The sequence below is a fragment of the Lycorma delicatula genome, chromosome 5 (assembly GCF_047948215.1).
Source record: "Lycorma delicatula isolate Av1 chromosome 5, ASM4794821v1, whole genome shotgun sequence".
In the NCBI taxonomy this organism is placed as follows: domain Eukaryota; kingdom Metazoa; phylum Arthropoda; class Insecta; order Hemiptera; family Fulgoridae; genus Lycorma; species Lycorma delicatula.
Window position 1 is genome coordinate 134,598,075 of NC_134459.1, and position 576,716 is coordinate 135,174,790.

Below are 576,716 nucleotides of genomic sequence, written 5' to 3' on the forward strand. Positions count from 1 at the left end.
ACTTTATTTACATTAATACAGGAAACTAAATCTTACCAGGTAAATAAAAGATTAATGAATTACACTTTACAGTTCTACATTAAATTATTTAATAATTTTTTTCTTTGTTTATAGGTTGAAATTCTTGGTGGTAGCTGGAATCATATTCAGAGTTCAACAGCAGCATTGGAAACTGAACAATTGTCTCAATATACTGTTGATGCTTTACAGATAGTAACTTCATGCATAACACCAAGAAATTTTCGACGTCCTTTGAGATTTGGTAGATGTATTTTAAGTCAATTTTCTAATTCTGATTTGAAGGCTAATCTTATATATCCTAAATTAAAAGAGTTTATAAGAACAGTTTTAAATAGAACAATTGCCGGAGAGCATACATATAGATATAAATTAATAAACAAATTTATAAATAGCCAACTTAGCAATTGGGGAAGGTATGGTACCTATAATAGAGGTTACGGTGCTTCAGAATATGGTAATTCATTTGCTGACAATTTGAATTCTGTGACAACAGTAAATAGATATGAGGCATATGGTGATGATACATATCCATGATTCATTCACCTTTGTCTTTTTGAACTCATAAATTGGATAAATTCACATAGTTGCCGGCAAGCACATGTGCTATTCATGATAAAACCACGCATTAATGAATTTATCAGATGATAATTGTAATATAATATCAAGTCAAATCACCTTTTGACAGATCATTTTAAAAAAGAAGAACAAGTATAACACAAAAAAAAGTAGTTAAGTTCCATTTATTTTTGCTGTAACTTAGAAAAATAATTTTAATTTTAGTTCAGTTAACTATATTTTTGTGTTTAATTTACATTTAAACATAAAAGTCTAGTTCATTTTTGAAGTTTAATTAATAAATAATTAACTAAATTTAATTAATTTAAATATTTAATGATTATTTTAAACTTTTTTTGAATACTACAAACTTATTTTTAAATTTCAAGCTGTAACTTGAATAAGTGTTAAGCTGTAAGTTGATTATTAAATATTGGTCTATTATGTTAATAAATATGTTAAAAATATAATTCCTTATAATTCCAGAAATAAGAAATTTAGTATTCATATTTTATATTTTTATTTAATAATGAAATTAATAGAAATGCTGGATTAACTATTTATATTATTTAATTTTCCTTATTTATTGTCTTATGAGAAACTGTTAAAGGATTACTTTTTGTTTTAGTAAAGGTAATTTTGATTTTTGACAATTTAAAATTAGTTAATTTAGAAGAAATTAACTTTTTTTTTTAATTAGAAGAATAAAAATTAGTTTTATGATGCATGAATATGTTCTTGAATTAGCCAAATAGTCCAATTATTGATAGTGATGGAAGGAAAAATTTTTATGAAATAAAAACTACACTGGTATAACGTTTGGGGTTCTCCCATTTCTTAATATTATATTAACTTCTTAAAAACATTACATTACCTAAGTCCATATTTGAATTCAAAATAAGTAATGATTTTTTCCAGTGCATGCTAGCAGGTCCTTTCTTCTTCCTCTTTCCTCACTGCTCTTATTTACTCTCCAGTTCTAGTCTCATATGTATTTTTCTGGTCTCTATTAATAAATCAGCAAGTTTGCTAAGATCAATTTTTTTCCATTTTCGCTGTTATTAAATTTTATCATCTAAAATTACATCCGTAGTTACTGAGATTCTGCTGTAGTAGTTTCTAACTGTTATGATCTCTATTTGCTGTTGATAACCGATATCTATTTTACCGATACTTCTTTGTATCTTTGTTCATCTTAATTCTCATTTTATTCTTTACTTTGAAACATTTCAATAAAAATTGTGCCCAATGCAGTTTTTATTTTACTTCCTCAGCAGTTAATAGGATGGAATATAATAAGGGGAAGTATTGTAATAGGTTCAAAATTTTGGATATCTTGTTTTTATATTTCTCATTGATTTATGTTCTTGAGTCCAAATTGCAAAATAAGAATAGGGCACAATTCTGTACATGTTGGTGTATGTCTATATTAGTGTGAATGAACATATTGTGTCTACTTTGCTTAATATCTCTAAATCAGGTGAATGAGTAATCATGAAATTTACTTCTATGAATGTGTCATAATATTTTATAATATGATAACTTATGTAAGGATCACTGATAATAATTTTTGTAAAAATCATGACAAGGTGAGGTAGTTTTCTTTAACTAATGTTCAAGTTGATTACAACTGGAAATTTTCATAATAATATTGGCAATTTTTGTTTAATGATCTATTTTGGTTAATTATAGAAATCATCTTTCTTGTTTTGTTTAAAAACTTTTCTTTTCTTACTTCATCTACTCACTACCAAGCATTCCTCATTTTTATCACTGTCCTCCATGTTCATCTTTTTAAAAGCCTGAAGTCTATTTAAGCTGATCTTTTTAATTATCCATATTACTTGTCATTATATTAACAAAACATATATGCGTTCACAAATTTTAATTACTTCTAAATTCATTTCTTTCATAAATGTTTTTTTTTCTATTACTAAATGCCTTCTTTCCTATATTAATTCTCGTATTATAATAATAATTCATAAAACTTTTGTATAATGTTATTGACACAATAGTGACAAATAGTTCAGCTGTGATAAAGTTTACAACAATTTCTTACATCAAATAGGATGTATTAACACTTCTATTAGCAGTAGATAATCTGTTAATATTTTTTAATTCACTATTTAGAAGTTGTTACTAGATTTCTTCATTTACTGATTGTACATTTTATAATTTTTATTTATTTTTTTACAATATTTCTGTAAAATCACTATAATTACGTTCCTTCTGTAAATAGAATTAAATTTGATTTTAAAAATCATTACTTTAAATCAAACAAACAGAAATAAATCATAGACTTTTTATGCATATTTTAAAAATTTAATTAAGTGGGTCATAAATTCATATATTTTCTTATTTTCAGAGAAAAGTAACATATAAAATTAATGTAAATATTAATAATATTACTAATTTTAATAAAAAAAACTTAAAAAAAAAAAATGGTTATAAATTTTTTTGTAAATAGTTCAATAAATATTTTTATTTTCTTATAAAACTGTATTTTATCATTTTTTTTTATATTATACAAGAAAAAAAATTCTATATATATAATAGAAAAAAATTTCCTTCAAAGGGGGTCAATGTCTACTGTTTAATATTTCAATAATAATTTTTCATAGGCAACAATATTATAAAATGATTTATATCTTATTTTGCTACAATTGATCAAAAGCCTTAATGAAACAGGATAGAATTTTAATTAATCTTTCCAGCTAATACAAAGCTGGAAATAGCTGAAGCTATTTACTGTCTAATTAAAAATTGCCTAATTAAAAATTATTGTCTATAATTAAAACATTTAGTTACAGAAAGAGAGTTACCAATACTAAATAGCTTCATATGTTTCTGATAGGTTATACTAGGTAGCAAAGTCAAGAAGCAAGTCATCAGTTAGGTGAACTAAATTTATTTATATAAATTTGATGACACTATAGTGTGTGTACAAAGCTTATTAAAAAAAAGCTGCTTTGTACGACATTTGTGTCTTACAAAATTGTTACTACCAAAGTTAAATTATTCTCTTTTTTGTTCCACAGAATCCTCATATCATATCCTCATATTGTTTACTTTGGTGGTTAGAAAGATGCCTTTACAAAATATGTTGACTGCTGGTACAGTAATTTTTTTTTTGTTGGTTTTTTGGGCACACACGAAGGTTTGTTATTAGTGCCTGGAAGCAATGATTCTATAATAAACAGACTAATTCTATAAGTTACAAGTGTCTGTCAGTTGTTATTACACAGTTTATAAATTTGTATATTTTCATTTTATTATTGAAAATTTTCGTAAAAAATAACTCAAATACCTTTTAAAAATAAATGAAGTACCTTTTGAAATTTACTATTTTTTAACATTACTTGAAATTAATTCTATTTAAAAACACAAAATAAATTCTCAAACTTAACAATTTTTTGACCTATGGCTTTTCAGGTATAGATGAATTTTCAAGTAATAATTATTTCAATAAAGAATGGTTAATTAAAAACCCTGGTGCAGTCATTTTGATGAGCTGAGTAAGAAAATGTATAGAACTATAAAAAATAGTCCTATTATATTGTTGATAAATTGATATTTGAAAAATACTTTTATTTCATGGCAGATTGGGTGATATAAGTAGAATGACTATCACAAGAAAATGACAAATCGGTTCACTGAACAATGAGCAACAGTCTGTATTTTAGTTCATATATTAATATAACAGTAAGGCTTTATCTCTTCAACAATAATTTTAACATAATTTTTCCTTTCTTGTACCATAAAAAAAAAAGTTACTGGTAAGGCAATTGATAGGGATGTTTTAGTGTTAGATACTTATAAAATGAAATTGTGTAAGATAACAGGAAACTGTTTGGGGAACAAAATAATACTATCCACAATTTTTGGTTGCATGAATTGAGTTATTGAGAATTCAAACTCATGGACAAAATATAGTGCTACTAATACTCTAAATAAAAGCAACCATATTATTGTTCATAGATTAGCTCTTTCTAGCAATGTAAAAGGACTAGTACTGATGCTTGTTTGAATAATTGCTTCTTGAATCCTTGTCACCTTGCTTGTTGGTTATAATATTATTTATGTCACTCAGTAAGTGGAAACATTTTATATGACCACCCTTTATTAAACAAGATGATTCACATAAAAATTATTTTTTTATAAATAAACAATAATATCTGATGAATACACAAAAAAGACTGTGATATAATAAATTAAAAAATTATCATTATTTTTATTTACAAGTTCTTTTTTAAAAAAAAATGTAATCTAAATGTTTTATTTTTATATAAAATTTAATGCCGAATCAAACTAATTAAACTTTTGTATTATTGTGTATAATTTCTATTAAACCCAATCATGCTAACATGTAGTGTAAAATGTATGATGTACATTAAAGTCTGCTTTATGAATATCTGTCGTTTTTAATATTTGAATTTCGTTCTCATTAAAAGAGCGTTTAGTATTTTTATTTTTATTATTACATTTTCTTTTTAGTTTTTAATTGTAAGATTGCCAGGAATGCTCGATTTGATTTAACTCCAAGAACTTGTGTCTTATTAATCTTTTTCAGTGTATAAGTTTTTAAGATAGTCTCTTTCATTGAAGAGAGAGTGGCCATTAAATAGCATCAGGTTCCATAATGCAGCGGGTGTATATAAATGTTTGAATGTGTTAAGGGGTGCCAACTTCTATGAATAAAATGTCCAACCTAACCTGAGATAGTGGGAGGGAATTGGAAGGAGTTATTTTAACCGCAGAGTTCTCTCGCTGGCTGGAAGCCCACAGGATGTGCTACGTATCCCTTCCTTTCCTCTTTACCGCTTGCAGGCGCTAACTACTTTAAAGAAAAAAAAAACCTTTGTTTGACTCTGCAGATTTTTTAAATGACAAAAATTGTTTGCATAAAGAAAAGTTTAATAATTTATTTCATTGTATGAAATACCTGTTTTTATTTTTAAACATATTGCCTTTTATTAAATATTATTCTTTATGTATAAATAAACATGTTTACTACAATAGAAACACGCACAACACACACACACACACACACACACACACACACACACACACACACACACACACACACACACACACACACACACACACACACACACACACACGCACGCACAAACACACAAGCGCGCGCGCGCGCATTATCATCATCAATTCGAAATATTTCTCAAAATTAAAGATTTGCGCGTGCTTAAATTATTCTATTTTGATATTTTTAATATATATGTATTAGATAATTTACTCACCATATAAATTTGTGGAAATTATATGAATACAAAAACTTTTTTTAGCTTGAGAAAATGAAGAAAAACCTGGTCCGTATTCAAACCAAAAATGTTCAATATTAATACATTTTTTATATAATATATATAAATTTATTTTATATTTATAATTTATATTATTTAGTTATTTATATATTTTTTTATAAATTATTCATTACATGAGAACTTTAATCGAAATTATATTAACGGATACAAATACATTATAAGTTTAATAATTCATGCTTCCAAATTACTGCTATACATGAACATCACGAAAGAAGAAACTTATATCTGAAGTGTTATATCTCACTAACGTGTAGATGGAAAAAATAGTTTTATACCGTATTATTCTATGCAATATTTTTTGCATGGCAATTTACTTGAAGGTAATATGTAAAAATAAAAATTCAATCATATTTTTGCCTTATTTCCCGTTAGTGTAATTTAACGTTCTGTAACTACATTAATGTATTACATAAAAAGTTAGTTTTTAAATATTTTTAAGAACAGAGAACATATATTAAAAACAGACAAATATAAAGTATTGAAACAAAAATTCCCTGGTTGTCTGCATCAATATGGCGGCTATTCTTAAAAAAGGTTTATCACTGCTCTCTAGAAAGGTAGGATTTTTGTTTCAGTGGAATTTGTAATTTAAGAACACTATCGTATAACATTTCATGATTGTATTCAGCAATGGGATGGTAAAGGGTTTTGGAGGAAAGAAAGATTTTATGAAAATATATGAGAATCTAAATTGTCAAAAATACGTTACAGTTTTTTTGTTTAGATTTAGGTACATTTAACAGTATTGTATATTTATTTATTTATTTGTAAGCTACGTGATGTTGAAAATAATTAGATGATCTGATGATACCGACCTCCGTGGCGCGAGTGGTAGCGTCTCGGCCTTTCATCCAGAGATCCTAGGTTCGAATCCCGGTCAGGCATGGCATTTTCACACACGCTACAAATCGTTCATATCATCCTCTGAAGCAATACCTAACGGTGGTCCCGGAGGTTAAACAAAAAGAAAAAAAGGTGGTCTGATGATTTTTGAACCTCTTAAGATAAATAGGAAAGGAGAGAAATTTTTACGGAAAATTTTATAAAGAAACGGATTAGGTTGATTGATCAAATATTAAAACATCTAGGTTCATTTAATTAAAATAGAGATGCGTAATGAAAAAAAGAAAGATTGTAATATATAAAACACATAACGAGTGAAGTTGTAGGATATAGTAAATATTTGTTACTTGTGAAGAACGGTTGCAAAAACCACGAGGAAGTAAATATAGATGAAAAAAAATTTATCGGGTAAGGATTGAGCAACAGTTTCTAAGATATGTACGTAGAGAGTGAAGCAACAGAATGAACAGTGAAATGTAGATAAAACTTGTAATCCGTAAAAAGTAATTACTATTTATAATAATAAATATTTTACTAATTAAATAATTTTAATTATTAAAAAAATATTATTTTTTTTAACCGCTTATTAACGGTTTAAGACCTAAATAGATTAATAAATTATTATTAACATTTCTTAAATAAAATTATATTATTTTTACTTATAACAACAAAATTAAAAATAAAAGTAAAAAAGCCTTCATTAAAATGATATACGTTTAAATATTTTCGTATTTTCAAAAATAAAAACTTGGGTATAAATAATTCTTAAAATAATACTTAAAATAATTTACCGTGTTTGTATTCATAAATTATAAATACTATACTTTTTTCTTTTATTTTTAACGTAGATACAATAGTACACATATACTAGTTTAGTATATATATATATATATATATATATATATATATATATATATAAAACGAGAAATAACTTTTTAATGGGTGCATTTAATTAATTAAATAGAAGTAGGACAACGTAATACGTTGACAAAAAACAAATACAAAAACATAAATAAATATATTTTTTAATAATATCAGCAGTTTATTTGAAGAAATTTGTCATATTTCTATGTATACAAACAAATTTTTGGCAATAATAATATGGAAGTAAATAAAAATTAAGAATTTTACGTTGTAACTAAATTGGGATTTACATTAAATACGTAAAAACTTATAACAAGTTCTTAAAATATATTTTGTGAAGGCAAGATATTGTAATAAATACTTAAAAATATTTTTATTAATATTTTAATATACATATAATATTATAAAATATAATATTTTAATATACATATAATATTATATAATATTTTTTATTTATTTTATCAGATTATCCATAAAGGAGGATTATATTTTTGTTTGTGTCCGTGAACATCAGAACAGTTTTATTGATTTGGATGTAATATTTATTTAACGATTTATATAAATTGCACACGTAACCCTGGGTATATGCAGACTGGAAAATAAATAAAAAATATGAACCTATCATTTTGTTTTTATTTCTAAAATCAAAAACCCAAATTCATTGAAAAATAAAAACGACTATACATTGTTATTAGTTAAAAAGGTTTGAGAGAATAATGTTATTGTCAAATGTAAACAGTTTTGAAGTTTTTTGTATAAAAAAAAGTGGTCATCAGTTAGAGTAATGATCAGAATTTTGGATTCTTCTTTAACTGACACTGCATTCATTTCTTAATAACAGAGTGGACGATTTTTCTTTTTATTTCGTCATCATTTTTTTGCAGCGATTCATAAATTTGATTTTTTTTTCGAATTATTCTGGGGTACGTAGTATCAATTATTTTTTACGTGTTTTGGCTGCTTTCTGTTTTATCCAATATTCTTTCATTCTTTCTAAGGTTAACTTCTTCCTTTATTCTTAAAATTACTCCCCTTTTTTGTTTTTGTGGTTTTTCTGCGATTCTTTAGTTTTTATCTTTATTATTTCTCCGAGATGAGTTCTATTTCAAATTATTTCATCTGTAATATTTAATTCATTTATGTCTTTTTAAATTTCTTTGAACCATTTGCTCTTATTTTTTACTATTTTTGAAGAATTCAGATATTTGTTTTATAAGTAGATTATTGTTCATTAGAAGTTGTGACCGTAGAAAGTGATTCTTCTTTTTCTCATGGAGTCTGAGAGTTTGCCAATTTTTAGATGGAGATTTTTATCCTAGGATCATGATTAAAAAATAACCTGATTTCCTGATAAATTACGGATAAGATAGGCGCACTCTCTGCCTGGAAGAAACCTTGTTATTTCCAATGCGAGATTTTGAGGTCTTAATCCAGTTCCTACGATGGTAAATCTTCTTTCTTATTGATCACTCATTCACCATTCCTTTTACATTGTGTATGGTCTGATCCCGCTAAGTTCTCCGTCCTCAGATTGCCGGGTTACATCCATGGTGTTCATCTGATCGGTGCTGCCTGTAGACCGACTGGGAAAATCCGTTTCTTTATTGGTGACCGCTCAATAAATCACTGAAATAATATCCTGGGTGAAGTAAAATTTCTTAATATTTTCCAAAATAAGTTAATCAGTAATTAAATAATGAATATTTTATCAAAATTTAGTCATTCGTAAAATATAAAAGAATTATTTTAAATAGTTTTTAATTTTTTTTTAAATTCTGGATGATTTTGTTGTATTTCCTTTTTTACTTTGTATTTTTAGATATCTTTGAGTTCAAGAGAGATTAATACTTTCTTTAATTCGACATTCAAGATATTATCTTGATGAAAAGTAGAAGTAATCAGAACCAAAGTCTTTAATTGTTCAGGAAAGAAACAAAAGAATAGCGACGTAAAGTTTTTAGTAACATTTTTAAAAATTTTTATAATGAAATACTATATTTCATTAAAATATAGTGGATGTGTAAGCTTCTCTTTCCTTAAGATAAAAATAAAAAAAAAAAAACGAATAAAATAATTAAGCTGATAATAATGTTTTGTTGATTAAAAAGATTATAAAGTTTGGTTTTAAAAAGGAAGGGAAGTTTATTATTTAAATTTTACAAATGGTTTTAGTGCCAAGTGTTTTTATATTGGTAAAGAAGAATGACTTAAAAAAAAAAACAAAAAAAAAAAACTAGAATGTCATACTGTCATTTGACAGCAGAGAGTTGTTTTTTTTTGTTTTGGCTGAGAGATGTCCATGAGGGGACAGATTTATAAATAAATTTAGAAGGGTAAATGCTCTTACTAGTAAAGTAGGTACGTATAATATCATTAAACGTAAAAGAGTAAATAATAATAAGATTATTTGGAAAAGTTACTTAGCATACTTGGAAAATAAGTTGAAAACGAAAAGAAATTAAACTTTAAGACAGGAGAGAAGGGAAATGAGATGAATTGTAACAAAAGATAAAAATAAGATTATGAAATTAATGCTTAAGAAACGATAAAAAATAATTGGATATGATTTGACAACCAATTTATTTTGCACTATGTATTTAATTATACCTACGCTAGTAGTTTTTGTATAAGCGATAAAGTCTATTTGCAGATTATTGCATAGTTACGAAATTCTGTCATTATTAGTAAAAAAAATTCTGCAACCAGTTGGATGATTCTCCCGACTTTGTGGTGGAATCCTTCCAACTCATAAAAAAATGATTTTTAAATTAAAAAAAAACTATTGGGACAAATGTCTAATGTATACAAATTATGATATTAGATTTTTAAATATTTACGTTAATGAAGATCTTAGATTTGAGAAATAACTGAAATTTGGTTACCCTCCTCACTTTTTCGAAAAATTGGTAAAAATAAAACTTAGGCATCTCTAAATCTTACTAAACCTTACTTATTACACAAACAATTAACTAATGCCAGGAGACAGCGAAACGCTGAAGTCCTACGGGGATCATCGGAGAAACGCAACCGGACGCGGACCAAGCGCACCCTACCTGATAATCCATCCCATATTTGCTCCCTTCCACAATGATGCGAGCAGCATGCGAGCACATCTCCGTCGTACGCAGACGGCCGGACGTGGATAAAGAGTAGAGTATCCCATCATCCCAGATTAATGCCCCTCACCATCTCAGATATAACGTTCCACTTTTCAACAGAGTCGAGCATGACGCTAACAATGTTATTTGTGTCTAGAGAGACCATCACCGCCACAGACCGTACTCTTAGATCCATCCATCATTGCACACAAAAATCCTGATCTCGACATTATCAAGGGTGCCGCGATACCGACACAAATCCTTCTCGCTGTGCCCACGCGCAAACAGGTAAGACCTGAAGCAACCATGATCTGAGAGAAATTGGGTTAAAAAATAATCTAATTACCCAAAATCCCTTCCGACCCTTGGCGCGACACGATCAATTAATCTGAATGTCCACCTACCACTCACTGATATCTCCCATTTGGTTTGCCACCGATTAAGAAGAATATTATAGGACACACGGTCCTATCCTTCCCACGATACCAGTCGTCCCTAAATATGGCCAACAGGTCCATCGGTGGTGTACCGGCAATAATGAACGCTGCCTCCGACGAAATAGTCTTGTACCTCAAGCAGAATATCAGAGACATCTTTCTCTGAACCCGCTCTAGGATCAGCCTGGCACGGTCAGTAGTCAGGGCACTTATCCAAGCAGGAGCCCGTAAAGAATTACCGAATTTATGACGGTCAAATAAACACGCCATTTAGACGACCTAGGATCGCAAACATTGCTGAAAATCCTACTCAGTACGATCTCCATCTTCTCTGTTCTCATTGCGGCTTTGGATATATGTCTCTCAAAGGAACGCCTTCCGTTCAGCCGTACCTCGAGTTACTTCACCCACATTTCAGAAAATACAGACGTAACCTGCACCTGGAAGGCGATAGGGCCTAATCTTCTCTTTTCAACTATGATCAACATACTTGTTCATCAACTCTTGTTCTTCTCCGGAGCCAGTACTTGCATCAACAATCAATTCCTCCAAAATGAACCAAGGAATGTCATCGACGACGATCTCCTCTTTTATATTGCCACCTGCTGGAGAAAGAACACTACAACACAACTACGAAGCTGACCATTTGTAAGGACAGGCATTATTTGCTCTAATCCCTTAGCCACGATCTGGTATACCCGGCTCCAGAAGTCACCATCGATATCTTTTCACAGCTGCCTCTAATAATCCCTTTTGGATTTGATGATAACCAGCATATAAACTCTCCAGGCCCCGACGAAAGAAGCTATCTCCTGTTCCTTCCTATTCGGGTCGATCCCGCTGTTCAACTTCTGCAATGGTCTGCTAGTGGTCAGTTTAGCTGTCCATCAGTAGACCTACCTGACCCCAGTTGGTCTTCTAACAATAACCGCGGTCTCACAGATCTCTATAATCGCATCCACCAGAACGTCCGGTCTCATCTCGTCCTCTTGATACAGCCTAGCCACGATTAAATACTTAAATCTAATGCAAACTTAGATACCACCAGCTGGTCGTCACTGTCCTTCCTCGAGGCTACGGCGTCAACCTTGGACAGTATCATGCAGTGATCGCTAAATGAGATCTAATCTGAGACCTCCCAAAAGCCGATCCTACCCGCATGGTGAGCACTGATGATAGTCAAGTAAATCCACAAACAACCATTTATCCTTTCAAATGTAGGAAAACGGCCGTCGTTTAGACAAACCAATCTCGCCGCGCTCATCAGATCATTGAATACAAAACTCTTAGGGTTATCCACCGAAATATCCCAAGTTCTAGATTTTGCATTGCAATCTCCCATGACCACGGTCTTACGTCCCCAACAACTCCTGTTCTCGGTGAACACACTGAAGTCAGCAGCACAGACTTTGGGCTAGCAATGGCAGCTAACCAATACCAGCTGCCCCACATCAACTCAAACAAAACCATAGTCCCCTCGGCTTTGCAACAATGCCCGCCCACTATACGGATGTTGGCATCCTTCTGCGCGTCGCTCAACCAAGACTTCCACTACGGATTGGGTTTGGATACCAAGATTAAGTCCACAACTTCAACAAGCTTCCATAAATATATGACTCCGGTTCGACTTGATTTGTAGGATCCTCATTTCCTACTTTTACAGACTTTATTTCCGATCTTATATCCCTCCAAATCGCATAGAGCTCATATCAGTTGACCAGGATACTGCTGCCTTTTATGGCTTGCTTTCGCACAATTAAAACACAAGGAGGAGCGATCATGACCATGATACTTAGCCGTAACATGGTCAGGCTCCCAACATTTGAAGCAGCTCTCCTTCTCCTCTCTCTAATGAATACAAGAGTGGACCCAACCAATTCTTATCCTGCCCATGTCGGTCAAGACTTTAGCCACTCTGACTGAAAGAATGACCAATGCATTCTTTGTGTCTCCAAAGGTAGGTCTCACCGATGACAGGATTAAATGCCTCATTGGGTCTGACTACCTTAGCGACACCCTGACTAATCACCTTTCATTAGAGTCTGCAGTCAATGTCCTTAATATGAACAATAACCTTTCTTTCCGTCCTGTTGCAGAAAGAAACATCAAGCCCGACAACTCGCTTCTTCAAAACGGACTTAAGGGAGTACACCGCCTTGGTCTCTTCTCTTACCCGGATTCGGATTTCCTCATTATTATATTTCGTAAGGGAGATGATTTCGTCAACTTCCTGCTCTGAAACTCTATTCTTCATCAACTTCAGAAGGTCTGCGTGAAACTGGCCACTCGCTTTTCCAACCAGTGTTCTCGACTGGACAGAACTACCAGACATCTTAGGGTTGGTGCCCTTCATCCCAGTCATTTTCTTAGCTTCTCTACGAAAAGAGACATCACATGAATACTCCTTCCTCCTACCCATACATTCTAGGAGACGCCTAATGGCGGTTCCCGTCCTACAATCCGGCAGCCTGAAGACAAAAATTCCGACAACCTTCCATAATCCTATCCACCACCTGTCTGACAGCTAAAATGGCTCGTTCCTTGCTCTCTATCGTATTGACCATCACTATATAAGTTGACGAGGGCTTCAAATCAAGGTCGTCATCCCCCATCACTATCGTCTCATTATTGTCATCCTTAATGAGGTGTCCTGTCTTAATTTTTCTTTCATTGAGAAGCTTCATCAGGCTTGGGTGTCTCTCCTTACTCTTCCTGGAGAAACCCGTACCACCACAGGCCAAATCATATATCATAAAGGTGTCTCTATCGTTAATAGAGAACACCGACGTTTGCAGCTTTACCGAATTCTTATAGAGCTCTGAGAGCCATCTCCTTGTAACAACCGGGTGACCTCCGCACCACGAACTCCTTCCTCTAGAAGAGTCTTGACGTCCTGACTTGTTATCGGTCTGAAGTGTGACAGACGCACAGGGACGCGGCTTGAAACGCTCAATAGCCCCCAGCTTGCCTTTTAAACTGCTTAACTATAAAAGAAGCCTAATCAGTTCTAGCTCTGCCTGCTTTAATTCTCTCTTACTAGTCTTGCCTACGTGATTACGGATCGTTTTGGCAACGTCCACAATTCTTTCAACAAGCCCGTCGAATTTAGACCCCCCCCCACGCTTGGTTGTTTGATTTCTCTTCGTTTAAGCACTTGCTGTTTCTCAATTCAGTCGGACCGCTCCAAAGTCAGTTGCAAGCCGCCTTCGGGCTCCACGACAAGCGTCCAAACCGGCTGTTCCGTCCCCGCAGATAAATCAAAAAGACTACCCATCGGAGTCGACGGTGGCAAACGTCAAACCCTAGGGTTTGGCTTGAAAGAGTCTTCCATGATTTCAAGATAGGGAATTACCCTCCAAGTCAACTGGAATCCTGTTTTACAACAAACTATGACAGAATTGTTCACGCAGACTCTGCCCGCGCAAAAAGGAAAATGTCTCAGGACACTCCTGTTACACTACTAAAAAAACAGTACAAGTTTCCAGGACCCTCAGAGTACCTTACAAAGTTTAAAAGATAAAACAACTGATAACCCACAAAAGTGGGGCATTGACAAAAATGCGTTGGGATAAGTGTGTTGCAAAAGTTAGTTAGGAAAATTGCTCTGCAAATGTTAGTTGGGATAAAAGCATAAAAAAATTTGTTGGTATAAAGCACAACAATTGCATCCAATGCGGGAAAAGTGTTCCCGCCTAAACTAATCTAAAATATCATAAGGTTATTTACTGTCCAAAAATACTTAAACCCGAATACTAAGAAAAACAATTAAGTATATAAAAAGTATAAGTTTAACACTATTATTAAATAAAACAAAATATGGCTCCATTCATTTAATAAGAATGTACTTGAAGTATTATTATAGAGAAATGTAGTATGAATAATTACATAACAACCAACTTAGGTTACGTATAAACACTTATACAAAAACTTCGAAAATATTAAGTCCCAGTAGTAATACTTGTATCAAAAAACATTGCTTGACTCAAAAACACATATTCATTCACACAAACTAATTAATCAAAAAAAGCACATTAAAACAGCAATAAAGTTAGAAAACACCACAGGCACATCCGTCTTCGCCAGTGTCTCGTCATTCGATCTATCATCATTTTAATTGAAATGACAGATAGATGTTTTGCAAGGCAAAAGCTATTTGATAAAACAAAAGTTGATGATGAAACCAAATTAAAAACTATAAATCAGTTGAAATATCATATATGATTTAAAAATCGTCATTTAATTACTTAATAAATGTACCCTGCATTTTAAATATATTACCAAATATTTTAAAATTTTCATTAAATTAACGTCAAGACGTACAATTTAATAAAAAGGTGTATTACTATAAATCTTTAAAAAAAAATTTAACAAAAAGAACAAAAATTCATTCTTCTAAGTAATCAATAACAGCTACCACTAAGTAGGGTTAATTTAAACTTTTACAGTAAGTGGCTTTTACTAGGCTATATCAACACGTCTGAAAAGAGATTCAATAAAGTATTTAAAAGAGAGAAAAATTTATATTTTATAACCACATAATAATTAATAAATTAATAAGAAATAGTTGTAAATTTCTGTGTATTAAAAATATCACTGCTACGTGTTTGGAATATTCTTTACCACTCTGGTTGATAATTTGTGGGAAAATATAATTAATAAATTAAAAAAAATTATATATCAAGATAAAACATTTAACAAAAGAAGATTCTTAGAAGATAACCTCACAACTTATCAGCCTGCTTGTTTGTAAAGAAAAGATACTTGGAAGTTTTATACTTTTTTAAACTTTTATACATTTTAGTACTATGACGTACCACAAGCAAACAATCGTGGAGGATCAATACACAAATAAAAAAAGAAAAGAAAAAACCCGATTTTTTTAAAAATTACACTGTTGGTTATTATGTACATATTTGTAAGGTAAAAATTCTCATTTTTTATTAAATTTTTTTTAATTATTATAAATAGTATACGGATCCCCAAGAATAGCTAGTATCTCACGTAACACTTTATAAGGAAAATGAGGAATATGGTGGTTACCATTTTCCTTCTTCATTTAGAAGGGATATACGGTACTGTTAAATATCCACTTCAATAACATTAAACTCACAGGGCTTCTATGATTAATTTAATTAATACCACAGATTCTTTAATTGTGTCACATTGATAAGAAAGACTGAAAGGGTTAAAATAAAAAAACAAATTAATGAACACATGAGAACAACGAAATTATTTTAATAATATTTTTAAACCATGTGATTTTTAATTAAACAGAATTATTAAAATATAATCCAATATTATCATAATAAATGACAATATAATCTTACTGAATTAAACAAATAAAAAAAAAAAAAAAAAAATGATTACGATATAATCTAAATTTAATGTTTTAATTATTTGATTGATATATCATTTTTTTACATTCAAAATAACAAAAAAGGGAATAAACTGCAATTCATTTTATCGTTATTTAAATATTATACTGTTACTGATAAGAAAATGATAAAATCAGAAAAAAGATAACATTATTTAATTATCATTAATATTATCTTTTTTCTTTACTAAAGTTATTTAAATAAAAAAAAATCAAATATTGTACTGGTGGATAACAGATTGATATGTTATTATTGTGGGTTGAACTTTGAAAAAATCAAATAGATTTACTATAAACCATAAAATAAATCTTTATACATTATATATTAACCTTACTTTTAGTTGTGCGTGTAAATCATTTCAAATAACTTAATTTTTAAAAGTAATAGCAAAGGCAATCTTTTTTCCACAAACTAAGACCTTATTTACAATACAAAAAGGTAATGTATAATACAGAATCAAACTATGGGCGAAAAAGTATCTGTGATAAAAATAGTCGTCGAAAAATCAGTTATTTGAACGTACATTCCAAAATTTTTTTTTAACATTGGTTTGTTGAAAATTTAGACTAAATATGAACATTTACTCGTCATAAGTTACTGAAATTTTGTTTCTCTACTAAATTTTTTAACATTTTGAGGTAGTAATTAAATGATAAGACTTAAAGTTTCTCTGATGTTAATTGTTGTAATATCTGAAGCACTTTGTGTATTTTTATCGAAAATATACAAATATGATTAACACCCAACAAAGCATGTTACACAAAAGAATTATAAGGGACTAATGAAAATTGTTCGCAATTATTGCAGTAAAAATGTAATACGCGGAAGCGTTTGTAGGATAATAAAGCTCCCAGAGAAAAGGACGTAATCCTCTTTTGAGTATTTCTAGATGCATATTTGTTTTGTTGTTTAATTTTTGACTTTTTATGTTTTTTCATATTTTTTTGTTGTAATATTTTCAGTAATTCACAAATTTCATTACCTGATTTGGGAGTGGTTGTTTATTAATTAATCTTTTTTTTTTTTTTAATTTAAATTGAAAATAAATTTTTTTAACCAGGCACAAAAAACGAGATTTTTAATTATAATTTTTTTATTAATAAAAAGAGTTTTTATTTTTATTAATTTTTTAATTATTTTTTTTATCAATTCAACCTTCATTTTTTACAAATTAAATCAAATCCGATGATTCTGTTTTTTTTATTTTATACTAGGAAAAAGACGGGTCTACGGCCCTTCGCGTAAATGTTACATGGTTTATATTTCATTACACATGATTTTATTAAACGTTTTTGTAAATTTCAACTAAATAACGTTCATGAATTTAGCTTATTAACAACAACAAAAACATTTACAACGAAACGCTTCAAAATCCTGAACATTTTTGTCTTGAGTTATGATTTTTTAACACAGCTCTAACTCCATTGTTTTCTTTTGTTATCCCCAAAACACAAATATAATTTTAGATAAATTGTTCGTATCAAAAAGTATAAATTGTTCAAACGAATGAATCATTCGAGAAGTATAAATCGTTCAAACAAATGATACGTTTGTGCGCTGTGCGCAGCCGCCCGGCGCACCACCATTGGTCTGATTTGCACCAATAGCAGCTGAATAGTTGTGAAAACATACAACAAACAAACTCACGCACCATCCTTTCTTTATGGAGAGTGATAGAAAGTTCCTGTGTTTATTAATTGTAAGTTTTCCTGGGTAACTTGAGTGGAAGATATTTTACATTAAAAATTACATTATTGTCATAAATGAAGTATTTTTTGTAGTCGTTACGTATTATAGTACTGTTATTTCATAACTATCAATTAAGTTTGTCAGACAAAAAATTACGTCGTGCTTCAAAAAACTGTTCTTAACGATTTCTTTCACTAAAATTAAAAAAATGCGAAAGCAATTACAGAATAATAATCCTCCCAGGGATAAAAAAGTGAATCAATTTCACTTTTTTTTCATTTTTTCGTTTTTTTTTTCAATCTGTTATTTATGATTTTTCAGTTTTTTTTTATTGTTATGAGCTATTTTTTCATCATGCATCATTTATATTTTGAAGTTTAAAAATCAGTTACACACTTGAAAAATTCTTTTATATATAGCATATTTTATGAAAATCTTTGAAGCCCAAGTAAATGAACAAATTATAGAACTTAATTTCTGAGCTAACAATGGTTTACCTAGCTCAGAAATGGTGAAAGTTTATGGAGTTATGGCGGAGTTTATGGTGGTGGAAGTTGAAAGGAGTAGATGTATACGATTAACTTAGGGTATTTAATTTTATAAATAAGAAAAGGGAAGACTCAATCATTTCAAAACACTTTGAGAAAGCCTGCGAGAAATTTAAGGGATTTTTTATTTTAACATAAAAAGACTACTTTTTTTGGTTGGAAAGTCGACAAAAAAGGTATTAGTTCGATATCTTCATCGGTTAAGGAATAAAATCCGAGAAAAATGATACTTTAATAATTTAAAAAAATATATACTCTAGGTATCAAACAACACAAAAATCGTTAAAAATAAGCCAGGTAGGACTTTAGAAATAAACAATATTAATTTATAAAAAATTCTAGCTTTTATATAATAAAATATTGTTGGAACCTGTGGACTTAATTGGAATACTAAGCTTGCAGTGTTCGATGAGAATTCTACTGGTGACAGAGGGGAGAGCCCAATAACAACGAGGTACAAATTCAAATCTAGTTTGGGTCAGTTGTAATGTTGAATTTAATAGATAACTTTTCTATCAACCCGCATCACTAATCTAAACCTATATTCATTAGCAAGGAAATTAAATATTGAATGTTCAGAGGGCTTTATAAAAGTATTTCAATCTTATTTGCCGTGAAAGGTTTAAAATATCAAAAAACTATACTTTGTAATCGATAGAAAAGTTGTAATAATAATTTTTTGAAGTAATATTACAGGTTATGATTGTCAGTCATTGGTAATTTGAGACAAGTTATCTCAGGAATGGACGACCTGAGACTGTAAAAGATTACACCTCATTTACATTCATACATATCATTCTAATTCATCCGCTAAAATAATATCTTACGGTGGTTTCGGAGGCTAAACAGAAAAAGATAGGGAGTTATAAGTTTATTTCCTCCCCCCAAAATACATTATTCTCAGAACTAGAGAACATCCCCATTTCAGGATTATGAACGATAGTGAGAAAATGAAGTACTTTTATTTTGTCTTCAGCGAAGCAAATGTACTTTTGCATATCAGCATGCCAAGTTAACCGAAATGCAGGTGAATTAATCACTACAGATTTTGTTGGTCGTATTTTTTGGGTGAGTTTTTGACGACGTTTTGGGCGTAATAAGCGTTCGTCATCTTAAATGGATGTACGACCACGTTTAAATTCATTAGCCCACTATTTTACCTTAAAAAATAAAGAGGAAGAATCCTTTAAAGTGGAAACTAAAACTTTTTTTTTAATAAAAACTACTGTATAACAGCTAGAAATTAAATTTTATCCATTTTTAAGAAAAAGTTAGAACTTGTTTATTTACACGAACTTCACAAACCATAAACAAGCACTTAAATGTCGCCAACAAGCCCTCTAAAAATCATACTAGACAAATCACTGTCACATGATCATACTTGCGCCAACTCTGTGTTAGGCTGACAATAATCTGATTGAGCCGGGGATTATGAAGTGTAGAGGGTAAAAAGCTTAGCGGTTGTAGTATATGAAACATAAAAGTTCAGGTTATAGGAGTACATGTTACATGTTTAGAAATGTAAAGCATAATTTTCATAGAAAATAAAAATAAAACAGTTGCCATAAAACCGTTGAAATGACTTACGACAAAAATTTATATATGTATGTACGTATATTCATTCATACATATTAAATTCATTATTTCATTTTTACTTCCTTGTAAAAAGTAAAGGAAGTATTGTCATGAAAAATTTCGGTTTTCAGATTTCAACAGAAATATCCATTTTGATCATCTATCCCTGAATCGATTTTGACTAGTTTCTCCGTGACGTCTGTACGTACGTATGTATCTAGTACAACTCAAAAACAATTAGCCGTAGGATGTTGAAATTTTGAACTTTAGGACTGTTGTAACATCTAGTTGTGCACCTCCCCTTTTTATTGCAATTGACTGAACCAAAAGTGTCAAAAAAAGCCCAAAATCCAAACAAATTTTGATTTTGGACTTTTTCTTAACTGCAGTAATAAGCCCTCATTGAGAGCTTTTCAATGACATATCATAAGTGGTAATTATTTTCATTGGTTCCACAGTTATAGCCAAATCAAATTTTAATGAATGAAATGTTTGGATCAAGGCACGGATCAACCGGATCGGTTCGAATCAGATTTCATCTCCTTTTTTTAAACATTTTTATTTTAATTTTTAATTTATTGATTATTAATAAATTATTAACCTTTGACTGTAAAAAAATGTTACGATAAATAATTATTCAAAATAACAATGCAAAAAAATTATTTTATAATAATAATAAAAAAAAGAATAATTATCAGAAGTTATTAATGGAATAAAATTTTATGTACTTTTTATTCTAAAAAAATATGTTTATATATAATTTAATAGGCGTACAAGGAAGTCACGTAGTGTCCACATCAGATTTTTTAAACTAAGAAGAAAAGCTACAATTGATACATTCAAAATTAATTATAATTGTTCTTAAAGATGCTACCTCTGTAGGATTAAGATTACAAACACCAATTAGGTTACAAATATACTCTTGTATAAGTATAACAAGTAAACGTCATATAGTAAGCAAACTCAAAAGAAAAAACAAAATTAAGCAATCCACCACAGAACAGAATCAAATAAGAGCACTTACCTTATTTTTTAATTTTTATTATTCTCCCTTATGTATACAGCGCTTTCGAGGAATTCCTCATCATAAGTTGATTAAAATTAAAACTCAAAAATTACACATTAAAATAATAAAGTTATTATAAATAAAAAAATCCCTTTGGCACGCTGGAAGGCGGAGATAGATTTCACCGATTCTAAAGAGGGGATAAAGAAGATTTCCACCTTAAAGTTAAGAAAAACTTCAAATTTACTCAATACGACAATGGTTGCATGTGAAAAAAGTTTCATATATTTGGCATACGACAAGCCCCATCTTCTTACAATTCCAGCAACATTTTGGTCATCCGTTGTAGGTAAAGGTTGGTCATATCAAAAATTGTTTCAGACAAAAGTTTTAGGTAATGTTTAGAGAACTAACCACCATTTTAAACCGATTCGATACTGTGCCTATTAAGGGAGGTATGATTTTTTTATTTTCAAAACCCCATTTTTTCCCCCTCCTGGGCCAATGGTTGGTGATATCAAAAAACTTCACTTTGATAAGTTTTAGGCCCTTATCCAAAAAATAGTAGGAACTTTAAACGAATTCGCTATTTTACTTAACAGAAACGTTATAGCGATATTTTTTTTTTTCAAAAAAGCCCTCCAATTTCAATCCCCATAATCTAATTTTGCCCATTAACGAACTCGACTGAGAATTTGGATCGTTATATTTTATGTATCAATTTGAAAGTGATTAGGCATAATTACAGCAGTTATCATGTCCATAAGAAAGTGAAATATATATATATATATATATATATATATATAAACTTTTGAACTGACGGTGGTTTTGGCGTCTGGGGAATGTGAAACGCGAAGATATGTCGAAATTTTCCGGAAATCGAATCATGGTACTCATTTCAATAGGTAGCTTTCTTATGAAATTTACTTAATATGTGTAGTCAAATAATTAGAATTTTTTAAACATCTTCGTGTCTTCGTGACTAGCCACTAAATACAGCACTGTACTCGGGATTTCTGTATTTAGTGGGTAGCCACAAAGATGTTTAAAAATGTTTAATTATTTGACTACACACATTTTATATATGTAATAACTTTTGTATTTTAATTTTGAAATTTTTACTTTAATCAACTGATGATGAGGAATTCCTTGAAAGCGCTACTGATACATAAGGGACAATAATAAAAATGAAAAAATAAGATGAGAGCTCTTGTTTGATTCTGTACTGTGGTGGATTGCTGAACTTTGTTTTTTCGTTTGAATAATTAGTACAGAGGAAATATGGACAATATAAAACTTGATTTCACTAAATTAAGTAAGTAGATTATATGTGTAGTGAGTAAATATAATAATTACATGTGTATATTGAGTAAATATATGTATATAATCGAATATAAGTTTGTTTGATTACTTACTCATGTGTAAGTGATTCCACATCCTTTTGATTATTGGATATACACATCATAAGATTTTGTTTCTTAATAACTTTTGTGGTCTAACTGTTAAAAGTTTTTATGGAACAATTTCTGTTTCATTTTAATATAAATGATAAAAGATGTTGAAATGAGTTTAAAGGATACTAAAATACCAAGGCACAGACTTTAACATGTTAGTATTACCAAACAACCGTATCTGTAACGTGTTTAATATGCACGCTATGTTTGTAACGCTACGGATATCATTTACAGCGTTACATTCTTATGAGCTTCTAAAATAGAAAATAATTAACGATTAAACCCTTCTGTACATTATTGAATAAATCAGTTTATTGTTGAATTAAAAATATTAGCTGTTTTTTTTTAAATAGTATAAAATAATTTCTCAGAGTAATTTCACCCAAAATTATTACAATAAATTAAAAAAAAATTATTTCCAGAGTCATTAGTCATTTGATCAGTGTGATGCTTTTCTCCATTTCTTTCCGTACTGTGTTAATCCTTTAATTTCAACATATTTTGTGTACATCTTGTATCCAGAATTGCCTGTTTCATATATTCCTATTTTTATCTTCCTTTAATGGTTTTACTTTCTATTAGTTCTTTCATCGCCAAATTTGTTAAATCTGTCTTAATATATAATTCACGAAACTTAGTTCATCTATTTACTAGATTCTGTCAAAATTTCTCTCCTCTTCTATTCAACATAACACTTTTTTATTTTAATTTTATCAATCTCACCTATTTTCAGTATCCTTACGTAAAAACACATTTCATATTTCTTTTCTTTCCTTTTTTTCTTATTGACCCTTTTCCACTACAATAAAGCTGTACAAAAAGTTTTAAGAATCTCTTTGTAATTCATAGATCTTTTTGATGGAGTGTCTGTGCCTTTCATCCAGAAGTTCTGATTTTGAGTCCTAGTTAAGTAGTCAGGCATGCCATTTTTCACATGGTACAGAATTCATTATTTTATATCACTAATTATTAATTTGTTGTTATTGTATAAGTAAATAAATAATTTTTTGATATCATCAAACCTCTATCTTCATGGAATTCTTGCTTGGGCCAATCTGCTTTAGTTTGTCCATCCTTTAAAATCTTAGTATCTAAATAAAACAAAATTCCCATTTCTCATGGATGTTTCTTTATCTTAATATTTAATCAATAACTTCTTTATCCTCATTATCGTCTTTTCTGTCCATTTTATTATTTATTCTTAATTTATTTTACTCTTATTACTCTTTCTTTCTTATTTATTTTTCCTCATCTTTTTCATGTTGTATTCTTATAATAACAACAACAACCTGATCTTGTACAAATTATATTTCACTCTACTCTCATAAATTTAAATTTTAGATAATACTAACATTTCTTATCAGAAGAGAAAGTACATAGTTCTTAAAATTAAGATGTTGAAGTTTTGTGTTTTTTTATCCTTCAACTCATTTAAAAATAATTCTCAAGCAAAAAACACGTGTTTTTATTATTGGAATTTATGTATATTATAAATCTGTGTGTGTGTGATAACATGAAACATAATAAAAATATTAGATCAATATTTAAAACATAACTTTTAATAAAAAGAAAACATCTGGTGGTGTGATGGTAATGCTATCAGTATTAAGGGTAAGTTTATTTTTTAAGATTAATTATAACGTAAGAAATGAATTCCCTAATGAGTAATGATAGAGTGTATTTATAAAGGACTGTTTCACAATGAAAGGGAGTAAGTACATCAACTTGTTGCTTTACCGCTATTTGTCCCAGTCTCTTAACAACTGTGACACATGTAAAACACCTGACCTACAAGCATCATCAGTCAGATTTGGTTTTTCTTTAATTAATGATGTTCATTAGACAAGCAGGTTCTGTGGTAAAGAGACTGATGGTGTTAATTATAAGGTTCTGAATGTACTGCATCATTTTCACCCAGTGCCTTAAATGATCTATTAGAATAATTTTTTTTATTATTAGGTTTTGTTTTATAAAGTATTATAAAAAAAAAAATTATAGCGAATGAATGAAGCCTCCATCTAGCCCTATATGGTTCTATACAGTCACCTGCCACTGTTTTAAATCTGATTGTACAATATAATTTACCTGACTAAGTTGAGTGAAATCAACCACAGCTCTTGGTATAAATCAAATTTTATGAATGCATTAGCTGTCATCTCTATAAAGTACAGATTATTCAGATCTAGCTGTGCATTCTAGATCATAATTTAAAATTTAGTATGGCTCATTAAATGCTAAATGTATGAATTTTATGCTATAATTATTCCCAGCTGCCAATCCAGTTCTAATAAGGACTCAGCATATCAGCGTATTCTCTGAGGAATGTATGAATCAACCGTCTTCATTTTGTTCTGATGACAGCAAAATATTTTAGTTAAGGAAGAGCTTGTTTGAGGCACAGTATATAACAAGGACACAGCCAATCATAAATTAGTGGGAAATTCAGTTCTGGCTGATTCATCAAGCCAAGGCTAAACTCTTCATCTGCGGAATAAAAGCTTATTTGGGGAAACCTATTACATGTATGTTTTCCTTTCATTTCAAAAGACGAAAATATTCCTTTAAAAATAAAATGTTCAACTACTGTTTTATTGTAAAATCAATATTTTAAAAAGTTTATGTAATCAATCTTATTTGACAAATTAAGATTATAAAAAAATATTTTTAGAATTAAAATTGATCTGTTGTTTTTCACTCTCTATTAGTCTTTCATATGGCTGTACATAAAGTATTTGAAGTAAAAGAGGTACTATTCATGGTTAATTTCTGTGAAAGTAAGAGATTCATTATGAATACAGTCCTGAGATGAACAAAAAGAAAATGTCACTTGTAGGACTGAATATCACTTGAATTTCGACGGACTATGTTAAAATTGAAGCCGTATATTTAGCTCTTTAAATAATCGGATAAACCGATTTTGATGAAATTTGACATATAAAGACTCGTGTATATGGGCAATTTGTTGGTAAAGGTTTGGGGTCAATATGTTCACGGGGTGAGGTAGATACTCGTACTTTCTTTGGGGTCGATATTCTCAAAAATTTGAAAACATAATCTTACTTTATATTAAGCTCAGTACATGCTTATCTTACAATTAAAAAAAAATTCCCCAAAAATAGAAAAAAATTTAATTATTGGATATTTTTTACCAAATTTTTTTATGTCTTCCTAATCATGGTACTAGTGCAAGTGGCCCAAACCATACTTTGGGAGCAATATTGGGGATGGGGGAGCCGATCAATTTTACAGTAATTTGATTGTATTTCGTTTTACTTCCTTGTACGAAGTAAAGGACGTATTGTAATCGCTAAAAATTCCGGTTTTCAGATTTCAACGGAAATATCCATTTTGATCATCCATCCTTGAATCCATTTTGACTAGGTTCTGTTTGACGTCTGTACGTACGTATATATCTCGTACAACTCAAAAACGATTAGCTGTAGGATGTTGAAATTTTGGACATTAGGACTGTTGTAACATCTAGTTGTGCACCTCCCCTTTTTATTGCAATCGACTGAACCAAAAGTGTCCAAAAAAGCCCAAAATCCAAACAAATTTTGATTTTTGACTTTTTCTTAACTGCAGTAATAAGCTCTCATTGAGAGGTTTTCAACTATATATCATAAGTGATACTTATTTTCATTCTTTCCAGAGTTATAACCAAATAAAAGTTTAATTAATGAAATATTTGGGAAGGGACATCGGTTCGAATCAGACATCATTTCCTTTTATTTAAAATTTTTTTTTTAAATTTAAATATATTGATTTATTAATAATTATTAACCTCTGTAAAAAAAAAAAAAAAACTTTTACGATAAATAAGAATTCAATAATAACAATAAAAAGAAAAATATATGAAAAAATATTAGAAGTTATTAATAAAATAAAATTTTATTAATTTAAAAATAATGTATATACATAATTTAATAGGCTTACAAGGAAGTCATATGTTGTGCACATCAGACTTTTTTAAACATCATTATTACTATTATTATTAAAATACCGATTTTTTAAATTTTTTGAACTTTTCCACGTATCATTATTTTTGCACTACATAAGAATTAATAACCAATGCCAGGAAAGTATGACTTCGTTATCAGATTTTTTCTTTCTTTTTAAATCTTTATTTTTATTTTTCAAATAAATTAAAAAGTTATACGTAATATATAATTCACATGCATAAAAGAAATTATTTGACTATATATATGTGCTTAAATTTTAAACAGATATATTTATTTTTCGAATTAGATATGTTATTTCTTAATTTAGATATCAAAACCTTGGATGAATGGTCAATTTAAAAAAAGTGCTACCTATAACATATATATATAAAACTCGTTGTTAGTAACAATGCTCATAAAATGAACATTTTAATTTATATTTCTTCTATAAAAAAAGGGAAAAGAAACAGAGTGATTTAAAAAGAAAGGTTATGCTTATATATATCTACATATAAAAAAATCAATGAAACTCTCGTGAAACCTCTTTTTTATGATCATATACAATTAATTTATATTCATTCATAATAACAATATAAAAATATATCATCGTAAAATAATTTTTTTTTTTTTTTTAGAGTAAGTGTTATAAAATATTTTGTTGATATAAGATTAATAATATTAAATTCATTGTGTTTATAAAAAAAATAATAAAAATAAGATACAGAGTATTTTATGTCAACATTCTTTTCTTGTTGAGGGGAAGAAGTTAGTTTAAAAAAAATAACTTTCTTTTCAAAAGATTTCAGACCGAAACATATGAGAGAACTCCTTGTATATTTTAATTTATTATATGCCCCAAAGATTTCCCACCCTTCTATTAGTATATATGAAAATAAAAAAGACACGCAGATACACTAAGACATGCGTAATATACATATACACAAATATATAATACACACGCAGGAGGTCCAATAAGTAATGGGACAGAAGACTCACTCCTCGTATTCATTTATAGAACAGAATACTCTTCCCCCTCTCTTTTACGAATGCACGCACATGGCAGGCCATCAGGGCCTTGGAGCTCCAGTAACGGTGTGACATGCCATGTGTATGTGTGTGTGGGGTTGTACTACTAATTGGCACTGACTAGGTAGATGTCAGTGCTATAACCAATGAGATGTAACGTATCTCGGGTGTATTTACGTTTCAGAACATTTTATCGATAAAAGTGCTGTGATATAATTAAAAGTGTTTAATAGATCGGGATTTTTTTTTGTATTTTTTTTTCTATAAGTTTTATTAACGTAATAATTACGTATTAAAAGAAATTAGTGCGGTGTACAATTGCAAGTTTTTTTTTTGTGCATATGTAAAGCTCTACGTTCACTAATACATAAATGAATATTTTTAATCAACCATAAATTAATGGTAAATCAATCATAATCTTTTTGTAACAACTGTTGTTTATTTAAAAAAAACCACGCGCACACACACAACACTCTTAAAAATTATAAAAGGCAATTCTTTTCTTTTTTGTTCCAATATTTATCTTTTTTTAAATACATATATTAAATATATAATCCTTTTTTAACATTCTCATTTTCAAAATCTAAAATTAAATTTTAATTTAATATAAAATACGAACAAATTTATTATATCTCTCATAGTTTATTGAAACTAAATTATGATAAAAATATTAAAGTGATATAATTAAATTCTATTCATAAAATTTTATTTTTGTATCTTTTTTTACTAATAATATTTAAAAGGAAAGGAGATTTTCAAAGTTTTGATAATCTTGTTAAAGAAAAAATAATAATATTAATTAAATGACTTATGAAAAGTATAATTAATTAAAAAAAAAAAAGAAGATGTTTAACAGTTGTAAAATTTGTCAATTGGTCAAAATAATATTAATTTTTTTTTTAATTTTTAATAATAGAAGATTATAAAAAAATATATTTGCATCTGTTGGGTTCACCTACATCTTAAAGCGCAAATGTGAGCTAAAAAAAACTGCTTTCATTTAAGCAAAATTACTTCACCTAAAAAAAAAAAAATAATAAATTTAATTTAACTAAAAATACAATATCATTAAGTGGTAAAAATATCTAAAAACTAATTAAGAAATATAATAGTAGTAATAATAATGATGTTTAAAAAAAGAAATGTAATCTAATTACTGTACATTTTTTATATTGCAGCTGTGTGACTTAATACAAAAATAAACGTGTAATTAACTAATCTTTGTATGTTGTAAAACTTTGATGAAAAAAAAATCATTTTAGAAAGTAAATAACGAGCAGGATATAAAATAAAAAAAAAACCCGATAATAAGATCAATCCTTTTAAATTATTGTATCAATATATTTTAATATTTTTTTCATATATAAAAGATTTAAAAAAAAATATATACTCGTATTTTTACTTTTTTTAAATTCCTTTGTAAGTCCTGTTATACTTGCAATTTTTTCCAGACAACGTGACGATCTTTTTTTTTTTTAAAAATTCGTTCTCTATGTATATCATTTGAAAATATTTTTAGATTTTTTTGGAATCATCATTGCTTATTATTGATATTATTCTGATATTTGAAAAATTTAAGAAAAGTAAGAAAAAACATACTATTGTATTTCAGGGAAGTTATTTATTATTTCTAAAAAGAAAAAATAAATTAGATTTTTTTTTACAATTTTTTTTTAAATTATTGATATTAGTTTCTTTATGTCCATTTGTGATTTCTCTTTACTTATTTTTATCACCTTTACAATATTATTAAGAATATTTTTTCCATGTGGATACGATTTTTGTAGTCCTATCTATATTTTAAATAAGAAAAATCTAAACAAAATAAAATTAACTTTTAAAAGATATATAACTGATTTAAAATATCCTGAACCAATTATAATAATAAAGATATAATAATTTCCAATTCTATAAATTTTAATTTTTTGAATTAGTCATGAAATTAATCTGTGGTTATTTATTTTTTTTTTTACATGGCGGTTGCAAACAAAATTAGAAATTCTTTAAAAAGCAATAAACATTTTTAATTTGTTTTTACTGCGAGTTTTCGAATTTTTTAATAGTTTTAAATCTTTATTTCAAAATGAAAAAAATATATAGAGTATAAATATTATTTAGATTTATATATGAGTAAGTATAATGTTTTTCCAAAGAAGAATATACATTTTATATCTTAAAAGAGTAAACATTTTATTAAAAAAATTATATGGTTTTTTGATGCGGGTTTCTTTAGGCAAGAAATGGCCGTAGGGGTCACATAAAAAAAGTTGAATTATATTTTTAAATTTGATTCGTATTTTCCTTTTATTTCTCGAATTGCCTTATAAATCTTCTTTATTATTCGAAATACAATATCTTTAGATGTCTTATTCATAAAAAAATAATATTTATTAACTTTTGTAATATTGTTTTTAATCCCTGTTTATTTGCTTAATTTTTATCTGTCTTTTTAAAATTAAAATTTTTGTTGTTTTTTAAAATTATTTAATATTTATTAAATATGACTTTCAAAATTATATATATATATATATATATATATATATATATATATATATTTAACTTAATGTTACAGGATTATTTAAAATTATATATAGGTTATATACAGAATATAAATGCAACTGTTTTTCATAATAATATTACTGATCAGTATAATATATACATTTTTTAAATCCTCATGAAGGATATTCAGTTGATAAATTAAAAAATCTTTTGGTTTTTAATGTGGAAAATACTGTTAATACATACCGCTTTAATGCTGTGACTTGTACCGCCTTAATTAGGTTGTCTGAATTGAATGATCTATGAGAAATGGGAACCGGTCTATGATTTTTGACAATTAGGACAACCTTCTGCTTAACTGAACTACTAGGATACTTAATTGAACTATTAGGATAACTACTTTAATTGAAATTGATAGTTTGACACTTATTTCATGAAAATCTATGTATCTGTTCCCAAGTTACAGGGGAAAAAAAGCAAATATTCCATCTAAAGACATTTTCTTCTTTGCGTTCAGTAGTCGGACAAAATTAATATTATTGAACAATAAACTTTAACTGTATTTAAAAATAAACGAGAAAATTGTGTATTTTTAATCAAATACATCTGAAAGTAACTTATGATCTAAGTTTCAAATTCCTTTATTAATTTACACGTAAATTGGGTTGTATTTGGACTATGTATGATTTTTTTAAATTTTAACTAATTATACACTCCATCAAAAGTAATAAAGCTAGTATATTTAAAAAAAACATTATTAAATAAAAAAATGTACAATATGTAATTTAAAAAAATCTATCAAAATAATGAGTCTCCCAAGAATGTCAAAAAAAAACTTTAATTCATTAAAAAAAGTAATATTATTAATAACCTGAGTAAAAATAAAATTAATGAAACAGCATAAAACCTTTTTCTATAATTTAAATTAAGAAAACTTATATAACTTGTATAAAAAATTTTAACTCAACGCAGTTGAAAAAAAAAAGTAGAAGTTAAAATATTTCTTTGATATAAATAATAACTTTAATGAACTTATATATATATATATATATATACTAGCATCCCCGTCGCGGCTTCACCCGTGCTGTATGATACTTGCGTTTCCCGTCGCGGTCCATTTTTTTTAAATTTATGTTTTTAGTCAAGTAACCGAAGGCAGGTGCAGCCATTTGCGTCGCACATACAGTAACAGTGGCAGTGGCTGTGTTGATTAAGCCGCCACGCCGTACACAGTTGCATCCCTTAAAAAAATGGAATTCATAAAAACTCGAAAATTATTTCTGATATTTATTTGAAGATATATTAATGCCCAAATCTGCTGAATATATTGTTTAGTGTGATTGAAAATGGGGGAAACATTTGTAAACATTGTTCAAAAGCTTTCTTCACGTCTTTCAAGGTTGAATTTCAAAAAATCTAGTAATTGGTTTTTAGATATTCAAATGACGATTACATACATCAATAATCAAGCTGCTATCTTTATTTTTTGCCGAAAAATTCAAAGAATATCCGTGTCTAAAAAAATTTTCAAAAATCCACTTTAACCCTTTAAACTCGGAATTTCCAAAAAAAAATTGAAATTAATTTTTAGATATTAACATGAAGATTATACACCAGAAATAAAGTTGATATCTTCATTTATTACCAAGAAATTGAAAAAAATTATAATTTTTATTGTTATTCAATTTAACTTTTTAAACTTGGAATTTCAAAAAATCCTTTCTTAGTTAGCATTTACACCGTAAGAAGAAAGTGGCGATATACAAATTTTCATGAATTTATCTTCAGTAGATTTTTCTTATGAATCACTCACGAAATTTTCTTTTATATATTCTAAAATGATTTTAAATTATTTATTTTAAAGGTTATATAAATTTATGAAAATATATTCCACAAACAATAAGAACTATTTTAATATGTTTTTCTTGATTATATAGAAGGTAAAAAAACAATTAAAATTGATAATGAAGTAATTATTTACAAGCCATTAAGAAATCTGAATAAAACTTTTAATTAAATTTTAAAGCATTTAATAAGAATTTTTTAATATTACCTTGAAAGATATTGATAAATAATCCGATTAAATAAAAAAAATTGTTTATTAAATTTACATGTTTTATGTATAAAAATAAAAATAGTGTAAAATATCTTTGATTATAAATTCGTTTTTTCAGTAATTAAATTATGTATTATTAAGCAATTAAAATACATAATTATTAAAAAAAATAATAATAAAAATTATGTATAAAATTAAAATTATCGTCAAATTTAGTGAAAAACGTATAAAATACATAAGTGCTGATCATAAGTGATTTGATTAATCGAGTTTCAGATTAACACGATTATATTTAATCAAAGTATTATTATAATGCATATTAGTGTGTTACAATGCATATAAAAAAATAACTTTCTTTGTTTTGCTATTTATTTTACGTATAATATAAATTTATCCCCAAGAAAAACAAACCACGTGTAACAACTTTACATACTATTATAGAAAATTAGACTGAGTTGATTATTTTAATATTTTATAGATTTTCCAGTCGGTAAGATAGAAAAACTAAGATGGATAATCAAAAATGGAAGAAAAAGATTTAATGCTAAACATGAAAAACTTTAGATTTATTTTGCAGGATGATGCTTAGTAATTTCACATTATTTATTTTTATTATAAAAAAAGTTTATTTTTTAATTTACAACTGAATATATTTAATTTTGGTCGTTTTGGTAACAATAGCAATTGTTTGTTAATGTGGAGAATAAACCCTGGAACAAAACAAGAAGTTTTTTATACCAAACAGATTGATTTTGATAATAAAATGAAAAACCATCAGTTTTAGGTTGATTTTGATTGAATCAACCTAAAATTATCAATTTTAGATTGAATAGTACAAACGTTAGGAATTAATCAAATTTTTTTAGTATCACAAAAAAATTAAAAAATAAATTTCATTGTACTTTTCAACTGAGAAAAGCGATTACAAATCTCTTACAATTATCGTTATTCTTACACACAGATTTATTATAATCACGAGAATTGTTAATGTACTATCAAGGTAACTTACCCTTCCTGTAAACTGATTCGTTATAAATCTCTAAAATTGTTATCGCACGTTTTTATATAAAGTCTTTTTTCTCTTTATATTTAAACCTTTACCACACTGATTACTACTACCCTTTTCCTTTTAACTTAATTTCATTTACAGCCTAAAAAAACTATTTTTATCCAGACTTCTTATTAAAGCAAATGATTTGTATATATTGTCACCAATGACTTCCATTTATTAGAAATTCTGTTAAATTTGAAATTATATTTATAATTAAATTTGTGATTTTCTTTTAGATATTTTAATTATATTTGGCTAAATAAAAAAAAACATTTTATTCTAATCAATATATAATATATGAATCTTCAGGAACGGGTAGGTGTGCTCTATGTATAAAAAAAGGAACTGCCTTAGCATTTGCTTGGATAGATCAAAGGAAACCGTGATTAGAATTTGATCAGGGTGCATCACAGAATACATAATAATTATAAGATAAAAATTAAATGTGATTATAGTTCATATTAATTACTAAAATATATATATAAATAAAAAAACGATTTTAAGGTAAATACATGAATATATTAAAAAAAAAAATTATAATAAAAACCTACAAAATAATTTACGTTTAATTATAAAATGATTTTATTATTTATTGTTAATTTTATCTGTAAAGAAAGGCAGTGAAAAAAAATTGCTTAAAAACTTACACATTGATTCATATAACAGTAGTAATACTAATAAAAATTGTACAGTAATAAACAAGCAGAATTTTATAATTTGTAGCCGATTGACTACTTAATCAGCATATCAACTTTTAGTAAATTATTTTCTGATATCGGTTAAAAGTTAATAAAATATCTATAATGAAAGAAATAATAAGAAATTTATCCTGTGTGAAGAATTAAGTTAAAACATTTTAGTACCTTATTAATTAAAATTTAAAAATTTTGTAAAATCAGTATTCTTGTAAATCATATTTATTTATTTATAAAAAAAATTAAAACATTTTTCTTTTTCATGAATATCAGATTCAAACTATTTAAAAACAAATTAAATTAAGTTTAAATTTACAGGATAATACTCTTCAAAATTAATTTACTCACAAAATTTTTGTTTTTTTTATATTTTCATATGACTATTCTAACTAAATAATTTTTAATTGTTTTACTTGCATTGTGTTTTAATGGATTTAATATTTTTTATTAAATACAATAAAATAAATTTAATCGTAATATGTGATGCATATTACCCTTATTTTGCAGTTAGTAAAAATTAAATATTTAAATCGGTTAATTTTTCTAAATTAAATGATAGAAATGTATTCTTACACATTTGATAAAGGTCGTACCTATTCATCGGAAGTGAAGTGAAAATTGCATCGGATTATGGACACAATACAATTAAAAGTTTAATTATTTTGAATAAACTTCATTTGAAGGGGAACTTTTGAAAGTTTTGTATATAAACTATATATTTTAAATAATAACAGGAAGCAGTGTTTTGAAGTGAATAATAAGTTAGAATACAAAAAGGACAAGGATAAAGATAGGAATAAAAAGAAATAAAGAAGAGAAGTCCTTGTTATGCAACAACATGACGTCATGCTTCATTCTTGTTGTATACTTCTTTAGCTGGATCCTTTGGGACTTCCAACAGTCCCTGGCTGATGACGTATTAGACTTCCAGAAAGAACGTAAGTCCTAGAAACTTCTTTAAAATACAATATTTCATATTTCGTTCTTGTAGTACGTAGTTTTTACTCATGCATCTACTTTCATTACAATCATCACCGTCGTTTTATACATATACCGTCACCGACTCCACTGAATACTAATGATCCGTTTCTATAACCTCTTTATGAATAGCTCTGTTCCATTTACTTTCTTTTATTTTTATTTTTTGAAAAAATCTTAAGACAATAATAAAACGGAACGGATGTATTTTACAATAACCTACAAATATTAGAATGATTATTTTTTTCTAAAAAGTAAAACAAAAGTATTTGAGAACAACTTTTTTTAAAAAAGAACAAAACCTAGCCTAATTAAAAAATAAACAACTCTGAACGCTAATTGAAGATTATTCATGGTATATTTTATGAGATATATTCAAATGATAATTACTTAACTTTAAAATTTTAAAAAGAAAAGTTAAAAAATTAAACTGGTGGCTTGGTCGAAAATCTAATTAAATATCCAACACACTAGAATTAGTTAAATATTTAAATTTTTGCATAAAATAATACAAATAAATAATAGTAATTTTATTAAAATAGTTTTATTCTGTAACAATTAGAGTGGAAAAGTAATGAATGCTTCTTTCTTATTCTACATTAACGAAACTTACTGTAAATTCTAAACAATCTGTTACACTATAATAAACCTTGCATAATTTCTGTTGCGATTTTAATTATATTTAATTTTTATGTAAATTATTTCTGCTTAAGATATGAAATAAAAAAAATTATAACAATAGATTAAAATCTCCAAGTACATCAATTACCAATTTAAAACATAATTGTATTTTTCTCTTTCTAGAAAAAAAAGGATGGGAAAAAATGGGAGTTACCATTTTTTTCATTATGGAAGATTAATACTCCAACAACATTAGATGATATATTTTATTTACTGTTTTTTTAAAAATACTTTTTTTTTAATGCTTTTATTAAGAATTGTATCAACAATTATAGTCATTAGCGACTACCGTAACACTATCATGTAGTATTATATAAAACAACAAAAATAAACAATAAAGAAGAAACATAGACAAGTGACAACAATAAATACAAAAGAAAATTCATGAAGCACGCAAAAATCGCTAAATCGTATTCTTCATTCCACTGTAGGAGAGAGAAATCGCAACAGACGTTTTATACCTTCGTTCTGGTTTAATAGAAATTTCATATCCGTACCCAGTTCTAAGTTTTGTCGGATGGTTCCAAAGATTGGGCAATCAAAGAGCAGGTGGTACACGGACCATTTGACCTTGCAAGACTCACAGATCTTCTGAGGAGAGCCAAGTAGGTGAGTGTGGATATGCCTGGTGTGTCCAATCCTTAGCCGAGTTAAGATGACTTGGTCTCTTCTGTTGCTCGGGGAAAGAAGTTTCTCGAGCACATTTTCCCGGATGGTATGTAATGCCGTGGGAGGACTCAAAAGCCAGAATATATTCCACTGAGCCCGCAATTTTATACGGACTGATCTCATTAAGTCTTTCTCACATGTCGATTGTACTGGGATGCCATTTATTGCAGCTCTCTTGGCAGCCTCATCTGCTGTTCGTTCCCGAGGATGCCACAATGGCCAGGGACCCAACACTATTTTGATTAAATTACGATTTTAATCAGTATTCTTTTTGAGTTACTAATCTATACAGGTATTTTCTTATTGTCTTCCCCTTTTTTTAAAAAAAAGAAAGTATTTTTGACAAAATTTTCTAAGATCTATTTGTTTTTACTAGTAGATTTAAAAAGGTTAGCAAGTATTTTTTTATTAAATGGTTATATTAAATTTGATAAATATCCTAGAAAATTATAAAAAATATCTATTAGATTTTTATCAGTAAAAGCTATGCTTTATAAAAAAATACAGAAAAATTAGTAGTTGTATGTTGGGAGTGGCACAGATAATTTTTTTTTTAAACTTCCTGGACTATCGTCAGGTATTACTTCAGAGGATGAGATGAATGGCAATTTTTTAGCGTATGAAAATGCCACGCCTGACCGGGATTCAAACCCGGGACCTCCGGATAAAAGGCCGAGACGCTACCACTCGTGCCACGGAGGCCGGTTGGCACAGATAGCGGGATATCGATAATACGAGATAAGACAAACTAGTTAATACTAACAGATCTCTACATTTCCCCATTCTGTTATTTGATTCTTATTAACAACAGACAGATCCTGGGTTAGGGATCCAACAATATGATAAATTACAGCTTCGTTCATGAACTCATGGCACAAACGAGTTACCTTCTGCTCAAAAATTAAAAAATCGCTGGATATCGTGAGATTTCTGGAATATCATGCAATTTAATAAATTAAGTTGTGTTCCTTTTTTCCTGAAAAGAAAGAATATAAAGATTGAAATAAAGTTATGGATAATAGCAATTACATTACCAGATGGAATACTACAGATGCATGTGATGGACTACACTAGAATCTTAATTTTCACATTGGTTTTCTAATTTCGTTTTTACCTCTATTACCGAACTTTATACAAATTTGATAACAGTACACGAGAGCCTTTCTAAAAGTTCTCGGCCTGACCAAGAGAAAACACAGAGATTTTTGAAATGTCATTTTTAAATTTTACAGCGTATTCATCTTGAAATTCGATGCATTTAGACTAACGACTATCCATCTTTTTAATCCCCCTTTTTATTGTGATTTGTCCAACTGTGCAAAAGAAGCAGTTGATTCAGCTTTAACCTCATTATTTGAGGTAAATCTTCCTCAGTTAACCATTTCTTCAGCTGCTTATGGAAGGGCACTTGGAAGTATAGTTATGGAGTTTTGCAGCAACAACCGCGTGTATGCAGGCACATTATCATGTGAAAGAACATTTTCTTATTGACCAGATGTGGACGTTCAATCTGAATAGAACCCTTCAAATTGGTTCAGTAGTGAAACATTATACTCCCTGGCGATGATCCTGTCTTCTTCTTCCACATAGTCTAAGAGTGCAAGCACAACATGAGATATTTTCAAAAAACCGTAGCCCATGGACCTTCCCTATTGATAAAACCGTTATCACATCTTTTGCCGGTCTCTGGCATGTATTGGTGAATAAGTGTTTCATCTACTGTTATAAAAGGTTGAAAAAACTCAGTGAAATTGCGTTTAAATAAGTTTAAACATCCTCTAGAAATGATCAATCAAAAGCGTTTTTGATCGATCGTTAACTAACGAAGCATTCTAAGAGTAAAAAGTTTTTTCATACCCAAAACATCGTGTAAAATGTCGTGGACAAGATCTACGAGATTTTTTCGATGTCAGCAATCTCGCATGACTTCAGTCAGCGATCATTTAATGCGAGGTTGTGATTTCGTTGATCGTTGCGGTTTTTGTGCGTTCTGAGCGTTTATCATCCTGAATGGATGTACGACGTTTTTTTAATTCAGCAGCCCACTATTTTACCTTTAAAAACAAAGTGGTGTATCCTTTAAAGTGAGATTTAACTAAATATGTATGTCAGTCGGTGTTAAACGTATTAAAACGAAGTATATTTTTAACAACTTGAACTTCAATTTTATCCATTTTTCAGAATATAGTAATACTTATTTGCTTTATTCGGTCGCCACAACAGGCAACTAAACGGACACGTCTGAAATTTCACAGCACGCCTTCAAAAGGATTTTACTTGTATTTAAGAATAGTTATACTATTTTTGATAGGAAACTTGTCTCATATAATGTTGCCAACAACTATTTAGTTAGCGCAGTTCACACATAAAGAACCTGATATTGTGTTGTTTTAATTTCATGAAGACTGTTGAACTTCTTTTAAGAAAGTTATAATAAAAATTAATGAAATTTAAACATCCAGAATATTAATGAAACTTACATAATGATTTCCTTAAATCTTAGTGAGTAAAAAACTAATGCTACAAGGCCCTGGTCTACATTCATTTAAAATTATATGCACTATTAATATTTTTATATCTCTTTAACAAACAAAACTGTCATACAAATCTGAAGCTGTGCAAGATTAACTTCTGAAGTGTATATGAGCTTATAACTTCAAAGTAAATCAAAGGATTTATTAGAATATTATTATTTTTAAATTAAAAATATCTAAATAAATAAAAATGTAAATGTTGGTTTGTTTAAAATCTTAAATCTCCGAAAGTTTTTCATCGATTGCTTTGAAATTTTGACACAACGTTTCATTCGAATACGCGCGTGTTTTTATATATCTAAGATGCCACACCTGTGACAGGTAAAAACATCTGTTGGACGTAAAAGCAACATACGCTATACAAAATATTTTAAGATTCCGATATGTGTTCGCTGTAGACTAAAAACTACTGGACCGATTTACGCACGGAGAAAAGGAAGAAGGGGAAAAAATAAAAAAAAGGTAAAAGAGAAGAGGTTAAAACGGGAAGAAGAAGTAACGGAAAAAGGGAAAAACGAGGAAAAGAAAATGGAAAAGGGAAAGAAGAAAAAAGAAAGGGAAAAGTGGGAAAGAGGAAAGGGAAACAAGGGAAAGGAAAGGAGGAAAAGAAAGGGGAAATTGGAGAAGGGAATGCGAATATGGTAAAAATGAAAATGGGAAAAGAAAATTAGGGGAGAGGGTAAAAGGGAGAAAGGGAAAGATTTAATTTTATGAAGTTCCGTAATGTCTATTTTTTTAAAAGTTTTTTATAAAACGTTCAATTGTGTTCATTTAATCTATATATATTTATAAATCGTTCCCCGACTATTATTTTTCTAGATTTCAAATAAAATGTTTTAAGATTAATTTTTTTGGCATAAAAATTAAATTTCCTTTAGTCAATCTTTCTAATCGATTCCAAAACGTCCAATAAATACTTTTTGTAGATTTCTAGTATATGTTTGTGTAGACTTGTGACCATTATTTCTCAGATAAATTTTTTTTGTTGATATAACAAAAACAAACAAAAAATATTATTTTCTAATCTCTGCAGAATTTATTGTTGTCAGCTTACTATTATTTTATATTAATTAATTTATTGGTGGAATTTGCATATCTTGCGATAGTGTATCTTTCAGTAGTGATAGTGATCTCCACTATAGGTTAGGTAGATTCTATTGTTGACCAAGGGCGCTGTTAATTAAACATTTTAGACGCGATTTTAAAGTTTTTTTTTTTTTTAATGATGTATCCATGATTTTAACATTATAAAATTCCTTTAGTTATAATTAAAAAATCTGTCTAGGTCCTATTATGTTTGAATGGATCATTCCGGAGGAACACATTCTTTGTATTAAAAGAAGATTGCAGACTGGGGATGTAAAGTTTTACCAACCCTTCCCCCTTCTTTCTGAGTGGTATTCAACAGTATGACAAATATAACCAGCCTATGGTATAAATATGGGAGGAATTATGCCAAATACTTGATTGTAATATTTGAATGTACTCATATACTCATATTAAGTAAAAATTTATTTTCAATATGAGTTCATTAATATTTGGCTTTTAAAATGTAAATTACCTGTAATTCTACATATGTAAAACAAAAGATATAAACTATAAAGTAACTAAAAACATATTAATTAAATAAACAAAGATTTTTTGTTATTTTTACAACTGAAAATTATAGTATTTATTTTAGTACTAGAGAAACAAATTATTAAGAGAAAATATTGATTGTAAGATATATTCATTGTTAACGAAGCTGGTAATTGTACCAATAAAAAACTATTTTTTTAAATGAATATTATTGCATATTCAGTTTAAATAATACATACTTACCACTTAAAATTTAAAAGCTATGAATATGTTCTAAGAAAAAATTTTAAAAGTAATAAAATTTATGCCATTTCAATTATTGTGAATGAACTGATAACAAAAAATGTGATGTGAATGAATAGAAATGATATTTATCAATTATTTCTATTAGAATAACTTACATTTCTTTTATTATTATGTATTATGATCGAAAAAAAATTGTAGTACTTATCTAAGTAAACGTTGCATTATTAATTAGTAAATGTTATGATGATGTAACAATATTAATGGATATATTTTAAGATAAAATATTCTGCTTGATAAACTGTTCTGGAATAATAGACTTAAATTGTAGCATGATCTTAATTTAATGATACATCAATTGCATTTTGCTTTAATAATTTTATTATACAGAAATATAACTTTGATGCAAAACACACACACACACACACACACACACACACAAAGTATAAAAGTGTAAATTTAATCTCGACTTAGTTCTTAATTCTACATCTTCATTATCTTGTTTCCTTTTAAGTTTTTTCTTATTTTATATTCGTAGTTTTATCTTAATAAAAAAATAAAATAAATTAATTCCGAATATCTTAGAACTCAACTTACACTTTTCTATTTGTAAGATTCTGTCAAAAAAATTCTCTATTACTTCCTTGTACGAAGTATTGTAATCGCGAATAATTTCGGTTTTCAGATTTCAACGGAAATATCCATTTTGACTAGTTTCATCCTGACGTCTGTACGTACGTATATATGTATTTATCTCGCATAAATAAAAAAATGATTAGCCGTAGAATGTTGGAATTTTGGATTTAAGTGTTGTAACATCTAGTTGTGCATCTCCCCTTTTGAGTGCAATCGATTGAACTAAAAGTGTCCAAAACTGCCCAAAATTCAAACAAATTTGGATTTTGGACTTTTCCTTAACTGCAGTAATAAGCTCTCATTGAGAGCTTTTCAACGATACATCATACATAAGTGGTACTTATTTTTATTGGTTACAGAGTTATAGACAAATAAAGTTTTAATATGAAATATTTGGATCTTAGGGGGAGGCTCGGTTCTTCATCTCCTCATTTTTTAAAACTTTTTTTAAATTTAAATATATTGATTTATTAATAATTATTAACCTGTCATTATAACAAAAATTACGATGTAATAATTCAACAATAACAATTAAAAAAATATATATATATATGTGTGTGTGTGTGAAAACAGTCACAAGTTATTAATGAAATAAAAATTTTTGTACTTTTCATTTAAAAAAAAATTGTGTAAGTAATTAAATAGGCGTACAAGGAAGTCATGTGCTGTCTACATCAGATTTTTTAAAAATTTCCTTATCTATCATGTGACTTAATTTTTTTTTTTAACCTGTGGGACCACCGTTAGGTTAGAGTCAGAGTATGAGATGAATGACAATTTTTCTAGCGTATGAAAATGCCATGCCTGACCAGGATTTGAACCCGGGACTTCCGGATGTAAGGTCGAGACGCTACCATTCGCTCCACGAGGCCGACTGACTTAATATTTTACCTTCTCTCAAAAACATATTACATATTACTTTTGTCTTTTTAATTTTTTAACAGCAAATTTTGCTCCAATAAAGAGCTACATTAGAATAAAATATTAATTTTTGTAATTCGTGTTGTTTTTAATATTTTTATTTTCTTTTATTTTTAAACAAGGATATTTCATTTTAGATGAAATCTCTCCACTTGAATTATTCTGCTGCCTTTTCTACTTCGTCTGTCTTTTAAAATTATACTGTCTGAAACTTCTATTGTTTACTTTGTGGTATACTTTCTATATAAATGTTTAAGTAACGAAATTATGTTTGTTTAAAATTTAATTTATCCTCTAGAAAACTGTTCATTCATCCTTCATGAATATTGATCCTCCATAAAATTCATTATTACGTGCTTTCCTTTAACTTAAAATAGTTTAACCCTGTCCTTAAATCTTGCAACCTCAATTAAAGTCATTTCCCGACATCATACAACGATAAAATTTTACGACACCAACGTAAGTCGGGTGACAATCATTTCATTGCTAATTTAATATATTTCAATATTTTGTATTTAGAACATATATACTCGTACATAAAGTTGTCATATATACAAACAGAATATCTTAAAGAAGGAAGCTGAATCGATAAAATGTAGCTATCGATCCAGTTGACTTTGACTATCGAGACAGTATGAGTAGATCAGATAAAAACATAAGTAATAAAATAAATAAATAAATAAAAAAAAAACTAAAAAAAAAACAATTTGTAATAAAAAGTAAAAATTGTTTTGTTTTTAAGAAAATTACTTTAAAATATTTTTTTGTTTATGAATGACTAAAAAGAAGAACTTGGCGCGTTGTCAAATACAAATATTTTATAATTAGAGCGCGCCCCACGCTTTTCTTTTTAATCATGCATAAAAAAAAAAAAATTAAGTAATTTTTTTGCAAAAAACTTCTTTAAAGTAATTTTCTTGAACAGAAAGTCCTGTTTTTAAAAGCTTTTTAATTTTAATTTTTTCATAGTTTCAGCGTAAAAAAAAAAATTAGTTAACACTTTAATTTTATATTTTTAGGCTTAATGTGATTTTAAAGCTTTATTTAGTAATAGTTTCTGTGTTGATACTTTCGTATAAATTAATAATTATACAATTTTTTCTCAAATGAAATTTTAAAATGTCAAATGTACTTTAATTGCAGAATTTTATTTTTAAAAATGATTTTATAAAATTTCAACCATTCAGTCATTATTATTATTTACTTTTTTGATTATATTTTGTAAATGTAATCTCTATTGTTTTAAGGGAATTAAAAATTAAAAAAAAAAAAAAAATTACTTTTTAAGAATTGAGTTTTGAATGAAGAAAATGCAAGGATAAGATTTAACTTGTCTTTTATTCATATTCTCTTTTCAATCATTTTTCTTATTAATATAATTACTGTTTATTTCTTAATTCTATTTCATAATTGTTTGTAGTGGTTTTTATTGTTGTATTTTTTATCCTTATTTGTTCTTTTATTATAGATTGTAAAATTTTTACTATTATAATTAAAATTTATTTTTTGTAAGTAAAGTTAACACTTACGTTATTAAGTAGTTAATATGTTATTAAGTAGTTAATAACACTGGGAAACAAAAAATAATTTTTTTTATTGTCAGGAAGAAAAATATGTATTTCTGACTCTTTTTCTCCTAAATTCAAATATGATGTCGGTTATTCGCCATCACGCAAGGTTTCCGAGAGACAGGCATTTATAATTTCAAACATTTTAATACTTTCCTTTACATATTTATATTTTGTTATTATCGTTTAAATGTTGGAGCTTTAATGTATTTAATAGGATTTTTTAAATTTAAATATTCGGTTGGGCTTCGGTTGGATTTGTTCGGATATTTACAGTACACTCCTTTATTATGCATTCGGTAACTGACGATTTAGCGGCTCCTTACACGTCACTCGGCTCCTTTCGGATACACTCGGCTCCTGACGTAGCAGCGGCTCCAGCAACATTATTTAAGAAAGTCCATCGTCATTCTTATTGCCCAGACGGACTGAAGGGGAATAACCCCTGGAGTACGAGGCTCAAAACTTAGTCTTCCACGGTAAGACCCAGTGAATAATATTCACGCTGGTCCATACGGATAGAAACGCAAATGAACAAATCCGTCCATAAATAAAACTTAAAATTTATAACCGCCACTAAACAACCAATGAAACCCGCCCGATAATAGAAAGATACAACAACGGACATTGTCCAGGCTCTGCGATCTGTAGGGAGAAATATTGAAACTCCCGCCATTCTTGCGTTCCGTTCCGTTCTTATGGTCATTCATTCTTCAGTCATCACTCTTGTTTAGCTCCAGCCAGTTGGCAATCGCATTATTCTTGTAAATCACATTCAGTAACAGTTCCAGTTCATAATTCAATTATAATAATAACATATAAATAATTCATTTAATATTTCAGATGTATTAAACATTCAATTTATACATAACAAAAGTATTTTCAAATATAATAAAAAATTGACAATAATTTCAACTTATAACTTTAATTATTTAAGAATCAGCGCCGAACTTCATCTGTTCATACAGAATCCTTGGATTCTTTTAGCTTGCCTATTTGTGGATATTCTTGTAATTTTACCATAAAAGGATATTCTTCTTTTCCTAAAGGTGGTTCTGAGGTTTTTTTTTATGTGATGCAGTGATTCACTGGATCTTAATCTGTATTCATTCTGTTCTCTTTTTGAACCTAGGATCTTCCTTTCTTTTTCAGTCCTTGAAGCAGTCTTTTATTGTTCATAGATATGCATTCTATTGGGTACAAATTTTCTGGTATACTGTCTTATCTTGAGGTTTATCGAAATGAATTTCTTGCTGTATATGTCAAAACCAGCTGGTATGCCAATTTCATCTTTCTTGCTCTTTCTTTCAGTGATTCTTTCTGCAGATCTGTTGGTGTTATTATTTCACCTAGATATAGGAACTTCTTGACTCTATTGATCTTGTTGTATTCAAAATTTTGCACCTCTGTCAGATATTTCTTGTCTTGAATCATTTTTATTTTTTTCATAAGAAATCTGTCTGATATTCTTTTATTGATATTTCTTTTATGATATTTCATGTAGTGTTTCTATTTTGTTTTTTGGTTGTTCCTATGTCCTCTGCCAGTATCACCATAGCAGTGTTTTATTAAAAAAATATAATTTTTGTATACAGAATCATTAAACACTTCAGGAATGCAGAGAATATATAAAAAGATTAAAAAATTTATCATTTTTTATAAAGTCAGTTTTTCTGAAATGAATAAACATACAATTCGAAATACCAGTGAATGGAGTAAATTATTACTCATTTCAACCTATTAATTTAAAATTAAAAGAAATAATTAATAATTTAAAGTTAATAATTAATGATCAATTAGTTTGTTACTTAAAGTTAGTTTTGAAATTCATTAACAGAACCACTTGGTTGTGGAATAATGAACTAAGGTATTATAATCGATAGTTGCAATGAAATAATAATAATAATAATATTAATAATAATAATAATAATAATAATAATAATGCTCTGAGGTAGATAATTCCCACGTCCGGAAGACAACATCTACGTTCCACGTCCAGGGCGGCAACAGCTGTACTTACGTACATTACACATAGCTGGCTAACGGGGTTCCGAGTAAATTCTTCGGTTATGCTTTTTTACGTTTGACCTGTTTCCAACTTCAGGTCACTAAACGGACTGGATTTTTCGGCTACCTGCAGGAAATGGAATAATAAACGATTTTGGAAATGGACTCATACCACTCTGGCGATGTGGCGGCCAGGGTCAATGTTATTGCAGGTGTAACGGAGACCCTTCCGTTGTCCACATGCCCCCTGCGATGCCAAGCATGTAGCAATGGTGCTCATGTATGTCGGTGCATGGGAGCTCTGAAAGCTTCGGTGAGTAGGAGCCTGGAGGACATATGCCGGTTCCATCGGAGTACCGGATCGGACTTCCAAAGTTAGTAGCACTGGAGTGGGGGTGTACCCCGGCGGCTAGCCTTGCTACAGAAGGGATAAACAAAATGAACATACTTGAACAACAACCTAACGTGGCAGAGGGTGCACGTAAACACCCTCGTTTAGAAACCTCCGATTCGCCACAAGCGAAGAGGAAAAAGAGCAAGGAGTCAGATAAAATCAAGAGAGATCCTGACAAAATCAGTAGGGAATTGAGAAAGTCGTTGTTTGGAAACATTGCTCCCAAAACAAGATTTTTATTCCAGGAGAATGGAAACTTTCAAAAAGTTTGCCCATTTTTAATCGCAAGAGAAATAAAAAATTGTGCTGGTGGTCCTGTTAAGGAAATTCGTAAAACTTTTAACGGATTGCATGTCGAAACCATCAACGACATGCAAAGCCAGAAAGTTCAGGCTTTGAAGAAGATCGGTGAATTTGCGGTTTCTGTCCAACCGCATAGCACACTTAACTCATCCAGAGGAGTTGTTGTTTGTCGCGATCTTCTTAATTGTACAGAAGAAGAAATTGTACAAGAAATGTCGAGTCAGGGAGTGACTCAATGTCGCAGACTAACCATGCGAAGAAATGGTGAAGTTGTTCCTTCGGCTTCGCATGTTTTAACATTTAATAGGCCGAACCTTCCTGAAAAGGTACGAGCTGGCATCCATCGGCTTGATGTACGGGCATTCATTCCGCAGCCGATGAGATGTTTTAAGTGTCAGCGATTCGGACACACAGCAGCTAGATGTGAAGCGCAGGAAATATGTATATGTGGAAAGATAACACATGAGGGTGACCCATGTAAAGACCCTCCAATCTGCGTTAACTGTAAAGGGCATCACAACTGTCGTTCAAGGAACTGCCCTACAAATAAATTAGAAATAGCCATTCAGGAAGTTAAAACGCTTTAGAAGTTCAGTTATCCTGAAGCGAAGAAAATTGTTAATTAGCGTACACCACGACCATCGACTTCTTATGCAGAAGCAGCGGCTGCCCCTTCCACATCTAAAATTAATGTGGAGCAGTTGCTTAACACGATGGCACCAAGTCTTGCGAGAATGATTGAAAGAATCATTGATTCAAAGATTGAGTCGACTCATCAGAGAAAACAAAGTAAAGATGAGACGGCTCATCCCCGGACTGATGCCGTTGACATGAAAGACGCACCAGCGCCGTTTAAAAAATCAGCCAAATCTGCGATCGTAAAGCCAACAACTAGCGTAAAAATTAAAAATCTTGATTTATCTGACAAACAGAAACAGATCACACCGTCGACTAGTCACAACCCTAAAGAAATTGTGACAAGAAAATCCGAGTCTACCGAAATGTTATTTAACTGTTTTTTGTTAGCTTTTTTCAACTGGTTAATTTGGTCGATTGCTTCTTGTTTTGATTCTGCAAAGTGCTAAGTCATCAGCAAAAGTTAGACATTTAATCTTGACTTTCTGGTTTTTTGTTCGTATTTTTGCACTCGAGTCATTATTTTCACAGAACGTTTTCATGACTTATCTAAAACCAAGTTAAAAATCACTTGTTTTCAAATTGATCATCTCCTTAGTTTAGGCCTGTTTTTATTTGAAATGGTTTGCTGACTTCACCTAGAAACTTGACTTTCGGCACAGTACTGGTTAGAATGAGTTTAATTAAATTTATCGTATTTTTGCCAACTTGGTATTCTTTTAATGAATGGTTTCTCTTTCAAATGAATCGTAAAATATTTGAAAATCAATGAATGAAATAAAGATGTTTTTTGGCTTTGTGCTGTAATACTTTCTATATCATTTTTAGACTTAGGATTTGTTCTGTACAAGATCTATTTCTTCTGAATCCACCTTGATATTTGCCAAGCTTTGAGTCGATCTGTGGTTTAGGTATGTTAAGAAGTAGTTTAAAAAATATTTCACACGTGACAGATAATAGAAAGATTCCTTTAGTTACTGATCACAGTTTTGAGCCTTTTTACGATGCAATGGATGAATTAATGCGGCAAGCTATTAATTTATTTTATAATTACAATCTACAAATATTTCTAAATGTACTTTAGGAATACAGATTCGATTAGATGGATGAAATTATAGATAAAAAATAATATGACAGTCACTGGCCTGGAATCGAATCCGAGATCGTAATCTCAGTTTTACATCCCAGTTAATCATGCTAACCAATTCGTAAAACTGACCAACCATTTAGAGTAAATCAATCTTTAATTGAAATTTTTTTTAATTACAATAAGTATACTATTTAATTTAATTTTTATTAATTAATATTTTGCTTATTTTATGACCTGCGTGACGTTACAAAACATTAGTGTAGTTATGATTTTAGAAGTATAAGAGTACACCATTAGTGGCCTTGTCATTTAATCGGTGACTCATACAATATTTCACACCCTAAACTATAATATGAATGAATTGTTTTCAACCAATAATCTTTTACTATTTCTCTCCCTTTATATACTAACTAAAATAAAGACATTTACTTCATAGTTGTTAGTAGTTTCCTTGATTGAGATATCCGGTCTCTGGTAGTAGTTTATTATTGAAAAAGGGGATGTTGTAATGTTTTACACTTGTTTTAAATTAACTGTTCAACACTGAATATAAGGGTCTCGGCATTCGAACTGTATAATCTAAATATATTTCTATGTTTAAACAAAAATAATAAAATGGTTTTTTTATTTTATAATTAATGGGTAGGTTAAAAATGAAAATTAAATAATATCTTGTCAACTTAAAATAGAATAAATTTTAATGCAGATTTATTTGATAAATTATATTAGATAGATTATATTTTATTTTTTTTTATAACGGTCGGTACAAAAGTTACTAAAAAAATTAGAAAAAGTAAACTGATATATTTTAATATAACTTTTCTTAATGTCATAACATTTTTAGTGCTAAAATATTATACATAGTTGTTACATTTATCTTTATAGAAAATCTGTATTCTTTCCAATACATCCTAATTTTCCTCGAAATAATAGCGTTTTAATTTTTAATGGTATAGTTTTTGATTTGAATAAATCAACAACACATTACTTAGTATTATTAATATTAAACAATAAATATATTTATTAATATTAAATAACATTAAATTACCAAATAATAAAAGCAATTATTTTAAGTAAATAACTGTTTTAAAAGTTTAAAAGAAATATGTGTTTAATGTAAAAGACATTTTAATTAGTTACTGATATTTCCGAAAAGTAGAAAGATTTCAAGGATTTTATTACAAATGGGACTAAATAATGAATATTTAAAAAGAATAGATAAAAGAAAAGATAGAATTCATTCATACATTCTTTTTTTGTGTGTTTAGCCTCCGCAACCACCGTAAGATATTACTTCAGAGGATGATATGTATGAATGCAAATGAAGTGTAATCTTGTATATTCTAGGTCGACCATTCCTGAGATGTGTGGTTAATTGAAATCCAACCACTAAAGAACTTGTCTCGTATTAAAACTTTACTCTGTCCTATGATGTATACTCTATTGTGACTACTTTATTGTTTATTCATTGTCTTGGTTTTATATGTTTCTCCTTATTATAATTGTGCTTTCTTATCACATGTTTTGCTTTTCTAAAGCAAAAGGTGCAACCCTATAAGCGATTTTCGTACGAGGTATTTAGGGGGGCTGCTGTATACCTCATAGGCGAGGCTGCTGCTGATCCTTTTTTTTGTAATAAAAAAAAATTTAAAAATAAATAAATAAGTTAAATTTTAATATATAAAAAAAAAATTAAATAAAAAAAATAACTGGGATAGGTCTAAAAAAATAATGTAGCCAGTGGGGTCGATGTGCGGAACCATTTAGGGTCAGGGAGGTAGCCCTTTGCTGAGGACGTCTTGCCTCGGTCACACGCAAGAGTGACTGGGTCGGGACGCTCTGATGAAGCATTAAAGACCCTCGAAGTTTGTGGAGCAGGCACGCAAGGGTCGAGGGATATGCATGGGGCGTACTCGGACACCGACCAAGAGTAGGGACGGGGAGGGTAGCCCTCCTTGGGAGAAGCATCACGGCATCTAGAATCGGAGGTCGTGTTGCTTCAATCAACCAGAAGAGACCCCGTTGGGAAGGTCCAATGGGTGGACAATGCTGAAGGGTGGTGGCTAGAGATCGCCGCGTCACATAAGGTCAACCGAGGCAAAGTCTTCTAGGTGGTTACCGGTTGGCCTTGTGTGGTTAAAAAAAAGAAGAAAAAACCACCAAAGAATACCGGTATCCACATCTAGTATTCAAATCCGTAACTGCCTATACTAGGATTTACTTTTATACATATATATTATTTTTAATAATCATATTCTACAATGTAAAAAATAAACAATAGTAAAATAAAAATAAAAAAAACAAAAAAAAAATTAAACTATGATAATATTAATGGAAATTTTCGCAAATTATTGTTTTTGTCAAAAAAAGCTTACTTAAAAAAAAGTTGTTTTACGATTAACTTGAAAAAATGCCAAATTAAAATGCGTTTTATTCTGAATTATTATTGAACATTTTAATTTATTCAAAGAAAGTCTGTAGAATTACGTATAATTACAGATAAAAATTATCTGTAGTTTTCGCCAGTTTTCCCGGTATTGTAATTTCCAAGTTTCATAATTCATTACTAGGTGTTTGAAAGGTGTATAAAGTGGGGTTTAAGTTACGTTTATTAAATAACAGGCTGATCTAAGTATTTTAAAACTTTCCTTAGACAAATTATTGATTTTAAGCATAACAAAAAGTATTATTTCGGTCCCAAAAAATGTAGAATATTTATTTTGTGTACTAAACTAGGGTGTTAAGAATACTGTTCTGATACATACTCATGATTTAAATTAACAATCGCGTTGAAAAGGTCCTGAATAATAAAATTGTTTATACTAAAACAGCTGGGAATTTTAAACAGCTGTTGGAAAAGAGTACATTGCTTCTCTTAACCGTAAAATATATAAAACATCTTTGTACAGTTCTACTGTCGAACATTATGAAGTGATTCCATTCTTCTTCTACGTTCAGAAAATAGAAAAGGTTTTCTTCGTGAAACATATAAATACGGGTTAATAGATTTAGAAGTAAAAGAGATATTTAAATCAAACTGGTAAAGGGAAACAGTTGTGGAATTAAAGTAGATATACAGCAATATCTTAGTAATCCCGGCTTACTTAGAATTCATTTTCAACTGAGAGAGGTGTGAGGAATTAAAAAAAAAATATTTTAACTATATTTACTAAAAATAATTCCTCTTAATTATGTAAGAGCTGTAGGTAATAAATTATTTGACAATAAAATACACATTTTGGACCAATTTCTGTAAAAGATAATACATTTTTATAATTTTCTGTTAAATTATAACAAATTTTCACCCACGGTTTTAGTAATAAGTTAAATTTTAAAATATCGTTCGTTTATTCATGAAGGGCTCTTGAGGAGGGCAGAAAAACAGACTAGCTGATAATCGTGTAAGACAGAAAAACTTTTACTTCTACTCCAAGCCTAAAATCTGGATTGCAATAATGACCTCCCAGTTTAGAAAGTATCTTATTTCTAAACAGTTACACAGCAGATTTCATCACACTTATCAAATGGAGTATTTAACAAAAAATGTTTCCTCAATTCTTTGAGCGATAATGGGTACATAGAAATAATCAGATAAATCTTGAAAAGATGTTTGACATTTGTCATTCTCTCACCATAATTTTATTGGTCTTTTCTTTCTTTTTTCTGTTTAGCTTCCGGGAATTACCGTTATGGTATTACTTCAGAGGATGAATGAGGATGGTATGTATGAGTATAAATGAATACACTTCATTTTGTACAGTCTCAGTTCAACTATTCCTGAGATGTATGATTAATTGAAACCCAACCAGCAAAGAACACCGGTATCCACGATCTAGTATTCAAATCCGTGTAAAAGTCCTTTACTAGGACTTGAACGCTGGAACTCTCGACTTTTAAATCAGCTGATTTGGGAAGACGCGTTCACCACTAGACCATCCCGGTGGATAATTTTGTCATGGTCTAGAGTATTCAATCACAAGAAATAATATAGTTTCATATTTTTTATGTCATTTATTAAATAACTTAATTTATTCTTTCTGTAGATTTTTTGACATAGATCGCCAGTATTGTATGTCTTATTTTATCCTCGCAAAAATTGTAGTACTAATACCAAAAAAATGTAAACTTTATCAAAAAAAAAAAAAAAACATTTCGAAAATCTTAGAGAAAAATTTTTTCCCCCAATGTTTGAATGATAAAGTTTCCGTTTTTCATTTAGATGTTTCAAGTTCAAATCACGGTCAAGCGCAGCATACTTAACAATGTCCATACTTCATTCCCGGTTAGCGTCAGAAAGGACATCTGGCCGTACGTACATATAAATTACATATAATAAATTTATTTTCATATGCTTATGTTAATTAATGTATAAAAAATTCAGTGGCATATTTCATTCTATAAACAGATTAGAATAAAATAAAGAAAATCTCAATTCGATGTCACATGTAATTATTTTTCCTTGGTTTAAGTTACAACCTTATTTTATTCTTCACCTAATTGATCAATTTCGATTATATTTTATTTTTTGTAAGAAATATCCTCTGGTAGTCACTGTATGTTCTTCTTGTAAGTATTTTCTGGTTAACTGAAAGTGGAAAATTTTTAAACAAAAAATTAAATTTATCTTTATAAACGATTTAAAAATATTTATTTTTATTTTTGTTGACATTATTGCTTGTTGGATAATCATAGCATAAATATACACATATCCTGATATAATTTTGATATTCAAAGTATTTTACCTTTAAAATTTGTTGGAAAACTTAGAAAAAAATATAATTTACATCCCGCATTCCAAAGAGATTAAGCTTGCGCTCGGTAACAGTTTAGTAGTATTTAGTCATTTCGTTTTTTAATTTCATAAAGATGGAAAAAATTAATGTAGCTTCCGGAATTTAATAAAAAAATAGTTCTCGTTAGGTAGATGTCTCTGTATTTCATTCATTCTTCTGTATTGATTCTTCTGTATTTCATTCATTCATAGTGTTCTGCCATTAGGGCAGGTCTTGTCACGGCAGCTGCTCTCCACCTTGTTCTATCCTTTGCTAAGCTCTTTGTTTTCGGATATTTTCACTTTTCCATATCCCATCCATCATTTGAAATTTTTCTTTCCTCTTTCTTTCCTTTCATTCACCAAGTCTTCCATCGCTTTCACTAATAAACAGCTTCCTCTCATACGATATCCTAGCCAGTTCCTTTACCTATATTTAATCACATTTAGCATTTCCTATTCTTCTTAATACTTCTTCATTAGTTATATGGTCTTGCCATCTGACATTTATCATTCTGCACTACATTCACATCTCAAAAGCCTCAATTCGTTTTCTATCTGCCTTTCTCATCGTCCTTGTTTCAGCTCCATAGAGCATCAAACTCCAATTAAAACATTTCATTAATTTCTTCCTTAACGCTAAGTTTAAATTTCCACACAGTAGTCTTCCCTATTTATTAAATGCCTGCTTACTTTCTTGATTAATTTCTACTGTGCAAGTCAGATCATCAGTTATAAAGCTGCCTAAGTACTGAAATTTCTTCACCTGCTCAAAAATTTCTTCCCTATCTTCATCTCAATCCTCTCTTCTTTTTCACCTAATACCATACATTTTGTGTTCGTTTTCTTTATCCTTACACCTTGACTCCCACAAGCTTTATTTAAGTCATCGAGCATTTCATTTAGTTTACTTGGACTCTCTGCCAGTGCCGCCATTTTATTAGCAAACGTACACATTCTATTCTTGTTCCACCCGATCTTTATTTCTCTTTTCCCATTCATGCAGCATTTAATTATTTCTCCCAGATATATACTAAACAGAGCTGGTGACATGTAGCAACCCTGCCTCACTCCCCTTCCAATCTCTATTCTTCCTATCATTTCGTCTCCTACCCTCAGTTTTATTCTCTGGTTATAAGACAGCTCTTATATTAGGCAAACCCCTCTTTCCAGTCAACTTCCTTCTTTTCCAAAATTTATCCCATCTAACTCTGTCAAATGCCTTTTCTAGGTTGACAAATGTAACATACATTCTCTGCCTCCTTTCCATGTAGTAGCTTAATATTACATCCAGGTAAGGTAATATTAAGGGTTCTAAATAAGCCATTTTCTTTCTTCTGTGTAAAGTTCTTATTTTTTCAGTACTCTTTCTTCTTTTTATTTCATGCGAACACCTATTTTTACAAAGCAGCGTTTTTTAAAAAAAACCTAGCCAAATTAATACATATAAACAAATAAAACAAAAACTTAAAAAATAAAAATAATTAAAAAGCTGCATTAAAAATGTACCTTTCCAATTTTTAATATTTTTCCTCGCTAAAGTTGATAGTAAACTAAAACTATTTACGATCAACTTAAAAAGCTTTAATTTGTTACCTATTTCGAAAAATCATAATTTTAATTCTTTTAAGATGGTTGCAATTTAAAGTCTTGTTTTACTTAGCTTGTTTTAAAGGCTTGTTTTACCAGTGTTTCTTCTGTGATCTTTTATTTGAATCGAAGAAGAACTTATATCTTCGTGTAAAATTTTATTTTAAATCATTGATTTTTACTTTTATTGCTTATTTATATTAAAAAAATATTTTTGTTTTAAAAAATTTATTTAAGTAACTGAAATTTGTAAACATTTAGTTTTTTTTTGTTAAATATATCTATTTAACTATTTTATTTGAGTAAAATAATATAAAAATGAAGAACAAATTACTCGTAATACGAGTAGATATTTTAATTTTCTTTCGACCTCCCACATTGATGGAGAATTCTTTTTTGACAAGAAGATGAAGAAAAGAAATACAGAAACGAAAAAAGGTGGAAGAAGAAAGAACGTTGCCACGGCCGTTTCTCTTCTTGATTAAATTTTTTTTTTGTGACTTTCTAATGAAAAACTCTTTGAAAAAAACTGTTTTGGGTCTGGTCTGTACACAGACGGCGCTAAAGCAGTATTGTCTGCTGCCGTCATTATATCACGTTAATGCGCCTAACAGCTGCTATTTTCATTGTCGGAGAAGGGGATTATGCATCGAGTCCCTTGTGTAACAGATGAGAGAAATAATTTCTCATACATTTATATGTATGTTTACTAACAATTAACGATTTTTAAAGGGTGTAAAAATTCATCAAACGGTTATTATAAAGTATAATGTTCACACACATTCATACACATACGATACACGTGGTGATGAAATTAATCTTATAAAATATAACATAAGCTCATTTGGAAGTAATTTTTCATTTTCTCGGTGAGAGTTAATCATATTTTGTTGTATCTATATCTAACCCTTTTTTTGTTTATTATTTGGTGAATTTCTCTTCATTCAGTATCCGTTTCTTTTTTCTTTTGTTACGTTTCATTCTACTGCATCATTTATATTTTCTTTTACTGCATATATTGCTACTTTGTATTTCCACTGATCATTTGTTAGTAAAAATTTTTTCTCTTTGTAACATCCTTTTCTTTAGTACCTTCTATCTTTTTGCGTAACTATATAGGTTTGGTTCCGGTTCAAGAATATTTTTATCTTTCCCTTTTTTATATCTCTTCTAAAATCTCTGCTAGAATTTTATTTTTTGTTTGTTCATCCTTGTTTAATTTTAAGAGAAATATTCCATGAAATTTATTCACTATGCTTTGATTTTACTGATTTTTTTTAAATACTTTTATTTATAATCGTATCTACAATTAAAGTCATTAATGATTTAATCAGTGTAATGTAACTGTACCGGTAAACATGTAGTTTTGAACAAATTCAGGCCGACTAATCCTTAGAAGTGTGGTTAATTGAAACCCAACTACCAAAGAACACTGGTATCGACGATTTAGTATTCTAATATGAATAATAGTAAATACCTTTATTAGGATTTGAACTTGAGAATTTCGACTTCGAAATCATCTGATTTACGACGACAAATTTTACCGCTAGACCAACCCCGGTGGATTTTTACTGATTTAAATAGTCATAATATATATAAAATTATACAGAAATTTATAAATTATTTAAATAATAAAAAAAGGAATGTTTTTATGCATTAAACGTTTTTACTTAATAGTAGGGTATGAACTTATTAATTCAGTTAGGTAAACCTTCCATAGATTACTCGTCGAATCATGTTTAATTCGTTAGACCTGTTATATTTAAGAATACAATTCTGATACTCTTACATAAGTTTAAAAAATATTGATTTAAGGGATTTATATTTACAGATAATATAATAGCCTCCGTGTTGAGGAATAGACCAGCGTATGACAAGACAAATTTACTGACTTAATCATTCTACTTATTCTCAAACTCCTAAATAACTTGATTGAAATGTTTAAAACATCTAAAAAAATAAATGAAATGGTATACCGAAAACTATCAACTGTATTTATTAATCAAAATTTTCGTCTGTTTATTTATTTGTATTGATGTTAGTTGAAACTAAAAAAATACAGAGTTAATATGTACGATTTTTTTTTCACTATATTTACTGAACGTTAAGTAAAATTTTAAACCTAAATATATACATATAAATGCCACTATTATTGAAGCAGTAAGCTTAAACGGAAAGAACTTTGAAAAATGATTTACAATCATTTTTCTTGTAGTAATATTGTGAATGGCATACTAACGAAATATAAATTCTGTAAAAAAGCTAAAAGTTTATAAAACAACAATTATAAACAACAAAAAAAAGAAAATTTTACTATTTCACCATTTATGTGGTAGGTGTGTCTGAATACTTAATATTTCGTAATGTAATTAATGAAATATAAAATAAAACTGTTAGTAAATTACTAGAAACATTTTTTTACGAGAAAACTTTTTAAGTAGTATATTAAAAAAACTTATTTTTAAATTTTGATACTTTTTATATGCTAAAAGATTTTTTTCATTACATTCTCATTACAAATTTGGAGATGATTAATTATAAAAAAAATTACATCAACTTGAAATAAATAGATTAAGGAGAATCTAGCACTGGCTCAACGAGCACGTACTGGTTTTTTAAGCTACCTAACAATATCCTTTTGAAAGATTACAGTGAGAGTAATTTATTTTATTTATTACGTTTAACATTTTGCCATGCGTCAATTAATTTTTTTTAGAAATAAGCCTGTTTTGTCAGAGAGAGATACATTATTCATATTCCATATCTATGTTTCCTGGCACGACCTCTGCGGAACACCATTCCCGAAGGAAGGGAATAAAATCTCCGAAAGGAACGTTTAGAAAAAGATATAAAAAAAATTAGAAAGTGAGTCATTTTATACGTATTCGTGTTAAATCTTATATGCTTGTAATTAAATTTATATATGAGTATATTAATAAACATATATGCAATATGCATTATTTGTTTGTACACACACACACACACACATATATATATATATATATATATATATATATTTGCGTGTATGTGTGTGTACGTGCGCGCGTGAATTTATTTGTTAGTTTAGTTTTACTTACGAAAATCATTTAAATAAATTATTAATTAATTACAAAACAATTGTAAAATTAAATTATATTTTTCTTCTTTTCTTTTATCTATGATACTTTTACTTAATTATTTTGAAATTGGTAAACGTGTAACTTCTTAAAATTCTTGATTATTTAACAGGAATAAAAACTAAAAATTTTCATGAAGATTTAAGGGTCTATATAAGGGTCAAAAATTCTAGAAAACATTCAAAAATAAAATAAAAAAATTTATTTGATGATTTTAAAACAAACTTAATTTTAACAAAAAAATACCTAAAAACATATCATACACAAAGAAAACAAATGATACTTTATAGTCCTTTAAATTTTGATTTTTTAAATTTACATAAAATTTGTAAAAAAATAGAAATAACTTATTAAACCTTCATCTGAAGTTTACTTCAAGATGTTCAATTTTTAAGAAGAATATTTTTCCATAACAGAAATTGATGTTTCCAAAAAATAAATAAAAATGAAAAATACTGTTTGTAATTAGGATTGATGTCATAAACAGGTAGTACGCATAACCAAAAAGTCATCTTGAATGTTATTCAACAAAAGCGAACAAGGTGAATCGGTCACATGAATAAAATGGATGGTTCAAGGTTTCCTGAGAAGATTTTGCAATGGATGCGTACTTAAAGGAAAAGGGGGTAGTTAAGACGCTGCAGTAACGAGGAAATACGAGAAGCAAAGGAAGAAACAAGCCTAAAAATGGAAAAATAAAATATAGGAAAAATTGGTGCGGAAAATTGGCCTAAGTTTTAAATTTTTAAATTTTTTAAATTGGCTAATTTTCTTAGGAGTAAACTAATTGGGTACAGATTTCTAAGTGTGCTCAATTGAAAAATAATAAACTTTTACCATTATACTTTATTTAAAAAAAAATTGAATTTCATTTTTACTTTTAAATTTATTATGTTTTTAATATATGGTTAGACCTAAAAAGGAATGTTTGTACGAAAAACAGCCTTTCGCAAGAAATGTAAAGGCTGTTTTGTGTCCATACAAAGAAGAAATACATTATAGAGTTTAAAGAGACTGGTATCAACCGTGAGCTAAGGGCTCTGAAAAGTACACGTATAAAGATAGATATAAAATAGTATAGAAACACATATAAAATAAAGAGTGCACAATATAAAAAAAAATTATTAACCTTAAACTTTATTGAGTTTGTATAAATTAATGTTTCCATTTACCAACAGTTTTCATGTATATGTTCTAGCGCTTTCGGAGTCACTTCTCCATCATCAAGTATCTTATTGAAGTTCTTAATTTAATATTACGTGTATACATTTTCTATGTATAATTATAATTAACCTTAAATTAAAATTGTTATGATCATAACAGTCGATCGTCAATAAATAAAATAATTTACACGTCAATAATAATGTAATGTCATGTCCGTAAGATGCTTACGACTATTATCTTTATTGAATTTTTTCGTGAAATGCGATTAGCCATTTATCATTACTCTTTAACAAGCAATGATGATGATGATTGAAAAAGAAAAAACTTGTAATTTTTTTTTTAATTAAAAAATTAATCTGTATTGTGAAGAGATGACTTGAAAATAAATATAAAAAGATATATATTGATAAAATTTTCAATTTTTAAAAATGATTAACAAAAAGAAAATTAGTTTATCATTTCTTAGGTTAAATAAGTATCACTGGAAATTAGGACGATAAAAATATAATCAAAAGGAACGAGTTTAAAACTATTGAGATATTGCAGATAAAAATGTTATATAAGTGTTTTCAGTTTTCTACCCTTATATTCTCTGGGAATAGAATTGATCTTATTTTACCAGCAGGGATCTCTATTTATTTAAATTTCAAAACGCATTTGTATAATATTTTTCCAATGTCTATAAGAAAATATTTGATATATTACAATACAGAAAAATAATATAAGAAAAAACTATTTCTTTTGTATGAAATAACTTACCCAGATAATATTAAGATGTTTATTTTTCTTCCTTTATGAAAATATAGTTACGGGGAAATAAAATTTGAAAAATGTGAAATTTTCATTGTAAAATAACGATTATGAGTTCATAGTATTGCCAGCAAAAAATTAAAAAAAATACCGAACTAAAGGAAAAAAAACATATAAAAGTGTTTTTTTTTAAATTATGAAATTTTTAAAACTTTTTAATAAGATCTATTTTTGTATTTATATATTATATTTTTATATAATTTTATTATATTTTTGATTAGATTCAAAGTGCATTGTACGAGTAATATGCTACTTTAGAAGGTATTGATATTTTTATTATATAAGATTCTATTGAAATTTTTCTTATACCTTTCCAAAATTTACTTATTTTATTAAATTAAAGATTAATTAAGAGTAATTTATTTATAAAACTTATGAACGAGCGACTACAAAAATACTCCAAAATCTTTATTAAAAATACAGTCTCTTAGGCTGTCACTGTTATTTAACTCTTATTATTTACTGGCATCCCTGTCGCAGCTTCGCCCGCGCTGTATGGTTACATATAATTAGTTGTGTGTCGATCAATATTTTGTTGTTCTGGACAAATATGATCCAAATCGGTTCATAAATATAATTTTTCGAAATATCTCTACCCCAGCAACACCTAGCGGGTCCAAACTAATTCAGAAACCTTCGCGGACATGCGCACAACTCGCAAACTTTTAATAAAATCTTATCTTAATTATGCAACCCTATGAAAGTTTGTTAAACACTTTTATATTTATTTATATTTTTTTCACTTTTTCACTAACGCACGTTTTCACATTCCTTTTTCTGACCACTTAAGAAAAACTGTCTGAGCTTAGATACATTTGCCTGCGAGATCTTCAGGTTTATTCTTTTTGCTTAGGTACTTTTTTGCTTGCGAAACCTTTGAGACGAATTTAAAAAAAGTAAAACTTTGTAATATGTGTCTTGTCCGCACGGGTAATCTTCTATCATCTATATATTTAAAGAAGAAATTTTTTATCTTTGTTTGTTTGTTTCGTAAATATCTCGACACCGACGCCACCTAGCCGGTATAAGTTTTGCAAAAATTTTCCTTTTCACGGAACTACTATATATTCTGACTATATATGAAGAAAAATGATGAAGTTTTCATATAAGTTTGATATATTCTGAATATATATGAGACAAATCGGACCATAAATGCAATTTTTTCAAATATCTCAACCCCCAGCGCCATCTAGCAGGTCCATTTTTTGCAGAGATATTTCTTTCCATGTAACTAACACATATTCTGAATATAAGACAAATCAGACAATAAATAAAATTTTTCAAAATATCTCGACGCCAACGCTACGTACCGGGTATAAACTAATTCAGAAACCTTCGTGGGCGTGCGCACAACAACTCAACAAAGTTTCATCACAACCGGATGAATGGTATAGGAACGCATACGGGACAAACAAACAAACAAACAAACAAACATTCATGTTTACTTCCATGTTCAAAGTAAAGGAAGTATTGTGATCGCAAAAAATTCCGGTTTTCACATTTCAATGGAAATATCTATTTTGACCATCCCTGAATCCATTTTGACTAGTTTCGGCGTGACGGCTGTACGTATGTATCTCGTATAACTCAAAAACGATTAGCCATAGAATGTTGGAATCGACTGAACCAAAAGTGCACAAAAAAGTCTAAAATCCAAAACAATTTGGATTTTGAGCTTTTCCTTAACTCCAGAATTAATCCCTCATTGAGAGCTTTTCATGATATATCATAAGTGGTACTTATTTTCATTGGTTCCAGAGTTTTAGCCAAATGAAATTTTAATTAATGAAATATTTGGATCTTATAAGGGGAAGGCACATCGGTTCGAATCAGACTTCATCTCCTTTTTTTTTAAATTTAAATATATTGATTTATTAATAACTATTAAACTCTGTAAAGAAATTTCTACGATAAATAATAATAATAATAATAATAATAAAAAAAAAAATTATGAAAGTTTTATGTACTTTTCATTTTAAATAAATGTGTATGTGTAATTTAATAGGCGTACAAGGAAGTCATGTGGTATCCACTTCAAATTTTTATATATATAGAAGATTAAACAATAAAAAACATCAATCTTTTACTACCTCTCTTCCAACAGAGTGATAACTGTCTTCATCATTCATCGGGAAATTTTTGGGTTTGAATCTCGATCAGATGTGTATTTTTTTTCATATACTAGAAAATTTAATCCATCGTTAAGAAACTATAACTGGGATTCAACCTATTGTTATTGGAATAAATAAAAAAATCTTTTTATTAAAATTTTAAAGAAAGAAGGACATTTTCAGTTTTTCCTATGTTTTTCTCTCAACGTTTATTCAAGCATTACAAACGGACTGGGCTTTTTCGTTTTGTTTGTAGTAAATTTCTCTGATGGTACTGCTGTACTTCTAGTAAGTATTTTTCAGGTAGTCGAAATATCCATGTTATTTCGGCTACTATTTTTAAAAAAATCTGATGTGGACACCCCATGACTTCCTTATACGTCTATTAAATTACGTATACACATTGGTTGATCCCGTCACAGCAAAATCAGCTGATTTTCGATGTCAAAATTTCTCAGATTCGAGTCCTTGTAAAAACAGTTAGTTTTTTATGGATTTGAATGCTAGACTGTGGATACCGTGGATATCTTTGGTGGTTGGGCTTCAATTAACCACATCTCTCAGGAGTGGTCGACCTGAGTCTGTTCCAGACTACATGTTTAACGGTTCATTTATTCTAACATTGCACCTTAGGTCTGGTAAGGCGGTAGCGATAATTGTATTTGCCTACACACACACACACACACACACGCACACACACACACACACACACACACACATCCATATTTGGGAATAGCTGAAAAACTGATTTGAGGAAACAAAAAATTTAACTGATGAAGTTTAATTTTATATATATATATATATATATATATATATATATATATATATATATATCTGATTTAATTCTGATGTTTGTAAAATACATTCCTGTGTCCCAGAAAGGCTTAGTTCACTCTCGGTTCGAGTCTCTTTAGACGCCATCTTATAGTATCCTTTTTTTTTCCTTAAAATTTAGTTCCTTAACTTTGTATTCTCAAAACGGCTTTCTACATTGAGCAGTAGTTTTTTAAGCCTATCCATATTTTATTTTTAAAAAATAAACTTTTTTAAAATGAAAACAGAGATAAAAAATAAAACACTTTAAAAAAAAATCTTATTCTTTAAATTTTACGCTTTTTTAAAATTCTGCTGTAAATAATTGGCTATAGGTTGTTAGTAGTGGTTTGTAATTTGGCATTAACTTCTATAATTAGACTATAAGTATTAAGTTTTACAGATATTTCGAACGGCTTATTTTTATTGTTTATTTTATTATTTATTTTTTCAGTAAAAGGTTTTTTCGTTTTTCATAGTTAGGTCTTTTTGCTGTTGAATGGTTATTTTCACGTAACAAAATTATTGTAAAAAAATTGTGATGTAAGGAAAAATTTTAGCTTTGGTTTATAATAGAACCAAAACACTTCCCTTAGGAAACGATTGTAGGAAACAATGGTTGAATGGAGTGAAGGAGGATTTGCTTGTTCTGGGAGGGGAGGACTGCTTGAAAGGGAATGGCTGTTTTGATAGGGTAGTGTGAAGAGCTATTGTGGAAGAGGCAAATCTCATAAAGAGCTGTAGTGCCAAAAAAAATATATTTATTTTTATATAAAGGGCTACGTTATTGTGAAATTAAAATGTTAAATCGTTATTTATTAACAAACGGCTGCTAAAAATGATTGTTTACTGTTACCTGAAGCAAAGTAACCGGTTTTATATAATATGTAGTTATTTACGATTGTTTTATTGTAAAACCTTTATATAAATCACTAATTATTATTAAAGAAATTTTTCTCAAACGCTAAACACCACAGATTTTAAAAGAGTGAATAAATATGTCTTGAATAAATAAAGTTATTGCTAAAATTACTTTAACATTAAAAGTATTTTGTAAAAAATCTGTCTTTTAAACGGTACAAATAAACATAAATGGTACAAATATTTCATCTATTCTGATTTCCTCCTCGGGGATATGACTACAATAAAATTATGGGACAATCGGATCAATTACAGATTGTATTTTTTAAAGCTTATTTTTTCCTTAAACATTATTGTCTCCAAAATAAAAGGTTGAATGAATTTCAGATCTAATACAGTTCATTAGATTAACATATGATTCACGTGAATTCTCTTTTTTTGTAGTAACTTTTCATTGGTGGCAGTTTAAAAATACACAAGATGAGTATTATTCTAAAAAATCTTTTTAGTTCAGAAAGTGTGCTAAAACCATTTTTTTACAAGACAAATTGTTTCACATTTGCTGCAGTTGGCCTGTTTTCAGCATATCGGTTTATTTCAAAGTAGAAGGAAATTTTTTGGTCTGTTTTCATCGTTAAAAAATTATTAAAAAAAAATCTATGGAATACAAAAAATTAGTGTAAGCAAATAATATTGTTTGGATTGAATTGAAAACCGGTACAGTTTATTGAACTTCAAGTTCAAGAATTCGGTAAATGCAAGTTTGCGGTTGAATTGATAAATTTTATCACCACACTCAATAACATAATAGCTGGATCTGTTAATAAATTAGCCTCGTCAGAAATTCGGGTAAAATTTTCATCAAACCTTGCGGATAGTTAGGTAGATTTAATTCAAAACAAGTAACTGGGTTGATGAGATTATTAGACGATGATGTTGGCTTATCATTTCGTTAGATGTTATCAAATAACATTTGGTCTAGCAATAAATCTACTTTAGTCATTCATCTTATCATTAATTAATCAGAAAACAAGCCATTTGATTCAGTTTGTAAAAGGTATCATGGATCGGCATCTGAATCATTACAAAAAAGGATTTCGTATTTTGAGCCCCTATTAAGAATTTTAAATAATACCTCATCATTAAGTTTTAGAATCATAATTTATTAACTTAGATATTTTCATTAAAAAAAGAAGTGTAATGTTTATAACTAACTACTGAAATAAAACTGGTTAAAACTATATAAAATATCCTCGTGAATTATATTAACATAACCTATAAATATATTTTAATTACAATTATATGGTTTAGATTCTTACTTTTGCCAAGCGTAATATTAGAATTAACGTTTTTGTTTAAAAAACCTGTCAATTACATAGATATAATCGTTTATTATTTATAATTACGTAGCAAGAAAACATAAAATTAATTTTTGGGGTTCATTGAAAAATTGAGTTTAACTTTAGTAAATAAAAACAAAAATATATACAGCAAAATTCGGTCGGTTAAACTGATAAACCTGTCGACTGGATTAAATATTTTTTATTTATCATAAACATAACTGTAAATATGTAGCAGTAGAGGGTCTCACAACCTAGGAATCAAAGATATGTACAAGAATTACCTAAGACATCACAAACCACTGAACAATCTCTGTTGAGTGTCGTTAATGATCGTCAAAACAGTGAAGGAATTAAGCATATGAGTACTATTTATACTGTTTGCCAATTGAGACTCTACATTACATCTTTGCTGAAAAAGATTGAAGTGGATTTAAACAGCCTTCTTATTTAATACTCTAATATATATTTTATTTAAAAATTAATATATATTTTATTTTCCTTAAAGAATGGCATCTTAAACTTCGTTAAAAGATATTTATATATTTATAGTAATAATAAATGTATAAAGAAAGATGTATAGGAAAATTATACAGAATAACATAAAAAAATAATTTTCAAAATTCTTATTGAATAAAAGTTATTTCTTGTTTTGTTTTTTACAGTAATAAATTAGAAGATAAAAAATACGGATAAAGATTCGATAATGTAAAAGTGATAATTATAGGTGTAATAAATATTATAAATTAAGATTAAGGTTAAAAAATTCTACTGAACAGTGAGGGATAGAGAATAGCATTAACCCAGTGAACTGGCTAATGGTTAAAAAAAAGTCTGCTAGACTTAATTTAAATTTTAACATTCTAGTATGTTGCGTATTCTTTCTTTAAAAATCCCTTTTTGGGTGGGGGGGGGGAATTTTTCAGTTTAGATGATCCATTCATTTGTTTCTTATTACTAATAAGAACAAAAATTTATTATTATTTATTTTTAAAAAAATAAACTTTTCCTATTTAAACGTTTTTAAGAAATAAAGTTTTCTTAAAAAATGGTAAAAGAATTTACATTTTTACGCTTTATTTTTAACATTTACGAAAAAAAAATATTCATTACATTATATAAGAAATATATAAAATATCGTACACTTACAAAAAAAAAGCCTCCTATTTGTTAAATTATCACCTTGGGTTGCGTAACGTTTAATTAAATTCATACGCTTCAAAAATCATATAAAAAAATTTGTCAAATAAATAACACAAGAAAAGAATTATTATAAAAAAAGGTTTATATTCTAAAAATAAATATGCTATTTTATAATATAACACAAAAAGTCTTGTTGTTAAGTTGGATGAGTGCTAATGTATAACCATAAATAATATTTCAGTAAGATATTTGGCAGTTGTTTAACGTGAGAGATAAGAGATCATTCACGCTATTTGTATTTGGATACCTTCCATATTTTAGGTTATTTTTATTTCTGATTTTAGATCTTTTTTTAAATTATTAAATAAAATAATTCTGTCCTATATATATATATATATATATATATATAATTTAATATATTATTATTTTAAAAGTATTAATTTGTGAATAATAAAATAAAGTTTACTTTAATAATAAAATAAATTGCAAAATAATTAATATCAATGGATAAATAAATATCGTTCATTTTTTAGGAACCATTTACCTCCTTTCCTTAAAGAATAATATTTTATTATTATTATTTTATTTATAATAATGAATATTATTAAGCAGAGAAAATCTTTAATCTCAAAAATATTATAGAATATTGTTGTGCATGTCAAAAAAAAAATATATTGTAACTTTTATTAATTTTCAAAAAGCATACGATTTGGTAGATAGAATATCACTTTTTCAACATTAACAGAATTAGGTTTATATAACAAAACCGCAAACTTAATCAAAGCAATATTAATTAACATATACTCTAAAATAAAATTTCTGGGAAAACTATCTGATCCTTTTCCCATCGAAATCGACGTAAGACAAGGAGGTGGACTTTCTCCACCACTTTTTTACTGTGCTCTTGAAAAGATAATTAGAAAATGGAACAAAAATAGGGAAAAAAATTTAAATAGAAAAAAAAGAAAAATTTAGACAAAAATAGTGGAATAAGACTGGAATCTAAAGAGCTAAAGATTAACCATTTAGCTTTCGCTGATCATATTGCATTATTAGCTAAAAACTCGAAAGAAGATGAACAAATTAAAAAATGTAAAAAAAAGCTGCTAAAATGGGACTAAAATTCGTGTTTGGGAAAACGAAAATTTTGAGAAATTATAAAAATTGTTCGAATTTCTTTAGTATGAACATAAATAATAAAAAAATAGAGAAAGTGAATGAATAATTTCAAATATTTTGGAGAATGGATCAGTTGGAATTTTTTAGATAAAAAAGTGTAAAGAGTTAGAGCTAATTAAATAGAATTAGCTTTCCAACTAAGGAAAAACACATGTAACAGTCTTTATTATGGGTTAAAAATTTCGACATTATAAAATTGTGATAAAGCCGGAAAGACTCTATGCGACAGAAACCCTAAGACCGGTCTACTCCAACAAAGGTCTACTAGAAAATCTAGTAAAAAAGATGGGAAATTATAAGAAAATAAATAGATAATTTTCAAAATAATCGGGTAAAATTAATTCCAAATAACAAACTTTATATTAAAATAGAAAAATTGTCAGATAAGAAAAAGACGAATTGTATTTTACTCCCATTTATTTAGAATGAAAAACAGTACATTGACTAAACAAATTTTTTATTTGTTTCGAAGTAATAAAACTAAAGGCAAATGGTACACACAAGTCTAAGAAGACTTAAAAGAACTGATAACTGAAAAAATTATAAGAGATGAGAAATTTTAAAGCGAATATTAAAAGATGAAATAAAAGTTTCCAAGAAGCATCTAAGAAATAAAAGTTTGCCAACCTCCGTGGTGCAAGAGGTAGCGTCTCGCCATTTATTCAGAGGTCCCGGGTTCGAATCCCGGTCAGGCATGGCATTTTCAAACACGCTATAAATCATTCATCTCATCTTCCGAAGTAAATCCTAACGGTGGTCCCGGAGGTTAAACTAAAAAAAAAAAAAAAGAAGCGCCAAAACGCAAGAACAACAGAGCTGAACTTTCTCAAGAACGAAGAAAATAGATATCAGCAAGAATGAGGAGGTTCTGGACAGATAGAATAACAGAAAAAAATAAACAACCGCAAATAAATAAATGATTTAACGTGTTCCAAGATGAACTATTTGAAGAAAAAATTCATTAAAAAAACTTTGTATATTTTTGTGTTTAATTTGAAGTAATAAATGAATGTTAATAGTTTTTTTTTTTTTTTAATTTTGATAGTATGAAAATGTTTGATAAATTTATTGTAATCATATGCGGAATTTATTTATAAATACATACAGGCTTATAATTACCGTATAATTACTATATAAGTGGTATCACATAAGTCAAAGGTCAATACATCATGTTATTTATATGTTACATATATCATGTCGTGTCGTATACTTGATACAGAATGTGATATATAATACATATGTAACATCATACATATTATAATAATGTTAATAACATATAATCAGTAACTGTTATCTCATCATTACAGACCATTATAATTAATAGGAGATTGCGTTGCAACATTTCTGGAAACAAATGAAAATATTTAGCTTTGTAAATCAATTAATTAATTTATTCAGAATCACAACCAGTTGGAAAATATTGAACTGATGAAACCATCAGGGTTAAATGACGTAATTGGAAGTAGTGCACAGGTTGTTTTATAAAGAATGTAATTTGTATTATGATAATATTTGAAATATTTTTTCGCAAAATTATTATTTAAATAAAAAAAATAATAACATTCAAACTATTCATACCTTTAGTTTTTCGATCGATTTTAAGAGGAAAGTGATTTCCTTTTACCTTTGTAAAGGTTCTGACTCTTTTTTTATGTTTGTAGCCATTTTTCTTAATAATTGCTCAATATTGCTGGAAATTTCAATTTCAGCTCAAACCAGTGGATGGAAAATGTTCTAAAAAATACTGCACATATTCCCAAAGAAAAATAAACCTATGGTATAAAATTTTCCCGTAAATCTTAGTTGCCACCATATCTATTGATATTAAGTAGTGATAAAAAAAATTCTTATATGGTAATGATAATCCTGCTGAAATAAATATTTTCGTTTATTTTCCTTCAACAGTGAATATACTATTGAAATAAATCGGTATAATATTCTTAATCTCATATTTATGAAAAAATAAAAATAACAAAGTTAAAAAAATGATTGTAAAAAGTTCGAGAGTTTTCAGTTCTATACTCTTATGTTTTGACTGTTTACATAACCATCCGTTAAAAAAATCCTAAGACTGTGCGACACAGGTCTACTATAAAATTTAGAAACAAAGAAAGGAAAATTTAAGAAAACTTTAGATCCTAAATTTTAAAATAATCAGGTAAAATTAATTCCAAATAACAAACTTTATATTAAAATTGAAACATTGTCAGACCCGATAAGGAAAATATGAATTTCATCTTACTCCCATTTATTTAGAATGAATAACAGTAGATTTATTAAACAAATTTTTTATTTCTTCCAAAGTAAAACAACTGAAGGCAAATAGTTTACCAAGTGCAAGAAGACCTAAAAGAACTGATAACTGAAAAAATTATAAGACTAGAGAAATTTTATAGAGAATATTAAAAGATGAAAGTAAAAGGTTCCATGAAGCGCCAAAATACAAGAACAAAAGAGCTGAATTTTCTGAAGAGCGAAGGAAAGAGATATCAGAAAGAAACCTCGTCGCGGAAAAGTACTCGTTATTAAATGTTTCAACCACTTTTTCATCAGAGAAAAAATCGAAACTGCGTCACTATAAACATTTTACAAGGTATGCACTTTCAGTTCATTAAAAATATCAGGGATGAAAACATACACAATTACCTGTAGGTAATAAAATCTGTGATTAAGGACTAGGTGGTTCAACGTTGAAGCTTGACCAGTTTGATTCTTTAAAATTCTAATGTTATGAAATTTACGCTATATCGAATCAAACCTACTATTATTGATTTATTATGAAATGCAGATTTGGAAAGTTTCAACTAAAACTCATTTAAAAAAATATATATATATATATATACTCAGTATATCTTTATAATAAATACATGCTCATCATATAAACCTTAAGTGTGCTGCCATCCAATTAATAGGATAACGAAGAATTTATCCAAGCATAAATTATATTCCTCATTATTAAAAGCCTCATTTTTAGGATTACTTCTTTTTCAAAACTCTCGGAATTAGGGAAAAAATGTAAGCTAAATAAACTTTTTTTTTTATTAAATGGTTCCTGATTAGAAAATTAAAGAAAGAAAATAAAAATACAATTATTTTTAGAATAATAGTAATTTTTAAACTTTACATTTACATTCTTTGACTTTCAATAGAACCATTAATTAAAATGAATCCATCACAAAATAATAAGGGTATTAATGATTTAAGTTAAAGATTGTTGTATTATTATTTTTTTTCCATCCTTGTACGAAGTCCAAAATCAAAAAAAAAATCTGAATTTTGAACTTTTTTTAACTGCAGTAATAAGCCCTCATTGAGAGCTTTTCAACGATATTTCATAAGTGGTACTTAATTGATAAGTGGTACGTAATTGGAAGTAGTGCACAGGCTGTTTCAAAATGAATGTAACTTGTATTGTGATATGTACGTATATTTGAAATATTTTTTCACAAAATTAATATTTAAATAAAAATAAAATAATAATAATAATAATAATAATAAAAATATTCAAACCATACCTTTAGATTTTCGATTGATTTTAAGAGAAAAGTGATTTTTCCTTTTACCTTTATAAAGGCTCTAACTCTTTTATGTTTTGTAGCCATTGGTTCCAGAGTTATAGCCCAATAAAAATTTAATTAATGAAATATTTGGATCTTACATTTCATTGTATTGCCGATGTGAAAGCACATCGGCGAGAATCCGTCTTCATTTCCTTTTTTTTTTTAACTTTTTTATTTTAATTTAAATATATTGATTTATTAATAATTATTAATCCGTGATTGTAAAAAATGTTTTACAATGAATAATAATTCAATACTAACAAAAAAAAAGTAAAATAATAAATGTTATTTAATAGGCGTACAAGGAAGTCATATGGTGTCCACATCAGACTTTTTAATTCGTATCAAACATTTTTTCTTTTAAATGCTAATATTAGATCTTTTAAATGGCTAATTCCCTACTAGGGTGAAATTAACACTTGTAAATTTTTTTAGATATTTAAAAAAATAATAATTTAAATAATAGTTAATTATTTATTTTTATTAGTATAGAAATTATTAAATAATGATAATAAAAATAAATCTTATAGTTACAAAACTACTTAAAACGTAAATGAGATCAGAGTCAAATTAAAAAAAAAGCCCAGATGTGAAGATCATATGGTAGAACTTGATTGAAAGATATACCACACTGGTATAATATTATTAAAACATTTTTCAAACGAATATATTATGAATAACAGATGTCTACGTATTTGATTGGTAAAAAATAGTCTGTTTGTTTTGTTAATAAACTAAATTATTGTTTTAACTAATTTAAAAATATTGGGTCCCTATTTTGGAATTATTTTAAATTGTTTTGACGATTTAATTCATTCATCACATGGTATTCAAACATATGGGCGTATTACTTATGTGTGTATAGTTCAGTATTTTATTTTGAGAAATTAATTCAAGGCATCAAAGCATATAAATTTAAAAATATTTAATTCATGAAGTAAACATGATTTCATTTACGTATTAAAACTTTGTATACAATTTTTTATCTGAATTCTCAATGTAAAACTTTCGTTAAATACTTGGTTTTTGAAAAAATATATTATAATTTTCTATAGAGCAAAGACAATGATAGAAAACCAATAATTTATGAAAGATGTTAAGCAGAAAATGATCCATCTTTTATTTCTTTGCAATATTATTTAACCACAAAAAAACTCTTTGTTTGAAGTTAAATTATTTTAAGATACGATAACAACCTAAATCAGGCTACCAAATCCCTTTCGTCTCACATCAACTCAGGGGAAAATAATTTTAAAAGACGAAGTTCATTTTTAATATTAAAGGGTTGAGTTGGTTTTCTACTTATGATAAATTAGTTGTAAGACAATATAAGTCATCTAACACCATTACTAAAATACAAAATATAATAAAATAATCCAAATTAAATTTACTTTTATTTATCCTTAATAGGTACTGAGAACTTTATGCTTTTAGTAATAAGTTAATTAAGGAAATCCTTTTTGACAACTTCAAAAATATTAATCAATACATTAATGTTCTTCACCGTGACTTTATCCCATTTAGGGATTATCTATCCTAGTTGCCTTACCTCATTCTTTTTATCTTTGATAACTGTAGGATTTATTTTTATTGTTACCATATCTTTTTCTTCAGTCTAGTCCAGGTTGTTGGAGGACGGTCACGGAATCTTTTAGCTTCTCTATCACGAAAATCATTCTAATCATTTTATTCGACATATTATATTATATATCCTATTGATTAATTTTTTAACTACAGAACTGTTTAATATTATCTTACCAATAATCCCGAATCCGAATCCCGGACAGGAATGAAATTTTTCATCTTCATATTCCCATGGACAAGCTTCGAACTTATATAGTAAATTAATTCACCAAGCAAAGAAAAAAAAATTGTAATTAATTATTGAATTAAGTAAATCTGATGATGTCTTCCTTGACTTTTAATTACCGATTAATCTACTTATCTGATGTACACATTTGAGTAGTTTATTGACAACAAAAACTAACCATCACTAAATACCTTAAAAAAATTATTTTAAGCAATCAGTTAGAAAGTTAAGATTTTTTAGAATAATAGATAAAAATTTCTATTAAAGTTTTATTTATTTTACGACAATTTTTTTTTTGTTGAGATAACGGGCTTCGACTGCTGTGGTCATTATTCCTTATGAGAATGGAAATTTTAGCCTATGAAATATGCTAATTCGAACCCATGACCTCCGGATGAAAAGCTGAATGAGATGCTACCATTGCACCACGAAGATCGGTACTATGTGGTATTATATTTTTTTCTGATTTTGAAATAGTTAATTCATGTATAATCTCTTTCTTTCATGTATTCAACATGTTACTGGATATTATTCAAGCTAACTGATAATAACTAATAAGGTATTTGTTGTATATTAAGAAGTAAGTTTAGTTTCAGAGAATACTCTAATAGCAACTTCAAGTTGGTGTCGAGTATATCTTTAATTATTTCTTTTTTAATTTCTTTTGCAAGATGATAAATTTTTAAATATAATTATTCTTTTACCCTTGCGGGAGTGGAGACTATGTGTGTCATTGTTTTATACAAAAAGAGGTTAATATATTTGAATTTTTTTATAGCTGTGATGAATGTAATATATTTGGAGTACACACGATTTTAATAAAAGTAGATTTCTCTGAGAGTATTGATTTTTTAATATTATAGCAGAATAATATCTGCATTTGAATTAGCTACATGTCATAGTTTATTTGGTTCAAGTGAAGAATGCAATGGTAAACTATTTCAGTCCTCAGTGCCTCTAATGAGAACCGTGTAGTAAGAGAGTATTATCTTTTAAGAGAGAATGGTTATTAGCGATTTCTTTCTTTTAAGAGAGAATAGTCATTATCTCTAAGAGAGAATTCTCGTTGATTTTTATGGAGCTCCAATACAGTTCATATTTTTTACAGAATTTAGATTCACTGTTTATTTTATACACAGGTTAAGTAGTTATTTATTAGTCTTTATATACATATAAGTATAAAATACAAATATACAATTAATTATCGTTTATCAGAAAAGTCTACTATTTTTTTTTAATCCAGAAGTTTTATGAATGGTAAATCAAGAAAAATGTTTGATTTAAAAAAAAAAGATGTTTTTGTACTAGAAAATGGAAACCGTTATAGCCTTGATTTAAATTCAGTAGTCTAACTGAGCTTGTTAACTGTATGTAAATAGTGATTAATGGATGTACGCAACATAAAATTACTAATTGAATGGAGGGAGAGAGTGTTTGTTAGCGTGATAATATTAGATATTCTGGACTGCTCCATATAGGTCTAATGTTATAACAAACAGGGTCAGAATTCTGCTTTCGGGAGGCATTTATCAGTATTTACTCTAAAGTAATATATATGTTCTAAGCGTTAATATTAATAATTTTAATGCAGCCGTTTAAGATGAGAAAAGGGAACAGACAACAGAGAAATATAGTTTAAAAATAGATTTATAAATAATTTTAATTCCAGATGCAGAAGGAGGTTCTAATGTGTACATGTTTGCTAACACATACATTGTCAGTTTTATACCAAATTCATCCTTATGCAATCGATTTTAAATTAATCATGCCAATCGTTTTTTTAAGTTTAGAAATTCAAAACATTATTGTATTTTAGAAAAAATTAAGCTAACCTGATGTTATTAAATATCTTATACATGTTTCTTCAGTTTAATTTTTCTAAATATATATTTTTTTAAACTGATTCAATAATAAAGAATATTATTTTGTTGTATGTTGGTATATCGTATATACCAACATACAAAAAAAAAATATCGTATATACTAACATATATTAGGCACACATTAACTTGTGCTTATGCAGGACAATTTCAGCTAAAACTCTTTTAAAAAAAATATAATATATATATATATACATTTATAATAAATAAATACACGCTCATCATATAAACCTTAAGTGGATTGTTGCAATCCAATTAGTAGAATAACGAAGAATTTACCCAAGAATAAATTATATTCCTATATATGTATATTTATAAAACATAAAAAAATTAAATAAAACTCATTTTGAGAAATATAGTAAATTAATAATGGTGACCTTGACCGCTTCCGTGGCACAAGAGGTAGCGTGCTTGGCTTTTTCACCGATGAACCATTTCATTTAGGATTAGAATTCCATTTAGGATTTGGGAAATGAATAACAAATCAATCCCAGAGTTAATTATTTGTTATATTAGAAGTTGATAGGACTAAACAAAAATTCTGATTACTAAGGTACAGCAACCTGTTAACGTAGCGTCTTAACTTCTCATAAGGTCCCAGTTTTGAAATCCAGGTAAGAATTTGTATTTTTCTTGTGAATAAATATTCTCATTTCATAATACTACGCCCATGTTTCAAGCATATTGTCAATTAATATCAGTAAAAATAGGGATAAAAACAGAAATTTGGTATGCTACGTAATATGTAAAGTGGATTAATCAATTGAAGTTTTGAAAAGATATTTAAATGCTATTTAAAGATATTTAAATATATTTGGAAAGGAATTGAGCTGGCTACACATTTTTTCAAGTGCACAACTATATTTAAAAAAAAAATAATAATAAATAAATAAATAAAAATAAAAATAAGATGGTAGCGTCTCAGCCTTTCATTTTTATCCGGAGGTTCTAGGTTCGAATCCCGGTCAGGCATGGTATTTTTCATACGACATAAATTTCCATCTGGGCTAAATATGACTACAGCAGTTGATTCCCGCACTTCTGATTAAAAAATAAAAAATAATAAATAATTAAATGTCTATATTTTTCATTTGTCGACATGAAGATTTTTAAATTGATTTTTTAGAGAAAGATTATTAAGAGAGAAAATCATTTTAAATATTTATCACAAGGATAGGCTGTAAAAGTTTTAAAAAGTGCTTTTTTAAACATAGTAAAACACTGTTTACATTTAATGAATCTTTACTCTAAGATATAACTTTTTACGATAGGGCTAAATCTGAACGATTTTTATAAGCTTATATTATTTATCAAATGAATAAATAATATTTAAAATACGAGTAGTTTTCTACTGTTTAAAAAGTAAACGAATGATGCAAAATAAAATAAGGAAACTTATTCGTGAGGATAAAAATAATTTTCATCTCTATCATTGAAGACATGATTTAAGTTGTATTGGAAAATAGCTTATATATACCCGGTGTTGCTCGAGTTCATAATTTCTTCATAGGTCTATTCATTTCTTTTTTACAGAAATTGCTACTAACGTTTCACATCAAACATAAACCTCCTTTGAATCCCTTCTAAATGAGTTTAACCTTTTAAATATAGCCTGTTTATTACCCTAAATTAGTGTAGTTTGAATGAAAACACGAGATGTTTGAAGAAAGAACATGTATTTTAAACTTTCAAGCAATATACTAATGAAACTATATAAATATAACAATTTAATATAATTTTAATTTTTTAAAATTTAATTTAATTAAATTAATTAATCCTGTCATAAACATTGAGAATGATGCTGTGGCCATCATAAATTGTATATGAAGACACACATATACAAACATACAATATACAAATAACTAATCCCACTCTACATATATATACAAAAGTACATATATATATGTATACATTCAAATTAACATAACAAATTTCAAGGCTGCAACCACTTAGACTAATCCAATGCTTGCCTGCAAACAACATTTTTTGTCTTTCCTTCTTATTCAAATTTGCAGTTATATTCAAAAATATTCGAGAATGATCTAGAATGTTCCAAAATATTCTAAAAACCTTTAGGAAATTCTAATAATTTTCAAATTGTATTATTGTTCGAAAATATTTTCAAATCTTCCAGAATTTTTACCTTATATAAAATTTTAAGGTTCTCACACCTCACCCTTTTCCAGCGGTTGCGTTAGGGTATTTAACAATCACAGTATTTTTTCGTACTGAGAAAAAACCCAACCACCAAAGAACACCGGTATCCACGATCTAGTACTCAAATTCGTATAAAATTAACTGCGTTTACTAGGACTTGAATGCTGGAATTCTTGACTTCCAAATTAGCTGATTTGGGAAGATGCGTTCATCGCTAGACCAAAACTGGTGGGTTAAAAAGTAATAATACTGTGCCAAGTTAGGTTGAAATCGGTCGTGTCGTATGATCTAGAAGATGTGGAACAAACATACATACCTACGTATCCACACACACACACACACACACACATATGTACTCGTACAATGAGACTTTTATTTATATTAAGGTGTGACAGCTCAGAAACATCGTTCACAGATTACTTTAGAATGCTTGTAATCCAACATAATTTGTATAGTTAAATCGCACTGTTATTTGATAAAGAATCATGTATGTAATATTACATCAATGACGTCAACTGACCTTATCAATTCCAGTTACATTTATTTTTGCATATTATCCAAACTTAAGATAATCCACACTAGGTTAATTGTCTAATTAAAAATCCTATTAATATTTTTGTAATTTATTTTTGCTAATTAATATTTGATTTTTATCTGAATGATAAATCATTAAATAATGATTCTGGTATTTTTAACTACTGTCTTAAAAGTTTAATTACTGCTATATGAGAACCTTTCCTTCTTTATTCTGCATTACGCGATTTTTTTTTCATATTAACTAGGTAAATATAATTTTTCGTATGTTGTCAAAATGGATAGAAAACGCAGTAAATGGCAGAATATGGTGAAGACTACACCGGAACAACCTCAGCTGAGCAGAATGCCGTCTGATTGATATTCCTGTATTTTCTTCGTCGCTAGCCTGTATGCGTTATTCTTCTCTGTAATGACAGAATGTGATCTATCTGTTCGAGGCAAGTGCATTACAGACCCTTGTAGTCACCAATTTATAATAAAATTGCGTATAGTCATCTACGAGGACGCCTTTTTTTATATTGAAATGCCTACGTTCAGGGTAAAAAATCGCTATGTTGAAGAGAAACTAGTAAGAAAGTATGATAGTGCGAAGGAACAACTAGTTACGAAAAAAAACTAATTTTTTTAAATTATTGTTAAAACACTACATAAGTTCATTTCAAGTTTGATAAACTGACTTTTTGTATTTCCAACACTAAGTAGTAATCAGAAAATGATTAACTATTATTTCTTCATTGCTTTTATACAACTTGGTGACTACGACTTGGTGACAAATTACGCGATGATTGTGTCATTCACCCGTGCAGTCAGTCATTCTATATGTTTAAACTCGTTAAATAGTCTCCTGAGGCAAATTAAGTTAATAATTATATCCGTTTGTATGATTCATATGTCCATAACAGTTCATATGATAGCATTAATATTTCAAATACTACCATAAAAGTAATTGAACGGGAAAAAAATAGGCTGTGAATAAATAAAATAAACACGCTATTGTAAAAGTGAGACGTATTTTGTGGATAAAGTGTAATATTCTAAACAAGGGGAACTAAAAGATTAGAGTGCATAATGAAAAAAAAAAAGAAAAAATAATAATAAATTAAACAATTCAACCTTTTTTTAAGGTTTTTTTTTATCTCGTAGCCGATATAGGTTTATTTACCGGGTGAAGCATGAGGTGAGTCACTCCCCTGTAGAATACAAACCAATAAATGTGGATAAATGCTACCGCCCATTGTAATTTCCTGTATGTGTATGGTATTGTATTTGTATAGATGTGTGAGTTATATTTCTGAGTAATCCCCACCTGGTTCCAATAGCTTATTCGCGTGTTGTATAAGCAACAAAGTATCTCCCCGTTTTTAATTAAAAATCGTTACGTCTGACGTTTAATATCGACATGGGATATGAATTATCGTTTTCAAAACTTATATGGATTAAAAGAATGCTCTAAAGCAAATTTAACTATTCTTTTTTAATTTAAAAAATTAATGTTACCGTATGGGAATAATTCCAAGATTGGTTGAAGAGTATTTAGATTAACGAAAATAAAATAATCTATATTTAGTTATAATTTAATCAGAAAGACATTGTGCGTTGACTTATTAGTTCATATCACTTACACATCATTTTCATCCATCCTTTGGAAGTAATACCTGACGGCGATTCCCGGATGATAGACAGGAAGAAAAAAGTTATTTAAAGCCGTCAACTATTTTGGTCTACTTATGCAAAAAAAAAAAAAATTTATATAGTTATTCCATCTTATTACGTTTTAAAAATATGAATTACGCTTTATTATTTGGATCGTAGACTAATGTTATAATAATTATAATAATATAATGATAAATATTTAACAATTTTATTTCTTTAGTTTAATCTTACCGAGACGAAATAATAAACATACTAATCTGCTTATCGTATTACTTTACTTGCGTTAACAGATAATTTACTTACAGTCAAATACTATTTATTTAACTAATTATTGTAAGTGTTTGCGCGTGCGTGCGGGTGTAAAAAATAACAATTGTATTTTTATCATTTTATCAGCCAGTTTGATTGGTAAATCGTTTAAAAAAAAACAGCATATTATACGAGAAGTTACGTGAATAAAATAAAAGCGAAAATTCTGACAACACGAATTTTACGAATTTAATGAATTATATATATATTTAAAAAAATAAAAAAAATAAAAAAATAAATGAAGAATGAACGTGACACTGTAGTTTGATAGATGAAGATATAAAGTTAATTTTATCTGATAAAAAAATTAAAATGATTTTTTTTATCTTCAGTTTTCATGTGATCTTTTTTCTTTTTTACAGAGTTAAAGAATTTTGATGGGTTTTCATCTTATTTTGAAGTCATATGCTGGATAGCTGAATTTGTTCTTTTACCATTTCTACATACTGACTAGTTAGTCTTTATAGTCAGGAATTGGCGACCATTATGAAGCCTTTATTATCGTTAGATAATTAAAATATTTTATTTTCTTACTGATCCTCCATGTTCAATCTCAGATATCTGTCAATATTATTTAATTATATTTTATCTAATGATAACATTAAATAATACTCTACCAACCTCCGTGCTAAGGTGTTTGTCTTAGCTTTTCATCTGGATGATTTCTGGTTGGAATTCTTATCAAGCTTCAAAATTTGCATACACTAAAAACTTCTCTTTATCATATTCCCTCGAGCAAAGTTCAAGGTTAGGTATTAAGTTATATTTAAAAAAAAATTCTGATGTGGACAACCCATGACTTCCTTGTACGTGGTACTAAATAACATATACACATTTTTTAAAATTAAAAGTACATAAAATTTTATTTCATTAATAACTTCTGATATTTTTTCATATATTTTTTTTTATTATTGCTGAATTATTATTTATCGTAAAAACCTTTTTACAATACTAGGTTAGTAATAGTTAGTAAATCAATATATTTAAATTAAAAAAAAAGTGATGAAGTCTGATTTGAACCGATGTGCCTTCCGCTAAGATCCAAATATTTCATTAATTGAAATATTTGTTTGGCTATAACTCTAGAACGAAAAAAAATAAGTACCACTAATGATATATCGTTGAAAATTTCTCAATGAGGGCTTTTTACTGCATTTAAGAGAAAGTCCAAAATTTAATATTTTTCGGATTTTGGTTTTTTTGGACGCTTTTGGTTCAGTCGATTGCAATCAAAAGGGGAGGTGCACAACTAGATGTTACACCAGTCCTAAATCCAAAATTTCAACATCCTACGGCTTATCGTTATGTGAAATACATACGTACGTACAGTCATCCCGACAAAACCAATCAAAATGGATACAGGGATGTTTAAATTGATATTTCCGTTGAAATCTGAAAATCGAAATTATTCCCGATCACAACACTTCCTTTACTTCGTACAAGAAGTAAAAGTCTGATGTGGACACCACATAACTTCTTTTAGTCTATTACGTTACATATACACATTTTTGTTGGGCTTCATTTAAACTTATTTCATTTGAAAGTGAGATACGATAGTCCAATACTTTAATAAAATTGGAAAGTTACACAGTTGCTAATATTAGTTTTTATTAACATCAAATATTTATAAAATTATTAATTCACAATCTTACCTGAAATATTAGGTTCTAGTAAAAATCCCTTAATTAGTCTTTAAATAAATTATTTAACAAATAATCTAATAATAAAAACTGATTATTCTACACCGTATCGTCAGAATAAATATTTGTAACCAGTATACAGGAGTTCACTCAACGGAATAATTTAATTATTATTAACTTTTATTTATACGACACACCAGAAATCTAAAATACACACCGGAAATCTTGTGCATATTACGCACAAGTGAAAAAAAATTCAACAATCAACAAATTGATACAATTCAAAAATGTATTTTATTTTTCTATCAATAATTAAATAAAATTATTTTAAAAAAAACTAAATACACAACTTTTATAAGAATTTCTTTAAAAAAATCCAAAAAATAATACGATTCTAAATTATCATTTTCAATTAATATTAATTAAATAATCAAATGTTTCACCAAATCTGTTACATATACAAATATGAAATGCCTATTAAATTACATTTACACATTTTTACATAGTACATCAAATTTTATTTCACTAATAATTTTTTTTATTTTTTAATTATAATTGAATAATTATTTTATTGTAAAACATTTTTACAATCACGGGTTAACAATTATTAAATCAATATATTTAAATTAAAAAAAGAATAGTTAAAAAAATAAATAAATAAAAAAAAGTTAAAAAATAAAAGGAAACAAAGTCTGATTCGAACCGGTGTGCCTTCCCTTTAAGATCCAAATATTTCATTAATTAAAATTTTTATTTTAATTTCGATTGCGATAAAAAAGGAAGGTGCACAACTAGATGTTACAACAGTGCTAAATCTAAAATTTCAACATACTACGGCTAATCTTTTTTGAGTTACGCGAGATAGATACGCACATATATACATACATGCATACGTATGTACAGACGTCACCCGATGCTAGACAAAATGGCTTCAGGGATGGTCAAAATGGATATTTCCGTTGAAATACGAAAACGGATATATTTCATGATCACAATGCTTCCTTTCCTTTGTACAAGAAAGTTAAAAAATTAAAATTAGATATATTTTATCAATCAACCAGCAGTAAAAATTCCGAAATTTTAAACCTGGTTTTCATTGATTTCAAATATATTTAGCTCCGAGAATCTGGAATTCAACTTTGGAAATCAGCAAGTAAGTCAGTTATTTTAAATATCTAACGAATACGATATCCTTATAACCATCATAAATTACTACGTTATAAACGATACACTAGAATGAAATAATCGTTTAAATGGGTTTGGGGAAATATTTCCTTTTTGAATGCAAATATTTTTTGTTATAGTAGTTTTAAATTTCAAACTTTTCAAATCAATCGTTAATTTTGTGAAAATAAGCCTACCGTTTATTGGAAACACTAAAGTAAATTTATAAGTGTAAATTATATCTGTATAATTAAAATATATCTTAAAAACCGAAACGTGTCTTATTGTGTACATCATTTGACTCACTGGTAAAAGAGATGCTATTGAAAGAAGCAAACCTATTTCATATCTTTCATGTTAGCTGTTCATGTTTATTCTTTACTTTTTTGTGAATGAATAAAAGAAGACATACTTCGTGTTCATACAATAATACACGATAAAAATAATATTTGGCATTTTTACAATAATTTCTTAACTGTTTACTGCAATAAAGACATTCTTAGGAAAATTTCGATAAAAACCTTTTGTTTTCATTTTTTCAAAACTGTTCAAAACCTCTTGGAAATTTAAATGTCTCCTTTCATAGCTTAAGAATAAATTCTCTAATCTTTTTTATAGTTTAGATAATTTTACTCCAAAAACCAAAAAAAAATTGATGGCCTAATTATTACAGAAAATCTTAATTTTGGTAAAGAAATAATAATAATAATAATAAAGTAGTAGCAATGAAATTAAAAAAGAGTTATTCTTAAAGAAAATATCAACAAATGTAGGCAGGCTATTTATGCAACGCAATGAAACAATAGACAGAAACAATAGTTGATTATATTGTTACAGTAACGTAACTATTATAATGCAGGGTCATAATCTATATCGGTTCAGTCGTTGAGCTGTTACGGTGGAACAAACATACATGCTAAATACATTACACTCCGTTTTGGGCAGTTGTGTAATAAGTGAACTGGCTAGGCTGGAAAGAATGACCGGTCTTATTTAAATGAACAGGTTGATTTCTTGTTGCACTTCTGTTTAAATATAGCTTTAGCAATCACCGTGAAAATTACTAATGTATTTCGGTTTTGGTAATTTTACTATTACTGAATTAACATCAGAACTGGAATGCTTCACCAAGCATTACTAGTTCAGGACATTGAGATAAATATAATATAGCAATGCATTTGGCCAGCATCCCACTAGAGCGGTGGGCCCTTACCAATAACGTAAGTAGAATAAGATTAGAAATCTGGGGAAGTAATATGATTCGGCTATTCTAGAAGGCGGTGCTTCACTTGGGTGGGGTAATACCTATGTTTATCAGTGTGTTGTTAATGTGGCCAACCCACTTTGTCAGCATAATGCGTCTTAATGCACAAAAGAAGCCTAGGATTTAAGAAGAACTGTCGTAAGAGCTGATTTGTTTATTGTTTTATGTAGTTTCAATTTTTTGTACTTTTGTTGTTTTTTGTATGGAGATGGCAACAAAGCAGACTAATTTATATATATATATATATATATATATATATATATATATATGATTCTAGGATGTATATTTATTTATAGGATACATACACATTTTTTATATGCAATTTTTTATAATTTCTTTCTAATAGATGTTTTAAACTTTTACGTGTTTGGTTTTAATAATATAATGATTAATAAATCTAGTTTTTTTCTGATATGTATCTCACTTTTTAACTTTTTTAACAGCCAACGAATAGAAAGTAGATTCCACTTAGAATTCGAAAAGTCACATAATCCACTAACACATTCAGGAAAAAAGGAACAAAAGATAAAGCGAAAGAGAGTTTGATAATGAGAAATGAATGATCTATCAACAAAAGGAAAGGTGAAACGATAAAATAAATAAACTCATTCCAATAAAGTTCTTTATGACCTCATTCGGTAGAAAGCATCTATTTTGTTCAAAACTCACAGAATATTTTTATCAAAATGTAACCAGCATATTAATGAGCATTATGACGGAATAGGTTACTTTTGCTATATATTGTCTTGAGTGTAGATTCAAACTGCCTTAAGGAAAATCTTTAACATTTTCACAATAATGTGATGTGTGAAAGTATCCTAATAAATCATGTACAGAAATAATTCAGAGAATCTCTTATTAGATTACTTATCCCTAACGTCAAAAACGTGTTGAATTAAATTATACCAGATTTGAACAAGCTTTTATTTTACAACATTCCATAAGTTGATTAAATTTACTGAAGATGATTACAACTGCGATTGAAAACGCTTAGATTTAACTAAATCCGAAAAGTTATATCAATAATAGTAAATATATAGTTTTGTAAATTCCATCTTAGCTGCAAAATAAAATTATATCAAAACCCCTTTAGCTACCCACTGGAGGGCCAGAAACCTAAGGAAGCCAGCAATTTTATTTCACTCCCTTTTTGTTTTCCAATTGATTTTCAAATCTAAATCAGAATTTATCCTTGCAAATTCTCTAACTATTTACGTACGTTCTTCGTACTTTAAGCAGACATACAGAACACGGTTTACATTGTCATCAACCCTACTTTCCAGATGTAACCTTAAGAGCCAGTGAAGTCAAATCTAGCCAAGTTATCTCTAAAAGCACAATGTCCAAAAAGAAAGTAAATAATATGCCGATCGGGAGAAACCCGCCTACCAACTTGTAAACTTTTTATGTCCGGGAAAGTACCATGCGTTTAACGGTCATCAGACGATTCAGTCCTTATCTGGTTTGTCGTGAACGGAATCCTCGGTTTTCTATTTCTCGCATACGCCCGGATGTAGTTGCCTATTTTTTTGGCATTCATATCGTAATCAGCGCTTTGTATACATTCGACACATATATTATTGATCAATTTTTAAAACAAAATGTTATTGAAATGTTCAAATGGAAAATGTCGCCTCATCTGCCTTACAGCCCTGACTTAGCATCCTGCGACTACCGCCTGTTTGATCATCGAATGCGGTGGTGGCGAGAGAAATGCCTAGCAAACCATGTTTGGAAAAATACATACTTGAATGAATTTAAAAAAAATTATTTTCTTATTCTTAACTTATGTATATATGATTGTGTGTGTCTGTGTGTGTGTGTGTGTGTGTGCACGCTTTCGCTAATGGATGTAAGCAATTATACACAAACATACGCAGTACATGAGAAGCCCACAGAAGCCATCTCTTCTACAACTGAGCAGTGTAGCGTACTGCTCAGTTTACTTTAATGTACTTAAAATACAAAACGTAAATTTACAAAATATACATAAATATTACTTAAAATATACATAAAATATTACTTTATACATATACTTTATGTTATTTTATACATAAAATATTACTTAAAGATACAAAACGTAAAAAATTTTTAATATGTTAAAAAACATATTAAAAATTTATTAAATACATATTCTCTGATTTTGGTTTGAGAAAGGATTATGTAGGACTGATTAATTGCTAACTTTAATTTGTATATAACTCATCGAAATAAAATAATTAAAACATTTCGTAACATTAAAAAAAATCAAATAAAAATAGATTAATTTGTTGCTACATAAACTTTGTTAACAAATTATAATTTCTGTAGTAGAGATGTCACATATAGAACTGCTTTTGTCTTTGGAATGAGTTTTAAGTTGATTTTAGAGAAATCAATAAATATGATCTTTTTATGTAAAGTACATATAGGCTCGTGTTAACTCAGCAACAACTCCATACCTTTGATTTTACTTTTAAAAAATCCTCACTGTAATTTATACTCTAATAATTTATTATATGACTGCCCAAAAAGGAGTGTAATTTATTTCGGGTATGTATCTTAGTTCCACCGTAGCAGGTCAGTGGCTGAGCCGAATTAGATGTATGACGCCGCGTTGGAATCTTTACGTTACCGGGAGTGTCATAATATATATATATATTATGACACTATATATATATATATATATATATATATATATATATATATATATGTACTAGTATATGTTTAGACAAATTTAAAAAATGTGAAAATAAAATTATACTATATGCAAAATTGTCACCCGCACGCTCTTTAATTATCCTATATCAAAGAACCATGTTTTTTTTTGGCAGTTGTATTTTTTATGTTTTAATATTTACTTCTTGTTACGATAGCTAAGTAGTATCCCAAATAAATGCTATATTTATCACAGAAAATTATAAATTTAAATAAACGATAAAACAAAACTTTTTTTTATGTATAAAGTAATATTATTAATAATATATGATTTACAAATGAGATCAGAAATTTTATCCAAGAGTAATTAAGTAATTCATTTCACAAACATAATGTTTTTATAAAAACGCATACACACTCATACATATATTTGTATTAAGCACGATTCGATATGCATTTCGATTAGAAATAATGGAATTTGGCAGTTAGGTATGTGAGATAATGCAAACGTATTTCTACTACTAACAGATAACGGGATATTCAGTTATATCATCTAAAAGGAAATTTACGGTAACAAATTTCCACCGTACTCTCTAATTCATGAGTCAGTCTTTGTAATTAATCAAGGAAAGGTCTGTTCCGTGCAACTAATTTATTTGTTTTAACTTTATTTATCGCTTGGTTCATTGAGTAATCTTTTTAAACGATCAATAAAGGTTTTGATTCATGTTTACTATAGTGTAGACATCGATAGCGTCATGAGTTCACGTAACTCGATGTGGGGAAGAGGAAATAACAAACAATAAAATCTGAAGCTATTTTTTAACTGTAATAGTTATTTAATAGCAGCGAAGTCAGATATGGTACTCAGTCTTTTATAGCTATACTGAACTTAAAGTTCTTTGTTAAGTTTATGTGTGTGTGTTTTATACACTTACATAATACCATATAAAATGAGAAAGATTTATTGTATTTAAATAAAAAGAAAGTAACCTTTAGTTTTTGAGGTTAATGTTTAGGGTAAATATTAAGGTATTACATGTAATAATGTATTTACATGCTAAAAAATAACAATTGATGCTTCATAAATATTTTTGACAACTCTTTTGAATTGAATTATTTTACTGGAATTATTTCTTAACTGTTAAATTAAAAAAGTAATAATAAAATAACCTGTGATAATATAATTAATCAACTGGAACTAGTTTAAAAAAAATAAATAGAAAGGTATTCATTTTTTTAAGTTTTAGGGAATAGATTTGTAAGTCGGTTTAATTTAGAAAAGAAATTAATTTACATTTATTATTTTTGCTTTAATATTAGCAGATTGAATATAAAACATAACTTTTTGAGTTTATTTGCACGCCATGAAGTATCTTCCACCGCAAGAAGACCAAGAAGTACGATAAACTTTAATAAAATAAGAAACGAAATGCAGAGAAAAGACGTTGACTGCTATCATACAAGTGATTCTATTTTGTACGAAATTAATTTTATTACTTGTATTAGAATGATACAAAGCTAACATTATGCTGCAACTGTCTAATATTAAGTAATATTGGTAGAAAGAATGAAAAATCTCTTTAAAACGTCTGTGTAAACAATCTTTTGTCAAAAACGTTTCTAGTAGCTCTCTGAAAAAAAGGAATGGGAACATCACAGGAATTTTCTATAATATAAAATAATCCCACAAAATGTAGAGTTAAGGCTTGAACAAGCGTAAAAAATATGATAAAGCTAAAATCAAGTAAAAAATTGTAATAATTACATATTCCTCTCTTTCTTTTTTCTGTTTAGCCTCCGGAACCACCGTAATACTTCAGTGGTTGAATGAGAATTGATATTTTTGAATGGAAATGAAGTGTAGTTTTGTACAGTCTCACAGTCGACCGTTCCTGAGATGTGTGGTTAATTGAAACCCAGCCACTAAAGAACACCGGTATCCACGGTCTAGTATTCAAATCCGTGTAAAAATAACTGACTTTATTAGGACTTGAACGCTGGACTCTCGACTTCCAAATCAGCTGATTTGGGAAGACGCATTCACCACTAGACCAACCAGATGGGCAACTACATATTCTTGGATTCCAGAAAGTTCACGCTCAGTAAATTTATTACGTAGTTTTTTATTTGGATGTTTTTTCTTATTTTTATCGAGAATAGTTGAGTTACGTACAAACACCTTGTTTGTGTTTGAAAATTTCTTTTTTCTTTAGGTTTATCCGTACTATAATAAACATTAAAAACAAAAAAAAAAAAACAAATAAAATTGAAATTTTTATTTAAAAAAAGCTACAAAAAGAAAAGAATAGTCTTTTTCACTAATTTTTTAAATTTCAATTAAAATAGTAGGGAGCCAAATTGAAAACAACCAACTTAAAACATTGATTGGCGTCAACATATACAAGTCAAAAATAAAATAATTAATTGTTTTTACAACAATATAATTTGTAATTGTTTTTAATTAAATATTAAATAATTATTTTATATTCATGTAAACTGTATTATATTATATTTTTGCTATAATACGCGAATTGCTATGGGCGCTGATCTTGATATATGCATTAGTTACAAAATGCCTGTATACTCCTCTGGACTCTCCGTTACTAGTATATTTAACGTAAAAAACTGAAAATATACTACAAAATATAAGATAGTGCAATTCTTCATACAAAGTTATTAGCATGTATGATACAATAAAAATGTAATATAATTTTGTTGTTTGGCTATTACAATAAAAATAGTACTCGATTGAATGAATTCCTAAACAAAAATAATGACAAACGTTTTAATTTAGAAATATTTATTTTAAACTTGGATATTATTTTTTTAATGATTTACTGATTTATCGATTTTTAGAAACAATGGGGTTTTATTATGCACAGCCTCATTTAAATTTGTAGTACATAAACAAAGAAATAAAAGTTGTTTCCCTCTGTTTGGAAATAAAATTCAAAAGCTTTTTTCGAACAAATTAACCTTTATACAAATTTTTACTTTCCTAGATTTCAATGTGCTTTTGTATATTCAGTTGTCTATAAAAAAAATCTTTGTAAATAAAAGGTTTAAAAAAAGAATAATAATTTTAGTTAAAAGTGGCACTCTACAGCTGCATCAATGCAAGGCTGAATATTTTTAATTTGTCAGAACAGCGATGTCCATTAGGTAAACGTATTTTTAGCTTATCATTTAACTGAAGTATAAAAAATGATATGGGGTAAAAAGAAACTTTGTAAATTTTAATTTGGATAAGTATTTATAAAAACAGAATAAAAGAAATAATTAAAAATACGGATATCATGATTGTTTTAGATGTAAATCTGCTGAATAAGATTATTCCTATATCAAATAGTTACTGAAAAAGGAAAATGAAGGGATAAAACATCTCTTTGCGGTTGAAGGAATTAACGAAACTGATTTCAGTTTTCTGAAAATTAAATTATAATTATAAAAATTCATAGTAAATTTTTAATTCAGTGCTATTACTGTGAAAGTAAATAGACTTGTAAAATTATCGTATACTACTATTATACAGATACATTTTTTGTATCTCGTATATCTATTATATTTAAAAAATATTTATAAAGTAAAATATAATTTTCCATTATAATTAAAAACCAAATAGTTTAATTAAAAAGTTCTTTCGTTTATTTTATTCCCAGCCTTTTTACAGACAGTATTATTTTTTCTTTAGATTATATATTAAGATAATAAAGTAGACTAAATTTATTTAATTAAACGTAAAAGTTAATTTAATTTTTCTTAAAATTGTTTTTAATATTTCCTTCTCTAGTTAATATATTGTGAAAATTTTAATTTATTTTATTTAATATTTCTTAAAAGATCGTAGTACTGCTTTTTTACAAATACTTCCGTAGACATATTACAATGTGAATACTGTTGGCACATTTTTTAATATTAATATTTAACTTATTTTTCATTTTACTTAAAAATTTTATGTTCGTAACGCTAAATATCTCAGCTTTTTTTTTTGCAATTCATATTAAAATGTAACAAGAATATGGTATAATTTCAGCATAATTTAAAAAGAAAATACTAAGAAATGAGTTAAACGAAACTTTATATATATATTAATTAACAAAATTGTGTGGCTGTTATAAAACACCTTTTTCAGTTATTTCACACGTCCTAAGTTAAGTAATGAAATAAAAAATTATAATAAATTAAAATAACATAGAGAATAAAAAAACAGGTGAACATAATAACTACGCAATTTGAGAACCTAAACACGTTTCAAAATATAGGATATTTACTAATTATACCGCAAACATTTCTTGCTGTTTAGAAATAACAATGAGTTAATGGATGCGGAAAGCCTTAAAGTTTTTTTTGTTTGTTCCTTCTACATCTGTTGAACTCATGTATCTTTATCTCCTTCTGTTTCTGTACTCATCCGTTCTTCATCTTTCTTGTTTTTAAGATGAGTCAAAAAATTCCAGTCTTTAAACAGGTTAAAAATTTATTCTTAATTTCTAGGTTTTTCAGTACAACAAATATATTAAAATATTTGTACTATATTGGCTAATTTATTTGTACGGTTCAGGCGATTAGTAATTATGAATTTAATAATAAGCTTATTTCTTTAATTTATGCGTAGTAAAATTGTTACTATTTTAATAATTTTAAAAATAAAAGGTAAAATTTATGGACTAAAAAAATCGAATATGAGAAAGGAGATGATAAAGAAATAAAAGATTAATAAGAACAATACGAATATGAAGGAGAAAATTAAAAATAAATAAAAGAAGAATAACGAAACGAAGTAATTACTTGACGAAGTAACATCTCGAAGAAGAAGAAGAAGGTGAAAAAAGTAAAAAGAACAGGGAGGAAAAGATTTAATTTGATTTAATTTATTTTGCTGCCAGGGCATTAAAGTCCTGCCGGAAACAAAAAAAAAACCAACAAATAAACCTAAGTACTAAAAAAAAAAAAAAAAACAAGGAATACGAATTAATATAGAAAAAAGTAAACTAATATAAAAGAAAAATTAAAGATATAAATCACGTATCAAGTATTAACAGAGGATAAACTAATTGAAAAAGTCCATAGAAATTTAAATACACCGTATGTTAAGGAATTAACGGATCTTATTAACATGAGAAAATTGTTTTTTTTTTTTTTAAATTAAAAACTTGGTACTGTCGTCTCAATAAATCAAATAAAAAATATATATAACTATTATTTTAATGGGTATTTTAAAATTAAATCTTAAATTTCTGATAACTAAGCCCGATTTTCCTCTAGTACTGAGAAGAAAGAGTACCGTATCAATTCCAAAATAACGAAATGAACAATTAGTGTTGTATACTGCTATTCACGAGACAACACGAAAGAAAACCATTTTCTTATGAAAATTACTATACAACATCAATTGAAAACATAAGTATATAATAAAATTTTTATTTATAAATGTAAATACATCTAAAACTCAGTAACGACTCTTTTTTATTATTATACAACTTTTCTTACTCAGCATTTTCAAAAAATATTTATACAATTTTTTTTTAATTTCATAAAATACATTTAGTGACTGAAACAGCTATTACTTGAAAAAAAAAAGTTTAATTCAAGGAAAACCGGTGATTCAAAACCGTCTAAATTTTATGAATGAAGTTAAAAATTTTGCTTACTGGGTAATTCTAAAAATATGCCATATAAGGCATATTTTTAGAATTTCTCTTGGGCGTTACCCTTGATGTTAATACAGATAATCTTAAAATGTATATATATATATATATATATATATATATATATATATATATATATATGTGTGTGTGTGTGTGTGTATGTGTCCTTTTGTTTAATAATGCTTACGTGTTAATTTTTTAATCGTCTGCTACAAAAAAATGACTCGTTAAACGTTTCCTGTTATTGTCCATTAAAAATAAAAAACCACAGATTTTACAATATATTTTTTGAAATTTAATAAATAAAAAATTTTTGTAATTTAATTAAATTTGTTTTATAAGTTTTTTGTAATACAAGTGTTTGTCTGCGTTTAATTTTTATTTAGAACGAAAATAAATTAATATAATTATATTTTCAATAAATAATTTGAATGGGTAGTTTGGATTAATTTTATATTAAATAATATAAATAAATGGAATCGATATAATGACTATATTTTGTGTTGTTTGTGACCAATAACTCAATAATATAAACTTCTATAATAGAATTGTTTTACACAGTAAAATTGTTTTACTGTGTAAAAGTTATGTTAACTTTATGTAAAGAATGCATTTATATGGTAGATATATTGTTTAATACGGAACTGTTGGCATTAAGTACATTACCGGTACGTAGGTTCCCTTTTATAATTATTAAAATACTAATTTCCGCTGTCCTGTATTGTGCTATTCTGGTTTCTTGTAAATGCACTATAAATTAATTAATTTCTCTCTTCTTCAATGACCTAATTAATGGTAGTCACGATATTGTAAGATTATCGAGCGTACAAAAATATAGGCAAATTTTTATTTACGCATTTCGTATTCTGAACTTATTAATTTAATTGATGAAAAATGTTATTTAAATTAACTGTGATAAAATATTCAATTTGCATAAAGTCGGTTATCTATTTTTAAGTTTGTAGAAATCATAGTTAATGTTTTATAGGAAGGTTACTGTTTTTGTTATTCTTCTTTACACGAAATATTACTATGTTTTTTGTTACTAAGCTATCTGCTGAAATTGCACACTGGTGTCTCATCATTTTCATGTAAACTATATTTTATCATATAATGATATACAACGATATTTTAAGACTCAGAGAAATTATATTAGATCTTATAATACGTAAAGCGTCAATAATAACATAAATAATAAAAAAAAAATATTTTAATTAAATTTATTATTGTAAACCAGACATTTAAAACCAGTAATTTGGGTTCTATTTACTTAAGAGACACTGGTTTGGGAATTGTTTCAGGTGAAAGAAAAATAAATATTTGTAGAAAAAAATCGTGCATTTAAAATAATAAAAATAATCATTACAATTATCTACTATAATAAAACATTGACAGTAATATATGGTGTACTTTTAGGAATAAAGGAGGTTCTTAGTTTTATGTCTTTGTTGTCTATGATATTGAGTTTATCTAGTGGGTGCCAGCCATCTATGATTTTGGTAGGTGTCGCAGCGGGTGAATAGTTGCTGAAGCTGTTTCCATCCGGTTTCTAGTCGGTCGGTGTATAGAGTTTAAGAAGAAGATTTATCGAACAGATTATGAAAATATAAATAATAATAATAATAAATAAAACCAAATACTAATAATAATAATAAATTTTCGGAACCAAGGAATTGTAACAGCAAAACCTAACAACTGTAATAAGCCAGATACAGTAGTAGTTGAAAAAATGGAAAAAGTAACTTACCTTATAGACGTAGCCATCCCATCAAGTAACAACATCAACCTTAAACGCAATGAGAAGCTGCAGAAATATATAGATCTTGCTTATGAAATTAAAGAAATGTGGAATCAAAAAAAAGTTTATATAATCCTAATAATTATATCTGGGGAGGGAATAATACCATCTACTTTGCACGACAGTCTTGAAAAACTGAAGATCCAGTGGAAGACCCACGCGCTAACGCAAAGGAGCGTGAAATTGACACCTGCCATGTTGCCCGGAAGGCAATTAGTCAACAATAGCAAGCTTAATCTCGTTGATATAAATTACTCCGAGTTTAAGAAATGTCACCGGCAAAAGTAAAAGCTGTGAAAGTGTGGGATAATAAAATATTTTATATAATAATAAAATATGAAAAAAATATATTTCTGTCAGGATAGGAAGGAGTACTTGTTGAGATTAAAATATTCTTTTTCTTTTATATGTATATATTGTTTTTGTCCTTTGAAATGAAATATTAATTGTGCGATGATCTTGTAAACTACAAAAAAAAAGTTTCTTCAACGGGTAGTGGAAACCCGGTATGAAAAAAAATACTAGTTTCAAACATATTTACTGGAGGGAAACGTTTTATAAATATATCAAGATAAGATAACTGATTTCTTATCATTGTTAATATAATATCTTTATCTTTTCGTTAACTCGGGTATTCTTTCGTGCTCAGTCAAACATTAAGCAATCAAATCCAGATAATGGGCTAATTTTCTTCAATTTTGAAGAAACGCTAACTAAAATATCGTGAAAAAAGGAATTTAGATAATATATTAACAGTAATTCATACATATCTAAAATATAATTATGTTTACAAATTATACCCAAATTTTACAAATATTACTACACAATGTGTAGTAATATTTGGGATGTAGTAGTGATAGATGGGTAGTAATATTTGGCTGCAAAATAAAATTATATCAAAACCCCTTTAGCTACCCACTGGAGGGTCAGAAACCTAAGGAAGCCAGCAACTTTATTTCACTCCCTTTGGGTTTTCCAATTGATTTGCAAATCTAAATCAGAATTTATCCTTGAAAATTCTCTAACTATTCACGTACGTTCAACTTCGTACTCTAAGCAGACACACAGAACATCGTTTAGATTGTCATCAACCCTGATGGTATACGTTACTCCGAGTTTAGGGAATGTCACCGGAAAAATGCTGGGAAATTGTGCAATAATAATAATTTATCTTATTTATTTAGTTTAATAGAACTGCAAAGCCAACTATATCGCACAATAAAGACAAGTGATACAAATTATATTAATTTAATATCGATTTCATGGTAACATTAATGGTTACTAAACAAATTGCATTACATAATTGCTGATCTTTGACCTTCTTAACTAAGTTCGCATAAAACATATCAGTGTCCCTGCTTAATCCGTTAATAATATCAATACCTTCACCTAACGGCGAAAAACACAAGATAAAATGATTCCTTGCACTTAATCTCGGCAATGTAAGCCCAACATTCGAAATATCAACATCTATCTTGGCATTAAGGGCCTTATAATCTAATATAACATCCTGCAGTGTCCTTCTGCTTTTTAGTGAGGGTAAACCACAACACATACACTGCTCCTGGCAACTAGTATTATGCTCACCGAAGCCTTTTTCTCGTAGATGGTAAAAAAACTTTTTTGAACCCTTCAATCTTATTGTCAGTCCATACTCTCTTATAGTTCCATACTATCGTGCTATTCAAAAATTGATCTAACTTTGGTTCGGTAAAACCTTAAGATTGACTCAATGTTAATAAAATGACGGCTCACCCACAGTATCATTCCTAAATTTTTCCTAGCTTTTGATCTATATGCTGTGAGAACAATAATTTCTCATCAAATATTACACCTAAATCAAAAGTTATCTTTAGCCTCTTGATACCAAAATTGCCCATTTTATATTCATGCTTGATAACAAGTGTTTTCCTTGTTATAATAATCATGAAGGGTTTCTCAAGGTTGAAAGGCAATCTGTTTTTTAGAGACCGACTATCATGGACTCTGTTAATATCATCCTAAAGTCCATCGTACTTCTATAGTTCTCAATCTTCAAGTAAATTTTCTTCTTTTAGTAAAGTCGTCAGCAAATGCCAAACTCTACGTACATTACCTTTAAACAAGTCGTTAACAAACAAAAAAAATAGTAACAGAGCCCTGGACAGAACCTTGTGTGATTCTTAGTTTAACAGCAACTTTTAGACTGCATTGAAAGTTCTTCGATATAGATAAGACCTAATCCATTCAAGCATTGTCCCCTTAACAACATACATACTAAGTTTCCGTAAGGTTCCGTAATATGGTCTAGAGTCGAATGCCTTCTTAAAATCAAAAAATATTATCTCCACTTGTTCTTGATTTCATTACTTCGGTGCAATATAAATCATCAACTCAACCAGATTGTGGTTTTGGATTTGTTCTTCATAAATCTATGAGTAATATACCTCTTAAGGGAATTATACAATTATTGATGTACTAGTTGGACCCGGAAACATAAAAGATTTAAAAACCCGATAGGGTATTTTTGAGATGATCACTAAACTTTCCCCTTTAATATAGCTAGAATTATTCGCCGAGAAAGTAATATTTATTTATTTTTAAGGTAATTTATAACTTTACGATAAATTTATATATATATAAATATAATAAATGAATAATATAAATATAGAATAGATGAACACAAATGAAAGTTTGATAAAACATCAAAAACTTGAACATTATGGAACTTCACAAAATTTAATCTTTCCATTTTTCCCATCTTCCCTTTCTCACTATTTCCATTTTACGTAAAAAAAAAATAATTTTTTTTTATGTAACAAATATGTATCTGAATATGAGCCAAATCGGACCATAAATACAGTTTTGCGAAATATTTCGATTCCAGTGCCACCTAGCGGTTCCATTTTTTTGCAAAAATATTTATTTTCACGTAACTAATATATATTCCGAATATGAGCCAAATCGGACCATAAATACAATTTTCTGAAATATCTCGACCCCAGCGCCGCTAGCAGGTCCAAACTAATTCAGAAACCTTTGCGGGCGTGTGCTCAACAACTCACCAAAGTTTCATCGCATTCGGATGAATGGTATAGGAACACATGCGGGACAAAAAAAAATTAATTTATGTATATATATATATATATATATATATATATAAATGAATTTTTTTATCTATATATAAAAAAAATTATATATACATACAGTGAAAAAATTTTAAGCCATTTAATAATAACGTAAGGGAATTGTACGAATGTTGTTTACGAGTTAAAAACGTATGTCTGTTGACGTCACAATAAGCAGGAATTAACATGTCTGTACTAGTGTCTTGTGTCGTAACAGGCACAGACAGGTATGAACCGGGCTAACTGTGCTGCATCGTGTGGCAGAGCTGCGTACTGCGTATTCCATAGCTGCATAGTAGCAGCTATAAATAGCTACATAACTGGTTCAATTCTAGTAAAGATTATATCGATATTATTATTATCACATATTGCACGTTTATTATATTTATATTATCAATATATAATTATATTGTTAAGCAGATAATATAATGCTTAATAATTAAAAAAAATAAAGTTAATTAAACTAACATCTTAATACATTCCGATTAATTTTATTTGATTCGATAATAATTAAAGACAATCGATAAAAATCGATTGTAGTACATCACCAACCGTGGGAAATATTCAGTCAATGATCGCGAGTGTTTGATTGTGGATGTATTCGTGCGTTTGTTTTCCTTTAAAAATATTATTAATTTACGAATAAGGTAAATATATTATTTTTATTGTTTAATCTTTAAATGATATTAAATCTTATGTATTTTTCCAGGTAATTACTATAATTTAAAAAGAAAATAATTTAAAAACAAATTTCACACATGTTATTCAAGTGTTACGGAATTATGATTTAAATTTTTTTGTTCCTTGCCGGTTATATGGATGCCACGGTGTTTGTCGTGTATTGTGTTTATAAAATTGACTTGTAAACTTAAATGAAATAAGGTAATAATAAAGAAGATAAGATTCTAGGTTTAAGTTAACGTTTAGGTAACAAACGATTTGGTGTACTGAACTTCATACGATACCAACATCACCTAACCAAACTAAACCTAACTGGCTCTCCCTTTTTCTGTTTAACCTCCGGAACCACCGTAATATACTTCAGAGGATGAATTTTTAGTGCCCTGGCGGGTGAGGGTAAACCTGCTTTTTAGTGAGGTAAACCACAACACATACACTGCTCCTGGCAACTAGTATTATGCTCACCGAAGCCTTTTTCTCGTAGATGGTAAAAAAACTTTTTTTGAACTCTTCAATCTTATTGTCAGTCCATACTCTCTTATAGTTCCATACTATTTATTTATTTATAAAATAAATAAATATAAATAACCATATATTAAAATTAATAAAGAGACCTCATTTTCCACCGAAATCCGATTGACTACTTTGTTTTTAAATAAAGCTGTAGCTGCGGTGGCGTTAATACGTAAGTACCAAAATATATTACAGAAATTAAAAAAAAATTCTTTTGTTGAATTTTTTAAAAGTATTGGGTAAAAGAAAATTCTTTCAAATTTTGTATCTCCGAATCACGTTATCTTAAACATTTAAATTTAATTGGATGACATATATATATATATATATATTAATCGGCGCGTCTAGCGAGAACCTGGCCCTCGATCTCAGGTCAGCCCAGGCGAATTCCGGAGCCAACTCAGAGCATCTCAGGGCCTCCCGGGGTCAAGGGACCTACTCCATAGCCACAGATCTCGCTTCGCTCGCCATTCCCTTCGACCCAGAGGGCTCCACCCCCCTGGATGCCCGCACTGTACGTTATGGTTTTGGGTTTTGAGAATAATACTGATAAATAATAACTATAGTATTCAAGGTTTATTGAAATCTTAAAAAGAAAAAAACTGCAAAAGATAAAATAATAGTAACTATTGTACACACGCATCTGATGACAAAAAATTCATAAATTATTTCTTGCCGCGGTGGCAGAAATATAATAATGAAGTAAAAGGATTAATTTATTTTTCTCTTAATGAATTTCTTTAATTTACAAGTTCACTTTTCTCCTCGGGGGCGAAGAAAAGTGAACATTTTTATATCTCAACCTTCAAGGGAGCTAGGGCTCCAGTAGAAGGCTTAAAACCTTCCCTCAGATAACACGATGTATCCTACAAATGTGAAAGTAGTCCGTCGGTCGGTTGTCCCGTGATACGATAACAAACAAAGACAAACTTTATGTTTATGTATACATTTCCGAATAACTGTGATTTGTTAGAACGTGAGTGTACCTGAAAAATTTAGCCTTCAACCTACTAACAAATCGTTTGAATTTTGAAAATCGGACGATTGTTTGCAGAGATATTATAAAAGAACTCCGTTGCACCTCTGAAAACAGCGGGACCTTCCGTTTGTTACCAGTTGATTGTGATGATTGGTTTAGTCTCCCAAGAGACGCTCGCATATATCACACTCTAGCCTCACAAGCAATCTCCGCGGGAAACCTATTATTGCTAAAAATAAATATTTTATTTAACGCAAATCTAATTCTATTATTTTCGTAATATTATTCGTTCAGTTGATTCGATTCATTCAGTTCAAATCCAAGTTGCACAATGATCTATCATTGAACAGTCTCTAGACTGTTCATTAATTCAATTCATTAAAGTTTGTGCTTCAACCGATAAATATCCACTACTACATGTATATTATATTCTTTTTAGAGATTTTTCGAGATGAAATATATATAAAAACCTTCTCAGTTATGCTAGGAAACATGAGTAAAAATTTGGTTACGACTGATCGAGTAGTTTTTTGTTCTCTTCTTCTTTATATAAGAGTATAGATTAGCTTCTCAAAACCCGGCCGCTGTTCATAATATTTAATATTCTTTAATATTCTTTGTTACATAATATTATTGGATACCTTCCAATAATTCTTTATCATGTAAGTTCCCCTTTTTTGGGCACCGGTGACACAATTGCAATTTTTCAATAATCCGAAAAGACACCTTACCTGAGACTGAAGTTGTAAATCCAACCCAGTACCAGAGCCAGAAAGCCCAGCAGTAAAACACCGGGGGAGTCCCATTTTCGCCAGCTGCTGACTCCACACTCAATTTCTTAATGCTTGAAATAATATCAGGTTGTTATTCCAGGAATATTAGTTTTATAAAAAACTTCGATACCAGGTACTTCTCACTCATTGTCCCTTGTATTACTAGCAGACTGGTAAACAGATTTAAAATATTTGCCGAACTCGTCCGCAAGCTTGTCAGCTTCAATAACAAGTTAGGCAATAATTCGTATTTTACCTAATAATCATATTGCGAACTCGCATATCAACAATTAATTCACGGAGTAGTAGACTTAACTGAGGATAGACGCATATTGTAATCAATGTAGTTCAAGTTACCTATCCTGTTTTCCTGTCTTTTTAATATATAACTTAATCATGAATGCCATATCTGAGTTCATTGATCAACTGCAAATGTAATAACAATATTTAATTGATTTTTAATAATCTAATAAATTCACAATATTTTTAATTCATACAAGAAGATAATTCTTTATTCTTACCATAAAGTTATAGTCTGTGAGGCTTAGCTGTACAAACAATTATTATTAATTATTTATATAATTATAATTTCCATTTTCCAACGTTCATTAATAGTAATTTTGTTCGAGCACTTTCAGAGATTATTACTCCGTCCTCAGGAACAATTACGTAATATATATTATAAATATTTACTTCACATATCAATAATTGCAATGAAATAAATTTTAAAATAAATATAACAATTGATCGCCAAAGAGATAAAATAAAGTCCACGTTATTCGTAATGTCAATAAGAAAGTCACAATTGTTATGTAACAAGGTTTTGTTTTAATTGCGTTATACAAGCTATAATGAATAATTGTCATTAATGTGGTTATTAACGCAGTTTAGTGATCAATTATAAATGAATAATTAAACAATACATGTTTAATTATTATTAAACAATATAAGCAATAAATTCTGTAGTTTTCTTCATAATCTTTAACATTTAAAGGTTTACTAGGATATTACCAAATATACCTTTATAATTATAATAACTGTAAATAAAGTTTAGAAACAATTTATTTATGATTGAACAATAAATAAATTGAATTTTTTCTATCCTACTTTCCTTTTGATTTTTTAAAATCTAATTTTAATATGTGTAACATCATATTTATAAAATTTTCTCTCTCTAAGGTATTTTTTAAAAGTTTATTTTTTAATGCATTCTATGAATGTGAAATTATTAAGTATACATTTTTCAGAAAATAAAATACTACTGTATACAAGAAAAAACATGTTTTTCCAATATATTTTTCTTCTAAAAAAAAAATGAACAGAATTTTATGTGTATTAAGTATAAATTATTGTTAAATATTTACATTCTAAATGTCATTGTATATATTTTTTAATCTTTTATTCGTGAATGATACAGTTATTTTGTGTATAGGATTAAGAAAAGATTAAATTTATAAATAAGAATAAACTTATAATAATGTACGCTTAAAATCAATTTAATTATATAATTAAATTATGTCTTTAGTAAAATTACTAGCTGAAGAGGAATGTCTACGGCACGCCATCTGGGCGGGTTGCCCTGGCGGGCGGTGTCTCGAAATGGGATTATTAGGTGTCCAAAATTGATTACCTCTTGGGTAAAAATTTTTTTTTTTTGAGTGATGAAAATTGATATAACGAAAGGTAAATTAGAAATTTAACTGTTGAAATTGATACTAACGAAATGGGATTTTCCGCTAGTGATCGGTACATTCCGGTGCTAAGCTAAGGACACACGCGCGCGCGTGCACAAATTCCCTTTAGTAGGGTAGGATTATTTAAAGTTACAATAATTTTATAGCAACAAGTAACTAAGACTTAGAAAAAATATATACATTTTGTACACAAAAAAAAGAAATATTGGTTTTTTTAAGTTGGAAGAAATTTATTTGTTTTGAAATTACTCTGGTTGATAAACCCTCTTGAATAATTGTTTTTATTAAAAAAAAAAACTTTCAACAAAATTTAAAAATATACAAGAAGTTAAGAAAATGTACCACAAACGATTATAAAAAAAAAAATAAACAACCAAGAAGTTAAGAAATAAAGTCAGCTGTTATCGAACGGTGACAAGATTTCATCAGAAAATATTTTTTTTAAGTAAAATGTTTGTTGATAAATTTCCTGATTAAAAAAAAAATTATAATATTATTTCTCTACCCCATGTTTACCAACCAATTTCCTTGAATTTTATGGGAAAATACTTTGAATTTCAAAATTACATCAGTGTTTACACGTATGCTTATATACAAATGATTCACGAAGAATGTAACAAACTTTCAGGACATATTCTAACGGTGAAAATAAAGAAGAAAGTTGATGTAAACATAGGTTCGGAAAGGGCTTCATTAGCGAGTATCGGCTGGCAAATGATTTCACTTTACATTTCATTATAACATGTTCGTTTATGCTGTCATAAAAACGGAAAAATGTGTTCTAATAGACAATTTAATCTTCTTAAGTTATCATATTAAAAAAAAAATCATCCGTCTTATGTGGAAAAATACATAGAAATAAAAAGTTTGAAAATACAGAAAGTCATAGAGGTTAAATTAGGACTTCCTTTTTCTGTATAGGCGGTTAAACAGTTCTTAAAAACTTCTAAAATAAATCTTTCCTAATTAAAAAAATTAATTCTGACTTTTACGCATTTTTAAAAAAATACGTAATCTAACGTTTGTGCGTGCACGCATAAACGCACATACATATAACATGTAAACACGCAGTCCCTATAATTTATTTAAATTACTAATTAATTTAAAAGTAAATATCGGATAACATTTTATTTTTATATACTTAGAGTATAACATTTTTAATAGGATTATTTATTTAATATATTTCCAGCTGATAATTATAAAATAATGTTTTAATGAGTAATATAGATGTAGAAATAAATTCAGTAAAACGTACAAACAAGAAATAAATGGAATAAAATTTAACAACATTTATATATTAAACGATGAAAAAAATTAATCTAAAACAATGTGAATATTGAAAACCACATTTACTTTTATGTCTACGTACATTGCATTACAAATGAATAATTATTTTAAAAGGGAAACATCATTTTACATTTCAATATAAATAGTATTGGAAGTTATTTAACATAAATGTGAATTATGTTGTTCACAATATGTACATTTTAAAATAAAACAAATATTTTTACTAAGCATTCGGTTGCTGTTTTATTAAAATTCTATATCAATTGGAATTTCTATTTATTATTCGAAAATTTATTTTACCTTTTATTAATAATTATAATAATAATAATAAAAAAAACAAAAAAAAAACAGAGGATTAGGTTTTATTTTAATTGCCTTATACAAGCTGTAACGAATAATTATTATTAATGTAATTATTAACGCAGTTTGGTGATCGATTATAAGTGAATAATTAAATAATACGTTAAAAATGATTAATGATAATAAAATAATATTGTTAGTACAGAATTTTATTACTTTTGTAAACGGAATATTTTTCTTTTTTTTGGGTAAATAAATATTTAAATTTTTTTATTAATAAATGTAATGAAAAATAAAACAAATTTATTAATTTGTAATATATTATGCTTACATAAAGAGAATAATTAAATACAATCACTTTAATTCCATATTTAAAATCAATGAATGTTAATTTTGACCTTGATGTCACGTCAGTTTTGCCGAATCAGATTCCTACATTCACCAAACAACTTCCTCTTAAATTCACCCATTATAATTTTCTTAGAGATATCAGTCGTAAGATCTTACCTTTAACTGGAAGAGAAAGAGGATTTAATCGAAAATGTTTTCTTCCGCGTAATTATTGATAAGCTGGCTTTAGTGTTCAACTTTCTTTGCATTATTTATTTTAAATTAACCAAACTAGTAACTGCATTGTTTCGCATCAACTATTTTCCCACCGCAAATATTACATTTTAATATTTTTGTGATCAGCAGTTCCGAACTCATTTAGTTCAGAATTTAATAAATTGAAATCTACAAATAAATAAATTAATGAAGTGAAAAATAAAATAATATAAAAACGGACTTATCAATTGCAGTTGACTGTGAGAAGTTCATTTACTATCAAAAGTAGTTTATTTGTATTATTATCGTAAGCAATGTTTCCAGAGATACTGAATATCCTTAACTGTCTCAAGGAGCTGCTTTAGCTATGTCCCTAAATTTTTTTTTTAATTTAAATTTTTTTGGTAAAATAAGACTGATGGAAAAAAAATGAGTTTATAGAAAATCAATGTATGGTTAATTAATTAATTAATAATATACTATTTAAAAAAAAAACAAAAGAAAAAAAACAATACGCTTTACTTTAATAAAAAAGATTATCTCAGAGACAAAAATTAAGCTTAAATATAAAGTAAGATGTAAATAGTGAAACATATTTTATATATTTTTACCATAATATACTTAGGTGTTGTAAGAAGATTGGAAATAGTATATGAAATAAGGAGTATGTTGTGTCAGAAGAAGAGGGGACTACGTGTGGGTGGCTAGGTGTTAAAACGTTGCTTCCATCAAATCTTTCCATCTTCTTCGTTGAAGTAAAATAGAAAATAATTTTAGAGGAAAATTTTACAAAAAAAAATAAATCGTTACAAATACGTGGTTCCACCTAATAGCAAAGAATTTTACTATAAAATTTAGTACAAATTGAAAAAAGTTTGGCTGTATCTCCCTCTCCAACATACAAATAGACGAAAAACAAAAAGTTAAGTTAAAAAGAAGACCCCGCTTGGCTCCGTGCAAAACGAAGCTTTACTATATTTTAGTTTTTTAATAATCTTTTAAAGAATTTAAATTTTAATTAAATTTAATTTCTTAAAACAATTTAATTTCTTTTTTAAAGAATTTTTATAAAATTACATAAATAAAATGTATCTAAAAAACATCTTATATTATCAGATTTTGTTTTAACTATTTAAAATTTGTTACTTTCTAGACAACTACTCGTAAATTTCCATTAATTTTTTGTGTACATTTCAGGATGATGATATGCTGTGTAAGGGGTAGGATTAGCTGTACACTAACCTCTTCTTTTGTAATCTAGCTTATCAGCTATGATTTTACCGTTTTACTTCTTTGTTTTTCTTCTTTATTCTAATTTTCTTGCAGTTTTAAGCCACGTACACCGGTTAAAGGTCTCTCGGTCTTTAACTTAACAAAAATTCACTTTCATTAGGTAGGAAATAAAGAAATAGACCAGGAATTGGTGTCAGTGTAATTTCAAAAATAAAAATAAAACAGTCAAACCATTCATTTTTAGTATGCAATACATAAATCATCTCTAAGAATATCATAATAATTCCCAGGAGTAATAAAACTTCAATTTAAGTTTTGTTACAGAGAGTAAGTAAAAATAATAATAAAGAAATAATATTCCTGTGCAAATATTAATAATAAAATACATATATATATACTGAATATTTATATCATATCAATGATTCCACTATCAAATTTAAAAAAGATAAAAAATATGTCGAAAAAAGAATACGCGAAAAGAAAAAGATTTGTATTTTTAGTTATAGTCATTCCTGATTTCTGGCCATAAAACACACACGCGCGGGCGTGCGCATATGTATACATATATGTCAACTTTTTATTATAATTTTTATGTATAAAAAATGCAATGTTGGTCTAGTATTTTATAAGTAAAAGAAAAGCGCTTTTTTATTTTTAATGTTTTAGTAAATTATCGGATTTTTATGTATATAAAGTAAAGATTATGGTGCGGTTTATCCGGCAATTTAAAAAATTAATTTGTTTGCAAAACTGAAAGCTATAAAAAAAATATTAATTGGAAAAAAATAAAGCGATAAAAAACTATCGCAGAATGTAGCTGATATAAATTATTATGATTTATACTCAAATTATTAAAGATACAGTGGGTTGTCATTAAATATTAATTAAAAAATTATAAATCAAAAGATTTATTAAACAAATTCCTTTACGATTTATGTGCTTTTTTACATGTAACTATGTAATTTATTTGAATGTACTTTTACTAATATTGTATATGTATTGTATAAAATACGTAATTGTAATTTATTTTTAAAGTTATAAATATATGCAATCTTCTTATTTCTACTATTATATTAAATACAGTCTTTATTGAATGTCATAGGCAGGAATCATTCAATTCTATTTTATTCAATATTACATTATTATTTCTTAATATATTTAATTTTACTTCAAATTACAAGTAATTTTTTTTAATATTCAAATTTTCTTTTGTTTATGTTAACATTTTTTGTTCTCATGGTTTTTTCTACATATTTATCTCGATTTTTCTAAGCTCAGATGGAATATTTGAGCTTAGAAAATTTGTCATAACTAATTCCTTAAATTAATTCTATTTTTCATAACTATTAATGTTATCTCTTACTACATAAGTATATTTGTTTCTTCTGTAAAGTACATGAAAATCCCCTACAAATATTCCGTTTTTATTTCATTTTGTATTGATTTTTCCAATACTACATCTATTAAAGTTCTCTGGAATATGACTCGTTTTTTATTCCAATGAATTTTATTAAGCAGTCGTTCTTTTATTTTCACCTTACAATAATGACTCTATTTTTTTATCTTTCCTATTCTTTGAATTTTATCCGTTCATCTTCATATCCATCTTCTTACTGTTTTTCAGCGTCTTTCACATTCCCTTAAACAATACATCCCAAACAAGCACTTCGCAAAATATCAAATCAGATATAGTCCAGTTCAGTTCTAAAATATTTAACACTTGTCAACTATATATCAGTTATTTATGTATAAAATGATTAATAATCTATAGTTTCTAGATTATACGTTTGATTAGATTATATTGTCTAGATTATGTTTGGAAAAAAATAAAAATAAAGTATTTTTTACTTAAAAATAACTGGTAATTCAGTAAACAGTAAATCTCTTAGATTATTCTTTAATAAATGAACAGTACAACGAAATTTAATAAGTAATGATAAAGTAAAATAATAATAATAATAAAGTAAAAAACTAAGTTGTCGATAATAATTGATTGTGAAAGAATATACAACCTATTATTTTTGGCACAGCTATTACGAAAAATAATTTTAATGCGTTAGAAAATCACACTTTTTCCAAGGACTCGGATAACACTAACCACTAAAGAGATACTTCTTTTACATTCCTTTAAAAAAAATTATCGTTTTCACGTCTCTTAAAATAAGTTTTCTGTAGCAGGAACTGTAAAAAAAAGGTTTATTCAAAAAACTTAAGTACTACATTATTAAGGATTTAGTAATATATTCAGAAAGGCAACAATGTAAAATATACGATGCTGTAAAATATTAGGAAAATGATCTCAAAGAATAAAATAGGCTACAGATGAAGTAAAACTTAAAGAGTGAAGTATCTAACAAGTAGCCATTGGTATAATTAAAATTCTTTTACAACATCAGGAGTAGGTTAAAAGCAAATAGACCAAGAGCTGGGTAAGATTTTTCCACGAGTCATGTATACGGACAAATTATATTGGAAATGGTGGAAGATACCGAGAGTATCTCAAATCTCAACGGGCAGGCATATAATTGGGGACTAAGGATTCCTGAGCAGGGGTAAAGTTGAAAAAAATCAATTTTTTCTTTATATCTAAAAAATATGCTTCGGATGAAAATAGAGACAGACAAATTTTATCTACCTTCCCAAGCTCAAAATTTTTTTCTTTTTAACACCTTTTTGTGAAATGAAGAATTTTCATAAAAAAAAACAAAACGCATTAAAGTTGTAATTTTTTTTTACTTTCATTATCAATGAAACTTACTTGGAGTAATGCATTTACAAGTAAATGTCAATAATGGAAGATACCTTCCTTAAATATTAAAATAAATCACTCAACAAAATTTATAATATAAATTTATTATTGTATTATTATTTATTTATTATATAAATAAAATCCTTCTGATGAAATAAACTCAGGTTAAAATTTACAACTTTTAATTACCAATAAATAACAATACAATATTATTGTACACAATACATAACAATCTTATTGTATAATAATTTTAATATTTTCAAGTTTCTAGTTTGAAAATTTGTGTACACAATAATCGTCTTAATTTTTAATGTTTAATTACAAAAAGATATATAGATTTTCCAAAATCAATTTACAAGGCTAACCATGTTTATACGATGGGATCATCATATATATATATATCCTATATTTCTCGAGGTATACGGAAAAAGTTGATTTTTGCTAACTTACCCTGCCCGGGGGTCCTTAGTCTTTACCTACTTGTCTTCCCTTTAGGCATCAGGGGATCATCTTTTCCCTTCAGGCATCATCTTTTTTGGCATCAGGGAACCACATACGATCTCTACACAAATTAGCAGATATTAGTAGTGAAAATATTTTGAAACATGATGTTTTTTTGAAATTAAAGGCAAAATACTACTATTTCCTCATTTTTTGCAAAAATTATTGATTTCATAAAAAAAGTGTTAAGGATAAAATTGTAGATATTCGAAAGACAAACAAAAAATTTTTTTCACTTTTTTTTCACGAGACATCACGGATATTTCTAGAGACATAAGAAAAAAACTGATATTTTACAACTTTATCCCTCACTATTTCCGATATAATTTGTCCATTTACACGATTGGCAAAAAAATTGCACCCAGCTCTGCGATAAGAAGGGGGATCATGTTAATAGCTTGGAGGTGGAAAACACCTTCCATCTTCGCCGTGCGAATGATGATTGCTATGGAAATCTTTATTAAAGATCATTACACCTACTTCGTTTCGCCTAACGGCAATGAATCTTACTGCAAAATCTATAAAATTAGGTAAAGCCTTTGGATATACACGCACAAATAGATAAGAAATGGCGTAAGGGCAGAAAACAGGTCTTCACTTTTAATTATACCTGTATTTATAAAACAGACACACATAAAATATACACATATATTAAAATATTACTAAATTTATTATTTGTAATACAATTGATTAAAGGTATACAGGTATCTTCTTACAATACAAACAAAAGATATTTAGTTTTCACTGATTACCTGTGTTATAATACTAGTGATTATTTTTATATATCAACAACAAAATGGAATATTATTTTTATGAAAAGTAAAAATTAAAAAAAAAAAAAGATTATTTACTTATTGAATTTGATTAATTTCAAGTTTAATTTTGTCTTGCATTTAATGAAATATTATTTTAAAACAACTATTAAGTAGCAGTGTAAAATTAATCCGTTTGTGTGTTTATTAGAAATGATATATTTTTTACCAAACCATAAAGAAAGCAGAGGTAGAAATAGAAAACGAGATTTAGAAGGAGGGTCAAAAGAATGAAATAAGGGAGTGGGTAAGAGATTTTGAAACAGAAAGGAATATAAGATTTGTTACATCCTAATCTCTAAAAAATTTACTACTTTTCTTCCAGTGAAAAGGAGCACTGTCAGAATGAGTGCAATAAGGTGAAGCCATTCAGATCTAGATTAAAAATATAAATCGCGGACAGACGCCTGAGGCCTCACATAATAGAAAAGACATTTCCCATTGTGGCCCAAAGAATTGCTTTCATTGCATTTGAGGGCACAATATTTGTCAACCTTTGTTAACAACGTCTTTTGTGACTTCCTCGGGTATATTGTTCAAACTCTTTCTGAGTTTAAATAGTTGTAAGTAACCACTTTTTTACCGTACAGTAAATTCTTTATTAGTAAAATTCTATAATTAATGTAGATAGCACTACTTAAAACAACGTGTTTGATTTTTCTAAATTTTTTTTTCGTTTTTTCGTTTATTTTAAAAAATTAAATTTTTTTCTTCTTGTTTTCCAAGAAAACAAGAAGTTGTTTTTCTTCAGAAAAATTTGTTTTTTCTTCAGAAAATCAGTAAAATAGAAATGAGTGAGAAAAAGATTCTTATTTTGTTTTTTTATACCACAAATAAGTATTTTAATCGGTATTTAATCTCACATAATAGTACAGATTACATTATGAATGGATGAAAGAAAGAGAAAACAAGAGAGAAAGAAAGAGGACGGTCCCTGTGTTTTTTTGGATTAATCAACAGAAATTCTGGTAAATAAATAATCAGAATAGTGCAAAAATACATAATAATAAAATAAAAAACCGTTTTTAAAATCCAGGTTAATAATGTTTTAAAAAATGTTAAATGTATAAAATAATACTAAATTAAATTCGTAAAAGATAAGATAAATATATGAAATAATTACAAGATAATTAACAAATTAGAATTCATTAATAATAATTTTTTACAGCTCGTTTTTTGGACACTTTAAAGGTAAGCTATTTAATCCATTAATCGACATTGTTTCTGTTATATAAAAAAAAATATAATTTTATATTTTTTAGTAAATTGATTGTTAATTACTAAAAACTCCGAAAGAATCATATGCTGAAGTAATGTGCTGAATTAAACGATAGCACGTTCTATCAAACAGTTTTATGATTTTAGGAATATATGATAAGTTTTTTATCTAAGGGAGTCCATTTGTAAATATGGGTGTGTAGACATATACATTTTTTTATATGTCTATAAAAATAAATTTGTGAATAGACTCGTATCTATCCAAGGAAGTTAGTATTTTCTTATATGAGAAAAGAAAATAAGATATTAAAGAGCAAAAAAAAAAAATGAAGCATTTTCTCAAAGAACAAAGCAGTCCTATAGTCTTATCAAAAGATATTACCTTCTAATTTTTTCTCTCGAATAAACTGATAATCTACATTTATTATCATAAATCATTTTGCCTAATTTAAGACTTTGCCATTAAAAATGGCAGAGATGTTTGCTTACAAGATTTTCTGTACAAACTTCTCCATCTACTTACTTAAGGTAGCATAAAATATACGAAATAAAACAATAATAATGGGCATTATATTATGTATAAAGAATTATAATAAACTTTTACAAGTAATTTCACTAGAAAACAAGCAGAAAAACTTCCCCTTTAATTTCAACATCTTTCTGTTTTTGAAAGACATCGCGATAACTGAGCACAGTTTGAAGTAAAAACTCATTAATTAATAATTAATAAACTTTTGGTCTGTTTCTTCATATTAGTCACACAATTTTTTCATTATACTCTATCCGCCTTTTTGTGAATTTTATGTAAAATATTTGTACTAAACTAAATAAAAAGTAAAGTTAAAAATATAGCAATACTTTTCTTTCTTTCTGATGGTAGTGATTAAATCCAATTTCAGGTTTATGTAAAAATATAATAAAATATAATTTTATTAGTATATAAGTTACAGAAATGTATATGATTTTTTTTAATTATAGAATTTATCAAACATTCTTGGTTAGGCTATATGAGTCAATTAAGAAAAGCGATGTTTATTTCTAGTTAATATTTTGTTACTTTAACATCACTAATGATAATAATGTATTGTATTATTTAGTTCAAACACACACACACACACACACACACACACACAACACACAAATCCTTTGTTTTATAAAATTTCAATATTAATGTAAATTTGAAGAAGTTTTTAATTTAAAATTATTCGTTACTCATTAATATATGAAATTCTAATTAAACTTACAGTCTTCGACAATTAAATTATAAATAAAAGTAATCATTTTGTTGAGATTTATTGAAATAAAGACAATATGGATGAGAATGTGCAGTTGCTTTTATAAAATAAAATAAAACCGCTTAACTTTATGTTAAAGTTTGAAGAGATTTTCTGTATAAAAACTTTCGTGTAGATTAAAGATTTTTTGTGTGAAAAGTTTTGTGACAATCGTTTTCCTAATACATAAGAAGTTTGAGCACTTCAAAACATTTTGAAAGAATATTGTTGCTATTTTTTCATTGGCTGCAAGTAACAGTCGTTTACTTTTCAATAATATAATATTCCTGTTGTTTATTTTTTATTTATTTATTTTTTATTTTTGGTAAAGTTTTTGAGTAATTAAACTTCGATAAAACAATTTGTACATTAAAAAAGATAAACTTAAGCAATTTAAAGTTATTACTTAGTTTTTGTGATGTAAAATAATTTTCTTAAATTTAATATAAAATTATATTTTAAAGTTTATAAATTTATCAACATTAGAAAGTAATTATATTAACCTTGAGAAAATATTGAAGTATAGGAAATGATGATTACTTCACATTAAGAAGACGCTTGAGTTCTTAGGTTCATAGGACTTAACATGATTATAGTTAATGAAAACGTTATTACTTTCTATACTACTTCAGGTTGAAAATTTTTCTTTCCAAGTCATATGACCGTGCATACATAAACATACAGTGAGCACAAGCGAGTACTTACACAAGCAGAGAGAGAGAGAGAGGTACATGAACATCCCATGAGTGAGCATATGCGTATATATATATATGTATATATATATATATATATATATTAGAGTTTCATTTCACTCTACGACTTCATTTCCGTTTTATAAAATAATATTTTAATTATTTATAATCTTTTCAGAGGAATTAATTTGTATTTAAGTAATCTTTTCCAAAATCAGCAACTTTTAGTGATATCAGATTCCCTGGTGAAAACTAATGATCTGTTAAAATTGGTACAAGTTAGCTGAGTGATTTTGACTTCTGGGTTAAAAAGAAAAAACTTAAGACGTAGCATCCATCATAAAATATTCTCTCCATTCGAGCTTTTGATTTCTCCAGATACAAAAACAAGCAGGCTTAAAATTATGAACTACTGGGAAGGAAGTCTTATCAATGAATTATAATAATGTATGTACAAATTAAAATATTTTATTAATTACATTAAGTGATTATAAATTACATTATTTATTTTTGTTTACTTTAAAAAGTACAAAAAAAACAGTAGTTTATTTAATTCCTTCAGTTACAATATATCTGCAGTTACTTAAAGATAGGAAGGGATATTATTACAGACTGATACTTGCTTATATGTAAGCTAAATGCTTATATGTAATTGCTATATGTATAATGACTGTATGATACACGACCAAAGCCAAAATATTATAGGGATATTGAAGAGTTAAACGTATTACATACACTGTTTACTCTTTAGTATGATGTTTTTGAATGCTTAGGAATAAAGTTTTACGTATTAGAGAAAAAATGAGTGATTTCTTCACTCATTAGGGCCGACTTCACTGAGCCAAATATAATGGCTTCATAGTACCATGTTAGATTCACTGAAATAAATTTAATGCTCAATCATACGAGTCAAAAAAATCACTCAGTACATTACAGGAACTGACTTTAAAGAAAATATTATAACTTTCATAAAAAGTAACCTGTGTATTTCTCTGATGCCTCTCAAAAATAAAAAAGTTCGAATAAAGCAAATAATACAGACTATAAAGAAAGCTGGTATAAAGCAATAGAATAATATATCTCTGTCAACGAATACACTACTTATCTCCATAGCGGAATTGAACGAACGCGTCTAATATAACCTATTAACAAGGTATTTTTGTATAATCTCACATCCACGTGCCTCGTAAATTCGTGTACATTAACAAACAATTAATTTTCTTACGTATGTTTATGCTTATATTTTTTTCAGAACATGTTTTCTCTAAGGCGTGCTTGTTACCTCTTTGTTACAAGCCCATTGATGCATTTCTAGGATCAACTTCTTAAAAATTTATATTTCATACGAGAGATTCTAAAAGTGATCAATGACTAATGAATCCTTTTATTTCCAGTTTCGATCAATTATCATATAAATATCAGTAACCGATCGAATTATAACCTTACTACTATTCCCAAGCTCGTAAAAAATTAACATTGCACTTTACTTGTAAGATTTCATTCGTCAACATTATTTTTGCAATGATTTTCATCTTCTGTTACCATTAATTGTGGTCACTGTTCAATAGCAGTGCTAAAAATTAGAGATTTCAACTCCCCACATCAGACTAGTTATATTTCTGATATTTACATAAACATTTTTGTTGAAGATTTTTCCGCTTCCAAATCTTGTTCACTCGTTCTCAAAGTAATAAAATATTCGTTGTTAGTCTTAATATTAGGTTTATTTAAACATAAACTAAGCACGAAGAAAGACAAATTATAAAAAAAAAAAACTAGAAAGTATACAAAAGCTATTAAAAAAGAAAACAAAATAAAATTACAATTAAAATGTAATTTTACATTAAAATTTAAATCATCGATCAATTAAAATTTATAAGATTGTCAGTTTAATTGTTGTTAAAAGTTTAATTAAAAAAAAATACTATCGTTTAAAAAATTATAATAAAGTTTACTGAAATTAAATAATTTAATTGATTAATCGTAACGAGACAATTTACAAATGCATGAATTCATCAACAAAATAATATTTTATATCTGTTTATCAAAAAATATATGTTGTATTTATTAAAAAGGAAATACATTATTATTAAAATAAAATAGATTTCCTTCAGAGCTAGGTTAAAATCCAGTCAGAAGATCATAAAGAGAAGAGACAGAATTATAACTGAACTTAATTTATACTGAAAACGTTTTGTAATAACTTTTTGAGAATATGAAAACTAACAAACTTAAAAGATATTTCAAGTGAAGTCGTAGTAAAAGTTTTGCGATGGATTTACTTCAATATTTTAACAACTTTTCAGAAAATAGAATTTACTGTTCGTTAAAAGTATTTTTATCAGGGCTTAAGAAATTGGATGAGACCGGTTTTAAGTATTGTTTGATGCTTTCTTGTCTCCTGGATGAAAACTTTTCACTCAGCTTGGTCGCAACATGGTTTAATGTCCTCTTAGAAGTTGCTAATGCGGGATATTCGGTAATAAAAGTAATTACAATCTTAGTAGGTGCTCTACTCGCCCCTTTGCTTGATTTATTGCCATAATGCCCTCTTCTTGCTTACCACTAACTTCTCTTTTCTCGTTTTATTTTTCATCTTTTTCTTATTACCTTCGAAATGTGATTTAAAGCAACCGAAACAAATACTGGCTTATCTGCTTTAACTTGTTTTGTAAACAAACAAAGAAATACTTATATATATTAATCCTGTTTGCTTTCTATAAATCAATAAAAATGTTAGTATATTTCTAAAACTTTGAAAGTCATAAGTTGAATTTTATATTATCTTTATTACATTATCGTAACGAAAAATTTATATTGTGTCGTTTTGTGCTGTAGGTGGCCTAAAATGATACAACAATTTTTAAAAATTAACATGTTATACCACGTTTAATGGCAAATATGACGATTGTGATGCTTTCCCATTGTCTTTCAATACAGGTTTGAATATCAGCAAAGTAAGCACATTAAAATGCAGGTGATATTCAACCCTACCGGTGACACCTTCATTCTTCTCACTATTGAGGATAGCTGTATAATGCACATCATTACACCTAGGGAAAGCAACTGTGAATGGTGCATATTGTACCTCAGATACTTTACACATATTTCTGCCCCAAGAATGAACGGGACAGACAACAGGGCGAAGCAAACAATTAATTAATAAAGCCTTTCTGTTGTGAAATAAAATATACACTGCTTCGACTCAACAGGGATACGATGTTTAAATTTGTAAATAATTACTAATGTCTCTGTAAACTGAGTATATTGAAGCAAGTATTTCCCGACATGATAAAAAGTAGAAAATTTGGTATACAGATTACGCTTGATCGAAATAGGTGAATTATATATTTTGCATAAAAGAGTTTTATCAAAATGATACATTTTTTAAATCTAAAAATTTAAAAAATATATGTTAAATTTTTATGTAAAATCTGATATGATTCCACATGACTTCCTTGTACACCTATTAAATTAGATATGTGCCTTCCCCTTGTAATATCCAAATATTTCATTAATTAAGATTTTATTTATCTATAACTCTAGAACCAATGAATACAACTACCAATTATGATATGTCATTGAAAATCTCTCAATGAGGGCTTTTTACTACAGTTAAGAAAAAGTCCAAAATCCAATTTTTTTTAATTTGGGCTTTTTTGGAAATTTTTGGTCAAGTCGATTGTAATCAAAAGAGGAGGTGCACAACTAGATGTTACAACAGTCCTAAATCCAAAAATTTCAACATTCTAGGGCTAATCACTTTTATTACGAACGTACTTACGTACAGAGATAACGCCGAAACTACTCAAAATGGATTCTGGGATGGTCAAAATGAATATTTGAAATCTGAAAACCGAAATTTTTCGTATCACAATACTTCCTTTATTTCGTACAAGGAAGTAAAAATTGTAAAAAATTCGCATTAAAAATATCAAAATTATTAAATTACTTAATAATATATATATATATATATATATATATAAAAGCTGTTTTATGTAGATTGTTTTTGATATAATTTTTGGTAGGTTTCATTGTATAAATATATTACCATACATTTTAAAAGCATTTCGCTTCCAATCTATCTAACATTTTGTATTTTCGTTTAACAGAAACTAAATCTCAAGAACATTGGTTCATTTTTATAAATTATTAAATCAGCATTCCTTAATCAACATTCCATTTTTTCAAATTTAAATGGTCACATTTATTTTAAATTAGTTTTTCTGTAATTATTTATTTCATTTTTTTTTCGAATATTTAAGAATTTTGTTGAGAACAGAATGACATCTAATCCATTTAAATAAGATTTCAAATAACGAAGGTGAGGGGAAATCGTTCAGAGTATTAAAATTCAATACTTAAATTCCAAAGAGAAAAAAATCATTCAAATGATTTCCATCATAACTTGGTTATAAGAAATTATAATTGAATAAATGAGATGACATTGTGTTTGAAATAAAATGCTAACATTTTAACTGATAAAAGAAGTTTATGACGTAAACAATTATAGGATATTAACGATTTAAAAATTAAATAAATGCTGAAATAGAATGTTTTTTTCCTTTTGGAATTTTAATATTTACTCATCTTAAAGATTTTCCGAAACGTTTTTTGAAGTTATATTTTAATAATCGAATTCTTTTCACAATAACTTCTTTAATTTTATTATATAATGAAAAAAAAACCCATTGATTTAAAGGTATTTTAAAATTAAGATGATCGCCGTTGTGAAGTACCTATTAATCAAATAAATATTTCTTTAATTGTTCAAGGCTTTTATTATTTTCAATTTAAAAAAAAAGTAACAATGTAAAATACTTAGTCTTTATGATTCTTTTTAATTATTTTCCTGCTGATAAATAAGCTAGAAAACTAATTTTTTTACCAAATATTTGTACGTATCTTAAAAATTTTCATTGTAAATTAAATTTACTGTCTATTATACTAATTTTTTCCCCCAACTAGTTTTTTAATTACTGTCGGGTCTGGATGCGTGTAAATAGGCAAATGCAAATACCGCCACCGGCTTGTCACGCCTTACGTAACTGCAGACATAGTGTAATGTCAATGTAAATGTACCGGTAAACATATAGTGTGAAACAGACTCAGGTCGACCATTCCTGAAAGGTGTTGAAACTCGACCACCAAAGAACAGTCTAGCATTCAAATCCGTATAAAAGCAACTGCTTTTACAAGGAATCAAACCTTAGAACTCTCGAGTTAAAAAATCTGCTGATTTTGCGATGACGAGCTTAGCCACTAGACTAGCCAGCGGGATTTATATATTATATTTATATTAACCTTAATTACACCGGCTAAAACTGAACATAAACTTTATAAAAGAGTAAAGATTAGTTTTTTGAAGAGTTTATATTTTAAAAACATCCTTTCCCCCTTTTAGACTTCTACATAAATCTTTATCGCGTATAGTTTCTTATTTGGTGATGAATAAAGGTAATAAAGATTGTAATAAATATAGTAAGAATAAAGATTAGTTGGACGTTTTCCTTTAATAGATAACATTTACTATTAGTGAGAATGTAATCTATCGTTGGAAAAATGTAACCACCATCTTACATAGAAAAAGTTTATGTTTTATTATATATTTACAATTATTATTTACGTAATTAATTTAAGATATTCACAGCACTATTTAACTAACCATGTAGAATATTTGTTATAATTTCACACAAAAAAATCGAATTATTGTGTCGTTACCTTCATATAAATTTAAAAATATAGGAGTTATCAATTTTTGGCATATACTCTAATTCCTTTCCATTGTATATAATTATAATTAGAGTGGAAGTAAAAATTAACAGCAAAGCGGGAGTAAAATATAGGAGAAACCTACTAAAAAATCTTCGAAATGTCTTGTTTTATAAATGTTGAATGGAAAATCCAAACTTTTTATTAAAAATGAAACATCATTGGAAGGATTTGATAGAAATTATAATAAGAAATATTTTTTATTATGTTATCCGATAATAAACATTTCTCGTAAATTAATTTTATAACTTCTATATCAGTTCAAAACATGACGTGAAATTACTTTTAACAATTCTAAATTAAGGTGCAGCACTAGTTATCCAAATCAAATAAGTTTAGCTTTCGTCTATGTTAAAAAAAGTATGACAGATGGTGTAAAGTTTTAGAAAAAATACTATTTTTTTTTTTCACTGTGTCGACACATTACCTGTAGTAATAATTAATATTTGAAGGTTTTGTGTTGGATCACCGTTGTTAAAACAAAAGTTTTCATGCATGTAACAATGTGATTCTTTTTTATTTAAAATCTCTAATCTTCTATTGCAATAGAAGGTAGATTTTCTGATTTCGAAATAAATGTTATTTCAGTTATGATTTTTATCGTTTTTAAACGGGTGCTTTTTAGTATAATTGAATTTTCGAGATAACAATACTGAAACCTTTTATTACCAATATTTACTATCACTGTATTACGTACTTTTAAAAAAAATAATAAAAAACTGACTTTTATCATAATTTAACGCTTTTACAACACTGAAAGTGGATATGTCTTTACTTCCAATCTTTTTTTAAAATTAATATTGGATTTACATTTGATCAATAAATGAAAACAAACATATTAGTAAAAAATCATTAAACTCCTTTTCTTTATTATTGTTTGTTAAAAGTTAACCCGTTGTATAATTAAAAAAGATTTGTTTTACCTAAAGTAAGTGGTCACTTTATTTTTAATCTTCGATTATTTTCAAAGAATACAGGATTTTATCAAACCCTACTTCTCCTCTTCCATAATTATTTAATAAAATAAATTAATATTTTGCAATATTAAAAAGCCAACGAGTAGGTTGGAAAGGCAGAAGATTAACAAAATAATTAAACCTGAATTTAAAAAGACATCGAATATAAATGATACTCAAACTAAGGGATTTTACTAGGAAAAGAAAGAAGGCATTTGCCTTGCCAGTTCTTTTCTCAGCAATCAATCTTGTTTAATACTTATGTAAAAGAATAATCAAAATGCTTGAGAAGTATGAAGAGATAGGTGTAATGGGAAGGAAAATAAACTGTATAAAATTCACAGATAATATAGTATGTTTTAGGGGATGAAACACAGGGTATAAAATAAAATTATTTAAAGATTAGTAGACATTATGACAAAATATCGGATGAAGATTGATATTAAGGAAACTGAAGTAGTGAGAATATGAGATAATACGTCTATAAATTTCTGTAGAAAAAAGAAAGAAGTACATATTTAGGTATACTATTAAGAGAAGATTAAAAAATCCAAACTAAACAAAAAAAAAATAATAGCATTGGCTAAGAAAGCAAAGCAATTAACAGGAGTAAACAGTTGTAGTATAGTAAGAGGAGTTCAAGATAAAGAAATGTCTTGTGAGGTGTTATATTCGAAATGTACTTCTTTATAAATGTGAAAAATCTTTAAAGACACTAAGATAAAGAAAAGCTAAAGGCATTTGAAAGGGAAGAATAGAGAAAATTAGAGAAGATTAAATAGATAAGATGAAAAATGAAGAAGTAAAGAGGAGAGTTAATTAAAATGAAAGCTTAATCAGAACCATTTACAATAGGAAAGCTAATCGGTTGGAATAAATCACAATTTAAGAAAAGTTAATTAAAATAGTGTTCGAAGGAACAGTAAGAGTTGAGGATGCAAGAGAGGTCAGAAAGAGGGAAAAATTATAGAAGATCTTAAAGGAAAATGAATATTAAAAGTTTAGTTGGGACTAAAGGAGAATGTAGTTGCATGTGGTGAATTTTCCCTGCCTTAGGGAAAATTACCATATGATGATGATAATGATGTGTATTGATTCTCATAGTGAATAGAGACTGAGTGTATAGTCTATTATTTGTCAACATAATTTCTCACTTCGAGAGCTGAATATCATTTTGCAATGTACCTGATGTACAACTGAATAAAACTCGTCCATTCAAAAAGGCAACAGAAACTCTTATGTTTTCTATTTAGCCTTGTAAAGGCTTAAATATTCATTTTTTACAACAGTTATGACATTTTTGTAAGTTACTAGAATATAAAATTAAGCCGGTCTCCTTGGCGCGAGTAGTAGGGTCTCGGTCTTTCATCCGGAGGTCCCAGGTTCGAATCCCGGTCAGGCATGGCATTTTCACACGCTTCAAAATTGTCATCTCATTTCATCCTCTGAAGCAACACGGTGGCGCCGGAGACTAAAGAAAAAGGTATATAAAATCGGCTACATAACCCAATCACTTCGCTGTTAACATGAATTATATTCTGAATAAGAAAGTAATTTCAACTACAATTCTGTGGTTTATAAATATAAATGTTTTTGGACCTTATTAAAAATAACTTTGTCAGAATATTTTGAAGCAGAAAGCTGCAACAGATAAACATTCAATGAGGTAATCAGAATGGGAATGTAATTTATTGTTTAGTGGTAAAAAATTAACAGAGTGCAAAACACGTTGGCTGCCGCAATGTATAACAAAAAATATTCCCCAGGAGCCGTGAAAGATATACTATTAGTATTACTAATAGTGATGTACATTATACATATATAGGTATAAATACAATGAAAAACCTTAAATTTTTGAAAAAAATGTGAGATCACCGGTGATCCTCACGGCCCTTAGACAATACTAAATAATCGCAGGGCCGTGAGATCACCGGTGCTATTCACAAATATTTTATTTTTGTTTATAATGGTGAACTTAATGATTGTTTCTTATGTTTGTACATAAAACAATTTACGCACATATATATGTCACATACAGTGCACTTTGTCGAAATAAGTTTGACAGTTTTTTGAGCAACAGCCAGTCCTTTCTTAGATGCTTGTAAGTAACACATTTTATAACGTCGTCTAATCTTCCTGTTATGTAGTTATCTTGTCTGCAACTGTAGTGATAAGTAATTTATGTTGATCAGGTAATGGTTGTATGTTTAAATGCTGTTGCACAGGATTTTCATCTTTATCGATGCCCAACATTTCAAGGACCAATTGTTGTCTGAATTCGTTGATTTCAATTTGTTTCAAATGGAAATGTTTAAAAATTATCCACGAATTCACAACGGCTGTGCTCAAAAGCAATTCGAAAACTACCTTATGGTACCACCGGATTGTCTTCCGTAGAGGAGTACAGTAGCTGGACATTTGCTCAGATAGGTCAACACCTTGTTTCCCTTTGTTGTAGTCCTGAATAGCCAACGGCTTCATTATAACTTCACCTTTTTGGTTACAACGTCCAGTTTCACTCATTTCTAATGTATGTTTCGTTGAAAGAAAATGAACTTCCCGTTTGTCCTTCCATTTCCCAACAACGACACCTTTGCTGTTTTGCTTACCTATGATATCGCTCCTTTTTATTTTCTGCAGCATTACGTATTCAGGTAAGTACTTTCTATTTTAACATCAGTTTCTTCTTCTGAAGATTCTGTCGAGTCTGAAAATAGAGAAACTTCATCTTCCACATCACTCTGTGAATCCGAATTGTTTTAGATCCGCCAACAACCGTTTTGTTGATGATCGTTTTCTTTCAGGCCGGGTGCCACTAGTTCCCGACTGATCCATTGTCTATGTACTATATATTTTCTATGTACTATATACTACTTACTTGTAGTTAAAAATAAAACATACATACGAAATTGCAAGCACTATAACGATTCAGCACACAGACATAACAGACAGAACAAACAGACAAACAAACAGACATAACCTTAGAAACGTTATGCACTTTGTTCAGCTATTACAAGTATAAAAAAAATCTGCTAGATGGCAGCAATTGATAGACAAATTCAGTGACATTTCCTCTGTGCCGTGAAACACATTACAATCATTCACAACAGGCCGAATAACGTTTATAATGAACTAAACTGAACAGTGACTGAGGAACCATCGTGGATCTCAGGGCCTGCCAGTTATACTAACGTGAGATCCCCGGTGATCCTCACGGCAGCCAACGTGTTAAAATTAAAATTGGTTTTTTCTAAAATTAGAGATCTCATATTCTGGTAATTTATTACTTTGTATTGTAAGCATTAAGTTTATCCGATATTTTAAAAGAGAGCCAGAGTTGATGATTTAACTTTATCTGCATATTAATAAGTACTTCAAAAGTTTTTGAAAGGATTCAAACTGCACTAGGCTTTACTTCATCATTGAGCAAAAAAAATTTTTTTTTTATAACCTCGAATTTACAAAAAAATAACTGGATTTAAAAATCACGTGATGTATTTATTATTAGATTACACACGGAGAAGTTTTTTCTCATGTACTAAAACTTTCCTTCATAAAAAATAAGTTCGCAGTAGAAAGTTGCAGAACACGGTGTGATAATAAACATTAAAAAACAAAAGCAATGATAAAAAAATAAAATTTTACAAAAGGAAGAAGAATTGATCACCTAAAACAGTACCAGAATACTTAGAATGACAATAAAAGAATAGAAAAATTAAAATCAAATTACGATTATTAAGGAAGAATTAAATAGAAGGAAAGAGTTTTTTGGTATTATGATGGAGGAAACTGTCTGATGAATTTTTGTCTTAAGTATAAGTCTATGTAGATTTGACAAAACATGATTTGACTAACGAAAACGGAAATATTGACGCGTTTCGGAACAACTTCATTGTCAAAACTTATTATACTGGTACTTTTAAATTTATGTTAGTCATTATAAACGTTTATTCAACGTCCCTCCCTTTATTTGACGTTACGGCTCATCTGGTCTTCTTTTTATTTGTTATTAACGGTTATACTTACTTATCTTTTAATTTTATTTATCTACTTCCTGTTTTCTGTAAATTGAGATTCTTGGAAAGGACATCCGCTTGATTGTTGATCTGTTCAGTTATGATCGTTTTATTGTTACTTTTTAATTTTCAGATTTATAAATTTTCTAAAGTGTTAATTCTTCTTCATTTAATACAATTGTGAATTAATTTCCTTGATTCTTTCATTTTCATTGGGGTATCGCCTTATTTTATTAAATGCGTTGTATAATTAGAATCTTATATTTGATTTTTAAAAGATCTCATGTGTTCGCTATATCTTTTATTTGTTTAACCTGCGTCCACCGTTAGGTATTGCTTCAGAGGATGAGATGAATGATTTGTAGCGTTTGAGAAAATGCCATGCCTGACCGGGATTCGAATCCGGGACCTCCAGATGAAAAGTCACAAGACACTACCACTCGTGCCACGGAGGACGGCTGTATATTACTATTAAAATCCTTTCTATTATACGTATTATTTGTATTTATAGCCATTTTTATATTATATTTATTAAAGAATTTTTTAATTAGGTAAATTTCTTTTCCCGTAAATGGTAATTTACTCCATTTAAAAGGTTTCTTTATCGTTTCTTTTAATTTTATTTCTATTTTTATTCATTTTTCTGATCATTTCTTTTTTATACCCGTTATTTGCTGCTATATGAAAAATAGCGTTTAACTCTTTTTATGTGCTGGTTTCTTTAATGCTAATTTATGTAGTCTATCTGTCACTTACAGTTTATGCCACTACATTATGCTCCATTAGGTGATTCAAATTGTAAGCTATGAACTATATGTTTTTTTATGTATATTTCAATATCAAGGTTATTTTTATTTCTTAAAATTAGTTGATAAGTATAACCGTTAATTACAAATAAACAAGAAGAAGACGAGATAAGACATGACGTCAAATAAAGAGAGGGGCGTTGAGTAAACGTTAAATATAGACTAACAGAAATTTAAAAGTACCAGTACAATAAGTTTTGACAATGAAATTGTTCCGAAACGCGTCAACACATAATAGAAGAATAAGATAGGTAAACAGTACCCAACACAGAAACCCTAGACTTAGGGGTTAACACTAAAAGCACACGAATTAAAAAAAAAAGGTGAAAACTTTACAGAAATATAATAATATTTTTAAAATTTGATGTAAATTGTATTAATAATATAAGCTTTGTTTTAACAACAAAAATAAGCAAATAAATAAAGATTTATCGAATAATTTTTTAGTTATAATACTTATTTATTATGTGTTAAATTTTATTATTTTATAATTACTGATATATTAAGTGTACAGCTTCAAAAGCAAAATTGCATTCCTTGTTTGCTTAGCTGAAGATTAACGTTAGGGAGAATCATTTATGTTATATATTTTTTCTGTTGTTTTAGTTGAATCCATAGATTTCCTAGACCTATCCTCTATAATTCATGAGTCGGGTACAGAGGTGTCTAATCCTTTTTAAGAGCTTTATATAGAATATAGTCAAGGGTGTTTGTAACAGGAGGGGGTAGCTGAATAGTACGTAAATCATCTTGGAAGCCATGTTGCATTACGCGCTTCCCTGCCTCCTTTATAACGCGAGTTGGACCCATTATTCACTCTATTCTGCCTGCGCGGTTTTTCTGAGCTCTGATAAAGTTGGGCTTCACTGATAATGAGCCCTTGTTTCTGCGATGTCACTCGTGTAACTTGTGTTACACCAACTCTCACTTACAAAATTAATTGTTCAGATAGGAAACGGGTTTTAGTTCATTTTATTGTGCATTGTCTTAACTTCTCTTTACAAAACAGCCAAGTTTTATTAACTTAAAACATTTTCTACAAGTTCATAATTGCTACCTTTGTAGAGTTACAAACAATACAGAGGTGATGTTTGAAATTTCGTTTTTGTTCCCTTTAAAATTATTCAGAGTTACGAGTATTTGAACATTTTTGTCGACAATACTTAATAAACATAAAATTATTACTTTCTTTATTCACACCGGAGATGTTTATCATCGTGTTTAAAGGTATTATTGCATAAGCTCACAAATAAACAAAATTATTCTAAAAATGGAATACATTTTCTCATAATACGAAACCTACTTAATTCAACATAAATTATTCCTATGTATTGTGAAATATTTCTTGTCTACACATCAAGTACCTTTTATGAATAAGTTTCTTTAGGAATCTCAAATGTGAGATTTAATTAATTTTATTTTATAATTGTGGCAATGAAATTAGAAGTATTTTCTCATGATAAAATTTTACTGAATTTTCATACTGGGTACATCTTCTTCTTCTTCTTCTTCCATCACGGTACAGGTGATTCAACTGTTCCGGTTTCAAAGGGTTACCAGCGTTTTCTTGGCCGACCCACACTTCTTTTGCCTTTCGGTCGATAGTGTATTATTTTCTTGGGGTACCTTCCGTCTACCATCATATTAAAATGGTCCTACCACCTCTCACTGTTCTCTACTATTGTGTCGCACAAGGGTAGAACATTTAACTCTCTTCTGATATCCTCATTCCTAAAACGATCTTGTCTAGTGCACCCTTTACCTAACGTAGGTATCTCATTTCCTTTGCCTGAATTTTACTGAGCTGTCTCTTTGATAAAACCCAATCCTCAGAGCCAAACAACAGAGTAGGAATAGCCATCAGTTTATAAAACTTTATTTGAGTCTCATTCAGCATCCTCCTGTGCAGTGCTCTCCTTATTGTTCCTCAAATGGCTTGAAATCTAGAGATCTTCTTATCGCAATCTATCGTTCTCGTAAGTAATATTGCAGCCTAGGTAATTAAAATGAGACACCTGTTCAAGAATCTTATCCCCTAAAATGATTTTTGATCTAACAGGAAACTTTCCCAGAAATACCATGACTTTTGGATTTGGCAGGGATATCTTCCATATTATATTGGAGTTTAAACCATTCAGATAGAATACAGCCCTCTGCAAATCATCTTGCGTTCTTTGAAGGATTACCTGATCATCTGCGAATAAGATGTTATTGATGGATACATCAGGGTTTATTTGTATCCTTGGCCACTGCATTCTTCCATTCTCTACACATTTCATCTATGTATATATATATATATTAAAAAGAGAGAGAGAAAGAGAACAACCCTGCCGTACACCTCTATTTATCACTACCTCCTCAGTCATCCTCCCATCACAGACGATTACTATTAATGTCTTTGCATATATATTTTTAATTACATTTATTAAATGTTTTGGAATCCTTCTTTTCATCATGATGTACCATAATTTTCCTCTGAATACCCTATCGAAAGCCTTCTGATAGTTTACAAAGCAGAGATGTGTCTCCAAAATTAAACTCTACTCTTTTTGCAATGATCTATTGAAGAGAAAAAACACCGTCCATGCACGACCGGCCTGGTCCTCCATTAAAACTACCACGAAATTACTTTACAGTTTACAATTGACAATACTGCTATATAACTTATAGCAGGTGCATAAAAACCTTACTCCTCTGTAATTCTTCACCAAACTTCTATCCCCTCTCTTAAAAAGGGCCATCTTCACTTTGGTCATCTTCCACTCCTTAGGGATTTTTGAACTCATCCAACACATATTAAATAAGTGTAAGAGGCACAGCTTAAATAATGCACCTCCACACTTCAAGAGCTCAGAGTTAATACCATCCAGTCCTACTGCCTTTCTGTTTTTTGTTGTTTTCAAAGCATTTTCCAATTCTTTCAAATCTTTTTTTCTGTAGGTTCTGAGTTTTCTATTATAGATCCCTCGTACCACAAGTCTTTGCAATGTTCTATCCATTCTTCCTTACCTACAATATAACAATATAACTTTCTCTGAGCTATTTAAATGTTTAGTTTATAGCCAATTCTTTTTCTGCCAAGTACATCCTTCTCCACCATAGATATAAACCACGATTTCTGATGAGCTATTTTCATCACTCAGTATGATTTTTGATGAGCTATGATTTTAGCATAATTCCTTTTAATTCTATACTGTTCTCGTGTGCTGTCTGAAGAATTCTGAATCATAGCTTTATGTGCCTTTCTTTTATTTCTGACTGTCTCTTGTATCATATTGTCCCACAACTTCACACCCTTCTTAACTCTTTATTTTTTGGTTTTCCCTACTGTTTCATAGGCTATCTCCCTCACTACATTTCTTAAATTTTTCCATACTTATCTACATCATTCATTATTGGGATTTCTGCAAGCAGTTGTGTCAACCTTTGCTGATACATAAAATGAATACTTTCATCCTGGAGCAAATGCACTTTAAAGATCTCATCTGGCATATCTCTTCTCACTGCCAATCTTCTCCTCCACCTTGCCAATAGCTCTATCTCAGAAACAACCAGGTAATGATCACTGTTAATATCACTTCCTCTATACAACCTAGTGTCATATACATGTGGAGCTATTTTCTTATTGGAGATGATATAATCAATTAAGGACCTATAGCCCCATGCGCACCACATGTATTTATGTATATCTTTTTTCTAAAAAATGCATTAGTGATCTTCAGTTCATTGTATGTTGTAAAATCTCTTAGCTGTTTCCCATTTTCAATTAAGCAAGGCTCAACAAAACATCCTAAGACATTTGGAACAGGTTGGTTTCCTACTCTAGCATTCAGGTCTCCCACTATTATCAAAAAGTCTGAATGATATTTATTCACTTGAATTTGGAGGTGGTCATAAATTCTTCCGTTCCCTCCTTCTTCTCCTCTTCAGGTGCATATATGTCAATTACTGTCAGGTAACGTCAATCTATTTTCAAGCATATAATGATTATCCTTTCATTAATAAAGGTATAACTTCGAATATGTTTCCTCCACTTTGTATCCACAAACACTGCAACACCACAACAAGCTCTTTTCCCTCGCTCAACACCACTATACATCAGTGTATAACCCTTGAGATCCTTTGTGCCCTTGAGCTTCTTCTTTGTTTCTGTCACATAACTGCAATGTTCACCTCGTGTTCACTAATTTGATGAACCAATTCCACTTCACTGTTATTCAAAACTCTAACATTCCTTATCCCAAAAATAGGTCTGTCCTTTAATCCAAAACCTTATATTTTTCTCCAAATTTTTTTTTGTGTTTATCCATAATCCTGTCTGGTTTATTTTCCTTTTGAAACTTGCGAGTAATTCTTAATTCCCCTAATGGTGATACCAAAACCTTGTAGGGTTGTCTAGTGATGGGGCTGCCATCTTAAAGACTCTGAACTTGCTCTAGGATTAAAATTTGGAGTCCCACGTCCTAGGCTCTTCCATCTTCCCTGCAGTTGGGAATTTCTCCCCACCACCATTGAAGTCATTGACCATTGGAAACCTATTTCAAAGGAGTAAGAAGGAAGATCGGAAAAAGGTGTAGGAAACCTGTTTATCACACAAGTGTGATGGGGAATACTACCCAGGTTGATGATGGGAACGCCCATCTACTCCCTTAAAATCTACCCAGGGTGGGACTGTCTCGGGCAGGCACAGTTTTTGTTTCATGGTGACTATTTTATTTCCCCACTAACTTCTGGCCTAAATTATATAGAGCCAGTGAACATCTCTGATTCCCCCAGGACACTCTCGATAGAGGTAACTACCAACTCCCCCACATGGGACTGGGTATATATCAACTATTTTATGCAAAACATCAAATTTTTTTTCTATAAAAATTCGAGGTCTGTGACATTGATGTGTCCATTCATTCTTCTGTAACCAGTAGATAAATATTATTTTGTTGCTTTAAACCCTACTTATGTTTCATTTATTTAAAGTCTTCACTCATTTGACCAGTTTTCTCTTCTTTGCCAATATTTATTTCTCTTCTTTCTTTATTTTAATATAACTCTAAACATAATTAATATAAATATATATATTTTCTACATCTTATTATCTTGTTTAATTCTTCCTATATTTGTCTTTTTCTGTTTCTACTTTCTACTTGTTTATATAATGCCAAATTAATTAAACATTGATATTGCCTCCTATTATTAGTTAGACAAGGATATTGAGCACACATTAAAATTCTTAAAAATGCGACTTATTTACTCTAGAATAACTTAGAATAATTTACTCTAAAAGGAAATTATGTGTCACAAGTACAAATCTAATTTTAGTATGAACTTTACAATAACTAATAAAAATTAATACAAAGTTAGAAGATGATTAAAGCATTGAGATAACAACTGCAGAATCGATAATTAAGTTTATACAAGAACTATTTACTTCTACTATTTACAAAAGGAAACTAGCTTATAGTTTTATTAGTGAATAATGTCACCTTGTCCTCTGTTTGCAACTAACTCACTAAACAACTCTTGTACTAAATCGCAGAAAAGAACACTTTTTTAAAACTAAATATTCTTGTTTGTGCTCTTTGCTCCTAAGCTTGTTACCCCATATTCATATAGAATGTTATCCCCCACTGTTCCAATGTTGCTGGTCCTCGGCAGTATTTTTACCTCCAGGTCAAGGGATTGATCTGTACTATCAGCATCACTCTTGTTTTGTTCAAGCATAGTTGTTTCTATTGTTCAAACTTTCTACACCAATTTTTTTCTACCTTTTTAAGATCAAAGACCAGTAAAATTTTTCAAAAATTCTATGGATCACTAAATTATGTAGACCTAATTTTTTTTCTTCTTGACCTATGTGAATGTTATTAACAACTGGGACGTACCGTGTCATTTAAAATGTAATAATTTTAAAAACTTGTTTTGAATACATATGAAAAATAATTAATTAAATTGAAGTTAAACTATAAATGTGAATCATCATTGAATAAGATTTTATTTTTCTTAAAGGAATAGATAATATGGTATTATTGCATTACTTACCTTCAATGACATGGTTGAGTTAAGCTCATCAGGCCCTTGCACAGTTTCTGGATATCTGCTCAATATTGGTCAATTTCAGTCGAACATCGATATTTACCTCAAGATGTGTACTGTATTTTTTTTTTATTTGAATAAAAGTTTAAAATCCTTTCTAACAAAAATAGGTGGTTGAAAATTTTCAGTGATTCTTCAGATAATTCAATAAATTACCTTCTCACTGAAGGTGTGATCCAAAATCTAGCCAAACCAAGATCACAGAATTGCATTTTAAATTCAAATTTTAAGAAAGTGTTCTTTTATCATTAATGAAAGTTGTTCTTATGATTGTAAGCCTCAAATTGATCATGAACTCACAGAAATTTACCATAAAAATTATTCGGAAAATATATTTTAAATTATTGTTTTTTTAATATACTTGTTTTGTTTGAATCTGCTTGTGGACCAGCTCTCCTATCACCACCGACCACTGGTTGGCGGTTGAGTGATCTACACTATTCTAGAAACTCTTTCGATTGCTCCTTATTTATTGTTGTTTCTGTTATATTTTTGTAAATTTACTTGTCAATTTACATTCTTCATTTTCATTCCTTTCTTATTCTCGCAATTTCATTATTGAAAATTTCTTAACTCTTTACAATATCTTAATGTATCAACCTATGCATCTTAATATAATCAACCTAGTTTGTCTCCTTACAAGATTCTCTCGCAGACATTTCTTCTCTTCGATTTATCCTAAGACTTCTTCACATCGTACTTTGTCAACCATTTTAGTCCAAAGATCTCTATTACTTTCCTTTATGTTTTTCAAATTATCCAAGTTTTTCTGTCATAAGTTCTACACTGTAACAAATAATTTTAATAGTACCTTTCCAGATAATGAATGTATATATGATTCTATCACTTCTTTTGTTTGTTTATGAAAGGGATTTCTTATTTAATTATTTATTTGTTATTTAATTTGTATTTAATTCTTTAAAAAAAAAATGTTATTAATTTAACATAAAATGTCAATTTCATTGCAAAAAAGAAAAGAAAAACTGTAAACCTTATCCGTGAATAAATTCATTTTTAATTAATTTTTCTTTGCAATAAATAAACTTGTTATAAATATTATAATCACTAGACTACTGAACTGGTCTAGTGGTTAACTCGTCGTACCAAATCAGTTGTTAAACAGTTGATTTTCAAAATCGAATATTCTGAGATTCAAATCTTAGTAAAAGTTAGTTGCTTTCATATAGATTTGAATACTGGACAGTGGATTCTGTTTGGTGGTTGGGGTTCAATTAACAACACTATTCGTGAATGGTCGGCCTGAGTATGTACAAGACTACATCTCGTTACTTCATTTACATGTCATATATATATATATATATATATATATATATATATATATATATATATCATCCTCATCTAAGGCCATGGGGGGTTGCTTAATATTCACTAGCTGAACAGGTTGCAATGTAGAATTAGGAAAAAGTTATGAGTTGTTTCTCAGTGAAATCAAAGCAAATTTATCTTTCCTTTCATCCTTTGAATGAAAAAAAACACATCCTTTGAATGAAAAATTATAATCACAGACTATATATATATATATAGTCTGTGATTATAATTCTATTTTAAAATCTGGTAGATGTTTGTTACATGGTAAATTTTTAAAGATCATAGATAAATGAATACTTTACTTAACATTTGAATTAACAAAATTTGAGAACCTCAATTTTCCAGAAACAGTAATATTTTTGAGTTAATGCCCATTACTTAAAAATGAAAAATTAAAATTTTAACTGTATTTAAACATTTACCATACACAAATAACAAGTATATTCTGTACAAAATTTCTCTGAAAAAAAAATATAACAAGTTGTACTGGTGTTGTCAGACATTATAATAGGTGTTGTCAGAATTGTCAGAATTTATAATAGATATGTTGAGTAAAAGCGTTTTATATCTTAATAAATTTTGTTGAGCAGGAACCACTTATTTCATAAACATAGTATAAACCATTAAATCTATTTCCTTATTTTAAAAAATACATACTTATGAGTATAGTAAGGCTTTTAGTGATATAAGAACCGTAAAAATCAGTTAAGTAGTATAATTGTAAACAAATAAGTTTATTTAAAAAGAGTTTGTCACATGCATTATTTTAACTTAAAAGTTTGAAATCACTATTTTTTAATAGAAAAACAGAATTTATTTGTGGTTTTTCACTTAATTAATTTATTATATTCGTGTAATTCCCAGTGTGAGCTAATCACTTAAGCTGGATATAATTCCTACTTCCTACATCTGTTTTATTTAAGATATTTTTAACTTTATTACAAATACTCTTTTCATAGGAATAGATCATTTTGAAACCATTTTATTTAGTACTATATCAATCTATGTCTCTTTTACTTTCCTGGCATTGTAGCTCTAGAGCTGTGCTGCAAGAAGGAAAGTATGGTAATCAGTCAAAAATGGGGTATGGGTTTATTGCATTTCTCGACATTTCATGATCCAAGAACACCAGAAAACAAAAAGTGGGAGGTAATGTTCTTGTAAGTATGTATGTGTATTTTCATGTTTCAAGCTTAATAACTTTTGACTGAATAAACCGATTTTGATGAAATTTGGCACATAGAATCATGTATATGGGGAAATGTTTTTGATAAAATTTTGGGGTCACTATCTCTAGAGGGTGGAGTTGATAGTTTCTTTGGGGTCAGTTTTCTAAAATTTATCAAACGTAACCCCAGGTTATATAACTCAGTATATGTGTCATATATGCTTATCTTATTGTTTAAAAAAATAATTTTGGATCCAAATTCTCCCCTTCCCCAAAAAATTGGAAAAAGCTGTATTTTTATTTATTGTATATCTTTTTACAGATTTTTTTTTATGTTTTCCTAAGCATAATAGTAGTACAAGAGACCCCCAAAAAATACTTTGGGGGCAATATTTGTGGTGGGGGGAACCAATCAAAGTTTAACACTATCAGTATTTTGAATTTAAAAAAAATTTTTTTAGTTTAAACTTTTAATAATAATTTATTTTTTAATCATAATTCACCCCCCACTAAAAATAAATCTTAGGTAACTTTTTATTGGTTGTAAATTTTTCAGTGAATTTTTAAAAAATTTATTTCTTCCAGCGTACTAAACTTAATTCTTTAAACATATAAATAATTATTATAAAAGTATAAAATTAATTGTTTTTCTAAACATAAAGTTATCAAAAAAATTTCTTGGTGGGTGTCTTTGAGTGTGGGGAGCAGACAAAGAAGGTTTTTTTAACCTTTTGAAATTTTTTCATGTTTAATTAGTTTTCCACTATATTAGAATAAATAATCACTGCCATATTACAACTTTGTTGTCAGCATTTTTTTAACGTGTAATAAAACTTTATGAAACAAAACTATTCCATACGTACTAAATTACCTATGTTTTAAAGTTGTAGAGTTTTATTTCATGTAAATTATTTTAAAAATATTTTTATAATTGGTAATTATATGTTTGATATCAGCAGATCTCTTTTCTGCATAGTCTCTCCTGCTTAAGCTAATTTACTTTTCATAGCTTCATTATTTTGTACATTCTTAAAAAAAAAAAACCCAAAAAAAACCGTGTAATATTATTTTCTAAAAAAACTTTGCACCTTTTGTGTATTATATTTTCTAATCTTAATATTTAACTTGTTATTATTCTCCTTTTTGACATCGTTCAGTATCTTAGTTATACTTTTACCATCCATTTTATTCTTGCTTTAAATGTTTTTTTTTTATAAGTACATTGTTGTTAACGGATTTTTACATTTTTTTACCTATTGAGGTTGGATTGTTAATCCGCTTTCTTTTTACTTCCTTTATTATTTCTTTCATGGGAAAATAAAAAGTTCCGGATATATGCAACTTTTCTTTCTGTACAATAGCTTGACTTTCTCCTCCTACAATACAGTCCTAATAATATATAATATTTTTTATGAGTTAATTTTTATATAAATAGTAAATAATATTATTCTCCAGTATATTTTAAGTTTATTTATGGCTCGAACTAGTTTATGCAATTATTTATAAAAATGAGCAGCAAACATTTTTGTTTTATTACAGCAGTAAGTTGGATAAACATATTACGCTTTTTATTCTCAATATGCGGTCTTTAAACAATATTGATTAAAAACTTTAGTTAAGTACTTAGTTGAACAAACATAATAGTATTAATTTTTATAAAAATAGAAAACTAAGATTGTAATTATTTTTATCTTTTAATTTTTTATACTGTCTGAAATATCTAAGTCGATGAGTTTAAAACGGAACTGATAGCTTTAAGATTACTTTAAAAAATTTAGGTTGGTCATATGTTACTTTACAAACATTCTTTTCTTAGCCAATGCAATTTCTTTTCATTTTTAGGATTTGTTTCTGGAAAAATATATTGAAGAAAATTACCTTTTTTTTCAAAGTTTTTATATGTTAAATTAAGTACTCAAAAACAATTTTTCAAACAGTACCTAATATATAGTCAAGATATATATAATTACAGAAATTTTTTAAGGAATATTTCATTTAAAATGGACTTAATAAAAATACAAAAAAGATTTTCAATCATAAAAATGATTATGATCCTATAAATGTGTTTAATAAAGTAACTTTGGGTACAATTAATATTAGTGGTTAGGAAAATGACTTTATCTTCCTTTTTTTATAATATACTTATTTTATTATTTTGTAGCTCACTGTTTTTATAAAAGCGGTGATAATTTTTTTCTCTTTACATCTGTATATTTGTTTTAGTTTATAAATCTTTTCGTATTTTATTTTATACCAATATTAGGGCTCAACATAAATCATTTGTTAGTTCAAAATCCTTTAAACAAATAAATCTCTGTTTATCACACCATAAATGTAATAAACAGATAGGATTATGATATCTTATTTTTGTTATTTATGAAAATATATACTGTTTTTTTATTTTTATACTCTTTATAAAATTAAATTTAAATTTATTTTATTATAATTTCATTAATTATTTTGAATTAATAGATGCCATAAAATAAAATCAAAACCTAAACCGACAACGATTGTTAACGTCTATATGCCTACAAGCGCCCATGATGATGATGAGGTAGAGTGTGTATACGAAGAGATTGATGAAGCAATTAAACACGTAAAAGGAGATGAAAATTTAATAATAGTTGGAGATTGAATGCAAGCATTGGAAAAGGCAAGGAAGAAAATATAGTGGGTGAATACGGGCTGGGCAAATGGAATGAAAGAGGGGACCGACTTATAGAGTTTTGCACGAAGTATAATTTAGTAATTGCAAACACCCAATTTAAAAATCATAATAGAAGAATATACACTTGAAAAAAGCCAAGCGATACTGCAAGGTATCAGATAGATTATATCATGGTTAAGCAAAGATTTAGAAATCAACTCGTTGACTGCAAAACTTATCCTGGAGAAGACATTGATAGCGACCATAATTTGGTGATAATGAAATGTAGATTGGGGTTTAAAAACCTGAAGAAAAGGTGTCAGATGAATCGGTGGAATTTAGAGAAACTTGAGGAAGAGGAGGTAAAGAAGATTTTTGAGGAGGACATCGCAAGAGGTCTGAGTAAAAAAGATAAGGTAGAAAATGTAGAAGAAGAATGGGAGAATGTTAAAAAGGAAATTCTTAAATCAGCAGAAGGAACTTAGGCGGAATAAAGAGAACTGGTAGAAAACCTTGGGTTTCAGACGATATATTGCAGCTGATGGATGAACGTAGAAAATATAAGAATGATAGTGATGAAGAAAGTAAAAGGAACTATCGGCTATTAAGAAATGCTATAAACAGGAAGTGCAAACTGGTGAAAGAAGAGTGGATTAAAGAAAAGTGTTCAGAAGTGGAAAGAGAAATGAACATTGGTAAAATAGACGGAGCATACAGGAAAGTTAAGGAAAATTTTGGGGTACATAAATTAAAATGTAATAATGTGTTAAACAAAGATGGTACACCAATATATAATACGAAAGGTAAAGTCGATAGATGGGTGGAATATATTGAAGAGTTATACGGAGGAAATGAATTAGAAAATGGTGTTATAGAGGAAGAAGAGGAAGTTGAGGAGGATGAAATGGGAGAAACAATACTGAGATCTGAATTTAAGAGAGCATTAAAAGATTTAAATGGCAGAAAGGCTCCTGGAATAGACGGAATACCTGTAGAATTACTGCGCAGTGCAGGTGAGGAAGCGATTGATAGATTATACAAACTGGTGTGTAATATTTATGAAAATGGGGAATTTCCATCAGACTTCAAAAAAAGTGTTATAGTTATGATACCAAAGAAAGCAGGGGCAGATAAATGTGAAGAATACAGAACAATTAGTTTAACTAGTCATGCATCAAAAATCTTAACTAGAATTTTATACAGAAGAATTGAGAGGAGAGTGGAAGAAGTGTTAGGAGAAGATCAATTTGGTTTCAGGAAAAGTATAGGGACAAGGGAAGCAATTTTAGGCCTCAGATTAATAGTAGAAGGAAGATTAAAGAAAAACAAACCAACATACTTGGCGTTTATAGACCTAGAAAAGGCTTTCGATAACGTAGACTGGAATAAAATGTTCAGCATTTTACAAAAATTAGGGTTCAAATACAGAGATAGAAGAACAACTGCTAACATGTACAGGAACCAAACAGCAACAGTAACAATTGAAGAACATAAGAAAGAAGCCGTAATAAGAAAGGGAGTCCGACAAGGATGTTCCCTATCTCCGTTACTTTTTAATCTTTACATGGAACTAGCAGTTAATGATGTTAAAGAACAATTTAGATTAGGAGTAACAGTACAAGATGAAAAGATAAAGATGCTACGATTTGCTGATGATATAGTAATTCTAGCCGAGAGTAAAAAGGATTTAGAAGAAACAATGAACGGCATAGATGAAGTCCTACGCAAGAACTATCGCATGAAAATAAACAAGAACAAAACAAAAGTAATGAAATGTAGTCGAAATAACAAAGATGGACCACTGAATGTGAAAATAGGAGGAGAAAAGATTATGGAGGTAGAAGAATTTTGTTATTTGGGAATTAGAATTACTAAAGATGGACGAAGCAGGAGCGATATAAAATGCCGAATAGCACAAGCTAAACGAGCCTTCAGTTTGAAATATAATTTGTTTACATCAAAAATTAATTTAAATGTCAGGAAAAGATTTTTGAAAGTGTATGTTTGGAGTGTCGCTTTATATGGAAGTGAAACTTGGACGATCGGAGTATCTGAGAAGGAAAGATTAGAAGCTTTTGAAATGTGGTGCTATAGGAGAATGTTAAAAATCAGATGGGTGGATAAAGTGACAAATAAAGAGGTATTGCGGCAAATAGATGAAGAAAGAAGCATTTGGAAAAATATACTTAAAAGAAGAGACAGATTTATAGGCCAGATACTAAGGCATCCTGGAATAGTCGCTTTAATATTGGAAGGACAGGTAGAAGGGAAAAATTGTGTAGGCAGGCCACGTTTGGAGTATGTAAAACAAATTGTTGGAGATGTAGGATGTAGAGGGTATACTGAAATGAAACGACTAGCACTAGATAGGGAATCTTGGAGAGCTGCATCAAAACAGTCAAATGACTGAAGACAAAAAAAAAAAAAGATGCCATAACTATTGATTATCATATTGTCCATTTGATTATTTTTTGAATTACAAATGCATGTATTTGGTTACATGAAAGTACAAAGTCTAAAGGTACACTTCTTAATTTAACTCATTATGAACACCGTTTAGGGGTCTGCAAGCTTCAAAGTGATAATCCACCTCATTCCACTCTCTGGGGAGCATGCCAGGAATTTCTTTCACAGTTGATGTTATTCTTTGGCTCAGGTGGTCAAGTGCCTACATTTTTTCATGGTATACGATGACTTCTATGTAGTCCCCAAAGAAGAAATCCACTGACGTAAAATCCGTATTTCGTGGTGGCCAAGCGAATGGCTTCTCTACCCATCTGATAAGCGCAGTCCGCACAACTTCTGATGTGGAGAACGGGATGTGTTTCCATCCCGTTGAAATATTAGGCTCAAGTATTTCCAATCTGCAGAATCACATGGATGTCTAATATGTCCGTAATAGTCTCACGGAAAAAAAATAGTTCAAAAATTCGATTATGCATGATACCACACCAGACTTTCACTTTCCGTTAGTTGCAGAGGAATTCTGCCAATTCGTGTGAATTTTCAATTATAGCGATTCACAATTTCATGAATATGTAATGCTGCTTCATCAGAAAATAAAATGCGCTGCATGTAGTTTTATCAGAAGAAATGATCTTTAATATGGTAGTTACAAATCGAATCCTTTGTGACTTATCATTAGGCTTAATATCATGGAGTAGCTGCAGTTTATAAGCGCGAAGTTTTAATCGCTTACGAACAACATCATGGAAATTGCTTTTAGGAATGTGTTGTTGACGTCTAACGCTACAAAACTAAGCGTTTTGGATTTTGTTGGGAAAACGGTCAAATTTTTTTTGTGTTTTCGGCACTGTTTTAGGGTTACTCGATAAATGTCATTTCAAAACGCTTCCGATTCCAAAAACTTTCACACCAATTACGTGTGCTTTTGTCAATCGGAAAATTACGATAGACTTCTATAAAATTTCTTTTTACGACAGTCGCTGATTTTTTTTCTACGAACCAGTAGAAAATTATTCTTTCCTTTTGATGACGTCCTGAACCAAAGCCTGGACTCATAACATCTTTATCTGTGCAACATTCTAACGTAGCTACTATCCAATAGAGAATGTGTAAACTAAAACTTAATTATTATCACTTCAAGATTACGCATAAAACATTACCGAGTGGTGCGAAATCAAAACTATATTCATTATTAAAAATTCGAAGATAATTTTCGATCACCCAGTGTATGAAAAATTTCAAATCAATTAGGGAAGCGGGTAAAAAATTAATTGCACGATTTGATCCGGAATCGCATTGTCAGTTGAAAAAAAAATATTCGTGTTATTAAGTTGTGTAAGAAAAATATCTATTAATGAAAAACTATTATTATTATAGAATAAACTATAAATAAAAATGCTATGAGTATATTTTGCGGTAATAAAGTCCATGTGCGATGAATTTAGCATGAAAATAATAAATAATTTATCAGCGTTTTTGACATGACCAGATGTTCACAGCATAGTTTATTTAAAACGTGATTCTAACAAGATGTAACACCACAAAAAAAAAATCCAAATTCCACTTGATCTTCATCATAATAGAAAACAATTATTTTAGGTTACTATACACATTCCCTTATTTAGTTTATCCAAAGGAACATACAATTTTTTTATCATTAAGATATGACAACCAGTTTAGTAGCACCCAAGCAGTATTTTAAAGCAACTAAAATAAATAACATAAGTATTTTAAACAAGGAAAAATAACCAGAAAAATATAGAACAGTTTTGATTAAAATTGGAAACAAATTTTTAAAAAAAGCTAGGTTTGAAAATAAAATAATTGATAATGTTTGGAATTGAAAAGATTTTTTTTTATTCATGTTTCTGCAGAAGTGAAATAAACTTTTTTTATAAAGTTAAATTATTAAAAACTTCAAAATACAAGTAATACCGTTTTAATTCAGAAGTAAATTTGAGAAGAGTCAAAAGGGAATTTAAGATAGTGTATCCCATATTTTCTTGTACGAATTGAGATTGATTTGCAAACAAACTGATCACCTGTTAAAATGTATTACTAATCAAAGTTTATAAAGCGTAAACACACAGATGCGTAGCAGTTCTACCTGGGGTGTCTGAAGTAATATTAGTACTGCTGATAGTACAGTAGAGGGAACAGACGTCTTTGGTAGCAACAAATCGACTGATTTGTTATATGACTATATTGATTTTCCTCGTGCCTCTCCGCCGGTCTAGCAACACATTCCAACTCTGTACATTGACTAAACTTTTGTGACTTTGATGAATAATAATTACTGCTTTTTTTTGCAATCTTATTACTAGCTGTGTTTTAATGTATGTTTAAGTAACATTATCAAATTACATTATTCAAAAGATTTAACCGATATCTCTATTTCTTTGAAACATTCGTTACAATGAAAAATGTATTCAATTCATAAAAACCAATGTTTTATGAATTAAAAATCAAGTTATGTTATAACTATTTTCCTTTTAAGTTTACTAAATTTAACCGTTTATAATATATTGATTGTTTTTCAATTGTAAAGAAAGATTATATTGCTAAATGATTAAAAAAAAAATGTAACGATTAAGATTTCATTTTTAAAACAGATGCAATAATAAAATAATGAAATAAGACGACTGTAGAACAGCATTGTCCTAGTAAAATGCCCACAAAATGAGATACATATTACGAAAAATAATTTTGTACTTAATCTTTAACCTGAAATGAGTCTTTTTTCTTTAATAAAATCCACTTAGCAATAAATTTAAAAATATTTAACCTACACAGTGTTACATTAATTTATATAGTATTTGTTTTCTTGCGAAATCTTTGTAATAAATAATAAAATTACTAATCTTGTTAGTTTACATATTGCATGAATTTTAATTTTTTGTATTAAGGTGGATATTTTGTTCAAAAACTATGAAAATTTAAACGTATAATTTTTCTTGACATATTTCTAAAGTTTTGTTTCTTTATCGGATGTTAGTTAAACAATTTAATAAAGTTGGAACTTTTCCAGGTCATCCAAGATACTTTAATAAACAGCTAAGTAAAATTAAAAAAAAATTATCTACCTCCTTTTTTTAAACATTTATAAAATTTAAATTAAAAATCTGCAAAACTGCAACATTTTGCAGTAGTAATTATTACTATTATTATAGGTTTTTTTAATAAATGATTAATTCATTATATAAATTTAGATCTTATAGATGGACGGGCATATGGTTTATTTAATATTAATTTTATATGAAAATTCCAAGCCTGATCGGGATTAAAACCAGAGCTTTTTGGATGAAATATGAAGATGATACCCAGTCGCTAAAAAACTTGAATGGTAAATAGACTAGATGATTAATAAAAGCACTATCATCTGTTTTTATGATTTTTTAAAAAAATTTGGATAAATATTGTTACTTATTAAAATCACAAACGTCATCTGTAGTAGCGTACGCAATAACATAAAATCAGTGTCACAATGTAATTATGTAGATCGGCGTTAAATTATTTATGGTTAATTGTTAATATATTTAAAAATATTTTTTAAATGTAATAAATCGTGCTGGGGGAGAGAATTTTTCAAAATATTATTCTATCTTAATTACCGGGATAATATTTTTTATACGTTATGGTAATTAGGATAAGTTTTTGTGTCATTAAACATATTTTATGATAGTCACACAAATGTTCATCCGCTTTTTTTGTTCTATTTTATATTTGTTTGGTTAAGGAAGAGCAAATGATTGAAGAGGGAAGTCTTGTACACTGAAGAGATATAGGTTGATGGAAGTCGTTAAAAGGTTTTAAAAAGGCCATTAACCCAACTAAAAGTATCACACTGCTCACTGCTGTAGATCAAGTGTCAGGAAACATCTTAATAAATATCTTACCACCTACCACCTGCGGAAAAGGATGACAAGGGAAAAAAAGGATAAAGAATTTATGAGGGATCTTTTTCTAAATTTAAAACTCATTGATATTCTTTTATGTTGAGAGCACCCCTAAAGCGTGCACATCACTTATCACATAAACTACATAATTATGTAACTGATTTTTCTACAAATTAATCAAGAAGTTACATGTGTGTTTGTTATTAAAAGTATATTTATAATTATTATTAATATTATGACTTAGTGTAATGAAGATAAAATTTATGGATAAGGAACCTTTTTGCACAACTCCTAAAATGAACCTGATATTATCTAACCTTTTGAAATACTTATTTGTTAGCAATAAAAATCTTTTGTAATATAGATGTTTAAAGTATGACTTATAAAATAGAATAATAATAAGTGAGGTAAATAAATGACTGACAAAGTGAAATATTTACATATAATAAAATGATAACCGGGGTCGTCCCTGCGCGCGCATAACGCAGAAACTACTGGTCAAATTTTAATAAAACTCTACATTCACGCCTTAAAGACTTCAATTATCTCCAATTAGAATGGTCACGATATTGCTAATCGGGATTAAAATATTAAAGATAATCATTAAAGAAAAAAGTTAATCCTTTTACTTCATTATATTTCTGTTACTCTAACAGAAATATAATAAAGAACAGAAGTAAATTGATTATTTTCTTTTCTTTAATATCTTATTAATTTATTATTATTATTGTAGTTAGCTGAAATTAGCATATTTATCGAACTTTTGTGGGTTTCCATTGTTTATTATGGTTGTCGATATTGGATTGCCAAAAGTTAAAAAGATATGCCTTCTTATTATTCAAGTCTGCTAAAATAATGAGAGTATCTGGGTCTTGTGTAACAACTGAAAAACGTGATTCTCGGTTAGCTGCTGACCGACAGCAATGCCCACTGGGCTGGTCTAGAGATAACTCGTCATCGCAGATCAGCTGACTGCGAAGTCGAGAGTTCTAAGGTTCAAATCCTAGTAAAGGTAGTACCTTTTTACGGATTTGAATAGTACTAGATCGTGGATACCGGTGTTCTTTGGTGGTTGTGTTTCAATTAACTATACTTTTTAGGAGTAGTCGACCTGAGACTGTACTAGACTACACTTCCTTCACATTCAAACTTCATATCATCCTCATTCATCCTCTGAAGTAGTGGTTCTGGAGGGTATGCAGAAAAAGAGAGTTGACCGAGAGCGCTACGCCCATACTCGAGTTGTAGACGAAGCTTCAGTTCGAGCGTATAAGATGTCTTTATAAAGAACAGTTGAGAGAAACGTTGGAGAAAAGAGAGTTTTTCAGGCTTTAATTGTTATTTATCAATATTTTTCTCACAACCATGAGGATAATCTACAGCCGGGGTTCCTGGCTAGCCGGGAAAGACGAGCGAAGCGAGCTCTGACCGACTAGTATATTTATGTTTTTAAATGATTTATTTCATGGTTTTTAATTAATATACAAATAAATTACAAGTGATTTTTTTTCTTGAGGGATATAACTATCAGAGGAGGTAAACAGATTAATAACGTAATTGTCATAGTTGCCTTAAGAAAAGTATTAGTAGCCTAAAATAAAGTTAGAAAATATCATCAAAATGTTTAGCAGGACTAGATGAGTAAAATAATGTAAGACAAAAACTTCAAGTAATACTAAAAACTAAACATGAATGGCAAAAGTAGTCGAGAGAAGTTACCCACATTTGTCGTCAAATTTTGTGACAGTTGATTGCTTAGAATGAATGCTAAAATAAAATAAAATTTATTTTTTATTAGAATTTAATATCGATACTGATTTTAATTGACGCATAAGTGATTTATACATTAAATTGTACTTGTATTGATGTAGAAAAAATTATGAATTTTTAATATCTCAAAGTTGGGCGTTAATACGTAATCATATTGTTATGTAAAAATATATTATAAAAGGAAAAATTAATTTAAAAATTTTATCATTTTCAGAAAATTTAGAGATATATAATAACTAATCAACAGTGTAAAGGAACTGTTATTTTGCTATAAAATTTGACTAATAGAAATTTATCTTTACAGCTCTTTAATAAAAATCAATCTTAAATATATTTATCAGAAAATAAAAATTTAACAGAAGGATTTTATGCTAAAATTAGTAATTTTATTATTTGAGCCGTTTGTATTTTAAAGTAGATGAATTCATGTATAAATAAATAGTATCTTCATATTATTTTGTTATATAACTAAATATTATACACTATGAACAAACTAAAAAATAATGTTTACCAGTCAAACAACTGGTAAAAATTTAAAGGTTTAAGCATAATTATTAAAAAATATATAAATAAATATATACGAGTACATATATATATATATATATATATTACATTATATTATGATATTATAATACAAAATGTTTGTGTTCTTTTAGAAGTGAAGATATTTTGAAAATAGGTTAGAATACTGAAAAATTATGTACGGTTGTAAATTTTACGAATATACTCGTATAATATATTATGTAGATAATTTTTAATCAGTACTGCTAAACTCAAGAAGTGAGAAGAAGTTTTAAGAATAATTGAATAAAAAGCTATTGGTTAAGGATAATAATAATATAAAGTGATTAGATTATTGTGTTTTGGTAAAATTGAGATCGTTTTTTATGCAAGGGCAAGGTAGATTTATGGGGATTTCGTTTTATAAATTGAGTTTTTAAGGTGTAACGATTAGTATGAAAAGACTAAAGTTAGTTCACTATAACAATAATAATACATTTAAATATTGTTTTAACGTGTGCAAAATAAATAATTAAAAATTAACTATACATATTTATTTGAAAGACATAAAGAGTGCAAAATTCTTTATGTAAGATGATAACTTTTGATCTATGGAACATGATATTCAGTTAAAAGAGTAAAACGACTAGTCACTAGATCATGTAGCGTTACTGAAGTGGCATAAGAATCTTAAGATTTTTTTTGTTTTACGTCGAAAGTGGGAAAATCTGCTTCAACCAAACGCCCAGTAACCCGTACATACTAGGTGTGTGGAGTTTACCGCCTACTGCAGTGGGACCCATTAAAAAACCACTCCCTCACGCAACGTGATGCTGGAATTGCTGCCGATGGCGTAACCTCAGCACCACGCGCGTCACGAGCACACCTCACAGTTATACAAATATTTACACCTCTCATTCACACTCTATTTACAAAAGTATATCTATATACTACATAACACATTCAGACACCATTTACACTCAACATTTACAATCAATAATATATCCAGCTCAGAATACATACATCACAGCTATGCCGGCCTCAGACAACAGGAACGCATCCCGCGGAAGCCATTGGTGACGACAATGCCGTGGGACTCCCGCCACCCGCCCCCCCAAGTCTTGCGCCCATCGCTGCCCTCAACCGACATCTCTGTTATCCGCCTCGCGGTCCTGCACTATCAGTTTCTGCTGTAGCACCCTTTTAAACCGGGCACACGCAGTCCATCCCTCACCGGAAGAGACCATCAACGGCATGACTTTCCCCAGCGAGTTCAAATCGTCATGTGATATCTCCTGTCTCCATCTGGGGCACACAAAAAAAGTGTGCTCCACCGAATCTTAAGTTGAAATTGTTCAAAAAGTATATCAATTGAGACACGTACAGGATATTCCCTTTTTCAGTACAGTCTGACATTAGGAAAAATTGCATTGATGTATCTCGGTATCCTCTGATTTTATCTTATGTAGAACATATTAGTCTATGTTTCTGCGGAGACAATAAAAAGTATAAAAATACTTAATAATTGTAACGGAATGAAATATTGGAAAATTTGCAAAGTTAACATGACTTAGAAGTAAGATTTTAAAATAATAATATAATATATATATATATAAAATGCAATATATTATTGTCGGGTCTCTTTTATAAATTAAAAAAATGCTATTTTTATGTAAGTTGTATTCTTGATTTACTTCACGAGATATAAATTAGGATTAAAAAGTTTTTTTTTGAGTTAAATATTTAATGAAAAATAAAATAAAATAAAAAAAAACACGAAAAAACGTGAAATTTACTGAAGTTACTGTAGCGCCCTCTGGCGACTTATAACCTTAAAACTAATCTAAGAATATACTCCGAGGTGATACCTATATAATGCAAAAAACCACATCAAAATCAGCTCAGCCGTTTTAGAGAAACACATCTACTGCAGCGCCCCTAATGGCCTGTAACCGTAAAACATATATAACATATATTACCGTAAACATATATTAAGAACTGCTCCTATGTAATGCAAAAAACGGCATCGAAATCGGTCCAGTAGTTTTTGAGGTTAATGGTAACAGACAAATACACACACACACACACACACATACACACACACACACACACACACACACACACACACACATACACACACACACACACATACACACACACACACAACCTCTTACCTCAAACGCATATACCGTCTTCGTTCCGTCGTGGGTAAAAATTATTATTACTGATATTTTAATTGATATTTTGGTGGGTAAGATATTGTAAAAAAACCTTTTTATTACATCTTTTTTTCATTAAATTAGGTCACTGATAATATTAAGGTAAATAGCACAAAAAAATAAGATAAAGTAAACGTAATTATGTATGCTATAATCATAATTTTTTTATTAATGAAGTCGTTGATTTATTGATTAGCGATTATTTTTTGAACAATTAAAGATTGTTTTAAATTTAAATAGCCTACTTTACATTTACTAAAAAGGAATAAGTATTTTTACTAGTATATAAATCATTTTTGTTTTTATTAAAAAAAACTTAAGGCTTTGAGTTTAATAAAAAAATTGGACATTAGAACTTTAATCTTAAAAAAAAATCTGAGTTAATCAAATCTTTTAAAGAATTATTATATTTTTTCATTGATTTCATCAGTTCTTTCATGTTTAGAGCGGATTTCTAACAGTTCATAATTATAATCATGGAATTTTTTGAGACATTTTCAACTAAAATAATGGTTTTTTTTAAACTTTAGTTGGATTTTTTTAGCAAATTTGAGTTTCATACACGTCTTTATGAAACCAAGATCAAAAATGGCTTGTTTGAAACCAAAGAATATATGTGAAAGGAAGCAGTTGATAATAAAGTTATACAAATATTGGTCTAGTTGCTAAGTTGTTAAATTTTAGGTAGTTATTTTCTTAACGTGGTCAAATATTAATTGCTTATAGTCATGAGGAAGGAAAAGAGCTCTAAGAAAATTACGATACTAAAGACTGAATAAAATGGAGAATTTTTAGTTGAAACTTATTTTGTATGTTGTTTGTGGTTTGAACAATCTTAATTTTTTAATCCTGAACATCTTCCTTCAATTGGTTACAAAATCTTGCTTTCTATTTTCTATAAGCATTCAAATCCTTCTTCCTCCTGTTCTTCTTTATTCTTTTTTTCCTTATGATCTTTTGCTAAAGAAAATTATTGTATTCCGGGATGGAATGTAATTTTCCGAACCTTTCACTTTCTTCATAATACTCTTTCATTTTTTATTTTGCTGTTTATTTCATATTCTTTTAATCACATTTTTAAGTTATCCGTATAATTATTTTTCTTTTTTCTGATCGACCATTATTAATACTTTCTACAAAACGGAAAACTTCATTTCCAGTTCGATTGGAATCTTTATTTGCTATTTATTTGCAATTCTTTTACCATTTCAAAAACGTTTTTCCGTACATGTTTCTTACCTTCCTGTGCAGGATCATTTCGAAGTTATCAAATTTCTTTAATAATTGAAATGATTTGACTTATCTTTCAAAAAATTTAATAACAGAAGTATTTTTTGCCAACTGTTTCGTACGTCCTAGGTTTACTTTAATAGTAAACTATTTTCCACTATTTTTAAGAATTTTTGTTTTTAATTTTTAAATTTAGTAAATTTTATTTTTTTTATTTTGCAATAAATTTTATGTGCACCATAAGTCATAAATAATTAAACAATTTTAGTTACTTCAAAGTATTTTTAATACATCATATTTTTAATATATTCATTTTTTCTGGGTTTTATTTTTCAGAGGTTATTTTTGAATGATTTAATTTTTTATTTGGTTTAACTTATATTTCTAGTTTTCGTTTATTTTATTATTTATCTTTGTACTACATTTTTAAATTTATGTAATACATTCTTAGCATTTTAGAATTATTCTTTAGCCCATATTTCATATCATAAAAGTAAAGTTTTTCTTCAAAATAAAGAATAAAAACAAAAATTGGGAGCTGACCATCTTGAGCAGTAAAATATGTAAGGGTATCCGTGCCTAATAATGATTATACATGTATAAAAATGGCCGTTAGCATTTTGTTGACAATTTAAAAAAAAAAAAGTTGTAATCAGGAGAACTTGATTTGTATAATGCTGTAGCAACTGAAGGATAAAAATAGAAAGAAAAAAAAACAATTTTTTATTATCTTGTGTACATAAGGAAGAGCAAAAGAAAAAGTGAAATGCGTTTATACGAGATTATTTAATGAGATTAATATTGTTTAAAAAAAAATATTAAAATAAATTTATGGTGGTTGAATTTTACTTTAGGGAAATGGTTGTTAAAAGTGAAAGAAAGCTCTAAAAAAAAAAAATAAAAGTAAATAATAGGTTTAAAAAACTAAGTTTATAAATTGCAATATTTCATACCAATTTTCATAATGTGTGTGCGTGCGTTAAATATTATTACTAACTATTTGTAAATAAGATTAAGAATTAATTTGTAATTGACAAAGTTGTTAGGTTAATTTTAAATGGCATGCTAAGCTAAAATTATTACCGAGACTGCTGTACAGTAGGATGTAAAGCAGGAACACGTCAAAGCCGTTTAATTGACATGTTCAAATTTGAGTTGATGACGTCATCATTCTAGTTACGTCAACAAATGTAGTTTCACCCTTCCATTGCCTCTTCCTTTATATCTGGCATCTCTTCCTCTGGAATCCCTAAAGTTTATATTGCTTTTATGTTCCATCTGGTACACATCCTTCCAGTAATCCTAAGCTGGTAATTATAACAGAACTATCTGAACGTCATAATATTATTACTGTAAATATATACACACTCTTTCACACTCACAGGAGCGCTCCCATCGTTTCGTATTTATCTTTTAAAATAAATTTTATATAATTAATATTCGTGTAACTAGTGTTATTTAATACCAATTAATTTCGTATTTAAAATAACTCATCAATTTTAAATTAGCTTTTAATTTTTTACTACAATTAATTGCTATTAAATTCTTTTATGTTTGTTTTATGGAATAAAATAAATTTAGATAATTTATATATTATTGTATATAAAACAGATTTTTCAACTATTTTTGTGATTATAGGATTGTACATTTAAAGAATGCAATAAATAGACTTTCGAAGTAAGCTCAAATTTTCCCCAAGCTCATTTTTATGTGTTTTTTCTCCACTAAGAAAATTTCATCGGCTATTCCTTACACAGTTTTATTAAAAATAAATAAATTAATAAAAAATAAAAAATTTAAGAGAGAAATCTTAAGAATCAGGGTCGTATATAATTGTAATATTACTTTAACTCCTGAGAGTTATTCCTAAGGAACAGATTTACAAATTTTTCCTAACGACGGAAAGTTTTGAAACAAAAATATTTTTTTGGAGCTTAATTACCAATGTATTTCTTGATGTATGCATTTTGGTCATATTATCTTAAAATGTAGAGTATCATTCAATAAATAAAAATAAAGAGGAATTTACAAAATTGGTAATAACTTTTATATTATATTGTAAAAAAATTCAAAAATGATTTTATTGATCGATAAGAACAAAAATAAATAAACGTGTATAGGCGTTATTATGATAGAGTATATAGAATGGAAAATGGATGCGGCTTAATAGGACTACGGCAAGAGTGCGTCCATTATCCTCATATAATACTCTGAACGAATATTACAATTTCTAGTAAATATTTTAAAATGAATATACTTAAATAAAAGATTACTGCTTTTAAAGAAAATTAGAGAACCGTCTTTAATCGGCTTGGTCGAGTTGTTCCTACTCATCATTTTATCGCAAAATTGTATGTTCCGTAATTACCAGTAATGAATAGCAAACTGAATCCATTTTCACAGAATAGTTAAAGCTTCTCTAATTTTACTAATAATATTCGAACATCGCAACTTCATTTAGAAATACTCAATCCAGTAAAATGCTTCTCACATCATATGAGAGTGCAGTTCTTTCTTTCCTTGAAGATTGAAGTCCCATTGATGTACGGTCTCTAGTCTTCATCTATAGTAGACTAATTAAATATAAGATGTTTGCTCGACTAAAGAAACCATCTCCTTACTTGTACAACGTTCATCAATTGCTAGGCTAAACCTCTTTAAATACTGTGTAAAATTACCATCTTTGCTTAAATTGACAAACCAACCAAACAAACTATCTTATATCATCAACCTAATCGAAACTCTGACATTAATTCATATACAGACCTTTCCATAAATGAGTTTTACCATGCTTCCAGACTGAAGGATAAATGATTTTCATCCGTAATACAAGATGACAATAAATAATATAAAAATAAATAGAAACTCTCCCTCTTATTATTTTCAACGTTTACTAGAAAAGGCGTTGTCAAAGAATGATAGCAAGCTCAGAATCTTAAAAATAATTTTTTCTTTTAGATGTTTTTAAAAGCAAATAATATTGTACAAAAGGCTTACTGATCAAATTTAAATTAGCATAATTACATTTAAAATAGTACGAACAAATATTATGAGCAATATCTGTTATAAAGAAGAAACAAAAGTATAATAAAAAAAAACATGTTTGGAATTGAAATATTCCACTCTAATTAAAACATTGATTCAAAGAAGATACATTACCTTACAGATATTTATTTAAATGAGATTTCTCATATTAAAAAAATAATATTTGTATTAATATTGGCATTATTTCATCTATAGTACCTATTCAGTTTATACATATCTTTATAAATACAAATTTGTGCATTAGTGTAATTAAAAAATAAACAAATTTTTGCAGAAAATATGTATGATGAGATGAAAAAAAAACAGCGTAATTTCCTAAAATGTAAATTTATGAGTAAAAATAAATAAAAGAAAGTTTTATACAGATTCATTTAAAAGATTTACTTGCTTTTATATGTCATAAGTTAAAGTTAAAAAAATGGTAAAAGTCCCTTTATTAAAAAATAGAAAGAGCAAAGAATTGGTTCATTGTAGTTTATTAGCATCACAAAAAAAAAATGATTTTAGTCTAATATATATGTAATAAAATTAATTAATTTAGAATATAAATAGAAGTTTAGCTTAAATTTTAATTATAGTGAGCTAACACTAGTTTTGTTAAATAAACTAAAGGAATGGAATTAAACTTTCCACTATTCTAAACAGATTAAATTCAAAGTTATTGATAAAAAAATGGCAGCATTGTTGAAAGAGAAAGCAGTAAAGTGGGTCGGGAAATAAAATGTAGATGGATAGAAAAGAATATAAGAAAGTCGGAATAAAGATAGATGAAGAGTAGAAAGAAAAGCACAAAAGAAATTGTGCAAAGGAAGGTATACGAAATGGTTACGAGATAGAAATGTTTGAGAGATAGTAATGTAAAACCAATACGAACAATATTCAAGATAATTCAAATACACGTTAAGTAGATAGTTCTTATCATCAATCTGATTTTTGTTTACTAAACATTTGTAGTTTTATATATTAAAATTCTTACGAGTACATTTACATATTTTATTTTGATGAAAAGTTTTTAAAACAGGAGGTAGATATTAAAAATTAAAAAATACGACTGCCGAAAAAACATTCCTAACAAACATTGCTCTTTTGTTCTGCTTTGGTTCCATCGTGAATTTGTATTAACTAGTAAATACCTCGTTTGAATTTTGAAAATCGGAAGATTGGTTGCTAAGATATAACAGCATTTCGAATAACCGTGATCTGTTAGATTGGGAATGTACATGATGCATGAAAAAATTAGCCTTTATCCTACTTATAAATACCCTCATTTGAATTTTGAAAATCGGACGTTTGTATGCAGAGATATTATAAGAGCACCTCATTGCACCTCCTAAAACAGCGACCCAGGAGAACTCCGTTTGTTACCAGTTGGTGATGATTGATCTAGCCTCGGGAGAGGTGCTCCCATCACTTCACCGCTCTAGCCTCACACGCAGTCACCACGCGGGGCTTCCCGCGTGGTGCTAAATTATTAAACAAATTTTTTTTAAATTTATTTAATATTATTTTATTTTATTTTATTTTATTTTATTTAACGTAAATTTAATTCTATTATATTTGTAAAATTATTCATTCTCTTAATTCGAACTATTCAGCTCAAATCCAACTTACACAGTGATTAGAGGTGATAGTTCACAGTTCATTAATTCAATTCATTAAAGTTTGTGTTCCAACCTCTTCACTGCTCTCTATACACACACACACACACACACACACACACACACACACACACACACACACACACACACACACACACGCGCACACACACACACACACACACACACACACACACACACACACACACACACATACACACAAATATATATATATATATATATATATATATATATATATATATGCACGCATAAATTTGTCACACACACGCACATACATACATACACCCTAAAATCATTTAAAAAGTTTTAAGTATTTCCGGAACTTCCTTCGTTATTTTTTGAAAAACCTTTATATTTGCCGTTTGGCCCCTTCTCCAGTGTATATGTCAAACTGTCATCTAAGTGTTGATTGGTATGATGCTGCTCTCCATTCCTTTTTGTTACCCGCTAGTATTTTAACTTCAACATAAGAACTATTCTATTTCATAACACGATAATATGTTTTTATATATCTATCTTTGTTTTTCTGCTATCTACCTTCTACATCTCTATATTAGCTTACCAAATTAAACAACTCAGGATGTTTTAATATAAAGCTCATAAGCGTAATTGTCTTTACAAGAAACTCCCAAAAACTTTCTCTCCCATTTTTCTAGTCTTAAGACCATCTTTATAATTTTATCAATATGAAATAAATTTTTCAACTAATTTTTTTTTTTTTTTGGTTTAAATAATTTTTTCTTGTATACAAATTTTCAATTTTTTATTTTTGTTTTTCCTATTAATGTTTATTACCATAAAAGTGCGACACGTCACAAAAATATTTTCAAGAATTTCTTTCTACTTATTAGATCTCTATTTAATAGAAAGGGGGATACCTTCAATTTCTATTCCGCATGGAATTTCTGCTTTTGTTCACCTGTTTCTGATGTCTGGATTAATTCGTTATACTTCGTTATTTTACTTGCTAAATAACAAAATTCGTCCACTTCTGGTAAGTTATTTCTTAATATTTAATTAATCATGATTGTCCTTATTAAATTAATCTTATTTTACCCTTATTTTTTCAGTAATCTCTAGAGATAAATTCAGAGATTCAGTATTTCTTCTAATTCATGTTTTGTTTCAGCCAAAAAAAACAATGTTCAACAATGCCAAAACTTTTTTTTTAAATTCAAATATGGAGCTTTGGACAATAATACTTTTATAACAAAATGGATTAAGATTAAATTGCTTTTTAGTTATCTTTTTCGTTAAATATTTGAACTGTTTTCTACCTGTCTGATTTTCATTTACTTTTTAATCTCGTTACTGTTTTGTGCTTATATTTTAATTTTGACGTACTGAATTTCTTCCATTTTTTGATTTTAATTAAATATCTTACACAAAGCTATCTTTCATTTAAATTACAATATTTTATATATATATATAAATATATATATATATATATATCTTTTATCTTTGTTTTCTCGTGAAATATTGTTATGAATTTTCATTTTCATAAAGAAGTTTTAACCATTATTGATTTATGAAATGCAAATTAAGGATATGGATAAATATATGCAGATTAAGGATTATGAAATAGAAGCAATAAAAAGTACCATTTTTTCACCTATTTTTACAATAATGCAGTTACAGTGTACCATAATTTATATTTTTTTAAATATTTATTTATAAGTACATTTAAAAAAAGAATTCTACTTGTCACTTAATGTGTAAACAAATTTCTGTAGATTCCATGTTGAGGGTATTTTGAAACATAAATTTATTTTTCCTCTGAATCATTGATTTTAACTTCAGTATTACTGTACATATATATAGTTACATTTTTTCAATTATAAAAGAGATTGAAAAAGTGTTGTAAAGGAAAAAAAAATTCTATTAAAACTACCAGAGATATTGACCACCGATTAGAAAATAGCATAGACGTTACAGGTAAGCTTAGAATGTAATACAGACCTCGTAATTGTTTTTAAAATTATTTCACATGAAATTGTTCAATTTTTCAATTAGGCGGCTGAGAACGGCAGCAATTTGATGGAAATTATTTTTCAATTAGTAGCCGTACCGCAAAATTGAAATCAATTTTTCAAATATAAATATATATACCCTGGTACGTAAGCAGTAGCCTCATGTATAATGATCTTAAGTTGCAAACCGTTCGACAGGAAATCTTTCTGATCAGCCAACGGTATCAAAATCGTTTGGATCGGCACCCGAATTATTTGGCAGTCAATTTATTGTATAACACGATCACTATTTTTCAAGACTGCTAAGGAACAGTATTATTGGTTTGCCTTATCGTTTCAATTAGGTGACTTTATGGTCTGGCTGCTGTGAAATGCTCTTCTATTTCATTTCGTTGTTACCGTTAAGTTACCAGCCGCTGGGTCTGTGAATACTTGATAGGAGTTCAAATATAGATTTTATTTACTTATTATTCAATAATCTTGCTGAACAGATTGTAAAGTTCCTGTGTCGTTATAGTAAAAAAAAAATATTCTCTAAGCTTGTCGTGGAATTAATAACTAATTTAACGGAAAATATTTTAATTTAAAGAAAATCTAAACATTTAAATTGCAAGTCGTAAAATTATTCAAGTGCTTAATAAAAACTTCAAAATAGGATATTAAAAAGAGTTATTTGAATATTTTCTGCATAACTCGATGCAAAAATATTTAAAATAATATTAATCATCAATATATACGCTTACAAATCTATTTTAAAATAATTTTTATGTATTTATAAAAGTACGCAATTTTAGCAATGTATAAACATAGTATTATTTTGGCAGTCTACCAAAATTGTGCACCTGATCTTAACTACAACCACTCACGTGTTAAATATCTAATGGGTTTCTAACTTTAAAGTTGAAAGAAAAACAGTTAAAATTATTTAAATCTACATCTGTTCTCTTATTTCTTATTTTTAATCGTAAATTCCTGCTTATTTTTTATGTTGAAGATACTAAATCAGGATTAGTATATAATTATTTGTATTTTTAATACAGTTTTTTTAATCTATGCAGGCCTTAAATATTAATGAATCTTGAATTTTTAAAGTTTTGTTATTTATTAATTCTACTAATGAGGTAGTATTTTTTGGAGATGTTAAATGTATACAAAAATTCAGAAAAAATTGTTAAATCAAGACTAAAATTTGTTAAAAAAAAATTGATTTATAAATACACATAATAATAAGAAAAGTACATGTAACAACATTCTTCTTTAATTTTTAAATTATTTATTGTTATATACAACTGTCCAAAACTAACTAACCACTCTTTATTTAACTCTTGCTTAAAAAAATTTCGAGATTTACAGAAGAATTATTAAAATTATCATTTTTTTCATTTTCTTTTTAGTTTATATTTCTAAAACTTATTATATTTTTATTAAAATTATGCATAGTCAGATGAAAAAATTGTCCATACGAAAAACTGTCGTTAGAAAAAAAAGTGCTTCTTAATAGAAATGAGAAAATGAACTCCTAGAGGAGTATGATGTAGCTATTACTTTTTAGCTTAAGCTTACTTACTCTCAAAACTGAAATGCTTATTTATTATTTATCCTAATATTTCCAATTATTTTTATTTTATTTTCGCATTTAAATACTTGGAATATTAGAAAAAAGTCGAGGTATGCATCATAACGCCATAAAAATCTAATTTAAGCAAAGATGATAACAAAAAAATTACAAATATTTCTAAACTATCATGTAGACAATGTGAATTTTCTTTTAGAAACCTCTTTCAATCCTGTTACATGGGAAAATTTTGTATGGAACAACCAGAGAAACTTTTTCTACAATTTAAAACAATCATCGAAATTGGTCTATTTCTTGATAAAGGCTTGATAATAAATAGATTTTATTTTATTTCTTTATACATTTTACAATAAATTTTCTTTATCAATAAACAAAAATTTGTGCACATCAGGGTACTAGAGTATACCTATACATGCCCTAGACTCTGATATTCAAAAGGTCTTCCTACTCCGCCTCTCTGCTGTATTTTTCTATTTGCGAAAGACGTGCGACACGGCTTGGAAGAGAGAAGCCCTTCATAAACTACATGAATGGGATGTAAAAGGAATCTCCTGGCATTTATCAGGGGTTTCCACAGTATCCTTTCGAGTTCGAGGTGGAAAGACGGTATCCGATAATTTCACCTTAGAAAACGGAATACCACAGGAAAGTGTCTGAAGTTTTACCTTGTTTGCCGTAGCCATAAATACATAACAAACTGCAAGCAAAAACCCGTTATGTGTTCGTTATTTGCAAATGATTTTTCAATTTACTTAGCATCTAGAATTTTAGTTACTTTAGAGAGGCAGTAAACATAATTATGAACAACTCCAAAACACAATAAGCCGTTTAGAATCGTGGTGTAAAACGATTGGATTCATATTTTCCCCGGAAAAAAACGAAATGCATTTGCTTTATTGCTTTTTCCAGTTGAGGGAACATGTTGACCCTCAACTTCTTTTATATGGTAAACCAGTTGAATCATGGCCTCAGGATAGATCCTTAGGATTGTGTTTTGACCAACGACTAACGTGGGTAACAAATTTAAAGGAGCTGAAGGTAAAATGTCTAAAAATGGTTGACATGCTGAGAGTTCTATGTAATACTCGTTGCGGAGCTGATTGACTATGTAAGTTGCGCTTCTGTCAAGCTCTGGTCCGTTCCCGCTTGGACTACGGCTACGTGGTTGATTTTTTTGCACGAACCAGTGCTGTTAGGATGCTGGATGTAGTCCATCATTCATTTCACTCTTGCTACAGGTGTGTTTCGTTAAGCCCCGTAGTAAGTCTCGTAGAGGACAGTGGTGAGAAATGACTAACCATTTTACCATTTGGTATAGACGAAACCAAATGATTTGCCGTATGTAGCTCGCTTTATAGCACAACCAATTCATCAGAACCTTTGATGCGGTGTTTTCCAATTCGCATCTTAATTGATATCAGGAATAACCGAGGCATCAGAGCCCATCGCCCCTTCTTGTTTCTAAATATACAATTACTTCTCGTTCTCATAGTTACTCAATGTTATTATTTTTCTTAGCGACCTTCTCTCGTAAATTATTGCTTTTGTCTGTCGATATCATAAAAAATACACAAATCCGGTTATCTTACAAGAGAAATGTTTTAATATTAAAAAAATATTAATCCTGATGCTATAGTTTATTCAGACGGCTATAGAAAGGATATTTTATTGTTTGTGCTTTTACAGCTGGCAAAAGGACATACCAGTTTGATCTTCCCAACATGGCCATTGTTTTCGTCTCGAACTGTTTGCTATTAATAAGGCCTTAAATAAAATTAGCCCAATATTTCGACATTTACTTATCTATTCAGATTACATGTGACTAATCGCCTTGCAGACGATTGTTACACGTACTACAGACACCTTGTCTGTGTGACGGTCTATTGTTTTTAAAACAATAGGCGTAACAAAGGGTGAACTTCTGCTGAATCTCCAGCCATTTTGGTATTTCAGGCAATGAGCGTGCTGATAGTGTGGGGCAAAAGAGGCTGTTTTTCAGCCTCCTTTCACTAATCGCGTTATTTCGGACTATCTTTATGTTTATTTAAGAGGGTGTTCGTGATAACTGGCAAAGAGAATAGAAGGCTACCATCAACAATAAATGTAGTCTAGATTAAAACACTGTGTCACCATTGAGCACTTCATGCAGGAATAATCGTTGAGACGAGATTACTATTTATCGTTTGTGACTAGACTAAGTGGATATGTTTATGATTCAGAGCAACGCAACCGTTTCTGTCCGCTGTGTCTGTCAACTAGCGATACACCACATCCTTGTGGAATGTATCTGTTATGTGCTATTGTGTCAGAAATTTAAATTAGGAACTAACATCCGAATTATTTTAGGGACCAATTTGATGATTTTATCGAATGTCTTGTTACTCCTTAAGGCCGAGCGTCTGTATTCGAATATTTAGTAGGTATGTGATTTTAGTGTTTTATATTTTGTTTTAGATTTTTACTGTTTTTCCTTTGATATTAGGCTATTTGAATGTTAATTATATTTGTTTTATATTACTGTTATTAGCTTATATGTCTGTGATACTTAGCGTTGGTGTTGTTGAACTAGTATGTATATTACACATGTTTGCTTCTAGGGGCTTTGTTCTTTGGTGGTTGGGTTTCAATTAACCACACATCTCAGGTATGGTCGAACTGAGAATGTACAAGACTACACTTCATTCACACTCATACATATAATCCTCATTCATCCTCTGAAGTATTATCTAAACGGTAGTTACCGGAGGCTAAACAGGAAAAAGAAAGGGGCTAATTTTTCGTTGTTCAATTCAAAAAAGCAAAAAAAAAAAAAATCAAAAAAAAATTTCATGGAGCATAGAATTGTAGTCCTTTTTTTCTTAGTTATTAGAAAGTCTTTTTTTTGACTACTACACTAAAATGAAAGAAAAAGCTTGTTTTTAAACAGTTGCATGCAGTTGTTTTGTAAAAGCTCGTCCTTTTATTGCGCTATGACATTTTTAAACGGTCTTGTTAAACCATGCGGCTGCCATAATAATTTTAAAGTTGCTTGTTTAATAAAAAAAGTTTTAAAATTTATAGAGACTCACGGTAGAAAATGTTTCTAAAGACACTATACAGAAAGCAACAACTGAAAAAAATAATTAAAAAAGTAGGTAAGTTCTTATTTTTCATAACAAATATTTCCAAATTAATGTGAATGTAATTTTAACATAATCCAAATTATAATTTCAAAATCAATTATTCCCTTCTTTGAACGCAGACTATCCAGTCTGTGAATCAGATAGAAAATCTGACATTAAAGTTATAAGTTATAATACTTTCCTGGCACTGGCTCTTCATATATATATATATATATATGTAGCTTATTTAATATTTTTGAAAAATAATTAAAGTACATGAAAATGTTACTTAATTTTTTTTTTGGGATGGTGGTAATTTATGATGGAGATTTATTTTAGAATTATCATTATAAAATTTTTCCATATATCACTTGATTTTTAAAGATTGAAATCGTTATTTTTTTTTAGTTTCCTGCTCCCCTATGTCCAACATCACCTAAGAATATTTTGTGATTTTTCTACGTTTACTTTTTTAAAGGGAAGATATAAAAAAAAAAAATTCACTAAAAAATGTACAACCAGCAAAAAGTTACGTAAGTATTTTTTTTTTGGGGGGGCGGGGTGAATTGTGATGAAAGTTTATTGCAATATTATTACTAAATTTTACTAATTAAACTTTTAATATTATTAAAGAAATGTTTTGAAAAATTAAAAAAATCCATATTTTTAAAAGTTAATATTACTCCTCCATGAATATTGCCTTCCAAAGTATCTTTTTTGGGTTGCGTGTACTGCTACTATGCCTAGGATGACAATAAAAAATTCGGTTAAAAAGTATGCAATAAGTAAAAAAAAATCGCCTTTTTCGTTTTTTGTGGAAGCTGCTGGATTTGTCCCAAATTTTGGGGCAAATTTTTTTTTTTTTAAATAGTAACATAAGCATGCAAGCAAGTATTGAACTTTATATAAAGTGGGACTATTTTTGCAAAATTTTGAGAAAACTCATCTCCAAAGAAAGTATTTACTCCACCCCCTAGAGATATTAAGCCCAAAAATTTAATAAAAAATTGCCCCATATGCACGAGTCTCTGTATAAACTTCATGAAAATCGGTTTATTCAGTCAAACGTTATTATGCTGTAAACACCTACATATACATACGAATATTACCCTTCCTTTTTTTTATTTTTCTGGGTTCCTGGGTCAAGAAACGTTGAGAAACGAAGGAAGTCCACATCCAATTTTTTCTTTCCTTCTTGTAACGTAACTCTAGGGTTATTATGCCAGGAAGGTAAAGAAGGATCTCAAAGAGTTTTTAACAACTCGCTCTTTTTGACTTGAATTATTTTGTTTCCCTCGATTATCATATTTAAAACACAACAAAAGAATTGCTCTCACACTCACATTGATCTTCTTAATATAAGAAGTTATTTTCTTATTTATATTATAAACGGACCAATTTTTTTTCTAGAATTCAATTAATTTTTTTATTTACTTTTTTAAAAAATATTTCTCTGGAGTTGTTTTTATTTTTTAAGGTACTTCACTTTACTAAAACTAATCAATTAATTTTTTCCTTTAATTTTAATTTTTGTATGGCATAGAAATTGACTCATTAATCTAAGTTTATAAAAAGAGCATAGTAAAAACTTGTATATGAAATAATTAATTTTATCAGTAAAAATCAAGCCTCCGGTACTATTAAATTTAAAACTTTTAGTCATCTACTATATCATTGATCTAATTAAATATTACTACAACTTCATTTATAGAATGTTAACGTAGATGCTTTTGGTATGGATGAGCATAAATAGAATTTGGTAGAAGTAGATAAATGATATTCTTGAAATGGTGGAAGTGTCACAGAAGCCTTAAGAAAGAAAGGTGCATTTGTGTGATACATAAGAATTACAATTAATTATACATGTAAGAAAATTATATAATTCAAATTTTTTCATGGAGAAAGAGAATAGGTAGACCGCGAAAGAGGTTTATTTAGTTTGAAGTTTAAAGAGGGAAAGATGTAGGGAAATGTAAGAATTAATTAAAAGATCCATTTTAACCTGAGAATGGGCTATAGACGTAGAAGAAGACTCATTTTATTCATATCCAGCTATAATGAATTTTCAATCTACAATTCTAGATAAAAATTCCGTACTTCAGTATGCTTTTTATTACATCCAGGACCAAATTAAATCTGTATAAATAATTTAATTTGTTTTCTAATTAATAACCGGATTATCATGGTAGTAAGTATTTTTTTGTTTGTTTTAGAAGTATTATTTTATCTATTGATAAATGTTTTTTGTTTAAATTCAAGAACTTAGTTCTTAGTTGAATATGTTAGTACTACAGCCTGAAAAACAAATTAATTTTATTTTAGCGCTTAAGTCAATTGATTTGAGAGTAAATTCTCTTGTAAATTTCTCAAGAATGAATTGAAAAGAAGGCGAGCTATTGCGGGAGTATTTACTTGAAGAATACCTAATGTGGAGGGTGCTTCATCTGTGTTGTAGATTGCTGTAGGGCAAAATAACGCAAGCTTACTTTTCATTCATAGCCGGGCCTGTTTGCTCTCGTACCGAACGGGGTCTGTACAATCGCTTTAAGCTTTAAGCTTGACTCGAACTACATACTTTGCTGTGCTACACACAACTTTCTTCCACGGGATGAGAGTACGACGGGTACAACGTCGTCGCTGACAGTTTACTTTCAAAACAAGCTTGTTTCCTTTCTTCCTGCAAATCATGAAGCCTCGTTCTTTCTTTCTTTATATCTCATTCTCTCCTTGTATACAATGACAGAATTCAAATTCTTGGTAAGCTCCAGAGTAAAGACGAAAGTGCGTTTATGGATTTCCTTAAGTCTGGCATCATTGTTTTTTTAGTGTTTATTTATCTCTGTTTACGAAAATAGATACCCTTATCCTTTCTAAAAGATAACTTTTTAACAATAAAAGAGAATGTTTTCCTATTATTCTACCTGCATAGATTAATTACAAATAAGGATAACATTTTTTTTTTAAACATAAGCAAAACTTTACATTTTTATAACATTAATACTTTCCCGTTGTGGTTTTTTTCAAAAAGCTCAACTCATTGTATTCTTCTGTATTTCTTTCAGTTAGATGTATTTTGCCTTGTGAAGGATTGAATACAATCCTGGTTTTTAATTTTATGAAGATATATAAAGCTGTAACATTATTTTATGTACTTTTTATGAAAAAAGAAAATTACTAATCTTAGAAAATAATATAAATTATTAATTATATACTGAGTAATATGAATACATTATTAATTTTTAATTTTTAAAAACAAAACATTAATTATATTTTTATTTTTTATGAATTTAAAAGTCCGGTTTTTTCAGAAAAAAATTGTACTTTTTTTTTAAAGGATGTTCTTAAATTAATCATTCAGTCATCTTTTACTCAAATTCAACCGATTTTTGATAAGAATAAAAAAAAACCATTTTAATGAAATTTGTTTGTACATGAAGTTATAATTTCAAAACCGTTTTTAATAACTCATCTACTAGCTAAAAAAAAATTTAATGACATTTTTTAAACTAGACCACTAATTATCTAGATGTCCCATAATTTTGGTAACAATAAAATAGTCTGGGTGGACAACAGAATTAATCAAGATTATTAGAAGAAACTTCTACCCACTACATTATTATTTTTGAATTAATTATTGTGAATTAAACCTTAAAGATGTCATGATTAAACCTTCCCTGATTAAGTTTAAAAAAAGAAGCCATCGAAGTAGACCTTTTCAGTTGTAAAAGAAATTTAAATAAAATATTTTCTGAAAGTTGTTCTTGGATAAAAGAGGGTAAAAGAGGGTCCCAATCGGACCTTGAAAAAAAAATAACCATCGTTTATATTTAATGAAGATCTATTATAGAATTTTTACTTAAGTTGATAATGAATAAATATTTATTGCTTTATTTTCTTTTACTGTAGTCATTAAATGGTATGCAAAATTTATGTAATTTATTATTTTTTATATTCTAATTATGCTTTCTGATTATAAAAAATATAAAATTGTTCAATACTCTCATCTTTTCAGTCGATTTCAGTATGAATTATTTTTATTTTATTTGAGTACATCAATTTTTATTCTCCCCCCTGGAACCAGATCCGAAACCAAGCATGAACACAGCTCCAGGAGGTTCCATCGCCTCATACTTCCTAGTCAAGAACTGACGTTCCCTTAGACAGCCAGGACTCGGTCTTTAATTAGTCGCCATGCTTCTAATGAGGGGATCTCTACGAGATCCCCTACCGGGACTTCGGTCTTGACGCCACGTCTCATATTAAGAATCCCAAAGGGATCGATCCCCCACCGGGACAACGGTCTTGGCTCCCCTCATCGAAGTCCGATCAGATCATAAAGGAAGTTCCTGTCCAATCACCGGCAGCGGAACCCTAAGTAGCCCTCCTGGACAGGGCTGTTCCAACCCATGTCTTTCCTAAAACCCAGAAAAAGCACCTCTCTATTTGGTATTGGTCCTACAGCCGCATCCCCCGAGAGATGTCCCCGAGAATTACAAAGAGTACATTTGGTCTCCGTTGGGCAATGTTCCACAATCCCACAGTTGAAACAATTTCCTCGTCTATCGGGACCGCCGCAGGATCGAGCCGGGTGCCCAATCCCCCAACATCTCTAACAACGCTCCTCAGATGAGCTCCTTGAAACCCGGCAAGACACTCACCCAATACGTATTCGGCCGTCCTTCAGCAATTTATCCGCGAGCAGAGGCGAAACCGCCACTGTTGCCACTTTTGTATTTCCAAATGAGAGTCGCAGGGAGAGGACATCTATCGTCACTGAGTCTCCAGCCGTCTTATGGATATCACGCACTAAATCCACCTCAGATGTAAGGGCGTCTACGTTCTTTATGAGCAATTGAACAAATCGAACGCCCCTACCGGCCGTTACTGTCGTGCCCTACATCTTGTCAAAAATTTGCAGGCGTAGCTGCTTAGCAGCGTCTCCAGTGTCCGTAACTCTGATATGAAGTTCTCTCCTTGACCTCGACGCGCCGAGAGTAAATATGTCTCTCCCAGCAACACGTAGTCCTTTACAGTGCAAAGAATATCCGCATAGTTGCGGCCTGCCGCCTTTACCACCACTGTCATGGTTGACGGCCCTGCCGGTGTCTTCTTGGAGACCCTACCCACTGTGGTACCCAGTGATGGCATATCTGTGTGCACCTGAAGCTTACAAGAGCGCCTTCGATCCACATACTCAGTCACTTGGTACAAAAGAATCCCCACCCTCCCGTGAGGCCTACAAAAACAGGTATTGGCATTCTCGCCCAACATTAACTAAGCTGATTCCATCAAGCGATTGACCAAACGTCCACTGACCCTCCACTGAACGTCACCCTCCGATGAGTCCACTAACACCAAGTAATTCAGTCCGCTGAGTCCACTAAAATCCATCGTACGAGTATTGCTAACAATAACCTGACCAGTCCGCAGTGAGCCTGATCTAAGCATCGGATCCGCCCACGGCATCTCCCCAACAACGGCAAGGTGGCCCAATAATCTGCCCCTCATGCCAGGTCGACCACCCACACATGACCATCAGCTCTACTGTCATTCTCCAGTACTACAGTGGACGTAAATACCTCCTTGGGCCATCTCTGGAGAATCAGCCGAGGCAATTTGCTGTCAACTACCCGACTCGCCGGTGCGTTTCGTTTGAGTGGCCACATCAGAAATAATGAAATAAGTTTGCATACCTTCATCCACTAGGTTCAAATTAGTCGATCTCAGATGTATCTGACTTGGTTCTTCAGATGTGTTTCCAACACATCTCGGATCAGTCCACCATCCAAGCAATATCATCCATATTATGGGAGGACTCCCTAATCTATGCATTCGTATCTACATGTTGGCTGACTAGAAAAGTAAGCTGCCGAACATAACGGAGAAGAATAGTCGTATTATTAGCTAGACACCACCTCCGCTTGCCAGGATCAGAAGTCACACCACTCGTCATCCGCTCCTCCTTAAGCTTTCCCTCTTCATCGGGGAGGCATACTCCCGATCCAAATCCGAGGCTTCCTCCCATGAAGAGAAGGAACTCCTACTGCCCGCCTTTGATTTATTTTTCGCCTCTGCGTAGCCGGGGAAGAGAGATGCAGTCGTCGTTTACCGATCGGCTTCAAAAATTTCGGTTCAAAACCCACAACAGCAAGAAAGCCCGCGGCGATGGAACCCCCTGGAACTGTGTTCATTCTTGGTTTCAGGTCTGGCTCCCAGGGAGGGGAATAAAAACTGGTGAACTCAACAAAAAAAAATTCAAACTGAATCCCCCCAAGCGGCTTGGTCTCAACATTGTCTGCAGAGACTGAAACCGGCACACCCACAGCCCTCTGCTGCCGCCGCACCGATGGTTCTCCCTTCTTCCTTTTCCGAGGTTTAACCAGCAGTCGCTCCGCACGCCTGATCTCCTCAATCATCATTTACACAAGACTGTCACTTTGACAACTCTCTGACTCAACCTCACAGACGATAACCCGGGAGGGCTTCCCCCTACAGGATCACCTCCCTTCAACCGCAGTGAAAACTTCACCCTGTGAAGGGGGGACATGCCCGGGTTAATCTTGTTCAGTCATAATCCAAAAAACAAAATATAAATAAACGAAATTAGTTAATTAATTTAAATCAGTCAATGATTCAAATTCATTCAATCAATCAAGTGGCCGATTAACAAGAATAGTCGGATAAATAAAAAAAGAGAAGTCTTTAAGTATAAATAAAATCTCAAGATCAAAACATAAATAAAACAAAACTGGGAGAGGAAATTTATTTCTCAAAATTTCCTGCTTGAAACAGTTGACAGAAAAATATTAAAATTTTTCTAAGTCTATATAAACATTAAAGTTCGATTAGGTAACTTCCTAACTCGAACGTAAACAAACCGAAAAAATAATATAACCACATGGGTAATTAATCAACAAGCCTTAGATACCCTAGGTCAAAGTATTAAAATAAAATTTAATATCACAAAAAAGAAACACTAAACTAAACCACGAAACGGCAAATAACTCCAAAAACGATAGTTAATATGAAATTGTAGACCAACGAAACGGTACAGGTCACTGATTAGTCTGTAAAGAAAATTTATCAGTACGGCACTAACACAAATAACGAAAACAAAAAGAAAACACAAGAACGTAAAATAACTAAACGAAATACGAAAGAAACATCCCAAGACAACAATCGAAACAACGAATAACAATAATAACAACAAAAAACGTGAAAACAAAGACATTGTGGGCATCCAAAGACAGAGCAAAAATATTCTGTTCAGTCTTATTCTGTTTATCCTCACCAGAATAGCTTATGAATTATTTAAAATAGTAAAACATTACTAGTAATTATTGGTGATTATTATATTATAACATATTATGGTGATTATTATAACGTTTAGTTTGATGTACCACTACATTTTTAATAAATTACAGTCCATGTTATGTTTAATATTGTTATTACAGCTGATTACGGTTTAATTGTTGTTTTATTCATTGTAGTTAATATTTGTCTTGTAATGATTAGCTATTCAGTCATCAGTTATTTTAAATGATACAGTTATTATTTATTTAATTTTGGTATTATGATAATCCAATTGTTTCTTTTAAATTTTATATTAAAATAAATCCAATGAAAGTTAGATAATGCATAAATTTATAATATAAAATTACATGTTCATAAAAAGAAATTTTCATTTTTAATCAATTTATTTGTATAAATTTTCATCTAATACTAAATAATTTATTTAAAATAAAACTGATAATAAAAAAATTATTATATTTAAGAAATATAAATGAAAAAGATGAAAGTCGATATCGAATACTAAGTATGGATGATTTTGAAATCAATTTATTGATTGTGAAACGTACCCGGTTTTAGAAATTGTTTACGATAATAATTTAGTAATGGTGAAATGTAAGTGAAGTTAAACTAAAAACATAAAAACCGAGGACAAAAAGATGGGATGAGTCTAAGAAAGATTGACGTAAAGGTATAATGTGAACAAATTGTTGGTAAAGGAAAATAATCATTAAAAAGTAGTTTTTTTACAAGATCAAGTGGTAAATTTACAAAAGAAAGTAGTAATGAAGGGTTTAAGTAAAACAGAAAAATAAATAACAAGGTAACCAGAGACATATTACAAATTATTGAATGAGGTTATATTAAAAAGCGAAAGCCGATTAAGACAACAAATTTATTTGTTGGAAATAAGAAATTAAAGTAACAGAGTCCAAAATATTAAAGGAGGATTGGTTGAAAGAATAATGTAGTAATGCATATATAAAATAATTACACCACTTATAATGATAGTTTGTAGAAAATTATATGTTTGCAACTTTTAGACAAATGAAATGATCTGAGAAATCCGGATGAATGAAAGATTAAGGATGATTTAGTTAGGAAGGGAAGAGAAGGCTACAATCTCCTGATGTTATTTAAATCATTTAGAGTAAATGAATTGACGATTTAGCATCTAAACTGCTCTGCTATTTGGACAAAGTAGACTGAGTAAACAAAAGTGCAAAATTTATGAAACTTCAAAGTATTATAAGATTATATTAAATCATCTAATTTATTGGTTTTTATGATAGAAAAAAAAATTAACATATAAATCAGAAGGAGATAACTTGTGAGAATTTTCCGCTTGATTTCAGTAATGGATACACGAACACAGTATTTTATTCCTCAGATTAAGTTGGAAGACAGATTAAAGAAAAAAGAAAGAATAGGTTGGAATGCTAATTTAGTTTAAATTAATATGAAAAATATTGAAGTTTAGAAAATATTTCTTTGTAATCGTTAAAATAATCAGGATAATATCAAAGAGAGTTGAGAAATAATAAAACTCAGTATATTTAAAAATAGAAACAAAATAAAATTCAACCTGTCACCAATGCTTAATAAGTTTTATACGAAGAAGAAATAAAACTGATAACAGATTGTCTAGGTTAGAAACTACACTAACAAGATTTTCTAACTACATTGTTATTTTGGCTAATAAGAAAATAAGTTAAAAGAAATAGTAAATGGTGTAGGTTAATTTATTGCTAGTGGTCTTCTCTAACATATATTACTGTCATGGTATTTATTACTTCTATTCAGTTTGAAAGTAGAGTAAAGTAATGACAATAAATGAAATGCTACAATAAAAAAAAAAAAAATTAACAGTAGAAAAGTTTGTAAACCACAATATAGTAGAAGTAGAAAATTGGCTTCATTTATGTAGTTGTATAAAGGATGCTATCAGTAAAAAAAAAAAATTCAAAATTATTTATACATGACAAGAATTTTTTGGAAGAAAAATAATTTGATAATACTAATCATAAATCCAGGAATTAGTCGTACTAAAAACAAATTAAAAAAATATATATATTTGTAATGTCTTCGGAAATGTGAACGATCAGAAAAGTAAAACAATAATAATAACCAATAGAAAACATAATGAGAATGATAAAACTTAATTAAGTTGATAATTACAAAATAACCTAAATTAAGTCGATTTTGAGAATTTTGTAACCAAATTTTCGTAAAATGAATCAGATTTTTTAAAAACTCAATAAAGAATTTGGGGTTTGATTTTTCATCTAAACGTAAATGTAGAGTGTAAAAACAGTAAAATAACTTAAAGCTTCGAGTGTATGATATGTGTAGTTTAGAATATAAAAGTAAATTTAGGCTGAGAGATTAGTAAGTATTATTAAAAAATTAAGAATTGTATAAAACCAATTTAATTAATTAGTTTTTATTAAATAAAATAGTAGGGCAATAGTTTCAAAGTTTAGATAAAGAGAAATAATATAGTAGTGTCTTTACATTCACCACTTATTCGATTGAATAATTCCCAAACAGGATTGTAAATAATTTAATACGAAGTAATTTCTTTAATTCAAATGCATACAGGCAATTACAATTTCTTAACAGGCAGGTGGGTAGACGATAACCCAACGAGTTGGTCTACTGGTGAATTCGTTATCGCAAATCAGATGATTTCGAAGTCCAGAGTTCTAAGGTTCAAATCGTAATAAAACCATTAGTTACTTTTACATATCTCAGGAATGGTAGATCTGAGATTGTACAAGACTACACCTCATTTATGTTCGTATATATGCCATCTTCATTTATCCTCTGAAGTAATACCTTACGGTGATTTCGGAGGATAAATAGAAAAAAGAATGGTGGGTAGACAATAATAAGAAGGATAAATAAAAAGAAGAAAAGAAAAGGAAAGAAGAAAATAAGATGAAAAAACAAGAGGTGGAGAAAACAGAAGCAGTAGACATAGAGGAAGAAGAAGAAAAATAAAGATGCTCTAAATTGTTTACTTCTCAGGAAGAAATAATTTTAACTAACTGTGATTAAATCCTAACAAGAAAAAAGCAACTTGTAAGAAAAAAGGCATCATATAACACATATTTTTTTAAACCGTCATATTTCAAAATGTTTAAAATATTTCAGTTCATGTTTATTTATAAGGAAACATCGTGACTCCTGTAGTGAAAAACGAAGGAAAGCCGTTGGGGAAGCCTTGTGACGATCCCGGTCGCCACACCCCCCTCCGGACATAGGCCTGACCCCTCCTATTCACTGATAGGCTTTACCGGAGTTGCCTTTAGACCTTATAAAATTGATAACACAACACAGTCTCAGTTTACCATTTGTCAAGATGCCACCGATGCAAATGCCTCGGTATACATTTCTATTAGTGTAATCACACAACCTACTCTCACAGGTTTCGTATAGCCTCTTCCAATAACGACCACGTACCATAACTTACAAACCTCAACTATCAAATTAACCGATTCGGGGAAGCGCGGTCTTCTAACCAACAAGGTTTCACACTCTTCCTACATCTAACTTCAGTTAGACTATTATTACTAGATTGAGTCTTTAAATACCAAAAAAAATATCATACAAAACAACATACATACCAACAAAACAAGTGTTGATCACAACAATGACAATTTTGTCCTACAATTCAGTTCACTTGACTTAAGTCACTTGATTCAAAGTTTCACAATTCACTTGATTCAAGTCCTCTTGATTTACTTAGAAATAATGAAACAAATTCACAAATACAGTAACGTGTAATGAAAACATACCGTATTTCTCTCCGTTCTGACCCGCTTTCGGAAGCGAGGTCAATACCTACATCCTCCCACACCACGCATTAAATACTAAATTTCGTCAAATAAATTGGATTTTAAATAGAAATGCAAAATTTTCTCTGAATAGCAAATTAATAATTTGTAAAACCATCCTTAAATCGATCTGGAGCTACGGCATCCAGTTATGAAGAAATTCAGGAAAATCCAACATAAGTACATTACAATTTTTTCAATTCAAAATGTTACGTACCATTACAGTTCACCTTGGTACGTTAAAAAAATCCCTTTCGGCATGCCGGAAGGCGGAGGTAGATTTCACCGGTGCTAAGTAGGGGATAAAAAAGATTTCCACCTTAAAGTTAAGATAAACTTCCAATTTATTCAATAACAATGGTTACATTTGAAGAAAAGTTTCACATGTTTAGTATACGAAAAGCTCCATCTTACATTTCCAGCAAAACTTTGGTCACTCCTTGCCGTAAGGGTTGGTCATATCAAAAATGGTTTCAGACAAAAGTTAGGTAATGTTTAGAGGACTAACGATCACTTTAAACCAATTCGATATTTTCAAGATTTTTGTCTTCGAAATCGCATTTTTCCACCCTTGGGCCAATGGTTGGTGATATCAAGAAACTTTACTTAGATAAGTTTTAGGCCCTTATCCAATAAATAGCAGGAACTTTGAACAAATTCGATATTTTACTTAATAAGAAAGTTATAACGATATTTTGTTTTTTCGAAAAATCCCTCCCATTTCCCTCCCCATGGTCCGATTTTGCCCATTAACAAACTCGGCCAAAATTTTTGGTGCTTATATTTTATGTATCAATATGGAAGTGATTGGCGCAAAATTACGGCAGTTATCGCGTCCACAAGAAAGTGAATATAATAATATATATAAATAAATGTATATGTAAACTTTTGAACTGAGTTTTGGGGTCTGGAAGATGTGAAGCGCGAAGATATGCCATAATTTTCCGGAAGTCGAATCATGGTACCTATTACAATAGGTAGCTTTCTTATGAAATCTACCTAATAACATAATTCATCGGTCGAAGAAGAGATTATTGCTTCAACGTACCATTCAAGGTTCAAAAACTATCCAAATTATTCAAATTTATTTCATACAATTCGTTTAAGATCAGAGAAAAATTTTGCTCTAATATTTATTTCACAACCAAAGTAGTTGTAGTTAATGTCTAATCTTTGCTGATAGGGAAAGTTAAAGGCGATCCGGATTGCTACTAATAGAGAAGCCTATTTATTGGAGTGAGCTGTACATAGTCAACTCTTAACCTTAGAAATTCAATAGATCCTTTACTTCAGGAAATAACTTTTTTAGAGAAAAACACAAGGGTAATAAAAAACTTGAGCATTTACTAGAGAAATTTTACAAGAATATAAAGGGAACCTGATACAAAAACAAAACACGTCTGTTTCGTACTATTTTGTATTATGTTCCTTGAGTTTACTATAAAACATGAAACAAAAGTACAGATACACAGCAATAAATGTATTCATAAAAAGAATAAAGCAAAGTTTACTACGGACATGTTCTTCCGGAAAGTGTTATACAGCAGAAACGTGGAGGGAAAACTTTTTTTAAAACCACATTGGTGTTAGACAAAATATATCCATCTGCATTTGCTTTCAACTTGTGTGTATCTTACAGCAAATAAAATATATCTCAGCGTATTTAGTGATACTATATATATTTATACTATACTATATTCATATGTATGTTTCTTTATAATAAATTTAAAACTTTCTGTGTATGTTTTTTAAATTTAAAAAACATCTTTAAAGTTAATACCCTTACTGAATATAGAAATTGTAATTGCTTTTTTCAACGAAAAGGAATAATTTATTCTATAATTTTTCCAGCCTTTTTTATAATCTGAGCTTTGTAAACCGTTTAAGAAACAAGAAGCACAATTTCTTTGAGATTAATAATACATACTATATATCAGTTCTGAAATCAAGGCATTATTTGTCAGAATATCACCACAGTTTCTGTTGGCTTTAAATTATAATAATGTATGACTGTATTTTCGGCTTAGAAAAAAGGAACTATATTACTGTTCAGTTTCTTTTATAATCCTGCATTGGATGCTTGTTATTAAAATGAACGGAAGTGATATTTTTTGGAGTGACTTATAGCCAGGAAAATCGTCTATGATTTGGGCATGTTAACTAATATAAAGAGTTAATTCGTATTGCCCTATTTTTTTTACGGAAGAATGATACTGTTCATATAAAAAAAAAAAATACTTTTAAAACATGCTGGGTAAGTGGAAATAAAGAAAAGTGAGTAGTGCATAAAAAAGAAGATGAAAATCTTAATTTACAAAAGAAGAAAATAAAATGTTATTTCTTTACTTATTTTTTAATATAAAAAAGAAATATTAGATTTTTAAAAAATGAAAAAAGTAATGATAAAATGACAGAAGAAAAAAAGAATAAAGGAAGATTGGTGCCACATACCTGCCTAAGGGAACAACAACATGATAATATTACCTTGCGGATAAAGAAAAAAAAAATGTTTGATATAAATTGCGATTAAACCATGGTTAGCAAAGTATAGAAGTTTAATCGCCAGAAGTGAGGAAAAAGTATGTTTTTTTAAAGAAAATAAAATTATTTGATGGATTTTTATTAAAGAAAATACAATGATAAGATGTGATAAAGAAGTTCAGAATAAATTAAGTTATATAATAATATATTTTATTTTAAAAGTTATTTAAAAAGAATGAATATCCAGTATTACTTAATATTTAAGCTTCTTGTTATGTTATTACAAGGGAGTTAAAAATGGAAACGTGGGTGGAAAGCGAGAACCGGTGACTCAGGTCACTGTAAAATTCCTTTATAAAATATTATTTTCATTCTGTCACTGTCACTCTCTTTCTGTCTTTGTCTCTTACTTTTAAAATTATAATTAATATATTTTTACTTCCTATTTTTAATTCAATAAACACACACACACACACACACACACACACACACACACACACACACACACACACACACACACACACACACACACACACACACACACACATATATATATATTACACAATAGGTTATTTAAAACTGCGAAGATCTTTCAAAAAAATGTATGTTTAGTTGAATAAGACTTTTTTTTTTCCTGTTTAGCCTCCGGTAACTACCGTTTAGATAATACTTCAGAGGATGAATGAGGATGATATGTATGAGTGTAAATAAAGTGTAGTCTTGTACATTCTCAGTTCGACCATTGCTGAGATGTGTGGTTAATTGAAACCCAACCACCAAAGAACACCGGTATCCACGATCTAGTATTCAAATCCGTGTAAAAATAACTGGCTTTACTAGGATTTGAACAGTTGAATAAGTCTGGTTACCTAATTTATAAAAACTTGATGTGGCCAACACATGATTTCCTTGTATGCCTATTAAATTTCTTAAACATATTTCTTTTTTTTTAAATGAAAAGTACATACAATTTTATTTCATTAATAACTTCCGATATTTTTTCATTTTTTTATTGTTATTGAATTATTATTTATCGTAAAAATTTTCTTATAAGCAGAGATTAATAATTATTAATGAATCAATATATTTAAATTAAAAAAAGGAAATGAAGTCGGATTTTAACCTACGTGCCTTCCCCTTCTAAGATCCAAGTATTTCATTAATTAAAATTATATTTGGCTATAACTTTGGATCCAATGAAAATAAGTACAACCCCATATCGTTGAAAAGCTCTCAGTGATGGTTTGTTACTGCAGTTAAAAGTCCAAAATCCTGATTTTTTGGATTTTGGACACTTTTGGTGCAGTCCATTGCAATAAAAATGGGAGGTGCACAACTAGATGTTATAACAGTCCTAACTCCAAATTTCAACATCTTACGGCTAATCGTTTTTGAGTTATACGAGATATGTCCGTACAGACGTCACGCCAAAACTAGTTAAAATGGATTCATGGATGGTCAAAATGGATATTACCGTTGAAATTTGAAAACCGAAATTTTTCGCGATAAAAAACTTAAGTTTACTGCAGTCATCGCCCTTTATTGAAAGCTTTTCAACCATATATCTTCAGCAGTACTTATTTCCATTGGTTCCAGAGTTATAACCAAATAAAATTTGCTTAATAAAATATTTGGATCTTACAAGACGAAGAGGGGACATCGGTTGAAATCCGTCTTTTTTTAACTTTTTTCTTTTAATTTAAATATATTTATTGATTAATAATTATTAACTTCTGATTGTAAAAAATGTTTTACGATAAATAATAATTCAATAATAACATAAAAATATTTAAAAAATATGAAAAAATCAGAAGTTATTAGTGAAATACAATTTCATGCAATTTTCATTTTAAAAAGATGTGTACAAGGAAGTCATGTTGTGTCCAATCAGATTTTTTGTATTTTACCGCCAAGATAAATTTTCTTTATAGTTTAACATAAAAAACTTTATAACATTTTTCAAGGAAACATCTTTTAGAGATCTATTTGGATGAAAAACTTGTGGTTCAATTAATAAATGTGTTATAATTAGCAAAGGAATAATTATGATTGTAAGTTGACAGATGAAAACACAATTTGCTAAAAGTTTATGTGATAACTTTTTCATGTTTAAGTTAAAAGTCAAGAGGTCAAATGACAACAAATATTATAATATAAATATATTCTGCACAAAACTCCAGCTATTTTGGTTGTTTTCCATAAATACTTGTTATATATTCATATTTACGTAACGTAGGAGTTATTTTTATATTTATTTATAACAGAGAGGGGAAACATATGCATTATTTGAATGGATTAAGTTGGTAGCATTTTTTTCATTTATTAATATAATTTTTAGACTAAGTCAGACAGGTAAACCGCATTCAACCTTTTAATTATTATTTTTAAATAACATAAAATTACGTAAAATATTTATATAAAAGCCAATCAATTTCATTTCATTATTCAATTTTTCAATTAAATTTCAGTAAATGAAATGAGTAAGCTTGTATCTGAACGCGTGGGATAGTTAAACAAATAACCGTACACATTGCAATGATACTGAACAAAATTTATTATAGAAAAAATATAAGATGAAAAATTACACCTACAGTTGCACATATTTACAAGCAAACAAGAAAATATAATTCACTAAATGCATTTCTTCTTTTTCTCTCTCTAATCTTATGAATTATTACTACTGATAAAAAATAATGGATACAAACTCTTCACCAATGTAAAAAAAGATTTGAGTTGGTTAAAATAAAATTTTTCAAGTACTTTTTACGTCAGCTATGAAATATTTGATCTGAAGTGCATCATTACAAGTTACATGAGTTGTCAGTTGTCTAGTGTGTAAGCACTAGAGGTATATTAATTGAAAAATATTTTCTAGAATGCGTACGCAATAATTTTGCAATCTGATGGTTGAATTTTAGTCTTAAGTAATGTACGAAGAGTATCAGGTAAAATTGTAGTGGAAATGAAACTACATATAACTTAATAAATTATTGTATTTTCATAATAAAAATTTAAATGTTTATTGGTTTTATTTAATGTATTTGCTTTTTTACATCTTGGATAATAATTATGATTACAATAAACTATATTTGACATTAATATTTTTCATTAAATTTTTAAATCCGAGCGAAAATTTGTAACATATTTTTTCACTTATTTATTTTTAATTAGAAGAGCAATAAATAATATTTTACAGATCGTAGATTCATAAACAGACCAGTCAATGAAAAACGAAATTAAATTATATTATTTTATTTACAACGTTTTTGGAGGCTTCACATGTTTCAAAAGGGTAGTTTTGTATTAGTTGTACCGCCATGAGAATTCTTATAACTAACTCTCCTTTTTGCATTATACTTTTATTCTTATACTAACGGTTTCAAGCGGTTCCACTATCTGTGGAACTTGTAATTCTTGGGCTAGTCCAAGAATTACAGTCTGACTTAATTTTACCGAAGGCGTAGAAATCGGGGCAAAATCTATCTTCTTTAATTTTACAGTAAAAATTGAAATTTCTTCTTTATTTTCAGCAATAGAACATATCCTGAAAGTTTATCACATCCTCTATGAACACCTGTATGAAAAACTTGTGAGAATTAGAAAAAAAATTGTAGAGTTTTAAAAATTAAAAAATAATATTAATTAAAAACAAATTGACTGTTAAATGAAATAAAACCCTCTTCTTATCTTTTCACTTATTTTTTTTTACATTAAAAAAAAAAATTAAATATTCCTTTTAATTTTTTCTTCCGTAAAAAATTAACTTAAGTTTAACTATGATATAGTACACAACTATCCTTATCTGTTCTCTGCTTGTACTGTAGTCCATATTTTCTTATCTTAATTTCATATTTTCTTTATATAGTAAATAATTTTACTGTAATTATTATTATTTCAACATATTTCCTAGATATTATTTATTTTATTGTTAAACAGCTAGTAACTTGCTGAAATGTTATTTTGTGGCCTTATTAATCAAAAGGTTATAGATGTTTATTTTTTCTTGTTACACTTATTCTATAATATTGTTTATATAAAAAAAAAAACTAGAAATATTGTTTATAGAAAAAAATAACATAATTTATCACAAATTATCATACACGCCAAATCAATTCTGATTTTAATTATTTTAAATGAAACATAAAGGACATAAGGTAGTAAAAAAATATTATGGATTTTCAGTAGCACATAATATTGACTGAGATTAATATAAATTAAAACATTTTTTGTTTAATTTCAAAATACATATTAAGGCTTCAATATAATTGACTCATTTATAAATTTGTTACATGATCAATTAATACATTGAAGGGGGAATTAATTTTTGTAATTGGCCAATATTTTAAGTATATATATATATATATATATATATATATATATATACACAGAACATATGCAACCTATGAACGTATATAAGTATATGTATGGGTTACAACAAGTTATAACCTACCATATTCAGGATTTCTACATCAACTAACAATTTCAATTTAATTAATTCTCGATCAGTTGCCGGGTTCATTATGGCTATCAGACTCTGCTCTATCATTAATTTTAACATGGCATCATTAACAAACCCGATTGTTCCCAATAAATATGATTAAGATATAATATCGTATTTCTCCCTTTAACTCACTCCCCTAATTTTATATTCAATAACTTTTACTCCCTCATACCATACAACAATTATATTGTAATCACTTAAATATTGTTTATATTATTTAATTGTTATTTATTATAAAATATATGTGTTATATTAAATAAAATATATAATCAGTAGTTTATTTTTTTTTGAATAGATTTATCCTTTTTTTTCTATTCAGAATAAAATAATTGGTACGTGTTACCTGCTATTAATCTCTAAATATTTCAGGTACCTAACCGTAGTTGTTGAGAAAATTCAGTTCTAGAAATGATATAATAATTTTCAAATCAAGAAACATCTCATGCCAGGCACTCAAGGAAACTGAATAGTTAGATGATTTCCCTCTAACTTTCTGGTTCCCTTCTACTCTTTTCCGTATATTTATCTACAAGTCCCTTTGGAGATAGATGCTAAGACCTTCAATTAAAATAAGTGTTTTTTCACGTTTTTCTTTCTTTCAAACTTTATCTCTCAATATCTTGATGTTGATTTATCACGTGAAGAAAAGTCTGACTTTGCTTCTTTTCTTGGTCTGAAAATTGAAAGTCTTTTTTCTTTCATATTTTCTCATTGCTTAATATGAATTAAAAAAAAATAATTTTATCTATATATATATATATATATATATATATATATATATATATATATATATATAGTAATACCAAATTTTGTCCTAGTATAAAATTAGATTTCTCTTAAAAAATGGTTCAGATATATTTCATAGTTAAGCCTCAGTCATTTCTCAAATAAAATTCTTTTTTGGGTTTTTTTTTGTATTTAAATTGGGTTAGGTTAGGGGTAGCCTTGTCTCTGGTTTTGATGCTTCAAGTTATTATCTTTTGAGTTTATTTTCACCTATTTTGGGCTCTTAATATTAGATAATAGTCTGATTATTACTCGTTTGCCAAATCGGAATCCATGTTATTTGTAATTCAATAATGTAATATTGATGTAATTATTATATTGGTCTATTTCTTCGAACTATACTATACTTTCTAAGGGTTAGAAAAGAAATATTTAAATATTTAAAAAAGTATGTTTTCGAAAAAAATATTTAAAACAGATAAAGGATTATAATTTAGTCATTGAAATAAAAAAATACAGAAAAATCTTAAAAATAATTAAAAAGGCTACTGACCACAATCCGTCCAGAATTCTATATCTATAAGTGAAAAATAATAAATTACAGGTAAACTTCATCACATTAGACTAACAACGTAAATTTTCATAAAAAAACAGCTTTCAGCATAAAACAAACAGAACCTTTAGACCTCCCCCCACCCAACACATTGATTCGATATTCATCGTGCCAAATTCATTACTTTTGATTTAAGGCATAAAATAATACTCTCTCTCCGAGGTAGAGAGATTTAAAACGATTAAATATTCTTTAAAAGTAGGCTTATTTGTCGTTTCAAAAGGTTAGTGTACTGAGTACAACTAAATGTTTACTTTTCATATTTTACGAACAAAACAATTTTTCATTTTAATAAAAATTTTCTTATGTTATAATTAATATGAAATAAAAAATTCAAAAGAAAGGATTCGCACTAGATGACAGCATCCAAACAAAATCTTAAAAGTATGATTATACGCGGAATAATGAACAAATATCCTGTATAGTTGAGTTTATAACAAAATTATATGGCTGGATTCTTATTTCCTTTTAAAAGAGCTTATTTAGAGTTTAGTATCAAATATCCTCCTTATAAATGTATAAATTAATTATGATAAAATCTTCGTTTACACACTGCTGATTCTGTTTTTCTCATTAAAAAAAAAATAGAGAATGTAAAAATATTACTGTAGTTAATAAATATTTCATTCAGTAGAAAATGTAAAAGTAAAATGATTTTTTTTTAACAATAAATTATAACAATGCAAGTAATAGTCATACTTGTACAACTTAGTACTGAGTGTTAATATATTTATTGCTTATGAAACACTTAAAAGATATTGTAGATTAATAAAGAAAAAACCTAAGTTTGAATATTGTACAGCTGCAACACACGCAAAGAACATAAAATAAAAAGTAAAAATATATAGTAAACCTATCATGCAAGAAAATATACGGTAGCGTTAAGGAACTCTAGTTATCCAATAGCACACATTATATTGAATGTAATATGTGTATTTCAAAGAAGGGAAGTGGCCCTAACTGACACAACTCATTTATCAGCTATTTTTTCTTTTTAATTTTTTTTTTTTAATTTTAGAACAGCCTTACGTAGTCAACAGAAAATATTTAAAAATATAACCAACTGAAAATAACTTTGTTTACGATTGCATTCCAAGAGACCCCTGGCGACTGAGTAGGATGAAATATAAGTAACTTGTGGTTTATTATTATTTTGTATAATATACTTACACATATTTATATAGTTTACAAACGTTTTCTGTTTTTATAAACTTTATTTAAATAGAAAATATTATTAAATTTATATTAATAATGTTAATCATATACATAAATTTCAGTTTTAAGGTAATTAATTTTTAAGGTAGATGAAAAAATAAGAATATTTTAAAAATATCTTTGCTTAACAGCCAATATCTTCAAATTTTTATTTAAATTACGCAAATAAAAAACTCCTAAACAGGTTTATAACAGCTTGATGTATAGTTTTTGATATTCGAATAATAAAACTAAATATAAACAGAGATTCGTGATTTCTAGTAATATTAAAAATTATAAGTTATTAAAACGTATGTACATTAATTCTATTGAAGTTTTAATTTTAATTTCGGTTTATGTTCTTTGATTTTTCTTATTATACAACCGCAATTTCTACTCTAATCCAAGTTATAATATTAATTTTGAAATGTTGATGAATCTTCTCAGTTTCTGTTTTTGAGTAATCTCTCCCTTTCTGTTACTGTCTCCTTTATTAGATATTTATCTTACAGTCTTCCTTGATTAATTTATCCATTTTATCCAAGTATTCTACTTATCTCATTTTATCTTCGCTGATTTGTCTTACAATAAATTAAATATTGAACTTCTTTTTAAAATTCATAATTAATTTTTATTATATTTCTAAAACTTAAAAAAAAAAACAATAAATAATTAAGTTTAATTTTTTATTTTATATATAAATCTATTATTTAAATTCATTAATTTATATTTAACCTTCATCATATTTCTGAAGAAAACATTGTCTCATATCCTAACAACAATAATATTTTAATATTACAAGACAGGGTAAACGCGGATATCAAGTACTACTTACTAGTAATAAGGATTAAATTAAATAACGCAGTTATTATAAATAATAAATAAATAAATAAAATAAAAATATGTTAATTTCCTCCATTGTATACAAAAGAAAAATATAGCTTATCAGATGAATGGATTTCAGAACTGAAATATTTTGATGACTTTGAAAAAACCTTCAATTATTAGTTTTAAAAGTAGTCTAAAAAATATTTATCAAAAAATTGAATTTACATTATAAGAATATTTATAAATTTGTTCCTTTCAGTCAAAAAATAATAAAAAAAAAAAATAAATAAAAAATACAGAATAGTACTATAATTTATTTAAAATAAATATATATATATTCTTGATTAATCAGCTGTTATTGTGAGTGTAAATTGATAGATAAGTGCTTGTGTGATTCTTTTTGAAATTTTGTGATTTATTATATGGAATGTAATTTTCAGTCAGGGATTGGATAATTTAATGTGTAGGATTAATATCGTTTGAATTTTATATTATTTTTTAGTTGTTTAGCCTAAGGTGGACTACATAACCTAGCAATCGAAGCGTTGATATTGTCCAGCTTCAGGCTGTTAGCAACCAATCAGTAAATAGCAGCTGCAAAGCGGTAATTATAAACAATACGCAGATAAACAGAAAGCGTGAACAATTAAAATATTCCTGCCAGCCTTTGTGACACGAGTGGTAGCGTCTCGGCCTTTCATCTGGAGGTCCCGGATTCGAATTCCGGTCAGACATGGCATTTTCACACGCTAAAAAATTATCAATCATGCCATCCTCTGAAACAATACCTAATGGTGGTCCCGGAGGTTAAAAAAAAAAAAAAAGTAATCCAATAGAAATCATAGTTAGTAAAATGATTGTGAGAAAAAAGGAATCCCTGTTCCATTACAACAAAAGAATGGACTGGGAGTCTCATCGTAGTTGGCTTGATGAGAATATACGTTTCGATATAGAGCTGAAGTGCGATGATAATGTGGATATAGTTACAAGATTTGTCTTATAATCACTGTCATGCAGGAGTCGGAATGGCGCTCTACTTCGTTAGAGTTAAACGGAATACGAGAAGGCGTAGACTATCCTAGAGAGATTATGAACCAGTTAGATCAAAGAGAAAGTTAGAAGGAGATGGCCACGGTTCGGGAGGCTTGAGGACAGAGCGGCAATGAATAGGATGGCCCACAGATTGAAGGTACTAATATGCACAGGAATGAATCATTTTAAAAATACCTTGAAAGTCTATTTCTCCTGAAGAGAGATGATCATTGTTTGTGGAAGGTGAAAAAAAATTCTAGTGACCTCCAATCTCATTCCCTCCGTTAAAGATCGGTAATGAATGAACCTGTAACGACAGCCAAAATGCTGAGAGGTTTTTTACGCAACTGTGCAAGGTGTTCCAGCCCCATGTGATGCAAGGAGGTATCAAGGAGGAGATTAGTGATTTATTAAATAGCCTGAATCCTTTATTCAGGCTTTAGGTTGTATATGATTGTATTAGAAATTAATTTTTTTGTTAGTTAAATTTTATAAACAAATAAAATTACGCATATTTTACCACTTTTAACAGGACTCAAAATTTTAAGTTTTATTTATTATTTTCACTATGCGCTCACTCGCGGTGGTGTGTGAGCATGATAAAGCCCTTGTGTATTGGATATGCATCAAGTAGAAATAAAAGAATGTTGTTTATTTACCTTGTAGTTTTTATTAGAAGAAAGTAAGATTTCTATAGCAACAATAAGAACACAATAAGTTTCTTTATTTCTTTTTGCTAGATAAAACTTTAAAAGTTTAGCAAAAGATAATGCGTACGGGTGAAATCCTTTGTACATCCAACTAAAGTAAGAATAACTTTAAAAAAACACATAAATAAATAAAAACTGGAATACTCTATGCATCAGTTATTTTGGTGTGCTTATGTAAGGATAATGTAAGTGCTCTATTACATTCATATAACAAACATTTGTTACGTATTAAGATATAAGTATGTGTCAAGTTAAGATATAAGTATGAGTTATGCCGTCCACAACAAGACGGCACCGAGTGCAGACGTGTTTCCTAGCTCCGCGATATTTTACTTTTTGATTGAGTTTTTTTGGATTTTTTACTGGATACGGAAATCGGAAATTATAGTTGTATGGTTAATGGACACAAGTGCAAAATTTTTTGAGTTTCGGGCGGGGATTTTTTTTTTTTTAAGTATTGGTGTTTTTTTGAAAATACAAAATTTTGAGGAAAGTGTAGAGAACTTTTAGTGCTACAGCCCTTTTGGACAACGGTTAAGAACCGAAGGGGTGTGGGATTGTAAGTAAATACAACTACAAGGCGATATACACGGACAGAGTGAGTTAAAAAGTACTTTGAATAAGATTTTATTTTAAGTGTTTTAAGTATATACATTTAACTTATATAGAGACAAAATTTTGCAAGTCAAGCGACAAGCTCTGGCTTGTTTGTGACGTCATTGAAATACAAGTAAACAAGAACTTGTAAAATTTTCAGAAGTTTTACTCTGTACTATTAGTAATTTTTCTAAGTGTTTGCGATACTTTACACGGGCAAACTCCTATCCTCCATATCTCCTATAGTTTTTACCATAGAACCAAAATTCCCAAATATCTATCCGAAACCAAAAATTTCTGACCTTCTGACCCCCCTCTATATTTTGACCCCCCCAAAATTTTTGACACCGGATTTGGACACATACATTTTACTTTACCCCCCAAACCCACACCAAAATTTCTTGGGGGGCACCCGCCCGTGTGGGGGTATCATAGGACTCGGAATCAACCCCTGATTTCGAATCCGTGTCATGAGAAGACGAAGCTCGCTTCCAATAGAAGATAAGGCCTCTCCAGAGGCTGGGCCCTCAAGGGGAACTGCCGGAAGGAGGGATAGTGTTTCTGAAGTCTCAGAAGACATGGACATTACAGGATTAAATCAAGGAAAAGCAAAGTGGAAGACAGTAGAGGGGAGAACCACCAAGTGGCCGAGTGCAGGCTCATCAGAAGAAGAGGAGGCCCCCCTTAATTTGAAGGAGGTTACGTACAGGCTGGGTAATGCACTATTACAGCTTAGGGAACTAACTGGCAAGGCCAGTGTAACGGCAATCAAGGCTCATGAGAGGGAGCTGACAGAAATTTATATAGATTTACAACGAATAAAAGATGAGACTCCAGACACAGTTGACAAAAGTACGCAAACCGAAAGTCATGGCAGGAACGAGATGTCAGATATTCTAGATGTAGAGCTGACAGATGAACAACTGATAGACAGATTAACCACACGATGGTCAACCTGGGTAATGAACAGGCTGACCCAGAAGAAAGATCTAAGACCAGGAGATTACAGCTGTTTTTTCATCGATTTGAATGGATTAAAGCCATCCAGCCGGTATGCTGGGACGGCACCTGGGGCAATGATCTTACAAGACTCCACCATCCTCGAAGATGGAAAGATCACAAATACTAAATACCGGAACTAGGTACACGGTAATCTATGACTCTAGAGAAGGAGATAAGATAATGGCCTCTCATATTATAAAGGCCTTACGAAGACCTGTAGGTAAGCCGGAGTCAGCTGTCTTCGTGGTTCCCAGTGGTCCAAAGGGCATTATAGTGAGAAAAATAGTAATATACATGATGAGGAAGGGATATACCTTGCCGAGGATGTTACTCCCCAGACTGAGCGAACAAGGGAGGGCAAGGTCGAGGTCGGTATCAACAAGAAGGGGAACCCCCCCCCCCCCGGTCGTTGAAAGTAAAACGGTCGTAGTAAGGGCCCCCGGTAAATCTTATGCCGATCTGTTGAAAACCATGAAAGAAAAGGTTAAGGTTGAGGAGGCCGGCGAAATACTGTCAATTAAACAGGGAAGGGATCAACAACTAGAGGTCCGAATTAGTGGGGCGCAGAAGGCGGGGAAGTTTTCCTCCCTGCTGAAGAACAGAGCAGAGGATCTCCAGGTGGATATAAGAACAAGAGGGGACCGCAGAACAGTCGTTCATGTAAAAGACATGCTGGACGACACTACTGAGCGAGAGGTCAGGGAAGCGGTAGAGAAGGTACTAGGACAAGGAGAAAACTTTCAGGTCACATCACTAAGGGAGTCATTCGGAAACACAAAAAATGCCACGGTGGTCACAAGTCAAAGGAATACAACGAAATTAATTGCAGCAAGGCTGAGAGTAGGGTGGATGAGTTGCAGGGCCTACATCCGGACGGATATAGAGAAATGTTATCGATGTTGGGATGTCGGTCACAGCAGAAGAGAGTGCAGAGGCCAGGACCGTTCAAACCTCTGCTTCAACTGTGGTAAACCCGGCCATGTAATTAAAGATTGCAAGGAGGCGACCATATGCCTGGACTGTGGAGCCACTTCACATAGGACCGGGAACCCGTGCTGTAACAAAGGTCATGACTAAAGTAATACTAGTTAATAATAACAGGAGCCTACTCTCTAGTGATTTGAGCATAGAAATAGCAGCTAGATACGAAGCGGACTTCCTGGTGGCCACCGAACCTAATGTGTATTCGGAGGCCAGTGGCTGACCGATGGGAACGGTGATGTGGCAATTAGAAAGATCGTTGGAAATGTGGATTATGATCTGTATGGTAGAGGTGACGGACTCATTGCTGTTGAGGTAAGCGATAAGATTATAATAGGTATATATATCAGCCCTAACTGCAGTAGGGAATCTCTTAAGAACAGACTCCTTGACCTCCAACAAGTCATTATACGAGCTCGGAAGAGAATAGTAGTCCTTGGAGACTTTAACTGCAGGACTGTTCTAGCTGGAGCGGTTTCCTCGAACGCTAGAGGAAAACTCCTGGAGGAATTGCTGGCACCGACAGGAATGACATGTATTAATGACGGGACAGCCACCTACCAAGCAAGAGGGCATCAATCGGTCCTGGATTTAGTTATAATTGATGGAAGGATGCGCACTGATGCAGCTGATTTCATGGTTCTTAATGACGAAACAGCCAGCGATCACAGAGCCATCTTTGTTAACTTCAGAGAGCAACGGGCAGAAATAAGACAAATAAATAACAATATCAGACTGTCTGATCAACAGATATATAGAGTGGCTAATAATGCAGCAAATAGAATTAGAAATAGTACTCAGATAACACCTGAAATATTCCAAAATATAAAAGAAGAGATAGCGAACATACCGAGGAGAAATAATATTATACACAATATGGTCTACTGGTAGTCCAGGGAGATAGAGGAACAGCGTAGAATTATGCAAAGACACAAGAGGACGGCCCAGAGGTTGCGAGCTAGAGTTGGTTCGGAAATAGGATGTAACATTGCGACAGAGCAATATAGGCAAGCGAGAAAGACGCTTAACTTCCTCATAAAGCAGGCCAAAAGAAGGAAATGGTTAGAACTATGCGAGGAGTTGAATGCTGATCCGTGGGGAAAGGCTTTCAAAATAGTAACCAAGCGGCTTGGGAGACAAGCTCCGACACTGAATGAAGAAACGGCTGCGTTGCAGATCAGAAAGTTATTCCCCAGAACGGAGGAGCCTTATAATAGAGAGGTGATAGAATGCCAGGGAGGAAGATTTACACAAAAAGAGGTCATGGAAGCTATAAATAAATTAAAAAATAAGAAAAGCCCCGGCCCAGATGGCATCCCAGCGGCCATCATTAAGATAATAGCTAGGATCGTACCTTGGGAAATAGTCGACGTAGCCAGCTACGGCCTACAAAATAGAAGCTTCCCTGAATGCTGGAAGGAAGCAAGAACAGTCTTCCTCCCAAAGGCAGGACAAATTCAAGAGAACACAGCATATAGACCGATTACGCTCATAAACAATATGGGAAAAGTAGTTGAAAGGTTGTTATAAGGTAGTTAATAGACTTAGAGAGGAAATAGAGGAAAAACAATGTCTACATCCGGAACAATACGGATTTAGAAAGGGAGGTCCACGGTGACCGCAGTCGAGAAGGTAAAAAACTGGGCATTAAATTGCAGAAGCGGTACATGGAGGACTAGAAAAATCCCCATGATCATAATGCTTGATGTTAGAAACGCATTTGGTACGGTCCCCTGGACAGCCATCATTGAGGCGCTTCAAGCCATGCAAATAAGTAAATACTTAGTAAATCAGATAGATCAATATCTGCAAAATAGGTTCATAGAGGTCAAAACCCTAGAAAGGAAAGTGATATTTCAGGTATTCGGAGGGGTGCCGCAGGGATCTGTCCTTGGCCCAACCTTATAGAATGTTTTCTATGATAAAATCTTCAGGCTGAACTACCCCGAAGGGGTATCGATAGTAGGATACGCGGATGATATCGCAATATTAGTAGAAGACAGAGATATTAATGAACTGGAGAACAAGGCAAACCAAGCGCTAAGAAAATAGATGAATGGATGGAGGATAACAAATTAGAAATAGCTCGTAATAAATCATGTTGCCTGGTCCTCTCGGGTAGAAGACCATTAAGAAGTGTGAATCTAAATATCAGAGGACAGAGAATTGATGAAGTAAAAGAAACAAAATACTTGGGGGTACTTCTGGACAAAAGTTTAAGGTTCAGCAAGCATATTGATATGATTTGTAGGAGAGTTACTTCTGCTGTAAAGGGATTAAGAGGATTATTTCAAAACCACGGCACACCTAAAATGGTTATTCGAAGATTGATAACCGCGGCTATCACTTTGGCGATACTGTATGCGGCTCCCATATGGGGGGCGGCAATGAACATACAGCGAAATAAAAAGAAGTTGAGAAGTGTCCATAGACTGGCATTGCTGCGTGTAGCTGCTAGTTACTGTACGGTATCGGATTACGCGCTGTGCGTACTGACCGGGGTCCTACCCATAGACCTTCAGATAAAAGCTAGAAACCTCAGACACAGTTGTATGTCGAAAGAAGAGATGGAAGGGATTATAGAACAAGAATGGCAAGAAGAGTGGGCAGGGTCCAGAGTGGGAGAATGGACCAGACGTCTAATCCCTAATATTAAAACCTGGAATAACAATAGACTCGGAGATGTCAGTTTTACATGACACAGATACTGTCGGGGCACGGCTCTTTCGGTCAGTATCTGTATAGGATCGGGAAGAGAGCTACCCCGCAGTGCATCTATTGTCCAGAGAACGACGATGCCGAACATACGTTGTTCATATGTCCAAGATGGGCCGTTAACAGAGGTCAAATAGTAATTAATGGTCTTACACCAGAAAATCTCATAAACTGGTTGGGGTACAACAATGAGAACTGGGAATGGTTCCGCAGGTTTGCCGGGGAGGTCCTGCGGGCCAAAGAGGATGAAGACAAAAGAATGGGAGTATAAACAGCAGGGTAGGGCGGACAGTCACTCCATGGAGGGTCCGTACGCCTTGGTGTGCGGGTACCTGAGAAGGGGTTGAACTTCAGGGGAGTTTGAGTTTGGGTTAAAATAAAAGACCAAGTCCCGGTCGGCGGGGTCGTCCCTGCGGGAGCCTAGGCTCTTTGTGGGGTCGGCGCTGTTGATTAGAGGCCAAAGGCGTAAAGACCTACTCCCGGTTCCCTGCTGAGGCGCTGGGGGACGGCATAGCCTGACCTTGGCTCTAAAGCGTGGGATTAGAGGCAGGCAATGTAAAGCAAAAGATCCGAGACCGGGGAGGCCAACCTGCCGTGCCGGACGTATAGCCGGCGGGTGGGGGACGCCTCCTTTGAGAGTAAAAGGACACTCTCCCCGACTGGGTATACTTAATTGGATATCCGGTCGGGGAGAGTAGGGGAAAAAAAAATATAAGTATAACAGATATTTATTTACGTCAAAGCTTAATACTTATCGATAAAATTCTTGTAGTAGATTAGATGTGTCTTAGTAGTTATGTTATCCATTTATTTTTAAAATTTAATTAATTAGTCATGGTTTTTATAAGTATTAAAAAATTAAGGTTTTATTTTTATAATTTTTCTCTCTAAAATTATTGTATAATAGGTGATTTTATTTTTAGATATGTTTGATTATTGATATTATAGAAGAGATTGTTTCAAGGTCAAAATTTTTTAAAAAGCCATATACATTTTTGAAGAAAATATAACTTTTCTCTAAAAGATTTTTTAAATTATTCTATAGTTTTAAAATATTTAAGTTTCAAAATTAACTTTTTTTATGCGGTATTAATGTTATTTTATTTCAGTATTTTAATATGCAACACATATATTTCAGTCACTTTTTACACTAAGCATAATGTAAAACGTTTTCGTAAAGTACTTTATGATTAAAAATCCTGTTGTTTTTTCCTTCCCGAGACTAAATTGCTTTGTCTAAAACATTTACCTGAGGTAAAAAAAAGACAGGACTATTTAAAAAAGGTTTTACTATTTTATTGTATAGTTACAGTAACATAAAAAAAAAAAATCCACTTTGGATTTATTTACTTTTTTCTTTTTTTTTTTTGAGAATAAAAAATATAATCGTAGTCGCTTAAAACAATTTTTTAGTTAAAAAAATTATTAGAAAAAATATAAAACTGGTCGTTGTGCTGATCTTATAGAATCTGAAATAGATACTTATATCAAATTGAAAAACGTAGACAAACCTGTTTAGAATTAAGAATCCTAGATCCAGACGTCGAAATTACTTCTTAATAAACGAAATAGTAAATAACATAAAATGGGGAGTGTATGAAATGTTTGGGGTATTTAAATAAAAAAATAATTTTGAAGGTGGGAATTAAATTTGAAGTTTTTAAGTAAAACTGTACCATTTTAATGCATATGTATTCTTATAATTTGTTATTAAAATTGCATTCATTTTTTAAGTAGTATTTTCACATTATTAAAATATATCTTAACGTTAGTATTATTTTATTTAACTAACATAAACGTTGTGCAGGTCATCTGTTATTACTGACCTAATAATATAGGTTCAGTGCAGGGCATAAATATGCTCACTTATCAAACTTCAAATATGAGAACCTCAATGAAATAGCAGGCTAGTTGATAAAATAAATTATATAAAAAAAAAGAGCTTATCCACCTTAATATAAAATTTCAAAATGAAAAAAAAAATAAATTAACAAAAAGAAATTCTCGATTAAATCAATTTACCAGATAACCAGATACAAAAAGAAATGAATTTCATATCGAAACAATCCCAAACTTATAAATAATTATTCTACAATAAAATACAGATTAAGATAGATCTTCATTATTCGGGGAAAAAAAAAATTAAAATGTTAATTAGCCCTGATACAAAAGGTACAAAAAAAATTATTATTTTAAAATAAAATTTACTCATCCAATACTGTACAATTAACTAAATTAAAAAAAAATCAAATAAAAAAAAAGGACACAAAAAAAATTTTTTTAGGGTTAAGTAATTAATATACTGATGTTTTTTACAACTAGTTTTCGATTTTATTTGTGGCAAATATCAGACAACACACATAAAATTTACTTAAAAAAAAGTTAATAAATAAATAAATATTATCTATTAAGTAGATTCAATTTTTATTTCCAATAATTTTAATTTTAAAAAATAATTTTTTTCTTTATTTACATTTTTTAACTTGGTTTTCTTTGATAATATTTAACGGTAAGCACATTCAACAAAATGATTTTACAAATCGTTATGGGCAAAATTATCTTCTCAGAGAGTAATGAACGTAGATTATTTTATTTTGACCATTTGGGCATGTTTTAACCATAAATATAAGTTACAGAGATAATATTATTTAAATATTCACTATGAGTCAATTTCAGTCACATTCACGTTGATTAAATTCAGTCACATTCACATGCTGATAAAATTTAAAATATGAATTTGCAGAAAAAATCCAAAATTTCTTAACCGTTATTTTTATTTTGTGTTTTACGCTCATTTAATCAATTTTTTGTAAGGTTTTGGGGTTATTTTACGGTAAGATATTCCTATCTCCAATCTGGTAGAAGAAATAGATAGTATGGAAATTTTTAACATTTAAAAAATGCAAAGCTTGTCATGGATTTGAGATGGAAATAAGTGGGCTTTTTCCCCCATACAAGTAAAATATACTCGATAAGTAATATCGAACTCGTTGCTACTATTCTTTGGATAAGGGCCTAAAACCTTTTAATTAAAGGTTTTTGATATCACCAACAATTGGCTCAGGGGTAGAAAAAAATGTGGTTTCGAAGACAAGAAAAGATCATACCTCTCTTAATAGGCACAGTTTTGAATCGGTTTAAAGTGGTTATTAATCCTCTAAACATTACCTAAAACTTTTGTCTAAAACAATTTTTGAGATGATCAACCCTTGGGTTGCCAAAAAATGTAGAAAAAAAATTTCGCTTCAACCTTCTTATTAAGTAAAATATCAAATTCTTTTAAAGTTTCTACTATTCTTTAGATAAGGGCCTAAAACTTATCTAAGTAAAGTTTTTTTGATATCACCAACCATTGGCCCAGGGGTTGGAAAAAATGGGGTTTGGAAGGCAAAAAAAATCATAACTTCCTTAATAGGCACAGTATCGAATCGTTTTAAAGTGTTCGTTAGTTCTCTAAATATTACCTAAAATGTTTGTCTGAAACAATTTTTGATATGACCAACTGTTACGGCTAGGGATGACCAAAATATTGCTGGAATTGTAAGAAGATGGGATTTTTCGTATGCTAAACAGGTGAAACTTTTTTCCACATGCAACCATTGTCGTATTGAATAAATTTTAAGTTTTTCTTAACTTTAAGGTGGAAATCTCTTTTATCCCCTACTTAGCACCGGTGAAATCTACCTCCTAGAGGAATTCCTAAAGGGATTTTTTAATTACGTAAAAAAATCAATTATTAATGTACTTTCACGGAAACAATTATTATATAGATACGAGGACTGTTTGTAATTATTAATGACTTTGTTTGTGTTATTAATTACTACAATCCGTTTATTTCTCAACGCAAAAAAAAAATGTATAATAAAAATTCAGGAAGCAGTTAAATCTAGTTGTTTATTTCTAAAAGCAAAAATATGTTCCGGTACTCGAACTTTATTTTTATGAAACGGAAACATAAATTTACTTGATGAAATTTTTATATTCTGATTTATAACTTAAAAAAAAAAAGTAATAATATATTACTTAAACTTTTAATTACATGAAACATATATTTTTTTGGTAAATATTGTAATACTTTCTTTCTGATAAATTATATTCAAGAGATATCTTTCGTTTTTTCAACAAAATTTATCATCCAACCTTTTTATTTTATGCCCTTAACAGACGGAATTTCAATTTAATGAAAAAGAAAATAAAACAGAAAGACGCTATAAAATTGTAATTACAACTTGAAAGATTACTTTATAACAGTAGTAATAAAACGAGACTGAAATCAATTTCTTCTCTCTTGGTCCTCTTTTCTTAGAAAGATGGGTTGATTTAATTATTATAAATAAAAATACTAGAGTTAGTCTATTTATAAGTTATTTGTCTAGGGAACATTTTATTTTTCTTCTAAGAACATATAAGTTAACGGTTTAATCTATAGTTATTTACGTACCCATACATTTCTAATTTGATTACACGTATTAATCTGTGCTAAGCGGTGCCATGAATCATCATAAAAGTTGACTGAATATTATATTTAGTCAGACTTAAATATATTATTCTAAATAAACGAAAATATTTTTATATCGTTTATTGTAATTTAAAATAAAAATAATTCTTATGATTTACAGAGTTAAATTAAAAGAAATAGTGAAGAAAGAATTCTATTTTAGATTTGATTACAAGACAACATGGTAATACAAACGTTAAAGCAGTTATATTTAGGTCTGTGTTTTAAAAGAGGGTGGCAGGTGGAAAAATTGTGACTCGACCATGCGTTTTATACGTCCATTTTATAGCTACTGTTAGGCAGGCCTACCGGAAACAGACAACCAAGTAACGGAAATGATTTAGGAATGCTAAATTTGTTTCTCTTATACTCAGATTTTAAAAACTCATACATTATTCATTCCTTTTCTTATTTCTTTTTATTTATTTTTTTCACTATAATCTAATTGTAGATTAAAATTAAACATGAAAGAATAAATAAAGTAATAAATTATTTGTTTATAAATACAACATATTTTTAACTTAAAGGTCATTGAGGGTAGCACATAGAATTTATATTGAAGTACACTGAATTGTAATTTAACTTCGTGTTTTTGTTTTCATCTTTTTAAATTCCCAGTAATTAAAAACGAAATGTAATTTTTAAATACTTTAAAAATTCTGAAATTGGAACTGATTTCTGAATTTCTTTTTGTTTTAAGATGAATTTAACCTGCACAATTTCAAAAGTTGTTTTTTTACATATTATTAAAATTTCTAACCTTGTTTTAGATATTCCTACTTAAAAAATATAATTTCAGTGTAAATATTATACAGATGGTCTTAGTAAATTTTTCCTAATTCTCATCAGAATTCGTTCTGAGTTTTACATATGAGGAAGCACCTTCTTGAAATTTATTAGTATTATTAAGTCGTGATGTATTAGTAGTATGACCAAAAAAATTATCAAAACTCGTAAAATAATATTTTTTTTTAGGAAGGTACCTAAATTTTACCTTGATAGGGAAAATGATTTCCCTATCATTTTCTTGATAGGGAAATCTTTCCTTTACCAGAAAAATATTACAAACGAACAACCTCCTCCCCTAGAAATGAGGGAAAATTTCCTTTAATAATCTTGTACCTATTTTTGGATGAATTTTTTTAATTTCTGAAGGAAAATGAATTTTTTCTTCAGCATATCTTTAACCTGATTTACACAAAATTTTCGGTCAATAAATCTCGATTGTTCTATGTATATATATATATATATATATATATATATATTTATACATGGATATTTTAACGTTAAAAAATACTTTTAAAAATATTTAAATTATCGATTTAAGAAATGAAGCGCTTTTGTAATTACAGAAGGCTAATTATATTGTCATTCAGTATTGCAATTAAAATTTTATTATGACAATAGAATATATAATATATATTTATTCATTTACTTTTAAGGCCGCAAAAGACCACTTTAGTCAGAATAATTCAAATCTTTTTGCCGATCTTTCGGCCTTTAAGTTCTTAGCTTTTACTTTCTCCAAATATTTAGTCGTTCTTAATGATCTTGTTTTACGATTCTCTTCTGAATAAACCCTTTTTGTATAATTAAAAGTTCTTACTTTAAACTTGGTACTCGGATCTTTAATAACAAATTTTAATTTTTCGGATTATTAAGTAAATCTTCGTAAGTCAAATTTAATCCTTGCATATCTTCTTTAATTTCTTTTATCCATAATGGCGGATTTTTTAAGGACCAAAATTGATTGATAATTCTCTTAGTAATCATATCCTTCTTTTTAGAAATTGGCTTCTTTTTCATAGTACCAATTCAGGATTCCAAGTTTTCGTACAGAAATTTATTAGGCAATAATCTGTACTATATACACAATAATAATTGTACTGTACACAATAATAATTGTATATTTTATAGCAATTATTAATTCTTTCTTCCGGATTATTTAAATTATTATATAGAGTATAAAAATGTATTAAATTATGGTAAAGGGAAACTTGGTTTTGCTAAGAAAAATAAATAAATAAAACTAAACTTCATATACACTTTGATGTATATATATTCTTTGATATACACAACAGTTTCAATATATAAATTATTACTAATCTAGTTTCTCTTTCGTTTAACTTACTTATTTACTACTTTGTATACTTTCCTTAAAATTATTTATTGCAAAAATATTTTGCGTTTAATTATAGAAGTTAAAAATTGATTTCTAATATTATTTTTGATATGTCCTACTTATTAAAAATAACTTAGTGTATTTAAAAGAGAAATGTATGAAGCAGTAAATAAATAAGTTAAACGAATGAATATAAATTAGTAAATAATTTATATATTGAACTGTTGTGTATATCAAACTGACTACTTATATTAAAGAGGGTGTATTTCTGTGAAACCTTTTTTGTTTTGTTTATAGTTATCACCTCGTGGGTTTCAACTGATTTATTTAGCTTTAACTTTCCTCCATTTCCTAAAAGTATTCCTTTTTTTATTTTCCTTTTTCTCATATCCAAAGCCTTCGCTATCACACAAAGAAAGGAAGAGGATGTACCCTACAGTTAGGGAACGTTGCCTACCCTAGATTTAACGACTCGTACTTCCCTTTCTGAAAAACAATCACAGCCTCTTTCTATCTTTATTTTAACTCTTTATTTCAATTTTGCGATTCCTTTTCTTTAACGTTATAAGTAAGTCTTTTTATTCATTAATTAAATTGTTATGAATAAATAACAAAATGGATTACAAAATTAAGATATAATTAAAATTAATTAATATATTTTATTATGTATGTACTTTGAAGTTTTATAATTATTTATGATACAAATGATTTTAAGTAGAAAAAAAATACGTTAATTTATATTTTCGCTTAAATTCTTATTTCTATATTTTTATTTTTTATTGTGAATTTATTTTATTTACATTAAACACCAGAATATATACAAGAAAATATGCGAATTAACTCGTTATTTCAATGAAATTTTAATATATTATTGAATTTTTAACTGTGGAAATTATTATTATTATTATTATTGAACGTTCAACCAATTTTGTAAATTGACACATGTAAATAACATAGAACAGAGTTTATTCCTTGAATAAATTTCAATTATGTAACCAAGATTATTATATTAAAGTTATTATGGGAATTTTAGAACTTCATGTTATTATTTTATAAAAAATATTTATAGATAATAATGGCATCCATCTTGGTCATCATCGTTTAAGTTAGAAATTAAAAGTTTTGATGTGGACACTACATAACTTCCTTATACGCCTATTAAATTACAAACACACATTTTTGCTGCACTTCATTTAAACTTATTTCATTTGAAACTAAGATATGATTCTCCAATTCTTTAATAAAGTGGACAGTTACACAATTGCATTGTAGGGGACATCGCACTGAATGAGATTTTTTTGTGGTGTCCCTATCAGCATTTTATATTAATTTATATATGAATTTTGTTTCACGTCGCTCAAGTAATTACATGGTGTAAGTGAGAATATGTCGCCTCCCCTAACCACGCACACACTGGTTCGAATCCAAATTTATATACGTAATTATTTTTTTTAATCTAAATATATTGATTTATAAATAATTATTAACCACTGTGTAAACATTTTTGAATTAAAATGAAAAGTATACAACAATTTTATTTTACTAATAACTTCTGATATGCTTTCATTTTTTTTTTATTGTTGTTATTGAATTATTATTTATTGTAAAAGGTTTTTACAATCAGAGGTTAATAATTATTATTCAATATATTTAAATTAAAAAAAACAAAGTTAAGAATAAAAGGAATAATAGGTCTGATTCTAACCGATATGCCTTCACCTTGGAAGATCCAAATATTTCATTAATTAAAATTTTGTAAGGGTATAACTGTGGTACCACTGAAAATAAATACCCCTTATGATACATCGTTAAAAAACTTTCAATGAAGGCTTATTACAGCAGTTAAGAAAAAGTAAAAAATTCCATTTCTTTTGGATTTTGGGCCTTTTTGGACACTTTTGGTTGTCGATTACCATCAAAAGAGGGAGCTACACAACTAGATGTTACAACAATCCAAAATCCAAAATTTCAACGTTCTCTGACTAATCGTTTTTGAGTTATGCGAGATACATACGTACGTACAGACATCACGCCGAACTAGTCAAAAACGATTCAGGGATGGTCAAAATGGATCTTTTCGTTGAAATCTGAAAACCGAAATTTTTCTCGATCACAATACTTCTTATAAGAAAATAAAAATTTTGAAACATGTCCAGATAAAAGATACGATTTACCAGATAGATTGCCTTCTGGAAGAAGAATGATCCGTTCTGTATGGAAGAACACCCTCTTTCAACGAAGGTTTGGTGTCTAGAGTAAATTTTATGCCAAATATGAGGCTCCCTACCCTTCACTTTACCAGAATTACATTGAACTGCCAATTGTTGTCTGCATTGTGAAACAAAAACACACAGCGAGCACGTTCCGCACCAGTAAATGTATTCATTTTTAACAACACTGATGATAGTGTTGGTAACTAAATTTGGTAGTAATGAACGTGAGTCAAAACTTGATGTGTGAGACTTCAACCGAAAGACTTTAAGACTATGAAGTGAGACTTCAACCGAATCTGTAAGTTACCTCAATAAATTTTTATATGATTTTAAGGTTATGAAGTCTTTTTTGAATCACCCGGTGTATATATATATATATATATATATATATAGAGAGAGAGAGACAGAGTGAGAGAGAGAGAGAGAGAGAGAGAGAGAGAGAGAGAGAGAGAGAGAGAGAGAGAGAGAGAGAGAGAGAGAGAAAGATGTAAGATTCTACAAATTGGTATTACATAAAACGTACACATATTTTTATGAAATAATATTTCCAGCATATTGGTACTAGAAAAGCCATAATAAATCGAAAAAAAAATATTTTGAATATTAATCCTGAACAATAAATAAATTTAGATTAAGAGCAATTAATTTAATTGTGTAATTTTATTTTAAAATCGTACACTTTTCATCGTGTAGATGAGTGATACAAGATATACATTTCTTAAAAAAAAATCATAGAATGTTTTTTTTTTTTCACTGTTGAACACTAACATAGAAAGTCATATAAATTCCTTTCATTATTCCTTTCATACATCAACCGAACATTTAGTTCGGTTGATGTGTTGACGTAATTTCGGTAAAGAATGACTGCGACTTTGTAGAAGGGGATTCATTTTTAACAACCAAATTGTTTTTTTTTTAATTTTATCTATTTAATTGAAGTGTAAAGTGTTTTTTGTTTAATAAAATTAAATTTTTCTTAAGTTTACGATTAATTTTTTAACTAGCGAATAACGATTATTTTTAAATATCAGTTTTCGTAAAAAATAGCTTTTGTTTCATACAAAGTTCTAACTAAAATTACCTTTCAATTAGTTTGTAATTTTCCAGTCCGATAGTCGTATTAATGTGTCCGATAATGCATTGTTTGTTGAATTAAGGCGTGAAAACGGTATTTTGGTTAGGAAGCAAATACGGCAAGGTAAATGCGACTAAATGGGCATAAATTCGAGGGGAAGTTCGGAGAACAACAATGAAAACTGCTGTAATCAATTCAGCTTTAGCTCTCATTGTTTGGTTAGGTAGACTAGTTGTGTGAGTAAGCCGCGGGGTCGGTAAGAGGAATGGTAAAGACTTCCTCTGGGACCGAACGCTGCATGGCGTCGAACCTTCTCAAACAAGAATACAATGGTAAAGTTCACATATAAACAACTGTTCCTCTAATTTAATTCGCATTGCTGAAACTCAAATAAAATTGCATTAATAAAATAAAATCAAACTTCAAAAAAAAAAATTTAATAAAAATAAAATTAATAAATTTTTTATTGATTCATCCTTTATTTTTCTTTCAAATTTATCGTTAATTTTTATTTTACCCTCTAATTTATAATCGAAAATAAAATTATAATTAACCATGAAAGAGGCTCAGATTATTCCAGCTATGACAGAATTATAATGTATATAACCCATTATTTTAAAATAAAAAATAACTGCATTTTATTGTAATTTTTTTTGAAAATTCACTTCAATTTATAAATAACTGTAAATAATTATTTTGGTTTACATCAGTTTATTGCGTTTTACTTAGTAAAAAACCTTTATTGAATCGTTACTAGTAATTTATATTAATTTAATTTAAATTAGAGGTTATATTTTTAAAACAAAAAATATTTTAAAGCTGATTTTCGTAGTCGAGTGTTTTAAGGTTTGAGTCCTTGTAAAGGCAGTTGTTTTTAAATGGATTTAAACGCTAGGCTGTGGATAATGGTGTTCTTTGGTAGTAGGATTTCAATTAACCACATATCTCGGGACTGGTTATGTACTTTGTTCAAGATGTGTTTACCGATATATTTACACTTACATTGCACTATGTGTAGCTACTTCAGGGCTGGCAAGCCGGTACTGGTGTTTGCAGTTGCTAATATATACATACACCTTCCAGACCCGGAGATAACTGGAAAACTGGTTGAAGAAAAAATATTTTTAAAACTTACCACTGAGTTGCTATTACTTTATCAAATTTGTTTTCATTTCAGACATACTTTGTCTTTGTTGAACAAGATGACGGTTTAATAATAATTTGAACATAAAAAATTTATGTAAATAAATGAAGTCATCCAAATTAATGGGTTGTTCTTTCGTACTAATTATTTTCTTATAGGCCACATATTAAGGTATCCTGGAATAGTCGCTTTAATATTGGAGGGACAGGTAGAAGGAAAAAATTGTGTAGGCAGGCCACGTTTGGAATATGTAAAACAAATTGTTACGGATGTAGGATGTAGGAGGTATACCGAAATGAAACGACTAACACTAAATAGGGAATCTTGGAGAGCTGCATCAAACCAGTCAAATGACTGAAGACAAAAAAACAAAAAAAAAAACCTTGAATTATGAGAAAATGCAATTACCATAACACGGATTACCATAACGGATTACCTTATTTGTTTTTTTTGTTTCTTATCTATTTTCTAATTTTCTCTCGTTTCATTTTTTAATAATTGTTTTTTTCGGCGTTTAACGAATTTTTTATGCTTTACATGTATCTGTTTTCGTTCTGATATTTTCATTTTAAATAATATAATTTTTTTTTCTTTTTTGCCGTTATACTTTGCTGCTCTTAAAATGTACAATATACTTACAGTTTTTATAATGTACTTATAGTTTTTTAAGCTGTTTTAAAAAATTATTGCTTCCCTTTTAAATTAAAATGTAATGCACTTAGACTATGCTGTTTAGATGAAATAATCTTTTTGGCTGCTTAACCTTGAAAATATTGATTAAAATACTCATAATCAATATTTAATTAACCTACCTTGTTGGTCTAGAGGTAAACTCGTCGTCATAAATCAGCTGATTTCGATGTCGAAGTTTTCAGGTTCAAATCCTAATAAAGATAGTAGATTGTAGATACCGGTGTTCTTTGTTGGTTGGGTTTCAATTAACCACACGTCTCAGGAGTAATCGACCTGAGTTTATTCAAGACTACAAATTTACCGGTACAGTACATTATTACTGATAACTGACTAATGACTTTAATTGTTGATGCGACTACAAATAAAAGTATTTAAAACAAAAATTAATTAAAGATATTCTTAAAATCAAAAATTTCATATGCCACGGTCATGTAATATCTTCTTGAAGTTTTATTTTTTTTCTCCGTGGGTAATCATTTAAGAAGCCTTTTATTCTTTCGGACTGTTTAGCTCTTCTTTCTTCGATCCATTCTCCTCTGCTGAGTTTTTTCTTTTCACTTTCAGGAATCTTCAATTCAAAAATTTTATTTCTGTATTTTTTTTATCTAGACAAGTCTTTTTTTGCAATGTTGAACTTTTCGACCTCTTATTTTATGTATTTAACATAGCCACCTTGACCTTTCTAGATCCATAGTTTAGTGGAGATCTGTTTGATAAGCCTTGATTGGTTTATTCGGACCATGTGTCCATAGAATTTTAGTCATCATTTTTTTACTGTTACTTCCAGGTCTTCAATTTTATCGTATATCTCTTTATTTGATCACAGTCTGTAGCCTTTTTGTGTTCTTCATGGATCATAAATCCTTCTTAAAATTCTTTCTTTTTTATCTTGAGTAGATTTTCTATTCCAGTTGCATTTGTAGTTTCCATGTCATACAAGATGACTGGTCTTGCTACTGTGCTATAATACTACAATTTTGCATTTATAAAAAGTTCTTCTTATTTTAAATATTTTTTGTGTAAAAGTTTAGTAACTCTTATTTTGTGTTTTTTGGTCCCAATCACTAGTTTATCTGTTCAATTTCTACCAATTACTTCTCCAAAATATTTAAAAAGGTCCGTAATCTTAATTTTGTCATTCTTTGTTTCTATTGTCTTTTTAAGATATTTACTGACACTTGTAATTTCTGTCTTTGAAAAGGAAATCTGCAAGCCTGTTTTTTGTTAGCTTTTTTCAACTGGTTAATTTGGTCGATTGCTTCTTGTTTTGATTCTGCAAAGTGCTAAGTCATCAGCAAAAGTTAGACATTTAATCTTGACTTTCTGGTTTTTTGTTCGTATTTTTGCACCAACCAGTCAAATGACTGAAGACAAAAAAAAATTATTTATCTTTCTCACATGAGTTTCCGGAAAGCAAATTTATTTAATAAGCACTTGTATTTAATAGGAAAAACCTCTTAAATATAAACTGGAATATTTTATTTATATTATGTTGCTAATTTAATTTCTTGTTTTTGAGAAAAGTAATGTGTTTGTAAATTACTTAATATTATTCAAGAGAGTTTTATGAAGAGTTTTTATGCGGTAATTGTGTAATTTGCATATACTAGTATTCCTGAATGTTCAAGTATTCTAATAGTTTAATATTCTAGAGTTCTGTTTTAATGATACAGAATTTCGCCCCAGTATGTGGTACTTGCATGTATGAATAAAGGTGCTTCTAAGCTATCCGATTTAGTATCTTGTGCAAATCATTATATTTTAATTTGTAAACGTCAGTGTTACTCTTGTTATTTTTTATTTTGCTGGTATAATCTTTAGTATTTTGTAAGTTGATTTAAAGATTATATGATTATCAGAAATTTTGACCGTAAAATGTTGATAATTTTTTATTATTATTGGTTCATGAATGTTAGTGTTTCATATCTATATATATAAAAATTATACCAATTCTGTATTAACCCTTTTGCTGCCGTAATATTAAACATTCGTTAACCAAAATTTACAGAGCTCATATCCACATCTTCAGATCGTTTTAAAGCAAAAATTCAAAAGTTACAACTATAAAAAAAAAGGTCAAAAAATGCCCCTTTTTTCACCATTTGGCAAAAGCGATATGTACTATACCTCCTATATGTTTGTCATCGTCTAGCGGTTACATTACTTAATATCTAAAATCGAAATTTTAAAGGTTCAATAATTTTACATAAAGTAAGAGATATATATATAAGTCGAAAATACGTTTTAATTAATTTGATTTTATTAATGGCTAATAAAATAAATTAAAATAATTTACGCTTAGATATTAAATTAAATAATCTGTAAATTAATTGACAACGGACTGCTTTTAGCGGGAGCGTGTAAAGGGGATGGAGCCGTGTGCAGCCGGCCGGCGCAACACCATCGGCCCATTAGAATCTTAAGCCACCAAAACTTTACAATATCACTTGACTATATATTGAAAGTTTATCAAGAAATATCGTAGAAGCAACATTTGTTACTGAAAAAAATATAGAAAATGTTTTCATACCGAAATTCTCTTTAAGAATAAAATGCAATGACCATCAACAAATGATAAGGTCAATCCCTAAACACTTCACAGAACTGTATCTCCTTAGTTTTCATACTATTTAACGTAAAACAGAAATATCTGGTAACGAAAAACACTTTTTTTTTAGGTTTGAAGTAAAATAGATAAATTTGTTAAATGACTAATTATAGCATAAATTTTATTATCAAAATTTGTAGGAAATTTAATTCTTAGAAATATGATGAATACAGTATATGAAAAACTAAAAGAAAATTAATTTTTATTATTAAATTCAAATCTTAAGTGAAGAATGTTATAAACTTGTAAAAATTAAAAATAGTATTAATGCAATAAATTTAGATCTTAAAAAAAAATAATAAAAATATTTTATTTACTTTAAACAAAACTTGCTGTGGTGTATTAATTTACATTAAATTTTAGAAAATTCTACCATTGACATCGATGTACTTTTCAACTCTTCTCAAATCTACCGCCGCCAACCTATGATATTTTTGTGTTCCTTGATGAGGGTAGCAGCATTGACAAAGCGTGCGAATCAGTATCAGTTCATCATTTGTATCTACTTTTTGTTTGCATAAATCTATCCCCATAGAATCTAGAATAAATAAATCCCATAGAATCACAGATTGAATACCATAGGGATTCTAAGGCAATAAGGTCCGGCGATCTAGTGGCCAATTTACCGCCCCTCTACGTCCAATCCATTTACTAGTAAATTTTTCATCTAAGAATTATCTTTTTTTACTTCATTCGTGAACTGTTTTGGTACTTCATCAAGTCGATAGTACATTTCAATTCGTTTCGACAATGAGAATTTTCAAGCACTGTAAGAAATGTATCGTTTAAAAATTCCGAATAATTCTTTGTGATACGTTGTTCTAGTACGAAAGGGGCTATAATTGGTTGGTAATCATCCCTCACCTAACGTTCACTAAAAATCGTTGCTGAAAATTTTATTCAACTGCAACATGTGAGTTTTCTTCAGACCACCGATGTGAATTCCGGATGTTGTTTATGCCATTATGGATAAAATCAGCTTCGTCTGAAAGTAGAATGAACGGAATTAAATGGTAATTATTGTAACCCACTGATAAAATTGCAGTCGTCTGGCGTGGTCTCCAAGCTGGAGGTATTGAACTTTCTAACATGATAAGGATGCAATCCGTGTTATGTCCTCCGTAATGTGCTTAGTAGACTGTTGAGTAGTGCAGTAAGTAATTCTTCGCGTACTTGTTCTAGGACTAAGCTGTACAACTTGAAGAATATTCTCCCTTTCATCACCATGTACAGATTGACGTCCGGATGAAATATGAGCGTTGGGAAGCGTACCATTCCCGCAAAGATTACTAAAAATACTTTAATGTACTAAAAGCAGCAGGTTTTAATTTTTAAAAATTGATAACATTTTCCTTCTAAGTTTTTCTGTTTTGTGTTTTTTCCTATTAGAAATAAAAATTGATTTTGTTTTTCATAGACTTTATTACATCATAATTCTCTTAATTAAATTTTCTAGAAGTTTTGAAAATAAGATTTATGCATTTATTAGTAATGTAACAAAGTTATTGTACTTCTAACCTAATATATTTTTTTACAATATATAAAGACCGGTATAACGGACCTGAGTAACGGATTACTGCTAGTTAAGAAGAAATTAATAGAAACTATCATAATGGGAGGAATCCCATTAGAAAGGGACTAAAAGAAATCCTTTTAGTAAAAGTAACAGGTCCACTTAAAAATCGCCTTTTGTAATATTGGCCATTGACACACTAAATTGATATTCGTACCGTGAGAAGAGTTCGGACAAATGATAGGAATGCATGGGAACGAAAGGGCTCGATTGATCTTTCTCACGCTTCGAGTTGAATCCGGTCCGGTAGGTAAATACGCTAGGAGTATAAATACTCCGAAGAAGAAGGAGTTAAAAATCAGTTCCATGAGGAGAGTCTACGATGACAGTCTGCGAGATGTATATTCAGCAAGGAGCTCAGTGAAGGAGCAAATTTCGAGTGCAGGTTCTATGCAACTAAGATGACGTCAGAAGTAATTCCGGTACACGAAAACAAGAAATGGTTCTGTGAATTACTGTAAGGCTATAAGTGAAAGAGATAAGGTACTAAATTTCATTCATAAATTGTTAGGGTAGATTTGTGAACAGCAAAGGTATTTTCACTGAAAGAATTTTATACTTTTCTGATCTATTGTTTTTAATAAAAGACTACTGGTTAAAAGGGTTAAGACTAGCGGTCATGCTATGTCTTTTATTAATGAAACTGAATTCTGGTTTTCATTATTTATCTACCTGTGAATAAATTTATCTACCTTTGATTTAATCCTGTAAATCATTATTTATACTGTGTAATAATCCATACGATTACTTTAAATTCTGTTTTGTATGTAATCTCTGTTTATTATTGACATTTATGATTATTTGTTTGTTATTTACATTTAATATTATTATTGTTTACAATATTATGAGGACCTCAGAAAGAGGTTCCGTCTTACAAATAATATTAGTGCTGATCTGGATAATGGAAATGAAGAAAATATAGTTGCATTTTTACGCGCCAGTGGACTTCTTAAAAGTCTATAAAATGGAAGTTTAAAGCTGTGGTAAAAGATACTCTAAGCGGTAGTATTATATATACATATAAGGGAGTCTCGAAGCGTGGCACGTATAGTGACGGGAGGTAGCCCTCTTGCCTAGGCCATTTTGACTCAACTGCATTCAAGAGCAGTGAGTCGGGGTGTGTCCGATGATGGCATGGGGGACCCTCAAGGGTGGATTGAGGGCGCGAGGCTATGGGTGTACGCCGTGCATGCCTATGGCCTGATATAAGAAGGATTCAACTGCCACGGCACCCTGGCACGACTGATATACTGCTCAACGGCGGTTCTGGTCGCCCCGAGGGTGCTTAAACAAACTATAAATGAGACTTCGTAGAAGAAAGAAAGAAAGATATGGTATTGATAAGTTTAATTTTAATTTCATGGTCTTTTGAGAACCTATCTCAAATTTTAATATTGGGGCCCTTTACACCCCGTAAGTGTTTGTGATTGTCCTTGTCTTTTATGTTTTAATGTTTATTGTGAAGTTTGTGTTTTTAAATAAAATGTAAGGGCCCTTTACACCCTTACATATGACGATCCTGATGGAGATAATAATTTTTTTTTAAAGAATGTGACGAGGGCTAATGACCTTAGCAGTCGATGCCCGTAAAAATTCAGTTAAAAAAAAAAAAAAAAAAATTATTGTTTACTGTTCCCATTATTGTCATTATTCTAATTATTATTGTGGGATTTTTTTTATTGTTTATTATTACTAAGTATTATTCTGATTATTATTGTGGTTGTGATTACTATACTTTCTTTTATTACTTTGTTTATGATTGTCGTACGATATATTATTATTGATTTGTTTTGTTTTACTTCTGTTTTTTAAACCAGTAAAAATGGTAATTATATAAAAAATTACAGTTTTCAATCTCTCAATCCTGATCGAGCCGCGAACACGCAACAATATATCACAGAAAAAATAATTAAAACTATCTAAAGTAAATGGATTTTTTTCCCATTTATTTAATGTATTAATTTTTAATGTTATTTTATAACAATGTCTTCATTTTCGTAAAATCATTTCTTTTTTAATAGACTTATTTTAAAACTTTTTAATGAACTTGAAGTGAGACTTTTAATAAGAGCAGATTTTAACTCATTCAACTTTTTCACTAAATTATAATGAGTTTCATTATAAGTAAATACACTAAGAGCAATTTTATTCTGTAATTTTTAAACTTTATTCATCTTATGGAAAATAAACATTTAAAATAGATGTGACAAATATTAAAATAATTTTGAAGCTATTCTATAAATTACAAATAGTAATAATATGAAATAAATAACTATTAATGATAAGTATTATCATTAAACCATGAAGGTATTATAAAGAAACTGAAAATACTCAGTTAGGTTTACATCAAACCTTTAAAATCAGTACAAAAACTTAAATTATTCACTGATTGAAAAGTAAAATTTTTCTTCTCAAATATCAATTTGCAGATTGGTTTTTTCACTTCCACATTTTTTTCTTTTCTGTTTAACTCTTGAAGTTACTACATTTCTGACATTTGATAATCGATTTTATGAGAAAGAAGTCTTTTACCAGCAATGCTCATAAGAAATGTATTTTAAGGAGAAATCCTTTATAAAAATATATGGTATGTACTTTTATGAATTTCTTGAACACAATTTTTCATTTCATCTAGCACGTCACACATTTCAAACATTATATAAAAATATCAATAAATCTTTTCATTTATCAGTGAGGCTTTGATAAGGATATAACCTTATAAAAAATAATATTTTCATCTTATACATAAATTTCAATTTCTTTGTCCTTTTTCATTCGTTGTCAGCAAAGAGAATAATTTTCTATATCATAAGAGGTTTTTGAAAATATGAAAAAATATAACTTTATACTGTAAATGGATGGAAGAACAACAACTATCTTGAGATGTTTTTAAAGAAAATACGTAAAAAAATTAATAGGTTTCCAAAATCGACTCGTATTTTATTTAAAGCTCAACGTTTTTACCAAAGGTATTAAAGGTTCAAGATTTGGAATGAATATTTTTTCGTTTTATATTCACATAAGCATCCAAACCTGATAAGTGCATGGAAAAAAAAAAGAAAATTTTTTAATTTTTTTCCACATTTTTTTAAAAGTCGGTTACATCTTATCTTACCTTAAGTAAATTTGAATATACACGAACACTTGAAAGGAAGTTCCTATCGAAACTCCACAATAATTACCAACTAGTAGTATAACTTGCGTGGAAAATTCATGAACTTTAAACTCGAAAAACAGATCTATCAATAACATAATAATTCAAACGATAACCAAAAATAAAAGAGATGAACACTAAGAAAGAAAATAAAACTGTAAAGTGTCGAAAAAAACAGAAATAGTGAAGATTAAATAAAAATGATGCACTCAGACAGAGAATGCGTTACTATAAATTACACACGGTCACGTGTACGATTCAGCACGTGGCTGAATCAAGGCTTAAACATCTCCATATTTAAGGCTTTCAATGTCCTCTCCATTATCTAGGAGGTTCACGGCCAAGTGGTTTATTTGGTTGTTTAGGCGCATTTCATATCTAGAACTGAATTGTTTTATTTAGTCCCGGATGCTGTGTGATACGAAATATTTATGATCTCACTATTTTTAGCAAACCACGACGCCTCTGTGTTACACCACAGTAACTTGTTCTGAAACCGCTGCAAAATTTCGAGTTGCTCTTGCTTATTGTTCGCCATAATTCAATTGTATAAGCCAAAATCGTTATCAGATCTATTAAGTACAACAGCTACGTATTGGATAATGATAACTGGAATTTATTGGCTAGAAATCAGTACATTTCCTTAAATAAAGATTGAAAATGTTGTAACAAGATCAGTACAGAGGGCCTGAGTAACGGATTTCTACCAATTACTATGAAAGTAGTAAAAAATATAATAATGGGAGGAATCCAGAAAGGGGGCAATAAAAGAGATCCTTTTATTAAAGATAACAAGCTTGGTTAACAACGGTCTTTTGTTAGACTGCCCGCTGGCACAAAATAAACCCCTGCAGTTCCTTGAGAATAGACCAAGTTTGGAATTCATGGGGGTAACCCACCGGGTTGGTCTAGTGGTGAACGCGTCTACCCAATTCAGCTGATTTGGAAGCCGAAAGTTCCAGCGTTCAAGTCCTAGTAAAGCCAGTTATTTTTACATGGATTTGAATGCTAGATCGTGGATACCGGTGTTCTTTGGTGGTTGGGTTTCAATTAACCACACATCTCAGGATTGGTCGAACTGAGAATGTACAAGACTACACTTCATTTACACTCATACATTTCATCCTCATTCATCCTCTGAAGTGTTATCTAAACGGTAGTTACCGGAGGCTAAAAAGGAAAAAGAAGAAGAAGGAATTCATGGGGAAAAAAGCCTCCGTCTTCGTTCTCACGCTTCGACTTGGGTCCGATCTGGCACGTAAAGAGGCTAGAAATATAAATATCCTTGGGAAGACCAGCTACAAATGAGTACGGGTAAATCACCCTAGCGAGACGTTATGATGTCAGTCCCGCAAGGATAGTTCTGGGAGGAGTTGAGCGAGAGGTGTGTTGTTGCAAGACGTTACAATTTCAGTTCAGCGAGACGTTAGACCTCAGTCCAGTGAGGAGAGCCTGTGGTATGAGTCTGCGAATCGTCAGTCTGCGAGAGTATTCTACAAGGAAGGACAAATGAAGGAGCGAATTTTCCATGAATTAAATTCGCACTATTAAGGTGACTTAATGGGTCAATAAGTAAATAAGGAATACTACCGGTTAGTTACAGTAAAACTATACATGAAGAAATAATGTACTAAATTTCATTCATAAACTGTTATTGTAGTTTTATTTGTGGACAGCAAGGGTATTAGCAAGTGAACTTTAAACGATTATTTCTTAATACAAGACTAGTGGTTAAAAAGGGTTAAGATTAGCGGTTTCTTTTGTTAATTGGTCTGAATTCTAGTTTTCTATTTATCTTCGTGGAATAAACTCCGAACCATTATTTATTTTAAAGTCTGTCTTATGTGTTATCTCTATTTATTATTGTCGTTTATGACTATTTGATATGTAATATTATGATTTTAATTCTTTGTTGATTACATTATGTATTATGCTTTGTTTTTACGTCATGTTTACGGTTTTGATTAAGTTATGTACCATTATTGATTGATTTCTTATCGACATGTAATATTATTATCTTTACTACTATTATTAGTAATATTATCCTGATTATTACTGTGGTTGTAATTACTATATTAATATTTGTGTTCATTAATGGTTTGTTATTGTCACTTATTATAATTATTTATGTTATTATTATTATTGAATTTATCACCATTGTCATTAATACTCATTTGTCTAGTTGTAACTATGAACCGTTAAATTTTAAACCGTTAAACTGTAACTATATAAACATTCTGAATTGTCAATCTCTCAATATCCTGATCAAGCCGCAAACACGCGACAATATTATTATAAAAATAATGTTAAAAATAAAAATAATGTTAAATAAAATCAGCTGTTTATATAAATGAACTTTATTTATTTCTTTATATATTTAAAAAATTATTGTTTTTCTCTAATTATATAGCCTAGTATTTTTTTTTTAATTTCTGCTTAATGGTTTCTATATTTTCGACTTTTAATATTAAAAATATGAACTTAGAGGGTTATTTTTTCATCTTATTTATGAAGAAAATAGTAACGCAAGCAGCAAGTGAAAAAAAATAAATTTATGAATAATTTTATATTGCAGCTAAGATGGAATTTACAAAACTATATATTTATTATTATTTATATAACTTTTCGGATTTAGTTAAATCTAAGCGTTTTCAATCGCAGTTGTAATCATCTTCAGTAAATTTAATGAACTTATGGAGTGTTGTAAAATAAAAGCTTGTCCAAATCTGGTGTAATTAATTCAACACGTTTTGACGTTAGGGATAAGTACTCTAATAAGAGATTGTCTGAATTATTTCTGTACATGGTTTATTAGGATACTTCACACATCACATTATTGTGAAAATGTTAAAGATTTTCCTTAAGGCAGTTTGAACCTCATAGCATAAGTAACTTATTCCGTCATAATGCTCATTAATATGCTGGTTACATTTTGATAAAAATATTCTGTGAATTTTGAACAAAATAGATGCTTTCTACAGAATGAGGTCATAAAAAACTTTATTGGAATGAGTTTATTTATTTTATCGTTTCACCTTTCCTTTTGTTGATAGATCATTCATTTCTCATTATCAAACTCTCTTTCGCTTTATCTTTTGTTCCTTTTTTCCTGAATGTGTTAGTGGATTATGTGACTTTTCGAATTCTAAGTGGAATCTACTTTCTATTCGTTGGCTGTTAAATAAGTTAAAAAGTGAGAACCATATCAGAAAAAACTAGATTTATTAATCATTATATTATTAAAACCAAACACGTAAAAGTTTAAAACATCTATTAGAAAGAAATTATAAAAAATTGCATATAAAAAATGTGTATGTATCCTATAAATAAATATACATCCTAGAATCATATATATATATATATATATATATATATATATAAATTAGTCTGCTTTGTTGCCATCTCCATACAAAAAACAACAAAAGTACAAACAATTGAAACTACTAAAACAATAAAAAAAAAATCAGTTCTTACAACAGTTCTTCTAAAATCCTAGGCCTTTTTGTGCATAAAGACGCATTATGCTGACAAAGTGGGCTGGCCACATTAACAACACACTGATAAATATAGGTAATACCCTACCCAAGTGAAGCACCGCCTTCTAGAATAGCCGAATCATATTGCTCCCCCAGCTTTCTAATTTTATTCTACTTACGTTATTGGTAAGGGCCCACCGCTCTAGTGGGATATTGGCCAATTGCATTGCTATATTATATTTATCTCAATGTCCTGAACTAGTAATGCTTGGTGAAGCATTCCAGTTCTGATGTTAATTCAGTAATAGTAAAATTACCAAAACCGAAATACATTAGTAATTTTCACGGTGATTGCTAAAGCTATATTTAAACAGAAGTGCAACAAGAAATCAACCTGTTCATTTAAATAAGACCGGTCATCCTTTCCAGCCTAGCCAGTTCACTTATTACACAACTGCCCAAAACGGAGTGTAATGTATTTAGGATGTATGTTTGTTCCACCGTAACAGCTCAACGGCTGAACCGATATTGATTATAACCCTGCATTATAATCGTTACGTTACTGTAACTGTCATAGGCTATACAAATGTGTGTGTGTGTGTGTGTGAGTGTATGTGTGTGTGTGCGTGGTTAAATTTAATTGTGTTTAATTATTAGCATCAATAGATGTAAAATATTAAGCAATTCACAGCTATTGGGCACAGAACAATTTACTTTACATTTTTTTTAAATAGATAAACATAAAAACAGCTTATGTTTCAGGTTTAGTTGATTACATTATTACTTCTTATATGTCCCTGACCTAAGATTTTATTTAGATTTTTTTATTAATGAAGAGTTATCAACATTAACATACACTGTTAATGGGTTTACAAATTTTTCCAAAATTGTTATATAAATGAATCAATTTACAAAGTAAAAAAATCGGAATTTTATTTATGATAATTATAAAGTTGAATTGAAATACTATATCTTCACTTTAAGTATTTTATTTTTTAAATGATTTTTATTCATACCTGATTGAGAGGTTTTGTGTCAAGATTATTTAAAAATGAAATTAATATTAACATTAAATTAGTTGCTGCAAAGTGTTATGACTGATCTATAATAGTTATAATCTGTGTTTAAAATAATTTGATATAAATTTCATTAGCTTTTTTTTTTATATTTATTGTTACTGAATTCTCCTGTAATTTTAAATCATTCATGTACAGTAAGGGGCATTACATTCATTATAATTCAATTGGCATATTTATCTTATTTACAATGTTTGTATGGTTAATATGTCATACTTCAACTCGTTTTCTGGATCTATCTCACAGTTTTACTGAAATATTTCCTCCACAAAATTATATCACTAACACATATCTTTTGGTCAGCTTTTGCTTTTTGTACATTCTTTTTTTCCTTTTTCGAATATTTCCTTCTTTTTGTTCTATTACTATCACAGACTTTGTCTGTGTAAATTTTAGAAAGTTTGTTTAAAAACAAACATACATTTAGGATGTATGTTTGTTCCACCGTAACAGCTCAACGGCTGAACCGATATAGATTATGACCCTGCATTATAATCGTTACGTTACTGTAACTGTCATGGGCTATACAAATGTGTGTATGTGTGTGTGTTTAAATTTAATGAATCAGGAAAAAATATAGTGTAAACAAATATTATATATAAAATTGTCATTGCTTTTTTGGCATTCCTGTTTTTTAATATTTCTCTTGTTTCATGAAACACCTGCACATACTATCAGGGAAGTAATACTGCATAGAATTTACTTCGAAAAATTAAACGCTAAAATTAATCAGAATTGAAGTTTGATACAGTAGCTTAGATTTTCATCTTTTTATTTTTCATCAGCACTAATTTATAACGCCTAACGTTCATACTTATTTTGAGATCCTAACAGTGTATTTCTCCTTGTTCATTGAGGTAAGGGAAGTAAGGGAAGGATGTGTTTATTGGAGAAATTTAGTTTTGATTAACCAGTCAGGAATATACAACATTTTTTTCTAAAAACAGTTTTTTTAAGCTGTTTTTTTAATTTTTTTTTGTAAATATAAAAGAAATGTTGGTTGTTTACGGGGCACTATATATTTTTTATATTTGTATCAAGTAACATTGTAAATAAATAATTATATAAATAATAATTAAGGTAAGAGTTTTACGACCTCATCCTCATTGGTCTGACCGATATGAATAGGGGAAATGCTATTCCTTGTTCATTTCAATGACTCTTTTTGAGAAGCTTCATAAAATTCCTCTTCGTTGTTATTATTGACATGAAGAGGAAGTTTATGAAGCTTCTTAATAATCGAAAAGTAACAATCTGATAGTTCGTTACTAATATCTTTAATTATATTTTCTTGTCGCACGCAGTTTTTATTAGTCTCGCATAATTCATTTTTTAATATTTTATTTGCCTCATGGGTTCGCTGCAATTCCTCTTTTAGTTTTTTTATAACGGTGTTTTGATCAGACATTTCTTCAATTGCAATAAACATTTCGCTGATATCGTCTCGCCATGTTTCTTCATTTGATCTAGTTTTTCTATCACAAAAAATTCTCCTCATACGGTTTGTTAAAAAATTTATAAAATTGGTGTATTGCGCCATTTTTCTTTTTTTTTTGTTTCGATAAAGGGATATTGAAAGTTGATGAAATGAACGGTTAAATAATTATAATAAACAAAATAAATAAAAATTAATTTAATATAAATCTGTTGCCGAGCAACAGAATTACGTTAGTAGAATTATTTTACATAGTTCTGTTACCCGGGAAAACAATTATTTTAATTTAGAATAATTTGTAATTTTTTTATGGTTTCGATTACAAAAAATTCATTCAAGTATGTATTTTCCCAAACATGGTTTGCTAGGCATTTCTCTCGCCACCACCGCATTCGATGATCAAACAGGCGGTAGTCGCAGGATGCTAAGTCAGGGCTGTAAGGCTGATGAGACCACATTTTTCATTTGAACATTTCAATAACATTTTTTTTTTTAAATTGATCATTAATATATGTGTCGAATGTCCAAAATATACAAAGCGCTGATTACGATATGAATGCCAAAAAATGGGCAACTACATCCGGGCGCACGCGAGAAATAGAAAATCGAGGATTCCGTTCACGACAAACCAGATATGGAATGAATCGTCTTATGACCGTTAAACGCATGGTACTTTTCCGGACCCAAAAAGTTTACAAGTTGGTAGGCGGGTTTCTCCCGATCGGTATATTATTTATTTTCTTTTTGAACATGGTGCTTTTATGGATACCTTGGCTAGATTTGACTTCACTGGCTCTTAAGGTTACATCTGGAAAGTAGGGTTGATGAAAATGTAAACGATGTTCGGTGTCTCTGTTTAGAGTACGAAGAACGTATGTAAATAGTTAGAGAATTTGCAAGGATAAATTCTGATTTAGATTTGAAAATCAATTGGAAAACAAAAAGGGAGTGAAATAAAATTGCTGGCTTCCTTAGGTTTCTGGCCCTCCAGTGGGTAGCTAAAGGGGTTTTGATATAATTTTATTTTGCAGCTAAAATGGAATTTACAAAACTATATATTTACTATTATTGATATAACTTTTCGGATTTAGTTAAATCTAAGCGTTTTCAATCGCAGTTGTAATCATCTTCAGTAAATTTAATGAACTTATGGAATGTTGTAAAATAAAAGCTTGTTCAAATCTGGTATAATTTAATTCAACACGTTTTTGACGTTAGGGATAAGTAATCTAATAAGAGATTCTCTGAATTATTTCTGTACATGATTTATTAGGATACTTTGACACATCACATTATTGTGAAAATGTTAAAGATTTTCCTTAAGGCAGTTTGAATCTACACTCAAGACAATATATAGCAAAAGTAACCTATTCCGTCATAATGCTCATTAATATGCTGGTTACATTTTGATAAAAATATTCTGTGAGTTTTGAACAAAATCTTCTTAAATCCTAGGCTTCTTTTGTGCATTAAGACGCATTATGCTGACAAAGTGGGTTGGCCACATTAACAGCACACTGATAAATATAGGTATTACCCCACCCAAGTGAAGCACCGCCTTCTAGAATAGCCGAATCATATTACTTCCCCAGATTTCTAATCTTATTCTACTTACGTTATTGGTAAGGGCCCACCGCTCTAGTGGGATGCTGGCCAATTGCATTGCTATTTTATATTTATCTCAATGTCCTGAACTAGTAATGCTTGGTGAAGCATTCCAGTTCTGATGTTAATTCAGTAATAGTAAAATTACAAAAACCGAAATATATTTATAATTTTCACGGTGATTGCTAAAGCTATATTTAAACAGAAGTGCAGCAAGAAATCAACCTGTTCATTTAAATAAGACCGGTCATCCTTTCCAGCCTAGCCAGTTCACTTATTACACAACTGCCCAAAACGGAGTGTAATGTATTTAGCATGTATGTTTGTTCCACCGTAACAGCTCAACGGCTGAATTGATATAGATTATGACCCTGCATTATAATCGTTACGTTACTGTAACTGTCATAGGCTATACAAATGTGTGTGTGTGTGTGTGTGTGTGTGTGTGTGTGTGTGTGTGTGTGTGTGTGTGTGTGTGTGTGTGTGTGTGTGTGTGTGTGTGTGTGTGTGTGTGTGTGTGTGTGTGTGTGTGTGTGTGTGTGAGTGAGTGTGGGTGTGTGTGTGTGTGTGTGTGTGTGTGTGTGTTTAAATTTAATGAATCAGGAAAAAAATATACTGTAAACAAATATTATATATAAAATTGTCATTGTTTTTTGGCATTCCTGTTTTTAAATATTTCTCTTGTTTACTACATACTATCAGGGAAGTAATACTGCATAGAATTTACTTCGAAAAATTAAACGCTAAAATTAATCAGAATTGAAGTTTGATACAGTAAATTAGATTTTCATCTTTTTATTTTTCATCAGCACTAATTTATAACGCTTTACGTTCATACTTATTTTGAAATCCTAACAGTGTATTTCTCCTTGTTCATTGAGGTAAGGGAAGTAAGGGAAGGATGTGTCTATTGGAGAAATTTAGTTTTGATTAACCAGTCACGAATATACAAATTTTTTTTCTAAAAACAGTTTTTTTTTGTTATTTTTTAAGCTGTTTTTTTAATTTTTTTTGTAAATATAAAAGAAATGTTGGTTGTTTACGGGGCACTATATTTTTTTATATTTGTAACAAGTAACATTGTAAATAAATAATTATCATCAAAGATGTTAAAAACTGTTCATCCTTTAGCGATTAATATCTTAAAGTAATACTCAAAAAAAGACACTACACAATTAATATCAAACACAACAATATAATTAAACACCAAGAAATTATAAAACAGACAGATATGTATTCATTATAAATGTAAATACTTAATATTTCTTGATGTATAATAATGACAATATTATTTTTTATTATATAAGATCTGAAGAGAGTCTTGTAGAAAAACTATTACCTGATGTAGAATAAATCAATATTATAATTTTAATTATATAAGATCAGAAGTTATAGAGAGAATTCATTTTTAATTTATTTTATATAATCAAGTAAAAATAAAATGTTACGTCTTGCAGAAAAAAATTTACGATCAATTTTAGTTTTATATCCGAGAAACATAATATACATGTTCATAACACAATGTTTTCAAATACTGAAGATGTTTTACGGTGAATTTTTTATAACAAATTGTAATATTCCACTGTTAATTTAAAATTATCGAGGATAAGAGTTTTACGACATCATCCTCATTGGTCGTACCAATATGAATAGAGGATTTTCCTTGTTCATTTCAATCATAAAATTCGTTCTCAATAATAATCGGGAAGAATTTAGCGATTCCAGTTGCTGTTAAACACGGCAGTGAAAGAGCAGTTCTCTTTGGCGTGACTTTCTGCAATTGATAAAATGATGGCAGTGAGGCTGTAAATTCGGGATACGATTGCATACTTCTTACGGAATACAATGCCTCGATTCCTTTTTCTTCTGAAATCTGCGGTGTTGAGATATCCGCTTCGTAATAGTTAATTACTTTCATTGCGTCAGCTAATTTGTAATAACAGTCTTCTAATTCGTTGCCAATATCTTTTATTATATTATCTTGTTGGTCATAAATTTTTTTAGCTTCGCATAGATCATTTTGTAATACTTTATTTACCTCCTGGGCGCGCTTTAATTCTTGTTTAAGGTATTCTATAACGGCATTTTTATCAGATGATCCTTCAATTGTATTACTCATTTCACTAACATCGTCTCGCCATGTTTCCTTATTTGTTTCTTCATTTGATCTAGTTTTTCTGTTACAAAAAATTCTCCTCATACGTTTATATATACAATTTTTAAAATTAGTGCATTGCGACATTTTTCTTTTTTTTTTGTTTAAAGGAATAGTGAATGTTGATGAAACTAACTGTAAGATAATTATAATAAACAATATTAAAAAAAAATTAATTTAATATAATTCTGTTGCCGAGCAACAGAATTACGTTAGAAGAATTATTTTACATAGTTCTGTTACCCGGGGAAACAATTATTTTATTTAAAATAATTCATATAATTATTATTAACTTCTTTCAGTTCATCATCATTAGCGAAACGCTCCCCTCCCAGGTCTCGCTTGAAAGGACCAAACAGGCGGTAGTCGCAGGATGCTAAGTCAGGGCTGTAAGGCGGATGAGACCACACTTCCCATTTGAACATTACAATAACATTTTGTTTTAAAAATTGATCATTAATATATGTGTCGAATGTCCAAAATATACAACGCGCTGGTTACGATATGAACGCCAAAAGGTTGGGCAACTACATCCGGGGGCATGCAAGAAATAGAAAATTGAGGATTCCATTCACGACAAACCAGATATGGAATGAATCGTCTGATGACCGTTAAACGCATGGTACTTTTCCGGACATAAAAAGTTTACAAGTTGGTAGGCGGGTTTCTCCCGATCGGCATATTATTTATTTTCTTTTTGAACATGGTGCTTTTAGGGATAACTTGGCTAGATTTGACTTCACTGGCTCTTAAGGTTACATCTGGAAAGTAGGGTTGATGAAAATGTAAACGATGTTCTGTGTGTCTGCTTAGAGTACGAAGTTGAACGTACGTGAATAGTTAGAGGATTTGCAAATCAATTGGAAAAAAAGGGAGTGAAATAAAGTTGCTGGCTTTCTTAGGTTTCTGGCCCTCCAGTGAGTAGCTGAAGGGGTTTTGATGATCTAATAGATAGAGTAGCAACTCGCTTGTGCACTTCCTTCGGCAATATAGAGATTTTGTCATCGAGCCACGGTTAGCAAAGCTATTCGTTTTCAGAACTCTATGATGGAGCGCGGTGTGGGAGTGAAGGCATTGATCTTGCTCCCGAAAGCGGACCAGATCAGAAAAAGTTTGTTTGCTTCAGGTGTAACGGAGGCCTTTCGCTGTCCACATGCCTCCCGCGATGGCAAGCATGTAGTTAAGGTGCCCATGTTTTTCGGCGCATAGGAGCCCTGAATACCTCAGTGTGTAGGAGCCTGGAGTCAGTGCAAAGACTGCGCATCCACTCTCTGCCAAGACATATACTGGTTCCATCGGAATTCCCGAACGGATCTCCAGAGTTGGTAGCCCTGGAGTGGGGGTGTACCCCGGCGGCTAGACTTACTACAGAAGGAATTCAAGGTCATGCAAGCTGAACAACAACCAAACGTGGCAGAGGGTTTACGTAAACACCCTCGTTTAGAACCAGCAGTTTCGCCCGAGACGAAACGGAGAAAGAGCGCAGAATCTAGAAGGATTGAAGTTGAGGCTAGGAAAAGCGTGCAAAAAGCTTTTTTCAAGAGCAACGTTCCAAAGCCAAAATTTTTAGTAATTACAAAGGGAGATGGTAATTTCTCAAGGGTGCGTCCTTTTCTCATTGCTCGGGAAATAACTATATATGCTGGAGGCCTTGTTAAAGAAATTAGAAAAAACCTTCACTGGACTTCATGTGGAGACTGTAAATTTTTGAGGAGTTGTCATCACAAGGAGTAATAGAGTGTCGTCGATTGAACATGAGAAGGAACGGTGAGGTTCTACCCTCAGCCTCTCATGTCCTCACTTTCTACCGGCCTACTTTGCCGGACAAGGTAAGAGCAGGGATTCATCGATTGCATGTGTGGGAATTTTTCCCACAGCGAATGAGATGCTTCAAGTGCCAATGTTTTGGCCACACCGCTCTAAGATGTGAAAGACCGCAAATATTCGTGTGCTGTGATGAGGTGCACGAAGGAGAGCCGTGTAAAGAGCCTCCTACATGTATCAATTGCAAGGGACAGCATTCAAGCATTCAAGGGACAGCATTCAGTTCAAGGGTACTGTCCTGACTACAAAGACGAAATAGCTGTGCAGGAAGTAAAATCCCTGCAGAAAGTAAGCTACTTTGAAGCTAAAAAGATAGTAAGCGCCCGTAAACCTAGAGCATCAACAACCTATGCTCAGGCTGCGGCTGCTGTTCCTGCTCCTGCTCCAGTAGCTGTTGATGATAGTGAGATTATCATTAAACTTGCGCCCCCTTTGGCTGGTTTAATTGAAAGGATTATCGAAAACAAAATGAAGCCTTTCAGTAGTAAAGAAGAGGTCAAGCCAAATATATTAGTACAGCCTCCTGAAGATACATTTCCGAAATCAAAAAGTTGCTCTTGTAGAGAAGAAAACGGATGCCAAGCCAGAAGGCCATGTCCGTCTTAGAGAGATATTAGATGACGGACAGAAGAAAGTGACTGCTTCGCAATCTTTTGTGGAGGCTCCCAAGCCTCCTGCAACTGAGGTGGCCTCTAAACCACAGAGGTCACAAAAAACCACACAGGGGGTGAGAGTGTCTCCCCTTCTGGGGGCGGTCATAGGTGAGATTCCCCTGTCGGGGGTCGGCCAGGTTTCCGTCTCTGAGTTGGTGCCTGAGGCCGGCGTTGATCAATGATCGTCGTCGTCGGCAGCTTCGGTGGTCTCCGATTTGGAGGCCGAAAGCTATACGGGCGACGACGTTCTCCGCGAACACGAAGCTCTTTGCAATATGGAGAAACAAAGAAAAAAAGGCTGACCGGAAAGGTAAACCAAGGGCATAATTTAATTTAAAATTAGTGAGTCGATTGTACAACTGAACATTAATGAATGTTTTTCAAACATCCATGAGCTCCAACGCTTGGTACATGATGTAGACCCGATCTGTATATGTCTGCAAGAAACACATTTCTGCCGAAATGAAAATTTTCAGTTAAGAAGATATGATGTATTTCGGTGAGATCAACCGCCAAATGTAAGAGTTAGAGGTGGAGTAGCCATATTAACATCGACTAGAGCTACCGCCGAAGCTGTTGATCTAAGCACAAACCAATAAGCTATTGCCATTAGAATGAAGCGTCCGCTTCAGGTCACTGTCTGCAGCATATACTTGCCGAATTTTGACTGGAATGAGGATGACATAGCACGATTAATTTCTGAGCTTCCCCCACCTGTTTTACTGGTGGGTGATTTTAATGCTCATAATTCTCTTTGGGGATTGAGAATTGCGGAAGTGAATTGGAAAAGTTCCTGACGAATTCTGATGTTATTCTTTTAAACGACGGGTCAGGAACTTTTTTCAATGCCAGAGATGGATGGTTCGACGTCCTTTATATATCTTGCACTCTTAAGCGGATCGATACCACCGAGGTACACTTTCATGTTTTAGACAACTTGCATGAAAGCGATCACTTCCCGGTGAAAATTTTAACTGATGTTGCAAGAAAATACCCCATCTCTAAAAGATGGTTGTTTGATAAGGTAGATTGGACGAGCTTCACAGCTAGGACACGATACTCCCCAAAACAACTGGAGTTATCGGAGCCGATTTCGACGCTATAACTAATGTGATACTTGACTCGGCATCGAGAAATATTCCCAAAACATCTGGAAAACTTACGAAGCGACCCGTTCCGTGGTGGAACGATGAAATAAGTGAAGCTATAGAAAGAAAGAAAAGAACGTATAACGCCTTTAAGAAACGTCCTACTATAGGTAATCTTATTGCTTAAAAATACAGGGCGAATTCAAAACGACCCATGATAAATTCAAAGAAACGATCCTGGCAGAAATACGTGTCATCCATTGACAGAGCTAATACTGCATCAGACGTTTGGAGGAAAGTGAAGGCGATTTGTGGGAGTAAAAACTTTGCTCCCATAACTAGCCTTCAAGATGAAGATGAAATTAAGGACACTTCAAACAAAATTGCAGAGTTATTATCCAATCACTTCGAGAAGGCCAGCAAAACGGCTAACTACGACGTAGATTTTCTGACGAAAAAAGCAGAACTCGAAGGTCTACTAAATTTCAGAACTGAATATAATTACTCATACAATGTATCCTTTAAAATGGAAGAATTCGTTAAAGCTTGAAGAAAGCAGGCAACACACCTGCTGACCAGGATGAAATCCATTATAACATGGTCAGACAGCTGAATACCATTGCAAAACGCAGATTACTAGAACTACAATCAAATATGACGGGATGGAATGTAATAGCTACTGTCTTATTTCTTTGACGTGCGTTATGTTAAAAGTACTTGAAAAAATGATTAATTATCGACTCGTTTGGCTTTTAGAAAAAGAAAGTCTAATATCACCATATCAAGCAGGTTTTCGGCAATACCATTCTATCACTGATCAAATGATCAACTTAGAGAATATTATATACAACAGCTTTATTACAAGGAAACATTGTGTCTGAGTCTTCTTTGATCTTCAGAAGGCTTTCGATATGACCTGGCGACATGGAGTAATGCTCCAGATACATGAATGGGGCATTCGTGGCAATCTGCCAGTTTTACTCAGCAACTACATGAATGACCGTACTTTCCATGTACGCGTCATTAATGAATATTCCACTGAAAGAAGCTTGGAAAATGACGTTAAGCGGTACCTTGTTTACGATTGACATTAATAAATTGATATTAGCCATTCCAGTAGAAATCAGCAAAAGCGTCTATGTTGATTTGGCAATTGTGTATGCCAGCAACAAGACTGCTATGGTGAAATACAAATTACAACAAGCGATTAATGCTCTTAATGAAGTTGCAAGGAATAATGGATTCAAATTTTCACCAGAAAAAACGTGCTGTGTACACTTCTGTAAGAAGAATTCCTCACCAAAGTCCTATTTTGACAATCTACAACAATCCAATACAATATAAGGACAATGTGAAAATTTTAGGACTGGTATTGGATATGCAGCAAATATATGGGCTTTTCCTGCCCATATAAATTACAAACTTTTTAACAACAATCTTTTGGCATTATACAAACATCGTGCTACCTAGTCCAGACCAGCCGGAATTAGGTACCACGAATTAAGAAGAAAACACGAAATTGATATTCCAGATACATTAGCAATTTCTACGAGAGAAATACCGCCATGGCTCTTGCCAGCGGTAAACACAAGGTTGGATCTCTATGAAGAAATAAAAAAGATGCCAACAGTGATCATCCAACAGGAATTTTTAGTAACCGTCGGTAACTACGAAGAACATATTATAATTTATACTGACGGTTCTAAAACCGAACATGGTGTTGGATGCTCCATATATGTAAATGGAGAAGCCTACTTTTGGAAACTGCCAGATATCGCCAGTGTCTATACGGCAGAAATTACTGCCATACAGCAAGCTCTTCGGAATACAGAACACTATTGCGAAGAGAGAGTGCTAATATGTTCCGATTCTTTAAGTGCACTTGTTGCAATTCTGAACAAGAACATTAAGGATGTCCTAATTGCAAACATCCTGTCCATTTTGTACGTTCTAAATCAACGAGGACAGCGATGAGTATTTGTATGGACTCCAGGGCATGCTGGTATTGCAGGTAATGAAATCGCAGACGAAGCTGCCAGAAAGGCAACAGTCTGCGATGTTTTGGATGCATTTCCTGTAAGAGTGGCAGATGTTAAAAACCGTCTAACAAACATAGTAAAAAACAAGTGGAATACTGATTGGAGGAGTTTAAATACAAAATTAAACTTAATCCAAACTTCTTCGTATAAATGGAAAAGCGACGTGAAGTTGACTCGCCGAGAACAAGTGGCTGTGACCAGACTTAGAATCGGTCACACGCGAGTAACAAATTCATATTTGTTAACCAGCGAAGAGAGACCAATGTGCGATGTTTGTAATAAAACACTCACATTTAAGCACCTAATGGAAGCGTGTACCATGTATGAAGACCTCAGAAAGAGGTTCCGACTCATGATATTGCTGCTGATTTGGATAATGGAAATGAAGGAAAAATAGCTGCTTATTTACACGCCAGTGGACTTCTTAAAAGTCTATAAAAGTGGAAAATTTAAAGATGTGTTAAACAAACTCTAAGGGGTAGTTTTTTTATATATATGGGAGTCTCGAAGCGTGGCTCGTATAGTGACGGGAAGTAGCACTCTTGCCTAGGCCGCCCTGGCTCACCTGCATGCAAGAACAGGGAGTCGGGGGTGTGTCCAATGATGGCATGGGGGACCCTCAAGGGTGGACTGTGAGCTCGAGGCTATGGGTAAGCGCAGTGCATGCCTGTAGCCAAGTAGGTCAGGACCGGGAAGGGCAGCCTCCCCGCCGAGGGGCTTTTTGGCCGTCCTGAACAGGTGGTCAGGTTGTGCTCTTATGACGCTGGGAGGACACCGAGAACGGCGGTTCTGGTCGCTCCGAGGGTGCTAAAATGAATAATTAAACGAGACAGGTAGAAGGAGATAATGGGTATTGTATAGACTTATATTTTCCTTTCATGTTCTTTGAGATATTATTTCAAATTTTAAGATCGGAGCCCTTTACACTCCATAAGTGTTGTTTGTTTGTTGTTGTGACTTAATGTTTTTGTGCAGTTTGTGCTTTTAAATAAAAATGTAAGGGCCCTTTACACCCTTACATATGACGACCCTGATGGTGATACTAACCTCTTTTTAAGATTGTGCTTAGGGCTAATGACCTTAGCAGTCGATGCCCATAAAACACAAAAAAAAAAAATAATATTACAGAAAATCTAAAATATAAGATGTCATTTTTTATAACTCTTGAATAGCAAATGTTCATTTGACTTTTCATGGATTTTTTAGACTTAAAAAAAAATAAAATAGTTAATAACTAAACATCATTAATGAAACACATTAATTCAAGGAAAAAAACAATGTTTAATTTATTTGTGTGTTACAGTAGCTACAAAAGTTGTGTGGGCAGCACAAGGCCAGGATGCAGAATTACCTTGTGACCTTACGGCACCACCTGGGGATAGGCTTAACATGGTGCTATGGTTCAAAGATTCAACTGGTATTCCTTTATACAGGTGACTGAATTATAATAAACAATATTTTGTTCAAGCAATCCATATATTTTAGTGTTTGTTATATTTACCATAATTATTTTTTAGTATTTATATGTAAGATGTTAAAACGATTGTGAGCGATTTGATATTCCCAAAAACAACACAGTTATTCTCAAAACTATGAAGCATCCCATGGCAATGTTGCCAAGCAAAATAAAGAGTTAATTGGTTCTCCATTGTGTTCTTCGTTCAGATGAGTACATATTAGTACATAAAGTCGAGAGAGATGCACATCAATTTTCAATTATATAAACAACATTAAGTTCAACATAGGAGTTGGTAGTGTAATGAAAGTTCAATTACTATTAGAAAACGAAACTATGATTGATTTTTCAGATATTTTATATGAACTAAAACCATAAGAATGACTAAGTAATAATGTTAAGGTATAAACATTTTTAGACGTAAAGTTGATCTAATTATTATGTTGCGATGAAAGTACACATATACTTCAGCTCGATAGAGTGAATTATATTAGAAATACAATAAATCGCTTCTTAAAAGCTTGAGTAACACTCAGGAAAAAAATTTCCTAAAAAATTAATATTTTGTGTGTGTGTGTATATATATATATATATATATATATATATTTATATTTTCAGGAATTCGATTGGTTTTCAACTTCAAAAATTGATTTTTAAAATTTTTTTAACTTTTCATGTATCATAATTTTTCCGCAATGTAAGATATCAATAAGAAAGTGTAACAACTTTATCAGCTTTTTGTATTAAATTTTTTACTTTTAATTATTTTCCCCCGTCGATTTTCCCGCCCCTTCGAGTCGGATTCGCGACTAAGCGTAAGCTCAGCTCCAAGGGGTGCCATCGCCTCAAACTACTTCGGAAGGGCACAAGGCTTGCCATGCTTTACTTTTGTTTAATTGATAGAGATCATCTACAGGGAATAATATAAATATATCATTTAGAAAATTATTGTTTAGTTTAATTCTTTTCTTAAAATCATTTTCTTATTTAATCTTAAGCATATTAATGTATAGAAAGTGCCATTTAATTTTTTCCAGTTTAAAAAACCTATTAAATCTGTACAGTTGGTGATAATTTGGGGACAAACTCAAACTAGTTTATTTTAAATTAATTTCTAATTCAAGAAATTATCATTATCATCACTTGAACAAACTTTTTTTATAAAATTATTAACTCGTAGTCATAATATTTTTTAACACTTACTTTTTTAATTACAATCGTTAGTGTTGAAATTATTATTCTTTGTTTTTGTTGTAATTAAGAAACTAATAGGTTTAAATTCATCGGAATACATGTAAAGTAAAAATGTAGAGGAACTAATTTTGAAATCAATTTTTTTTAAATTAATATTTATTAATAAATATCTATTAATATTTATTTATATTTAGCATTTTCTTTTGTATTATCTTTTAAGTTTGTACTAAGAAATACGGTTAATTTTTAATTAAATAATAAAACTAAATAATTAATAATAAAATAGGAGTAATAAATAATAAAACTTATTTTGTGTTCTGAAAATCTAATTGGAATGGTTATATTTCTTCACTTTTAAATAAAGTAAATTATGTATAACTTTTTCATAATCTAAATTTTTTTGATAAAGTTTCAGAATAAAAAAAAAAATAAATAATAAAAATAACGTTAGCGATATAAAATGTATATAATATTTACTTCATTTTTATTAAAAATGTTTTAAATTTTATTAAATATAATATTATTATAATAAAACCTTTTCATTAAAATACACAAACATTATAAGAATAAGTGCTCAAGGTAAGTGATAAATAGCAAATAATTTCGCAGGACTTAAATTTTTAAAAATTTCTTCGTTGAATATTAAAATTTAACTTTTTATTAAATTTCTTTATCGTATCTTTTAATATATTTATAACTTTACTTTTATTTTCTATTTAAAAAAGATATTTTATTGGAATATAAAAAAAATTATCGTTTTTTGGTGGAACTTCTAAAGATAACTTCTGAAAAATTACTATTTGTTTATAAATTATCTTAATTATTGTATACTCTAATTACAATTATCATACTTAGATTTTATAGCTTATGATTATAGTAATATATTGTAATTATCAAGCTAAATTACAAACGTGCAATTGCTCTGCCTTTAATGGATGTAAAAAAAACGTTTCATTACTACTTTACCTTAATAATGAAGCACTTCTGATAGTATTTTATTTATGTCTACCGTATCATTCTTGTTTAAACGGCTCAAAATTAAATCAAATTCTGATCTAAATAATGCAGTGTTTCTTTTGAGCTAAGATTTTTTTTCTTTTCTATCAAAAAAAAAAAAAACATTAGTTAAATTTTCTCCTTTTTATTAAAACAATAAGGTATATTACTCCTCAAATTCCCTTTGTATGTCTTTCTTTTTCCTGTTTAGCCTCCGGTAATTACCTTTCAGATAATACTTCAGAGGATGGATGATATGTATGAGTGTAAATGAAGTGTAGTCTTATACAGTCTCAGTTCGACCATTCCTGAGATGTGTGGTTAGTTGAAACCCAACCACCAAAGAGCACCGGTATCCACGATCTAGTATTCAAATCCGTGTAAAAATAACTGGCTTTACTAGGACTTGAACGCTGGAACTCTCGACTTCCAAATCAGCTGAATTGGGGGAGACACGTTTACCACTAGACCAACCCGGTGGGTTCCCCTTTGTATGTCTGCCGTAGATTATTATTACTACTAACTGTAGATATAGTATTTTCTAGTATAATCTATAATTAGTGTCTGATCAACTGTAATCATTGTGGTTTTGACACTGATGGGAATACAAAATTTGAAACGTTCTAGTGCAAAAATCAAATTTCATTCGTTATATTTGATGGTACCTTTTCATAATTTTCTTTCCTTAACAAAATTATGGCCAGTATAATAAGTCTTCGAAATTCTTCTCTGATCTAGTTAAAGCTTAAAATTTTATATTAGTGTTCATGATAACTAATATATTAGTTATGAGTACTATAATTAAAATCATTGAAGCAAGTTAGAAAATATATATTTTTCGCTTTATAGAAATTTTTAATAAATATCATTGTTTAACGTAAAATTATCAACCGATTTCGAAATGATTTCCTATAACAAAAAAATAGGTATCCACAAAAATAGCTATAAACAAAAATGTTACCATACTAAATCACTCTCAAAAGCAGTACTTTATATAATTTCTATGCATTTCATTTCTTATTTCTCTCAAGATGCAACTTTCTTCCATTGAGTTTCTTTAGAACGGCCTTCTTTTCATGTGAGCAACCTTTACGTAGTCCTAAATAAATCTTAAATTAAAACATGTAAAATACAACAGATTTTATAAAATCTAAGTTAAATATTTAAGGTCTTTTGTAAATTTTGAAGTTACAGCCTAATTAGGGGTTAAATTTTTTTATCGTTTTTTCTTCCTTGTACGATGTAAAGAAAGTATTGCGATCACGAAAAATTTCGGTTTTCAGATTTTAACGAAAATATACATTTTGACCATCCCTGAATCTATTTTGACTAGTTTCGTCGTGACGTCTGTACGTACGTATGTAAGTATCTCCCATGTCTTAAAAAGATTAGCCGTAGGATGTTGAAATTTTGGATTTAGGACTGTTATAACATCTAGTTGTGCATCTCTTCTTTTAACTGCAATCGTCTGAACCAAAAGTGTCTAAATTATCCCAAAATCCAAAACTTTTAGATTTTGTACTTTTTCTTAACTGCAGTAATAAGCCCTCATTGAGAGCCTTTCAACGATATTCATAAGTTGTTCTTATTTTCATTGGTTCCAGAGTTATAGCCTAATGAAATTTTAATTAATGAAATATTTGGATCTTATACGGGGAAGGCTCATCGGTTTAAATCAGACTTCATATCTTTTTTTAGTTTTTTTTTTTTTTATTTAAATATATTGATTTATTAAATAATTATTAACCTCTGATTGTAAATAAATTTTAACGTTAAATAATAATTCAATAACAATAAAAAAAAAATAAAAAAATATCAGAAGTTATTAATGAAATAAAATTTTATGAACTTATCATTTTAAAGAAAAGTTTATATGTAATTTAATAAGCGTACAAGGAAGTCATGTGGTATCCACATCAGATTTTTTGATCTTAATGTGGTGTTGACGTCAAAATTCAAAATTTAAGAAAAAAGTATTATAATATTATTTATTAGAATTTAAAGAGAAATGGTAAATGAGTGTAATACTGTCTGCAGTTTTTTTTTAGTTTAAATTGCATTAGGATTGCGTTACTTTCTTGTTCACCTTAGTCATAATAATATAACTATTTTGGTGTGTGAAAATAAAGATATTTTTAATCTCTTTAACTCTTTATTTTTAATTATTTAACTCTTGTAAATTTTTATTTCTAAACTGACTAACTACATCTCCAAAAAAAAAAATTTAAATAAGTGTTTTTTTTTTTCAAATGAATTAGCATCAGTAATAAGAGTTGAGTTTTGGTAGAGTAAAATGTAGTTATATCCTTTTTTAAATGGTCCTCTCTCTATCAAAAGCTTCTAAGGTGCCACGTGCCTTCGGTGCAATTCAGCGAAAATATATGTAAAAAGAGAATATCGTGAGTGATTCATAATCAATCCCCAGCAAAAACTACTGAAGATAAATTGATAAAAATTTGTATACACATTTTCCTTACGCTGTAAGTGCATACCAAAATATGATTTCTTTTTTGAAATTTTGACTTTAAAGGGCTAAAAGTAGTAACAATAAAGTTTACTATTTTATTTTAATTTATCGGTAACAAATGAAGATATAAACTTGATTTTTGGTACGTGTAATCTTAATAAGAGTATCAAAAAATCAGTTTCTAGAATTTTTTTTTCTTTTAAATTCGTTTTGAAGTGCCGGTCTCCGTGGCGTGAGTGATAGCGTCTCGGCCTTTCAACCGGAGATCCCGGGTTCGAATCCTGGTCAAGCATGGCATTTTCACACACGCTAAAAATCATTCATCTCATCCTCTGAAGCAATACCTAATGTAGGACCCGGAGGTTTAAAATGATAAGTTTTTATAAATTGAACAGGCTTTAATTTTTGTTTAATATTATTTTTCCCAATCATGAATTTAATGAACACAGGAGCCTCCTAGCTAGACAGGAAGGTCGCCCTGACCGCGAAGGGAAACACAAGGAAGTATATAGCGCAGGGGATGTCACGAAGGGAATGCTAGTATATAATATATATATATATATTATATATATATATATAATAATATATATATATATATATATATATATATATATATATATATATACGTACAATACATAAGTTTTTTTTCAGAATTGGCTGTAATTAAAATTTTTTTCTCTGTATGTGTTACTTACAGTTATATGTATTAATTCAATATTTCTATGATTGAATCAATTATTTTCTGTTCCTGTGATTTTATGAGTGTTATATCATGCATATCAAGCAAGTGGTTGGTTAGTGGTTTATCTACTTTGTTCAATTGTTCAGCTTGTAACATGAATAATAAATTTCAACCGCTAGTCTTTACAGATAACAAAGTGTTTATTCAACTGTATAATAAGCCTTATTATTCATTCATATTCATGTAAGCTTTTACAAATTAATTTTTATTCAATATTCAAATAAAATTGAAAATATAATTGAACAATCATTATTTGGCTTTTATTTACAACATTTAACTGGTTTTCAAATTAATAATTTGTGCGTTAACAATAGTGTATTTCATACATTTAAAATTGTAGTTACATTTATTTATATATAATTCGTACTTTACCATAATAGTACGAAAAAATAAGTTTTGAGTTTTTTAACACATATAATTTAAAAATAATAATAATATAATAATAATAATAATAAAAAATTAGGTTATGAAACTCAGAATATTTTTATAAAATCAAAACCAAAAAGTATAATTATATCTAGATAAATAAAAAGATTACTTATTGAAATAGTTTTATTCTGAATGTAGAAGTTAAATAAATATTAGAATTATGAAAGAATTAGTATACTTACACGCGAATTTATGATCTGGGTATCTTTCTGCAAAACGAAATTATGAGGATGTCGTGATAGTATTTAAAGCTGAAATGAAACTATATAAGTTAAATATTAACACTGAGTATACTTATAAATTATCCTTTAAATTATTTCTTTCGAGTTAAATTTGGTAATAAGTTTTTAATTATCCTTTTTTTGTATTTGCTTTTTACCAGTGACCTTCCAGAGCATGAATAATTTCTTATAACTACTTTTATGAATAATAGAAATTGTAACAAGAGATACTTCATCTACTCAAATCATTGTAAAACTAAAACTTCATCTTAATAAAATTCAAAGATGATACGAATAATAGAAAGTTAAAATCGTTAAAGATAAGTTTGTATGTGTAAATTTTACTTTAATGAGAGAAAGTTGTTCAATTTTAACAACGAATGGTAAACAAATTTTTGTGTGATATGAAGTCAAGCACTTGCATTACAACTTGAATAGATCACTGAAAGAAATTATTCTAATTTCTAAAGTAATATTTAAAAAGTTTTGAAAATATGGGATAGAATTTTGGGTAATTTTTGCATCATTTAGTATTGAATCGAACTTACGTTTTCGATCGAAATGCTTAAAGTTCTTTGTTTAGCCGAGGTATGTTAGAAACGAAATATTAAACAAAAATTACAAAATCACAATAATAAAAAAATAAAATTAGAAAAATAAAAACGTTTCCATAATTTACAAATACATCAAAATATTAACGAAATAAATTTTCTTGACAATATTAAACAAATTCATAGATTAAAACTTCTCAGATTTGTTTTATACTAAACATTAATGATTATAATAAAAAAACTTTTGATGTATTTTTTTAAAAATAAAATGAACCTAACCTTAACGCTTTAATGAAAAAAAAGAAGGTAAATACAGATTTCTTTAAATTATATAATTTTTTATGTTATAGATAATTTTCATCCAATAATATTGTAACAATACAGAGTGATTCATGAAAAATTAAAAAAACTTTCAAAACATATTCTACTGATGAAAATGAATAGGTAAGTAGGGAGAGTCGGCTGCGGAAATATTTCACCCTGTTTTGTGGAACATCGGCAAAATTATGTCAGACTGTAATTCTGGTGATCCAAGTTTAGGGGAAAATCTTGTGGTTTTATATGATATCTAAACTGTAAAATTGAAAAAGTAGATCAAAGAATATACTTCTAGAAATTTTGGAAAAATCTGAGGTAAAAGTGAAAAGATTGGGGTCGAAAAACCCTATTTTATACTTGTCGCAATATAATTTTGTTAAATGGGTCGTAAACACATTAAAGTTTTAAACAAAACTTGTAAAAAATTCTGAGTAAACGAGTACGAATAAAAACTACAGATACTAAATACAAACGTAAGAATTTTGAAGTTTATTAAAAACAAACGTATCAGAAAGTGGAAGATTTTATTTAACTAGGTATTAAACGAAACAAAATTTTCAATATAAAAAAGAAAAGGATTAAATATTTCAGAAAAATTACAAATACTATCCAGACTGTACAAACAACTTAAAAAATACTAAATAAACTGCTGAAAATGTCCCCCACCACAGTGGATACAATAGTACTCTAACCAACAAACAATGTTTTTGGTGGCTTTCCGTACTTCAACAGGTTGTTTTGAATTAGTTATGTCGGACTGAGAATTCTAATAACTAACTTTTCTTTTGTATTACACTTTGTTCATATATAAATGATTTCAAGTGACCCCACAGGTAGTAGTAGTCCAGAGGTATTAAGTCGGGTGAACTTGGAGGTCTGTAGATAGGTCCAATTCGTTTAAAAATCTTTAAAGTGTTATGTAACTGAGAGAAAAGTGTGAAGTTACCCCTCCGTGCAGGAAAATCAATCTGCCTTCTTTTTACCAGAGGAATATTTTCCAATAAATCTGGGAAATTCCTCTGTTCCAAGAATTGCCGTCTGCCATAATTTTACGGAAGACGCAGAAATCAAGGTGAAATATTTCGCCAGTCGATACTCTAACAAAGCGTTTCCGAACCTATTTATATAACTTTCTTCTTTATTTTCACAAATAGGTCGTATCCTGAAATTTTGTTACGTTCTTCGTGAATCACTCATATGATAGGTATTAACAAATCTTGGTAACCTTAAGTAGTTTTTATACAATTAAACGAAGAGAAATTAAATTTATTAATTGCTACTGTATTGAAACGATCTGTTTTTTGATAGGAGACCATCCCAAAACAAACACATAGGAGGGGGTGAAAACAAACAAATAGATTAAATTGAATAAGTAGGGTTATGACTCATCACTTTAAAGGTCACTAAAAAAAAAAATATATATATATATAACTTAAAAAACATCGGACTCGGAAAATCATAACCAAAATGCGGTTATTTAATAAAAACGTGTCTGAAGTACCTCTTAAATAATTGCTCAACAGCGAAACAATAAAAGAAAATTTAACAAATGCTGCCATATTTGTAATAACAGGTGTGTGACCTTTCTTCCTTGAAAATTTGAATCCCATATTCCAGTTTTCTAATTTCAAAAATATGAATTCTACTGTAATTAGGAAAAAATATTTTTACTGTCAGATGCAGCTGTCAAGACCATCTGTGTAATGAAACATCAGTAGAGCGTTAATATAGAAATTAACGTTTGCCTGAATTTTTTTCAATTTTAATATGTTTGTTGTTTTTATTTACTTTTACTTCAAATATTAATGAAATATCAGACCTTCACAAAAGTTGCCTGAAGAAATCAGACTAAGTATTAATATAAAATACATAATAAAGTTGGCTAAAGAACAATAGAACAAAGATGTCAAATATTTTCTTTTTAGTGATTAGGCCAACCCGAAAGAAGTTGTTTTATATCTCGCCTATGTATAGACCAAAATGTTCGAGATATTAATTTTGTCTTCTATAATTTTTTTCAATAAGGGTTCTAAAAAAAAAATTAATTTATTTTCACAAAAATATTAATTTAATAATTATTTGTATAAATTTATATTTCAGTAAAGATTTTAAAACATTTTTTATACGCAAATAATTTTGCATGTTTATTCTCTTTGATTTTATTAATATTTGTAAAAGAAAAGGAGAATAGTGTTTTTTATAACATTAATGGCGCCTATAAAGATCTTCTTACATCTTTATAAATTTTATTATAAGTAAAAAAAAACCTTGAGATGAAAATAATATGTAACAGACTACTAAAGTAGCTAGTTGAAATTACTGAAGTGGCTGCTGGTTGCCTTGCTGCCGTACTGTGTTTATACAGAACTGGAGCCACTTCGGCTACATAGATACCGAATAAAGTGGTCGTACAATTTCAAGCTAGAAATTATTGATCATTTGTAAGATAGTAAGTAATATTTGTTTTTGTAGGGGTAAAATGGATATATCTTTAATTAAAATCGGGGTACATTAGTGAACGACGACGCTCTCCAACGCCACCACTCTACCACCACTAGCGCCGCTGCCTTTACCACGGTCTTGCCTGCCTTATATATATATATATGCAATATACCCAGTAGCAGTGGTTGATGGTAGGTGCCTGGAAAATAGGTCTGGAATTGTTCCAACTTCTAGCCATTCAGTGTACTCACTCACTAAGTTATCCCCGTCTTATTTACTGACCTATAAATTCTTCCTTTCAACTTACAATTGATAGACTTTCCAAACTGTAATAATAATTAATGATTTTATGAAACTGATAGGCCTACCGTAGTAATTTTTATTTATTACTATACTTAAGTTTTTTAGTATTATTATAAAAACCTTTTTCAAGTTTAGATTATACTATTACTACATTTTCGTTTCTATTCATAATTAAAAAATAAAATGATTTATAACATTTTGAATGCAACTTTTACGTACAAAAAAAAATTGTTTGATAAGTGACAGTTTTTAAATCGGAATAATAATTTTGCTTTTGTTAACATGTTTTAACGATTTTCAAAAAAATAAAATAAAAATATTCCCAAATAAAATTACCTAATGCATTTATAAAATGAAAGTTATCATTCTTCTTAACAAAGCATTTCAGCCTTTCATTCGAAAGGTTCCAAGTTTAAATCGCTCATAAACTTGACAATTTTTATTATAATAAATACTTCCATTTCATCCTCAAAATACAAGGTTCAAGGTGATGTGACGAATATTCATCTATACAAGTTTATTCCATATAAACATTACATATATATATATATATATATAAATAAAATTAACAGGAGAGATATAAATGACTTTAATATTACTGATTTTATTTTTTATAAATTTAGAAGATAAACAACCGATTTATTCGATTTTCTTGCAAAGGAAAAAAAAACTGAAATAAAAATGAGAAATTTAATGTTTATAAAATTGAAAAAAAAAAAAAACAGATTTGTTAGATTTCTTTAATACAGAAATAAAATTAATATTTTACAAATGAATATTTTGAAAAGCTAATACAATAAAATAAAAATTAATCTTCTTCCATAATTATTGATTTGGTTGTACAGTTTTTATTTTAAAATTATTATTGTTAGTAAACTGCTTTATATTGTTAGAACAAATTATAATTTTAAATGCTAAAACGTTGTTATCTGACAACGAAAAATATCTCGTGAAAAAATAATCTTCTGTACAATGAAAACAAAAATTACGGAAAACATATTTATTTTTAATAAATATGTTTTGTGCTTTCACAGTAAAGTCTTAATTATATTTTTTCGGAAAAAATAAAGCAATTTTTAAAGAATTATATGATTTTTAAGAAGAATTATATGATCTTCTTTTCTTTATATTCTTTTAAAGAAAAAAAATTTTAAAAAGGGAAAACTTATATGTTCAAAAGTTTACAATATGTAAAGCATCTGACGTAGAAACCACATGACTTCCTTGTAGACTATTAAATTATATCCACACAATTTTTAAAATGAAAAGTACATATTCATTAATATCTTCTGATATTTTTTCATAAAATGTTTTTGTTGTTATTGAATTATTTATGATACATTTTTTTTGTACATTCAGAGGTTAATAATTATTAATAAATCAATATATTTAAATTAAAAAAAAAAGTTAAAAAAAAAAGAAAAGGTGATGAATTCTGATTCGAACCGATATGCCCTTATAAAATCCAAATATTTCATTAATTAAATTTTTTTTGGTTATAACTCTGAACCAGGAAAGTAAGTACAACTTTGATACATCGTTGAAAATCTCTAAATGAGGGTTATATATATATTTTTTGTCTTCAGTTAGTTGACTGGTTTGATGCAGCTCTCCAAGATTCCCTATCTAGTGCTAGTTAGTCGTTTCATTTCGGAATACCTCCTACATCCTACATCCCTAACAATTTATTTTACGTATTCCAAACGTTGCCTGCCTGCACAATTTTTCCCTTCTACCTGTCCCTCCAATATTAAAGCGATTATTCCAAGATGCCTTAATATGTGGCCTATAAGTCTGTCTTTTCTTTTAACTATATTTTTCAAATGCTTCTTTCTTCATCGATTTTCCACACCTCTTCATTTGTCACTTTATCCACCCATTTGATTTTTAACTTTCCCTATAGCATCACATTTCAAATCTTCTAATCTTTTCTTCTCAGGTATTCCAATCGTCCAAGTTTCACTTCCATATAAAGCTATGCTCCAAAAATCTTTACCTGACGTTTAAATTAATTTTTGATGTAAACAAACAATCAACAACGGAGTCCGACAAGGAACATCCTTGTCGGACTCCCTTTCTTATTACGGCCTCTTTCTTATGTTCTTCAATTATTACTGTTGCTGTTTAGTCCTGTAAATGTTAGCAATTGTTCTTCTATCTCTGTATTTTAATTTTTTTTAAATGCTGAACATTTTATTCCAGTCTACATTATCGAATGCCTTTTCTAGGTCTATAAATGCCAAGTATGTTGATTTGTTTTTCTTTAATCTTCCTTCTATTATTAATCTGAGCTCTAAAATTGCTCTATTGTATACTTTTCCTGAAACCAAGTTGCTCTTCTCCAAACACTTCTTTCACTCTCCTCTCAATTCTTCTGTACAGAATTCTAGTTAAGTTTTTTTATGCATGACTAGTTAAACTAATTGTTTTGTAATCTTCACATTTATCTGTTCCTGCTTTCTTTGGTATCATGAGTGTAACAGTCTTTTGAAGTCAGATGGAATTTCCCCCTTTTCGTAAATATTGCTCACCAGTTTGTATAATCTATCAATCGCTTCTTCACTTGCACTACGCAGTAACTATACAGGTATTCCGTCTATTCCAGAGCCTTTCTGCCATTCATATCTTTTAATGCTCTCTTAAATTCAGATCTCAGTATTGTTTCTCCCCTTTCATCCTCTTCAACTTCCTCTTCTTCCTCTATAACATCATTTTCTAATTCATTTCCTCCATATAACTCTTCAATATATTCCACCTATCTTTCGTTTACAAATCGGTGTACCATCTTTGTTTAACACATTATTAGATTTTAATTTGGGTACGCCAAAATTTTCCTAAACTTTTCTGTAGGCTCCGTGTATTTTACCAATGTTCATTTCTATTTCCACTTCTGAACACATTTCTTTAATCGACTCTTCTTTCGCTAGTTTGCACTTCCTGTTTATAGTATTTCTTAATTGTCGATAGTTACTTTTACTTTCTTCATCACTAGCATTCTTTTTTTCTACGTTTATCCATCAGCTGCAATATATTTTCTGAAATTCAAGGTTTTCTATCAGTTCTCTTTGTTCCGCCTAAGTTTGCTTCTGCTGATGTAAGAATTTCCTTTTTAACATTCTCCCATTCTTCTTCTACATTTTCTACCTTATCTTTTTTACTCAGACCTCTTGCGATGTCGTCCTCAAAAATCTTCTTTACCTTCTTTACCTCAAGCTTCTCTAAATTCTACCGATTCAGCTGACACCTTTTCTTTAGGTTTTTAAACCCCAATCTACATTTCATTGTCGCTAATTTATGATCGCTGTAAATGTCTGCTCCAGGGTAAGCTTTGCAGTCGATGAGTTAATTTCTAAATCTTTGCTTAACCAAGATATAATCTATCTGATACCTTGCAGTATCACCTGGCTTTTTCCATGTGTATATTTTTATATTATGATTCTTAAACTGGGTGTTGGCAATTACTAAATTATACTTCATGCAAAACTCTATAAGTCGGTCCCCTCTTTCTTTCCTTTTGCTCAGCCCGTATTCATCCACTATATTTCCTTCCTTGTCTTTTTCAGTGCTTGCATTTCAATCTCCAGATATTATTAAATATTCAACACCTTTGATGTGTTTAATTGCTTCGTCAGTTTCTTCGTATACACACTCTACCTCATCATCATTAACAAGGGAGCTTGTAGACATAGACGTTAACAATTGTTGTCGGTTTTGGTTTTGATTTTATCCTTATTACAGTGATTCTGTCGTTATGCATTTTGAAATACTCGACTATCTTCCATATCTTCTTGTTCGTTACGAAACCTACTCCTACCTGTCCATTATTTGAAGCTGAGTTAATTATTCTAAAATCACCTGACCAAAAGTCGTTTTCCTCTTCCCACCGAACCTCGCTAATTCCTACTACATCTACTATCCATTTCCCTCTTTAAATTTTCTAACCTACCATTTTTTTTAGACTTTTAACATTCCACGCTCCAACTCGTAGAGTCTTACTTTTTAATTTTCTGGTCCCCTTCCTTATTAGTCCCCGCCCGGAGATCCGAACGGGGGACTAGTTTACCTACGGAATATTTTATCAAAGATGAGCGCCTCCATCTTTGTTGTATGAAAATGCAGAGCTACATTTTCTTGGAAAAAAGCAGCTGTAGTTTTCCATTGCTTTCAGCTGCGCAGTACTCAAGAGGATTGAGTGATGTTGATATGGACGTTTAAGTCGTCCTGACCTATACCTTAACAACTAATGAAAGAGCTGCTGCCCTCTTTCAGGAATCATTCCTGGCTCTCAACAGATACCTCTCCGATATGGTTGCACCTTCAGTCCAGCTACTCTGTATCACTGAGCACTGGTCCTCCCCATCGGCAAGGTCTCATGATTCATAGAGGGAGGGTTATACTTAACTGCAGTTAAGAAAAATCCAAAATCTAAATTTCCTGGATTTTGGGCTTTTTTGAACATTTTATTTTTTTGTCAGATCGATTGCAATCAAAAGTAACGGTGCACAACTAGATGTTACAACAATCCTAAATCCAAAATTTCCATATTCTACGGCTAATAGTTTTTTCAAATCTAAACGGAAATATCCATTTTCACCATCACTGAATCCATTTTGACTAGTTTCGGCATGACGTCCGTACGTACTTATGTGTCTCGCATAACTCAAGTACGTACGGACGTCATGCCGAAACTAGTCAAAATGGATTCAGTGATGGTGAAAATGGATATTTCCGTTTAGATTTGAAAACCGAAATTTTTTGTGATCACAATACTTCCTTTACTTTGTACAAGGTAGTAGAAATGTTTGACGGTATATTATACTACAATTTCATTATTCTTAACACTTTGACCCAAGTAGACGTAGCAATAAAAATTTCTTAGAATGTTGAAATTCAACATTCTCGGTTGCTTCTCGACTTTTCATTCTTAGATTCCGGTTTCGAATCCTGTCAAGTATGGCATTTCTTATTAAATATTAATGAAATATTTGGATCTTATAACGGTAAGGCACATCGGTTCAAATCGGACTTCATCTCTTTTTTTTTAATTTTAATATATCGTTACATTAACAATTATTAACCTGTAATTGTAAAAAAGAAAAAAGAGATAAAATAATAATAATACAGTAAACAATAATTCAATAAAAACAAAAAAAAATATCAGAAGTTATTAATGAAATAAAATTTTATGTACTTTCCATTAAAAAAAAAAGTGTTTATGCAATTTAATAGGCGTACAAGGAAGTTATGTGGTGTCCACATCAGATTTTTATTTTCTGCAAAAATAACAAAAAAGAACATAAGAATTAATTATTTGAGTAATATTATAATTAAACATTAAAAATTAAATTTCTCTAACAAAAAATATTATAAAAAGTTTTTTAAATATAAATTTTCCGGACTTGGCATAAACTATGCCTTCTAATATGTTATTTTGAATATCTGTAACGGATGCGTTTATTTTAAAACTGCTAATAACACTGCTACAAAAGTATTCATGGCTTTTTGTGATAACTAACAACTGTAATTTGAAATTAAAATTCTTAGAATAGAGAAAAAAGGAGATTTTCTTCACTAATATCGAACATGTTACGATAAATAATATCTTTTTATTATCCGAAATGCACGAAATTTAATTAACTATAAATTAATTACTTTTGATTATCTACCATCATTCATGTATGTGGATGATTGTTTTACACGTTAAAGTAAAAAATAATGATGATAACTTGTAAAGAGGGATGTAAAAGAGATGGAATTCATTTTTTTTTTTAGAGGCTCCTTCTGGGATATTCAAATATTAGTAAAACAAGGTTAAAATTATGATGAAAACTAAGATTGTAATAGTGAAAGAAACGCGACAATTAGGATAATACATGTAAAGCAAATAACAAAGTAATATCAAAATTTATAATGGGTTAAATGTTACTAGTCTTCGTTTTAGAAATAACAATACCCGATTTAGTACATTTTTTGTCATTTCCTAGAACGTGCCGTGTCCCTCGGCAATTTAAATTTGCAACGTAAGGCCACACAGAATTTGATAAACCTACCTAGAGAGACATTTAATTTGGATTGCTTGCTGTTTTTGATATTAAATAAACAAAAACGAAAAAAAAGAAAAAGTTAATTTTGTTTTAGAATATTCGTACATTCTTCTTTTCATAAGCAATATTAAATTACGTAAACCTATAAATATTAAAAAAAAAACTAACCAGCATTAAAAATAAAACAATAATGTTAAGCTTTTTTTTAATATTCATTAAGGATTTGGACAGTTTTTTTGTCATCTACCATAACTTAATTTTTTGTCACCAAAAGAAATGATTAAGTGAATTTTCATATTTCCTTCAGTTTTTGAGTTGAATTCATTACTATAATTTTAGTGATATTATAAAATATTTATACAGTTTATTATTCATAAAATCTTATTTTATTTATTAGTTTATGCCTGATATATTTGAAAAAGTTGGTATTTTGTTTATTTATACATTCATAGTTGTACATCTTTACTAGTGGTGATTAAGTTAGTAATGGTTGAAAACATCACAAAGATGTGTGAGGAGAATGCTATTCAGCAACAAGGCTAACTGGAGTACATGTATTTTTAATAAACTGGCAACTAACTACAAGTTTTTATTATTACTATTTCATCATAGAAAATTCATGCACCATTACTGGCTACAGGAATATTAAGGGAAGGTAAATAATAATTAAAGAATTTGGGAAGATTAATTTATTTTTCTGTATTTTTTCTTTTTTTATCACAGTTCATTTATTTACAATCGGTTCCAAGAACGAGCCATAAGTAAATAAAATTACAATAAGTTTGTGGTGAGGGGTTTCCAGTAAAAACCCTCAATAAAACATGCATACCTAAGACAATAGTCCATTTGCATAAATGCATTTGCACAGATTCACTCAATAAAATGTAAAAAAGTCTGTAAAGCTAACAAAACACAAAAAAATTAAATAATATTACTAGGCAAAAAAAAAGAAAAATTTAAGACAATATGATGTAGATCTAAGACAATTTATAAATACACAAGACAACAGTTCATTTTTGTAAATGCACATGCACAGATTCACTCCATAACAAGTACAAAATTCTGTAAATCCCAAACAAAAACAAATTATGTTACAATATAAAGGAAAATAATAACATAATTAGCCTATGAAAGGAATTCAGGCTCTTCATCAAGGCATTAAAAAGATGGTCATCACTTAAAGGATGTCATTTCAGCCCATGAGTTATTCAGATTTCCCCAGGTCCTGCATGTGAAGGCATTTCAGTCACCAAAGAACCTCAATGTTGTCTAGGAGATTCAGTGCTAGATAGTTCACATGATTACCTAGCTGTTAGTATTGTGAGCCAAATCATTTGATTTCCTCGTGGACATAGGAATTTCCAGATAGTTATGAATTTTCTGTAAATTTTAGATGCAATTTAAAGTAAATGTAATTAATAGACAATATATAAAGTAATTACATCTTTGTATTTATCAATAATGATATTGCTTTTGTTTAAAAACGTTTGATGTGTGATAATCTAAGGTTTTCTACAAATATGACTAAAAATATTGCAGAAATGTTTAAATTTCCTCATAGCACATTTTTGAAGATGTATCATAGGAATACATCTGTGCTGTAAGAGAAATTTTAGGATAGTTATTGCAAAAACATTAAAAATTAGAAAGAAAACAAAACAATTTTAGGTGAATTGAGGTTGCCGGCCTGGGTGGCGTGAGTGGTAGTGTCTCGGGCTTTCACCCGGAAATCCTGGGTTTGAATCCCGGTCAGGTATGGCATTTTTCACACATGTTACAAAGCACTCATCTCATCCTCTGCAGAAAAAATTGCTTAACTGCAGACCCGGAGGTTAAACAAAAAAAAAAGAAATAAGTTACTTGGGGTTAGACACAAAGGCTTTTCAATTAACTGAACAGTATTTCAATTTACTAGGAAAAGTAGATAATAAATTGGTTTCACATTACCCTTTCTGCTGAGTTGAATAAATCTCTATACACTGTATCGCCAGTGCAACGAAATGAAATTAATATTTAATCCTAAAATTTCTCAAAGAATATATAATGTATATCCTTATTCTCAAAGAATGAGAAGAATAAGAAGAGTTTATTTTACCCTCAGACAACCAGCCATAAGAGAGATGGAAAAATATTGTAGGCAAATGTACTCAACAATTTCTATTGCAAAATAATGGTTAAAAACACATTTCTTCTTCAGAAACGAGGGAGTGTATAAATATAATTTATGAGCACATAGTAATGGAGTTAATAGCATAGTAGAACATAGTAGTAGTTGAATTTATTCCACTAATTAATTATAGTAAAAGTATTTCTTTAATTCAATACAAATGGATGATGCTTAAGTTAAGTTTTGTATTACATTATGTGAGATACATCAGTTAAAATTTGATATTTAAAAATATTCAATGTTCTTTTGTTTTCATTTAAATAAAAACTAAAATTTTACTTATTTTCAAGTATGTTTTTGGGAATATTCAAAGACTAGTGCTCCTTTTTCCCTCAGTAATTGTCAATTCTAGCAGTATTTTATATTCTCAAGAAGACACTTATCTAAGTTTTGGTTGAAAAGCGTAGTAGATCTGAATTACATCTGTTCATTTACTTTTTGCTTTTTCTTGAATTATTATATTTTCTAATGTTCAAGTATGATAAGGTGCGACGTCTTTTTTTGTGTATGTATAGATCATTTATTATCTTATGTTGATTTTATCCTCAGCTAACCATAAGAAAGAGATAAAGATAGTATGAGGATACTATCTTTATACATCTGCAACTTACTTCAGTGTAACTATTTATTGTGAAACAGTGCTAAAAACAATAAATAAAAAAAAATTCAAACAGATTAGAAGAAAGAGAATGAGTGATTTCTATTGTGAATGAAGGGAGTTACAAATGAATTATATGTGCACGTACAGAGGAATTAATAATTAATTTTTATAATTTTTTTTTTTTTTTAGTGGATTTGTAACTTGGTTGTACAAAGCATTGCATAAATGCTGACTATATTTTTATGGAATGTATTATTCTATGTTGATTTTTTTACTATTTGAAGTTACAGTAATATATTTCAGGTCCATCATGTATGATGATTTTTTTTTTGATATGTGATTTGTTTTGCTTAATTTTTTATTCTTATGGTGAAACTATATACAGCACTTTTTTTAAAATATGTCACCAGGCTTCTTTGATTCTACATTTTTTTATTTTACAGTTATTTACTTTTTGTTTATCTTTCTCTTTGTATGAGAGAGTCATTGAGTTTGCTGCTATACCTACATTAATTTCCATTATTGTAAAATCTACATCCAAAGGCTAAATCGTATATTCAGATATTCATTTTCTTTTTGAAAGCTTCTGATAAAACCAACCATCAGTAACTGATGGATTATGTATGAAAAACATATTTGTTGTGATGGAATGAAATTTGCTTATCTTTTGATTTGTCTTTATTTTATATGATATGAATCACCCATATCTATTTATATTAAATGATTATTTTTGGTCTTCTCTTTAGTGTGACTAATCAATTACTTAAAGTATAGCTTTTTAACACGCGCAAGGAGTGACTTTTTAATCATTAGGACTTGTATTAAAATATATTCATTTTAGTAGTATATACTATTATTTGTTTTTTCTTTACATTTTTACAGACTCTTTCTTCCTGGAAATTTCTAATATGAATTCTTTCCTTGATATTTTTTCATCTTTTGTTTTATATTTCTTTACATATAACAGTAAATTTTATCAAATTAAAAAAAAGTAGTATGCGTTTTGTAGAGAAAAAACATATTCATTTAACATTTTATCATTTGTTAACTGTTTTTTAATAATAAAAATTTTTATTAAATTTTACAACTATCATTCATCATTATAACTAAATTTTTTACAAAAGATTAATTATTGAATAACTAGATGATTATTGTCATAAACAGTATGAATGATTATGAAGAGTAAAGTTATACAACATATGCTATCTGTCATCAACTACTGGAATCAATGATATTATTTATATCAACCAGTTGGGATTGGGATATCACCTGCAACTTATTAAAGTTGCCCACTGTTGGGAGTGAAGCTCATTTCACTTCATTGCAGGTGGAATTGGTCATTTAATTTAAAATCTGTGATATGTTGTATTTAATTGCATTTTATACATTAGAAAAAATAACTTTATTTGATAAGCTAGATTTTATTTGTTAAATCTTGAGCAACCACTGTACAGGAAATGAGTCTACAGGCATCCTTTACAGATCACACCAAGATTATTCAAATTTTAATGGACTTATCCTTCTCAGCACGGTCTAGTAGAGCCATATCTACATTCACAGAACTCAGAATGGGAAGAAAAAATCAAGGACATAAAAAAAAATGAAATGGAGAGAAAAACCAATTTGTTTTCATAGGAACTGCAATATGTGATAAACAATTTTCCCTTAGGAGAGCTAAGGATTTGCCTACTCAACAGTTCCTTGATGTTCCACTCTATGCATCCCTTGGGAATCAAGGAAATAAGTATTTACTAGTGATGTGTACCCATTGATATTGCTGGGCCCATTCACAGATGGAGGAAATAAATACTTGCTAGTAGCCACGAGTTACTTCACTAAATGGCTGGAAGTCTAAGTTTCACTAAACAAAGAAACATGATGGGTAGCAGACGTTCTAGTGAATGAATTCTTCTACCATTTTGGGGTACTGAGAAAAATACACGGTACTAAGGGCAGAACTTGGAATATTGTCATTTGCAAGATATCTTCAAACATTTTGGTGTATGAAAAGTGGGAACTATTTAGCTTCGTCTAGTCAGATAGCATGCTAAAATGCTACATCAAAACCACCTAAGAAGTCATCTCTTTTAATCAGCATAACCGGACAAGAAACTACCTCTCTTTCTAGTGACTTATGCAGCTGTGCATGAAACCATTGGCATTACATCTGCCGAAATGATCTTCAGAAGAGAGCAGATGCTACCATGTGATTTGCTCTTCAGTTCACTACCTGGAAAACAGCAATCTTCAATACAGTACAAAGCAGGATACATTAGTCACCTAACAGAGTCCATTATTATGCCTGACAACATTCGAAGATATCCAGTGACTGTATGAAAGCAAGATTTAATCTGCAGGTGAATTCATTGGGGTTTCAAGAAGGAGATTGACCAATAGGGAAGGACTTTATACCATACTGAACAGAATCAACAATGTAGTCTACAGAATTCAGTGCAGTCCAGGAATGAAGATCATAGTTCACCTGGACCACCTTAAGAGTAGTAAACTGTGTTACAAGAAAAATTTTTACATGCGCTATCTCTCAATATCTTTGTCGACTGTGAACAAATGACAATATTATTGATGTATGCATTAAGAACAACCATAACATTTCATTATGACATCTATCTTTAAATCAACTATTATACTGATTTAGAACAATATCTTTTAATATTGATGACTTATTAATATTATTATTATAGTTTAAAGGTTGTAAATGTTGTTATACTTTGATTAATTAAAATATTAAATTATTTTTCATTAGAATATTGTGTATCATATGTTCAGTTAAATATAATGTAATGTATTTATTTATAAAATTTAGCTTCAAATATTTTTCATATAAAGAATTTAATCAATAATTATAATAAAAAATATACTCTATAATTAAATTATTGGTTTTGTAGAATAAAATTTTTTTTAATAATTCTGCAACAGCCAAATGATTGTTAGTTTAAAATTTTACTATTTAAGTAAAATTATATAATGGCAAGGTTAAATTATTGAATGAAGAGTTACAAATGAGAAATACTATTAAATATCCTTGTTACTTCTTTTAGCTCTGGATCAAAGTTTGAGTATTACTGCTGAATATTACATACTATATCTAATGTGTATGGCTGTATTTTTAATAATATAGGGTGAATATTTTGTCTACATAGTTACATAAAAAAAAAATGGATGCTTCTAGTGATAATCAATGATCTATTTTTTAATAGTTTTCAGTTTTAGTTTCTCTTCTCAATTAAAAAGAACTAATAAAACCAAAATTTACATTTAATGTATCTTTAAAACACTATTTTTGTTTAAAGCTAAGGTTTGATAGTATGGCTTAAATCTAATTATATGCCCAGTTATTACAGATAACCTTCTAGTTTTAAGTTACAAATAATGTAATAAATGTAGAGATTATTAAAGTTTAGAGCATTGATAAGCAAGAAGAACTTTTAATATGTATTTTTTTATTGCTTAATACGAGGAGTGATAAAAAAATACGGTGAATAATTTTTTATTAAAAAAAGTAATAATGTTACATAGAATTCGATTTAATATCCTTCAAAGTACTGTCCTTGGCTAGCAATCCACTTATCCCAACGTTGACTCCATGACTGGAGGCATTTCTGGAAGGCGTCTTTCGGAAGGGCTTTCAGCTGCTCGGTCGCGGCCCTCTCAATGTCACCAATGGTGTCAAAACGTTTTCCTTTAAGCACAGTTTTAATTTTTGGGAAGAGCCCAAGTGAGTAACTTACAGTCGATTTCTGGTAGTCGAATTTTAAACGGGGTTGTTGCTGCTTTACAGTACATTCGTATGTTTAACTCGAGCTGAAGTCAATGTATTTTATGCGAGCATGTTATGGCACCTTTCCATAAATTTTTACGGCACAGAAGTAATGTGGAGAGTAAAAACAAAAATTCATTCAGTTTGCGACAAATTAAACACGATTGAAGAATTAGAAAACTGGCGATTTAATTCTGACGTGTGTATAACTCGTGAGCTTTCTACTTCTACTGTCTCAATGGTTTGGAAGAACAATGATAGGTTAAGGATAGATTTCGAAAAAATCAGTCACAGCTAAAGAAGATAAGACTATGTGAAAAGAATGATTCAGATGAAGCTCTTATTACGTGGTTTAAACTGAAGAAGAGTGAAAATGTTCCCATAAATAGATCCATTTTGAAAATTTAGGCAGAAAGATTTTCTGACCAGCTAGGGTACAAATGGTTTGTCGCGAGGGTTGGCTGAACAAATTTAACAATAGACATCAAATCGTTTTTTGCAGAAGTATTTTAAGTTAAAATTCGGAGTTTTATCAGCTAGTGAGTTATGATATGGAGCATTATCCTTTACTATCATTGACTGAGTAGGATGATCGGAAATTAATTTTTCAGATCTCCATTTCATATAATTTTTTCTTCACTAAATCATAAATGTTACTGACTATTTCACGAGTTTCATTATGAAGTTTTGTTTTACGGATTAATTACGGATTTAAATTTTGCCATAAAGCCAAAAACCAAAATACTCCTACTAATAATAATGAAGTACAAAACCAAGCATTTTTAAATAATACGCTGTACCATTTAAACCAGAAAAAAATTTCATAAAAAAACTATTGAACGTAAGAAAGAGTATGCAAGTATTCATTATGTGCGTTTGTAACAGCCGGAATACCCTTATAGGACACTAAAAATGAAACTAAATTCATTTATTAATAATTTATGAAACAAATGTGGTACTGCGTTTTCGTTTTCTTGTTCAGAATGATTCGAGGTTATTTGGTTCATAGTTCTTTATCTTGAAAAATAATTTTATTAGTGTTTAACATGTTTGGAAAAATACATCTGGAGGGATGATATGCTTCGAGCTCGTTTTTAAGGATAACGGGTGCCCGGGTGCTCACCAACCAAGTTAATTTAAACCCATATCTATTTCGGTTCCGCCTGGCAGCTGGTGAGCTGTTTGTCTGCCCTGCTCTTGTTGAGGCCAGAGACCGGGCCACCCTGAAACTTAGAGGTCAAGGGGAAAATTGGCCACTCACAAACGGCGAGTCCATGAGGCGAGAGCCGCATTGTCGGACCGTGCAAGAGTTCCTTGATGCGGTTGCTATGTTCAACCGACATCAGTAGTTTACCTAAGGAAAAAGACTCTTATTCCACTGCTGTGTGAAGCTAACCTTGAGATATATATGGCTGACCACCAGCCAATTAAGGCTCAAGCGTTTTAATATGGAGGACAGGTACGTCCTGGCATTCAGAGACCTAGGCGTCGCAGCGAATTGCTGTCTAGACGAAGTAAATTTTAATTTATGGATGCCATATGTATTTTTAGTAGTTGACGGTGTGCGCCTACCCATTTTAGTAAATATATTTACTAAACGCGCATAGTCCGCTCGTTAAGAAAGCTCTAGGAGTTATTTAGGACACTTGTCGCTAAACTGTTTCGACGCTCAGTAGCCGTTTGTGGCACAGACATTCGGTTTTATGCTTTAGGGCGATCCGAGACCTGGGAGGGCAGCGTTTCGTTAATGATGAACTGAAGGAAGCGGTTCTTTAGTGGTTGAAGGAAATTGGACGAAATTTTCATGAGAGTGGAATTGGAAAACTTTTTCACAAAATATGAGAAGTAAGAAGGTATGAAATTATGTAGTTTTTTGTTCAATAAAAAAAAAATATAAATATGTATTTGTTTCATAGAGGGGGTGTAACTTACTTTCTGATCGTCCGATGTAAGTAAAAGAACAAATCCAGCACGAAGGGTTAATACACCGATAAAAAACAAGCACTGAATATGTTTTAATGAAATGTTTGCACAGGGAGTTAATAATAAATATATGAATTATTTTAAATAAAATAATTGTTTTCCCGGGTAACAGAACAATGTAAAATAATTTTACTAACTTCTGTTGCCAAGCAACAGAATTATATTAAATTAATTTTTTTTATTTTGTTTATTATAATTATTTAACCGTTCATTTCATCAACTTTCAATAATCCTTTAGTCGAAATAAAAAAAAAGAAAAATGGCGAAATGCACTAATTTTATAAATTATTTAACAAACCGTATGAGGAGAATTTTTTGTGATAGAAAAGCTAGTTCAAATGAATATAAAGAAACATGGCGAGAGGATAACAACGATATATTTAATGCCATTGAAGAAATGTCTGATCAAAACACCGTTATAAAAAAGCTAAAAGTTGAATTACAGCGAACCCAAGAGGCAAATAAAATATTAAAAAATGAATTATGGGAGACTAATAAAAACTGCGTGCGACAAGAATATATAATTAAAGATATTAGTGAAGAATTATCAGATTGTTACAACAAATTAGCTGACGCAGATGAATTAATTAACAATTATGAAGATGAAATCTCAGACTTATCAGAAGAGGTTTTAGATGGTAGATTATCAGTACAGATTTCAGAAGAAAAAGAAATCGAGGCATTTTATTCCGTAAGAAGTTTCCAGTCATATCCCGAATTTACAGCCTCACTGCCATCATTTTATCAATTGCGGAAAGTCACGCCAAAGAGAACTGCTATTTCATCACCATGTTTAAAAGCAACTGAAATCGCAAAATCTTCTCGATTATTATTGAGAATGAAAAGGAAGTTTATGAAGCTTCTCAAAAAGAGTCATTGAAATGAACAATGAATAGGATTTCCCCTATTCATATCGGTCAGACCAATAAGGATGATGTCGTTAAACTCTTACCTTAACAATTTGTTATAAAAAATTCACCGTAAAAGAACTTCAGTATTATTTGAAAAATTCTGTGGTATGAACATGTATATTATGTTTCTCGGATATAAAACTAAAATTGATCGTAAATGTTTTTCTACCAGACGTTTGTATTTTTACTTGATTATATAAACTAAATTAATAATGAATTCTCTCTATAACTCTCTTCAGATCTTATGTAATTAAAATTATAATATTGCTTTATTCTACATCAGGTCAAGGTTTTTCTGCAAGACTCTCTTCAGATCTTATATAATTAAAATTATATTGTCATTATTATACATCAAGAGATATTAAGTATTTACATTTATAATGAATACATATGTATGTCTGTTTTATAATTTCTTGATAGTTAATTAAATTGTCGTGTTTGATATTAATTGTAGTGTCTTTTTTTGAGTATTACTTTAAGATTCTAATCGCTAAAGGATGAACAGTTTTTAACATCTTTCATGATAATTATTTATTTCCAATGTTACTTGTTACAAATATAAAAAAAATATAGTGCCCCGTAAACAACCAAAATTTCTTTTATATTTACAAAAAAAATTTAAAAAAATAGCTTAAAAAATAACAAAAAAAAACTGTTTTTAGAAAGAAATTTTGTATATTCCTGACTGGTTAATCAAAACTAAATTTCTCCAATAAACACATCCTTCCCTTACCTCAATGAACAAGGAGAAATACACTGTTAGGATCTCAAAATAAGTATGAACGTTTGGCGTTATAAATTAGTGCTGATGAAAAATAAAAAGATAAAAATCTAAGCTACTGTATCAAACTTCAATTCTGATTAATTTTAGCGTTTAATTTTTCGAAGTAAATTCTATGCAGTATTACTTCCCTGATAGTATGTGCAGGTGTTTCATGAAACAAGAGAAATATGTAAAAACAGGAATGCCAAAAAAACAATGACAATTTTATATATAATATTTGTTTACAGTATATTTTTTTCCTGATTAATTAAATTTAAACACACACACATACACACATTTGTATAGCCCATGACAGTTACAGTAACGTAACGATTATAATGCAGGGTCATAATCTATATCGGTTCAGCCGTTGAGCTTTTACGGTGGAACAAACATACATCCTAAATGTATGTTTGTTTTTAAACAAACTTTCTAAAATTTACACAGACAAAGTCTGTGATAGTAATAGAACAAAAAGAAGGAAATATTCGAAAAAGGAAAAAAAGAATGTACAAAAAGCAAAAGCTGACCAAAAGATATGTGTTAGTGATATAATTTTGTGGAGGCAATATTTCAGTAAAACTGTGAGATAGATCCAGAAAACGAGGTGAAGTATGACATATTAACCATACAAACATTGTAAATAAGATAAACATGCCAATTGAATTATAATGAATGTAATGCCCCGTACTGCATATGAATGATTTAAAATTACAGGAGAATTCAGTAACAATAAATATTAAAAAAAAGCCAATGAAATTTATTTCAAATTATTTTAAACACAGATTATAACTATTATAGATCAGTCATAACACTTTGCAGAAATTAATATTAATATAATTTTAATATTAACTAATTTAATGTTAATATTAATTTCATTTTTAAATAATCTTGACACAAAACCTCTCAATCAGGTATGAATAAAAATCATTTAAAAAATATAATACTTAAAGTGAAGATATAGTATTTCAATTCAACTTTATAATTATCATAAATAAAATTCAGATTTTTTTACTTAGTAAATTGATATATTTATTAACAATTTTGGAAAAATTTGAAAACCCATTAACAGTGTATGTTAATGTTGATAACTCTTCATTAATAAAAAAATCTAAATAAAATCTTAGGTCAGGGACATATAAGAAGTAATAATGTAATCAACTAAACCTGAAACGTAAGCTGTTTTTATGTTTATCTATTAAAAAAAAATGTAAAGTAAATTGTTCTGTGACCAAATTGCTTAATATTTTACATCTATTGATGCTAATAATTACCAAAAAAAGTACAAAACTAAATGAAAAGTATAAAGTGAACAAATTAATACATTTTAACTCAAAAGTTTAAATGTTTCCCTAGAGCCAAACCTTAAAAACTACTTTTTAACTTCATGTTTTCCATATACAGACACCAGATCATTGATTAAATTTAAGTAATTTATTAATAATAACAAGTAATTAATAATAATTACTTATATTTCAGTGTCAACCAATAGAGTTCATTATATTTTCATTTGTGCTGCTAGTTGCTAATTCTGTTTAATTTAAATGACAAAAAATTTAATAAACTAAAGAATATCAAGTTTATTAATTATGATATGGTTTGCAGATCGAACTTTTCTTTCTTTTTCCTGTTTAGCCTCCGGTAACTACCGTTTAGATAATACTTCAGAGGATGAATAAGGATGATATGTATGAGTGTGAATGAAGTGTAGTCTTGTACATTCTCAGTTCGACCATACCTGAGATGTGTGGTGGTTAATTGAAACCAACCACCAAAGAACACCGGTATCCATGATCTAGTATTCAAGTCCGGGTAAAAATAGCTGGCTTTACTAGGACTTGAACGCTGGAACTCTCAACTTCCAAATCAGCTGATTTGGGAAGACGTATTCACCACTACACCAACTCGGTGGGTTTGCAGATCAAACTTATAAATTCTTTTTTAAATTTATATCCCCTTTATTATAATTTAAGATCCAAATAAAACTTCAACAATTCGTTCTTGAGTGGATGTGCAGAGAGAATGGTACAGCTCCATTTAAGCAATTTTTTTTATGTGATAACAGGCTCAGCTTGTATGGTTATTAGTCCAAATAGAAACTTGTAGCATATGAAAAACGCCTTGCCGTCCCTTGATTTAACTCATGACATCTAAGCAATTATCTTCAGATGAGGTTATATATCTTCTGACATTTAACAGTTTAGCTGTTATTTAACTGGTTTCTTGATGGCTGTTTCTATGAACAGCCTCCCACTGAACATATCTCCTAGGCAAGTGATTGGTCTAATTTGTATAAGATTAATAATATGAAGGACAACAAAGTTTTTACTGCTATTTGATACCAGATATGATGTTTTCTTCAATTTCTAATTCATGAACTTTGCTTTCTATCTGAACCTTCAAAAAATTTGAAGTAATATCAAATCCCTTTCTTAGAGAATTGTCATCAGCTTGTTTTTTACAACTGCTCAAACAGCATCCATGGTACCTTTGCCATGTCCTAGCTTCAGAAAAATTCTATATCCATATGTTTTGATTTCTCAAAATAGAGAGGAACAAATTTTTTAAATAAACTTTTTTTTTATTAAATTTCTGTATTATGAGAAAAAATGAATACTCATAATATCTGAAAATTCTTGTAACATTGGATGTTAAATGTGTCCTAGTAGAGTGTGGCTGATGGTCTGTGTTGTTTGAAACTGTACAGAAACCTAATGATTCAATATCATTATTTCCATCTTCTTTGAATTATATGAGACGCCTGTGTGCAATGATATCAGATGTTTTTAAGCACCTAAGGATGATTGCATACATAATTTTCTGCAAAAATCTATTCGAATTATCAATCCATTTTTTCTTTTATTCCAGCTGGTATTTTATATTAAATAATACATGTTTCTGTATTTTCATTTATTTTTTATCTCAGTAGTTGTTCATGTTTATATTAAATTTTTGCTTCTGATATTTTCATGACTTTTCTACTTTCATTGTTGTTTGAAAATTCTTTTGTTAATTTTATCATTCTTAAAAATGAGATAAGATGAGAAAAAAGCAAACATATTGCATTTGTTTGCTTTTTATTTATGCACAAGTCTCTCTGTCTATTTTATCTGCACAAATCTCAATTCATTTTTTCCAGTGCACACCCTACTTAACAGTTACATCTTCAAAGAAATTTACTATTTCAGCATTCCATTTACTTGTGACACATTGGTCAAATTTTTTTTTTTTTAGAATAATTAACAATATTACAGTTTAATATATTACAATTTAATATTTTCTTTAATTTGCATGACTCAGTCTTCTTAAAGTGTTTTTGGACAGAATAAGCTTTAAAAACAGTCTTATCTATTCTTAGACAACAGCTTTTCTAGACCCACTAATATTTCAATATTTTTTTTTTTTTTTTTTGATGACTGGGAAGACAATTTCTTACCCTTAATATTTATTCTTAAAATATATTCCATTCGGCACCCATATGTGTATTGTGCGATGTTTTAGTATGAGATACAGTGCTGGGATTTCATTGTTCTAAATACATATTCCCATATGCTACTAATTTGCCTGCCAACTTCAGTATCAGCCAATAGAGTTCATTATCTAATCATTACTGCTGCTAGTTGCTGGTTCTGTTTAATTCCAACGATTTTTTTTTTTCAATTTTCCGTAATCAATGTATTAAGATGTTCTCTATGTGGGAAGCCATCAATCTCCACAGCTAAACACTAGTTTTCAAGACAGTTATTTCAGTTTGCACCGTTACTAGTAATATAAAATCCTTTTTTGTATATATGAATTTTGCTTTTATAATTTTATTTTTATAGTATATATATATATATTTTATTTTAGGTTAATATAATATGATAAATTTTATGATATAGTTTTTTCCTTACTTGTTCATGTAAAAAGTTTTCTAAACAGAGAAAATATGGTATTATTCAATAAATTATTTTGAAAAACATAAAACTTAAGTGCTTTAAATATTTTCATAGAAACGCCATGTTCAGGCCATTAATTTAATGCAACAATGTTACAGAAAAGTTAAAAAGTAGATTTGATATGATTTTTAGAAAAAAATGTAAAAAAAACATCATTTGGGGGATTAAAAGAGGTGCATGAGATTAGTCTAAGAAAGAGTTAAGATTTTTTTTGTATGTTTCATCCTTTCTTCCTGAAAGTTTGATATAATCTTTTTGTTTAGTTATCTCAACAAGCTTTTGCATGATGCCAACATATTATTTTTCTTTCTGAACTTACTCACTTTTTTCAACTAATATAACTTTTAATTTTTGGCAGATGTTTACCCATTATGGCCTACTTTTGATTAGTTATAGATTAAAATGGAAATTCAGTTATAGTTCATTAACTGAAATTAGAAACAGGGCAATTTTAGGATAAGTGTTTTACATTATGTATGGTTAACAAATTTTCATGGTTAACTTTTTTCCTAACTGAATAAAATTAGTAAGAAATATTTCTCTGACAAAAGTAATTGTCTTTTTAAGAATATTGTTGTTGTATTCATGTCTTCTTTCCTGTATTTATTATTTTTTCTTTTATTTACTATTAATAAATCACTTTTAAACTGTTACTTTTTTCTTTTTATATCTCAAGTAATTCAAGCGTTAGCGAATAATAGGATGCAATTTAAAATCATGTGTATGAAAATTATGATTACAAAAGGATGTTTTTCTGAAAGTTTTGATTTAAAATGAAATCGAATATGTTATACTTAAACTAAAATGCAGAGTAATTTAGTTATGTTCAATTAAGTTTTCCAGAATAATTTTTTTACATTTTGTTAATTTAAATATGTTTTATTTCTTTTTGATTTATACATATACAATATCTGCTGTTATGTAAGATCATTTTTTTTTCTAAATTCTTTTGTATTATCTCTGTTGAATATATGATATTAATGTGTCATATTTTAAAATTATTTCACTGTATAAAATCGTTCAATTTTTAATTTATCATAGTTTTTTTAATGGGATAAGTTCTTTATTTGATTCAAAGAGATCTTCACATTTATTTTTTTTATAGATAAAACCACCTGGATAATATCATGCATTTGAATATATGGAAAGAGTGATATAATCGGATATTTTTCTAGCAGGTTATGATTCTAAATGAAACTGATTTATGAGAACTTTGAAAACAGTTCATCATAGCAATACCATTTTCAAATGAAGGTTTTCAAAGTAATTATTCATATTTCTTAAGTGGTAGAATAGGCCTAGAGTATTCTATTCCTGTCACAGAAGGCAACTGAAAGGAAAGACATATCCTGTAGGCTCGGGTAAGGTAGAATAGGCCTACAGTACACCCTGCCTGTCATACAAGGTAGCTTGAAGGGAGTTTTACACCCTGCAGTTTCGGGTATGGTAGAATTAAGACTATGATATCTCCCCTGCCTGTAGTAGGAAGCGACTGAAAGGGAGGCTCACCCTAGAAGGTTCGTTGACCAAAGGGAGGGCTCACACCCTGTAGCTCCGGGCATTTTAGAATCCTACAGTCTTCCCTGCCTGCCATGTAAGGCGATTTAAAGGGATGTTTACACCCTGTTGTTCTGGGTATGGTATCCTTTGCTTCTTGTATGAGCAAACTGAAAGAGGGCTCACCCCAAATAGGTTTGCTGACTGAAAGGGGAAGCATGAATGACTGCAAATTGCAGGAGATTCAGTAACATTAAATTAAAGGAAATAACTAATCAAATTTATTTCAAATTATTTTTAAACAAGTATATTAATTATTACAAATCATTCTCATAACTTTGGAACAGTTAATATTAAGTATTTAAAGTTTTTATTATGTTGATATTAATGACCAACACAGACAATCAATGAGGAGCGCATAAAAATTATATAACAAACTAAATTACTTTATTAAAGGAAAGATATAGTGTGTTCACTTTCCTTTATAATTTTCATAAATAAAATAAAAATTTTTCTACCCAGTTAATAGACTAATTTCAATATTTGTCCTAAGAATTTTTAATATCAATATTAAATAGCTTTCAAGAATAGTTTAAAAATAATATTATTAGAAGTATTATTCTTATAGTCCTATTATTTTCCTAAACCAGGAAATGTTGATGCATGTAGAAGCTACTTTTCTGTATTTATGTTACTTTCTATTCAATTTTTATATAAACCTGCCTGTTTTTGTTAATAAAAATAAATTAACTTAATAAAATGTAGATTGTATGTAGATCCATATTATAATTTCTTTCCCAGACATTATAAATCTATCCCCTATGGAACACGATTTTGATAGTGACATGACTAGAAAAACTTAAGATCAATTTTTAATCAAAATTTCTCTCTTGCATATACACACACGTGTGCACTCTATCTCTCTCTCTCTCTCTCTCTCTCTCTCTCTCTCTCTCTCTCTCTCTCTCTCTCTCTCTCTCTCTCTCTCTCTCTCTCTCTTTCTGTGTGTGTGTGTGTGTGTGTGCGTGCGCGCGTGTGTGTGCGTGCGTGTGCGTGCGTGCATGCATGTGTGTGAGTAGAGAGAGAGAGAGAGAGAGAGAGAGAGAGAGAGAGAGAGAGAGAGAGAGAGAGAGAGAGAGAGAGAGAGAGAGAGAGAGAGAGAGAGAGAGAGAGAGAGAGAGAGAGAGAGAGATTAAAAACTTTGTAAGGCACTTCTTGTGTTTTTCTGGTTATGAGGGCTTCAGAATTACAAAGAGAATACCATACTGAGGTAGGAGATACCACATTGAGATTTACAAATTACTTGAAAAAGAATTAAGAATTACAAAGAGGAGAAGATGATTTTTTTAGCTCTAAAGAAAAATATTTATTGTAACAGCCAGAATTCTATAAGATTTCTGAGTCAAACCCCGATCAAGTACAGGATTTCTTCTCACATCCAACAAATGTTCAATATCTCACCCAAAATTCCTCTAGTTCACTCCTTCCTAACTCTAGAAAAACTGGAGAAAACGAATATAAAAACAGAAACAATATAAGGAAAGTAATTTTAACATTTTACAATGTAAGTAATGTAAGAATAAAAACCAATTTATGGATATCATTATATTTTTTATATAAAAGAATCATTTTAATGTTTATAAAATTGTATATTTTTTATTTTATGATGATATGTCTCCAAGTAACTGGACAGTTCCAGATCAAATTAGGAAAGTTTAAGTTAAAATTAGGTTTACTGCTATAAATAATAAGGAAAGGAAATAAAAATATCCTTAAATGGGATATAGCAGTTCATGGTAAGGAAACATTATTACTAAATTTGTGTATGTGTGTGTTTTAAACCGAAGTTCTCTAGCTAAAATGCATTATCGCTGCAGTTATTGATTGGAACAGTTATTTTAGTTACATTTTCCCGTTGCCTGTTATTTTTTCAATTAATGAAACAATATAAAGAAATTTCAAGGTTCGTGGTGAACTGTAATAGGATTTAGAAATAATTATAAGACAATTATTATTTTTTTCTTTTTTTTTAAGTAGATAATCTATTTATTCTGAATTTGTTATGCAATAAATAACACTAAATCTTCCTAAGATATAGCGGAATACTTTTAAGTGCAGTAATAATTCCATTCAGGCGTTCATATCATGTTAGATAATAAGTTACAGTTTGAGAGCTTTTAAGTCTATGCTATTCTTTTTCTTAAAAAGGAATACCATGAGGTTACAGGTTATATGTTAGCACAATGAAAGTTGTAGTAAAGGCCTATAGTTGTGCGCAAGTTGAAACTTTATTTAGCGTGTGATGTGGCTTATCAAGACTACACACCTCAATGGTTCTTGGTTCTAACCAGCCAGTCGTCTTCCTCTGAAAATATTCAAAACTCTATTTCTCCTTCTCTTACTTGGCTACTACTATCTGAAGAATAAGAATTTTCTGTTCTGTACATTCATTCAGATAAAATGAATTGAATGTATAAACTTTTGAAAGAAAATCTTTTCTATTTTTATTCTTTCAGTTATCATTTAATTTAAAAAAAGCTGGCTGCTATGATATATGGAAATATCGCTTTGGCATTCAGTGAACAACTTAAAATGAGATAAGGCGTAAAATATTTACAGGTTTTATTATATCATTTTATTATGTAATTCTTCAACCTAGGTTGGTAAGTAAAACTGTAATGCAGCCTTCAATTTATTTTAATTTTATTACGTTATCATATACGCTTATTTTTAGGAATGTTCAAAATGATCAGTTTTCTAATTTTTCGTAACTTGTAGTTTTTTTTACACTTCGCAATAGTTTTGTGTTTATTTATAGGAGGTACACTGACTTTCAGCGCTATTTTCGTCCCCTTTATTTTTTAATGATTATCATAAAGTAAGGTGTTATATTAAATATAAAAGATTAGTAGTAAATTAACAAAATATTTAAAGCAAACAATATTGTTTATGTTCTAGATCATTTAGTGAAAATGTTTTAATTGTAATGAAGGAATTTGCAGGTTTAACGATATTGATTTATTTTATTTTCAATGTATTAGAATTTTACAGAAATAATTAACTCAATATTGGCTTGCTTCACTGTAATTATAAATTATTTTGTTATCTAAAGTAGTTAATTGTAAAAATACAAGAAATTACCTGGGAAACTTGATATAAAAATATATTCATATTTCCTCAATCCAAGCAGCCTTTTCTAACGTTTAGTAGTAGTTTTTTAATGTCATTTTCCACATACCTTTCATAAGTTTATCAAAACATGTCATATTTTAGGTTTGTTAAACGTTAAGCGTTTATGCAAACGAATTTTTTCATACAATTAAAAATAATTTATTTTTTTAAAACGTTGACTTCAAATAAACAAACTCAAAAATAATATACCAATTATTTTATTCTTCTCAAAATTTAGACTAATCGCTAGGGACTAAATTAATGGTAATTAAGTTATTGTAGTTATTTGTTTTTAATCTGCCGCCGACTTTTAAAAAGAGATTGTATAATATTATTTTTAGTGTGTTTTGAAGTCGGTTTTATTAATTTATAAAAATAATTTTTTTCTGTGCAAATTCTACGGAATGAATAAATTTCGAGGAACGAATAAATTTAGTTGACTAACTAAAGTGAATGTTAAAAGTACAACTGACGTACTACTCATATGATTGTTAAAGATATTTTAATATGTTCTTACAGTATTGTCATAAAGAATAGCTTATTATTGGTCTTTTACTAAACACTATATGCAGTTACTGCTCTTAGCTTGAATCAAATATGAATAATTATCTACAAGATATAATATTTAAGTTTTTAAAAAGACGAAGTATATTTTCCCAAAATAATTCTGTTACCAAACAATTATTTTAACTCCATAATACCCTACAAAACAGAATAACAAATCATAAAAATACTAAAATTTGTTTTATGTTTATTATTAACTGAGAGTTTTACAGTTTATAAAATAAAATTCTAACTTCAATGCAATTAAGAATTCTATGTAAATATAAAAACTAGTTTTCCTGTTGCTGTAATTTCATATTAACACTTAGATGACTTCTTTAACATTAACGCCTTAATTAACAATGTTCTAACTGCTTACCACTTCTCTTTAGTTATCAATTATTATAGTCAAAAAACTTCAAAAAGTTTTAAAAATATATTTTTTCAACACTTTTATTCTTAACTGATGCAGAATTTAATTGAAATGTCACCATCCATATGTTAAGACCAAACGGTATCAATTTTATAAACACTATTGTATTACGCTCATGAAAGAATTCAAAGATAATAAAAAATAAAAAAAGCTGACAACACTGTTGTAGGATTTTCACGTCACGCTGATTTTTTCTGATGCACGGTTTACAAACAACTTAATTTAAAGTACTTATTATTTTATTTAAATACAATATGTTTTGTTTATTTAATTCAATGATTCTAATTAAAGCGCGCGCGCATTTCGTATTTCATTCGTGCGGGTGTGGCGGTACTAACGGCCACTTTAAATAAATTTTTACACTTTAAATATTAGTAATTTATTTAATTCTACAATTCACATATGACGTCACAATATAGCGGACGACTACAACAGTAGTCCGGCCGCTAAATATGATGTGGACGTGTCTATAGGGAGGGGGATGGCTGGGTTAAGATCCCACTTTGATGGGGAACAAATTTGCGGGTCAAACGAGATACTAATAGAATAAACTTCAAAGAAAAAGACCCACTTTGCTGTCTTCTACAACGTTTCAAAATTAATACAATTTTTTGTAGTGGGGGTTCAATTTAGCAAAAAAATCTTTTACACAAATGGTGGTTTTTTGGAATTTTTCACAAAAATATTTTTTTTAAATGTAACGAAAATCACCCCTTGTACTGTCTTCTGTAACTGTTCAAAGTTAAAACCATTTTTAGGTTAGGGGTAAATTTAGCAAAACAGTTTTTTACAAATGTTGTTTATTAAAAAATTATCAAAAGAAAAAATATAACATTAATTATGTAAAATTTGGAGTGATTTCGTTTCCCCCCCCCCCATGTATTATCCTTTACTCCCCGACCTTTTAAATTGAAATTTTAATAGCTCAATGCCTTTAATATAGAAATATTATAGCCAAGTTTGGTGAAAATCGGACAACTCTGGAGATATAAGGCTATTTACACGTCAACATGCATACGTACGCACATTTTTTCGCGGAAAATTCGTTGCCATTTTTCGGTTTTCTGAGGTTCTTAGGCGTCAGTTCGTCAAGATTCGGTGAAAACCGGATATGTCCAATTTTGACCGAGCACCATACTATTCCTTCTATGTAGCTACGTTAGCTTCGCTTTAGATGCTATATAGACGGAAAATAAAGCACCTTCAGGATAATAACAAATTTAATTAATAAACTAAAGAGAAAATTAATACTGAGTTCCTATTTTTATGTATCTACAGCAAATTTGTTTTACAGAAAAAATTACCATGTTATTAAAGGTACAAAACTAAATAACAAGAATAAATTTTCATCATTCTTTTTTAGGATAATACTTTATTTTTTCTTCGAATATCATAAAGATATAGAATCAAAATATAAGTAATAAAACATGCCTGTCGAAACGGAAGTAAAAATAAGAAATAAAAATGAAAACACTGGATTTTTTTGAAAGGTTGGGGGAGTTAGTTGAGGAGAGTCAGTTACTTCAACAAATGTGAGGTTGATTAATGGGTGTTTACATTCTTTGCAAGAGACCAACAGCTCAACGAGTATTAAGTTCCCTTCTTTCATTGGTATATATGTATGGTTGTGAACACAACTGAGTCACTAAATTTAAAATAGAACTAAAACCCCCCTTTATAACAAACAGTTCATTGCTCTTTCTTTATTTGGAAATAAATAATTGTAGAAATAAGTTAAATTTTTATTTACTCTGAACGAAGTAAAAGAGAATTAGCTGCATTTATAAAGTTATATTTTTCTTTTAGTCGTGGAGTCTAATTCAACCTCCAATCCAGTAGCACATACCTGCAATTCATTTAAAGAAAAACCTTCATATAAACGTCTGAAGTTGTTTTCTTTTTTAATTAACAAGTGAAAAATTTCATTCAGATTTCTTCAGAAAAGTAAAGTAATGGATGTTACAAAGAAATTCTTAGGACGTAAATTAGTTATTTTTTATGATATTTATTTTGAAAATTGAAAAAAATGTATATTTACAATCCGGAACTGAATTTTTAGTAGCTTTTGTAAATATTTTTGCAGAATTCAAAATACTGGAGTTGAAAGTAATTTTTGCTGTTTGTTGAGTTCAAAGCTTGCTAAATTCCTAAAAAAATCAAAACTTAAATAAACACTTTAGTAATATACCTATAAAAAAGATTCGAGTTTTATTTAAAACGTAAAATAATAAATTAAAGAAAAAGTTACCATTCTAAATCAAACCAAAAATCAACATTACTTACGCGTACATTTAATCAATAAATTTTAATAATGTTACTTCAAAGATAGTGCTTAAAATTAATTCGTTAATTCTTAATACAAAACCTTGTTAAAGTGTAGATTTTGCTACGAGTTTAACGCGTGTTGCATGGTAGCTATTACGCTGTGTATTATTATTTTTTTTTTTTCTTGAGGTTTTTAGGGGCATCGACTACTTTGGTCATTAGCCCCATTCCACTTCAAAAAAAAAAATAAAAAAAAGGGTTCAAAATTTCACATTTTCATGTGTCAAAAAATGATCAAAATTTTACTTTTCTTATAACTTCTGATCCAATAAAATTACTTTCTAGGCTTTCCTTTCGGCCATCCTTTTTTACGTTTCTCCATTCTTCTGACGGCCTCAACCTCTGATGACAGCGTATCTGAGGCCTCAGACATGGCATCGTCTTCCTCTATTTCGGATGCCAGTGACGTTCTTCGGCTGACGTCAGTTGATGAAACTTTCGCCGGCGCTGTTAGCATCTTTGCTAAAGAATCTAAATTAATGTGCGATGATGTCTCCGCGGCGGAAGAGCCGGACTCTATCTCTACTGCAGTACTGGGTCCGGCTGAAATAGATGCTCTCACCGAAGCTGGTCTTTGCGCTTTGGGAGGCTCTATTGGTACAGGTTTTATTTCATCTGCGCCTGGTGCTTTTTCTATAATAACTTGCACCTCTGTTTCCGCAGATTCAAGTTATCTTGTCACAATTTCTTTGGATTTGTGACTACACGACGGAGCGGTCTGTTTCTCTTTGTCAGATAAATCAAGATTTTTAATTCTTACACAAGTTGGTGACTTTACAATCGCAGATTTAGCTGGTTTTTTAAACGGCGCTGGTGTGTCTCTCATGTCAACGGCGTCAGTCCGGGGATGAGCCTTCTCATCTTTACTTTGTTTTCTCTGATGAGTCGACTCAATCTTTGAATCAATGATTCTTTCAATCATCGTCGCAAGACTTGGTGCCATCGTGTTAAGCAACTGCTCCACATTAATTTTAGATGTGGAAGGGGCAGCCGCTGCTTCTGCATAAGAAGTCGATGGTCGTGGTGTACGCTTATTAACAATCTTCTTTGCTTCAGGATAGCTTACCTTCTGAAGCGTTTTAACTTCCTGAATTGCTGTTTCTAATTTATATGTAGGGCAGTTTCTTGAACGACAATTGTGATGCCCTTTACAGTTAACGCAGGTTGGAGGGTCTTTACATGGGTAACCCTCATGTGTTTTCTCTCCACATATACATATTTCCTGCGCTTCACATCTTGCTGCTGTGTGTCCGAATCGTTGACACTTAAAACATCTCATCGGCTGCGGGATGAAAGCTCATACATCAAGCCGATGGATGCCAGCTCGTACCTTTTCAGGAAGATTCGGCCTATTAAATGTCAAAACATGCGAGGCCGAAGGAAGAATCTCACCATTTCTTCTCATAGTAAGTCTGCGACATTGAATTACTCCCTGACTCGACATTTCTTGTACAATTTCTTCTTCTGTACAATTAAGAAGATCGCGACAAACAACAACTCCTCTGGATGAGTTCAGTGTGCTATGCGGTTGGACAGAAACCGCAAATTCACCGATCTTCTTCAACGCCAAAACTTTCTGGCTTTGCATGTCGTTGATGGTTTCGACATGCAATCCATTAAAAGTTTTACGAATATCCTTGACAGGACCACCAGCACAATTTGTAACTTCTCTTGCGATAAGGAATGGACTAACTTTTTGAAAGTTTCCATTCTCCCTTGTAATAATTAAAAATCTTGGCTTTGGTGCGCTATAGCCAAATAGACTTTTCTTTAATTCTTTACTGATCCTATCAGCATCTTTCTTTATCCTATCAGATTCTTTACTTTTTTTCCTCTTAACTTGCGGCGAATCGGAGGTTTCTAAACGAGGGTGTTTACGTGCACCCTCTGCCACGTTTGAATGTTCAATATTCATGAACAGTGGATCCCTTCTGTAGCAAGGCTAGCCGCCGGGGTACACCCCCACTCCAGGGCTACTAACCTTGGAGGTCCACCTCCAAAAAAAAAATTTTACGAATTTCCTTAACAGGACCACCAGCACAATTTTTTATTTCTCTTGCGATTAAAAATGGGCAAACTTTTTGAAAGTTTCCATTCTCCTTTGTAATAAATAAAAATCTTGTTTAGGGAGCAATGTTTCCAAACAACGACTTTCTCAATTCCCTACTGATTTTGTCAGGATCTCTCTTGATTTTATCTGACTCCTTGCTCTTTTTCCTCTTCGCTTGTGGCGAATCGGAGGTTTCTAAACGAGGGTGTTTACGTGCACCCTCTGCCACGTTAGGTTGTTGTTCAAGTATGTTCATTTTGTTTATCCCTTCTGTAGCAAGGCTAGCCGCCGGGGTACACCCCCACTCCAGTGCTACTAACTTTGGAAGTCCGATCCGGTACTCCGATGGAACCGGCATATGTTCTCCAGGCTCCTACTCACCGAAGCTTTCAGAGCTCCCATGCACCGACATACATGGGCACCATTGCTACATGCTTGCCATCGCAGGGGGCATGTGGACAACGGAAGGGTCTCCGTTACACCTGCAATAACATTGACCCTGGCCGCCACATCGCCAGCTCTAAGAGTGGTATGAATCCATTTCCAAAATCGTTTGTTATTCCATTTCCTGCAGGTAGCCAAAAATCCAGTCCGTTTAGTGACCTGAAGTTGGAACCAGGTCAAACTTAACAAGGCATAACCGAAGAATTTACTCGGAACCCCGTTAGCCAGCTATATGTGATGTACAAAGGTACAGCTGTTGCCGCCCTGGACGTGGAACATAGATGTTGTGTTCCGGACGTGGGGATTATCTACCTCAGGGCACTGTGTATTATTATTACTGTTATTAGCTCAAGGTCGTTTACCACAATCCCAAAACATCGGTTTATATCTTGTCTACATTTTGCAATCCTATCTTTCCAATGGCGGTTACATCACTCATTCAGCCCGTTCTTGAACAAACGTTCTTTCCCCTTTCTGTTAGAAATCCAGGACCAAATTTTCTAAACTATCCTACTCTCATTCATAAGTTTAAGAAGACCTTTCCACATAGTCAGCTGTCTTTTTCCACTTTATTTAATAAAAGTAATTCTTGTTCATTTTCTTTAGGATATTGTTATTTCATACTCGCTGTAAGATAATCGGTTAACAATTTCTTCCCAAAAACTCATCTTCATAGCAGTCATTCTGCGTTTGAATCTTGGAGGGATAGTACATTCTTTGGACCTCATATAGGTAAATCTTTCACCGAAAGAGCTGAATAGACCTTCAACTGTATATTAACCATTCTAAAAACATTTCCTTCTACCATTTTTTCACAAAAGAAAATCCACTTTACATTACTTTTTTATAGTCCTCTGCAGAAATTGTTGCTACGAATAGATGTTCAGTGTAATTTTAATAATTACAATGCTATTTTATATTACTACAATTAAAATTATATTAAATTATTATTCTTTTAACTATAATTTTAATTTCTTGGAAAATAATACATTAGATTTATATAATACCTCAACTATACAATTTCATTACGGAAAACAAGGAAAAATACAAATTGTAATTTTTTTATGAACCTGAAAAAAAGAACGGAAATGAAGTGTTATCATCCATTCAGACCTGAATCTCATTGAAAGAAAAAGGTCTGAAGTAAAAGGTTACGTTTGCAGCCACAATGTCACTTTGACATAAAGAACATTAATCAGATATTGAAAAATAAATTTGCTGAAATGGAAGCCTTATTGCAAAAAAAAAAAAAATAAATAAATAAAAATAGAAGATTGATTTATTTCACAGAAGTACATAATTCATAGTAAAAAGTAATATTTAATGAATTTTTTGGTTGATGACAGAGAAGGTAAAAGGGGTGATAAAAAAAAATCAGAATTTAAGAACTTAGACGAGTACGTTCGGCCGTTGTTTATTTATATTTTAGTAAAATGTGTACAAAAATCGTAGAATTTTATTTTTATAAAGTCTAACTATATGTTCAATTAATAAAATTATTGATTTCGTTAATGGGTCAACATAATTTCGAATTAAAAAAAATAAAAAGACTACTTGATGAAGTAATTGCAAATTTATCATTTTATTCTATTTTTAAATTTATATATGACAAAGTAATAAACGTTTGTAATTCTAATTAAAGTATCGTAACATTATATGCCATTTAAGTTTTAAATTTAATTAAATTAATTTTTTTGATACTTCTATTCACCCAAAATTACTATATACATACAATTAATACTACTGTATACAATTATTGTACAATAAATTAGCAGAACATTGTAAAATAATATAGAAAATAACGAAACCATGTATTATACTAAAATATAAGTAGAGTGTTTGCTGGAGCAAATTCTATTGGCTAATTAGCAAGCTTGAAGCTTCATTTATGACAACTATGCAATAAAAACGAAGTACATCGTTACTCTTAGTACTTCAATTATTTAAGTAGTTACAAATGCATTAAATTGAGCAGTTATACTAATTTTTGGTACAATAGTTTAATAATTAGTATTAATTCTTTTAAATTTTCTATTGTAATTTTTATTACATTTTTTTCTGAATTCCTTTATTTATTTACAATCAGCTTCTACAATGAAGCTACAACTAAGTCGTATGCCTGACCATCACTTGAAAAAGGACCACCAAATGGTAATCCTCAAGTAATACAAAAACAATAGTATAACATAACAAACAAACATTTGATATAATGCCTTTGAATATCCAGTCAATATTAATATTAAAACAACAAAATAAATAACTTTAAGTAGAAGATAAAACAAAACAGTAACTTTAAACAGCCAAAAACAATAAACGTGACCACCAAACCGCCAAACCGGATCATCAAGATCAAGCATGTAGAACCTTTTAACCTCTTAATATCCTCGCTGTTGTCTAGCAGATTCAAAGCGGGATGATTAATATGCTTATCCAACCAGACACATACATCAAAACTTAGACGTCCAACTTTCTCTCGAACGTATGGAATGCCTACGTAATCGTGGATTTCAGTAATCCTCGCGAACCACGGCCCGTGGGTTTTGTTCTGTAGAGGTATTCTGAAACCGTTGAATGACCTCCACGTTGCTATTACTAGCCGTTCCCCAGAGTTCAATCCAGTACGTCCATATCGGTTTCAAGAAAGCCTTGTAGAACAGAACCTTGTTGGACAAAGAAATCTCTTACCCAACAACCTAATCTTCTTAAGCTTAACGTCAAACAACTTCCTCTTCTTCCTAACATGATCCCTCCACGTCAAACGGCGATTAAGGTAAAAGCTCAGGTACCGTACCGTACTGACTTGAGGTGATATCCTTTTTTTTCCTACTCCCCGACCGGATATCCATTTAAGTATACTCAATCGGGGAGAGTGTCCTTTTACTCTAAGGGAGCGTCCCCCGCCCACCGGTTGTACACCCGGCACGGCAGGTTAGCTCCCCCGGTCTTGGATCTTTAATTTTATTTTATTCAGGGAACTGGGTCTCGGTCATTATGCCTTTGCCTCTAATCAGCGGCATCGACCCCACTAAGCGCCGAGGCACCCGCAGGAGCGGCACCGTCAACCGGGACTCGGTCTTTTATTTGTCCCACACTCCCCAGGAGTTCCCCTCTTCTCAGGAACCCGCACACCACGGCGTACGGGCCCACCACGGAGGGACTGTCCTCCCTACCCTAATTTCACAAACCCCTTCTTCTGTCCTCTTCTTCCTTGGTGCGTAAGATTTCCCCGGCAAATCTACGGAACCAATCCCAGTTATCGTCACTATAGACCATCCAATTTAAGAGGTTTTCAGGTGTAAGTCCGTTGTCCGAAATATCTCTTCTATTTGGAGCCCATTTGGGCATACAAACACAGTGTGTTCCGCATCATCAGTCTCTGGGCAGTACACACATTGTGGGGTAGGTCTTTTTCCAATTGTAAACAAGTAATGGCTGAACGAGCCATGCCCCGTCAACAGTTGTGTGGTATAAAAATCTACATTACCTAGTCTATTATTAGTCCACATATTTATGTTGGGGATTGAGGTGGTATCCTGAAACCGTTTAACCGAACCGCAGGGCAATCTTTCCTCCTCATAGTGAACGTCATGTGACTGGACTTCGCCGGATTAACTTTTATCCTCCATGTACGCAACCAAACACCAATGGCATCCATTGCAGATTGCAATTTCTCCGAGGCATGGTCGGCTATCGTCAACTGCCAAGATCGCCGAGTCATCCGCGATTCCTCCAAACGCAAGAGGTGGCCAAAGAATTTTATTCTTTTCTTTCTTATTTATTTTAACTTCATTTTATTTGTTTATTTATTTATTTTTTTGTTTCTATTAATAAAAAAAAAAATTGCATTAATTTTATTATATGATAAATTTTTCCCGTTATTTCTGCACTGCGAATTTTTCTTAATCGAATTTTATGTACAAAAGTCGTTACTGATTTGAATATTTTTATCCTATTTTCTGATTGTTTTACATATATCACAAGTGGAAAATAAAATAAAAAATAACTAAAAATTAAAGAATAGAAAAATATGAAATTAATTTCACATTATATTAAAACTTTTAACATATGGTTTTGTTTTAAAATTTAATTAAAAATTTTATAAATAAAATTTATAAGTACCCTTTAGATAGATGTATTATATCCTAAAAATTGATAACTGACATATATTTAGATACACATAAATAGAAACTAGTTAATTATTTATAAACTATTAAACAGCTAATCCATATGTTTTGGCTCATGGAGAAACAATCTGAACAGTCCATTACAAATAAATGCATGTTGCGTAACAAAAGGATTAAAATATGTGATGCATTTAACTGATCAAGCCAGCTATGAGGCAGAGTTTCTAATTTTAATCTAGAGATATATTAAGTTTTAAACAATGTAAATGGTAATAAGAGAAACATTAACATAATTATTCTAGTAAAAATACCTAACTAACAATAGTCAAAGTTATTTTATTATTATTTTATATAAAATAATCTTTTTAAAATAAATAAAACCGACTTCTAAAAAATGTGTATGTATATATATATATATATATATATATATATATATATATACATATATATATATATATACATAGTAAAAAATAATATTTTTACAGTTTTTTAAATATTGATTTTCAGAAGTTGATAGCAAATTAAAAACAAACTTATATAATTAAATTTGATATGATATGGCACCTAATTAAAAAAAACGAAATTTAAATAGGAGTAAAAATAATAATGATTTTTCGTGCATAGCTTTGAAATTTTATTAAGCGTTTATTTCATATTTTTTAGTTGTATTTAAAAATCGACATATGCCTACAAAACTGAATAGATATAAACTATACAACAGATATATTTGTGAATTTTTTGTGCTGTTGATAGTTTTCTCGTTGTTTTTTTTCGTCTTCAGTCATTTGACAGGTTGGATGCAGCTCTCCGAGATTTCCTATCTAGTGCCAGTCGTTTCATTTCGATATACCCCTACATCCTACATCCGTAACAATTTGTTTTACATATTCCAAACGTTGCCTATCCCGCAAAATGTTTTCCATCAATCTGTCCCTCTAATATCAAAGCGACTATTCAAAGATGCCTTAAGATATGGCTTATAAATTTATCTATTCTTTTAGCTATATTTTTCCAATTGCTTATTTCTTTACCAACTTTCCGCCTCTTCATTAAACACTTCATTTGTCACTTTATCCACCCATGTTATATCCATTTTGCTTCGTCCATCTTTAGTACTTCTACTTCCCAAATAACAAAATTCTTCTACCTCCATAGTCTTTTCTCGTACTAGTTTTATATCCAGTGGTCCATCAACTTTATTTATACTATATTTCCTTGCTTTCGGTTTTTTTCATGTGGTAGTTCTTGAGTAGGACTTCATCCATGCCATTCATTATTTCTTCTAAATCTTTTTTCCCCTCAGCTAAAATTACTATATCATCAACAAATCGTAGCATTTTTATCTTTTCATCTTGCATTGTTACTCCGTATCTAAACTGTTCTTTAACATCATTAACTGCTAGTTCTATGTAAAGATTAAAACGTAACTGGAATAGGGAACAGCCTTGCATTTTTTTCTTTTTTCTGTTTAGCCTCCGAAACAACTGTTAACGTATTACTTCAGAGGATGAATGAGGATGATAAGCATGAATGTCAATGAAGTGTAGTCTTGTACAGTCTCAGGTCGACCATTCCTGAGCTGTGTGGTTAATTGAAACCCAACCACCGAAGAACACCGGTATCCGCGATCTAGTATTCAAATCCGTATAAATGTACCTTTACTAGGATTTGAACCTTAGAACTCTCGACTTTAAAATCAGATTATTTGTGATGACGAGTTCACCACTAGACCAACCCGGTGGGTAAGATCCATGTCTTGACTCTCTTTATTATCATTGTTTCTTTCTTACCTTCTTCGATTATTACTGTTGCAGTTTGGTTTCCTTAAATGTTAACAATTTTCTTCTATCTCTATATTTGAACCCTAAATTTTTTTAAATGCTGGACATTTTATTCCAGTCTAAGTTATCAGATGCCTTTTCTAAGTCTATAAATGACAAGTATGTTGGTTTGTTTTTCTTTAATCTTCCTTCTGCTATTAATCTGAGCGCTAAAATTGCTTCCCTTGTCCCTGTAAACCTTAAAACAAATTGGTCTTCTAAAATTTCTTTCACTCTCCTTCCAGTCCTCTACAGAATTCTAGTTAAATCTCTCGTTTCTGCTTCTGACCTATTTGAGTCACTATATTTTTCAATTTTTTGTGAACTTGTTTATCTTCTACAGAAAGTTAGACTAAACTAGTTTTTTTTAGATGTACTTATATGTAGGTTTATTAACTAATTATTAAACTTTTATAAAGATACTCATTTTAATTAATATTTCATAAGTTCTTGTTTTGTTTGATAAAAATAATCTGTTTTTATTTTCAAACACTATCAATTTTATTAGAAAAGTATAAAAATTGTTGTGAGAAAAAGAAAATACTGCAAAATTTTTAGAATAAATGGAATTGTAGAGGCAAAAACATAGAGAGTATTGAACTACTGCCATAAACTGTTTATTGGTTCCAGTAGTATTTCATTTCGCTTTCTTTTATGAGTGCCCACTAAGTGGGCCTATGCAGTAGCCACAAACTTTATTTTTATTTGCGAAAATAAAATATTATGTTGTTATTCTACTACCGAGTATAAATTTATCTCTTTATCATTATATATATATATATATATATACATATAAACAAAAACAATAGATACACCCTATACATAATACATAAACACGCATGTTGAAACGAAAAAATATTTTTTATTTTTAATTTTTATTCACCACTAATTTTCTTTTATTTTAACGTCTTGAAAAGAATGAAACAGATTTAAGGATTGCAAACAAAAATTAAAGAAACATTTATGCTCAGCTTTTTTTAAATTTATTTTTCATTTAAAATATCTTTTTAACAAATATTAGGAATAAAATCGCCTATTTCAAAACAAAATATTTGAATATTTATGAATATTTTTTCCATATATATTACTGATGTAATTAGTATTGAAAAAAAGTATACTAAGAGTTGTTTACTGGAAGGAAACTTATTTTCCAATACAGGTTCTGGATGCTACAGAATTAATATCAGCTACCTTCATAATTTTTGTGTAAACTCCTTTTTAGACTAGATTCATAATTAAAATTAAATTATTATGAAAACAATGTAATTTTACATAATAAGTAACCAAGAGATTCTTTATAAGTAAGTAAATTTGATAAAGAGTCTCTCTCTACGTCACCATTATCATCTTAATTATTTTTATTGCACCTTTATAATCTTTCAAGCCGAAGATTGAATATGCTAATTTAATGAAGTAAGAAAATAGGGTATTTTTTTAGCGTTTGAAGAAATGGTAAAATTTTAAAATGTCAAATTATTGCTAAGCTGGTCAAAATATTTAAGCCAGTTGCTTTTATTTTGAATAAATCACTTTCTGATCGTCCATACATTGTTAAAACTCCAAAAGGTATGGAAAGAGTTCTTACACAGTGGCTCAAAATTTAAATATTTTAATTCTATTCAGTTATGTTCGTTTGAGTAGTTTGTTTTCAGTTTTGTTTTGTGTTTATTGATAGTACGTTCTTACACCAACGGAAATGTCATTCTCATTCACGGCATTTACACTGGTGGCATCCGTCAGGATGCTACCAGTGTAAAAATAACGTAAAATAACGACCAGTGTAAAATAACGAATGTATTAACTGAAAATCAGGTTTCACCACTGTTTTTCTTTTTAAAATTTTAAATCGAAATTATGTCATTTGTCTACCTTCCTATTTAAAAAAAATTAAGTTTGATTCATGATGGTGGATTAATGATCGTGGACAAAACTTAAAAAATCGACCATTTTTTTTAACTATGTAGAACCCCATTTATTTCTGACTCCAAATACTTCTCAGGTATGCAGTATAAAGCTGTTTACATGTCTAAATATCATGCGGTATATGTATTACTTAATATGGTATTTAAAATATACCGGTTTTAGTTGAATCGACAACACGCTTAAGATATTGAAGGAATATCAATGAGAAGTGCTTTGAATTATAATGGACTTAATAGACAACACCCAAAAGTTCTTATTATTTTTTTTTTTCTGAATTTTTATGGGCATCGACTGCTAAGGTCATTATGCCTCGTCATAATCTTTAAAAGAAACTACTATCACCATCTGGATCGTCATATGTAAGGGTGTAAAGGGCCGTTACATTTTATTTAAAAGCACAAAACTACACAAAACATTTAAGACATAAAGACAAGGACAATCACAAACACTTATGGGGTGTAAAGGGCCCCAATATTAAAATTTGAGATAGGTTCCCAAAAGACCATTAAATTAATATTAAAATTAAAACTTATCCTACCATATCTTTCTTTCTTTCTTCTACGAGTCTCATTTATAGTTTGTTTAAGCACCCTCGGGGCGACCAGAACCGCCGTTGAGCAGTATATCAGTCGCGCCAGGGTGCCGTGGCAGTTGAATCCTTCTTATAAACAGGCTATAGGCATGCACAGCGTACACCCACAGCCTCGCGCCCTCAATACACCCTTGAGGGTCCCCCATGCCATCATCGGACACACCCTGACTCACTGCTCTTGAATGCAGGTGAGCCAAAATGGCCTAGGCAAGAGGGCTACCTCCCGTCACTATACGTGCCACGTTTCGAGACTCCCTTATGTATATATGCATACATTTAAAATTAAAATTAAACTTATCAATACCATTTTTTCTTTATATATATATAAGCTACCGCTTAGAGTTTCTTTTGTCACAGCTTTAAACTTTCATTTTTATAGACTTTTAAAAAGTCCACTGGCGTGTAAAAATGCAACTATATTTTCTTCATTTCCATTATCCAGATCAGCAGTAATATTATTTCTAAAACGGAACCTCTTTCTGAGGTCCTCATATATGGTACACTCTTCTATAAGATGCTTGATTGTCAGTGTTTTATTACAAACACCGCACATTGGTCTCACTTCGCCGGTTAACAAATATAAATTTGTTAATCGCGTATGACCGATTCTAAGTCTGGTCACCGCTACTTGTTCACGGCGAGTCAACTTATAGTCGCTTTTCCATTTATAAGGAGAAGATTTTACTGTGTTTAATTTTGTATTTAATCTCCTCCATTCAGCATTCCTCTTGTTTTTTACTATGTTTGTTAGACGGTTTTTAACATCTGCCACTCTTACAGGAAATGCATCCAAAACATCGCAGACTGTTGCCTTTCTGGCAGCTTCGTCTGCGATTTCATTACCTGTAATACCAGTATGCCCCGGAGTCCATACAAATACGCATCGCTGTCCTCGTTGTTTTAGTACGTATAAAAAGTTCTTTTTCTATTCCTGCATGATTTTTTCAACAGTAGTTTGCCTTCTTCAAAATTCTTTTTTAATGTCCCTTCTATGGATTTAAATACACAAGAATCAGTTCATTAAAGACCTTAAAAGTGTAATTTCAGCAAACCTTCTTCAGTAGCCCCGTTTATGGTATTTATAACTCATACGTATACAGTATATTACATAGAGTGTAACAAATTTTAAGTTGTGTATCCTTATCAGGTGTTCTTTAAAGATTCTATATATTAGTCTGACCTTCCTAATTGTCCACGTCTTCACCATAATTCAAATTTGTGGTTTATGAAACTTAGTCAGTAAATATGTTCCAGTAAATCTCACTACCAATTAATGTTTCCGTCCAAACTGGATATTTACTTAAAAGTTCATTACTTTTTATAATTTATTGTTAATAGAATGATTGTCCTATTAAAGATTAAATATTAACAAACAAAAGTTTAAAATTTCTGTTCAGAAAGGATGACATTTAATATCAATCAAATAAATAATAATAGAATAGAATTTAACAACAAAACATATGTAGAGTTGGATAAAGCTTTGAAGAATAATCTTGTCCTAAATGTAATGTTACATATTGGAAAGCAGGAGTTATCCAAATTAATAGTGATGATTAACTGACGAAAACAGTTAAAGGTAAACAAAGCGGTAACACGCGTATATGGCGTTCTGGTTAAATTATTCAGTATTTATTTAAACAAAACTGTATAATGTGGAAGCAAAAATTCAAGCAGGAATTGTAATCTGGTTACATTTCTTCCTCAATATTCAATTATATTCAGTTATTTGACTTATAAGCAGATCATTTAGGGAGTTAAATTACTCAGTATTTATTTAAACAAAGCTGTATAATGTGGAAACAAAAATTCAAGCAGGAATTGTAATCTGGTTACATTTCTTCCTCAATATTCAATTATATTCAGTTATTTCACTTATAAGCAGATCATTTAGGGTGTTATCAAAAAACAAAAGATGACGAGCAAATATATTCTTTTTCTTTCTTCTGAAATCGGTTTGAAATATATAATTTATTACAAATATCAAAAATTAAACAAAAACGTAACTGTGGAATATCAAACTGTTAAAAAAAAAAAAAAAAAAAAAATTATTTTTGATCATGTGAATCAGGGAGAGAAGATTTAATAAGAACTGGGCAAATTTAAACTTATTACACTGATGTATAGTCTTGTTAAATACAGTTGAACAATTTATTTAGCTTATAATACGGTAACTCCATCTTGTAATTTAACTTAGAGCTTCGTATATCGGTATTGGATTAAGTGAAGTACACTATTTGGAAATTAGGTGTAACTGTCTGTGTATTTTAAGAAAATGCCCAGCTAGGAGAAAGTAATCTTTGAGGGAGTAAGTTATAGGCAGTCTAAGTTAGAAAGTTCAATACAAACTTGAATAATTAATATACCTCGTTAACTCTATTCCGCTTGGATAAATGTACTGTTGCTTTTCCTGTGCTGATTTTGCTACGAAGCTCTACTTCTTCAATTTTGTTATTACTTAAACATAAAACTCTCCATACTTATTAAATTGCTCTTGAATTTATATACACATACTTATACAATGTCAATTATTGGTAATTCATGTCTAGACTGGTTCTTCGGTTATTCAAACCGACAACGATCTTCGTTTATTGTTTGTTAGCTGAAGCTATATTTATGAATCAATATCAAACAAGTAATGCTTATTTAGATATTGCTTTAACCTCTTTCGAGAATATATTCTTTCATAATTTTTTTTAAATATTATAAAAACAAAGTTTATTTTAAAGTAATATAATATTTAAAGTAAATTAATTATTAAATCGGAAAAAATAAATTAAAAAATTATGTTTCATACAAAAATATTTTATTGTATAATTATTGAGTATTTAATTTTTTAGACTTTATGGAATTATTTCTGATAATCACTTCACGAAAATGATTGTCGAAATTCTGCTCTAAATAATATTTTCCTGAATTTTTAAAGTTTTATTAAAGAAAAAGGAAATTTTTCGAAGTGATTTTAAAATATGATTTTATTAAGTCAATAAAAAATTACAGAATTCCCATTTTTCCTTAAAGTGACTTTTCTATTTTAAGATTAAATGTTTTAACACTTTTACTGTGTTAGTAAGTGAGGAGCGATATCCTCTTGAAGAAAATACAACTTTATGAGTCTTTTAGTAATGAATTAGTTTTATAACAGAACCATGAATGAAAAAATATAGCAAAATATATTTTTTTCTTTAGAAAAGGACAAAGCTACTACACAAAATTTAATAAAATGTAACGGTAGGAAACACAAATTGATAAAACCTTTTATAACCTCTTATTATTTATTTAATATAACAAATATTTATTAAGATTATTTTATTTTATTATTATTTACCGACGTTCATGGCAGAATGGTAGTACCTCTGCTTTTTATTCACAAGTTTCTGGGTTTGAATCCCTTGCATTAATGGTATTTTTATTATTTACACAATTCATTAAACATCAAAAAACTGTTATTGGTCGTCAGCCTCTTGTTCCCATTTCTGGAGTAAAGTAAAAACGAAAAATATTCGTACAAAATTTGTTGTATATGTTAAGCGGTCTGACTACATAATAAATATAAGGGGTGAACAAATACAGGACAATGACTTTTTTAGCGATTAATTAATTAAGATATTAACATTAATAACAATAATAATGTGGAACCAAAAATTATTGTAAAGTGTAGTCATATTAACCGAGTTATAACTTTCTACTATTATCTCTTTAATTATCAGAATAATATTTATTATAATATTGAGTAATAATAATATAAACTACAAAAATAGATAAATTTATTTTTTAAGCTGAAAACCAGCATGACAGAAAAAGGATGGGTTAAATAATGATTGAAGAATCAGTGGAACATGAAAAAACGAGTGCCCAGAAAAGAGTAAAAGAGAAATAAATATCTAAAATGAATAGGAAGTAATAGAATCTTAAAAGTTTACCTGGGAATAGAAGAGAAAAGAGAGGAATGTAGTTCAAGATACCTTCCTTGGGAAGATTACCAAATGATACGATCATTATATTAAAATTTGTATTTGGTATGTTATTTTCAAATGTTTTAATTTACTTCAAGAGAATCTGTTGAAATTACGGTAAGATATATCTAATAAGTACACCATTTTTCTTCTGTTTTCCCGTTAGTGTAATTTCAACATTTCATAATTTTGTTGAGATTAGTACTACAATAAATGTTAAAAATTGCACGTAAGTGTTTTATTAAGTTTTTTTTTTATAATAAAGAAACCAGAAGTCAGGATCAACAAAACCTATTTAAACAAAATTTACCAGAAGAATGGGGCCTGGCGAATTCCCACTAATAAACCGTATACAAAGAAATCCATCCACTTATCAGTACAATGGAAAAGAGAAGGATTTTTTATTGTTTCCACATCTTAAGAATGCCTGAAGTCCGAATTCTGAAACAACTCGTTCTCAGGAATTTGGGAAAAAACTAGTGGAAAATACGTCAGAGAAATTATGAAGAATCTCGAAGAAACTGGACTGAGGATCGAGGACTATTTCGACAAGTAAAAAATAAACAGCACTCTCAAAACACACAGATTCTCTACAGAAAATACCCAAAGACGCACAGTGGAGATTACAGCAGAAATGCGGACACAGAAATCAGACCGTTTTAAAAAGTAATGGCAGATCCGGAAGTTTAAGGCAATGCGCTCTTCGAAGAACACAGGACGTTAAGTGAGCCAATGATAGTGAAATGTGTGCAAAAAAGTCTTTGTTGCGACTATATTAATCTCACGAACGAAGTTTTATATTTAAATATTAACAAATAATTATTTTAGTCTCTTTCATTCTATATAAAAAAAAAAAAAATAAGTAAATAAATTGCTATTTCCGCTCTCAGTCAATGTAAAATAATTTTATTTTTTTTTGCATTGAATCATATTTTAATAAAACTATGATGGTACTTAAAGATTTGTGAAAGAAAGACAAATTTTGATTAAAATTGATAAGAGTTAAGGTTGTCTGTGAGAAAATTAGTGAACTCAAATGTAAAACAAAGTGAATACTTTGTATTTTCTATGCGGTTGTTTTATTTTGGAACAATTTAGGTTTGTAAACAGAATCTTAAAGGATGAATAAAGGATTTAACAAGCATTTAGTATCATTTATGTTTAAATGCGATGAGGAGAGTTGGCGAGTAAGTACCATTATTCAATCAGCTCTACCATAATGCTGTCTTCATGTATTGAAAGGGGTTGACTCCCTTGAGTAAAAGAGAAGAAACACGCTGATCTAATACAAGGTTGGACTACAATTTGTAAACCAAACTGAAAGCTCTAAGAGAGTATATATTTCCAAAGTAAACGATCTAAACCGATCTAAAAAAAAACGAGAATGAAAGTTGTAATAAATTGGTTGTAACTCTGAAAAAAATATTTACAGTTATTTACAATAACCTAATTAACACAAAATTTCGTGTTATCACAAAATTTCGTGTTATTTAATTTTAAAAAAATAACAATATAAATCTACTACATTAAAGATTATTAATTAATTAACCGATTGTAAATAAAAATTTGAAATAAAAGAAAAATTAAGAATGTTTACTGTAAATTTAAAAATGCTTAGGGTATAGTAGGAAATATTATAAGTTTTTTATAAACTTGTGGTAATTAAAAATAAAAGCTTATTAAAGATAACCGGAAATATTTTAATATATCACGGGTACAGGGGAAAAATAAATGATGGTTAAAATTTTTATTCATAGGAAATTGAAAAATAGCTTTGTAAACGATTTAAAAATAAAATGTAAATCTATTATTATTTTGTTTTAATTTATAGATAAAATAACAAATTTGAAAATTAGTTAAAAAAAAACAATAAATAAAAACAAAAAATAAAATAAAAAAAGATAAAATTTTATTCTAATAATTAAATAAATGTTCTAGTTTTTTTACTAGATAATTATTGTTTTACTAGATAATCTTGTTTTACTAAATAATTATTGAGGGTGTTACTTTTAAAATAAATCATTAAAATACAAAAGGTATGCATTATTTTCTCTAATTTTAAGAGTGAGACTGCAAAACGTTTCCATCGATTCAACAAAAACGTTTTAGTTTTATTTTACAATTCATTAGCTCAAAATAAAATTAATTGCATTATTTTAGAAAAACATTTGACAGTTTAAAAAAAAACTAATTCAGATAACTATTTATCAGTACTAAAATTACGTTCTGTGTATTAAGTTTTATAAAAAAAATCCTAAAATTAAAACAAGTTGAGTTTTTGGATAATTATGTAATGCAGTCTCAAATAGAAGTGAAATACAAAAGATAAACTAATAAATACTTGCATTAATGTTTTGTCGTGCATTGGTGTCGTGATTAAAGCTGAGAATTTCATAATTTTTTTGTTCCAGTGAAACCACTCTGAAATATATTAGAGTTTATACAAATATTTTGTTTATCTGTATCTGTTGTTCAATAATGTGGTGGATTCTTTTCTGGTTGTTTTTTCACTAGATTATCATGATTACATTAATATTTGTGATTCCAATTAATGCAAATGTCTGTATTTACACGGATTTTTTATGCATATGTAGTTTATTTATATGACGTTTTATTGAGGGTAATCCCTGGAAACCCTTCTTCACGTGCTTTTTTAATGCAATTCACTTGTGGTTCCTTAATCGGAACCGACTGTAAATAAACGATTTGTAACGCAAAAAGAAAATTATGTTATGTATTAATCGGGTTACTTTAAGGGTTTATATTTTTCAATAAAATAATATTCCTAAACATAATTAATTGTCATTCTCTTATGATGGGACTACTAATTCAGACTTATTATGAGTAAAATTTCATTATACCACTACTTAAACAGTTGCATATATATATTTTTTTTTAAATTTGTTTATTTTTAATAATTACTTTGTGTCTACAAAAAATACTTTATCACTTACCAAAAAATACGTAATTAAATTGTAGTACAGTATTCAGTGTGATGAGTTATTTTTGCATGACTTTATTCAACTCCATTAATATTGAATTGTTTTATTGACATATGCCTTATTCTTTGAAGTATTAATAGAACTATTAATGAAATTTGATGCAGCTAATGTTAAACAGATGTCTTTCTGATTTATTTTTGTTTTTTTTTCTTTAAATATATTCTAATCTCTTTGTTCTATTATTCTCAGTTTATATATATATATATATATATATATATATATATATATATATATATATTTGGCCTTATATAACGAAATAATATATTTGCAAATGAATGAACTAGAAATTCAAAGCAATCTATCCTCAGATAAATTTTCCTTTCTTCACTTTGTTAAATTTACAAATAATTGATTTGTAAGTTAAAACTTGGTTACACAGACTTCAAAGAGTATAATGGAAATTAAATAATGATGATTATCATGCTTAAACACTAAAGATTTATTTAGCTTCCAAAGAAAGAAGGAGATAGATGATTAAATGATCATAAATAGTTTAAAAATTATACTTTGTTTTATGAAAAATTCCATTTTTAATTTATTAGTTTTGAATAGAATAGCATATACTGTAAGATAAAGAAACATTTAATTATTTTTTATTTAAATACACACTATTTTTACAACATTTTTTTCCTGACTTAAAAAATACAAAATGGAATTAAGCTATCGATAAAAAAAGATGGATGACTCCCAGAGGATATTTGTTTTAAAATAATGTATTTGAACAATTCTTTATGTACTAATGTGTGCATATATAAAATTATATATTGTTTGTAGTACCAAATTATACTGGCATTTATTAAAAGCTTTTATTTAGTTCGCTTTAGGAATAATCAAATCTTGTAACTGCTATATCTCTTGATCTATCGTATGAAAATCAATGAAATTCGGTACACGTATGTAACTCGATGTGTTAAAATAAATATTTTCACTTTTTTATTCTAAAAAAAAATACAAAAATATATTTAATACTGATTTATCTTAATAAAAATTATTTATATAAAATTTATTTTAGATATATTACACTGAGTGGGTAATAAAATACCATTGTTTTTTTACAATTCACAGAAAAAAAACATCAGTGTGTTTGTTCATTACTTGACAACAAAACATTATTATTAGATTAATAATATACTCCCAAAATACTTTATCGTTTATGAGAGATAAAAAAGATGAATGTAAATGATTATTAAAACTGAATATAAGAGCTAGAATTTTGAATGTTTTAGGTTAGCGATTTTCTTCATTGTTATCAAAAAGATTTATGGCTGAAGGGTTGGTTATTTTTCAACTAACTCAAGTGGTGTATTTCAAATAAAAAAAAATGTATTTCTTCTCTCTGTGTATATTTTAATGTCATTTTTTAATATTTGTTTAAATATTACTTGATTATTTCTTTTTAGCTTCCATTAGACAAAAAGTAGAATTCTTATTGACTAGACAAAATTCAATTTTTTTAAAGAATTGAAATTTATAACTTTAATAAGACAATACAAAAGAAAACAGTTTTTCTTATTTTTTCATTTGGAAAAAAGTAAGTCAAAAGAATATTTTCTTTTAACTTTGCCATTTTGAAGAGTTAAATTTTAACCTATACTAATGCTAGGAAAAATTAGCGATATATTAGTCGAATTTCATTGTCAGATATTATCGTTATGTAATACTTCACAATTTGTATAATTTTCATCCACAGTTAGGTTTTTTACCAATTTCAATAAATTTGATATCAAGTTTTTATTAATTGACCACGTGCTTGATGCACTGGAACGTTCTTGTCACTGTATTTCTACTTATTTCATTACTTCTATTTATATAAACGCAAATAGCATAAAATGTGGTTTCACGTAAAATAATACACTGTAGAGTTGTTTATTATAAATTACGCGATAAAACGTTACTGTCTATAACAAAATGGATTCACCTTAGATTCCTATGTTTTCTTACTGTTTTCTTTTTATTTTTGCCCATTCCAACTCTACGTATTTCTTTTAGAAATGGAGTAGCTTTCTTATAATTTTTTTTATCTCAAATACTCTTCCTTTCAAATTCACAGGAGATAAAACATTACAGCACTCTTTATCTTTTAATCCCTCCCATTTTCTCTATTTAATATATTGCGTTTGTTTTGAACGCTTTCATTACATTCAATTTAATCAGTCAAAATTGTTTTATCTTTATTAGTTTTATTATGTTGTAATAAATATTTTATAAAAAGTAAGATATAAAAATAAAATTTAAATGATATTTCCTTAAATTTATTATTAATGGAATTTGATAAGGGAAAAAAACGTAGTTTAAGGTAATCTAAAAACTTTTGGATTCACATATTTTTATTTTTGTGAATATACGGTTACATCTACTGATGTAGCAGTAACAGTTGCAGATTTTCGTAAAAAGAATTTGACAACATAGCATCAATATAAAATATCTCGCTCATCATTTCTTAAATGACGAGATAAGCGATTAAAATTATTAAATTTTTTTTTTTTTTAATTGTCCATAGGAGGTAAAAACCTTTATAAAATGTAGTATCATTTCCAATAACAACAAAAAAATTAACACTTTATGTATGAAAAGTTTTATAATATAATATATTTATGTATAAATATAAAGAAATATTTATTTTTCAAAAATTTTGTTTCTAGATGGTAAAAATATATAAGATTATAATATGAAGTTCTCTCTACTAAAAAGTAATGTTAATTGTTTGTGATATATTAACAAAAGGTCTTTATTTTTAGTTGTACTATTAAACTTTTCAAAAGAGTTCCTATACATATTACGTTGCGTGTAAAAGAATAATACTTTGGCTCTCAAGTGTTTTGTGTTTTTTTTACTGTATTCTTTTGTTCAAGTATATGTTATTGTTTTCGGTAGTTTGTTGTCCATTACGTTGTGCGTGATAAAGTGCAATGTCATAATTTTATGAGAAAAAAGTAATTTCTTTTATTCAACAATTTCTATTTGAATTAAAACAATGAATGTTTTCATCAAGGTGTAAACATAATATAACGTATAAAATTAGTGTATTATTATTTAAAAAAATATTATTTATAATTTGTATTAAAAAAAACACAAACTTAAATGTTGTATATCACTTAAGAAATTCTAGTATACAAGTACATTTATTTTATTATAAATAATTTCAGTTTATTTAATTCCTAAAACTTAAGAAAATTATAAGATATATGGATAAAAAGAATGTGATTTGTTAGATGATTCATCACATAAACCGAAAATTTATGGGTGGGAATATCTTATGAAATATTAGTAGCTTATGATAAAAGGCAAGTCTGATCTAGATTCAAACCGAGTCTTCCCAGATGGTAGAAGAAGAAGAAGCAACCACTCCGCAATGAAGATTGAAACTATTTATACCATTAAAAATACCTAGTATTATTTTATTTTTCTAATAATATTATCTGATTTTTCATTTAACTAAGAAGTTTAATTTTAATTGATCTTATTCAATTTCCAATTCCTCTATCTCCTTCCTAGAAAAAATATGGCACTTCTCGATGCCACAAATGTATGAAATTTGGTGTCCACAATTAGGTTGATTATAGCGAAGATATTTTTTTATATATTAGGATAGGGGTACAAAAATGATAGTCAAAATTTAGTTTGATCATTAGCAAGATTCTTTTTCATGTTTCAAAATGTTCTACAAATAAATAAATTAAAAATAATTCTACAAATAATAATTTTGTTCTTCTATGTTTTCTATTTTAACTAAAATCAAACAAATAGTCATATTTGTAAAAAAATGACGTATATATTAATTAAAATGATGAAAAACAGACCGTGTTACATTAAAAAATAAAAATTTCTGGAACAATTATGTAGTTAGACCCCCAACACCACCGTCAGTTCAAAAGTTTATATAAGTTCGTATACATTTATATTTTTTCTAAATTTTTTGTGGACACGATAACTGCCGTAATTTTGCTCCAATTACTTTCAAATTGATACATAAAATAAAACCACCCAAAATCTCGGTCGAGTTCGTTAATGGGTAAAATCGGACCATGCGGGTGGAAATAGGGGCTTTTTCGAAAAACAAAATATCGGTATAACATTCTTATTAAGTAAAATATTGAATTTGTTTAAAGTTTCGTGTAAAGCTGCTATTTATTTCGTGTAAAGTTTATACTATTATTTAAGGACCTAAAACTTATATAAGTAAATTTTCTTTTTATTACCAACCATTGGCTTCGAAAATTGGGTTTCGAAGAAAAAGATCATACCTTCCTGAATAGGAATCGGTTTAATAACGATTTTATAAATACAAAAATCTTACGTCCTCTATTTTTATCCATTAATTTTTTACTCACATTATTATCCAAAAAACTATACAGAAGACTTATTTTGTCTTTATTTTTATTGATTTTTCAAATAGAAAAACTGGTTTTAATGTATAATGAAATATGTAAACAATATAAAGGAATTTTACAATGACAAAACAAGTAGCCATAAAAAAAAACACTCAGTCTTTTGCAAATTTGTTTTCTGACATTTTTTACTTTATAAAATTATTGTATAGGTAAATTGTAATCAGGAAAATACAGTCTAACTTATGAAATACTGATTTCATTTATGTACTAAATTAAATATTTTTATAACATTATTTTACTATGATAAAACGCAGAATTAAAGTACTTTGTATCTAAGAAAACTCTCGTAGAAAGTTTTTCGCACCACTTTTGAAATATTTAGTAAATTTTGTAAAAGTTTAAAACAATTATTCATTGCAACCCGGCATAAAGCAAATAAAGGAATGACATATTTTAATAGGATTTTTAAATGAAGGAAAGTAGAGGAATCAGAATTTGATGTAAATGTTGTTTTTATTTTACATCGTTGATATAAATTTATTAAAACGATTATAAAACAAATCCGATTTCTTAAAATTTTCTTAATTTAAAAATCTATTTTTCCGACTTCCATCATGAAAATTCTTTTTCAGAATAATTATTAGATTTTTATTATTAAAATTTTTTATTAAAAAAAATTAAAATTTAAAAATTGTTATTACTAAAAAAAAAAAAAAAAAGGTTTAAATAAATGTTTTTTTTTTCATTTTTAAATAAAAATGCAATAAATCAATAATACATATAAAAAATCTCAAATACAAATATAAAAGTATAAAATTTAACAAGAAAATATGTTTTTTAATATATATTTTTTAATTTATATTTGTATTTCAGATTTTTTATACGTATTATTGATTTATTGTATTTTTATTTTAAAATTAAAAAAAGCATTTATATAACAATTTTTTTGGAACTGATAAGCATACATCAATAGTGAAATTGTATCTTGTCTCCTTTTCATCTGGAGGTAACAAGGTTTGAATACCGAACCTACAAGGTTCATCAAGGTACGTCTTATGATGTAGCATCCTTCATTCGCTACAAACTTCATCTATTTTTAAATACTCGTAACTGTAATTTGCCGTAACTCGATTTTTTGCATTGAGGATAAATAAATAAATGAAGTATTAAATTAATATATAAGTATATGTGATTGTGTAACTAGATAAGATATTTTTTATTTCCCGCTTTTTAATAAATTTTGCTGTAAATAGTATAAAAAATCTAATATATAAACTTTTTTATTAAAATAAAGTGTAATCTATTTTTAGAAAGGATAGTTATTGATATTGTCTTGTAATGTACATACCAATATTTTAATGATCATCAGTGAACCCTCCTCTTATACCCGAGAGCTGGTGACCTGATTCATATCTCGCTGACAATTTTCCGACAAAGCTCACTATTCTCTGCCGTTAGAAACAACAAAGTGTTACAAATATCTGTTATTTAAATTTATTTTTCTTGTATTTAGTATCTAAACGTACATCGCATATCTTTATCATTATGTAAACTAATATTTTAGTTTCATCATATTTGCTATCTCTGTATTTCTTTTTCCTTTTTATTTTATATAAATTATTCTAAGTTAATTCTAAATTATTCTAAATTAATTGTTTATTACGATTTCTCAGTTTATACTCCACAGTTTCTAGACTGCATTCCAAAAGATAATTTTCTAGAAAAGAAGAAAAAATAATTTCCGAGTTTGGGACATTATCCATCTATAATTTAGTTTCCTTAGGGTAATTTTAGGTAAATCGCAACCAATTTGTAGATAACAAACTTTTATAACCATAAAATTTTTTTCCAAAAAAAAAATCAAATAAGTGTAGTTTTACAGCTACGAATATTGTTCATACAGTAGGTGTTGTATATACAGTGGGTAAAATAACAGATTTCAAAGAGATATTTATAGTTATTTATTAATTTTTTGGTGGATTGATCTAGAACAGAAGCTTGTAGAGGATTTGTACGTGGGCAATTGAAATTATTTTGTGTATTTCATATAATTTTATAGTTACAAAACAAATTAAATAATATTCAAAAATGTTTAAAATGTCATTTCTAAAGTTATAAATGTGCTATATACCTTCCATCTGATGGACATAAATTAATTCTTCGATAACTGAATTCTTCTAAAACCCGTTGCTGGCAGTCTTCTGTTACTTAAGTTACTGCAGCTGCGATCGTGGTTTTCAGATCATCCAAATCAGCAGGTAATGGTGGAACATAAACACTTTGTTTCACATATCCTGACAAGAAAAAGTCATAACGTGTTATGTCTGGGAGATTGGGTCAAGTGTGTAGTGCCAAGTCTTTGCTCCGGTGCCCCCTATCCAACATTGAGGCAATGTTTCATTTAGAAACCTACGAATTTTTTGTGACAATGTGGTAGAGTCCACTCTTTTTAAAAAAATGAATTCTTTAGTCTTCATGTAGTTGTGGGATAAGCCAGTCCTGCAGCATCTCAAGATAAGAATACCATGTTATTGCGTTTCTTTCAAAAACATACCTTTTTTTATAAACGAAACCGCATTAAATAATATTAATTTTTTTTTTTATGAATCTTGCTTCTGCTAAATAGTTTCGTGTGGATTCTCAAGTCCTCATATGTGAAAATTGTGACTTCAGACACTATCGCTTAAAAGAATATTGTTTCGTCACCAAAAATTAACAATAATCTATCGTCTTCCATATCAACTAAAACCTTATCTCTGAAAGATTTATGTTTTTTTTTGTCACTTACACGTTTGTACTAGTTGTAATCGGTATGGTCTATAATGCAAGCGTTGTTTAACACACGCCATGCAGTCGTATGATTGATCGCAAGTTTGCGGCTAGCGCGACAAGTGGAGTTTTCGGGCTCCCCTGAAAAGTCTCTTGTATTCGTTGTACATATATCTCTGAAGTGCATGGGCGCCTTAGACTTATCCCCTTACAGAAAAAGGCCTAATTCTTTAAATTGTTTATACCAGTGACGTATGTTAAGCTGATGGTAGATAAATCATGAAACACTGTCGAAACGCACGCTAAACTGTTATTTCGGGCTCTCTCATGCTAAATTGTAGAATACAAAACCCAATTTGTTGCATGCACTCTACATTGTTTGCAACTGAGCTTATCATAAATTGGAGCGCTAGAATTGCAATCTGGCGGCCAGTATTTGAAGCCCTAAAACGCGCAATTTCAAATGGTGAAAATGTAATTTTTTGATCAATCGTGGTTGCGCAGGTCAAAACCATACGATTTTGACTCGGCTCATTCTTTTTGGGTACACTCTACACACACATATATATATATATATATATATAGTTAAATAACAATGAAGTTTAAATAATACCAATAATTTTTGAGTTTCATTACTGTAATTACAAAAAAAAAGTAAGTAATTTGACAAAATTATTTGAGAATAAGTTTAGATGTAAAAATTACAGGCAGCTTACAAATTTCTTCTTTAAAATTATCAAATTTTTCAGCTATATTTGTAAAATGCAGCATTCCATAATTTTTCCCTATTAAACTTCCTCGACAGATATACGTTGCATTTTTTAGTATTAAGCCTGACTGTGGAACTGTTTAATTATATAATTTTAAGTATTAATGAATACTAAACTATAATTTTATACAGGAAGGTATGTAATTTAATTTCTTTAATATGTATAATATTAATACATTTTTTTGAAACATAAAACAATAATAGAAATCAATCAAACCGTGATTTACTAAAAGAGATTTGATTATTTTATTAAAGATAATCGGTTTATTATACGAAATATTTAAATGTATACTTTACTGAAATGATAATCCCGTACCGCCTGTGTTCATAATTTTTTTAGAACAATTGGATTCCAAACTTTGTGTTTTGACTAAGAATGTAAAAAAATGTTAGCAGACTACAACGAGGGAAGGGCACAATTATTCTAATAGTGCTAAAACATGACATCGCCTGTACTCCTAGCCATGCAAGTGCACGAAATTTAGTGTAAATTAGTAGGCAGTTTCAGAGGTAATAGTGTATTTGGTATCTACGTTACAAATGTAATGCTTGTGAACAAACATCACCTTGTTACCACAATTTAGTTAACTATTGGTTTTAACAATACAAATGTTGATCCTGTCAGCATCAATAAATCTAACAACAATTAATTTGTCTTCTTTCTTAAGGTTTTTGAAGTTCTTGTACCAAATGATTTATTACCGAATTAAATAATTACCTAGATGCCTTAGTTTTTTACTTTTTAACCAACATTTTTCCATTAAACTTTTCATTCTACAATTTTTCTTCCTTATTCAACTTAATTTTAAATTTTATTCTTCCATCTAACCCAGTCAAATCTACTTAAACTCTATATGTTACCAAGTAATAAGATTTATTTTTCTGACTAATTATTGGTTTGAATAAAACATTAATTGAAAATACTAATCCGTTTTTCTTAATTAAGATTTATAATAAATCTCTAACAATTGTCTTTTTGTTTTCAGTTTAGATAGTCGTACTGGTGATTTGACCACGGCTACTCACTGGGCAATCAGCGACGAACTTGGCACAAGAAGTTATTTTCTTACTAATGGAGGTGCTCGATTAAGAATTGCTAGAGTAACAGCGCAAGATGAAGGAGTATTCCGTTGTAGAGTTGACTTTTTTAATTCACCAACCAGAAATTTCCGTGTTAATTTAACTTTAGTTGGTATGAATAATTAATCTTCACGTAGATTTCATTCCAGTATTTATTTATTTCATTAAAGTTTAAATGCCCAGTACCATTTTATAATGAAAGAAAATTAATTTTTGTATGAATGAGACAAGATTTTAGATTAATATGCTTATAATTATTTAGTTTTATTCTGTTTTTGTATTACCTTTCTTTGTTGATTGTCATATATAACAAAAGTAAAATATTGTTTTCTGTAAAAATGTTTATTTACAGCATTTTTGAGCTCTAAAGACCTTAAATGGAGACGTTAATAAATTGTTTTGGTAAAAGATTCTTCTCCTTCGTGTGTATAAATTTATCTATGTGAATATACATGCGCACGCGAACGTGTGTATATGAGAGAGAGAGAGATACCCCATAAATCGTCTTATACTAAAGTAATTGAATATAAAAAAATATGAAATTTTGCGCTATACGTAAATATTTCCTACTGTACGTAGAGCAATGATACTATTGAAGTTTGGTGCTGAAATCTTAACGAGATAAGGAAGTATTTGGTAGAAGGGATCATATCTTTAAGACGTGTAAAATTTTGTGTAAAGCTTGTTCTAATGCATTTGAGTACCTTAATAGTACCTTGAATGCCTTAAGACAACTATACTTTTTTATTTTTTTAAGAACAGAAGGATGTATGATTAACCTTCTGAGATTGATTTTCCAAAAAAAACTCTATTTGAAATCATTTGAGGGTTAAAATTTACTTATAATTAATATTGGTATTTACGTATTAACGCCACCGCAGCTACAGCTGCTGTTTAGGTTATGTTGAATTCGTGTACTGACAAACCGTAGGTATATCAAAATAACCTAACTAAATATAACCTACGCTCGCTTCGCTCACTAACATCTTACGTATTAACGCCACCGCAGCTTTATTTAAAAACAAAGTAGTCAATCGGATTTCGGTGGATTAACATTAATTGGATTTCGGTGCTATAACATTAAGGTTATATTATTAATAAGTTGTATATATTATGCATATTTAATGTTAATTATAAGAGGTTAGCGAGCGAGGCGAGCGTAGGTTATATTTAGTTAGGGTATTTTGATATACGTATGATTTGTCAGTACACGAAGTCAACATAACCTAAACAGCAGCTGTAGCTGCGGTGGCGTTAATACGTATGTACTTTAATATTATTAATTTTATACGTAAATTGTGTTAGGAAAGTTGAATAACTCACTGCCGATTTATAAGCGATATGTATTACAAACGTTTTTTTTTACTTTTAACACCCATTTTCTAAGATATGAAAAATAAAAATAACTTCAGAAAATTAAAAATTTATTTACAGTTTCTCCAGAAAGTCCCACAATTCTCGATGGTAAAGGAGATGAAGTTGCAGGTGTAGCTGGACCATTTTTAGAGGGATATGATTTACAATTATCTTGCCATGTAACAGGAGGTGAGTAAAACAGTTTATTTTATTAAGAATACAAATTAAAAGAGATTTTACTGAGCTTTACTGCTTAATTTTTAACCATGGTTTTTCCTGACTTGTTAATGAGTTTAAGATTTTTTATTCTGCTTTTTGAAACAGTAATTAAGAGAAGATGATAAATATAAAGAGGAAGGAATGATGAATGTAAAGAGAGAGAAGATTTGAAAACTAGAGAACGTGTACACAAATTAAAATCAGAAGATTTATATCAAATCAAAGAGCGATTAAATGATTGGCAACAAAAACCAAATAAACTAAATGATTATCTACTCCGACTTAGGAAGAATATTGTCCGACAATATCAGAGAAGTAATCAACTAAAAGATAGCAGTTTATTAAAGACCGGGCATGTAACCTCAGTGTATATATTGTTCTTGAGAGGGTCTATTTTTCAGCCACTCTGTAGTTAACTTTACTGTAGAAAAAATTAAACCGAAATTAAACTAGAAAATCCAAAAATAATACGATTATAAATTATAATTTTTAATTAATATTAAATATTCAGATGCTTCACCAAATTTATTACATATACACATTTTTAAAAGTACATAAAATTTGATTTCATTAACTTATAATTTTTAATTTATATTGTTTTTATTGAATAATTATTTATTGTAAATGTTTTTTTTACAATTACAGATTAATAATTATTAATAAATCAATATATTTAAAAAGATATATTAATATCTTTTATAAGATATATTAATCAATATATTTAATAAATCAATATATTTACTTTTTTTTTTCAACAAAAAAAAAGTTAAAAAAGATAAATTAAAAATTAAGTTTAAAAAAGGAGATGAAGTCTGATTCGAACCGATATGCCTTTCCGTGTAAGATCCAAATATTTCATTAATTAATATTTTATTTTACTATATCTCTGGAACCAATGGAAATAAGTACCACTTATGTTATATCGTTAGAAATCTTCATAATCCTAAGTAATAAGTTGAAAAGCGTAACTAATAAGCCCTCATTCAGAAATGAGGGTTTATTACTGCAGTTATGAAGAAATCCAAAATCCAATTTTTTGAATTTTGGGTTTTTTGAACACTTTTGATTCATTCGATTGCAATAAAAATGGGATGTGCACAAATGGATGTTACAACAGTCCTAAATTCAAAATTTCAACATCCTACGGCTACTCGTTTTTGAGTTATGCGAGATACGTACGTATATGCATACGTACGTACAGAGGTCAGCCAAAACCAATCATAATGGATACAGGGATGTTTAAAATAGATATTTCCGTTGAAATCTAAAAAACGAAATTATTCGCAATCACAATACTTCCTTTACTTCGTACAAGTAAGTAAAAAGTGCTAATAGAAAAGTCTTTGTATATTATACAAAGAGAATTTAACAGATTTCAAAAATTAAAAAGATATTGCTTGACTAAATGATAAAAAATTATACATAGGAATTTATTACGTATCATCATGTACATATAATAAACTTTTATTTGAAGTACCCCTTCATGTTATATAATTTAAAAAGTAATTTTATAAATTCAGAATGTACTGTTTGATATCTATTAAAAAAATATCATGCATGTAGCTTTTATGTCTTTTATTTCCTTCAGAGTTCCAAGTTTATTTCTACAAATTATTACGTATTTAAAATTTGTAGCCGTAAGCAGTAACAAAAACATGGATATAACATGTTATTTGCTTTGAACAGTTTAATTAAAAGTTATGTACTTCAAAAACGTGTCTAAGTTAATGCAACAACTTCAAAACAAAATAAAAGATCTGAAATGAAAAATTATTCAAAACGTCTGCAGAACTTTTTAATTAATAATTCATTGGTTTTATTTTCAGTTGAATCTTTTTACACGGGTAGCTTCTGTATTAAATTATATTTATATTATTAACATTACATATGGTTGGAGAAGTAATAATATTAATCATAAAATTAATTATTATATTTTGTATTAATGATTTTTCTACTTCTTATGTGTCTTTAAACTTATTTAGATTTGATTTGCAGAAAAAAGTTTATCGGTTTTTTAAATTCAATGAGAAATCTGCAAATTTTAATTGACAACATGTTTCTGCAGTGTTTAATTATTTTTAGTGGACTTAATTAATGTCTGTTTGTTGCATTGCTTAACTGTAAGTTAATAAATTACAGTCATTGTTTGACTATATGCTTTAATCTTACCCACGTTTTATTTCGTATAATGTTTGTTATTTTATCACTTCAGTTGCCTTTATATTTGTTTCATTTGTTGGTCTCCCATAAATATTGTTATATAATTTTTGTGCTCACTTCTTATACCGGTTTATTTTCAATAGTATTTTTTTTTTTTTTAGGTGCCTAAATTTAACATAAGTAGTAACTGTAGCTTGTCATTCTATAACCTCAAAGTTTTCTTATCGGAAAAGTATAATTAATGTAAGATAAGATTGGAAAATTACCTACAATATAGGTAATATACTTATAAACTTCAAAAAATCAAATATAAATTCGAAATATTTTATAATAACAATTATTCTTAACAGCTTACAATTCAAATATTTGGAATGTAATTCAACGTAATATTCTTTCTCCTTCTTCTAAAAAAAACAATGCTTATTAAGAAATATTAATTAATACTAAAGATTTTCTTTGGGAAGATTTTCCTTTAATTTTAAAGAAAACACTTTTCCCATTGATATCATTAATTAATTTCGTTCTTAATATTACTCCTTTTCTTTAACAGGTTTCCACATCATCAAATGAGTTGCCACAAAAAAAAAAATGTAACATATAATGTGATTACTTCTTTTAATTACTTTCCTAAAATGTTACTGTTTTATTACTTCAGGTACAGTTTTCTTCTTTGTCGTCTTCTTTTTCTTCAACTATTTCAAATAGGTTTCAGGTAGTTACAGATAAGGTGAAAAATTTTGCATTTGATATCAAATTTCTTTGTCCCTTATTTTGATAAATCAGCTATTTTCATTATTGAATATTAGCAAATCTTAAAAATTTTTATATCATTAGTTATTTTTGACTCTTCAATATCCATAAAAACAGCAGTAAAAAAAAAAAAACAACAACGTATTTTATTTTTTGTTAAGGCACATACATGAATATAAATAAATATTTATTTTTATCCATGACAAAAAAAAAATACTGAAATTATGTAATAAATTTATCAAAGTGCAAGGAATTAAAAAAAAAAAAAAAAATATATAATTTTTTTAATGTAAAAATGTATTTTATAATCAAATAAAGGATTTTTTTTTAATAATGTATTAAAAAAGTAAGCTTTCTCATATTATAATTAACTCTCCATTGTTCATTCATAAATATATCGATTTTAAGGTTTCACACGGATTAAAATTATTATTGATAGGTAAAATTCTTATTTTTAATCTTAAGTTTTATTATAATAATTAAAAAAAAAGATTAAATTAAAAGTTTTTTTTATATTAGTTATAGAATTTAAACCTGTAAATTTAATTTACTATATTTTTATCTATGATGATCGGTGATGAACAGTATTTAAAAATATCAACCGATAAAAAGTTATTAAGTATGAGTTTTTAAAACTCATGTCATAATGTTTTCAGTGTCTCTTGCTACCGTAAGATCAGCAAATGTTGTTTCTGACGGTATTTGAATTAGACTGCCACATTACCCACCTTAGTATTTTAGAATATACACAAAAAAAATCACTTTTTTACACATTCTAAGCTTATCAATTACATACAGACACACGTAACGTTATAATAAACTATTAAATAAAATTAAAAATCAATCATACTTTTCTATCACATTTTAATACATAAGTGTACATTATATGACCACTATTTATATTAGCGTAAGAGCAACAGCAGCAGTAGTTACTAAATTGCTGCAAGAACAAATTATGGAATACAGAATAAGTTTTTCTCAAATAATTTCTGATGCTCTTGTTGCATTCCTCTGTGACTAAATATAAAAAGTGACTGAAGATGGCCGTAAGAACAACTGAGGTTTTATTAAAATAATTATACTTATTCATATTTAATTATTTCTTAAGGATATGAATTTGTTAATGAAACGGACTTTTGTAATTGTGTTTGTTCTATTTTTTTTAATTAAATGAAATATATTATTAACCTGATCTTTAGAATTACATCACCAATATCAATACATCACTTTATTCGAACTGTTATTTGAACTGATTATTTTAAAAAATTTTGTTTTTAAAATAGTTATATATTTACATCAAACTTAATTTTTAAAGGTTGGTAATTTTATATTAATTACAGGTCGTCCTCAACCGGAAGTAACATGGTGGCAAGAAGGTTTATTAATCGATGATATAAGTGAAAGTGTTAGAGAGGGTGCTGTGGTCAATCGACTATTTCTATCTAGCGTTCAACGAGGTTTGCGGGGTGCTACGTTGGAATGCAGAGCTACCAGTATACCAGCCCCTCCTGTCATTCGTAGAGTAGCCCTCGAGGTTTATCGTGAGTACCTTCTATTAAGTTCTGTTCAAAAAGAAATGAAAAAAAAAAGTAGTTTTAGGTTTTCTGAAAGATGAGAGTAATAAACACAAATAAAATTATTATTCTGTAATTCAGTTAATGGGCAACAAAACAAACGACGTATGATTTGTTTTATAATCGTAAAAAGTAATCTGTATAAAAATTTTTTTCTTTATAATTTTCAGCCAAAATCATGTTTTATAAACCTTGCAATGATTGAAAAATTGTGTTAATAATACGTTCATGTTTACTCTATGGTATTTATTCAAAAGTTTGTAACCTGGTTGAGAAAACTAATTTTACAAATATATTCATTCATAAATAAATTTACCTACAGTACTATCATATAAAATAATATGATTTCAAAACGCAAGGTGGAATAGCTATACAAGTTTTTAATGTCCTTTCGAGGAAATTCAGAATAAAAAAAATTCAACTTAGAATGTAAACTGCATATTTTGTTATTCATCTTCATGGGGCTTGTTTAATTAAACTTTCATAAAATTTAAAATAATCATCCTTATAGACTGAACTAAGCATTGAAACGTAAAATTAGGATTTTCCGAAAAAGTTTGTAATAGATTTACTTATTAAGTCATGATTATATTTAAATAACAACATAATAATTTTACCTATTTCCAGTTGTATTTCCTTAAAGAATTACAAATTTAGCTTAATATGTATGTTGAAATTACCATAAAAGATGCTGTAGAAGAAGATCGAAAAATCGTGTATGAGATAGTAGAGTAGAATGTAGAAAATTTGCAGATAACATATTTTTTTTTTTTTAGAAGCATAAGTTATCTAATAGTTGATTTTTAGTAGATATTAGAAGACACTAAACCTTTATAGGAAACTTTTTTAACTAGCAAACCTTCATAGAAACAGTTCCCAACAATAATTTCTGAAGAAATACAAGGAAAAGCTAATTTTAACAAGGGCACGTTTTTATATCTATCACTTTAAAATAAGGTATGTATACTGTAAGCAATCTAAAAAATAAAACACAGAAATGTTATCTTTTCTTGATATTTACTGCTAACCGTGAAATTATGTGTTTTAATCTGATTTATTTAAAATTGCTTATTTAATGGGATTAATTAATGAATTAAGTTCTCTTGAGTTTAATTGGACTGTATATTCTGGCTATACACAGTAATCAGTGTTATGTAATGAATGGATTAAGTACTGCACTAAAGTTAACCGAAGACGGCTTTCTAACAAGCCAGTTAGTTACACCCTAACATATCTTTCTTCTTACATCACTTAAGAGCTAGTACGTCACTGTAACTGAACTAAATAACTAGTTATCAATGCGAAATAGAACTCAATGGTCTTTCTTCTACCCGTTTTCTGCACAAGAGAAGTCATTCATCAACTAGTCCGAATGTACTGACAAGAAACTTACCGTTGACACTTTCAAACTGCTTAAACCTTCTATGCTTTTCCGTTTCCTTCAAAACTAATTCAAGAATTTCCTTTCCTTCTTTAACTTTATCTTTTTCCATTCCTTCTTTACTACTTCTTTTAGATATAAGTTTCATTTTTTTAATATTCTATTTTAAAATATAAAAGGTTTATTTAATTAATTCAATAGTAAAGTGAAAATGCAAATGCGAATAATTCTATCTATTCGTTAGTTTTCATCATTTGAATATTTTTTCACTACGCAGCAGACTGGTTTGATTTATTTTGCAATTCTATTTTAAGATATTTTGTAATCTTCATATAATTGAGGAATCCTACATTTTTAAATACTTGCTTCAAATAAATCCTAACTTCCGTGATTCTTCACAATTTTTAAATTCTATCATTCTCTCTAATCCGGATATCATTCTTACATCACTCGCCTTGATATTTTTTACTGTATAACAATAATTTTATCATAAAATTCTCTCATTTCTAATTGATCTTCAACGTTAATTTTTTTTATCATAAACTCATATATAATGTACAATGTTTCTTTATCCCAATAACTATTCGTTGTCTTTAATGTGTATTTTTAATTTCATTCCAACAAACTCAAGTTATGGTGTTTTTTAGAATTCAAATTTTTTATGAAATTAATTCGCCACATACGTTAAGAGTATGAGTTTTGGAATATGATATGTAATATTTTATCATAAGAAAAAAGATGACAAGCGTGACCGAGATTCTAACCCAAAACCTCCCAGTTAAAGAAGAAGACGCTATCACTCCGCTATAGATGTCGTTAAATCTATGTTCCAATTTTACTTATTCTGTTGCATAAATATATTATAAGGTTAAAAGTATTATCAACGGTACAAAACAATGATTTTCACATTTTTTCTACCCGATTGAAAAAAAGTCAAATATATTAAAATTATTCCTACAAAAATCTGTATTTATAAATACATGTTAGGACCTATTATTATTTGTCTTTACAGTTTATTATTTTGTATAATTGCCTCAATATTAGTGATTTTATTTTCATTTAATTTTTCAAATAATCTGACTAGGGATTTAATATATATTAAGAATGGTAAAATTATACTACAAAATAGGTTCATGGAAAATAGATGCCAAAATAGGTACACTACAAAATAGGTAATTTCATGAAAAGTCCACTTGAAATATTTTAAACTAGACCTTACACTACAAGTAAAATCCTGATATTTCACTTTTTTTTTAACTTTAAACAGCCAATAATTCTGAAATTGAATCTGCCCATATACGTCTAAAAAGTGTAAAGTTTAATTAATTTTAACCACACAAAACTATATAGAAACGCTAGTATAAAGAAACAGAAAAATAGTATACTATTAACCTTATCTTTACTGGCTACATGACAGTATGAAAAATTCTGATGAGCTGAAAAGGAAACATAAATTTTTGAATTAGAAAATTGTGGTAGATAAATATTTTTTAATAAATGTAGATTATTATTTTTATATAAACATTTTATGATATTTATATATACGTTATAAATATCATTTATAAATAATAAAATATTGATGTATGAATATTTTAAAATATAAATATTAAGTTTCAAACAAATGCTCTTTGTTATGTAAAAAAATGACATAACACCAATCATTTATCTGTAAAATACCAAAAATAGAGACATCCGCTTATAATCTTCAAGAACTGAATATATTAATTCGATATCTCAAAGGTAAAATGCCCTTGTACTATAAAAAAAAGTTCATTCATAAATGAGACAAGATATATATTATATTTGAGGAAAATATGGAAAATTGAAAAACTAAACAATTTTCGTGTTTCTTTTTTACTAAAGATTCTTGGAAGTCAAACCAATAAACCACTAGTATTTCGCAGTAATACTTCACAATTGTTCAATTTTCTCTACAAAAGGTAGACTCTTTTTCTTATTTGTCTCTAAAAATAAAGCAAATATTTGTTGTTTTTTTTTATATCCATGGGAAATCTATATATAAAATGAATCAAAGAAAAATAAAGTGATTTTACTCCATTACAATCATTATTTTATTTAAAATTTACCAGAAGTATTATAACATATTGATCTAAATTATAATTTGATCTGCAAGTATAAAAAATAAATAAACCTTAAAAATACAAATTATGTGAGAGCAGAATACTTAATTATCTGAACTACAGTACCGAACAGAATTGCGTGATTTGAAATACATAATCTTAACTACGTGCTTCTGAATTTTAAAAGTAGAGTCAACAACAGAATTATAAGTCCCATCCCAACAAGAAATAACGTAGGAAAGATGAGACTGAATTAGTGCATAACGCAGCATTTTTAAAACTTAAAAGCTAGAGTTGCGAATAATATAAAGTTTATTAAGAAAAGTTTACAACAGTTTTCTACTCCTGTAAACAATGAAATCTAAACATTTAATATATTTTTATTTACACCTAATCTTTATATCTTATTACCTGCAATTTCTATTCAGTTTGAATTTAAAAAAAATACTATTTAGCATAATATACACACATATTTTAATGAGAATTATTACACGAATTAATAAAAAACGACCCTAACTGGAAATAAACTCAAATCAAAAATTTTATCGCTATAGTATTTTTATTTTTTTTTATCTGATTTTTTACGGGCATCGACTGCTAAGGTCATTAGCCCTCGTCACATTTTTTAAAAGAAATTACTATCACCATCTGGATCGTCATATGTTAGGGTGTACAGTATTATTTTTCATTAAATAATTTTTTTTTAAATTATAATTTCCAAATGATTTTACTTATTTATTTATACAGAAAAAAACAGGGTGGCGCTTAATGATAATTACTGAAGGAGTGATAATGAATTCTATGAAAAATGCTATGCCAGACCGGGGGTCGAACACGGAACTTCGAGATGAATTTGTGCTCAAAGGCGTAAAACCTGGCGGAAATGAATAATAATTCTTTAAGTGATTACATGAGAAATTTGTTTCTTTCGCTTCAGATTAATTTTACTTTGATTTGTTTTTTCATAATATTTTGGGTTTATAAATATTTTTCATTATTTTATCTTTCATTTATTTTTTTCTATTATAATTTTTACATTATATGCGCTAGAATGCGTACAGGGATATATTATAACTCTTAAAAGCTTAAGGTATAGTAAAATTATATTTTAATAGATAGTATAGCAAATTACATCCAAGCAGCAGAAACTACATACAAAAATTAATTTTTTATACTTCCTGCTTTTGTGTTTTAATTAAGTTGTTTTTTTTTTTGTAAAAATTTCTGCATAGTCACTAAGTACTTTTATTTTATTTAATTAAAAACGTAATTTAAATTACAAAGAGGTATGTTTTATCATATCAGTTACTGATATAGAATGTGTAATTAAAATTAATATCAGGACTTGAGATGATTTATATATTTCTTTGTTGTTTTTATATTTCTATTTGCATTTAATAAAAATTTTCAATGAATTGTTTAAAGTAAACGAAAATTCATCAGCAATAAGTATGAAAATAATTATTATAAATGATAAAATTGTATATTATTAAATATAATTTACACAAATAAAGAAATCTTGTGATAAAATAAAGTGAATAAAAAACAAAATACTTCCACAAATTGAAATGAGAATTGTGTTTCTCAAACGGTATAAAATGCAAATCTACTTAGAATCTCAAAATAATTTATTAATCTCATACAACGTGTATCACGAATTCTCTCGGGTCTTTCATAACCTATTCTAGTCGTAAAAATAAATGAAAAACTTCATATTTCCTAAAATGCTTCGTTTGCGAATTACGGGTTGTGAAAGATTTCGTTCGGAATTCAGCTATCCCGGTGAAATGAAATGATATCGTATTAATATTTTTATTTCACATTCGTAATAAAATAACAACAGCTGATCAACAATGCGCAATACTGTATTAGTGTTTAAATCATTCTGGAAGGTGCATTAAATATATCGGGTACTGTGACCTGTGCTGTCGTTAGCGACAATTTTTCTTAGTTTTATACAACTTTACTTACACCATTTTGTTCAGAATAAATTCTTTATAAGTTTTGTTATAAATTTTACTTGTTTATTAACCATTTAACAAAGTTATTGTAGAAAAAAAAACATAGTTTTTACATCAGTATATTGGTTTCACCCCAGATTCTTCAAAATCTACTGCAGATACGGTTCTAGGATCTATATTATTAAAATTTTCAGGTCAAAAACCATAAAAAACACTATTTATACCCCTTAATTAAAGTTCTAAAAATTTCAGTACGACCTCATTTTATCGAGGTACCTGAAATCCGAGTGAATTTGAAGACGTAATTCGGCACACGAAGCATTTTAGGATGTATAATTACATAACCTTTTTCCATTATTTGCACGAGTAAAATGAAAGTCCCTGCAGAACTTCTCAGATGTAAGTTGTAGATGCAAACACACCAATCGCATCTATGTTCATAACTTTAAAGATATTATTATTGATAATCCGTGCTTATTAATATTATGGCAAGATTATACATGTCAGCAGTTAAGGATGCTCCAAAGGAAATTTTGTATTGCCCTTAAATCAAAACTACAGAATACTTTTCCCTTATTATTAATTCTTAAATATTTTAATGCAAAAGGATTGAAAATAAGCATTTTTAATAATAATTCTGATTATTTTCGAACAACATTTTTTTTACATGATTTAATTTTCATACTGATCATAACTAATAGTTTTCAAATAGATTACTATAATAATCGATAATAATACTTAATAATCGATTACCAACAAAATATTAATAGAATATCTGAGTCTTCTGTTCGTAACATCTATGGAGGTATAGTGTACCGAAACAGCGATCGTGATTTTTTAAATTAAATTTTGTGAAAATCAAATACCATATACTGCTTGTTTTCTTTTATTAATAATTCTTCTTTACTCATTGATTTCTTTTCGAAATAGAAAAATATTGGTTTAATTAATTGTACTGAATTTGTGGGCTATTTTTTACTTCCTTGTACGAAGTAAAGGAAGTAGTATTGTGATCGCGAAAAATCTTGGTTTTCAGATTTCAAAGGAAATTTCCACTTTGACCATCCCTGAATCCATTTTGACTAGTATCAGCGTGACATCTGTGCGTATGTGCGTACGAATGTATCTCGCATTAATTGAAAAACGGTTAGTTGTAGGATGTTGAAATTTTGGGTTTAGGACTGTTGTAACTCCCATTTAGTTCTAGTTGTGCAACTCCCATTTTGATTGCAATCGACAGGACCAAAAGTCACCAAAAAAGACCAAAATCCAAACAAATTTGAATTTTGGACTTTTTCATAACTGCAGTAATAGGACCTCATTGAGGGCTTTTGAACGATATATCGTAAGTGTTACTTATTTTCATTGGTTCCAGAATACGTATCTCGCATAACTCAAAAATGATTAGCGGTAGTATGTTGAAATTTTGGATTTAGGACTGTTGTAACATTTAGTTTTGCACCTCCACTTTTGATTGCAATCAACTGAACCAAAAATGTCAAAAAAGCCCAAAATCCCAAAAACTTTTCATTTTGGGCTTTTTCTTAACTGCAGTAGTAAGCCCTTATTAAGAGCGTTTCAACGATAAATCATAAGTGTTACTTATTTTCATTGGTTCCAGAATTATAGCCAAATAAAATTTTAATTAATAAAATATTTGGATCTTACAATGAGGAGGCATATCGGTTCAAATCCTTCTTCATCTCCTTTTTTAACTCTTTTTTTCTATAATTTAAATATATTAATTTATTAGTAATTATTAACTTCTGATTGTAAAAATATCTTTACAATAAATAATCAAACATAACAATAAAAAAAATTGTTCTGGATACCACATGACTTCCATGTACGCCTGTTAAATTAAATATACACTTTTTAAAAGTACATAAAATATTATTTCACTAATAACTTCTGATTGTTTTCATATTATTTTTTATTGTTACTATTGAATGATTATTTATTGTAAAAGTTTTTTTTTTATAATTATAGGATAATAATTATTAATAAATCATAATATTTAAATTTAAAAAAAGGTTAAAAATAAATGTATTTATATGAAGTTGGACTCGAACCGATGTGTCTTCCCTTTGTAAGATCCAAATATTTCATTAATTATAATTTTATTTGGCTGCAACTCTGGAACCAGTGAAAATAAGTACAACTTATAGATGTATGGTTAAAAAGCTCTCAATGAGGGCTGCTTATTACTGTAGTTAAAAAAAAGTACAAAATCCAATTTTTTTTTGATTTTGGACTTTTTTGTACATTTTTGGTCAAGTCGATTGCAATCAAAAAGAGAGGTGGAAAACTAGATGTTACAACAGTCCTAAATGCAAAATTTGCATTGCAAATGCAAAATGCAGGTTACGGCTAATCGTTTTTGTGTTATGCGAGATACATACGTACGTACAGACGTTATGCCGAAACTAGTCAAAATGGACTCAGGGATGGCCGTTGATGTCAGAAAACAAACATTTTTCGCGATTACAATACTTCCGTGTACGTACAAGGAAGTAAAAATATAAAAAAATATCAGAAGATATTAATGAAATAAAAGTTTTGTATCTTCCATTAAAAAAAAAAAAACAATGTATATGTAATTTAATAGAGGTACAAGAAAGTCATGCGGTGTACACATCACATTTTTTCCGTTAAGTATAATGAAATGTATTATTACAAATTGTTTAATTATAAATATTTCATTGTAGCCTATATTTTAATGAAAGTAAATTATATTAATTTGACGGTCACCGAGGCGCTAGTGGTAGGGTCTCAGCCTTTCATCCGGAGGTTCCCGGTTCGAATCCCGGTCAGGCATGTCATTTTCACACACACTACAAATCATTCATCTTCATCCTCTGAAGAATGCTTAACGGTGGATCCGGAGGTTAAATAAAACAAAATTATATTAATTTGTATGATGAGTACGGTTTAATTTTCGTTGCTTCATTCTTCTATTTTATATTGACTCGTTTCGGAACCTTTCCATTGTCAAAACACATTGTACTGGTACTTAGTACAATAATTGTTAACAATGATGTGATTCTGAAACTCTTAAATGAATAATAAAAGAATGTAGCTAAGAAAGGTAAACAGTACTTAGTAAAGAAATTATAGTGATCTTAGAAAATAAAATAATAACGAGTATTATTATCTTAATAACAATTTTGAATTGTTCGGAGCAAGAGATTGTAGAGGAACTGGCAGCACAAGGAGTAATAGAGTGCCGTCGATTGAACATGAGAAGGAACGGTGAGGTCTTACCCTCAGCTTCTCATGTCCTCACTTTCAACCGGCCTACTTTGCCAGAAAAGATAAGAGCGGGGATTCACCGCTTGGATGTGCGGGCATTTGTCCCACAGCCAATGAGGTGCTTCAAGTGCCAACGCTTTGGCCACACCGCTCTTAGATGCGAAAGACCGCAAACATGCGTGTGCGGTGAAGAGGTGCATGAGGGAGAGCCGTGTAAAGAGCCTCCTACATGTATTAATTGCAAAGGAGCGCATTCTTGTAGATCAAGGAATTGTCCTGTCTACAAAGATGAAGTAGCTGTGCAGGAAGTAAAAACCCTGCAAAAAGTCAGCTACTTCGATGCAAAGAAGATAGTTAACGCCCGTAAGCCTAGAGCAGCAACATCTTATGCTCAGGCTGCGGCTACTGTTCTTGCTCCTGATCCGTTTGCTGTAGATGAGGCTCAAATTATAAATAAACTTGCGCCTACTTTGGCTAACATGATTGAGAGGATCATCGAAAACAAGATGAAACCTTTTGGCAATAAAGAATTTGTTAAGCCAAAGATAGTGGTACAGCCTGCTGAAGATAAGTCGATAAAAGTGAAAGTTGCTCCTCCAGAAAAGAAAACGGACACCAAACCAGAATGTCAAGTCCGTCTCAGCGAGATTCTTGATGAAAAGAAAAAGGTGATACCTACAGAGTCTGTTATGGAGGCTCCCAAGCCTCCTGTAACTGAAGTGGCCTCTAAGCCTCAGAAGCCACAAAAAATCACACAGGGGGGGCGAGTGTCCCCCTCCCACAGGCGGTGACCGGTGCGACCCCCGTGTTGGGGAGCGGCCAGGTTGCCGCCCCTCAATCGGCGCCTGAAACCGGCGCCGATCCATGCCCGTCGTCGTCGGCGGCTTCGGTGGTCTCCGATACGGAGACCGGAAGCCTTACAGGCGACGACCTTCTCCGCGAACACGATGCTGTTCGTAGGATGGAGAAGAAAAGGAAAAAGGGATGGCCGAAAGGAAAACCCAGACAATAATTTAATTAAAAATTAGCGAGTCGATTGTACAATGGAACATCAATGGATGTTTTTCAAACATCCATGAGCTCCAACGCTTGGTACATGACGTAGACCCGATTTGTATATGTCTGCAAGAAACGCATTTCCGCCGAAATGAAAATTTTAAATTAAAAGGATTCGATATATTTCGGCGAGATCAACCGCCAAATGTAAGAGTTAGAGGTGGAGTAGCTATATTAACATCGACTAGAGCTACCACCGAAGCGGTTGTTCTAAACACAAACCTACAAGCGGTCGCCGTTAGAATGAAGCGTCCGCTCCAGGTCACTGTCTGCAGCATATACTTGCCGTATTTTGATTGGAATAAGGATGACATAGCAAGACTAATTTCCGAGCTTCCCCCACCTGTTTTACTGGTGGGTGACTTTAATGCTCATAATTCTCTTTGGGGATCAGATCGAGTAGATCCCCGTGGAAGAGAACTGGAAGGGTTCCTGATGAACTCAGAACTTATTATTTTAAACGACGGATCAGGAACCTTTTTCAATGACAGAGATGGATCGACGTCCTGTATAGATCTTGCACTTATAAGCGGATCAATAGCACCAAGGTACAGCTTCCATGTCATAGATGATCTGCATGGAAGCGATCATTTCCCGGTGCAAATTGTAACTGATGTTACAAGAACAATATATCCCATCCCTAAAAGATGGTTATTTGATAAGGCAGACTGGACGAGCTTCGCAGCTAGAACGATACTCCCAGAAACAACTGGAGTTATCGAAGACGATGTCGACGCCATAACAAATGCAATAATTGAATCGGCATCGAGATATATTCCCAAAACATCTGGGAAACTTACGAAAAAACCCGTTCCATGGTGGAACGATGAAATAAGTGAAGCTATAAAAACAAAGAAAAGGGCGTATAACGCCTTTAAGAAGCGTCCTAGTATAGAAAATCTTGTTGCCTTTAAAAAATACAGGGCGTATGCAAAACGTCTTATGATAGACTCGAAAGAACGATCCTGGCAGCAATATGTGTCATCCATCGACAAAACTACTACTGCATCAGATGTTTGGAGGAAAGTGAAGGCGATTTGTGGGCGTAATGATTTTGCTCCCATAACTAGCCTTCAAGATGAAGATGAAATAAAAGACACTCCATATGAAATTGCAGAGCTGTTATCCAATCACTTCGAAAAGGCCAGCAGAACGGCCAACTACGAGGAAGGTTTTCGAACCAAAAAAGAAGAACTCGAAGGTCTACTAAATTTTAGAACTGAGTATAATTACTCATATAATGTACCATTTAAAATGGAAGAACTCGCGAAAGCGTTGGAAAAAGCAGGTAACACAGCTGCTGGTCCGGATGAAATCCATTATAATATGATCAGGGAGCTGAATACCACTGCAAAACGCAGATTATTAGAACTTTATAATAAAATATGGCGGGATGGAACGTACCCGCAGCAGTGGAAAAAAGCTCATGTTGTTCCAGTACCAAAGAAAAATAAAAATTTAACAGACCCCAATAGCTATCGTCCTATTTCTTTGACGTGTGCTATGGGAAAAATACTGGAAAAAATGATTAATAATCGACTCGTCTGGGTTTTGGAAAAAGAAAACCTGATATCACCATATCAAGCAGGTTTTCGGCAATACCATTCTACCACTGATCAAATGATCAGCTTAGAGGACATTATATATAACAGCTTTATTAAAAGGAAACATTGTGTCGGAGTCTTCTTTGATCTTCAGAAGGCTTTCGATATGACCTGGCGTCATGGTATAATGCTCCAGATACATGAATGGGGCATTCGTGGCAATCTGCCTATACTGCTCAGCAACTACATGAATGACCGTACCTTTCAAGTACGCGTCAACAATGAATATTCATGTGAAAGAATCTTGGAAAATGGCATACCGCAGGGTTCGCCGTTGAGCGGTACCGTGTTTACAATTGCCATTAATAAATTGATACTAGCCATTCCAGTAGAAATCAGCAAAAGCGTCTATGTTGATGATCTGGCAATTGTGTATGCCAGCAACAAGACTGCTATGGTGAGGTACAAATTGCAACGAGCGATCAATGCTCTGAATGAAGTTGCAAGGAATAACGGATTCCAATTCTCACCAGAGAAAACGTGCTGTGTACACTTTTGTAGGAAGAGAATTCCTCATCAAAGTCCTGCGTTGACAATTGACGATAATCCAATACAATATAAAGATAGCGTAAGATATTTAGGACTAGTATTGGATAAATCCCTTACATGGGGATTACATATACAGGACTTGAGTGATAGATGCAAAAGAGCCCTAAACATTATAAAATGTTTATCGAATTTAAACTGGGGCTCAGACAAAGAGACATTATTGAGATTGTATAAAGCATTGGTTCAATCTAAACTAGACTACGGATGTATCGTATATTCATCCGCTAGAAAGTCGCACTTAAGAAAGTTAGACGTAGTTCATAATAGCGGAATAAGATATGCAACAGGCGCTTTCCGCACAAGTCCGGCGGCTAGTATAATGTCTGAAGCCGGAATAATGCCACTACATTATAGAAGAGAGATCCTTTTGTTAAGATATGCAGCAAATGTATGGGCTTTCCCTGCTCATATAAGTAATAAATTGTTCACGAATCATCCTATGACTGCAGTATATGAACATCGTGCTACCTATTCCAGACCAACCGGAATTAGGTACCACGAATTAAGAAGAAAATATGAAATTGCTATACCAGAGACACTAACAATTTCTACGAGAGAAATACCGCCATGGCTCTTGTCAGCGGTAAATACAAATTTGGATCTCTCTCAAGGAGAAATAAAAAAGAAACCAGCAGTGATCATCCAGCAGGAATTTTTAGCAACCGTCAGTAGTTACGAAGAACATATTAGAATTTTTACTGACGGTTCTAAAACCGAACATGGTGTTGGATGCTCGATATATGTAAATGAAGAAGCCCACTCTTGGAGACTGCCAGATGTGGCCAGTGTCTACACGGCAGAACTCACTGCAATTCAGCAAGCTCTTCGCTACACTGAACACTATTGCGAAGAGAGAGTGCTAATATGTTCCGATTCATTAAGTGCACTCGTCGCAATTCGGAACAAGAACATTAAGGATGTCCTAATTGCAAACATCCTGTCAATTTTATACGTACTAAAACAACGAGGACAGCGATGCGTATTTGTATGGACTCCAGGGCATGCTGGTATTATAGGTAATGAAATCGCAGACGAAGCTGCCAGAAAGGCAACAGTCTGCGATGACTTGGATGCATTTCCTGTAAGAGTGGCAGATGTTAAAAACCGTCTAACCAACATAGTAAGAAACAAGTGGAACGCTGAATGGAGGAGTTTAAATACAAAATTAAACTCGGTTAAAACTTCTCCTTATAAATGGAAAAGCGACTTTAAGTTGACTCGCCGTGAACAAGTAGCGGTGACCAGACTTAGAATCGGTCACACGCGATTAACAAATTTATATTTGTTAACCAGCGAAGTGAGACCAATGTGCGGTGTTTGTAATAAAACGCTGACAATCAAGCATCTAATAGAAGAGTGTACCATATATGAGGACCTCAGAAAGAGGTTCTGTCTTACAAATAATATTAGTGCTGATCTGGATAATGGAAATGAAGAAAATATAGTTGCATTTTTACACGCCAGTGGACTTCTTAAAAGTCTATAAAATGGAAGTTTAAAGCTGTGGTAAGAGATACTCTAAGCGGTAGTTTTATATATACATATAAGGGAGTCTCGAAGCGTGGCACGTATAGTGATGGGAGGTAGCCCTCTTGCCTAGGCCATTTTGGCTCACCTGCATTCAAGAGCAGTGAGTCGGGGTGTGTCCGATGATGGCATGGGGGACCCTCAAGGGTGGATTGAGGGCGCGAGGCTATGGGTGTACGCCGTGCATGCCCATGGCCTGATATAAGAAGGATTCAACTGCCACGGCACCCTTGTACGACCGATATACTGCTCAACGGCGGTTCTGGTCGCCCCGAGGGTGCTTAAGCAAACTATAAATGAGACTTCGTAGAAGAAAGAAAGATATGGTATTGATTAGTTTAATTTTAATTTTAAGTTCATGGTCTTTTGAGAACCTATCTCAAATTTTAATATTGGGGCCCTTTACACCCCGTAAGTGTTTGTGATTGTCCTTGTCTTTCATGTTTTAATGTTTATTGTGAAGTTTGTGTTTTTAAATAAAATGTAAGGGCCCTTTACACCCTTACATATGACGATCCTGATGGAGATAATAATTTCTTTTAAAGAATGTGACGAGGGCTAATGACCTTAGCAGTCGATGCCCGTAAAAAAAAAAAAAAAAAAAAAAAAAAAAAAAAAAAAAAAAAAAATTTTGAATTATAATAAGTTTTCAAATTTTGTCAACTAATTTGTACTATACGTTTGTCAGTTTTACTTAAATACTTGGATATTTAATTACAAGTGTTATAATTCAGCATTACTAATATTATAATTTTGCCATTAATTTTTTATTAAATCTTTTTTTTCATTTTATTTTATTTTATATTTTAGGATTGATTATATAGTATCTACTAATTAATCGATTTGGTGTTTCTGTATTTTATTTTACTTTATACGTATTCAAATTTATATTTTTTTATGTTAATAGTAATTTGTTCTTATTTTAGAAACTGTTAATAAATAAAAAAAATATGTATAAAGATATCAACGGTAATAATAATATTGCATTCAAACAAAAATATTACACATGTTTTAATCAGAATTAAAAATAAAATTTATAGCTTAACCTAAAATAAAATGCAGATAATTTTGTTCTAAATGTTATTTAATATATTGTTGTATACCTTGTCTACTGTAGTGCTATCTGTGTAATACAATTTCTTGTATTCATGTGTAAATGTGTTTTGTTCATGTATATAATTGTATTATGAAAGTATTATCAGCATGAAATAAACTACTCTTTTCATTTTTACTTCCCTGTATGAAGTAAAGGAAGTATGTGATGGCAAAACATTTCGGTTTTTAGTTTTCAACGGAAATATCCATTTTGACCATCCCTGAATCCATTTTGACTAGTTTCGGCGGGATGACTGTACGTACGTACGTATGTATTTATCTCGCATAATCCAAAAATGATTAGCTGTAGTATGTTGAAATTTTGGATTTAGGACTGTTGTATCATTTACTTTTGTACCTCCTCTTTTGATTGTAATAAAATGAACCAAACATGTCAAAAAAAGCCCATTTTGGGCTTTTTCTTAACTGCAGTAGTAAGCCCTTTTATTGAGAGCGTTTCAACGATAAATCATAAGTGGTACTTATTTTCATTAGTTACAGAGTTATAGCTAAATAACATTTTAATAAATGATATATTTGGATCTTACGAAGGAAGGCACATCTAACTTTTTTAAATTAAATATATTGATTTTTTAATTGACCCTTGGTTGTAAAAAAGTTTTACAATAAATAATTATTCAGTAATAATAAAAAATAAAATCATGAAAAAAAAAATTAGAAGTTATTAGTGATATAAAATTTTATGTACTTTTAAAAATGTGTACATGTAATACATTTGGTGAAGCATCTGATTATTTAATATTATTGAAAATGTTAATTTAGAATAGAATTATTTTTGGATTTTCTAGTTTAATTGTATTTAATTATTCTAAAATTTCTGTTTAATTTTATTTACATTAAAGTGACTATAATCTACAGAGTGACTGAAAAATAGATCCTCAATAACAACATTTACATTGCAGCATCCATGCCCGGTCTTTAATAAATGGCAATAAATGCTTATCTTTTAGTTGATTACTCCTCTGATATTATCGGACAATATTCTTCATAAGTCGGATATGATCATCATTTCCTTTATTTGTTTTTTGTTTCAAATCATTTAATTGCTCTTTGGTTTGATATAATTCTTCTGATTTTAATTTGTGTACACGTTCTCTAGTTTTCAAATTTTCTCTCTTTATATTCATCATCATCCTCTCTTAATCTTTTTATTCTTTCGTTGGTCTTAACGTTTTCTTCTTCTTTATATTTATCATCTCCTCTTAATCTTTTTTTTGGTTTGCAACAGTTTATTCCTTTTTTAATTTTCCTATTTTTTTACTTTTTTAAAATTTAAATATATATTTATTATAATATATTATATAATTTAAATATATATATTTACTTTTTTTATTTTAATATATTAATATATATATTTTGATTTATATTCTTAATTTTGTTTTACAATCGGCAGTAAAAAAAAAATCCGATTGTAAAAAAAAATTAGCGATAAGTAATAATTTAATAATTGTATTAAAAAAAAAAAAAAAACATGAAAAAGATTAGAAGTTATTAGTTTAGTAACATTTTATGTACTTTTAAAAATGTGTTTATGTAATTTAATAGGCGTAAAACGAAGTTATCAGATTTTTATTTTATTTAAAATCTCATCCCATACATCAAAAGTAAAAATAGCTGTAAATATATATATATATTATAATTCTACTGATTATATATAAAATAAATAAATAAAAAATAAAAGTAATTAACTTCTTACTACCGATGAGAATTAGATCCTTAAAGTGTTTAAATCTTTATTTTTACTACTGCTGTTGTTATTTTTTTTTAAGTAAAATATAAAACCTCAGTTCGTTATATATTTATAGTTAAGCGAGACTTCATCGTAACCAAAAACAGTGTGAAGAAGATTTTATTGGAAAATACTTTCAGCTCGAATGTCTTTTCATGCCATTAGACAGTTAATGACACTCTCTCTGCTTTTAAAAGAGGGGTTAGAGAAGTTGACACACAGGGAAAAGAGTGAGTAAGATCAAAGTGTGTTGTTTCTAAGGAGCTGGCGTGCCTTACACTTCATAAAGACTTAACTGCTTGCTTTCTACAGTTTCTACAATGACTATCACATTATTAATATAAAATAGAATTTTCCTTTGAATAATTCATAATATATTGTTCTTTGATTATAAAAGATTTTTTTTTTCGTTTTATTATACAATTTTTTATTATTCACAAAAAACTATAAAAATATATTATATGATCTATTATTTTTATGTTATATAGAACCAATATTTCAATACCTTTTTTTTATTCCTGGAATTTCATTTTTATAAAGGATCTGAAGTGGGCACTACAACACTCCTTTTACAACTATTAAATTACATACACACATTTTTAAAAGTACGTAAAATTTTATTTCACTAAAACTTCTGAATTTTTCCATATTTTTTCTTTCCTTATACGAAGTAAAGAAAGTATAATGATCGCGAAAAATTTCGGTTGTCAGATTTCAACAGATATATTTATTTTGACCTCCCTGAATCCATTTTGACTAGTTTCGGCGTGTCGTCTGTACGTATGTATTTCGCATAATTCAAAAACGATTAGCCGGCCAAAATTTCGGATTTAGGACTGTTGTAACATCTGGTTGACCACCTCCCCTTTTGATAGCAATCGATTGAACTAAAAGCCTTCAAAGAAAACCAAAATCCAATCATATGGATATTCTATGTTTTCTTAACTGCAATAATAAGCCCTCATTGAGAGCTTTTCAACAATATATCATAAGTGGGACTTATTTTCATTGGTTCCAGAGTTGTAGCCAAATAGAATTTTAATCAATGAAATACTTTGATCTTACACGGGGCACTTACACATCGGTTTGAATCCGACTTCATATACATATATTTAAAAAAAAAATTTAATTAAATATATTGATTTATTAATAATTATTAACTTCTGATTGTAATGAAAAATGATAATAAATAATTATTCAATAATTACAATAAAAAAAAATTAAAAAATCAGAAGTTATTAGTGAAATAAAATTTGATGTACTTTTCATTTTAATTCAACAATTTTTACAGGGGTTAATAATTATTAATAAATCAAAATATATATATATATATATTTGAAGTCGGATTCGAACAGATGTGTTCATGATTACGGATCCGACACGTTCTCACGTACATCATACAACTAGTTAAGCGAAGCTAAACAAAATTAATATTTAAACTAATATAAAATGCTGATACTGAAACCACAAAAAAATGCGATGCAATGTGGTGGTATCCACCACAATGCAATTGTGTAACTGTCCACTTTATTAAAGAATCGGAGGATCGTATCTCACTTTTAAATGAAATAAGTTTAAATAAAATGCAGCAAAAAATGTGTAAATACAATTTAATAGAAGTAAAAGGAAGTCACGGGTGTCCATATCATACGTTTTTTCATAATATCTGTCTAAATCATTCTTCGGCTATGAGCAGTACAAAGAACCTAAGTATAAGAGACTTCTTGTTCAGAATTACTTTTTTAAGAATAATTATTTTATATTTGTTGTATAATAAATCCGTTGTTGTGTGATCGGAGTAGTAGTATCACTTGTCTGCAATTCGCTGCCTCGGCATGGTCGATATCCAGTAGTATATTTGGATCAGTAAAAAGCAACGAGAAGTCACTTCACTCCTCATTTTTTCAGTAAGCCTTGCATAGGTGAAAAACCTTCGCCATGATAAGTTATTGGAGATTTAATTTGATTATCTATTAATTCAGATAAAAAAAAGTAATTTTAATTTCGTTGTGTAATATTATATCGAAAAAAAGATATACAAAGATATATATATATATATATATTTTATTTTTTACTAAAAACAAATATACAATTTTTATTATCGTCTTACCATACATTTCTCATAGGAATATTTTTCCCTACATGTTTCGCCGCATCAGTATATCAGTATCATCAGGGAATGAAAATTATTCACCTTACGTTTCATCAGTCTTACAAAAAATACATAACAGGACACTACAGTATAACATACTAAATTTTATATTTTTTAGAAGCACGATAACAAAATTTCCGGGTTATCCGGTTTAAATTTAGGCTGGAACAGTTCAGGCAGTGCTTTAAGTCCAAGGTTTAGGGTTTCATTATTATTATTATTTGTTCATTCTTTCTTATTTCTTCTAGACTTGTATTTTACTATTTAAATATTATTTCAATTACCTTTACCTTGTATTTCTCCTTGTTTTTTCGAAAATTAAGTGATTAAAATTTGACAGTATTTTAACTGCTCTAAAAATTAAGTTAATTTTTTTTATTCTGTTGACATCACATTTGGGAAAATAATTTTAAATAATGACCTAAATCATTTAATAAAATTACAAAGACTCATTTATTATTTTGAATCATTTCAATGTAAATTAAAATAAGGTTTCTTAAAGAATATTGAAATTTAATTAAAATGAAATAGTGTCTTAAAATTATATATTTAGATCGGCTAATAAAATATCAAACTCCTCTTCCATAAGTGATTTAAAATTTATTTTTGACTTAATGTTAAATCTTTTTCATTGTATAGGAAATGAAGCTACGGTTTCACACAAACATGGAAAAAAAGAATGTTACCCTATATTTTCATTAAATATTGCTTTTGTCTTCTGAATGGAGTAAATAGTATCATGGTATCAATGTTTCTTTTATGTTTGTGATTTATTTTTCTCAGCACCTACTGAATATAATTTTATCAAATTTGATAAGGTTATTTTAATTATCAACCCAAGAAATCCAATTAATTTTGAGTTTTATCCAGCTTTTTGAGGTTTATACTCTATTTAACTCTATAAGAAAGTGAATTTTCAAAAAAAATATTAGCCAGTATCTAGGATCTAAAAGGAATTGGCTTTCAAAAGTTAGGTGCAGTAATTTTAGAGACAACCGTTTAACATTAATATTGTTTTTTAAATTTTCTAACACCTAAAAAATATTTATATTTAGTTGCTACGGGAACATTTTATGGATAATATTTTATGAGAATATATTTTAATCTGTATATTGAATTACACTCTGTTCCTTAATATTAATGAATATAAATATTTATGTAACTGCATGGATTTTTTTTTACGCACGCAAGGGAGCTTGCACAATTCTTTTATGTTGTTTATAGAGCAAAGTAGGTGTTGTAAGCAAAGAAAAAGACTAATAACTAACTAGTTTAAGAATAGATACTTATAAACCACAGGTGCTGTTTTAAAAAAAGGACTATTTGCCAATATTTTACATGACTACAAAAATAATATATCCAAGTATAACAACCTCTTCTGTACAAATGTTATAAGAAGAAATGTTACTTTGTTTCTGTATCTTTTTAATGTTAAATATATTACATTACGATTGTAAAGTTTTATTTAATAATTTTTTTTATCTGTAACTAAGTAGCTTTTTAGCACAACGATACATACTCACAAACCTGCACAGACTCATTTACAAAGTTTTTTTTTTTTAAATATCTGTTTATTAATATACTATACCTATTTTTATACATGATGTAAATTTTTTTTCACATTCTCCCCAGGCGAATCTATGCAAAGGCCCGGGGGAGTTTCCATTACTCTGATGAGCCTACCCGTCTACCGGCTGTAAGTCCAGTATGACAGGATCTTGATTTCCTTGCTCTGCCTTTAACTCCCAGTGTGAAATCACCAGGTTCGACAAAGTCATAGCCAGCGACCCACTTCGGGAGCCGGGACTCGGTCTTGCATTGCCAGTCTCAAACGGAGGCAACCCGAAGGTCATCTCCGTCGGGACTCGGTCCTTCAAGTACCTGCCTCTAACAAGCGCGACCCATAAGTTGCACCTACCGGGACTCGGTCTTACTAGCTCCCGGGTACTAGAGTCCCCGTGTTTCATCATCTATGGCCACACACAGAAGCGTGGACAAACGCCGACTCCACAAGGAACTGTCCAGCACCCCATCGCTACCCGATCTTTCACGGTACAAAAATAAACCAGAACGCTCCCATATAAAAGAAACCATAAAGCCAGACACTAAGTAGCAACCACTCTCTATAGAACCTGTAGGTCCAAGACAACAACTCACCCTCGAGCAGCACACTCATCTATCCGTTAGTCCGCTTTCCCACAAATAACGCATACCTCCGCATTCCCACATTTGGCCCGCTGGTGACCAGGCTGTCCGCAATTCTAACACAACGCTGGGCGATCGATCAATCACGTGGAAGTCGAGGACATGTGGTTTCGGCCACAACAGCAATAACACCTATCATCAGGATCCCTCATCGAAGCTCGAAAATTCACCCAACAAACCGAAACTGGTGTTCAATCACTTTCCTCGCAACACCGTATGCAGTTACAACAGTGGCGCTCTCCATCGCCCCGTAAGCTGGACGAACCGAAGACACTCAAAAATCAACTTTCTCACCAACCACCCGGGAAATAATAACCGGATATATATAACCCCAGAAATCTTCACCTTAGTGGTAGGAATTCAATATACCGCAGATAAACCACCAACCTACGACAGCTCCTCGACTTCCTGTCGACATGCAAGTCTTTAGCCTCATCCTGAAGAACTGCCTTCAACCCAAGCGTCTTATCAGCACCCTCAATTCGAATTCGCAAATCCTCAACAGGCCCCTATTTCACCGAAGGCTAATTACCCACTTCCTCTGTCGCTACTGTCTCCTTAACGGTCTTCAGCAACTCGGCGTAAGAGCGCCCAACCGCCTGAACCACAACAGTACCGCTGTCAACAACCGCCGGAGTGGAAAGCCGTGAAGCTTGGACCGCGTTTCCATGTCCATCACCAGTGACCGGGGCAATACCATCCGAACCGGAGACACCCGTCGTCTAAAACCACACAATACCATATGTTCCAGGCATGGGCCAATCCGGTCCTCCGTTGGAAAAACAGCGGATGCGGAGTCTCGCCGTATATCCGTCGCAAAGAAGTCAAAATCACTCCCAACGTGGTGTAGACATTCATCGACGATTCATAAAACAAATAAAACCATCGATTAACAGAGGAACCGTCGACCTTCCCTAAAATGCTGGAGGTATCCTCCAACACATCTACTGGCTGAAGCCCAGGCCACCGCGACACATAGTCCTGAGGACGAGGTTCCGATAAGTCTATAAAACAACAAATAGGGGCCTCCATGCCCGAAGGATCCTCCACACGGACAAGTTTCTTCATCACCCCAGTCGGCCAGGATTTATTCACTACCTCAATCAATTCCTCATCTGTACATACACCCGCATTCGCTGCATCAGGCACAGCATCTTCCCAAACATCTCTATACCGCTTAATTGCAGACACCGTATTACGCAAGTCGATTGAATAATACTGAAGCTTCGGTTCCTTATTAGGATAAATGATGAAAATTTAAATAATGGAAATAGAAAATAATGAATTTTAAATATAAAATTATAATTAAGAATGTTTCGTCATAACAATTCCATAATTCCAGTTCACAGCAACATTCTGAACGCACTAAATTTGAGTTGAGAGCGAGAGTAATGATAAACATACAGTAATTAAAAAATATCTTATCAAAATCATAATTTACATCTAAAACAATATTACTTAAATACCACTCAAAGTAGAAAGGAAATAATTTATAGAAAATCAAAGTATACTATAAATCATACACAAATACAATATAACATATCATATACAACGCATATACAATAAAAAGTCTTTTATGAAAACATAAATTAGAGGAATAAAAACAAAATACCAAAATTAAAATAATTAATATACCACTGTCAAAATCATAGTAATCATTTATAGAAAAATCATTCTAATATTTCTTTAAGGAGTGAATAGAAATTACCGAAGTGAACATCATGCATTAACATTAATCGACTAGCTTTTTCTTTCTTTTTCCTGTCAGACTTTCTTTTCCTGTCTTTTTACCTTTCAGATAATACTTCAGAGGATGTATAAGGATGATATGTATGAGTGTAAATGAAGTTTAGTCTTGTACAGCCTCAGTTCAACCATTCCTGAGATGTGTGGTTAATTGAAACCCAACCACCAAAGAATAATAGATTAGCTGTATTATATAACCCTCACCTAAAGGAAACTCTATTACCAAGAAGGATACAAACATTACTCATCAAAGAACCTCTAATATGTAGGAATGATTATAATTGAGTTTAAATAAATGTTGATGTTTATAAATAAATAATAATATATTTTTAACATATAAACTTTTAAGATTATAAACACTAAACAAAGAATAAAGAAAATTACTAAGAAAAATAAACAGTTAAACCAAACTTTTAAAGAATTAATAGTAGTAACAATAGGGGTTGGACTACATAGTCAATGTATTCCCTCAAACCAAAATGCCATTTGAGAATAATATTAATAATAATAGAATGTCACATTTTTGATTTCTTTTTTTTCTGTTAATTATACCTCTTTTTTTCATATTTGTTAAATAAAAAATCTATGGTTGACCTGTCTTCTCATCTTAATTCTCTTAATCTTTTACCTAAATCCTGTATTTTCTTAATCTTGTTACCTTAATCTTATGTTTACTGAATTCTCTAATTTGGTACTTTTTGTACGAATCTCGCTCAGTCATGACATCTTTTCATAAGCTACCAATTTCCACCGGGCTAATGACCATAGATCTGGACGCCCGTTCTTTCATAACAAAAAAACAATCTAGCGTAATTTTATTAAAAACTTTTAAAATTTGACTTTTCTATTACTTACTTTTAATTCTGATAATGGCACAAAATCGTGAAGCTTGGAGAATGGTAAAGTGAGGACCTAACAGAAATATTCCTCGAGACCTACCAGAATGCAGAACAAAATTGATTAATTATTTTAACTTGTGCTGCAATAATAATAAAAAAAAGAATCATTAATTAAATTGTTTTTTTTGGTTTTTTTTTAAATTTACATAACAGTATTTTCCTTAACTTGTCAAAGTTACAATCTATTTCAATGTATCAACCGGAACAGCAACCTCCTGAATTCATTACCTACATAGAAAGAAAACTCTTATTGTGAAATTATCCAATAAATTTACAATAAATAGACAGAAAAAGATCAAAGTAAAATGGTTATTTATTATTTTAAAACCTTCATTTATTCTACTGAATGTCGAAATTTACCCTTAAAGAAATATCAGAGCAAAGATTCAAAACAATTGAGAATGTAGATTTATCATTTTTATTTACAATTGCAGTTTCAGTACTGACAAATAGTTGAAAGATGTTGATTGGGTTTATTCCAAACAAACGAGTACGTATAGCAATTGTTCCTAGATATTAACATAAATATTTTTCCCGGTAATAAATTAATACACTTTATATTGGATTAAAAAAAATTTGCGATCAAATTTGAGTTTTTAAAAGGGTATCGACTTGTTCTAAGAATTGGATTAAATAGGTACCTGAAGTAAGAAACAGCCCGAGACGGTGTGAAGATATCATCTTATGCGTAATGCGGTCAAATCCTGGAGCCTTCCATACGCTCATCATCCTCCTCACCTTTTGTGCTATTCTCACCTTAGAGAACGGCCTCAAAGAAAGACACAAAGGAATCGGCCTAATTAAAAACTCACTAACTTCCTCCTCGGTAACACCGTGCATCTCATGCGGCCGACACACCTTTCCTAAGTGCTCAGCGAACAACTCTGTCTTTTAGCTGTTGTCACAGGCCCACCCATCATATCCTTAGGACAACTCACTACCCTTCGGAATGAAAGATGTCTTAAATAACGTGGTCTGAAACCTGAGAAAGCTTCGCAAGAGATGTCTTCGTATAGGCCTATAAGCCTGCTACCGGTTTAATCCAAGATTTTTGAGAAGCGGTTCCTGCGCAGATTGTGGCCAGTGTTGGAAAATAAAGTAGTGATACCCGATCATCAATTCGGCTTTAAGGGTGGTCACTCGACCACCTCATAGAATGTGGAACAATCCCATAGAATTAGTAGTGTTATCGTCAGGTTTCTGGAAGAGAAACATTATTGTTCGATGGCCTTTTTGGACAAAGAGCAAGCATTTGACAATGTTTGGATACCAGTTCTTCTTTTTAAATTGAATTCTTGCTTATAACAATCGTACTAATTCTACGAGATGGTCACATCTGGCACGTTAGTAACAATCAAAAGATGGCTGCGTTTTTCGATAACAACTTGGTGGTTCTGCAGAGTTCAGTTCTGGGTCTGGTTGTGTTCCTGGTCTACACTTCTGATCAGCCTTCTCCAGCCTATGTCACGGTTGCGTCGTATACGGATGACAAGGCGGTTGACGATATCCCGCCTACTGCCTCAGAGAAATTGCAATCTGCAATGGATGCCATCAGCGTTTGGTTGCGTACATGGAGGATAAAGTCGAAGTCCAGCCATGTAACGTTCACAATGAGAAGGAAAGATTGCCTGCGGTTTGGTTAAACGGTTTCGGGATACCTAAGTCAGTACGGTACGGTACCTGAGCTTTTACCTTGATCGCCGTTTGACGTGGAGGAATCATATTAGGGAGAGAGGAAATTACTCTTGACGTTAAGCTTAAGAAGATGACTACGTGTTGAGTAAGAGATCACAATAAGGTTCTGTCTAATAAGGTTCTCCTCTACAAGACTTTCTTGAAACCGATATGGACGTACGGAATTGAACTCTGAGGACCGTCCAGTAACAGCAACGTGGAGGTCATTCAGCGGTTTCAGAACACACTTCTACGGAACATAACCCACGCGCCGTGATTCGCGGAAATGCTCAGATCCACGATTACGTAGGCAATCTACGTTTGAGAGGAAGTTGGACGTCTAGTTTCGATGTACGTGTCCAAATTGGATAAGCATATTAATCATCTCGCTTCGAATCTGCTAGACAACAACGAGGACGTTAGGAGACTAAAAAGGCTCCATGTGGTTGAAGTTGTTGATGGCCCGTTATGATGATCCGGTTTAGCGGCATGTTGCTCATGTTTATTGTTTCTTGGATGTTTCAAAGTTACTGTTTCCTTTACTGGTTTATTTAAAGTTAATATTTATTTTGTTTTTTTAATATTAATGTTGACTGGACATTCGAATGGACATTCAAAGGCACTATCAGATGTTATATTATGTATGTTATACTATTGTTTGTTTGTTATTTTATACTATTATTTTTGTATTACTTGAGGATTATCATAGGTGGTTCTCTTTCAAGTGATGTTTAGTCATACAACCTATTTATAGCTTCATTGTAGAAACTTACTGTAAGTAAAGCAACTTAAAAAAAAAAAAAAACAATTTACAGTATTAATAAAAATGAAACTTTGAATCAAATTTTGTTTATTGCATTTATTTATTATATTCTCACAAATAAGTTTTGTAAGTATGAATTGACAATGATCATCAGAAATTGAAATATATTTACTATTTTATTCTAAATAAGCAAGCGTGGTATATTTACTATAAAAAAATAATTATAATAAAAACTGTTCCTGTAAATCCTTCATTTTCACTAATGAATTCAATACGATACCAATACTTTGAGTTTGCCAACTATACTGTAGTTGCACAGATATCGTGTCTTCATAAAAATAAAAAAATTAGAAATGTAACAATTATTAAAATTTTTAAAGATTTTAAAGTACTTAGTTTGAATATTCAACATTTTATAAGCAGATGAAAATCGAAATCATATCTCTAAAGATAATCTATTTTTACAGATTTTTTCTAAGAATTTTCTTAAATAAAGTATCCAAAATCTGTTTTTTTTTTTTTTAAATCATCATTGCTGTTAAGCGCAAATTTCTATTCATATATTCATCATCTGCCAGATTTTCCTCTGCATTGCTTCTATGTTATCCATCAACCAACTTGTGGATAGTGTCTCACACACAGATAATACTTCCTTTCTACCATTTACTACCTTATTTCTACCTTTCCTTATAACTTTATAACTTTAGATTATCTCCTGTCATTTAGGTACAAAGGGGAAAGAACTTTCTTTTGCATTTAACATAAGAAATTTTCTCAGTTCTTTTAAGATTATTTATTCTTGAATACGCGCCCGCATATTATTTAATATAATATTAAATAATATTATTAATATTATTAATAATAATATTAATATAATATTATTATAATTAAATATTATTAATATAATATTTCTTTTTATCCCAGTAAGTTACAGAGTTTACAAAGAGTATTTAAAAACCAAGATAACTACTTTATGACTGTCCTACGTTTTTTATAGATCTAAAATAAATCTTTAATGAAAATAGATAATTATACTTGTAGGATTACATCATTTTACAAACATATTGTACAACTTTATTACTTAAAACGCAATTAATAAGTTTCTACAATTTAAACAATAAAAATATATTTTTTTATTAATAAATATATTTGAATAAATAAATGTGTATTCTATATAATTTTAATTATTAAAATTTGAATATATGTTATTAAAATCTAATTAGGTTTATAATTTGATCGTGTCAATCCGGTTTTCTCAGCTAGTAGTAAGACTGATTATAACAATATACGATCCAAAAATTCTCAATGTGAATTGTCTGTAGACAACTTTTTTCAAGCCATCTGTGTATAAGAAAATTAGCGTTGTCTTCTACCCTGCCAACATGGTTATTGTTGAAGCGAAGATGTTTTTCATTTGTCTTTGTCTTTGGCAGGCACATATTTTTCTTCTTCATTACAATTATACCCTGTTCTTCTTTCCCCCTTTTTTTCTTGATAACCATTATTTTTCTTTACTTCTGCAAAGCATAATGTTGATTCTTACTGACAATATAAACGTAGCATTTTTCTTTGATGCTATATTATTAAAAAAAAAAAAAATATTGTTATTGCTAAACTTCATTTAATGTTTGCATTAGATGTTATAACGCTGATGAAATCAGCGGAACTAATTAAACTTTGTTATTACTTTCCATTATAATAATTTTTATTTTTTATGATAATTTATATAAGTTTTATTTTGTTTTCATATATATTTTTTTTTAATAACAGCTTTGTTTTTATATAATCAAAAAATATAATTACAGAAAGTATAATCAGAATATACTCCTAAATGAACTATAGCCAACTGTATGCAAGTAACAGGCCTTGCTCCTTTAGAATGTTTTTAGAATGTGAACTCGTATTAAATTGTACGAATAGAAGGCTGTTTTTTCTTTCTTGAAAATTAAATAATCACAAATAAAAGACTGAAAAAATACTTATTTTATTGTATAAACTTTATGAAAATATATTAAAAACTTTTCTAAAAATTAAAAAATCGGTTAGGTTGAAAAAAATTCACAAAAGTAATTCTTGAAACTTTTTACATACAAACATATACTCGTGTATATATATATATATATATATATATATATATATATATATATATATATATATATGTATGTATGTATTTGTGGAACGTTTTTCTTATAGCATAATGTTTTCAGGAATTTTATGAGAAAATACGATTTATTTCAAGGAAAAATATTATTTAATACCATTATTAAGCCGATCTGCTTACTGCTTTGGAAAACAATAAATCGCTTTTATTAATTTCTGTTCAAATTTGGGCGATGAACATGTTACATTTATATATTAGAAAGTTATATACATAATTTTACATAAATTTATTTAGAATTTGGCATTATCAAACTTAATAAATTTAAGTTTGATAACTTTGACATGAAGACACGAAGAATAATTTTGACATGAGAATATAAAAAGTAATTACCTCAAACTTATGACCGGAAAAGCTTCGTTTTTTGCTTGAATTTATATGTATTATTTAGACAGAATTTAAATTTTAAAAACAGATAAAATTAGGCTTTAAAAACTCAGTTTACATATTTAGTTCGGCAGTTTTTATGAAATAATGTCACCCAATAAGGGGTACTGGATTAAGCACTTCAACTAAAGTTGGAGTTTTTTGTACAGTTACTGAGTAGGAATCAGATTTCAAGGAAAAATAATTAGACTAAACCACACATAAACAAAAAACGTAATAGCTCAATAGAATTCGTCATCCTTTAAAGAGATAAAATAGAGGTCTAAAATTAAAAAAAAATCACTACAGAAGAAAATGATCCTTCGAGAGGTTGAGGGTTCTACATTCAAGGTGGAATTAACATATTATTGATTTTGAATAGATCAGATTTACAACTGCTGTTTATCAAAATAATAATAAATTATCATAGCAGAGGCTTAGGCTTTGGATTTCACTCCCAATTTTAACAATTATGTATAAATATCCAAGTGATGTAAACGATTCCGCCAGTTCATTAGTTGATGAAAAATGATGAGAAGTCATTGAATTAAATAAAAATATTCAAGTTACTAGAATCATAAAATCAATACTTTTTCAGACTATCCGATAACAATCTAACTACCTGATGTTAAAAAGAAAGAGACTTTATATGTGGTTTGAAATGTTCATGGCTAATTTAATTTAAATGGAATTAATTAATAATTTAACTAATCGATTTAAATTACATTTTGTTGACATGAAATTATTTATTTATTAATATATATTTTTTTGAGGTTATAACCAAAATAAGCTTGAAGATTGTGCGTGGGATATGGAAGTGAAATTTTTTAGCGTATGAAAAATGTCATGTCTGACCGGGATTCAAATCCGGAACCTCCGGATGAAAAGCCGAGCCATACTACTCTGTCACGTACATCAGAGATATCTAATAATCTAATTAAATTATCAAATATCAATTATAGTTTTACAATTTGTTATAAGGATATAAGAAACTAAAAAAAAATTCAAATCGCTTATTTACCAATATTTAATTAATAATAATAAATTAATTAAAAGTAACAAGTTTTGAATTTATAATCAGTTGAATAAGTTATGAATCTATCTATGTTAGGTAAACCAAATTAAACAAGAATTTTTAAATATAGAACATCTATATTCTCTTTTATTATTATAATTAAGTAGTTTTATACACATTTTGAATTTAATCGTAGATTACTTTTATGAACACATTATGTGCACAATGTGCTTTAAGAAGTAAAGTTACGTAATTTATTTGATTTTCTTCTCGTTTACTTTTACTTCTACTCTATTATAAATAAGAATTAGTGTAATATATATAGAATAAGAAAGAGAATAATGAAACTAAAATACAAGAGCAAAGAAGTACACTGAGAAAGTAAGAATGAACGAGAGAGGAACTGCAGTTACTTCTAAACTTTCTGAATGAGGGATAATAAAAGATACGCTTACTTCTAAATTAGTTGTACGTAATAAAGAAAAAAGATTAGCTTTAGTTAACGGAGCTATCTTACAGTAAGTGAAATACATTTGCGTATAAATAGAGGTGTATTGGTTGTTTCAGTAAAACCTTTAAATGTGAAGATAGTAACGAGTAATGAAGTGCTATCTGCTGGTAAATCTAGGCAACTTCTATGCGAGTCTACGGGATCAGTACCTCCAGCACGTTTATCTTGGCTTTTAGATGGTGAACCAATTAAACATGCTGCAACTGTGGTCAGTAAATATTATGTATATTTACAATAATAACTTAGTTTAACAAAGTAAGATGTACTAAGATTTGAAGCAGTAACTTAAATAATAATTATTACTAGTAGTTAAATAAACTAATACAGTTTAGATCTAGTGAATTTCTTCTAATAATAAATACTCTTACTGTTATGACTAGTGGATAATAGAAAAATTTTAATTGGTAAAAAGTTGGCAACTTTAAATTTAAATCCATTTTGGAAAAGAATTGTTGTAAAAATCACGAAGTAAAATATTCCCGATTGTCCTTTAAAATGAAAATTATTAATTTCAGCGCTAAATAAAAAAGAAATTAAAGCAATTTGTAACACTTATTTTGACACCACCTAGAAAAAGTCAAAAATGAAAGAAATTTTGAAAACCGTTCTTAAATTTTCATTAAGTATTCTGAAATCTAAGCGTTCTCAAATTTCTTATTTTAGTTTGTTTTTAAGTCGGTTTTTTTACTAAACTTATTTTATTTTACATAATATTTTTATGTAAAATATTTATAAATACGATACTGTGACAAAAAAGTCTTTGTAAGACATGAAAAAAAAATAAAAAACTTTGTTTCTTACATAAAAATAACGAAGAAAATATTCAAGTATATTACCAAGCTATTTTAATAGTCTTTAAAATATATATATTATAAATTTGGATTTTATAAATATTATAAATTTGGATTTGGACTAATCTCACACATTATTACAAATGAAAGAGGAAAAATAATAACATTTGGTCATCTAGGAATAATTTATGCAATATTAGCAATTGGTATTTTAGGTTTTATTGTATGAGCACACCACATATTTACCGTAGGTATAGATATTGACACACGAGCATACTTTACATCTGCAACTATAATTATTGCAGTGCCAACAGGAATTAAAATCTTTAGATGAATGGCCACTATACAAGGAATAACAAAAAAAAAATCACCCCAAATAATCTGATCTATAGGATTTGTATTCCTATTTACTATTGGAGGATTAACGGGAGTAATCCTAGCCAACTCCTCAATTGACGTAATTTTACATGATACATACTATGTAGTAGCCCACTTTCACTACGTATTATCAATAGGAGCTGTATTTGCTATTATAGCAAGAATTATTCACTGATTCCCACTAATAACAGGTATAAGAATAAATAAAAAATGATTAAAAATTCAATTTTCAACCATATTCTTAGGAGTAAACTTAACATTTTTTCCTCAACACTTTCTAGGACTAGCAGGAATACCACGTCGATATTCAGATTATCCAGACAACTACATGACATGAAACAAAATACTCTAATCAACCCGAATCAACTAATCCATATCTAAAATAACAAAAACTAAAAAACCGATTTAAAAAAACCCCGAAGAGTAATATCTTAAAAATCACATAGAACTGAAAAAATAAAAATAAATTAAACCAAAATAAAAATACAAAAAACTAAACACATCAAAAAACAAAAAAAAAAAAAAAACAAAAACAAAGGAATCAACTTAAAATCAAAAGATAAAACAAAAAAAAAATCATCCTCAAATAACCAAAACATAAAAGACCCACAAATAAACAAGAAAAATACAAAAAAAGAAGAGAAATATTTATATAAAAACTATAGAAAAAATTAATACAAGGAAAAAAAAAAGAATTGGAAGAAAATAAATAATATGTAAATAAAACTGTAAATAAAGGTAACACCAACAAAAAAAAAAAAAAAAAAAAAAAATTATAATTAAATTAAAAAAAAACTCTAAAATAAAATCCTTAGAGTAAAATCCAGAAAAAAGGGAAACCCACACAAACAGATTAAAGAAATACAAAATGCTGAACTCACATAGGGACATTGCCTTACTAACCCACCTATAAACCGAATATCTTGACTACCTAAAAAACAATGAATAAAAATACCAGATAGCTCTTGGAGAGCTGCATCAAACCAGTCAAATGACTGAAGACAAAAAAAAAAAAAATATTATAAATATTCACCATTAAGTTTTACATTAATTTTCGAGAAAATCAATTAGTTTTAAATCAATTTTCGAAAAAAAATCTCTTGAATATCAAAAGTTAGCAGATTAATTATCACTGCATTGTAAAACTATTAAATGAATAACATGACGAGAAAAAATTTTGTTAAAATATCATACAATTTATTTCTTTTTCTTTTTTTTTATTGGAAAAAACTTTTATCTAAATTTCAGGGAAAACTTAAAACTGCACTGTAATAAATGTATTTCATTAATCTCGTCGTGGCAGATCACTTAGCTGATTTTCGAAGTCGAAGCTTTTGACGTTCCTTGTAAATCCTTGTAAAGGTTGGTTACTTTTATACGGATTTAAATACTAGACACAGAACGCCGTGGTACATTGGTGATTGGGGTTCAATTAACCGCATATCTCAGAATGGTTGGCCTCAGTTTTTATAACACTACACCTTGTTTACATGTCTCACGTATTATTCTTATTTCACTAGGTCGTGGGGGGTTGCTTATTGTTTGCTAGTTAAACAGATTGCAACGTACATGCGCGCAAATAAGGGTGGAATGAAAAACTACTCCTATTTTAAAACCCGTTAAATGTCGTGATATAAAATTAATCTTTCCATAAAAAGTTTAAATATATTGATGACAGTCTACATAGTTACATACAAAATCTTTATGTACGAATTAATAAACTTTTATTAAAAAAAAAACCTAACAGTAGCATGATTTTAGGCGTTACCAGTGATATAAAGATATGTTTAAAATAAGTAATACATATGAAATATTTTATTTCACCTTTTATACCATTGTTAAAATCTGTCTTGTGAAAAGTATGAAAATAATTTCTCAATTCTCTTAGTTCTGAGTATTTTCCTTTAGGCATAATTGTTGTAAATTATTTAAAGGTTTTGCTTCAACCGGCAAACCTCCACTACTAATTGGACGTATAAAAAATATATATATATATTTATTTTTTTTTGAGATGAAATACATCTAAAAACCTTCTCAATTATGCCAAGAAACATGAGTAAAAATTTAGTAGCGATAGATCGGGTAGTTTTTTGTTTATCCCGAAAAAAAGTCCTCTTCCTCTTTATATAATAGTATAGATTATGATTTTTATTTCCTCCATACAGTTTCCGTTCCAAATAGGATTTTCTTGAGGGAATGTAAGCCAAAGGTTAATAAAATTAAAAATGTCAACTCTTTACTGATAAATTTATATATTATATAAACTTAATAAAGTTAATATTTTATTATGTTGTAAAATACAGGACAATTTTTAACATTGTATATTTGTTAATTTCACTTCCGTAAGTTAGCAAAAAGCTTATGCTAACTGCATTGAAATTAATGAAATATCCATACAAGGAAAACGTTTTTAGAGTCATTTCGGAAAATGACTAAATATATTATCAATGGATTTAATGTAGTTTATCTTGAAGTATATATAATTTATAGTTATTTTTTAAGTTCAATAAATAATTTTGGTATTGAACAAATTTCAACCCGAATGTTTTCAAATTTTTTTTTTATAAATCAAATTTAAAATAAAATTGCTCGATAATTCTCAGTTATTTGAAACTAAAATTGTATAGGACATTCACCTTTTTAGGATATGCAAGTAAAAATTAAATTTTATATTAATTAATTTAGATTATTCTATTTAAATAAATATTTAGTTGTAAAGATTACAGAACGTATAGGTTAAAAAATGAAAATTAAAAATTGTAATAGTAATCTGTTATAAAAGAAATTTTTTAGTTATTTAAAAATAATATTTATTGGGAGGAGGCCTCCACTTTTTCCATATCCATCTCTGATTCTATCACAGAACTTCCTAAATACTTGAATCTTTCTCAGCTTTTTTTTTGCACTAATTATGAATGAATATATGAATCATTTTTCAGATTTGATGTTAATTACTAAAACTGAGGGGGCTTTTTAAGTTTTGAAAATCTATCTAGGGCTCTAGAGTGTTGTAATATTCATAAAGAATAACAAAATTGTCGCAGAAGGTATGAGAATTTGTTAAATAATATCATGTTATACAAAATAAAATAAATCTTAAAAGTGTAAAATTTTCTGGGCAATATTTGGTACAGAATTATATGAGACTTTTTTACGAAACGTGTTACGTAGTATAATGTCCGTTCATTTTTTTCAGACTATTTCACAATTTATCATGGACAAATAGGACTTAGCAGACTGGAAAAATTAATTTCGTATAATATATCATTTTTTTAAAGTTTATTAAATACGTTTTCCTTTTTTTTTTAAAAAAAAAAGAAAACTTTATTTTACGCTTGAAAATATAAAATAAGATATGAACTAAAAGAGATGACGTTTAATATTAATTACACTAAATCTCGCATCTTTAACAATGTAAAATAATTCGTTTATTGTGTATATTCTGGGATGAAGACTGTAGGAAATTAGTAACTTATGCTTTATTCTTGACAGTTCCGACAAGTCAAGCTTACGTTAACAACACAGAAAAAGGTTGACATTTACATGCACACATATGTTTGTAGTTGTTGACACCTCATAGTGAGCTCCAGATGTTTACCGCATGCATCAGTAATGAGGCTCCGATGTAAAACCTCGTTACTGCTTGGAACTTTAATAAAAAAAAAAATTATAAATATCTATATCTATATATATATATATACACATACACACACACATAATTATTATTCAAACAAATTAAATAATAAGTTTAATTATGGTTTTTATTAATGGAATTATTTCTATTTTTTTATCAGAAAGAACGATCTTATCGTTCCTTGTATCTTATCCTTGTATTTAAAATATATAAAAAAATTTTAATAATTAGTTTACAAGAAATTTATAAATGTATAAATATTAAGATTTCAATAAAATTCACTTTATATTGAATTTTTGCTAAATTTACATAAAAAATCTTTTACTATAAAATAAAGAATATATATATAAAATATATTTATTATGAAAAAATCCAAGTAGAGAAAAACCTGCTGATAAATTCTCTAGATCAGAAATAACTACTATAACAGATTTTATTTCTTGTTCTTGAAAGTTTAGCGTTTAAATAATTTTATAGATTCGAAATCAGAAGTTAATTACTTATTAGGATAGATAAATTTCGCATTAACGATTCAACAAACAATGAAACTTTAAATACGGATACATTTATAGCAGTTTTTTAGGTGGAAAAACTACTGCAAAACGCATATATAGTATTTTCATTTATTATAATAATAATATTGTTCAAGGTGTAAAATATTTAGACTCCTCGTTCTTCACGTAATAAGACCAAATTTACTTATTTCATCTTAATGAATAGCTAAATTTGTTTAACTTCATTACCAAATATTTATTATATACACATACGAGTATACTCTCATCCAAAATATAATACAATATCAAGGGATTACTTGTAAAAGTCATCACGTAAGGTAAAACAACCTGTCAGATCTTTATTTGAGCCGGTAAGTATGTTCGATTCATTTCTAACGTCTATTAGTAAATTAAAGATTTTAACACATTGATATGTATTTATATCTACAAATATATAATATTTTCTAGGTGTGCTAAAAAGAATATAAATAAACGTAGATGATAATATGTATATTAAATTACAAGATCCTCTCTAAGGCATTAGTGAACAGAACAGAACCCCAACGGGACCCCAACTCGTAAAGCAGCAAGCAGCCTTTAGGAAAGGAAGATCCTGCCCTGAACAAATGCTACACTTCGAAAACATCTTAAACTACCAAAAGTCAAGAGCAAAGTTCTACAACACTACTTTCATGGACTACTGAAAAGTACGACTCTTATCCATACTAAAAGAACTACACCTAGGCAACAAAACCAATAACTTTTTTAAAGAAGCCCTCACCAGTAATTTTAACTTAACATACTCCAAAGTTAAATTCATGGCATAACTATCCGACCCTTTCGTGATTAAAACCAGCGTGCGACATGAAGACGGTATCTTCCCACTATTATTCAACTGGTTACTAGAAAATATAATTAAAGAATGGAACCAAAAGGCGTGGAGTCCAACTAGAAACAAAAAACAAAGGTATCAAAATCAAATATTTAGACTTAGTATACGACATAGCCCTACTAGCTTAGTCATGGGATGAAGCCAAAGAAGAAACTGTAGAATTTGAAAAAAAGCAGCGAAAATAGATCTCAAATTCTGTTTTGAAAAGATCAAACTTAAGACAAACATCAAAAATCCACCAGCCACCATAAAATTGGATAAAAAAAGATAAAAATAGTCAAAGAATTTAAATATCCGGATAATGGATTAGCTGGAATGCTTTTGAGGGAAAGGAAAAGAAAATCAGAAGAAATTAGCCTTTGAACTCACCATAAACACCTACGACAAAAAACTTCTATCCTGGAATACAAAAATACAACGCTATATCACAGTAATCTAACCGGAAGCCCTAAACCGAGCCGAATATTATCCATCATTAACTGTGGCCCAATCAAAGACTGAAAATCAAAGTAAGGAAAATCTTAAGAAAAATCCTAGGCTCCAAGTTGCAAAAGAAAAAACACAGATTAATTCACGTAAAAACGAAAACCTATAATAAAGAACAGAAAAATTGTCAGACACAATGAGAAAAAGAAGAATCTACTTCAACGGACCCATTCTCAGAATGAGCGAAGACTAGCCAACAAATCTTTGATTATTTCCACAAGAAAAAGACCAAACCAGATTGGTTCAACCAATCAGAAAAAATTTAATGGCACTCCTAATCACAGAAAACTCGCTCCTGGGCAAAACCTCCATAACAGTTACCAAGGACCAGAAAAGTAGGTTCTAAGCTAAAACCAAAACCAAACGTAAGATCCATTTCTCCGAAGAATAAAGGAAAGTAAGATGAAACAATAACGTAAAGAATGAAACAATACCGAGCTTAAAGAAAGACACAAAACACAAAAAAGTGATTTCCAACGTACCCACAAATTGGGTGGAGTGAAAAGAAGAAGAAGAAGAATTTATATATATTTGGCTTAAAGAGAGCAGGTCTTATTAGGATTTAGTTTCTATTTAAAAAAAAAATAATAATTCTGTAAAACATCTTCTACTATTTTTTTTTCAAAATTGAATAAAAATATTTTTCCTTATTCAATTAATATCGGTAGAGTTCTTAAAATAGTGGGTACTAAATATTATTCTCAATTCGTTTAACGAGTAGTTAACTTCGTTCTCAAATATTTAGCAACTAACAACTTTTTTAAAATTGTTACTCTTTTACGTACCAATTTTATTTTTTATCTTTACAAAATAGCTAATTCACTTGTAATGAAATTAAAATTTTTTAATCTTAAACTATACTCTAATCACTACTCTGTTTTATTTATATTTTATTACGTGATTCTATTATAATCAACGTATTTATACTTTTGATCCCTTGTTAGCAAATTCTGAAGAGATTAGCTTTGTTATTCGTGGAATAGCATACCAATTATTCTTTGCATGACCTATATAAAATTTAATTGTATAGTATAAATAACTTAAAATATCTATTCATATATTACTTTCTGTGTATAGAATGTAATCCAAACTGTATGCAATCATTTAACATTTTAAATTATAACAACAAGTTACATAATCTTATTCTTTTTATTTTTAGAAAAAATAACAAATTATACTTTATAATTAATTTACGGTGATGAAATGTAAACGTAGTTTATATTTTTGTGTCACTCTTAACTACCTCAGAACAGAAATGTATGTTATAGTTTGTTTTTTCGACCCATTTTTACCACTGTAACTCTTTAATGAATAGAACGGTTGTAAAACAATTCTAATTTTGAAATTATTATTTCAAATTTTGAATAACACGTTTATTTACTGATAGATTATAGTGAAAAATAATTCTTTGTGAAAAGATTCCTGATATTTTAAAATGAAATACAGGAATTTATCACAAATATTAGTAAACGATAAAAAACCCCATGAACTTATTTCATTGTGAACTAAATTGTTATGTTGGTCAAAAAATTCAAATACGGTACTTTAGTTTATAAAAAAATTTAGGATTTTTTTACATCCCAGAAATTGATTGTTAAGCCATACATTGTGAAAACTTTTGTGGGGAATCATCATCTTGAATGACGTTGATATTAAGATTGTACCAATTAAAAAAAAAAGTCATACAACATTGTACAAATTCTTTAGGTGCTACCCTTAATTCAATATATAACGAGGTTATTACTTGTATGGGGCTGCTCCTTGTATAGTCAAACTTTACGATGTATTCTTCTGTTTAATTCATGAAGTGAAACAATATAAATTCTGTTTTCCCAAAAATCCTGTCAGTAAATAAACAAACAATTATTGATATAATATAGGGAGTCACTTTACAATCACTTTATAGATAGGTGAATTTGAATTATGATTTTCCGAAATGATTTCTGTTTTAATGGAGATTTTGTGGATATTTATTTAACTCTTCAAATTTACTTTAAGTAAACAAATTTTTATTGAATTAATCTCTTATTACTTCTACTTATTACTTTTACTTATTAATCTCTTACCTTGATGTGCTCGATTTATAGCGGGTCGTTCTTTTTTTTTAGAATATTTATGATTATTAGAATGATAACTGAAACAATAAAGTTTTATTGAAGACTAATATTTATTTAATGATTACAGAATGGATTACAAATTTGAAATTTTTATTTTAAATTTAGTCAAATAGTAGAGGTAGCTTATGGAAAAGAACTTTTTATTTCGGTTTATTCAGCTGAATAAGGCAATTGGAAAGCACTTCTTCATTTCTCATTTCTCAAGTAAGCCTGGCATTAAATGTTTGTTCAATTGTGAAAAAGGTTGTGACGTATCTGTGAAGGGAATGATACGCTTTTTAAGTCGGGACGTCTACAATAGGTTTACGATTACGACAACTAAAATAAATATACTTGTATAAAATATATCTATGGCAATATTTTCTTAAAAATTTTATTTATTTGCATAAAACAAATTTTAACATAGATTTTTAATTTTAATAATCAATAATCAATCATTTTAAACATAGTATAATAAACGTGGTAAATAAACAGAGTAAACGTGGTATTAAAAACAGTGAAATTATGGGTTTTTCTGCTAAATTTTTTCTTTAAGATATTTTATAAATTTATTAATAATCTAAATATATTAAGTGTTTATCAAAGGGCTTTCTATTGTTTAGAATCAACTAAATTGGAATTGGGATAGAAATTGTTTTCCCTACATCAGAAATCCCTTTTCATGTTCGGTAAATTTACTAGGGTATCTAAGGGGCAGGATTTACATGACTTTGATGTCTTGATAAACACAGTTTATACACCACACACACACACACACACACACACACACACACACACACACACACACACACACACACACACACACACACACACACACACACACACACACACACATACATACACACACACACACACACACATATATATATATATATATATATATATATATATATATATATATATATATACACGACTAAATACGGATAAACAATTATAAATACATAATGTTATGTACATATGCACTCGCGCACGCGTATTTGTTAAAACACGAAAAGAGACACAAATAGAGCAAACATCAGTTTATACTAATGAATTAAATATTGTTAGATGCTGTATGGAATATAAATACCTAAAAAACGTAACCATGACAACGTAATTAGCACCTACCACCCTGAATCCCCCTTTTAAACCATTATAAAGGTCTTCTCTTCTGTTTTAGAAAGGATGCTGGAGCAATCTATAATTTCCCTAAAAATTCCCTTCCATCTAGGTTACTCCGTATTCCCTTCTCATTAAATTGAATTAACCAATTAGGGATTTAAGGTTTAAAAATTTCCTTTATTATATTCATATTTAATAAGCGATAAACGAATGCTAAAATAAAAAAAAATAAAAAAACAGGAATAAATTGAAAAATTTATTATTTTTTACTTCAAATCCGATTCTTATAAATCAGATATATTTAATTACATGCGAGAAACATTAACAGTTAAAATCTGATAGATGTCATTTGGAGTAAAACTTATAAAATAAACAAATTTGTTACCAATTTACACCAGAAAATAATATAAGTAGAGCAGCCATCTGCTCTACTTATATTATTTTCTTTCCCTTATGTAACTTTTTGTAACTAAAATGTTCAAAATTTTCCGTTAGAAAAATTACTTAACTTTATTTTAATATATATACTGATTCTTTCGCAGTGTATGGTTATTAGCGTTTCCCGTCGTATTCAGGGGATATCTGGCTCGCCCTTCCCATCTAGCTAGGAGGCTCTACATCCTGAATCCTCTATGTTAATTAAAGTCATGCTTGTGAGAATAATAATGAAAATAAAAATTAAAACCTGTTCAATTAATAAAAAAACTATCAGTGTATTGTAATTTCTTCAAAGAAACAGTTTGGTCAATAAAGGACCTGCTAATTGGTTTTTAGATTTCCCGTCGCGGCTTCGCTCGCGAAGCATAGTCAGAAATACAAACATAAATTACCATCACAATGTTACCAAATTTCATAAAGGATTATGAGATTAACGGTAGCATAAAACGTAAAAATGTAAAAAAACAATTTTTGTTTTTTTATCTCATAGAATATTAAAATTTAAACACACCCGAAAATGGTTTTTAGATATTTATCTGAAGAATATTTGCAAGCCCAAATCCAGTGAATATCTCGTTCAGAGTAATCATAAATGGGAAAAATTTGTAATCGTTTTTCGAAATTTTTACCTTTCTTCAAACCTTTCAAATCGAATTACAAAAATCTAGAAATGGGTTTTTATACTTACATGAAGATTGCACACACGATAAATTTAACTGATATCTTCATTTGTTTCGAAAAATTCAAAAACTAGTAAAATTTTATGTTACCCCATTTTAATTCTTTAAACTCGGAATTTCAAAAAATGTAATTTTAGTTTGCACTTACACCGTAAGAAAAATGTGCATAATAATTTTCATCAATTTATCTTCAGTAGTTTTTGCTGAGAGTTTAACATAATAAAAATAAGTATAGAATAATAAACAACGCATATTTCTAAGGGTGATCTTGCTCTACAGCTTCATCCCGTTGATCTTTTAAGTTGAAAATGCCCCATATATAGAAGTAATCTGACCAAGTTTAGTTAAATAGGTCCAATAGTTCTGGAGATATAAGGCGATTTAAAGCTCGACACCGAAAACACACGCGTACATACGAAAATTCAGAAAATTTTCATCCGGTTTTTTAGTTTTTTGGGTTCCTTGGCGTCAAAATGTCAAGATCCGGTGATAACCGCATATGCCCAAATTGGACCGATTATAGCTCTCTTCTAGAGCTATAGCGCTATCTAGATGGGAAAATCAAAAAACAAACTGTGGACATTTCTTGATAGCAGTATATAGTATAAACGTTCAAAAAATATTTGAAAAATATTTAAATCACAGGAAGATTATTTAAAAAAAGGAAGTTGATTTTTAAAAAATATCTTTCGAATTATTTATATATGCATTAAATAAATTGGTAGGTAACAAATTTTCTTTAATAATGTTTTTTTCTGAAATACCTCTGAAGAACACTGAAATTGTTTTATCGCGATATCCCCTACGCACTTAACGAATTTTGAAAAAAGAAAATATGATCATGGTCCATAGAAATATATGCGTTAAATTTGAAGAAATTCGTTTCGGTCAATCCTGAGATATAAGGACAATAGCATTATGACACACCTACTTACATACGTACGCACATACATATGTTTTTTGTTTTTTTTTGCCTAGATGAACTAATTGGGAGACTAAAACGTAAAGACTTGTAAAAAAACCGAATTCCATTTTTGACATGATCACTGTAATTTCCGTTAATATAATTTTTCTAGTTATGTTCACCGAGAAAGTAAAATTGCTTTCTAATCTTTATGTGATAATCAATATTTTTCCTTAAATATTATTTATTGTACGTCTTAAGCGATTTAATTTCAGCTTAAGACCTAAATAACATAATTGATATGATAACAATAGTAAAGACATAATTGGTCTAAATATCAAATTGTGATATTGGATATCAGACAGCTAGTCTGATATCTGGGATATCAGACTAGCTGCCTGCGACAGCCTGCCTGCTGCTGCTGCGCGGACATGTTACAACAGGCACGAAACGTTGTTAGCTATACGATGTCAGTTCATTTATTGTACGTTTGGAGCTTCTGTTACTCGTATGTATAAAATATAATAAATTCGTTGTAACTAAACAATATTTTTTAATCATTTTTATGATTGTTTTATTGTGTTTTGTGTGTTTCTGTATCTATATGAAAAAAACTTAATCTTTTGGAATATTTTATATTAAGGTCAGTGTTAAGTAATATTAATAATAATGATTTAAAAATACAATTAATTATTAGTTTTTCTTAATATTAAGGATCTGTTTGCTTAGTCGTTTCGCTACAATATATTAATATTATATTCACCCTGAATTGACGTCATAATTAATCATTCAATACGAAATGGTGTTTGAATTTGGAGTAAATATTTCATGTCATTATTAAGAATTATTAGTATCTGTGATATTTTTAATTTATGATTCATTATATGTAACAGTAATGTTTTTTCTTTTAGTTTTATATTATAAAATTAAAATATTAAAATATTTAATCTGTAAAAATGGATTATTTGTAAAAATGTTTGACTAATATTAAATAGATTTGCATCCCAATATTTAAAGAATAATGATTAGGTTTTTTTTTTATCTGTTTATAAACATTCTTTAATAAAACGAATAGAATAGCTGATTCTCGAAATGAGAATGGTTTTGATGAAAATGTAGCATGACCTTTTGATAGCTTATAAAAAAATCGCTACCCCACATGTTTGTAACTTTTAGTGCAAATCCCAAATCAGGGTTTTTAGGATTCGGCCAATAAGTGGGGGTTACAGCCCCCATTTTGTGAAGGTTTTGGGTACAATGAGAAGCTAATAGAAAAACTGCAAAGATAATCTATCACCCCATGTACTGCCTTCTATAACTCTTCAAAATTAAAACCATTTTTAGTGGTGGGGTGAAAGTTAGCAATTTTTTTTTTTACAAAAGTTGTTTACTTTATTAATAAACACAAAATTATAAAAAAACCTTAATTATGGAAAATCTGAACACGATTTCATTTATTCTCCCTGTATCCCCCATGCTCTGACCATTTAAATTAAAAATTTAGTAGCACCATTGCCCCTACTACCGAAATATTATAGCCAAGTTTGGTGAAAATCGGTCAAGTAGTTCTGGAGATATAAGCCGATTTACACATCAACTTACATACGTACGCACATTTTGTGGCGAAAATTTCGATGCCATTTTTCGGTTATATGGTGGTCCTTAGAGGTCAATTCATCAAGATTCGGTGAAAACGGCATATGCCCAATTTTGACTGGTGCTATTTTTCAGTTTTCTGGGGTCCTTAATGGTCAATTCATCAAGATTCGGTGAAAACCAGATATTCCCAATTTTGACCGATACTTTCCTTTTATGTAGCTGTAGCTTCGTTATAACTTAAATATAAACGGGAAACTAAAAGTGTTTTGGGAATGTATAAATTCATAATATAAAAAAAACATATTGAAGAAAAGTAAGTTCTCAGAAAAGTTTGAATATCATAAAAAGTAGTTTTTGTGATTAATAGAAATTATTTCTCTTACATCTAAATAGTTATTTTCCTGAAAAAAAAAAATTAAAGTATAAAGTGACAGACGTCACGTTTTGATTATTTAGTTTAAATTTTTTTGCATAACAAATAAAAACCTTAGATCAGAAATAAAATCTAATGGCTCATAAAAACGCGACTTTGGGTTATAAAAACTAAAATACTTAATTTATTTAGAAATGTCCCCTTCAAAAGAGACCCTTTCTGATTTAATGTACTTAAAAAAAACGTTATTTCCATTTTTTGAGGTATTTTTCATTTTTTGAAGCAAATTAAGTTCTCTTGTCGCATCTCTTTTGATCTTTTCTCTTTCTTTAAATCTCTTTGCTTTAAGTGGAATTTTAAGTTAAAGGAAAAGCTAAAAGTCATAGGAAGCAGTTTCTGGTGAGTAAGAAGCCCCCTGAAGTTGTTCGATCTATTTTGTTCCCAAAAATTTCGGATAATTTGTGATGCAAGGGCTAAATAGTTGTAATGAATTTTTCAATCGCCATTTACCCAAAGTTGTGGGCTCTTGCGTCGAACAGCGTCTCTTAGCCAAAGAGAAAAAGGTACGTAGTACTCTAATTTGTACTTGAGAAACATACTCCTGATCAACCATGCCTTTCTTTATAAATAAAATCTATTGTCAACATGACCTTCATGCTGTTGTGAAAATTCATTAGAACACTCCAACACATACAAAAAATTGAATAAGATTTTGTTTCTTTTTTAGTCTTATGTCCACTCCATTCAACTACTCCTTGTTGTCTCTTTTGTCATTGTTATTCTAATTTTTACACTTAATTAGTGACTTTTCACCATTTTTGTTAATTATATCTGTCAATTTTTTATTGTGTTTTGTTAGTTGTATCTTTCAAAGCTGTATTTTTTCGTTTTATTGATAGTTTTCATAAAATTAAATATTTCTTGACATCTTTGTACTAAACAAATGAATATTTATTACTGATTTTCTTTAAACCAATTTATTTCCTTCTAGTGTATATTAAACATTCTGTTAGTTCAAGGCGTGATATTTAAGACTACCTGGATTTTCTTTTATGTAAAGTGATACACGTTTCTTTTGACTAATAATAATGTTTATAAATTATTATTTATTCCCTAATATTTTTAAAGTTTGTCTCTATTACTAGTAAATTATTCAACAGTTAAAAACACATTATAATTGAGAAATTCATAATTATAAATTTTAAATAAACTTTCCACTTATAATACAGTCTAATGTATGCAAATTTAAAGCAACACATAAACAAACAAAGTTTGTAATTTATCACTGAATGAACGAATATTAGAACTTCTGTTTTTGTTGTTGCATTCAAATATATGCAGCTGTTGAAAACTCGTTTAACCACTAAGTTAATTTCACTTTTCAACCTTTCAAAAGGGTATTTTAACGCTGATATAAATTGATACAACGGCCACATCATCGGCTTTCTGATAAATTACTTATTCCTACGAGTAGTTTTTCACTAAATGAGAACGTAAAAAGAGACATTTTCTGAATAATATGTTTCGTTCATTTATTTACCTGTTATAATTTAATTTATCATAAGTTAAAAATAAAGATTAAATATTTTTCTTAAACTGGTCTGTACTTAAATTAGAATAGTTTAAAGTAAAAAAAGAAATCAATATTTAAAATACAAAATCTCATAAAAATCTATTAACTTCTTTATTTATGATATATAAATTCTATAAACATATATTTGTATAAACTTTTGTTGGTTTACATAAATAGAAAAGAACTTTGTACAGTTCACAATATAATAGAGCTAAAGAGTTTATTGAACGGACTGGATATTTTAATAAATATCGATATAAAATTATAAAAAACAAATGCAGTTTATTGAAATATTTTAAATAAATAAATTGAAAAATGATAAAGTTTTTAATTGCCTTCTCCACTGGTCAGAAATTATTGATTCGTATCAGCATCCCGAATCTACTGAAGTATAAGTTAATATCCAGGATAAATACGACTGTATCCAAGTATATCTAATGCTTCATTCACTCTGTTAACCATAATGAGGAGCGAATATTAAAGATTAATACTTTTTAGAAAGCAACTCTGTACAGTATCTCGTACCTTTTGTACCTCAGATGTTTTATGATTATAAAAAATATTCTTATTTTATCCAGAATTAAAAAATTGTTTGGAATGAGGAAGATAATCTGGAAACTGGAATAAGATAAAACTGATATTTTTATCTATTTTAATATTTAAAGAGTAAGTTTTGTTAAATAAAATATTACTTCAATATAAATTTTGTTAAAATTACAACGAATATTTCTAAACCTTATGAGTGTAGAATAAAATTATTTATTAATCTTAAGAAAAAAAATTCTACATAAATATTTTTTTTTAATATGAAAGAGCAGGGCATAAACAGCTACGGTGATTAGCCCGGTGAAAATTGGTAGCGAATGAAAAATGCCATGCTTGACCGGGATTCAAACCCTAGACCTGCAAACGAAATGCCGAGACGCTACCTATTTGGATCAGCTCTTAAAAATTTGTATTTTAATAAATTTTCAAGTAGTTAAAAAATCTATTTACAGAAGAATAATATTATGAATTTTAATTTAGTCTATAAGATATAATTTTATGTATATTTTATAATTAATTATTTATTTAAAGGTAGCTGATTCCATTAATAGTACAAAGAGTGTTCTTACATTACGGCCAGATGTTGAAGACGATCGAAAAGAACTGGCTTGTCGTTCAGAAAATCCACATTTTCCGGGAGGAATACTAGAAGACCGACGATTTTTAAGAATAGCATGTATGTATGTAAACTATTATGTCATAAAATTATTATTATTATTATATCCTTATACGTATGGTTATGTTTGAAGTATGTTTAGAATTTTTTGATTAGGTTCCTTTTTTTCCTGTAAAACGTAGAATTTTCTGTTTCGTCAATATGCTTTATGTGAAATCGCTTACGATCGTTGTGGTTAGCAACCATTATTTATATTTAACCGTTTTATTTCTTATATTTTAATGATAAAAACTAACACAGTAATTAGGGATTTTATTTTATTTTATTTTTAAATAAATTTAATTAGCATCAATTGTTATAATCCTTAGCTAATTAATAACTTTGTACCATTTGAAGGGCTAGTAATTACTTAACTAATTTCATTAACAATAAATTATTGTTCTTGATGGTCAAGAAACTTATGACCAACATGACAAGCTCTATGAATTAATAATGTTTTTATTAATACCAGAAATCTTAAAATTTAATAATGTATCTTAATCATATTATTTTTATTTTTACGTAGTTATTATTTTTAATTGTTCTTTTTTTACAATAATTCAGTGGATTATTTACAATTATTTAGGTTTTTTTATATGCGGTTTCCGTATTTAGTTATCAGTATATTAAATTGATCAACCTAACGCGAAATTTGTAAAAAAAATCAAGTAAATAGATAAAAAATAAGGTACTATAAATATCTGTTGTTTGTATTGAAATAGGTATAAAATATTTTAAAGAATATTATATAGTATTCCCTACGATATTAATATATATTTGATTTTATCTGATAAAAAATTGACAGCATTCAGATATTTAATTAATTTAATCAATCTGATAACTTTTAAAAAATCCTACTTTCATTTACATTAATATACTTTTAAATTTGATATAATATTAAATATTGAAGTTAAATTTCATCAGCATGAAATATGTAACAGTTTATTAAAAAACTAAAAATATCTGATCGGCCAGTTAATTTATTAGTTGAAATACTAGCTTTTAAATTTGTTAGTCTTGGGTTCCATTCTTGGTAAAGGTTTAATATTTTTTCATGTGTCGTTTAATTCATAAAACGTGTGTGTACGAGTATCATGTACGAAGTGTAAAAAAATAAAAACTAATTTTTTTCTTCAGAGTTAGAGCTAAAACAGTGTCTTTAGCAAATAGAAATAAGTAAGTAACTGTCAAAACATAGGAACAGTTATTTTGAAATATTTTTCTAGTGTTCATCTACTTATTATTGATTGCGAGCCATATTTAAAAAATACAGATTAATGTCAACAGTATTATGTATGATGTTTTTTCAACAATTATGACATGATATTTTATTTATCATACCATAATTATTAAGACAGTAAAACAATAGAAATATTTAAAAACTTAAGAGTTTATGTATAGATTTTTTACGTTTATTAATTTTTCATTTTTTTTTTTTTCATTTTTAATTTATTAATTTTTCTTTGTTTCGATAATTACACCTAAAATTTCTTAAGAATAGTTTTAATAATTTTCTTTAAAAAATACTTCTGTATTCTCCAAGTACTTTTGATGACTGCATGATGGAGTGCTGAATGTCAGATTTTCACCCGGGAACTATCAGCAAGACACACAGCATTTTTCGTATTCTAGAAAATTTCTATGTCTTATTCCCACGCATATATTAATGGCTTACGTGCGGGTGATTGATTATTCATAAAAAAAATCAATTTTTTTCAGTAAATTGCAACTTTATTTTTGACTTATTTAAAGTTAGAAAGCATAATATCCCATTTTTTCTTCTTTATTTTAAACTAAATTATCTCTGCAATATACTAAAGTATAATAAAATTAATGCATTTAAATAAATATATTTTTTTTTACAGTTACAGTCGAATCGTTATTTGCTCAGCATGGCATAAAAATAAGGTAACTCGTAATATAATGATGAATTCTGAGTAATACGTTTACCTGAGATAACCTGATAAAAATTGGATGATTCTGAAAATGTAATGATGTTAAAACGGGTTGTTACAGAGCTATATAGCACTGAAATGTAGTATTAGATTTATAACGTGACATATATTGAACTCTAATTCAGCTATGTGCATGGCTTCGCGTTTCATAAAACGGTTTATTTTAATAATAATAATAATAGTAAAATTACTTTTTCACAGATTTATTCCTCTCTATGTTAAAAGTAGTCACTTTTTTAATATGAAACTTAACCTAAAAAAATATATCTTTCCGTGTATTTCTTTTACTACATAAATTTATAATATATATATATAAATGATTCTATAATTTGTATTTAAATCGATGTGATTTTGATGTAATTGAATTAAAAATTTTATAATTAATATCTAATAAATAAGCAAGTGTTAGGATAATTAATCATATTCAAAATGAGTTAAGTCTAAAACCGGGTTAAAAAAATTGTAAATAAGTAAATTTTATAACAGTGTGATGAAGGCTGATCCTACTAATTTTTATAAAGTCTTTTAATGCAGTACGTTAAGTAACTATAATAACATGATTTGTTTTAGCAAAGAATACTATTATAAAATTGAAACCATTAGTACGAGTATAAATGCTTGATATTTTTGATGAGTGAAGACTATCAAATTTTATGTCTCACTTATTAAAAAGTATTGCGTATAATGCATTTTTTCTCGAGAAAAAAAGTTACGCTAGATATAAATTGAATCACCTACCTTCATTTAAGTTTAGGACGTATATAAAACAGATACCACAATTGCAACGTCTGCTGATGATACTGAAATTCTTGCTGTCCACGAAAATCCGACTACTGCGTCCCGTTTTATTCAAGATTATAACACTCTTCTAGAATCGTGGCTTACATGTTGGAAAATAAAAATAAACAAAACCAAATCAAAGCACGTCACCCTTCATAAGTTCATCCTTCATAAGGAACACTGTCCTCCTGTGTCTATCTTCAATGTTCCGATTCTGAGATCTCAAAACTGTAAATATTTGGATTTTCATCTTGATCGACGATTTACTTGGGAGAAACATATCACTCCTAAGCGGAAACAGTTGGATCTCAAATGTAAACACACGTACTGGCTGATAAGACATAGATCTCAGCTTTCAGCAGAAAGTAAATTATTCATTTTTAAATCCATTTTAACCCTGTTTGGACTTACGGGCTTGAATTTTACGGGTGGAGTACAGCATGCAATTCCAGTATTGACATGCTTGAACGCTAATAAACAAAAATACTGCTAAAAATGCTTAACATACCCTGGTACATAAGTAATAGCCTTATATATAATGATCTTAAGTTGCGAGCCGTTCTGTAGGAAATCTCTCTGGTCGGCCTACGGTATCAAAATCGTTTGGATCGGCATCCAATTATTTGGCGGTCAATTTATCAGATAACACGAACAGTGATTTTTCAAGATTGCTGAGGAACAATATTCTTGTTTGCCTTATCGTTTCAATTAGGTCTGGCCGTACAAAGTGTTCTTGTACTTTATTATTAAGTCACAAACCGCTGGGTCTGTGGCAACTTCATGCTAGTTCAAATATATTATATTTACTTATTGTTCAATTATCTTGCTGAACAGAATGTAAAGTTGCTGTGTCGTTATAATAATAAAAAAAAATCACTTTCCAAGTAAATTGACGACTGGTTGATGTTTGGCAAACATCGAAGGAGACGCGGAAAACCCCAGTAAAACTTTATAAAGAAAATAAAGCTACTTATTTAGGAATCATAGATTATCAAAGTTGGGTAGATAATTAAATTGTAGATTTAGAATTTATGAAGAAAATGTAACATACATTTTACGGGAATATATAAATCCGTTTTAAATAAGATTTATAAAATTTTAATTAATTATATACATATATGTTTGTCTTAAGTTTTCTAAAATTTAGTTTTGTAACAAAACGAAATAATCAATAAGTTCAAAAACGTATGGAATCTTTTCATAAGTTTCGATTGTAATAGTTGTACTGTATTTATAATTTTACATACGTAACATATGGTAGAATGAAATAGCATGAAAGTCTTTTCCATTTCAATTAAAAATATACTTCATTTTTCTGAAATAAAGATATGGAGAACAGAGAGAGTGAGAGAGAGAGAGAGTGAGAGTGAGTGAGTGAGAGCGGAATGAAAACATTTAAGAAAAAATAGGGTGTTCAGGGTTGAGGAAATTAGTCGTCGTTTAGTCCGGGAGTAAGAAAAGGGGTTTATGTGAAGCTGATCGGAATACAAAAGGGAAATTGTTAGGCAGGACAACTCTTGTCTCGTGTGTCCTTCTCTGTTCTTTTGGGAATTCATCTACCCTTTCTAACTCACCTCTCTATAGTTCCATCCTTCTTCCTCTTTTCTGATAGTTCCTTGTTTCCGCAGTCAACCCTACACTCTTCTTACGCTAAACTTACCACGTTGCATTCATGATGTCTTGCTCTTTTGTATATAGTCCTTTAACTTTAACCCTTTATACATTTGAATTTTACCATTACATCAGAATCTCCTTTTACAAAGAGATATCTGTTTGTGTGTGTGTACATGTGTTTGTGTGCGCGCGCGCAAGCGTGTGTAAAATAATATAAAAACACACAAAAAAATTACCATAATTATTAAAACCCATGATTATAACAACCAACTTATAATCTACTTAATTACAATTATTAATTTGTTAATATTTTACTTTTGTTGTTTTCTGTAATTAATTAGAAATTGTTTTAATACTTCCGATTAATCGATTTTCAACCAACTATAATTTACGAACTATTTGTAATTATTAAATGATAAATTAATTAGTTTGCGCGTAATTAAATTTGAGTTTAATCACGGCAATTTAAGAGGTGTAAATAAAATTAAAAAAAAATTAATTCTCTACTGTTTAATCAGTTGAGTTATATGTTATAAACGTTATTATTTGTAAAACTGAATTTTTTTTTGATCTGATATTGTGAATGTTTTAATTATTTTTGAAATTATTTAATGTACGATAAAATGAAAAAAAGAGGTTAAAAACAAAATGTTTAATTCTGGAAATAATAAAACAAAAATAAAAAAATTCCACCTTTTCATTTATCTAATTTGGTTTTAAGATTTTTATAATTTAGTTTAATATTGTTACTAATAGATATCGCAGATAAAGAAACGTCAGCGTTCCAACTTGCAGCATCATAACGAACCACGTTTCTAAGTTGCTCCGCCCAAAACTTTTTTGAACTCAGGATTGGTTCAACCAATCTTCATCAAATTTTCATATGCACAATTTTAGATTCACTACTACATCATATCTAAATTTTAGTGAAATTGATCGGGTATTGTTGTAGTTTTTCGAGCCAAAAAAATCTTATACATAGGTCTGTATATATATATATATATATATATATAAATTAAAGTAAATATCGTTTATACACGACGATTTTAGGTCATTATAACCGTTAGTCAAAATAACCGATGTTTAGGTAGCTTATTGTTATTATTTTAATAACTGTTTAGTAACTGGTATTGTAATACAGTAAAATAATAATCATTAAAAATAATAATAACTTATTTTCGTAATAAAATATATTAAAAAAAAAAATATGCAATAAAAAATACAAATTCGGTACAGTAAAAAAAGATAGAAAAAATTGTAAAAATTCCTTTTTCTGCAAAGTCTGTTATTTTGCTTTGCTTCGAACATTTCGTGTTGTAATACAGTTTTTGAAGTATCTTTTCTAAATCAAAACAAACACTCTTTGTTTCTTCATGAGCAATTTCTGTAAAACTGAGAAACCTGCAAACAGTTTTCTTTGCCGCTACAACTTCTGGAAGATTTGGCGGGTTGATGTCTTAATCGTTACCTTCGTTGTCATTACCTACGTCACCGTCTATTTTTGCTAGTACTGAAGCCACTACATCATCATCTCTTGCATTTTCATGCGTTTCTAAATCTTTGTCAACTTCTTGGTAATCTACAAACAATTTGACAACTACTGGTTTTGCAGGCTATTGCTTCAATCCATTAAAGATTCTTCTTCGCATGCGACGTCAGTAACTTTGCCAGCCTTTAGTAAAAATCCTACATGTCGAAAGCAGTTTTTTACAGTCAGCGGAGAAACCTCATTCCATGATCTATGTAGCATAATTATAGTACCCAGAATAGTTATTTTCGTTTCCTTTTCTTGATCTAAATTCTTTATCATTTGTAAAATTAGGTGTTTTTTGTAGTAAACTTTTACCGAGTTGATCACGCCTTTATCTAAGGGCTGTAAGACTGCTGTTGTTTTCAGTAGTAAAAACATTATCTTTTTACATGAAAGATTTTTAACGAGTGGATGTGCTGGACAGTTGTCAATGAGCAGCAATCTGCTCATAACAGTTCTGTCATCTTCAATCTTTAATTCACGGTCCCATTTTCGTAACCTAGACGTAAAAATATAACTTGTCATCCAAGCTTTCTTGTTACTTTCGTACATAACAGGGAGCGATTTCAAAGTTTTTAAAACATTAGGGGTTTAGCAATTTTCTTTATAATCAGAAGTTTTTTTTTGTCAGTTCCAGTCATATTTGTAGCAATAAGTACTTTTAGTCTTTCTTTTGATAATTTTCCTCCAGAACACCTTTAAACCGAAGGGTTCTTTCTGGCGTCAGATTAAAAAAAAGATCAGATTCATCAGGAGTATAGATTTTTTCGTCCGAATAGCCCTCTTTTAATTTTGGCCAAATGTTTTCTAGTAATTTTTCTAACACACTGGTTGGAGATGCTGCAGCCTCGCAGCTTACTCCCCCGAAACAATATCGCGATGCTGACAGAACCGGTATACCCAAGCTGAAGTTATATCACGTGGTTTACCGAATTTTTCAAAAAAAATCTTTCGCCTTAGTTTGCAATATAGGGCCGCTAATAGGGATATCACTATCCATTTTTACAGCGCTTGGTCTACATCATTAGGTTGACAAGGCCGTAAGTTTTTCACTGTTCTTCCATATCACCGATATTTTCGAATGACTTACGCCTAATTCTTGGGTAGTGTTCTTATTAGTTTCACCATTCTCTAACCGCTAGATAATGTGCGCCTTTTCCTGTATCGTGAATGTTTTTCGCGATGTCATAATTAAATCACTATTAAATGAATTACACAGGATATGTAAAATAAAATACTGTATCCGCATGATATGATACGCTCACAGTAAAAGATTAATAACAGTCTGAATGTGGTTGCTTCAGTTTACAATATTCTGTTACAGGAAGAAGATAAGAAAAAAAACTATAGTACATATGCAGGTAAAAAGGAAAAGGTGACTGATTTTAACCGTCAAAATATTTCTACAGCTACAACGTAGATATACTACGTTACTGATGAGTCACTCTCTCCTTCATTATAAGTGGTAAATATTGCGCACCTGTAGAAAAAATAAGTCATAATAATCGATATGTCACTACAACCGATGTAATTATAAACAATATACAGACTGTATTTACGTATTAACAGCATTCCAAACAAACCAACAGACAAGTTTTTGGTCACTATATCCGGTAACTCATTATATCCGATGTTACAATAAACGATACTTAATGTATGTATAAAGAAATCCCCGTTTAAGTGAAGGGTATTTCTCATATTCCTTATACTACTCCTCATGCCTCAAAACACATAGAAAATTAATTTTCACTCTACTCGCTCTATGCGACCGAAAGTAATATTATACTTTTCTTCGAAAAGTCGCTAAAAACTGTACGAAATTTTTAGTAACATAAAATTTTATTAACCTATTTAAAAACAACTACAAAAATTACAATTTAGAAGGTGATAACGAAACTAATTTGGATACGTTTTATTTGTGTTCAAAACAAGATGCAAAAATTCTGCTACTTTTATTTAATTTTAATTATAATATTTAAAAATTTAAAACAGAATAATATTATTTTTATGAAAGAAAGTAGTTGAATTTTATTTATCTTATTTTGGTTCGAGTCCTTTTAAGTGGCTGATAATTTATTATAAGTTTTCAACGCAACTGTATTAAAATTTTTCTCTACTTCAAAATATTATAAGGGTTACATGAAAATAATTCAGTTGTTTTGCTTGGTAGAATTAGCTATTGTTTTATTTTTTTTTTTAATTTATTAAATATAGGTGTACATGATTTATAATTTTAGGTACCAGATAACTGTTTGCTAGCAGCTCTTTTATATTTTTAAATATATTCGTGATTTTTTGTATTAGTCTTATGAGTTGAAATCGGATATTTTTATAATAGTTTTGTATGTTTAGTTTTCAACTATCGGTAAGAATTAAGCTGACAAGTAACTTTACCAATCTGATAACGCTGTTACATACATGATTTATTTTAGGAATTACCTTGTTTAATTATTATTACCTGAATATAATCGATTTCATAACTTAACAATAATTGAATTAAGGGCATAATTTTAAGTATGAATATGTAAGTACGCAGGAGTGTTATCTCGTATGAATGTTATAAATTAAATTTTCTTTGGTTAGATGAATTTATGAAAAAAAAAAATCCATTAAAATTAAAAGCGTATTAGCTACGGAACAGAAAATATATAATACTTAAATATAATCATCAGATTGTGTAGAGTTTAATAATTTTTTTTCTAATCTAAATTACCAATTTTAAATGAAAGAAAGAACACAGTAAAACCCGTGAGTCTTTCATATATCAGAAATTAAAGGAAGTGGGAGTCTCTTTCTTCACTTCATTCTTCTATTTTTCCGTTTAACTTGATCAATTATTATTTTTCTCTTGGGATATTCTTGCTTCTTTCTTAAGGGAAGCCAATGAAAAACTGCGCTGTGAAATTTTATATTTTTCTGTATTTATTCTTTTATTTTTCGTCAGTATTCATTTTATTATTATTATTATTATTATTATTATTATTATTATTATTATTATAATTATTATTATTATTATTATTATTATTATTATTATTATTATTAATAAAAATAATTCTGCATTTGATGAATAATTTAAAATAATGTTTGAAGTTCTAAATTTAAAATTGCTGTTAGGAAAAAAGATTAAATAAATAAACCTAATGATTTATTTTATACATAATTACAGATCCACCTGTCGTTAGCGTTACTTTAGGAACTGATGTTGATCCAGAAAATTTAAAAGAAGGAGATGATGTAAGACTGACTTGTGAAATACGAGCAAATCCAGAAGCCGATAAAATCATATGGTACCACGGTGTAAGTTTTGGAATTATATTTAATATATTCTTTAATGTACAGTATTAAAATTATATATATATATTTGTTTTATATGCGTTATGATCACTCCTACAGGAGAATAACACCTGAAATAATAATATAAATATTGTTTCAAACAAAAAAAAACTACATTTAATTAATGAAAAAAAAATTCTTCTGCAGTTCTGGGCAAGATCGCCTTTTCGTTAATTTAATTTGTTTGCTTTGGTTTTATATTACTAACAATAGATACAGCAGATAAAGAAACGCCAGTTTCTAACTTGCAATATCATAACGAAGTACGCTTCTAACTTACTCCACTCAAATTTTTTAGATCTTAAATTGAGCCTTACTCAAGAACTACTCAACCCATCTTCATAGAATTTTCACATGCAGAACTTCAGATACACTACCTGAATATCTAAATTTCAATGAAATTTCTCCAGTAGTTTTTGAGATTTTTGAACCAAAAAATGTTATGCATAGACTTACTATATATATAAATTTATAAAAGGAAATATCCGAATTTAAGTAAACGGTATTTTTGTTTCTCTCATACCTCAAAATTAAAAGAAAATTTATTTTCACTTCCCTCGCAACATGCGACTGAAAGTAATATCGTACTTTTCATCAAAAAGTCAGTAAAAACAGGAAGTTATGGGTAAATTTAGACAAATTACATAGTAATAACCATTATTCTTTTTAAATTTTTACTAAAGTCAAATGATTTTATAATACAAAAACAATGAATAACAGTTAATAATATTTTGGATTATAAAATATTTAATATTTCGTTTATGAAGTAGGAAACGAACAACAGACGTATTGTTATCCTACAAATAGCTTATATTGATAAATTATAAATGGTTTTTTTTTTTATGATATCGATATCGTCAGATGTTAGGGTGTAAATAGTAAATGCTTGAAAAACGTTTTGGTCGAAGAAGCATACTGACTGATCCAAACAAAACAAAAAAAAAGTTATAAATAAAAAAAATTCGAAAGATTTATGATATTTGGTAATAAAATTTAGAGACTATTACAATGGACTAATATATTAAAGAATTTAATAATATTCACATATATCCCATTATAAACGTATTTCATTAAGAAGAGGCGACTGTTGATTTGGAAAAGATTACATAATTTATAATCTATGACATATTCTAAAAAAACAATTTCATTGTATCATTAATCTATAATGCAATAAACATCTGATGTTGACACCGCATGGCTTCATTGTACGTCTATTAAATTACATACACACATTAAAAAAAAAGCACATACATACATTATACCGAAAATAGTCAAAATGTATTCAGTGGTAGTCAAAATGAATATTTTCGTTGAAACCTGAAACCGAAATTTTTTGCGATCACAATACTTCCTTTACTTCGTACAAGAAAGTAAAAATACAACGAAAGTTACATTAGCATAATACATTTATGTCTTCACTTAATATATATAAATACGAGTATATAAAGAAAGAAATTGTAAAATATAATAACATATATAATTTCAGATTTAGTTGTGATGTGAAACGTAATAATCGTATAACGCAATAGAAAAATAATCCTTTTGGCACGCCGGAAGGCGGATGAAGATTTCATTGGTGGTAAGTAGGGAATAAAAATATTTCCACCTTAACGTTAAGAAAAACTACAAATTTACTCAATACGACAGTGGTTGAAAAAATTTCATATATTTAGCCTACGACAAGCCCAATCTTCTTACAATTCTAGCAACATTTTGGTCATCCCTTGCCAAACGGGTTGGTCATATTAAAATTTGTTTCAGATAGACGTTTTAAATAATGTTTAGAGAACTAACGATACTTTAGAACGATTTTATACTGTGCCTATTAAGGGAGGTATGATTAATTTTTTCTACGAAACCCCATTTATTCAACCCCTTGGGCCAATGGTTTGGTGATATCATAAAACTTTAGTTAAATACGTTTTAGTCCTATATTCATAGAATAATAGGATTTTTAAACCATTTCGATATCTTACTTAATAAGAAAGTTATAGCGATATTTTGCTTTTTCGAAAATACCCCGTATTTCCACCCCCATGGTCCTACTTTGGCCGTTAACAAACTCGACCGAGATTTTGAGTCAAGTTATTTTTTAAGGAACAATTTGAAAGTAATTGGCGCAATATTACGGCAATTATCGTGTCTACAAGTAAGTGAAATATATATATGTATCTATAAATATAAAATTTTGAGCTGACGGTGGTTTTGGGGCCTGGGGAATGTAAAACGCGAAGATATGTCGAAATTTTCCGGAAGTCGAATCATGGTACCGATTACAACAGGTAGCTTTGTTATAAAATCTACCTAAAAACAAAAAAAAAAAAAAAAAAACATGTACTATGTTAAATAATTTACTTTAATTCAGATAAGTAGCTATTACATTTTGACTTTTAAAAAACCTTTAGTTAATGGAATAATTATCCTTAGAAAAAAATTCTTTTCGAGTTGACTATAACGAAAGATATTTTCGGCAATAAACTAAGGATTAATTAACATAAATAATAAAAAAAGAACAAAATTACCGACAATTCTTAAAGATATATACCGAGGATGAACAGTTATGAAACTGTACTGGTAATTATACTAAAATTAATTTTTTTAATGGCATACAGCTGATCAAAGGAACACAATCGAAATAAGAGTTTTTCATTTTTATAAGTAGTAACTTTTACATCAGAAATTGTTTAAAAATGTTTAACGTATATAATTTAGTTTATTTAGATTAAAATACATTAGGAAAATCTTTAAACAGTTATATAATAAAATGACAGCATAACCTAAAAATATTAAGGTGTATCGTGTTTTAGATAAGTAGAGAATAACATACGAATTGAAGCTTTATCTCTACCTTTCTCTATTGGTCAATTTACTATTATCATGATATTTTTAAATGTATTGCAATATTTTCCCGATTTATGCGTTCTTCTTTGTCTGTTGACGCGTCGCTCAGATTATAATTTGAAAAACTCTTTGTAGGCATGCCCATTCCTTCTTGGATTGATATTTTTTTTCAATTTAAAAAAAAAATATATATATATGAATGGGGAAATTTTTATAATGAAAAGGATAATTTTTGTTTTTTATATTCTCAGTATATAATTTTTGAAAAATATTTCAACCGAAAAAAGTATGAAAAATTAACGGAGAAACAATTAACCTAAGTAAGGGTTTGTTAAAAATTAGAAAAATGCTTCCTACTTAAAATTACATGTATTATTAACTTTTAAAATAGGTTTCAATAAGCTTTTCCAAAGGATAATAATTATTAAAATAAATAGAATTTTTAAGTGGTTTCTTTGTAAATATTTTATTTTTACGAATTTTTAATTTCATTATCGAATTCCATTGAACTTAAAACATTGTTATGTTTAATTTACTGAGCACATATTTAACTAAAAGATTTCTAATGAAAACTTAAAGCAAATAAACATGAAAGTAATTTTTGTAGAAAATATTTCGGGAATTTTAATCTAGCTTTTCACTTCCTTTCCCTCCTAATCATAGTTCCTTTAAAATAATATCGGCCTTACGTTGTTTTATTCAATCAGTTGTGGTATATGGAAAAAAATTGAACTTGGTCAAAACTCATTAAAGATTTGAATTGCTTCTCCCATAAATTTACCCCAAATATTTGAATGAATTTTTAAGTCATGAAACAATATAAATTTGTATATTTTTATTTAAAAGATTTATATATTTTAAGCCCGTTATTAAAAAGTCTAAATGAACTCAATTGGCCTTCATTACTGGTGAAAGATAATTAATTTTAAAAGGTTTTTGGAAGAAAAAAGTCATTCATTTTAAAGTGAGTCGTTAAATTTTTAATAATTTTGAAAACTGTTATAAGTCACCATTAATCAGAGTTTACAGAAATAAGGGTAACCTCCAGTCAGTCTAGAATTACCGATCTTAAAGGGGATTTATATTTAACGAAGTAATTAAAAAAAATCGTATATAACCATTACTCAATGATAAAATTGTTTTATTTATTAATATTGTCATCCGTATTTTTGAAGCTCTGTATTTTAATAGGTTAAAAATTGTATTTTTATCTCTACGTTGCTATACTAATTTAAAAATGAGAAACAATTTAATTTTTAAATATGTTTAATAAAATATCAAATTACTTTTTAATATAAGGTTATAAAAAAAATGCACAAATAAGGAATTTAGTTAAGATTAAAATTTCCTCCCTCTCACTACAACTCTCTCTCGTTCTCTCTCTCTCTATACAAAAGTTTTATAATATTTACAGATTCTTTTAATTAATCTTTTAAAATATTTGTTTAATTATTCAACTTATTAAATTATAAATAAACATTTCTAAATACATAAAAATGTAGATTTTTTTAAAGATCAGTTTATAAAATAATTATAAAAATTAAATTATCAGTTTTAATTCACGATGATAATTAAAAAAACTACAGCCAGAAAAAAATAATTTTAATTTTACATGATTGATTACTTAAAAAAAAATATTTTTAACAAATAAATTTCACAAGTTTTTTCAGTCGTACAAAAATAAATAAAAAAACATGTCTGATCGATTTATACGTTGAATTTACATTATATGTACACGCGCATTTCAGTTAAACTAACAGCTTTAATTGATTCATATTTTATTCAAAACGTTTAAACCAAAAGTAACGACCATTCTCCTCACTCCAAACAGAATTGTTATAAATACATTATTTTTAAACCGTTCAAATTCAATTAATAGCGAACAAAAACAAAAACAAAAAAAACAATTTATACTGTTTGTTAAAACAAATTTCTGTGTAAAATGTGTTAAGAACAAAAATGTACACAATTTGTTTAATTAAATTTAATTTATCTATCATTTTACATCCTTTACAAAGCTGAAATAACTTTTACTTAAATTTGTTGTTTTTTTAAAAAAATAAAATAAAAAATCTACCAATACAAAATAATATTTATTATAAACGTTACATATTTTAGTGTTTTTACTAATATTTGAATTTACAATTTTGTTTTTTTTTTACCGAAATTATAGTATTACTTTCGGTTCCACAGTGGGATTGGAGAATGAAATTGGATTGATTTTTGGCTCGAAAATCACCAAACCTATCCGATAAATTTCATTGAAATTTAACTATGTTGTAGTATATATGAAGTTATACATGTGAAAATTTGATGAAGATTGGTTGACTTGTTCTTCGGTTACGTTCAGTAAGGTTGACAATAGACAACATAACCTCAGTTTGAGGTTATGTTGACATTACATTCGTGTATTTTTTATACGTGTATGTGCAGTGAGTCACAGGAGTGCGTAAGTTGATACTTGATGTTTGTGTGTAATTCTACTCGTTAACTGAACGTATGTATTGCATTGTACTTTGATAATCAGTGCGTTTCCGACGGCGAACTAATGAGGCGTCAGAAACGAAAAATCGGTGTTCTTGGGCTAAGTTTTTCTTACATAAAGTTTTCTTTCATTACAGAAATTCATAATATCATTGTCAAGTATGAACTATTTACAGATATACTGAAAAAGTATAAAATTATGTAAATTTTTTAAAATCGAAGTATTCATTTTTTTGAATAAGATATGGAATAGCAAATTATTAAAACTTTGGTTACTGGTTTTTTGTTTGAAATATATTACTGAAAAAAATATACACAAATAAATAAATATCCAACTGATTTTATGGTATGTTGGTTGGGAAAAAAGAATAAATATATTGAGGTTAAAAGGAAATAAGACCTTAGATTTTTGGAAGTATTCAAAATAAGTGATAAATTTTACTCAAAATAAAGAAAAATTTAATTTTAATTTTAACCTTTCACTTATTTGACGATACAGAATTATTTTAAAATGTTAATTATAATTGCTGTTTTTTTATTTTTATAAAGAAAATATATTCTCATTAGTGCTGAGATGCAAGCAAAGTACTTCGCACGTAATGAGTTCCTTCTAAGACCTCTTGGGGGTTTACTCTACAGGATACTTTTTTTTTTCTCCGGGTAAATTTAACCCTTGTATTTAAGAATTTGTTTCAGTCTTATGTTCTTAGTTTTATTATTACTTTTTAATGATTTTTTTATTAAAGTAACGTCATTTTCAATTCAATTTTTTAATAATGCACACTTTATAAAATAAAAAATAGAAATTTGAATTACTTAATTTTTTCTTTAAAATTTATTTTTTCTCAAAAAACTATTTAATGTAAAATCAAGAGAATGTTTTAAAAAAAGTTATAAATTATATTAGCATTGGTCAAAACCAAAAAAATTGTAAGGGACTTGAAACTAGGCACAAGTCATTTAAGAAAAACAGCTCTGCCTTGTCTTAAATAATTCCCTTGCTATGCAGTACTACCGGTATACAGTGTAAGTTCTACCTGTTTACATTCTACCTATTCCGGCATTCATTTTTTATTTGGGCTTCCCATGTATTTCCTTCTCCTAAGTCTGTACTTTCTGATTAGGACTGATAAACGTTCTTCTTCCATTTTATTATATTCATTCTACTTAAGTATATATTCATTAATTCTTTCATTGAGGAGAAATATCAGCAACTCTACTCGAATATCCTCGTTTCTTAATGAATGAAATCGAGTGAACCTGTTGATCAAAAGAATCTCATTTCTGCTATTTATTTTGCTCATTTATATGTCTTTCCATTCACCCAAGCCTCCTTAGTTTACATAAAAGAAGAAACAACCATTATTTTATAAAACTTCAGTTTATTAACCTATGAATTTTAAGTTTGTTAAGTTATATATTTTTAGTAGAAGCTTAATCTATAAATTTAGAATAAAATGGTTAATTCAGACTATTGATTATTTAGAAGATAAATTATTTCAGGGAAATTATTTTAGTGCTGTTGTTATGGATTTATTTTTGCTTTTTATGTAACAATATCCAAGTAATCTATGAGTCTTCGGATTATATTAATACTAAGAGAGAATAAATTATGACAAGTATTTCCTGTTTTTGTTTATGTAAATATTACTTTTTGTTCTTAAAAAAATCCTTAAAAACATAGACATGCGCTATTTTATAAATACAGTTGCGCATTCACAAACATATACACACTGAACTCGATTATAGATAATTTATTTACATTTGTAGGTTCATACTAAACTCAATATTTATGTGTATATCATAAATCAAAATGAAAACTTCTCGATTGTTTGTTATAATAGACAACAAATATTTTATTTTATATATCTTTAGGTAACAAAATCATAAATACAATAAAAAAAATAATAAATTAAAATAAACACAAAAAATAATAACATTTCGTTTCGCTCCAAATTCGAAGTTTTATCAAGTGTAAGTGAAAAACACAACCTACTTAACATATGTTCAACAATATTGGTATGGTCTTATTATTCAGCCAAACTGGAAATTTTGTAACAAATAATTATAAATTATACACATACGAGACCTAAATAGCAATTCATTTACACAATAATATCTAATCCTATATAATTTATCACTCAATTTAATTCAGATAAAATATATTAGATTATATTATCATATGCCCAACTTATTCCAATAATATCTTTTCTGTTGTTAATAGAATTTTTACATTTGAAAATATGAATCATTTCAAGTATCAACCTCCTAGTAATATTTACATCACAATTCTAAAATTTTTATTTGCTCATAACAAAAAGTGTGTTTTTCTTTTTCATGAAAAAATGTGTTTTTTCATATTATTTTTCAGGCTGTAATTTCATGTTTATGGTACTTATGGGCCTCCAAACGCTTTTTTAAATGTTGCACGGTTTGCCCTATATATTATCACAGGCAATCATTACATTGAATACTATATTACTGTATGTGATGAAAACGAATATTAGCACTATATAACCATTCACATGATATAAATCACTTTTTCAACTTAATTACACTTTTCAAATAAATTCTTTTTAATAAAAGAACTGTTTTCACTCTTTGAATCTGTATTTTTTTGATGGTTAAAATATTTCAAATAAATGATATTGAATAAATATAAACAAAACTAACAATTTAAGTAAAAGAAATCTGTCTGAATTTGAAAACTGTCCTTGAATTCAGGTAAAAGTTATAATATTAAATTTATAATTTATCTTGTATAATATAGGATATCTTCTTTACTTTTGTATATTGTAGGATATCTTTATTTTATTATTTAGTGAATATAAGTTTCAGCAGATTTCGATTGTAATGGTGTTAAGATAATCATACTTTTCTTGAAATTAATTCTTTCCTCTACAGTATAACATACTTTCATTGTATTGTTTTCTCGAACAATCATTTAAAGTTATATATACAAAATTAATACAGTTAAAATTTTTAAATATTGTGCTTAATACATGAACCAAAAGTAGAGAAGAGTATTCACTCTTCTTTGTGAGAAGAGTAAATATTGAAATAAGAAGAGTTTATTACTAGAATTTTAAACATTTTGTTATTTATTCAGAAAAATTACAGAATTGAATCATTAAATGGGTATATTAAAGGTATCTGAAGTAGACTGGTATATGCATGTAATGGTAGTTTGTTTTTATTAGAAATGAAAGAAATAATTATAATGATCTTTCTATTCCTGTCTTAGAGCTCATCAGCTTTCAGATAGGAATAGGAATAGGTCATCACCTATTCGTATTCCACTACTATTTCCCGCCATAGCTCACGATCCTCTGCCATTCGAATGAATCTACCTAACGTTGCTCCAGTCGCCTCTTCAGTCTGATGCAGGCATCTTTTGGGCGATATTCCGTGTAACCTGCTGTCCTCCATTATTCCCTGTATTAATAACTTTTCAAGATTTTCTCTGGCCTTACGGGCTATAAAGCTGAAAAAGCGGTAGATGCGCTGGAAGCATATTATGGAAAACCTCCTCTGTACACCTAGCTTGTTTATATGTGTTACGTGAGTTGTTCGTCCTCTTTTCCGTCCATGCGACGGGGAGCATTCTTCTGTAGGCCCACATTTCAAATGCGTCAGTTCTCCTCCGGTCTTCCACCTTGATGGTCCAAGTCCCAACGCCGTACATGACTACTTGGAAAACTAGACCAGAAGCAGTCTCAGCTTTGTATTCCTCGTTATTGCTCTATCCTTTCAAATAGCTGTCAACTTCGTAAGCGCCTCATTTGCCAAGATAATACTTCTTTGTAATTCAGCCAACAAGCCCCCATCTTTAACTATGGTGGATCCTAAATATACGAAACGGTTCACCTTTTCGAAATCACACACCGACTGAAAGATAGTTGGTTCTGTCTGCGACCAAAAATTTTTTTTTTCAGATGTTTAATTTCAGCTTTAATGCCTCACTTTCTTGGTGACTCCATCGAGTCTCTCCTAATGAAAGAAATGCGAAGTTATTATTCTGTAATTAAAATATTTGTATTTTGTTAGGCATAAATATGAAATATTTTACATGAAAAGAAAAATATGATTCTTTTTTTTACTAATTATGATATTCTATTTCCTTTTTTATTTTTTTAGTAGTGTTGAGTGTCATTCATAATTGCAAGTATATGCTTATCATAAAAACGATTATACGTGTAATTTTTGAGAAGTTTCACAGAGAACTCGTTATTATGAGATTGATGATGTGTTCCAATTTACCTAGGATTTATTTAAATGTAATCGATCGTTAATTAGCTTTGGAACAATAAAAAAATATAAATAATAGGAAACGCAGATGTTTAAAAACGAAATAAAGACTTTAAATTTGGTGTTACGGAAAATTTGAAAAATTAACTGTGTCAGTATTGCTTTGAAACAATACTTTTATGATAAATTGAAAAAAGTAACTTTTTTTAAATATAATAAAACTAGCTAGATTGGTGAGCTAATAAATAAGAGATAATTTTAGTTTAATAAGTGACATTTTTGAAGGAAAAATCTCTACGATGAAAATAAATTTAGTAGGTAGTTTAAATTTCATTAAAGATGTTAGCTGTATTACTACCGCAAGAATTGGAGATGCAAAAACAATGTAGTAGTTAATCCTTTTATAGACGTATAAAATAAAATGAAAATGGAAAAAATTCTTTAAATAGTATATATCATCTTTTTAATTTCATAAAACCTCAACAATTTTTATTAATTACTCTTTTTATAATGTACAGTGTGGTTAAATAGATTATATAATTTATAAAAATTATAGTTATATAAAGTATTATTAAAAAACATCACAAAATATAATTATTAATTAAATGGTGTAAAAAAAGTTTAAAATATGTGTACCAAATTTTAAATACGGTTCTGACAACTATAATTTACTATTTTTTGTTTCCTCTTTGAAAATTTAATTATATAAGAGAGGAATATAATAATATACTTTTCTACCCGTATTTACAATCATTCATGCTTGCACAATAATTTCAAGTCTTTGTCTGAAATTTCCTTTTTTTTTAAATAAAGGTACATAGAAAAAATCTAGACAATAGATGTCTAAGTGAAGTGTAGGATAAATAAAAAATAATAATAATTCATCAATATTTGTGTTACGTTAGTATAAAAAAAAAATTATTTTAACAGAAATTAAAACGCCCGGAAATTTCATTTTTAAAAGAAAAATTTTTTATAACATTAGTAATTGTTTGTAGTGAGTAAGAAATATCATTTTCTTTGTTGGATAAAAGCGTGTATAAATAAACATTGTAACAGTTTATAAAAATCATTGAGCCCTGGAATTAAATTTTGATGTTAAATTTGAATATTATATAAACGGTTAAATGTTGAAATAAAAAAACATTATATGCAAACATGAACTAAATAATAATGGAATCGGTTTTCGACGTAGCCCTGTAGGAAATCACTGGGCTCCACTCGAAAGGAAAAGGTTGCTAATTTGAAAACCAAATTAGGCTTTTCACAAGTCCATTCAGAATGAAATTCAATGCATTTTCATGAAACACTTTCTGAGCGGTTTGACAATTAGCATTTTTATTTGTATTTTCAAATTTCCTTCCATTTCACTGTAAAATTTAACCTCTTCGTGAATACTTCGTAATAACCCAGTAAATAAATGAGCTTTTTCGTTAATGTTTATTTATTATTATCTTGATTATTTTTATTTCATCGTTTAAGTGATTTTTTTTCTTTTTAAATTACAGTTCAGTCTTTTAAATTGATTTAAATTCTGTTTGTTTGAATGAAAGGATTTTTATAAATTTTAATATTGAGTGCATTATTACCTTGTACATTCAGGTATAAAACCGAATCGCAAAAAATTAAACAGTATGGAGGGAGAAGTAGATGAATTATAACAAATGATTTCATACAATTTACAATTAATGATTTTCAATCATTCAAAATTATTTTTTTCTTAAATATTATTGTTACCTGAAGTTGCTATTTTTTTTTAATGAAAATGTTAGGAAAAATCTTTCTTTAAAAGGGTATGAATAAAGAGTATAAAATAAAGGAAAATATTACTTAATGTTTTTGTTCTTTTTTTAAATTTAAACTTAGAGCGAATTTGTTTTCTCAAAAGAAAGAATGTTTTTTTGCAAATAATAAATTAATAAAATATGGATTCATGCCAGAGGGATATTCGATTTCGAAGTATATTTTTATACTTCTTCAATATTTTTGTGTTTTTCTTTTACGTTTATTTGTCTATAATTAACTTTTTAATTCTATATCTAAAATTGTGTAAAAAGATATATACAAGAACAGATTTGTAAATAGTAAATGAAATCTCACTGCTCTTTTGATGCAGAAAAATAAATATTTTCTTAGTTGTAATATTTAAAATAAATTATAAGCAGGTGGTTTTATTTTAAAAAATAACTTTTGCTATTCTTTTAAACTCATTTATTTGATTAAATGAATCGTGATATAAAAGATAGACAATAAGAAAATTATAAATATTTATATAACTTTGACATAATGAAATAGAATACATTTCATATCAGTGAAATAAAACACAAATTTTTAATAAATGGTTGTTTGTTATTTTGCCAAGAGCAAACTTTAGGAAGCGACAAATTTTCGATAAATTGTAATCTCTAACTTTTTCAATAAATTTTTTCCCTACTTTAAATTTAATTATATTAATTTTAGACAAAAAACAAATATAATTTTTTTACAATTCATTAATAACAAACAATGTGAAGAACATTATTTTTTCAACCGATTTTTCACAACTAATCAGGCAATTCATTAGTAAAGTGATTATTATCAATATTGCCAACTGTTGTAAAAAGGGTTAGTAAAATATTTTATTGACTGTGCCGTAATTTTTTAAACAAAGTGATTCACGAAGAATATAATTTTTTCAGGAAATATTCTACTGGTGAAAATATAGAAAAAAGTTCATGTAAACATACGCGTAGTTTCGGAAACGCTTTGCTAATGAGAGTTGGCTGACAAAATATTTCGCCCTAATTTCTGCGCCTTCGATAAAATAAAGTCAGACTGTAATTCTAGGAACCTAAATTAAGCCGTAAATTTAGTTGTTTTATATGAAATCTGACCTAAAAAATTGTAAAAATAATACCCAAATCTTTATTTTTAGTAGTTTTCGAGAAATCTGGAGTGAAAGACAAATTGATTGGGGTCGAAAAACACACTTTTTTAAAATTTGAAAACATATTTGGAAACACACACTTTTATATTTAAGAAAATAAATTTCTTTAATAGGTAATAATCACATAAAAGTTTTAAAAAGAACTTTGTTGATAAAAATTTGTGTAAAATTGTATGAATAAAGTTCACGGAAACTAAATACAAACATAATAATTTCGAAGTTTTTACAATTAAAATATATCAAAATGTGGAAAATTATTTTAAATCTTATCCTATTCAACTCGTTGCAGTTTACTTTTTATATGATATGCATAAAATTTAACGTATGATGATTAATACTTTTATACGTAGAACCTCTTTTTATGAGGCGACTGTAAATTTGAATATCTGTTACTGTGCCATGTCTTCAGTACATTTTTTTGTTTGGAAATATATGTCTTTTTAATGTAGTATTTATAAGTTATTTCAATTTAATTTAGTGTTTGTTCATTGTCAGCACTGATTTGTTTAATGATCTTACGTACACTCTTTATTGAAGTTTTAAGTACAATATCTTCGGAATTTTTTTTTTATAGGAATTTTTACGGGCATCGACTGCTAGGGTCATTAGCCCTCGTCACATTCTTTAAAAGAAATTAGTATCACCATCAGGATCATCATATGTAAGGGTGTAAAGGGCCCTTCAATTTTATTTAAAAACACAACCAACATAAAAAACATTAAGACACAACTACAACAAGACAAAACAACACTTACGGGGTGTGAAGGGGCCCCGATATTAAAATTTGAGATAAAGTTCTCAGAAAGACCACCATGAAATTGAAAGTACAACTTATCAATACCATTTCTTTCTTCTACCTGTCTAGTTTATAGTTTGTTTAAGCACCCTCGGGGCGACAAGAACCGCCGTGAAGCAGTATATTAGTCACGCCAGGATGCCGTGGCAGTTGACTCCTTATAAACAGGCTACAGGCATCCATTGCGCTTACCCATAGCCTCGCGTCCTGTTTACCCTTGAGGGTCCCCCATGCCAACATTGGACACACCCCAACTCACTGCTCTTGAATGCAGACGAGCCAGGATGGACTAGGCAAGAGGGCTACCTCCCGTCACTACATGTGCCACGCTTCGAGACTCCCATATACATAAAGAATTCCACTTAGAGATTCGTTAACACAGCTTTAAAAATTTTTTCAACTTTTACAGACTTCTAAGAAGTCCACTGGCGTGTAAAAATGCAACTATCATTTTCTTCATTTCCATTATCCAGCAGTAATGTCACTTCTTAGAAGGAACCTCTTTCTGAGGTCCTTATATATTGTACACTCTTCTATTAGATACTTAATTGTAAGGGTTTTATTGCAAACACCGCACATTGGTCTCTCTTCGCCGGTTAACAAATATCAATTTGTTAATCGCGTGTGACCGATTCTAAGTCTGGTCACAGTTACTTCTTCACGGCGAGTCAACTTAAAGTAGCTTTTCCATTTATATGGAGAAGTTTTCACTGAGTTTAATTTTGTATTTAAACTCCTCCAATCAGTATTCCATTTGTTTCTTACTATGATCGTTAGACAGTTTTTAACATCTGCCACTCTTACAGGAAATGCATCCAAATCATCGCAGACTGTTGCCTTTCTGGCAGCTTCGTCTGCGCTTTCATTACCTGTAATACCAGCATGGCCTGGAGTCCATACAAATACGCATCGCTGTCCTCGTTGGTTTAGAACATAAAAAAATGGACAGGATGTTTGAAATTAGGACATCCTTAATGTTTTTGTTCCGAATTGCAGCAAGTGCACTTAGAGAATCGGAACATATTAGCACTCTCTCTTCGCAATAATGTTCTGTGAAGCGAAGAGCTTGCTGAATAGCAGTATGTTCTGCCGTATAAACACTGGCCATATCTGGCAGTTTCCAAGAATGGGCTTCTCCATTTACATATATGGAGCATCCAACACCAGGTTCGGTTTTAGAACCGTCAGTATAAATTCTAATATATTCTTCATAACTACTGACGGTTGCCAAAAATTCCTGTTGGATGATCATTGCTGGTTTCTTTTTTATTTCTCCCTGAGAGAGATCCAACCTTGTATTTACCGCTGGCAAGAGCCATGGCGGTATTTCTCTTCTGGAAATTGCTAGAGTCTCCGGAATAGCAATTTCGTATTTTCTTCTTAATTCGTGGTACCTAATTCCGGCTGGTCTGGAATAGGTAGCACGACGTTCGTATAATGCAGCCATAGGATGATTATTAAGAAGTTTGTTATTTATATGGGTAGGAAAAGCCCATATATTTGCTGCGTATCTTAGGAAAAGGATCTCTCTTCTATAATGTAGTGGCAGTATTCCGGCTTCAGACATTAGACTAGTCGCCGGACTTGTGCGGAAAGCGCTTGTTGCATATCTTATTCCGCTACTGTGAATAACGTCTAACTTTCTTAGATGCGACTTCCTAGCGGATGAATACACAATACATCCGTAGTCTAGTTTTGATTGAACCAATGCCTTATACAATCTCAACAATATCTCTTTATCTGAGCCCCAATTAATGTTCGATAAACATTTGATAATGTTTAGGGCTTTTTTGCATCTAACACTAAAGTCCTGCATGTGTAATCCCCACGTAAGGGATTTATCCAATACTAGTCCTAAAAATCTCACATTATCCTTATATTGTATTGGATTATTGCCGATTGTCAACGTAGGACTTTGATGAGGAATTCTCTTCCTACAGAAGTGTACACAGCACAATTGGAATCTTATTACCTGAAAATATTGGTAATTTTTTATGAATACAAGTTAATATATGAGAATAATACAAGTTGTAAGAGTTATATATTTTATTTTTTATGCTTATTTCTAATTTTGTTTTGTGTTTCACGGAATATTTTTTCTGTATCAGTAGGTTACGATTGAATCTTTGCATGATGTTTTACTGTACTGATTAAACTACATATTGTTGACTCGTTGTCCAAATTCTAATCTCCACATTCAGCTTTCTGGACACAGAAAGGAATTTCTATGAGGCATTCTCATACATGTTACATTTACTAACATACACACACCCTTGTCAGCTATAACTGTACTGAAAAACAATAAAAAATAAAATATATTTAATTATACTAGTTAGAAAAAACATTCAAGAAAATTGTTTAAGTAACACAAAAACCAAGATATCTTCTTGCTTAAATAATAAAGAACATTAAAAAATAAAATAACTTATTAAGAAAACATACACATGATAATGAATGATAATGATAAAGAAAGCGTGATAGTGATTCCTTTATTTATTGTAACAAGGAGCTTCATAATTAGCCATGAAAAGATTTTCTGGAAAAATTATTTAAATAATATGAAAACTAGTATTAAATTGTTTATCAACCTTTAAACTCTAAAACGTTATTTTTTTAATGACTTCGTCGAACAGATTAACGAGTATTTTTTGAGTTATTCTTGTTCAACTTCAAGAAAACGTTTTTGATTCTATTTAAAGTAAAAATTCCAATTTATTCCATGTAATATAAAAACTACAAAATACTACGTTTAAAATGTTACACGGATATTACTTGGAAACCGTTAAAAATAGCTCGTATATTTTAACAGGAAAACGAACATATTTTTACCTTAATATTGAGAAAATATTTCTTGAAAACATGTACAGTAACAGCTTTAACTGTTGGTAACATAAAATATAGCCAGGATCTATACTTTTCTGTCTTAGAAACCTGAATTCAATAAAGAATTTGTGTTTTTTTTCTTGTTATTGAATAACAAACTCAACCTTGCATTGATAAAAGTTTGCTTCAAATGTGACTGTAGAAAAAATAATATTACTAGTGCAACATTGCGATTGTTTCGTTTAAAATTAAGCTGTATTATTACATTGGTAATAGAAATTTACTCGTTAATAATAAAATTCTCGTTTTTTTTTATTTATGTGTTAAAATATAACTTTTGGAAAAGATATAACCAACAAAATTTTATAATAAAATATTTTTAATAACTTATTATGAAATAGTATATTTATCGCCTTTCCGACTATCTTCAGTAAATGCTATTCTCATCCTGGTATCATCTAATATCACTGCTCTTTTTAATTTTTCAGAAATATGATGAATCGAATCCGAGTTATGTTTTTCATTTATAATATCGTTGTTATGTGTTTTAGATTTTAATATGTTCATGTGTGTTAGTTTGTGATCCTTTTTCTGTGTATGTTCTACCAAAAATATCAAGGTAATTGTTAATATCGGTGAATTTGTGATTCGCATCTACGATATAATTGGACAAAAGTAGGCTCCATTTTGATGTGAAAGGCTTTGTTAATTTAATATAGTTTTTTTTTTATATAAATATAATTATTTTAATATTTTACTGAATACTATTTTTTTTAATATAATTAAGAAATCAGAAATGATTTTACTTTTACTCACAATAGTTAGGATTTAAAAAATGTTACAGTTTTTAAGCATTTGCGTTAGTTTTTTAGAGTTCATTTTATTTTATTTGTAATTATTATTTATTTTATTTTAAATAAGTTTTAAAATTATACATAGAAGTTTATTTTACTGTTTAAAAGAAGAAAAAAAATTTAAAAAAACTGTCGTATGAAAAATTATTTAAAAAATACGCAAAATGAGATAACCCTGCGACTTTATAAAAGTAAGAAAAAATAAGAAATTATATTAAAAAATACTGTAAATATGGCAGAAAGAACTGTTTCTTTCACCCAAAGTTTACAAAATAATTTTACTGAATTTTTTCGCGAAAATGGAAGTAAGTTATTCGTTACGTAATAACAATCGAAAAATAATAAATGATGATAAAAAAATAAAAATATATTTGAATTATTTACGTAGACAATGTATTTATTTTATGTTTAACTTTACTGTAAAAGAAAAATTACATTTAAAGCAGTTTAAAGAAAAATACGAGACACCTAGAATTACTTGAATAAAATAACATTTTTGAAGAGAATACATGTAGAAAATAAAAAAAAGGAAACTTAATTCAGAATTGTACGTTTTATAAAATTATAATTGAAAGCATAAATTATTTGTAGTTAAATAAGATAAGGGAATAAATAATGACTGTTTTCCCGCTTTGTGGTAGTCTATTGGGATGACTGTGTATAATTATTAATATCGAAGTAAAGAGAAAAAAAATTAAGCAATGAAGCCTTTCCTCTACTGCAATAAAAAAAAAACTTCAGAAAATTAAAAATTGAAACTTGATCCGCAAATTTTTGGATCCGAATATTTTAAAAGTTGAAGGCTAACAGTTGTATCGCTTTTCATGAATCAATGATTGTTACAAACTTTTACACAAATGGAACACCTCTTCTCGTTCTATGCAATTACGATGTCTAGAAGCTTAATTTTTTTTACGGTCTTTTCCGATTATATCAGTCGAAAAATTTAAAAATTTTCAAAGTTTTTTGATTTAATATTAATTTTCTAGTTTTAGTCATCTAAAGAGCACATTATGAATTCTTTTTTAACGCTTTTTTTGACAGAAGAGTTACGGTATTTAAATGAGTGTTCATAAAATATGTAACTGATGAGTCTATCTTTGGTCATGACAAATAATTGACGTTATTCTCTACCTAACTAATTTATGTAATTTAAAATTGAGATTTTTCACTGGAGAACTGAAATTACGATGTTAAGGATATATTATATTTATAAAACTGTTTATATATATAAAAAAAAAGTATTAATTAGTTCCATAAAATTCTCATTACATTATTTAGTAATAGAGAAAAAAATTAAAATAGTTTTTAAATGAATATTAACGCAGCTGTTTAGAATATAACATTCGGTAAAGTTAAAATTACGTTACCGTGTCCAACCCCATTTTGTTCATCCTCTTAAATTTTCTCCCGGTTTTGTCTTTGAAAATGTCTCGTTTTTCTCTGGCAATGATCACCATGTCTCCTCTCATGGGAGTCATTTCTGACACAGAAGGCATTAAACTCTTTCCGAGGTAAAAGATAAAGTAGTAACAGCCTTGTCTTTAGTGTTTTAAGACAGCATCAACTCTGTTTACTGATGGAACTGAGGTGCGTTTTATAAGCGTTTGATACTCACTATTTTACTATTTACTACACTGGCAGTTCGAAAAAAATATTTTATTTCGAAATAAAATGTTATATTTGGCTTGCTTTTTTCTTCATTTAAATGTACTTGTTAACCTAATTAATTTAAAATAAAGTGAAATTTATGTTTACTAGTTTAATAAAAGATTCAATTCAATGAGTCATTGCTTTAAAAGTTAACTGTAATAACATTAATATATCTTTTATTGCAAAAGATATATTTTAATTCTTTATTAAATTGAAAAGATTGGTGAAAAATATAAATAAATAATGTTGTACTATTTTTATGATGTTTAAACAGTCATAAAAGTCTTTAAACGACAAATAATTAATGCAACAATGAAGAAATTTTATTGTTTTAATTAACAATAATTTAGACATGATTTAGTACTTGAAATTTACTTAACTGAATTAGTAATAAAACCTAAAAGAGAAAGGTTACGCTTTCACTCTTTTGAGTTATAAAACTCAATCTGGATGGCCTGGTAAATGGTGGAATATTAATTATAATTAAAATAATTTCCACAATGAATTTCCAAAATAATGTGTTTTTCTTTTTATTTTTACGAGAAGAGTTATAGAAGATGATCTCGTAAGACTAATGTCTGAACATATTTCTGTCCTACATACAGGTGAATGAGTAAAACATGATTTCCATATTTTCATAAAAACAATCAGACTAAATTTTACGAATATCACGGGCAGAGTACACAAAAAACCATCGTTCTTAAAATTAAAAAGATTGAAGGGTAGAAGAGTTTTGTATAATTTATTGTATTTGGATAATGTAAATTTATTATCTACTTAAGAACCTGCTTACTGGCCAATTATTAAAAAAAAATATCAGCTCTAATTGATTTTTCGTAGCCAAATGGATATCAATAAGTTTGTGTCTGTATTTGTGAAACCTTCATTAGATACAGAACGCACATTAAATAAAATATTTAAAGCGCAGTTTACAATAAAAAAGAGATATGACCGCTTTTTGAGCGTCAATAATTCAGGAAATTAAGCCAAAAATTTCACTAAAAATAAGAACGGAAATTGAAGATTAAATAGAAAATGTTACTAACATAATTCAGGAATAGCATTTTGTATATTAAGTCAATGAAGTGAATGCATATTGGATTTTTTAAGTGCTTTAAAACCATAAAATACAACAGATTAATACATATATCATTAATATAATAAAAATAATTCATTCATATTATAAATGAATTTGTAATTTAATTATGATCGTTGTATTAACACTTTTATCGTAATTCTGGCATAAGGGATTGAATTTCATTTGGATACTTCATGTTTCATTCAATAACAGTAGTGGATTATTAACACGTTCACGAATAGCTCTTTAATTTCTATCGAAATAATTATTTTAGTAGGTTCACTTATTTAATCCGGTAAACCCAAAATGGCTTATAAGATCAATCGTATTCTGCTCTTATCTAAGTTGGCTCTAAAAGTCCTTTGTCGACAAATTGTGGCTGGGTTACCGGAGGAATCGTTATGTTTTAATCGTTGTGTTGATCTGTAATAATATTGAAGGTTTTTCTTTTTATTCAATTAAATAGAAGTCATATTTAAAGCTTTTTTCAAGGGATTAATTTTGGCACTGTTAAAAGATTGATTAACTATTTTCAATTCAGTTAAACTAGTAAATGTAGTCTGAGAAATGTAATGTTAACTACAGCTTGTTACGAGAAGAGTATATTGTTTTATCTAATAAAACAAAATGGGTAGTACAAATGTGATTTTTAACGGCTAAGTTCATATAAATGACAAGCCTATAACTTTTACATATAAAATAGATTTTCCTTGCTATAAAATATATAACTTACAAAATATATGAGCGAGTAAAATAATATAATGTAAAAGAATTGTTAGGAAACGAATAAAATGACTGGGAACAAAATATCTCTATTTTCTATACTGTTATCACATTTTACCGATATTTTTATAGCCTATCAATTCCATATTATATGTTATATAGGTAATGCGTATTATTTAAACATTTCAATTTCAAAAGTATATTTTAAAATTTATATTCCAAAAAAAAATAATTTTTCTTTGTGTTATGTACTCGATTTTATTCGATTTATATGACATAATTTCATCATTGTTATAAATAACTGAAGAATTTTGCAATAAATACTTACTCTATGATTTCGTGTAAAGTTTTAATTTTTTTAGAAGATTTTATTTTTATTTGAATTTACTTCAAGCTCTAATTACTTCAGTATTATTTTCTATAATGAAGTTTAAGAAATTGTATTCATGAAAGATAGATAATGATAATAGATAATATACAAAAATAAATATAATATAAAAATCTGATGTGGACAACTCATAAATTCCTTGTACGCCTATTTACACGTATTTTTAAGATGAAAAGTACATAAAATTTTATTTCATTAAGAACTTCTGATATCTTTCCGTATTTTTTTTTTATTATTGAATTATTATTTATCGTAAAACTTTTTTTACAATGTGAGATTAATAATTAGTAATAAATCAATAAATTTGAATTAAAAAAGTTAAAAAAAAGGAGATGAAGTCTGATTTGAACCGATGTGCCTACCCCTAAGATCCAAATATTTCATTAATTAAAATCTTATTTGGCTACAACTCTGGAACCAATGAAAATAAGTACCACACTTGTGATAGATATATTGTTGAAAATCTCTCATGAGGGCTTATTACTACAGTTAAGTAAAGTAAAAAATCCTTTTTTTTGGATTTTGGACACTTTTGTTGATTGCAATAAAAAGGGGAGGTGCACAACTAGATGTTACAACAGTCCTAAATCCAAAATTTTAACGTCGTACGGCTAGTGGTTTTTGAGTTATGCGAGTTACATGCGTAATGAATATTTCTGTTGAAATCTGGAATTTTTAGCGATCACAATACTTCCTTTATTTCGTACAAGAAAGTAAAAATTGATAATGTTATTGATAATAGATAATGGTACTGAAAAATAGAATACTTGTTAGTCATATCATAGCACACGGGTTATATCAATACGAATAGATTCGTACTGAGAAAAATACCAACACACGTAATTTATTTAGAATTTTTAATAAGTTAATTATTAATATTAAGTAAGTTGTACGAGTAAAAAAAGAAAATAATTTTTTTATTTAAGATTTATTTATTTAATTTAGAATGACAATTTAACCTATTATCTATCTTGTACTAAATTTCGCGGACATATTAAAAACCTGAAAACCTCAAACATACTAAATGCACTAAATTGAGAACATGGTATTTTTCTTACAATTCTTTCCACATTGATACAACCAGCACTTTAATAAAATAATATAATATTGAATATAATCAGAAGGTATTGTAATTTCAATTTTTTTTTTTGGGCCTTGAAAACTGATTTGTTCACGAATTCATCAGGGGAGGATGGTAATAATGAACTCGTAATGCCTAAGTCTCGCTATTATATCAACACTTTTGTGGCCGTCATACTAAGCGTGCCATGATTTACGCATTTTTAATTGATTCTAATTTTAATTTTAATGCATTTACTGAGTCGTGGCTCTCTGAAGTCTGCTTAATATAGTGTAATATAATATAATGTATGTGAGTAATATAATGTATTTTGATCTGACAAACATTATGAATTTTCTTTTTTGATGGTGATGGAGGTTCTTTAATTGCCATAAAAAAAAACAAAAAAAAACATCAAATATGTTTGACAAAAGCACCTGAAGTTAACTGCTCTGTCGGTTTTGATTGAATTGCGTCCAAAAGTTTATTAATTTGTGTACATTATTTTTCTCAATTTGTTCACAATTCTGGTTTGGAGCAATTCTAGATATAAGAACTATTCAGTAGACAATTTCAAAATAATACATTTTCCCCAACCAAGGAAAAATTTTATTAACGTTCGAAGAATTATATATTTTAAAAGAACAGTACAGGAATGTTGTAAAACATAACTCATCCATTTAATTATAATTTTTTTCATAGGCAATATCTTGGCCTTGTGGCATTTTGTCTTGTATATTATTATTATGTATTGGATTTTTCTTATAGTTTTTACACCTAATATAAAAACTTTATTACACAAATCAACAGCTTTCAAAACCTAATTTATTGTCAAATTTCAAAGAAAAAATTTAAATAATTATCGAGCAGAATTTATTTTATTTTTGATTGCATTTTGAGGAAGATTCAGAGTTTTTTAATTTCCCTAATTAAAAAACTTAAATAAATTAAAAAATTAATAAATTAAAAAATTAAAAAAATTAAATAACGTTAATGAAAAACTTTTTTTAGAAAATGAATTCTATTTCATGTAATTGTACAAATGTTGTCATTTTAGGATACATACATTTTAGTTTATTTTTTAAAGATGACATCTTCCAGGTGACCTCCTCTCCTACGTAAACACTCACGAAGTTTCTTCGTTAAATTTTTCATGGTTTGACGTAACATCTCAACTGGAATTTCCGCAATTGCTTTTCGGATCTTTGCCTTCAGTTCTTCCGTTGTAGCAGGTCTACTGTGGAATACTTTGCTTTTAAGGTAACCCCACAAAAAGTAATCGCAAGCTGAGAGATCAGGCGATCTGGGAGGCCATCTAATGTCACCGTTTCGTGAAATGACACGTTGTCCAAACAATCGGCGTACAGCTGCCATCGATATTCGTGCAGTATGTGACGTTGCTTCGTCTTGTTGAAACCAGGCTGTGTTAAGAATCGGTGGAAATCTCTTTTGTTGTTCCACAACATAGGTTTCAAGGATGGCTAGGTAACGAGCCGACGTCACTGTAATCGCAGGACCGTTGTCATCCTCAAAAAAATAAGGGCCTATAACACCGTAAGATGACATAGCACACCACACGGTCACTTTCTGGCTGTACAACGGACGCTGGTGTAACTGCGTAGGATTTTCTTGTGCCCAGTATCTGAAATTTTGCTTGTTAACAAATCCACTGAGGTGGAAATGCGCTTCGTCTGACATCCACAGTTCGTGAACAAACTCTTCGTTTTTATTTATCTTCTGAAGCATTACATTACAGAATTGTGCTCGCACAACTGCATCGTTCGGTTTTAGTTCCTGGACGATCTGCAACTTGTATGGATGGTATTGCAAGTCCTTCACTAACATTCTTTGAACACTATAACTATGCAATTGTAAAGATGCTGAGAGACGACGGATTGACCGATGTGGACTTCGTGTGACAGCTTCTTGTAAAGCTTGAACATTCTGTGGTGTACGGACGGTTCGCCCACGGCCTGTAGGTTTCTTTTTCATTGCCGAACCAGTTTCCTCAAAATTAGATATCCATGTTTTAATTGCATGTGCTGATCGAACACGGTCGTGCCGTCCCAGATTAAAATGACGGCGAAATTCTCTACGCGCTCCCTCTATACTGTCATTGTTTTTGTAAACCGCTTTGATAGCAAATGCACGTTGCGCACCACTCCAAGGTGTTGCCACTCCATTTAGTTGCCATGACAACTAAATGGCAGGTTAGGTTAGAGAGGCTGGACCACTTATCAAGTGGTACCAATCGCCCACGGCTACCAACACAACTTTCAAAATTTCCCGTTTCTTTGAATCACTCTGTATATTATTTTACAATTTTTTTTTATTTTACTCGTATTATTTTTAGAACGACCAATAAGTGACAAACATAAAAGAAAACCCGATTGTAAGGACAGTAAAAGGTTAGAAATCAGATATTTATAAAGGTAAGAAATAAAAAGTAGAGAAGCTAGGTAAAGGGAATTTACTGAACATCAGTACAGTGGTAGAGTATAAGCCTTTCATATAGAAGGTTTTGGTTTGTCTTGCGTTCAACTTGGCATTTTTCACACTCTTCAAAATTCATTTATTGTATATAAATATTGCATATATTTATTGAATATACTCGTACAGGCTGGTAGTTTTATTTCAGGACGTATTTGAATTATAAGGTTAAATTTATAGATTGGATATATGTCTTACTGAAAACGAGTTAAGATTAGGTTTAAAATATTTAATAACTGAATCAACGATTTTTAAAAAGATGTTAGTAAAATATGTCATTTTTAATTATCAGTATTGGTCGTTTATTAAATTAGTAATCTGGCTGACCAGTCCTATGAAAGTGTGTAGTTAAATTAACCCTTTTAATGAAATTAACTTCAAAACAATGCAACTGTAAAAATCATTGTTAAATTGTATATAATATAGTAATTATTTACTTTAAACCTGAGTCCTGCAGTATTACAAAACAATTGTTTCAATAGCTGGTGTTCTTAATCTCTAACCACACCAGTGGGATTATTATTGTTTACTATTAATAAGATATTACCATAAACTCTGAATGGGAAACACAATAGGTCTAAGGAAGCTGAATATTAGAGGCATATTTAAGATTTTCTCTTCAATATAATCAATGTAATACTACACTATAACGGGATAATTTATACTATAATAGCACCTTTAATGCTATCGAAGCTGTTGTATTTATGTATTCGTGATAACCTCTACCGGTGGCAAAAAAATTCTCTATTATTTTTGGTTTTTATTTATTTTTTTAATTTTCTGTACTTTATTTGTTAAATTTAACTTTATCCGTTACATTTACAAATATCTTAATCACCTTTCAAATGTTAATAGTTTCTTGCTGACTATCTACCAAATATATATATATATAACAATTATTTTTTTTTTTTTTTTTTTTTTGTCTTCAGTCATTTGACTGGTTTGATGCAGCTCTCCAAGATTCCCTATCTAGTGCTAGTCGTTTCATTTCAGTATACCCTCTACATCCTACATCCCTAACAATTTGTTTTACATACTCCAAGCGTGGCCTGCCTACACAATTTTTCCCTTCTACCTGTCCTTCCAATATTAAAGCGACTATTCCAGGATGCCTTAGTATGTGGCCTATAAGTCTGTCTCTTCTTTTAACTATATTTTTCCAAATGCTTCTTTCTTCATCTATTTGCCGCAATACCTCTTCATTTGTCACTTTATCCACCCATCTGATTTTTAACATTCTCCTATAGCACCACATTTCAAAAGCTTCTAATCTTTTCTTCTCAGATACTCCGATTGTCCAAGTTTCACTTCCGTATAAAGCGACACTCCAAACATACACTTTCAAAAATCTTTTCCTGACATTTAAATTCATTTTTGATGTAAACAAATTATATTTCTTACTGAAGGCTCGTTTAGCTTGTGCTATTCGGGATTTTATATCGCTCCTGCTTCGTCCATCTTTAGTAATTTTACTTCCCAAATAACAAAATTCTTCTACCTCCATAATCTTTTCTCCTCCTATTTTCACATTCAGTGGTCCATCTTTGTTATTTCTACTACATTTCATTACTTTTGTTTTGTTCTTGTTTATTTTCATGCAATAGTTCTTGCGTAGGACTTCATCTATGCCGTTCATTGTTTCTTCTAAATCCTTTTTACTCTCGGCTAGAATTACTATATCATCAGCAAATCGTAGCATCTTTATCTTTTCACCTTGTACTGTTACTCCGAATCTAAATTGTTCTTTAACATCATTAACTGCTAGTTCCATGTAAAGATTAAAAAGTAACGGAGATAGGGAACATCCTTGTCGGACTCCCTTTCTTATTAGGGCTTCTTTCTTATGTTCTTCAATTGTTATTGTTGCTGTTTGGTTCCTGTACATGTTAGCAATTGTTCTTCTATCTCTGTATTTGAACCCTAATTTTTTTAAAATGCTGAACATTTCATTCCAATCTATGTTATCGAAAGCCTTTTCTAGGTCTATAAACGCCAAGTATGTTGGTTTGTTTTTCTTTAATCTTTCTTCTACTATTAATCTGAGGCCTAAAATTGCTTCCCTTGTCCCTATACTTTTCCTGAAACCAAATTGGTCTTCTCCTAACACTTCTTCCACTCTCCTCTCAATTCTTCTGTATAAAATTCTAGTTAAGATTTTTGATGCATGACTAGTTAAACTAATTGTTCTATATTCTTCACATTTTTCTGCCCCTGCTTTCTTTGGTATCATAACTATAACACTTTTTTTGAAGTCTGACGGAAATTCCCCTTTTTCATAAATATTACACACCAGTTTGTATAATCTATCAATCGCTTCCTCACCTGCACTGCGCAGTAATTCTACAGGTATTCCGTCTATTCCAGGAGCCTTTCTGCCATTTAAATCTTTGAATGCTCTCTTAAATTCAGATCTCAGTATTGTTTCTCCCATTTCATCCTCCTCAACTTCCTCTTCTTCCTCTATAACACCATTTTCTAATTCATTTCCACCGTATAACTCTTCAATATATTCCACCCATCTATCGACTTTACCTTTCGTATTATATATTGGTGTACCATCTTTGTTTAACACATTATTAGATTTTAATTTATGTACCCCACAATTTTCCTTAACTTTCCTGTATGCTCCGTCTATTTTACCAATGTTCATTTCTCTTTCCACTTCTGAACACTTTTCTTTAATCCACTCTTCTTTCGCCAGTTTGCACTTCCTATTTATAGCATTTCTTAATTGCCGATAGTTCCTTTTACTTTCTTCATCATTAGCATTCTTATATTTTCTACGTTCATCCATCAGCTGCAATATATCGTCTGAAACCCAAGGTTTTCTACCAGTTCTCTTTATTCCGCCTAAGTTTGCTTCTGCTGATTTAAGAATTTCCTTTTTAACATTCTCCCATTCTTCTTCTACATTTTCTACCTTATCTTTTTTACTCAGACCTCTTGCGATGTCCTCCTCGAAAATCTTCTTTACCTCCTCTTCCTCAAGCTTCTCTAAATTCCACCGATTCATCTGACACCTTTTCTTCAGGTTTTTAAACCCCAATCTACATTTCATTATCACCAAATTATGGTCGCTATCAATGTCTGCTCCAGGGTAAGTTTTGCAGTCAACGAGTTGATTTCTAAATCTTTGCTTAACCATGATATAATCTATCTGATACCTTGCAGTATCGCCTGGCTTTTTCCAAGTGTATATTCTTCTATCATGATTTTTAAATTGGGTGTTGGCAATTACTAAATTATACTTCGTGCAAAACTCTATAAGTCGGTCCCCTCTTTCATTCCTTTTGCCCAGCCCGTATTCACCCACTATATTTCCTTCCTTGCCTTTTCCAATGCTTGCATTCCAATCTCCAACTATTATTAAATTTTCATCTCCTTTTACGTGTTTAATTGCTTCATCAATCTCTTCGTATACACACTCTACCTCATCATCATCATGGGCGCTTGTAGGCATATAAACGTTAACAATCGTTGTCGGTTTAGGTTTTGATTTTATCCTTATTACAATGATTCTATCGCTATGCGTTTTGAATAACAATTATACTATCGTACTATTATAATAATTATTATTATACTATTATAATAATTATAATTAATAATTTATTTGTTGAACATTTTAAGGTTAAAAGTAAAAGTATTGAAAATCACATGTTACGTTGAGCACCGATTTTGTGGAATATGGAGCTTCAAATTTTCATTTAATTCATATAATACTAACATAAATAAAATTTTAAGTATTATATTTTATTTTTATTAATACATTATCACTTCGATATTTACTATAAAATTAAGAACAAAAGCCTAATTTTTAAACTAATCCACTGTATGCTGTTTTATAATATGTGTTGCACAGCAGGCATGCTTACCAGCTCGTGTGTGTACTCAGTATTTGTTGTAATGTTGTTTGTATCTGAATTACTTTTCTTAACACTAAAAAATATAACGAAATACTTTATATATAAATAGCTTTCATTTCCAGAAATTAAATTTTTTTCCTAAAAATAAACATATTATTATATTATTGGTATAAACGATCTGTATTAAGTAACGTATTTTTCGCAAAGTATCTTACATCCATTTATAGCTACATTATAATCAAACCCCAATCTTCCACATGAAAGGCAGAGATGCTGTCTTCCCACCCACCATGGAGGTTGACGATATTTTTTATAATTACATAAGATTACTTTTATCTGTAATACTACCGAAATATTCTTTAAAACTGTATCGTTTTATTAGTATTGTAGAATGTGTTAATATTAGTAGTGTAGAAGTGATAAGTCAAATATAACCTTCACCTTTGATTCCCAAGACCACACACCCACTGTAGGTCAAGGTCACTCCCTCACGAACCAATAAGATTGAAGTCGTTTTGATTACGTAACGCCGCCTCCCCCCCCCCCCAACGTTATCTTATACCCACCCATCCCCTACCGCTATTTCAAGAGTGATGACAACATCTCTATGATAATGATTGCCGAATGTTATAGCACATGCTTGAAAACTCCTTCCTCTCTGAACTGAGACATTAAAACAGGGTATGGAGTGAGCGTGATTTCAGAAAGGCGGTGTTATAGCTTATTACATAACTCTCAATGAACATCATATGAGCTGCATTCCCTTCACTTCTCTTTCGGTTTGATGGCATTCAGAGGTTCTCCTATTCATCAGACCTTACTGCAACATTCATCAAACCTTTTTTTAAAGGGGTTATTAAACCTTATGTTTTCACGCATCCTTCCCTGACATTAACAGCTTTGTTTGGAAATTGTGATTGTTACGAAGAATATTCTAAGCTGCATCACGGCATGTTTATCTAGACGATAAACAAAGGAGTCAAAGCAATGTCTTGACTGCCAAGAAGGAGATTCCAAGATGCATTCAAGACATTTTGTTTGTGAATCCAACGTAACTGTGTTCAGTTGTATTTATTGCTGTGTACAATAAATCCATTATCCTGCTTTAAAAAGGATAAAATAAAATGCTGTAATATTAACATTAAAAGCCGGTATTTGTATTACTTTTACTTGAGGCTTAAATTCAATAATTATGTATAGCATTTTTTTTTTTACTAACTGCGCTTCTTGCAGTTTTTAATGATTGGAATTGATACACTGATATTGTCTTCTTAAAAAATAACTTAAAATTCAATTTTTTAAGCAAACTTAACAACAGAAAAGAGAAAATCAAAGTATCTACGTAGGAGTTATTCCTGAATCTTTCATTAAATTTATACTAATTGTAAAGAGTGTAAATCTAATGGATAAAACTGTAGAATACCGAAAAACCGTATTAATAGAAATTTTTAAACGACTGATGAATCTAGTATTCAATAATTTGAAATAGAACTATCAAATAATTTTTCATTAATTAAAACGGCAACTGTTTTTTTTCCTTTTTTTTTTTCCCAGTCTCCTAGGACTGGATTTGCGATCAAGCATCACGCGATTCTAGGAGGTACCTCGCCACTAACCACTCAGGACCCCCCGGCGCGCCCGGCTACGCCGTCCACACCAGAGCAACCCCGGCCGAGACTCGATATTCTACGCCTTGCCTCAAGTAGGGGAACCTCAAAAGGGGCTCTTCCACCGGGACTGTGAACTGCCACAGACTGTGACAGGGACTGTGACAGTGCCTCTAACGAGGACCCCCAGGTGATCGCAATGGGGTCTATGGTCTTTACAACTTGCCCCAAGTGGTGAACACTTACTTCCTATAAATCGCACTACTGAAATTCATGTGTAGAATAGTATAATAAAACAATAAAAATATTAAAAAAGAGAAGTGACAGTGAGACTGTTATTTGTAGATAAAGGTTATATTCGCATTCTTTCAGTTCTTCATTCTGTGTGCTAGTTTATTTTTGTTTCAAACTGTAGGCCTTTAATTAAAGGAACTTTGTCTGTCTAAGAGATATCCAGTGGTATTCAGTTCTTTCCTTGTTGGAAGGTTAATGTATCAATACGAAGGCCGATGCCATGATTTTTCACTACCATCGTTGTAATAGCATTTGTGTAATAAATATAACTTACTATTTCTAAAATTAATGAATGCAAGTGTTATAGCTTGTATTCTAGTCTCTTTTTAAATAAATACCATCTATTTTGTGAGTAATTAACATGAGAACTATAATTTAACATTACTACACATCTGTAGAGAAAAAATACCATTAATTTATTTCTTACTATTATTATTTTTATAATATTTTTGTTCTTTATGTATATATTCATAATTTAATTAATCATAGGTATTAAATTCTAATTACAGTCGACGGTCCATTTACTTTTATGGAGAAGATAATAGATTAATTTTATATCTTATAAAAGCCTCATAGTATATGGTTTAACATTATATAGTATAATTTTATATATATACTGCTTTTTTTAAAATTATACTTTCATGTATAAACGTATTTACATTACTTTTAAAGGTTTATTTAAAATTCTGTAATTTCTCTTTTTGAATTGAAAAATTAGCTGTACTTAAAACACAGTTTGTCGCTTATTTAAGTCGCTTTATAATTCCTGAAATGTTTAATGTAATATAGTTAGACGATGTTGATTATATAGGGCAGTGCCATCTAGTGGCATTAATCTACGAAGTAAAGTATCACATTTTGTCAGCGAGCCTAGAGATTTGCAAGTTAGCAACGAGAGTCACCCTCTCCGCAGAAAAGAAAAAGAGCAACCCTACTGACAACGACAACTACGACGAAGGGGTTTTGTTGAAGGAACGGTTGGAAGGGGGTGGCGGAGGTTTAGAAAAACTTCTTGTTCCTCCTCATTTAACATCTCTGGCCTCCTCTCTTGCCAGTTCTCTAAAATGGCACTTAAGGGATATCCAAATGACTACAACTCCCTTTTCTTTTTTCTGCTTATTTTTCCAACAGGGCATCTATTCCCTAAAGATGTTATTATTATTGTTTGTCTTTTTAAAAAAATTCATTGAATTAACATTTTGGTAAATTACTTTTCAAGATTTGTTAATTGTTATTCATGTTATTGTACGCGTATTTTTTAAATTTAAGTTTAACGAAATTAATATTATTACAAAGAAACTATAGAAAAAATATTATACTTTCTTTATTTTTTAAAACATCTTTTACCAAGATTAAAAAAATTGATTTTGTATAAAAGATTTTATGCATATATAAACAGTAAACAATGCTTAATTGTATGTCACGTACATATAGGGCTAATGCGTTTATTGTCCATTATATCTGCTCAAAAACTATGACCTGCATAAAAATTGCCCCAACAAATAGAGAAAAAAATAAATGACAACGTTATTCCGCAAAATCACTATAAACCCGTTACTTTTTAAAATGGAATGAACTACTAATTTTCCTCTAATATTTTATATTCCTTCCGAAAAAAATGATTGATTCCTGAAAACCAACGATTTATAAAGTAAATAAAAGTTTAAACTAATTATAATCTTTTTACAAGAAACTTTGTTTCTTTTCTTTTGCCATTATTATTATTCATGTGTAACTTGCTTAGTTGAGTAACAAGTTCAATAAGAGTTAAATGATTCTATCAAATTTTTCCTGTGAAATTTAGCCAAATTTTAAATCGTGATAACCTAATTCAGATTATTTTTCAATACCTTATGTGCAGTCCACGTATGACCTTCATACATATCTGAATAGGCGCATTGATGCAGATAGAACAGATATTTCTTTAATGTGTATAGGATATCTAATTTGCATAATACTTCAGATACCTTTGCGGTTCTTATGTGTCTTCCTATAAAGCTTTTTTCAACATAAATTTCATCGGAGATTAAGAAGGTGCGTAATTTAATGAAGGCTCCAAGTATTGATTTAGTTACCTCCAAAATGCTACCAATGTTATCTTGTACAAAACGTATCTATTTAATGCCATCCTCCTCATGACATATTTTCCGTCATGGTAGAAAGTGCCACAAATAATATAATAATCCCGAAATCAGGTAAGCCACTGCACGAGGTGACTTCGTACAGAGCTATAAGCCTGTTGCCTGTTCTCTCTAAAATTTTCCAGAGACTCTTTCTTTGAATATTCTGGCCTGTTTTAGTGAGAAAATATCTTATTCCTGACTATCTCTTGCGTTTCCGAAGTGGTTATTCCGCTATTAATCAAAGTCTTAGGATTTTTAATGTCATTAGCAGATGTTTTAGGAAGAAATATTGTCTAGCAGCTTTTTTGGATGTCCAACAGGACTTCGATAAGGTCTGGTGTCCTGGTTTACTTTAAAAGCTGAAATCGAGCTTGACTCAACCATATTATTTGATCTTGAGTAGTTACTTGGATGTTTTTTCCAAGACTAAATATAATCAGGAGTTGTCTGAATTTTTTTGGCATTCAATTAAATGTTCCTCAAGGTTCAGTTTGGGGCCTATGTTGTACTCTATCTTCACAGCATACCTTCCAACTTTTTACGATGTACTATTGATTCGTTTCCTAATGAAACGTCGATCTTGGCGGTCAATATTATCCCACCACTGGCATCGAATAAATTATAATCGAGTTGCATCTAATCAATGGATTGCTCACCCTTTGGGTGGCTAAGTGGAAAATAAAAGTTAATCCAGCGAAATTAACTCGTATAACGTTTAATACGACGAGAAAGGACTGCCCTCTAATCAACCTGGACAGCATTTTTATCCCGCATGTTGACCACGTACGCTATCTAGGATAACATCTTTTCTTTTTCCTGTTTTTAGTCTCCGGTAACTACCGTTTAGATAATTCTTCAGAGGATGAATGAGGATGATATGTGTGAGTGTAAATGAAGTGTAGTCTTGTACAATCTCAGTTCGACCATTCCTGAGATGTGTGGTTAATTGAAACCCAACCACCAAAGAACATCGATATCCACGATCTAGTTTTGAAATACATGTAAAAATAACTGGCTTTACTAGGACTTGATCGCTGGGACTCTCGGCTTCCAAATCAGCTGATTTGGGAATCTAGGATAACATCTGGACCGTCGTCTGACTTGAAAATATCTTGTGAGAGAAAAAAGAAAGCAGTTGAAAATTACGTTTGAATGGGGATATTGATTGCTAGGGAGGAGTTTCAATTATCATTATTTAACAAACAGTTATTGTACGAAGTACTTTTAAGGCCGGTGTGGACCTATAACATCCAGCTTTGAGGAACAACATGCAACAGTAACATTGAGTTGAAATTTTTCAACGGTTCCAGAAAAATGTAACATAACATATGTCCCTTGTTTTATAAGTAACAGCAAGATCAATAAGTACCTGTTATTGCTATACGTTCACGAGGAAACTCAACAATTAGATTCGAAATATAAATTACGGCTTAACAGCCATAATATCTGTCTTTCTGTAAACTTACTGGACAATAGCGAGGATATTAGACGTTTGAAAGGAGTCCATGCCTTGGATCTGGAAGATAATGTGTGATATCTGGTGTAGAAATTCTTCCCTCAAGTATTACTGTTCTTCGTCTCAATATTTTATTTTAAATTTGTTTTATTATGTTTTGTTGTGTTATTTCTTTGTATTATTATTCATTGTTTTATTTTCAATTTTTCTAACTGTATGTTGTTTTTCATACAAGCAGCTGTTTGACTGCTTACATGTATTTTTTGAGGGGGTTTCAATAAAAAATCTGTTTCACGTTACTGATTTCACATCTAATTTACTTATAGTTTTTTGTATTTGAAACTAATTGTAAATAAAACTTCGAAGCAAACAAGAACTGTTTAAATATATAAGTTGACAGAAAAAGTAATAAAATTAGTAAATGATGTACAATAAAATTAATGCTAATAGAAAAAATATTTCTGAAGTTCTATGTAGCCTAAGCTGGAATCAGGTTTAATACTAAATCGTACAATTTATGATTTATTTTTGATAACACGGTAAATTTTATATAATTTATGAATCATAAATTATCAGCTGTAATCCTTCTTTTCTGTTTTATAATATACGTTTAAATTTTAATTTTTGTCTATTTCTTAAGTGGATTTATACTTTCCTCTAAAAAAAATTCACCAAGCACAAATACCTTAATATAACATAATACTGTTCTTTTAACAAGGTTCTGAAACTAACTTCTTTCTAATTTAACCGTCTTCACTTTATATTTTATCAAGGATCTAATTTTAAAAATTCTCATTGGGGAGGAAGTCCTTAAATTTGGTAATTTTCATTCAATTTTTTCGTATAAAAATATGTAAGCAAATATTTAAAATGTAAGAGAAAAAACAAAATTCTACATTCAAGTGTAGTAAAAAAATTATAAGTAACGTGTTTGACATAATTAAATTTTATATTTATGAAAATAAAGTAATAAAGAAATAAAAAATAAGTAGGATGAACACTTAGAAGACTTGTTGAATACTGCCGCTACTATCTGTAATGTTAATGTTAAATATGAATTTATTCTGTTGACACAACAGTTGTGTGGACATATATTTAAGCGAGTTGTGTAAGGGTATTTTAAACGATACTCCAACAATGAATATTATGATTCGAAGTAATTCATTCAGTATTTCATTAAATCGCATACATATTCACGTAAGAATCAGTAACATAACGAAAGTACGAGTAAATACTCGTATAATTTTCATTGATTAATTATAGGATTGTTTTGATGCTTTTCTCCATTGCTATTCTCTTTGCGTTAATATTTTAATTTCAAATTATTACCACATAGCTCATCCTCAAATTTTTATATTCCATTTTTTCTCTCCAGTTTGGAAAGTCTGTTAATATGAACACCAACGGAGTATAACCAATTGTTTATAAGAGTTTGCTATAAGCGACTCTCTTCACTAATGGTCTTAGATTTCCTTATTTCATGTTTATAAACCTAATAATCTATTCTATTGGATATTATCCAGTAATACTATTTCAAACGTATAAATGTTTCTCCTTTTTGGTTTTACTATGGGTCAAGTATCAATAAAGTAAATCAATATGCTCCACGCAAATATTTTTAAGAGCAACTTTCCATTTTTAGATCAATATTTTATATTAGCAGAATTCTGTATGAAAGCGCTTCTTGTTCATACCAAACTGCCTTTGTTATCTGCCTTACTTTTCATATTCTTTGTAATTTTACTAGGTTGATAACAAAACTCCAAAGCAATTTTTGATATATTTTATAACCTTTAACTATTTCATTTTTAATTTTATTAGCTAAAAATCTAATTTTTATAGTATTTTATCATTTATAATTTTTATTACATTTAATTAACTACTGAAAGATACAGTTCTTAAAATTTTGTATAATAATCAAATTTTCTCTTAATTATTTTAATAAATTTAGTAATATTGTCCTTTTTTGAGGTTTTTCACGAATAGTGGAAAAATTGTAAATTTATAGGGGACTTATCTTAAATCTTAGTGATTTTAGTTTTAACTTCAAAATCTTTCTAATGTTATAAGTTTTGTTATAGAAAACATATTTTTATTTTTACGAATAAATTTGAATGAAGAAGTAAATTCATCTATTATAACGTAATTTAGTGTGAAAAACATTCGCGAAAAATTTTACACTTTGTACTTTATTAATCCTAGAATCAACATGCAACCCCCAAACAATTACAGAAAAAAAAATCTCACGTAACTAATAACAATGCAATTTTTTATTGTACAGGTCTATTAGGTGTAGTTTTATTTTTAACTCTATTACCCTCGTTAAGCATTAGTAATCTTCAATACACCACAGTAATACTGAAAACAGTCGTTGTTACAAATAATGACTTAATCACAGCTAGCATAGAATAGAAACCGCCAATTCAACGTAAAAAATCTACCGCAAAATGTGTTTAACGGAAATTCGTGTTGCATTAAGGATCACAGATTGGGTATGAGGTAGCGTGTGGTTTTTTCAACCCTTCATCTTATAATATTCACTTTCACCCAACCTCCAAAAATTTATTTATTATACTAGAAATGAGTGGTTCTGTCCAGTTAGATTTTCTAGTCTTCATAAACAAAAAACAATTTTCAAAAAATTCAGCTAAAATTGAAAACATTACTGCTGTTCTTATATTATTAATATAATTACATTTAAATTAATATTTTAAATCAGTTACGTAATTTTATTTCAAGCTCTGTAAAATAATTTTTAATACAAATTTTCTTAAATTGAAACATATATCTATGTATTTATTTTATTATTAATTTTAATTAAAAGTAGCAACTTAACACAAAACATAAGATACTTTATTGATTGGTGGATAGAAACTTGCACCTGTCGTTCTTTGTCCATTATACTTTTGATATCGAAGTTGTTTGGACATATGGCATACAGGTTTGGGGCACGACGTGCAAAAGTAATGACACAGAGATAACACAATGTTTTCAGAACTAGTTGGCGAGAACCGTTGCAGAGGCACTATGGTTCGCTCAAACTCGAAATGAGAAAATTCATGAATATCTTGGATTGACTTACGTTCGTGATGGGATCAAACGGTTCGGTTTAAGTTACAGACAGCGATTAGACAGTCATGTGAACTTTCTAGTGATTAATGTTCTAGACAACAGTGAAGATGTCTGACAGCTGAAACGCCTAAACGTGCTAAACTTGTGATATCTAAGTAGCACGTGAAATGGTTCAGCATCAAACATGTCCTAAACGACTTTACTATAACTTAGTGAGGAGCCTAGTTCCCTTATATTTCTTTTCTTGAACTTATTATACTATTATTCTGTTTATCTCCATTTATTGTTTAATAATGATCCCGATTCTTTTTTGGTTTGTTTTTCCACTAGACTATTGTGATCTCTTGAATCTTTGTTATCCCAGTTAATGCAAGTGTGTTTATTTATATAGAACTTTTATGTATACATAGTTTATTTTTATGTATACACTTTACTGATGGATGGTTCTCGCTGGAAACTCCTCTTCACATGCTTTTTTATAACGCAAATTACTTGAGATTCCTTAATCAAAACCTATTATAAATACAAGATTTGTGGAAAAAAAAATTAAAATATCTAAAGGTTTTATAAAGCTGTTTATTTTTAGGACTTTTTTTTTACGTCGCATCTTTATTTACCACGCCCCCCGGAGCTGGACCCGCAGTCAAGTATAAATTCAGCTCCGAGGGATGCCATCGCCTCAAACTACCTTGGCGGGAACAAAACCCCACCCAGGCATTGGGTTTCGGTCGTTTATTGTCATGCCATCACTCTAATGAGGGGCCACCTGATGGGTCTCCCCACTGGAACTCCGGTCTTTATGCCTCGCCTCTAATGAGGAACTCCCAAAGGGATCCCTCACCGGAAGTACGGTCTTACCTTACCCAAATTACTGCAAGGGAGTCCCGCCCCCGATCATTGATGATGGGACGCCGGAGCCCCCCACCCTTCCCGGAGGAGGCTGTTCCCTGCAAACACCATACCAGGACAGACACCGCCGATTAATGACACGGATGAAGCCGGACTCGACGCCCGGGGGCATGTCCATGCAACTTGCAAGAGGGACAGCGAGCTTTCTGCTTGCAGTCCTTCCGCAAGTGCAGTCCTTCCTACCTTTCCACAGATAAAGCAGTGGTCACTCCTATCCTGGCCGCAACAAGATCGAACCCTATGGTTTGGACACTAGCACTGGAAACATAGGTCATCGAAGGTACGCGAAGGGGCGGAAAATCGTCATAAGGGCCCTACCTGGAGTACCCACTGCGACCGAAACCGGCAGTTCTACAACTCTCCGTTTTCGCCGAACCGACAGAAGAGGTTCTGCCCTCTTCCCTTTGGGATTACTGAGTACTTGGTCCACCTGCCGAAATTCTTCTATTATCATTTCCTTGATATCACCTTCATCAATTGGGACACATCATTGGACAACTAGGAGTCGGCCATAGTCCGTTCGCTAATGAATAATTAATGAAGAAAACTAATTAAACAAACAGCTTATTTAAGAAACTCGCGAGATGAAAAATGTCTAAGTCTAAAGATAAATATTTCCACCTACAAAAAGATAATAAACAAGCTCTTAGCAACGGGTAAATAAGCCGCATTATTTTCAGTAAGTAATAAATAATTATATTATGATGCACTAATTGGAAATAAATCATTTTTTGGTTCACAGCCTCAGTATTACGCAGTGTTATAATGAATATATTTTACAACTTTTGATTTTGTTATTATAATTTATTAATAAATAATGGCTAATTTGGTAAATGAAGAAAAATAACGTTTTGTTGATTGATTCTTGCAACTCTGTTTAATAAATCACTGGGAAATGAGAGAGGATAATCTGTATTAAATCCAAAATATTCAGTTAGAATTTATACCGTAGTGAGAGATGGTTATTAAAAATTATTACAGTTCAAAAAGATAATGAATATTTATTTTGCTTGATAAACTTTGATTACTAATCATGAAAAGTCTTATGTTGGAAAAGATATTTAAGTCATTTTTACGATCAAATCACAAATTATTCTTTTCTGCTGAGGAAAACTGATGGAATATTGATAGATGGAATACATATTGATTGTTGACAGTTATTGATTTACTAATTTTTAACATTATGTTTATGTATAATAATAAAGTTTTTCTACTTTCATTCTCTCTTAATAAAAGTCTTGGAATTGGTCAGAAACTACTTCAATGATTACTATAAACTTATCTTTAACTATTATCACTGATGAGTGGTTATTTTACATTCTGTATATTACTTAAATTTTAATTTTATTAGGAAACTGAACGTTGCTTTAAAAACTGTTAGCTATTCTGTTTATATTACATTTTACAAAAATTGAAATTTATATTTTTTGTTATTTAATGTAAATATTAATTTAATTTCAGAGTTTCTTTAAAATCAATAGCTGATGTATACGTACCAAACTGTTATAAAATACCACAAATATCAGCTGCCGTTCAATACTTAACCCTCTCACCATTACGTAATTCTCGGCATTTTATAGTCCAATTTTAATTATAAAAAACTAACCAGGTAATTCTAAATAAAGGTATGTATGCCATTATATAGATTTTAGTATTTATTTTATTTTATATCGCAGTCTTCTAATCTACTATTATGAATACTTTGTTGTAAACCATATTCTACGAGAATTTATTGTATTTTATTTTTTAATTAATTTTATACGGGGTATATATAAGAGTGGAATAAAAGGATGACAATATATTATTTAAAATTTCATTTGTGCTTGTGTTTTGGCTTATAGAAGATAATAGAACAAGAAATACAATTTCAAAAGATCCCCAAAAATTTCTAGTTTTACATATTTTAAAACATTTTACTGCTTCAACTTAGTAATTCTGAATTTTATAACGAAGCATTTTTAAGATGGGAATATTTCTCAACGTTACTTTGTGTACTGGTAAAGTTGCTATATTTTTAGTAATTAATTTTCTGTTCTGGTTATGTAAGAGAGAAAGCAGGTTAAATGACATGGTATTTTTATGTATGACATCTTATTTTACCAAGTTTAATAACACGGTCTACGTCTTTTAATATTTTTATTTGGAGATTTATGAAAATAAACAACAACAAAACAAAAGTAATGAAATGTAGTAGAAATAACAAAGATGGACCACTGAATGTGAAAATAGGAAGAGAAAAGATTATGGAGGTAGAAGAATTTTGTTATTTGGGAAGTAGAATTACTAAAGATGGACGAAGCAGGAGCGATATAAAATGCCGAATAGCACAAGCTAAACGAGCCTTCAGTAAGAAATATAATTTGTTTACATCAAAAATTAATTTAAATGTCAGGAAAAGATTTTTGAAAGTGTATGTTTGGAGTGTCGCTTTATATGAAAGTGAAACTTGGACGATCGGAGTATCTGAGAAGAAAAGATTAGAAGCTTTTGAAATGTGGTGCTATAGGAGAATGTTAAAAATCAGATGGGTGGATAAAGTGACAAATGAAGAGGTATTGCGGCAAATAGATGAAGAAAGAATCATTTGGAAAAATATAGTTAAAAGAAGAGACAGACTTATAGGCCACATACTAAGGCATCCTGGAATAGTCGCTTTAATGTTGGAAGGACAGGCAGAAGGAATAAATTGTGTAGGCAGGCCACATTTGGAATATGTAAAACAAATTGTTACGGATGTAGGATGTAAAGGGTATACTGAAATGAAACGACTAGCACTAGAAAGGGATTCTTGGAGAGCTGCATCAAACCAGTCAAATGACTGATGACAAAAAAAAAAGAATTGGAGATTAGCCTTATAAATAAAATAATAATAACAATAATAAGAATTTAATGTAAAAATAATTTTTGAATTCATCATTATTAGTGAGGTATATAATAATTTTCAGTTATTATATAATACTTTATAAAAATGTGGATGTTCAAAATTTGACTAAATTAGACTAAAATTAGATAATAGTCGTAAATATCTTACGGAGATGACGTTACATTTTTATTAACTATAGTTATTTTATTAATTGACAGTCGACTACTACGAATGTAACAATTTTAACTTCAATTTAATTATAATTATACATAAAAAATTATATACATGGATATTAAGTTAAACTTCAAATAACCCGTGAAGATGAAGTGACTCCGAAAGCTCTCGGATACTTATATTAGAAATTGTTGGTAAGAAGAAATATTCTTTTACACAAAATATATTAATACCAACGGTGCCAAATACTTAGAAAATTAGATCTAAATTAGACTGCTTAGTTCTTAACCAAAAATATCTGATACTAAAAAAAAAACAAAAACACAACCAAATTTTTTTAAATTATTTTATAGCTGATATTTTGTTTTAAATAAAATTTTATGTTTTTAAAATACCAAACAAATTTCACAAGCGAATTCTGTAAAACAGACAAAAAACAAATGCAACTTTTCATAACTGAATACAGTGTGAAACAATTATGTAAAATTATTAATTACTGTAAAATTGGTAGTTGTTAATTACGTAAAACAAAGCAGCCTTCCGTTTAATTTCAATAAAAACTTTTTTCTGTTTTTAATGCTGCAAAATGTAAATTGAAAATGTTACAAAACATAGAATTATAGATAATAGTCTTAGTTGATAGGGTGCTAAACAGTATAAAAATCTAAACTTATATAATACAACAGAGGTTGAATAACAAATACTGAAAATCCCATTATCTAATTTTTTTTCATTACGGTGTTTTATACTATTTATCCCAGTTTTCTCTTGGCTTTGAAACATTTAAAGCTCCTGAAATATAAGTACCAGTCAAATTTACTTTATCTTAGAGTTATGATGTTTATCTTTAAAAGGTATGTTTATTCATTACAAAAGGTTAAGGAAATAAAACTGGGCTAAATAAATCAGCTGCATTTTAATGACTTTGAATAACGATATGAAAAAATTATTCTGGTCAATGAGAATGCATTTTACTCCTCCTTAGTTAGCCTGGCATAGAATTCTTGTTATTCTTGAAAATAGTTATAGTTTTCGGTAGTGAATTATGACTTATATCATGTCGCTAACAACTATTATCGTGATAATACTCAACGATTCATACAATTCCTTACTGGTAAATATATGTTTTCCTAGGAGTATCTATGTAGTTTATTTGTCAAAAAAAAAAAAAAACAGACTATTTTCAGTTTATGAAGTTTTCCTTTATTGTAAATAAAACTATATAAATTTACAGAGATAATAAATTTCACTGAAAGTAGTAAAGACATTCTAAAAGTTTATTTTATCTTACTTCAAAGAACAGAAACTAACATTTTAAAATGTGTTCGACTATTGTATGTTTAAATAGAAAATAAAGTAAAGTTTATATAGTGAAGATAAATCTAAATGGGATAGATATACGTTGGGGACGAAATATTTTTGTAGACAGAAAATAAGTTAAAGTAATCAAGAGTAAAATAAATAATTTTAACTTTGGAAGTTCTAACCGAAAGAATCTTTTCAAATAATCTTACACTTCTACCCTCCCATGTATTCTTTTCATCTCTCTAAGATATTCCATCAAAATATTTTATAAGTAACTTTTCTTATTATCAAAATCAAATCAATAATTATCCGTAAATATTATTTGAAATACTCTTTCATTTATCCTCACGGTGAAATGAAAGTGTTTTAGAAGGTTCAAATTAAAAGATAAATATACACAAAACTGAATAATAAATTACGTATTAAAATATCTAACGAAAAAAGAATACGTAAAATATTACTAATTTCATGTGACATAAACTTAATCAGAAGAAATAATATTTATAATTGTAGAAAAAAATTTAGTTACGTGGAAGATACAACCTAATCAAATTCAAGCAATATGTGGTAAAGGGGTAAACATCGGAATGGTCCCATCAAACATTTTTTTTTTTTTGTCTTCAGTCATTGACTGGCTTGATGCATCTCTCCAAGATTCCCTATCTAGTGCTAGTCGTTTCATTTCAGTATACCCTCTACATCCTATATCCCTAACAATTTGTTTACTTATTCCAAATGTGGCCTTCCTACACAATTTTTTCCTTCTACCTGTCCTTCCAATTATAAAGCGACTGTTCCAGGATGCCTTAGTATGTGGCCTATAAGTCTGTCTCTTCTTTTAACTATATTTTTCCAAATGATTCTTTCTTCATCTATTTGCCGCAATACCTCTTCATTTGTCACTTTATCCACCCATCTGATTTTTAACATTCTCCTATAGCACCACTTTTCAAAAGCTTCTAATCTTTTCTTCTCAGATACTCCGATCGTCCAAGTTTCACTTTCATATAAAGCGACACTCCAAACATACACTTTCAAAAATCTTTTCCTGACATTTAAATTAATTTTTGATGTAAACAAATTATATTTCTTACTGAAGGCTCGTTTAGCTTGTGCTATTCGGCATTTTATATCGCTCCTGCTTCGTCCATCTTTAGTAATTCTACTTCCCAAATAACAAAATTCTTCTACCTCCATAATCTTTTCTCTTCCTATTTTCACATTCAGTGGTCCATCTTTGTTATTTCTACTACATTTCATTACTTTTGTTTTGTTCTTGTTTATTTTCATGCGATTGTTCTTGCGTAGGACTTCATCTATGCCGTTCATTGTTTCTTCTAAATCCTTTTTACTCTCGGCTAGAATTACTATATCATCAGCAAATGTTAGCATCTTTATCTTTTCACTTTGTACTGTTACTCCGAATCTAAATTGTTCTTTAACATCATTAACTGCTAGTTCCATGTAAAGATTAAAAAGTAACGGAGATAGGGAACATCCTTGTCGGACTCCCTTTCTTATTACGGCTTCTTTCTTATGTTCTTCAATTGTTACTGTTGCTGTTTGGTTCCTGTACGTGTTAGCAATTGTTCTTCTATCTCTGTATTTGAACCCTAATTTTTTTAAAATGCTGAACATTTTATTCCAGTCTACGTTATCGAATGCCTTTTCTAGGTCTATAAACGCCAAGTATGTTGGTTTGTTTTTCTTTAATCTTCCTTCTACTATTAATCTGAGTCCTAAAATTGCTTCCCTTGTCCTATACCTTTCCTGAAACCAAATTGGTCTTCCCCTAACACTTCTTCCACTCTCCTCTCAATTCTTCTGTATAAAATTCTAGTTAAGATTTTTGATGCATGACTAGTTAAACTAATTGTTCTGTATTCTTCACATTTATCTGCCCCTGCTTTCTTTAGTATCATTACTATAACACTTTTTTTTGAAGTCTGACGGAAATTCCCCTTTTTCATAAATATTACACACCAGTTTGTATAATCTATCAATCGCTTCCTCACCTGCACTGCGCAGTAATTCTACAGGTATTCCGTCTATTCCAGGAGCCTTTCTGCATTTAAATCTTTTAATGCTCTCTTAAATTCAGATCTCAGTATTGTTTCTCCCATTTCATCCTCCTCAACTTCCTCTTCTACCTCTATAACACCATTTTCTAATTCATTTCCTCCGTATAACTCTTCAATATATTCCACCCATCTATCGACTTTACCTTTCGTATTATATATTGGTGTACCATCTTTGTTTAACACATTATTAGATTTTAATTTATGTACCCCAAAATTTTCCTTAACTTTCCTGTATGCTTCGTCTATTTTACCAATGTTCATTTCTCTTTCCACTTCTGAACACTTTTCTTTAATCCACTCTTCTTTCGCCAGTTTGCACTTCCTGTTTATAGCATTTCTTAATTTCCGATAGTTCCTTTTACTTTCTTCATCACTAGCATTCTTATATTTTCTACGGTCATCCATCAGCTGCAATATATCGTCTTCCATCAATTCCATCAAACATATGGAAGAATTTTTTTATTTAAAAATAGAACCAAGATTTATGTTTAACAACAGTTAAAAAAAAAAATTAGACATAGAATAAGATATTTTTAAATTTATAACTATATTTCACAAATTATATTATATTCAAATTGTAAAACTACTAGATTAGATGTTAAACTACGAAGAATATACACATGTTTGGTTTAAAACGGGATGAGTCAGGCGACTAAACTTCTTTGAAGAAATGGTATATGACTTCAAACTTCAGATTGATGAATTAAAAAAATTAACTTAGATAAAGGAAAAAATGTTTATTCAGATTTGTTTAGAAATTATTTTTATTGGATGAAATTAAAAGGGAAAAATTTATAACCTTATCCAGTTCAGTCGTAATCGTTGGGAGTTGTTTGGTGGGCAAATGGATTTCAATGACTGATAAGAAGAGTGTGGATTTCCTAATAGTTTATTTTTTATAAATTGGTTGTTAAGGTCTTAGCGTAACGTGAGATTAGTTTTCACCCGAAGGAACGTAATTACTCTCTTACTTTTTTTATTGAAATGTCTAGATTCCTTAGAGCTTCCTTAGAAAACAAAAAAATTGGATCCCTTACAGTCTTATGAAGATTTGATTAGCAAATTTGTTTTCTAGAGTAAGCAGTAAAAAAAAACTTTAAACGAGTCAGATATTTTTGTTTCAATGGCAGTTCAATATTTGATACCTATTTAGCCAAAAAATAAGGTAATTATAATTCTTTCAATATATATCTGTAAATTATTAAATAATAATTGACACTAAGGAGTCATCTTAATATGAAAGCGGTTTGTTTTGATTTATTTTTATGATATTAATTCTTCATTTATGAAAACAATCTCTCTGGTACTGGCTTGAAAAAATGCTTTAGGAAACCTAAAATAGTAAAGTCGCTTATGACGAGATCATTAGTAACTAGAAAGAATTAAAAAATAAGTTTTAGTTGGTTTACTATATTATAAACGTATAGTAACGTTTGTTTTAACTAGCTAATGACGAGCCGGCTTCCGTGTCGCGAGTGGTAGCGTCTCGACCTTTCATCCGGAGGTCCCGAGTTCTAATCCCGGTCAGGCATGGCATTTTCACACGCTGCTTGTCATTCATATCATCCTCTGAAGCAGTACCTAATGGTGGTCCTGGAGATTGAAAAAAAAAAAAAAAGCTGATGAAGTTAGAATTCGATTGTAACAAGCAACTTATTTTCATTAGAATAATAAATTTGTTCCCGAGTAGTTAAAAACTTGAATGATTTTAAAATACAGGTACAGAGATTAAATTTTAAAGTCATTAGTACTCTATATTTATAATATTGAACGTTGTTATACTTTCTTCAATAAGTCTAAAAACGCAATGACCTCTTCACAATAAGTAAAAGTGGGTAATATGAAATAACCAAATGCAGTAGTTTGAATTCTGGGAAACCCAATTCTCCCTAAGAAGTTTATACAAGTAATATGGCGATGGAAAGTGCAAGTAATTTTACAGTTGAGTTCAAATAATCGGTTCTTAAACTAGTTTGTTGCTCCTTTGTATAATATATTCATGTGTTTAACTCAGGCTGAAGTCAGTGTATTTTGTGTGAGCGTGTTGTGATGTTTTTGGTAAATGTTTTGCGGCATAGAAGTAATTTCGGGTGTTGAAGACATGTAGTTGACTATTTTTGAGTGTAGTATTTGTATCGTTGAATGTTGGTAACAAAATCCAAAATGATGATTTGGAATGAATCATGTTTCATAAAAAAATTTAGTAACACCAAATAATTGAAAACGTTCTGAAAGCTTTAAACTAGTTATAAAGGAGACAATAGAAAGGTCTATAAAAATAATGAAATTACAGATTAATTAATAATTTTAGAAGAGTCGGTACGTGAACATTCTAATTTAATTATGTTTGCATTTTTATTGAAAGATCTCTTTTATAAATTTATTCACTCAATCTAAATTTAACCTATTTAAAAATATATGTTAAGGGGCATATTTGTGAAAACATCAATTGTACAAGAGAATTTTTTGTTTAGCTCCATATTCTGATTGACGTAATGTATTTACTAAACTTTAACAGAAGACTAGGATGAATTTATTCAGTTAAATCGATTTATACAGTTATTAGATGAGCAATAAAGCTTAGACCTAGGGCGTTTTATATTTTACAGCTCACATGTCATATTTCGTGTGGTAACATTTCGAATGACCTAACTCCAGTAGGAGTTAAATGGTTCTCTGTAAATGAAATTTATAAAATAGACTTAATTTTGTTTTGGTATTTCATTTATCAAAAGCTGTCAATTAGTTCTGTTGATGTCGGAGAAGTAGTACAAGTTATTATTGCTTCACAGTTTTTGTTGATAGCAAAAGTAGGTTATAGCGGGTATTGTTTGTATCCTTCATACATATATATATATATATATATATATATATATATATATATATATATATATATACACTACCATCCCCGTCGCGGCTTCGTCCGCATTATATGGTTACTTGCGTCATTTCCCATCGCGGTCAATTTTCTTTTACATTTATAACTGGAGGCAGGTGCAGCCAGTCGCGTCGCACATACACTTAACAGCGGTAGTGACAGTGTTGGTTGAGCCGCCGCTATGTACACCATCTCACTCTTTAAAAAATCGAAATTCAAGAAAACCCAAAAAAAATTTTGAGATATTTATCTAAAGAGTATTTACAAGCCCAAATTTAGTGAATATATCATTTAATGTAGTCGGAAATGGGGAAAATTTGCAATAATTGTACAAAATACTTTACCCTTCTTCACCCCTTTAAAGATTGAATTTTCGAAAATATAGAAACTGGTGTTTAGATATTCGCATGAAGATTACACATGTCAAGTTGATATCTTCATTGGTTATCGAGAAATTAACAAAAAGTGAGACTAAAAAAAATTCAAAAAAAACATTTTAACTCTTTAAACTTGGAATTTCAAAAAATCTATTTGAATATTCCCAATAAGATTATACATACACGAAAATCAATTTGGTATTTCTTACCGAGAAATTAAAAATATAGTAAATTTCATTGTTACTCCATTTTAAACTTTAAACTCGGAATTTAAAAAATATCCTTCTTTGTGTGTACTTACACTGTAAGAAGAACTTCTTCATAAATTTTCATCTATTTACCTTCAGCAGTTTGTGGCATTGTTAGTGAATCACTCACAACACGTTTTTTTATATATCTACTAGCAGACCTACAGATCTACATTTTTTTAATTAACAAAATGACGTTTGTGGCCACAATTTCGGTTTATGTAGTTAGAATTTAATTTTTTTTTTTTTTGATACCGTTTTGCTTGTTTCACAAAATCTTTTAAAAGAAGTGTCACTTGACCATATGTACAATTTAAAATTTCTAAGCCGCCTTCCCACTCCCCGCCCATAATGATGATGACCGTACACTCTAAATTTGGACTTGCTGAGTTAGCCTCTCTGACGGAAGAAGATTTCCAAAGAAAGAATCGGGATATATCAAATAACAAAAAAGTTAGTGAGAAGCATACAACCTTTGTACTAGCTGTCTGAAAGAGACACCACCAAATAAATAAATTATTGGCCACCATTTTGGATTGGGTGATCAGAATTTAGTTTTAATTGTATCACCCATCCCCGCTGCCAAAAACTCAAAAACAGTGAAATATATAGTCATTGAATTAACCCCTCGGTACTAGGTAGAATACTGCAAACCGCATCCAGTTATCTCAATTACAAAAAAATTAGACTGGGGTGTAAGTTACTTTTCGCTATGCAGTACATTTATATCTTTATATTGCTAAGAATATGTTTTGTATTCATTTATGTTTGATATTAATATAAAATAAAAATAAAAGAAGGTCTTTACTTAACAAAGATTCTATCTTGGCATCTTGTGTTTAAGTCCGTTGGTTTTATTATTACCTGTACTTTGAATCCCAAATCACGATTTATGACTTCTTCAGTTTGTGTACATTAATGGAAAAACCTACTTTAACAAAGTTTCCAGAATTAAACTATTTAAGAATACCAGAAACGAAGGAAAAAATTATTTACTTAAAAAGTCCTTCCCTTCAATAAAAATTAATTTAAAAGTAAATTGTCATTTAAAATATAAATAAAACTAGCTTTATTTAAAATTTATGCATAATTTTATTATATAAATGTTATTAGAAACACGTTATTATAATAATAAATTATTATTTTTTTATTAGTATTATTTAGAGGCTACTGAACAAAGATACAGACTCTGTCTTTCAACCGGAGGTTCAGGGTTCGATTACCGGCCAGTTGGCGATTTTTCACACGCTACAGAGTTCATTATATTCATCGGCAGGTTTATAAGGGATCAGCCAGTTGTAGTTGTATAAAAAAATTAAAAAGTATGTACTTTTCCTTAATATCTATTGAGGATAACAATTCTAACAAGTGAAGTGATCATATCTATAGTGTTAAACTTTTAGTAAATTTTTTTGTAAATGTTTTCTAAGGATGATTTATTCCAGTACCAATTTAGCATAGTTCTTTTTGTATTTATTTTAGGTACAGAAATGTACACTATTAATCTTTGTTACTTTTAGTTTTAACGTAAAAGTTTTGCAGTTACACGGGCTCCTTTTTCTTGAAAAAAAAAAAATATATATATCTTTTTTAATTTACCTGTTCACGATTCATTATACCAAAAGAAATAATAATTGGATTAATTTCGAACTTGCTTCTTATTTAAAAAGTTTTATTAATCTTTACTCTCAAGATTTAGCAAAATGTTACAACGGAGAAAAAAAAATTTGACTTGAAACAATATTAACTAGAATTTTTTTTTTTACTGGATAATGAGGGTCGGCTTTCCTTTAGGAAAACCATGTTTCATAAATACTAAGGAAGTATTTTAGCAAATATTTCAAATGATGAAATTAAAGTAAATTTAAATTTAAATACTACCATAGAATATTGTATGAAATTACAAAATTACTTTTCTTTCTCATCTTGGAGAAAACAGTATCTTTTTATTCTCTGAAATTGAATTTAGTTACAGATTTCATTATGAACAAAATAAAATCAAAAAAGTTTAATTTTTATTAGTGATTCCCTTTCGGGTAATAAATTAGAATGTGGTATCCCACGGAAAATCAAGTAATCCAGTTCGTTATTTTTAATTTAATTTTTTTTTTTTTTTTAAGTTTATTTACAATTGGTTACATTAATAAACCTTGAGTTAACTGGATTGTACTCGCAATCACATAATAAGGAGTTACCAGCGAATCTCCTCAACAGTTACACACTAGTATTACAAAGAACTTTTCTGACATACAGAACGTAAACTAAATAATTATGAATAACATTTAATTCCTAACACTAGAATAAGAAAAAAACAAAGTAAAAGAAGACATAAGTAGAAAGAAAAACGATGAAACAGTAAGAAGTAAAAGTATGTAGTAAATTTAAAAATAAAATCGAAAATATAGTGCACAGTACCGACAACTGAAGTTGCACTATAGACTCGCTAAACTTTAGAACGTTTGGTCGTTTTAATCTTCTACCGTCTTCCTCTTTTTATTAGAGGGTTCAAAGCTAAGTGATTCACGTGGTTGTTAAGTTGCAGTTCGTACTTAGAAGTGAAACGTTGTATTTCTTCCCGGACGTATCGTAAACCTAAATATACGTGTATTCACTGTATTTTGCAAACCAAGGTGTCTGGTTACACACCTCGCTAGTTCATTTTAAAACTGAAGTTATAAATGCTTCTGAAGTTATATACTAACTGATAACTATGGCACTCACAGTTACTTAATTACATTTTGTCACAAAAAATGATCCTATACGAAACAATCTAATTTAAATTAACATCCACACAATTTACAGCAACTTTTATTTTAACCTTAATGGTGAATGGAATTTTATTAATAATTTTCTACCTGGAGATCTAAATTTAATGTAAATAGCAAATAAAAAATATTTAATTACTACTATTTATCTATAAAACATTTCAAAAAATAATAAAAATTAAATATATTTTTTTAGAATTTGTACATAATTGTATACGAGAGAAAATATAGTTGATTCGATTTATTCTTAATTTTTAAACGTAGAACTGCTAATAATATATCGAGTTTCCGAAAAAGAATTTCGGTGTTAAAAAACGAATGTAGTTTTTACTTTTAAAAACATTCAATAGTGTTTTATGCGGAAACTTGAAGCAACAACAAGTTGGATTGTTCAAGTAAATGACTCTCCCTACATATTCTCATATTTTTAGTTTACATATTCTCCCTCAAATAGAAACGGCGGTAGACTGTTGCCGATATGAACCCGGGTTTCAGGTTATTATTATAATACGTTCGATTATAATACTATAAATACTATTATTTTTATCTCTTAAATTTTCCTAATTCCAGGAATGTATTTTTTTACATTTTGCTTATAATATTCTTTATTAATTTATTGTAGATTATTTTTTTGTCCTTATACTGGGCGGATTTAACAATTATTTTAGCAATGGTTATTCTTTGTTTATACTGTTATTATAAAAAAAGACTTATTTTTTAACTACATTTACCTAACTTTTTATTTATTTATTTATTTTTTTTTTGTTGTAAAAATCTATTTTATATCATAATATCTTTCAGAATGTTTAACCATTTAGTAAGAAAAACTATCATTTACTTTTTCTTTTCTTGTGACATCTTCTCTAAGTAATACTTATTAAGAAAATAAACATTTTGATTTTTCTTCTGCTACGATTGTGTCATTTAGCTGTAAACGAAATCTATAACTAACGTAAATTAGATGACAGTGATAACGAGAAAACAAAATAAATTAAAAATAAAGGGAAATCATGTAGACACCACATGACTTCCTTGTACACCTACTAAATTACACATACACATTTTTTTTAAATGAAAAGTACATAAAATTTTAAATAACTGTGTCTTGACCTAACATAAATCTAAATAATAAAATAGAATAAAATTAAATTATTTCATTAATAACTTCTCATATTTTTTTTTTTTATTATTATTGAATTTTTTCAATATCGTATTGAATTTTAATTGAAAAATTTTAATTATTTAAAATTAAAAAAATTAAAATTATTAAAAAATTGTACATACAGAAGTCACGCTGAAAATAGTGATAACGGATTCAGGGATGGTCAAAATGAATATTTCCGTTGAGATCTCAAAATCGAAATTAAACGCGATTGCAATAAATCCCTGTACGAATTACAAGGAAGAAAAAAAGCTAAAATGAAAAAAAAATTACCAGTTGTAATCAAGAAAACGGGTTTTATTTTAAATAAATACCAATATTTACTGACCAATAATCAGCTACAAAAATGTAAAGTTTTATTCGGGTTCCGAAAGGTTTAAATTTTACGAATATATTTTTATTTTTCCAAAATAAAACTAGCAATACCCAATAAAACTTCTAACATTTTAGTTTAATAGATTGTTTTTATTGAATTTTTTTAAGATATTAAATAATTACAATTAGAAAACCTCGGAAAATGCTATTTGTTATTTGCGCAAAACTGTTTTATAAAATTTCTGGAAAAATTAGTATTAGTTAAGTACTTTATAGTATTTATTCCATTTCTTCTTAAATATTGCTTGTTGATATATCAACTAGAAAACTAATAACAATGTGAAAAATAGAAGATGGATGCTACGTTCTGAGAATAGTACCATTCATTTTTCATTAAGTTGAAGGAAGTATTTTATAATTTTAAATACGTGCAAGATGTTTTTAGCGGATTTCCAAAGAATTTTGAAATCTCTACTCCGCCCGGTCATGTTTATATACATATATAGAGTGTGTTCGATGAAAATTAAACCTAGCTTCCATGAGGCAGTCAGTCGCTGTGTAGGCCATTATATTACTCTTTTTTCGTAACATTAGGCTCATTCAGAAACCCAGTATTCTGCAATACATTGTGTTTAACTATTTTCGTAAATAGCAAAAATTCTTTCCACATTGAAATTTATTATCATTTTGTTTATTTGCAGTAACAGTTTCTTTAAAAATATTTAGCTTACTTATAAATAATATCTTTTACTGCGTACAGTACAAAAACGAATAGTTTATTATTAAACTGATGATTATTATTATACTTCTTCCATCAGGTGAGTCATAAAATGAATGACAACTTTATACAAATAAAGGTTATCAAATTATTTCATTTCAGTTATATTTATATGTGCTTGTGGTAATGGGTATAAATGAATGTTTATAGTAATAAAAATCATCATTAAATAATTGTCCTATACCCTACAAACTATAATAATTTATTAATAGCTTAGTCATTTTATAAGTAATAATTGAGTAGCTAAGTTAATTTTGTCACGTTGGCTAATATTCAATACTAATGTTTACGTTTCATTTTCAATAAATTGATTTAGTTCAATTCTTTGCGTGTCCCGGAACGAATGGAATGATTATTTCCTTCTGTAATATATGGCGTGTTAGTTAATGTTTTGTTTATTAATGAATTCGTATATTTTTTGTTGGTGATTTATTTTTCAGTTGCAGAATTTAAATGTAGCTAAATATCATTTTATGATATTAGCTCATTACGGTGGGTATACTGGCCGGAGGGTTGGTGGATAGCTTTTTATCTGGGCTCACAACAAAACTGCTGTTACTAGCGCCCGAAAAAATATTAATGCAGTAAATGGCGGCCGCCAAGGGGAGTAATAAAGTAAGAACTGCAGGTAATTGTACGTTTGAGTCAAGAAAAGGCGCGAGCTCCTATGCCCAGCGTAGCAGTAGATCTCGGCTGTTCCTGATATCGATTAAGATGCGGGTTAGAGAACACCACATCAAAGGTCGTTTGTTTTTTGTTGCGCTTTAATACGAACTACATAGGTGGAGATCATTTAATTTGGTCTATTCCAAAGAGATGGCTCAGCACATGACTTACCACGGGGTTTGATTGAAAACGACCTGTAGCAAGACGGGTAGATGAATGATAGAATGCATCGTGCACCCTAAGAGTGGGACCTGTTCGAACGAATATGCCACGCAGCCGTAGTCCAGAGATCGGTGGATCTGTTCGGTGTAAGAGTTTTTATCTACTTAACCGATTTCGAAGAAATTTGGAGGGATGATGTATGTGATATATTGGAAATTGAGCCCTGTTGGTTTACAAGCGAATCTGTTTAGAGCATTGATTCTCAAACTTTTTCGCCCACCGCCCACATTGAGATTCAAAATTTTTCTAGCGTCCTCAAACTTATTAAACTTACCATCTGTTAAAAATAATAATTGCAATTGCTGTTTTTAAAATGCACTCTGAAAAATAGCAATTTCAATTATTATTTTTAAACGTGGCATATACTGTTGAGTTGAAACTTACATTTTAAATGAGTGCAATTAAAACTCATATTTAATCATATTTGGAAATATTTTTACTAAATTTTCTTTCAAAAAATATTACAATTGTATATATATTGCTACATAAGAACAATAGTGATAGCTTATTTAATATAACAATGCAATAATTGAAACAAATCTATCAGTTGAAAAATTACACTTACATTAATGTGAAGGATGAATCTGATGTACTTTAACGAGTTTGTTAATATCAGGTTCGACTTTACTTAAAAGCAGCCGTATGTCCCCGCGTTCAGTAAAGTGCAGCCGATTTCTCTTTTTGGTTAGCAACGTTGTTACAGCATTAAATCCACGTTCAAACAAATACGAGGGTGGGAATGCTAACAGAATTCGTTGAACAGTCGACCATAATTCAGGACACAGTTGCGGGATTGGCTTTTGCAGCCAAAATTCTTGGTAGCCATTCTTAATTTTATTTCTATTTCTTTGTTTTTTGTCAGTTCTATAAGTTGTTCTTGTAATTGGAATGATTCTGCTGTCTTGACATTTGAAAAAGAATCCAACACCCAATTGGTTTGTCCATATTTAAAATATCCTGGAATCATTCTTTGAAATCACCGTTTAGGTTTTAAGACCGTTTAAGCCTTAAGACTTTAGCTTAAATATTTTTTATTTTATGTCTCTACGATTTTTCTGAAACGAAGTATTCCATTTTAAAGGGAAAAGACCACTTTTGTCTTTAATGCTGCACATCTCCGATGTAAGCAACATATAGATACAAATAAATATGGAAATTAATGGGTTTTGATCTAGCTTTAATGAGAAAATGTTGAAATCTTTAATGATTGATACTATAACGTAATCTTGGGTTAAGCTGAGAGCGGATGATACATGTTGCAGTCTCTATCTTTAAAGATTTCAGTACCTCGGCACAAAATGAACAAAAGCCAATAACTGCAACGCTACATTAAAGACCTCACAATTTGTCATTAAAGCTAGATCAGTAGATCAATTTTCTAAAAATTAGAGCTAGATCAATTTTCAATTCTCTGTGGAATATTTGGGTTCAGAAAAATCGTAGAGAGACATAAAAAAAAAAGAAATTAAACTTAACGTCTTAAGCTTTCAAAGAATTTTAATACAGTTTAGAGAAAATCTCGTTTCTCCCATGCACTCGATCAAACGCAAAGAAAAACATTCTAAATTTTGAAACTTCTCTTCTGACAGATTTTTTTGTTTTAAATTGACGATTTTTGAGATCTGAAGTATACTGTCAAGCAGAGTATTCAAGCATAATTTTTTTTTTATTCGTCTCTCTCTAAGCCTCTTGCTTGTAAAGTTAGTAGTATGAATACAATAATTTTTTATCATAAAATATAGATTTCCCTTTAATTTTTTGTTCTAGTGTAGTAGTTATTTAATTTTAGTTTGAAATATTACGAAAACATAATCTTTGCCCTTTTTTTTTTTAATGAGCTTCTACCGCCTTCCTAGACCACCTGAAAGCTTCCAATTTTCTGTAGGCCTTCTAACGCCCCCTCCATGAAGGCCTCCAGCGCCCACAAGTTATCGCCTACTAAGTAAGTGGGCATTATCGCCCACTTTGAGAATGAATGGTTTAGAGGATCCGGAATTACAGTCAAAAATGTGGTTTTTGGGTATATTTTCAGCTCTTAATTTTTCGTTTTACTGTACGAAATAATTTTAAATTTCCTTTTATTTTCTTAAAAATAAATTATTTTAAGAAAGATGTTTATAAATTGAAGCCTAAAAAATACTTTTATGTATCCTGGAAAGGTAAATAAATGATAATAAATACTAAATTAAATATTTAATTATATGCCATTAGAAATATTTTTTTAAGTTTTGATATCCTAACCGAGAAATCTAAAATTAAAAAAAAAAAAAAATACAATAAATATTAATTTTTTTCTGCGGATTTCCAAAGAATTTATAAAATCGCTACTGAGCTCAATCAGATTTTGTAAGAGAGTGGTGGAAGAGGGGGATCGACTTTTCTTTTAAGTTTTGAAATCTTCTGGACATGTTCCAGCAATGTTAATATTTATTTTAAATAAATAAACTTTAAAAATAAAATATTTTAAATAAACTTAAAAAATTGAGTTTTTGGGTACGTTTTAAAGGTTAAATAAAACCGAAAATCTGCTCTTCGGGCACACTTACTACGACAGAGGTTTTTCTGTTGAAATTGTTTTCAAAAAAAATTATTGAAATTTCAAAATTGATATTGTTACAAGTTATAGTTTTAAATTAAGCAAAATGTTATTATATTAACTGACGGATAAATTACGTACTTCTAATGCCAATAAAGTTAAAATTAATAAACAACAAATATTTTAACAGAGATACAAAGATGAATTTAAAAATTTCTTAAAAAATTGAAAACAGGAGCGAAATTGTTAGATTTATTTATTTCTACTCATTATTGTAATCCTAGAGTGTATGTTTCTATGTATAAGATATATATTTTACATATATTTCTACCTGCACAATAAATGAATACCATTTTAAAAGTAAGATGCACAGTACATGCATACAACATTTCAATCGCCCTCACCTCTTTTATGGCTGAATAAATAATGTCAACAGGGAAGTCTACTTTAAATAAATTTAGAATGCTAACAGAATACTTGATACGCTAGTAGTCTATCATATGAGTGCATATACAATTTAAACTCCATTTACTTTTCTGAATTCTTCTTTCAGTCTATTTAAGTTCTATTCTAATATTTAAATTGTTTTCTTTCCTTACATTACTGGGAAAATGTACTCATCTGAAAGCTTCTGAATTAAATTTGCTTTAGAATAAGACTATATATTACAAGTAATATGAATTTATTGTTTACTGTACCTAATTTATTGCCATCATTAAATATACGTATATTTAAGACCGCTTTATTGAAATAACATATATTAAATGATTTATTTATAAATGTGGAATACGAAATAAGAAACCTTTCGTTTTATAGGCATGCAAATTTAAAACAAAACAAAACAAGCACACATAGATTAATTATTAATTTGATAATTCATTATAATCTAAATAATTATCTTTTAATACCTGACATGTACATAACAAAATTTAGTGGTGTCTAAGTCTGTTACTCTTTCATGCAAAATTACTCAAACTATTAAGCCGAAATTTTTCAGAAAAGTAGTTTTTATACCTGGAAAGATAAGAAGACTATTGGTGTTACAAAATGTTTCACCGTTTAAGATGGTAGCCTTTTTAATGGCTACCACCTTTCATCATACATATCATCCTCATCTAATTAGGCCGTGAGAGGGGGTTTACTTATTGTTCCCTGGTTGAACAGATTGCAACGTACAATTAGGAAAATAAATTTTTTTTACTGTATAACGTGCCAGTTTTTCTCTTTTCTCTTTTTTTTAGCGCTTTAGCTAGATATGCTGTTGTATATTTTTATTTTATGACTACGTTTTTAATATATTAATATGTTCTGATGAAACAGAGATCTCTTCAAAAAACTCTTAACAAAAAGAATAAAATAATTTATTAAGCAAGAAGTAAATAATAGTTAACTTTTAAAAATAATTATATTCTTCTCATAGAATGACATTTGCTAGATTATTTTTCTCGTACTCATATAATTATTGAGGATTTTTTAATTAAAATTAATATATATATTTTATTAACACTTCTTTAGTTACATATCGTTTGCCTATATCTTTAAATCAATAGTAGTACAGATATATTCGATTAAACTGTAGAGCAGATGTATTTCAGTTTCCTTTCTCAACCAATTTAAATATCGATGTTGAGATATTAGCAAAAAAGAACTTCTGTTATACCTCGATTATAAAATCCTCAGTTGTGATGTGATAATCTTCTTTGAGAGAAAAGATTTCTCACTACGCTGTGTGCAATGGTATAATTACTTTCTCCCGAGTTCACCATGTTACAGACGTATTAGAACTCTTTTTTTTCATTCATCGTAAAAACTAAATTCTTATTTTTTGAATTAATATTTCTTTATATACATATATTACGTATTAAATAGGTGATTTTTTTCTTGAATTTTAAATTGTATGAAAAATACTAAATATAGATATTGGTTAACTGTTACAAACACGTATCGCATGATTTCGTTTATTGCCATTTATTCATGTAGCGGAGATAGCTTTTTCGTGGGAAGATTAATAGTTCAAGGTCTAGCCAGACCAGATGTATTTTAACTCACTGTTATACGACACATTCTTCCAGCCACCATTTAATTTTAATGAATAATACATCTCGGTCAAGTAATCCAAACAAGTAAAAATGACTGATTCGTTCAGTTAAACAGCAAGAGATGCAGCTACTTATATTTATAAGTTTTTATTTATCAATAGTGTAAACATTTTGAGATTTCAATAATAAAAAATTTATTATTGTATTAATTTAATTTTTGTAAAGTATACACATCACTTCATTTCTTATAGAAAGAGTCACCATAATTTGTTGCTTTAATCTATTCATCCCAGTGTTTGTGGTGGTTCTGTTACATGTAATGAACGTGATCTACAAGTTATATTAGCCAGAATTTCTTTATCTGAAAATAATGATATTTGTTACACAGCCAGTCCGTGTGGTGAATAAAGTGATATCATTCGTAGAGCCGAATATCTACTACTAAAATGATATCATAACAAGATGTTTGGCTCAATTGAAAAGATAATATCTAATCGCTTGAAACCTTTTATACCTCATACCACGTATGTTTATACCTCATACCTCATTTATACCAACGTATGTTATACAACATACGTTGGTATAAACTATTAAACCACATACTTACAATAATTGGCAATATTATTTAATAATTGATTACCAAATAGTAATCAATTATCTCTGTGTAAGTGTACAGAGACAAAAAGTAGTGAAAAAATGTATTTGCAATTTTTTTTTCAGCTAGATATTAAAGCGTTTGTATTTTGAATCAACTATGTTTGATAAATTGGTATGAATTATTAATAATTTTTATGTGTTTAAGCGCATATATGTTCAAATTCGCTTGCTTGCACGTGTAATGATAAAAACTGAATCACGATATAAAACGGATAGTTGTACAACATTCATTTTCATCAATATAAAAAATAGGTTATAAAAAGACGCCTGGCGAGAGGATTATAAAAACATAATTAATAAATAATTAGATAATCAAGAGAAATTGAAAAAAAAATATTAGAAATGGTTGTTCTAGATTAAAAAAAAATTAAACACAAGATTAATTAATTAGTATGATAATCTGTCGTGTAGTAAATTTACCTGCAGTTTGTTACATTTCTGAACTAATTTTCCAGGATGTGTTGTTAATCAGAACCTAACAAAAGGAAAAGCAGATTCCGATAAAAATAATATCGTCTAGCTTGACCTAGCAATATGAACATTCCAGATAGAAAGGAAAGTTCTAATTCTCTGAATTGAGTTCGATATATATAATTTTAAAGTATAATATAGATGTTACAAATTTAATTTATCGTAAATAAAAGATTCGCTTTTTCAAATTTTTTTCATAACACAATCTCGTACAATTACAGTCGTAGTAATTAAATTAATACACATGACGGAATGCTGTCCTACTGTAAATATTACGACTTACGATGCGTGCCATCACGTGCTTGCACTTTATTTCTTTTAAATGACTATCTCAGAAATACTTTCCCTCATAGCCACGTGGTAGGAATGCATTCATTTCTTGATTTTACCACCTAACTCTGCAGATAAAAATAGTGCGGTTTTATGTGACGTATATAGGAGTTATAAGCAAAATAAAAATTACTATTCATTGAAAAAAAATATTATTAAATATTGTTCAATTAATTAAATTAAAACAAAGCATTATAAGATCTTCACACTAAAATTGTGGAATAAACATAAATTCCTTTACCAAGGAATGTTTCTGTTTGTTGCTTTACAAGTAGAAAACAATCAGCCGCATCTGATATAGTGTCTTAGGAAGTACATAAATCCCAGACAGCAATTTGTCACGGTAGGAGTAGGCAAGTTAGCATGCACCGCAGTCCGCCTTAATCTACATCTCTAGTTGAAATATCGCGCGCCCGGTAGCCCACATAACATCAATGACAGATTTATGGGCTACTAGACCGCCCTCTAGACTCTCTCCAATACAACTATGATTGAGTTTACACAGCCCTCATTAGGTTTTTCAACCCTTTCATATTCATATATATTCAACGAACATGTGCTTAATTTTATAACCAACGAACCGCATGTAAATAATTTTATCTTTCAGAATTCACGTCACATATATTTATATAGGGTGTTTTGTAAAATATATATCCGTATTTTGTGCATTAATCCTGTCCGGTTTAATCCAAGTAAACCACTTGTTAAAATTAATACCGATTTCCCCTTTCAAAGATAAATTATTTTACAGGAACTTCTATATTGAACAAACTAAATTATTATTAAATAAAAAGTTTACAAACAAAAATGTATTTATTTAAACGTAATCATATTTGTGATTATTAAAATACACATATGTAGATATATTATTTTTTTTTTTTAAATCGATTATTTTCATAATCATAAACGTCTGTATTATACACAAATATATTTATTTTATAAGATCAACCAAAGTACAGAATAAATAAAATAGGATGACTTACCTTATTCTACTATATATCCAGGAGCGCTTTCGCGATTTACTCGCATCATCAGCTACATTAAATATTCATATATTCATTTCAAACTACATTACTAACTCCATAAAATGTAATAATTTATCGTGCATTTATTTATTTTATTTAAAATAATTTATAGTGTAATAAGGTAAGTCATCCAAATTTATTTATTCTGTTCTTTGGTTGATGTAATAAAATAATATAAAATAAGTAAATAAATAAATATAAATATATATATATATATATTTATTTATTACTTGCAGTATATGTAAAAAAAAATCATTACTAATTTTTCTGCTGAACATTAATGTAACAAAGTAGTAGGTAGTAGTGCCGAAAATTTGTACTTTATTATTATCAGAATAATTTATTTGTACTTTATTAATATATTATCTGGTAATTAGGAGCACAAATAGTTATTTCTCTAAAATTTGACTGGAAACATCGAGGAATACTGCGGTAAAACCTTGATTATCGATGCATTAAAAATATGACTTACCTTATTACCTTTTTTTTTTAATTAAATGAATAAAAAAAAATAGAAATGATTTTACGAATTTACATTAGTATACAAAAATTATTGAGATGCAATTGTTTGTAGGTAATAAGTAGGCATTATAAACATGATTGAAGTTTTTAAATGATATTTAAATACGTATTTAAGGATGTGAGAAATTAAAAATATTCAGGTTTATCTGTTAAATATTATTAAAAAATCAACAAACGACGTTTTAATTTGAGTTGATTGCCAGAAGATTAATTAAAAATAGAAACCTTAATTAGGTATCTTATCGTAAACTCAATTACGTGATTCGCTAGATTTAGTAACGCTTAACTGAAATCATTACTCTGTATAACGAGAAAATAGTTATGTTGGCTAGTTTGGTTAAAGTGATTAATTGATATTCTAATTAGGAGTATATGATATGATATTGAGAAAGTACCTTCTAACACTCCATCATCTGGTTGAAGGTGTGATAGAGTTTTCACATTTTTTTGATCAGTTCACCATTATCACTAAAACATTTGTCTAGTATATATCTACCATATATTTTAGAATCGTTTTTTTTTTTTTTTTTTTTTTTTTTTTTAATTACACTGATAAACAAAAAAATTAATGTTTTCTAAGTGTGATACCATTTCTTAAATTGCTTTTATGCGTTCGTTACAGATCTGTAAATACAATTTTTCTATCCCCCTTAGTTTTAGATAAATTACGCTTCAAAAAAAATTAAGGTAAAATGTTATTAAAAATCTGTAAAATTGATAGTTTTGCACGGCCTACCTGTGTTAAAAAGATTTCGCTGATGCTTTTCTTTTATAAATAGCCGAATTAATGTCCAACAGTAATCGGCTGTCATGTTAGTATTCCATTTCCCTTTATAGCGGCTTTCCATCACCGAATTTGCTTGGTCGAAACGTTCACGTGTTCCTCACTTACATCTCCGAGGTTGCCTGAGAAAAAATCAAGATGTGAGTGGAGGAAATGTATTTTCAAAGACATATTACTTCCCATAGCTCTGTTTGAAGTAAGACGTTGATTAAAAATATCGTGGTAATTGTCGGATTTTTGTGTGCCGAGAAAACTTTTGCAAATGTCTTTAAATGAAGGCCAAGCTGCACTTTCTACATTATTTAACATTGAGTTAAATACATCATCTTTGACCAACTCTCTTATTTGAGGACTAAAAAATATTCCTTCTTTAATTTTTCCTTTGCTTATATTCGGAAATACAATTCCACTTGATGTACAAAAATCTGGGACTATCCTTCTTCATTGCTTTTACAAAATTTTTTAGTAGTCCTAGCTTTATATGGAGTGAAGTAAAAAATATTTTTTTGGGTTCAACTAAGGGCTCATGAATAATGTTTTTCCCACCATTTGGAGTTAAATTGTCTCGTTTCTTCCACTCTTTGGTAACATTATGTTTATCTGTAGCTCGGCTCTCCCATTCGCAAAGAAAACACATGTACTTAGTATAGCCTAACTGCATGCATAAAAAGGTAGCTATAACCAGCTATGTTTTTTATAATTTATTTTTTCAAGAACATCTTTTCTCACATCGTATGTTTCTTTCAAATTAATACCATAAGCGATTGGTATCGAAGAATATTTGTTACCGTTATGTAGTAGAATCACTTTTAAATTGTACTTGTGCAAATCTGTGAAAAGGCGCCAGTCCTCAGGTTTATGAACTTTTCTAAGTGCAACAAAAGTTGATATATTTGTGTAATAAACTAAATTATTTTCATCAATAAAGCACTAGGAAAGTTCTTTTTATCGGCTTCAAAAGCCCGAAATTTTTGTATTTTTTAAAAATAAATTCCAACCTTGCAGTCATGATTCTAACAATTCAGTTTGATACTTTAATTAATTTAACTCCCTAACCAAGTCATTTAATTCAATTCACCTTGTGATATAAGATGTGGCTTATTGGAAGATAATTCTAAATCAAAATCATTGTTGTCTTCTTCAGGACTGCCTGATTCTTCATCGCTGCTTTCGAAACATACATTCACAGGTGGCTCAGGAACTGGAATAATTTCACTGTGAGGTACAGGTCTGATTGTAGATTACAATAAAGGATATTCTGCAATATTTTTAATTTTTTTTAGAAATTCCAGACACATTTGTTATACAACCGTAACAATCGGTTACATGATACTTTGGTTCACGCCAAACAATAGGTACATATGTCATAATATGTGACTAGGATATGATTTAGTTCTTTGTCTAGTATTATTTATTTATAGTTTACAAATTATGTTAACAAAGTTAAACAATAAAAAAATGAGTTAATAAAATACAATATAGGAGCTTAAAATGTTAACTATTCGTTGAAAAATGAAATAAAATCATTTGATTAAAATTTAAACATTTTTCAAAAATGGTGGGTGATAGAAAGATTCTGAGTTATTATTCGTTTTCAGCATCAAAAACCAGATTAAAATCATGCATTGCACGTTAGGAAACAAAAATTATGTTTATCAGTGCCATCAGATCAAATATAATCTCGCTGTATATAATAAGCTAAGAAAAGATGGACGGTTATGTACCATTTATAAGCTCATCAGTACAAACCCACATAAATATCCCCTCATAGACCTTGTGGTGTTACTAAAAAAATAATTACCCCCGGATGAGAATCAGACAAATTTAAAACGAAAAAGAAAGTGAAAAAGTGTTAAAATGCAAAAAAGTTTGTTAAAATTTAAATTTGTTTCAGGCCCATTGATGCGTCGAATCGCTAACGTTTGGATCCATTTGACGTTTTTTATTAGAGGCGTGGCGTAAAGACCGGAGTCCCGGTGGGGGGGTCCCTTTGGGGTCTCCTCATTAGAGGCGTAGTTTGAAGCGATGGCACTTCTTGGAGTTGTGTAAATGCTTAATTGCGGGTCCAGTTCCAGGGGGAGGATAGTAAAAATGATGAACTCAAAAAAAAAGAAAAAATCCAGAATCAGCTGTTTTGAAGCTGCTGTATTTTTCATGTTTTCTAATGTTCACATTAAAATTTTTTTTGTAACATTTCAATCATTGTAACTTACTTTAATTCTTTTTTAAAATAAATTATTACTGTAGTTACGTGATTTTTTTAATTTTTTAAAACTTTAAACCCATTTGTCACATCGAAATCGAAATTTCATAAACTAAAACAGAGGCAATTTGTGAAATTTTTGCACGGGTCCTCTTGTATAGTAATTGTTTTGTTCAGAAAAATTCTTACTACTTCTTTGATGGAGTTGAGAAATCGACAAAAATATTTAGAATAATGATAAATCGATGTTTAGTTATGCTAGCAATTTTTATCGATTTCTGATTTCTGGCTCTATGACACTTTTTGTTAAGTTGCAACTAATAACATTATATGTTTGGTTCTGTATATGTTTATAGTTGGATTTTTGTTTTGTTTGGGTTAGTTTTAATGTTCTTCAAGTTTGGTATTTTCGTTTATGTTCTTGTTCATCCTGTTTCTGTTCTGGTTGTGTATATATTTACAGTTTTTGCTTCCTGCGGGTAAAAAAGTATTTTACACGGTTCTTAGCATGCAAATTTCTAATACTTCAAGTGATCTCAAAATACGATTTGAGCAATGTTTGATAACAGTAAAGGGGGCAAGCAACATAATCCGGTTGTTATCACAAGCCACTATTTTAAATAGGCCCCTATCCCTATTTTGAATCTGTGAAACATTTCGCAACGGCAATAGTCCTATGTTCTTGAAAAATTTCAGTTCAATCAGTTTAGTAGATTTTTCGTGAAAGGGTAACAGACTCGCAGACTATATTTTACAGTTTTTTTAGAGACTAGAATTATAACAGACTCACTACTAGATTTTTATATATATAACAAATATCAGGTTGGGGTTTTCCTGTATAACGATATATAACAAAAAGGCAGTTGATTATCCCAATTATTCTCAGGGCAGAACTTCAACAAAATACTTAGGTAAAAAAGTACTACCTATATTCGTACTACCTATATTCGCATTCATAAAACCTTCTCAGTAATGATTAAGTTATGTCATTTCTCTACATTCCTTAGGTGGTTTTAATTCAAAAAAACACAAAAAAATATTAATTTACAAAAAAAGTAATTCAATATATTTTTTAATTTCTTCTTTTCAAAGCCAAATTAAAGGTTAGGAAATTTGTAGTTGTTGGTTAGAATACGTCATCGTCTGAAAATTTCAAAATTTTACTTTCTTTAAAAAACCTTTAAAAAATATATTTTTTGAATAGTGGTTTTTATTTATTTTTTTATATTTATTTAGAATTTTTTTTTGACTTATTTAAAAATTATGAACTTAAATGACTAATTAAATAATAATACAAAAAAACAAACAAAACAAATCTTTTCTCTAATTTTAATTTATTTTTTAATAAAATATTATTAATTTTTTTCTCTAATATACATCCATAATTAATTTTATTTCAATAATAAGAAGAAATTTATAAAGAAAAAACCTCTAAACAATTCACGTAAAAAATTATTTATGTTTCATTAAATAAAGTATTGAAACAGAGTCGGTTTCTATATGATCTAATCCATTAGAGGTTCGCACGTACGACGATGTATGCGACATCACTATTATCTCCCTTTTCTGTATAGCTTAATCTGTATTCCCCTTTCCATAAGTTTCTAGTTTACTACATTTCTACCTTTAGGGGCATCAAATGCTCCAACAAGCAGCTCACAGCTATCACTGCATCAACTAATATGAATACTTGAGATTATAATACTTTCAATCTAAAATTAAATATTCGAAAAAATATTTAAATGTAATTTATTTTTTATAAAATAAAAAAGGATAAGTTAATTCTATTTTTAATAAACTTACTTCAATTAATTTTTAAAATTTTTTTTGTTTATGTTAAAAAAGGGTTTTTATTTTTGAATGAAAAAAGCTTTTTTTTAAATATAAAATTAGAAAAAAATGAAAATGAAGAAAAAACTTGAAATAGAAAAAAATTCAATCAGTTCGTTTAGGTTTAACAATTAAAAATTGTTACAAAATATGCCTCAGAAAAAAAAACATCAAGAAATATTTGCAACAATGTTCCCTAGATTAGTTTTTATTTCACTGAATAGCAAAATTAAAATCTATTTTACACAAAAATTATCAAACAAGTAATTGTTATGAAACGTTGTAAAGAACAGGATTGTCTAACATCTCATTTTAAAATATCACCGGAAGTGTAAGGCACAATTCATTGTAGTAGTTTTTTTCAAATTCAATCTGTAAATCTAATATATTGAGCCTTGATTAAACTATATCATTGTTGTTTAAAAAATTCATGCAAGATAACTTGGGTGGTTTTACAGTCAATTTTTGTAATATTTATATAATCTTATGATTAAATTTTAAAAATTTAGATTTATACGGTAATAAATAAATTTGTTAAAGTTGCAGGATGTAACAGAATATTGAAAGGTCATCAAGAATTATCAGCAGGAAAGAATCAAATAAAATATTAATGTAAATTTTTCAATCCACCTAAAATTTGGATATCATGTTTAGATAAACAGTTTATTCCTATATGATTTTAACTATTTACATTCCAATAGTCAATACATACTTCTATCTTTAAAAGCCAGAGAATTATTTTCTTTTGTTAAAATCTACTTAGCGACATGTGAGTTTCGATTCAAATATATACCCAGTAGTTCACATAATCAGATTGTGTTTGGTTATTTCATTGTTAATGCACTGAGAAAAAGTGATAGGACCGATTTTTTTCACTGTAACCCGGCAATTGTTCAGCCAGACTATTAACAAATCTAAAAATACATTTTTATCAAACGTACCGAACGGACCGTTATCTTCTGGTATAACAGCATATATATATATTATCAGCATTGTTATTTTAACATCAATAACATTTATTCTACAGCGGCCGTAGAATTTGAAATGAAGTGCCTATACATCAGTCTGGTTTTGAAATGTAATCTTACTTACAAATACCACTAACAGATCTTTTTTTCTCTATTTAGCTTCCGGGAAGCACTGACAGGTACTACTGCAGAGTATGAATGAGGATGATATGAATGAGTGTAAGTGAAGTGTAATCTTGTATAGTCTCAGGTCAACCATTTCTGAGATGCGTGGTTAAGTGAAACCCAACCTCTAAAGAACACCAGTATCCACGATATAGTATTCAAATAAAAGTAACTCCCTTTAATAGGATTTGAATGTTGAAACTCTCGACTTTGAAATCAGCTGATTTGCGAATATGCGTTCATTACTAGACCAACCCGTGGATTTCCACTAACAGATCTATGAATAAGTTGCAGTAGTTACCACACAATTACTCTCACTGCTTTTTCCATATTTGTTCACCAAGTATTCTTACGTTCACAAATGTAGCTATATATAACAAAAATTCATATAAGTTTACAAAATTAACCATGTACTGAAATTTAAATGACTATGCTTAATACTATTTATAAACTAAACTTTACAGACTTCTAACTTATTCTAGTCTATATATTCTAACTCTTTCTTTATATCATTCCTTCTCAAAATGGGTGATAACACTTCTTGAAGGTGCTGGTGGCCTTCAGGGGGGCGGGGGGCGGTAGAAGGCCAACAGAAAATTGGGGGCGTTCAGGCGGTCTAGGGAGGCGATGGCTGATTAAAAAAAAAAGAAGCAAAACTTATATTTTCAAACTGGTATTTCAAACTAAAATATAAAGTAAAATGTAAATTTCAACTAAGAAATAAGATATGCTACGTTTAAAAATAATAATCGCAGTTGCTGGTTATAAGAGCGCATCCTAAAAACAACAATTATTATTTTTAATACATGGTAAGTTTAAAAATTTTAGGAGCACTAAAAAATTTTTCATTCTCAATGTGGGCGGTGGGCGAAAACGTTTGAAATCAGTGCTGTACATTATCTTACGATATTACGATTATTATGATACTTGTTAATACGTTATACCAGACTAATATTAATGAGAAGTTGCTGTTTAGTAACCAAGTTAGGCGAAGTAGCGGTGAAGGCCGTCTAAGTGATGCACAAACTTAGGAGAATTTCTCGGAAGCAGTATGGGTTCTCTGGCCGTCAAAATATACATGGTGTATCTAGGTATTCGAAAGCATGACCTCTTACGCGGCGCCCGTTTGGGCGCATAGGTTGTATATGAATAATCACTTTATCAAACTTTAACGAGTGCCCAGCGCAGTGCTTTAATTGCATGCACTGATGTTTTTAAAAACAACCTCCTACGAGGCTACCAGCGTATTGGGAAAGGCTCTCCCAATCGATTTTGTGGTTTCGGCGGCCATGTGGATATTGTGTAGAGGCCGGGAGGCCGTGGTATTTGGGATGCGGTTTCGGGCAGGGCCACGATGATCACGGTGATCAGGGCAACGGAACAGTGATCACAATGCACCGGATCTAAATTTCGTTTAGTTGCTAATTTCCCGCCTGCGAGAAAGGCTGCAGAGCCTCGCAGTGGAAGCATGCAGCTGGAACAGGACACCACGACTAAGGGAAGATTTGTACAGGATTTGGGGGAAGGGTATGCCTCGAGTTCGTTTTTAAGGGCAACGGATGCCCAGGTGCTCACCAACCATGTTAATTTTAACCAATATCTGTTTCGGTTCCGCCTGGCAGTTGATGAGCTGTACGTCTGCAGGGAGGTCCAGTCAAATGAACACCTGATGTTTGACTGCCCTGCTCTTGGGGGTCCAGTGACGGAACCAAGGTCTCAGAGGCTTAGAGTTCAAGAGGAAAATTGGCCACTCACAATCGGTGAGTCAATGTGGCAAGAGCCGCATTGTCGGACCGTGTGGGATTTCCTTGATACGGTTGCTTTTTTCAACCGACATCAGTAGTTTACTTAAGGGAAAGACTTCTGCTGACCACCAGCAAATTAAGGCTCAAAGCGCTTTAATTTGATGGACAACTTGCTGGCATTCAGCGACCTAGGGGTAGGAGCAAATTGCTGTCCAGACGAAGTAAATTTTAATTTATTGATATCATATATAATTTTAGTAGTTGACGGAATGCGACTACCCATTTTAGTAAATATATGACAAGTGAGCGGTTGGGACACGTGAGCCGGTGGTGTATGTCACCGCGCTTAGTCCGCTCAAGTTGTTAAGTAAGCTCTAGGAGCTATTTAGGACACTTGTCGCTAAACTGTTTCGACGCTCAGTAGCCGTTTGTGGCACAGACATTCGGTTTTATGCTTTAGGGCGATCCGAGACCTGGGAGGGCAGCGTTTCGTTAATGATGAACTGAAGGAAGCGGTTCTTTAGTGGTTGAAGGAAATTGGACGAAATTTTCATGAGAGTGGAATTGGAAAACTTTTTCACAAAATATGAGAAGTAAGAAGGTATGAAATTATGTAGTTTTTTGTTCAATAAAAAAAAAATATAAATATGTATTTGTTTCATAGAGGGGGTGTAACTTACTTTCTGATCGTCCGATGTAAGTAAAAGAACAAATCCAGCACGAAGGGTTAATACACCGATAAAAAACAAGCACTGAATATGTTTTAATGAAATGTTTGCACAGGGAGTTAATAATAAATATATGAATTATTTTAAATAAAATAATTGTTTTCCCGGGTAACAAAACATTGTAAAATAATTTTACTAACTTCTGTTGCCGAGCAACAAAATTATATTAAATTAATTTTTTTTTATTTTGTTTATTATAATTATTTAACAGTTCATTTCATCAACTTTCAATAATACTTTATTCGAAACAAAAAAAAGAAAAATGGCGCAATGCACTAATTTTATAAATTATTTAACAAACCGTATGAGGAGAATTTTTTGTGTTAGAAAAACTAGATCAAATGAGTATAAAGAAACATGGCGAGAGGATAACAACGATATATTTAATGCCATTGAAGAAATGTCTGATCAAAACACCGTTATAAAAAAGCTAAAAGTTGAATTACAGCGAACCCAAGAGGCAAATAAAATATTAAAAAATGAATTATGGGAGACTAATAAAAACTGCGTGCGACAAGAATATATAATTAAAGATATTAGTAACGAATTATCAAATTGTTACAACAAATTAGCTGACGCAGATGAATTAATTAACAATTACGAAGATGAAATCTCAGACTTATCAGAAGCGGTTTTAGATGGTAGATTATCAGTACAGATTTCAGAAGAAAAATAAATCGAGGCATTTTATTCTGTAAGAAGTTTCCAGTCATATCCCGAATTTACAGCCTCACTGCCATCATTTTATCAATTGCGGAAAGTCACGCCAAAGAGAACTGCTATTTCATCACCATGTTTAAAAGCAACTGAAATCCCAAAATCTTCTCGATTATTATTGAGAATGAAAAGGAACTTTATGAAGCTTCTCAAAAAGAGTCATTGAAATGAACAATGAATAGGATTTCCCCTATTCATATCGGTCAGACCAATAAGGATGATGTCGTTAAACTCTTACCTTAACAATTTGTTATAAAAAATTCACCGTAAAAGAACTTCAGTATTATTTGAAAAATTCTGTGGTATGAACATGTATATTATGTTTCTCGGATATAAAACTAAAATTGATCGTAAATGTTTTTCTACCAGACGTTTGTATTTTTACTTGATTATATAAACTAAATTAATAATGAATTCTCTCTATAACTCTCTTCAGATCTTATGTAATTAAAATTATAATATTGCTTTATTCTACATCAGGTCAAGGTTTTTCTGCAAGACTCTCTTCAGATCTTATATAATTAAAATTATATTGTCATTATTATACATCAAGAGATATTAAGTATTTACATTTATAATGAATACATATGTATGTCTGTTTTATCATTTCTTGATAGTTAATTAAATTGTCGTGTTTGATATTAATTGTAGTGTCTTTTTTTGAGTATTACTTTAAGATTCTAATCGCTAAAAGATGAATAGTTTTTAACATCTTTCATGATAATTATTTATTTACAATGTTACTTGTTACAAATATAAAAAAAAATATAGTGCCCCGTAAACAACCAAAATTTCTTTTATATTTACAAAAAAAATTAAAAAAAATAGCTTAAAAAATAACAAAAAAAAACTGTTTTTAGAAAGAAATTTTGTATATTCCTGACTGGTTAATCAAAACTAAATTTCTCCAATAAACACATCCTTCCCTTACCTCAATGAACAAGGAGAAATACACTGTTAGGATCTCAAAATAAGTATGAACGTTTGGCGTTATAAATTAGTGCTGATGAAAAATAAAAAGATAAAAATCTAAGCTACTGTATCAAACTTCAATTCTGATTAATTTTAGCGTTTAATTTTTCGAAGTAAATTCTATGCAGTATTACTTCCCTGATAGTATGTGCAGGTGTTTCATGAAACAAGAGAAATATTAAAAAACAGGAATGCCAAAAAAACAATGACAATTTTATATATAATATTTGTTTACAGTATATTTTTTTCCTGATACATTAAATTTAAACACACACGCACACACACACACACACACACACACACACACACACACACACACACACACACACACACACACACATACGCACACACACACACACACACACACACACACACACACACACACACACATACACTCACACACACACATTTGTATAGCCTATGACAGTTACAGTAACGTAACGATTATAATGCAGGGTCATAATCTATATCTGTTCAGCCGTTGAGCTGTTACGGTGGAACAAACATACATTCTAAATTCTTTACACTCCGTTTTGGGCAGTTGTGTAATAAGTGAACTGGCTAAGCTGGAAAGGATGACCGGTCTTATTTAAATGAACAGGTTGATTTCTTGCTGCACTTTTGTATAAATATAGCTTTAGCAATCACCGTGAAAATTATAAATATATTTCGGTTTTGGTAATTGTACTATTACTGAATTAACATCAGAACTGCAATGCTTCACCAAGCATTACTAGTTCAGGACATTGAGATAAATATAAGATAGCAATGCATTTGGCCAGCATCCCACTAGAACGGTGGGCCCTTACCAATAAGGTAAGTAGAATAAGATTAGAAAGCTGGGGGAGTAATATGATTCGGCAATTCTAGAAGGCGGTGCTTCACTTGGCGGGGTATTACCTATATTTATCAGTGTGCTGTTAATGTGGCCAGCCCACTTTGTCAGAATAATGCGTCTTTATGCACAAAAAAAGCCTAGGATTCTAGAAGAACTGTCGTAAGAGCTGATTTGTTTATTGTTTTAGGTAGTTTCAATTTTTTTTACTTTTGTTGTTTTTTGTATGGAGATGGCAACAAAGCATTTATATATATATACATATATATATGATTCTAGGATGTATAATTATTTATAGGATACATACAAATTTTTATATGCAATTTTTCATAATTTCTTTCTAATAGATGTTTTAAACTTTTACGTGTTTGGTTTTAATAACACAATGATTAATAAATCTACTTTTTTCTGATATGTATCTCACTTTTTAACTTTTTTAACAGCCAACGAATAGAAAGTAGATTCCACTTAGTATTCGAAAAGTCACATAATCCACTAACACATTCAGGAAAAAAGGAACAAAAAATAAAGCGAAAGAGAGTTTGATAATGAGAAATGAATGATCTATCAACAAAAGGAAAGGTGAAACGGTAAAATAAATAACCCCATTTCAATAAAGTTCTTTATGACCTCATTCGGCAGAAAGCATCTATTTTGTTCAAAACTCAAAGAATATTTTTATCAAAATGTAACCAGCATATTAATGAGCATTATGACTAAATAAGTTACTTTTGCTATATATTCTTTTGAGTGTAGGTTCAAACTGCCTTAAGGAAAATTTTTAACATTTTCACAATAATGTGATGTGTGAAAGTATCCTAATAAATCATGTACAGAAATAATTCAGAGAATCTCTTATTAGATTACTTATCCCTAACGTCAAAAACGTGTTGAATTAAATTATACCAGATTTGAACAAGCTTTTATTTTACAACACTCCATAAGTTCATTAAATTTACTGATGATGATTACAACTGCGACTGAAAACGCTTAGATTTAACTAAATCCGAAAAGTTATATCAATAATAGTAAATATATAGTTTTGTAAATTCCATCTTAGCTGCAAAATAAAATTATATCAAACCCCTTTAGCTACCCACTGGAGGGTCAGAAACCTAAGGAAGCCAGCAACTTTATTTCACTCCCTTTGGGTTTTCCAATTGATTTGCAAATCTAAATCAGAATTTATCCTTGAAAATTCTCTAACTATTCACGTACGTTCAACTTCGTACTCTAAGCAGACACACAGAACATCGTTTAGATTGTCATCAACCCTGATGGTATACGTTACTCCGAGTTTAGGGAATGTCACCGGAAAAATGCTGGGAAATTGTGCAATAATAATAATTTATCTTATTTATTTAGTTTAATAGAACTGCAAAGCCAACTATATCGCACAATAAAGACAAGTGATATAAATTATATTAATTTAATATCGATTTCATGGTAATATTAATGGTTACTAAACAAATTGCATTACATAATTGCTGACCTGTGACCTTCTTAACTAAGTTCGCATAAAACATATCAGTGTCCCTGCTTAATCCGTTAATAACCTTCAAATTTCAAACCTTCGTTAATAACCTTCACCTAACGGCGAAAAACACAAGATAAAATGATTCCTTGCACTTAATCTCGGCAATGTAAGCCCAACATTCGAAATATCAACATCTATCTTGGCAATAAGGGCCTTATAATCTAATATGACATCCTGCAGTGTCCTTCTGCTTTTTAGTGAGGGTAAACCACAACACATACACTGCTCCTGGCAACTAGTATTATGCTCACCGAAGCCTTTTTCTCGTAGATGGTAAAAAAACTTTTTTGAACCCTTCAATCTTATTGTCAGTCCATACTCTCTTATAGTTCCATACTATCGTGCTATTCAAAAATTGATCTAACTTTGGTTCGGTAAAACCTTAAGATTGACTCAATGTTAATAAAATGACGGCTCACCCATAGTATCATTCCTAAATTTTTCCTAGCTTTTGATCTATATGCTGTGAGAACAATAATTTCTCATCAAATATTACACCTAAATCAAAAGTTATCTTTAGCCTCTTGATACTAAAATTGCCCATTTTATATTCATGCTTGATAACAAGTGTTTTCCTTGTTATAATAATCATGAAGGGTTTCTCAAGGTTGAAAGGCAATCTGTTTTTTAGAGACCGACTATCATGGACTCTGTTAATATCATCCTAAAGTCCATCGTACTTCTATAGTTCTCAATCTTCAAGTAAATTTTCTTCTTTTAGTAAAGTCGTCAGCAAATGCCAAACTCTACGTACATTACCTTTAAACAAGTCGTTAACAAACAAAAAAAAATAATAACAGAGCCCTGGACAGAACATTGTGTGATTCTTAGTTTACCAGCAACTTTTAGACTGCATTGAAAGTTGTTCGATATAGATAAGACCTAATCCATTCCAGCATTGTCCCCTTAACACCATACATACTAAGATTCCGTAAGGTTCCGTAATATGGTCTAGAGTCGAATGCCTTCTTAAAATCAAAAAATATTATCTCCACTTGTTCTTAATTTCATTACTTTGGTGCAATATAAATCATCAACTCAACCAGATTGTGGTTTTGGATTTGTTCTTCATAAATCTATGAGTAATATACCTCTTAAGGGAATTATACAATTATTGATGTACTAGTTGGACCCGGAAACATAAAAGATTTAAAAACCCGATAGGGTATTTTTGAGATGATCACTAAACTTTCCCCTTTAATATAGCTAGAATTATTCGCCGAGAAAGTAATATTTATTTATTTTTAAGGTAATTTATAACTTTACGATAAATTTATATATATATATATAATAAATGAATAATATAAATATAGAATAGATGAACACAAATGAAAGTTTGATAAAACATCAAAAACTTGAACATTATGGAACTTCACAAAATTTAATCTTTCCATTTTTCCCTTCTTCCCATCTTCCCTTTCTCCCTATTTCCATTTTTCGTAAAAAAAGAAAAATTTTTTTTTATGTAACAAATATGTATTCTGAATATGAGCCAAATCGGACCATAAATACAGTTTTGCGAAATATTTCGATTCCAGCGCCACCTAGCGGTTCCATTTTTTGCAAAAATATTTATTTTCACGTAACTAATATATATTCTGAATATGAGCCAAATCAGACCATAAATACAATTTTCTGAAATATCTCGACCCCAGCGCCGCTAGCAGGTCCAAACTAATTCAGAAACCTTTGCGGGCGTGTGCTCAACAACTCACCAAAGTTTCATCGCATTCGGATGAATGGTATAGGAACACATGCGGGACAAAAAAAAATTTTATCTATATATAAAAAAAATTATATATATATATATATATATTATATATACATACATACGGGAAATTAAAAAGTATGAGTGAAAAAATTTTAAGCCATTTAATAACATAAGGGAATCGTATGAATGTTGTTTACGAGTTAAAAACGTATGTCTTTTGACGTCACAATAAGCAGGAATTAACATGTCTGTACTAGTGTCTTGTGTCGTAACAGGCACAGACAGGTATGAACCGGGCTAACTGTGCTGCATCGTGTGGCAGAGCTGCGTACTGCGTATTCTATAGCTGCATAGTAGCAGCTATAAATAGCTACATAACCGGTTCAATTCTAGTAAAGATTATATCGATATTATTATTATCACATATTGCACGTTTATTATATTTATATTATCAATATATACTTATATTGTTAAGCAGATAATATAATGTTTAATAATTTAAAAAATTAAAGTTAATTAAACTAACATCTTAATATATTCCGATTAATTTTATTTGATTCGATAATAATTGAAGACAATCGATAAAAATCGATTGTAGTACATCACCAACCGTGGGAAATATTCAGTCAATGATCGCGAGTGTTCGATTATGGATGTATTCGTGCGTTTTCCTTTAAAAATATTATTAATTTACGAATAAGGTAAATATATTATTTTTAATTATTTTTATTGTTTAATCTTTAAATGATATTAAATCTTATGTATTTTTCCAGGTAATTACTATAATTTAAAAAGAAAATAATTTAAAAACAAATTTCACACATGTTATTCAAGTGTTACGGAATTTGATTTAAATTTTTTTGTTCCTTGCCGGTTATATGGATGACACGGTGTTTGTCGTGTATTGTGTTTATAAAATTGACTTGTAAACTTAAATGAAATAAGGTAATAATAAAGAAGATAAGATTCTAGATTTAAGTTAACGTTTAGGTAACAAACGATTTGGTGTACTGAACTTACAAATTCCAACTTTGGTGTTCCTGAACTTACCAATTATCGTTTCTGAACGATACCAACATCACCTAACCAAACTAAACCTAACTGGCTCTCCCTTTTTCTGTTTAACCTCCGGAACCACCGTAATATACTTCAGAGGATGAATGAGGATGATATGTACACATGTACGATTGTAAATAAGGTGTAGTCTTGTAAAGTCTCAGGTCGACGGATTGTGGTCAGGTTGTGTGGTCAATTGAAACCCTACGACCAAAGAGCACCGGTGTCCACAATCTAGTAGTCAAATCCGTACAAAAGTAACTGGATTTACTAGGATTTGAACCTTAGAACTCTCGACTTCGAAATCAACTGATTTGCGATGACGAGTTAACCACTAGACTTGCCCGGTGGGCTAATCTAACTGGCTAAGCTCGTTTAATTAGCCGTAAAACGTTTAAATACCACCTTATTTATTTAACGTTAATTGACCTGGGTGAATTAATTAAAAAATTTAAAAAAAAAGATACTCATCGGATAAAACCACAGTATACAACAAACAACGTGGCGTTCGAATAACCGACAAGTACCAATTTTTTTTTTTTAACTTCAATTTTTTGTAATATCTTGTAAATTATAAGCTTTTTGCTTAATATTTTTTTTTTTAATTTGATGTAGGAGATTTTAAAGGTTCGGTCAATTATTTGAGACAGAGGATTGTAGAAAATTTATTTTCTGTGACAATAAAACAAACTGTACTTTTCAATTAATTCATTTAGACACTTATCCGGTATCTTTCAGTGAGATTTTCTATTCCAATAGTCTAGAATTGTTTAATTCGTTCGCTATCTGAATCCGTTTTGCGTCCCATTTTTAACCAGTTATTGTTGCCGAAGTCAGTATTATGTAAAATCCGTGATCGAGAGTGTAAGGTGGATGCGTCAATAATACCCGACCCGACTTTTTAAATTGTTACTTTTTTGGAATTTCATAGCCATTTGAGCGGAAAAAAGGAAATAAGTATGTGTGTGTGTGTGTGTGTGTGTGTGCGCGCGCGCGCGCGCGTGCGTGCGCGTGTGTGTGTGTGTACACGCGCACAACAATATCTGAACACAGTGAAAAACTCGTAGATGAACAAAATACAGTATTCATCCAACAAGGACTATTCACTCCGTTTTGACTTATTAAAGATTTTCGTTAATCAGCATTTCATTTATTTGTTTTTTGTTGCCAATCATTTAGTCGTTTTTTGGTTTCATATAATTCTTCTGATCTTAATTTGTGTACACGTTCTCTAGTTCTCAAATTTTCTCTCTTTATATTCATCATCTTCTTTTAATCTTTTTGTTCTTTTTTTGGTCTTAACGTTTTATTTCTCTTTATATTTATCATTTTCTCTTAATACTTTTATTCTTTCTTCGTCTGCAATATTTTCTTCCTTTTTTCATTTTTTTATTTTTTATTTTTTAATTAATATATTGATTTATTAATTTATTAACCTCTTATAGTAAAAAAAAAATTACGTTTAATAATAATTCAATAATAACAATAAAAAAAAGAAAAATTCCAAAGTTATTAGTGAAATAACATTTTATGTACTTTTAAAATGTTTATATGTAATTTAATAGGCATACAAGGAAGAAAATTTGATTGATTTGAGCTTTTTTCTTCAAAAAACCAAACTTTCAGTTTAATATTTCAAATTTATAAATTTTAATTGATCCCAATTTTAAGTTATTTTTTGTAATTTAATAATCAATCAACCTGTATGAAATATGGGTACTTCATCAGATTTCGGTGGAAAATGGGCCGATATAGAGTTAACATAGATTCAAAACAGTCTCTTTATTAATTTTAATAAATGGTTATTTTATAAATATAATTTAACCAAACTTAACCTACGCTCGCTTTGCTCGCTAACCTTTACTAATTAACAGGAGTGTTTTGAATATTTAAATAATAAATAATAGCAATTATTACTGAATTTATTAAATAAATACTCAAAAAATTACGGTGTTAATTAGTCAAGGTTAGCGAGCGAAGCGAGCTTAGGTTAAGTTTGGCTAAATTATATTTATAAAATAAATAAATATAAATAACCATATATTAAAATTAATAAAGAGACCTCATTTTCCACCGAAATCCGATTCACTACTTTGTTTTTAAATAAAGCTGTAGCTGCGGTGGCGTTAATACGTAAGTACCGAAATATATTACAGAAATTAAAAAAAAATTCTTTTGTTGTATTTTAAAAGTATTGGGTAATATAAGAAAATTCTTTCAAATTTTGTATCTCCGAATCACGTTATTGTAACATTTAAATTTAGTTGAATGACATATATATATATTAATCGGCGCGTCTAGCGAGAACCTGGCCCTCGAGCTCAGGTCAGCCCAGGCGAATTCCGGAGCCAACTCAGAGTATCTCAGGGTCTCCTGGGGTCAAGGGACCTACTCCATGGCCACAGATCTCGCTTCGCTCGCCATTCCCTTCGACCCAGAGGGCTCCACCCCCCTGGATGCCCGCACTGTACGTTATGGTTTTGAGAATAATACTGATAAATAATAACTATAGTATTCAAGGTTTATTGAAATCTTAAAAAGAAAAAAACTGCAAAAGATAAAATAATAGTAACTATTGTATACACGCATCTGATGACAAAAAATTCATAAATTATTTCTTGCCGCGGTGGCAGAAATATAATAATGAAGTAAAAGGATTAATTTATTTTTCTCTTAATGAATTTCTTTAATTTACAAGTTCACTTTTCTCCTCGGGCGCGAAGAAAAGTAAACATTTTTATATCTCAACCTTCAAGGGAGCTAGGGCTCCAGTAGAAGGCTTAAAACCTTCCCTCAGATAACACGATGTATCCTACAAATGTGAAAGTAGTCCGTCGGTCGGTTGTCCCGTGATACGATAACAAACAAAGACAAACTTTATGTTTATGTATACATTTCCGAATAACTGTGATTTGTTAGAACGTGAGTGTACCTGAAAAATTTAGCCTTCAACCTACTAACAAATCGTTTGAATTTTGAAAATCGGACGATTGTTTGCAGAGATATTATAAAAGCACTCCGTTGCACCTCCGAAAACAGCGCCTCAGGGACATTCCGTTTGTTACCAGTTGATTGTGATGATTGGTTTAGTCCCCCAAGAGACGCTCGCATATATCACACTCTAGCCTCACAAGCAATCTCCGCGGGAAACCTATTATTGTTAAAAATAAATTTTTTAAATTAATATGATATTATTTTATTTTATTTAACGCAAATCTAATTCTATTATTTTCGTAATATTATTCGTTCAATTGATTCGATTCATTCAGTTCAAATCCAAGTTGCACAATGATAGAGACTGTTCAATAATTCAATTCATTAAAGTTTGTGCTTCAACCGATAAATATCCACTACTACATGTATATTATATTCTTTTTAGAGATTTTTCGAGATGAAATATATATAAAAACCTTCTCAGTTATGCTAGGAAACATGAGTAAAAATTTGGTTACGACTGATCGAGTAGTTTTTTGTTCTCTTCTTCTTCATATAAGAGTATAGATTAGCTTCTCAAAACCCAGCCGCTGTTCATAATATTTTTGTTACATAATATTATTGGATACCTTCCAACAATTCTTTATCATTAACAATTGCAATTTTTCAATAATCCGAAAATACACCTTACCTGAGACTGAAATTGTAAATCCATCCCAGTACCAGAGCCAGAAAGCCCAGCAGTAAAACACCGGGGGAGTTCCATTTTCGCCAGCTGCTGACTCCACACTCAATTTCTTAATGCTTGAAATAATATCAGGTTGTTATTCCAGGAATATTAGTTGTATCAAAATTTCGATACCAGGTACTTCTCACTCATTGTCCCTTGTATTACTAGCAGACTGGTAAACAGACTTAAAATATTTGCCGAACTCGTCCGCAAGCTTGTCAGCTTCAATAACAAGTTAGGCAATAATTCGTATTTTACCTAATAATCATATTGCGAACTCGCATATCAACAATTAATTCACGGAGTAGTAGACTTAACTGAGGATAGACGCATATTGTAATCAATGCATAAGGAGATTTAAATGTAAAGGAAAAGATTTCTGTATAAATCAGAACGTTATTATCAGTCATTAATCACAATTAATTGTCGAAATATATCTACTGATTTATAAAAACATAAGTATAAAAATAATGACGTAATATGTATTACTGACAAAAATAAATACAAATGAAAATGTTAAACAACGTGCGATATCAAATATTAAGATATCATTTCCTTTTACCGAGGCTGACCGTGAATTGCAATTCTTTAAAAAATAATACTTCACGTCATTTAAAGAACAGTCTTAAATAATCATGTCATTTAGTATACATTAAATTACAAATATTTTAAATTTAAATTACTATAAATAACTTTTTTGTTTGTACAGGGAAACAAAAAAATAACTTTAAATAACGTTATTTAATAAACTTAAAGAGTATTAGTTATTTTAACAACCATACATTTGGTAGAATATTAAATTAAAGATGGTTAAAAGTAACTTCTGTCACTTTGCAACAATAAGGAGTTAATTGGGCAGTAAATAAACGTGTTGTCAGTTGGATGTGTTGTGTGTGTCACCCTGCGACCTGCAATTAAATACCACTGACCTATGTCCGTATGAATTTTACATAAATGTAAATCTACGTGTCATTCTGAAGAAGAACAGCATCTCCTATGTCATATCGGTTAAAAAAAATTTAGGGACAATAAAAACAAATAAATATACGTATAAACAAAAATTACCTTTTTGTTGTGTTGTGTATGTATATATATATATATACATTTTTTTTTTGTTTGATGTTATCGCCATATAAACTTAAAGCTTGACATTGGCATATGAAAATGGAATTTTATAGCGTACGAAAAATGCCATGCTTGATCGGAATTCAAACCCGGGACTTCCGGATGAAATGTCGGGAGATCCTGGCCTGTCCTTTAAAACATCATTTAAAAAAAATAACAATTATTTTTATTACAAACTAGATTGTTATACCATTAATAAGAAAATGCTTCTAATTAAAATATTATATTTCCTTGAGAGACCTTTTTTTGTAAATGAAGTTTTGATGAAGGTGAAAAACATTTGACGAACTACAGTTAGGAATCGAACCCATAAGTAGGTGATAATGTTGCGGAGCCTCAAGAGTTTTTGGTACCGTCGCAGGGTTCGTGGCGAGGGTTCTTCAGGAGAAGGATGTGGGGGCTCGAGGATCAGGGACAGCCCTCTGTGGAGCTGCTGTTCGCACGTACTTGCACGAGTGGGTGGTAGCAATGAGGCACGGGGACTTTCGCACCCCGAGCGAAAATGACCGAATCCCGGCGGGAATGCTCCACTCGGGGTGACCCCGTTAGAGGCATTGACATAAAAACCGAGTCCCGGCTCCCGGAGTCGGGACCCAGGGACGGCATAGCCAGGCCTGTTGGATCCTACCCTGGAGTTTTGAGTTGGGCGCAAAGTAAGATCCGACTGGCGGGCCGAGACATGGACGCCCGTTAGAGTAAAGGACACTCCCCTGGGCTGTGTAATACTTAACTGCAGGATCCGGCCCGGAGGAGAAGGTAAAATAAAATAAAAAATACCTGATAGTGAAATCAGAATTATTCCATTAACATTAATTCCATTAACTAGTCAGCCAAAAGTTACTTTATCAAAATCTTTTTTAAAAATAATTTTACCAAATTTTAAGCCTATAAAAACCATGAAAAAACCCATACATTACTAACCTATTTTTGTCGTTATTATGCTTTAATACCAAAATATAATTATTACAAAAAATATTACTTAAGTTATATGAAAAACGGAAGCTATCAATCGAATTTTAGAGTCTATTATTAAAAGGATTTTTATGATTCATTAAAATGATATGATTTTATATACCACTAAAATCCTCCTGTCGGTCATTAAACTATTAGTTAGCTGGAGTGACTTTAATATAAAAGTTCAATTATTCGTTGTCATTGATAGAGAATGTTGGAATGAGGGAAAAGGAAATACAACAAATTACAGTTAACAAAGAATCTATTAAATCTGTATTAGTTCGATTGGGTTATTAAAACTATTGATACCAAGGTATCAAGATAATAAAATTAGATTCAGACGCGTATGTACATACTTTAATTTACACTAAGAATGTTATATAACTTAAAAAAAATTTTAAAGGTATAGCATAATCTTATTTTTGTATGAAAAGAAAATTTTTGGTGGTAACGTAGAGATCCTAATTGTTTTATTTCAAACATATTACTTTTATTTTTTTAGCGTAAATTATTCACATCATAATTATATAAATAATAAAATCTATACAGAAGATTGATTACAATTAAAAATTATTTTTACTTGAAAATAGGTGAGCCCACGGCCCGCCGTGAAAATTTTAGATAGTTTACGTTTCATTCTACACGATTTTGTTAAATGTTTTTGCAAATTGTAACTAAATAACACTCATAAATTTGGCAGAGTAACAACAACGAGCTTCAAAATCCTGAATATTTTTAGCTGTTTCTTTAGTTGTGATATTTTAACACAGCTTTAACCCCGATGTTTTCCTTTTTATCCCCAAAACAAAAATTAAATTTTATATAAGTCGTTCGTATCAAGAAGTGTAAGTCGTTTGAACGAAAAATCGTTCCTGCGCTGTGCGCAGCCGCATGGCTACCACCATTGGTCTGCTCTGCACCAATAGCAGCTAAAACAAAAATGTCAGCACAAACAACAAACAAATAAATATGTCCACGCACGATAATTTTTTATGGAGAGTGGTTATATGGTTTAAAAAATTAACTTAAATTCAGAAGAAGAAAAAATTCAAATTATACTCATAAAATACTTTACTTGCTACTTTCTGTAAATAAATTGATTTATTTGAAGAAAATTAGTGTGGTTGCGTTTTTCTTGCAAAAAATATTTGTGTATCATTAATAGTTAATGTTAAAAACAGCAAAGTATTTTTTTTTTTTTTTTTTTTTAATTGATTAGTATTTTATATAAAATTTATTGCTTTCTGATGTTGATGAGGAATTCTTAAGAATGTTTTAGATACTGATCCATAGATATATACATGGTCAATTTAGGTAGGTGATAAAAAGACAATCCAATGAAAATGAACAATTATTTGTTGGTGTTTTAATTCAAATGATTGTTTGAATTTGAAAGAAGTTAGTATAAACACAAAGGATGAAGCAACAAGATAATATTGGTTTTTAAAAATAACTGGAATGCAAAGAAAAATTATATTAGTGATTAAATAAAACAAAAATAACGATTAACATAGAGAAACGAGAATTAAAGAAATTTTAATTTTGATTGCCAAAGAGGGTATAAGATAAAATAAACTTACATCGATTGGTTTGTAATTGATGAAGCGTATTAAACTTGATTAAAGAAGTTTTAAATTAACAAAAATGCTTTTACAGTCGATTTTCTGGTAAAAGTGAAGCTAGAATGAATAAAAATTATCAGAAATTTAGGGAAACATATTAAACGTTGATAAAATCGAGAATAATACGATATATTTAAAAATACATAATACTTATATTGAATGAAAAATTACAATTTAGCAGAAGCTATTTACGTATCACTTATTAAACATCAATAATGTAAAATGAAATATTTTGCCATTAAAATTTGAAAGATAGAAGAGTGTAGTGGAAACCTATATGGATGGACATATTGAGCGCCGGTTAGAGAATCAGATGCCCGATCGCCAATAAATTACCAAATAGCTGTGCCACAACGCGTCACACATCACTAAGCTCGCTCGCTTATTTGACAATGCGTGGCTCTTTCTCCGCATGATTAATCCTTTTCACCATATTCCAATTTGTTTGACAAAAATGCTCGTTCATTCATGTCCACTGGGACGACGCATTTATCACTCTGACAAATCAGCGAACTAGGTACCTGTACTATACGACCGTAGTTGTATTTACACCTAAAAAAAGACGTTCCAAGCTTTGTACTTTTAAATAAAAAAAATAATAAAAAAACAACAAAAAGGATGTGAATCCTCTTAATTTTGAAAGGATTAAAATGTATTGCATTTAATCAAAAATCATTTTATTACGTTTAACTTTTTTAAACGTATCGCTCTATCAACTTTTTCCACAATGTATTAGCTTCTTTTAGTTTATTTTTTAACCTCTGGGACCATCGTTAGGTAGTGCTTCAGAAGATGAGATGAATGACAATTTTTGTATCGTGTGAAAATGTCATGATGCCAGACCGGGATTCGAACCCGGGACCTTCGGATGAAAGACCGAGAGGCTATCACTCACGCCACGAAGGCCGGCATCTTTTACTTAAAAAAAAAATAAATACCAAGAATTTCTACAAAAAAATCATATTTACCATCTCATCGGTCAGTACATTATTACTATATATTTCAGTGGAATGTTTGCATCATGAAATTAACTTGTTACTTACACAAGCGCGCACACACACACACACACACACACACACACATATATATATATATATATATATATATATATATATATATATATATATATATATATATATATATATATATATATATGTATGTATGTTTTGACTGGAAAATATACCAGTACCTTACACAAACTTAGATTACCTAATTTATTAAGGTTACCTTACACAGATGTTAGTAAATGATACAGGTGCAGATTCTTACATAAATAAATTAATGAATTATTTCCGTTTGAATCAATTTATTTATTTTTTCTAGGATAAAGGAAAACTTAAACCGAGTTTGACCAATTGTAATGCATAAACCTCCAAAGCAGTGATTGAAATATTAGTAATGTCTTAAATTAGCAATTGTCGACGACCCACCTCTAGTAGACGAAAAATAATTTGTAAAAATTACTTGCTCTGAATCCACTTTACCTACTTCACAAATCAATAAAAATTAAATCTCTTTAAATGTAAATTAACTTTCATCAATTATTTTATAAAAATCAACCATGATTTATCTTTCGATAGATTAATATTTGAATTCCCCTTTTTATGGAAATAACTTTATATATTGTCTTTGAAACATAATAATAATAGTTTTATTAATAAATAAATAATTAAACCCACCCGGTTGGTCTAATAGTAAACTCGTCGTTGTAAATCAACTGATTTAGAAGTCGAGAGTTCTCGACTTCTAAATAAAATAATGGCTTTTATTCCGATTTGAAAACTAAATAGTGTATACCGGTGTTCTTTGATGGTTGGATTTCAATTAAACGCACATCTCAGGAATTTGTTCGACTGCTCGTTTACCGGTACATTTACATACATCTTGATGAGTCGCTAATGACTTTAATTGTCAATACGAGTATAAAAAAAAAAATAATAAAAAAAAAATTAAGAAAATCTTTAATAACTTAAGTTAACAATTATAAAAAACTTGATTCCATATAAAAATGTTGAACTATAATAATTAATTAAATGGATACTTTTTTGTATTACAGACACAAGTTGTATTCCGGAATGACAGCACTAATGGTCGTGTATTGACAATACAAGGAATCCGGCGAGAAGATGCAGGAGAATATGTTTGTGTAGCATCGAATAAAGAAGGTGCTGCTAGAAGTCGTGCTTTATTTCTTTCTATTCAATGTAAGTACGATGTTTATTAAGTTTAAAATTTAGTCCTTTCTTTGAAAGTAAATTAATGACCTATTTTCAGAATGTACTTAAGAGAAATGTTAAAACTATTTTATTAGTTTTAGACATTATAGTTTCTGTAGTCGACATAATTCATTTACTTTGAAGTTTAAAATTTATTTTGTTGAACTCTGGTGAATATTAATAATATTTAAAACTATTTTATTCTAATTATGTCAACTTCTCACTATTTCAGTAAGTTTATATAAATAAATTAATTGTAAAATAGTAATTACACATCAATTTATTACCGAAATAGTTATTTTATAGACAGATTTTTAAAATCAGATATTTAAGTCAGAAAGAAAAAAAAACACAGGATGAAAGGAAATAAGGAATCTTATAAGTACGTTTCAGAATGAAAGTGAAGTTCTTAAAAGAGAGCTGCTACAGCTGGGTAAGCGATTTCAATGGGATGAAAAAGTTGTAGTGTAATAAATCCTTGACATAACTGACAGGTTTTTCTCTGTTGAAAATGTCTGATGAGGTTTCTTTTGTAATGCTGGAACCAATCATAAAAGAGAAAAACACTTAAGTCAGCTACAACTTAAAAAGCAGAAGGTATTGTAAAGAAAGGAATTAATAAGCTTTCACAATCTCTAATTGACTATTTTCAAACGGTGCTTTTGTTATTATAAGGGTTACATTTATGTGGTAATTATAATTCTGGTTTAGTGTTCGCATAGATAATAATGATAAATTATATTTACACAGTTTTCTGGAATAATCTATTTTGTGGAATAAATGTGAACTGTGTGTATTCATGGGAGTTTATAACTGTGTTGTGTTAGTATATACGCACGCGCTTGCGAGTGTGTTGAGAGAAATGAGTAAATTAAGCCTATTATGATTAATATTGTAAGAGATTATATTAGACAGGAGAACTGAATGTAATTATTTCAAATTTACCTGAGGTGGTGTTCACTGCTGTGCCATCAGGTTTATTTCCCACATTACAAAATATAAATAACTTAAAGCTCAGTTTAAAAAAAAAATAAATTAATGATAATTATCATTATAATTACAACTATAATTATTATAAACAACTGTATTAAATTCTACTGTCAGATTTTAATTTTCTTACGGTTTATTTTGAATATTGTAATTACACTAATCTGTTGAAAGTGTAAAAAAATAATTTAAAAGAAGAATAACAAAATTAAATATTTTATATTTGATTTAACCCAATAATAAAGTAAAATAAACGATAAAAAAATTATTTATATAACGATATAAAAAGATACATTAAGAAAGTTTTAAAAGATAAAAAATTATATTAATTTTTATCATTAGTAAAAAAGTTTTAACAATTAACCAATTTTTAAAATATATACAATTTTAAAATAAAATACAAATTTTAAAATAAATTTATAGTTATTAGAATATGATTTTAATGATTTATAAAAATATTGGAACAAAATGTAAAGAAAAAACCTACTCGAAAATTGACCTTTAATTAACACAATACATTTTAAAAACTGTAGCAAAGAATACACAAACAGAAGGTTTTTGATTGAAAAACAAACTAATTCTTTTATTTTTTATCATTTTTAAACCACTCTCATATTTAAAAATTCCGATTGTTTCTTTATCAGATTTATATACATGAATACTTATTCTGTCTTTTACCATAATGACATTTCCTGATGGAAATGTTTATAATTTGGTTCCAAGATTCTACGTGACTCAAAATTCTTTATCCTTTACAAAGGGTTAGATTTGTTCCTTTAGAAATCATATACCTGTTCTAGGTTAGGTTTATAAAATAATCTTAATGCACTTGATCAACAGAAAATCATTGCTCTGTAATATGTTGCTGCCGTGTAGGAAAAATAGATGATTTCCCAAGAGATTGTGGTGGCTATTGACACCCAAATCCAGGAAGGAAATCTTCTTGGTAGAGTTCATTTTCTGATACTTTGATTATGCACCGAGGGTAGATGCACAAATTTCTCATCCTATCCATCTGTTTTGTTTCATTGATCTTTTCGTTTCATTTTTTATTTCTTTAGTTTTAAGATTTACTCTGATTTGTTCGTGATGAAGATGATAGAGTCTGTGAAATCAGACCATTCTAGAAATAATTTTTGTAGTTACGTGAAGTGGCGTCCAGGCGATCGACCTAGGGAGTATTTTTCCTTTCTGGAGGCTGCAAAATAAGTGTGAAAGCTGAATTGATATTTAAGAAAACCCATATATGCTACATTTTTCTAAAATAAGATTTAAAAAATACGTTTAATGTTAATAATATTATATTAGAACTCTTACTAATATTAATTTTTAAAACAATTCTATTTATTGCATATCTTTCTTTATAATTTTTGTGTCAACTTCACATAATTTTTTAAATATCTTTCAAATTAGTACTACTTAACAAAAAAAAAATCGTTATTTGATACTAATAAATTTTGTATTAAAGGTTTTTTGCTTGAGTGCTACTTTGTTTTTTATTCTGACATAGTTCATTCATCGTTTATTATTTTATCACGTAAATAAAACAATTCTGCAATAAATTCTGCTTACTATGTTCTGCAGTAATATGTACCTACTCGATTTCTCTATTTGAATAAATTTTTTTTTTCATTTTTTGAGTTTTATTTAATTTTAAAATTCTATTCTTTTTTATAAGCAAATCCATGTCACTCTGCATTTTTTCTTGATGCAATTTACTTTTTTCCTTTACCTCCAAAGGAGATCATATTTGTAAGTAAAGCTTAATATTTCACGAATTTGATCTTCAAATTATTCTTTAATTTTATTCATCTACTTCTACGTATAAAATGAAAAGCATATCCTTTTTCATTTCTCTCTAGATCTTTGTTTTCTTTATCTTCTGCTTTATCAATTCTTATTTGTATGACATTCCTGAAAATATTCCATATAAGTTATATACACAAATGTTACCAGTAATTTTTGTGGATAAAGGATAATATAATAACGTAATTATAATATAAATATGAAGAAAAGAAGTTGTTTAAAATATCAAAAAATTTTCAGGGAATTATTTAATAAATTTATAGAAATATCGTATTCTGAATACTGAACTACACTTTAAAAAGCACATATTAATATAATTATAAATAGTAATACATTTACTGACTTAATACGAACTGAAATTTCTATTTTTTACCGATTATTCAAAGAAGAGATCGGTATTACTCGGAGATATATATAGTATATTCCTGCGTATAAAATATTGTGGCTCGATGATCTCCAAATCTAATTTAACAATTTCATTGAATGTTAGATATTTTTGTAGCAGTGTATTTGAAGTTGTGCTTGTGAACATTTGACGAAGATTGGTTGAGTCATTCTTTATGTTCTAATTTATGGTATAATTTAAGGTCGAAAAATATTTCAGGGTATATTAACTGCGTAGTGGTGTATTTTTCATACGCACTTTTGCAGTGAGTCACATTAGTGAGTGAGTTGAAACTTGATGCTTCTTATATAGAGTCTACTAGTTAATTAAATGTACTTAGTTCGTTACACTCTGAAAATTAGTGCGTTGAAAACGAAAAGTTGGTCTTCTTGCGCAAGAGTTTGTTTGTTAATGAACAGAATTAGGTAAAATATGTTAAGATAATATTATTTTTAATTGATTTGAATGTATACATTCGTAAATAAAATTTAAAGCTTTAAGTAAGGCAATAAACTCAATTTTAAAGAATTTATTAGAACTGTAAAGGTTGTTTTTAAGCTTTATTGAACATTTTTTAAACTGAAAAAAAAAATCTTTCTATTACATCAGAAAGAGATCTTTTAAGTAGCAGTAGAAGACGGGACTTTTTCTTATGCTAAACAGGAAACTGTCAACAGTATGTATAGTATACATTGACATTTTTTTCATTTGTATACATTGCGTACAAATGACGAAAGAATTAATTCCAATATTATATATAAATATTTAATTAAATAGGTATATTTTACAAATATACACATTTAATATAAATCTATTTAACACTTTCATTTTCATTTTTTATTAACCTCCTGATTAGTTTACAATATTGCTCGTTCAGTTTTCTTTCAACCTTTATTTTAACTTTGAACAGATTGTTCTAATTTTGAAATATTTTGTTGTCTGTTTCATAAACTTAAGTTCTGATTTGCGACAGTAATTTATTCCCCTCTATTGTACGTACTTTCAATGATGTGTTATGTTTTAATATTTGCTGTTCTTGCAAGCTATGTCGCTTTGTTTAAAGTATTTCTTGTTCTTTCATTTATTATTTCGTTCCTATATCATTTTTTTCAATTGTTTAAAAAATACTTTTTAATTTCTAACTACATCTGCCCGTCTTAACAACAAGAACATCCAACAATACTTGATTTAAAAGGATTTACCTTTCTCCACATTTCAAATGCTTTGTTTTAAGATTTTAATATTTTTCCTTTTCCTTTTTTTTGTAGATAATTCTGATCTGTAATTACCACTTATGTATTTAATTCGTCTTTCAGTTTTTTCGTTTTCTTCTAAAACTAAGTCTGTTCCTTTTATATCCATCCTGATTATGAAATTTTGCCATTATTAATCTAGAAAACTTTCCCCACCAAGTTCAACTTACCCATCAATAATTATCATAGTAAATATTTTCAAGCAATTAGTATTAAACCTATAACTATGTTTGAAGAGTTATAGCCCTTTTTTTTACTACTTATTAAAGTAGGCTACTTAGTTTTGATAGAAATGTACATTTATTTAAGATTACTTAAATAGATTACATAAGTTGAAGTAGGATGGATAAATAAATAAAAAGAAACAAACAATTTAAAAAAAATAGAATTTATTTTTTACCGTTAACTAAATTCTTCTACTGAATGAATGACGTGTATAAAAAATTAATAATTGCGATAAGTATTAATCTATTACTTAAACATATCTGTCCCAGTCTTTAATATTTCTGTAATTCATTTAAGATTTGCTTTCTTCGAGAATAATTATATTTATTATTGAGCCAGTCGCTATGGTAAGTTTATATTGAAGAAATCACTTTTAAGACTAAATATCACTTACATTTCATTTAGTGAGCTTAGCGTGCCGATATTCAGCTGAGTGAAGACGGAAATCGGGTAACTATTTCATCTTTAATTTCCCTAATAAGCCTGACATATGTATGTCATTCTTAAGAATAATGTTTTCAAGAATAACTGGTGTTTTATGTAATTTTGTCTATCAAGTTCAATTATATAAACAAATTAAAGCACAAAAAAATTTACGAATAATTTACAGTTAACTGTCCAAATTTTACGAGGAAATGTGTGAGCTTTTAACATCGATATCTCATTTTATATTAAATTCCGATTTTGTGAAAGATATTTAGATAGGTAAATGGCGTAAGATAAATAGGGTGGTGAAAGACTTTTAAATCGTTTGAAATTTTTTCATTCATTCGATTAGCTTAACTCTCCTCTCCTATATTTTTACTCCCAATATGTCCCTTACTTTCTTCATTCTGCGTAAATCATTTACCTTTTCGTTTATGCAGAAAATTTCAAATATCGTTTTGGTATCTGTAAAATTATTTTTTTTTTTACATTTGTATGGGTGTATGAAAAAGATTTGAGTGTCATATATGGAAAGGAAATGTATTTAAAACATGTGAAAAAAAAACAGGTAGCTGGTATAACAATAAAAGATGAAGAACGTATACTATTTATTCAATGGAGAAAATACAAATTGTATTACTTGTGTGTTTAACAGTATAATTATTCAGAATTATATTGTTATATCTGTAAAATATTTTGAGAGAATTATTTTCATTTAATTTAATCATATTAGGAAATATTTTCAATCTATAATTCAGTAATTATTACAAACCAAAATACCAAAATATTTTGGTGTAGAATTTTTCTAATAAATACTTTAATTTCCCATAGCAGTATTAATTTAGCTTTTACGAACACTGCATAATTATTGTAATTTTGTATATTTATATTTCACTTTGTGAGTGATTTATTATTAACATACAAAATTGCCTGAAAGATGTAATTAAAAAGTAATTTCATAATTTAAAACAAAATTCTTTGAAATTATCTTATGCTCTTTGTATGTAGTTATTTATATATATTATTTGATTAAAAATTTGTTTATATTACAATGCAACTATAAAAATGATTAAATCTTAATTTAACTACCAAAAAGATTTACATATAAAAAATAATATAAAGAAAAGTTTAACCATAATAAAATTAAATAAGAATTATATTTTTCTATTCATAAAATTTCGAGTTTTAAGATCAAATAAAAATTAATTAATAACAATTTATTCATGCATAAATTGAGCCGATTAAAAAAAGTTGAAGTGTAATGAATAATATAAATGTTTTCATTTTTAACTTTTGAGCGGTTTTTTAATAATATTTATCGTATTTTAAAGTTTTGAGTATTATTATTATTTAAAATACCGATAAATTTATATAAACCTTATCCATGTGGAAAAAATGATTGGAAAGAAAGGAACAATAAGAAATTTGGGTCTTGCAAAGGAACACTGAGAAAAGGTTAATTTTACCCTTTCGAATGCGGGAATATGCGAAATATTTTATCAAATTTTTTTAAATTAAAATATGAATAATGAATAAAATTAAATAAATTAATTTAATTTAGAAATAAATATGTAAATTGTTATTCACGGGGGTAGCTAAAATGTTTCATCGAATTTGAAATAATTATAAAAAAAACACCCGTAAAAAGAAATTTTTATATGTAAATCACATATCAGTTGTTTAGTAATTTAATTACTTACTTTAGTAAATGATAACCAACAACATTACCTAAAAAACTATTCTCTTAACCTGAGTTAAGAAATATAAAAAAATTCGGATGTCATTATGGAAAGGAAATGAATTTATAATGTGTGCGAAATCAGGTAGCTGGTATAACAGTAGAAAATAAGAACGGTAGACTATCTATTCAAGGGAAAAAATGAAAATTTTATAACTTGTTATTGAAATTATAGTTTTTGAAGGAGCCAAAAATGAATTAGAAGAAATTTTGATCAATGTGAATTTACTCGTATTTCTAGGAAAGATATTTAGTGTGTAATGTATAAAATCAAAAGGAAATACAATGAAATTTGAAAGAAAGTAGAATATTAATGAATGAATAATTAAAAAAAAATAAAAATGAAAAATAATATATTAGAATTCCAGGACTTCGTTGTTTTTTGGTAAAATTACATGGATGGGTGGAATAAGGTAAAGCTTAAAAAAAATTTCGACAAGAAATATGTGATACTCGTATCATACATAGTATCAAGATATACGAGCTATTCCTATCAAGTATGTTTTCTTGTGATAGATATAAATCTAAGAATTAGAACGTTAAAAAATTAAAAATATATTCTTAATAATCATCGAGATTAATAATTGCGGATTACGATGTATAGGATAAACATAAGGAAAAAAGAAATCCTTGAAATATGATGTTATAGGAGACAATTTAAAATGAGAACTGTTGATAAAATACGAAAAAAGATTTGTACGTCCAAAAAGTGAGGAGATAAATTTCAGGAAGAAACTATTATAAATCTATATTTTTTCTGCCCCCGGAGCTAGATCACAAGCAAGTATAAACTCAGCTTCGGGGGGTTTCATCACCACAAGCCAACTCGATAGTAACAAAGTCCCACCCAGGTAGCCGAAACATGGTCTTTATTTGTGTGTACGCGTCTAATGAGGGGACCCCAATGGAGACCTCTCACCGAAACTTCGGTCTTTACGCCCTGTCTTTAATGAGAAACCCCCAAAGAGATCCCCCACGTGGACTGCGGTCTTACATTCCCTACCCGAATGCGCTGCGAAAGGGTTCCCGGCCAATTATTGATGTTGAGATGCCGTAGCCTTCCACTCTTCCTGGATGGGGCAGTCCCCCACGATACCTAACAGCGCTAAGCAGACGCCACATCTTATGGCGTAGGTGAAGTCTTACATCCCGCCACCCGGGTGCGTTCCCGTGCAACCCGCAAAAAGGACTCCCGCCGGCAGTCCTTCTGCAGGTGACCGGCCTCGCCACAGGTAAAGCAGTGCCCACTATGGTCTGGCCCAATTCAGTAATCGCCTCTGGCCCGGCTTTCAGCAGCGGAAACAAAGGTCGTCAACTGAGCGCCTTATGACTCTGCAAGCCACCATTCAATATGGACACGTCTGTCGGCCAGTAATTTGTCCGCCAGGATGGTGGGACGGCCATTGTGATCACAATGCGTCTCACCATAAGCCGATCTCATGGACAGAACGTCTATCGACACTACTCCCCCGTAACCTTTCGAAGTTACGTCACGAACTTATCCTGAGTAGTGTAAACATCCGCGTCCTTGAATAGGATGTGAATAATCCTGCCACATCTAAATGTCAGGGCCATAGTGGTGTCCTCAACCTTCGCATAAATGTCCTTACTAGTTCGCTCAGCTGCACCACTATCGGCCCGCTAGGATATGAAGGTCCTCTCCCTGCCCTGTACGTGCGGAGAGGACCCCCGATGTTATTTAGAAACAGTACGTTAGACCAAAGTGCATTATACATACCAGTTTATAAAAAATGTTCAAAAATGAGCCCGCCATTTTAACAAAATTATTGAGACGCTTCTGTGCTGCTTTTGTTGCTCTATTAAGTTCTCTATTAAGGACTTAAGGCTGTCCTTAAGTTTTTCAGTCGCATCCGTAATGCGGACATTTAATTCCTCACGGGAATGTATTTTTATTTTGTGTACAATAATTTTCATCCATGTCCAGACAAAAAAATCTAAAGCTGTTAGATGAGGAGATCTTGCTGGTCAGGAATGTGGACCTCCACAACTGTTCCATTTCAATAATTTTGTTCAGAATTAAATTATCGACAGGTTTTGTTTAAAAGTCTTATGCATTTATTACATTAAACAAATTTATTGTACATCAAGCGTAAAAAAGACAGGTTTTTATTAACCCAATTTATTGGTTTGCATCACAATTTTTCGAAAAATACTCCAGATCCGGTTCTGTGACCTATTTTATTCGATTTTCCACGTAAAAATCTTTAAAAAATCACTAATTTTGTCCCTAAATTGACGTCCTAAAAGTTTCAGTACGGTCTTATTTCATTGAAGTAGCTGAAATCCGAGCGAAATTATTCACTAGCCTTAACTCGCAACAGAAGCATTTTAGGATATATGTTTTTATGAACTTTACCATTATTTTTACAACTAAAATTGGTTGTAAAAGTTCCGGGAGAATTTTGTGATACATTCTGTATAACTAAGAATTACCACGTACAATATTATATTTAATTTTTTTAATTTTATTATTTATAAAACTAAGCTAAATACAACTAAATATTTTTATAAATGTTATAATTTTATAAGTTATTTAATTTTTCAAACAACTACAGGCAATCCGCTCAAATACAGCAGCTAGCTAGCTAATGAGAGATGGAACGGAACGCAAAAGTGGCGGGAGTATCACAATTCTCCCTTCGAATCGCAGAGCCTGGACAGTGTCCCTTGCTGCTGTATGATTCTGTAATCGGGCGTGTTTCAAGGGTTTATTTTTAGTGTTGGATGTAAGTTTTAAGTTTTGTTATATTTATGGACAGATTTCTGATTAGCTAATGAGAGATGAATTTTTATAGCCTGTGTACAATGCCAAGCCTGAATGGGATTCGTACCCAGGACATACTGAATGAAAGACACATACTCTACCATTCCATTACGGACCTAGACAAGAATATAATTCATTAATCTAACTTCTGATTAAAAAAAAATCTTTATTTCTTTCTGCTACATAAAACCTATTAAGAACAGATATTCATTTTAATTAAACAAAATTTTCACAGTTTCACACTTTCACAGTTTCAAACTTCATTTTAGTATTAATAAATGATACATAACTGAAAAATATGCAATCAATTTTTTACTAAACGTATTTAACAAAAGAATCAGTCATATGGGAAAAAATTTGATGGATGTTAATTTATTATACATTTTCCCAAAAAATACTTTTATCTAGATTTAAATACTTCATGTCTAAATAGGTTATACTACATATACGAGAGTTGGATTATATTTTTTTCTTTTAACTACAAGTTTACATATATTTTCATATTTAGTATTTTTTTAATAAACAAATCTATACACATACATTTAAGTGAGAATGGTGTTATAAAAGTTATATCAATTTCCAGTTCAACGGACTAGAAAAGGTTTTCACAAATATTTCATATTTTTGTTTACAATAGATGTTTTTTAAAAATATTTTTAATGAAAGAAAGGAAAAGAAGATAATATTTTTGGATTAAAATGCTTTGTGGTTTATAAAACGGCTTTTTAATTTTTATATAATTTATTAAAATAATAAAACCTTTGTTATATGGTAAACTATTTTGTAAAATATATTTTATGTTTGTGTGCGGATACATAAATTTGAAAATACAATTAATTTTAGTTAATTTATTTAAGAAATAAAAAAAAACTATATAAAAAAAATCTTATATTATATAAAAAAATTGTTCATTTCTAAATTCGAATTAAATATATTAATTAGAATATTTTTTGAAATTATATTTTTATTTGCTACTTTATTGTAGAAAATTAATTAATTTGCTGAGATTTAAAACGCATTATATTAATATAGGTTTATTTTATTTAATACTTTTGAACATATAGAATAACATAAACAATTAATATTAAAAATTAATCATTAAAAAAATCAAGTGAATAAAAAGATAGCCAAACAATATTATCAATAATATATTTTTTTTTTGAAAATTATTACTTTTTAACAAATGATTTGAATTATATAATTTTTTTAAAACTCGTTTAAAAAAATAATTTATCAAACAAAAGTTTCTCTAATTAATTACAGTACATTCTTAAGATTTCTTAGATGTTTTCTGATAAAATAAAACTAATGAGCACACAAAAAATTAGATAAATTTAAAACTAAAAGAAATATAACAATTATTCAATTTTTTTTGTCAACACTTCTACAAATTAAAACTTAAATTAATAATAATTACTGAAGAAAATTGCGTTGTAGACCTGTTGCAACGATAAGGAAGAGTAATTGTAAAACTTTTCATTAGACTACTTAAGCGCTCTTTGAAATGATTTATTTTATGAAAGATTTTGCTACAGAATTACCTTGAGTAAACGGTACTGGGTGCAGAGAGATAAATTAGCTTGCTTTTGTTTTAATAAAGCTATATTTTTCATACTTGGAACTCTTGATACTACGTATTTAATGGATTGAAAAATATTTCGCGTAACTTAATTAAATAGCATTTTTAACATCTTGTACATAATTGATAAGATATAAGACCTATTCTGAAAGTTTGTATGTACTAAATTTAGGAATTATATCATTTTCCTACCTTCATTACTCAGTTATATTTTAAATACAACTCTGACTATTTTTAACAACAATTGTAGGTAAAAATTTTATTAAATTTAATAATAAATTGGTTCATTATTTCTTCTTTCATATATTTCCATAACAAAATAACTCAATCACTGAAGCAAAGAGAAAAATTAATTTAAATAAAATAATCCATTTTCTAAATAAATAAAAAGTGTTAATCACAGTGATTATACAAAAGTACTTAAGAAATTTTCTAAAAAGTTAAAGAGATAAAAAATCACAGTGACCGAAATTATAAATTTTACCAGCCAATACTGTTTCAATTCTAAGACAACTGAATCACTATGTTTCTTTTAAAATGTAAACAAAACATGTAACATGTATTTTTGTATGAAAATATATAATATAAATTCTTATGTATAAGACATACGAACCCGGTTGCTTAAAGATTAAACAGTATTAACAACCTAATTTTTTCAATAGTAGGTAGATAGTATGACAGCAGTGGTTAGGAAAGGACGTATCTATGCGTGTAGCACAAAAAAAAAACACAATCAAGCTTTACAAATAAAAAACATACACGCACGCTCGCGCACAAATATATTAAGGTAATGTATATATATATATATATATATGTGTGTGTGTGTGTGTGTGTGTGTGTGTGTGTGTGTGTATGTGTGTGTGTGTGTGTGTGTGTGTGTGTGTGTGTGGTGTTTTCTAAAATATTTAATTAACTACCTAATGAATTATTAAGTATACAATCGACTAAAATAATCAACAAATATCCCAATGGATTTAATACAATTTATATTTTAATAGTTTTAATTAAATAGCTAAAAATGATATAAGGACTCAAAACTTTAATTGACTTTAATTAGATTTTATACTAGCATTACTAAATTATAATACAAATAATATATGCCTAATCTTAAAAACTCAATCATATACCCCTATTTGTACTCTCTACTCTAAACTTTCAACCATAAAAATATTTGATACATTCCAAATATAGTTATACTATTCCAATACAGTTAGTGCTGAAGTCTCAACTTCTGTTAATGGTGCTATTTGCAGAGTTTTATTGTTAAAACACTGCAAATATATTTTGCAGTGTTTTTTATATAATTAAAACACACACACACACACACACACACATATATATATATATATAATAAATATATAATATAAATATATATAAATTAAATATATATATATATATATATATATAAAAAATATGTGTGTGTATATATATATATATTTTTTTTTTTTAACCTCCGGGTCCGCTGTTAAGCATTTTTTTTTCCGCAGAGGATAAGATTAATGCTCTTTAGCGTGTGTGAAAAATGCTTTTCACACACAAACACTGTACTTCGTACAGTACAAGGAAGTATTGCAATCGCGAAAAATTTCGGTTTTTAGATTTCAACGGAAATATCCATTTTGACCATTCCTGAAACCATTTTGATTAGTTTCGGCGTGATTCTGTACGTATCTTGCATAATTCAAAAATGATTATCCGTAGGATGTTGAAATTTTGGATTTACGACTGTTTGTAACATTTTTTTGGACATTTTCTTAACTGCAGTAATAAGCCCTCATTGAGAACTTTTCAAAGACATATGTTAAGTTGTACTTATTTTCATTGGTTCCAGCATTTTAGCCCAATCAAATTTTAATTAATAAAATATTTGGATCTTGCAAGGGGAAAGCACTTCTGTTCAAATCTGACTTCATTTCCTTTTTTTTTTTTTAATTTAAATATGTTGATTTATTAATAATTTAATAACCTCCGATTGTAAAAAAAAAAAAATAATAAATTATAATTCAATAATAACAAAAAAAAAAAACTGGAATAAAAAATATAAATGTATAAAAAAATATGTGTTATTTTAATAGGTATAGAAGGATGTACGCCTATATCATATGGTGTTTACATCAGATTTTTTTAAAAAAAGTTTAGGTTAATTATTTTTCTAAGATTATTATTTCTTCGGATTAAAGTTAATCAAGGTAAGTCGAGGCACGTCACATTTGTCCTGCGGAGAGGTGAATGTCCCGGTGTGTACTTCGATGGTGTTTTGATCCTGCAAACGGTAACTGTGCGGTATCTCCGACTTCACCTGGATCGGTGTTTGACCTGGAAGTGTTACGTGAGGATGAAGAGGAAACAGCTAAACGCAAGGTACAGGCAACTTCATTGGCTGCTACGGAGGAACTCAGGCTTCACGTTATCCAACAAGATCTTAATTTACAAGACTATCCTGCGCCCAATCTGGACGTACGGTGTAGAACTGTGGGGAACGGCTAGTACTAGTAATGTGGAAGTTATACAACGATTTCAGAACAAAGTAGCGAGGGTAATTGCCGAAGCTCCGTGGTTCACGCGGAATAATGAGATTCAGGATTATCTGGAGCTCCCATCGGTTCGTGAGATTGCACAGCAGTGCATTGTCAAATAACTGCGGAGGCTTGAGAATCATTTAAACCACTTTGCAATTAATCTACTCGATAACAGCAGAGACGTCCGACGGTTGAAACGAGCCCATGTACTCGACTTAAGGTTTGCGCAACAGTTTGGAATCTTACACCGTCAAGTTTAGTGGTGTCGTATCTATTTTCTTGTGAATTCTCTTTCTTTTTCTTTTTTATTTGTTATTAATGTTTGTTTTTTGGACTATATGGTGCTGAAATTAATAGTTTCGTGATTTATGACTGAGCTTGAAATTTCCTATTTGACTTTAAGTTTGGTTGTAACTGTTTATTGTGTATTATTTATTTTGGAGGTTCCTTAAGGACCTTCTTATCACGTGATTTTGTCGGAAAACTTACTTATGACTCCGCAGGAGAGCCGATTGTAATTATAATTGTTGAGAAAAAAAATTACTTTTTCTGGCTATAATAAATAATAAACTAAATAAATAAATAATTAAAAAAAATTATTCAAATAATATATACATAATTTAAGTTAAATAATAAGCAATAAAATGAATGAAAAATACTAAATGATAAAACGCAGTAAATATTTTATTATAATCTGAAACTGAGGGAATTAACAATAACTCCAATAAAGAAGGAAACGAATAAATATTTCAAAACGTTTTTCTATAAGAAATTTCTATAAACTAAAAAACTTATACTTTTTTAATGAGATTTTTTCTTTTCAATATTTTCTATAAAAATTAATTTTACTAATGGTATTGTGTGAATATTTAAAAATATTATACTATTTATAAAATATAAAATATTTTAAATATATATTACATTTATTTAAAACTATATTTATTTTACAAAAGCTTTCCTGAAAATTTCAATGTTATAGTAAAAGTCATAAAGAAATTTGGAATTAAAAAAAAATTCTAAAAACAAAAAAAAAAATAATATATGGATTTTAAAAAGTAAGAGTAAGCAGGTCACTGAAATAAATCATGAACGAGGAACTGTGTTGCAATAAGTATGTAGAAATACGTCTGAAGTATTAAGAAATAAGTTAAATAAGAATAGTTTAAAAACAAAACTTAACTATTTATTTATTCTTCAAAGTTTTTCTCTACTTACTCACAGGTGTAGTGTAAAGATAAATTTGTCTATGTGTTTTAGAAACTTGTTTTGGAAAACATTAAAAAAAATGTTAAATATACACTTGGAGTTTTTAAATTTACTTTTATGTATATTCAACTTACTTAATTTAAAAGCCTTATACGTATGGATGACAGTTTTAGAAACTAACGAACTGCGGTTGACAGGAGGTGAGTAGGTGTGCCAAAATCAAATTGGAACGTACGTGTTAGATATATGGCACTCCAACCGTTACTTAGGAAGTAAATGTGATTAGATCAGTTTTAATGAAACTTGATAACTCATGCGTTGTATCCAAAATATTCTAATTAAAAATAAATAATTATTTGAAAGGAGTGATTTCTGCTCATCTGTAAGATTTTGAGTTCAAATTCTTCTAATTTTGTTGTAGAATTTTCTTACGCTACAAATCTTTTACATCGTAACATGTAAATCTTGAAGCCTCTTAAAAAGCCGATTAAAAATTAACAGAAATGGTTATTTCATAATACATATCAACGCGTTGATAAAATTGACTCTGAAGGTATTAAAAATCTACTTTATAATAAAATCACTACTCTCAGAGAAAGTTATTCGTAACGTTCCTCTTGTTCCTTAATCTTTTGCATTCATAAACATTTGAAACAGATAGTGTAAAATAGTAAGATTTAATTGCATAAATTGCTTCAACTCAATGGGGGAATAAAGATAGAGATATTTATGTGTCATTAGATTTCACAATACATTTTATAAGATATACTTTGTTTTATACTATTATAATAATACAGAATGCTAATCAAGATTAATTTAATACGAATAAATTTTATTTTTATAAGTAGTGAATATTATGAGGCCAGTTTCTTAAATTCATTATCCTACCAAGAAACAATAGTAAACATTTTTCTAACCCTTTCTTACCGTTTCATAAAAAAAAAAAGAAACACAGAAAGTTTTTTATATTCATAAATTTACGACCTTTTTATAATTCTACTTCGTGCAAAATTTTTTTATGACTGTTATTTTGTATATTAGCTGAAATACAGAATATAGATCGTAAAGGAACAAAGGAAAAACTTAGGTTAAGTTTACAAGTTTTTTTTAGAATAATAAGTTGATTAAACAAAACCTGTAAGAGATTTGTTTTAAACTTATTTACGAATCATTAAAATTCTATGAAAATAGGTTATAAATAATGTAATACTATCTAAAAAAGATTAGAATTTAAAAAAGATTTTTTCAGATTTAAAGATTTTTGCAATGACTTCTAAGGCAATTATTTAAATTAAAGTATATAATTAATTGTTTATATTGTTTAAAGACAAACGGTCTTGGTGCACTTTTTAATATATATAGTTTTCAGAAATCTAGATTTAATATACAGAAATTCTTAAAGTCAATCTGGTAGAATATTTTAAATTTATTTAATTGACACTCTATTTTTACATAATCCTATTATAAATTATTATCTCTACAATAAAATTATGTGGGAAGTAGAATTACTAAACAGGACGAAGCAGGAGCGATATAAAATGCCGAATATCACAGGCCAAACGAGCCTTCAGTAAGAAATATAATTTGTTTACATCAAAAATTAATTTAAATGTCAGGAAAAGATTTTTGAAAGTGTATGTTTGGAGTGTCGCTTTATATGAAAGTGAAACTTGGACAATCGGAGTATCTGAGAAGAAAAGATTAGAAGCTTTTGAAATGCGGTGCTATAGGAGAATGTTAAAAATCAGATGGGTGGATAAAGTGACAAATGAAGAGGTATTGCGGCAAATAGATGAAGAAAGAATCATTTGGAAAAATATAGTTAAAAGAAGAGACAGACTTATAGGCCACATACTAAGGCATCCTGGAATAGTCGCTTTAATATTGGAAGGACAGGTAGAAGGGAAAAATTGCGTAGGCAGGCCATGTTTGGAATATGTAAAACAAATTGTTAGGGATGTAGGATGTAGAGGATATACTGAAATGATACGACTAGCACTAGATAGGGAATCTTGGAGAGCTGCATCAAACCAGTCAATGACTGAAGACAAAACAACAATAACAATAATATAAATGATTTTATCAATCTGAAAAGATAATTTCTTTAACTTTACAGGTTATTTTTTGTACGAACAAATTTATTTGTTCCTACAAAAAATAACCAGATGCAACAAATTCAGATTTTTAACCCTACAATAAATTCCAGATTTTTAGAATTTTTATATCTAAATCATATATAAAACACACAAAACCACAAAGATTTTGCAATCAACAAAATTAAAATAACTATGTAATTTAAGATATCTTCTTATTTTAATTAAAAAACTGAACTCTTTTATTTATAATCATAATGAAATATAAATTATACATTATTAAGAATCAGCTATTTGTTTAAAACACAAAAAATTAGAAATTTTAATATTTAGGTACCAAAATGTTGTGGTTGCAATTTGCTTATCAAATTTATGGTTTTTCTTAACACATATAAGTTTTATGTTGTAAATGCTTCAAGGGATTTATAATAAAAAGAGTTTTTTCATAAAAATTCAATGTAAAAAGTAATAAGAAAATTAATTTATCTAAGCTAATAAAAAAATCATATAGGTAAGAGAATAATTGAATTTTTTGTTATGCATTAATGCTTTTAGGCTTACTTACGAAAAAATTGATATACAATTTTAAATATTTAATTCTAGCTGGTAACTTTATTTTATTTTTATTTTTTGATTTAAAATAAAATTAAACTGTTAAATATATAAAATAAATAATTTTTAATTAAATAAAATTTCAGTTGCACCAGTATGTAAGCCAGGTACTGAAGAGGTAGCCATGGGTGCAATGCGTCATGAAACTTTAGAAGCACGCTGTGAAGTTTTAGCATCACCTGGTGGTTCAACTTTAAAATTTTCGTGGACATACAGCAAAGGTCGTGATGTACTACCTATTCCTGCTTCCAGAATTGTACACAAAGGCCATGTGAGCACTATACAATATGCTCCAGTTTCAGAAACTGATTTTGGTACTTTGGCATGCTGGGCTACAAATCCTGTTGGAAGACAATTAAAACCGTGCCTTATAAGCATTGTTCATGCAAGTAAGTAAATTTTTGTAAAATATTTTTGAATTTTACTGTTATTTTAATTTTACCAATCGGTATGAATTCATTTTTTTTCAGAATTTATCAGAAAAATTGACTAAAACGTTGAAACTGTAGATACGAAAACTCAACCGTAGATTCTTTTTTTCAAAAATTTATTAGAGGAATACGTTTTTATAAGTTTAAAAATATTTTTCGGAAATATTTATGAAATTAGCCACGTAACATAATTTCTGTTACATTAAACAATTACAAGCTAAATAATTTCGTTACATGGATGTCTGGTTACATTTGAAATATTTTTGAAATTATTTGTATCAATATCAATGAAATATTTGAAATGGAATAAATAAAATAAAAATAGAAGATAGAAAGAGAAACTCGTTCCTTTTTTTTAAAGAAAGAGAGGAAAATTGTAACTAAAAGAGCCACTTATTTATATTTTTATTCTTTCAAATAATATATAGTCCTCATAATGTATTACAAAAACCCAAAGGAAGAAGTTATACAATTTTTGGGATGGAAAATTTAACTTTTAATCGTTTTTATTGACACATTAAAACGCCAGTACCGAATAATTGTAAAAAAAATAATTGCTATTTAAAAGAAAAAAAGAAATATTAGACTGACTGATAAATCAATTATTTCTTCATTGCAACATATCCAATAAATAAAAAAAAACAAAGAAGAAATACTTTCTGTAGGAAAAATACTATAAAAGACGAGTAGAAAATACTAAAATACTTCGCGAAAAAATATCTTATCGTGTTATATGTTCGATACATGACCTCAGAATTCCATTTTTTAAGAAAGCTATATTTTATCTTATGATTAAAGAGAGTTTGTGAATTATCAGTTATCTTTTTATAAAATAATTGACATTTAAAACAAATATTTATAAAAAGTTGGAATTAATGATTTAACCATAATCATGAAGCTTTTTATATTATGTATAACGCAGTAAAGAATAAAAAATAAAATTATATTTGTAAATAGAATATATGTATCATTAATCTGTAACAAATTTTAACAGGTCGTGTGTTTACGCTTAATTACAACTATTTGATTTATTTTTCTTTTTTTTCCTTTTAGTAGTATTTCCAAGAATTTAGAAAATTATTGTGGTTGCACTAACAAAAGTTACATGGGTCGATAATATTTTGGTATGAGGAATCTTCTGAATAGTCGTGAAATGCGCTGATTCGAATAGTTTACTTACTGCCTTAAAACATGTTTGGGATAGCTAAGTGTGAAATCATGACACTCATTTTAGTGAACTAAGTGCTCCTTTGTGCACTTAAAATCAGGTATAGTTTATCGAGAAATAACAGCGTTTAGCAGATCACATTATTCCTATTCAACTGTAACTTTTCCTTACTCGACCACAATACTTTTTAATTGACTTGATTTTGTTTAGATTAAAGTTGTGATGTCAAAGCTGCATTCTGATATTTTTACCTAAATCATCCACTAAGGTAATATTTACTTTCTTTACTTTTATAATGCATATTCGCAGTGTTAATTTGTTGTATTATCCATTACATGAAATGATAAGTTATAAATTTAATAAATACAACAGAAGTATAATAGTAGCCTAATATAAAATTTCAGTGGTCGTTGTTAGTATATTTTGTACATAAATTAAGGATTATAACAAGTAAATTAGTTTATGTCTCAGAGAAATAACGCCCTCTTCCTACTAACAATCAGTCTGTGACTTTTTGATTATTTCGATATTTATTATTATATAATTCAGTGGTAACCTAAATTTAAAAAATCTTCATTTATTAAAAATCTTTGGTTTATTTATAAGTTTCTCCGAACCAGCCTAAGCCGAATGTAAACAATCCTGATCAATATTTAAAAATTTTAAATCTACTTTCTCAAGATTAAAAGAATTCTTTTCTTATGCTGAAGGATAGGGAAAAATTCTTTACATTCATAAAAGTTATTGTATTTTTTTTTTATTTTTAAAAAAATCTGTTTTAGATTTATTTATTTTTTTTTTGTAAGGGATCACTTCGTTACAAATAAATTTGTTCTAAATTTTCCCTACAGAGTAAATAAGACCCTAAATTCAAAATGCTGTAAATAATTGTCAAACATTATTGGAAAAAAGTCTTTTAATTAAAATATTTTTATTTTAAAATTAACTTCTTTAAAAAACTGTTTAAAAAATTGTGATCAATTTCAAACTCATTGTTTTAAAGAATATTGAAATTTTGATCATAATTTAGATAATTGTATGTAACTTTTATAAACAATTGAAAACCTTTTTTTTTTAGTATGTTCCATATTGATATTGTTTAAAAAACTTAATATTAATGTAATGTTTAATTGGTTTTAAAATATCGATGAATTAAAACGTAGTAATAAAACTGATTGTTCGATCATGGAATCATATCTGTAATTTCATGTTATCTAATTAGATTGTTATACCTAAAAATTACTTCTTTTACCTAAATGTAATTCTTTATATTAAGAACATAATCTTTAAGTCAACTTAAACACTTGATATACAAATTTAAAAATGTATAAATATATTCATAAAACATTATATATAAACTTAATACGAATATTAAAGTTAAATTATTGTAAAATGTGTCTACATTAAATAATAATAGATATTAAATAAAGAAATATTAATAAATAAACTAAATATTAAATAAACAATGAGCTAGATATTATAATATTATAGATATTAAATGTTATACTAATACTAATATAAATACAATAATACAATTTATATTACTAAATATTATAATGTCATAAAGTATTATCTGATTATAAGACTATTTGTTCCTTTACTGATAAATACGGCACCTTATGGTGCGATGATTTAGCGGTTCAACATACTGAGAGACAAGATTACACTAATTGAAAAGAATTTACGTATGATTGAACAAACGTGTACATTTTTGTACGTAGAGAAACGTAGGGATTTTGCGGTATGAATTTTGCGGTATGATTGTGAGAATTGGTTTAAACGACTGCTTTATTTTTGTGGTGCTAAAAAATTTCTTTCATAATCATATTTTTCACTTTGTATTTCCTTCTTTTTGTGTAATAAATTCTATGGCTATATTTATTATATCTATGGCTATAAGTATTTGAAGTAATCATCTAAGTAATTTACTTTAATTGTAGAATTTTTGGATAAGGATATATTTTTATATATATATATATATATATATATATATATATATATAACATATATGTGAAATAAATATTTTTTTCTTTAAATAAAGATAAAAGAGAAGACCTGTGTATAAACAAACAAAATTACGGAAAATTACGGTATTCACATTTATCTATTATAAATAAACAAGTTAAGTGGTGAATAGCGAAGATAGGTTGAGGCTGGTATTTGATATAATGGTGGATTCTATGTGAAAACGTGTTTTCCATTCCTACTCAGAAGGATAATTTGAGGCGGCATATGGCTCCAGCTGGACAGAAATGGCGGTCCGTGCGTTAAAAAAAAACCATGGTTCCCTTCCTATTAGCATATTTTTTTAAACAATTCTATGTACATGACGGTGAGAGAGATAAAGCTAGAGATTCTTGCTTGTTCTTGTATATATATATATATATATATATATATATAAAATGTTTGTGTATATTACGTATCTGTACACAAACACTCTTATATGTGTGTATGTGTGTTTTTTCAACCACATGTATATAATGACAATTCCGCAAAAGGGTATTTCTAATAAGGGGAATTTTTAATATGGGTGATATACTCTTCCTACAACGACTTTTGCTACTGCAAATACAACATATTCGAACTCTTGAAGTGTCATTGTATTTGTATTTTACTACACAAATATTTTTACTGGGTTTATAATAAAGTTTTCTGAATTTAATTTATTTAAATTTTGTTTATATTACACAATTAAAATTTTAACTATTATTCGGCTTATAAAATATATTACTATCTATTCAGAGAAGGAAATTAATAAAAGGGTACATAATTTTTTTGTTTTGTAAATTCTAACTATCCTAGTCATTCTTAACCCTATGACCCACGATTTAAATAATTTATATGCAAGAAAGAGATATTAGAGTTTATTTCTCTGACCAAAATGAAGTTCTCTATACAGATATTTCATGTGAAAAATGAAATGAAGATGTCTATTTTAAGGTTTATTATCATCTCAATTTCTATTAGTTTGGCATAATGATCTGAAACGGTATATCAGTTCAATAAAAAAACAAAAAAAGTAAATGATTTAGCTTCGCTCTTCCTATTATATTTGGCATCTGCCATTGCACTTAATTCTGGTGATGAACAAGGATTCTCCTTAAGGAAGCTCAAAAGTTAATTTATTACCTGATGTAAAAATCGGTTTTTGTTTATTAGAGTTAAACTTATTTTCAAAAAATCTTTTATTAATTAAATAAATATTGTGTTAATAAACCTCCTGCGCAAACACGCTTCCACCCAAGAAACTTTAGGAGAAATGATGCCTGGTTTGTAGTGGTGGGGGTTTGTTTGCCTTCAGACTGAAGTTGTGAAAAGATCATATTTCTTTTTATCGCCATAACCCATTTTTCTTATTTTTGACCTTTTTCAATAATTGGTTTTTAAATGAAATATGCTGTTCCGAATATTTATCTCTCCATATGACCTTAAAAGGATATCATCATAAATTACCATACAAAGTACTGTGGTGAAAATATTCTTCCTATTTTTATTGTTTAATTTTATCTAATCATCTTGTCTAGAACGATTCCTGGTAGTAATCTAGCATTATTTATCTCTCATTCATCCTTGTTAAAAATTAAATTGCAAACGTTTGTTGGAGTTAGTAATAATAAATAAATAAAATATTATAAATTAACTATATATTAATTTTTTATTAAAAAACAGCAGAAATTATTATTGAGCCATCTGCCTATATTTTCTTCTTTCTATCGTATATGAATTATGATATATATAAACTTGGAGTTTTATTTGGACGAAGACTATAAAACGTAACTAGTAAATATTTACTCTTATAGTAATGAGCCTTTTCATTGGTAGCAGAACGTAATGGAACAGTAGAAAATTTACTCTCTTTACTTCCAGGGAAGCTACGTATGTAGGCGTAACTGTTTTATTTGTTTTCTCTAACACCTGTGGCTAAATTATACACTAGGACTCTGTGAGAAGCAGAATGTGAGTATTTCTATGAGAGTGTTTGTATATTGTATGCGCAAACCTATATGAACGTACATGTGTGTTTTGTTTTATGAAATGGTCTCCGTTCTCTCCTTCTACAGGGAGGTATTGTGTTTTTCCGGCAAAACTGAAGCGCTGAAATGATTTACGCTTTTCTCTACTGCTTGCATATGAAGCTAATTACATCGCTGAAATATAGTTTCGATAAGTGTTCAGTCAATGGTCCCTGATACCCAGAGAAAATATGTTACTTTTTTTTACCATTACTAGCACAAACGGATGCCTTATTTATTATACTGACAGGAACATTTTCATTCTTACTCTAATTTATAAGCAATTAATTTTCTAACGTATTTCATTACCTTTAATTAATACTATCTGTAATTAAAATTAATCTTTTTTGCGTTAATATTAAAAAGTAACTTCAATTAAAATATTAATTAGTCTAATGATCGCAGTAATTAATTTTATTAAAATTAAAAACATTACTTAAACATAATTATAAATCTGATTAGAGTGGTTTCTGGATAGATTAATAAATCATCCACCGTTAATAATTTAAATGGAAGGCCTATTTGAGAGTTTATATACATTATTAATAATGTACAATTCATCTTGTAGCAAAAATAATGCTGGTTAAAATCGTAGGTATAAATAAAACTAAATAATCTTTTTATCAAATATAATAAAATATATCATTTTAATTTAATTTTAATTACAATTTTTAAAAATGATAAAGCTTCAAAGTCAACATTTATTTCACAGTCAACGTTACACAAGAAGGTTATGTAGATAATTCCACTCTATGGACTCATCATTAATTCAGTTGAATTTTCAGAAAACCCGTTTAACAAACCTTTCTCTAATCATGCTTATTAATTTACCGATTTAAAAAGGTTAATACGTTTTTGGAAAGAGTAGTTATACTTCCTGAATCATTAAACTGAAATCCTTAAGTTAAAAAAAAATCCTAAGCTAAATTTTTACGCTAAAATATTCTTAAATTAAGCCAAATACTTAAGGTTTTATTGGTAGAGAATACAAAAATTAAAATTATAATTAATAAATCGGATGTCACAAATATAATAATTTTGCCTAGTTTGATTATGAAATTTGTTGAAGTTTTACAATAAGATTTTTAGTAATTAAATAATTTTTATTTTAGCTAACATTAACTTAAATTTTAAAATATCGTTTATAAAAAATCCTTAACTTATAGTAATTTTAGCCAATTAAAAGATAGCACATGTAAATTGTGCTTCGTGAACTGTTTCATTACAGATTTCATCAGGCATGTAATAGAAATTTAATAGAAATAGAATAAACAAAAAGGAATTGACTATAATACAAAACAATAAAACCTTCATCTTATTCTGCTTCAAAATGGATAAAGGTAAAACAAGTCAGAAACAAGGAATAAATTAGTACCTCACTCGCAGCTGAATTATGCAATGAAAAACTTAGATTATTATTATGTCAAAAGTTTTCTCAAGTATTTCAAAAGAAGTTGATTAAAACTACTATTTTATTGAATTTTTCTTTTAGATAAAAGTGTTCCATCATTGAGACAACTCAGACATCTCCATTCCCCGTTTCCAATTCATGAAGTACTGACTAATGTTTTTAATTATATTTGTTAAATCCTGAGATTTCTAAAATAGTACTAACTTCTTACTCAGAGTTAATTTATATGTATATATCATAAGAGAAGGGATGCTTAATACCATAATTTAAATTCTGATGGTTGAAAAAAGAAACAATGCTAAGTTTAATGCAACATTTACAGATCCGAAATTTATTCATATCTTTTCTTATTGTTTAGTGAATATTTTTATATTATAAAAATGTTCCTTTTTAGATTAATTTATAAAAAAAATTGTTGTATCTTGTTAGCAATAATTTAATTAAGTCATTAACGAAGGACGTGCTCAGATGTGCTCAGATGTTAGTCGTTATTTCAAAAATAAAATTAAAAACGAAACCTTAGCGTACTCTGTTATAAAATATAGTCCAGTTAGTTCTCAAAAATATTACATCAGAGTACAAAAATTGATTTACATAAAATTAAATTTGGAGGTAAAATAGAATTTATTTTAAAATAATTAGCTGGATTAAAAAAAATGACCTACCCAAACACTGGGAAAAAATCTCCATCTCTGAAGTGTCAATCTGATAAAAGTACTAACCAGAAATATTTTTAAGTGTTTTTTTTTTCAACTAGTTAAAGAAGTAGAACTAGTTAAAGGTCAAAAAAGTGTACTAACAAAAAAATCTGATTTTAATATTTTATTTGTTAAATTTCATTAATTACGTAATTAAGTATTTCATTTATTTTTTTTTTTAAGAGAACAAAACATATGCATTTATTTAGTTTCTTTTAGTATGATTCTCTAAGATGAAATATCTGTAAGAGCATTCACAAACAATAGATAATATTTTACAACTTTCCAAATTACATTTTTCTTATCTGCTTTTCTATCTTCAGTGTTTCAATTCCAAGATTTCAGGACTGTAAATATTTGAGTTTTCATTTTAACCGACGACTTACTTGGGAGAACCATATCAAATCTAAGCGTAAACAGTTGGATCTCAAGTTTAAAACATATACTGACTGACTAATAGTACATAGATCACCACGGCTTTCAGTAGAAAGTAAATTATTGATTTATAAATCAGTTTTGATCCTGGTTGGATTTACGGCTTGAATTGTGAGGTACAGCATGCAACTCCAGTACTGATATACTTGAATGCTACAGGACAAAAACTTTGGGAAAATGCAATACATGTCCTGGTACATAAGCAGTAGCCTCATATATAATCATCTTAAGTTGCAAACCGTTCGGCATGGAATCTCTCTAGTCAGCTTACGGTATCAAATTCGTTTGGTTCGGCAACCGAATTATTTGGCGGTTAATTTTCTGAATAACACGATCAGTGATTTTTCAAGATTATTGAGGAACAATATTCTTGGTTTACCACATCGTTTCAATCAGGTGACTTTATCGTCCTGCTGTACGGATTGGTCTTCTATTTCATTTCTTTCGTTTCGTTGTTATCGTTAAGTCTCCAGCAACTGGGTCTATGACTACTTAATGTTAGTTCAAATATAGTTCTTATTTATTTATTATTCATTTATCTTGCTGAAAGATTGTAAAGTTGCTGTGTCGTTATAATAGAAAAAAAAATTACTTGCATATAGGGAAATATTTAGGTCTGTAATTCATGAAAAATTAGTAAACGAAACATCTTTATTGGATGCTTTATCCTTAGAGGAAATTTTAAATTATCTGGCTCAATAAAGATATCGATGATAGTCGGTTCAACTGCTTTAAATTCTCTAACCAAAGTATGTGTCCCAGGCCAGAACCTCGTTAACTCCCTATTTTACTAAGTGATATCACTCGAAACAGTTCATATTTTTCACTTTACATGTGTATCCAAAGTATGAAATCTTTTTCTTTTTTTGATGGTAGCAGTAAGATTTTTCTGTTTATTATTACTTGGGTCTTTTTATTTCTATTATTATGTGTCCATAAAACCTTGAATAAGCTCCCTGCAACATTGAAACTTGAATGCTTCTACATGTTTCATGGTATTTTTCAGATGAAGTTCAAGCTTTTACACCATGGTAAAGTGAAAACACTTAATAATGAAAGAGTCTATCTGGTCTTAATACTGAAGGATGGGTTACTTAGTATATTTTTTACAAAACTGATTTTTCTGTTTTGAACTTAATTAGCATCCTTAGTATGATGCTAATTTTTATGAACTTATTTTAAAATTTATTTTAATTAAATTTGTTAATATTTTTATGTTTATTCTTTTTAAATATTTTTTTACTGTTTTTTTCTTAATATTATTACTAAATTTTTTTTCCATTTTTTTATTTTTATAAATTGATACAGTCTTGTTTGTTTCATTGCGCGTACAGCCACACTTTCTACTCCTATATACAAATTATATAAATGCATTACTTCTTTATAAAAAGTGATAACTTAAATTTATTGTTTTTCATTATTATTTAAATTAGCTTATTTATTATTACCGGGACGTATTTAAGATACTTAAGGTACAAAAGGCACCAGTCAGTTTTTCAGAGTAATGGTGATCACTATCAGTTTCAAGAAATATTGAACATAATTAAAATATCACTTTTTGAGTTGAATAATGCCTTCAGTTCGGTGTGTTAATTATATTCCTACTATATGCAATAGCATAATTGATTTGTTGAAAAACACAATAAGAATTCAAGTTTTTTAATTAGTGTAGCGTGAATTGCCATATATGTATATATTGTCTATATATTTAATTGTCAATTCAATCATTTGTCAATTGTATAACTTTGCAATGTTTAGTAATGAATTGTATCTTAAGCCAGATTGATATAAAAGAAGAATTAAAATATCAAATAGAATTTATTTTTTGGGAAAACTTTTTAAACCCAATATAAATAAATGAAATATAATTAAATTTACGAGCGACTGTATATATTCACGTTATATACAATACTCAATAAATACTTATTACAATCATATTACTTGTATTGTTTCACAAGAATGCCTAATGCGTAAAAATAATTCAAAATCTTTGTAACGATATGAACTATACATTGGAGCTTTTAATTTCTTTAAAGTAAAAGTTACAAATCCTATTTATCTGGTTTTTTACATGTTTAATACAAAAAAAAAAATAAAAAGTACTCAAACATTCTCTTATACTTTTTTCCTGTAAAACTATTTTAACTGTAACAGGAAAACTTATACATCAATTTTGATTACTAGACTTTTATTTCCCATCTTTTACTTCAGCAAAAAGTGGAATTTTTTTAGAGGGTAAAACGGATCACGCTAAGGGTGTCGGTCTAGATCGGAGGGTGATAATCCAATAAAGCAAAGTTGACTTTGTTCACAGCAACATGGCCGTTGTCCAGGCTTCTTCCCTCTTTCCCTTTTCTCATCCCCTATTTTATCCGGGTGCCTGATTATTATCTATACGTAGTTTCGCCCTTTGCGTTTATCATTCGTGTGACAGAATTATTTTTTAAGATTCTTTCATTTTGCATAAGAGGGAAAAATAAGCCTGTGTTTACGAGTTCCTTTGTTGTGATAAATTTAATTCTACTGTCCGTTTTTGCGTGCATCTTCATTCTTCCGTAGATAAATGCATTATATTTTACGTGAAATAACATAAAAATAACTGTAATTAAATAAGTTTGTTCATGGAAAAACTATTGAAGCTGAGAAAATTAATCGTACATTATATTTAACATGAAATAAATTAAGAATTTATGGAAATATCGATATAAAAAATATTTCATTAAGTATATAGAAAAGATTAAAAAGGGAAAATATTATTTTTATTAATTTAATGACAAATTAGTCAATTTTTTTATTATTATCGACCGATTTTTTGTTATTTTTTATAAATTTATTTTAAACTACACGTTTAAAAGTTTCAAATATTTTTTAGCTTTAACTTTTATATTTCTGAGAAAATTACCTGTTCCTATCTGGGAATTATTTAGTAAATAATAAATTTAAATTTCAAATTAAATAATATTGTTAATAACCAAGAGAAGAATAAAGGGGTTAGTATCACACAATAATACAATATCAATATACTGTACATTATTTTTTTGTTTTTTTGTTGTTTTTTTTTTTCCTAGCTGGAGTAAACACAGGCTATCATTAGAACTTTTCTATAATCATAATTTTTAATTTTAATAAACGGTTATTTAAAAAAGGAACCAATTCCTTTGTTTGATGAAGTGAATTTATTACAAAAATATTAATGTTAATAAAATACTTACGTAACAATATTCAAATTAATTTTATAACTTTACGATAGATGTTCAAAATAATTTCTTGTGTTCCCGATACAGGTATACGTTTCATAACATTTGCAGCCACATTTTGTAATGTTTGAATTCTCACTTTCAATGTTAGAATTCAATTCGTCATATGTATGAGGATTGTTTTTAAAAACTACACTTTACAAATACTCCAAAAGGAAAAAGTTTGCTGGTGTAAGATCTGGGTATCTAGAAGCCCACAATCCTTTTGATTCAAAGGATGGCCAAAAAATTCCCGTAACATATCCAACGTTTCATAATCAATATGACACGTTGCTTTGTCCTGCTGGAACCAACCGACGACAATACTGAAACGTTTTCCACAGTCTACTTCTTTCAGTTCTTGGACTATACTGATAAGCGGTATAGCAAATGTAATTTTACTACCCCTGAAAGCTGTTGATAGTGAAAGTTCAGCCTGTGAAGATAACTTTCTGAGCGATTTTCTCGGTGGAGTCAAACGTTCTTTGACATCTTCCAGAACTTCTACTGTTAAAAGTGATGGGTCGATCTGTGCTTTTCCGATCATGTATACGCCCAGTCTTACGAGATTTATTAATCAAACACGATATTTTCGACCTATAGAAACTGAAGAATTGGAAAATTTTATCCTTAGCTCGTCTTTCACTCATTCGTAAGATTTATACGCGCAATAAGTCTCAATAATAAACACACATTCGTCCTTGGGAAACGACATCGTTAATACGACACGAATTTATACTGGTATAGCACTAGTGCATAAGAAGGATATTTCAACTATTACAAGCTGCTAACCTTAAGTACAGTGTGTCCATCTGACATGTAGGGAGAAATAAAATTTACCTATGCGTGACTTATACTTTTTTAATCTTAGGGTTGCGTCCTTTTTGAAACAGCCGGTATAAGAGAATTAGTCTTTCCTCAAGTTCCCCGAATAGAATATCGTTGTACCGCATTCAAGTATTTACAATAAGAAGTGAAAAGTGAAAGGATAATTCAAAAAGCTTTTTCCTGTAAATAATAAGGATGAATTAAAATTCTAAATATCTAATATTAATGCGAAAATGTTAAAAACCAGTAATTTACATTTTTTTTTTTGTCTTCAGTCATTTGACTGGTTTGATGCAGCTCTCCAAGATTCCCTATCTAGTGCTAGTCGTTTCATTTCAGTATACCCTCTACATCCTACATCCCCAACAATTTCTTTTACATACTCCAAACGTGGCCTGCCTACACAATTTTTCCCTTCTACCTGTCCTTCCAATATTAAAGCGACTATTCCAGGATGCCTTAGTATGTGGCCTATAAGTCTGTCTTTTCTTTTAACTATATTTTTCAAATGCTTCTTTCTTCATCGATTTTCCACACCTCTTCATTTGTCACTTTATCCACCCATCTGATTTTTAACATTCTCCTATAGCACCACATTTCAAAAGCTTCTAATCTTTTCTTCTCAGATACTTCGATTGTCCAAGTTTCACTTTCATATAAAGCGACACTCCAAACATACACTTTCAAAAATCTTTTCCTAACATTTAAATTAATTTTTGATGTAAACAAATTATATTTCTTACTGAAGGCTCGTTTAGCTTGTGCTATTCGGGATTTTATATCGCTCCTGCTTCGTCCATCTTTAGTAATTTTACTTCCCAAATAACAAAATTCTTCTACCTCCATAATCTTTTCTCCCCCTATTTTCACATTCAGCGGTCCATCTTTGTTATTTCTACTACATTTCATTACTTTTGTTTTGTTCTCGTTTATTTTCATGCGATAGTTCTTGCGTAGGACTTCATCTATGCCGTTCATTGTTTCTTCTAAATCCTTTTTACTCTCGGCTAGAATTACTATATCATCAGCAAATCGTAGCATCTTTATCTTTTCACCTTGTACTGTTACTCCGAATCTAAATTGTTCTTTAACATCATTAACTGCTAGTTCCATGTAAAGATTAAAAAGTAACGGAGATAGGGAACATCCTTGTCGGACTCCCTTTCTTATTAGGGCTTCTTTCTTATGTTCTTCAATTGTTATTGTTGCTGTTTGGTTCCTGTACATGTTAGCAATTGTTCTTCTATCTCTGTATTTGAACCCTAATTTTATTAAAATGTTGAACATTTCATTCCAGTCTACGTTATCGAAAGCCTTTTCTAGGCTATAATCGCCAAGTATGTTGGTTTTTTTTTCTTTAATCTTTCTTCTACTATTAATCTGAGGCCTAAAATTGCTTCCCTTGTCCCTATACTTTTTCTGAAACCAAATTCTTTGGTCTTCTCATAACACTTCTTCCACTCTCCTCTCAATTCTTCTGTATAAAATTCTAGTTAAGATTTTTGATGCATGACTAGTTAAACTAATTGTTCTGTATTCTTCACATTTATCTGCCCCTGCTTTCTTTGGTATCATAAATATAACACTTTTTTTGAAGTCTGATGGAAATTCCCCATTTTCATAAATATTACACACCAGTTTGTATAATCTATCAATCGCTTCCTCACCTGCACTGCGCAGTAATTCTACAGGTATTCCGTCTATTCCAGGAGCCTTTCTGCCATTTAAATCTTTTAATGCTCTCTTAAATTCAGATCTCAGTATTGTTTCTCCCATTTCATCCTCCTCAACTTCCCCTTCTTCCTCTATAAATTTACATTTATTGAATTCATTAATGTATGTATAATAAATTTATTGAAATCATGAGTTTTGAAGATACTGTGGTGAATAATATGTATATACTTATTGTTTTTTGTTCGATTTTTAATTTCGTAACTGCAAGGAAGCTTATATAAAACATCTGTCGTTAAATTTTAACTTTCTAAGAAAGAAACGTTTAGATTTTCTTATAAGAAGTTGAAACCCCTTTCTTGGATTAATTACTAAAAGCAGAATAATAATTCAAATAAATTATATATTTGAATATTTATATATTTTAACTAAATTTAAAATATATATTATCGGATGCCTAGGGCTCAAGTAGAACCGCCTGCAAAATTGTAATTTTCTACAACGAAAGGTTTGTTAATTCTATGATGAATGAATCGTATTTCTAATTTTACAGTAAAGGTTTTTTTAATTATTAACGATAAGGTTTCTCAAGCTTCATAATTGTTGATAATTTTCTTCCCTGCATTTATCATTAATATTTATTGCCTTGAAGGCTAATTGCAAAAACAACAGTCGTATTTTTTTAACAGAAATGTATCTTTTTATGTATTTATCTGTTTTAAAGAATTTTTTTTCGTATTTCTTTGTCTTTAAGCTTTCTTTTGTTTGCTTGAAAATATAATTGTGTACAAATATAAAGTGTAGTTGAAAACACATTTCACTCTGCAATTTAGTCTAACCGTAATTTATTTTTGGTTAGCTAAATCATTTGGGATTTTATATTTCAAGTCTTTATTAATATTATTTATTAAGTGTGGTAACATTTTACAAAAAAATCGCTTGAATTTTCTAAGAGGTTACTCTTCAAGTAGGCTATTGTGATAGCAAAATTATTTATTGATTTCATTATTCGAGAGATGATTTTACTTCTCTTTTATCACATTTGTTGTTAATATATAAGAATTGTATATTAATATAATAAATGTTTTGTATTATATTCAAATTTACGTCAACTAATTTTAATTCTATTTAAATCAATATAAAATCCTTTTTTTTAGCCTATTATTACTTGGCAATTGTAGAATAATAAATTGTAGAATTGGTTTCAAAACCAATTCTTTTATTTTACTTTAATAAGTACAGTACTTGAATAAGTGTAACAGTAGAAAAATCAGTGGTATTCATAACGGTTTAGTTCACTACTCTTTGTAAACACTCTTTACAAAATAGTTTTTTTTATTTTTTTTTTAAAAAACCTCTCCTTTTTTGGTTTGATTAAATTTATTGTATTTGTACATTCAATTAAGAAAACAGAAGAATTAAACATTTTGGGAATATTTGAATTTATTAACCATCTATACTTCACGCTTTTATTGGTTTTTTTTTCCAAATTTTATAGTTTCATAATTTGGTTTGAAAAGAACTCGTATACCTGCAATGAATAATGATATTGTTCAGATTCATATGTTTTCTTCATACTCTTAATAAATGTAAACATATCCTGTCATTTTCTTATTTCTTATTTTTTAATAATGAACCAGCTGAGCTTAAGTATTATTAAGCAATTAATAAGTTATGATTTCGCTTTCTTTTAAACTGTGAACTAAACACTTTAATAATTTTATGTCTGTTCTAACGATAACATTTATATTTGTATTAACGACAGTATGAAACTATGATGATTTAAAATATTAACTAATTCAATGTAATATTTAAAGTAAATAAAGGAATTGTAAGTTATCCATAGTTTATTTATCCGGCAATTACTTAGTGTATGCTATTACTACAACCAACGTATTACATAGCGGCTGGAATGGCCGTACAGATATAAATAAACCAAATCTAAAAAAAAACCTTATCAAGCAAAAGAAGATATAAAAAAGGCGAAAAAAGTAGAGAGAATTAACGGAAGAATTTTTTTTTATTCCTTTAACTCTCTTAACGGAAGAAAAAGAAACTATTTATAAGTAAATTTAAAAAAAGAAAAAAGATTAAGATCATAAATTAAATACAATGACGTAATTAAATTCAAGTAAAAATTTAAATACTTTTTTAAAATCAATTTTTGGATATTTAAACAAAGTTAAACTTATTAATAAAACAATAATTTTCATATTTAGATGACTTTTTTTGTTAACTTTTTTTCTAAGCAAATTAACGTTAGTAATTTATTTACTAAAAAAAACTACCTAAACAATTGATTAAGTCATAAGAAGTATTTTCGATGTATTTAATTTGTATGAAAAAAACTGGAATATTGAAAGTAAAGGTGCACCGCATAAATATTAGTGGCTTACTGGTACAGGTCGTTTTTACTTACAAGTATCTATTCTATGACAGTTACCAATGAGCAGCGTTTGCAAGTAAGCATCTCCTGTTCTTTTTCTCCGTTAGAGAGTTTGCGATAATGGGACTAGGTTGAAAGTCATTCCACGTTCAAGATCTGCCTGCTATTTGGTCCATGGAAAGGGTCTCTACAGAATAATAACAAGAAGCCTTCCAAAAAAGTACAGACTATAATAACAGATTTTCTCATCTCTTTCAACTAGCCTAACCGAATATATTCATCTGGTTTCATATTTCATTTAAAATATGTAAAATGTTAGGTACTTTTTGAATTCATTTTATGTTTGTATGTGTGTGTCCGTGCTTTAATTTTTATGTATCTTTACAATTGAGTTTAATAGAAATACATTATTTTAAAACGTATAAAAAGTAACAGGTGATCCAATATAGTGAAAATGCACATTTGAGGTAATAAATTTATGCTCTAAAACTGTGTAATGAATAACACAAATTGACATCTTTTTTTGGAATTTTTGTGTTAATTATATTCAAAACAGTTTCAACTCTTGTAATTTTTTGAAATAAAGTTGAATATTTGTTAGGTTATTCAATTTATTTAGTAATTTAATGATTAATACATTTATTAGTCGTATTTTTAATCCATTCATTGTTAAATTTATTACAAGATGATTTGGAGAAAGTTTGGAAATTATAATATAATGAAAAGGTTGTTTAAAAGAACACTTGTTATGTATTAATAATGCCGTTTAGCAGTAAATTAAGAAAACGGTAACGATCCAGTGATATGTATGCAGTAAGCACCGAAAGACCGAAGCAAAGGTTCTGTGGACGGGACTCTTCCTTTTCGGAAATCCTTGATGATATTCTCGCTGTTCAACTTGTGCGTTTCCATTGCAGAACACATAAAGAAAAATGATGATGTCTGAGTATATTTTTCGTTGGAAAATTTTTAAAGCATCGTTAAATTTTAACATTACTTTTTTATTTATTTATTTTTTAACCTTTTTTAACCGAGACCACGGTTATGTATTGATTCAGAGGATGAGATAGATGTTTTGTAGCGTATGAAAATGCCAAGTCTGATCGGCTTATAAATACACCGACATTCCATTCACTTATTAAAAGTTTTATTGCTGTTCAAATGCAATACAAAAAAACTAATGCCAGTTAAGAAGTGTATCTTTGCTGATTGATGATATCAGTATCACTTGCACAGGTAAGGAAATTGGAACTACAAGGGAAATATTGAAGAAATCGTTGAACTCTGTGCACAAATGGGCACAATGTAGTGGTTTCAAATTGTCGGTAACCAAGTTTAAATTTATTGTTTTCTATAGGCAACCAGTCGGATGCAAAGACTTGGTGAGATTGTACTTAGGTGAAGACGAAGTAAAGGGAACAAACAAGATTTTGGATTTTAGGATTCTTGGTGTAACTTTTGATGAGAAACGGACCTTTCTGAGCCACATTAAGTACACCAAAGCTGAATGTCTAAGAAGAATGAATTTCCTTATATGTTTACCGTTTTGAAGCTTTAGATTGTGAAAGTGTGAAAATGTTGTGAATTGGGGTCGTGTTCGAAACCGGTCTAGTCGCTGAACAATGCCGATCTCCCCGGCAACAGTAACAATAGGACCGCTGCGTTATCATTGTACCGCTATAACTCTGGAATGTTAAGTCGTACAAGAAAATTGTTTGAATAAAAGTTGTATGTTTTTTTTTGAGATTAACAACTTTTGCGAATGCAATACAGACGAAAAACAATTTTTTCCGGTGAAAAAACCGAAAAACACGTTTTTTACAACTTCAGCGCCACCTAGTATTTCTATTTCAAATTATACGGCATAACTTTAAAGTCATTAATTTTAGAGTTGAATTTTCTCTACATTATTTGTTTGAAAACCTTTTCTCTAAAATGCATAGATTCAGAGAAAAACGCATTTCAAAAACTTTTTGAGTTTTTAAAAAATCTATGGGAGGGGAATGTTAAAAATCTGGTGTTAAGCTTCCCTCATCTCCCCTAACGCATGGACAAAAGATCAATCGGTAGGTAAGGATTTTCAAATACAGCCTATTTTGATGACAAATTGCCTGTAATATATTAAAAATTGATAAATTAAAGCTGTTAAAGACTGAATCCTAATCATCAGAAAAAGTTTCTGAATTATCCTTATTAGAGACCAGCCGGGTCAAATTTCTTCTAATATTACATAATATTTCAATAATTAGTGGCTAGCCATTTGATGTAATCATTAATATAGTGAGTAATAAATTAACTAATTTTTGGTTTAATCTCGGATAAGGATGAGGTTTTTTTTTCAATCAGGTGAAACGATCAACGCGTTTTAGTACTCATTGATTAGAGTAGAATAAATTTACTACCTTAACAAGATGCAAAGATAATTGTATTTATTTTTACTTACTCAAGAAAATTAACAGTTATCGATATTTTTTTACATTTTTTAAACAAAATTTAATAATACCACTTTTTATTCGTTTGAAATTTGAAAAAAATAAATGTATATCTATAATTGAATAACATTTATTTTAAAATCTCGTTTACCTTTCCTTAGAGAAATGAAAAAAAATTTTTGAACATCTCTATTTTCAAGAAGAATAGCAACGTTTAAAAAATAAATACTGGAAAATACGTAAATGAATTGCCAAAATATAGATCGTTCAGTTGGAAGTAATGAACGTTTATAATTTATTCGGATAATGTATGATTCATATCGATAACATGCAATCGATATGAAACGACTATTAAATGGCGACTATTAAATGACTATTAAATACATTTAGTAAATTTGTATATATGGGACGGGAAGTCACATTATAAGCCATTCTATACATATTATAGTAAAAGTAAAAACGAGATGAATTAAGTGGGTCTAAGTTAAAAACAAAAAAAAAGTAAATAAATATAAGGATTTATACTGTGAGTTTGACAAAATAAACCTTTTCATAAATCGAAAAGAATATAGTTGATTTTTAATGGGGTGATCTTCAATTCATTGTCGCTTTATAAAGGTAAAGTTAGCATTCAAGCTATGCAGTAGGGCGAGGTACGTGGATGTTACTTTAGAGGTTATTTTGTTCATAAAAAGGAAAACGAAAAACGTGTTGTTCAAAAGGGAGTGAAATAACATTCCATTTGTATAATATTTAACTGTATCTAATTATAGAATACGGTTTAAATTTACTTTCAATTGAAATTATTTTTTTAATTAAAAATATTAAACATAATTATATATTATCTTATTAAAAAACAATCATCTTATTAAAACTTCTGAACTCTAAGAACCCAATCAAAATATTTATTCTAGAAATCCAATAATTGCTTGTTTAACTATTTAGTATACTGATGTACTGAGTTGACTTGAACTGTTCTCATTTGAGTTTAACAACTTTATAACAGGAAATCAACTTTTCTTTATTCTAAAACTTATACTATAACCAGAATATAGAAAATATTCAAACCAAAATTTCATGATAAGCTGTCATGATAAACTCATATATGTTTATACAAACTTATTGTGGTTTATACATTTAATTAGAATTATTAAAAAGACGAACAAATTTATTAAAATAAAACGTACTTTATTCTTTAATGTTTAATGAAATTAATAAATGTATTAGGTAAACATATTATTTTTTATAAATATATTAAGTTTAATAAATAAAATGCTTTACTGTCATCTTGGTTGTGCAGTTTAAATGGAGTTAGGTATCGAAGATTAGAATTTTAAATTTAGACTTCATTTCGGCTGGCTGGAGATTTAAATTTTTCAATTTTAGGGTTGTATAATCAACTTTCCAAACATAACGTACGTGTATAAATAAAAGTAATTAATAAAATAATTTGAATAATATAATAAGGACCGGGGTCCTTTACGTATAGAAGGGCCAGGAGAAGGATCTTCACCTCCGGGTGCCAACCGATGGTGGTGCGGCCGAACAGTGTTAGGGTCCTACTATTGCTCTGGCTGGAAGGGATGGTAGGAGGTCCACGTTCTTGTTAAGAACGTTGATGCTCTCAAGATTCAGGATGAGTTTAACAGGGAAATTCGTAAAAAATAACTGGTGAGTCGGTCACTACAAATGTTCTATCAATGCGGCCTGCTTACGGCTCGACGCAAGTAGTAACATCAGCTGTGCCACTCATCCTTCCAACTGCTACCTGATAGGCGTGTTCACGTTGGGTGGGAGGCCTGTTGGGGGATGAGGCCATTGTTTTATGTGTGTTGAGGCCTGCCATATACGTAAAAATTGTAAGCAGCAGCCTCGATGCAAGTTGTACGGTCATGCGCCTGGAGATCGATGATGCAAGACGGGTCCATCTGCGTCTGGAGCTGTATCTTCACAATAACGTCATGGTGTCTTTGAGCGACAGTTCCACCCGGTAGGGATGGGAGACTTTGGTCTTACACCTTCAATGATCTGGTGGGGTCTCCTTCGAGATGCCATTGGGGGAAATGTAAAATCGTAGTCCCGGTGGGGAGATTCCTTTGGAAGTTCCCCACTAGTGGCGAGGCGTCAAGAACAGAGTCCCGGTGGGGAGTTCCCAAAAAGAAACTCCTCATTTGAGACACGGCATGCTAAAAGACCAATTCCCGGTTGGCTGGGCGGGGCCTTGGGTCCGTAGATAAGGACGAGGTTTAGATACAAGGTATCTAAACCTCGTTTAAATTCAAATGCAATTAGAAAAAAAAGATTAATTTCATTTTAATACAAAATTTCTAAAATAACATTAACTAAACTCTAAAAAAAATTATCTTGAACTTGATGTATAACCGTAAATGCTGGCACTACATTTTTTAGTCCTAAAAAATATAACTTCAATTAAAAACATATTTATAATTAACTAAGCACTGAAAATAAAACAGAACTCATAAAAAAAAAAAAACAAAAAAAAAAGAAAACAAAATTCATTATACAAACAAACATTTTTTCCTTCTCCCCTGGGCCGAACATACAGAAGTTAATATCAGCCCAGGAGAGTGTCCTTTAACTCTAAGGCGGCCTCACCAGCTACCGGCAGTAAGTCCGGCATGGCAGGTCAGCCCTCCCGGTTGGATATTTTATTTTAATGCCTGACTCAAATCCCTAGAGAGTGGTAAACCGAATCCGAGTACGTCATTCCCGGGCCCCTCCCACAGAGACCGAGTCTCCATCTGTACGCTTTAGTGCCTTTGACTCTAACCACCGCACGAGGAACCGGGAACGACATAGTCGGTCCGTGAACGGTGGCCGTGACTCTGTCTTTTATCTTATCCCATTTCTAAAATTCCTCTGGAGTGTCCAGCCGATCATTGAAACCGGCACACCTCAGCATGCCAGTCCTCACGACTGGGGTTATCCACTCATCCCTAACTAAAAACCACGGTTCTTTTCCTCGGCGTCTTTAGTCCGCAAGACCTCTCTTGAGAACTTATCACGGCTCGCGAGTTATCCACCGAAGCTAGCATATAGATGTCAAGGTTTTCAAGGCTCAAACCCACAATGACTGCTCGAGAGCGCGGTATATGCCAACTCTGGCAGAAAAATACTGTAGGCTCCGCCGTATCGTCTGCATAGCAAAACGTACATCCCGGCCTGTCACGTTTGGCCACATGATGAAGATAAAACTCGAAATTTTCATACCCAGATAACATCTGAACAATATGAAAATTGATCCCACCATGTCCTCTGTTGCATTACCAACTTAAGAAATTAATTATTTCAAATAAGTTTAGATAAAATTAATTTTTAATTAACTTTAAACGTATCTAATAAACTGCTTTCATGATGTCTTATTTTCATCTAGTATCTAGTATCTGAATTTTGTTTGAAATTACATAGAATTGTTTTTTTTTTTTTTTTAATTATAGCATAAAAATATAAATGTTCTTATATATTGAAAATATTTCCGTTAAGAAAAACTAGTAGGGTTTTATGTCTTCTAAGATTTTCTAGGATAAATTCACGAATTTGTTACTCATATAGGTTCACTGTAAGAAGTTTTTTTTTTGAAGTAATATAGTTTACTTAAATAAAAAAGAAGTTTACATTTAATTAAAATGATTTCAAAACTTGAATGTTTGGACTTATTATTTCTACGTTTCATTTAATGTAAATTAAAAATTCATTCGAAATATAAACATAAAAAATGAATAAATATTTAAGAAAATGAGAAATTTCTGTACGTAATTATCACAGTGCTTTTCAATAATATTTTTACATATCTTTCAAATTTTTTGTAATTTATTTTTTTTTATTTTTAGCAAATATATAGTCGTAATATAAAACCAGTGTTACTGTACATATTACTAAAATTTACAATACGTTGATTTTAGAATATGTATTCATGTGTTTTTTAATTTATTTCTAGTTAAAATAAATATATAATTAAACAGATTAATATAACCACAAACAAATTTTGATAATATTTATACGTGTGAATATTGCGTATATTCAGATGAACGTATAAATACAGACGAAAACAAAACGATTATACTCGTACACAAATATACAACCAGATGCAAGAGTGTAGGCATAAAACGGGCAGCTTTTAAACAAATGGTTTTGAAATAAGCTGCTTGGGTTATGTGCGGTCTAGTAATCATTAAGGCCAAGCTGGTACCAGCCGCAACATTTGCAAAAATAAAATAAACCGTTTGCTAACTTTTATTTTTTATTATTATTTGTTTTTGTGTGTTTTTTTTTATAAATAACAACTGTGAGCCAGTTTCATAATATAAACAAAACAAACAAAAACACAGAAAAGTAAATTAAGTTTTCGTGAGTCCCATTAAAGGGTATACGACACCGGGACTTTTAAAAATAATAATGATAAGAGAGGAGAAAATAGTACTGTTTACAGAATACATTGTATTTCATTTTATTTATGTTTGGACGTTTTACCGTTTTATATAACGGAATAAAAATGTGTAAGAGGAGTAAAGGGGCTGTGTAAGTATAAAATTTAACGTGAATATCATAATTTAAAAATTATTCTCGGCTTGGTGACACACGTTCACTCGGTGGTTAGGGATAACTTTTAATTCTAGCAGACTAGATGACAAATATCAGAACAGATGCATAAAACGAAACGTTCTGGTGGGAGGATCTGGAATATTCATGTGTAACCCATTTCACATGTATCTATCCACCAAAATATGCTGAGCGAACATATTGCGCGCCAAGCAGAAACTCAAATATTAACACCGTCTTGTCATTCCTCCTTCAGCCTCATTTCTTTTCCAACCCTTTTCTTTTTTTAACCCTACTACACTTGCACGAAAACATCTATATGAAGATAGTTTAACTTATATATTTTTACGCAATATAAAAAATATTATAAAATATTTTATCGCTGCATATAATATATATTTTAATTAAAATCATTTTAAATTTCTTATTTACATTACATCAACAACATTTAAAAAAATAGCAACATTTATATGTTTTATTTAGAAGTATTTTAATTAGTGGATACATGAACAAAGAAATGGCATATGCAAATATATATAATGGAATAGAATTCCCTAACCGAATTTTTGAGCTCTTCTCCTCTTAAGCATCTCACCAAAGTTAAAATCTTGACCTTGGTAAATATTTAATTATTGTGTATCACAAACTGAAGATCCTAAAAAATGCGGAATGAAAACAGCTTTTCATAAATTTTCATTGAAACTTTGCGTATTTAAATTACAAATAAATTAAAAGTTATTTAATAAGGATTTTTAGAATCCCATTCTCTATAAATTCTGTATTCCTGTTGGACCTAATTACTGATCATAACTTATTTTTAATAATATTTAATAATTTACTGTTCATAACTTTTGAAAAAGTAAATGAAACTTTTAATTGTGAATTTAACTTATTCTGAATTTTTTCCCATTCCTCTTCTTTTCCACCTGTTTCTATATAAGATGATTTATATACTAAGAAGTATTTAATACATGTTTATTTTATGATATAAGAATTATATTTTAAATTAATATTTTTATAAAGCAAAACAATTATACTTTAAGTAACCTGCTTATTTATAATGGATAGTTGAAAATTACATTAAAAACAATCTTTTTACATTATTTTCCTTTCAATATAATTAAAATAATTCCCTAAAATTAACATTTTCATTAATTTTAAATGCAATTCTATAACTCATTCATAACAGGCCAATATTATTCATTGAGATTTACATTAAAAATTCCTAAAGTAATTCCTTTTACAAGAAATTGTGATTAATTATTTATTCGGTTTTTATTTAGATTTACAAAATTATAATAAAAGTTTGGAATGTAGTAAAAAAACATGCTATTTATAATTTAATTTTTAATTTTTAATTTACTTGTAATTTTAAAATAACTCTAAATTGTATTTTGTATTCTGTATTATTTTCTTTTTTTTATTAATATTACTAATATTTCCCTTGAGATAAATATATGGAGTTGGTAAATTAATCAATGTAGTATATTTTGGATGTAAAATTACCATATGCAATAATTAATTCTGTCTTCGGGACTACCATCTCATTAAAATTTATTGAAATTTTTAGATTACGAAAGAAAGTCATTTATAACCGATTTGAAGACGAGATGAAAATCATGTTTTGAAGTTTTCAAATTAATAATACCTCACCTAAGATTAATATGTGACCCAATAATTAATTAAAGCCAGTTCCTTTTTTCATGAAATTCAATATTCACGTTTAAGTCATTTCATTTTCCCTGTATCTGATGTAGCTGTTAAGCTTTTAAGAGATATAGGATATACTTATAGATGAATTATTTATTTATCTACTTACCGTAGGTACATAGATGTGCTGTTTCCAAAAGAGTAAAATTAAATGTTCAAGCAACTATAATAGCAGAGAATATGTATTTGTATATGTGCATATGATTACAAATTTCATTATTGCTACAATTTGGCATCCAGTGTTTTCAACCATTCTACTCCAGGTGGGGTAGCACTTATATACATCTATGTATCTCCTTTGTATACTCGCTGTGGAAAAGTATATAATTAGATCTTCAACAGTTTGGAGTGGCTCTTTAATCAGGCGGTTCACAGCAAGCCGTGGGTGACAAACCCTATTTGTCAAAAAGTAATTGATATAATCACTTTTTGAACAAGGACTGGACATGGTAGGTGTTACCATATCCAGTTTTTAAGCGATGAAGTCTGAACCACAATTGTTTTGTTAGTCTAAAGCTCAGCATTTGAACATGGACTACCTCTATCCATCGGCAGCTTTAGTTTACATCCTATATGATCTGTCATTGTTATTTTATTTTAGAAAATTTTTTCTCTGTAAGCTTCTTGGCCAGTTCCTGTGCAGGTTTTCGAGATTTCAAGCATTGATTAGAACGGCCATTCGAAGGCGAATCTAGGTTGTTTAAATACACTGATGGAAGTGTCTACCGAGGCATTTGCATCGGTGGCATACTGACAGAGCCCAAACTGATGTCTGTTGTGTTATCAGTTTTAGACGGTCTAAAAGACGACCTCTGGTAAAGCGCACCAGGATTAGGAATGGAGGGGGGATGTGATGACCCTGATAGACACAAGGTGGGTGCCTTCCCCTACGGGAGAAGAACCCGCCTTGTGACCGTCCCATCCATCAACCAATCATCCAATTCCATCAGTCAACATGGATGTCATCCCCGACGAGATGACGACCATGTTGATTGGTGTCACTGAATTGGTAATCTTTTTCTAGAGTAGTACGAGGGCATTCTGTTGCTTTTGGTTTTACCAGACCTTATTTGATCTCAGTATATTTAAAATCTTGGCAGTTACATTATCTACCGCACTTAAAATCATGTAAGATGTGTAAGTAGTATTATTTTTAAAGAAGCCATTTTTATCTATGAAATATAACATTTCAAAGGGAAAATACGTATAATTGTTTTTATAATATACATACATATATATATATATATATATATATATATATATATATATATAATACGGATAATAAAAGATAAATAAAATATTAATGTCAGTAAAATTATATATATATATATTATATATGTATGTATACTTTAACTTTCATTATGATATCTATTTTTGTTTGTTCTCTCATCAATCTACAGGTCTTACTCTCCCGTCTGGGAACTCACTCACTCACTCACTCACACACACACACACACACACACACACACACACACACACACACACACACACACACACACACACACACACACACACACACACACACACACACACACACACACACACACACACACACACATACACACACACACACACACACACACACACACACACACTAAAAAAAATATTTTGCAGTTAAAAAATAGAATGGATTTTACCTAAATAAATAAGGAATTAATTTTTCTCCTTCCTTTTTAAAAAAAATAAAAGTTTATAGTTATAGGTTTAGGATAACGTTAAGGCCAACTTCTAATAACATAATACAAACGTACACTCGGTACTGAGTCGTGAATTATTTGCTTAGCGTCGCCAAATGAAACCTTCACGTTGAAATACCAAATTTTTTTTACAATTGAATGAAATATCTCTTTGATTGTAGTCTAATTGTATTATATATAAAATAAAAAAATAAAACTGAACTACTAGTATGTAAAAATATAATTATTAAGTGAGAAAAAGATTAGAATAGATAAGAATCCATTATATCTTTACTATATTTATGTTAAACTATTAAATAAACAATTTTTAAATTTTTAAAGCAGTCTAAAAGGAAAAAAACAAAAACGATTAACTGAAAAATAGTAATAATATTTTACGAATATACTTAATATTTAATTATTTTATTAAATTAATCTGAATAGGTAAAACTACGTGTTGTTACTATGTATTTAATTACTTGTTCAACTTATTAAATACTTATTAAAATATTGGTAAATTTATTTATTAACATTAAATTGTAAACAACATATTACAGTGCAATAAATTTTCATTAAGATTAACATTTTAGTGTATGTTCAGTGAAGAAGTAATTCTATTTAATTATCTCGTACGTTTAAATAAGATACCCTAACAAGTATCCAACATGTTGTTCGTTCTTCCTTTATATACATCCAACGAGGTACTTTATTTACGAGTTGTATATACTTAACGTGTATTATTATAATACACTTATGTGTTATTAATAATGTGTTATTAATATTTATATTATTTATATATATACATATGAATATGTTAATATGCGACTATTTTGAAACTTCTATTTTGAAAGTAAATGAATTTAATAAACTTAAATTTTATTATTTCATTAGCCGGTTAAATGAATAATACTTTATTCAGTTCTTTATTTTGCCTAATAGTTTCCAGATTGATAAATCTTTTGAAGTTTAAGAACACTTTTAAAAGGTATTAAAATGTTAAAGCTTAAAATTGTATGATTAATTAAAATATTATTTATTAATATTTAATTTTTATAATTGCAATATAATCAAAAGTGTTCTTTATTTCTACAATGCCCTGTTTTTCATCCATCAAACTCTCGTTTTTTCGTAATTTTGCTAGTAAGATTTCATCATTTTTCAAAGGTTATCATCAATGGTTAATTATTTTTTCTCATTGCTTATATGATTACCGCTGGAAAAAATAAACATTTTTTTCATGTAGTCAAATATTGAATCATTATATTTGTGAAGTATATAAGATGGAATGCTTCATGCTGTTAAGAGGCTACGTGAAACGAATATATGGCCCAAGGAATAAAATTTACACATTATTTTCAATTCATTACAAATTATCTAATGGTTCCTGTAAATCTATTACTCATTCACGCAAAAGCTACTCGACTGACCTTTTACCTTTCTAGGTATAAAAATTATAGTTTTTATACCTAGAAAGCATGTAGAACTATTGACGTTTCGAAATATTTCACCGTTTCAAGATGATGGCCGCTTTAATGGCTTGCAATAACATCCAGATTATGTTTCTTGCCGAAATTCAATTTTACTATGACCAAACCGTTAATCGAATTCGGAGACGTCTTAAGTATTTGAATTTTTTTTTTTCAAAAAAAGATTTTGTCTTTCTCGATATTTCTTTCAGATATCGATAAAACTAAAGAAGCGACGGTAAAGGTTGTGGCGGTTCAACCAACACAGCCTCTACCACTATTACTGTGTGTGCGACGTGACGCGTCGCCACTGGTTGCACCTACCACCGATTACTTTATTATAAAACAGAATAGAAATAAAAAAGTGAGAAATGAAGTTTCACAGTCTCCTCCCCGTGGTGTTTGTCAGGTAATGCTAAGAACCGTGAAAAATACTTTTTTTACCCGTACGTAAGCCTGATAACCGGCTATAACTATTATTTTTAAAATCATGCTGACTATTCTGAAACCCGAATATTTCAAAATTTCAAGTCATATTTCGACCAAACTGTTGTTCTGAAAAAATTACAATACTCTAAAAATTAAGCAGGTTTTACTTGTTATTTATCAGTATTATTCTCTCAAGCATAAGGATAATAAATATAATAAGGGTCCTGCCTAGTTGGAAAAGGCGAATGAAGTGAGCCCTGACCGGCTAATATTAATATAATTTTATTTTGAGTTAACAATCAATCGACTGGTTTGATGTCGGTCGAATTTCTGTGCTAATCTTTTAACATTATATATAATTACCTCCTCTAACAAACTGAATTATATATTTTGTATATTTCAATCTTTTTTCTAACTTTTAATTTCTACTTATGCCTTTACCAACAAATTAGCTAAATATGAAAGTCTTATTACTTAGTCTACCAGTCGAGTTCGTCTTTTAAGATTGTGTAACAAATTTCTACGTTTTCCTTTTCTTTTTATACCTCTTCATTTAAAATTTTTATCAACCTACATAATTTATTAACAGTCTTTTTCCTATTACACGACATTTCAAAGGATTCTATTATTGTCCCTTCCGGTTTTAGGTAGATTTCATAAGAAAGCTACCTACTGTAATGGGTACAGTGATTCGACTTCCCGAGAATTTTAACATATCTCGCTTTTCACTTCGCTCAGACCTCAAAACCACCGGCAGTTCAACAGTTTATTATTTATATATATATATATATTTCACTTTCTTTTAGACACAATAACTGCAGTAATTTTACGCCAATCACTTTCAAATTGATACATAAAATATAACGATCCAAAATCTCAGTCGAGTTTGTTAATGGGCAAAATCGGATCATGTGGGTGGAAATGGGAGGGCTTTCTTGAAAAAAAAAATCGCTATTACTTTCTTATTAAATAAAATATCGAATTCGTTTAAAGTTCCTACTATTCTTTGCGTAAGGGCCTAAAACCTATCTAAGTAAACTATTTTGATATCACCAACTAATGGTCCAGGGGGTAGAAAAAATGAGGTTTCGAAGATAAAAAAAAATCCTACCTCCTTAATAGGCACAGTATCGAATCTATTTAAATTCTCTAAGCATTACCTACAAGTTTGTCTGAAAAAAAATTTTGATATGACCAACCGTTACGGCAAGGGATGACAAAAATGTTACTGGAATTGTAAGAAAATGGGACTTGTCGTATGCTAAACATGTGAAACTTTTTTCACATGCAACCATTGTCGAATTGAGTAAATTTTAAGTTTTTTTAACTTTAAGGTAGAAATATTTTTTATCCTCTACTTAGCACCGAAATGTGAAATTTACCTCCGCCTTCCGGCGTGCCGAAAGGTTTTTTTTTTATTGTTACTGTTTCATTACTGAAAAGTAACATATTCTTTACAAACATTTTGAATAATTTATTTTCTATTTTGGACCTACATTCGATACTTCTAAACTTCATTTTAGAATGAATTTTAGTACAGATAGAATCCTAGTTTTTGCCATTCTACATCCTATATAAAATAAATTATAAATAGAAAACATTGTTGTAAATTTTAGCTTATTACATTCATTTCATTTTTCATTACCTCTCTTTCTATCATATTTTATCACCTTTTTTATTCTTATTTATCTTCAAACTTCATTTTTCTTCTTTCCACAAATCCGTGGTTTTCAAATTTGATTCCTCATTTCTTCTTTAGTATCGCATTTTTGGCTTCTTAAACATTAACAAATATTATCTTTTTTATCTTCTCTCCTCAGATAGCTACTTCGTTCTTAACCGTCAATTACTGACCTTTATTTTTAGTTAAAAAGATTAAAAGCAACCTAGGCGGATTACATTTTGGCTTACTCCTTTCTGACCTGAAGTTTACAATTTTTAACTTCTTTTGTCAACTGAAAATTGTTTCTTATTGGTACTGATTGTAACCATTTTTTTCTTTATATTTTACTCCAGAAATAAAAAAATTAAACATGTTACTTTATTTTCAAAATTTCAATATAAATTATACTAAATTTTAAATTGTATTTTGAGGTTTTTATATTATCCTTCGTAAAGCATTTTAATTTTATTTGGAAGGATTTACGTTCGAATCCAAATAATGTAATTTAAATTATTTTTATTATTTAACTATTTTGTATTGCAAAAACTTATCTTTGTAATCTAATCAATCTTTTAATATTTATAGAAAGACCTGATCCACCTCGGAGTTGTGAACTAAGAAACAGTAGTAGCACAGGTCGTTTGGATGTCGTATGTGAACCCGGTAGTAATGGAGGTTTAATCCAACATTTCATTTTAGAGGTATGTGAAGCAGGACAGGATGATCAAGCTAGACCTGGTCAAAAGCCTAATGGAGGTCCACTTTATCGCCTTCTTGGACCAGTACCTCGATTCACTCTTCATAGCCTCCAACCTGATACCGAATATAGAGCTTTGGTTTACGCTAAAAATGCTATGGGCTCAAGTGAACCACCTGTTTCAATAAATGGTGTTAAAATAACCGCTGCCATGGCTAAACTTACTAGAGATGGTTCGTATATGTATAAATAAATAATGTTCTATTTATAAAACTTATCATTTAGTTAAGATAATTGTGGCGTAATGGTAAATGTATGATTTTCTTTAGATTTAATAATACAGTATTAATATTGTATAGACTATTTCAGCTATCTTATTATTATTATTATATTCATTTAAGTAATTATAAAAGAATTTCCTTAAAAAATAAAAATCCTTGAAAAAATGAATGCTAGAAAATAAAACAATTTAGTTTTTTTATTTGTTTTAAAATTTGGTTTTATTGATGCCTATAAAAAATGAAAAACAAATAAATCTAATAATTTTTTAAGATTTAATCAGTTACCCATTTAAAATAATTGAAATAATGAAGAATAGAAAACGTATAATTTATAATAAACTTTTTGTTGATATCTGATTTTAAAGTTTTTTTAAAGCTTGCTTTTTTACTTTTATTTAAAACTTTTATAGACCTACAAAGAAAGCTGCTAAGTATAAACAAACATTGGTTATAAGAAATTCATTTATTAGAACTATGTCTTGATAAAAATGTGAGAGAAATAAAGACATAAGAAACGACGTAAAGAGAGAAAATCGTACTACTGAGGATGTGGTATGAGTGTGAAGGATGCAGAAATATATATTTTTTAATATTTTTTGGTAAAAATAAGAAGAGAAGAAAAAACGACATAAAGCGACTGTTTGTAATACAAATATATTATGGATTATATTTTTACACTCAGTTTTTCAACTAATTTTCTTTAATTTCAACGTGAAAATTCTTTAAATATAATAACGTCCTTAAGTTTCATATTATTTTACTATAATAATATGAAATATTATATTTCATATAGCCGTAAGTAACATTAGAGTATATTCGGTTCAGACGATAAAATTTACTGAAAACTGCTTCACGTATTATTTTATTTTTACCTCGTATTATGGCTGACAACTTTATGCTGCGTATTGTATTATTTTTTTGAGAAAGGTCCTCATATTTTCCCTAAGGACATGTGCTTCATATCAGAACATTTATAACTATTTGTTTGTGGTATTTAAATAATGATTTAAATATTATATTATTATTAAAATATTGCTATAATCTAAACAAAAAACCAGGTAAATTATAAGCTATATGTATTAAGTAATCCCAGAAATAGGCTATCCAGATTAATCCTTGATAGCATCTCTTTACTTCTATTATCAAATCTTTATTATGTTTTCAAATAGTTTAAAGTTTCATTTATATATTTTGATGGAAAAATAATTTTTTTTAAAACTGTTTAACAATTATAACCAAAATATAAAAATACACTTTTTAAAAGTATATAAGGGATACTTTATAATAACAACTAAGAATATTTAATATTGAGGTCATATCACAAAGGATAAAATTGTTTAAATACAATTTAATTAGAAATAGAAGATGAAAAGCTTGGGGGAATTATGAAAATAATCTAAAAAATTGCCTCAATAAAAAAAAAATTAATAAAATCATTCTTGATGGATTTCAAACGGAATAATTCCCCATATTTATTTAACTGGTTATAATTTCTGAAAATATATTAAATATTGTGTTATTATTAGAATGAGATTGAAACAGGACACAGTCTTATTATGGAGACTGTTTATTACAAAATACATTTTGAAACAAAAATGAATTTAATTTGAATTTTTTAAAGTAATTATAGTATAACCCATCGGGTTGGTCTGGTTGGGAACGCGTCTTCCCAACTAGGATCAGCTGATTAGGAAGTCGAAAGTTCCAGCGTTCAAGCCCTAGTAAAGTCAGTTATTTTTACACTATACTAGATTACACTATACTGGATTTGAATACTAGATCGTGGATGCCGGTTTTCTTTGGTGGTTGGGTTTCAATTAACCACACATCTCAGGAATGCTCGAACTGAGACACACTACAAGACTACACTTCATTTACACTCATACATATCATCCTCTGAAGTATTATCTGAAAGGTAATTGCCGGAGGCTAAACAGGGAAAAGAAGAGTAGTATAATCAAAAACATATTACTATTTGTGATGATATTACTAGTACATAATATACTCAAAACCATCCCACCTAAAAACTTCTTGAGACGTCTTTCTCTATCGATAATTTATTACAGAGAAAAAATAAATACTTTAATTAATCAAAGATAAGTATAGCTAAATAATACATTTAACAGATCTAACTAAATAGTAACGAGGGAAACTTATTGGAAAATCACAAACTGTAGTTGATAACATAGCAATATTAGCAAGGAAATTCCGTGATGTACATACAGTAATTAACTCTGTAAACACAGATTCCGATGTAACTTTATCATAATGACATAACCATCTTAACAACATCCAGCATTACATTATTAACGAAAAACTGTAATTGATTTTTATAAAGACGCTGCAACTGAACGATTACTCAATCCAAAGTGTGATTATCATTCTTAATTTTTTAAGTTTAAATTTAAAATTTTGAAGATGGAATCTTTTCTATTAAATGTTACCAGGTATGATTCTGTTCAATTCATAAAATAATATACGTAAAAATTCAAAAAAATATAATTTAAAAAAAAAAATATTTTTATTGATTATTAACTTGTTAAAACCAGTAATAACATATTTTCTTTTATTACAGATGCGCTAGCTTCGCAAGGTAAAGTAAATATGTCAGCCTTCTGGACAAATATTATGTCAAATGTAATAATAGCTGGTATTGGTGCAATTACATGTGTAATTCTTATTACATTTACTACATTTATTGCGTGTCGAGTGCGTAATTCATCTCGAAGAGTTGGAAGAACTTCAAGTAATCTTAATAATGTACCAGATCATATTTCAAAACCTTCTAGAGAATCACTCGTTGAAGATCAAGGTGGAGGAATCTCGTTGAATTGAATGGTTAAAATATTCATGTAAGAAAAATAAAGCTGATAATGCGTACTGAAGTTCCAAAATAATTATTTTTATATTTTTGTATATAGTATATAGACACTACAATATTAGTTAGTGTTAAAATTTATTTTTGTTTCTGTTACATAAATAATACAAATATTAGTAGATGTATACCAAATAATAATAATAATAATAATAATAATAATAATAATAATAATAAGTTATATATATAAGTAGAGACTTCAAACAAAAATGTACATGACATTTTACAATATACCTTATAATTTACTAATATGTAAAAGTATTATCAGTATTATATTGATATAGATGCAGAGCTTTAATTTTAAATAATTATTAGAACCATTATGGAAACAACTGCAATGGAAACCACTTAGCTCCCCAGTTCTCCTAGTTAATCCCGTGTGGAATGATTAATATTCTTGTCTTATTCGTTTTGATTTGTGTCTCCATTTAAGTTGATTATAAACATTAATTATGAGTTCTAATCTAAGATGCAATTTTTTATCAACTTAGAAAATCAACCACTATAAAAATTAATGCTATGTTCAAATATCATTTTTCATCGCTAGCAAATACTTAACTTAAATTTTAGTTTTTTTTTGTCTCCGTCTTCTCGATTTTTCTGTTGAAGAATGCGTGTGATAAAGCTGCTTATTGCCTGAAACTCCTGCACCAAATTTTTTAGTTACCTGTAACTTTCCAATGTATGAAGTATTATCTCATTACAAAGATTATCTTTAAAGCTTAAATAATCATGCATATTTAAATTCGTTTTTGTTCGTATATCATAATTTTTAAATTAAATTTTTTTTGTTAACATGAATTCATCCACGTCCTCCTATTGATTTTTAGAAGTATAAGTGTATCGTAATATATTTGAATATATGTATAGTACCGTGATTCGACTTCCGAAAAAAATTTGACATATCTTTGCGTTTCACTTTCCACAGAACCCAAAACCAACTTCAGTTCAGAAGCTTATATGTAAACTAATATATATATATATTTCACTTTTTTATGGACACGATAACTGCCGTAATTTTGCGCCAATAACTTTCAAATTGATACATAAAATAAAAAAAACCCAAAATCTCGGTCATGTTCGTTAATGGGCAAAATCGGACCATTGAGGTGGAAATGGGGGGGACTTTTTAGAAAAAAGAAATATTGCTACAACTACAATACAATATAATATTGCTACATCAAGTAAATTATCGAATTCGTTTAAAGTTCCTGCTATTCTTTGGATAAGAGCCTAAAACTTATCTGAGTAGAGGTTTTTGATATCACTAACCATTGGCCCAGTGGTTGGAAAAATGGTATTTCGAAGACAAAAAAATTATACATCCTTTAATAAGCACACTATCGAATCGGTTTAAAGTGGTCGTTAGTCCTTTAAACATTACCTAAAATGCTTGTTTGAAACAATTTTTAACATGATCAGCCCTTACGGCAAGGGATGACCAAACGTTTTCTAGAATTCTAGAAGTTGGGGTTTGTCGTATACTAAATATTTCAAAATTTTTTCACATCCATTAATTGTCGTTTTGGGTAAATTTGAAGTTTTTCTTAACTTTAAGGTAGAAATCTTTTTCATTCCCTACTTAGCACCGGTGCCGAAACCTCCTTCGCTTTCAGCCGTGCCGAATGAGATTTTTCTTTGATTGTCACATCTGTCCCACATAACCTCATGTGATTGTCACATTCTTTGATCTGTCCACATAACCTCATTGTATTAATTATTATGATCTTTAGATAATACGGTATATAACTGTTTTTTTTTGCCATCCTTCAATTTATTTAACTTTAATATATATTTTTTCGATGCCATTTTCAAAATCTGGAAGTGATTAAATTGCATTTTTAATATTGAAGAAATTTTATAATTGCCTACGAAATTACTCTTCCTCTTTAAAAGTAAAAACAAACAAAACTGAGGTCTCCTTTGAGAATTTATTTACGGTTTCTTGAATTAATATTTTAAAATATATTAACAATAAATAGCCGTTTTAATTTAGATATTTTTAGTAGATATGTATTTAATTATATATATATCTAACTATCCATAATAAATAAATCATTATGGGTAGCAGAGTATACATATTTTTACTAGCTTTTTCAAACATAAATTAAGAATATTTTTTTTTTATCAACTGACCAAAATGGATTTAAAAGGTTTTCCATTTATAAAATTTCATTATCAATTTTAGTTGTATTTAGTTATACGGATATGATTTTAAAAATACAAACATGAAGTAATTCTCTAAACCAAACGACATGTTGTAAGGCATATAAGACGAAATCGATTTAAACTGAATTAAAATTTTGATCACCAGTCAAATTACATCAATTGAATTCTAGAGAATAAAAGAATAACCATTTTGAAAAACAGTCGTTATTTCGATTATTTTTACAAATGTATATGTGTAAACATTAATAATCACGCCATAATTTTTAAAATTATCCCAGAACATTATTATACAGACAACATATTATAAATGCTTTTAGAAATATAATTATACATTGATGTATTTCCATTATTTTCATAATGAAAATTCATAATGATGAATTTTATTTCAATTTGGTGAATGCATTCCTGGGAGTCATTTACAGTAAAAAGATCTTCAAAGTATGTGTTCGAAAGTTTTTCGAATTGCGGATAGCAAATATTTCTCCATTGTAAGTTGAATAATGGTATACTAAAATTTTAGGATACAAATTATCGGATAAAATTAATAAATATTTTTATTAAACTATAATATTTTACCAGAAAACTTAAAAAAGATTTATTCCTGAATTTGTCTACATTACTTACCGAACAATCTTAAAAGCTAAAAAATTAATAGGTGTTGATCTGAAACTATATTTGACCGGAAAACTTTTGATATAAATTAATAAATAAAAAATTTGTATGAAAAGATTCGACTTTTATTTAAAATAAAATATAAAAAAAGATGATAGAAAATGTTGTTGAAAGAAAACTGTGTTAAACATTTGGAAAGTTAAATAAAAGAACATCAAATATCATTATATAGCTTACAACCATAATGAAATGCATTTTAAATTAAGATAAGATATAATATATCTATTAAGTTAAAGTATATTTTATTAACTTTCCGTAAATCTTGTCTATAACAATCCTCCCACATAAAACCACAATAAAGTAGTAATTCAGTGTTTAAACTTGAGTTGGTACAATTAAGTAATTTATTACAATGTATCTCGCAATTTCCAATAAATTTTAAGTTTTTATTTTTTAAGTCGTCTTCAAAGTATGATGTTACTGAAATTAGCTTGATTTGAAGTATTTGAAGTACCTACTCTTACTACTATAAAGATTAATATTTTATATATTTATATATTTATTTATATATAAATTATCCCAGAACATTATTATACAGACAACATACTTACATTATTTTAGAAATAGAATTATAAATTGATTTATTTCCATTATTTTCATAATGAAATTTTAATGATGAATTTTATTTCAATTTGGTGAATGCATTCCTGGGAGTCATTATATATATATTATAAATAATAAAATATTATTTATAATATATATATTTTCAGATAATACTATCCGTACTTCTCAATAATGCTTTCTGTTTGAAATAATAAAATTGTATATTTTTTTTATGGGTATAATAGCCTAAAATATTGTACTATTATAGAGGAAAATCAATATTTAGAGACTAAAATTAATATTTAACACTTTGTTTATTATTAATTACAAAACGGTTTAATGCTAATATTTACCATTCACATTCAATAAGAGAATATTACTGAATTAATAGTGTTTTGAAAGTACATAGTAAAATTTTATATATCATAGCATTATAATATGAAATGAAGTATAAAATTCTAGAAATAGTTTATTGTAATTATAATGATAATTTTGTTCATATGGTAATGTTATTTAAAACACGTTAAGTCTATGAGCAAATATTTAAAATAATAAAATATTTTAATTATAACACCGCAAATATTATCATTAATAACTTTATGTTTATTAGAGTTAATATCAAAAACTTTCCCAATTTCAGTCTTTATACTCTAGATTTTTATTAAATAATGTTTATCTCCTTTCGAAATAATCAAAGCTATATAATCTAATCATAAGCTATATAATCTAATCAAAAGTTATCTTTAATTCTTGTTTAAGTTTCTTGTATCTTACCGATACTTTGTTACCTATTCCATCTACATTTCTTGCTTCAATATTTAATTTACGTAACGGAACGGTAACATCTTGGTCTCTCATCCGGAAATCCCGGTTTCAAATCCCGGTCAGACTGGCACTTTTCATAAGATAAAAATTTCTATCTCCATATCCCACGCACAAGTTTCAATCTTATGTGGTGACATCATCAAGCAAATAAAACACTTTAGATCCTTATTCTTCCGTAAGTTTTTTTTTCCCCGTAGGGGGGGGGGGAGCTCTCCCAGCCGCCGCCTGACCCGCTCTGACGGCAAGTTCGGGGCTCTCACCCAATTAAAAACCTCCCTCTCTAGTCACTCAGGGGCCAGACCTAATCCACATAGTAGTATGCAGCCCCTGCGTAATCATCCGGGCACTCTTGTCACCGAATTAGATTAGCCAGAGGGATGTTTCCAGAGGATCATCGGCTCATCATACGACTCCGAGGAGCCACCGCCGACAACTCCGTAAGGCTGGCCGCCCATAGCCATCCGGCATCGGTCGCTCCGCCTCAGGTCAACTGCAGACTTCCAGCCTGCCTGTCCCTCTCCTCCGCTGCCTTGTTTCAAATTATGGGTGACACTGCCGTCGTTACTCTCGTCCAAGCACCCAACATTACACTTATGACATTATCCACTTTACTGCGCCGTGGACCATCATGGCGTCCCTCAAGTATCTATACCTCGAGCAAAAAAAACACTACGTATTCCGGGGTATCCTGCTCCTCACAATCATAGCAGCATCTCGTGGTATTCCTACTCATACGGTACAGGTAATCTTGAAAGCATCCGTACCCTGATAGAAACTGAGTGAGCTCGTAATTGGTATGACCGTGGTTCCTCTCTACCCAGCTCCTAACGTTACTGATGAACCGATGTGTTCACCGTCCCATCTCCGCCGCATTCAACCTGTCGTTCCAAGCTCTGAACATCTCGTTGACAGCACTTTCCTCTCACTCGCCGAAGCAATAGAATATCTTTTCTTGGCCTCCAGGTCAATCGGTAACATACCAGCCATGATTGACACCGCTTCTGTACCTATCGTCCGGTATCCTGCTACAATCCGCAGATTGAGCCGTCGTCGTTGGCTCAACAACCTTCTTCTGTTGCGTGCCCTATCTAGAGCACCTACCCAAATAGACGCCCCATAAAGCACTACTGAAGAGTAGTACTTTATGCACGTAAGTTCATAAGTTATTCCTGATAATATATTTATACTGATTGCAGTCTTTTATATACTGATTTTATCAGTGCTAGATTATAGGGACTTTGAAATGGGGTGTCGAAAAAAATTTAAAATGAAACCGTAATTTCAATCATTACGAACTTAAAGATAACACTAATAAAACAACAAAAAAGTTTTTTAAAGAAATCTTATAAAAATTACGTGGATTGAAATATTATTATGTTATTAATGTAGCAGAATTAATGTAACTTAATACGTTGGTTAAAAGCTGTTGAAGTTAATAGGCTATCATAAAGTAGGAAGGATTGGAGAAATTGATGAAGTGTCAAAAAATGTTTGAATAAAACTGTTTCTTCTGAAATATTTTGTGCTGTATGCCTTTAATTTTTCTATTAGCCTTAATTTTTCAATTTAAACACAAAAAAAGTTACAGTATATTAGGTTAAAATTCTATTGTTAAAATTAAAATTGTCATATTTAAATTATTTATTTTCGACAAATAATCGTTTTTGTAATTTTTAATTTTATATAAATATGAATAATTAATTAAAATTTGGTTTAAACAATACTGTCCATTTTTTGGCAACTTTTCTTTCCTCTTAAAATTTACTGTTGTGGGTCACTTGACAAATTAAATGCAGTTAATCATTCTTGTATCGTCTGCAATAAGCTTTTTATATCATTATGTTTGTGACATCTTATCAGTTCCGGTTTCCCATATTTTTTTTATTCTAACTGTTGTTTCTTAACAAAGTTATTAATGTTCATTCATTGATTTTATTGATCTTATTTCAATTTAATTTATATGTGCGATCCACCTACTTTATTCATCTTTGAACAAACATTTTGTAACAGGCTTCTATGTTTTACTTCAATTTACCTTTGTTCTTTTTAAATATTATTAATTTGTCAAATTTTCAATAAGTTAATTTTAAAAATCCTCTACTTTTTCCCTTTCTGGCATATTTGTTGAGCATATGTCATTGCAATATAGCACAAAACCTTATTAAAAAAAAAAGAAAAGAAAAAACTTTTATTGCTAAATTTATGAACGTTAATAAACAATGAATTCTTTACAAGAAGGCTATTTTTGCTTGTGTAATTCTACTTATATAATCTTCCTTACAAGGTCCAAGTTCTGTAATTATACTTCCTACATATATCTTTATTCAGGAACCTACAGCTCTTCTGATGTCCGCCTTCTAGTGCCTGACTTCTCAGTCACCTACGCAACACCCGTTACATTTATCGCGTCCTGGAACCCCTTAATTCACATCATCCTTTGATTACCTCCTTTCCTCTCACTATTATTTATAGTTCTTTTTGGGATCATCTGTTTTTCTAACTTGCTCGTTTCCTACCATTCAGCTGTTTATTTTTTCAACATTAGTATTCATATTCAAACTTGTTGTCTTCCATGTCGGTTCTTATGATTTCTAAACTGAATATCGTACAGAACCATCGCATGGTAGATTTGTCTAAATCTTCAATTCCTCTTTTTCTACAGCTTATCACTAAAGCTGCCCTCATATAGGACTTCAGTAGTGCCCTACTTATTAACCTGTTTTTTCCAAAATTTTTTACCGGTTCAGGTAATAGAATCCAGCCAGTGGAGAGCAATTCTACCACCAACTCGACTCCAACGATTTCTAAACCGTGCACTCTTATATACACTTCTGATGAAAGTATTAAACTAGAATGTTTAATTAACTATCTCGTCTTCTTTCAGCGGAAAATTCATGAGCATTCCATGCATTAGATTATTTTATCTATAAATAATATATTTTTTACCTTCAGTTAAATCATATTCTTCATTAAAATTTAATTAAATATTATGTCACAATCTTTTAACCCTTTACGTTTTGTATGGATTATTTTTTCTTGGTCTTGTGTTCTAAGAATTTATAAAGCGAATTTTCTATCTGTAAATTTTTCTGCTACATTTAATATTTTTAAACATTTTACCCTATTTCAATTACTAAACACCTTTTTAAGTTCTATAAGTGGCATAAAGTTAGCTCTGTTTTTCTTTTAAGATTAACTGGCAGATTAAAATTGTCTCATTTTTCTTTTTTACTTATAGTTCTTCTATTGAACTGTTTTTCCCTCTGTTTTACTTTGTTTATTAGTAATTTTAATGAGTGTGTTATCAAATTAATTCACACGAACGCTTACCCATCCCTGCTTTTTTCTAAATTACATCATATTTTTAAACAAATTTGTCAGCTCTTTTCCAATTTTACTTTGACTTATACTTTTATTTAATCTTATATACAAAAACAATACAGTAATTTCATAGCATATTTTCTTTCCTTACAGCTTTATTTAATATGAAACGATTAAAAATTTTATTGCATCGCCATTTTAATATTAAGTCACTACTCTACACTTAATTGGTTTATTCATCTTCTTTCAACTTGTTCACTCCTACAAAAAAATTAATAAATCAAAGATTTTATTAACTGTAAAACAAAATAAAAATTAAAAATCTTTAATTTCTATCAATGTTTATTTTGAATTGAATTAGTAAATCAATTATTGTGTTTGATTGATTATTAATCTAGAATATTTAATTCAATATATTTATTTCTGTTTCATGATAATCTGCTTCATGACGGCTACAAGAAACAGGGATGGATGCAAATTTTTTAAAACGATAGTACATAACATTTTTTTAAATTAATTTTTTAAGTAGATTTAAAATGTATGTTCAAGCATGAATAAGGTTGTAAGACCTTTTAAAAAATCCATATAATTTTTTTAATCAGTTAAATTCGAGGAGATAATAAAGAAAATGATCACTATTTTTTGAAATTATAACCTGTTTTGTTTTCGTTTAAAAATATTCATTATCTTTTTCTAATATTAAGATTTAGAAATTATGGAATTAATCTTTAAATACTCTATTCCAGATTACCTACCTCATTTAGCTCATTATACCCACCTTAATATTTTTTTAGCATAGTTAATAATTAGCTTTGTAAGATATATATATTTATAGAAGTTAGTATGTTCAAGAAATTTCAGAATTATTTAATTTAAAAAAAATATTTTATTTGAAAACCATAAAATAGTCTTGAAAATTAAACATTTTCAACTAATTCTAAGTTTGTAACATTTCTATTCCTTTAAAAAAAATTAAATATTTTCTGGCCTTCTACTTTCAGCAAAGTTGCAGAATGTTTATTATCATTATTGAATAATTTAAAATAAGGATACAAAAATGTTATAACTTTTAATTATATGTTTTTAAAAGGTATTTTTGAAAAAAAATAGTTATTAGATTCGAAAATAAAATATATAGGACTCTTAAAACTTTAAAATGTTTATATTGCTAAGTTGTTTTTTAAGATTACTACTGAATAGTTGATCAATTACAGTTGATCAAGAAGTAATACTATTTTACTTAAAATAGTATTTTACGTCATTTTAAAGTTCAAAAATAATTTCTGAACTTTTTTAAATTGATTAAAGATTAATTAAAAAAATTTAAAACATTAAAATGTATAACTAATTATAAGAAATGGAAATCAGAGTAGCACAAGAAAGATGAGCTTTTATACATTAAAACGAAATTGCTGCTATCATATATGGATAGAAAATTTATTAGATATTTACAAAATATATTTATGCAGTGTCCTTCAAGAAAGTAAAACAGAAAGAAAAGTATTAAATGTTCGAAATAAGTTGTTGAGAGAGTATTGAAAATTAGGTGAATTGATAAGTTATGTTTAAGAGATAAACGATTTTGTTTTGTTGAATATTGTCAAGATTAAGGCATACTGATGAAATATATATAATTAGATAATTTATTCATAGAGAAAAATATGACAGTAAAAACAAAACAGAAAGAAAAGACTGGTTTATATAAAACAGATAACTGAGAATGTACAGTTTTGATGATTCGGTTCGGATATCCAATTAAATGGTACCTAGTATACTAACTAAATTATAAAAGTTAAAAATTATGATTTTCTATGAGTTTCAAAACGTGTATTTATTATGATAAACCAACTACCATAATTAATATTAAACATAATTATAAATTTCAGTAGAAAAATATAATGAAAAATAAAACTAAGGACTAACGAAAAACTATTGTATGAAATACATTTTGAAATCTTTTGAACATAAGAGGTAAAAACTTAATTTTTATTGATTATTTATTTAAATTACAATTATAAAGAATATTTAAAATATATGTAAATGTTATAGTTTTTAATTATTAGGTATGGATTAGAATTATTATGTATTATTTTAATTATATATTTTAACTATTCATTTTTAATTAATATCACTTAAAATAATATTATTTGTGTAAATTAATTTTTAATAAAATAAATGTATATTTTTCCTATAATAGCTATAAATTATTTAAAAATAATCTAAGCCATTTCTTGATCAATAATCTCAACAATTTTCATCAGCAATATATATATTTAGTCAAATATATAATATTTAATCACAACAGTATATATATATATATATATATAAATGTATATAATTTCTGAGATATTTATTTATGTTCAAACAGTTTTTTCTTTTTCTTAAATTTATCAGTTTTTAAAAATTAAAATAATGAATCGTTTCCAAAAAGTTGTGTCTGATATAAAACATTACAATATGATATAGGTTCCAGAAAAAAAACCGGTAAATGTTTCTGACAAAATGTAAACAAAATTAAAACTAGAAGGGTGCAAAAGGTGCATTCAGAAAAAGATAATCATTGTTTTGAAGAAAGATAGAAATAAATAAAAAGAATAGAGATAAAAGAAAACTTATTTTAATATTTTCTTAAGATCGATCATTACATAGCTGAACAGTATGCGGAGAAGTTCCCGTACCGCTAGACAAATGTATATTGTGGACTTACAATATATATTTTGAATATTTATGTACAATAATTCTCAGAAGTTATTTATTGGATCTGCGTGTGCATTATCTTACTGAAAGTATACAGCGTCATGTCCTTTTTGACATGTGGTAAAGCATTTTCGGAGTTATGGTACAAAATGCTTCCTCCATAATCTTCTTCTTTGTTGCGTTTTGATGATATAAGTATTAATTATTTCATAAAATGAGTTGAACAGTGCGATAAGGTTCGTGCTTTTTAGTAGCATAGAAATGAGCTGATGATGGTTGTAAACGTAGACCAATCACCAGCCTGGAAATTGTTCATTTAGGAATTCGTCCACTCGAAGAGCAAAATGAATTGGATCCCATCAGTGAGGTATGCAGACGCATTTCATAATTTCCGTCTTTTGAAATTAAGTATTATCTATCTTTCCTACTGTTGTAAATAAGGAGTCATCATTTATTTATTTAAAAAAAAAAAATACGGTCTGAACAAATATTGTGATGGCATGCTGGCTTATATCAAGACGTGTGATGGATTCCTTTTCTACTCGATCGCAAAATGAGGATTCTACTTAGCTCAGAAAACCATATTCCTGGCTGATGAAATGAGATAATTTGCACATTCATCGGAAAATAAGTAGAACACAATATTTTTCCAGTGCTTCATCCTTCGTGCAGTCAAACTGCTCTCCAGCCGCTGCAACTGCGCCATCTCTCATCAGGTTTGGTGTACGTTACATTAAGAATGATATAACATGATATTCTAAAAATCAAAACTTGTTTATTCTACAATATACTTCAATTTATGATTGAAAGAGTCAAGGAAAACTTTGGTAAAAGCCTTGATCAGAGTAGAATGTCAAAATAAAAAAAATTATTACATATTAATAAGGAAAAGTAGTTATGACTTGACTACATGACAACGATGAATAAATAAAACCAATGTAAAATAAAATAAACGTTCAGAAAATGGAAATAAAATTTAAATAATCAACCTTTTATTGATTATTAGTGCAGACGCCGTCGTGCGTCTGCACTTGTGCGGATGGGCGACGGTGATGAAGCACGGGGACTCTGGACTCTTGGACCCTAAAGGCACCTCCTGGGCCCGCGCAATGCTTAAACTGCAGGACCGACCCCGGAGGAGGAGAAAAGGTGAGATATGAGTTTTAGTCGGTAGGATGCAGGTACACATAGGCTCTTAATAACATCTAGCCGAACCCGTGTGAGTCCGATACTCCCCCATTTATGGGGGTTGCGTAAATGGCATTTCTCAGACTCATCTATAAAAAAAAAAAAAAAAAAAATCAACTTTTTATTAATAAAAAAAAAATTTATGAATTTCATATTTTACAAAAATTCATAAAAATCTAATTTATTAAATAAATCGTAATAATTTAATTCATTTATAAAATCGCAGCAGATTTTCCGAATAATAATCATTTAGAAAAAAGAAAATATCTAATTTAATTTTAAATGAAGCAGTTAAAGTATATTTAACATCGGATATTACGTGCATAATTATTACTTTAAATATCTCGATAACGGACTGTGAAATTTTTACTAAGTGTACATAATGTTTTTCTACGCACTACAAGTCATTTGTACAACTTATCATAGAAGAAACAATAGGTGTGTTGGATGAATGAATGAAATTTTTTAAATTTATGGATGAAAATTCAGAAAAAATTATTGTAAAATTTTATGTATCCATTAGTTTTGGTCTTATAGTTATTAAAATAAAACGTTAATGCGTTTTAATCACAGTGTCTTCTAGGCACTTCACTGTTTTCAACATTCTTGATTTTCATGGTATCTTTCATCATCTTTCGTTTGTCTTGCTGAAGAGGTCTAATCTTTCGTAAATTATAGGACTGTTTATTCTTCGTTTTATTTACGGAGACGTATTTAAACCGTGTTGGTTTTATGCTAGGGTAAATTGGTAATAATTCAATATATATTTACAATATGCCAGAGTTACATGTCTTTTGTGTAAATGGATTATTTTGCATTACTCGTCAAAGTTTAAAAAGTATAAAAATATAGCTGCACAGTAGTTCTACTTAGAATATCAATAGTATTGCCATAGTGTTGACAATGCTAATAATGCGAAAGAAAGCGTAGTGTACTGTGACAGAACGTGATTCGTAAAAGAAAGTAGCCGGACCAGAAAACCATCTCCATCAACCTTTTCAAGTGAGCTTCATAAATTTTGACGAGAAATAAATAACTGCTTTATTTTTTATTTTTTATTTAGTGATACTTTAATAGTTATTTGTTTTTTTTAAATATTTAACAAAGTTTATTTTACACTAATTTGCTTGTTTTAAATTATTTTAATTCATTTGTTCGTCTTCTAGGTAAGCTGCTGGTCTAAGAAAAAGTTATAATATTTATTCTTTTCACGTAATGGAATTCCTCTATTATTTTTTATGTATTTTGTCATGCTTGATTTTTAAGAAAAAAGAATTTGTTTGTTCATTTGATAATTAACATGGTTTTATTAAAAAAATGGATCCTGTTCAAAATTTTCATAAACTATTTAATATATTTTCAAAAATTTCAGTTATGAGTAATTCTGAAAAAACTTGCTTAGTTCTCTGTCGCGTAGAGTGCAAATAACCGTATACCCATAAATATAAAATGGATAAGTTTTGTTGATGATATGGTAATTCTAGCTGATGGCCCGCTGGCGCTGAAACGTATACTACAGCAAAGCATAGTTGGTGTACTGGAAGAGCAGGGCGGGCTCTCTGCGAATCAGTATATATTTCGCAGGGGTAAGTCCCCTCGATGCTGTCTGCGACTTGGCGGGGCGAGTTTTGAGGAGAGGTGATAGTAGGGTCTGCATCCTAGTCGCACTGAACGAATGAAATGCGTTTAATTGCATCCGCCAGTCGGCAATAATGGGAGGCGGTTGAGGTGATTGCTGGACTCCCCCCTGTAGACTTGATGATGAACAGATTCTCAGTTGCGTGCCTCGGCGGTCCCTCGTACGTATGGGGTTCCCTGGATGCAATGACGCCTGGAACACTCTGATCGTAAATCTGACGGTGGCCACTGGTAAGTGGTGTGACTGTTTGAGATTTCTGTCTTGACGCTATGTGGGTGTGAATCGCGTGGGTGTTGTGGATGTTAGAAGCTTTGTCCTGTTTTGCGCACGGTTCTTCTGTGATATTGTTGTCGGTATTTGTATTTGATGTACTGATGTGTTATTTCCAGTTGTGTTGTTTGTGTGGTGTGTGACATCCTGTTGGTTTGTTATGACTGTATGTGCAGGCGATTCACTCTTTTTCTGACGAAGTGCTTTTGTAAGCAGTACCAGAAAGGAGGAAGCCAGGGGTGGAGGTTTAGTCGGTAGTGCGCAGGTGTACATACATACGCCCTTGGTTATAATTGTCGGAACCTGTTAGCGAGCCCGACACTGCTTAAGCATTCGTAAATGTGGTTCCTCCACTTCTTTAAAAAAACATTGAGGCTTGTGAGGTGTAAATATGGTGAAAGTAAAATGGAGAGATAAATTAAGAAGTATTTAACTGCAATAAAGAAGAAAGAGGACTAATTCGTTTTAAAAAAAAACAAATGAGGTTGGTTAGAATATAAGGACAGAGGACGTGGAATCTTAACAATTGAGTTGGAAGGGTCAATAAAAGGAGGAAGGATGCGAAGGAGTTAATATATAAGGTGAAGATTATAAATTACAAGAGGAGAAAGAAGTAATAAACTTAAAGCAGAAGTGGATGGAAACAGCAATGACCAGATCTACCCACCAGGCAGAACATCAGATGACGTGATAAGAGCATTGATTCCAAAGACGTTACTTTGGCTGTTTATAAATGTTGAAATTTAAACCAAAATTGTGTAAACTTTTGAAGAATCATAAGTGGAATTGCTACGTCCTTAATTACATTTTAAACTACTGAAAACAGTCTTTCAAATCTATGTTTTTTTTGAAGTATAAACTTAAAATTTAGCAAAGAAAGATTATGAGTGATTTTAATTTTTGATAAAATGATTTTAAAGAACATTAAAGATATAATGGATGAACTAGGTAAAAACTGAAGGTATCATAAGAGCTATTATATAAGGCTATAATAGTGCAGAATGAAAGTAACTCAAAAAAGAACAACGGGAAGGTAAATAATTTAAGAAAACATTCCTTCTGGATGACATAGAGTGCAAGTAGTTAAAAAGGGGAGTAGATTAGGACAAAAATTACTGATTTCTTAAGAAAGGAACTATGTACCCTTAGACTGGAACAAAGGATAAAACTAAAAAAAAAAACTAAAACTAAATAAAAAAGGAACATATATATGTTCTTTGGTCCATTAGAAACTTCAGAACTAAGATCAAACGATGAAATTTATTGTAAATTAAGATGTTATTAGAGTAAACGACAATTGTAGCAGTTATAGCCACCAGAAAAGATAATGGACGTTTTGCAATGCAAAATAGGAACAATAACAGCGTTTATAGTTGCCTCACAGTTAGTATTATTTTTTCTTATAATTCCTAATAATACAATTTTTCTGCTGTAATGCTTTATTATGGTAGTTTTGCTTATAATTAAAGTTATTTATATTAAGAATAAAGCAAAAATATTTAATTAAAAACCATACAAAACAACTTGTTATAGAACGAATTAGTGTTAAAATACAACTTTTTTTTTTTATATATAAAGTTTACATAAAGTAGTTTGCGCTTAATCCTTGAACTTTAAATGCACGAATGCATTTTAAAGGATTAAGTTTGCAGCTTAATTCGTTAGCTATTTTAACAGAAATATATTTAAAAGTTTGTTATGGAAGATGTAAACGTTGAAAAATAATATAAATAAAAATAAAATATAAAGTTTTGTATTTATTATTCGTAACTTCTATTTTTGTATTATAAAGCGAAATAAGAACACAAAAGCGTTTAATTAAAAATAAATGCAGTCAGCTTTTTCAATATATTGAGTTTTAAAAGATAGTTAAAAAAAAATAATAATAATAACAATGTTATTTGTCTAAATTCAAAGAAGCAGTTGTAAATCTCTATCTTTACTGTGTAATCATGTTGTCTTAAAGAAAGAAAGAACGAATGAAAAAGAGTAGAAAGGAATAGCTGAAACCGAGTGAGAAAGATGGAGAGCAATCTTAAACCACTCCATTTCTAAATCCATTTGCTCGCTCTTATCTTTGAAAATACGGCTCCCTAACAAATTACAACTTTAAACCGTATCTTATATACCTTGAAGGATAGTACTTAGTACAATTTGTTTTATTTTTTATTTATTTATTCTTGAAGAAAAAAAATATTTGTTTTACATTTATACATCTATAGAAATTTATGTAAATAATTATTTCCTGTTGGTTTAATGTGATATGAACGAATTAGAGGATAATTGGATGTTTTCTAGTCGTTTCTGGTTATTTTTTTTCTTTTTAATTCATTTAAATATGAATACTGCTAAGGAAGACCATTTATACCAGTAGAAAATGTGGTTTCATTGTAATGTACTATATATCAATTATATACCCTACTAAATAGTGGCTCTGTATGTAATACATTGTTTCTCAACGAGAGGTGTAATAATTTGTTTTCTTTAAGCTATTTTCTTCCAGTTTTTCTTACGGACATATCCGAAGTAAACTTCCTGATGTGTAAAAGAATTATAAATTCATTAAAGAATATATGAAATAAATACTTAAAAAATAAACAATATTTTGTGCTCAATAGCTGGATAGATTGTAACAGCTTTAGACCTAATTAGAGATTAAATAATGAAATACTTCATAAGAGATTGACAGCACACAATTTTACTATTACCAGAATAGTTAGTTCTTATAGTAGACATAAGATTGTTATTTTTAATTAAATATCATTTAAATTTTAGTTAATTTATCTCATTTTTTGTGCAATAGTCTCAAGTGAGTTAAGAAGTTAATTAAAAATTAAATTATTCCACAATTCTCGGAGTAAACCTACCATGGGAACTTATTATATATAATTATTACGCTATTTTCGAAGAAGTTTTATTTCTTATGATCGCCCACCTACATGCGGTTTTATCAATTTTGTTACTACTGAAGTTCCGTTACACATCACTCTCCAGCTGAAGCTGCTTGGACAACAGTGGGTTTATTAGTTCCACTAATGTGATGGTTTTAAACTGCGGAATATTTGTTTATATTTCTAAATAAGTAGAGTATTATAAATATACTCGTACACACATTTAAACAAAAAAAGTAATTTTATGCATATTTATTAAACCATTGCATATATTTATAAATATATATATTCAATTTTGTCATATTATAATTATAAAATATATGTTAATCTTATGGAATGAATCTGTTTATTAAATACAGCTATCACTATAAATTTTGTTTATAATGTACAATAAACAAGGTTTATCCAAAGAAATTTCTGTTTGTCTTTTAGAAAGTACTAATACGTTACAATTTCCTGAATTTATATTTTCATTGTAGTATTAAATGGTTCATTATCTCATCCTCCGCTAGTGAGAAACACTATTTATAGTTGGTTTTTCTAAAAGTAATGATAAATTATATATATCATGTATATATATAATTTATATACGAACAGAATGAATGTACTATTTATAAAACAACGTATTTCGGTTGGTAGAGAAATGTAACAGTAAGCTCAGAGTTGAGTTGGCTCAGTGAATTAGGCATTATAAAATTATCTTCTCTACTCTTATTCCTTAAAAGCCTATCATGAGCTGTTTCTTATCTTGACAAAAGCTATCTCAGTTTCAAGAGATTCCTTGTAAAATTCTATGTTCTACAATTGACAATCACTAAAATTATTCAAAATAGCTTTATAATTAAATCAGACCTTATCATTTATGGAAATTAAATTATTTTGTTTATTCTTCTAAATATTTGCAATTACTCTTGGATATTTAAAATAACCAACACTTAAATACATATTTGATTCATTGTAGCCTTAAGCACATCTAGAACAAGTTTTGGAAGCTTCGTATATTCAAAATTTGAACAAAATCAAAGAGTTTGCCTACTTAAACATTAAAATATTGTATGTTTAAAGAATTTACTGATAAAATAATATACATATATTATATATATATATATATATATATATATATGTATATATATATATAATACTTGCAGTAAAATATATAGAGTAGTTAATATAATCTGCATAGATATTATAAAAGAAATATATATTTTATTGTTTTCTTTCACATAAAATTACAGTACAAAATTGAATGTAAATTATTCAAAAAATATTATATGAACGAAAGTTTAAAAATATTTTTAACAAGAATTTTGCTTTCAAGAATAATTTAAGAAATCTTTCATCTGTGTTGAAGAAAGAAAAGAGATTGAAGAGATTAATGGAAGAGTATGAAAATGAAACGAAGAGGAAGACAAAAAAAGAGAAGGAATAAGAGAGAGATGGAATAGAGGAACACAGTCTGAGTATGAGTGAAATTGAGATGGTCTTCTTTTCTTTGCCAATTACATGGATAATCCAGACAGACTTGAAAATATATTTGCATAGAAAACTTCAATGGCCGGCTCAAAGTTATTTGCTCAAAATCAAACAAACGAGCATTCCACCTCTGAGCTTAGAAAGAGAAAGATTCTTCACAACTGTGTTTTATTTACTTATTTATTTGAACTCTATCTCATTTTTGCACTAAAATAATACTTTTTATTTCTTTTTTATTACGTAAAAAATTTTTACACCCCATTTCATTTTTCTTCTACAATATGATCACGTTTTATATATTAACAACGGTTACAGAATATTATTACCGCCAGCCATATTTTATACTTTAAAAATCTACAAAAAAACAATCGAGTAAACAAATGAATAAAAGTTTTTAATATTACTGTAAAACTTATACAATGTTGGGATTTTGACAATATCCCAATAATATATATTTTGATATATTGACAAATTTTTAAGTATTTATTTACAAGTTTATTAATTTATAGTTAGGGTCACAAGGACTATGTCACTGCCTTAAGATAATAATAAACTAAATTTTTTTGAAAATTATTGTTAATAAGTTTCAGTTAGTCCGAAATCTTCGGGCCAACTCCGAGCCTTATCCAATGCAGAAAACTAAGTTCAAATATCGACAGACCGAAGAGTAGAGTAACCAGAATCTTTGTTAAAGTCTCGTAGAAATAAATTCAAAGCATTAACTTTATCAACTGAATAAGGGTAGAACTTTTAGTTTAGTAATGCCTTTAAAACTTAGGGTAATCTGAAACGTTAAATTTTTTAACCCAGAGTTTGTTTTGCTATGGCAATTTTGTTTTTCAACCTTATTTTATTTTTGATAGCCCTATATTACGCTTAGATAGGTCAGACTTTGATATCCAACTGTGCAGGTGGTACTACTAAGCTGATCTAGGTCCCTTTGATCGAAAAATGAATTTATAATTTACCGTGGTACACGATGTTCCGGGCACTGAAGATTCATGGCCTCAGTCCATACCAGAGGAGGATTATCCAGTTTTACTTCTCCAAGAGGTCGGCGACGGGTAGTCCATCAAAGAGATGGATGTATATCAGGATTACTTGCAGTGTTCCACAGGGATTGAACCCTGTTGGGTGGGGCAAACACTGTGGAATATTGCGTATTACGAAATCCTATCCGCCGTGTTTCCCGTTGGAGCATCCTCGAACGGGTTTTTTCGACGACTTGGTATTCATTCTGGTAGCCAAGTCCACTCTACTCCTGCACTAAAGTCCTTCAGGCTGTAAGTAGATAAGAAAGCAATATTTAGGAGGCATATTAATGAGGTCTCGGTCAAAGCCAAAAACGAATCCCACCATGGCGTTCCATGCACATTGAAGAGGAGGGACTTGTCCTAGGTGTTGTACTCGCAGTTTATTACGGAAAATCAATCTGTCAGTCAGACGCGCTGCAATAGGGGAGAGCTGTTGAAATTATTAATCGGGTTTTCAGTGGTCAAGGTTGGCCACTACCCCAACGGCTTCGCGTAACACGCCAGCATAGTTTTAAAAACTTGCATCCCTGAATCTCCACGTTTAAAAGATGGAGGAAATGTAAAGGGTTACGGGTAATGCGAATGCAAAAGCATCGCTTATCCACAGGCAACAGGAGAGATGGGATCATTTGACGAAAGGCAGATGGACCCACAGACGGATTTCTGACCTTCAGAAATGGCTGTACCGAAAACATGGGAAACTGGGGTACGAGTTGATCTAGTACCTTACAGGTAAGGGTTGGTTTAAGGCATACGTCACACCTAAGTATGCCAATAAATATCATAGGTTTTTGAATCACGTCCATCCTTGATAAATTTGTTCCTTCAACGTCAATACTGGATTGACGAGGGTAGCGTTGATTAGTCGGGACGGATATGCTTATTGCGCAGTGGACTTTGATTGACACTGAGAATGCCGGTAGATGAACATCACTAAATCTTATTCCACAACCTCACAATGACGTTTAGCTAATAGAATGATAGCCTGTATGACGTAACAAGGCAATAGCTGATCCTGCTTTAATCAGATAATGTGCTAAAGGCAAGTACGGGACAGAACTCAAAGGTAGGTAGATGATTGAGATGTTTCAATCCGGGTTAGTGACTTCACTTGATATGATACAGGCGCTCTAGGGTAAAGTGTACGACTTACATTTACTCGTATGTTCATTCTTCCGTTGGTCTGTGATATTGTAATGTGTAAGGATTTATATTCATCTAAAATCTGTGTTAGTAACTCCATGGGAAGTAAAATTGCGTGAATGTATCTACCTGCTCTTGTGATAAGTTCTCTTGTTTCTAATTATATAACTTTTTTTAAATCAGATTGGATTGATTCAATATTTCAAACGTGACTTCAATAAGCATTTCTTAAATATTAGTGTACGTATTATGTTTTAAATAATTGTTTGAAAACTGAAGATCTTAAACAGAAAATATATTTTTATTTTCTACAACATATTAAAATAATTCTTTCTTAAAAGAAATTTATACGTATTAAATTAACTCTATTGAACAGGGATACTAATATAAATACTGCCACGTGCCATATCTTTAACGTTGTATAAGAGTTCAGAAATATGCAAGTAAGAATCTTTGCATAGTATACATATATATACATATAAATTATGTTACAGTAAGCCACTTGTGTTGCCTATCGCTAGTTTCCAGGAAAACCCACCGTGTTTGAAAGAATGTAATGCAGATGTAGTCTATGTTTCTTTATTTTAATTGTAATAATAATTATTTAGTACTAATTATGATCTGTCAATTTTTTACGGATGTGCTTTTATTGTACTGGTTCGTTAAATTATTAACGTCCCCTATTTTACATATTATTATTAGCATGAACGCCGAATAATGAATAATTGTTCATACAATTTATACTAATCAAGTAAATGTATATTAATTGTAAAATATGTACTGAAATAAATAAATGTTCCTTTTTGTAAAAAGACAACATCCTTGTGTTTAATAATAACTTATATAAATTACGCAGATAAAGTTTTTAAAATCATTACTTATTTTAAGAATTATAGAATAAATAAAATGCATATCCGAAAAATTAATTATAAAAACCAGTGGTATCATAAAAATTTTATTTATTATATCAATTTTATATCTGATACCAAAGATTATTTTAATTAATTAAAATGTCAGGAAAAGATTGTTGAAAGTGTATGTTTGGAGTGTCGCTTTATATGGAAGTGAAACTTAGACAATCGGAGTATCTGAGAAGAAAAGATTAGAAACTTTTGAAATGTGGTGCTATAGGAGAATGTTAAAAATCAGATGGGTGGATAAAGTGACAAATGAAGAGGTATTGCGGCAAATAGATGAAGAAAGAAGAATTTGGAAAAATATAGTTAAAAGAAGAGACAGACTTATAGGCCACATACTAAGGCATCCTGGAATAGTCGCTTTAATATTGGAAGGATAGGTAGAAGGGAAAAATTGTGTAGGCAGGCCACGTTTGGAATATGTAAAACAAATTATTAGGGATGTAGGATGTAGAGGGTATACTGAAATGAAACGACTAGCACTAGATAGGGAATCTTGGAGAGCTGCATCAAACCAGTCAAATGACTGAAGACAAAAAAAAAATCATTTTATTTTTTGTCTAAGCAAAGCAAAAACGATTCCGTATAAATGTTATACTGAATTTTTAAATTCACTATTACAAGCTGGTTTGTGTTTTTTTAGAACATATTTTAAAGTTACATAGGATTAATTCAATTGAAAATTATTGTTATATATAAGTACCCTTTTATATGTTTGATACCGTAAAAAGATTTTAAAATATTCCATCCATATACAATCATTTATTCATATAAATATATATATATATACTCGTATATATAATTTAAAAAATATATGTAAATACAACGAGTTATTATATTTTAATGTATTCCAGTTGATATTTTTTATTGTTCTAAGGAAGTAAAATTCTGAAATGAAAGCTGGAATAAAAATATATATTTGAGTATTGGCGCGGAAAGCTGAAGTTCTCATTTCCATTAAACATTGAACAAAAGTAGTTTTATGTTCCACTCATGATTTTTTCTCTTATTTTTTTTTTAAGATAAGCAGATACGAGTTCAGTTTTCTTTTTTCTCTGTTATTGATACAATATGGCGACTTCTATTTATGAAATCGAAACAAAAAAAAATTGAAACATTGTATTTTTTGAAGTGTAGTATTTGTTTCATGTATTCAAAGAAACGCATTAACAACTACAAAACTGTATTATTCACAAAAATATAAGTAAATAGCTTAGCCAAGATGTATTTTTAAAACAGAAATGAGAATGCTTTTCAACTGTAAAATATCCTGTTTTCTTTGTTTTTGTGTTTTTTTTTTTTTAAAAAAGCAGGACTTTTTTGTTTATTAATTTATTTAATAGTTATCAATTTATTTAATAAATATTGAAAATAATTATTAGGTATTTAATCTGGTTTTATAAAATTTTCGTCAAAATTCTGGGACACAAAAGTCCCAGAATTTTCTGGGACTTCAATTTTTAATTAAATTAATTTTCAATTGAATTAATCCTATATAACTTTAAAATATGTTCTAAAAAACAGACCACCTTGTAATAGTGAATTAAAAAATTCAGTAAAACATTTATTCGGAATCATTTTTGCTTTTCTTAGAGTAAAAATAAAATTGATATAATAAAAAACATTTTTATGATACGATTGGTTTTTATAATTAACTTTTCGGATATGCATTTTCTTTATTCTATAATTTTTAAAATTAGTAATGATTTTAAAAACGTTATCCGCATAATTTATATAAGTTATGAATAACCTTGTTAAAACAATAGTTGTGATGTTTGATTGAACAGGAATTTTGATAATAAAAAGGTATATTAATATATAATAGAAATGACCTTACAAATTTTTCTTCACATTTTAGTCCCTGCCAACTATTTACAAAATATTATAAATCTGGAAGTCGTAAACGGGACACAGTTTTTCAGTTTGTTAGAGACCAACTTAACAAGATGACTAAGAAGTACAATTGGTCCTCACTTATCTACACAGACGGGTCTGTCTCGGCCGACGGATGTGGCTGTACTATTGCACTCCCTGATACAGAGATATTATATAAACTCAATGCCTCTTCTTCTGTGTTCTTTTGTAAGGCCTATGCAATTTACTCCGCCTTGAAAGTTATCGAAACCCGTACTGATGACAGCTTCCTAGTAATTACCACTTTAGGAGTGTACTTGAAAGCTTGAGCAGCAAACTTTCTGAATCCATCATCCTGATTAATCATGATATCCTTTCAAGGATAAATAAGACTGTAATAATGGTATGGGTTCCTGGCCATTGTGGCATCCTCGAGAACGAACGGGCCGATGAGGCTGCCAAGAGAGCTGCAATAAACGGCATCCGAGTACAATAGACATGTAAGAGAGACTTCATGAGATCAGTCCGTGTAAAATTGCGGGCTCAGTGGAATACGTTCTAGCTGCTTCATCCTCCCATGGCATTACATAACATCCGGGAGAATTTGCTCGAGAAACGTTTTTCCCCGAGCAACAGAAGAGACCAAGTCATCTTAACTCGACTAAGGATTGGACACCCCAGGCTTACCCACGCTCATGTACATGGCTCTCCTCAGAATATCTGTGAGGCTTGCAAGGTGAAATGGTCCGTGCACCATCTGCTCTTTGATTACCCAATCTTTGGAACCATCCGACAAAATCTAGACCTGGGTTCAGATGTGAAATTTCTATTAAACCAGAAAGAAGGTATTATACTTCTGTTGTGGTTCCTCTCCTACAATGGAATGAAGAATACGATTTAGTGATTTTTGTGTGATTTATGTATTTTTTTTTGTATTTATTGTTGTTACTGCTCAATGTGTATTCTTTATTGTTCCTTTGTTGTTCTTTATTATCCCTAATTGTTTATTTTTGTTGTTTTACATAATACTACACGATAGTGTTAATTTAGTCGGTAATGACTATAATTGTTGATGCGACTGTAAATAAAAGCATTACAAAAGAAAAAAAATTAATCCTTATAATTGCTTGAAGTTTAAGATTTTAGTAAGATGCTTATTGAAGCTAAGAGGCCTGTGTGAAAGTTATAATATGATATACAATTATTTTATTACTCTACGAATTCCAATTCATCATAATATAATCTAATCTAATTAAAACCAAATAATATTTTTATAACATAATGTATACGTCATTGTATTACTTAGCATTATTTATCTGTCTTCTTTAAGAATGCGACTTATTTAAAACACTTAAGATACAATAGGCACTAGCCAAAATTATTTTCTTTTACTATAATAGTTTACATAGTTACCCAGTCCTTATACTGTATTTTAGAGTCCGAAGCTATCGAGTTAAGTCTCAAATATAATTAAAACTCTTTCACATCTATTTAAAATTATCTGTTTCGTTGATTGATTATAATGAAGTTCTTTTGAACTTATGTGTTCCTGCTTGTATTTTTATGGAAAAGTTTGTTTCAGTTTGACTTAAGAAAGAAGGAAATGAGAAACCACATTAATTTGTGATCCAAAATATCAAAAGATATCTTGAATTAGAAGATGCTTATTATTCTTGAAATTCGATATTATTCTTCTTTTTAGTAGAGAATTATGTGATCTCAACTAAATCGGGGCTCAATTTGTGTTCTTCAACGGTGGTAATTTTTGAAGGAAAGAGAAATTCAAAGTTTAGCTTGATTTAATAAATCACTTAAAGAAACTAGCCGAATATGTTAACAAATAGTGAAAATTGATTAATAAATTTTTTATTTCAAATTTATTGATATATTTATATTATATTAATAAAAGAATTTATTAGCTAAAGACTGCTAAATGTAGTTGAAAATTTTAACAAATAATAGATGTGTTGTTTTGGTTTTATTATGGCTGATAAATTTATGATTTTATATCATTCATTATAAAAATTCAAATTTTTCCATGAAAATGATTATTGTAGTGGATCTTTTAAATTCGATCTAGTTCAAGTTGCTCATTTTAGTCTATAGCCCATAAAGTAGTTTTATTTGTTATTATATTTAGGGACAGATTTTTAATGGAAATTAACGGTGGAGTACATGTTGTGTTCTTAACGTTGTTTGTGTGGAAAGAACAAATAAAATGTTTTCGACACCGATTATAAAAATAATCCAAGGTAGGGAAACTGGTATCATCAAAATTTAATTTATGACGAGATATATACGGAATGTATAAGGGTTGGGTCCTAAAAATAGAATAAACTTTTTCCCCATCAGATTCGAGATTATGATCTATGTATAGATAACTGTAGATCAACTTTTTATATGCTAAGTAAGCAAAAGATAAGATTTAAATAAAAATGTTTATTTTACAGTTATCACTATCATATGGTTCTTCTGCATTAAACATATATGTACCTAAAACATATATTAAACAAATATGTAATAAGAAGTTTTATAAGAAAAGAATTATAAAAAAATTTCATAAAATTGAAAATTTGTTATATATATATATATCTTTATATATATATATATATTTTTTTACAATATATTATCGAATCTGTAGAATAATAAAATTGGTAGTTGTTTAGAAATTTCATCTAGTAACATTTTCTCATTTGTTCGTTGGTTTTGTGATGTTATTTTTACCAATATTATTTCTGTATTTCCCAACTCAAGAACTAAATATTTTCAAAATCTTAACTTTTTTAAACATTTAATATCACCCAAATATTTTCAAAGTAGTTGATTTTTGTATACTTTCTTTTTACCTGTTTAACCTCCGGAAATTGCCGTTCAGGTATAACTTCAGAGAATGAATGAGAATGATATGTATGAGTGTATGAAGTGTAGTCTTGTACAGTCTCAGTTTAACCATTTCTGAAATGTGTGGTTAATTGAAACCCAACCACCAAAGAACATCGGTATCCACGATCTAGTATTCAAATCCGTATAAAAGTAAACTGCCTTTAGTAGAACTTGAACGCTGAAATTGTCGACTTCAAAATCAGCTGATTTGAGAAGACGCGTTCACCACTAGACAATCCGGAGGGTTTACTTTTTTAATTAATTTGAGGTCATGTCTCTATTCTACATTAGTATCTATTTTTAATGATGTGTTTTTATGGAGCAAAAAACTTTATAAAGTTTTTTATAAATTAAAATATATGAAATACATTTAAAAACTGTTAATAATATTTACAAATATATTTTTTTTATTGCAATAAAATTTACAATCTGTTATACTATTACAAATACTATAAATAAAAATGATGTCATATTCAATCACATGTAGAAAGATTTCCATCGAAGCACATAAAAACTTATTTGCTAATATTCCTACACAGGATATTTAATGTGAAGTCTAATAATAAATTTAGGTTAGACAACAACACAAAATAAAAACAATCATAAGAATTCATAAACAAGAGAAAAAATGAAAATAAAACTGTAATTAATGATAAAATAATAATAACTAAAATTGAACGAAGTGAAATAAAAATATGATATGAAACACCAAGTTGAAACAGTTCTATTGCAAAACACATGAAGTTACCAAGCCCCAGCACGTGGAATCGTTTAGCCTTCTAACGTCTTTACTATTATCTTGAAGGTTAATAATTAAATAGTTCACGTTGTTGTTCAGCCGAGCTTTTTATTTTGTACCCAATCGTTTTGTTTCTTTTCGAACATATGGCAAACCCTGATATTCGTGGATTTCACTATTTCTTACTAAATAAGGCAACTCTGTGATGCTCCTTAGTAATTTGTTTTGGAATCGTTGTGTAATCTTGACGTTGCCACTGTTTTTAGAAAATATATAGCAGTGCCCTTTTATCTTTCTTTAACTCTTCGTAGCATTTCTACACTCTCTCAAATTTGCACATACATATATGTAGAATTACTTAAATGTACACTTTATATAAGTAAGTGCACATCCATAGAGTATATTAATAGAATAAACTTACAAAATTTAGACAGTAAGTTAAAAAAAATATTTTCTTAGATACATATTTAAAAAATTTTTTTTTGTTATTAATTATGCTTATAATGTGAGTGTGTTGTTATTTGTTCTTGATATCGTATGCACATATGTGAGAAATACAGTGAATAAATGCAGTATTTTATTGACAATTTTTTTTTAATAGACTTAACTACGCAACAAAAAAAGAACTAAGGTGAATTAAAAAGTACAATGTAATAATGAAAAGGAACGATTCTCCTCAAATGATTGCATAGAAGACGATTGAATCGGATTAAGGAGGCGTACTGGTCGATAGCCGGCCTTGGTAAAGCAATTAGTACGATTCTGTCCCGTATATATCGGATCATGGACCAAAACCATGTATAATTTTATTTCTTTTTAGATACGAACTTTTCCATTTACCTCACATTCAGTTGAACATTACAACAGTTCTATTTTATTGAATCTTTTTCTCAATAATTACAATGGAAGGAACACCTGATTTTTTTTTCATCTCATTAAATTATTTAATTAAATTCTCTCTTATATTTAGAATAAACTATAATTGAAAACATAAGAAAAAAAAACGATTTAATTCGTATGATTTTATATATTATAATTAACTAATGGGTGATTTTTTTTAATGTAATATCTCCGTTAAAAATTATCTTCTTTATAATGGCTCTCTAATTTAAGGAAAAGTATATTAACTATATAACGTATTACTCTATTAAATTTTTTTTTTTTTTAATTATAACGAAACAGCAACTGTATAACCTGTTCATAGAAAAATAAGTAAATAATATGTATTTGAATTAATATTGAGTTGTCACAGACCCAGTGGCTTGTAACTTAATAATGGAATAGATGAGCATTCCGTACGGCCAGACCATAAAGTCTAATAATTGAAACGATAAGGCAACCTAATAACGATAAGGTAACCTAATTGAAACGATAAGGCAAACCAATTGTTCGTCAGCAATCTTGAAAAAACACTGATCGTGTTGTCTAACAAATTGACCGCCAGATAATTCGGATGGGGATCCAAACGATTTTGGTACCGTAAGCTGACCAGAGAGATTTCCTATCGAACGGTTTGCAACTCAAGGTCATTATATATAAGGCAACTTATGTACCAGGGTATGTTGATCATTTTCCGCTGTGTTTTTGTTTGTAAGCGTTCAAGTATGCCAATACTGGAGTTGCACGCTGTACCTCACAATTCAAGCCCGTAAGTCCAAACAGGCTTTAAAACGGATTTATAAATCAATAATTTACTTTCTGCTGAAAGCCGAGATCTATGTCCTACCAGCCAGTACATGTGTTTAAACTTGTGATCCAGCTTTTCCGTTTAGAAGTAATATGTATCGTCCAAGTAAGTCATCGATCAAGATGAAAACCCAAATATTTACAGTCTTGAGATCTCGTAATCGGAACACTGAAGATAGAAACAGGAGGTCAGTGTCCTTAAGAAGTGTGAACGTGACGTGGTTTGATTTTGTTTCGTTTATTTTCCAACATGTAAGCCATGATTCAAGGAGAGTGATATAATCTTGAATAAAAAGAGACGCAGTAGTCGGATTTTCGTGGACAGCAAGAATTGCAGAATCGTTAGCAAACGTTTCAACTGTGATATCTGCCGTAATTGGCAAGTCAGCCGTAAACAGAACATAAAATATGGGTCCAAGAACCCTTCCTATACCTGATTGTATAAGGAATAAATCCGACAAAACCTCTCCATGTTTAACTTGATAACACCTGTATTCTAGGTAAGATTTTAGTACCACGTAGAAAATAAGGGGTAAAACCTTTTTCAGTTTATAGAGCAACCCCACATGCCACACCTTGTCAAAAGCCTGACTGACATCGAGGAAAACTCCAGAATAGTACTATTTCTCGTCAAATGCATGATTTATATCGTTTACAATTCTTTTTGCCTGCTCCACAGGATCATGTTGCTCCCTAAACCCAAATTGGTGAGCCGGAATGTGATCGTCCACGAACTGCTTCAATCTTTTCAAAAACCTTACAGACCACAGGAAGCAGGCTGATAAACCTATACATGTTATATTTGTGGGGTCTTTACCCTGTTTTGCACAATTAACTGTGAAATTTAATTTCACATTAATTAATTTCATATTTATTTATCCGATTCGGATAATAGCATTGAAAATCAAACTAACCAAACGTATCGCATGCCAAGTTAGTGCCTGGAGAACCCAAACGGTGATCAAATCATAACCCGGCGCCTTCGCTGGATGTAATTCATCGTTAATAACTGAAGAGACCTCCGTACTGTAAATTGCGAAATCGGCAAGGACATTTGGAAAGGAAAAGCCAAATAATCGGAGATTTCTCTAGTCACCTCCGGATCTGTCTCGATATCATTGGGTAGGAATACATCGGAAAAATGTTGATCGAAATAGGTGCCTTCTCCTGAAAACTTATCGCCCACGTTCTGTCAGTGTTACGAAGAGGAGGAATAGACTGCAAGGGTCTCTTGAACGACTTTGCAGCTTTCCATAAAGTGTACTCAGAATCCTGCCAATCAGAAATATTCTCAATGTAGGATTGAAACGAAGCGTTCTTAAATGTTCGAATTAACCTTTTCAGTTCTTGAGAAGCCCTATTAAATCTTCCCTCATCAGCACAGTAACGAGTTCTCTGCTATACGCCTCGTAATATCCGGCGTTTTTCTATCTTCTGTCTGATGAAGACGGGATACTTATTTTGAGCTGGAGAAACAAAATCCAAATTGGATGTGGAGGCTCACGACGCTGATTGAATCAGTTTGGTCAATCCGTGTACTGCATTGTTCACATCGGCCGGTGACTTCAAAGGTACGTCCAATCATTTATTTTCCTCCAAAAGTACTGAAAACGTCGTTTGTTGGTAAACTTACTAAAAAAAGTTGGAGACCTAGCAGTTAGCGGTGTATGACCTAGTGTACAACTGGTGTATGATCTGATGACAAGTAAAATGTGGTTAAACATGTAAATAGTTCCTAGGAATAACTTGAAAACGAAAAAAATCCAGGAGATCGGGAATTTTTATTTAGATCCGCAGGCCAGTAGGTGGGTCGCCCTGATGGAAAAACACTCCAAATTATTATCAGTCATTGACCGGAAATGTTGCCTGCTTTATGGTGGTGTTAGTCGTGAACCCCATTGTAGGTGCTTAGAATTCCAATTTACAGCACACATGAATCTTGGACCCAAAGATCTAAACAATGCCGTAAACTGACCCACCTGCACAGTATGCCGTAGTGAGAAATAATAGGAGGAGACAGAAAAGTCTGATCGTCCACCGTGAACAACTACGGTGGCGGCCTGCAAAAAAACCTGTTTGTGTTCAAGTGATACATAGTGAGAAAACTACTTCTTATAATAACAGCGGTACCACCGTAACGCATAAAACGTCAAAACGTACTTTTAACAGCAGTACCATCATGCGCATTCCCTGATGGGTGGTTGGTGCAGTACATTATAAAGCCGTGAAACTTTCCAAAATGTCTGTCAGTGAACTGTGTTTCAGACACATGCATTACATCAATCTTATTAATATTTAAAAACGCTTCCAAATCCAGTTTTTTGTCAGAGGGATTGCTTGTTAGTTTCCCAGATTGCTAGTCTGAGAAAGTTATTCATTTTCCCTCAAGACGACTCAGGAATAGTTCGAACATCCTGTCTATCATAATCCCCATCATTCACTCAAATCTTTGAAACATATGGTCTACGATATGCATGAGCCCTGGAAAATTCTGGCTATCAGTAGCTCGCTGACCGTAAGAACCACCCATTTTAAATCGTTCTGCTTAGGTAGGACCGGAAGTATTCAACCCATTCTTATATCCATTATGATTGCTATCAGCGGATCCATACATCGGGTGTAACTTTCTCAGAGTAGGTAGAATAAAACTAGATTGGCTAGCCGATGGAACCCGAGTAGTAGATTCTGTTCAATGAATTCATTGGCATTTTTTCGCCACCGGAATTTTATCAGCTGGCCACCTGATCCTTTCGGTTTGCATGCATAGTACTGCGTGGCAGGGAGGGTTCGTCTCAGTAAGCTTTGTAATGTCACCTTTAACGTCCGTTCCTGACACGTCATTCATGTTGTCGACAATGCCATCTCTAATCAACTTACGCCGCGCCAGCTTTCTACCGTCCCTGTCTGAACATTTTAGCCCGCTTATTCCGTTACTTAAAAATAAATAAATAAAATTAGTCTAAATGAAATACTTAAGAAAATAAAAAAATAAACTAAAAATAACACATAACAACATAAAACACGAAAAAACACAAAACAAAACAAGAACACGAATACAAAAACGAAAACTTATTAAGAGCCAGAGGAAAAACACGTCAGCTGACGTACATAAAAAAAGATATATATACATTTCATATTTATTAAAACATTTCTTTGTATTTGTTTATATATTTTTTTAACTTCAATTTTTTTGCACTGATTTTATTTCTAAAAAAGTATAAAGAGATTAAGATGATCATCATTTTTCACCCTTAATTTATACTTTTTTGTTTTATATCCTACGTTGGTACTTGTAAGAAACTTATAAATGCTTTTACATTTTGCAAAATTATATTACTGCTATAATTTATCATGGGAAAGGTAGTTAGTTAGTCGTGCTATTGACTAACCAGTCATGCTATTAACTGTTATGAAAAGCAATGTTAAAACATATTATTACTTTATTTATTTATTATTATTGCTTGTTTTTGTAATTTGTTGGTACAATTTATTATTTTTTTAAATTTATTTTTATTTTTTTAACAAAAAGATTACATAAATATCTTAAAAAATATGTAAAAAACAATATATATATTAATTCCTAAATGATGTTTCAGTGTGATTTCATTAATAGAATAAAATCGAATGTAGTTTTATGAATAAATTGAAATCAATTTAACAGAATCATATCGACGTAAAAGCGATGTATTTCATATCCTAACCTATAAATTGTGATCGTATATTCGGTAGGAAGAAAAACTAAGGCGCCATTCCTGAAACAGTAAATCTTATATTCAGTGCCTGGCTGCCTTGTATAAACACCGATGCCAAATTCTGTTTGGCGTGATTTAGCTTCACTTTATTCAACCCTTAAATTTGACCCATAAGAGAGAAGGAGAGAAAATGTATGTACCTTCTAAGTATGGCACCAGTAAGATAGAGCTTATCTGGACGCATCAGACTGTACGAATCCATTCCCGTTTAGATTATGTTGAATTTAATATCCTTCTTCTAAATGTTGTTCTCTTCTATCTACCGTTTCCGTACTCTGAATTAAATTCAGATAAATGATCTGGCTTTGATTCATTGTAGAGCACAGAAATATGTGTGTTTAACTTTGTTAGAAGTAAAGCCTTTGCATTGTCTTATGTAAATAGAAGCCTAACTCAATATTTACTCATTAAGTAAAAGTACACCTAACAATAAGTTCGCCTTATCTATACTAACTTAACTCATCCTTAAATACTTATGCTTGGTTGCTCAATGGCGCGCGGAGCACACCCACACTAAAACACAGATACACACACCAAGCCATGCACACACGCAGACATTTTCCTGTATCTACACTAATAGACTGGGTATACACACAGTCAGAAAGAGGGAGAAATAAAGAGGAAGGAAAGAGTCTTAAATTTAATTTAAACGGTTGTTTCGTTCTCTTATTTAATAATTAATTAAAATCTAATATTAAGTGTTTAAGGTACTTACAGCTAACTGACTTTAGGCAGTAGGATTGCGCAAGAAAATTTCTCCAACCTTTATTATGTTACACAGGAATGTACATGTTCTTAAAGAAATGTGTGTGTGTGCATACTTGTATATAGATTGCAGGAAGCACATTTGATACTTTCTTTTGACAATTATTAAATGATGCTTAGTTTTTAAATAAAATTTTAACAATTATTTTTAAAAAATCATATTTATTACGCTAATAGATGTAATGTATAACAGATACATAATTTAAAATACTTCCATCTTAAAATAATTTTGGTGAATTAGCATTCTTAAAACATTTTTGACCATAAGTCCTTCGTTTTCTTTGGTCCTGATTTTTTTTACTTAATTTTTTTATAATTGATTTTATTCCATCCTATTTTCCTTTCTTCCATTTAATTTTTTCTGTGTGATCACAGAAATAAATCGTTTTAAAACGATTTTTATGTAAAATACGTCTTAAAAAAAAATTTCAGTTTTTATCTTCATCATCCAATTTTACTTCTTTCCCACATTAACAATTCTCATTCTAACTGTATACTTTATTTTCTCCTTTTAATATAATTTCAAAAATATCTTAAGTATTTTTAATAATTTTTTTTTAAATAAGTATTTTTTTCTTCATGTTGATAGAATAATATTCACAACTATTTAAAAAAAAAAATTCCACACATTTGGCAAACTTCGGGTTGAATTCAATTGAGTCTTTCTTGGTAATCTTTAGTAATCTTTTTTCTCATAAATATTCTTCTTCTTCTTCTTCACACATTAAGGTTTTGTTAATTACTAGTTATTGTAAAATTTGAACATTATAATTAGGTTTCCAGAATTTAAATAATTTATTTAATTTATATATTATATTTTAATTATATAAAGCGAGAATTCTTATCAATAAAATTATTTAAGGAAATAATAATAAGATCTAAAGATACAGGAAAAGAATAAAAAAAGTGTTTTCTGAGAAAAGTGGACTGCATAGCGCAGATATATCCTAAATTCTAAGAGAGATTACTTAAGAGATTAAAATATATTATTAGTTCAATTGAAAGCGTCAAGGTTGAAAATATTTGTAGTACTGATAAAAAAATAATACTACAAAAAAAAATATTCTGAAATAAATAAGACGAGAATAAATTCCGATGGATGCTCCACGAAGATAAAAGTAAAAGAGAGAGAAAGGGTAGAGATATCAGTAGGCGTGTGAATAAAAATGGAGAATAGATTTGAAAATATGATGAGCATAGAGGATGACAAAGAATGGTAGATAACTGCATTAAACAATTTCTTAATGAGACAGCGTACTTATGTAAAAAAGACAAAAGATAATAAAAATTTGAACTGAGATTATATTTCATCATTAAAGAGTCAAGTTTTTCGTTTGTTAATGGCGAATAATATTGATCCAATTATTACAAAATTTTTACTCTAGTTGTAGTATGCATCCGTAACGTTTAACATAATTTAAATCTATTTTTTTTAAAGAACATCCAGAGAAATATGAACTAATGTAAACTAAAACTTGTTTGAAAGTACTGAAAATATGATTAAAAAATATTATTTTGAATTATTATTATTATTTTTTGCTTAATAACAAACAAATTGAAATTCAGTTTAAATATTTTCATACGTAAGTAATTTTCGTACTTACAATCAAATAATCTTAGGTTTTACTTTCGGTTTAGAATGATTGATAAATTCAAAATAAAAATGAAAACAAAAAACATATCATTTTATTTTATTTTAAATATTTAAAAAAAGGAAAATAAAAATTTACGTAATTAATTTTTTGCTGATCTTGTTCACCTTTACTCCGACTGAAATGAGACAATGAATATAATTTATTTTTTCACGACATGAATGAATACATCGAGTTTGCTTTGGTGTATGAAAGAATGAAAAACAAGAGGCACCAATCATTCACGTAGTTTGCCTTATTTGAACGATAAATATAGAAGAATTCAAATAGGTTCCAAGATTAAGGTATGAGCAGCAGTTAGATGTGTGGTATCTTATCGTTAATTATGCTCTAAACTACTATGAATAATGTCGTTGTTGTATTCAGCATTTTGTACAGTAGAAATATGTACTTTATATAGAGACTTTCTTTTTTTTTTTGGAAGGGAAAACAAATCTACTTCCTTCTAATTTAAAGGAAGAAAAGCAATGGTGGAGGTACAAAGTAAAAAATAATACTTTTTAAGCTTTGCTTCGTGACACAAGTTTAATTTTTATGGACTTGATTTTAAGTTAGACATTAATACTTTTTTTTTTGGTCTTTTCTTTAACTCTTTGTTTTTATGAATACCATAAAAATTACCAATCGTTGGTGGTTGGGACTCAATTAGCTATACAACACAGGAGTGGTAGGCCTGCGTCTGTACAAGACTTTATCTCATTTACAAGTTATAGGTATCATCCTCATCTCATTGGACCACGGAGGGTTACTCATTGTTCACTACGTGATCAGACTGCAACGTATACATCAGGAATGCAAATAATAATATTTTAAATATCTCTTCCTGTACTATGAGTATATATTTCGAATTCTTATTCCTTTGTATTATGATTTTTAGTATGTACCAGAGTAAATTTCTAATGATATGAAGTAATTTTGGTAAATATATATGAATTATTTCCGTGATCTTGTGTTTTAGAGTATTCTAGAACAGTACTCTCCATGTCTGGACAAGTTAAAGGGGTATTTTTTTTAATAGTGGTTTGTTATTCGTAATTTTTATTTCAGAAAAAAATTTAAATAGATTTAAAAAATAATATATAAATGTGCGCAATTGTTTTTTTAATTTTTAATACAAATATGGAAATATATATTTTTACTAATTTCTAAAATAAAAATAATCATTAAATAAATAAAAAAATAAATAATCATTAACGAAGATAGCTATTATGTAATAGCTGAACTGAACTGTATAACTTTTATCTAAAAAACAGTTAAAATTAGGAAAGGAAGAGTTACTTTTTATCCCCTTCTTTAGAAAACGAATTTAAAAAAAAATTAATTAAAAAAAATAAACATTTTTTTTTTAAATAGTTAAAACTAACCGAGATAGAGTATAGTTAGAACAAAAAGAAAAATCCAGAAAAAATAGGAATTAAACAATATTTAGTATTTGAAAGAAACAACTTTAGAAAGAAGGTTAAAGAATTTAAAGGTTTCCAGTAAGAAAAACTCGAAAAAAAACATGTAAAGAGAATAAATGTCAGAAGGAAGTAAGGCCTTCTCTGAAAATATGAAAGAGTATAGGAGAAAAATTGAAGTGAAAATAAAGAAATAGATATAGTTATGTTTTCGGGCTCCGTAGCTGACTGGCAACGAAAAGAGTATAATTGTGCAGTATCGAGACTGCACAATTATTTTAATATTATTTAAAAATTCCATGTCGTAAAAAACCCACAGTAAACTCCAAATTATTCAATAAAATATATGCTTAAAAAGTTAATATTAATCCTACCATTATAATTATTATATACTAAATATTTGTCATACATAAGGAAAATATTTAACTATATTTTGTTGTGATATCAATTTTAGCAAAAATAAAAAAAAAGAATAAATAAATAGAAACTTGTGAATTATTACTAGCTAGGCAGCTAAAGGAGAACAATAAATTGGGAACTGTGTAAAATGATGCCGTTGTAAATGAATTAATATAGAGAAAGGCTTCTTGTAGTAAAAATGTATGATATTATTTTAATTAAAATTTCTTAATAAACTATATTCATTTAAACAAAAATGTAATTCTAAAATTTAATTAGTAAATTGTATCTAGGTGTACGGTGTATATTCCTTTATTACCAACGATAATGTTTTGAAATGTTTTCTGCTATAACTGTTACACATAATCATTATCAAAGTAACTAAGGGTAATAGGTGGTAAGAGCCAGGGGCACTTAAAATGTAAGTACAAGGTTTACATTTTTATCAGCTATTTTATATACTCGTATAATATCGAATGTTTGTCTATTTGTTCATGTATCAAGCGAGAAGCAACTGACTCGATTTCTTTCAAATTTGCAGGATACGTTTGTGTAATCCGAAGGAAGGTTTTAAGCCATAAACCGAGGCCCTAGCCCCTATGATGCTGATGTTAATTAAAGGTATTCATTAACGATAAAGAAGATTAACCATGGCAACAAAAACTCATAACTAGTTATGGTAACTTACCATAATTACTACTTGTTTGCGCATATACGTCACTCGAGTAGTGGGGGTATACACGCTAGACTGCTGTGTCTTTAATTGTCGCAATATCAGCTGTGTAAGCAACTCGCCCGTCTAGCGGCATTATTAACAATTTTATATCTCATTTGTTTTATTTTGTGTAACTTATTATCATTGACTCAAGTCTTTTTTATGACATATATGAATTCGTATGCTAATCTATTTACAGTCCACTTATTGTTTTATTAAATATCATTCTTGATTGAATTATGAGCATTGTTTCTTTGTTTATTTCACGCTATTCAAATTGTGAAACATTCATATTTAGTCAAACTATCCTGTCTTTTGTAATTTAGTTTCTTTTTCAGGTTTCTACAAAGGCTGAATACTTTAATTGTTATTCATCAGCATTATTTTCACAACTATGAGGGTAACGAGCACTGCAGTGTCCGGGTTGCGAAGCTCTCGGCTAGACGGAAATTTTAGCGAAGCGTACTCTGTGGCCCTGGAGTAGGCCCTGTAGATCCAGGAGGCTCCAAAATCGGCCCTCGAAAGCCCTTTGGTTGGGTCCGGGCTTTGTCTGGGCCGACTTAGGCCCAGGGAGTTCAGAGTGTATTTGAGAATTTCATTTCATATTTTCTTCGAATTATATGTAATTAAATTTGTATAGATGCATTTCTTATCTGTCTTCTGAGTTGTAGATTTTTTCAAAGATATATATATATATATATGATAAAAATGTAAAACGTGCACTTACGTTTTAAGTGTCATTAGTAGTAAATGATAAAAACATTTTATTTAATTTTAATGTTGATACAAATATATATTTATTAAAACATTTATTTTTTCAAAGATAAAATAAATAAAATTTATTTTGAACAAAGAAAAGATTTTTTCTCACCTAGAATTAGAGGCATGCTGAACTAACGGAAAATGTTTTAACGATATTTTTAACTTCATTTATAATAATTCAATTTTGGTTTTGTCATCGAAGATTCTAATCATACCATTGACGTAATTGATATAAAGGAAAACATGATTAAATGTACGATAGATAAATCAAAGAAATATAATATCTCAAAAAATCTATAAACAATGATCATGTTAGATAAATAAGAAACTAAAATTAAGTTTTACAAAGAAGACAATCAGAATATATCAGAAAAATTATGAAAATATTAGTTTATCTGAATGATATATATTATAACAAAATGACTTTAACTTTCGTTCTAGTAATATTGGTTTAAAATAATTGTGTATGAAAGGGAATAATACTTACAAGAAATCATTTTTTTTTTTTTTAATTAAAAATTAGAAACAAAAAAAAATGTGTTCAGAAATTCAGAATTTTTTTAAGTATTGGTCTTTAATCGTCATAAATTAGTTATTTTATTTGTATTTTTTTTTTTTTTTAATTAATGAAACGCATTAAAACTTTGATTTACTTAATAAATTTGATATCGAAGTTTAATCTCCAACAGGGTGATAAATACGAGTTCGATAACTATGATACTATATCTATGATCGAAATTTATCAATGAATATATCCACCGAAAGATTTTTGATATTTTAAATTTTAGGCTATTGCTTTTCAATTGATGTTGAGATTACTTTAAATTTAATCAATTTTTATTTTTCAATTTGTAATTTTTTAACAGTTAATTTGATACTATGTCCCGCGATTATTAATTGGATATTTTTCTAAATTTATCTTGAAATTTCTGATTAAAAAATTGAACCCAAGATATAAAAGATTAGAAATAATTGTATCAAAATAAAGGAAAATTATTTTCATCTCTGTTCTCCCGATGAAAAAAAAAACAAATTGTATGTTCATAAATCTGCAGTGAAGTATTAGTCCTATAGAACTCTGTTTTTAGCGTAGATTATCAGCTAATTATTAGAAAATGCAGTTACTTATATGTTTTTAGAAAACATAAAGGTACCATATATTCTTATAACTTGACCTCATTTCTAACAGTTTACACCACTGACAAAAACTAATTAAAATTTCTTATAATTACAAATATAATTTATAATATGTTGTAATTTTCTGCTTTATGTGATTTAATTAGTAAATTTTGATGTAAGTACGAGTATGCAAAATATGTTGGTTTATTTTTCCTCACCGTAGTAAGTAGTAAGTGTAAACTTCATAGTACAAAGTACAGCAACTATCACAACAATGAGTACATAGATAATGAGAGAGAAGGTGCTCCCAAAGCTCACAACTCACAAAACTTTAATTACTACTCATTACGAAGCCAAACTGGCAACATCTACTAAATACAGCCCAGGGACTACCACCTACCATACTTAGTTACTCTAATAATGATTATTATGTGAAACAGTTAATATAACAAACATTTCAAAACGTTATCGTTACTAATAAAGGAATACCGTACAACTAGATACAATTTACTAATTAAATTTTAAATATTCACCTTATATTTTTATTTTAATGTGTATAATATATTAAGAAATTTTAATTAATGTTATAACATACGTTTTAGTACAACAAACTTAAAAGTTTCTCTTTTTTAATTCATTTACAACTATTTCATTTTACACAATTGTTGTCTCTCTATTTAGCTGCATAGCAAATAATAATTCACAAGTTAAAAAATAAAAATCAAACATAAAATTTTCGGTGTTTACGAACCATTGAATCAATGTCTTCTTTATATACTGTTGACAAGAACAACTTCCAGTCGGGAAAAAAGAAAACGTAATTCATCACATTAAACGTAGCCAGATCATCAAATCAGTAACACCAAGTGAGGTATTGCGAATGTAGACTTTATCATTTTTAATGTAAAAAGGTGCAATATTTAATTCCTAGAGATCTTAGTCTACGTTTAAATTTTTGTAACTGGATTCTGGACAATGTTAGTAACGTAGATTCTATTTTGATTACCGATAAAACCACCTTTATTCAAAGTAGGCTTTTGAATTCAAAAAATATACACATATGAAGTCAAGAGAATCCAAAAGGCATCGTGAAAACTATGAACCAACATCGGTTCTACGTAAACGTATGGTACAGAGTTATAGACAACTAAATATTGAGACCATTTATTTTTAGTGAGAATGTTTCGGATGCTTCATACTAAAGTTTTTGCAAAATAATTTACCAGATTTATCGGAAGATATTCGTCTGATATTAAGAAAGATTTTTCAACTAGACACGTTTCTCCAGGAGTTAGGTAACACTTAAATGCAAATTTTAAACCTCGTTACGGAAAGCCACCAAAAAAATTCTTCGTCGAGCAGAGTACTGTAACAACATGACGCCTCCATCATGTTGTTACAGTACTCTGAAAATATACTCATATTTTCCCCAGTTTATTTAATTGTTTGTAACTCGGTTTTATTGTTTCTGTTTGCATTTTTTATTTTTTTAAATATTTAATTTTTTTTTTGTAATGAAAATTTAGTTTCGCATAATACTTAGTCCAAATTGTATGTACACGTATTGGCTATTGAGTAAGGGTACGGGTTCTCAGTAGTCTCTCTCTAATAAGGATCTGTGTAAGACCTTCGTGAGACCAATTTGAACGTATGGGATTTAGCTCTGGGGAACTACTAGTGATAGCATAAAAAAGGGATCCAAAAGTCACAAAACAAAATATTTATGAAGGTGACCCAACCGCCTTGATTCATCTGCAATTTTGAAAAACATGAATGTTCAGGATAGATTGCCCATTTCAATTTTAAGTACATGATTAGACTAAATAGACAAGTAAATCCCCTTGCTGTGAACCAGCTAGACAACGATAATAAGAGTAGAGAACTGAAAAGGGTTCAAATGCTGGACCTTAGTGATGGTCGTTGAAGATACGCTGTTTTCATGTCTTTTCGCTGCTTATATCTTGTGAATTTACTTTACTGTTACTATCTTTTGTCCGTAATGTTGCTACTTATTTACCTTTTATTTTTTTATGTTATTACAGTTTATCATATTCTTGCTTCCCCATATTCGCTTATTTCCCAAATTTATTACACATTATTTTATTTGTCACGGCTTTTATTTATAACTGTTTAATTTTTCATCGTTTTACTTATCTATCTGTGTTTGTATGTGAATGAGGACTTCTAGTTAGTAAAAAATATCGCTTGCGAGCTGAATCTTTTGGACACATGTGACCCATAAATTGGGCAAGTTATAGAACCCAGTGATGATAGTACTTATGTCATGCTTATGAACATTTACTGAATATTAATTGTAATTATAAGTATATTCATTAACATGAACGTTTACTGTTATTAAGATCATTTATTGTTTGTTTTCGTGGAGAAGGGTCATTATTGGATGGTACTTTCTAATGTGATATTTTAAAATATTATTTTGTTGTGGTTTTCGTAAGAATAAGCCGATTCTAAACTTTTTTCTAGAGAAAAAAAAATACCTGTTAAAATTTGTCACATTTTGATATGTTTAATTTTTAATAAACTTCGATATTATTACGTTTGTGTTTAGCTTCTATGGATTTATTCATACCATCTATTTTACTATAAAAAATAAATTTTCTACAAAATTAGTTTCAAACATGTGTTTATTAACCATTTAACAAAGTTATTTACGCTAAACATAAAACAGTTGGGCGTAAATAACTAAAAGCAGTTCGTTTTTCATCCCAATCTTTTGTCTTTTACCACAGATTTCTAAAAAAAAAGTACTAAAAAGACAGTTCTGGGATCTATTTAAAAAAAATATTTTCAGGTTACTTTGATATAAGACCATTAAATTTACACTATAATTTGTACCCTGGTTTCATTGTGGTGGGTTTATTTTTACCGAAGGCGCAGAAATCAGTACGAAATTTTTCAGCAGCCGGGACTCGATAACGAAGCGTTTCAGAACCTACGTTTACATCAATATTCTTCTTTATTTTCGCCAGTAGAACACGTCCTGAATTTTTCTCATTTTTAGTGAATCATCGAATATAGAAATAAAATAAACCAATAAAATTGACAATCGAAAACGGATAATTAATTAATCAGATTAATTATTATTAGTGTTAATTAATGGTTATTGTTCATTGTAATTTAAATCACTTTTTATTAAAAACCTACGACATATATATATATATATATATATATATAAAACTTGAGCACATTGGTTAAATTTCTGTCTTTTCTTGTAGATTTTAATGGAAATGTGTATAAAGTTATTCAATACTATTACGTACAGTATTTCTTTGAGAAAATAAATAACTCTAGAATAGATCCCAAACTAATGTATGTATCCTTCACTGCATGCATATTATCTATATAATATCCATAAACATTTATCTAAGATATAACTACAGTATAGTTTTTCATTAAAAATCTTATACTGAACTTTGAGGTTAAAAAAAACTACAAAAAATCTCGTTTGTTAAATAATATTTTAATTAAATATAATACAATATCAATATATACATTTACTTATAATATATATTATTATTATTATTATATATAAGTAGCAAAAGAGCAGGGAGTCATAATTTTATAATATAAAACTAAATTTCCGAGAAATAATAATTTTTTTTACAAGAAAATTAATTACAGATTCGTTTTATTAATTAAAAGGGACGAGTGGCAATTTATAAGTTCATGAGCTACGCTTCAATAGCAGGACAAATTTAATGCAAGCCAAGAAAGTCACTTTCTATCACACTCACTCCTTTTCTTTTACGTAATATCTCTATCTCTTTCTTTATATCTTTCATACTTACTTATTAGATACTTTGTAATTACACAGGACGCTAATTAACCTGCTGTGAGGATCCTCCACCCGTAGAATTTTCTCCAACAAACAATGGAGACTTCCTGAGACGATTTCAATCTCCATCAATTCCGTTTTTGCTACGCGCAAATCAACTTTTTCCCTGTCAATTAAGATTTCTTCGACCTTAATTCTCTGACTTTATATAATGCTAAAATTATTCGGGTAACTTTTATTGAAATAAAATCACATAAAATAAATCAATATATTGAAATTATTTAAAATTTATGTTTCCCTACAAAAGGTCGTCTAAAAAAAAAAATAAAATAAATTAAAAGAAAATTAAAATTAAATATTAGAAAAGTGACATGTATAAAAATCGTGCGTAATTTTATAATATATATTTGTATAAATATTTATCTTTTAGATATTTATCACATTTGCTCATTTGTTCATTTACCACCACCTCAACTGATTTTAATAAGATAAAAAACTTGTTACTTTTTTTACAATAAATCAATATAAAATTATTATACTTATAACTCAGATTATAAAGATCGGTTGAAAATAGATTATAATAGGATAAAAGAAAACATAATACAATTGATAAACATAATATTAATAGACAAATAATTCTATTCAAGCGTAAAAGTTTTCATAAATTAGTGGCAAATTTTTCTAATTGGCATATTCATGTATTTATCTTAATATTGTTTTGCGTGTTTACTTTTTGATTAATTAATTTTGACTTTAATTACATTTAACGTATTTTTAATTGTATTCTTTATTGCTCTCATCAAAATTTTACCACGGTTTCCCTTGATCTATCCAAGAAAATGTTATCTATCCATTCTTGACGTGTTTTACGTAATATTACATATTATACAGAGTAACCAAAACGTCTGGAAACGCCTTAATTACAGAAAATTAACTGTGATTACGATACCAGAATAAATTTATACTGTAAAAAAGAAACTACTTTGTTTTGCGTTTGAAATTAATGTCAGCATCTTGGGTACGCCATACTGAATTAAATTTTATTTTTTAAATGCATGACGGTCATATTATACATAATTTTAATGTAGATTTGAACAGGAAAACGGAAATATTTTTAAAAAATAGCATGAGGTCTCTAATTCATCAAAAATACTAAAATCTTGGTTATATAATTTTGTATGTTGTGGATCCCGTATTAGCAGTGTATTATTTATCTTATGTCGCAGGAATATTTAAACTATAATTATGAAAGTTACCTTCAATAGTAAGATGATTAAAAAACGTACTATGTAGATACGACAGTATTTAAAAGGAAGATGGAATTTATGAAAACTTTATTCGTTTTTATTTTTATCGTATCAAAAAATAATAAATTTGAAAAATTAGTAAACGAACTGATAAAAAATTTCCAACTAAAAACTAGATTTCTATGAAATTTAATTACCTGAATTTACTGTTTAGTCCATTTAATTTTTTTTTTTTAATATACTTTTTGACGGAAGAATAATTATAATCATTTTACGTAACTTTTCAGTGAAAGTTGATCCACAGCTACAGTTGTTTTTTTTTTGGGGAACCGGCAATTAATGTATTCTTATTTTCTATAGGTTGATTACAAATTCTTATTGTTTAATATTTCAAAGTAGAAATATGAAATAAATTGTACAGCTTATGAAAAAATATCAAACATGACCGGGATTCAAACTCAGAAACTCCCGGTAAAAAGTTAAATATGCTATTACACAACCACGGAAGTTGGCAATGGTTATTTTATGTTTATAAGTAGTTTTCCCCATGGACTGCTGGAAGCAAAAAAGGTAGTGTATTATTAATATAAAACAGAGAGAGAAGGATGATTATTCTACAGATTTAAAAAAAAAAAATTCCTATTAATTTGAAGCAAATTATATGTAGTGCATTTTACCACAACATAAGCGTTATCATTACAGTTAACATTAGGTTTTTGCATACATGCTTCACTTTTCTTACGGCGATAATGTATAAAGAGTTGTACAAAATACATTCAGATTACCTTTCTAAAAAAGTTAGGTAGTGAAGTTGTCACTCTTAAGGCTGAATACCATCTACTAAATTTCGATTTGTTTTTCCCGCCAAAATTCTATAGTGCGAATACATTTAGAGAAGAATGCAATGGGAATCAACTTCACTGATACCTTATGTTGTAAGGCTAACATAGGATTTTCGTCTCATATCGATTTTACAAAATCGATTTTCAGAAACCACTGGAGCAGATACAAACTGTAAAGATAAATATTTTGAACCGAAAGCCTGAATTTCAGTATAACTATATTCTCTACGTATTTATAAGTTTAATAATGGGACAAATCTTGTTAAAATTAGATTTTAATACAATTTTGTTCGTTAATTTTTTCATATTATTATATTATTAAAAGAAAACATGGTATTACCACTATAAAATATCTACGCTCCACATAGAGGTTCAATGAATAAATAATGTTAGATGTTTTATAAAATGAGGAAAGTTTAAAACAAAATAAGAAGCCGTGGTTGTTATAAGCAGGCATGTTATCACCATAAATAGCAGCTGGATTGTAGAGTCTTATATTTGAGGAAAGAGGGAAAAAAACAAAAATAAAGAAAGATACTGGTGTAAGTAAAAGAAGGGTTTACCTGGAGAATAAATAATGACACCTTAATAAAGCAAAATATTAATTTACCTTTTTTATCTCTCTTTAAAAGAAAAAATGTAAATATTTCTTTTTAAATTAAATGGGCTGGATTAGACAAAATTTCAGCAAGAAATAAAAATCAAGAAGAAAAATATTTATACTTCTTACAAATAATTATTTATAGAAAATTAAAAAAAATTCGTATTTGAATTCATTTCTTTCGTTTACACATGTTAAAATAACTACTATTTCATTAAACATTTATATTTATAAAATTATAAGTGGATGTTTTATACAAATTATTTTAACAATTAATTTGATCTAACCTTGTAATAGCATTTCTAACTACTTCTAAAGTCCAGAATTCCAGTCTCAATAAAGAAGTCGCAACATAAAAATCCAAACTGTTGCTAGGAATTAAAACTTCAGCCCAAGAATAGGCATCCTGTACTGAAGCCAGCCCTTCCGAACAGTTCTGCTTGCAGAAATGTCTTCATCAAAATACCATTTAAATACCGAGGACGCAAAGCCTCAAATATATCCTTAACCACGGTAGCAATGAGTGTCTAGAAAAATACTTGCAGAGAGAAACGGAAAAACGAAAGTGAAAAAAGAGTGAATGTTGAATAGAAAAACTGAATGAAAAGGATGGTAATGCAAAAAAGGGTTAAGGAATTATCTACCGACGGAAGACCTCAAAACAGCAACAAAAACTTCACTCAAATGTCCCCATCAACAGACCCCTGTTTCATAAGTAATTTCTCAGATTTGAGAAAGGTAAAAGTTCAACAATTTTTGTAAAAATATGCTACAGTAGATTGGTTTTCTTTAAGATATTAAAGAGTCAGTAAGACTTCATTAAGAAAAATCCTCATTTTGAATTTTTTGGCGTTTAAAAGTGTCCATCTGTATTAAATTAATTCTTTAACTAAATCTTCCCTTCAGGCTTTGTGTAACTATAAAAACTTATTCTGTCTTAGCTAAGTCCATAAAAGTAATCAGCCACACTCCGTTAACTCATTTTATTTTATCTGAAATGTAAGGTCGAATATCATCTAAACAGAATAAAATAATTATATATCATAGTTTTTACTACTTATTTTTGTATTCAGTAATCGTCGAAATTTTATAAAAAGATTATGGATCAGAAAATCTTTAATTGTTATTCTTTTTCGAAGGGATTTAATTTTAGCGCTCTGGTTAATCTACTTTAGTTAATAACTAAATCTACTTTTAATCTACATTAATCTACTTTTAGTTTATAACTTGCAAAATTTTACATCGAATATAGTAAAACTTTAAAACAAATTTAATCTTAATGTTTAAAATCCTCGTTTCATAAGATCTTTCTTTTTACTTGGTTTTAATTTAATTTAACAATTTCTGATTTCTGAAGTAGCTAAAATATGAGAAGAATTCTTTTGATTTATGACTTTTATTAAATCCTTTTTATAAACAACTAGCATCCCTGTCACGGCTTCGCCAGCTCTATATGGTTACTTGCGTTTCCCGTCCCGGTGAGGGGATGTTTAGTCAGTAAGGGGGCTCTACCCCCATGGACCCCATGTTTTTTTTTTTTAAATGATAATAATAATGATAAATAACAATTAAATCTAATCAATTTATAAGAAAAAATCGGTTTATTACAATTTTCTTGTATTCAGAGCAATTAACTGGTTAGTACAGGACCCAAAAATCTGAATGATTGAAGAATGCAGGTTTCAAAACCTCACTCGGCCACCATCTTAAATATAGTATTTATAGTTGACTACCCGTCCTTCATATGGGAAAAAAAGTATTTTTCCCGATTTTTAGCGTTACCCGAAAAACACAACTAGGAGGTGATCGAACTATCAATTTTTTTTATTTTTTTATTTTATGCTTTTAATCAAGTAACCGGAGGCAGGTGCAGCCAGTCGCGTTGCATATACAGTAATAGTGGCAGTGGCTGTGTTGGTTAAGCCGTCACGTCGTGCACGTCAAACTCCTTAAAAATCGATGAAAACGGTTTTAGATATTTATCTGAAGAATAATTGCAAGCCCAAATCTACAGAATATCTCGTTTAGTTTAGTCAAAAATGGGGAAATTTTGCAATCATTGCTGAAGGTATTTTTACCTTTCTTCATCCCTTTCAAGGTCGACTTTCGAAGATTTAGAAATTAGATTTTAGATATGCACATGAAGATTATACACACCAAAAATCAAGTTGATTACTTCATTTGTTACCGAAAAATTATTAAAAAAAATTTCATTGTTACTCCATTTTAACAATTTAAAATGGCAATTTAAAAAAAAATAAAACTCTCTTCTTATTCACTTACACCGTTAGGAGAACGTGTACACAAATTTTCTCAACTTAACTTCCCTAGTTTTTGCTGGGCATTGGTATGTATGACTTACGACATGTTCTTTTGTATATATATATATATATATATATATATATTCACTAAAAGAAAACTGAGATATCTTAGATTTATTTTGTCTTTTTAGAATTTTTACAAAAGTTCAATCCTTAACGCCATTCTTCGGTAATACATAATAATATTTAGTGATATGAACGGTATGTGACGCTTATGCATATTCCACAAACGTTTCACGAAAACTCTTAGCCGTTCCATCCGCTGATCTATTTGAAAATTTCAAATGATATATTAAAAAAATTAAAATATAATATATATATATAAAATTCCCAAAAAGTTGAAAATCAGAATTTTAATGAAATTTGAAATGGCAATGTAAAAGTCACAACGTATAATTTTACGATTTCAAACAGGAGACTTTAATTTTTAGAATCCTTGTATTAGATGGATATCAATTAATCAAAATAACGCTTTTATATTTATTTCTTAAAATAAAGTATAAAATTTACTTAATTAAACAGTAATATTAATGTTTTTATGATGCACAGGGTCCCTGACAAAAATGTTTTAATTGAATATTCTTCAAATTATTTTAAATCCTCAATTCTAGCGTTGTCTTGGTTATTTGGTAACACATCGTTTATAAAAATATTTTAATAGCTCACATTCGATTGAAATTAATGCTTTTCATAATTCTAATATCAAAAAAAAAATTGTAAAAGTATAATTCTTTTTAATCTACTACAAAAATAAAAACATAATAAATTTATAAAAATTTCTTTTATTCAAAAATGTTAGATTTTCCATTACAAATTTTATATTAAACACCTTTCCTTAAAATAGCTCTGGGAAATGATATAATTATAAAAGTAATTATTAAAACAAATTTTACCAATATTATAATAATGAAATATACAAATAAAACAGTAGATTAATTATACATATTTATATTATTTAGGGACAAAAATAAATATAAATTCTATACGAAGGAAAGTTGGTAAAACTGGTTCAAAATACTAGGTGAGAACAACAATAGTAAGCATGGAAACGCTGGAGTCAGTCCGAGTTTTTGTTCTTGTACAAAAGCGAACCAAAGTTAGGCCACTGAACGCTATTGTTTGAATCAACAATGGCTGATGTTTTGTAGGAAATATTCTAGAAACATTATCATTACTAGAATTTTCCCCCTTCTCTACAGTACTTTTCACATTGCTTTGCTCTTATTCCCTTTTTATCATCATATGCACAAATCTCTTTCTGTTTCTGTATTAACTATCTTCGTTTCTACTTTTAAAAGTTTTACTAGAAGTCTTTGACAAAATTACGATAGTTTTTTTGGAAAAAATCTCAAATAGTTAATTTTAATAAAATTAAGTAAATGTTTCATTAGATAATATATTTCAACATTAATATATTACAATGGTCTAAAAATTATCTTATTTTGTTAGAAAAAGTATAATATCATACTTTTTTTGAGTCAAATTTTATTTACAATTGGTTACAGTTTTTTTGGAATGTTAAGTCAATGTTATCATATATATTAACATTAAACAGGAATCCCTATTGAGATTTGTAAAAATTACGTACTAGTGGTAGTACTAATATCATAATTAAACGTTTATTTACCCGCAATCTTATAATTGTTATATCAAAAATAATTTTTAATTAATTTTAAAAGTAAATTGCATTGTGTAAAGCTACTAATAAATTCATGATTCCTCATTTTTTCACTGAGCTTAAAATATATTCCTTTAATTTTTTTCTTTGTTAAGGTGGTATTAACTTAAAAAACTGACTTAACAACTATGACGCAATATGTTACATTTTCTGCTCGTTTTAATATCTTGTTTACACAATGTAATAATATAATGTTATTATTTTGTATAACTAAGTAACGGAAATTACTGTGTAAATTCATTTTGAAAATGTTATCATATATATATTTTAACAATAGTTTAATGCATATTGTTTATTCAGTAAATGCGGTAGTAACTGGAAATATGTTGCATCATATATTTAATTAAAAATAACCATTTAAATTTTTTTTCAGTTAAAAGAAATTACATGCGCGCCCGAATGTATGTATTAATTTTATCTCTTATATCTTGTTACGTTTTAAGCAGTTATCAACTGATTTTTTTTTGACTCATGTGATTTGTATGTTTAATTTATTAATATATTTTTTTAAATGATTTTAAAAAACAAGTTTTAGGTATGCCTCAAGCTTCTTTTAATTTACTAATGATACTAACGCCAAAATAAAATTTTAAATTAATTTTTTTTATATATTAAAATTTATTTATTTTTTTGCTCAATAACAATTAGAATCGGCTCTCCTGCGGAGCCATAACAAAGTTTCCTGATAAAAGCACGTGATAAGGGAGTTCTTAAGGAACTCCCAAAATAAGTAATACACAATAAGTAGTTGCAAGTAACGTAAAGTCCAATATGAAATTTAAAGCGCAGTCATAGATCACAAACCATTAATTCCAGCACCATATAATCCACAAAACAAAAATTAATAACAAACAAAAAAAGAAAAATAAAGAGAAGTAACAAGAAATTAGATACGAAACCACTAAACTTGACGGTGTTAGATTCCAAATTGTTATGCAGACCCTTAGTCGAGTACATAGGCACGTCTCAACCGTCGGACGTCTCTGCTGTTTTGAGTAGATTAATTGCAAAGAGGTTTACATGATTCTCAAGCCTCTGCAGGTATTTGACATTGCGTTGTTGTGCAATCTCACGAGCCGACGGGAGCTCCAGATGATCGTGAATCTCATCATTCCGCGTCAACCACGGCGCTTCGGCAATTACCCTCGCTTTTTTTCTGAAATCGTTGTATAATTTCCACATTACTAAAACTAGCCGTTCCCATAATTTCTATACCGTACGACCAGTTTGGGCGCTGGATAGCTTTATAAATTAAGATCTTGTTGGATAACGTGAGGCCAATGAAGTTCCCTGTACCTTGCGTTGAGCTGTTTCCTCTTCACCCTCACGTGAAACTTCAAGGCCAAACGCCGATCGAGATGAACTCCCAGATACCTCACAGTCTCCGTTTGTAGGATCAAAAACCATCGAAGTACACATTGGGACAGTCACCCCTCCGCATGGCAAATGTGATGTGCCTCGACTTATCTTGATTAATCTTGATCCCACTTTTTCTGCCACACGCAGACACGATCTAGCGCCATTTGTAGGTTCTGAGAGGCTAAGCCAGGTTTTCGTTAATGGCCAGTGTCATCGACGAACGTGGCGAATGCAATCTTCCAGGACCGGAATGTCCGCAGCGAATATGGAATACACACAGGGCCCAGCACAGAGCCCTTGGGGACTCCCGATCCAATCTCAAAGAATCTTGAAGACTCGTCATTACATTTCACCTGAGCAAAACGCTCCTCAAGATAATTCTGCAAGACTAAGAAGTAGGGTAGAGGAAGTTGTAGCTTCAGCTTGTAGAGCAAGCCAGATATCCATACCTTATCAAAGGCCTGTTGGATGTCTAAGAACGCCGCCGAGCAGAATTTCTGCTCCTCCAGACACCCGCTGATGACTCTATGGAATTGTTCGATTGTGGAATGCCCACACCTGAACCCAAACTGATGGTCCGGAATTAGTCCCTTACTCTCCAACACTGGCCTAAGCCTTTGCAGCAGTAGCTTCTCAAACAATTTATATAAGACCGGTAATAGGCTAATTGGTCTGTAAGAAGAAAATTCCTGTGCAGGCTTCCCTGGTTTTAAAATCACCACCTGCGACACCTTCATTCCGCTGGGAAGTAAGACGTCCGCAGAACTGCATTAAACAGACTCCTGATATTCTCCGTATCTTTAAGGGGTAGCATGACAAGCTTTTGTGCGTCACTAAGTCAAAGCCTGGAGTTTCCTTAGTTGTCTACCTTGATTGACTTCGTCAATCAAGGTAGACAACCTTTAGTATCTCCCTTGCAGAGATCGGTTTAATAGGGAAGGTGATTGGCATTGGGCTCTCAAGGAAGTCGTTAACATCCGCATAACCGGGGCCCTCTTCGTTATGGGGTCGGAACGTTACCTCCAGATGTGAAGCAAACAGATCGGCCTTTTCTTTATCAGTCTCGCCCACGATCCAATACGTCTCTGTAGGGCGGGGAGCGTTCCTAATGATCGTTGCCGACCCTTTGTAGCCTTCCATAAGGAGCATTCGTCCCCATTCCGGTGAGAAAGATTTACTATGTACTCTTTGAATATCTCGTCCCTGATAGTCCTCAACAACCTACCTCCTCATCTTCCGCGCCGTCCTATTAAGAAGACTATTAAGAAGACCTTCTGGCCTCCTGAAACGCTGCCAATTCCGCCGAAGACGCCGCTTCGAGACAATTAGTTATGTCACTTTCTTCGGATAGGTATTATCCCTAGCTGAGTGCAAACCATCAGGTGTAGACCACCATGCTCCCTCCTGCAAGACAGACGTCAAAAAGTACGTCGCGTAATCAATATCCCAGGGGTATCGAGTGGAAACGGGTCAGTCATTTTCTCCTCTATCCAATCCTGATAAGAAACCCAATCCGTTCTCGTTTGAATAATAGTCCTCTCTTTCTTCCTTAGCACCGTCGTGCTCAATGTAAGTAGAATGGGCGAGTGGTCCGACGATGAATCATAGTTGTTCTCCACAAGATTGTATACAGATGATACATCCGAGGTGAAAAAATCCAGGTGCAGATTTTGAAAAAAATCAGAAAACAACTCATCAGTTACAGTATGCCGCGGAGGGCAGTACACAACGGACAGCCTAATAGGCCCCAATCAGTCTGTAATTTCAACCATGGTTGCCTGAATCTGGGCAATGCAGAAGCCCAAAAGTTGATGATGCTACAGAGACTCCGAATCAAAATTGCGGTTCCTCCATGGGCCCTCCCATCTGGGTGATTTGACACATTCACAGAATAACCGTGAAGCCTGAGGTAGTTCCGGTCAGTAAAGTATGTTTTCGATATCAAAATTACGTCCAGGGAATTGGAAACTCCCATAACCCCTACCTTCTCACGCCTAGAAATTAGGCCGTTAATGTTCCATGCAGCGATTCGTAGAAATCTGGACAACAGATTTTGGAGACACCTGGGTGAGCAATGCTATCAGACTCCCAATCTGTTGAACCAAGAAGTCTATATTTGATAAAAGCCTGTCCAGCTTGTCTACACTGCCATCACTAGCGCACCCAGCTGCCACAGCACAAATTTTATGGAGAGATTCAGGCTCCGCGTTGACTGTCCTCGACAACCCATGACCAAACGAAGGAAAGTTCTTATCATCAAGCGCGGGGCCGGCCACCTTGCGGCTAGCGGGTTCGATTCTCGGAGCAAGTTACGAGTTCCAATTCACCTTCCGCCTACGCTTCCTCTCCAATATCTCTTGATATACTCTGCAGCCTCGGTAATTTGACGGATGGTCGGACTGACCCAAGGCGCAGGTTACATGAGTGCTCCTGTCCTTTCTGGGGCAGTCAGCTGTCCGATGGCCGTTTCTGATTACAACAGGAAAGGCTCGTTGATCCTTCCTTGTGAAAGTATGACCTATCAGGCAGTGCTCTCGAACAACATGTATAATCTTCTTGTACGCCTCGATATCCCTAGAAATTATTCTCAGCTGCTTACCTCCAACCAGTTGAATGCTGTAATCACTATTGAAAATGGCCGCTTCTAGCAGCTCGTACAACTTCAGCACGTCGTTTATTCGGTAAAGCACAATCGGAGGAGGCTTGACTGGCTCAGGTTGGTGCAAAACTTCCATATCCTCTAGTGGAAGGCTACTAAACCTATTCGTTAGTGGTAAGTCGCCATTGCTAGGACTACAAATCACTGCTTGCCTCCTTGGCACAGGTATCGTCCTCCACTGACCAGTAGTAAGCTGGGACTCCATGTTTACACTCGCGTTGCTCGACGCTAGAGATTGTTCGCCAAGTCGTCTCTAATAAGCTTTCTGCGCGCATCCCTCCTCGGGTCCCTATCCAACGACGGTAGCAGACCACGTTTCCTGGACGGTACATGACAACCTACAATATCAGTTGATCTTTCGTCTACCATATCTGCCGAAGGCAGCTGATCCATATCGTGCAAGAACTAAGCGTACATAAGCATAAACGAAACTAGAAACCATAAAAAGTAAACAAAGAAGTAACCAAAAAAAGTAAATAAACATTGAACTCTCCTTAGCATTGGAGCGGTGGATTACTGAGTTACTCGGTATTACTATAAGTCTCAGTATGAGACTTATTACAGTATTAGGTAATAAAGTTTTGATAAATTGAATGTTTTGAATACCCGTTTAATGAGCATTTCATATGAACTCAATCATCAAGTAATTGATAACGAAAATATATTTTTTTGTCTCTATTACAATTATTTGTAATTTTAAATATTGGTTCATTATTACACATAATATAATAATGAAGGCATAAATATATAATTATTTTTCTATTATAATATTGATTGCACCAATACTTTTTTTTAATTTCCTGACATTAAAGCTTTAGTTATGTTGCAAGAAAGGAAAGAAAGTATCAGTAAAAATGTATGGTTTTTTTCATATTTCGACGTTTGATATCCCAGGGAACCCAAAAACAAAACAAAACCTGACGGTAATGTTCGTACGTGTTTGAAGCTTAATAACTTTTGAGTGGATGGTCGGTGGTTCACCTACGTGATGTAGAACGCACCACAACTGAGGTTGAGATAACCGAGGCCATACGCCGTGTGGTTGACGAGTCGGCCGAGTTTCGAGTGTCTTCTGTTCGTCCAGCTTATGACGCAACGCAGAACGCCACCGTTTTGACAACGTACAGTGTGGCGAGGAAACTGATTGAACAGCGGGTTAAGGTCGGCGGGGTGAATTGTTGGCTTCGATGAGAGATTCTGATGACAAATGTTATCGTCGTTGGAGCCGGGGCCACATGTCCTCGACCTGTCACGGGACTGATCGCTCAGCGTTGTGTTATAATTGCGAGCAACCGGGTCACCACCGGGCCGCTTGTGGGAACCCGCGGGTATGCGTTATTTGTGAGAATGCGGATCACTGGATGGATGATTGTGCTGCTCGCGCGTGAGTTGCTGTCCTGGTGTTTACAGGCATTGTGGAATGTGACTGTTGCCTAGTGTCTGGCTTTTCAGTTTCTCCTTCGTGGGAGCGTTCCGGTTTATTTCAATACTGTGAATGCTGGGGTAGCAATGGGGTTCTGGATAGCCTCTGGTGAAGTCGGCGTCTGTCTGCGCTTAGGTGGGTGGCCGTCGATGATAAAACACGAGCACTTTGGTAACCCGGAGCTGATAAACCGAGTTCCAGCAGGTGCGACCTGTGGGTCGCGCTTGTTAGAGGAAGGCGCTTGAAAGACCGAGTCCCGGTGGAAGTGACCTTCGGGTTGTCTCCGTTTGAGGCAGAAAATAATCGAGTCCCGACGTCGCTGGGCACAAATTTGTCGGACCTGGTGGCTTTGCGCTGGGGGTTACAGGAAGGAAAAGGAAATTAAGATACTATCGGCAGCCCTCCCAGTCATACCGGACTTACAGCCGGTAGGCGGGTAGGGTGGTTGGTGTAATGGACATTCCCCCGGGCTGTGTTTATGATTTACATGGATCCAGCTCGGGTGAGGAGGTGAAAAAAAAACCTTTTACTACATAAACCGATTTGGATGAAATTTTGTGCACAGCAATTGGAGTATAATGGAAAACAAACTTTTGTTAAAATTTTGTGGTCAGTATATTCAGAGGATGGGGTAGATAGTTTTTTGGAATCTATTTTCTCAGAATTTTGCAAATTACCCCACTTGATATTAAGCTTAGTACATATGTACATTATTATTTTACCATTTAAAAAAATATTTTTCTTCAAATTTCCCTCTTCCTCAAAAATCTTAAAATATAAATTTTTCTTATTGCCTATTTTTTAACAAAATTTTTTTTATATCTCCCTATGCATATAAAAATTCTTTTAGGGCAATATTGGGGATAGAGTACCGATCAAAGTTTAAACGTAACGATTTTTGTAATTTTTTAAATGTTTTTTTTTTTTTGTTTTGGTTTATTAAACATTTAATAATATAATAAATTTTCGTCCTTCCACCAAAAAGAAAATCTTAGGTAAATTTTTATTGTTACACATTTTTCAGGGATTCTTTTTTAGTTTCTATCATTTAACAAAGTACAAATTAAAAAAAAATTCATGAAATGTGATTTTGGAGGTGGGTATCAGAAAAACCCGAATCTTTTGAATTTAAAAAAAATATTAGTATTTATAATAATAATAACACTTTTACCATAAAATTTCATCATAAATTACCCCTGCCCAAAAACGAAATCTTAGGTAACGTTTTTAATGTATCGTTATTTTTCCACTATATAAAAATAAATAATCAATGTCAGAAAATTATTACATCTTTGTTCTCAACTATTTAATCGTTAATTTTCTATTTCGTTGCTGCTGTGGTCAACAAATTTTATATTTCTTCTCTTGACACTTCAAGGTTAATAATTATTTTATTTTTATCCATATAAAGCACATACACTTTTCCTAATTTGATCTAAGCAATTATTAAGGAATACATTAATCGAATGAGGTACATTATATTTTTATAAACTACTAAACTATACTAACGTAGAATACGAAATTTTGTTCAACGAAAAGGTTTCTGCATTAAATCTTTTACGTTTATTGAGGGCTTTAAATTATAAATTGTAGAACTAAGAAAATGAAAATTTTAATATCTACATTTTAATTTAATTCTAGTGATTAATAAATAAATTATGATTTTTTTTTTTAATTTTAATTTATATTTTTAGAATGGTTAGTATAGGTAGAAAATTAGTAGTAAGTAGGTAATAGAATACAGGAAGAAATAAGAAAGTAGGTAATATACGAGGGTCCACAAACAAATACTAATGTTTATTACATATATTTCTGCCAATAATCCCATAGATGGTCCGTTTATCTTAACTTTAAAAGTAATAAATAAATTTACTTGCATTAAATTTGATAAAAATTTATTAGTTCTTTATTTTTTAATGGATACTAATAATGTATTATAATCAGAAATGGGTTTTTAAGTGTATAATAAATTTTTATTCAATAGAATAAACTCAAAAAAATAAGAATAAAATTAAGTTTAAAAAAATAAACCAAAAATGAACACGAACAGTAATATTTTTTCAATGATAATTTAAATCTAATTTAAAAACGTTGGCATTAAATTAAAAATTTCAATCTAATTCATATATTTGTAAGAACTACAAATAAACCAGTTTATATAAGGTATTTTAAAGTTGAAATGCATGACAAAGACTTAATTAAATATCTGATAATCTGTTTATATTTTGTAAGAAATATAAGTAGACTAAATAACGATCGTAATAACAAAGTTAATTCTAAGATAAATTATAATAAGCTTAGGCTTAACTAAAGGATTTTGATATCCTATCAAATTTCTTTGAAATTAATAAATTGTTTTGATAAGTATTTTCTGATTGTTTATTTAAAGTAACTTATTAATATAGAACGAAGAGGAAATTGATTCTTTTGAATACTTGTTTTTCCATTAATTGAATAAGAAACATTGAGAAACGAAACAACTCAACCGCTTACATGAAAAAGGAAAGCAGCAACCTAACGATAATTTTTTTTTAATTTTGTAATAAAAACAAAAGTAAGCTAACTATTTAGATAAACGAATTTAAAAAAATAAATAAATTTTAAAGTAAGATAACTACAGTAGGAGCCTGTGGAATGTAATAAAAATATAAAATAAAATCAGTAAAATACTCTTTTAATCTATAGAAATTTTAAGTAAATTGGACATCTGAATAATCATTTTCTACAACTGACAAAAACTTCGTAACTTCCGCTTTCACCAATCTTCCTACCCGGATTAATCGATAAGCACGTAAGTAGGCGGCTGCAACCGAGGGTTGCGGGCAAGTAAGCAGAGCAGTTACATTGTGCCGTGTGCTATTTCGGGTCGTGTGCCAATTGACGTCATCGATCATATAAATACGCGAGGTCGTTCTTTGACCCGCTGGTATTCATGAACTTTCCCGGACATAATTATCTCGGGCCGGGTAATCCTATCAATAACGTTGAACCGGTTCTGACGATCGTATCGCGAAAATACATGATAACGCCTATGAAGAAGCCGCCGACGCCTCTGATATTAGACGTGCCGATCGTCAGGCAATTGCTGCGTTTACTAAAGACGCTATTATTAATCGTAATTGGCATAGCGTTGTTGGTGCTTTGGGACTTAGTGAAAAATACGCGGGTGAATCTATCGTAGGTGTTCAGTATCCTTGACAAATTATATCCTTGACAAATTATAATTAATCAATAATTATGGAACCAGGTGAAAAAATGCAAGGGGATGATCCAGTGGTTATACAATCAGCGCATGTTCACATGGCATCGGCCGGATCTTGTGAAATAGGCACTGGATCCTCTGGTGTTCATTAATCTGCTAATCAATATAAAACTGGAAAACTATGTTTCACACATCATCGAATTTTATATTCAATGGGTTATCAGTTCAAATGTTTAGATGTAGGAGGTAAATATGACACAAATACAAAACAGAAATTGGTCACTACACAATTTAAAAAAAAAAAATGGTCATAAGCAAGAAATTGAGAGAGGGAGACTGAGAAAAAAAAATGTAACGATCTGGTTCATCCAATTCTATCTTTCTGAATCCAACGTATAGACAAATTGCATGCATTATCGTATCACTAATGGAGTATAAAGAATTTGAACAAGATAACTCACATCGAACTATATACTCACCTTACTGGACATTTGAGCCTACTTATTTGATACGAGTATCACATCGGGTACGTATCAAAATAAAATGGTAATGGCTTATTATCGTTATAGAAGTTATCATATAGTAGGTTATTATTAAAATTGTGTTAATTATTGTATGGAAAATTAGAGACCAATAAAATTATTACCAGTTTCTGTAAGATCCTAAATATAAAATAGTTATATGTTTTGTCTTGACAGGTAGACTAGTCGTTATTAAAATAAAAACAAAAAAAAAAAAACTGATGTGGACACCACATGACTTCCTTGTACGCCTATTAAATTACAAATAAATATTTTTAAAAGTACATCAAATTTTGTTTCACTAATAATTTCAATTTTATTTTTTTATTGTTATTATTGAATTATTATTTATTGTAACTTTTTTTACATCACAAGTTAACAATTATTAATAAATCAATATATTTACATTAAAAAAAGCTAAAAAAAAGGAAATCAAGTTGCATTAAAACCGATGTGCCTTCCCTTTGTAAGATCAAAATATTTCATTAATTGCAATTTTATTTGGCTATAACTCTGGAATCAATGAAAATAAGTACCACTTACGATGTATCGTTGAAAAGCTCTCAATGAGGGCTTATTACTGCAGTTAAGTAAAAGTTAAAAATCCAAATGTGATACAATCCTATGATACAATGAAATACCACCTTTTTGAATGAGATAAAATTTCACTCTCTTTCTGTAAGAAGGTATTTCGAGTTGACACATAGAGATGGTATTTGGACTAATTATAATATTTCAAGGAAACGACATAAAAGGTTTTCTTCATAACCTAATTATAAAAAAAAAAATACTTTACTACTTTATTACTACTTTTACTTTATTACTTGAAATGAAAGTTTTAAAACTGCCTGTTATGCTTTCGTCGAATCAAGGTTATTTCAGTCCGACATTTTGGAGAAGAGAATATCAAAGCGTAAGTTAAGCTGTTAGTTACGTAAAAAATAATTCATGGTAATGTTAATTAATTCTACGTAAAAATGCACAGTAAAAATCTTTTTAGAAATATTTAATGGGGGGGGGGGGGGATTTAATTGTTTTATTTTGTAGCCTGATGATCCTACCTTTAACTTCTCGTAATTTTTCAAGATTTCGAAAAATATTTACAAAAATGTAAAGTAAAAATAATTTTAATTACAATATCATACAGGTTTTTTTCATGCTGAAATAATATCACCTAGACCCAAACTTGAACGATATGGATTTACATATAGCTAGGGGCAATATTTTATAATTTTCTGAGATAAAACTGAAGGACATAATGTAAAAGTTTTCTTTCTAACACAGAAAAATTTGGCTTATTGAAATTATAATATAAAAAACTTGTTTCATTAAAGATTAACCGAAAAGTAGTGAAATTTTATTTTTTTCTTTCTTATATTGCATGTGTTATTTTAATTGTTTAATTATATATTACGTCACACACACCGTTTAAATTGATAGATACTGCATCTCTAAATATCTGTTCTTTTTTTAAAATTAATTTTAATCATTAATTTTCTTGAATTTTCAAGTAAAAAAGTATTTACTATCAGAACGATTTCAACCTAACTATAAAGATTTAGTTCGAAGATCACGATGAAGAAAAAGGCAACATCTAAACATTTATCTAATACATCAACAACAACGTAATTTGTCGTTAAAATATTTTTAACTAAGTTCTCTGGAAAACAATTCACTGCAAGAAAACTTGTAAGAAGAAGAAGAAACTTTATAGAAGCTTCATATACACAAAACATTGCAATACCGGGATCAATCGCCAAAACCTTTTGGTGAAATATAAAGATTGAACATTCATGAAAATATAGAATTTAACATAATATCGAATTTAAGTGAGATAAACTTTTATTTATAAAAATATTGAGCTTAATTTTAGGGTATATTTGCTGTTTATCTATCTAAATTTATGATAACTATTTCCTTTTTGAGGAAAATTTTATAAAAAAGATTTTTGTAGAATACCTAGGAGTTAAGTGAAAACGCAAGAAACATTTCAAATTCTTGGGTCAGAAATTCAGGATAAGTAATTTCTACATAACTTTTAATCATGTAGATTTACGTTCAAAACCCCTTTTAACTATTCATCAAATAAAATAAGATCTTTTTAAACCTCATGTCAAGTTAATTCAAAATTAAAATTTAAAAATTTTCTTGTGCAGAAGATAGTACTTGAATAATATCTCTGCCACCGAAATTAAAAAAAAAAAATTATTAAAAAAATAATCATGAATTTTGCTCATTATCGTTTAACGAGTATTTATTATATACGGTTCAATTTTTCACGTTTTATATTTAACAGATTTTTTATGGGATCATTTGAAAAGAAAAAAAAAATTGAATTAAATTTTATCATTTGAATTTCTTCTTAAAAAGCTCCTCAACAAATATTTCATAAAAAATATTTCGTTCAAACAAGAGTGAATCCCACCTTGCTATTTGAAATGAAATAAAAAATTATAAAATAGTATTTTAAAAATTAAGTAAGATAAAATTTCCACAATATATTTGTATGTTGAAAATTTAAAATTAAAAGTATTTGTTATGAGCATGTAAAAAAACAATCATAAATTATATAAAACATCAAAACTGGGAAACATTTAACATGTAAAATTTCTTATTTTTATTTTTTGAGATCTGACTGATTAAATGCCAACTATTTATATGATTATTAATTTTTAATTGATAATAATAATAATAATATTAATTTAATTTATAATAACAAAAAAAAATTGTATTTTGATAGTTCATTTCCATATATTTCAAATGAAGTTCTAACGACAAACATATTATTTCAGTAACATAAATTACTGTCTATTCTAAAATAAGTTCATTCTGTAAATTTTATTTAATAAGATTTTACTGTTCGTACCAAAATAGACTGATTTAAAAATATAGATAAATTGAAATAACGGGCATTTACTTTTACTTTTATATAAAAGGCAAAATTAACATGAAAATAAAACAAAATCTTAGTAATTTAAAGGTGAAATTATGATAAATATAATATATATATATACATATACTTATATATATATATGTACGTGTGTGGTGTATGTATACAGAGTACAAATAGTACTGGGAACTAACAACTATGTCACATGTCTACTTATGAAAGATCTGAAACCATCTTTTGAATAAAAATCTTTGTTATCTTGAAGAGGTTTAGCAAGATTTAAAAAATAATAAAATTAAAATTTATTTTGTTTTCTAAATTTCATTCCGGGAATAAAATTAATTTTAATAATTAATACATCTTGCATAAGAATCAAAGTATAACAATTAAACTAAAAGAAAACCCTTTAAAATATGACATGCTTTCGGTTAAAATATTTACTGCTCATAAACCTTACCTGGAGAAACTTACTCATAAAAGCATTCTCAACTTTAAAGAAATAATGTGGCAAAAGGATCATTTTATTTCACCTGGAGTTTTTATGATTTTAACAAAACTAATACAAATAAAGAACCACCATCATTGTGATTTTTTTATTAAAAAAATATATATATATTTATATATATATATAGTTCGTAAATCGTTTGAGTCTTAAAAATCCTAGAAGTTTGATATAAATTTATGGAATCAAAATTAACAACGTAATAATAATAATTTAAAGTATAAGTTTTCTGTAGAACAGTATACTACTGTTTATACGTCAAATAAATTTTATTTGAAATGTATTGCATGATTTTAAAATTCAGTGAATAAGAGTAAAACTTTAAAGTTTTACTTTTTATAATTGAATCGTGAAACGACTGTAAAATTATTAAAAAAGGGAATTTAAAAAAAAATTCTTTATTTTCCAGTAGAGTTTGAAAAAAGTTACTACAGCTTAAATTCACTGAATATAATCTCTCCACTTCAGAGTTGAACAATGATTCTCATTTTATTCTGTTTTCCCATATGAATTTCCAATTAAATAAAGCGTAATAGGGGAAGAGAAAGCATTATAATGCATTGAACTTGGAAATCTCTTTTGACTTATATATTATTTAGAACATCCTAAACGAATAATGAAATCCTTATGTTACTGTTTTCCAACTCATAAAACAGTATTTTCCAGTTAAAATGTTTCCAGTATATTTTTATTTTATTATAACATTTAAATTTTCTTTTTTTTATAATGACATCATTTTCTATAGGTAAAACATTTCATTAAATTTATCTTACAAACACGCTTGCTTATGAGAACACACGCACGCTACATAGTACCAGAATCTTAATTCATAGTTTATATTAGTCAAGATCAACTACTGAGTTCGTGTTGCTGATCTAATCAAGAATTAAAATAAAGAATTCTTCATTTTAATTGTCTGGCTTGAAAAAAATTTCCTATAAATATTCCAAATATATTTTAGGATTTTAGGAAATCGAGCACTGGACATCTGTCTTAACAGTCTGAATAGGCCAACACAATAATTATAAAATTCATTATGAGAGATGTTTTAAAACGTTAAAAGAACAAGAAAAAGTGATATTATCTTTTAACGACAGATACCCATATTTAGTTATGAACCAAGATTTTTATTGGAACAGTATATCATTCTTGTTTTTCCTTTGGAAATCTGTAATTATCTACTGATTTTATTATTATTTTATCCTGTTCATGTTATTCTTTCTCTGAATTATGCTAAAAATTAATTGTCTAAAATTTTCTTATCCAAACTTTTCTGATCTACCTAAGCGCCACAAAAAAAAATCCCCAAAAAAGGTAAATAACTATAACCAACTATGAATGATGTTAGTTAATAACAGATAATGATAAATGAGTTCCAATAAATTTCAGAAAACGGAACAGCCACGCTTATAGTACCATCAGGAAGATCAACACTGATTGCTGCTATTAGTAAATGAACTGTTTTATACCTGTTCCAGTGTAAAACGAAGTAATTTTAATAATAATAATAATAACAATAAAGAAAAGTTGAAAAAAGAAGAAGTTTATTATCCTTTAAAATATTGAACAAAGTTTAAATATCTCGGAAATAACCGTTTAGCTTTTGCGGATTATTTGATGATGTTGCAAAATAACCGGGAGAATTAAGAATTAAATTGGCAGAGGTAGAACAGAGCAAGGAAAGAATAAGGCTACTGATCTCGTTTGAAAAACCTAATGGATCTTGAACACCAAAGAACCAATTAAAAAAATTATAAGCTCAGAAGGAAGAAAGATGAAAAGAGTAGCGAAATTAAAATACCTGAAAGAAATCATCTCTCCAAATATATTAGAAAAGAAGGGGATGGGAATAAGATCTGTAACAAAAAATCGATCTCGAGATTTGCGATTCTTCTACATTATAAGACATTTACTAGGAACTTTTTACAATTCAAAATTCTTGAATACCTTCATTAAAACGTTTTCGAGAAAGTAGAAAAAAACATTTTAATAAGAATTTTTGGATCTAAACTGGAAGAGGGGATTTAAAATTAAATAAAAGAAATTTATCAAACTATGGAAAAAATAAAAAGTTTTGCTGACACTTCTTATAATTTACTTCAACTTTATCGATAATAGGAAGAAAAAAAACAAAATAGTTTCAAAAGGCAGAAAAAATAATTTTCGACAAAACTAAATTCAGGAAAACATTAATTGAAATGGAGTTTCTAGAAAAATAAAATAAGAGTAAACTTAAAAGAGCTTGGACTGAGGACAGAAAACATCAAGTCAGTCAAATGATGAGAGAAGTTTGTAAAAGAAGAAAGGTTCAATGCGTTTAATGGTGTCTTCAGATGGCCTAACGAATAAAATTAAAAATAATACTAATAATAATAACAATCAATGCCTCTGTTTAGATGGAAAAACTTTAAAATGGAATTAATATTTTGAAACTAAATAGAAAGTAATATGGAAATAAAAATGTTTTCTTCAAAGATCTTCATGAAATTATCTTTTTATTATTATACACACATTTTTTGCAGTTAACGCAAGACTTCCACATGCTTAAATAAAATAAAACTGATTCCTGGGTAATATAGTGAGCCAAACTTCCTTATAAACTAAGGTTCAGTAAAATTTTGAATACTAAAACAGCAGAAAAAATGCTAAAGAACATAAGAAAGAAGCCGTAATAAGAAAGGGAGTCCGACAAGGATGTTCCTTATCTCCGTTACTTTTTACTCTTTACATGGAACTAGCAGTTAATGATGTTAAAGAACAATTTAGATTCGGAGTAACAGTACAAGGTGAAAAGATAAAGATGCTACGATTTGCTGATGATATAGTAATTCTAGCCGAGAGTAAAAAGGATTTAGAAGAAACAATAAACGGCATAGATGAAGTCCTACGCAAGAACTATCACATGAAAATAAACAAGAACAAAACAAAAGTAATGAAATGTAGTAGAAATAACAAAGATGGACCACTGAATGTGAAAATAGGAGGAGAAAAGATTATGGAGGTAGAAGAATTTTGTTATTTGGGAAGTAGAATTACTAAAGATGGACGAAGCAGAAGCGATATAAAATGCCGAATAGCACAAGCCAAACGAGCCTTCAGTAAGAAATATAATTTGTTTACATCAAAAATTAATTTAAATGTCAGGAAACGATTTTTGATAGTATATGTTTGGAGTGTCGCTTTATATGGAAGTGAAACTTGGACAATCGTAATATCTGAGAAGAAAAGATTAGAAGCTTTTGAAATGTGGTGCTATAGGAGAATGTTAAAAATCAGATGGGTGGATAAAGTGACAAATGAAGAGGTATTGCGGCAAATAGATGAAGAAAGAAGCATTTCGAAAAATATAGTTAAAAGAAGAGACAGACTTATAGGCCACATACTAGGCATCCTGGAATAGTCGCTTTAATATTGGAAGGACAGGTAGAAGGAAAAAATTGTGTAGGCAGGCCACATTTGGAATAAGTAAACAAATTGTTAGGGATGTAGGATGTAGAGGGTATACTGAAATGAAACGACTAGCACTAGATAGGGAATTTTGGAGAGCTGCATCAAACCAGTCAAATGACTGAAGACAAAAAAAAAGCAGCAGAATTCTGAAAATTGAAGAAATAAGGTGAAATAAAATATTATCTTAAGCCAGTTTAATGTATAATTTTCCATAGATTATTGCAATTAAACAACTTTGAGTGTTATTTAACTGAATGCATATTCAGCATATAGAATGACAGTAATTGATTCTTTATGAACAGAAAAAAATAAATAAAAATACGTCATATAGAAAAAAATAAATAAACATAGAATATAGCGAAAGGTAATATAAAAAAAAAAAAAAAATAGAAATTGGAAAAATTCAAAATGAAAAAAATTATAACGTAAAAGAGAAATAGTATAATGAATTATTTGATGGATTAATAAAATAATTATACAATTTTCCCTATGGTAAATAATATCGGGAAAATATCCAACTCGTATCCTATAAAGAAATACTGAATTTAAAAAAAAGGATGAGCAGAACAAATTTATTTTATACTACGGCAATTTTTATTAAATTGTTTAAATCTCCAATTTTTCTATTCCTGTATAAACATAAAATTATGTTAATTTTTAGGTATATTTCATAAGAAAGCTACCTTTTGTAATGGGTATCATGATTCAACATCAGAAAATTTCGACATATTTTCGTATTTCACATCCCCCAGACCCCAAAACTATCGTCAGCCCAAATGTTTATATATACATTTATATATTTTTATATATATTTAAGATTTTTTTTCCCACTTTCTTGTTGTGTAAGAAAACTGCCATAATTTTGCGCAAAGACTTTCAAATTCATACGTAAAATATAACGCTCAAAATCTCGGTCGAGTTCGTTAATGGCCGAATTCGGACCATGCGGGTGGAAATTCGGGAGCTTTCTTTAAAATATAAAATATAGCTGTAACTCTCTTAATAAGTAAAACGTCGAATTCGTTTAAAGTTCCTACTATTTTTCGGATGAGGGCCTAAAACTTGTCATCAGGAACTTAATGTGTTTGGATATCACCAACGATTTGCCCAGGGGGTGCAAAAAATGGGGTTTCAAAGACAAAAAATCATACCTTCCCTAATCAAATCGGTTTAAAGTAGTCGTTAGTCCTCTAAATATTACCTAAAACGTTTACCTGTAATAATTTTTGATATGAGCCACCCTTACTGCAAGGGATGACCAAAATGTTGCTGGAATTGTAAGAAGATGGGGCCTGTCATATGCTTAATTGTGAAACCTTTTCATATGCAACCATTGTTGTACTGAGTAAATTTGAAGTTATTCTTAACTTTAAGGTGGAAACTTTTTTTATCCCTACTTAGCACCAGATGGAAATCTTTTTTATTCCCTACTTAGCACCGGTGAAATCTACGTCCGCCTTCCGGCATGCCTAAAGGGACTTTTTTTAAAAGATAATGGCTTCTTAATTTTTATTTTATGAAGTAGAAATATGTAATTACAAAAAATTATGGGATTAAAGTACACATTTTTAAATTTTAAATGTTTAAAAACACAAAATTTTGCAATCTCATTAAAATATGTATAAATTGATTTTTTCATAATTAGATGAAAAGTAATATCTGAAAATTAAGTAATTAATTGCATAAATTTGTATTCATTATGTATGATACTTGTAGAATAAATTTTAAATCAAAAATATTTAATGAAAAGGAATAGTTACAAAAGCGGTTGTTTTTTTTTTAATAGGACTAAAAGTCTAAATGCACCATTTAACCTTGGTGTTGAACGAAAGCCACAACTCTATTTATAATTCACACCAGTTCAAAATTACAATCTAGTTAACAATGAATTATAATTTTATTTTATTTTTTTATATATTCTTTTTGGAGTGTATATCATACACGTTAGAAAGAATATAATACCGCATTTAGATCTAAAAAGTAATTATAAGATAAAATACAGCAGTGAACGTAAAGGATTTACTGCTATATTGTGTAAAAGGCAGTACGAAATAAAGAAAACAAGCAGAATAAATGTAGCTTGAAGTAATATAAGTTTAAAATAGCAGTGAAATATTCATGTGAATCACGTTCTAGCACGGTACAGTTACAATTGTTGAGACTATGTAAGATATGTATACTCCACACACATACATACACGTAGCATATACATATATGTTAGTTATGTAAGTGTTCGTATATACATCCACACACATGTATGTACAGTTGTTGGCTTATCCGTGGATTTTGAGACGTAAAGGAGACTTAGAGTTATGCGGCTACGTGGCGAGAGGTAAGTGCAACCAGATACCAGTTCCCATCCTTCTTTGGGCTTGGCTGGATAATTAAACTTTACCAGAAACTTGCTCTAAACTAAGCAACACAATCAAATAAAGTTTCTCACATCTCTTGGGGCACACTTTCTATTCTATGCTGTCTCAACTCTCATTCAAACGTAAAAAACTTTTATTCGTTGCATTAAATTCGTCGTCTTTAAATATTATTTAACAGGTATATAAACTTACCGTGCAGGAGTATCATGTATAAATTTTTAGTATAAATGTTTATTGTAAACTAGATCTTAATAAAAATGATTCTTCACAATCAAAAGAGAACATGTTTATAACGGAATTTTTCAGATGGATTCTTTTTACTTATTACATCCAGTGCAAAAGCGGAAAGAAAAATTTGTGAAGTAGTGAAAATGGGTAAATAATTTTAAAATAGCTTAAATAATAATTACATTAATTAAAAGTTATACAAAAATGTAGGCCTGTTTAAATTATATCCAAAGAGAAAATCACTGTCTGAAAACAAGTGGGCATTAAAAAAAAAAAAACTTTTTTTGGACATATTAATAATTATATCGGTGAAGTATCAACATTAATAGATATGCTTATAGTGCAAATCGAATAAGACATTATTTGATTGCTTTGATAAAAACCGTTGAAGGAAAAAATCTCACATTTTTCGCAGTTCATTTGCAAAACTTCAGGAAATTCGAAACCCTTTTCGGACAACGTTACAATAGCTAGGACTTCATTTGAACCGCCACCTAACATGGAAAAATCACATGAGAGAAAAAAGAAAGAAATTAAATATTAAGTGAAAGCAGTTGCACTGGTTACTAGGAAAAAGATCCGTGTTGATGTTAAGTAACAAACTATTGCTGTGCAAGTCGTTTTTAAAGCCAATGTGTGCCTACGAGATATAAATTTACGGTATGGCAAGCGATAGCAATATCGACATCATCCAACAGTTCCAGAACAATGTGCAAAGGAACATATCAGAGGCTCCATAGTTTGCAAAGAACAAGGAGATCCACGATTACCTAGGTATGCCATCTATTTGTGAAGAAATTTACCGGTTAAACTAAAAGTATGTACTAAGCCTTAGCACGCATGGATACTCTCTTGCTGTTAACCCTACTGGATAACAATGAAGATGTGAGACGACTGAAAAGTTTGCACGAATAAATTTTGAGACTCTTCTGCGGTAATGTAGATATTTTCTGTTTTATTGACAATTTAACTGTTGTGTTGATCATTTATTCTTTTTTGCTCTGTTTCATTATTTTTATTGATTTATGTATGATTTTTTACGAACTTTGTGTGCATTGCTTATTAGTTATATTTTATTGATTGTACTTTTAATTGTATTATGCTTTGTTTAGACTTTTATTGTACTGACTTTGGATCAGGGTATCACTGGATACGTTTCTTTCACGTCATTATTGCTTTATACGATTTTATTTATAGTTTAGTCAATAAATATTATAAATATAAATACTATAAATATAATATTTATAGTTTAGTAAATAAAACATTATAAAAAAAAATTAAATAAATAAGAAAAAAATATATTTTACACAGGTTTTGTCCTGCTTTGAACAGGATGTTGATCAGGGATACAAACACCACAAGATATTTTTCATCTTTTCCACGCCTTTAAGGGCATATATATTCCATGGTTGTTCTTATAATCCTATTGTATCCGTTCTGTAAAGGTGTTTTCTCAATCGTTCTTAATAGATCAATAGATTGCTTCATTCAAAAATATGATGTCATGATTAAGTATTCTGTCTTCTCTTGAACATCTTTGTCTGAATTTATAAACCTTACCTGGGCAATAATATTCTTCAATAATCGCTTATTATTTCTGTTGTTTCAATCCAAGCTTCAAATCCATAGAAAGAGTAGGAAGTGTAATTTACAAAAAATAAGATATCTTCGTTTCCAGACACGTTTTCCTTTATATCGTCCTTCTGATTGTTTCATTGGTAAGACGCGGTTTAGTATTTATATGTTGTTCACAAAGTTACATCATACCAAAGTATAAAAATAGAAAAAAATAGTAATAGATCAGAAATATTCTGTTAAATAAAAAAAAAAAACATAAAAACTTTTTCCCTCAAAATAGTTTATAGTTTTACGACTTCCCCAAAATAAATGTAATATATTTAGGGTGTATGTATGTATGTTTGTTTGTTTGTTACACCGTAGAAGCTCAACGGCTGAACCGATTTATATGCATAGCCCTGGGTTAGAATCCTTACGCTACCGGGTGTATCATAGGCTATATCAATATATATATATATATATATATAGGCTATATATATATATATATATATACATTTAAAAAAAAAATCATTTGATATTTTGACGGGCAATATGCCCACGTAATATGATTACGTAAGGATGTTTTTTCTTTTCGCTCTTATTTGTTGGTGTTGCTTCTTCATATTCCAGGATTATAATATGGCCATTTATTTATTTATTAATTATCCTGGTAAATTTATTTGCTGAATTATGTAAATAGAATTTTTGTTTTTTTTGGAACCTTTGAATTTGAATATGAACAGATTTAAATTACGTCTATTAATAAAAACAAAAAATATATATTTTTAAACTTGGAAAAATATTTCAAAAAATTGCTCCTTAGCAAAATGAAAAAAATAAAATTTATGTGGAGATGAATAAAAAAGAAAGTTATTCATCAAAAACTACATCGTTTAGTAAAACTTCATGTAATTATACACATCAAGATACCTCGGGTTTAGTGGAACATCGCTGCTTTAAAAATATTTCCCAAGAGTGTCTGGAAAAAAAAAGATGTAATGTAACTTTCTATTTTTGTTGACAAATATATAAGGACAAAAACTGTATAAGTATATTTTATGACAATACACAACAATAAAAAAGATATATATTATTTTAATTCTTATAATTAGATTACAAGAAGCCTCTTTCCGAGTGCGTTTAAGCTGTGCTTTTTAAAATTAAGTTAGATAAAAATTCCTGAAGATATTCAATGTGTTTAAAAGAAAGAAAATTGTAAGTATGTTCAAAAAATTCTCTAGATTCTTCTAATTAACCGACTTAAATTTTACAAAATGTATTTGAAAGTTTGTGCTCTTTTATGTGTAATTAAATTTTCAATTATCTGGAGACTTTATTTCAGGCTCTACACAATTTGGAAAAAACGCACTGTTTTTTTAAATCTGGTTTGAGAAATTATTGTGCAAAAACTGTCAGACTGATTTTGTTGAAATTTGACGTGTTTTATCGTATCAAAAAGTTCTTTGAGGAAAATTTGAAAGTGCTATGTATAAGTACTCGAAAAAATTCCCAAAAAATGTTTTTGTTTAAATTTTTACAGTTATTCTTTCATCAGTAATTTTGATTTTCAACCTAAGATATTGTGCATGAAATTTAATAACAAAACTTTTTTCTCTCTCAATCTTTACTCTAAAATGAACAGTTATCGAGTTATTATGGAAAATAGGAGAAAAAAATTAATATTTTGGGGATTTTATTAGATTTTGTTTAATAAAAATTTTATGCACACCTTTTTCAGCTGGGAATAACGAAATAATCATTTCTGTTGATATTCTGGAGGCATTAAAGCAAAAATTATCGGTCATATAGGAAAGTCCTAAAATGCCCATTTTAAAACAGATATCGCCTGAATTAATATTTCAGAACAGATATCAGCCTGAATTAATATTGGTTATCTATATAATCGTTTTAAATCGTAGATTTAAAACGATTATATAGATTTTTTCTGGAGGCCTTTTGATGACTCCTGAGGTATCCTTCTATTGACATTAATTTTACTTTACTGTAAATCTACGTAATATCAAAATAATAATAATAATTTATAACTTTATTTATAATTATTTCATTTATGTTTGTAAATGAAGTAAGCAAATCATTCAACTGTAAGTTTGGGTCAATAAAATCTATCCTACCGTGACCAAAAGTACTGGTGATATTTTCTGTTTCCCTGCACATTAGTACAATAGGCGAATTTCCAGTAAGGAAAATAAAGACAACCAAATTATGAATAAAAAAATTATTATATTTTATATTTTAAAAGAAGTGAAAATAACTATATAATTTCATGAAGTTTACCGTCCATATAATTTTTGGTGATCTCAAAAATATGGTCTATCTGTAACAGAATAAAGTATTCGTTTCAATCATTTTTAAATTTAAGAGAAATAGAATTTATATTTAATATGTTTTATGATATCAATGTAATCTCTGAAAACAATTGATATCTGTGTACTGATGGTTAAAATATTGTTACTTTTATGTATCCTTTACTGTATCTTACTATAATTGAAGTTATATTACAGTTATAATATAAACAATAATATTATCTAATGAATAACAGATTCAAATGAATTTTTGCAACTTATTCATTATGAGAGATAAAATATTTCATAATTTTTAAACAAAGAATAATAAATATAGTATATAAGTTAAATTTTTAGATTTTTTTTTTGTTGTTATACAGAAAAAATGAATAAATTTATAATATTACGTTTTATTTTCTGTTCACTGAATACAAAAATGTATTAAATATTTTTTAGAAGTATTATTTAATATAAAATAAATTATTTATTGTAGTTTGTCATATATTTTAATACAATTCAAAGAAATCCATTAAAAGTTTAGCCTATTCTATTTTTTTGTTGAAAAATTTTAGTCATAAGGATTGCAAAAGACCGGTAAGATAAATTTAAAGTAAAAAGGAACAACATTAAGAGTTAAAGCCCACTTTATTTTCTTCCAGTCGATAGATAATAAATACGCTTTTTTATTACGCTTTATTAAAACTTTGATGCTGTAATAAATAGATGCAGGAATAAGGGAACCCGAGCACTTACCAATAAATTATAGGAAAGGTTGGAAAAACTTTAACCGCTTTAAGGTTATATACCTTACGTAAATGTCCTAAGTATAACAGTTCCCCCTAAACCATCTATCAACTAAAAAAATTTAACACAATACAAATCAAAAATCCTTATAAACTATTATTCTGTTAGCAACTTATATTATTCTTAACAAAACTGTCTTTAATTTAAAAAAAACAAAAATTATCTGAAATACTATTTAAAAACAAGATAAATTTTATTACTGAAGAAATAAATTTAATTAAAAAAAAAAACAAAAATAATAATAAACTGCAGGCTAGCAAGTCAGATAGTAAAGTATAAGGATTATTTTACTTCATATAAAAGATTTATTTATTAAACTTATAGTTTAAAATAGTTACACACTTCTTTAATTTAATAAGGAACTTTCCGATCTCGTAATTTACTTCCAGCTGAAAATAGATTTTAGTGTAATTTTTTGTTTTTTCCATTTTTAACATAACATATACATGCAGGCATATTCTCATATAACCTCTATTCGCGAATTCGCTAACAGGTTCCGCTAGATGTTATTAGATATCTCGTATTAGTGTTTATGAAACATCAGTACGCACACGTTTTAATGTACAGATTTTTATTTTTAATATTAAAACGATTAATTATTTATTACATGGTAATTGTTAATTTGAAGTATCAAGGTAAATGTGATCGTTTTAAATTCAACCTATATTTTAAATATTTCCTTCTAAACCGAAAAAAAATCTGGTAAAAGGTTGTAAACGTTTTATGTTTGTTAGTACTACAAGTTTACTGATTAAAAACCCGATTTTGAATACTTATGTTTCAGTAAAGAATCAAATGAGAATTTTTTCTTTTTTAAAAAAACCTATTTATAGATTTCAGCCACGTCTTACAAAAAATTACTTTTTAAATAATTAAGAGAAAAAAAATTATATATCTTTTTTTTTGAATGAGCAATTAAATTGAAGCGTAACGTATTCCACTTGCATATAAAGTCTTTAACACATCGTGAAACGTTATGGGCAATTGTGTAAAGACTATGGACCATGCATATCAAGAGGGAGTCTCTAATGATAGCCTCCTATTCTATTGGTCCCTAACACTTCCCCCAATATTGTCCTCTCATTCTCTCTACAGTGTTCCCCCTAATAGTGTGTCTGCCGATTAACTCCTAATTGTTCACTTAATACCACTATTCAATTATGCCTCCCTCAATGGTGATAACAATTTAAATTCCTATCCAAGCGATACGGCATTTCTCCTAATAATACAATTCCAATAATACTATTGTACGTCAATTTTATGTATTGTTAGTAAATTGCATACGTTACTGTTTAATTAGCTATTTTAAAATTAAATTACCTTTAGAAAATCAATTCTTCGTACTCACAAGACCTTTCATCAAATCTGAAAGAACAACTAACATTTTCCTTTTACACACGAACTTTTATTATCTTCTATATATATATATATACATAAACATGTCCTCACAGACAGGTAATATTCAACGCCCAGCATGAACTACTGAAGATAGATTGATGAAAATTTTTATACACGTTCTTCGTATGGTATAAGTACACAATAAGATTTTTTTTTTAAATTGCGAGTTCAAATGCCTTCACGTTGCCGGCCTCCATGGCGCGATTGGTAGTGTGTCGGCCTTTCATCGGGAGGTCCTGGGTTGGAATCCTGGTCAGACATGACATTTTTCACACGCTACATTTTCATATCCCACGCACAGATCTTCAAGTTTTGGAGTAACAATAAAATTTATGATTTTTTTAATTTCTTGGTAATATATGAAGATTGCTTGATTTTTGATCAGTGTAATCCTCATAAGAATATTTAAAAATAATTTTCTACATTTTTTGAATTTCCGAGTTTAAAGGGTTAAAATGGGGTAACATTAAATTTTACTATTTAAATTTCTGAGTAAAAATGAAGTAACTTAATTTTTTATCCTGTGTAGTCTTCATGTGAATATTTAAAAAGGAATTTCTAAATTATTTGAAATTTGACCGAAAAAGGCGTGAAGAAAGGTAAATAAAATTTGAACAATGATTCCAAATTTTCTCCATTTCCGACTTTATTAAACGAGTTATTCACTCGAGTAAAAAACATCATTTTTAAAATATATTTTGCTGTCTTATGTGTCCGTTCTTCAATCATTATTTATGAGACTTGTTAAATTGTGATGGTAATTTATGATTGTAATTCTGCTTATGTATTTCGTAAGCAAAGCTACGACGGGAAAATTAAAAATCAATTAGTGGGTCCTGTACTGACCAAGCTGATATTCTGAAGAAATTTCAATAAACTGTAGTTTTTTAAACCGAACAGTTTTTAATTTTTATTTATCATTATTATCCTCACAAACATGAGTTTAATGAACATAGAGGGGTCGAGAAGGCAGAACCCTCTCCCTAGATGGGAAGTGCCAGCGAAGCGAACCCGTACCATCTAAACATCCGCTGATCGCGATGGGAAACGCAAGTGACCATATAGTGCGGGCAAGCCGCTACGGGCATACCAGTTAATTAATATGAAAAATGTAAAGAGTTTCTTTTAAAATACTATTTTTCTTTCAAGTTCGTTTCTAAAAATCTTTCTACATTTTTTTTTTATTGCTTCAAATGTTCGTAAAAGTGAACATTTATAAGTTTCCTGATAAAGGATTTTATTACTTCTTAGAACTATCTGGAATTTTTTTCGTGTAACTTTTATCTAATCTTTCTATTTAGATAAATATTTTTACATATTGTATACAATTTTATACAACTTCCTATACTGTATAATTAAATTATTTCCAAAAAAAAAACTAGTTTTTCGTTGAATGAAAATTTCAGAAGTATATATATTTTTTAAATTCTCTTACTACAACTAATAATTTAGTTTAGAATTATTTTATATTCTAGCTATAATAATAATATTTTATAGTAATTTAACTGTTCTGTTAATTTTAACTTTTTTCTTCAAATTTTTATAAATTAAGTAATAACAGGTTTTCATTGTTTATATAAGTACTTGAAACAAAACAGTAAAATGGTAGTTTTGGTCACGAATAACGTTATTTGTGTAGATTTATATAAAATAAATTGTTTCAAAACCAACAAAAAGGGCTTTAATGGGGCAAAGCTTAACTAGTTTACTAACATAAATTCTTGGTAATTTTGAGTAAAACTACAAAAAAAAAATAATAAATAAAACTTTACATTATAATTTGAGAGAAAAAAGTTTTATGATTTTATTTATAAATAAATTGTAATTAAGAAGAAAACTGAAAAGAACGAGAAACAAATTAAAGTTAAAGGAAAAATAAGTTTTTTTCCATTTTATACTTTTTTAATAGTTTATGTTTAATGAGAATTGAGTTTTCTTTCAAACCTGATTCATTATAATAAACTTTCATTTACATACAGATCAAGCAATTCTTTTATTTGTAGCAGGTATTTATGTGAAAATTTTTTATTTGATATCTACATACATTGTAGCAACAACGAAATTGCCTGTGAGATGAATGAGCAAATCAAACAAACGAGTTAAATAATAGAAATAGACTCGTGTATTAGTGCTGAATATGGTTCATATTCTGTAACGTTATGAAGCCATAGAAAGCAGATCATAATATTATCATTATTAATCATAATAATATTATTATTGACCATAATATTATTTGTAATAAAATAAAAAATTATTCGTTATTTGTTACGAAAAACGTTTATAACCTTTTTTGCAAATTATTATTCCTCTTAAGCTTTCTAAATCAACATATTATGTTGAGCATCATGGTTATTAGTTCAGAAAACCACGGTTAATTTCAATTCGATGGAAGCAAGGGGGTTATGCCCATTTTGATTATAAATTATGTTTAACTGAATGCCGATTTTTACTGCCGAAGAAAGATAATGAGTTGGAGAAAAGGTTTCTTCGTATTTTAATGCAAAAGTAAAAAAGTATTTAGTAAAGTAAATGAAGTTTAGTAAACCAAACAAGTGCCGTTTTGATTAATTACCTTTTGCTCTTTTTCAGGTAAAATTAAAATCCTGGCACTGTAGATATTTTGAGGTTTCTGGACTAAAAACTGCGATAAATGAATTTCACACGTTTATTTAGAAGTTAACTTTATATCTTTAACAGAGTTCTGAAGAGACTGAAACGAAAGGTCATCTAAAGGTGCAAAGTTAAGAACCCTGCGGTCGATGTACCAAGACTTCCCAGCTAATCTTACTTTTAAAATGAGATAGAAGACGACACCTATTCTGTTGATGTATTCTGATTATTTATCTTTACTGCCTAGCGTAATCTTTCTAATTATCAGTAGAGGTTGGAGTCATCCATTTGACCGGGCGGCAGCAGTTCATGGTGAGTAATTTCTTTCCAATAATAATTTATTTTCACACACACACACACACAGTTAGAGACGGGCGAAAGAAGGGTAGTTCGATCATAGAAATGTTCATTTTTAAAACATCTGGCATTTTTTTTGTATCCAGCCATTTTCGAATGGTTTAAAACTGTTTTATGAACGATGTTTAGTTCGTTACTGACTCGATGACTACTAACATACCGGTCTTATTCAATTTTTTTGTGATTTCTTCGAAGTTTTTAATCACTAGATAATCAAAGCTAAGTTCATCATTGATATTCAAATTTCCCGATTGGAAATGCTTGAATCACTTTTGCGTTACATGTACCGAAATTTCATCGTGTTTTAAACATTAAAATTATTTTAGGAACTTAATCACATTCTTCCTTCTTTTGTAATAAAATTTCAATATGTATCAAATTTCTTGTTTATTTTCACTAATTTTTTAAACGCAATAACTTTTAAATAAATAAACTAATGTAATTATAGTCTTTCTAAAAAAATAATCAGTGAAATATTACTTTTCAAAAACACGCACCTTTTGCCAAATTTGTTTAATAATACTACGTTTTATATGATCCTAAAGCTACTAACACGAATAAAAAAACACAAAAAAAAGTATTTTCCAAGACGGTCTTTTTTATATTATATTTTAAGATAAGGAAAACCACATACTATTTTATAGTAAAGTCTTTTGAATTATACTAAAATACGTATTATAGTTTTGCTAAAAATTATATTTTTTCAAATCTAAATGAAAAACTATTAAAAGCAAGCCATTTAATTTGTTTTTATTTTTAAATATTATGTAATTTTTAATGAATTTTTATTTTATTCATTTTTATTAAATAAGATATTTAATAAAACGTTTTTAGATGTTTAAAAACACAGAACAATTTCTTTTTTTAATAGTCATTCTCTGTGGTTTGTGATAAATTCTGAAATACACGATTTTGTAGGATTGCCAGTCGTTAGAGAAGAGATACGGCGACTCGGTACAAGATAGATATTGAAATTGAAAAACCACGTGAATAGGCCCGCGGTTAACCTCCTAGATAACAGTGAGGATGTTAGATAACTCCTAGATAACTGTAAGTTGTCCGAAGTTTAAGGTGAATCAGCTACTCTAAAATGTAGTGCATCGTCAAAATTCTTCATTTCGTTTTGTTTTTTGTTTCACTGCTTTTTTGTTTGATTAGTTGTTCTTTGTGTGATTGATAAGACTATGTTTTCGTGTTTTCTTTGCTTTTTATGTTCTAAACTTGAATAATGTTCTTTGGATTCATCTTTGTATGTACTTATTTATGGTTATTATTTAGGTATGTATACTGTATAAGATATTTATAAATATGTTATTCTTTGAGGTATATCAATGGAACTCTTTCTGCATGTCATTTGTTTTGTATTCAAATTTACTTATGGTTTCGGTAAACTGGAATTGATTTTTAAATACCAGGGAAAAACAAAAATTTTGTCATTTTTATATTTGTTTATAATGTAACGGTGATTCCATAATTCAGATTCCAGAAAAAACATTTTGCGTTATAAATTTCTGTTTTTTAAAAAATTATTGTTTTACTGGAAGTCGATACAAAGACAGAGGAAAAAAACAAGTCAATCAATTTCTGAAAATGGTTTTTGAAAAAATTAAATTATTAAACTTAATAAAAAAATATTTCACTATATATCTTTTTTCGCATTATATATTATTTCGCACTATATAACTTTTCTGCTTCTTCAGATTGGACTTTTTATATTATAAATTAATTTTAAAATAGTCAATCTAAATAGATAGTCGGTTTCTATTTGATTCAATGAAGTAAAATTAAATTTTCTGTTGCTATTATAATATATTATTGCATAGTGAAGATATATAAATTTTTGTACTATTTAAATATAAATTATGAGTTTTGAAACGCTTGAATTTATCATTTCCCTAAGGTAGTCATCATATTCAGATATTATTTACTTTTTAATTTGAAATGTTTAATTACTCTTTTTTTATTATGTTACATTTTTGTGTATGAGAAATTTTTTTATTGTTTATTGATTTTTAATATTTCATGATAACCATACTACAAAATAGACTTTTATTATCTCTGAAATGATCAGCATAAATAGTTTTCTATTATCTAAACTTATATTCTAGTTAAAGTTTTTGATAACCTTTAAATCCCGCGTTGAAAGTTTTACGTTTCTTCTCTCTGCATTAAATTATTTTTTAACACCATATTAAAAGTCTACAAACACGATTCATTTTTATGAAAGTGTTAAGATTTTTGAGGAAGAATATTAAAAAAAAACTGATATGGACACCACGTGACTTCCTTGTAAGCCTATTAAATTACGTATTCACATTTTCTTCTGCACTTCACTTAAACTTATTCCATTTGAAAGTGAGATACTTTCCTCCAATTCCTTAATAAAGTGGACAGTTACACAACTGCTGAAATATTAGTTTTTATTAATATAAAATATTTATACAATTATTAATTCAACAATCTTACATGAAATAATAGGAGAGCGTAAAAGTCCCTTTGTTGCTCGTATTACTAAATCAGTATGATTCGTCTCTTCGTGAGTTGCTGATTAACAAAAGTTTCAGATTTCTGGTGTGTCGCGTAACTAAAAGATAATAATTATTAAACTATTCCGTTTGGTGAACTCCCGCACACTAGTTACAAAAGTTAACTTAGTGTAAAATATACAGTTTTTATTATTGGATTATTTGGTGAATAGTCAAAAATAAAAAAGAAACAATCATACAGGAAAAAAATCAAAAAATGTAGAATATATTTCAAAAAAACTACAAGATAAATATGAAGAGAAAGAAAATGTTAAAAACAAGGAAAGAATAATTAAGAGAAGGTGATAAATATAAAAAGGAGGAAAATGTTAAAACTAAAGAAAGAATAAAAAAAATAAGAGAAGATGTTAAGTATAAAGGGGAAGAAAACGTTAAGATCAAGAAAAGAATAAAAAAGATATTTAATAATTAGTTCTGCAATTAAAGTGGCTGAAAGTCACCCAAAGAAGAGAAAAATAATTTTTTAAATTTTCATAATAAAAATTATTTTGAGTTTAATGCAGAGCGTACTGAAAAAAAGTAAAAATTTTTAGAAAATCATTAAGTGATTTATAAAATGAAAATTCTTGAAATGAGGAATAAAAATATATTGCCTGTATTTATAATACGTTGCAATGTCAGTGTACGCATTAATTTATTTAAAATATATGTTTATATTAAAAAAAGAGAACATTAAGAAAAATTCTAGCACCCAAGAAACCAAGAGAATGATGCAGACTAAAATCTATCCAAGAATTGTATGAAGAAATAGAAATGTCGGAAAAACGATAAGATTAAGGGGACTGAGATTTCTGTGCCATCTTTATTGAATGGACGAACAGAAACTAAATAAACAAATATTCATTAAATTCTAAGAATAAACATGGGGACGTATAACAAATTATGAAACAATTACAGAATCTGGGGATCCAAGAACAGGAAATTAAAGGTAGAAAGCTACTCAGACACAAAGAATACAAGAAGTTGAGTATGAAACGGTGAGAAAGGTAAAGAATCACACGAAAATGAACTGGTCAAAAGAAAAAAATGAGCACACACGCAGAACGAATAAAGGAATATTGTGAGAAAAGTAAAAGAAACCAGAAGAGATATATTCGTAGTTGACCTAACAGTAAAAGAAAAAAAAAAAATTATGTTTAACAATTTTTCACAATATTATGCAGATTTATTAATGTATTAAATCATTTTAAACATGTTTAATGTGACTTAATTTGAAAAACTAGAAAACCTTACCCTACTAAAGAGCATTTGTATGTGTGTGTGTGTGTGTGTGTGTGTGTGTGTGTGTGTGTGTGTGTGTCTTAGCTTAGATAACAGGCACCGGAATGTACCGATCACTTGCGGAAAATCCCGATTCGTTAGTACATATCTCATGGGGGTCAGGTGTATACTTGTTTTTCACTAAAAATATCATCTTAAATTGAAAATGGTATATAAACTGAAACGTTTGCTTCAAATGTCGCACGTAAAATTACGTGCGTCATATTTTTTTCTCATAAAAAAGGATGGTGCGTGGGTTTGTTTGTATGGTTGGTTGTTTATCGTATGTGCTCACATGTTTATTTTTGCTGCTATTGGCGCAGAGCGGACCAATGGTGATACGCTGCGAGGCTGCGCAGGACGACTCTCAGCCGACACGCTCTTGCTAGAAGCAAACTGTTGTCAATTAATTTACAGATTATTTTATTTAATTTCTAAGCGTACATTATTTTTATTTATATTTTATATTTGTATTTTTATTTATTAATCCTGTTAATAAAAAAAGGGATTATTAGTTAATATTTGGCAGTAAAAAAAGGATTCTTTATTTAGCGGAAAGAGTCGTTGGCGCTCATCTGGCCGCGCACCACGTGGTCCACTCTGCGCCAATTAGCTGAACCGGCAACTAACACAACCTCGCACGAACATACACACACACACACAAGAATAAGAGAAGAAGCCAACTCCGTACTATCAATATGGCTAGCGTTAAACATTATATTTCTTCTATTAATCATTATTAAATTCTATATCTAATCACTTCTTAAGCCTATTTTAAATGTAAAAGCACCAAAATGTTTAGAAAAATATTCTCTACGCACTAATTTTACTTTTCTTAAAATACTTCTGTAAAATACTTAATATTCTTACACACATGAGGATACGAACGCATCGAAGGTCCAAGGAGCAGAGCCCCCTGGTTAGACGTTCGGCAAACGAAGCGAGCCCTGACCGGCTAGTATTATAATAAAAGAATACAAATTTAATTCTTTATAAAGAAAACTGTACAAAATGTGACCCATAAAAGTGGTTTTTCGATGCTAGATGAGGTCATCATTCTGCTCACCAATTGAGTTACGGTTTATTTTCATAATCGATTAAACTTATAGTCGATTATTATGTGTATGATTTTTTACAGTCGTAAAAAAATTTCGAGCTCAATAAAAATTTCTAATGATACCTAAACGATTGCTTATATGGAATAACAAGCTGAACAAGAGATATTTTATGCTGTTAGCTTATCATAATCCTAATGATAAAAGTCTAACTTATGTAAATCCCTCCTGAAAATGGCATATGTGTTTTCAGTAATAACCATCATCTTATATCAGTTTTAATGAAGGTGAAGAATGACATAGTTTTTCATTGGATTTTTCACTTTGCTGTGTTATATAATATTGCACATAAGCAGGCTAGGCTCGCTATAATGCAGGAAATATGTAACCCTGACGTAAATTTTTTTCACTTTGTTCACCGTAGAGGATGTCTGTACAATAGAATCTTTCCGTTCTAGGAACATAACTATGACGATCTTCTATTGCAACTCATATGGTTTATAGATTTCATAGCTGTAAGATAGACTAGGACAGATAGTTTAAAGCAACAAAGTAATTTAATAACTCTGTCTCATGCGAATTAATGTATAATATACTACATAATTCAATAGAGTAATCCTTGACCCTTCTGTATCTATACTCTTTGAAGCTTTGCTGAGTGATTTTTTCACATTTCCTAATTTTATCAGTCGTACTTAACATGTACTGATTTTTTTTAAATTTAATAAATAAAAACAATATGTTATAAATAATTAGAATTTTGCTAACGTTGATAAATAAAAACAACTTATTTAGGAACATCTACCCATCTATTTCCTGCTAAAATTAAAGTAATTAAATTTCACATCAGAGTATTCCAAAAATACTGTCTGCAAAGGATTAGAATATAATACTAACATATATAGTATTTTATATATATATTAAATAAATATAAGGTGTCAAAATATAATTATGTATTTTAGTATAAATATAATATTCTATCTAACACGGAGTATGGTTTTAGAGAGTATTTTGAAATTAAAGATGCAACAGGTGACTTTATCTGAAATCATTTACCTAAATCCTGACAATAGCAAACTCATAAGCAGCAATATTTTTGAATCTGTCTAAAGCCTTCGATAGGGTAGACCATAAAATTGTAATTGAAATTCTAGAAAAAATTGTTGTCAGTGGTTTACCTTTTCGGTTATTAAAAATTTGCTACTGTGTAGAAAACAATGTGTTAAAATTAACAAGATTTGAATTCAAAATTTGAATGCTGATGTTTCTCATTGAGCTATTCTTGGGCCACTATTATTTATTATTTATTTTAATGATATTTTTGAACCACAAAATCTTGATTATAAAATATTATCTTATAGTGAGACACAGTTTTAATATGTTATGGAAATACTTGGTTATAAGTTTATAAATTGGAAAAACATTTTAATAAATTAAAAGTATGGTTATATTCCAATAAGTTAGCTCTAAATGTAAGTAACGCAGTCTATTTAACTTTTATTAATCATTATGATTATATACCTACCGATTTTAGTGTTGTAATTGGTAATGAATTTCTGGAAAGTTCAAAGAAAATGTTACACAAATTATTTAAGTATTATCATTGGTCAACATTTCAGATAGGAATGTGAAATTTCAAATAAAAGAAATAAAATAAAATATACAATTTTTGTATTATCAGGACTAAGCAGACTTAATACAGTTCAAAATTTATTTACTAGTATGAATGGAATTTATTACAGTATTGTTAACTGTAGTACAACTGCAAAGGGGTCAGCTAATAAAAGATCCTTTTAAAACAAAAACTATACATAACAGAATAGTATTTTTTTTTTCAAATAAAAATATCAAATTGCCACTTAATTTACTCACAAAATACGTATTAGAATCATCGAGTCATAATTTTTGAGAAATAATCCTAAACGTTTTAAATATTAATGTTAAATATGATATATAAATCCATTTAATTACTTAGAATATATAAAGAAATTGGTAGAAGGAACCATAAAAGTACCCCTGTGTAATTTTAATATGTTAATATAATTCCTCATGAAAAAATCTAAAAGTCTAGTTTTGAAAAATTATAAAAAGAAATAGAAATGTCTATAAGACGAATGGACTTAAATGAAGGCTATATTACATAGGTAAATGCTTAAGAGATGTATTCAGATGTTACCCTTATTATTTTACATCTTTAAGTTTTTCTTTTCTACTTTTTGTATTTTTGCATCTGACTGCATACAGATGCTTTGACATCTCTGCAAAATACTGTTGACAAAATGTCACTGCACTATGTTACTTACTGGTAATAAATAAATATAGACAACCAATTTTTTCGGTCGTAGAATTAACATAGAGTATAATGTAATAAAAAGTAGGTACGTAAAGGATGACGGATTCTCAAGTTTAAAAAAATTGATTTTATTTTAAGAGAATAGATTATTGAATTAAAAAAAGTAACAAACTTTTTTAATTTTCATGAAAAGAAGTTGAATATTTATATGATATAATGTGATTTAGAAGCTTTGAAGAAGATTAATATAGATCAAACATTACCTCAGTCGGAGATAAAAGGTTTTTTGTCTCATATTTTACTTTATAAAAGGCTACTGAAGTAATTATGTTTATACTTTTCAAATTTTCAGAATTTTTTAAAAAGCGTTAAAATCTTCTTACTAAAAGAAAAAACTAAATGAAACTCATATAATTCATACAAGTACAGAGAATTCAAAAATGAGAAATTATAAGATTGTGTATTTCTCCTAATTTTGTAATAAATAATTTATTTAACCTTTTGATTATTAATTTTACGTAATTATACTCTCTAACTTAAACAAAACACCGAAAAGGGGAAAGATTCTTTTAACAAAAGTTGTTCAGGTTAATTTTTAATGAACGGTTATACAAATGAATAAATAAATATACACATACGCACATACAGACAGCTTTGTAAATTATATTCTTTCATTTCTAATAATTTTGTACCTTCCTTGGAACGATTTCTTTTATTGGATTAATATTTTCTTGAAATTGTCAGTTATTGGTGGAATCTTGTTTTTTAGGACTTGGCGATGTTTTTTTAAATCTGTTATTTCTATTTTTATGTTTCCGGGTAAAACTGTTATTATAAAAATAAATAAACAACAGAAATAAATACAAAAGGTAAAACTGATAAACAAAACTTACGCTTCGTATCGTGTGATACATGAAACCAATCTGTTTTTTAACGCTGAAAAAGAATCTAAAGTCAGAATTTTTACACCACCCTTTGTTCCTAAAAAATTTCAGATATTAAGTTTAAAAAATTGTTGTTATATGATAATTATTTTATCTTTATATACTCGGTATATATTTTTAATTCTATTAACAGTTGTTAATCAAAAAACAATAACTTAAGTCACAATAACACAAACATCACGTTCACACAACCTTTTTTACTGAAGCGTACATGAACAAGATTCATGTCTGTACAAATCAAATCAATATAAAGCATGTTGGTTTTGTTAGCCTACTGGTTTGAGTAGCGTAATTTCTTTAGTCAGTGTAATATGTGTAGCAATAAGTGAATGTAGAGTGCAGTATAACACCTTGTAGCAGTATAACAAATGATTCGGATGATTTTGTTACTTGTGTGATAAATTCATTCTAAAAAAGCGTAAGAAAAACATTATACCTTTAATTAGAAAAGCTCATAAACTGTACTTTGAATGTAAAGTTGGTGGTCAGGATAAGATATAAGTTCCTCATATAAAACCTAGTAACTCTGTGATCTTATGTGGATGGCTAAAAGGCACAGAAATGCCTTGCCATTTGGTACCCCATGGTTTGGCATGAACCAAAAGATCACTTAGCCGATTGTTATTTTTGCTTAACTAATGTGTCTGGAAATTTTAAGAAGTCTATAACATACTGTACACTCTCACCCAATGCCACCTGCACTCAGACCTGTACCGGAAACGGAATCCATTCCGGTTCCCAAGGTTCATGAAAACATGTTTCGGAAAATCAGTGTTAAAAATCAGGTATTATGAAAGAAGACAATCGTGATTCAGACTTTGAATCGTAATCCTGCCAGCCACATATTTTATCACAGGATGAACTGAATGACTCTGTAAGAGATTTAACTTATCAAAAAATGAAGCTGAACTTATTTTCAAGCTCAAGATTGTAAGGTTGGAATTTACTTAAAAAAATATTATAATCTATCGAAGCCGACAGAAAGACTTTTCTCAAATATTTTCTGAAGAAAATTACTTAGTTTACTTTAAAAATATTGATGAGCTAAATTACTATTAGGGCGAGTACATGAACCTGAGGAGTTTCGTCTTTTCATTGATTCCTTCAAGTAAAGCTTAAAAGCAGTTCTGCTTCACAGTAGTAATAAATTCTCTTTTATACTAATCTGTTGTGGAATTAATATGAAAAAATGTACGATGTTATGAAAACTGTTACTGAAAAGTAAATTATAATAGCTCTTTTGTAAGGCATGCAATTATGGTATAGAAAATACTGTTGTTTTATTTGTGAATGACACGGCCGTGCTATGGATCAGCATTATGTAATGAAAAAGTGGAAGAAAAATGAAAATTGAAGTACTGGTGGGGATAAAACATTATTCAGGAGCATTTAGTTAAAACAGAAAAAAATATTTTTATCATCCCTTAATATTAAACTGGGATTAATAAAAAAATCTGAAAAATTATTAAAGATGGAGAGTCAAGGATTCTTGTAAAGGCAGAAATTCCCAAAAGTAAATGAAACAAAAATTAAGGAAGGGATTTTTGTTGGCCACCAATAAGGGAACCAATCAAAGACTAAATATTTGATTGTGTTGACCGATATAGAACTCACTGCTCGGATACTGTTTAAATACAGATGCAGTAATTTTCTGGGTGTCTATATATCATAAAATTACCAGAATGTTGTTAATAGACTAAAAAAATTCATATATAGTTACAGGATGTAATATGTCACTAAAAGTCCATTTCCTGCATTCACATCTGCATCTTTTTCCGCCAAACCTTTGGGCAGTAAGTGATGAACATGATGAGCGTGTCCAGCAGTATATTTCAGCGTTGGAAAATCGTTGCAAAAGCCAATAGAGTGTTAATATGCTAGCAGATTACAGTTCGACTTTAATTCATGATGTTACTGAGATTACCAACCCAAAGAAGAGCATCTGTAAGTAAAAGACGTCCCTATAACATTAGTTATATTAACTTTTATAGATCTTCAATGTGTTATTTATATTAAACTGAGAATGATAGAAAGATTCTATTTACAAAAAAAAATCTTTAATCTGCGCAAAAATCAAACAGAGAAAGATAACACACTTAGAAAAACTTTAGAAAGATTTTATTTTGTATATCAGTGTAATCTAATATCAAAAACAAACGAAATAAAATTATAAAATCAACATAATAAGTTACAGAATATGAAATTAACTTAAATACAAATTAAAAATACATCAACTAACAACATAACTACAGAGAAAAATTTCATTTCTAGCTAAAATCCAAGAAAAGCAATAAAACAATTCAATCAATTGAATGGATTAACGCTATTTATTGAACTGATTTATTGCTATTCTCACGTAGTAAATTCTGGAAATCAGATTTAAAATAACACACACACACACACACACACACACACACACACACACACACACACACACACACACACACACACACACACACACACACACACACACACACACACACACACACACACACACACACACACACACACACACAAATACATGGAAACTCAAAAGAAGATAAGAAATTAATCATAAAAATAAAATATAGAAATTGTAGCAAATAGAAATTGTAAAAATAACATATCTCATAAAGCCTTCGAGAAAGAAAAGTATACAGATAAAATCACTAGCAAAGATAGTGTTAAGAACAAAAGAAGGTACTCCAAAAAAGTAGAGAAAAAAAATCGATATGAAAGAATTCTCTTAAGTAAAACTTTATTGTAGTGGTAACATCTTATGTAAGCCTATACGTGGATACATAGACGCATTAAAGTTATGTTAATAAATACTCAATCTTATTCTTATAATAAGAAAACATTGACGTTAATTTTATGAGATTAATCTTTATTTTTTACTCAAAACCAAAGGTAGATAAAATTAAAGTATACATTAATCAAGTAATAATATACAGTTAAAAGAAAACAATGAATCGTGAACTGACGAAGAAGGAAAATAATTTGAATGGATGATAACAATTACAACACAAGGACGTCGTTAGTTCGTGGTCATTGATTGTATTTCTCACATAAAGGCGACTTGCACAGTTTGGGTCTCACCGTTAAGCCTAAGCAATTTATCATGCACCCCTCCTTTGGATTGGTCATTACGCCACTAAGCTTCTTGTCATCGAACTAAGCTTGGATACCGCCTTTATTCCCTACACCAAGTAAAGAGTCTAATCCTCTTACATATCTTCCCTTACAAACTAATGCTAATTGTGCTTGCTTCTACCCCCCTACCATCCTTTATTATAGATTATTAATATACACGCTATTATGAAATACTACTTTAATCCGAATCAGTTATTTATCATTCAACGAGAATAACAATTTATGCTAATCTAAGAAAATGGTAAATTGTTCATTTATCTTTAATATAAGATTCTATTGACAGAATTAAATTCTTCTTAATAAATCATTCTCTTCTACTTATTATTATTTTTTAAAAAAATAATTTATATAATATAGAATAAAAGTAACTTTCAAATTTAACCCATTTACCACCATTTTAGAATGTTTGTTCCTTTGAGCTACCGCAATTGCAGAACTACTGTTCTTATTTTAAAGAAATATATACCAAAGGTTTTATTTCAATTGCTTGTGTTTCAAGAGTAAAATGTAATAAAGATGATAAAAAAAAATCAAAATATTGGATCAAGTTTTTCGAATTAATAAAACCAAATTACTAACAAAAATAAATTTGACAGTTCTTTGAAAATAAAATTATAAAATCTTGTTAAGTATAAAATGGTTTTCTTTTTAATTATTTATCCCCCATTTGCAAAACAAAAATATAGGAGTTATATAATGATATTTTGATTGAAAAGATAGAATTTAGTATCAATAATTTCTGTTTGCGTAATGGTAAAATGAGGCTTGGAAGTTAGTAGTAATATTAGATTTCATAGTTTTAAATAATGCTTATAATTATATAATTTTTTTAAATCATATATTTTCTGTAAAGAGATTATATAATTGTATTCTGTTTTTGTGTATATGAGTCTAAACTGTTTAATATTTTTATGATTTGTTGGAGTTTCAAGTCTTCCTTGATGACAATGTTAACTGTAGGCTACACCGTGAATAATTAAAGATTTTTGAATTGTAATTTATTGTCTTAATGTTGCTATAGTTTGGTGTACTTCGGCATAGTATACCATATCTCTTTGTTCAGAAGGATGTTATTTAAATCAGTAATTTGGTGATAAATTCTGTGATGTATTGATTTCAATCTTTTTAGTAATAATAATAATTTTGATACTTACAATTTAGCTGCTTTTTGTTTCTTCCAGTTACACAATCAGTCGATATGATAAGTTATTTGAAACCAATCAAAAATATCAAGAAAATTTGTAAAAATATAATTGCTACTGGGAAACGCAAGAGGTATAAATTAAATATTAACGTTAAGAAAACGATATTCTTGTAAAAAAATAAAATAAATAATTTAAAATTATTATGAGGGAATTTTGTAATAAAGTTTTATCAAAATTTAGATTTCATGAAGTATGAATTTTATTTCAAAAAGATTTGCATCTTAGTTTCTATTTTATGAGTTATTTTGTTTACGTATATATTTGAAAAAACGAAAACTAAACCTTGTGGAATGTTTTTTTGTTATGTTTGTAAATAATTAATTATCTACAAACAGTTAGTTTGAACAAAAAAATATAAAATGTGATCTTTCATAAAATCATCTCATCTTTATAAAACTTTTGTTTTTTTTTGTTTTTTGACATTACTGCCACACCCGCGGGAATTGAATATTTTGTGCGAGTGCGCTTTAGTTAAAATCATTGAATTATATAAATAAAAAATAATAATAAATTTAAATAAAATGATAAACATTTTTAATTAAATTGTATGTATATATTTGTGTAAGCCATGCATCAAAAACAACAACTGTGTTATCAGCTTTTTTTGTAGTGTATGTGTAATTTTTTAAATTTCTGGTAGTGCTCTTTATTTTGCCTTAGGATACTGTTATAATCTTCCACCTTGGATTTAATATTTTCTTCAGTTTTAAGGTTTCTTCCATTCTTGATTTATCTGTTAAAATGCCTTATTGTTTATGCGAATCTAAAAATTCAGGTTTTATTGTTGTGTTGTAGTGCTTTGTATGAGATACGCAGAATGGAATTTTTTAATTTAATCGTTTTTGTTAACTGATATGCTAATTTCTTTTTATTCGCTTTTATTTCTAGCTTAAGTTTATTCTTAATGTTGTTTTTAATATGTCTAGTAGGTGTTTATATTTTTCAATTACTTTGATGTATTTTTTATTGTTTTATAGAACAAGGTTATTTAAAAGCGAATTGTTAAGGAAAATAACGAGCCCCTGCAACAATTAGAGAAAACAACTGAGACTGTTGTCATTTTTGTAGAACACATGTTTATACGCATCAAAGCCGTAATAAATATTTTAACATTTTTTATAAAGTAATTAATTACCATCCCTTTTTGCCCTGAAATAGATACTGTTATATGCTTAGGAAGTTTGATAAATTGTTTCCATAAATAAATAGTAATGATTTTTTATTTATTTTAAATAAAATATTATTTAAAATAAATAAAAAATCATGGCAGAATTTCAATTAGATAATCATACATTTCTTTCAAAAATACATTTTTGGGAAATCGTTAAAAAAAATGTGCAGTAATTTTTTTTTAAGAAAACATGTTTTTAAATAATATATTCAAAAATTAAATTGGGTAGCTAAACGAAAGATTAATTCCGTGTAAACGTAGAAAAATAAATGTTCTGGTAACTAAATGAAGAAGAAAAAGATTAATAATTGCGTTAATAT

At 29.2% G+C, this 576,716-nt stretch overlaps 2 protein-coding genes across 2 annotated transcripts in view; both read left to right on the forward strand.

Annotated features, from left to right (window-relative positions):
- Nucleotides 1–780, forward strand: part of LOC142324546 (uncharacterized) — a 9,925-nt gene extending 9,145 nt beyond the window's left edge. Inside the window, exon 2 of the mRNA XM_075365382.1 lies at nt 115–780. Within this exon, the coding sequence (XP_075221497.1) occupies nt 115–555 (441 nt within the window). The 3' untranslated portion in view covers nt 556–780. The remainder of the gene's footprint in view (nt 1–114) is intronic.
- Nucleotides 781–27,856: 27,076 nt separating this feature from the next.
- Nucleotides 27,857–486,171, forward strand: side (motor axon guidance molcule sidestep). The gene is made up of 13 exons (XM_075367132.1): nt 27,857–28,173; nt 34,659–35,010; nt 222,044–222,173; nt 286,777–286,982; nt 288,305–288,415; nt 292,696–292,896; nt 322,731–322,882; nt 339,212–339,356; nt 348,382–348,512; nt 434,323–434,470; nt 452,183–452,485; nt 482,895–483,239; nt 485,863–486,171. The coding sequence occupies exons 2-13, from the start codon at nt 34,911–34,913 to the stop codon at nt 486,120–486,122; spliced, it is 2,232 nt and encodes a 743-aa protein (XP_075223247.1). The 5' UTR covers nt 27,857–28,173; nt 34,659–34,910; the 3' UTR covers nt 486,123–486,171.
- The last annotated feature ends 90,545 nt before the right edge of the window (nt 486,172–576,716 follow it).

Coding starts and splice junctions, on each gene's coding strand:
- side (XM_075367132.1), top strand. CDS start 34,911: ATGACGTCATGCTTCATTCTTGTTGTATACTTCTTTAGCTGGATCCTT. Junction 288,416..292,695: donor ATCTTGCCATGTAACAGGAG/GTGAGTAAAACA, acceptor TATTAATTACAG/GTCGTCCTCAACCGGAAGTA. Junction 483,240..485,862: donor GGCTAAACTTACTAGAGATG/GTTCGTATATGT, acceptor CTTTTATTACAG/ATGCGCTAGCTTCGCAAGGT.